The sequence below is a fragment of the Ursus arctos genome, unplaced genomic scaffold (genome assembly GCF_023065955.2).
Source record: "Ursus arctos isolate Adak ecotype North America unplaced genomic scaffold, UrsArc2.0 scaffold_32, whole genome shotgun sequence".
In the NCBI taxonomy this organism is placed as follows: Eukaryota; Metazoa; Chordata; class Mammalia; order Carnivora; family Ursidae; genus Ursus; species Ursus arctos.
The window spans coordinates 1,623,040-2,179,010 of record NW_026623008.1 but is presented as its reverse complement, the minus strand read 5'-3'; the positions used below and the strand labels follow the sequence as shown (position 1 = coordinate 2,179,010).

General features: G+C 61.3%; 6 protein-coding genes across 17 annotated transcripts in view; 2 read left to right on the top strand and 4 right to left on the bottom strand.

Annotated features, from left to right (window-relative positions):
- Nucleotides 1-53,653, bottom strand: part of TP73 (tumor protein p73) — a 64,255-nt gene extending 10,602 nt beyond the window's left edge. Inside the window, exons 1-4 of the mRNA XM_026520002.4 lie at nt 53,546-53,653; nt 32,196-32,287; nt 31,788-31,908; nt 9,654-9,896 (exon numbers count right to left, since the gene is read on the bottom strand). Of these exons, the coding sequence (XP_026375787.3) occupies nt 9,654-9,896; nt 31,788-31,908; nt 32,196-32,254 (423 nt within the window). The 5' untranslated portion in view covers nt 32,255-32,287; nt 53,546-53,653. The remainder of the gene's footprint in view (nt 1-9,653; nt 9,897-31,787; nt 31,909-32,195; nt 32,288-53,545) is intronic.
- A 950-nt stretch (nt 53,654-54,603) lies between these two features.
- On the top strand, nt 54,604-69,207 carry WRAP73 (WD repeat containing, antisense to TP73). 2 transcript variants are annotated; one of them, XM_026520003.4, is made up of 12 exons: nt 54,604-54,763; nt 57,780-57,932; nt 58,454-58,570; nt 62,668-62,740; nt 63,941-64,044; nt 64,787-64,873; nt 65,163-65,297; nt 65,377-65,454; nt 66,565-66,670; nt 67,752-67,877; nt 68,354-68,545; nt 68,857-69,207. In XM_026520003.4, exons 1-12 carry the CDS (start codon nt 54,695-54,697, stop codon nt 68,997-68,999), a joined length of 1,383 nt encoding a protein of 460 aa, XP_026375788.2. In that variant the 5' UTR covers nt 54,604-54,694; the 3' UTR covers nt 69,000-69,207. The 2 variants fall into 2 exon arrangements, with proteins under 2 accessions (XP_026375788.2, XP_048077893.1); XM_048221936.2 differs by lacking the exons at nt 54,604-54,763; nt 62,668-62,740.
- A 527-nt stretch (nt 69,208-69,734) lies between these two features.
- Nucleotides 69,735-73,448, bottom strand: TPRG1L (tumor protein p63 regulated 1 like). Its single transcript, XM_026520006.4, has 5 exons — nt 73,169-73,448; nt 72,977-73,068; nt 72,715-72,891; nt 71,685-71,838; nt 69,735-71,062 (listed from the first exon to the last, which is right to left on the bottom strand). Exons 1-5 carry the CDS (start codon nt 73,370-73,372, stop codon nt 70,868-70,870), a joined length of 822 nt encoding a protein of 273 aa, XP_026375791.1. The 5' UTR covers nt 73,373-73,448; the 3' UTR covers nt 69,735-70,867.
- A 12,149-nt stretch (nt 73,449-85,597) lies between these two features.
- MEGF6 (multiple EGF like domains 6) lies at nt 85,598-173,979 on the top strand. Of its 8 annotated transcripts, XR_008956772.1 has the most exons (38): nt 85,598-85,888; nt 89,683-89,817; nt 93,402-93,511; nt 105,273-105,377; nt 128,806-128,928; nt 145,812-145,934; nt 153,264-153,389; nt 154,265-154,387; nt 155,544-155,666; nt 156,023-156,160; nt 156,687-156,806; nt 157,167-157,289; nt 157,778-157,957; nt 158,191-158,322; nt 158,885-159,013; nt 160,392-160,520; nt 161,463-161,597; nt 161,695-161,829; nt 164,170-164,295; nt 164,656-164,787; nt 164,876-165,004; nt 165,107-165,238; nt 165,736-165,864; nt 165,942-166,070; nt 166,290-166,418; nt 166,813-166,941; nt 167,178-167,306; nt 167,552-167,680; nt 167,810-167,938; nt 168,273-168,401; nt 168,963-169,091; nt 170,080-170,208; nt 170,415-170,543; nt 170,854-170,982; nt 171,073-171,201; nt 171,721-171,849; nt 171,940-172,020; nt 173,335-173,979. XR_008956772.1 is itself a non-coding variant. In XM_044391476.3 (37 exons), the coding sequence occupies exons 1-37, from the start codon at nt 85,773-85,775 to the stop codon at nt 173,397-173,399; spliced, it is 4,695 nt and encodes a 1,564-aa protein (XP_044247411.2). In that variant the 5' UTR covers nt 85,598-85,772; the 3' UTR covers nt 173,400-173,979. The 8 variants fall into 8 exon arrangements, 7 of the variants coding, with proteins under 7 accessions (XP_044247411.2, XP_044247413.2, XP_057161325.1 ...); XM_044391476.3 differs by lacking the exon at nt 171,940-172,020; XM_044391478.3 differs by lacking the exons at nt 167,810-167,938; nt 171,940-172,020.
- Nucleotides 173,980-180,022: 6,043 nt separating this feature from the next.
- ARHGEF16 (Rho guanine nucleotide exchange factor 16) lies at nt 180,023-201,599 on the bottom strand. Of its 2 annotated transcripts, none has more exons than XM_026520015.4 (15): nt 201,488-201,599; nt 193,423-194,026; nt 191,656-191,701; nt 190,364-190,533; nt 189,220-189,276; nt 188,707-188,867; nt 186,323-186,475; nt 186,056-186,185; nt 184,985-185,059; nt 184,636-184,728; nt 183,517-183,668; nt 182,811-183,005; nt 181,838-181,911; nt 181,155-181,256; nt 180,023-180,633 (listed from the first exon to the last, which is right to left on the bottom strand). In XM_026520015.4, the coding sequence occupies exons 2-15, from the start codon at nt 194,005-194,007 to the stop codon at nt 180,494-180,496; spliced, it is 2,133 nt and encodes a 710-aa protein (XP_026375800.1). In that variant the 5' UTR covers nt 194,008-194,026; nt 201,488-201,599; the 3' UTR covers nt 180,023-180,493. The 2 variants fall into 2 exon arrangements, with proteins under 2 accessions (XP_026375800.1, XP_026375801.1); XM_026520016.4 differs by lacking the exon at nt 201,488-201,599 and adding an exon at nt 197,063-199,054.
- A 15,119-nt stretch (nt 201,600-216,718) lies between these two features.
- Nucleotides 216,719-526,949, bottom strand: PRDM16 (PR/SET domain 16). 3 transcript variants are annotated; one of them, XM_057305269.1, is made up of 17 exons: nt 526,674-526,949; nt 424,073-424,422; nt 377,082-377,132; nt 263,128-263,262; nt 253,129-253,231; nt 247,105-247,318; nt 245,159-245,306; nt 244,547-244,700; nt 238,113-239,529; nt 235,403-235,490; nt 232,592-232,764; nt 231,928-232,005; nt 226,437-226,606; nt 225,840-226,014; nt 220,835-221,071; nt 219,839-220,013; nt 216,719-218,655 (listed from the first exon to the last, which is right to left on the bottom strand). In XM_057305269.1, exons 1-17 carry the CDS (start codon nt 526,708-526,710, stop codon nt 218,521-218,523), a joined length of 3,840 nt encoding a protein of 1,279 aa, XP_057161252.1. In that variant the 5' UTR covers nt 526,711-526,949; the 3' UTR covers nt 216,719-218,520. The 3 variants fall into 3 exon arrangements, with proteins under 3 accessions (XP_057161252.1, XP_057161253.1, XP_026375803.2); XM_057305270.1 differs by having other exon boundaries at nt 232,592-232,761; XM_026520018.4 differs by having other exon boundaries at nt 232,592-232,761; nt 247,105-247,315.
- Nucleotides 526,950-555,971: the final 29,022 nt, after the last annotated feature.

The window sequence follows — 555,971 nt, the reverse complement described above, 5'->3', positions numbered from 1 at the left end:
GCTCCTGGGCCCCAGGCCCTGGGCAGGTGGGGAGGAAGACTCCTGGGTCCCATCTATTCTATAGAAAAGGTCGCGTGAAGCCACTTCCTTGCCCTCCCTCCCTCTTGCCTCTCTTTCCCTAGAACCGCTAGATGGATGTGTTTCAACAGATTCGGAGCTGATAAAATCTTATTTATCTTCGGCTGTTGACACAGAACCGTCTGGACTTGCCTGCTCCGGGATGCGTGTATTCCTCTGTGCTCACAGGAAACGGTTTGCCCAAATGCTGGTGTATGCCCATCCCTGCCCTCCCCCACTCGGACCCTCCCCCTCCCTCCCCCCATCACAGTGCGCGATGGGCCCGGTCTGGCTGGGAGCCCAGGGCCTGGCAGGGCTGGCGCGGGGGTGGCGGGCGAGGCGGCTCTGTGGCTGTTAATTTCCTCGCACCCGCTCCCCGGCAGCTGGGTGCCCGGCACGGGCAGGTTTGGACAGGAGGAGAGTGGAGAGGTGATAATAAGTTGTCTGTCATTTTCCAGGGACGTGTAGCATCTTGCAAACCGCAAATACCGTTAACCAGCTTGGGCGAATCTGTTACAACAGATTCTGGAAGACGGGGCCTGTGGGGGGGGCTTTTATTTTTTAAATGATTTTTTTTTTTATAGCCCACTTTTATCTGCTTCCCGTGCGTGCGTGCAAGCGTGCAGAGCACATTTCTGTCCTCTCTCTGATTTCAGGCCCCTTTGAGGACCCACCCAAGGCCACAGCCCATCTCTCCCTGGAGAAGCTCTGTGGGTTCGTAGGGTGACCCCCGAGACCCACAGGAAGCCTAGGCCCACAGCCCCCATTGACAGACATCCTGGGTCCCTTTCTCCTTCTGGGGGGTGTGACACAGCCACACTGCTGGAGCCCCTCCTATGGCCTCTCCCACCCCGAGGAGGGCTGCTGGGAGCGTGGGGTGGGCTCTGGTACATGTCAGGGAGTCCTGGGCAGGACAACGGGGAAGCTGCCAACCCACTTCAGGGCACCCAGGGTCAGGAAGCAGTGAGGGTCTGGGCACAAGGAAACCCACGGGCCTGCTGGCTGGAGGCTCCCGGGTTGCTCAGCCACAGCCAATGCCTGCAGACATGCCTGAAGAAGAAGGCTGCCATGATCCCCAAGAGCTCCTGGCTGGGGGGAGGGGACAGATGCATCTGACTAAGGACTGGACAGCAGGGCTCCCCTCGCTGGGAGCCCAGATAAGGGTAAATTGGAGGCAGAAACAGGCTTTGCAGGTGCCAAGTGACCCTGACCACTACCCAGGGGCATCCCCAGAAGCTGCTACCTGAAGAGGTGGGGCTGGGGCTGGTGGGGTCACCCCTCAGGACCCAGGCAGCCTGCCCCCCTACTTCCTAAAGCCAAGTCCCAAACAAGAGAGTAGGGGTCCTGGGACTCTCAGGATCTGGAAGTACTGTGCCCTGGGAGATGAGAGTGCCCCCCTCTCGGCTGCGCCCCCAGGCCACAGGGCCTTGGGCCTGCTCAGTCCCTCATGGCACACATGGCTGCAGGCCAGCAGGGACACCCGCCAATGGCATCCGTCCTGGGCTAAGATCAGGGGTGGGCAGCTGTGTGCGTGCAGCTGACCCAGGAGAGAGGCAGGTGGACACCAGGTCTGCCGTGCAGGGTTAAGAAGGCCCAGGGGGGCCAAAGGGTCAGGAGGGAAAGCCCGCACCAGCAGCCTGGGCAGTGGGAGATGCGGTGGGCCTAGAGGGGAGGGGAGGGCACCAGGGGTCTGGGGACACTGCGTGGGCTGCGGGAGAGACCGGGAGACAGTGAGCCCGAGGCGGGGTGCAGTTACCCTGCTTTCTCCGCAGGGCTCACAGGGCCACCGTCAAGGCCACCATTCACACTGACAGCTCCTCCTCGGCCCCGGGTCCACGCACACATGCTTTTCACCCCCAAGGTCATGAATTGTCACAGAGCACTGCTTCTAGAAGCTGCCAGCTCAGCAGGGGTGCAGCAGCGTTGAGACCCCGAAGCTCCCTTTGTCACCACCAGGCCTGACTCGGGTCCAGGAAGACTCAAAGCAAGGACACAGGTGCCAAATATGACATGCTTCTTCCTCTGGCCTGGGGTCAGGGGTAAGGGGACCAATGCGTGGGGGCTGCCCTTGGCCTCAGTGACCTGGACCGGGCAGTGTGAGAAAATCTGGGCCTCCCTCCAGTCCTTATTCTGTGACCCAGGCATGCCATCCGGCTTCCCCTGGACCTCCAGGAGGGGACCTGCGGATGGAGTGGCTAAGCAGGACGTGTCTTTGGGGACACAGCTGGGCTTGCAGAGAGCCCCAGCACTCCCACCGGGAGCCGCCCTCCTGCTCCAAGGGCACAAATGGTGGCCGCATCTGAAGCACCAAGAGCTGCCTTGGCTGGGTCCGAACACCGGTTCCTCCGCCCGTGAACTTGGTTTCTAAATTTGCCAGCTGGAGAGCACATGCCTGTCTGTCCTGAACTCCTGAAGAAGGCAGACACTCCACTGGCTGGCCCGGTGGGAAACGCTTGGCAAGGACCCAGCAAGCAGGGCCGTGAGCCAGCCCGCAGCGCTGCATGGCATGGGGACGAAGTGGGGAGGCTGGCCAACCGCCGGGCTCTGCTCACCGCAGACAGTCCCCAGGGGAAAGAGCCCCCTATGACCCTCACCCCCCCACCTGACTTGTGGCCTTTTGAGGGGGCTTGGCCTTGTCCATGTGGTGAGTTTAAGGGTCAGCCCACCTGGGTGGTGTGCTGGGGTCAGCAGGCATCTTCTGCCAACGGATAGTCCCGGGGTCCTCTGACTGTGGGCACACCGTTCCAGACACCGCTGCGGGTCTGGTGAGCGTGGGCACGGACGGGTCAGCTCCTTCCCCCGGTGCCCTGAAGCTTCCAGATGGCCTGGGGCTGGAGCTGGCCCAGCTGCAGGTGGCTTGGGAGTGGGGGAGGCTGGCCCGGCTGCTGCTGCGGCCACAGTCGGGGCAGGTGCTCAGGACCGGCTCCCCGGCTCCAGCAGGGAGTCCCCTGTGCACAGGCTCTCCTGCCTCTGACCTTCCTGTGGGTAAGTCTCCAGTTCCAGACCTCAGTTAACCATGTGCCCTCCGGACAGAGAGCGGTGAGCGGAGTTTCTTCGCTTTAAATAAACGCAACTCTCAGCTGGCAGGAGAGGAGCCCACTGCACTCTCGTGAGCTCCGGGACACTCTGGACGCATGGCGGGGGGTCATTTTCCAGCTTTTAAGGCAACGGTCGGCTGGAATCGAGGTTTTCATGGAAACTTGTAAATACCCAGTGAAGTACGTGGGGCAAGGAGAGCTTTGGCTCTTAAACATCTGATCCCCTGCAGAGGGCAGTGGCTCCGGTGCCAGGTGGTGCCAGGCCCACGTGGCCTCCTTTCATCCCCCCCAAGAGGAGCGGGGAGAGGGTGCCCTGCCCGGGGACCCATGACCATGGTGGAGGAGGCAGGCCTGCGATCCTTGATCCTCGGGGGAGCCCTGGCTTTAGGCCACTGCGGGGTCCCCCAACACCCTCTGAACGTCCACTTCACCAAATCCCGGGGTGCTAGTCCTTTTTCCAAGGGGACTTCCCTGCCCTAACATGAGCCGCAGCATCACAGCGTCGGGGGCGGGGGGGTGGGGGGCTTATGCACACAGCCCGGACCTGCCCCTGCCCCTCCCCCTCAAGGGAGCTGTTCCCCTTTCCAGTTCTGGCACCCTAGAATTTCTGCCCCCTCCTCTTCTTGGGGTGCCTGGACAAATAGAACGCCCAGGAGTGGCCAAGGGGCTTCTCCACCTGGAGGCAGGGGGGTCATGGCCACGGGAATTCTGAGGCCTGGGGTCCATGAACATGAGCTTGGCTTCCAAGTTCGGGATCTGAGAAAATCCCCACACAGATTTCCCCCACAACTGACCGTGGAAAAGCACCACTGCTGCTCAGCTGAGACCCTCACCCACAGTCCCCCAGGGCTGGAGGTGCAGGGTGCCCAGGGGAAGGTTTCCCCCCATAAAGGGGCTACTGACCCCGGGGGCAGGGGGAGCCAGGCCTGGGAGATGCGCAGGGAGAGGCGGGGAGGGGCTGGTCCCCTCCACTCCCACTCCAGGCCCCAGCCCCTCCTGGCACGCCATCCCCTCTCCCTCTCTCTGCTGGTCAGCCAGGAGCGTTCTAACCATAAGGCGCCCTCGAGGGATTGTTATTGTCAACAAATAGGCAGAAGCCAGGTGGCCCACCCTCCCCTGCGGGTGGCAGCTGTCACTCACTCATGGGCAAACAGGAACCTCAGGCTGCTGGGGCCCGGGCTGCTCTGGGCCTCCGAGGGTCAGCCTCTTTTCCCAGAGGCTCACTGGGGTCCCCGGGCATCCCGGGAGCTGGGAGAAGACTGCTCACTCGGAGTGCCCCCACGCTCATGGGGGTGCATACATGGCCGCCCCTCACAGGCTGCTCGACGAAAGCCAGGGCTCAGGAGCCCTGCTCCTCCTGCCTTTCCTGAGCCTTGGGTCCCCACCATGGCTGCCGGGAGGGCCATCCTCAGCCACGCACTGTGGCGGGAGGTGGGGGGTGGGGGTGACTGTCTGCCCCCCCCAAGTCAGCACTGCCAGACAGACATTCTAGAATCTATGGAGCTATACCCATTTGGGAACAAGTCCCAGAAAATTGAATTCTTCAATAAAACACTGATTGCATCCAAACCCGTGGACTCCTACCCCCGCCCGGGGGCTCCCCCTCGCATCCCCCACAAGAGCCCAGGTCGGGGGAGGAGGAGACTGCCTGGGTGCACCTCTTAACCCCTGGGACTCAGGGCTGGGGGCCTTCCCTTCCACTGAGGCCTCCAAGGCCAAGTTCTGTGACCTCCAGGCCCCGGGGCTCCAGCTTCAGAGGACAGGGAGACAAGAGCTGATGCCCGGCTCTGGCCAGAGACCAGGGCCAGCCTGCAGGAAGTGGGTCCGCCTCAGGAGAGTACCACAATCGCTGCAATTTCCCCTGCTTACTCCTCATTCTGTCTCCACAGTAGACACTGTTAGAGCTCTTCCCTGGCCCTTCAGTGCGTGTAATTGCTACTGGTGCCAGTAAAAGGTATTAATCCCACTTACGCATTCCATAAACTTCCAGGGTAACGCAATTGATACCGTGATCGTGTTGGGACACCTCCACTATTATTTTCCTGCTTGCAAACCTCCGAGGGGCTGGAAAGTTTTCTCCCGAATCCATTAGTGTTGACTCAGCCACATTCTACCAGGAACCCCGTGTAGGGCCTTTGTGCCTCCCCGCCTGCCTTCCACAGGTCCCTCCCTGGCCAGGAAGGTGGTGCTCACCCCGCGTGCGCTGGCTCGTCCCCAGGACGGACGGACTGGCACTCACCCACAGTCGTGTGTGGGGCAGCTGGTCATTCGGGGGTCTGTGTCCGGGCTGGCGGGCTGTGGGGGGGCCCCCAGGGACTCGCTAAGCCCTCATGCCCATGTACACCCTCACTGGCCTGCCTTACACTGCCTGGCTGGGCCACGGCTCCAACCACACCAAGCCTTGGCTGACCTCGGAGTCCCCTCCCAACCTACCAAACCCCAAGGACAGTCCCCTTCCCTGGCACGGCCCAGCCTGGGAGCCGGAGGAGACGGAGCCGGGCTGGACAGCATCCAGATGCCCCTCTCATCGGGCTGCTCCTTGGGACTCCTGGGACCGGCCCTCTGTGTCATTGCCAATCCCTGGGCGGCCCCAGGATGGGAGTGGCTGCCTGGGCCCAGAGGCCAGGCGGGAGTGTGCTGAGCTTGGGGACAGGGACAAAGGCACAGACTCTGCCATCCCTGGCTGGGCTCCACTGCCCCCCAGTCCAAAGAGCCTCAGTGCCCAGGGGCGCCAGCCCCCACCCACAACCCTGACCTCCCACTATGAGTCTCCCCCGGCGCCCCCAGAACCCCGAAGACCCTGACACAGGACAAGCCCCGGCCAGGATGGCTCAAGAGCAGCCATGTGTGGGGCGCTCCCCAGGCTCCAGGCCCTGTTCGCAGGGGTCCCAGGAGCCAGCGCACTCGTCCGCGGTGACCAGTCAGGCTGCAGCTCACTTTCAGACCCAGGCCCACAGCATTGCAGCAGCTCTGGGACCTGGACCCTGCCGGCCAAACTCCCAGCGTCCGGTCCCTGGTCCCCAGTTTAGAATCTTGGAGGCTGAGCACACACCCCTCCTCTGGCTGCTCGGTTGCGCCCCGACCCATCCGTCCTGGCCTCCTGGGGGAAGGCGTTGTCGCACCCCGGGTAGCGAACAGCAGAGGCCTGCCCGCGTGCCCGCGTGTCTGTGCGTGTGCGTGTAGTCGCATGTATGCACGGAGCCCAGCAGAGGCCTGCACACATGCCCGCGTGTCTGTGCATGTGCGTGTAGTCGCGTGTATGCACGGAGCCCAGCAGAGGCCTGCACACGTGCCCGAGTGTCTGTGCGTGTGCGTGTAGTCGCGTGTATGCACGGAGCCCAGCAGAGGCCTGCACGCGTGCCCAAGTGTCTGTGCGTGTGCGTGTAGTCGCGTGTATGCACGGAGCCCAGCAGAGGCCTGCACGTGTGCCCGCGTGTCTGTGCGTGTGTGTAGTCGCGTGTATGCACGGAGCCCAGCAGAGGCCTGCATGCGTGCCCGAGTGTCTGTGCGTGTGTGTTGTCGCGTGTATGCACGGAGCCCAGCAGAGGCCTGCATGCGTGCCCGAGTGTCTGTGCACGTGCGTGTAGTCGCGTGTATGCACGTAGCATGTGCACGTCTTTCCATGTGTGCGAGGTGCTTTGTGTGTGTGCGTCCATGTGTGCACACACGCCTGTGAGCAGAGGGCTCCCCTCGGTGCCCAAGGAGCACATATGTGAGATCTGGGGGCAGAGGGACCACCTGGGGCTGGGGGCACTCGCCGGGGGCCTTGGTCAGGCAGAGGCCAAAGACCCCATTAACAGCTGTGATCCCTTGGGCACTGGTGAGGGTGTTTTTTTCCTGAGCGAGGAGAGGAGTGAAGGCAACAGTCAATTTGGAATTGTACTTGAGAAAAATATGAATTATCTATCAGTTACCAGCCGGCCGGCATGGCGGGGCCGCGCATGGCGTGGTGCGGAGGCCCAGACAGCACGCCGGGGAAGCAAGTCTGGGCAGCACCCGCGCAGCCGGACCCCCAGAGCTGTGAGCAGGCGGGCTGCCCGGCCGTCCCCATCCTGCACCGTGAGCCTGCCCGCCCCCTCCCCGGGCAGGGAAAGGAGCCTGTGGGGGGTCTGCTCCCAGAGAGCCAAGGTGCCAAAAATCTCATTATCAATGTCTGTCCCACCTCCACCCCCTGCACTGATGAGGGCTGGGGAGGGGGAACCGTGTGCGCCCACAGCAGTACCCCCCGGCACAGCCACAAGACAGCAGAGGGCCCAGGCAGGGGGGCAGGGTAAGGGTGGTCAGAGCTTGGGGGCAGAGCTGCTGGGCACAGGTGAGCCTTCCCCTGTCCCCCGGTATGGCCGGCCGGGACAGACCACGCCATGGGGCCACGTAGGGCCAGATCACTCTGACATGTCATGGGCTCTCCAGGCCTGACACTGCATCTCCAACAGGGGAGGTGGAAGCAAGTAGGGGGGCGGTTGGCAGAGGCCCCAGCGGGGGGTGGGGCGATAGTCAGCAGAGGGGCAGCTTCTGTCGCTCCCTGAGGACCAGCTCAGACCACCTCAGGCACTCCAAGTCCCCCAAGACACTGCAGAGACCCCACCAGCACCCTCAAACAGCAGAGAGAAAGAGCCAGGACCCCTCTCCAAGACTGCCAAGATTCCTAGGGGTCCGGCAGAGGGTCCAGCAGCTCAGGCCTTGGTGACAGTATTGGTGCGGGAGGGGCTGGGACCCACCCCTGGGAGAGTAGAGAAAGGGCGGGTTTAGGGAATAGTATGAACATGGAAGAGGATAGGGAGTGAGCCTCCTGTCACCAGAGGTGTGCAAGTGTGGGGATGCCTCAGGCACCTCCTGACCTGGCTTTCAGTCACATTGCCTAACCTCAAATCTGGGGTCGGGGGACCAGGACCCCACAGGCCATAAGAGAATCCTCCAGCAGGTACAGCTGCTGTCCAACAGCCTCCCCCAGGAGGGCCAACTCCAGGGCACCCCAGCCCCAGCCCTGCTGCTACGGAAATACCAATGTGACGTCCCGCTCCTCCTGTACTAGCCCGTGCCGTGTGGACAGCATCCCTTCTAAGGAGCAACAAGGAGCTTCGCGGAAACATTCACGAATTTGCAGGCGCTCTGGACCAGGTGCCCCGCTCGGCCACTGGAAGCCCTGCAGTCAGCGATGGGTCAGCGGCTGGGGGTCCACAGCCGGAGCGAGAACCAGAGACAGCCGCAGGGGGGCCGTGCCTGGGGTCCCAGACCTGGACTGATTGGCCCCTGCACAGCCCAACTGGCCTCCCTGTGGGTCCACACCCTCTCCGGTCCCCCAGGAGCGTGGGAAAACCACAACCTGGCCAGCGGGGCAGTGGGGATCGTGAGACCCCATTCTTAAAGCAGCAGAGCCTCAGGGTCAAGCCTAAGCCTCAGGGTCAAGCCTGCTTGGTGCTCGGCCGCCCCGTGGGGACTTCTCTGTTCCAGGGTCCTGTTTCCAGGGGCTGGGGGAGACCGTGGAGCTGCTGTTCCCTGGAAGAGGTGACGCTGCCCCATGGCCGGGACCTGCTAGGCGTCCCCGGGGCAGGTGCCAGGCAAGGCTCACTGTCCTCTCCCTGTGTGGGGCCAGGAGACCTGGAGTGTCCCTGGGGCTGCCTTTTCCTGCCAATGCCCTGCGTGCCCCACCCTTGGAGGAGAGCCTGTAGTCTGTCCCAGGGTCTCAGAGTTCCTGCAGAGCCCCTGCCCCTGTGGGCATGTCCAGCAGCCCGGTCCTCTCCGAGCTGTACCGCGGTTCGGAACCTAGAGCCCCCAGACCTGGAAGCCCGGCCACAGGGTCCAGGGAGCACTTTCTATGAGCTGCTTCCCCCCCTCCACTGCCTGTGGCCAGGCCTGGAAAACGGAATGGTAACAGATCCTGCCTCTTGGGTCGCTGGCGGTTTCAAGACTCAACGTAAACTCCAAGCACCCAAGGGAGGCCATGGGTGCAGGGCTGACATCCAGCCGTCATCCAAGTCGGTGAAATCCCACCAGGGGCCAGAGTGCAGGGCGAGTGCAGGGCGAGCGCAGGGCGGGCGCTGGGCAGGGAGGAGAGACCGAGTCCGAGTCCGCAGGGCTGTGGACCACCCCCCACTCCTGACTTCCCAGTCTCGCGCCCATGCTCCACGATGACAGCGCAGACGCCGGCAGGCAAAGCCCCAGCCCGCCAACCACCAGACCGCAGACCCCAGACCCCCCTGCCCATGACGCTACCTGGAGGAGGCGGCAGAGCGGGCGTGCCCCCTGCTCCCCACGGGCAGGATTCAAGCCCCACCTCAGGGCAGGGATGCCAGTGGGTCGACCTCGCTATGTCTGCCCCTCTGGGGCCCGTCGGAGGCTGGCCGCTGGGGCCGCACGTCCGAGGGGTGGGCACGCCCAGACTGCCCAGCCCCAGACCCGCCTCCCGCCCGACGCTCCTCCCGTGGCGGTGGGCCAGGGGGAACCCTGTGCGGACACCTGGCAGGCCTCCCTCGCTGCGGGACGGTCGGGGGGAAGGGGGATCGGCGCCCTTTCCCACCCCACGCCCCGCAGACGCCCCTGGGAGCAGGGGCAACTCACCGTCCAGGTGGCTGACTTGGCCGTGCTGGACTGCTGGAAGGTGACGTCGAAGTGGTGGGGGCCAGGGTAGTCGGTGTTGGAGGGGATGGCCGGCGCGGGCGACATGGTGTCGAAGGTGGAGCTGGGCTGCGCGTAGGGCGAGTGGGTGGGCACGCTGGCGGCGTGCTCCGGGGTGTAGGGGCTGGCCGAGGCCGCGCGGCCGCTCAGCTGGTCCATGGTGCTGCTCAGCAGATTGAACTGGGACTAGCGTGGGAGGGGGAGGGAGGGGGACACACAGTCAGGCTGGAGAGTGGAAGCGCGCGGCCAGAGGTGTCCTGTTACAGGAGCCTTAAAGGGCCAGCAGCTCAGTCATCCCAAATATTTCCCGTCCCCCCTCACCCGACAGGTCACTGCTTGTGTTGGGATAAACTGACATATTCACCTCGCCCTCCCCTCTCCATCAGCCTCCCCGTGCCAGGGTTTCCAGGGTTCCAGGGAGCGCACCTGGAGGGGAGCTGTACCCCGAGGGGAGCTGCTGGCAGGGGTGCTGCCTGCCTCTGGGCGTCCTGGCAAGCTCGGGGGCTCAGGGGCAGTATCCCCGTTCCCTGTCCCCGGGCATGGCCCGAAGTAGGGAGACCCCGGGCCCAGGGAGCCAGAGAGGGGCAGGGGGAGGCCCCAGTGTGTGGGGCCCTTGGTCCCCTCCTGCCATCCACAGCCTCTGCCCTAAAGAGGCCCCGGGAGCCCAGCCCCTCCCCGCGGGGTCACACCGCGCAGGAGCAGGGACTCTGCGAGTACATCCCCAGGCCAGTCTCTTGGGGTCAGCCCCTGCCTGGAGCTTTCGGAGGCCCCAGCAAAGGAGGGAGGGGACAGATCCCAGTCCGGAGGCTTCTGGAGGTGGGTTCGGAGGGTACAGAGCAGCTGATACTGGCCAGAAGGGCTCTAAGCACAAACATGTAAGCCGCTCGCCCTCTCTGTCTGATGGCCACCATGTTTATTTTAATCCTCTCTGTGGGCCTGAGGTGGACACTGCTATTATCCCATTTTACAGATGAGGACACTGAGGCATGCAGGGGGAGTGACTCGCCTGGGGTGAGGCGGTGGCTCTGACAGACAAAGTGGGGGCATTAGCCACCCTCAAGGCAGTCACTCTGAGCGCCTGGGGACAGGAGGAGATGGTGACCCGGGGGGCAGAGGGCCTGGGGTCCCCATGGGGTCAGAGGCAGACCAGCAGCCAGAGCGGGAGGGGGGCTTGCCGTGCAGCTCCCTTCACCAGCCTGCCTCCGCAGATGGCAAAGCACAGAGCACAGCCCTCGGGGTGGGCTCAGCCCCTTTCTGCCCTGGGTCGTCTTCTCCGTCGGGAGGCTGGTGTTCCTCACCCAGAGCCCCCTCCAGCTCAGCTCCCCCTGGAAGGCACACGTTCCCCTGCCTGGTCTGTTCATGACAAGGGTCCTTGGAGCGTCTAAGGGAGGTGGCCGCCTGAAGGCAGCTCCGTGCAAGTGATGACCCCGGAGGTGGGAGGGGACAGGTGACAGATTCCTCCTGAAGCCCTGGCTTTGTGCCTCCTGGAGCCCAGGCCGGCGCTTTCCTGCTTTCCTCAGATGCTCCAGCCCCCGGGGACGGCCACCCGCGGCCTGGCTGAAGCTGCCACCAGAGGGGCCCCTCCGTGGCCGTGGCCGTACACCTGGGGCCGCGTCCACCACCAGCGGGCAGGAGACCCCTGCAAGGCACAGCTGGAGGACCTCTGCCCGGTCTTGCTCCCCACCGCCTTCCTAACTTCCTGTGCCTTCACCTGTCCACTGGGGAGGCCCCAGCGCCCACCGGCCGTGAGGGACAAGTGGACAAACTGCAGGTCCGTGGGTCGTAACACTATTGACCCCCCCCCTCCAGCACATTAAGGAGCGCTGAAACAGCCAGGAGGACCACAGCCCTGGACAGAGAACAAAGCCTGATGCAGGAGTGCAGGAGGGCTCCTGCTGGGGTCCCGCAGGGGCTGGGCCGTGGCCGCAGGGGCTGCGTGGAGCTGGGGGCCTCGGCTGGGGGGGCGATGAAGGTGCTCTAGGTTCACTGTGCTGACCGGGGCACAGAGCTGTGGCTGTCGTCAAAGCACACTTCGAACAGGGGAGTTGTGTGTTATGTAAAGTGTGGGCTGTTAAAGCTATTTAAAACAAAAGGACCGAGGGGCAAGAGGAATAAGCCTCCCACTGCACGCAGGCCCAGGCCCTGGCTGGGGGAGGCTGGGTGACCCCCCCACCCCGCGCACTCTCGCATCCCTAGGTTGCATTGCTTCCGTGTCTCCCTCCCCTGGGCTCTGACTCCCCGGACTGAGGGCTGCCACATGTCCCGCGCATGGGACCGTGCAATACGCAGCCGCTGGCCACGAGGGCATGTGGATCACGGCCGAAGTGAGCGAGGGGGCGCTGGGGGCGCTCGGCAGCCGGACTCCACGCGCTTGGTGCGGCAAGAACATAAAAATGAAGGATCTCCTTCTCAGTTTCATGCTGAACACACGCCAAAACGTGCATCATTTTCAATAAGTAAATTATTGCATTATTTCCACGAGTTTTTTTTAACCGTTATTCTATGTGGCTCCTGGAAAATGCAGAATCACACCTGTGGCTCACACGTGTTTCTGCTGGACGGCGCTGGACCCTGAGTGTGCGGCCCCCAGGCGCTCCCGGCCTCACCTCCACCCTCACAGCTGCTGGCCGCACCTCCCCCCCCCCCCCCCCCCCCGGGTGCTGTGGGCTCTCATGCCAGGCTCCTGCTCCAGAGCTCTGCTGAGCCAGTGGCCCAGCAGGGGCAGGAAGGAGGGAAGGAGGGAAGGAAGGAAGGAAGGAAGGAAAGGAGGGAGGGAAGAAGGAAGGAAGGGAGGGAAGGAGGGAAGGAAAGGAGGGAGGGAGGGAGGGTGGATGGAAGGAAGGAAGGAAGGATGTAAGGGAGGGAGGGAGGGAGGGAGGGAGGGAGGTGGGCGCACCAGGCAGCAGGGTGGCTTCTCCTGTCCAGATGCTCTGGACCGTGGACGGGGTGTGAACCCGGTCCTCCACTCAACCAGGCTGAGAGCCCTGTGGGTTCCGGGGTGGGGAGGGCGGGGGTGCCAGCCTGCTCCCCACCCAGAGTCCCCGTGACCTCTCTCTCCCGGGTGACAAGCCGGGGCCCCACGGAGTGGGCTTCCCTGTGGCCCCGGGCCCCAGGCTGCCCAAGGGCTGCTGTGGGAGGCTTCGCTCCTCCTGGCCTCAGGGAGGCCAGCCCCACCGGGCTCACGTCTGTCCTCCCCGCTCCATCCCCAACAGGAGGCCAGCCCAGGCCAGCAGGGCAAAGGGCCCCCCATTCAGGAGAAATGAGAGGCAGGCCCACGACAACAACGTTGTTCAGATTTTAACTTGTCCACATTCTTTACCGATCTGAGGCGGGTGCCAGGGAATTAGTCACTGAACCAAAAGAGCAGGGCTGATAGCATCTGTGCGCCCAGCAGCCACAAGGCGGGAGGGAAGGGAGGTTTCCAGCAGGCAGGTCCCTGGGGAGAAGCGCAGGACTGCTCCGCACACGCAAACCCATAACAGGGCTGTGCCCCCCCCCCAGAGCGCCAGCAGCCTCAGCGCCCCAGCGCACCCTCCCTCTGGTTCTGGGCACTTCGTGGTCCAGGTGTCTGGGGAGCGGAGGACAGCAGCACTATGCTGGGTCCCTGTGCAGGGGACAGCCGTCCCTGCAGTCCTTCCCGGGGTCCTGCCTCCCCAGGACACCTCTGCCTGAACCCACGTGCGGGGTGCAGCTGCTGTTCTGACAGTGGCGGGAACCCCGCTGGTGGGACTTGCGTTTCCACGGTGGCTCCCACAGGCACTGCCTTCCCTCCCTTCGCAGTCCTTCCACGTAGGGATGGGGAGCGCTGAGGGGGGACCAGCCCCACCCCCATCTGGATCTCACTGCCCAAACTGGCCCAACACAGCCACACGGAAGCCTAGTGTGCAGCTTGTGCAGACCAGAGGCCCCTGGAAGCCGGGGTCAGACCCACTTGGCAGCAGGAGGAACCCAGGCAAAACGAGGACTTTTTTGGTTTGTTTTGCTTTCAATCAGAACTCCCAAGAGAGTGGGCTAATTGGGACACGCCCGGCCCCAGGCGGCCCGCATGTGCCTACATGCGCGTGCAGAGCTCCTGGGCCAGACCCAAGGAGGGCTGCAAGCGGGCGGGAGCGAGGAGCCGGCGGGTGGCCTCCCCTCCAGGTCCCGGGCAAGGATGAGCCCGGCCTGCCTCAGGAGCCCGGCCTGCCTCAGGGGCCCCGCCTGGCGGGAGGGCCCGGGCTCGGGGAGGGGCTGAGGCAGGAGGGCACCTTTCCTCCCAGCTCCCCAGTGGGCCTTGCTGGATGGTGGGGGCTGATGGCCTGGGAGTGCCCTCCGCCAAGACAAGACGGGCTCCCCAAGACACTCTCTGTCCATTTGCTCCACAAACATGTTTTCTGCTGCTCTCTGCCAACTTGGAGAGGACACTGGGTGGGGGCAGAGAGGGTCAACCCGCCCTCAGGACGAAGGCAGGGTGTCCAGCCGCCGCAGGGGGCCGGGCTTGCTCCCAGAGACAGCAGCTCTTGGACCAGGATCCCAGGGGGGCCCATTTCTCTCAGGCAAGAGCACACGTAGGTCTGGGGATCACATGCACAGGTGTGCTCACACACAGGGCTCAAAACACATGCAGGAATGGGGCGAGGGGCTTAGACCTCAGGCTGCAGAGGGAGGAGGCCGCCTGATGGGATGGGGGTGGGTGGAGAGCCTCTGGCCCTGGGTGGAGGCCCTGGACTGTGTCTGAGCACCTGCCCTCCTCCGGGAAAGGAGCCGGACCTTCAGGACCTCAGAGTCCCAGGGAAGGAGGGTGCTGCCCAAGGACAAGTGGGAAGAGGACGAAGGGACCCACCCTGGGTTGGGGCAGTCCCCGGCTCCAGCCCAGCCCACCCTGTCACCGCCTCTCCAGCCGGGGCCTTCCCCTCCTCTGCAGATCTGCTGGGGGCCCACGAAGAGACTAGCACCTGCTGGGGACCGTGAGCAGGGGAGAGCTGCCGGCATTCACACGTGGGGGGCGCCCTGGCCAGTCTCAGCTTCCAACCCCCTCCCCAGACTTGCTGCTTCGATCCATCCCACGCCCAGGGCATGGCCACAAATAGGGGCTCGGTGGGGATTTGGAGGCCCCAGCTCTCTAGCCACACCTTGCTCCCCCACCCCCACAGGCAGCAGAGGGTCCGGCCTGCCCACTGGTCTTCCTGCCCAGGAACCTGACCTCAGCCCAGCCCCGCAGCCCCTGCCCCACAGGCTAGACATCCTAGTCCAAGCTCCCAGCGCCCTTTGCCGGCCATGCAAGCATTGGGGGTTCCCACAGCTGATCAGGACACGGTGACTTGGTTGCTATCCCACAGCAATGGGCTCTTCTGGCCAACCCACTGCCCACCTACAGGCCTCTCTGGGTGTCCAGGTCCAGGATGAGGGCCGCCCACAAGGACCATGTCCTGGGGCAAAAGGAGAGGGACAGCAGGGACTCCTCAGGTCCAGCTGGTCAGACCAGGGCTCCGAGGTCAGGAGACCTAGGGGCCGAGGCCCCAGCCCCACCTGTGTGACCCAGCTCAGCACTCCACCTCCCTCAGCCTCAGCTTTCCCATCTGCAAAGTAGGGGTGAAGTCATAGGTCGGCTGTGGGGGTCAGGAGGGTCCAGAAAGGCTATAACCTGTGACCTTCCACCAGGAGGAATGACCCCTGCCTGGGAGACTTCCCAGATGCAAGGAGCCCACCAAGCGCGATGCACTCATCTCCCCTCCTCCGCACAAAAGCCCAGCAAGGAAAAGGCTGCGGACGAAGAAGCAGGCCTGGTCTGCCCTAGACCCTCCTCCACTCACTCAGAGGCCAGGGCTGAGCCCAGGCACAGAGGTGGGGTGAGCAGGAGACCCCCATGCCCCAGAGAGGGCACTTCCCACCGTCCTGTCACGCTGGCCCCGGACGGGATGCTCAGAACTCTGGGCTGAAAGACACAGACCCGGGAGCTCACAATCGGACCCCAGAGCACGTGGGCCTCCGTCTGGGGCCTCCGCCCTGCTCTTGCTCTGGGTGCTCTTTGGGGCTGAAAGCCCCTCCTGCAGCCCTTCCAGGTGCACCTGGTGGGAATGGCCACAGTGGGTGCGGCCAGCCAGCCCTGCCCAGGGGCCAGGCCGCCTCTCTGCACCTGCGCCCTCTCCTGCCCCGTCGCCTGCCCTCAGCCACCCGAGTTCTCCAGAAACGGGACTCCCCCCGCTGCACTGGTCAGGCCCTTCACTGGGAGCTGGGCTTGCAGCTCTGGAAGATTCCTATTTCAGGCGTTTATTTATTTAAAACTGATAAACCATCTCAAATGAGTTTTTGGGATGTAGATGGAAAACAAATTGTTTTTAAAAGCCTGTGCCCGGGGGCGCCTGGGTGGCACAGAGGTTAAGCGTCTGCCTTCGGCTCAGGGCGTGATCCTGGCGTTATGGGATCGAGCCCCACATCAGGCTCCTCTGCTATGAGCCTGCTTCTTCCTCTCCCACTCCCCCTGCTTGTGTTCCCTCTCTCACTGGCTGTCTCTATCTCTGTCGAATAAATAAATAAAATCTTAAAAAAAAAAAAAAAAGCCTGTGCCCGGGGCGCCTGGGTGGCACAGTGGTTAAGCGTCTGCCTTCGGCTCAGGGCGTGATCCTGGAGTTCTGGGATCGAGCCCCACGTCAGGCTCCTCCGCTGGGAGCCTGCTTCTTCCTCTCCCACTCCCCCTGCTTATGTTCCCTCTCTCGTGGCTGTCTCTCTCTCTCTGTCAAATGAATAAAAATCTTTGAAAAAAAATAAATTAAAAAAAATAAATAAAAGCCTGTGCCCCGATTCCCTCCTCCTGCCCTGCTCCCTTCCCAGCATCCGCTGCCGCCGTTAGCGCGGACTCCCGGCTATTGAGACAGGAAAAGCCAGAGCACAGCTGGGCTGTGACCCTGTGGCGGCCGCAACAACAGGTGTGTGCAGGGGTCACACGTGCTCTCTCCGGAGGGGGCAGAAAAACTTGACACTACAATTTACCGCAACTCTCCGTATGTCCCCAAAGGCTCCATTCCAGGCTGACTCACTCGCTAGCGGAGGGCACTGGAGGGAGAGGGGGGACATCTCCAGCACCGTCCCTGCACGGGGCCAAGCGGGGCAGCTGGGGACGGTGGACTCGAACCCCAGTTCAGGAAGCATCTGCTTGTCCCTGCCACAAGGACACACAGACTCCAAGGACAGAGCTCCTGCACTTTTGGGTGGTGGTATGGGGTCCCCCAAGGGGCCCCCCATTCCCAGCCTCCTTTGGACCCTGCTGTCTGTACCAGGCTTTTGCTCCTGCTGGTCCCCTCCTAGAACACCGTCTCCTCCCACCTGTAGAGCCTCTCAAGGCACACCTCCTCCTAGAAGCTTCGGGGCTCTCCACCTCCCTGAGTTCTGTGTTCCGTTGCTTTGTCTCCCAGTTCTCTGGGTGGAGTAACGGACATCAGGGTCCTTACCCCTGTGGGTTCATATCCCATGGGGTGTCCCATTTTCCTCTGGCTGCAAACCTCTACAACACTGTTGAACCTTGAACAACACCAGGTTAGGGGCGTGGACACTCCGTGCAGTCAAAAATCCAAGTATAACTCTCGAGTCCCCCAAAACTGAACTCCTGATAACCTATTGATCGGAAGCCTGATGGGTAACGAGTCAATTAACACAGAGGCTGAATGCCGTGTGTGTTATAGACACGTTCTCATAGCGAAGGAGGCCAGAGAAAAGGAAATCTCACGGGGAGTCATAGGAAGAGGAAAGCCATTTCAGGACCGCAGGGTATTTATAAAACAAAAATCCACGTCCAGGTGGACTCGAGCCGTTGGGGCCACTGGTGCTCAGGGTTGGCCATCGCCGTTCCTGCCGGTTTAAAAACCTGCAGCAAGGGGCTTCCCCAGCTGACCCGGCCGAGATCACCCAGCACCGTACGCCCTCGACCCCAGGAAGTTCTTCCTGGACACTAAAGCCCATCCGGCTCCCTGTGCAGAGAGCAAGCAGGGGTCAGCTGGCCTGCAGCCCTGCCCAGGCTCTTCCGCTCTGTGACCTTGGCCGGGCTCATGGGGATCATGCAGGGGACCCCCGAGTGCCCAGAAAGGGAGGCGCGGCTGGCCGGCTGGTACCATCAGAGTCCTCCACCCGTCCCCTGAGGCTCAGGACAATGGGGAGTGAGGACATTTCCAAAGCCCTTCCCAAGAAAGCCGAGAGGCCCAAACGTGACTCTGAGCAAAATCCACCGTGACCTTCCCAGATGTAGATCATGGCGACACAGCTGGCCTGAGGCATCATGGGTTCCTCTCCTCCCTCCTTCCTTCCTTCCCTCCCCACCAGGCTTTGCTGGGACCTGGCACCATGCCAGGCCCCAGGCAGCCCCACCTGCTGTGTCCACTCTTCCTTAAGCCTGCAGCACATGGACGTCCTGTGCGGCCCCAGGGCCGTGCAAACACGTCTCTCTTCACAGCCCCAAAGGAACAGTCTGGAGGAATGGTCTTCGTGGGTCCCCTCAAGGTCAGCCCCTGTACACCCCACATTTGAGCCGCCCGTTGTGGGCCCAGCACAAGGCCACACCCTGCAGCCTTTGGCAGATAGCTGCCCTGGCTTCCAGCCCGCGGTGGGGCTGCCCGGCCTCCCTGGCCCCTTCCTCATCCCCTCGGCCAGATTCTGCCCTCCAGCCTCCAGGCCCTGCACAGAGCCCACCTCCCCAGGAAGCTTCCCGGCCCTGCTGCCCCTCCTGGCCAGGGGCTGGGGCTGGAGCTGAGCCCAACTGGCAAGGCACCCAGATCTGTCCTTTCCCAGGTCGGGGCGCTCCAGAGGTGGGAACCACATCATGGGGCCCTGGGCTTTGCCAGGGAATCAGGAGACTGGGGCCCCAGCTTCACCACGGCCTGGCTGTGTGGTCCCCTTCTTTGTGGAAAATGGGTGAATGGTGGCTTCCTCATGGGACCAGAGTGGATCTAACTGGAGGGGTGGGTGCAGGGGTCTTGACCGTGACCGGCTCGGGGAGGGGTCACTGGAGCCCCAGACACTCTGCTGAGCCCTCTGCCCAGACCTCCACAGAGGGGGCATTCCCTGCTCCCCACTCGGATGTCCCCCCCTGGGGTGAGCGCTCCCCACTCCTGGTATCCAGCACTGCCTGACCCCGGGGTGAGTCCAGCACCACTGGGGGAGAGGCTCTGAGCCCGGGCCTGTAGCCCCTTTACCCATGCTGCGGGCACCCCTTTGATCTCAGAGGGCTCTGCCTTGTGTCTGCTCTGACCCCCATGTCCCCCAGCTCCCCAGAGAATACTAAGACCAGACTTTTTTACGGAGTATGAAACTCCAGCCCCCCTGCTCTTCTCTGGCGGGCATGTCCGGGCTTGGGTGCAACCTCACCCGGAGGTGAGGGACTGGCAAGCCGTCTGGGCTTCAGGGGGAGATAACCCATCCCACTCGGAGCAGGACCTCCATCCCGCGGTGTTTCCCACAGCATCTCCCCGAGTCTGTGATTAAACGGGTGGAAATGCCAACAAGACCGGACTCGTGCTGGGGGAGGTACCTTCTCTTCCTGAAAATATGCGCTTACCCTCTCTCCGCACCCGGGACTCAGGCAAGGCCTTGCCCGATCCTACGCCAGGGCCATGTGGAACTTTCCACACCTCGCGCTGGAGAAACGTGCCCCCAGAAGCCCGCTCCTGCAGCTGCCGAGGCGTGTGTCTGCAGGACGCCCCTGCCCGCCTCCGCCTGCAGACAGCACTGCTGAGACACGGGGGCACCAGCGTGGGGCCGGGGGCAGGGCGGGGTCCCCGTGGGTCTCTGGGCTGCGCCCTGCCAGCCTCTGTGGGGCTGCCCGTGACACAGGCAGGTGGCCCATCGATGCACGGACTTTATTTTAACCCCCAGGACATAGCCCCGTCCAGGCCCCACCCCCCAGGATGCCCAGGGCCTGGAGCAAAGCTGGGGCACAGCTCATGGGGTACCCCTCGTGCCTGAGCACCACTGGGGACAGTCGGCCTTCCCGTCCCCCTGCCTGCTGCCCTGAAGCCTGACCCTGACCTAGGTGTCTGCCCTGACATCCTTTGCCCACGTCTCCCTCGTCTGTCTGTCTGTCCATTCTGCAGGTGCTGATTAGGCCCCGCCCACAGCAGACCTCCCCCGAGGGGCCGCAGCTCTCCCCCGTGACAATGTGATGAAGGTGAGGGAGGGTGAGGGAGAATTACGAGTGTGCCCCCTTCGATGGCCAGGACCCAGGGATGGAGAGACTGCCACGCACCTCTCAGTGAGGTGCTCGGCCGCTGGTGTGCTCATTCCCTCCCCTAGTTCAAGGCTCTGGGGGGGACAGACGGGCCAACCCCAGTCCCTCCCACCAGCTCTGCTCCCTGACTGCTTCCTGGCAGGTGGGGGTAGCCCATCCTCTCCCCACACATTTCCCGGGCACCCTCTGGGGTGTGGGAGCCAGTGGCACCTCGCAGACATGGCCCACGCCCTCCCACAGCAGCGAGAAGACCAGCGAACGGGGGGCTCCGGGCTTCAGAACAGGCTGAACACAAACACAGCCGGGCAGGGGGCAGTGAAAGGTGGGCAGGGCACAGGGAAGCTTCCAGACTGGAGACCAGAGAGCAGTGCATGCAGCCTGAGGAAGGGACCCCCGAGTCAGAGGCTATGATGTCGGCCGTGGAGCAGAGGAGGGGCCTGACACATTCAGAGGACATGGGATGGGCTCTTAATGACCGGGACGCTGATGTGTTGCAGAAAGAAGGGTCAAGAATAGCTCGCGGGTTTTGGCTAAGCAAAGGAGGAGTGGATTTTCCACTCGCTGAGACTGGACACGGCCCCCACGGGGCAGGTGGGTCTCAGTGTGGGCTGCTAAGTGGAGGTGGGGCTTTGGAGAGGCTGCTAGCCCTGGAACTGCGGGATAGGCCGAGAGCCGGGCGGAGGGAACAGGAGCCTGGCCAAGCGGAATGTCAGCTCAGCAAGCCTGGCGAATGGCGTGATCCCTCTGTCCCCCCGAGGCAGGCTCTGGCACTCCCCTTCTGGAACAGTCCATCCCTGCCCGGGCCCCCAGAGCCTTGTGCTGTCCCTGCCCCAGGTCAGGGAGAGGATGCTTGTAGCCGCCAGCCCCTTCTGCAGCCCAGACCCCCGGCCACTCAGGTTCAGCTCCATCCAGCCACTGGAACCCCTCCCACCTGGTCCCCAGAGGCCTGTCCTCGCTGCCTGCCCGTGCCACCCCCTTCCTGTCCCCCGCGGCACCCTCTCCTGGCTCCCCTCTTCTCTCCTGCGAGGGACCTCCGGTTTGGTTACTCTTCCTCTGTGCAGTCCCCACCCATGCCGGGGACTCCCCACCAGTCATCACCACCTGATGCCTGCCCCCAGGGATCAGGCCGTGGCTCTGCCAGCGGGGCTCACGCTCCCTCCTCCCCAGCTGCTCCTCCCCAGCCCGGCAGGGCTGCTGAGTGGCTCACACACAGCAGGCAAAGCCAAGCTCACTCTTCACCCCAAATTCCCCTCCTATGGCTCCCCATCTGAATAAACAGGTGGCGACTCCCTTCACCCAGGCTCCTGGGTCCAACCTGGGTCCTTTGCCCTCCTCCCCCAGCCCCCCAGCAAATCCAGTGGGGAATGCCCGGTGCTCGCGCCTCCCCTGGTCCCACCTGGCCCAAGGTGCCCTCGCTTGCTCTGTGGGCTTATCCAGCAGCCTCGGGGTTCCCAGCCTCGGCCCTGCCCTCCTGTGGCCTGCTCCCAGCACTGCAGCAGGGGCGCCTCCTAGCACCCCTGCGCCATCTCCTCCCTCCTCCCCCATGTGCCTTGGATACAGGAGGCGCTTAGTACCTATTTCGTGATGCAGCAGGTGGCGTTTCCCACCTGGGGCCCTTCCTGCACAGAGGCTGCACTGTCTGCAGGAACAGAGTGACCAGACCCACGCTGGACAGGGGTTGCAAAGCGCTGTGCCCTCTCCTGTGCCTCCAGGACCGCGGAGCCTGGTGTTCTCACAGCACACACCCACCACCACGCACCGCAGACCGGCGGACGGGGGAAGAGGCCAGGTCCAGACGCCCATGACCCGGCCCAGGATGATCCTGCAGCCCAGACAGCCCTGGACCCGGTCAACAGACAGGCACGAAAAGAGCCAGTGGGGTCTAACACGGACCTCACTTCTCTCTTGAGATGCTAAAGCTTTGCTGAATGATGAAACGGCCCCAAAGAGTAGTGAAGGGGAAATCTCGAGATTTCCATCCGGGAAAGGTCAGTCCCAGGTGCCCGCTCTGGATCGCGTCCAGTGTGACCTCGGGTGAGAAGGGCCCCTGCGTGGAGGCGGCTGGCTGGCCGCAGGTGGGAGAAGCTGCCCCAGATGGAGCCTGCAGCCCTCCGAGCGCCGGCCAAACGCCCCTGGTACATGGGAGCCCCCAAAGGCAAGGGTTGCTCAGCCCTAGATGGAGAAGCAGACCCTGAGCGCAGCTGAGACTGCAGGGAGAGGGGGTGCCCCAGCGCCCCGAGCTGACCCCAGCACAGCGCTGGCCGAGCAGGTGTGGTGGACAGGCGAGGAACGGGGCCACACAGGAAACCTGGCCCGTGCTCCTTGCCTGGGGCCAGCTGGCCCTGAAGGGTCCCAGCAGCCAGGGAGGTGACCACATGAGCTCTTATTTGTTCATGTTGGGGTTTCAGGTGCTTTGAGGCAAATCCCCCTTCCTCTTTTATGATGTTTGCATGCAGAAGGAAGCTTCTGTCTCCTTCCGGGACAGAAACAGGAAGCAGACACTTTTATACATCAGTGTGACCAGCCCAGCCTACTTCCCCTGGGGGCAGGGGCTTCGGACGCCGTCACCTGCCCTGGACCCAGACCCACCAGAGCTGCTTGGCGGACACTCGCTTTCGGAGCTGTCCCTGGTCGACACTGAACCGGGAGGACACGCCCGACCCTGCTGGTCCCCGGGGCAGGGGCCACAGCCGCAGAGTGGACGCCAGTGGCCCTCTGCTGTCCACCGCTCATGTGGGGAGGCGATGGTCCCTCCACGGTGCCAAGGAGGACCCTGTACCCCTCGCCCCCACGCCCCGGCAAGGAGGCCGCGTGGCAGCCGTGCTCAGCCCTGCCTGATGTTTCTACTGCAACAGCCGCTTCATTCGAGAGAAAAGGTTATACCAGAGTCCCCGTGTGCCCAGGCTTCTCGGCCGGCCAAGCAGGCGCACTGGGCTCCAGAGTCCGGGGTCTCCCGGCTCGGTCTCGGGTGTGAGCGTGAGAACCCCAGTGGCAGGGACACAGCCCCTCCTGACTCCCACGCTGCCTGCACGGAGTCCGGGGCCCGAGGCTGCTTGCGTGCCGCGTGAGCCCAGTGACGTGTGCCGTGGGGAATTGAGTCAGTGACAGGGTCAGGGACAGAGAAGGGGAGACGGGGAGGAAAGATGTCCTCCCTGGCCCAGCAGTTGCCCACACTGGTTTCAGACCCAAAGCTCATGTCGGGGGTAGGGAGAGGCCATGGAGATTCCAAACATGAGTGCACGGAGCCAGGGTCAGAGTCAGGGCGTAGAGACGGGTCACCCACACCCCTCACTCCTCCTGGGCCCCCCACACACCTGTCACTCTTTCCATGGCCTTGCTGGGGACACATGCCCACAGGCACAAACACAGACGTGCCTATCCCAACACACAATGCCCACAACACACGCACACACGTTCTCACTCACGCTCACACTCACACACTCACACACACTGCGGAGAGCATGCGGGTCTCCAGAGGCTGCCGCGCCCCCAGGATCCTGTCCTCTGCCCGTGGAGCTTGGGAGCCCTGGCACTCTGTCCAGCTGTCCATCCTGTCCCTCTGCCCACTGCTGGGTCTCCCACAGGGCACAGGGTACCAGTGGCCCCCACTCTACCTGCCTCCTTGGCAGGAAAAATGGCTCCACCGTCCACCTGCTCAATTAGCTGCCTGGTGCCTGTCTGGCCCCAGGGACCTGGCAAGTCTGGAAATGAGCCCAGGTCCCCAGGGTCCAGGCTGCAGGGGCCAAGCAAACCCACAGTCCCTTCCTTCCTCTCTGCCGGGTGGCTGCCCCTCCATGAGACCACGACAGGACACCATGAGGCCAGCCTGCTGCAAGTCCTGGACCTTGAGCCCAGACCTAACAAGCAGATTCCCGGGAGAGGATGCTCTTGACTTGGGAGCAGGTGGGGGCAGCCTCGCAGCCCAAGCCCCGGGGGAAGGACGACCTCCAGGGTCCACTGAGCTCCCAGCAGCTTGTGGTCCCTGAGCCTGGGACAGAGCCACCAGCCCAAAGCTGGGGAGCCTCAGAAACGCCCGCATCTCAAGGCAACCACCCAGGTCTGACCAATAACCACCTGCCCTCCTCTCCCTGGCTGAGGGCACGGGTCCCAAAATTCCTCTAGGATGGACAGGCACTTGCCTCTGCGCCTGGGACCTGCCCCAAACCCTCCGCGCACCTGCCTCGGCTTACCCTGGGCTGTGGCCCGCCGGCTAGCACAGGCGCCTGACCGGGAGACAGATAAGAAAGTGCCCCTCCTCGCCCTTCATCATGGCGAAAGCCCCAGCAAGGCCCCCCGAGGAGGACGGCGATGGGTCCGGAACAGACGCGGCGCACCTACCGTGGTGAAGGGCTGCATGGGGTCACTGACGTACAGCATGGTACGCGCGCGGGGGCCTGCACACGCCGGGGAGCTGGCGTGCGGCGGGGCGAGGCATGGGTCTGGGTGGCCGGGGGGCGAGGGCTGCAGTGCTGGCCGCGCGGCGGGGTGCAGCCAGGCGGAGAGACTCCGTGGCTAGCGGGGTGGGAGCCGAGGATGCTCCGGGACATGTGGGCTATTTGCTGGCATTTCCCTTCTCCCTCAGTTCTGTCAACCCGCTGCAGCTAACAACAAAACCGGCAGCCCCCCTTTATCCCTCATGCCTATTCATCACGTCCAGGCAGGCCTCAGCTTGCCCACGGATGTGTCGGACCGCACCACGGAGGCGCGCGGGGAGGGGCGGCGCACCGGGCCAGCGCCGGCTCCACAATTAAGCCACACCTGGCTCCCCCGGAGACACCGCCCACGGGAGGCTCAGGGGGCCTGCACTGTAGGCCCCCGCCCCTGAGCACCGGGGGGCCGGTCCGGAGCCCTTGAGACGTCCGTAGGTGAGGCCACACCACCCTGAAGGGAAGAGATGGTGCTGCGGACCCGGCGCCCTGGGCGGAGCACATCTCCCTCCTGCTGAGGGAGCACCGTGGCCCACCGGGGACACCCTGAAGGGCTGCACGGAGTGGAGAGCACCCCGGGAGACTGCTCCCCCGTCCACCTGCAGGGAGACTCGCTCCTGGAACGAGCTGCAAGGTGTGGCCCAAAGCGTGGACTGAATGTCGGATGCAAAGTCCACATGCTCCCGCACCGCCTGGGCTGCCGCTGACCGTGTCCCCACCGGGGCCGAGCCCCTGCACATAGCAATGTGGCCCAGAAGGAGGATGGCTGGGCCCCGCCCACCACAGCATGCTGATCTCGAGGCCCTTGGCACCTCCAGGTGCACACCAGAGGCCCGCCTGGCAGGGAGCTTGAAGCGGTCACCCCGACTCCCTTTGGGCAGTCGGAATTTCCATTCTAATGGAAACATCCGCAGCACAACATTGCTTTGGGGAAGGGGCTGGAATTCTCGCTGGAAGCTGGCAGGGCATCAGTTGCACACAAATAAATCATGGGACCCTGGACGTGCCACCCTCAAGTCCAAGTTCCTCCAACAAGAGCTTACAGACCCACAAGGTGCTGGAAAGAGAGCACATTCTCGCCACCTCCCCAACCGCGTCCCAGCTCCTGGGGGCCTGGGGGCAGCGGGGCTCAGGGCAGAGGGAGGCTCTGCTGACCAGCCCAGCTCCCCGGAGAGGGAGAGCTGGGGCCAGGGCCTGGGGCACAGCTCACTCCCGTGATCCCATGGCTGTCAGCTCCCAACTCGCCACTGCCCAGCACTCATCAGGAGACACGGGAGGAAAACAGAGGTGGGAAAGGGGGTCTGCAGAGAGGCCCAGGCTGGAAGCTCTGGCTGGAGGCAGCAGCGGAGAGCCTTCTTTTCTTCGCCTGGAACACTTGAAGACGGGAAGGCCTGGGGTGGGGAGCCCCCTGCCATCCCCCGGGCTCTTGTCCTTCAGTGAGGTTTTTGGAGGAGGCTGGGGGTGGAGGCGCCTCGTGGGCTGGGCCGGCGGGATGGAGGGACACAGAGCCAGACCCTCTGCTCCCCACAGGGCGTTGTGTGAAGTTGGGCCACTCCCCAGTCTCTCGTGGGGAGAGAGTCAGGGCAACATCTCCTGCTGGGGCTCTGTGCACAGCAGCCGGGGGAGCTCAGCTGTCTTCCTAATCGTGCTGGATTTGTAAAGACCACAAGGGGGGAGCAAAGGAAAGAAGATTCTGACGGGAGAGACCCCCAGGAATGAGCCCAGACTGGCACACAGGGGGCCTAGTGTGGGGACAAAACCCCAAGGTGGCCCCAAGACTCCCACTCATGTGATGACAGCCCCTGGGATTAGGTTACAAACCAGCCACTCTGAGTTGATCAGCAGGGAGACTATACAGGTGGGCCAGGCCTAATCAGATAAGCCCTTCAAAGAGGTCAAGGAGACATCCTCCCACTGGCCTCGAGGAGCACACGGCCAGGTTGTGGAGGCACCGCAGGGTAGCAGACGGCAGGCAGCCTCTAGGAGCCGAGAACGGCGGCCCTCGGTTAGCAGTCAGCAAGGAAGCTGTGACCTCAGCCTGACAGACGCAAGGAACTGAATTTCACCAACAAGCAGAGCCTGGAAGAGGCCCTGGGCCAGACGACACTCAGCAGCCTGGGAGACCCTGAGCGGGGGACCCAGGGGAAACAGGCTGGACTCCTGACCCACGGAGACTGTGAGGCCACGAGGGCTGTTTGAAGCCACCAAGTGTGCGGTGAGACCTTGGGCAGAGGAAGCCAGGGCTCTGGGGGTGTTCAGGCCCCTGGGAGGGCCCGGGGGGCACAGGCCGGGCCCAGGGGACGCTGGCTGCCCAGAGGGAGGGCATCAGGTTGAAAAGGTATCCTCTCTCGAGCCCCAGTAGGGGCACTGAACGCAGAGGGTGCAGGACAGAGGGGCCACGCCCCACCCACGCTACGGAGGCACCACGGAGGAGGCTCGGGGGCTCCTGGGCCTGATGACCAGCACTGTCCCCCTCACTGTGATCCTGGGCCAGTCTGGGGTCCCCCTCCTCACTTGGTCCTCAGCTGCTTCCTCCAGGTGTCCTCCCAGGTGTCCCCTTCTGCAGGCCAGCCCAGTCCTGAGAACCTAGTCCCGGGAGTCCACAGCGGGCTGCGCCCTCCCTTCTCCTGCACCTGGGCAGAAGTGATCCCTCCCCAGGCTGGGAAGGTCTGCCCTGGGTGCCTGCTGGGGTCTCGAGCCCCCAGAACGTCGCAGGTTCTAACCCCAGGCATCTGCCTGGACGTGCAGCGCTCCATGAGCACCTGAGCAGGTGGCAGTGGGGCCCCAGCACCGATCAGCTGTGCCTGCTGCCCCTGCCGGCCTCAGCCCTACCCCCTGCGGCCCACCCGCCCACAACAGCTGTCACCACGGAAAGGCGCCAGGAGCGGCGGGAAGGAGTGCAGGGGGGAGGCCCTCGTGATGGGCGGGCGGGGACAGGTCGCTCCACAGGCCGGGCCGAGAAGCTGGGAGGAGAAAGTGGAGGGAGGCCAGCCAGCCAGCCTGGCAGGGGCACCAGCCATCTCTGCCTTTCCTGCATCATCGGAGCTGGGAGGGGCCTCCCCCGGAGAGCCTGGCCCTCGTTTGGTCCCCAGGGATGCTGAAACTCAGAGGGGACACGTGGGCCCTTAGCCCAGGCCCAGCACCAGCAGAGCGCAGGTGGGAATCAGGATTCCTGGCACCTCCTCGGGACACCCGGAGGACTCACGACGAAGGACTTCATCCTGTCTGTGGCCCCCGCCCCCAGACAGCGAGCGGCCTCCAGGGCCAGTGCAGACCCCACAGGACTGCCCTCCTCACGGCGTCAGCCTACCCTCCTCCTGAGCCCCTGGGGATGCCAGGGACCCCATAGGCTTTACTCCCCTTGCAGGAGGCGGGAAGCTGCTTGAGAGCAGCTGGTGCTGGGCAGTCAGCCACGTGGGGTAGACTGTCACGGCCACCACCCAGGGCAAGGGCTCTTCCTACAGAGACCCCAAGGAGGCCACAGAGGCCGTGGGGCGTCGGGTCCTTCCCGGGCACAGCTGCTCCCAGGCCCTCCGGTCCCTCTTCAACACGGAGCCTCGCCCCTGCCTCCCCTCTGCCTCCCCTGCACAACATGTAGCTTTGTCACACACTCCCCGTGGGCCAGCCACCACCCGCATGCTTGCCATCCTGATGACTTAGATGTTCTCACCAGCTCCATGTACAGACGAGGAAACTGAGGCCCGGGGAGTTAAAGAACCCCGCATGCATCCCTGGCAAAACGGTGTAGGGATGGGCTGGGTCTTGGAGCTCCCCACACCCACGGCGGGCTCCCAGCCCGGAGGCCTCCCTCTGTGCCCCCTCAGCCATATAGTGTGCGGGGACCCTGGCGGCAGTGACCTCAGGGAGCTCACCGTCCCCCCAAGAATGTGTGCTCTGGGACCCCTCCAAGGCCTGCCCAGGGGCCAGCTGCCCTACTGGGGCCCCATCCTCTTTACCGCCCGACTCGGCTACTCAGCCGGTCCAGGGTGGCAGGCGGGTGGTCCGAGGACGATGACCAGTCCTTCCCGCAGGGCTGGGCAAGCCTGTGCTGGGGCCCCACATGCCCTGACACCTCCAATTCACAAGCAAGGACTCAGAGTCGCGGGGGGCTTGATCCTGTGACAGACCGGCCCCTCAGGTGGGCCATCACCCGCTCTGCCACTGGCCACGATAGTGGTGGTTAAGGGCATCCGGTGGGCTGCCCGTGGGAGCCTGCCCATCCCGGGGGAAGGAATCTGCCAGGCCGCCAGCAGGGCCAAAGAGCAGAGGAGACCCAAAGCCCAGACAGTGGGACGTGCCACCCCAGAGGACCGGTGTCCCGCCACTCCAGGACTGCCTGCCTGTGCCTTGTGGCTGGAGCCCCGGCACAGAGGACGGACGGCCTGCGGTGTACGCGCCAGCCTTTACACCCGGCCCGCGTGCTGAGTCCCTGGCGCGGGGCTGGCCGGGCCCTGGGAATACAGGACTCCACAACCGCTCTCCTGACCAAGGCCCGGCCTGGGAAGACTCTTGTCCAAGGTCACCAGCCTGGTGTGGGGCTGCTCCGCCTCCCCGCCCTCCGCTGGGTGGGGAGGGAGCCGTGCCCTCTGGCTCCCAAGCGACAGGCCACTGTGCAGTGCGCCCCGGGGGCTCCCTGCCCGCACCTGGCTCGGGGCCCTGGGCACATGGGGCGGAGGCCCTTGGGCAGGGCAGCCGGGCAGCGGGCTCTGCCCCAGCGGCTATGCGGCCGCCATCTGCGCAACGGGTCTGCGTCGGGGCCTCACAAGGGTGAAGAGTGGGCAAGCTGTCTGCATGGTCGCTGTGCCCAGACCGGTTGGCTGCCCACGACGGGCCAGGCAGGGGTCAGCACGAGGCCGGCCAGGTGGCTCCAGGGAACCCCCACCTTTGCGAACGGAGCTCTGCACCCGGTTGTTCCTGCCTGACGGATTCGGCCGTCTTGCTGTTTGCAGAGGAGGGAGACGCTCAGCACCCAGCATCCAGCCAGGTGGAGGTGGAGAATGAGAGCCGCCCCCCCCGCCCTGCCGCCTACTGGAGCGCTGAACTCCCTCCTGACGCCGGGGCCGCGGGGTGTCCAGGGCCCTCCGCCCTCCAGGGGCTGAGCTGGGCAGTTGGGGGGCACGGCTTCCCAAACTCAGGAGACAAACCTCTCAGGAGACCACACTCGGGGTCCTCCCTCCCTAGAGCTCCTGTCCCTCCACAGAGTGGACAGCGTGAGTGCCCGGCACTCGGCTTCTGATCCGGAGGCGGCCACTCAACAGACACCCATCTCGAATAACCGCATGGCTGGCTGCCCAGCTAGAGAGAGAGCCAGGCCGCCCCACCATGCGGTTCCCCTCGTAAAAGCCCTGAGTGACCTGGAAAGCGGACCACTCGAGTGACTCTGCTCTCCGTACCCGGGCTTTAAAGCCGCTCTTAGGTTTTAAATTCACCGGTAAAGAGTGAGCCCCCGAAACCCCAGGCCCTCCTCCTTGCCTCCCATAAAGGCAGAGCCCCCCGTCTGAGCTCTCCCACTCTCTTTCCCTGTCACCTGGCTGCACTGCCCCGGGCCTGTCACGTGCCCTCCAGCCCCTACAGTGAGGAACCTTTTCTCTCAAAGTCACTGACATGCGTCCTGCAGTCATTCGAGGCGCAAGGGCTGGTCCGGCCACAACCTGGGCTCCGTTGGGAGTGAGCGGCCCGGAGACCGCGAGCTGACTGCTACATTACCGACATGCTATGGGGACACTGATGTCCAGCGGGGGACCAGGGAGGGGAGAGGTCAGGACCCTTGGCCCCTGGGAGCAGCTGGGAGGACAGGGAACGTTCTGGAGGGACAGGATGCAGCAGCCCGACCAGTCGAGGCCCGGTCTTCCCCAGCGTCTGCCTCAGCTGCCCCACCCGTAAAATGGGAATCAACAGGTGCCCAACGCCGCGAGCGTTCTCACTCCGACGGTCTCCTGAGGGAGGCAGGAGGCTGGCGCCGGGCTGTCCGATTCCTCAGACCCGGTGTGAAAGGTTCCTCCGAGGAAGGACTCCACGGGCTCCCTGCCCCCCGCACCCCCACTCCTGGGCGGCAACTGCACAAGTCCCATGCGGGCCAGCCCGGTGTCTTTGACGGACACAACCGAGGACACGGGGGACCCTCCTGCCCCCTGCCCCCACCACAGAGTCCCCCTGGCTCGTTCACACGCCTGGAGCCACACGGTCCTTGCTGGCTGCCAAAGGCTCAGGGTTCCTCAGACGGGGTGAAGGGCTCCAACCGTTTTAGGGAAAGGGGGCCAGGCTCTCCTGGCCTCCAGAGTTCCCAGCACTGCCTCCTTCCTGCGCCCTGGCTCTCGGCCTGGTGCTGGTGCTGGTGCCCTGAGACAGACACACGGGGCTGCAAGAAGGCCGGTGGCCAGCACAGCCACCATCCAGGGAGATGGAGCAGCCTGGGGTCTAGCGGTGGCTGTCCTAAGCAGGCCACCGCAGGGGGGATGCTGGGGACGCAGGCCACACTACCCTCCCTGGGGCCAGGGGTCCTTACACCCCCTTCTCATGCTCTGCTTGCGGCAACCTCCTCTTGATGCACAGGGCCTTGCAACGGGTGGTGCACCAGCTCCCACAGCCCTCGTGCCAAGAGGGACGCCCAAGGGGGTAGGACCTGTGACACGGCAACAGGGTGTCAGGACCTCAGTGGTCCCTGTCTGCCCTCATCCAGTCCCTCCTTGGGAAACAGCAGCTCAATCTTCCTTCGGGGCCCTCTTCCCACTCTACTCCATCTCATCCCGCCCCTGTCCCACGGGACCCAGGCTGATCAGAGGCACAAGGATGGCTCAAAGGTGGCCACCAAACCACATTCAGACCAGTGAGAAGCAGGCCTGCTGGACAACCAGCAAAGAGGGGTCTTCCCTGCAGGGAGGGGGATGCTGGCGGAGCCTGGTGCCCTTCCACAGAGACTACAGGCTGCCACCATGGAGAAAGCAGGGCAAGAGACAGAGGCAGCTGTTGGATCACCTAGATCCAGCCATGCCTGAATCCATCCCTACACTTGGATCCAGCCACGCCTGAGTCCATTCCTACACCTGAATCTGGCCACACCTGAGTCCATTCCTACACGTGAATCTGGCCACACTTGAGTCCATTCCTACACCTGGATCTGGCCACGCCTGAGTCCATTCTTACACCTGGATCTGGCCATGCCTGAGTCCATTCCTACACCTGGATCTGGCCATGCCTGAGTCCATTCTTACACCTGGATCTGGCCACGCCTGAGTCCATTCCTACACCTGGATCTGGCCATGCCTGAGTCCATTCCTACCCTGGGATGAATGGTTTCAGGAGCTGATACATCTCCCACTTTGCCACTGAAATGTCCTGCAAGCCTGCGGAGGAAGCGTACCCCGAGCTTCTGTCTCCGGGCTCCACAGGCTCCCAGTCGGGACAGCGCATGCTTCCCACCCCCACCCCGAGACCTCTGCACACAGCAGCCCCACTCACCATGACAGGTGTGGTCATGCCCTGCAGGTGGAAGACGTCCATGCCGGCCTCTGCACCGCCCACCACCTCATTGTCTCCCTGGGTGGACTGGGGAAGGTCAAAGTAGGTGCTGTCTGGTTCCCTGGGAAGACGGGAACAGGGCTGTCAGTCCCAGACTGCCCAGGCCTGGTGCTTGGGGCTGGCCCTCAGCTCCTGGGAGGCCTGCCATTCAGCCCCCCGTCTGTCTCCTCTGCCCCCTCTCCTTCCTCTGCCGGCCTCTCCAGGGCTAGGCCACTGGGGACGTGTGTTCCCGCACGAGTTCTGTCCTCTGACCTCTCCTGGCCCAGACACTGGACCCCGCATCCCCAGCAGAAAGGCCATGCCAGCAGCCCCCTCCTCCCCCTCACTTAGCCCGAGGCCAGTACTCACAGGGAGCTCCAGAGGTGCTCGAACGTGGCCCCCTCATCAGCGGTGGTGGGCTGAGACATCTTTTCCGCACCCAGCCCGGAGGGCTCCTCACTCTGCAAGGAGGGAAGAAGGACAGTGGGTGCTTTGGGAGGGCCGGCCTTCGCCCTCCTTCAGTATCCCCGGGGCTGGCCAGCGCGGACACCATGTCACATCCCCCGCATCCTCCTCCCCTTTCCCGGGCAGGACCCCACCGTGCAGAGGGGCAGGCCCAGCTCCACACCCAGGTTGGGGGGGCAGTACCCGTGTGCGAGGCTGCTGTAGGGCCCTCTGGGGGCTCAAATTTGAAGTCCTTGCTGTGTCTGGATCACAGCAAACACCCAAACAGGTGTGGCCACTATTACTATGAACTGTGTCTCTAGGTTTGGCCTTCAGGGCTCAAGCCAGGTTTGGGGGCTCCCAATGCCCCGGGACGTGAGGACAGCTCAGATCCCGGGTCGGGCATGTGCAGGGCAGGCCCAGAGGCTGGAGTGAAGGCCCGGGTCCGAGGCTAGATGTGCCCTGTGGCTGTAGGATGTTAGGCAGCCGTCCACCTCTGAGACAGAGGTGGACTTTGGCCTAGACACAAAAACAGTTCGGACCCCATGAGGCAACCTCAGGCCAGGGCTGTGAAGCTGTCACCGGAGTGGGATCACTGCATGGTGGTTTCCCCATCACAGGAGATGTCCAGGGACCCGGTGCTCTGACCCGGTGCCCAGACAGGCCGGTCTTTGTCCCCAGGGTTTCCTCTCCCAAGAGCGTCCACGCCCAGCTCCCACTCCCCAGTGGCTCCACCAGCCCAGGACCAGGCACAGCTGGGGCCCCTGTCCTCCCATGGTGGGGAGGGGCAAGGAAACCAGAGCCCGCCCTGCCCACCACCCCACCCAGGCCAAGGTGGTGTCTCCCCTGAACCAGCCTCTGGGTCCTTGGCAAAGGGCCGTGGGAATCAGCTTGGCCACCATCCGCCTGGCAGTGCCCCCGCGGGCAGGCCCAGACCTGCCCACAGCCACTGGGGGAGGGAGGGTGCACCCGCAATCTGTCACTTTGTCCCCAGGTAGGCAGGCGCTGGTGGAGGTCTGTGGCACTCTCCGGGGGCTGCCACGTGCCAGCCACCGGTCTCTGGCGCAGTGGCACGAGCCGGGAGGGCTGCCTCAGGGGCTGGGCTGGTGACGGGATGCCCGAGGGCCAAGGCGGGCAGAGCAAGGATGGCCTGGGACTGGCAGCTGAGAGAGCACTGGCCCAAACCAACTCTCCCGCAGGCTCAGAGAGGTTAAGTGACCTCCTGAGGTCACACAGCACGGCTGTATGCACAGGAACGACCGAGAATTTCAGGTTTCCTCAGAATTCAGAATTAACCTAGTCGCCCCCCACCCCCCGCACACATGCCTTCAGCACACGGTCCACCCACAAAGGTTTTTTGGTTTTTTTTAAGATTTTATTTATTTGAGAGAGAGGGCGTGTGCGTGCGCAGGCAGAGTCCCAAGCAGACTCCGTGCTGAGCGTGGAGCCCAACGCGGAGCCTGACCTCAGGACCCTGATCACGACCTGAGCTGAAACCAGGAGTCGGACGCTCCACGGACCGAGCCCCCTGGGCGCCCCGCCCACAAGGGTTTTAACAAGGTCTCCTGTTCTGGGGAGGTCACTCCCACCCTGGGCTGAGCTGCCCAAAGCCCCGTGGAGCGGAGTGCTGGGTGTGGAGCTGGCCACCCGGTCATTTAGAAGGGGGTAGACTTGGTTGCTGCAGCTGCCGGCTCGGCAGAAACCCGCCCCGTCCCCTACGGCTGGCCCTTTCCGGGCGAACGGGGATGGTTAGGGGGGCGGCTGCCGGGTGTGGGCAGAGCACCGACAGGGGGCTGTACTTGCTCAGGCCATTTGGGCCCACCCTCCTCAATCTGCAGATGGACCATCCGAGCCCAGAGATGGAAAACACTTGGCTAATGTCACACAGCAAACGGTCAGCAAGACGCTGCGAGTCTAACCACAGCGGCCGAAAGATGCCAGCAGCCCACGTGAGCCCCAGCGGATGAATGGATAGGCCAACGCGGCCCAGCCGTACAACGGGGGGTCGCTCGGCCACGGGAAGGAATGAAGCGCGGCCGCTCGCTGCCGCGTGCGCGAGCCTTGAGGGCACCGTGCTGAGCGAAGGAAGCGGGTGTCACGGGACTGCACGGACGGCGCGTCCACAACAGACAACCCGTGGGCACCGAAGGCAGGTCTCCGGCACGGGGCCGAGGGCAACGCGGAGTGACTGCGGAGGGGGACGGGTCTCCTTTGGGAGTGGTGGAATGTTCCGGAGCCAGACGGAGGCGGACAATGCACAGATCACGACCGTGTGAAACGTCACTGCATGGTTCGCCTTCAAAGGGGTAATTTTGTATTATGTGAATTTCACCTTGATAAAAAATTTAACCAAAGAACCTAAGGGCGAGACTCGGTGCCGCAGAGCTCGCGCTGGACACGTCCCCCACCAGCTGCAGAGAAAGGAGGACCCTGCATCTCCCAAAGCCCTGCGTCCGGGAGCCGGCACAGGGGAAGGGGGACACTCAGCCTTCAGCCCCTGCACCCCCCTCCCAAGGGACCGGCCACGGAGGGTGGCACTCCAGAGCCCTCCCCCCGCCGTTGCCAGGGGACACAGCTGGCATGTCTGCCCTCCCCCTCGCCCTGCTTCGCCCGAGCTGCACCCAGTTCCCCCGGCTCTGGCTGGCGGAACACTCACCCGCTGTGACAGCGGGGCTGGGGCAGGGCAGACGGAGCCGGCTCGGCCTCAGTGGACGGCAGCAGGAAACTGAGTGGCACCCAAGTCCCTGGGGCCCTGGCGAGGAGGGGCAGGGAGGAACTCCACGGGGTCATCACACTCTGTGCTCAGCAGATCCTGCTGCTTTTCCGCCAAACTGTCCCCAAACCCAGGACCCCATGTCCACCGCTCCCCCACCTCCCCTGCCTAGGCCAGGCCCTCCCTGGGTCCAGCCTGGCCCCTGCAGTGCCTCAGACCTGTCCCCTCCCTGTCTAACCGCTCCGCAGTGGGCTGTCCCTCACGCTTGGGATGAAGCCCCAAGTGCCTCGCTGTGGCCTCAGGCGCTGACCGCAGAGCCCACCCCACCCACCTCGTCCCCCACAGGCCTCTGCACAGCTGTCCTGGGCTGGGGACACTGGCCAGCACCTGGGGCTCAGCTCAGAGGCCACCGTCTCTGAAAGGCCATGCCGGTGCGCAGTCAAACCAGCTGCCACTCCCCCCGTCTGCCTGCGAAGCAGCTCCAAGCTCAAAGATGTAGAGAGACAGAGAGACAGAAGCCCACGCCTACCTGCTCACGTCCCACCGGGCCCCCCACCCAGGGCGGGCTCCGGGAGTATGTGGCCAGGCGTCCCCCCGTGCAGGGCTGCCATCACCGTCACCCCCACGTGTCCTGCTACACCAGCCCTGCTCGCCCTCGGCCCCGGAGTTAAGGAAGGCGTCCCTGCCCGCCTGTCCGGGCTTCCGCGCTCAGCCATGGGCTCAGGCCCCTGCAGCTGCCACACAGGCCTGGAGTGGACTTCACCCCCGGCCCCGAGACCTGCGCTGTGGGCCGCCGGCTTCTGAGGCACTGGTCCGAATGCATATTCCGGCGGTGCCCGGGGGGAGGGGGTGCAGTCGGCTGAGGATCTGACTCTTGGTTTTGGCTCAAGTGTGATCTGGGGGTTGTGGGATTGAGCTGAGTCTGTAACTCAGAGCCTGCTTGGGACTCTCTCTCCCTCTCCCTCTGCCCCACCCGCTTGTGCTCTCTCTCTCAAGTAAATAAATAAATCTTAAAAGTTAAAAGAGAACGCATATTCCAGGGCCCACACCCAGGGGCTCCGACAGCGGGAGCTCAGAAATCTGCATCTCTAAGTGGCACCAGGGGGTTCCCCATGACTCGGGGACAGACCCTGAGCCCGGCAGAATGAGGGTCCGGACACCTGCCCTGCCCTACTTCCCAGATGCTGTGGGGCCTGAGCCAGAAAGCCACCGACTCCATGGCTTCCAATCTCCCGGGAAACTCCCCTGAGCCAGCGGCACTGGACCCAGGCCCCCATGACCATAAGTCAAGGGAGCAGTAGACCCCGTCCCCGTAGGCCCTGGGGAGCTCCTGCCAGGGCAGGAGAAAGAGGAAATGCTGATGTCGGGTCGAGGATCAGGACCCCTCACTGGGCACCTCCCCTGGAGCCCATGGGCCCCCTCCTCTGTCCTCAGGGCAGGGGCAGGGTCTTCCCCGGACCTGCTGCGGCATCTCGGCCCAGGCCGGCAGAGGTGAGACACAGAACAGCTCCTCGGAAGGAACGGCCGATGGCCCCAGTGACCTGCATTTTAAATCTGGAAACACGCTCGTAATGGAAACATGGCCCCCAGACGTAATGGCAGTTGCTTTTGCAAACGTGGCCGAGCGTCATAAGGATCACGTGTTGGCGGGGGAAAGACAGACTCCCGAGGAAACATGTTTTAGGTCATCACCGAGTTGCAAAGTGCAGATGCGCCCTTGACCGCCCGGGGCCTTTGATGAAGAGCGAGTTCCCCTGGAGGGAAGTGCACTCAAGCTCGCAAGGAGCAGGGGGCCCTGCGGTGTAAGACTGTGGGCGCAGGAAGCGTGGGTGTGCCATCGCTGGGCACGCTCGGGCCCGCCCAGCACCGCCAAGCCAGAGGCACCCACCAGAAAGGGTGCCACGTGTGTCCCCGTTCTCAGGGTGCTGGGCCGTGCTGCGGGCCCCCTGACCCTGCTGCACCTTAAGGAATTTTCAGCGTCTGTAACTCAGGGAGCGCCGCGGGGCTGCCAGCGAGGCGCCAGGACCCACAGAGGCGTTGTGCGGCCCAGAGCTGGAGTGGAGGCACGGACCACCCCCCGTCCCTTCGACTTCTTGATGTGACTCACGGGTTTTCTGAGTCCTCAACCCACGGCAGAGAATGCTCTGGGGCCAGGGCTGCCGGGAAGACATGAGGCCACACCACTGCTTCTAGCTGCCGCTGGCCAAGCCCTGGACCGGGCCTCCAGGTGCTCACACCGCCTGTCACGCCCAGTCCCCACGTGTCCCCTCCCTGCCCCCGTCCTGTCCCCGCGTCCCCTCCCTGCTGCCTACCCTGTCCTTGTGTGTCCCCTGTCCCCCTGTCCTGTCCCCAAGTGTCCCCTTCCTGCCTTCTACCCTGTCCCCTCTGTCCCTACGTTTCCCCACAAGCCCCCCATCCCCTGCCCCATCTGTGTCCTCCTAGGCCAGGCCAGACCCAGCCTCCTCCAGGAAGTCACTGCCCTCCCTGATCCCTAATCAGGACACCCCCGTTCTCTGCCTCCCATCACCGAGCAGGTAGGGGGGCACAGCTTCCGCCGTACGGCCCACAGGACAGCCTTGTTGGTTGGGCAGATTGTGTCCCTGTCCCCTCCACCTGCCCCAGGCTCCAAAACCACCTTTGATAAACTGGGGCTACTGTGACCACCCCCCAAAGACAAGCACCCTGTGCATGGGGATGGCCGACAGAGCCTCTGTCACCCCCTCCCACTGCTTGTAGAGTCCTGAGACAGGGAGTGGACGTTTGGCCTGAGTGCAGGGAGGGCCAATGCAGGGCTCACAGGTCCCACCCCGGCCATCGGGATACCAACGTCCGGGGGGGAGGCAGCTCCCTTCAGTTCAGTGGAAAAGTGACCCACAGAGCTCCATCCTGACCCTCACTCCCAAACACTCCATCTCCACTGCTCTTCTGACACCACGGGTATGACAGGGCTCCTTCTCACCATTATTTCCCCCTTTTTGCTCAGTAAACTCGGACCATCGCAGGAAGGGACCCCAGGGCCTCCCCGGGCCCCTTCCAATTAGCCTTGTGGCCTCGAGGGGACTGAGAATGCTCTGGTGCCCAGAAGTCCCCCTACCTGGGTGGAGGGGTCAGGTGGCCAGCAGGCAAGGACGAAGGGGGCAGGCAACCCTCTGTGAAAGGGCGCTCTTCCCCAGGCGGCAGCCCAGCCGAATTCCAGCAGGACGCTCGGGGCCCAGCCTCCCGGGGCCCTCGGCGCCGAGAGGCCTCTGCTGCCCCTACCACCCCCCAGAACAGGGGCTGCCCTTGCCTTGTGGGGTGCGGCCGGGACGGCCCGAAGTACCTCCTTCCTCAGGGATCCAGGGCAGCGGCCTCCTTTGCCCGCCCCTCCGGCCTGTGGCCCAGGCCACGTGACCACGGGAGTGCTGGGCAGCCCTTGCCACATGGGGTGGGGTAGGGTGGGTCAGGACAGGGCAGGTCCTGGATCTGCGCCTGGGACCTCCTGCGGAAAGACGGGGTCCCTGGTGAGGAGGACATGGCGGGGGGCCTCCCGTCACCTTGAGACGGCTCGCGGTTACCCCTCTGCCCGTGCCGGGGGAGACCAAACGCTGGCAATGAGAGACAAATTTAGCCTCCGACCCTGGGCCAGGGTGCGCTTGTGAAATATGGAAACAGCTGGAGGCGCCCGATTAAGCTACCCTCCCTCCCTCCTGGGCCAGGGCCCACTCGAAGGAGGCAGGTCGGGGGTCAGACTCCAGAGCCCCCTCGGCCCTGCTGCTTCTGGTCTGCCGGCCTCCGTCACGGCAAACGGCCCCTCCGGCGCCCGGGCCCACGTGGAGGACTGTGAGGTTGCCAGCAGTTTGGGCGAAAGTCTAGGCGTTGGCTTAACATCCATGTGAGACAGGGCAACCGTGCCAGCCCCTGGGCACGTGGGCTTCGCACGCTTCCAGAAGGAAACGATGGTAAAGCAAGCCACCCAGGGCCGCAGGGCTCTGGGTTCGGGCCTTGGCTGGGAGAAGCCCTCAGCTGAGCAGTTTTGGGGACCCACCATGAATACCCCAACACCCGGCAGGAAAGGGCTGTCACAGACCAGCTCCTGGAAGAGGAAGTAAACGGAGAAACACCCAAGCATCGCTAACCACTACAGCATCCCCGAGGGGGGTTGTGAGACCAGCAAATTTGCAGCTCATTTTACTGTCAATGTGGAAACAGGCACAGGGAGGTGAGATCACCTGCCCAAGGGCACACAGCTAGTTGGGGCCGGGAATCAAACCCAGCAGTTTGGCTCCAGCACGGCTGCTCTGGACCCTGCTCTCTACCTGGCCTGACCCTCCCCAGCCCGCACACCGTGCGTCCTGCCCGGAGAGCCCCTTGCCCCCTCCTTTCTTCACCCAGCACCTCAAAGCCCTACCCGCGGTGAGGCCCCCCTGCCCTCTAAGGATCTGCCAGCATCCTTCCTCCAGTCCCCGATCCCAACACATGCAGGTCGTGCCTGGCCACACAGCTCCTGTCCCATGGTTTCCTGCTGTGCAGCTTGGCACTGCCCCACAGCCGCGGCTCCCTCTCCCCCTCCGTCCACGTCCACGCAGCCCACCTCTGCTGCTCCGCACCTGTGCCACCCTGGACAGGTGTATTGCCCATTCTGAGCCTCTGTTTCCTGCCATGTGTGTGGGGAAAAAAAGGAAAGCACCCAGCAGGGCAGCGACCCAGACACATCCCAGGAGCTTGAGAAACAGCAGTGATTTGCAGCTGACCGACGGTTACTTAGAATCAGGTGTCCATGGAGGAAGAAGCAGCCGAGTCCTGGGCAGGGGTGGCGATGCCCAGAGGCCAGGCCTGGTGGCTGCCCTGTCCCTGGTTCATTAGCAGACGTCCCCCCTGCCCTGGTCTGTCCAGGAACGAGGCGCCTGCTGAATGAGACAGACCAAGGTCCCATCACAGGAGCAACCTTCAGAATGTCCTCAGCTTCCTCTACTAGAGGTCTGCTCCCCTAGGGCCAGTGGCTGCTGCTTCCCAGGTCCCAGGCTGCCTGGCACACTGAGCTGGCAGCCCGTACCTGTCTGTGCATGGCAAAGGGCTGCCCTCTCTGGAGGAGTCTTTACCTTGGGGACTGTTGGGACGGGGTCGCCGTGGGGCCTGGGGTCGATGACCAGACACTGTCCTCTCGGCCACTGGGCTGCCAGGCACCGCTGTCCTTCCCATCTGTCTCCTCCCACCCTCCCCTCCCTGGCCCTGTTTCTGCCCCGAGAGGTCACACTTCCATAGGTTAGTGTGTCCTCATTGGAGGTGGCTGCTCTGTGCTCCGGGATCTTCTCTTTCCCAGGCAAGCACGTGAGTGCCTTCAACCATGTTCTGGACGATGGTTCCCAAGCCATCATCCCACCCAGCACCCTTCTCTGGACACCTCCACATTCCTAGGAGGAGACCCCCCCCAGAGGCATCCCCACCCCGTCCAGACCCTGTGCCTCCCGCGCCCCAGGCACCTGCTCTGGACCCAGAAACGCGCTGTCTGAGGTCTCTCTCCACCCCGCTCGCCCACTCCCAGTCGGGACACCGGACACTTTGCCCACGCTCCGTCTGACTCCATTCTGTTCCTTCCTTGCTCTGAAGCCGGCCACACATCTGACACGACTTCACCCAAGCCATGATGTTGGTCCCTCCCTCCCTCCCTCCAGAAACATACATCAGGGTTCCACAGAGCTGCCGCTGTCCCCCTTGCTGTCCCTGTCCCCTATCCCCTAGCCTTGGGCGTGTCTTCTGATAACAGCGCCCAGAATCCACTGCACACTCCCTGTCCCAGCCCCAGCCCTGAGGCCTCTCCATTTATTGACCTCTATCTTCCACATAAGGTGGTAGGAAGGGAAGCACTCTACACCCCTACTCCAGATGTTCTTACAGCAGCCTGGGGGCGGGGTCACTTGCCCTGGGTCACACAGCTTGGAAGTGCCAAAGCTCCCACCAGGCAGCCCCTCCCTCCAGGAGCCCCCGCTACTGGGGGACAGACAAGCAAACCAGCTTTTAGCGGCCAGTGTAAAGGGCGCCCCGAACAGGTGTGGACCATGACCAGGGTCAGCATGAGGGCACGCAAAGGCCCACATCAGCACTGCCATTTGCAGGTCTCCCAAGCCGACGTTGAGCTTGGGGGGCCGGGAGGGAGATGGGCAGTGGGGTGGGGGGAGGCAGGAATAGCAAGGCAGGCTGGAGAAGGGACAGGGCCCTCTGGAGGCCACATGAAGGCCCCTGAGCCCATGGACTTCAGGGAGCAAGGTTCAGGGTTCAGCTCACGTGGGGCGCAGTGCAATATTCGTGGGGAAGGTCACCCCGGCAGGCACACACGGGCCTGGCGAGCCCAGAGGTGGGTGGTCAGTGGGGCAGGCCTTGGGGGGGGTCCAGGTAAGGTGGGGGGACATGGAAGAAGTGGACAGTGCTGGGGATGCAGGGGGGCAGGGAGGGACAAGGACGTGGGTCCTGCCCCAGGACCCCCTTCCAAGCCGATTCCTGTCACTCAATGCACTTTGTAGTAAACCTCCACCAGCCACAGATTCGGGGGCTCCCAGCCCTGTGCACGTGGGGGTCTCCCTGTGCTGGCCCGCAGGGCAGCGATGGTCGCACCCATCACACACAATCGAGCGACACGCGAGCATCTGGCAGGACCCCTGGGCTGGCTCGGGGGTGCCGAGCGTGGCTGCCGTGGATGTGCAAGTGAGTGATCTCTGGGTCACACCTCATCCTCCATGCAAGAGTACTCCCAGAAGCCTGCTCCCTGTCACGCAGGGAGGGGACGGGACCTCGGCTCAGCCGCCCCACAGCCTCTCACCCACGGTGCGCGCTCACTCCACCTCCCTCACCTCGAACACCCCCCACCCCTCTGCAGGTGAGGTGGGACCGGACCATCCCCTACCTCGGGAGTCCAGCTGTGCTGGCACTACAGCGGTGGCAGGTGGGCGGACATAGGAGCAGGCCCTGCCGTCCAGGTCTCCACGGAGGCGGCCAGGCGAAGCAGAGGGCTGGGTCTGGACAGGCGCTAGGGCCCATGCAGGGGAGGGAGCCTGGGGAACCGGGGCGCGCTGGCCCCAGAAGCTGGGGAGTACTGTCCTCCAGCTTGAGCAGGTGGTGCCACCTCGGCAGGAAGTGGGAAGTTCCCAGCAGGCCCACGACCGGGGCGGAGGCGGACACGAGAGTGACTTCTGCCCCCACCCAGCCCGGCCCCCCACCCAGTGCCACCCCCGGGAGCAGGTGGCCTGCAAAGTACCACCCACAGCGGCCGGTCCTCCTGGCCTGAGCCCCATCAGGAGAACTGTGGGCATGGCCTCCCTGCACCCGCCTGGCCACCAGCCCACCTGTCTATCACCCTTGCCCCCCACTCCCCAGCACCGGGGGAGGCAGTGGGCAGGGGCTCTGCCCCCTGGGGTGGCCCTGAGGGGCTGCTGCTGGGCAGCAGGGGGTCGGTGACAGGACCCCAAGCTCAGGCCTGAGAGAGGCAGGCCAGGCTGAGCCCAAGCCTACCTTGGCGGGAGCCCGGGCCCCGAGGCTTGAGGTCGGTGTGGATGGGAGGCAGCTGGGAGGCCCACAGCCTGCGGCTGGGCAGGCAGGCGGTGGTGGCAGCGTCCTGGTCGCCTAGGCGATGACATTGGAACCAAGGAAGCAGGGAGGCCAGCCTGGAGCACGGGGCAGCCGGGGCGGAGCGTGGCTGGGAGCCCTGAGGCAGGCAGGCGATGCCATGCCCTCCGCACAGTGACCTGGTGACCGGCCCCTGGCCTCCAGGAAGCAGAGCGGGAGCTGGGGGAGCCAGCTGCGTCCACCCGCGCGTGCACTCCTGCCTTCTCCTCGCTGCAGAAACGTCCACACGCACGCAGAAGCAGAGAGAAGGGAGCGCCAAGCCCACAACTCTTCCCCTGGCCTGTCCTCCAGCTAAGGCAACTTCAACAGGTCGGATCATTTCACCTGTGATACGTCAGGTGATGATTCCAACAACCAAGGACCCATCTTGTTCAATATTAGGTCAGACCATGGAATTGTCGATTTTCAACTGGTTTTCTCCTGCCCACGTGCACACACACATACACGGTGAATTCAGATAATTCGACGTGGTAGGTGGCCTTGACACCACATTCTGCATTTCCCAAGCACATGCTTTTAAATGCTGGCCAGAAGGACTTTGAGGAGGCCCGGATGTGGGAGACTCATCTCCGTTCCCCCGGCCCCCGCCATGGGCAGCAGCGTAGAAAGCCAAGGCCCCCTGAATGGACGTGACGGAGGGACCGTGCAGATGGGATGAAGGGCCACGTCTGGAGGCAGAAGCACTGTCCGTGGGCCGTTTGGGCCTGTGTAAGAACAGGGTCCCGATCCGAGGGAGGCTTTGCGGAGGGAGGAAGGGGCCACGAGCCAGGAAGTGCAGGTGCCTCTGGACCCCAGACCTGCCGAGAGGCACCCTCCCCGAGGAGGAGCACAGCTGAGCTCTGGGTCAGGAGACGGGGTTCAGACTTCCGACCTCCACAGCTACAGGGAAGGGCACCCATGATGCTCTAGGCCACCACATCGGGGCTCATATTACAGCAGCTGCCGAAACTAATACAGGTCCACCTAACCCAAGTTTGGGGACTGTCATTTCCTGGAGCCCCTGCAGCAGGGCCCTGCTGCCTCATGAAGCGTGAGGAGAAACCTTCTGCAAGCAGAGTGCTCAGCCCCGCATGGTGCCCCCTGGGGTTGGATGACAGCTGAAGGGGCCACCCTCGAGGGAGCCGAGCCCCCCCACCCTTCGGAGACGTTACGCACGCAGGCACACGCTCCCGAGGGACAGGCCAGGGACGCCCGGTCCTCTCAGCTGGACTCTCGGGGAGGGCAGGGTCACCAGGGCAAGGGGATCTCCTCCCCGGCTGCTCCTGGGGGACGGGTCAGGCCGCAGCCGTGGGCTCCCCGACCCCTGCTGAACACAGACCCAGTTCTGAACAGCCCACGCCTGCGGGCAGCCCGAAGGAGGCTGCCTGAGTCACGAGCAGGTGTGAGGCATTAGGGCCACATGGGGATGGTGGGTGGTGGGAAGGAGGGGTTCCCTAGTCTTGGGAAAAGACGCAAAGGAGCCAGTGGGATGCCAGGCACTGCCTTGCCCTCGCCGGGGGTGCTGCCGGGCTGCCCTCGGCTGGCCGTGGACCCAAGCAGTTTGGTCCCATGACCCACACCTCCCGGAAATGGCCCCTTGCTGAAGCCAGGCAACTCTGGGAGGGGTCCCATGGCCCATCACCTGGGCTTCCGGGCCGGTGAACTCCTGGCACGCCCTCCTCCCCAACCCGTCCCCTGCGGAGGGAGGGAAGGCCTGACTCGGGAGGCTGGGGCTCGGCCCTCCCAGCAGGGATGGTGTGGAGACATAGCCCTAAACACTGAGGGCTCACAGGAGCCTGGGCACAGCCCCTGACGCCCGAGTCAGAGACCAAAGGTGTGTGGGTGGTCCCGACGGCAGGCGGGCCTCTGGCCACAGGACAGTTGACAGCGTGAGGACGGCCGCCAGCTCTGGGTGGGGCGCTCAGCGCGGAGCCAGACAAGCATTTGTACACACCTTCCTGCCGTAGGACGTGCTTGCAAAGCTCTTCCCTCGCCACTCTCACCCAGGCCCGGGCCTGAGATGAACCCGGGAGGTCCGAGTGTGAACCTCAGCCCAAGGCCTGTGTATCATTTGAGTGGGAGGAGAGCAGAAGGCCAACTCGGCAGACGCAGGCACCGCCCGAGCCCCCGTCCCCGTGTACGCGCACGGACTCTCTTAGGGTTCTGGGGTCAGAAGTCCCAGGACAGTCTTGTGGGACCAAAACCAAAGTGGTCGCAGGCTGCTTCCCTGTGTCCCCCTCTCCCAGCGGCTAGGGGTGCCCACGTCCCTTGGCTCGAGGCCCCTTCCCGCAGCTCCGGAGCACATCCCTGCGGCCTCTGCCCCATGGCCACCTCCCCCTGGGACTCGGACCCTCCTGCCTCCGGCTCACTGGGACCTTGGTGATGATGTGGGCCCCGCTGGAGGCCTGGGCTCATCACCACCTGTAGGTCTGTGATTGAATCATTGTCCCTTTTGTCACATGAAATAACGTGACTCTAGGCTCTGGGCCTTAGCACGTGGGTGCTTCAAGGAGCACATCCCGTGAGCGGTCTGTGTGGGAGTCAGCTGAAGCCACGGGGGCCCCCGAGGAGACACCGAGCTTCACGCTGGCCTGGAGACTGTGATGCCACCCGCAAGGCCCGGGGTCGGTGTTTCCTCATTCCTGCAGATAGAGGGCTGCCCGTCCCGCTCGTTGAGACACAGCACACGCCTGAGATCAGAGGTCACCTGGCTTCAGCCAAGGGTGAGGGGAGGTGGGGCAACGCCAGCTGAGGGGCCCGTCTCCACTCAGCCCCCTCCCGGTCCTTCACGGCCCAGCTGCCCTTCCCGTGCCTCCGTGTCTATCGGCAGCCCCTCCGTCACAGGGATGGGCTCCCAGGGCGTGTTCGGGTCACCCAGCCGGCCACACTGCTTACCCCGAGCTCTACATGGATCAGTCACTGGCCACCACGCCAATCCCACGAGAAAACCCATCTCCCTCTTACGGATCAGAAGGGGGGGCTCAGAGGTGAAGTGACTTCTCTAACACTGGCGGGTGAGCGAGAAGCGCCGTGGGAACGAGAGACCATTACGAAGGCCCCCCCAAGCCACCCGCAGCACACACGCATTTCCTGCACCTCATGCGTTTCCTCTTTTCTTCTTGATTTTCAGTAAGCTCCACGCCCAATGTGGGGCTTGATCTCATGACCCCGAGATGGACACTCACGGTCCACCGACGGAGCCAGCCAGGGGGCTCAGGCGGTGCCTGTCTCTGCCCTCATAGCCCAGTACAGTCCTTGGGCTTGTGTCTCCTGAGCACCAGATCGGCCAAACTTGGCCACGTTCGGCACACCTGCTGGCAGGTGTCCAAACGCTGAGCGACTGGGCTTGGAGGAGCTGAGAGGACAGGCCCTCTGGCTTCCCAGCAGTCCCCTGGCCCCCACCCCACTGTCAAGACCCGTCCCCACCCCCATGAACAAAGGCTGCTCCGAGGCCCTACGTGGTGGGGGGGTGGGGGGGCTTAAGGTCTGGCGAGCCTGGGACGTGGCTCCCACTTGCTTGCTCAGAGGGTCTGCACCGGGGAAGGGCAGGTGCCCCGTAACAAAGAATCGTGGATGAATGGACAAATTAAGTCTTAATACAGCCTAGCTCAGTTCTGCATCTTTTTTGGGAATTTTGAAATCCAGGGTGCTCAGAAAACTGGAAGATTTTCCTTACGTCTGGGGCAGACTCCTCTGGGCAGATGCAAACCTCTCCTTGAGCCTTGCTGCCCATTTAGGGTAAACATCCATTTGTGTTGCTGTAGGAACGGGGTGGCGGGGAGCTTGGCTGTGTGGTGTTTCCAACGACCCGTTGGTGGTGTCATAAAATATAGGATTCAGGCACTGTGTTACTTTTCTAAAGTAATTTTTGAAAAGTCTGACTTCTGAAACACCAGGGGTACAGGGATATGGGGTATGAAATGGCAAGCCTATGCTTCGTTTCACAAACCCTATGGCGCCCCCGGGTCAGGCCAGGAGTCACCAGGATGAGAGGCCGTGGGCAGCGCTCTGGGACCACGGTGGCTCAGCTCCCCTCAGCGTTTCTGGGGAGGACCCTTCTTCCTCTGATCTTACAAAAGCCTAGCTTAGAAAGGGTCACATGAGTAAGGCCTGGGGTGGATTTGAGCCCATTTCTGGCTGATTCCTAAGCCAGCCACCTTTGCCACGAAGTGTTGTCCAGGAAATGCCCTTGAATAGCACGAAATTTGGCAAGCCAAAAGGCACAGCAAGGGTCTACCTCCCGCCTCCCGCCTCCCGCCTCCCGCCTGGCCTCCCGCACCTGGCAGGGCCCTCATGGCTTCCTCTGAAAGGAGGACAGAAACGCATCGGAGGGGTTTTCATTGCAATGACGGGAAGAAGGCGCCACTCTGGGTAACTAGGTTCTGCTGTTCAGAATGACTCTGGGGCCAGACAATCCCAAAACTCTGAAAGAGCAGCCTGCCGGTGTTCCCAGCCATTTACGGGGCGGCCCCCTCACACTGTGCCTTTCTTACAAAACGTGTTCCCACAAATTACTTAGCTGCAGGTTTTCCCGTCAAGAGGAAACTCTTCCTATTATTCTCGTACTTTCAAACATCAAACCCACCGGAGGGAGGTTAGACAGTGTTCTTGGACTTACATTGACCTCAATCTTACAATCGTCTTTTCTGCTATTTTTATCAGAATCCATTATTTTCACATTAATCCAATTAGCGTCCTGTTTACCAATGCCTCATTTTTACATTTGCGGCTTTGCCTGAAAGCTCAGGGACACGCTCCCCGCTCGATTCCTCCTCCCTCATTACTGCCAAATAATTAGTCAAGGAGCATCCCTGATCAAAAATTAAGAAGCCAGGAGCAAGTTGGGGCATGCCTTCCTCCGAAAGAAAAAAAAATGACGGGAGATGACTAATTAGGGGCTTTTGTGGGTGGTCAGGGGCAGCGGGAAGCAGAGAGCGCAAAGGGAAAGAGAGCCTGTGGTTCAGAGTGTCGCAGATCACAGCTGTTAGGCGAGGAGCTCCCTCCCATTTACATCCCAAAGACTAGCACGCGCTGCGCTGTGATTTGCGGAGCTGACCCCACATGGGCCCTGCACTCACCGTAGGTGCCCCCAGCACAAACTGTCCGGCCACCTGGGAAACCACAGCTTCGGGTCTCTTTATTTAACCGTTTACCCACCTTTCTAAATGGGGAATGCACCTTTCTCTCTTGTGGCCTTGCCAGTGCCAGCTGGTGAGGGCTGCTCCCTCTGCAGAAGGGACACCTGTCTCCGTGGCCAGCCCGCACTCTTCAGACCTCTCTACCACACGTCACCTCCCAGGAGCCCAGGACCCACACCAGGACCCACACAGCCCGGCTGGAGCCTGCGCCAGAACCTGTAACAGAGAGACCCTGGGTCGTGCTCACGTTGTGCAGAACAGTGGAGAAAACAGCCCAGGAAAGTCACCTCTAAAATCCCAGGAAATGCGGCAGGCGGGGTGAGAGGGCATCCTCCCTGCTCATTTTAAAGGACCCAGTGCAATCCCCCCACCCCCAAGAAGCTACCTGCCCAATTAGCCAAAGGCTTCCCCAGCTGCCTGCTCATCCCCCACCCCCAGGGTCTAGCACCTTGGAGAAGCAGGTGAGCAATTAGAGCCCCTTGCCCCCTCCCCACAGGCACCCAGGGCCACAGGGAGTGACTTCGCCAGCTGGCGCTGGGTGGGGATGGCAGGCACAGAAACTTGCCATATGCAGCCACACTGAGCAGGATCATAAAGGAGAGATGTCCCTGGCTACACCGGGTACCCAGCCCAGCCCTGCCCGCTTGGGCCCCTGAACCCTAGCTGGCGGCACTGGCAGGATGGGCAATGCCCAGGTGTTCAGTGCCTGCCTGGTGGAGGAGGCAGGAAGAGGCAGGAGTTCCTGGGCACTTTGTGTCTGCCCTCAGGTGTTCCGGTGTGTTCCCACGGCAACTCACTGGAGGGAAAGGCTAGGGCCTCCCTAGAGAGACAGGGCACAGTGCAGGGAGGGCACAGTGCAGGGAGGTGGGCGGGCCCACAACTCCCATACAGATGAAGAGCCTGGGGACTTGTCCCAGGCCTCACGTGGCAGAGCCAGGCCGGGATCTGGACTGCTAGCAGGGCCCGGCCTGCTGAGAGCTCTCCCAGGCATGCCGGGCATGCTCGGCCGGCCACGCCCCGATGGTGAGGATGCGGGACTTCTGGCCCCCAGACCAGAGAAAAAAAGAGAAAGTTTTTGTTGTTTAAACCACCCAGCCGGTGGTGAATTAGTTAAGGCCCCCAGGGAACTTAACATAGAGCTACCAAAGTACTCGAGAAGCAAGTTTGTTATCTAGCTCTCCCTGTGATTCTCTCCGGTCAATTGACAAGTCCCCCGGCAGGTCTAATAACTCATGATTTCAACTCGGTGACAAGCACAAACGAAATTTTGAGATTTCTGCAGCGACGGTCATGGACAATGAAAATACTGGTGATTCCTCTTGGAGAAAAGGTCACAGGTGCTAACATGGTGGCTTGTTGCCTGCATTCATACTTGGAGGGAATTCTGACATTCCCTTTGCAGTTAACACAAAGGAAGATGCCGTTTTCCCCACTCAACTTTACAGCACCCCGGAGTTCTACATTCTGGTTTAGATGGTTCCCAGGACCAGGGTCGGGCGTGTCTCCCGGTCACGCTGCCTGGTCCCGGCGGGAGCCCCCACTGGGGCACTCTGCAGCTTGTAACCCTGGACCAGTATGCAAGCTGTTGAAGCCTCCCCCTCCCCTCTGTACGTCAGCACCCTCGCATCTACTTTGTGGGCTGCTGTGAGCCTAACAGGGAAGAAGCATACGGATTTGCGAAGTTCCCCACAGCCGGGAAACGTTAGCTGTTTCAGAGGGGCTCAACCAACACTTGTTCGGCTGAATTTTTTTTTTTTTTTTTCTCTTTGGGTCTCTGATTTAGGGCAGCATGTCCCGGAAAAGAAAGCGCCTTTGATGAGCAAATGTCTGCTCAGCCAAGGAACACCGGCCAGAGAGTGGGCAGAGATGGGGGTGGGGCGACGGACAGACAGACGGACGGATGGGAGGTTTATAACCACTGTGCTCATCTCTGGGAGCTGACTCGGCTATGACTTGTCTTTAACTTGAACCCCAATGAGCAGAGCGAGCTTTTCTATAAACCAGAATCCATTTTCTTGTACAGAAACAGGAAGAAAAGATTTTCCAGGCGTCCTTACTTACTTGAGAAGGCAAACTTATCAAAGGAGACGTTGTGGTGTGTTTTGGTTACACACAGGTAGATACCGCTAGTTACAGGTGTGTGTTCCGTTTGTTAAAGAACTCTGGGCAGCACTGGATGCCCGTGGCAAGGGCAGATGATCACGCAGTGTACCCGCCTGGCGTGGGGGGATGGGTCCTGCAATAAAGCTTTTCCCACCTAGAGAGGAGACCCCTAGGGTAGCAGGGGAGCTCGGTGTTACTTAACCACTCCTCTGTTTCTTTTCCCCTTTTTTGCTGTATGAAGTTAAGTCATCAGAAAACGACATATTTTAAAATATTGACCCAGCACTCCCACAGAAATGCCCAAATTGGGAAATAAAGGTGTGCCCTCCCTCTTCACGGGGGCTGGATAGCATAGACACACTTGGAAAATGCTTCTGCTTTTTTGTGCAAACCCGAAGTTCACTGTGTGTGCAATGGCTTTGTTCTCCCTTATTTTAACAACGACTTCCACGTAAGTATCTAGAGGATAAATTCCCCCTGAAACTGTCTCCCACGTGGGCGAATGTGCTACTTCTACCCACCCACCAAGGAAATGAGCTCCCTTTCGGGTGTCAGAACCTCGGGGTGAATGTTTGCCTCTCTCCCTAAGTCCTCAGCCTCTCCACCTCCGTTTTAGCTGGGTCGTTTACATGTGTTCAATGTTATAACTCCATTCCTGGATGTGGGTGGGGCATACTCTATAAATAAATCCTGAACTGAGGCATCCTCACTGCAGTGCCCCTGACAGGGGCCATCAGCTCCGCCCAAGCCCTGGGCAGATTCCTGCCTCAATGCCAGCCACTCCGTTCCCTCCATGGGGAGATCTGCTGGCCACCCCAGAGCTGCCCCCACCTCCAGACTCCTGGCTCTCCCAACTCAGGATCAACAGCCATCACTTTTGGCCCAATTAGTGAACACAGGCATTACTTGTCAGTAGAGAAGAGGGGATTTGGACCCGAGGATTCTGCCTTCCACACCTGCCTGCTTAACCTCTGTACCAGACTGGCTTTTTCATGAGCTACCCTTCAGAATTTAGAGACACTACCTTGTTCCCCATAGCCCTCACTGGAAGGACGGCGAGTAGGGTCTAAGCGCTCTCTGGCCAATGCACAGGTACCAGGCGCCAGGTCAGCTCACCTGCGGCAGCCCCAACCGACCGATGACTGAGCAGGCACAGCTCTGCAGCCTCGTTTTTAAAAAATTACATGCACAATCCATAAATTCGTATGTTGCAAAATTTCAAACATCCTGTCCTATTGTTCTCGATGCAATGCCTTTTTATCTTTTATGAATAGATCGAAAGATAGGCGGCTGAAAGTAACAGTCAACTCGAGCGGGACAATGCAATGTATTTCGGTTTACTCGTTTTCTTTCAAAGCTAATTATTAAGGCTAAACAAATAAACAGCAACAATGACAGCAAACAAAACCAATTGTGCTAATGGTTCCCAAATGTCCAGTTATTTAATAAACAGACATAGTCCATTGGGAAGGATTGACCATGCACTGACTCCCTGGTTCCTTGCTGGTTGACAATGGTCTACCTGTCACCCATTTATTTATGTAGAAATGTGAATGCTTTCTGCATATCCACTTAGGGACCAGACAAAAATACAAGCTGAGTAAGAAGGTAATAATAGCTTCCTCCCTCCAAAGGCTGAAAGGACAGTGGCTGCAAGGCAAGGAGAAGGAGAGGGAGCCAGGAGGAGGAGCTGTTTCCTCCAGGGTGGGCTGGGGCCTGACTCTGCCTGTCCGCTCTCCACCTGGGACAGACTCAGCAGACAGCCGGGGCATCCCTGGCCAGCTCTGAACCACCTGGAGATGCCCCTCTGGAACCATCGCTCTTAGTAGCTGACTCCATGGATCTGGCTTGGAGGTCACGCCCAGTTCTGCTGGTCCAGGGTAGCACTAGGTCTCACTCAGCCTTGGGGAGTAGAGGAGTGACGCTCCTGCCTGGTTTGCACGGCCCTCTCCGGTGCAGATGGGGTGGGCACCGGCGGGGAGGAGCTTGTCAGCGACCCGTACGTTCACCAACTTCCACCCGCACCTGCACCCTTCCCGAGCCTTTCCCCATCGCCTTCCGAGCCTCCCCTCAAAAGCTGGGTAGAGGGGTCTGCTGGAGGAAGGCCCTCCGGGAATCCCAGCGAGGCTGTTCCTGGCCCTAGAGGCACTCTGGCAGGGCCCGGCATCTCCTGGCGGGCTGAACTCCGCCAGCTCCCTGCCACACGCGCAACGTCCCAGGAGCCGGTTGGACTCGGGAGAGACACCCCACCTCAACCTCTCTCACAGCGCCTGCACGCTTGCTCCCTCCTCGCAACCTCTAGCTTCGGAGCCCCTGAGCCCCCCGCCCCGTGCTCCGGCCCCCGGGCAGGCCGCGCCACGCTTAGGCCCCCGCGCGCAGGCTCGCAGCGCTTCCTACCTGGTGCGGTCGGAGCCGGGAGGGGGGGCATCTACGCCGGAGCCGGCCCGGCGCTGGCCCCGTAGTGGGTGCACGGCGAGCGCGGGCTGCCCAGACGGGTTATATGGGCGCGGGGAGGGGAGGCTCCGCGGGCAGGGGCGGCCGCCGGCGTTAGCGCCTTGGGCCGCGGGCCGGGCGGGAAGGCAGCGCGGGCCGCTCAGCGCGGCGGGAGGAGCGCGGGCGGCGGGGCCGGGCGGAGGCCGAGGTGGCCGCCGGCGCCCCGCCCCCCCAGCTGGCCGAGTGCAAGTCGGGGTCCTGGGCGCGCTCTGCCCCGCCTCCTTCCCGCCGCCTTTTGGCGCGCGTCGCCCCCGCGGAGCCTGCTGGGCCGCCTACCCCCGCCGGACGCGTGCCGGGCGCCGGGGCTCTCCCGCCGAGGAGATGGGACGGCGACCCTCGGCCAGCTTGGGGGCGCGGGCAAGGGCGCGCGGGAGCGAGGGCGGGCAGAGAAGCAGACTCCGCGTCCCGACGCCTTGCTTTCCCTAGACGCCGCATTTTCCCGACACCCAAGGCTGTCCTCCCGCCCCCACCGGCGCTGTGTCCCTCGGTGCGCCGGGCGCTCAGACTCCAAGGAGCAGGGGAAGGGCCATCCTGGTCCGCGGAGTGTCCGCCCTAGCTGCAGGGAACAGGGGTGAGGGTCGCGGCCACAAGGCCGGGGGTTTGGGTGGGGCCGTTTGGGCCCGGGTGGTTCCAGTGGGACCCGGAGGAGGGCGCGACGTCTACACTGTCACCGAGCCAAGGTTCTGGCCCCGGCCGGCATTGCAGATCGGGGGGACCCTCTGGGAGAGACTCTCTGGTTCCAGCCCACGATCTTCCTGGGCGGAGGTTGTGTCCCTCGGCCGCTAGGAAGTAACTGGTGACGCAAACACTCCCAGGTCGCGGCCCGCACCCTGCTCCCTCCCCTGGCCACCGCCTGCTGGCCCCGGGCGCCGGTTTCTGTTATGCGTTCGCGCAGGTACACGTGGGTGTCCACGGCGACACGTGGATTGTGCAGTTGGAATTGCTCTCTACGAGCAGAGACCCCCCTCAGGCCGAGTCTTCCCTCGGACCCGTGACATTTACTGCTCCAGGGGCCGGGACCCACGCAGGGCGGGGCTTCGGCCGCAGAACCGACGCCCATGTCACGTTTGGAGAGGCTCCGGGCGGCAGACACCTGCTGTGCACTGCCTTGTGGTGTTCATGGGACCCGTTATCTGCCTCCGAACCGCCGTCCCCGGGCTTTCGTGACCCTCGCGTCAGTGTCGCCTGTGGAACTGCGTGCGAGCCGGGCTGGTGCAGACCGGGTTTTCCCGCCGCAAGGGTCCGCATCTCACCTGGCGCGCCTGGCTCCCTTCTGCACACCTTTGCTGCTCACTCCTGGTTTCGAGGCGCGGGGGCACAAAGACGAATCACACACACGGATTGATTTGGCCCGGGACAGAGGCTGGCACCGCCTACCCGGACGCGTACACGCATCCCCTACCGGTTTGTTGCAGGAAGTTGGAGGGCTTCCGCGGGGAGCAGGCCGGCGACTGTGCACCCCGAGGTGTGCTGAGGAGCCAGGCTGGGTCTGGGTTCCCAGAGGGAGGGTCGAGCGCGAGGGTCTGGGTCCGTGCGCCCGGGTAGGCTGCGGAGGCGCTGGCCAGGGCCTGGGGGAAGCCTTCGTTGGGGAAAGGGGACCGGGCTTCCCGGAGGGCGAGAGGACAAGGCACTCGCAGGAGAGCGAGCAAGGTGCGTTGCCCTGCGTGCCGAGGTTCCCGGCCCAGCTCGGCCTCTGCTAGGTCCCTCTCCTCTGCGCGGGTCCAAATGCAGACGGCGCGCGTGCGAAGAACTGGAGGGTGCCCGCGACCCACGGCCCTGCGGAGTCAGCGGCCGAGCCATTCTGCCCAGATCTGGGTGGAACCAGAGGTGAGGCGAAGGCCTCGCTATAGGCAGGGTTGCCCAATGCAGCTTAAAAGAAAACAAAGAAAAACGAATGTGCACTTATACACCATGTATAAAATATAACATATGTATATACAGTATTACATATTTATATACAAACGCATATTTATGTGTAAATGTACTTACATATAAGCGTAATTACATAGAAGTATAAATATACATATAAATGTAAATGCAGTCACACGGGACGCCCATGTACATTTGAATTTCAGATAAGAGGGTACTTTTTTAGTATAGGTATGTCCCACGCCGTTTTGGGAACGTTTATCCACAAAAATGACTCGTTGTCTGAAATTCAATTGGAGCGCGCGCGCGCGCGCTGCGTTTTTCTGGCAAACCCAGCGGGAGAAGACCGCCTGGGCGGGAAGGAGCGCTGTGGCGCGTAACAGCGCGAACTACAAGCCCCACAATGCCGCGCGGCACCCGGGGCCATGATAGGCTGTGCCTTGCTTCCGTCCTCGTCACTTCCGGCCGCGGAGGTAGTGGTTGCGCCAGTCCTACCTGCCCTGACGTTCGCGGGTCCGGGGTCGGCGGCCGCCATGAACTTCTCTGAGGTGTTCAAGCTTTCCAGCCTGCTCTGCAAGTTTTCCCCGGACGGCAAATACCTGGTGAGCGGCCTCGGGGCTCGGGGGGAAGCAGCGCGGGGGTCCTCGGGTACGGGCCTCAACCCGGGGATCCGGGCGGATGCCTGGCACAGGAGCCCAGGGTCAGGGTACCGGGGCAGGGGCCCTGGGGCAGGGGACCGGGCAGTGGTCCCGGGCGGATGCCTGGAACAGGAGCCCAGGGTCAGGGGACCCAGGTAGATACCCGGAGCAGGGGCCCTGGGGCGGGGGACCCGGGCAGTGGTCCTGGGCAGTGGTCCTGAGAGGATGCCTGGAGCAGGGGCCCTAGGGCAGGGGACCTGGGCAGACATCCCGACCCAGGGCTCGGTGTAGGTGACCTGGGTGGATGCTAGAGCAGGGGTTTGGGGCAGGGGACTTGGGCAGTGGTCCTGGGCAGGGGACTGGGGCAGATATCCTGAGCGGGGCTCTGCGCAGGTGACCTGGGTGAATATCTGGAGCAGGGGCTCAGGGCAGAGGACTTGGGCAGATGCTCCGAGCAGGAGCCCCAGGAACCAGACTTGGGCAGGTGCCAGCCTCCATGCACCTCAGTTTCCATCTGTCAGAGGCAGATAATGGCAATGCTGTCCTCACACATTTGAGGATACAGGGGTATCAGCTCATTGTTATTTTGACACAAAAGGCAGATAGATGATTCTGTTGGCTGTAATCTGGTGCAGTAGTGCAGCCTCTTTGTCTTTTCCGGCCCTCCTCACCTGTCTCTACCACGTGCCAAGTAAGTGATGCAAGTAATACCAATCCGTGTCCAGATAAAGGGAGTTGTCTGCTCTGCTGCTGTTTATTTGAGCCGTTAGGACTTGAGCCGTTCATTACTGGGGCAGCAGAATGGTGCTAAAATCACTGACCTACTCTGTACAGGAAATGTAAGTTTTGAAATAGACCGATATCATCAGTGTTATCTCCTCAGAATCTTGGGTGGGGGAGGCAGTAGGAGGGAGATAATTGACATTGGAAATCCATTAAGAAAAAAATCATGCCTTATGAAAGTGTACTTGGTTCTGTGTATGAACTGACTGATGCTTCAGGATTCTTTTTCAGATTGAGCCTTACTAACATTCCTGTTATCTGTCTAGCTCTTTGAGAAAATAACTCCTTTATAGAGGCATTATTCTAAATCACATAAATTAGCATTCAGCTAAAAAATACATAAGTCTTCTGCTTTAAGTTCATCCCAGAAACCGTAGTATATTTGTCAGAGTGCTCCCCATAAATTAGGTTTTTAAAAATCATGTATATGAAGATCCCAGTAAATTATAGAAAGAAAGACTGTATTACTTTGCTTTCTTTCTGTTGCTCTTTTGGCTTCTACACTCTGGTGAAGATATTGCAAGACACATGATTATAATGTTACTGGAATCACGTTCTTCAAAGGTCTGTCCTAAATCCTGAAGAAAGTAGGTCTGTGTTGCCATTTTTAATATCTTGCAACAGATTTGACATGGTTTCACAAGTGTTGATACAGCTATTTCATTTCGTAAGGAGTTCATTGTAACTGATCACAGAGCTACAGTGTGACCCATGTTTGTTCTCCCCTCTCCTTTTGACGAGGAAAACTCATGAGGCCTCTTTAAGATGAAAGTTAATAGAACACAAACCAATAATCTAGTTTGATCTTGATAAGGACAAGAAGGAAACAATTAATATTTAAAAATCAGTTCTTGATTTTTAAATTGTAGTATAATCTACAGTCAGCAGATAAGTAAACTCAAATTATTTGCTTAGATATGGGTATTATTAACAACCATGGCCATAAACTGTCTTCAAGAAAACAGTATTGACACTTGCACATTTTCCTAGTCAGTATTCAGAATAAGGCAGTGCAGCTGTAAGATAAACGTCCCTGCTTTTTCCTCCTGTGCGGGGAAAGCGTAATCCTCATCCCACACATCTCCCTTGAGCCTCCAGGATACCAGTGGGGTGTCCTACGACTCAGTTCTGGCACAATCTGCCTGGAGACCCACAGGTCGACAGTACCCACCCCACGCCAGATGCCAGCCACAGGAGCAGGCCTTCAGGTTACCCACAGACTCACCAGGCTACAAGTTTCCACAGTGCCCTCTCAGGTTTGGTTAATCTGCCAGAGCGGCTCACGGAACTCAGGGAAACACGGGCTTACATCTGCCCGTGTGCTGGAGCCTAGGCTAAGGGATGCAGTGACCAGCCAGGTGATGGAGAGTTACATAGGACAAGGTCTCGGAGGGTCTCGGCTGCAGGAGCCTCTGTCCCCGTGGGGGTGGGGTGTATCACCTTCCCTATGTGGGTGTGTTCACCAGCCTAGAAGCTCTCCGACCTCCGTACTGTTGGCATTTTACAGAGGATTTCTCACGATCAATTGTTAACTCCATTTCCAGCCCCTCTCCCCTCTCTCAAGGATGGGGTGCGGCTGAAAATTCCAAGCTTCTAATCACAGCTGGTATGTCTGGTGACCGGGAAACCTGCCTAGGGTTGCCTCATTAGAACAAAAGATGCTCTTACATCACTCAGGAGGTTTCAAGGGCTTCAGGTGTCCTGTGCCAGGGCCCCAGGGGCAGAGACCAGTACATATGTTCTGTTACCTGGAAGTAAGTGAGCATTTGCAAAGCATCCTTACGTCTCAGTGGTCCTTCTCAGCGAGGACCCCGAGACCTCCATCCTCACTTCCTATGACTTGTCTGCAGGTGCTCCAAGCAGCAGAGCCCTTGGTTAGTGACAGAAGAGCTCGTCCCACGCTGCTTCCTACTTGAGTTCTTAATGTGTAAGTAGGGAAGGAGTAGAAAATGACTCGAGTAGAGAGTTTTAACAGAATACTTTAACCTGGAACATAACAATTTCAGCTGTATCCCTGTGTGAACTTCTCTGCTGTTTGGAGTGGGCGATACAGTTGGTGAACATGAGGCCATCCACATAGAAGGCACGTCTGCAAGGAGAGAAGGAAATAGGATTCCTGGGCAGAGAGGAGCTCAGATACTCAGAAGGCTCCTTTCTTTAGATTGCAGGCCGTCAAGGGCTGTCTTTCCCCCTCTAGGCTTCTTGTGTCCAGTACCGGTTAGTGATCCGGGATGTGAACACCCTTCAGATTCTTCAGCTGTACACATGCCTGGACCAGATCCAGCACATCGAGTGGTCGGCGGACTCCCTGTTCATCCTGTGTGCCATGTACAAGCGGGGGCTGGTGCAGGTGCGCTGCCCGCAGGGCTTGGAGCCGGGAGGCCTTCCCAGAGTGTAGCCTGGACAGAATGCTCGTGTTCTGTTGCCATCATAGTTTGGGGGGAGAAAAGGGCAATGTAGCTCGAAGCCAGTTTTCTCTTAAGATTATAATAGTTCTGATGGTTTAAGTACTTTCAAAATGAGAAAACACTTAGATATTCTTAATTTGTAACCAAATAGAATTCCATAACAGGAAGTGTTCGCAGACAGCTGTATAGCAACTTGGACATCATGGGTTTTGGGAAGCAGTAGATGTGGTGTTTTTTATAGCTCTGAAGTCTCCCTGAAGGAGCTTTTAGGGCTGGCAAAGGGAATAAACTGTTTGAAACAGAACACAGTGAAGTCACACAGCCGTGTGGCTTTGTGCTGCAAGCAGGCCCCAGTCCCTCCTCATGAAAAGTTTGGCAAGATCCCCCGTGTCGTGAGCTGTGTTTGCCGTGGTCCGTGTGCTGATCCATCCCGGTTCTGCACTCGTGTGTGTTGCACATGCAGGTATGGTCCCTGGAGCAGCCGGAGTGGCACTGCAGAATCGACGAGGGCTCGGCCGGGCTGGTGGCCTCGTGCTGGAGCCCGGACGGGCGCCACATTCTCAACACCACCGAGTTCCACGTAAGTGCGCGGGCCCACGTCGCGGATCCCTTCCTCCCGAAGTCGCATGGCAGCGGTGAAGTGGGTGAATTTTGGAGAAGGACGTGTGTCTTAAGTCAGAGTGCTATAATCACATCGTGTCATTACATAATCTTTTTGCCCACATTTAAAGAAAACTAAAGCAGATTTTTAAAAAATTCTTCAGTTACATTTTTAAGGATTTAAGCAGTTCCTTCACTTTGGCAGTAGAAGGTGAGCTTCACCGTGAGCGAGCTTCCGTGTTTTCCTGCAGCCGCCTCACCTGTGACCGTTAGTGGCTGCTTCGTCCTTCCCTCCCCCTGGCCACTGGCAGCAGCCGGGGCTCCACAGACAGAGACGGGTATTTGAAATCTGGTCATAAATCCTGGGATAGTGTAAGTGTGCCTCATAAATGTGTAAAATTAGGGAATTTTGTAGACGGTGTTAGGGTAGGAGGTCTTTGGTGTCGGCAGAGTTTGTCTCAAATGTAGAAAAATGCATGAACCCCTTTAGTGATGTGATCTTTGAGAGGCTGTTATAAGCCAGTGTTTGGGTCTGAAGCCGCTGAGGGCCATCTCAGGTCTGGGCTCCCAGTCGGCCAGTGCACGCATGTGGCAAGGGAGCCCTGAGGATGCGGAGTGACCCTGTGGGATGTCGTCCGGTGTTTTTCAGTCTCTTTCACATTGGCATCGTCTGGGATAAGGTTTGTATCCAGCCGTGCAGGGATGGCTGCTTCAGATGGCCACGTGGCTTCCCATAGCTTCTGTTTCGGTTTGAAAACCTGCTTTAAATGTGGTGTCTGCTGATGCAGGCTGTCGGACGGTGAGCAGGACACAAAGGGCACTTGGTTTCCCTGTGGTGCCCATGTTGGCCTTTTCAAGATGCTAACAGCTTGTGTTTCCTCTCAGATACGGTGATTGGAGCTATATATGTGGCCTCGCCTGACAGTCTTCATGAGTAGAGTTCTTGGGGCCAGAACCCAGTCTCCAGATGGGCACGTTCCGTGGACTCCCTGTCTCCTGCACACCCACGTGACAAAGACATTGTGGGCCCTTTGGACAGGGTTCCAGGCGTGTAAGAAGGGAAGCCCGGTGTGTGCACACACACCCACACACGAACGTACACACTGCTGTTTGGCCTTTGTTTAAAGTTTCTGTACGTGGACTCATACTCTGTGTTCTGTGGTGGTTCTGTTCCCCTCGGTGGTTTTCAGCTCATCAACACGGAAGCTATGGCTCCTTCTTCCATCCCTCCTTGGAGAAATCATGTCACTGTGCTATTCTGGGCACTCGAGGGACCCATGTTGCTGAGCGTCTATTGTACCTGACCTGTCTCAGGTGTAACCTGGGGGGTTGCCTGGTTAGGGTAGATGGCATCACCTTTCCAGAGTATTTGTGTCAGGGTTTAAAATGATTGCCAGTCCCGTAGAGCTCTAGTGCTGTTGCAGTTTGGTTTTAATTTTCATTTCTCTATTAGGTCGAGTGCTTTCGTATCTTGTTTTAAATACCTACACACTCTCACACTTCATTTAAATATGTGATTCAGGGTGATGTGGAGTCCATAATGGTGTGTGGGGTGAGGTAGGGATCAGTTTTCATCTTTTCCCCAACAATGTTTATCAAGAACTGAATTTCTTTATATTTATAGAACATTTCTGACTTTTTTGAAAAAAATTGTATAGATTTTATTTATTTGAGAGAGAGAGAGAGCAAGCGCAAGTGAGGGGAAGGCAGAGGGGGAGGGAGAGGGAGAGAGAATCCCAAGCAGACTCCCGCACTGAGCACAGAGCCCATCCTGGGGCTTGATCCCATGACCCTGAGATCATGACCTGAGCCGAAACCAAGAGTCGGATACTCAACCGACTGAGCCACAAGGCGCCCTGAACATTTCTGACTTTTCACCCTATTCAGTTGTTGGTCCATCAATGTGCCAGCTGCACACTGTTTAGGTCCCTGGGGTTTCTAGCATGTGAGCGTCTGACAGGACTGGTCCGTCTTCGTTGCCCTCGTTCTGTCGGTTGTTTTCAACGTACTTGTGAGGCTGTGTTACTAGCTGCACTCAGTGAGGACCGTTGTCTCGTCATGATGCATTGCGTTCTTCTGGTCTGGGCTCTCGTGCTGTGTTTTTCAGTCCTATTACTTTCCACTTCTCCGAGTCCTTGTAAACAGTTTATAGGTGCCTCAAAAAAATAAACTCGCAGACTTTTTCTTACATACCCACAAAGCCGGTCAACTATCCTGGTAAACGGTACCACCCAGCCCTTGAGGTGCCCGTGCAGCGGAACAGGGACACCCCGTCCGCCCCCACGCTGGTCCTAGCAGCCACGTTCTCCATCAGCGGGACCGCGGCATGCGGGCGTCTGTCACTTGGCCCCCTGCTGTCGTCGAGGGGTCCGCGGGCGGCTCCCGGTAGTGGGGCGCCACCATGCCGCACGGAGCTGGGCATTTGCTTCCCGCCCGCCCTTGGACACAGTTGGGCTGTTGCCCATGTGCGCTGTGACGAGCAGAGCTGCTGCGACCATGCACATGGCAGTCTGCGCACGTCTCCTCGCTCTGGGGGAGCCCCCGGGGCTGGGATGCCGGGCGGTGCCCGCGAACCTTTCAGGAGGCTCCGACTGGCCTCTCCCGTGCCCTGCATCCCAGCCACCGGCAGGAGAGCTCAGCTGCTGACGCTCACTGCCACGCGTCATTCCGCGTTTCTGCCGTGAGTCTGTGCCGTGTCGCGCTGTCTCCTTGTGGTTTTAATTTGTGTTTCCTCGTGACTAAGGATGTTAGACGTCCTTCAGGTGCTCGTCACCGTATGACTTTTGTCCGCGTCCCCTGTCGTTTCTTTATTAGGCTGTTTGTCGCATCGTCGCTCGTTGTGCAGTTTCCTGTGATCTACTCTGGGTGCAGGTCCTTTGTCGGACGGTGTTTGGCAGGTGTTTTCTGCTGCTTGGCTGCTCGCTTTCTCATTTATTTAACCGCTTCCTTTAAGAGCAGAAGTGAGTAACAGAGTCTAACAGATCCACTATTTTTCTTTTATGTTTAGTGCACTTAGTATCTAAAGGAATCCCCACCCAACCCAAGATCAAAAAGAGTTTATTCTGTTTTCTCCCAGAAGTTTTATGGTTTTGGCCACTAAGTTAGACGTATGACCTATTTTGAATTTATATCTTTTCTGGTTGCACGTTTTGTCAAAAATCAGTTGGCCGTGTGCGTGTGGGTCTGTTTCTGGACCCTGTTGGTCCATTGCTCTGTTAGCCTGGGTTCGTGCGAACAGCACGCTGTGGTTATTGCACCCAAGTCGTCGTGAGTTTTCCGGTGTCGTCCTCATTCACAGTCAGCTGCTGGACACTCCTCGGGTAGTGAACTTCCACATTGGCCAATGGAAAGGGCATGGAGATGGTTTTCAGAAACAAAACTAGGAATTGGGCTTAAGACTTTCTGGCTATTCACTTTTAGGCTCTGAAGGGATCTAGGGGGTTGTAGACCCTCAGTATTAGATGCAAGTGTAGACGGGTGTTTGGACGCTTGTGTGTTGTGACAGAGAGGCCCACGTCCCCTCTGAGGGCTTTTCCTGGGGACACGTGGCCGTGTGCATGCCGCCAAGCGCTCGGGTGGGAAAGGAGAGGACAGGCGGCTGAGGGCGGCACCGTGGTCACCCCCAGAAGCCCTGTGCGGCAGCAGCCGTGTGTGCGGGCGGTCCCGCCGCCACGTCCTGCTCACCTGTGTGCTGAGACGGAGAAGGAAGCGGGTCGACCTCACTAGGTGCTGGGGACCCCGGCGTCCCGTCCAGCGTTCCCACATGAGCTCTTGGACTGTGGAGCTTCTGCGGGTCTGTTCCAACAGGAAGATCGCCCTTACTTTGAAGTTTCAAACTAAAATGCACTTAGGTTTGACCTCGTGGTGCTCACCTGCTAGTTACAGTGAAAACCAGATACTCAGAGCATGAGGTTTAACAACAGTAAACTCAGAGGCAACATCCCTGGAACTATGACTGTTTTTAATTCTGCGGTAAACTGTTACTCGGGTCACTGAGTGGGACGCGGTGGGAGACTTAAAGCGGTCTTTGGAAAACTGCTAAATGTGCGCTGTTTTCTTTCCCCTTCCGCTCGACAGCTGCGGATAACTGTGTGGTCCTTGTGCACAAAGTCTGTGTCTTACATCAAGTACCCCAAAGCCTGTCAGCAGGGTGAGTCGGCCAAAGCTGATTGGAGAACCATTTCTGTGTAGTTTCGGTTCAGGGAGGGGGTGCCCTCTTTTATCGCAGAGAATTTATGGGCAGAAGCAGCCTCCGCAGCGTATCCGTGCATAGCGAGCCTTTTTTCTCTGCACCCAGACCCGCTGGTGTTTCGTCTGTGACTTCCCACGTGTGTCTCTAGAGGACAGGGACTCCCCTTTCAAGATAGAACCAAAGGGCCGCAAAGAAGCAGGGTTTGCGTGCGGTCCCCTTCCCTCTGTCGTAGGGTTGGGCTCAGGTCCCTTCAGTTCATGCCTCTCCTGGGACACCCCCCCGCCCCCGTTCTGAACTTCAAGCCTCTAGGCCTCCTGGCGGCCAGCCCCGCGGTCTCCATGCCCAGGAGAGTGCAGCCGGGTGGCCTCCGGAAGGCTCTGCACACGCGGCCCACCACCACATGACTCTGTGCGTGGGCTGCCGGGAGCTAGCGGGCACCCGGTCCTGAATGTGCAGTGGTGTGTCTTTCATTTAATAAGCAGAATGAAGCCTTATATAATTTGAATATTTTTCCACTTTTTCTGTTGTCATTAGCAACCTGGAACTTGAATGTGAATGAAATGCAGTTGCACACTTTTTGTGCTTATGACTTGAGTCTCAGCGTCTCTCGACGGCACACACATTTCCTGAGTGGAAGCGACAAGTGTCTGTGTGTTCTTCCGGGTCATGAAGTGTGAGATGCGGTCCAGGGCTTTTTGAGCTCATACAGACCTGGAAAATTAACATTTTCAACTGAAGTATTTCCAGATTCTTACCTTAAATTTACTTTTTCCAAGTAATTAAATTCAAAAGTAAAAATAAGTGTAACAACAAGCTGACTTTAAAAACCAGCAGAGTCCCTGACGATGTATTTTCTAAGTACATGACAATCCGTAGGGTGTCAAGTAGGGGGTAAGCTGCATTTTTCAGTAACATTCTGTGGCTCTTCGGGGCTTCAGCCATGGTCTGCGGGGTACGTGGAGCAGCCCAGCCAGGCGGTAGAGCCAGGACCACGTCGCCGTCTGTGGGGCCCTGGATGCTTGCGCTCGGCTCTTCTCTGGGCCACGTGCGACCGTCCCTTCCTGCGCCCGTCCCTTCTTGCCACCTCTGCTTCTCATCCCTCCTTGAACGTGTGATTTCTCCTCGGCCCTGGACAGCAGGCCCTTTTCCTCTCGGCAGGGATTACCTTTACCCGGGACGGCCGCTACATGGCGCTGGCAGAGCGGCGGGACTGCAAGGACCATGTGAGCGTCTTCGTCTGCAGCGACTGGCAGCTCCTGCGGGTAGGAGGTGCTCAGTGACCCTCTGGGTGGGGGTGGCTGACACGTGGGTTCCTGGCGGCTCCAGGGCCCCTTTGGGAAGGTGTGCAGCAGTGCGACGTCCTCTCTCCAGAGCGGGGTGGAGAATGGGCCCGTCCACTGGGCGGTGGGTGTGATGTGCCATCATTTCGAGCCGTTTTCCTTTTGTTATGGCGGTGGGGTTTGCACGTGCGTTGCTGTATGAGGAGGAAGAGTGCCTGCTCTGGGCAAGACGCCAGGGTGCCAGGGCGCTGAGCAGCCAGGGCGCAGAGCCCTCCCTCCCCTGGCCGGGCTTACATCTGTGGGAGGGCAGGTGCAGAGAAGCCTCCGGCATGAGAATGCCCACTCCATCAGAGCACCGAGGAGGTCTCATCAACCGGGCATGGAGTGTCCTGGCACGACCTTGCCTGCATTCCCCTTCCAGGAGTGAGGCTGAACCAGGCGGGAAGAGGAGGGAGAGGGGCGCGTGGGGCGGGTAGCATGGGGGGCTGTGCTGGGTCCTGTCCTGCCTGGAGGGCTCCAGCCATGTGCTGGCCAGCTTGGGACCTCCTCAGTGCTCAGGCAGGATTTTAACTGCAGAAGGACAGAACTGTAGGTATTTTTGTCCATTTCTGTATAAGGAAATTAAATACTAAATGTGTTAAATGAAAACATAAATTATAAATTGTGCATCTGTTTAAGGAAACACTTTCAAATTTAATCTGTTTCTCCCTCTTACCTTTGGAAGCACTTTGATACAGAGACCCAGGACCTCGCAGGGATTGAGTGGGCCCCAAATGGCTGTGTGCTGGCGGTGTGGGACACCTGTCTGGAGGTATAGAAAGTCACCAGGTAGACCCTTTGTGTTTTAAGTGCTTTGACCTGTATTTACCTGATGCTTTGGGAATGTGGCGGCTCGGTTAGCTTCCTGGGCTCTGATGCCGAGCAGCAGTCCTTTGACCAGAAAGTCCTATGTTTGTGGCCAAGGTCCCCACTGTCGCCTCCGCAGGAGGCCTGTCTTCCCTCCAACTTCCCACTCACTGTCCGAGTCCCGCTGGCAGATGCCTGCGTCCTTCCCACGCTCAGGTCAGTGTGAGTTTCAGCAACCGTGGTGTCCCCTCCAGTATAAGGTCCTGCTCTACTCCTTGGATGGCCGGCTCTTGTCTGCCTACTGTGCGTACGAGTGGTCCCTGGGTGTCAAGTCTGTGGCCTGGAGCCCCAGCAGTCAGTTCCTGGCGGTTGGAAGCTATGACGGGAAGGTGAGGACAGAGCAGCGCACGGGGTGACACCGAGGGCACAGTGCAGACGGGGGGCCTCACGCGCACTTTCTCTCCTTAGGTGCGCATTCTTAATCACGTGACTTGGAAAATGATCACAGAGTTTGGGCATCCAGCAACCATTAATAATCCCAAAATAGTAAGTCTGGAATGCATGCTGCCATCTGAGCAATATTTGGGGAGGGGAGGCAGAAAAATACTGCTTTTTCTCTTTACGTTCTTGTGATGTAGGTACTTACATCACTAGAAAATTCTGTCATTGTCACATTTCAGAGGATTGGAAGCAGTGTCCTTGCCCTGTCCTCCCCCTCCCCAGATGCCTTAGATCTGCCCCTGCTTCCGGCACAGTAACCAGGGTCTCCTACTTGCAAGCACTGAGCATCTGGGGCTGGAGAACCAGACCAGAGAAGTAGGGAGTGGGTGTCCCTGGGGCAGGCAGGGACAGGCAGCCTGCTGAGGGATCATGGGGTCAGACGCCAGGAAGAAGTGATACAGGTTCTGAGGGAGAAGCAGTTCAGGCAGGGGGGATAGGAAGTGCAAAGGTCCTGAGGCAGGTGCTGGGAACAGGAGCAGCACAGCAGGAAACAGACAGACCCGGCCTTGGGGAGCTTGTGCACAGATGAGAAACATGAGTAAAGACGGGAGGAAGGCCGGCAGGCGTAGGGCTGCAGGTACCACCGTGTCGAAGGGAAGGGGAGGAGGGTACCTGGGGAAGTCAGACTCAGGCAGAGGTCCTGAGGAAGGACTGGGCTGGAGGCCTGGCCAGAGGTGCAGGTGAGCGAAACCGTGGTTGTGGGAGGCCAAGTCCAAGCAGGTTGGCCATCCAGGCCTGGAAGGGTGTGCTGCAGACCCTTCCAGCCTGCAGCCCCAGCGCCCTCTAAAGCTGGAGGGCAGGCGGGGGCTCCCTCACCTCCTCGGGCACAGGCCTGCCAGGCTTCAGGCCACAGATGGCCCCTCGTTCCCTGGCCTGTGTCTGTTAACCTGCCACCTGGGAAATGCCCGTGTGCACTGGCCAGGCGGCCGGCTGCGTGATACAGGCTTACATGCAGCTGGCACTTGCCGCCAGCACAGCCTGAGGGTGCTGAGAACACCCACAGGGAGCGGGTGTGGCTGGGCCAGTGTCTCTGTCCTGTTACCAGGAATGGCACGCCTTGCCGTGAGGTCAGGCGTCACCATTACCAGGTGCTGTCACCGCCTCTGCTCCCACCCATCCTGAGCGGGGCGGTAGCAGGACTGTCATGTGTTCCAGGTTGTGTATAAGGAAGCCGAGAAGAATCCGCGGCTGGCGCTGGGCCGCCTTGCCTTTCCCCCGCCCAGAGCAGCGGCTGGCCCAGCCTCCACCACGGAGAGCAAATGTGAGTAGCAGAGGGCGGGGGTCATTCACTTGTTTTCCTTTTCTTTTTTATGAGAGAGTCCCATTTGTCCAGGTGGAGTTCAGATGTTCTTTGTTTTTTTTTTAAGATTTTACTGGTTTGTGAGAGAAAGAGTGGGCACGTGCGTGTGAGCACACAAGCAGGCGGAGGGGCAGAGGGAGAAGCAGACTCCCTGCTGAGCAGGGATCCTGACGTGGGGTTTGAACCTGGGACCCTGAGATTGTGACCTGAGTCGAAGGCAGACGCTTAATCGACTGAGCCACCCAGGTGCCCCAGACATTTGGTTTTTTTAGGTACATTTTCCCTTTTCCGTAACACCTCCCAGCCAGCGCCCCTTCACACCCACGGATCAGTGGAGCGGGGGGGAAATGTTTGCTGATTGCATCTAAGCGCTGGAGATCCAAATCTGGCAGCTGGTGCTCTGAGGGTGGTTTCTTTAATGAACGGTAAGGTGCCCTCCGGTAAGCCAGGAAGGGGTAGGAGCAGTCAGCCAAGGGCCCAGCCTGGAGCTGCGGAGCTGATGGGGGTCCCGGCTCTGGGGTCCTGGGCAGGTGGCTACGCTTCAGGCCCGGCTTTGGTACAGCGGGCGTAGTGAGGGCGTCACGCAGGCTTCAGGAGAGAGGGGGCGCTGTCTGCGGCCCACCTCCGGGCTCAGTAAGCACCCCATGGGGCGGGCAGGCCTGAGCGAGCACACCTGCCTACCTGGCCTTCATCATCCTCTTACGACCTTTTGCTGCTGGTTTTATAATGTTTTTTAAGACTTTTTTTGTAGAGCAGTTTTAGGGTTACAGCAAAATCAAGGGGAACGCATGGAGTTCCCACACGCCCCTGCCCCGCGTGTGCGGGCACTGCACTCCGCGGACCCCGCTGCGGGTGCGCTTGCTACATGGACGCGGGACACGGCTCCTAGTGCCAGGGCCCGTGAAGCCTGTTTCGTAGGAGTTTGCCCCACGCGTTAACATGATGTCGTGGTTCCGCGTGAGGGCGGGGAGTCGTCACAGCGGTGTCTAGGTGTGCGCACACGCCGCGGCCACATTGCAGCGTCCCCTCTTCAATGTTCTAGACGAGATTGCCTCGGCGCCAGTTTCCTTACAGACTTTGAAGCCCATCGCTGACAGAGCAAACCCGAAAATTGGCATAGGGGCGCTGGCCTTCAGTCCGGACAACTACTTCCTGGCGACGAGGAACGGTCAGTGGCTGCGGGCCCATGCCAGGTCCTCTCATGGTTTCCTTTGGTGCCCAGGCATTCAGACCGTATGAGGAGTAACCCAGGTTAACAGGCTTCCCAGCATGCCGTGTGCTCCCATCTGGTGCTGGGACCTTGTGCCCACGGAAGCTTCTGGAGGCACAGGCCTTGTCTGGCAGAGCAGCGGCCGGTTGGCCACTGCGCCTCAGTGTCCCGCCTGCCGCCGGCCTCTTCCTTTGTTTGGGAAAGAACACGGTCCAGGTACCACCAGGGCGTGGGCCTGTTCTAGACAGAAGGGTGTTTACAGTTTCTAAGGGCTAGAGAAACAGGCGTCACACATGCCCGTGGCCCGTGAGCCTTGGCAGGATGGGGGGGGGGGGGCGTGCCCTGTCAAGACGCCGGAGCAGCAGTGCGCACGGGTCCCTGGCCTGCCCTGCACCGTGAGGAACCGGGGTGCTGCCCACATCTTCCCTCCTCAGACAGTGTCCCGAACGCCGTCTGGATCTGGGACATACAGAAGCTGAGACTCTTCGTGGTGCTTGAGCAGCTGTCCCCGGTGCGCTTCTTCCAGTGGGACCCGCAGCAGCCCCGGCTGGCCATCTGCACGGGGGGCGGCAAGGTGTACCTGTGGTCGCCGGCGGGCTGCGTGTCGGTGCAGGTGCCCGGGGAAGGTGAGCGCTGTCATGTGATCCTCGGCCAGCCGTAGGCAGGACCCTGGCAGACGAGCGCACCCTGGCTCATTTGTGTTACTGCCTCGGGTGTGAAGTGACAGTCACCGTCAGTATCTTTGGGTGAACGTCACGCCAGTCCCCAGTGTGCACACCTGGCACAGGCCCGCTGCTCTCAGCTTCTGGGGGATGGAAGAAGGCCCGCCTGAGCTGGGATTTGGGCTGTAGCTGGGTCTCTCCAGATCTGTTCTCTGCCCTCGGGGGTGTGGGGCTGTGCTCACCCTTTAACCCTCTGGCCACCTGTCTTTCTCCAGGTGACTTTCAGGTGCTTTCTCTGTGCTGGCATTTCAGCGGGGACTCCCTGGCCCTTCTCAGTAAGGACCACTTCTGTCTGTGTTTCCTGGAGACCGAGGAGAGGGTTGGCACCACCTTCGGACGGCCCGGTGACCACACATAGGACCTGTGTGTATCCAGGCCCGGGTGAGGCCAAGGCAGGACACCTGGCACGTGCTGGCTGCGGAGAAGGGACGGGCTTCTCTGGGGAGTTGCTGCAGCCACGGTGGCCCACAACAAATGATTTGCTGTTATTTTTCTATAGCATTTTTGTAAATATGTATGGTATGAAACTAATTTTTATTTAAAATAAACATTTGCTAATTCATAAAGCAGTTGATGCCTGTGTTCGTGAAAGGTTTGGGTCATGGGAAGGACTACTACTGGTTTGTTTTGGGTTTCGGGTTCACTGTCTGACGGAAAGTAACCGACCCTGTTTCTCCCTCAGACAGACATCTTGTTCTCTGGAGCCGCCAAACCCCGTCCCTGGATGTTTCTGGAGAACGGGCCTGGGCTTCACGGGGGCTGTGTTCTGGAGTGCGGGGAGGGGAGCCCCAAGTAGCGCGAGGGCAGCGCCACACGGAGGGGGTCAGGGAGCGCAGGTCCCAGGGCCGCCGGGTGCAGCGGCTCTACGGGGGTCCGCCTCTCAATTCGGGTGCTGCCGACGGCGGCCAGGACTGGGAAGCGCCGGTGTGGGGTCCCGCACCGGACTCGTTGTCCTGGCTGAGGCCAGTCTGCACACCGCTGTCCGGGGTCTCTGAGAGAACTGTGCCGGGACAGAACTCCTCAGGGCCCCGAATGTGCACTGCAGGTTGGCAGGTTTACAAGGCTACAGCTTCCAAGAAGGAACGACATCTGCTCGATTGTAAATGTCTTTATTATGAGACTGAAAGCGAAGGCTCAAGACGCGGGCGGCGTGGCAGCAGCCTTTCGATTCGGACAAGCGGCTGCATTGGGTCACATCCACGCCAACTACAGCTACGCCAGAGTTGTCAACACGGAGGAAGAAACCGGAGCCGGCACTGCAAGCTGGGAACAAACACTCCCCGCCGAGCCAGCAAGCCGAGGACACGAGGGCGCATCGGTGGGCGGCGAGCTCTGGGTCCCACACGGACATGCTCCGCGGCCGCCACGGCTCAGGTGTGCTCAGGGCGACATGGACAGCCCCAGGTCTGCGTGGGCGCTGCGGTCACCGAGGCGGGGGTTAGCAGCATAGATGAGACTCTAATAACGGTCCCTCTTTAAAAGCAAACTAAGCAATTCCCATTTTAAAGATGAATTTGAGGACACAAACCTAGACTAGGCATAGTTGTCAAATTGTTTGCAAAGAACTACCAAGGTGACTCTCAGATTAATGAATTGTCTAAAAATGACTTCCTGCAAACTTCTGGGCCTGGGAAAGATGCCAGGTATGAACACAATACAATTTTAGAAAAAGTGTGACTTTAGGTCAAACACATATTTACACAAAAGCAGCTGTTCATTCAGGAGGCAGACTCTCGTTCAGTTCAGCAGTCTGGCTTGTTTTGCATTTAGCTTTAAAAAAATGGATTAAATTTCAAAATACAAAATTTGACACTAAGTACAAAGGTATTTGCAACCGCAGGCACTGGGGTTCAGGGACCCCCCGGACGGAACGCTCTACACAGCTGAAGCGCTAGCGGGGAGGCGCTAGTGGGATCACACGTTTATTAACATGCGAGAGTGCTGGGCTGGGAGGCACCACGAGAAGCCAAATGCAGACACTCCAGGAAAAACACGGAAACAGGTTCTAGGAGACGGAATACCGGCCAAGACGGGCAGCTAGATTCACTTTGCTTTCTGTCTGTAGCTCCTATTACCAGATGTCCAAGATTCAGCTAAAGTATAGAATTCATTTAACTATTCTCATCGCGCTCAGATCCCTAAAGGTTAACAGCCCCGACCCTCCCAGGGGCAGCAGAGCTGGCCTGTCTGACGCCCTGAGTCCCCAGGTCTGCCTGCGGGCAGCGTCTAGAAGCCTATTTTGCCTCTGGTCATGGAATAACCCAATTTAGCCTCGTTGTTAATGAAGGACATCAATCCCACGTAGGTCTCAATGAGGAGGGGACGCTCCAAGACCAGTACACCGTTGGCTTGTCCCGGCAAAGGACTCTCTTTCTGGGCTTTTTTGACAGCTTGGATTAACATAGCTTTGAAGCTTTCCAACTTTAAAGAAAGAGAAAACATGCTGCCGATCAGTGATCTACCCCAGGAAACCTCCCCGTTTCTGCGCCAGCCCCCATCGCTGCCCTTGGATGAGATGCCTTTCCAGCCACATCCTGGCAGCCCCCAGCTCACCTTCTCGACGTGGCTCTCTGGACACGTCAGACCCTGGCCCTGCGCTCACGGGGACAGAGCCTGCCCTCCGCAGGTCTGAGCATGCTGCCGTAGGGACCTCCCTAATCCCCCCACCCCCACCAGGCTAGTGAAGCAGGCCGACGTGCACGGCCGGCAAGTGGGGCCCAACTACGTCCTCTCCGCTGGACCCAGGGCGTCCTCTCCTGGTTGCAGGCCCTAGCACAGACTGCCCAGAGCCCTGCTGCGCCCTTCTCCAAGGCGATCGTGGCTGCAAGGGGCCGTGTTACAGAGCTACTCTGACCAGGAGCCACTAGCCACATGGGGCTATCTAAACATAAGCTAACTAAAACTTCTAAAATTTAGAAGTTTGTTTCCTCCGTTTTACTAGAACAGTTAAGGTGCTCCACAGCCACATGCGGCCACCGTGGTGGGCAGGCCAGGCCGAGAACATCACCATCACAGCTGGGCAGCGCGGTTCTTACGGTCTTACCTGGCACAGAGAGGCTGTCTTCTCATCCGCACCGGCCATCGGATGCTCTATGAACGTGGCATAGGGCACATTGGTGGACCAGGGGTTCCATCTGTTTATGAAGGAAGGGCGGCTCTGTTTGTCCCACTGAATGCGAATCCCAAAACCTTCTCGCCTACAGAGAAAAAACGAAGACTTCACACGGCAGGCCACAGCGCTCCCGGGCAGCCCGATCAGGTTTGGGGGGTGACGTTAGGAAGCTGCTCCACGGCCACAGACAAGACCAGCAGAGGAGAACTTGTGGACTCTAAGAGTGACAGCAGTCTCCAGTCAGCACACACCAAGCACTCTGAATACGACAAACTGAGTGTGTCGTGTTGCTTAAGCCAAACAATCTTTACACAAGTAGTGCAGTGTAAGCAGCGTAATGGACAGTGGGAAGTCTGTGGGTGGGCTAACATGAATGACGCGTTTGCAACTTTCGGTCTTTGGTCCCGGACTTCTCACTGCGAGCTGGCACTCCTGACACGCATAGCATCCGGTCCCCGATCAAGTCTCCTCAGCAAAACTCTACCCAGACTGCCAGAGTCACTCAACCAGACTAAAGTCTAGGCTCCTCATATTGCACAATACTCCCTCTGCAAGTTGGCCACTAAACGTTCTCACATTTAACTTTCAGAGACATCTGTAAATTAAAATAACACACTACCTTTTTTTCTGTTAAAGTTCAACTAGAGCAGAGCTTGACGGGGCCCCGAGCAATCCTTTCCTAGCCAGAGGTAAAAGGCTGAGTTTGGCCCTCATCTTAAGAATGCCACGTCAGGTCTGCCTGCGCAGACCTCAAGTTCATTTTTCCACAAGCCTAAGCGCTTTCTTTTTGTGCCAGAATTCCTCTTACTGCACCTGCTGTCAGAAAGTCTCTCGCTTCTATCGATCTGAGGCCGACGCTTTTATGTTCCTGCATAATGGCAGACCCAAGACAACCGGGGGGCTGGTTTGGGAAGGACTGACTGCAGGCCCTGGTACAGGGCTCGCTGTTGAACGGACTTACTTGTTGAGCGATTTCGGGGGAAACTGGAATTCTCCGCAGGAGATGGTGTCCACCGCATTTAAGGCGATGCGGACCACCTGCTGGCACTGAAGGCTGATGAAGTCGTACTTGCAGATGAGAAGCGCCTGGTCTGTGATGAGCACCAGCCGCTCCTTCTCGTTGTTCCAGTGGTCAACCCTGTCCGCACACGACACGAGTCACCCGGCGCGCCCCGCGCACAGGCCACCCGGCCGGTCCCCGCGCCCCCGCGCGCCCCGCTCACTCGGTCAGCAGCCACACGCCCTGGATGTCGCCGTCCTCCACCGGCCGCACCACCACGCCGATCTCCTCCACCGCCTGCTCGATGGTGCCGGGCTGCGCGGTCGGAGGCGGGGGTCACTCTCCGGAGCCCCCCAGCCCCTCCCGCGGCCCCCCGCCGGCCCACCCCGTCCCCGGCGCCCCCCGCCCGCCTCACCCGGAACACGAAGTACTCCTTGACGCGGGCGCGGCGCGTGGGGTCGTGGATGCTGAGCGGCCACAGCGTCTGGCGCAGCGGCGTGCCCGCGCCCGGCCGCCCCCCAACCGCGCCGCCGCCGCCCGCGCCGACTTCCTCGCCGGCCGCCAGCACCGCCGTGGGGCTCGTGCCCGCCGAGTCCACCGAGTCCCGCAGCTGCAGCATGGCCAAGCCGGCCGGCGCCCCCGACCCCGACCCCAGACCTGGCCGGAGGAGGCCGCAATCACCTTCGCGTCGCGGCCAGCCCCGCCCCAGCGCCGGCCCCGCCCCGGCCCGGCACCGCGCGTCGCCGCGATTGGCTCGGCCTCGCCCACCCCCGCCTCAGGCCCCGCCCCTGCCCGCGCCCACCGGCCCTGGCAATTGGCTCTTCGCCAGCCGTCTTCCACGATTGGCCCTGCTGGCCGCCAATTCACAATCGCTCCCGCCCCTCTTCGTGCCGGAAGCTCACGCCGCGCGCACGCCCATTTCCTCTAGACTCTAGGGGGAGAGGGGGTGGGGCCGAGGCGGTTACCAGGGAGACGCAGAGGGTGCGCTGGGAGTCCAGTGCCGGTTACCCGTAGAGGGGGTGACTGCCCCCTGCCCGCGGTCTCCGCCCCCCCACCTCCCCACCCCCACGACGCGCCCATGGTCTCCGCCTCCCTCTTCCCACCCCTAACCCCGAGGCGGCCCAGGCCGCGGTCTCCGTCCCCCCCCGCCCCCGTGCGGTCGCCGTCCCTGTACGCGTCCCCCCTTCGCAGTCTCCATCCCCCTCTTCGCGGTCATCTCCCCCCACCGCGGTCACCGTCCTGGGACCCATCTCCCACCCGCTCCCCCACCGACGCACCCCTTGCCCGCGGTCACAGCCCCCAGACGCGACCCGACGCCAGGAAGGGCCGAGGGTTCGTGCATGGCCGGGGCAGCGCCGGCTTCCCAGAAGGAGGAGCTTCGGCCCTGGGGGCAGAGCGCTTTCGTGCGCACCCGTGCCTTTCCTGACTGCAGCTTCAGGGATGCAAACGGAGCGGCGGGGGCCTTGGGCCCAGCGCTCTGAGGGGCAGAGTCCTCCCTGAGCCTAGGAAGCGGCCCTCCTCTGACCCCCTTTCACAGAAGGGGACACTGACACACGGGCCTGGTCACTTGCCACAGCCACTCAACAAGGGTCAAACAGGATTCATGTCCTGCAAGTCTCCCAGCCCCTGCGCCTGTCCTCTGGACCCTAGATTTCATCTCTTCTTCCTGTCGGTGACCTCTTTGGCTGGAGCTGGGGCCACCCTAGGCTTCTGCTCTCCCTGTCAGGGGCCCCAGCTCGAGGTCTTTGCCCCCACAGGCCCCAGGCTGCCTTCATCACCGACCTTCTTGCAGGAACCCAAAGACTGCATCCAGATCCTCACCCAGTTGGCCACTTGGGATTTCCGCTGCCCTGACTCATGCCACCCTCTTACTCCCCCCAACTCCAGAAGCCGCCTTGCCTCACCCCTACTGTGTCCATCCTGCAACACCCGTTTAAGGCTGCCCTCCCCGGGGGACATTGCCATTCTCCACGAGTCGCTCACTGCTTTGTTTTTGTTATTTTATCTAATAATCCACCCTGTGTGCGTGCACGTGCCCTGTTAGGAAAGCTCGGTGCACCGGCCCTTTGCATGTGGTTGCACTTTGGGGTTTATGGCCACTTTCATAGTTCTTGAAGTTTCACCAGCGCCCAGGGATGGCCACATATTACTGTGCATGCCCCCACGGTTTTGGAGAGACCTGGGGGCATGCCTAAGGCTGCCAGCTGGCTTTGCCCCTGAGCCAAGTCCCTCCCATCCCTCCACCCAGTCTGTGCAGCTGTGAATGCCCTCACAGGGGATCCACCATTCAAGGGTGGGCAACTGTCTGTTCCCCAGGGCCTCCCCCTAAGGAGGGCGCTGCAACCCTGAGCACAGCAGATCCCTGACACCACTGACCGCTCCCCTTGGATGTCAACCTCCACAGAAACTGGGGGCCCCGGAATGCGGAGAGAGAATGCCTGGTGTGGTGGGAGGGCTCCGGTTTAGGGATCCCCCACAAGAGACCGACATGAGGATCTGCACTCGAATAAAGACAAGGGGAGGAAGGTAGCAGGCACAGAGCTGTCCATCAAGGACAGTACACTCTCAGGCTGGGGCAGCGGGCAGGCCCAGAGGCCGCAACTGCCCCGGGGCGAGGGTGGTCTTTTGATTTTTATGTTTGCAGAGTTTATGGGTCCTAGCCAGGGCAGCCTCCAGCTGAGGTTGTCTCCAGTCATCTGAGGGACTCCTCCTACCGGTCAGGAGGGGGAGTTCTTGGCCCTACAAAGTTCCCGCCAGAGCTGCCAGGGCCGGCTTCCCCTCTGCAGGAGGCTGAAACCGCAGTGTAAATAGAGTGTAATGAAGCTGTAGGTCACTGTAGGCTGGAAAGAAGAGCCCAGGCCCTGCACCTGCTGTTCTGGGGCTCCTGGCCCCTGGGGGTGGGAAACCACGAAATCACTGCTAACTGCCACCTCCCCCCAGCTCATGTCTAGCTAACTAACTGCTCTGTCCATAACTGGAAGAGTTTGGGTACTTTGCTTCCTGGAAAAGAACGTCTCAAAGCGTGCTGAGTGAGTGTGCAAACTTGGGTAACAAAGTGCTTCTACCCCCTCTGGCCTGCTGAGGTCGGGTGGGACAGAGGCTGCTGCCTTCTGTTGACTCCGGGGGCCCGTGAAGCCCTGTTTGGGCCCTGTCCCTGGGGGAGGGCAGGGGAGTGCCTCTCTTCTCTGGCAACCAGAGCCGGGGCTGAGCCTGCTTTGCCCAGTCCCCATGGGGTGGGCCTAAATCAGGCCCCTTGGGCTGGTGTCTTCTGACCCCTCTCTTGGGTCCCCTCTTGGTATGGAGGGGAGTCAGAACAGAGCCAGGGACCCGTCAAGGCTGGCAGCTGGCACGTGGGCTCGGAGCCCGTCTGTCTGTCTGGGCTGGGGTCCTGGCGTTTCTGCCTCTGTCCGCGAGGACTGGCACACTGAAGTCTCTGTGCCCCACTTTCCTTTTCCGTTGAACGTGGATCCTGGTAGTTCCTACTCCCAGGGGCTGTTGGGAGGATGAAATGAGTTGATGCCTGCAGCGTGTCTAGCACCCTGCCTGGCCCACATTCAGAGCACGTCAGTGTCAACTGTTCCCCTTATTTATGCTGGCCCTAAGTGCCAGGTATTTATGCAAATATTGCCTTGCTCCCAACACGCATGCTTGGGGGGCAGTGTTACCCCCTTTTACCGAGGAGAAAACAGTCCCAGAGAGGTTGTCACTTTGCGAAGATCACCCATCAACCAAAAGCTAGGACCTCCTGAGGTTCCCAGGCTGTGCTCTAGCCCCCACGGCCTGCTCCCGGGCCAGTGGCGCCTGCGAGGGGCAGACAGGAGTCCATCCTCTGAACACAGTGACCTCCAGGGGCATCTCGCTGGGAGTGGGGCTTGGGAAGGGGAAGCAAAGTGCAAGGGATGAGGCTGCCCACAGGCAGGTGTTTCCGGGGGTGGACGGCCAGCCCCCATGGGCTCAGCCTGCTCTGGGTCTGAGTTCTGACCCGTCTGTACAGACCTGTGGCTGACCGTGAACCCATCACTTAACCTTCCCGCTTGCCTGTGGGTGACTGTGAACCTATCACTTAACCTTCCCACTTGCCTTTCTCGTCTGGAAAGCAGGACTGAAAGAACCGGGCTCACACAGTCATGAGGTTTACATGAGCTAATTCGTATAGAGGGGACCTGTCTGAACGGCTCTGAGCAGTGTTTGTGCCCCTGACGGCCCAGCCTGTGGAGATGGGCGGCGAGCACCGTGCCGGGCACCGTGCCGGGCAGGTGAAGATAGGCAAGGGCCCGATCACAGCGCAGGCTGAGGGAACCAGGGGCCCAGGGGTGGGGGTGAGCTGAGGGCGGGAGGGCACTCTCTGCTCAGGGACCAGGTGGAGAGAGGTGAGTCTTGGCGGGGACAGGAGGGGCACTGCGACTTTCTGGGGACATCTGTTTTCTCCAGTGGGAAGGGGGAGCTGGAGGTGGGAGTTTGGATAAAGGGGATGGGTTGACAACAGCTGGGAGGAGCAAGGGAGCTGATTACGTGCAGGCACGGAGGTCCCTGGACAGCTGGGAGGCCTTGGGGGCTTTGCCCTGGGCCCTTCCACGTGGCAGCCACTGGGAGTAGGAGAGACCAGTGGCTGGACTGGACTAGACAGCAGGGGTTAGGGGTTTCGCTGGGTTGCCGCGGTCCAGGATAAGGGAGACAGGGGAGGGCAGATACTATGATGGAGTATTTGCCAAGAACGGCAAGGGGTCAGGCTTTCACCCCACTTGGGAGCGAACAGGCTAGGCTGCCGGATGACAGGAGACCCCTGGGTCCCAATCAGAAGCCCGTTGCAGGAGAAAGCAGGCGGGGCCTGGCGTTGCCGGCCATGGAGGAGGGGGTCCAGCACTGTCAGCGCGGTGGTCCTTGAGCCCAGGTTTCCGGTCTGGCTGGAGCAGGCAGCGGGTGTGACAGGGATGCGGGACCAGGAGGGCAGGTGTCAGAGGAGGTCGTGGAGGGCACGTGACCACGGGTTGCCTCTGGAGCTGGCCCCTCACCCCCGCCCTGTCGTTGGGATGTGCGCTCTGCCCCCCATTCCCACGGCGGGAGCCGCCTCCAGGGACGCAGACTTGAGGTAGTGCGGGGCGCTCAGGCCGTCCCAGGTGTGGCGAAAGAGCCCAGGAAGGCCTCGGTGCAAACTCGAGTTTCAGGAGGGTGTGGCGAGCTCCCTGACTTGCGGCGCCCAGGAGAAGCCGCGGAAGGAAGGCCCCTTGCTTCCTGAGACCACGGCCCAGCAATGCGGAGCGGCCGGCCTCCTGCGGCTCTGCCTGCCCGGCGTGGGGGCCGGTGTGCACACCAGCCACGGAGGGCCAGAGCATCCCTAGCTCTGCAAGACGCAGGAATCGGACATACCCCAGAAAGCCCCAGCTCCAAGCCCCGCACATGGCGCTCCTCCAGGTGGAGCCTCTGCCGCGGCTCAGATCCCCACGCGGGCCACACAGCACGCCTATTTGCAGCGGTGGAGTGCCCTGGGCACCAGCCCGCTGCCCCCAGAGATGCGGACACTACCCGCCCTGCGCAGGAGCACGCGGCTCTTCCAGATGCCCACGCCCCGTTCCCGGGGTGGCTCTGGCAGCCGGTGGGGGGAGTGAGAAAAAGTCCGGCCAAGGACGCCTCCAGTACTGACAGTTCTGTTCCAGGCAGTCCCTGCACAGGGACTGTCCTTACTGCTCAGCCCAACACTGACCCCGTCTGACCTGACGGAAACAGGGACAAACCAGAGCCGCCCGCGGTGGGGGAGGGGATCCCTCACCGCCTGCCGTCAACCCTTTGTGCTGACAGCTGGGCTGTCCTAAAGGGATGGACCCTGCAGCTCGGACAACGGGAAGCTGAGGGGTGATGACCGTGAATATGCCTTTTTGGGGTCAAGATATGTGACAAGACGTTTGGGGTGACAGCCAGAGCCCCAGGGGTCCTCACTGTCTTCCACATCCTGGCTCCTAAGGCACTGACACCCGCTGGCAAGCAGGAAGATGACGCCCCAGCTCGGGGGGAGCCCTAGCAAGTGACCCTGCAGCGAACACAGCAGACTGGGGTGTAGAGAGAGGGGCCGCTGTGCCCCCCAGGTGGGACGGCATGCTGCCAAGGACACTGGGTGGCCCCTGAAGCACGGGACCTGGTCAGCGCCGTGACAGCCTGTCCTGTGTGTTTGCGACCATACTCAAGGCAATGCCAGAGGCGTCTGGGGCCATCCCCGGGAGTCCCAGCTCGTAAGGACTGGCACCTTGATTATATCGGCCCTTCCCTCTGAGCGAGGGTTGCGAATACGCCCCCGTGTGTGCGGACGCTGCACCTGGCCTGACCCACGCTGTCCGGTCCCCACGCGAGCCAGCCTGCCGCCATCAGAGACGCGAGCACCACGTATGGATACCCTCTCCCACTTCACAGGCCGTGATGCGGAGGCTCCCCCTCCCCTATAACCCGCAAGCAGCGGGGGTGCTGGACGGGGTGGGGGGTGTGGAAGAACAAACCCGCAGATTAAGTTACGAGTAACATTACCTCCTGGGTGCACTGACGTACCATCCAGGTTTTAACACATTTCAGTAATCACCCAGGTGGTCCGTTGCCCCCAGCCCAGACTGGGGACCCCTGCAGAGGCACCCACATGGCCAACCGACCATAAAGGTGTGGGAGCGGAGGGAAAGCGCCGTTGCCCCGACTCTCACCCCCGATCAGTGCCACGCTGCTGAGAACACCAACCCCATCACACCTGGGAGCCAGCGGGTGCGACGGGCCTGCTGGAGGGGTGAGGCACCACCCGCTTTCCCTGGGGTCCCATTATGTGGCGACACGCTGGACCTGAGGAAACACACTGTGGCTGGAGTGGACCGTGCGCTGCGTCCCGGCCGGCACAGCCCACCCCAGGCCAGCTCCTCACGCCTCACTGTGTGGCCTTCCCACCGCTGTGTGCTGTGCACAACCGGGTCCAGTCCCTGAAGCCGCAGCTCCCTCCCCGCGAGGCCAGGCGGGCGGGACGATCATTCGGCCACCGTCTCTGTCCCCGCCGTGGGCCTGGAGGATGCCACAGCACACAGACCGGCCTGGACTAAACCCACTGGCAAGCAGTGAGTGAGACCCGCAGAGCCCATGTTCACGGGACGTGGCAGTGCCCCGGGAGAACCGTCCTTGGAATGGCAGGCCTTGAACCTCACTGCTGCCTCTCGGGGAGGCCCTGGCCGCATCCAGACAGTTTGTGTGTTCATACCTGAGAGCCTGAGAATGCGTCCTCTTCATTAAGTCACACCAAGGACGCAGGTGAAGGCCCTGAGAGCTCTGACCTCCAGCCTGGGGCACTTATGAAATGCATGGTTCAGATGATGGGGCTCTTGCTGGAAAAAGGTTGTCACTTATTTTGGGAATTATTGTCTTCATCTGTGTGTTCTCTTGTGAGTGTCTATACTGTTGCGGTGGCCTCTGCCTCCAGTGCAGCCAGAAAGCCACCAAATGAGCCACGTCCATACTCGTGGCACCTCTTGCTGACCACTGAGGGCCACACTGTGGAAGAGGGGGCGTGTGAGACTGTGAGGGCCAGACACAGGTCACCGGGGTGGGGTGTTGTGACCACGGTTGCCCCTGGAGCCGGCCCCTCACCCCGCCCTGTCTGGGACGTGCTCTGCCCCCCGTCCCTACGGTGGGAGCCGCTCGCAGGAACGCAGCCATGTCTGTGCGGTGTTGAGACAGTGTGGACGATACCAGGGCCGGAACCCCATGGAGGCCTCTGTGTAAACTTTAAGATTCTGGTGGGCAGGTGGGGGATCCCCTCAACATGCACGCCCAAGACCAGCCTCGGAAAGCAGCTCACTTGCACACGAGGCCCGCTATCTGCCAACCTGGAGCGTCTGCCCCTCTCAGTCTCTCAAAGCCCTCCGTGCACAGGGGCCAGCTTGTGACCCAGTGGCTGAAGGGATGACACACAGGGGCCCAGAGGGAGCGAGTCCAGGTGGGGAAAGCGAGAGCTGGACATCTGGGCGCTGTGGACCACGAGTGGGGTGCTGGAAGCCAGACGCCACAGAGAGAACGCTCTGCCTGATGGCAAGCCTGAGTCTCGGTCTTGGGACCGGTTGCCGCGGGGTTGGGATGGAAGATTGGGCGCTCAGGGGCCCGGGACCCGTTAGATGGGTGGGTCCTGCAGTCCCCAGGATGGTGGCAGCAGGGGGCATGAGGAGAGGATGCTGGCCCGGGTGCCTGAGCCTTTGGTGTATGTGGGGGCCCCCTGTGGGCCCCTAGTTCAGGAAAGGACAGAGAGAGGAAGGAGTATGCGTCAGGTAACAAACAGCGTTGGCTGGTGCCCCAATCCCGGGCCGCCCCACCAACGCCCACACCCCGGGGGCTGATACAGCAGGACGTGGCCTCAGCTCTGCAGGCCAGAGGCCCATGACCAAGGTGCCTGCAGGGCTGCGCCCCCCCTGAAGCCTGTAGGGGAACCCCCTGGCCTTCCTAGCATCTAGTGTTGCTAGCAGCCCTTGGCGTCCCCGGGTCTGGGGCTGCACCCTACAGTCTTTGCCTCCTTGGCCCCACAGCCACCTCCCCCGTGTGTCTCCCGTGTCTCCTCTTCCTCTAAGGACACTGGTCACGTGGGACGAGAACCCACCCAGTGCCCTCATCCTAGCCTGCCACACGTGCACAGTCCCCATCTCCAAATGAGGCCCCTTTCCTGGGACCGGGGTAGGACTTGAAAGTATCTGTTTGGGGGACACGACTCTGCTGGAGGAGATGGGCCATCTGTATGTGAACAATGACAGGGCTCCCTGGAAACCGCGGCTCGCCACACACATATACATGCTGGTCGTGGGCAGGGGACTCTGGCTCCTGGCTGGGCCCCCCTGGGTTTGTGATACTTCTTCCTGGGACTTTGGACAGTAGGTGGCAGACTGGCCCGCACTCGCGGGGCCTTCAAACCAGAGTGCCTCGCACAGCGGAAGATGAAAACATAATTCTTCTTCTCTTCCCAGGAGGACTGGGAAGTGGGGATTCCTATCTTAACTTCCAGATGTTGTGGTTAGTGTTTTGTGAAATCATTGGGTCCCACCTTTGATGTCTGTCTCTGAACGGAAGCAGCAGTCAGGGGCAGGAGGGGCCAGGCTCGTGCAAACAGGAGCCCCCCAGGTGGGATCTCAGAGCTCTGGGGAAACCGGCTCCCCATGTTGGAGGTGAACGCGTAGCCCAGAGAATATTCCCGTTCGCAGGGTCCATAGGCCGAGCTCATCTTCCAGAGACGGTGCACTCTGGTGAGACCACTCTGTCCTGGGAGGGACTGGGGCTGCCTCCATGGCCGGCCAGCGCTTGGAGGCCGTTGTGGCCCAGGGGCCCGTGTCGGAGCTGTCAGGTGGTGTACTGCCGACAGCCCTTAGTCTTTGGCTTTGGCAGGTCGAAGCAGAAGCAGGGACAACGTCGACAGAGAAACACCCTTCCCAGCAGATGGGGGGGCCTAGGGCCTTGGGGACCAAGAGGGCAGGTTTCCAAACCTGACTTTAAAGGAAATCAGCAGATCTGGGGAACTGAAAGGGACAGTTCTCTTGCGGTTTCTAAAAGCTGAGTTGTTTCGATGGCAACTTCTGTCATATCCGCTCTCGCCCGGAACGATGGTTTTGCTGTGCCCCCGCCAAGACGCCCACCTTGCTGGGCCCAGGCGCCCCGAGGGCTGTGTCCAGTCCTGCAGGAGCCGCGGCCACAGCAAGATGGCGGCTCTGTGAGAGGGCCTGGCTTCGTAGGCCGCCCTGGGGTGAGCTGGAGCCGGGAGGACTGGGGGTGCGGGCCGGGAGATCTTGGAACGCACACTCGCAAGGACTGGAGCGTCGGTTTTGGTGAGGGGCAAGGGGGCCACACGCTACCTTGTTCCTGAGAAACGCAAGGGCTGCCCCGCAGAGCGCGTGTCCAGCAACAAGTTCCCAGCTCCCAGACTTGGCTTCCAGAGGAGAGCTGCCGAGACGCCGGGCGGGAGGCGCCCTCCGGCATGCCCCGCGTTTGGCCAGCTCCCCTCTAGGCCAGGGGCCCCACGGGCAGGCCTCGCCATAGCCCGCACGGGCTTCCTGCGGCTGCCGGACGAAGTCCACAGACGGGTGGCTGAAACAACCGGCCTTTCTTCTCTGGTTCTGGAAGCCAGAAATCTGAAATCCAGGTGTGGGTGGGGCTGCTCCCTCCTGGGGGCATCGAAGGACATCCGTCCAGGCCTCTCTCCTTCCTCACTTCCGGGGGTTGCCGTGACCTTTGCTTTGTAGTCCCAAATCTCCCTCTGGTCTCCGTAAGGACGCCAGTCAACGGGTTTGGGGTGATTTCATCCCAACGTCTTTAACTTAATTACATCCACAAAGACCCTTTTTCCAGATGCAGTCACGTGTGCAGGTACTGGGGCTTAGAACATGGGCATGTCTTTTTGGAGACGCAATTCAGCCCACGATCCCACTGCGCCCCACCCCCTGCTCCTTCGTGCGAATGGGCAGTTTTTTGCCCTTGCCGTTGCAGCTGATCTCAAACACCCTGGTACCATTTGGGGACCTGATTCCTTTCCCGTGCTGCGTCCCACCCCAGGGAAGGGGGGGGGAGTGCCTGTGGTGGGGCGTGGCCACGCCTGTCTGGTCACCAAACGGTAGTAGGAGTCAAGGCCCAGCGGGAACCAACTTCGGAGGCCCCACTCTGCCGGTTCTGGTCACACATGAGGACTGAGGAATGGAAAGACCACATCCAGGGCCACACACAGGACACAAGACCCATCCAGGGGTACATGGCTCGTCAGCAGAGGGGCCCTGACCCAAGCGCCTCCTCCAGGGTCCCCATCTACCCACCCGCTGGAGGAGATTGCTTCTTTGGCTTTAGTTTCTCTTCTGGGGCAAATGCGGAGGGTTAGGAAAGAACCTGAGAACCAGCTGCCGGAAGACAGCCCATTGAACAGAGTCGGTGCAGGCTTTCAGCTGCCATATGGGATCGCCCCCATCTCTGGCTCCAGCGACGGTGCTGATTCACCGTGTCCCCTCCCAGCGTTGAGCTGCCTCTGCCTCCAGGCTGGACAGAGCGGGCAGGTGGGAGTGTGGGGGTTTCAGAAGACAGTGAACTTACCCTGCTAGGGACTGAACCGTGTCCCTCCCCAATCCACACGTTGAAGCCCCAAGTCCGAGTGTGCCTGTTACTTGGAACAGGGCCTTTCCGAGGTAATCGAGGTCAGTGAAGTCAGAAGGGGGAGGCCCTGATGCTCTAGGGCTGGTGCCTTCTAAGAAGAGGAGGAGACAAGAGAGCCTTCTCCCCCCACCCCTCCCATGCCCCTCCCCGCCGCGGGAGGGCAGAGAGAAGGCACCCTTCTACAAGCCAGGAAGAGGGTCCTCACCCGGATCCTGCTGCCGGCACCTGATCTTGGCCTTCCAGGGAGCTGGGAGGACATGTCTGTGTTCAGGCGGCTGGGTCTGTGCGGTCCTGTTACAGCTACTGGAGTGGACTGGGATGCCCCCCGTGGGGCAGTCGGATTTGCGGCACCCCTATCTGCTCTGTGCTTCAGTGGTTTTCTCAGAGTTAAAGGCCGCACAGCAGGGGGTTTACCCAAGGTTCCCCAGAGCCAGACCCATGTATTCAGCCCTCAGATCTGCAGTTTACAGGCTGGGTGACTTGGGGGTACTGCTGCCCGCTCTGACCTCAGTTTCCCCATCTGCACAGCAGGGAGGCAGCAGGGCTGGCCTGGCAGCTGCCATCCCCAGATGACTATAAACCTCCAGGTGGCGAGGAGGGCTCAGAGAGTTGGGGGTGGGGCACTGACAGCTACTGGTCCCTCCTCCCAAGCACCCCCCCCCCCAGCCAGGGTTCCTGTGCTTTTGTGTGAGGGCCAGTCACTCGGACCACATGACATGGTGGACCAAGAAAGCCTCAAGAACAAGGGCTTACCAGCCTCGGCAGTGGGCCTCAGCACCTGTGGGCCTCTGCAGCGGGGCCTGGTAGGGGCTCTCCCTCCTCACGATGTGTGACTAACTGGGGGCTGAACTCCTGGCCCCTCATCTGATTCTACCCAGGCTGCACCTTCCCCTGCTCTTCAAAAACCTCCTGACGGGGTTGTTTCCACCCTAGGGGCCCCTGACCCCCTGGACCCTGGAGCACCTGGTCCTCACCTCCGGAGTTAGTGAATTCCAGACCAAAACCAGGTTGGTTGGTTGGTTGGTTGGTTTTTAAAGTAATTCTCTACCTTCGACATGGGGCTTGAACTCAAGACCCGGAGATCAAAAGTCACGTGCTCTACTGACTGGGCCAGCCAGGTGCCCCCAAACCAGGTTTAAACGGAGGGAAATAAATCCTCCTGCCCCCCAACGGGACTTGGGCACCCGCGACTTCAGGCCGCTGGCCAAGATCACCCTGCACAGAGTAAGCGTAAAAATGTCCAGGGCGTGGTCGGTGACCAAGCACGCGGGTGCCCAAAGGGGAGTGTCCAGAGGCGCACGGAGGGTTGCAGAGGCCACCCCCCCCCACCGTCTCCCCGGCAAGGGAGGGGATACGGCACCGCGGTGACAGTGGATGGAGCGTCCGCGGGGACTTAAGAGGGACGGAGGGATGAGGGCCGCCCCTAAAGACGGGCGCCTGGGTCCGAGGTCCGTCGGAGCTGGTCACTCGGTCGCAGGGGTCAGATGGATTTGCAGCCTGAGAGGAACGCGAGCGCCAAGGCTGGGGTCGAGGACCCGCGGAGCTGGGGGCGGGGCTGGAAGCGGCGGCCTGGGAGGGGCCGGGGGCGGGGTCAGGGAGATGGGCGGGGCCTGGGCGGGGGTCCGGGCCGGGGGCGTGGCAAAGACGGGCCGGCCTCTGGCGGCGGGGCTGGGCGCGCAGTGTCTCGCGACGCGGACGCCGGCCGGGCGGGAAGCCGGACCTTCCGCACCTGCGGCGCCCAGGGGCTCGGCGGGCCCGGCGCGGGCACCTGCGGCTGCGCCCTGCGCGTCCCCCGGCCATGGCGCACGTGGAGGCGGCGGCTCCGAGGGCCCGCCGGGGCCTTCTGTGAGCGGGGAACCGGAGCAGGGACCCGGCGCGGGGCCGCGGGCACGATGCCCGTCCTTCCGGAGGCGAGGGCGGCGGGGCGCGCGGTGGCCCTGGCCCTGGCTCTGGTGCTGCTGCTCCCCGCAGGGCCGGCGGGCGCCCTGCTTCGCCTGCAGCCCGGCCTGTGAGTAGTGGGAGGGGACGGCTCCGCTGGACGGCGGGAGCCCCGGGCCCCTGGGCAGCTTTGTCCCTGGGGCCCTGACCAAGTTGGTCTCTTTGCCGTAACTGGGGAGCGTCGGGGCTTGGGTCTGGGGGCGCTTGGGTAGCAGGACCACCTCCTCCCTTCCTCACCCCGCCGGTCTCCCTCCACTCTGTAATGTGCGTCCGCGCGCCCTGGCAGATGCCACTCTCCAGTCGGGGTCCTTGCCGGCAGGGTCTGGCTAGCAGCCGCTCCGAGAAAGCAGGAAGGAAGCAGCCCCTTCTCACTTCCTTCCAAAGCCTGCCTCTCAGGGCCTGGGGGGGCCTGTGCAGGGGCGGGGTGCGCCCAGACAGGGGGCCCCTGGACTTGGTTTATGTGTTAAACACGTGCGTGCTGGGGCTGAGAGACAGGAGAAGGAATTCAGTACCAGAATGGGCAGGAAGAGAGGGTCAGGGAGCCAGCTGAGATGAATTCAATTTTGAAAGATGATTCCCCAATGGGCCGTTTAGCGGTCTCTCTTAAACAGCAGATCAATCCTTGCGCTGGCCTCAAAGGAAAGCTGGTGCCAAGTGAGCCAGGGAAGAGGAGCAGGAAGAGGGGCCCCTACTGGCGGCCCCCACTCCAGGGCTCCAGCAGGGTGCTGGGCCCCCGGCCTGTCCAATGTGAACAGGCTGCTGAAGGCTGCAGAAGGGCAGGCGAGAGGCCCGGCCTGGGTTAGGGACCCCTGCCCAGCACCTGGCGGAGCAGGACAGTCACTTCCGGACAGAGCTGGGGGAGGGCAAGTCCATGCCCCAGGACCCCCACCCTGGGTCTTGCTTTGCCCCAAATGGGAAGGTTTCCTTGTGGCCTTTTCAAAGGAAAAGGGGGCCTTTGCCTCCCGAAATGTGAGTGGCCTGGGTCCCGACTCTTCGCGTGGCTTCTGCGGGACATTTTGCTTTCCTGTGATCCCAGTGAGTTAGTTTGTCTAAGGGGAGCTGCAGCCTCAGAAGGGTTCTCACAGTGGTGGCCTGGCCACTCAGTCTGCCTGTTCTTTGCAGGGTTAGCGGGGGACTTCCAGAGGCCCAGACTCCTGAGAATTCCAGGGTGCTGGTTAGGGGGACAGCTGCTCAGCCCATGAGGACAGAGGGCTCCTCCGCCCCAGTGTGCTTGTGGAGACTGCTTGTCACCCCTCCTGAGCCCCTTTTCCTGAGCCCCTGAGGAGCGGAGCCAAAGGCCTGTGTCCTGAGGTTGGCCTGCTCCCTGGGGCTCCAGGAAGCCTCTGGCCCGGCTGGGGCAAGCATGTCAAACCAGCGGCTAGTGGATTGCCTGAGACCTCTTCTTTTCCTGCTTCATGCTTTCCCCAAAGCCTCCTCTCCCCTGTCCCCTCTTTCCTTCTCCTCTCCCCCCTCAGGGAGCCTCCCACGTGCAGGGGTGGCTGCCCTCTGGGGGCCTGTGTCCCTGTTTCTTGGTGGGACGTTTATTCTCAGATCACCCCGGGCATGTTGAGCTCTGTGACAGCTGGGGGTACACCTTCCTCTGTTCTACTGTCTTTGCTTATCTCTGAAGTACCCGGTGTGGGCCCCAGCACGCAGTGGGGCAGGAGTGGGCACTGCTGGCCAGCTGAATGCTTGAGGGGGCGCACCCTTCTGTGAACCCCTGAGAGGGGAAAGCTGCTGGGCTCCTGGAGGTGCCAGAATTTGCTCTTGGCTCCTTGCACCCCAGAGGATCACGGGAGGGGGCCCGGAGAACAGCCAGGGTTCCAGAAAGTGCTTTGTCCACGCCAGTCCTGTGCCCCCTGCCATCCTCCCCTTGGAGATCTGATGAGCCCGCAGGGCCTGGCACAACCATCCCCGACCTCTGTGGCTGGCTTTCCGGAACTACCCGGTGGGCCTCTGGGGGAGGCAAAGAGAAGAGGGGTACCATGAGGGGGGGTCCCACTGATTCACAGCCCTGGTACTCAGGGGGGCCTTTGTGGACCTGTGGGAGCCTATGGCTGGTTCTTTGGCTCCCACTGGCTGACTATGTCCAGATTCAAAACCCTGCAGCCTATTTTTATGTATTTATTTGTGTCTCTAAAGTGAATTTCTGGTGGAAGAATGGTTGGCTTTCCTTCCTGGGGCCTGGAATGACTGCTCACTCATGCAGGGCTGGCCCAAGGCTACTGGCTGGGCTGGGGGAGCAGGGTTGGGACAGGGAGATGGTGTCCCCACACACTGGAGCTCCCTCTGGCCGCAGTCCAAGGCTGCGGGGTTCCAAGCTCCATGCTGCGCCCAGGCCGGGGGACATGTGTTCAGAGGCCCGCTGTGGGGTTCAAAAGGGGAGTGTGTAAGAACAGACGTGATGGAGACGCTTCTTGGTAGCCTAGCCCTCCTTCTGGAGAACAGAGTGTGTGCAGCTGGGATTTCCCGGCTGGGTGAGCCTGGCCGCCTCTCCCTCCCTGCCCTGGTTTCCCATCCTCACTCCTCACCCTGAGGCCATCGTCTGGGCGCCCAAGGGCCTGGAACCACCCACCCTGGAGGGACCCTTCTCATGCCTACCTTCACCTTCACCTTCACCTCAGCCCTGGACAAAGGCCCCCAGCCTCCAGGACCCCCCCTCTGCCAGGGAGCAGATGTCCAACTGAGCCGTGTTCATTTTGTAGTCTGGGAATCGCCTTCCCTCCCCAGATGGGAAGCCGTAGCTGAGGGCCACTTGGGCTGACACTTCCGTCTCTCTGGCCAAGGTTATGCTGGTGAAGGGCTGGGAACTCCCCAGACGAGATCATTCCCGTGCTCACCCCTGTCCCTGTGGGGCCGACGGCGAACCAGCCAGGCTTGAGGCCATTCTCAGGGCTGTGGCGAGAGCAGCCCAGCCTTCTAGGGGAGCCAGGCGGCCCTGCAGGCTTCAGGGAGGAGTCACGCAGGTGCCCCAGGGTGGGGGCAGGGCACGGGAGGTGACCGGAGGGAACGAGCCCACGGGGCTGCTGCAGGACCCTCGGGGTGGCAGCTGGCCCCTGGGCTGTGGTTCGAGGAGGGCCACGAAGGGAGAGGGGTCTTCAGAGGAGAAGCCAGCCCACTCCATCCTCTTCCTCAGAGGAATCTGGCTGGCCTCACAGACTTTGTGCAGCCTTGCCTTCTCTCCCGGACTTTGTGACACTTGCCTGTGTGGGAGCACCTGGTCCCTGAACCCGGGCATGCCTGGGGCAGGCTGTGCCCCCTCCCCACCCCGGAGCAGGGCTGGGCCCCTTCTGCCGCTTCTCAGCCACCTTCTTCTTCCTGAGTGTGGTGTGCTCCTGGCCATCTGTTCGCCTGCGGGGGCTCCTGGGGGCCGAGGAGCCACTGAAATCACAGGGCCCCCACTGTGCCCCCCCACGCTCCCGGAGACTCCCCTCCTTCCATCCCTCCTTGCTCTGCTTGCGCTTCCTGGAGCGAACTCCCAGCCAGCCGTGTGCCAGCACCCGGTGCTCAGGGGCTGTCTCCGAGGCTGGCGTGGCTGGGGGAGAGGCGGCCTAGGATGGGAGTCACTGGTACGCAGGGTTGATGTCACTGTTCCCACGGACCGTCCAGGCCCCTGTTCAAGGGGGCAGCAGTATCTACACATTGGGGTCTTGGCAGAATGGGGCCTCCTCTGAGGCCCATACCCTTGAGCCTGGGCCTGCTGCAGGCCTGGGAGGGGCCCCGGGCTGGGTGCCCTGCTGTGGGGCCTGGCCATGATCTGGACCGCCCCCCGGATGGCTCCATGCCCCAGGGTGGGTGTGCAGGAGGCCTGGTGCCTGCTGGCTATTGGTGGCCAGGGCACTGACCATCTGTCCTCTGTCCCAGGCCCCACGTGTGTGCCGAGCAGGAGCTGACCTTGGTGGGCCGCCGCCAGCCCTGTGTGCAGGCTTTCAGCCGAACCGTGCCCGTGTGGAAGCCCGGCTGCGGGCGGCAGGCGTGGTGCGTCGGCCACGAACGGAGGTATGGGCTGGGACCCCCGGGTCCGGTGTGAGAGTGGGGCGGCCAGGGTGGGGGGCTGTCCTGATCTCAGGGCCTTCTTGGTGCAGTGGGGGTCCTGCTGGGAGGAGGGGACTCTGTGGGAGGGAGGCTCTGAGGGGAGCAGGGACCCCTGCAGGGGTTTGGCCACATGAGAGGGGAAAAGCGGGGTGCCCAGCCTGCTGAGATCTGCGGGACTGCTGTGGCCGAGCCCTGGGCCTCGTTCCCAGAGGAGCCGGTGTGAAACCTTTTATTGCTCAAGATTTTATTTCAAAATCAAATTAAGGAGTGCCTTTGCATACCTCTCCACTTTTTATAGACTCGGGCTCTGGAATCTGTGCGATTACAAAGCCGGGCTGTGGGGGGGCCTCCGCTCGGGCCGCTCCCCCGACTGGAAGCCACAGTGCTGCTGGGTTAGGGCAGGGAAGGCAGGAACGGCCTGAGGTGGGGTGTGGGGTCCAGCTTCGCAGCGAGGCCTTAGGGGGTGAGGGCCGGCATGGGTCCTCCGTGTGGGGCCTGAACTCTCTCCCTGGGACTTTGGTGGTGTCTGGGGACAGCGTCTGTTGCCCCAGGTGAGCTGAGGGGGCAGGGACGCTGCTCCATGTCCTCTGATGCTCAGGACGGCCCCACAAGCACGAAGGGTCCTGCACGAACATCAGGGGCTGATGTTGAGAAACCCAGGGTGGAAGGAAGACCGCTCCCCTGGCGCTTCCCCTCAGAGAGGCACTCTGTGCAGTTCACAGCTTGGGCTGTGTGCCCCCAGCCACCCATGGTGAAGCTGCTGGGAGCCCTGTGGCCCCCGGGCTGGAGAGTTGGGTGGGTGGCTGTGCTGAGGAAGTGCCCAGTCTTCCTGTCCCTGGCTCCAAGGCTCCCCCTCCCTGGCGCCCAGTCTCTCCACATCGTTGGCCCCCAGTCTCCATGTCATTGGCCCCCAGTCTCCCCATACCTGGTCCCCAGTCTCCCCATCATTGGCCCCCAGTCTCCCCATCCCTGGTCCCCAGGCTCCCCATCCCTGGTCCCCAGGCTCCCCGTCGCTGGCCCCTGGTCTCCCCATCGCTCATCCACAGTCTCCCCATCGCCAGTCCCCAGTCTCCCCATCGCTCGTCCACAGTCTCCCTGTCGCTGGTCCCCAGTCTCCCCATCGCTGGTCCCCAGGCTGGCCTGGGTGGGGTGGGAGCAGTGTTTCCAAAGCATCTGGGTGCCTTCAGTGTCCTGCTGGGGCATCCGGGGCCCTGGGAGGAAAGTCCCCCTGTCTGGGAGAGCCTTGCTGCCCTGGTTACACAGGGCTGGGGCTGCAGGGTCTCTGCCGTGCTTCCTGCCTTGGCACAGAGGGGAGGGGGGTGCATTATGTGTCATGGTCTCTTGGGAAGGCCCTGGAGGGGCCATGTGCAAAACGGGTCCTGGGCATCCTTGCCTTGCCCAGCTCCAGGTACTTGGGACCCTCCCTTCGGGTTCAGCAGGAACAGTTTGGGTCCCTGGCCTGTTGGTCTCCTGGCCTGAAATGCAGCTGGGGTTCACTCCACCCTACACGGGCTGTTCCCCCCCAGCCCTCCACTCCGTGTGAATGAGAGCTGTCTCACCACCTCTGTGTGCTGTGGGGTTTCCTGAGACCTGCACCAAGCACCTTCTGGGCCCGGCCCCACTTCCTTCTGTGGGGCTCCTGGCAGCGAAGCGGTCGTGTCCCTTCCCATGATGCCGCAGCGGGGCCCAGCGTGCTGGCTATGGGCAGTTGCCCGAATGCCTCGTCCAGATGTTCCTCCGGCAGCCGTCGAAGCTGTGGCCTCTGGCTGGCACGCTCCCCTTCCTCCTGCAGGAATGCACAGAGGCTCGGGCTTCCCTGGGAGGCGGGCCCTGCCCCCGCCGCCCTTCTCCCCATCTGCCAGCCCCGGGGGCCAGCTCTCCTAGCGCGTCAGGAGCATCTCCCCGGCAAACCACCAGCCAGCACAGGCCGTGCCAGGCCTGAGGAGCCCCCCAGGCTGCGTGCAAGGCCCCTGCCCTTTGGGGGGTGCGGTCCGTGCAAAGGGAGGAGGAGGGACCCCTCCCTCCAGGCCTATCCTCCAGACCTCCTGCCCTGTGGCCCAGGCTCCAAGGGACCTGCAGAAGGTGGAGATGTGCGCACCAGCCTGGTACCCCCGTCCCCCTGTTGCCCCTGGCCCTGCTGTGAGCCAGCTCCCTGGCAGTGGCCAGAGCCCTCGTGAGGTGTCCCCTGTGAGCTGTGCACCTCCATCCCCCATGAGTTGTGTCCCCTGTGAGCTGTCCCGTTTGGGCTGCAGGGGAGCTGGGGTCTGCTCTTGGGGGGTTGAGGGGACTACAGTAGGCACACCAGCTGTCTCAGAGGGTCTCTAACTTCTGAGGGGGGGGAGGCGGCAGACGGGCCGGTCGTCTCTGTTCTCCGGGTGACCGCGAGGAGCAGCACGTAGCCCCGGGAGAGGGATAAATATTTACGATGGAAGGGCCCAAACACTGTTTGCTCTGCCAAATACTGTCCATTGCTGTGGTCGGTCTCTCTTCAGGCGAGTGGATTCATGTCCTGCCAATGTGGTGTTTTGCAAAGCCCCCCCCCGAGCTGCCATGTGCGGCCTGCGCGCATGAACTCACGCTTCCGGGAAGTGGCCCTGTTTGTTTGTGGGGTCCCTGGGTTTCCCACGGCTCCCCGGGGCCGAGCCCCAGCGAGCAGAAGGGTGTCATGTCACCTGGAAACGGCGGTCCAGGCCCTTGGGCCGCTCCTGGGGCTCAAGGGTCCTTGACCCCATGGCCGTTGGCCGGGCTCCTGTGCCGTTCCTACAGACAGCGGTGGGGCCGGGATTCTGTGTCTGAAGCTGAGAGTGGCCTCGGGGCATCCCCTTCCTCTTGTTCTGTTACTCTGCTCTCTCTGCTCAGCCTTTGCGGGAGCTGCTCCCATCCTGAGCGGGAGTCGGCCCCGGGTCCAAGGCCCAAGTGGCCTCCCCTGGGAGGCCCTCCCAGCTGCTCCCTCCGACCTCAGTGCCGTGTGCTGATCACACTCTGGTTCTTCTCTGCTGTCCAGGGCGCTTCTCCCGGTCACCCTGTCTCCTCAGCTCAGCCCTACGCTCCTCAGGTGGGGAAAGGGTCCCTCACGGATGCTCCAGGGCCGTGCTGCCATATGCTGGCGGACTGAGAGCCTGGGCTATGAACTGGCACCACCCGCCCAGCACTGGGCACCTCGAAGCCAGCTTGTTCCTAAGCCGGACGATCAAGTCTGACCCCCAAGCCCTCAAATCAGGCCTGGAGAGAAGAGCCAGATGTGGGGTGCTATGCCCATCCTGACGCCAACGCGGAGCCAGGCCCACAGCAGGGGTGGGGAGGCAGAGCTGGCCGGGGCTGTTGTTGCTGGCTCCAGGCCCGTCACGTGTCCCCTGCTGTCCCTCTTCCTGTGGCTGCGGCTCTGCTCTAGGACACCTTCCACTTGCCTCCGAGCCTTGACCTGCTGAGCCTGAAATGGGAGCGATCAGAGATTCAGCACAGGGAGCAGTGGGGTGAGAGCCTAAAGCAGGGGGAATGCCGCCAGCACTGCTGTCTGCACAATGTTTCTCCTCTCCCTTCTTTTCTAGAACCATCTACTACACAGGCTACAGGCAGGTGTATGCCGTGGAGGCCCAGACCGTGTTCAGGTGCTGCCCAGGGTGGAGCCAGCAGCCTGGTGACCAGGGCTGCCTCTCCCGTGAGTGCCCCTCCCCCGACCCTGCATAAGTGCCGCCTCGGAGGCCCTGTCTAAAGGGGGCGCCCCCTGGCACAGTGGGATGTGGGCCCTGTTTCTGCACTTGGTGGCACTCGTCACAGTGTGGGAGCCTTCCAGGGCCATGCATTCCCTCCCTCTGCCCCCCGAAGGCTGTTAAAATGGAATAGTAAAAGCCAGAGGAACAGTGAACCCCACAGGCTGATGTGGGCCAGGGCCGAGGAGCAGGGCTGGGGCTGCTGGGAGCTCCCAGCAGGGGGTCGGGGGCTGTCTGCCAGTGCCCAGGTGCCTGGCATCGGGAGGGCCCGAGGGAGGCCCTGGGCCACGTGCTGCTGTCTGTGGGCTCAGCTGCCTCTCCGGGGTCATGTCATGGAGCATGCCCATCCCCCACCTGCCGCATCACAGCCACGCCCTTGCTCTTGGGTCCTTCCGATCTCCGTTCCCAAGTGGGCCCAGGGCTGGGCATTGGGCCCCTGGCCTCTGTGGGCGGTTGTCTGCGAGACAGTAGCTCCTGTCCTGCCTCCCATCCTGGCACCCTGGGCCTCGGTCTCCTCATTTGCTTTGTGGAGGTTTGTTGCTGCCTCCCTCAGAGGGGGGCTCTGATAGCCGCAGGAGGGAGGGGGGCCCTCTCTTGGCTTTCGTGAGCCTCACTGTGAAGCCTCTGCCTCAGAGACTAAGTGGGGCTCACAGCTGCGGAGTCTGGCTGCGGGGACTCTTTGGAAGCTGTTCCTGGCCTGCGGGTGTGGGCACAGTGGGCCAGCAGGTGGGTGTGGGACAGGTGGGTGTGGGACAGGTGGGTGTGGGACAGGTGGGTGGGCACAGTGGGCCAGCAGGTGGGTGTGGGATAGGTGGGTGGACACAGTGGGCCAGCAGGTGGGTGTGGGACAGGTGGGTGGGCACAGTGGGCCAGCAGGTGGGTGTGGGACAGGTGGGTGGACACAGTGGGCCAGCAGGTGGGTGTGGGACAGGTGGGTGGACACAGTGGGCCTGCAGGTGGGTGTGGGACAGGTGGGTGGGCACAGTGGGCCAGCAGGTGGGTGTGGGACAGGTGGGTGGATACAGTGGGCCAGCAGGTGGGTGTGGGACAGGTGGGTGGACACAGTGGGCCAGCAGGTGGGTGTGGGATAGGTGGGTGGACACAGAGGGCCAGCAGGTGGGTGTGGGACAGGTGGGTGTGGGACAGGTGGTGGGCAGTTGGGGCTGATGGGGTAGGAGGTGGCGGTATCCCTTCCCTGGAGAGGTGGTCCCAGAGGTCTGGCCTCCCCTGAAACAGTGACATGGCACCCCTGACGTGAGGTGAGGGATGGGGCCCGCAGTGGGGGTGGCTGGGGGGGGTCCCAGCTCCCCCATACTGGGATAGGAGCTGGACTTCAGGGGCCGTGTTCCGGCCTGTCTCTCTGCCCCTGGGTCCCTCCACACACAGGAAACATGGGAGCCCCGAACAGGAGCAGAGACGTTTTTACACGAACTGCAGTGGGAAAAGGGGAGGAGAAGGATGCTGGTGCTGTTTTTCTGGGAGAGGAAATGAACAACTCTCCCCAGGAAGGGAGCAGGAGGGAAGAGGAGAAGGACGCAACTCTGGCGTCCCTCGTGGCAGGAGAGGCTCAGGGCACAGGGTGGGTGCCTAGCTGCTGGCCCTGGCCCTCCGCTGGGAGGTGCCCCAGGGCCCTGGCCCCGCAGCAGCCCTTCTCCCCACGCTCTCTGAGCCTGGTCATGCGTGTGTTCCCTGCTTCTGGCTTCTAGGAAACAAAGGAGTCTGTTGACTGGGGGTGCAGGGTAGGGGTCGAAGCTGAGGGCCCTGGTTTCCGCTGTGAGACGGGGCTCCTCAGGCCTGCCGGAGGCGGCCCTAGTAACCTGGAGAATGGCGGGGGCGGGCAGAGGAGGCAGGGGCTTATGGCACGGGGTGGAGTTGGGGAGCACGGCCTTTTACACCTGGGAAGGGACATGGATGCACAGCCACGTGGCTGGCCTGCGGTGTGGGCCCTGGGCTTGGCTTCCTGGGAGGGCTGGCGGGGGTGGGGTGAGTGGGTGCGTACGCTCTCATGGGCAGGGGGAGGGGAGCCAGGGTGCTGGTCAAGGTTGGTACTGCCATGTTCCCAGCATCCATGCTCCTGAGCTGGGGCCGGATGACCCTTGGTTTCCCCTGTGTCTTGGAGTGACCTTCCCGGGGTCAGGGCAGGGGAGGAGCATCAGGGCCCAAGGGCCAGCCAGATCCTGGGAGGCCAGGCTGGAGACAGGCCCAATGCTGGCCTTTCAGGGATGGGAGGCCGATTTCAGCACAGGTCCACGGGCCATGACAGTCTGTCCTGTGCAGTCTGGCTCAGCGTGAGCTCCTGGCCTGTCCTGTGGCTCTGTCTGCCTGTGCTGACGGCCAGGAAGGACAAGCTGGCTCTGCCTTGGCCTGGCCAGCTAGCAGGAGGCGGGATGCAGCCGTGGGGCAGGGAGATCGCTGGCGAGTGGGGCCTAAAGCCGCCCAGGGCAGCCTTGGCCTTGCAGAGGTGAAGGAGCCGGGCTGGGGACAGGGCTGTGGTGGTGAGGAAATGGGGCGTGTCGGCCACAGGGCCTGGCCTTGGGGGTCCAGGTGGTCCTGTTGGCCTGGAGACACAGACAGGGTCTTCCTGTGTATCCTGACCTTGAGGCTTTAGCTTTCTTGATTGTTTTTAAAAAAGCATTTTAAGTAGAGAATTTACTTATTTCTGTATCTGGATTTTCTCTGTTTATTTGAATGCTCCAGGAAAAGCCCTGTGATCCGGCCTCTTGGGACACCCACTTGTCCCCCAGGGTCTGGGTCACCGGCACGTGAAGGGGAGGGTGGGACGGGGAGGCCCACGTGAGGCAGAGCCTGAGCCTGGGACCCTGACCCCCCAGGGCTGGCTGTTGCTTAGCTGTCATTCGCTCTGGGGAGTCGGGGCCTGGCAGGGAGGCTGGTAGCGAGCAGACGCTGATGCGACAGGGATGGCATGGGGAGTACAGAGCCGGCTGGGGCTTCGATGTGTGGATGGGCGAGGCAGGCCCGCAGGGGTGTGGGGCTGGAGCGTTCAGGGAGCTGGAGGAAGTGAGCGGAGGAAGGCAGGAGCGCCTGCGGGCTGTTCATGTGGCCGAGAAGGTGGGCTGAGCACAGGGAGTGCCTTCCTGCCGTGAGCTGAGCCCTTGCGGTGGCTCGGTCACTCTGTTTCCCTGTCCCAGGTGGAGCAGGAGCCAGAGCCCCCAGCCCCTGGGAAGCCCTGCCCTGCGGGGTCAGGAGAGAGTCTGGGGTGGCTGCCTCTGGCCCCCTTCCTGCTGGCTTGCCTGTGGGTGCCGGGGCTGGAGGCTGGGTCAGGGCCCTCTGAGCTCCTGGGCACGAGCAGTGGCTGGGGTGCTGTGCCCCCACTTGGGAGAGGAGCCCACTTCCTGCAGAGGGGCTGGGGGGTCAGGAGTCTCTGACTTTGGCCCTTCCCCCATCCTTGGGCCATTGGTCCAGTCCTCTCCAGCACCTTCCCCCAGTCCCAGTCCAGGCTGTCTGCCCACAAGGGAGACCGGGTCGGGCCAGGGCAGGGTGGGGGGCAGCCCCCCATGCTGCTGACAGCCCCAGCCCCGGCCCCACTCCACCAGCCGTGTGAGACGTTCTCGCTTCACATGACCTGGAACCACACCCAGCCGCGTGCGGGACGGTGCAGGGCCCCCGTGTTCACGTGGGAGTGAGGAGGAGACCATGCTGTGTGAGAGAATGACAGGAAGCTCCTAATGGCCGCGGTGATTTCTCAGAGACCCACTTAGCGGCGTGTGTGACCTGGAGGTGACCAGAAAGGAAAAGTGCTGGCTGGGTGGGGCGGTGTTGCCTGGTGACCAGGGGGCTTCCCCGGGTCTGCCTGGTACGTGGGTGCCCCTTGGGCAGCTGGGCGCCGACCCCTTCTGCTGTTGGGGTGCCAGATTCCTGCCTGGCGCCTCTCCAGTCCACGGCCATCTCAGTGGGCTGAAGATTTCCCTGGGCCCTGGCTCCCCTTCATAATGGGGGCCCCTGAGTGTGAGGGTGGGTGTCTACTCCCACTGCTGCAGACAGACCCTGACCTAGATGGCCCCAGGAATGAGGTGCCTGGAAGATACGCTGTGGCTCCCTGCTCTAACTCCCCGTAGGCTGAGCTCCGGCCGTCTGAAGAAGCCGCGGGATGGAGAGGCAGAGCCTGAGCAGGTGCCAGGAGCTGCAGCTGTGGGATGGGAGGGGTTCTGTGGTCCGGGAAGCTCTGCCTAAAGCAGTGAAGCAGGGTCCGTCGTTGCAGGACTTATCAGAGCATTTAACAGACTACTGTGTCCTGTGGGTTCCTGAGAAAGACTATGTAGTACTTTCCAAACCAATTCTTTCTTTAAAAAGAAAGGAATAAAAAGATACAACAAAGTTGAAAAAATAATCAGTGTCCCTAAAGCATGCCCTGGGAAACTCTGATACAGGCAATCTGCCTGACGATCATTTGTGCAGGGCTGACGACATGCCCTGCGGTGTGCTCACACGCGGAGGCGGCAGTGGCAGAGACTGGGACTGGCCCTTCCTCCATTGTAGCTGCTCTCCTGTGCCAGGAGGCACGCGGGCACGTGCACAGGCGGTTCTGGGCCAGCATGGAGCCGTGCTCGGGAGAAGGCTGAGGTGGGGGAGGGGCATCGGACCAGGCGGGGCTGGGCGGGGCTTGAAACAGCTCCGGTTCAGTCCCTGCAGGCTGGAGGTGTGCCATCCAGGTGTGGGGGATCCTTCCCGTGTTGTCCTGGGCGCTCCCTGGCGTGTGGCCGCGTCAGCCCCCTTCTGCCGGAGCGTCCTCCTCTGTCTCTGAGCGGGGCCTGCCTACATCCGTGCGAGCTCAGTCCCTGCCTTAGACACATCCGCAAAGACTCTCTTTCCAAACAAGGTCACTTTCTGAGGTCCCTGGGCCCATGTGAGGATGGGGAGCCCGTGCAGGGTCTGACTGGGGAGGGACACGGTCTGCTACGGAGGGCACAGGTGACGCAGGCCCGTCAAGGAGCCACCTTGGGCCTGGTCCCAGCAGGTTGCAGAGTGTGGTGAGATGTGGCCGGATTCTGGATGCATGGACGGAGTGCGAACTGGGTCTGGACGGCATGGCCCAGCCCCATAGGACCCCTTGTGTGCCTGGGGTGTGTGGGGCATCGGGCCCTTGACTCTGGAGCAGACCCTCAGCGGTGACCATGGCCTGGGCAGGACACTGCAGGGTGACCACCCAGAGCTTTCTCCACAGGCTGTCCCAGCCCATCATGGTCACTTATGCCTTCTTGCTGCCCAGTGGATGCCAGGCCAGCTGGGAAAAAAGTTGCGGCCTGTGAGGGCTTTGCATGAGGGTGTGGGGGGGGGGATTGATGCGGGAGCCTGGGATGGGCCGCACATGGGCCAAGGGGACAGAAGCCCAGGCTGCCGACCACCTGGCAGGCTTGCCCTACGGCTCTCCCTCCCTACGTCCCACCTGGGACGTGGCTGTCTCCTCTGTGATCCTGGGGCACGGGAAGGAGGAGCAGGAAGGCTGCTGGGGGACCCGGGGATGGCCGCCCTCTGCCTTCCTGCCTCGCCGTTCGCGTTTCCTTTTCCGTTCTGGATGCATGTCAGCCCTGCGCCCAGTGTGGGAATCTGCAGAGCTGGCGCTCTGGCCATCCTGTCCACGCTGTGGACAGAGATGCCCACGCGGCTGCTAGGGGTGGGCGTGTTGTTCTGCGGTGACCCCTCATCGCCTAGGTGTCTCCGGACAGTGGAGGCACACCCAGACTCACATGGTGCTGTGCCGGTCACGTTTGCACACTCATGCACGCTCATGCACACTCGTGCACTGGACCAGCATGCTATCCACCCAGGCGAGCTCACCCACGTCACAGCCTCACACACACGTGCACGGTTCATGCATGTGCTTACACACACATGAACACATGCATGGCACACAGTCACACATGCTCACACGTGGATGGTCTCACACATGCCGACACGCTCACCCTCAGACATATGCCCACGCCCGTGTGCTCACGCATGCACGGGCTCCCGTACACACACACAGTTGACGCACGTGTGTGCACCACGTGTCTGCTTGCTCGTGTGTGTGCAGTGCTCACACCTGTGTGGGTGCACACGTGCACGGGTCTGCTCACGCCTGCAGCTGCGGTCCTCCCGTGGAGCTTCCCTGCCTTCCAGCCCAGGTGGGTGCGCGGCCATGGCGGAGCCCGGCCTTGGAGTCCCGGGGCCCCGGGGTAGGCGCTGGTGCGGCTGTTCCTTCGGAGCTTGAAGGCCGAGTGACTCCCTCCCTGCAGCAAGGGTCTGGAATGAGGGGAGGTGGGGTGGGGGCTTGGGCTCTAGGCCTCCCGCTGCCGGCTAGCATTGGGTCAAAGGCCAGCAGGTCCGGTAGCAGAACAGGGACAGAGGGACCTAGTGGGAGGGGCCTGGGGCCTGCTCTGTCCCCTGGGTGCCCAGGGAAGTGGCCTCCATCCCGTCGCTGCCCTTTGCAGGGAGGCAGGCTCTGTGGTTCCTACTCCTGGCCCCTCCCCCAGCACCTCAGCTGAGGTCTAGAGGCTGCCCTGTGGCTTGGTCGATGAGGTGAGGGCCACCCTGAGCCACAGTGCTGATCTAGCCTCCCTGCAGGGGGCCTGGGCACAATGTCATCCTCACCGTCACCCCCTTCGTCCGGGCTTCCCCTACCCAGCGTTGTTTGAACCCCTGAATGCCTCCAATGGTGGTGGACAGAGGTACTCTGTGCCGGGTTCAGCCCCGACTCCGCCTGGTGCCGGCCTCCCAGGCCGGTTGCCAGAGGAGCGTTGGGGCATGTGTGTCCTCTTGGGGTTCTGACCTGCTGTGTGTGCCCCAGCAGCCCTGGGAGAGTTTCCTGGGCACCCGGGCCACGTGGCACACACCCTGTCTCTGGCTGCCTGGCGGCTTCGGCCACGGGCAGGACCGTGCCCGCTGCTGGTACCCCAGCTTCCTTTGCCGAGCCTGGGAGCCAGGGACCAGCCGACGTCAGATTGGTAGGCTGTGTTCGATCTGGCCTCTCTGGGTTTCCGTGAGCCAGGCCTGCACCGGGAGCTCACGCGGGCGGCTTTATTGGGCCCCCACGTCCACCACGTGTCTTGATGGTGGGCTGAGCCCGAATTACAGTGGAGGAGCTGTGGCCCAGAGAGGAGGGGACCACTTCCCGAGAGGCCCCTCCGAGCTTCATCCTGACAATTCTGTGTTGGGTGCAGGGAGGGGCTGAGGTCCCCTGCACGCCTGATCAGGATGTGACCTCAGCCCCAGCCAGCAGACAGGCGTGCCCCCCCTCTGGGGATGCCGTGGGGGACCTGGCGCAGGGACGGGGCTCCCCTGAACCTGGGCCCAGCCCTCACTGCAGGGAGTGGATGGGAGCCAGAGGCTTCAGCACGGGAGGCCCATAGGAGGCCATGCAGCTGGGACAAACCACAGGAGAGCAAGGTGCCTGGCCAGGAGCTTTGTCTTGGGTCTGAGTCGGTCCCTCCGGCCCTGGCCTGCTCGGGCTACAGGATGATTGAGGGGTCTCTGGGCCGCGTGGGCAGAGGTGTCCAGGGACAGAGCTCATTTGCAGTGCTGGCCTCCAGAAGGCTGACGTTTGTGCCCCACGCACATTTGGTGACCTTGGCTGTGTGTTCAAAGCCTGCGGGGGGCGGGGGTGGCCCAGCAGACCAGGAGAAACTTGGCCCAGATCACGCCTGTCCCACCTGAGGCCGCTCAGCTGTCCAGCAGGTAGCTCCTTGGGAAGAGAAGAGGAGGGGCAGTGGGCTCAGCCGAGTGCCCGTTTGGGGAGGTGGCCCGGCCCTTGCAGAGGAGTGGAGCCCTGTTGCCATGGTGAGCCCGCCCCAGGACAGGTGCCGCCCCGCTGCTTGCCGCGGGGTTCATGTGAGGTCCAGCCAAGCGCAGGTGTTTCTTGTCACCATGAGGGAGGGTGGCTGGCATTAAGATACCACAGAAGATGTCCAGGGGTGCTGGGTGGGCCAGTTGGTTGAGTGTCCAACTCTTGGTTTCGGCTCGGGTCATCCCATGGGTCATGGGATAGAGTTGGGCTCCGTGCTCAGCGGGGGCTCGGCGTGAGATGCTCTCCCTCTGCCCCTCCCCCCATGATGTGCGTGCATGCCCGCGTGCGTGCTCTCTCTTTCTCAAATAAATAAATAAATAAATCTTTAGAAAGGAAGGAAGAAAGGAAAAGAAAAAAGATAGATGTCCAGATGCGCTGCCCTCGCCCTGGGGACTATGCCCCCATCAGGGCCCTGCCAGCCTGTGGTTCTGAGGATATGGGTAGACCCACCCTGATTCACCCCAAAGCAAAGGCCTGGTGTGGGGAAGCTGGGACGCTTGGTGAACGGTCCCTGTCCCTGCACCTCCAGCCCCATTCTGCACACCGGGGAGGGCGGTATTCCTCCTTCCCTGTTCAGATCATGGGCGAGGAGACCCATCAGCCCTGGAAGCAGGCTGCTGCCGGGCACCTGTCCGGCTTCAGGCTCAGGCTGTGGCCTGGAGGAGACACTTGGCAGTGTGAAGGTCCCTGAGAATATTGTATTCCACATGTGTAAACCGCCTGTCCTGGGGCTTAAGCTGAGCTTCTAACCCACAGATACACATCAGACCAGAGCTCGAACATGTACGGACAGGCCTTCCCACTAAGGCATCTGGGCCACAGGGAGCCAGCAGGGGTTTGGGGCAGGGGGAGAAGCGTGCGCAGTGGTTCCTGGGGGGCTTCTCCACCCCGTGGGACTCCCCTGGCTCAGGCCTTCCCTCTGCCTGCTTGGCCTCGGAGACCATAGCCGACCCTGTGGGCCCCACCGGCCCAGGTCACCTGCGGCTGCCCTGACCTTTCTCCCTCTCGCGGGGACAGACGGTTCCTTCTGGGGCCCCTGAGGTTCCTGTGGCTGCAGGCCTGGCCAACCTGACAGCCTGAGGGATGGTCCCCATCAGACCCCCTGCCACGGCCCCGGAACATAGTAGGTATTTGGAAAAATCCACGACTGTGAAGTCGAGAACACGTTTGTTACTTGGAGATCTCTGAGTTGTCTGCAGGGCATCCGTCCAGCCTTCATGCACAGCCACGTGTCGAGTTCTCATGGTTTTTGTTCAGCGTTTCTGACCTAGTCCGTCTTCCTGTCTGCCTGGTCCTTCCTCCCGCGCAGGGCCTCCCCGTGTCTAGTGGAGGCTGTCAGACACGCTGATGTGAAAGCCAGGCTCCGGCTCCCGAGCTCTGTCTGCCTGGGTGTGAGTTCTTGCAGTGCTTGCTTGGGCCGAGTCTTTCCTCAGCGGCTAGTGGCGGGGGTTGGGGTCCTTGTCCACTGTTTGTGCTGCCCCCTCCGAGGGGTGGGGGAGCGGGCTGTGCTCTGCCACTGGAGGCGACCCTCATGACACGGGGGAAGGGGATTCCTATTGTGCTGCCTGGCCCCCCAGGTGGGGTCATGCAGGGGAGGCCCCCGCCTCCAGGCCCTTGGGGTGGTGCCCACTCCTTGGCCTGTGCACTGGGGGCCTCTCTGGCCCCGTATGCCACTCCTGCACAGCACCGCTCCACACCCCCATGCAGGCCCTGCTCCCCAGGCCTCCCTCTGCGGCTCCCCGACTTCCCTGCACCTGTGCGCCTCCCTGGATGCGGCCCTTCTCAGTTCGGGGCCCAGCTTCCTGCGTCTTTGTCTTTCCTGGTTTCGTTTCTGTGGCCATGCTGTCTCGTGCGCCCCTCCATCTGGGGACACCCCGGCTCTGTCCTTCCCCCTACGGCCTGTGCGCCCACAGCTCTGCATGCGCGCAGTGCGTTCTTGCCTCCATCCCTTCGCCAGCACTCCGCGGCTCCGGAGCAGTCAGTGTGCGGGCGGGGCCCAGGAGCGCCGTGGGTGGTGCTCGGGATGCCTTGGTGCCCGCACTCAGGGAGTCTGTGGCCGCGGGGGGAGAGGGTGCCGTGCTGTGGGCACTATGTGTCTGGCGCTTTGGGCGGCCCCCTGACGAAGTGACATTTGGGGAAGACACAGGTTGTCCAGGCAGGTGGCAGCCCAGAGCGGCTCCGGAGTCAGACGGGCGGGCTCACGGTGCGGGAGGGCTTCGCCCTCAGTGCAGAGCCACCGAAGGGTTTGCAGTCAGGGACCCTACGGGCCCGTTTCCGTTGGACGAGATCACAGCTGCTGTGGGGTGGAGAAAGTGGGTGAGCAGGGCGAGTGGTGAGGGTGGCCTTCACTAGCACTGTGGTGCTGCGGCTGGAGGGGGAGGTGGGCTCCACATACTCTGGAGGTGGCTTCCGGGCTCTTACCATCGGGGGCGCTGATGCTGTCCACACCCCGGGTCGGCCCCTCTGCCAGGCTTCCCTGTGCGGGCTCCAGGGTCACCGTGTGCGTCCTCCCCACATCCCTGAGGCACCGTTTCGTCCCCAGCCCCCACTCCTGTCCTATTTCAGATGCATCCTCAGGCTGCAGGTGTGGGGCTGGAGGGAGGAGGCTGTGAGATCGGAGTTTGCCTGCAGGGTGGCCTGAACAAGGGGGAGCGCTCCCTCCAACACTGGGACACAGCCATGGGTGTGGGACAGGGATGAGGAAGAAGCATTCCACAAAGGGCCTTCCTGACCCCAGGCTCTACATAGAGGATCCTGGGGCCTGGTCCCTGCTCGCTGGCTGTGTGACCTGGGGCCACATACTGCCTGTCTCTGAGCCTGTTTCCTTATCCAGCATAGTGTCTGGCCCAGAGGGCTGCTTGGACCCTTGTGCCTGGCCAACAGCCCTCCCTCAGGCCTCCCGCCTTCTAGTTTCTCTCCCTGCTCCTGATGGGGGTGCCCTTGGTGACCCATGAAGTCACTGAGCCCACGGCTCACGCCAGGCGCTGGAGGCTTTGGGGTAGGTCACTCTGCAGAGCACCCACTCACCCATCAAGCGCCCCTGAAGCCTCCGGACTGGTGGGGTCCCAGGGTGGGGGCATAGCCCACCTGCCTTGGCCGTGCCCTCCGGTGCGCAGGGATATGCGGGCCATGGCTGCAGGGCCAGGAAATCGGTGCTGGGATATCCGGTCCAGCCCGGGTCGGTGTTCTCGCTGGGACGGGACCGGCAGGCAGTTTGGGACTCTCGGGCCCTCAGCGGCTGCCTGCCAAGCCTCACAGACCTGCCCTTCCCCACGCACAGCCCCCACCTCTCCGGCCAGCTGCTTCCTGCCCCACACACTAGGATGGGGGTCATAGGCACGGGTGGGCAGCTTCCTGGGCCCGGTGGGGTGGAGTGTGGGGCGAGGGTCTGGGAGCAAGGGTCTCCTCTAGAGAAGGAGGAGGGGGCCAGCATCTCCCAGGCCTGACCCCTCCCTCCAACCCTCCTACCTGGGCTCTGCTGGCCTGCGCTGGCATTGCCCCTTCTAGGGGCCAAGCAGCCTGGTGGTTGGCACGCTCAGGTCCCTGAGCAGGAGGGGCGGGAGCTCAGCAGTGGGTTGTTCCCCCACTGCCCACCCTCCCCACCTCCTCAGGCTCTGGTGGCTGTGCCGGTGTGTGACCCAGGACAGAACAGAGCCAGGACCGGTGACCTGATGGCAGGGTCGGGGTTGCCGGCCTGGGAGACGGCCCCCCTCCCCGTCCCCTGTGGTCGGGTATCAGATCTTAAGGTGCAGTCTGGGCTTTTGTGGGAAGAGGGCTTTCCTCTCTGTGGTGAGGGTCTGGGTCCCAGCCAGCCCGAGGCTTCGCATCCTGGGGGACATGAGAGAGGGTCCCCAAGGAGGCTGTGGGTGGGCTGGGGCTGCCCCTGGGCTGCTGCCCCTCCTTACATACCTTCTCTTCTCTCTCCACAGCCCAGTGCAGCGCTGGTCTCTGTTTTAATGGCGGCCACTGCGTGCCTGGCTCAGCCCAGCTTTGCTACTGTCCCCCTGGCTTCCAGGGTCCCCGCTGTCAGTACGGTGAGTGGACGGGCATTCTCCCACCCCTCACCCTGCTCCCTGCGGCTCGTCTGAGGTTGTTGGGGGGAGCGACCCTGAGACCCCCTCCACGGATGCCTCCACACCTGTCATCTTAGAGCCTGTCCAGTCGTGGCCTCCAGACAGGTGGGCAGGGCCTGGCCGGGTTGCTGGGCAGCTGGGAAGCGGCCTGTCCTGGGGTCTCCAAGCAGCATTCCTGGCTTGCTGGAGCCCCTTGTGTCCTTCATGTGGAAACATGGGGGGCATGTAGGGTCCTACCGGAGGCGATTGGTTCAGTGAAACTTGGCACATCTGTGAACTGATACATCATGAAAACCGAGCTAGGCTACACGCCCTTGAACAACAGAAACTCAACCGAGTGGATTTTGGAGATCTCGTTGGCTTTGTTAATGGATTCATGAATCAGGCAGAATCCCATCTAGCAGAAAAGGAAAGATTTTTAAGGGGAAGAGAAAGAGCAGGAGAAGGGAAGTTGTCGCTAGGCAAGGCAGCCCTCCTCACGGGGACGTTTCCTGGAGCCGAGCTCCCATGCCGGCTGCTGACAGGTGCCGCTCCTGGGTTCGGGGCTTGGTTTGCAGAAGTGGGGCCTTAACCTAAGTCATACCGTTTTGGGGGCCTGTGGTTTTATTTTTAACAATGCGCTGTCGGGACAGTGCCGGCTGGGTGCTGGGCGGGGGGGTCAGGCTTAGTGTGGGTGTGGGGGCGTTGGAGTTTTTGTAAAGAAAAGTGCACGCAAGTGCATGAAAAATCCTGAGGTTCAAGTTCTTTGTGACGGGAAGGCACGAGCATTTCTGCAGGGCTCCGTGCTTTGTCCAGAGTTTCTTCGTTGAACGTGAGCGTTCAGGGTCCTGTCGGAACGGGCGCAGAGCCATGGCCGCCCGGTGAGGTAAAATACTCGCAGACAGTTTCCGGAGCTTTGAACGTGCTCCTAGCGAGCAGCTGGAGGCCCCTTCCAGGTGGATGCCAGGACGGACGTCCGCCGCTCCTGTGCCTTGGAGCCCAGCAGGCCGCCGGGAAAGGGGCGGGCATCAGTGAATCATGGGGAACGGGAGGCCCCCTGTTTGTACTGGGGACCCCGCCTGCTGGCTGGTCCCTGTGTGTTCACATGTGGTGGCCTCCCCCCTGCCTCCAGCATGGTCTGAGGGCAGGGGTCCTGGGGAGGGGCTGGGTCCCCAAGTTCTGAGACAGGTGCCAGCAGCTGGGGGTGCTGATGTTTGGAGAAGCTGGTCAGGTGGCTCTGGTTGCTGACCAATGCCCTCTGTTAGCCGGAATGTTCCTGGCTGAGCTAGCTTCTCGATCCTGCTGCTTCATGGGCTCTGTGGGCTGGGCGGACAGATGCCTGGGCCATGGAGTGAGGGTGCCTCAGCCAGACCTCCTGACTTTAGGACCCTGCGCCCCTCGGCGAGCTGGCCAGGTGTGACCCCCCCCCCCCCCCGCCCCAGGCCGGCTGGGCTCCAGGCTGGGTCTAGGCCTGGATGGAGGGGGCCAGCTGTCACACCTCGGCTCTTCTCGGTCTGGTCGGTGTTTATGGCCGTGGGTGGAAGTGGGGAAATGCTTTGGGAACCTTCTGACTCATTCTGCCAACCTTAGTGAACTGCGTGCTGCTTGGCATGAGTTTCATTCAGGTTGGGGTGAGAGAGCTGGTTCTGGTGGCAAGCTCCCTTTGGGGATGTTGGTGGGACAGGGTTGTGGAGATGCTTCCGTGGTCTCTGCTGCGGGGGGAGGGCCGTGAGGCGTTGATGCTGGCATGTGGCCTGTCTTTGGTCGCGTCCTCCAGGAAGCAGCTGGGGATACCTGCCCTGTCCCCTGCTCCTCTGCCCCTGCTTCCTGTCAGCCATCGGCCACCCCTCCGCTCCTGGCCTGACTGTCCAAGGGCCCAGCTCTGAGCCTCCCGGGCTGGCGCTCCCTCTGGCGTGAGCAGCCAACCCCACCCTGAGACTGTAACACTTGGCTTCCTGGGTATGGGGGGAGGGGCTCGAGGGCTGAGGGGCACTGTAGGGAGGGAGCTCAGCATGGGGGAGCTCAGCATCCAGCAAGTGACCCTGTGTCCGTGGGAGGGTCCCAGGGCCACACCTGTGGGGTGGGCTCAGGCCCACACTTGGTGTCTCTGGGTGGGGTGGGAGCAGTGCTCACATGCTCTGCCCTCTTGCTTCATGGGCCTGGGCTCCAGACTTGGCTTTGCCTCCAGAGCAGTCCCTGCTCTCCACAGCGATGGCGGGGGTGGCCTCTCGGGGCCTGGAGGCCAGCCTGTGCCACCTCGGTGCACCCTGTGTTCCCTGTGCTGAGGAGGAACCCAGGTTCAGGGAGGTCAGGCAGCTGCTTACCACTCAGCAGACCTGGGGCTAGAGGTGCATTCTGTCCCACTGAGCCCTTGGAACCTTCAGCTGGCTCCCAGTGCAGCACTAGACCTCAGTGGGGCTGCATCAAGCCTTGCTTCAGAGAGAGAACGGTAGATCCCCTGGTCCCCACCCTACCCTGACTCTGTACCCGGGGACCTGGGCTTGTGACCAGCCTCGGCCCTCTGGGGTAGGCAGGCTTTCTGGGAGAGTGGCCAGTTGGGGGGCAGATGTGGCCTTCAGGAAGCGGTCGATCAAGCTGGAGGGTGGCTGCTGGGCTTCCTGCTGAGGCACTGCCTCCTGGAAGAAAGGCTGGATGTGCAGGGTGGGTGTGCAGGGGTGGGTGTGCGGGGCTGGGTGTGCAGGGTGGGGTGTGCAGGGATGGGTGTGCAGGGCAGGGTGTGCAGGATGGGGTGTGCAGGGGTGGGTGTGCGGGGCGGGGCGTGCAGAATGGGGTGTACAGGGTGGGTGTGCAAGGCCGGGTGTGCGGGGCTGTGTGTGCAGGATGGGGTGTGCGGGACTGGGTGTGCAAGGCCGGGTGTGCAGGATGGGGTGTGTAGGACCCGCCGCCTGCAGGGACGCCCCCGCCAGTGCCCCGCCCACACCCCCGACAGCACCGCCCTCCAGTCTCTCCATCTGGGTCTGGATGAGGCGGATGGAGCCTCAGCACAGTCGGGAGTATTTAACTAACCCCCCAATTATAATTGATTCCAGTTTTGAAAATAGAAGCCATATTTTTTTCTGGTTCCCCAAATTCTTTCATTTGAATCAAAGAGTGGGAGGGAGGGAGGCACCCCGCTGGGTTGATTGTGGAGAGCAGAGGGGGAGGGGGACCCTAGGAAGAGGGCCCCCCCTGCCGTGGAGGGGGGGCCAGTGGCTTAGCCCTTTGTTCTACCTCCACCCGCCCCCATCCCCCTCCAGGAAGGCGGAAGGCTCTCTGCACAGCATGGGGCAGGAACACAAAGGGGGCCTGTGCTGGCAGAGCCCAGGGTGGGGCCCCGAGTGTGTGGGGCTGGGCCCCGGCACCCACAGCAGAGCCCCCTGCCTCGGTGCGGTCAGGGCCAGCTTCCGTGTCCTGGAGGTGTGACCCTGGGCAGCGTCCCCCGTTTGTCAGGTGGAGAGGGAGGGTGGTTTTGTGCAGGTCCCAGGTGTCCACGCCGGTGAGGCTCAGCACTCTGGTAGAAGGAGCGGGGGTGGGGGGGTTGGCAGCGCTGTCTCTCCCCAGAGACCTGGTCTGCTGGGCATGAGGACATTTGGGTGGATGACCCGGTGGCTGGGGATTGTCCCTGGTTCTTGGGGGAAGTGCCTGCAAAGCATGCCTGAACTGTGGGGCACAGCTCACACGTGGCCCCTCCCTCCGGTGGCCTGGAGTGGGGACACCCCCAGGAGAAAGGGCCCCCCTGCTCTGTGGGTCGGCACCATCAGTCAGTAGAGGAGGGCGTGTACCGCGGGGACCCCTTGTCCTTGGTTGGGCTGCAGTGGTCCCATCCGTCCACCAGGACTGGTTTGCACCCACAGAAAATACAGCTGTCTCTCCTCTGCACCCAGATCACGCTTGTGTGTGCTCCTGAGTGAGCGTGGGCCAACGCCCCCACCCCCCAGTACCTGCTGGCCACGTGCGTGTTTCCTGGCTGCGGGCATAGGGCTTTAAGGGAAATCCAGGCAGGAGACGCAGCCCCCCGGAGCGTACCACCTCTTAGCACAGCTTGCTTGTACACTGGGCGTCATGACGGAGCCACCAGTCCTGTCTTGGGCCTTGATCTCATCTGACCTCGTGGGACAGAAGCAGACGGAAAACTCAGGCCTGGGTTATCTCTGGGTACTTTCTCCGTCCAAGAAACTTTGGCTTTGGTTTCCCTCTAGGCCTCAGTTTCCTCACCTGTAAAATGTCTCTGAGGCAGTTTTGGGACTCTGGCTCTCGAGTCCAGCTGAGCAGAGAGCTGGGCGGCCTGGAAGTCTTCCTGGAGGAGGTGGGCCTGTGGGCTGGGGAAGGTTTGGGGAGGTGCAGGTGGTTCAGAGTGGGCTTTCCAGAGGAAAGAGAGGCTAGAGCAGGGCAGCAGAGAGGAGAGAGTGAGTCAGCGTGGCCTGCAGGGCCTGGGCGGGGACTGCAGGAGAAGGGTTAGCCTGGAACCCCCAGGGCCCTTGGCTGCCCTCTCTGGGTCGGTGGAAGACCTGAAGCCGGGACAGCTGCCTGGGGGCTGGCTGGCCTGGCAGGTGCCCCGGGGGACCCAGTGTGACCTGCTCCTCTGCCCCCACGCCAGCCCAGCAGGGACAGACGTCAGAGGTCCTGCCTGGAGCCTCCGTGCCCTGATGGGTCCTGCCTTCTGAGCAGGAAGCCAGCGGGTGGGGGACCCTGGGTGTGGGCTGGAGCCTGCCGTGCTGGGAACCAGACCAGTAGGAGCAGGCCGCTGCCCCTGCAGGGCGTGGGGGCAGGAGGCAGGCCCCGCGGTCCGAGCCCCTGGCCCTGGCTCAAGGGCGGCTCTGTTTCTAAATTGGGATGATGGATCCATGGAGAGGAAGCAGGCCCTCCCAGGCTCCCTTCAGTGCTGCCCACTGTGTCTGAGGGTGGGAGTCTGACCCCTGGCCCGAGGTCCAGACACCAGCACCGGCTGCTCTTGGCCAGCCGCTGTGAGCAGGGCTGGGAGCTGCTGCTGCTGCGGGAGCCTGGGCCTCATTGAGGGGTGGGCAGGGGAGGGGAAGTCAGCCAGCGCTGCCCACCCCGAGGGGCTGGGGGTACGGCCCGCCGAGGCCAGGTTCCAGCACCCCGGTGGTCCTGCCGCCCGCCGTGGCGTTGCTGTCCCCAAGCTGGCAGCCACAGCGGCCCCGGCCTGGCCTGAGTCCTTCAGAGGCAGCTCGGCCACTGTCCTGTGGATGTGGTCTTGGGTTAACCTGTCCCGACCTGACCCTGACCCTGATCCTGGGCCGTGGTTCCGGGTTCCCTGCGCCCTTCCCTGTATAGCGCGGTGTGGTGGCAGGGCCGTCGGAGAGTCCTGTCGGCCGTCAGCAGCTGGGTGCTTTCTGACCCCCACAGCCGGGGGCAGCCCTGTGAGCACCCAGCACCTGCCCCCCGGGCTGGGGACACGCCCCCTTGGCTTCCCTGGGAGGCTGCCCTCAGGGTCCAGCCTTTGAGGCGCTGGGTCCGCTTTCTGGGTCATCAGAAAAGCCAGCCATGCGGTGACCTGTGGTGCGTGGCTCTCCTCTGTCTGGGTGGCCCACCGCGCTCCTGTCCCGCCCGAGGGGCTGGAGCGGCTGCGGGCTTTGTCCTCACGCACGTCCGCCTTAGCTGCGGGAGCACGTCCTTCCAAGACAGCTCCCGAAATCTCTGGAGCCTCACTTTCCTGCAGGACGTGGCACTGGGGGGTCTGCCTGGCCTGGGGGCCACCTCGGCCCTTGGGAGGGGAAGGCCTGGGGGGTCAGATGGAGGGGCGGGTGGTGGCCTCCGTCCTGCTGCTCTTGGTGGTTGGCTGGGCCAGGTGTGGCGGCTGCTGGTCCCTCCAGCAGGCGGGCCGGGCCACGTCCCTGCAGGGCAGCCAGTCTACAGACGGTCTGTTCTGGGTCAGCCGAGGCTGGCCACACGCAGAGCCCGAGCTGCTCTTTCAGAGTGGCTGACTCTGAGAGAGACATTGGTGTCCACATAGTGAATCGCTGAACTTCCAGGTTTGACCTCCCCCCGCAACCAGCCACAAAGGCGCTTCTGTCTTTTGGGATGACTGTGGCCTCCGGGCCTGCCTCGTGCACGGTGGGGCCGTGGGCCTCTCCCAGGACTGACTCCAGAGTCGGGGGTCAGCTTATGGTGTAATTATAGGCAGGAGGACCAAGGCGCAGACCCTCCCAGTAGTGGAGGTCTGTGAGCCTGCCCCCTTGCTCATTTGGTGAGTGAGCAGCTCAATGCCCCTGCCGACGTGGGGCCTACTGTCCAGGCAGGATTGAGGCTCAGATTTAGAGGACAAGGCCTCCCTGCCCACCCCCCCAGCCTGCCCCAGGCTAGAGGCCCCGCCCCATCCTCCTGGGTGGTCTCCTGAAAGGACTGTGACTCTGTCCTTTGCCTGCCTCAGCCACAAAGCCCTGTCCCCCCTCCCCAAAGTTGACCCAGACTCTTCTGTGAAGTGCTCTGTCCCTGGACTGCAAGGGTGGTCCTAGGGTGTACTCTGGGCGGGCTGGGTGCTTGGCCCATTTTATAGATGGGGACACTGAACCCAGGCCCTTCCTGACCTGCTGGGCTCCGTGGTGGCTCAGTGTTGGCCCACAGCCTCTTGGACCCACCAGCGCTGGGCTGGATGCTCGTGGGGGCCCCCCTGGCTGAGGTGAGGGAGCCTGGGTGGTGTCCGTGTGGGTCCCCAGAGCGGCGTTACCTTGAGACATACAGGCTGTGGTGCAGGAACTCCCTGTCGTGTGTTTGGGGCCAAGGGGCCTCTCCTGGGCCTCTGGCATATTTTTCCCGGTAGCCCACTGGACTGAGTGGAGCCAGCAGCTGCCCACTATTCCAAGAAGCCACAGAGCCAGATTTTACAGCACCCAGCCGGCCACGCTTGATGGCTCGGCCACGCCGAGGGGGGCAGGCTGCCTGGCCCCAGGTCCTTAGGGACCCCCGCTCTGCACAGAAGCTGCCCCTTGCCCCCCTGTGCCCTTCAGAGCCTCACTGCCTCAGATTTTCTCTACCAGTGGAGGAAGGCAGAGCTCAGGGGGCCTCTACGGTGGCTGTGTGCCCGGGAGCACTCCTGGCCTGCTTGGTGGTCCCATGGGTGCCTGAAGGACAGGTGTCCGGGTCAGCAGAGGTAGCTGGATGGGGCCGGGACACTAGTGCAATGTGGGGGGTCCTGCACTTGGGGAGGTCCCAGCCCGGATGTGGGAGAGACCCTCACAGCACAGGCGAGGACGTGCATCTATGGAAGGAACTTGCTTGGGAAGCCGTGGGGTCCTCCCTCCGCCCGCGTGTGGACCCGCCATGCTAGCAAGGCTGCCTCCTGGATGAGGTCCCCACTGTGCTGGGCCCCCTTCTCATTGCCCCGGAAGTCTGCCCCCGTGGGGGCCTCTGTGGCTTGCCCCTCCCGCCCCGCGCCTGGCCACTGGAGCACTTCACGAGTCAATAAAATGAAGCCAGCCACTGAGCCGTTGCTGGAGACTTCAGGGTCTAAATTCCTAAGAATTCCTGCCTGGAGTGGTCCTGCGCTCAGGAGCCCATTCTGGGCCTGGCTCTGCCTCCTTAGTGGTTGGGCCCCTTCGGCGGGCCACCTCCCTGGCTCCCGGCCTGGCAGTGCCCTGAGACCTTGTGGAGGGAGGGCCTGAGGCGGCCGGCAGTGCAGCTCCGGGCCAGCCCCCTACCCCTGGCTGCTTTCTGGGCTCTTGGAGGGTGCGATGGCCTTGTGTACTCTCCACCCAGCCAGGCACAGGCCGCCCACCTGCCAGGCACTGGCCGCCCAGAGCGCTGGCTCTTCCGGAGGCAATTCTAGGAAATGGGCCGATAGCGTGTTTTCAGGACTCCTGGGGCTCGTGCCTGGCTCTCCATCCGGGGAGGATAATTAACGAGGGTTCTGCAAGCAGGGAGCTGGCATCGGCAGCCTGAATCTGCTCTCGGGTCTTGGCGGCTCCAGGCATTCCAGAGCGGGGCCTGGCCCCCTGTGCCCGGGTCGAGTGGGGCCTGGACAGCATCACACGGAGTCAGTTCGGCTGATAACAGGGCAGTTACTTCAGGAGGAGACGGCAGTGGCCAGGGTGCTGACAGCCTGCTCAGCCGGCCTCCGGGCAGCCCTGGCTACCAGGGAGCTGCTGCCCAGGTCAGTCTCTGCTGGGAGCCGGGGGTACCAGGGAGTCACCCCACCTCTTGGGGTCAGGGCAAGGTGAAGCTGTGGATTAGCCTTCCACCGTGGGGTCCTGCAGAGCTGGCCCTGTGGTCAGAGGTCTCAGGAGGGAGGAGGCCACATCCCCACCAAGCCCCGTGCTGCTGGCCATCCTGCTTCTCGTCGGGTTTCCGCAGAGCCAGTCTCGAGGCTGGAACAGAGCACAGGCCACTCTGGAGCAGGACGGGGTGCAGGCATCCCGCACACCCGTGCCCTCCCCCGTGGATGTGGCCACCCTGACTTGGGGACCCTCGATTCTAAGCAAACCACAGTGGGTGTTGGCATGCATGGACCTGTGAACCCCTGGGGGCAGAGAAACCTGGATAGTCCTGTGGCCATTTGGTTTATGGGCAATTTGGAAGATTCTTGGACACTGGACACCTGGGTGCTTAGCCCCAGTTCCTAGCAGGGAGACTGTCCCTCGCCTAGCCCAGCCTCGTGGTGCACGCACAGACAGAAGGGACGTGGGCTCCCGGTCCTGCCCCACCTCGCACCCAGCCCTGAGTGCCTGCCCTCTACTCTCCCAGCTCCCTGGGGCAGCCCGACGCCCCCTGCATGGCCCTGGCTTTCCGACGGGCTGGCTTTGTGCTCACCGTCTGCGGACTCCTTTCCAAAGGACGGGCATCGCCTTTTCTGCTCAGGGACAAGGAAGGGCGAGTTTTGGCAGCAAAGCCATGACGTGACTTGTCCACCAGGAAAGGCACACTCCACGTCTCATCCACCGAACATCGCCACCCGACATCCCTGTGTGTGCTGTGGCCCCGGCAGAGAAGTGGGGCAGACGGTTCCGCCTGGTGCTGGCCGGGCTTGGTGGCCTGGCGAAGGGCCAGCGGTCTGTGTGACCATGGAAGCCTTTGGGCCTTTCTGCTCTCCCTGGGGACCCTGGATCCAGCACCTGGGATCCTGGATTTGCCCTCCCAGAAGTTGGGATTGCAGGGCTGGGAGCTGAGGTCCCCTGAGGGAGCTCAGGTGTCCGTGCACTACGGGGGCAGGCGGGCTGGACTCAGCCACAGAATTCTGGCTCCCTGTCCCTGTTTCCCCACCGGCGGGACCATAATCACTTTAGGGTCTTGGTGCGTGTGCCCTGCGCCGGCCCGTTCACCGCCAGTCCTCTCCGGATGCATTTGCCCCCGTCTAGGGCCATCCTCCTGACTGAGGGCAGGCTGGGATGAGTGGACTCAGGCTGGCTCCGGGCTGGGGCCAGGACAGTCACCACCTCCCAGGAACGGCTTTCCTCTGGGGCAGGCGTCTCTAGGCACTACCAGGTTGACAAGGGCCCACAGGAGGGGTGGGACGGTGTCCTGGGGAGGAGACCACTGGTGCTGGCCCCGTACTCAGCACTGGGCGAGGACCTTCCTCTCCAGCCCGTGTGGGGAGAGCGTGTCCGCTGGGGGGCGCATCTGGGGCTCACACGGCATGTCCCTGTTTTGAGCTGCGTGGGGGTAACTGCCGTCGGGATGGCCCTGTGAAGGCTATGGGACGAGGGAGCCGGGGGGACGGGATGTGCCGCTGGGTGCTCGCCCTATCGTGTGGCGTCCTCTGACTTCGGTGAGGCCCCCCACCCAGCTTTGTAGGCGGGGTCCCTGAGGGGCCATGTTCTGAGCCAGGTGGCTGTCCTCCCGCCTGCCCTGTCTTGGGGTGACTTGGTGCAGGGCTGAGCAGGGCAGCCTGTCTGTCACTTGGCAGGTGTGGACACAGGGCGGGTGCGGGCCACGCTGGCCACTCTGCTCACAGCCTTTGGGCCGTCCCGTCTTCTGCGTCCTGGGAACACACGGAGCTGGAGCCATCTGGATTCCAGCGTGCGGGGGAAGGTGCCAAGGTCTCTGGCCCTTTTGTGGTGTGTGGCGAGAGGGTGCGCCGCCTTGGCCCAGCCATCCCCGGGATGTACCTGCCGGACCCAGAGCTACCGGGAAGAGCCTCACGTGTCCACCTGGGGGCGTCAGGAGATCATGCAAGGAGGGTCTCGGGCAATGGCCCCTCTGGCTTGGAATGCCGGAGCCTGGTACCTCCCCTAGCCCTTTGAGGCCACAGACACCCCTGCTCCCCATGGGGGTGGGAAGATGACAGGTGGGGGGCATCGGGGTGTCAGGCCCGGCCCGGAGGGCTGTCTCTGGGAGCATCCTGAGCCCCTGCTCATCCTCGAGTGAACACGGTTTTGTCTCCCGTTTCTAAGCCACAACCAGGCTGGGGCAGTGGGGCCGGCCCGGGTGGGGCTGCGGAGCGCGGACAGCGTCCCCCACCCTGCTCCCACAGTGTGCACGGAGAAGCTGAACCTGCCCATCTCCGAGGCCGGGCTGCAGGAAGGGGACAGGGGGGCCCCGAGCCTGGGACAGCTGCCTGGCCCCGCTGGGCTGTCTCCGCAGGTGGGTGGGGACTTGGTTTCCCCTGATGCTGTGGGATGATGCTTCTGCTGGGGAGCCTGCCTTGACCTGAGAACCCAGGGGTCAGAGGTGGCTGATGGACACTGTCTGGCCCCAGCCTCTTCTTTTTCCAGACTGAACTGTGTTCTGAAGAGGGGGCAGGTCTGCTGCGGCCCCTCCCCGTGTGCTCCCATGCGGCAAGCCTCAAGCCGGGTCCCTGCGGGGCTGTCTGTGTGCTGTCTGAATGAATGAAGGACGGGGGTGGTCCATAGCAGGCTCACTTGTGCATCTGCTCACACCCTGTTCTCTTCCTTGGGGCTCACTGGGGCGGCCAGCTCCCTTGGGAGCCTGGAAGGCAGGGGAGGCCCTGAGGGTGCTGGGTGGGGTGGGGTTCCTGGCAGGAAGAGGTTGCCCTGGGGGCCCCCGAGGCACAGGCCTGGTGGGATGGAAGGGCAGGCAGCTGGCCCTGTGCCCTGAGTGGTGTCCCCTGGGGCTTTACCCCACGCAGGGCAGACGTCCACACAAGGCCAGGCTGTGTGTTCCCTGCCCTTCTCCATGCTCACCTTTGCCCTCAGCCGGCACCGGGCTCTGCGGGAAGGGTGAGGAAGGCCCAGAGGTTGGGGGGCAGGGGAGCCCCTCGCAAATGGGGCCCTCAGCTCCGGGCCAGCCAGAGGTGCCGCCAGTGTTCCCCAGCGTCCCCCAGCCTTTCCAGAGTTTTCTCCAGGCAGCAGGAAGGCAGGAGAGAGCAGCCATGGGGAGGGCGAGGCCTCAAAGACCCCCTCGCGGAAGGGGCTCCTGCCCCAGCACGTCAAGCCAGGTGCCTGCCCTGAGCGCGCGGTGGGGGTGGGGCACCGGCGCCCCCTGGTGGCGGCGAGAGGCCAGAGCAGGCGCCGAGGGATTTCAGGTCACTGAGCAACGGGCTGTTCATTTCCTCAGCGCCTCCTGAGCTGGCCCAGCCTGGTGTCACCTGGTGTCACTTGTGACAGCTGCTGAGGCCTGAGGGAAACCGTGGGAAAGGGAGGATGAGACCCAGATGGGTGCCTGAGCGAGAAGGGAGGGGTGGCCTGGGAGGTCTGGGGGGCAGACAGCCGGAGGTGAGATAGTGATCCCGGAGCACAGGTGGAGGCATGAGCCAGGGGGAGGGGTGGAAGTGACCGGGGCCTCATCGGCGGGGATGGTGGGGGCTCTGAGGGCTTAAGTACGCACCACGATGTGAGTGTGGAGACCTGGCGGGTCCCGGTGGGGACAGGGCCTGCATGGGGGGGCCAACCAGGCAGGGGCCGGGTCCCAGTGGGTCTGCTAGGGCACAGCCAGGGGGCTACTTGTCACCGTCCCCAGGACTGCTGAGAGCTCGAGGTCAGGATGGTGAGGGGGCCCGCCTGAGGCTCCAAGGCTGGCTGTCCAGGGAACCGTCTGTGGTGGCTCGTGCTGGGGATGGCCGGTGGCCATGACAGAGAGACGGAGCTGGCAGGGCGCAGAGAGAGGCCGACTGTGGGTACAGGTGAGGGGAGGGGTGCCGCGAGCCCAGCTCCGTGTGGGGTGTAAGGGAAAGCGGGGGCTCTCAGGGTCTGGTCTGAGGGGTGGGGAGCATAGTGACCCCTTTTCTGAAATTGAGAAGACCAGGGCCAGCACAGGCCAATGGGCACTTGGAGCCTCTGTGTGGGCCTCTGGGCCAGGAGGGGCAGGAATGGCAGGGAGGTGCCCTCTGGCCTGGGGGTTTTGCCCAGGATGCTGGGGGGTGGACATGTGCCTGGGCAGGGTGTGGACAGTACAGGGCCGGGGGCTCCAGACGCTGAGGTGGCCACACCAGCCTCTCCAGTCTGTGTTCCTATCTGTAGGTTGGGCCTTGGTTTCTAAGCCCCAAACACCAGTCTTATCCCTCCTCCTGGAGACATCCGGGGAGTCAGAGGAGGGCTCTTTGCAGAAAACAGAGAACTTGTACCCAAATCCCAGATGAAATAATCATCACCTCTAATCTCCCCTCTTTCAGCAAACATTTTTCCAGCGAATAGTTGTTGGCTTTCACTGTGTGCCAGGGGCTGTGGGGGCGGACCCGATCCGGGCTGGCGGGCAGGCATCCCATCACCAGAGCAGTGATGCGGGTGCTGGAGGGAACATGTAACCTGGGCCTGGCCTGTCACCAAGCATGGGGCTCCATGCCGGGGCCTGTAGGGAGTGTCCTCGAGGGAGGTCTCCAGTGATCTACAGAGAGACCGTGGAGCCGGGGGGCGGTGAGTATCTGCCAAGGGTTTGGGCAGATGGGACAGGCCACCTGCAGAGGTCCATGCGATGTGCGTGCATAGCTGGGGTGCCGCTCACATGCAGGGCCCGGGCCGGGCAGGGGGCTGAGCTGGCCGGCAGAGCGGGAGGCCCCTGGAGAAGTGACCCTTGTGTGGGCTAAGGAGTGTAGTGAGAGGCGGGTGGCGCCGAGGTCCCCGCGTGGGCAGTTGAATGCTTCTCTGGAGAGCTTGGGGAGAACAGCTGGCCCACTGGAGGCTAAGTCCTGAGGGGGCCCGGCTCCTCCCCTCTGCTGTAGCCGCTCAGGAGCTGGCGGGGGCAGGGGGCTCCAGAGTGTCCAGCCCCAGGGTTTCACACCAGGGAGGTGTGGGGGGCCAACCAGGCATCGAGCACGGTGTCAGAGCCCCGCTCGTGGCTCCCCCTCTGGGGTGGCTGGGTTCCCAGTGAGGCCCAGCCCCGTCTGGGTAGAGTTCTGGGCTGTGTTTCAGGAAAGAGGGGCCGAGCCCCCCAGCCCTTCCTGACCTTGGCCTAGAAACTGAGCAAGATGCAGAGAGGGTGTCACATCCTGTTGTCCAGACCAGAGGGAGGATGCCTGGGGACAGGGCCTCCGAGGCCTCTGGGTTGCACGGTTCTCAGGTCTCGACTATGCCGGGGATTAGATTTGCTATGGATGGACTGGTTGTGAGTCTGGAAATCAGGGTTCTTGGACAGAGAGAGACCTAACACACACACGTGCACAATGCACACACGTGCACGTGTGCACATTGCACATGTGCACACATGAAAACATGCATGCATATGCAAAGTGCACACGCGTACAATGCCCACATGTGCACACATGCACACACATGCCTAGGCAGCCATGCACACAAATGCACAATGCACAATGCAGACACGTGTACAACATGTATGCACACACAGGTACGGTGCGTGCACATGCATAGTGCACAATGCACACATGTACAACTCACACACACATGCACACACACACACGCAGTGCACACATGCACACACACAATGCAGGCACACACACAGTGCACACACGTGCACACATGCCCGCACACACACGCAGTGCACACATGCACACACATGCCTAGGCAGCCATGCACACAAATGCACAATGCAGACACGTGTGCAACACGTATGCACACACAGGTACGGTGCATGGACATGCACAGTGCACACATGTACAACTCACACACACATGCACACACACAATGCAGGCACACACACAGTGCACACACGTGCACACATGCCCGCACACACACGCAGTGCACACATGCACACACACAGAAGAGCTGGCTCAGAGTGTGCATGGCTCAGCCCACACCAGCCCTTCCCAAGCCTCACTCCTGTCACGGGTGCAGCCCCAGCCGCTGAAGCCATGAGCCATCCCGGGAACTCGCTGACGGGGTGAGTGGAGACCTGGACATTTGGGGAACCAAGGAATGTTCTTGGCTTCCTTCTGGGCCTTTTACATTTTGTCTTGTTTTCTGGGAAACAAATGGAAAAAAAGCCCCATTCCCACATATTTGAAAGCTGATTTGTATAAACAGAGCAAACCCGATAACTTTCAGCGTAAACAGAGAAACTCTGTGTGATGTCGGGGAAGGCAGTCCTGGTCCTGGGCTGGCGGCAGGAGGTGGTGCAGCCCTTCTGGTCCTGCCCCAGGGCGGGCCTCGTCATTCAGTGTCACTAGTGACACCTCCATGCCAGTTGCCCGCTGGGGGCCTGCTTGGGAGCCTCCAGGGCCCCTTGGCTCCAATTTCGATGAAAGCCCTACCCCGTCTCGCACCTCAGGGGCCCTGCCTGGGCTGGCAGCTGAGAGCTCCCCCCCCCCCCCCCCCGCCAGCTCTTGTGCCTCGACAGAGCTCCACTGGAAGCCCCAATTTCCTTTTTCCACCACCTCCGGGCCAGAGCCAGTGACAGCGTCTGCCTGGCGGGACGGCGCCCACCTCCCCTTCCGAAGGTGGCCTCCTGCCGGGCAGGCCCTCTTCCTCCATGGCAGCCCTGCTTGCCAGAGACGAGGGTGTGCGGCAGGCGCTAGGTGACAACTTGCAGCCTCACTTGACCCCAGGCCACCTCCGCGCCTGGCCTTGGGGACACAGAGGGGCCAAGAGCTGAGCCCTGGAATCTTCTGGGAGAGGCTTGGGAGAGGGAGAACCCAGCACCCCACTCTTGACCTGTCCCTGTGACCTTCTCCCAGAGGGGACTGCCGGGTGACCCTGGAAATCCAGAGCGGGTGAGGCCTGTCTGACCGTTTCTAGGCGACCCACTCTTGGTTTCCATGGTTGCCCTGGAAACCACAGACAGGGAGGGGTTTGATGGGAAGGACTCCCTTGAACCTGCGGGGCTTTCCCTGCGCCCCAGGCCGTCCTCCTGGAAACCCACGTGGACAGCTGCGTGTTCGTAGACGCCTATCACCGAGGGAAGCAAGAGTGTGTGAAGAGGCCACGCTGGGTGGTTCCGGCTACAGGGCATTCTGGAAAAGGCAAAGCCACAGAGGCAGTGCGAAGACCGTGGTTGCCAGGGCTGGGGGAGGACAGACGGACAGGCTGAGCCCTGGGGACGTTTAGGGCAGCGAAGACACTGTGTGTGGTACTGTCGTGGCATGCACGCGTCGGGCCACGTCTGTCAGACCCCCAGAACGCCCAGCACCACGCGTGAGGCTCCCGTGAACTGTGTGCGCGCGTTCCTGGTGCTGTGTCCGTCCTGCCCACCGTGGGGACGGGTGCAGCACGCGCAGGTGGGGTGTGAGTGCGGGGGGCGGGCGGCTGTGTTTGGGGAGACGGCAGCCCGTGGAACTCTGTGCTTCTGCTCAACCCTCCCTTAAACCTCGAACTTCTCTAAAAAACAGACTCTACTATTTCAGAACAAAATGAAACGAGAGCCTGGCCTTCTTAGCCTCAGGCCCAGCCTTGCCCGACTCTGTCCGCAGCGTCCCCCTGCTCCTGGGATCGGGGTCGGCCTCCGGGCTTGCCTTCTGTGCTGTCTGTGCTTTCTTGGCCTACTGCTCAGCGTGCTGGTGGACGCCTCATTTCCTTGGTCTCCCGATGGACGGGGATGGCTTGATGGTTCTGTCTCTCTGCCCAGCCCTCCTGCCGTCCCCCTGCTCAGAGCCATTGGTTTCTAATTGTCGTTGTTACAAATGATTGTGACTTGATATTGGAACGGTCAGGTGTTGAGGTTCCTCGTGTGAATTTAATTCCATCTAGCACACGGTTTTGGACCTGCTGGTTACCATGGCAACCCCATAAAATGTGTGTCGTGTTTTCTGCCCCCGGGAGCTCACGGGGGTCTCTTTGGACCCAGGGCCTGGAGTTCAATCTGGAAACTGGCAAGCTGGTCACACACAGAAAGGCCCAGGTGAACCGCGGGCCCTTGAGCCACTCTGACCCCGGGAGCTCCTGGCTGGGGCGGGAGTGGGGAGGGGGCCCAAGGTGGAGCCACGGATGGCCCCTCAGCACAGCCAAAATCGTGCAGTGCCCAGGTCAGGGAGGGCTGCTCCGTCTGACAGGCTGAGCCCACCTCGAAAGGGGGCCCACAGCGGAGACCCCTGCCCTGGGCAGCGATGGGACAGGTTTTGAGATCCTCATCCCAGGGCCGGGGTGGGTCTGCCTTTGGCTGCCGGCCCTGGCCCCTGCCCCACCTGGTGCACGCCTCCCTGGAGCCAGGAAGCTCCTCCTTGGCCCTGGCCCGGGAGGGAATGTGGCCCGGGAGCGGCAGGGACAAGCCGAGGCAGGTGCCTGGCGGGGCAGCACCATGCTGGGAGAATGTGGGTGAATTCGGAGAGGTTCTGTGCGGCCCAGGGGGGTCTCCGCGTGTCCATAATAGGCCAGCGCGGCCATGGTGGACGGTCGGGGTCTAGGGTCTGGCGTGGGCCTGGGTCCCAAGCTGGGCCCCAGGGCTGTGCTACTTAGGGCTCTCGTTTTTGACCCGAATGGAATTGAATAGTGGCTGGGCCTCAGTGCTCTCCAAGGGGCCCCCCGGGTCCCCCTGGCTGCCCTCCACCGCGTGCATGGCTCTCCCTGTTTCAGAGATGAGGAAACAGGCCCAGAGGGTTTTTACGATAGGTCTTGTTCACCCAGGGCCTGGGAGCCCGGCCAGCCGGGCCCCGTGCCTGTGGGACCTCAGCCCTACTTCCAGGCACGGCCTTACCCAGCTTCCGGCTGGAGCCCAGCAGACTTGCAGAGGGCCCGCTTGTAGCCTCGGGCGTCTGAGCATGGGGCTGTGGTGGGCAAGGCCCCGGAGGTAGGAGGAGCTCCCCCTGGAATTCCTGAGGAGGCCTGGGTGCAGAGGTGGCTGTGGCCGTCCCCATAAGGAACACCGGCTCCCGGGAGAGGCACCGGACGCCTGGCCTCTGGAGCCCCGGGGGGAGTGTGGTCCTGCCCACAGCTTGGTTTCAGCCCAGTGACACTGATTCTGGACCTCCTGCCTCTAGGACTGTGAGAGACAGTGCATTTCTGTTGGGCAAGCTCCCCAGCTGTGGCCCTTTGTCCCAGTAGTCTCAGGACACCACCTTTCGCTGCAGCTAGGACCTCCCCGCCCCCGGTTCCCTTGCTTGACTCTAGGTGGATTTCCCACTCTCCTGGGTCAAAACCAAGTCCCTTCTGCAGCTTTGCTCTGACCGAGCCAGGGGCCTGGTGACCCGGGCTGCACTGGACCCTGATGCCCCCAAGGCTGGTTTGGAGCCCCCACTGGGGCCTTGTCTAACCTGTCTTGGAGGCCGGAACCCCCTGCCCAAGACATGCAGTAGGATGCACGGGAAGGGGGGGGGTCCCTCGGGGTGGGGCGGGGTGCCTCTCCTCAGCCCCACCCTGAGCGGGCTCCCGCGGCAGGCCCAAACCCGTTCCGGCCGGGAGCAGGCACGGGGGCCCGCAGAGCAAGCTCACACAGGGAGCCCCAGTTGTCCCATCTCCCCCGAGGGAAGGGGGGGCAGCTGGGCTCTGGGGGCGGAACATTCCTGGGGAGGCAGGCAAGGCAGGCGTACGTCCTGCCCAGACAGGGGGTTCCCCCTGTTGGTGCCGTCTGGCATGCGGGCTGTGGGATGCTCTCAGGCGCCCCCCTTCCGAGACCTGGAAACTCTGTCCTTCAGCGGAGCCCAGGGGATGAGAGGCTGCCCGTCCCAACCCAGGGAGGCCCTTTTCCAGGCCACTCGCCCCCAGGGCCCTCCGTGAAGTGTACCCATGTGACCAGCCCCCCACACCCGCTGCTCCTGAGCCCTGTGCGGCCGACTCTGGTCCCGCTGGCTTTCGTCGGCCCTCCCGGCTGAGAGGGGAGCAGCCCTGGCCTGTCTGGGTGACACCTGGCTGGGGGGAGGGAGGGTTCTTGGGCTCCTTGGCAGGCAGGGCCTCATAAATCCTGGCTTCTCACAGGTAGCCCGAGGCCTAGGTGGGCCGGCAAGATGAGGGCTAACTGTCCCGCAGACTCGAGGCCCAGGCACCCCCCCCCCCAACTGGGTTTCAGTGGTCTTCCTCTGGGGGGTCTCGGCCTTCATGCTGCACAGTGATCCCCCCATCCTCATGGGCTCCTCTTCCTCACAGACAGGGTGGCGGGGCCCTTCCAGCAGACTCCCAGCAAGGGACTGGATGTGCCTGGGGGACACAGGGCAGATGAACTGCGCCCCCTCCACCAGCCAGAGAAACTGCAGGGGCCCCAAAATGGGTTTGGGGGTAACCAGGTCACCCAGAGCAGCCTGGCAGGGCGGGGGCGGCGGGAGAGGCTTGGGCCCCAGGAAGGAAAGTCCGCTGGCCTCACGTGGGTCTCAGGCTGGGGGTGGGGCTGAGAGGGGAGAGGTTGAGTAGGGTCGGGGGTGAGGGCTGCTCGGGCAGGGGAGGGCAGCCTGGCTCCGGGGCCCTGATGGTTAGGCTGGGGGCCTGGAGTGCTGCCCCTTACCCTTGGAATGTCCACGCCTTCTCACTGTTCCTGCCGCCCTAGACCAGGGCTGCGGGGGCAGCTGGGTCTGTCTGGAGGGCGGTGAGGGGCAAGGGGCAGTCGGGGCTTGGCTGGACGGACTATAGAAAGGCCCAGCTGGGAGCTTGGCCCGCTGGACAGAACGCACATGCTGCCCTCCCGCATCGGGCGGCTGCCTCTCAGGGTCCTGCCTCCTTCCCGGATTGGAAGGCAGCGAAGAATGTAAAGGCCGGGGGCCCCAGCGGGTGCCCCACGTGGTGGTTTCCCGGTGGGAAATCTGCAGCCCAGCTGATGTGTGGCCGGCTTGCTGTGGCCGCTACCCTGCCCTGCTCGCCTGGAGCAACCTGAGGCCCGTCTGGCAAGAAGGCGTGGCTCTGAGGGCCGTGTCCTGCCCTGCGAGGGGAGACTTGGGGGCAGTGTCTCCTGTCCTGGGGGGTCTCCTCCAGCTCACAGCCAGCCGGTGACAGCCCAGGTCCCAGCTGGGTCTGGGAGGCTCGTGTTCATGGGGCCCCTGCCGTATGTGGGCCGGGTGGTTGGCACTCTGCGGTGGGGTCGCCCTGCTGTGGAACCAGGCAGGCCTGGCTCTGGGAGCCTGGAGCCATGTGCCTTCTGTCACCTGCTTCCTGCCTGGGGCTCTGTGGTCCACAAACGACTGCCCAGACCAGGCTGGGCTGGACCTCACAGTCGACCGGAGAGCCCATCGCTGTACCTGGACTGCTGGTGGCTGGGGAGGGTGGGGGGCACGCTGGCCGTGGGGCGTGGGCCCCCCTCGTTCCCCGGGAGGTTGACAAAGGGGCAGCGTGGTGAGGGCTCCTTGCAGTGCAGCACCTGGTCGCCCGTCAGCTGAAAGGGCAGGGCCTTCGGAGCCCTTGCCAGGTGGGGTGGCCGCCCCGGACTCCCCTCCCTTCTGCACCAACCCCTGGAGAAGTGTGGTGTGGGATCCGGCTGGAGGAGGGCTTTTTGCTGCTTTTCTTTTTGTTTTTAATTGGGGTGGAACTCATGTCATGTAAAACTGACCCTTTTAAAAGTGAATGACACGGTGGCATTTAGGTCATTCACACTTTCACGCACCCGCCACCCCTACCTAGCTTCAGAATGTGCTCGTTGCTCCCGAGGAGACCCCATGCCTGTTGGTCCGCTCGCCCCCAGGGACCACCCACCTGCTTTCTGTGTCTGCAGTGGCCTGGCCTGCACGGTCCCTGCAGAGGGACGCCCAGCACGCGGCCTTCACCGTCTGGCTTCCTTCCCCACGGGGAACGTTTCCGTGGTTCGCCCGCATGGCGCGGCCCGTGTGGTGCTCCTTTCCGTGGCTCATCTTCCACGGTGGATGCAGCCGGTGTGTTTATCTGTTTGCCCAGTGCTGGACATCCGAGTCATTTCCAGCTCTGGCTGTTGGGACTTGTGCCGTGACGGACATGCACACACGAGTGTCCATAGGATTCCTGCTTTCGAGTCTTCCGGGCACGTGTGCCCGAGCAGAATTGCTGGGTCCTTTGCCAAATCTGTGTCTCACTTGTAGTGGGAGGCAGTGTTTTCTGCTGGTGGAAGGGTCTTCTCAGGGTGGAGAGGGCCGGGGGCAGGGCACCCTCCCTGTCCTGCAGCCTGGCTTCCTGCTTCCTGTCTCTTCTGCCACTACCAGCCACTGGCAGCTTTGGGGAGGGCAGGGTGCCCGGGGAGGGACTTGGTGAGAAGGAGCAAGGGACGGCCAGTGTTTCTGAATCGGCGTCTATGTTGCACGCTCACAGGGGCCTGGCTTGAGGGCCAGAGGCAGCCTCCCTCCAGAAGATGCGGATAGTGACTCCCACCCCAGGAGGAAGCCCAGTGTCCCTGGACGGACGCCGGAGCCCGTGGAAGAGCTGCCACGCCCGCTGTGGGTTGGGGGCACCGCTGCGCTGCTTGAGTAAGAGGCCAGGGTCTGGGGACCCGTGCTTCCCGAGCGCTTGTGATGCTCTCTGCCAGCGTCCGGACAGGCCCCAGCTTCGGGCGAGGGCTTGTCTCTGAGCAGGCTCCAAGCAGGGCCAGGACCTGGCCTAGGACCTCCCACCCCGCCCCTGAGACACGCCGGATGGAGGGGCCCATGTGGTGCCCCACCTACTGGGTTGCGAGATGCACCCCCAGACTGGCTTCGTGAGCGGGAAGGGCAGGGAGACCTGCCCAAGTAAAGCTCTGGTCCACGCATGACAGGCCAGAGCTGAGCGGGGCCTGGGCTGCAGAGAGGAGTGCAGGCTGCATCGGGTCATCTGCTGAAATTCGGCTCCAGGGCACCCCGCACTGGGGTCGCTGGTGGTTTGAGGGGTCACTCTGCAAGCAGCCAACCAATGAGGTCTGGGAAGCCTGTTGGCCTGGGCCCACACTTCCCCGGATCCACTTCTAGAACCCCCCAGGCAGCTCTAGTCTTCCTGCGCAGACCCGGAGCCCTGATAGAGGACAGGCTCCCCAGTGTTGGGGAGAAGCCCTTCCAGCTCCTGAAGCCATCTTTCCTTCCCAGGCTGCTCAGGGGCTCTGGGCCCTTTGCTGCCCGCCTCCCTGTGGCCCCATGGGCCCAGCCCATGCCTGCCCAGTGAGCCGGCCCAGGCCTGGCCACTGCACCAGGGAGGGGCCATTGCTGGCCTCATCCTGCCCCCAGCAGGGCTGTGACCACCCTGGGGTCCCTCAGCTGCCCCCTGGCCCTCTCCATGGGTGCAGTGGAATTTTAAAAAGATGGCCTCAAGAGGGGCAATGACCCCTCCCTGGGCCCTTCCCCCTGCATCGTCCCCTCCCTCTCCTGTGCTGTCCCCCTGCCCAGGATGCTGAGGTCCCTTGTCTGTATCCTTGGCCTCCAGACACGTGCACAGCAGGGGTTCAGCAGGGGGAGCCCACTGACTCTGCCCCTCTCTGGCTCTGGTCAGGATCACCTCCTGCTCAGTCTGGGCTGCTGTTGCCTGAGGAGGGGCCTTGGGGAGGGCCAGCCACCTGCCCCTCCTGTTCTCTCGAGGACTGTGATGTTTGTTTGGTGTTTGCTGAGGGTGTCCCACGGCCCCCTGCGTGCTGGCCTGTGCCGGGCACAGGGACCCCAAGACCAGTGGGGTCCTGTCTCCGTGCTGAGGATGGCATGGTCCAGCCACAGGTGGACACAGGTGCCTAGCAGTCTGCCTGACGCCGAGCCACACGGGGCTCAGCCCGGTCAGGGAGTGGGGAGCTTTCTGGGGGTTCTGGAGCCAAGGTGTGCTGCCAGGGGCATGGATGCAGCCAGGTGCCTCCGGGACGCCATCCAGAGTGGCAGGCAGAGACAGACAGCAGGTGCCCATCATGAGTGCCAGGCCAGCACCCAGGCCTTTTTCTGTGGGTGTGAGGCGGCCAGTGGGGTCAGGGTGGGGTGCTGGCGGTGGTGCCTGGTGCTCCTGTGGCCACGGGTGCTTGGCCCCCGTGGACCCAGCGTGCCAGCAGCTGTGAGGGAGCTCCTGCAGTCCACAGCCTGCCTGCCTGGCGGCTTGCCTCCCTACCCCCCACCGAGCAGCCCCACGGTCAGGACAGGCCCCGGAGCTTCTCTGCGCACCTCCCACCTGGCCCACTCCTTGTCTGCAGGACCTGGCCGCTGCGCTGTCTCCCCTGGCCCACGCTGACTGCTGCCCTGGGCACCCCGGCTCTGATCCCTGGGCTGGGCTGACCTGTGTCTCGTCCTGCGTCATGCTCTAGGAATTCCCAGAAAGTTCCTGCATTAACCTCTGCAGGCCTGGGCTGATGCTTGCCTCCGGGCAGTGGTGAGGAGAGTTCTGGCCACGGCCTTTGCTGTGGGACTGTGGCCGGCTGTAGCCTCAGCCCGACTCGGGCTCTTGCAGGGACCCTTCCAAGCAGGTGCAGAGATGATGAAGCCATTCGGGGAGGCTCAGCCTTGCTGGGAATGCCAGCACGGGGGCTGTCTGAGCACCAAGCGTCTGGGAGAGGGGCTGCTCCCTGTGTGGCCAGGAAGGGCCTGGTGCTTTCTAGAATTGGCTCCCTGTGGGCCATGCTGGCACCTGGCCATCCGTGGCCTGTGGCACATTGGGGTCTCTGTGTAGTCTGTGCCTGCCTCTGGGTCACATTCCCCAGACACCAGGGGAGCTCGGCCTTTGGCCTTGAGAGGCCAGGAGGAGAGCAAAACCCCTCTCGGACCTCAGATGGGCAGCACGGGGGTGGGGGTGCTGGGGGGCAGAGGAGCCCGCTCCCCCCCACCCCCGTACCTCATACATGTCCCTCCCTGTTGGCAGCTGTGGCTCCGTAAGGTCTCCGGCAGGCCGGGACTAGGAGTGTGTGGGGCAGGGATGCGGGTCTGGGGGCAGCTGTGAGGGGCCCCTCCTGGCCTCAGAGCGGGGGGAAGCCTAGTTTCCCTGGAGCACTGACCGTGGGACCAGAAACCACGTGCATGGGCCATTCTCGTGAGGACCCAGAAACGCAGGTGTGGCTCCTTTACGGGGGAGCAGGGCCACTCCTGCACCGAGCTGTGCCTGCATGGCCTTCCCGGAAAGTCTCTCTCCAGTGCCGCGGGACAGACCGCTTGTCCTGGCGGAGAGACCCAGGTACACGGGCCTCCCTTGCTGCTGGACGGGCCTGTCGGGTGTCCCCCTCTCGTGGGGCCTGTCTGCAGGGGGAGCTTTGTCCCTCTCTGCTGGTCCGTGCCCTCTTGTGGCCTCTCAGGTCTGGGCCTTGGGGTGGGCCATGGCTGGGAGGGAGTTCCCCGCCGCTCACCAGTGTCCCCCCGCCCCCACAGACGTGGATGAGTGTGCCAGCGGGAACGGGGGCTGTGAGGACCAGTGCTACAACACCGTGGGGGGCTTCTACTGCCACTGCCCCCCCGGCCGCCAGCTGCAGGGAGACGGCAGGACCTGCCAAGGTAGGCCCCGGGCCCAGCCCCCCCGTCGCCCACTGCCGCCTCCTACCGCCATGGCCCAGCCTCAGCCTCGCACCCCTGCCCCTGTCCCTGGGGCGCCACCTTCTCGGTCCCCTGGGCTGCCCCGAGTGGTGCCCCGGTGTTGGGGTCCTCTCTGCCCTTTAGGGCATCCACGTGTCTCTGAAAATGAGCCCCGGGGGAATCAGAGAACCTGATGTGGTTGGGGGGCCCCAGGGCTGTGCTGGGGGAGATGCAGCTGGGGAGGGAGGTGGTGGCCGGCCGGCCCAAGCACAGGCCGTTGGGAGGGGGGCATGTACCTGGGCAGCATGTGGCGCTGGTGGGCACCGCACCCCGACTAGGACTTGCTGAGGCCTGGGCCAGAGGTGTTGGCCAGCCCTGGGCAGACTCTCTCCCTCAGCCCCGAGGTTGCTGGCAGGCTGTCAGCAAAATCAAGAACAGGCAGAAGATTCCCTGGGGTAGGGAGGGAGCAGGACAGATGGAAGCAGGGAGAAGGCAGGGGATGGAGGCCGGTGCTACCCCCCCAGTGCCCTGTCATACTCCTTTGTCTGCTGCAGCCCCCACCTGACCCCTGACCCCAAGGCCTGCTCTGGCAGCGTGGGCCCCTCTGAACACAGGCCCATCTGGTCGGCAGCATCTGTCCCCTTGCTTCACATTGGACTGTTGTCCCCTCTCCATGTCCCAGAATTCCTTTCCAGAGAAGAGCACTGTCTCCAGCTGTGTCAGAGGGCCAGGCAGGGCACAGCCTGCCAGGCTGGGGTCTGGGGGTGCAGGGGTCTGTCCTGGTGGAGGTGCTCTGCCATATGGAGGGGTCCCTGTGCTGAGTCTCCTTTCCAGCGTTTTCATGGCCAGAAGGAGGCTGGAGGGAGGGGAGCGATGGTAGCAGGGACAGGGGTCCTGTGCCTGACAGGAAGGGCCGGTGAGAGGGGAGCCCAGCATCTCCACGTCACCCACCCAAGTCCTGGCTTCGGCCTTGGTTTCCCCTTTTGTGAAATGGGCCCCCTTGGGATGACAGAACCCACGGGGTCTGTACCCCCACCCCAGGATGCACAAAGTGCAGGGGGAGTTGGGGCAGAGAGGAGCGCCTCCCCAGACAGGGGTGAGGAGGGTGGCCCTGCTGCTGACACCCTCCCTCCCGCCCAAGCCCCCGCCCCACTCATGCCAAAGCCCATCGACACTGTAGAAATACAGGGCTGGAGGTTTGGTGCCAGTGAGGAGAGCTTTGGCAGCCGTGGGAGAGTCCCAGGGGGTTTGGGGACCGTGTTTGCGATTTCCCCCCGGCAGCATCGTGCAGTGCCTTCGGAACTAAGTGGCTGAACAGGTGCCTCCTCCCCTCAGAGCCTTGTGTACCCCTCCAAGCCGGGAGCAGGTGCTGCTGTAGTGAACGACCCTAGGGGCCCACAGCGTGCCAGGCCCAGGGCGGAGTGCCCTGAATGCGTCAGCTCCCCTGCCAGCCTCCCCGGCCACCGTGCGCCCCCAGGGTGCCCACGTGCAAGATACATGCTGCTTCCACTGAGGTTCTCCCCGCTTCACCCCAGGTGCCCACGGAGGATCCTGGTCCAAGCCCCCATCTGCTGCTGGCACACTGCCCAACCTGACCGGGCCTGGCCCGTCCGGTCCTCAGCTCTGCAGCGGGGTCTCCAGCCTCGGGAAGCAGGCTGGTGCACAGATTGATGGAATCAGGGCCCCCACCACAAGGGGCTTTCTAGCCCAGGGGCCTCCCAGATGGGGACTGGACCTTGGTTTTCCCATCCTGACCCTTCTGGTCCTCGGCCCCTAGAGCTGGGCAAGCAGCCCTAACCCCTTGCCTGTGTCCAGGAAGCCCTGGGGCAGATGCTGAGGCTGCTCCACACTTGGGGGGTCTTCTGACCTGTGCTCTGGGCTCCCGGTGCTGACCTGGGGCCCGGGGACACATCTCTAGGTCCTTGGAGATAAGTCTGCAATCCAGCCACTGGCCAGAGCCCTGCACAGAGCCAGCATAGCACAGGGCCTGCAAATGCAACCTCCCCAAGTTCCTTTGGGAAGGTCTGGAATCCCTTAATCCACCAGGTCCCAAAGGGCGGGCCAGGCCGCCGCCATCTGGCAGAGCTGTCCAAGGGCAGCACCATGGACAAAATGACCGGGAGGGAGGATAGGCTGGGGGGATTGGCCTCAGACCCTGCGTCCGACAGTGCTGGCCCTTTCTTCCCCACCCGGGCCCCTCCCTGGCCTCGGCCCCTGGGAGTTTGCAGACCCCTAGCCCTGCGTGTTTGGGATGGCTGGAGCCCCGAGTCACCGCGCGGCCGGCAGCCGAGAGCCAAGCGCCTGCTGTGTTTTCTCTGTCCCCCTGCCAGCCCAGCCCAGCCCCCCTGAAACTGCAGCTCCGGCCAGCAAACAGGACTGCTGGGGCGGCCGGTGGCCGTGAGCGAGCAGAGCCGGCAGGACATCAAGATGTTACCTCCAAGGGAAGGACGGCTCTGCTCGCTCACACGTAGGGTGGTGCGCCCCGAGTTGACGGTGGGGTGAGCCCAGAAACCGCTCGGAGTGATGAATGGACACTATAAACCCCTGAGCGCTGGCACGGGAGCCTGGCTGGAGGGCTTCTTGGCCCTCGCTCTGGGAGTGCGGCCAGGCCCGTGTGCTTGTCATGTTCTGGGACACCGTCCTGGAGCAGGAGCCGTGAGCTCGGGGAGGCCAGGAGATGCGTGAGGCTGCACGCCTGCTGCTGCGTCTCTCGCTTCCCAGGGCGCCGTCTCTGGCACGTGTCAGCCCCACCCCCAACCTGTGGGCGGTGGGTTTAGGGAGGCAGCAGGCCCTGGGGAGAAACGCGGGCTCCCCCATAAAACTCATGCCCTGGCAGCCCGGGGGCCCTGAGCTCCTGTCCAGGACTGCCCCACTGTCCATGCCAGCGCCTCTGGAAAGGCCATCCCGGCACCAGGCTTTGGTGTCCACCAGGCCCACGGTGAGCCTCAGCTTAGTACCTTGGGTGACTCTGAACCTTAGTCTCTTTTTCCAGGAAGTGAGGCTAAATTTTGCCTCTCTGGGAACTGCAGCGGCCCCAGGGAAGTGTCTCGAGGGCCCTGGCCCAGCCTCTGTGCAGGCTCCCAGCCCCAGGCTGGCTTCGGCGGGAGGGCCGATGTGGAGAGAAGGGCTGTCCCAGCCAGAGCTGGACTGTCCTCCACCTGGCCTCGGGGCACTTGCTTCTTGACTAGGGTCTTCAGGGACCAGGCCCTGGGGTTGGCGAGACTACACCGAGGCCGGGGGGGGGCGGTTCCCAAGACCCCCTGGCAGGTCTCTGCCCCACCCCACTGCTGGCTGTTGGGTACGCGGTCCCGAGCGCCCCATCCGGAAGATCCAGCTTCACGCTAGGCCAGATGGTGTGGCCTGAAGACCACAGTGACATTGTAACCGCGGGGGGAGGTCTCGGTCCCACTCCCAGGGGAGATGAGGCTGCTCTTTGGAGAGTCAGGCTGTCTCCCGGGTGGAACGTGAGGCCTACAGGCCGGCTTTCCCACGGCGGGCAACCCGCGGTTCCCACCGCTCTGACCCCCCTGCTTCCAGGAGATAAGGGAGGCTCTGGGGAAGGGGCAGCGGGGGCTGCCAGGCAGGGGCTGTGCAGGGAGCGGGCTTTCTCCGGTGGAAGTCCTTCTCGAGAACAGCTGGTTGTTTCCTGGGGGTGCTGGGCATGCCCACCCCGGCTTCTTGGTTCCTCGTTGGCTGTGGGATGGCCGGGCAAAGCTGGGGTCTGCATCGGGATGTCTGTGAGAAACCCGTGGGGGCCTCGAGGCCTCGAGACAGTCACGGTGTCCCTGCACCCAGCTCCCGTGGGCCCAGCTTGGGCATCTGCACGGAGCAGGCGGTTCTATGCACCCCTGGGCCCCGGGCGACACAAAGGGGACCTGCTGTGAGGCACGTGTGCTCGGAGTGGTATGGGCACGAAGCAGCCTCTGTAGGCCTTGCCTGCCCACCCCCGCCCACCTCGGCTGTGGCCATGGGCTCCAGGCCTGTCTCCCTCCTGGGCAGCAGCTGGACAAGGGATTGTCTCTCACTCCCACTCTGCCTGGCCGGACTCCTGGCCTGGCCTCCACTGGCCTCCAGGAGATGGCTGCAGGCTCTTGCCATCCCGAGGGAGAGGCAAGAATGTGGGAAGTGACAGGCCTAGATTAGGGACCTCCAGGGCTTGGGCTCTGGGCCGGGAGGGCCACGGGCTGACCAGAGCCAGCTGTGCTGGCCTTTGGCGGTGCCCTGGGGGTGTGTGGCCGTGGGAGCTGCTGGGGACCCTCATTGTGGCACCCGGGGAGCCTGACTGCCCTTCCATAGGCCCTTCATGGGGGTGAGGGGCTTTCTCTGACCCCCCTCCTGGGGTAATCCTTGGTTCCTCCAATGGCAGGACCACCGCCTCCCACCCCCGCCCAGGAAAGTCTTGAGGGAGCGTTAATCCCTGGAAGGACTTCTGCATTTCCCAGGACAACCCTGCTCTTGCTGGATCAGAATGGGAAGGGTGGCGGGAACTGTCATGGTAAGGGTAAGAAGGATGCCTTGTCCAGCCCACACCGCACGCCAGGCTGGCTCTGTTGTCGGGGCTCAGGCCACCCTGGGCTCACACAGTCGGGGGGTGGGGAGTAAAGCCCAGAGTGACGTCCTGGGCACTCAGCTCCGTCTGGGGGTCCCCATGCTGTCTGCTCTGGCTTGCTGGCTTCTAGAGCTGGTGGGGCTTCTGTCCAAGCTGGCAGTGCCTGGCATGTGGTGGGCGCCGGCAAATATCTGTGGAGTGACCTGCACGTACGGATGTGGACACCGGTACGGGAGAGGCCGCCTGGAAGGCTCGTCGTGCGCCCGTGGGCCTCGGAGCTCAGCGGGCGCTCGGGCCTTCTGGTCGCAAAGCCCCTGCGTCGTACCTGCGAGGGCCTGGTCCCCTGGCCGCCTGTCCTCTGGACACAGGTGAGCAAGCCCAGCCGAGAACCGCGATCCTTCCAGGCAAGATGGCTACGTTTGTTCCTCTATGAGCAGATGCTGACGGGTATGCCCGTGGTCAAGGCCAAAGCAGGAGAAATGATTGTTGTCACCATCAGCAGTCAGAGCCTGCTGGTGACAGCCTGCCCCGCGGGCCTGCCCGACCCCCTGAGCCCAGGGCACAGTGCAGTTTTCCAGGCGGAGACCTCAGATGGGCGGCCTGCAGGTGCCGACGCTGCTGAGCCCCAGGTGCCCGAGGCCAGCGGTAGGGCCTGTGAGTGCAGGCCTAGCTGCAGGGCAAGAGCTAGATGCGGGAGCTGGGGAGGCCAGGGTCCGACCCCTGAGCCCTGCCGTACCACAGGCCATGGTCCTCACACTCGGGGCTCGGCGAGAGGAGGTGGTCACGTGCTACCAGGGAACCCCACCCCGCTGTGGGGAGGGCACAGCACAGGAGTCAGCCCGGATGTTGTCCCCAGCCCTGGAGGCTTCCACCACAGAGCAGGGGGCCTGCTGTGTGGGGCGGCCACTTCCACCTGCAGTCATGGTGGTCCAGGGCCTTGGCTGCAAGGCTGGGCTGTTGCGGGTGGCAGCGATGTGAAGCTCGCAGGGGCCGTGTCAAGCCAGTCTGGGAGAGTGTGGACAGCAGCCCCTCCTAGCCTCGCTCCTGGCGGGGGGGGGGGGGCTCCCACACCAGGCCTGTCTCTGCCTGGCAGGTGGGAGAGGTCTTCCCCTCTGCTTCTCCCATCTTTCACCCCGGCTGATTGGGTCCCTTCCCTGTGAGTTTCTGCTTGTCCTGAAGGCCTCTTCCCCCCAGTGTCCAGCCCCCTGATTGGATTCTCCAGCCCGCGGCTCTGTCCCTGCCTGGGCAATGCTGGCCGCCCCTTCCCGACCCTCCCTGCCTCTTCTCCAGGCATCTGTGGGAGGCAGGTCTGGGCTGAGCCTCCTCTCCGGTCGTGCCCCACTGTTCTGGACCCCGCTGGGCAGCTGGGCTTCTGACCCCACCCTGGCCTCAGCCAGACCCAGAATCCCATTGACAAACCTTCCTTGCTCCCTGCTCCCTGGGCTCCTGCCAGAGCAGCTGTGAGAGTGGGCAGCTGCACCAGAACTCAGGGCAAGACCCCAGGACTAGTGCATCTTTCATGAACAGACCTCGGAAGAGGGTATGGATGCTTGGAGTCGGGGTTCATGGCTGTCTGGGTCAGAGCTGGGGAGTCCTCTGGGCTCACTTGTCCCTCTGCATTTCACGTGGACGGTGTCTGGCCCTGAGCTCAGGCTGTGCACTGAGTACTTGCGGCCTCGAGTACTTACGGTGTGCCGCTGGGGCCTCAGAGGTGGGAGGGGAGGTGGCCAACCCTGCCAGCTCTGGGCTCAGGCAGGGGAGCACACATGCTGGCTGGCCCTGGACACTGACTGGCTGAGCTCACTGCCACCCCTGTGACCACAGCGTCCTGTAGTCGGGTTTGGCCTTCGGGTGGGGAAAGCACAGCAGGAGTGACCTCCGGGGCCCAGCAGGCTGCCAGGATTGTTGCATGTGGGCCTGGTGATGCGTTTGGCCGTCGATGTGCTGGTTGGTTCTGGCCATCTCTCTGGGGTGCCTGCTGTGGACCAGGGCCTGGCACACGGCTTTGGCCAGACTCCCTGCCGGGCATGCTCCCCTCCCCAGCCTTTCCTGCCTCTGCACCAGCAGCCCTGCCCCTGCCCCGATGTCCTCCGGCGAGCCGGTAGGCACCCCTGTTCCCTTCCCCACTACCTGACCCCAGGCTGGCTTGGCACCTTCTCCAGGAAACCTCCCTGTCGATCAGTCATCACCATCTCCTCTCCTCTGAGTGCATCGTGGGCTCCGGGGCCGTCCGTGTGTCCCTGGCAGCTCAGTGTCCTCAGTGACAGCCAGGCCTCGGGGGCTGAGCCTGAGGTGTGGGCTGTCTGCATTCACTCAGGCGCCCCCAGGACTAGACCTGGCCTCCCCTCAGCCTTCGCACGATGGCCGGGGAGTGAGGCCAGGCAGCCGGCAGCCCCGGAGAGGGCCTCGTCACACGCACACACGCATGTGCACTCGTGCGTGGGAGGCCTCCGCGCGTGCCTCCCGGGCCACACCAGGCCCCGGGCTCTCTGGCGTGGTGCCGGCACCTAACGCCCCCCAAGCTGGCTGGTCCCCCAAGGAGCGTGTGTGACCGAGGCTGCTCCGCCTTGGGTTCTCCAGGGGGGCCCATGTGTGAAGGGGGGGGCGCCCTCATTTCTGCCCGGCCCCAGCCAGGGGCAGCTGCGCTCAGGAATGGCAGCTGCGCTCTCGGAAACAACCATGGTTTTAATTTTCTTTGCCTCTGCTTGGGTGAGGAGTCCAGCCGGGTGATGGGTTTACCATGAGGCTGGTGCTGGGACCAGCTGGCTCCCTGCTCCTGCAATAAACTCAGGCAGCGGCCTGGGGCTGGGCGGGGTGGGGGGCCACGGGGCACGGGGGAGGGGGGCGGGCGCTCTGCGCGCAGGCAGGCTGGACCGCGTGTGGCCCCAGGCTGAAGACTGACCTCCTGCTCGGGGCTGGGCTCCCACCGTCAGGGTGGAAACAGCCAGGCAGGCGCTGGTCACCTGAGGGACCGGAGGTGGCCAGGAGGACTTTTGAGGAAGAGGAGCCTGATAGAAGCCTCCGTCCAGGCCCTTCTGGCTCTTCTTTCCTGCCACTGGGGTGCTGTCGGGGGCTATCTGGTCCCTGGCCTGTTGTGTTACGGTCCCGGTGCCCGCTCTGCCACCTGCTCTTTGTTGCCCCCCCCACCACCACGAGGGACAGGGGATGCACCCGACTTCAGCAGCAGGGGAGGGGACCGACCAGAGGTGCTGGCCGAGCCGAGCCTGGGCCCGGAGCCCCTGGGGTGGCCTGTCCTCCTGTGAGCGGGCATGGCCTGGCCTCAGCCCCTGCCCAGCGCCCGGCGCCACGGCTCCCTGTGGGTGCTCAGCGCCTGCTGCCCTGCCGGAGCCTGCTCTGCCAGTGGACCTGCATTCTCCAAGTCTGGGCACCTCGGGGTCCTGGGCAGCACCTTCGGGGGGCTTCTCCGGGTGCCACCCCTGTCTCTCGCACCCCTCTGCCTGCGGATGGGTTAGCTCCTCCGGAGGCGTGGGGACCCGGGAGTGCCCAGCCCGATGGGAGGGTCCAGACCTGCGGATTCCCCCTCAGGGGCCAGACAGGGTGCTCAGGCCCAGCGCTCAGGGGGAAGTGTGGCCTTTGTGGGGCGGCACAGGGCCCTCACCCCAGCCTGGGTCCTGGCGAAGGAGCCCAGTGGCCGCCCAGCTTGGAGAGGAAAGCTGGAGCCGGCCCGGCGGGTGGGGGAGCGGCTCCTTCTGCTGACACACAGACATTCCGCCGGGCAGGGACGCCCAGCCCGCATTTCCGCATCGAGAAAGCATTTCCCAAACAGCTTCCAGACCCCACAGCCGCGGGCCTGGATGCGCTTGGCGGCACCAGGGCGGGGGTGGGGGCAGTGGGGCGGCTGTGGGCACTGTCTTCACGGCTGGTGGCGTTCTGCCCTCGGTGGGCCGCTCCCCACATCGCCGTGCCCGAGTCCTCCTGCCTGGCCCCCGGGATGGAGGCCCAGAGCCCGCCGCAGCCCCCTGGTCCTTCAGGGTCACGCTGCTGGAGCTCATCCCATACCTTGCGTTGTCCCGGGCCCTGAGGACCTCACTGTAGCCCTCAGTTGGGTGGGGAGATGTTGCTGGTCCCCAGAACTGTCCTGCCCACTGTACAGACAAGGGGTCCTGGGACTCAGCCTGGGCTCTTCAGGGGGCCTGGACCCCACGTCTGTGCTCTGCCCTCGTCAGCCCCTGCCCCGGAGGGCTGTGGGAGTAAATGACCCCCACTCAGGCTGGGATGTGAACTGGAGTCCACATCCTAGGGTGGGGGCTGCCCTTAGGTGGGACAAGAGGGCCTGAGCCGTGCTCCCTAGTCAGCTTATCAGGGGAGGTCCTGGGGTTGGGGAGGGGGCCGTGGGAGTACTGGGGAGATGCTTATGTGGGATAGGGACAGTCCTTAGGTCCCTTGGCTCTTCTCAGGCTGGCGTGGCTGGGCTCCAGGATGCCTTCTGGAGCGTGACTTCATCCACCGTGGAGCAGGGAGGCTGGGTCCCAGGATGCCACCCTCTGAGACTCAGCTCTGGGCATTGCATGGGTCTCGCTGCTCGGCCTGGGGGCAGGGGATCAGGTGTGCAGACCTGGCCAACAGCTTGCATTGACTCTTATAGACTCTCAGTGAGGCAATGTCCCCATCAGCTTACCCCGTCCTCATACACGGTAGGTCTGTGATTGCCTTGCCTCATTACAGACGGGGAAACAGGCACAGAGGTCCATGCCCCTTGGTAGCAAAGCTGGGGGCTGGGCATGGGGAGACCAGCACTGCCCCACGGAAGTAGACTGTGAGTCAAGCCAAGAACCACGTGTGTAGTCTTAAGTTCTCCCGAAGCAACACTAAAAATATTAAGAAATTGGTGAAATTGATATTAATAACGTATTTTATTTAATGCCACATATCCAAATAAAACCATTTAAATGTGTAATTAATATAAAAAGGATTAAGGTGATATCTCACTTCTGTTTCATACTGAGAAAGTGCTGTGTTTTACGAGGACGGACGACAGCTCATGTGCTCAGGGGCCATGGGGGCTTGTGCCCCCCACCCCCGTGACACAGGACAAGGCAGAGCCCTTTCCCAGGGCGGGCAGGACGTGGGGGGCTGCACGGAGACGGAGGCTGGTGTCCCCCGCTTCCTGTCTTTGGTTCTTCCTCCTCCCATGGCCTTGGTCCTGAAAGAGGTCAGAGTAGAGTTTGCATGGGACTTAGTGATGCTTTGAGGGGTCTCTGCAGGGCCTTCACCCCAGAGGGGTGCCAACGGAGGAACCCCAGGTCCCGTGGCCCAACGGTGAGGGTGATCTCTGAGTCAGAGCTTCTGATGGTGTCCCTCTGCCCCTCCCTGGGAGACACAGCTTGTCTCCACAGCCTCCTGTCCCCCCTGCCTCCTGGTGGTGGCTGCAGACAGGGGGACCCTCGGGTTTCTCTTAGCACTGGTGTGTGAGCTGTTGGAAAGTGAGATTTACATCGCAGGAATGAACTGCTAGCCGACGTGGGAGGCACTGTGCCAACAGCGATCTGACAGCGTGCCCATCAGGGAGACTTAGGGAAGCTCCCAGGGTGAGAGGCTGGAGTTTAAGGGCTGCTATGCCGTTCAGAGGGAGGACAGGACAGGCTCACCCAGGAGGCCGTGGCTGACGGGCAGGCAGGCCCCAGGCAGGCCTGTTTCTGCCTTGCTGGGTGCCTGGCAGGCAAGGGTCCAATGGGATGGGCTGGCCTCTACACTGCAGGCAGGACTGGGCAAGGTGAGGTGGTGCCTCTCTCCCACGGGCTTGATGTTGCCCCCTGGGACCCTGCCCACAGGTGGGCCTTGGTCCCAGTATTGACCTGGAGGTGGAGGGCCGGCCTAAGCAGGGTCCCAGGGGTGAGACCTCCGGGGGTCTGCATGGGGCTGCAGGTCAAATGCTCATGAGGCCTCTGTGCATAGGTTCTTATGATGCTGCCCGCTCCAGGCAAAGCTAGAGCCTCAGGCTGTGCCCTTGAGCAAAGTCGGGGTTCAGGGGCCAGGAGCTGGATGTGCCTCCAGGGCTAATGGAGCCTGACACCAGGGCTTGCTGCCCTTGCTTGGGTGTCCATTTTTGCTCTGCTGCAGGGGTGCAGGGATCCCCTCGCCCAGACTCCCTCTAGGTGCCAGCCCCTGTCCAGTGGAGGACACAATAGTGCGGGGAGCTGGACACCAGGCTTGGGGGCTGCAGGTGTCTTTACCCCTGGGGTTTCCACTTCGGTGGGTTGGACTCAAGGGGCCTGGCTCCCCATCCACCTGACACTTGACAGAACCCAACCCCACAGATTGTCTTTCCAAAGCCCTGAGCAGCATTACCAGGGTGGCCTCTTTACTGCATGGGGGTCTTCCGTGGGGGTGCTGGGAACGTATGCGTTCGGCGTGGCTGCACATGTCCGTGCAGGGTCTCGTGTGTGTCACGTGCGTATTTGCACACGTGGGTCTGTTTGTGCACGTGTCCCTGTGTGTCTGCCCGAGGGGTGCCTGTGTGCGTGCGCGCGGGTCTGTGTCCGGGTGCCAGAGCGCGCGCCGCGCCGCGCCGCGCCGGAAAGCGCGGGGCGCGGGCTAGTGCACTGGGGGACCAGGGCGGCCCGCGGGGGAGGGGCGGGGGCGGGGCGCGGCGGGGGCGGTCTCTCCGCCTCGAGGATTTGGCCTTCACCTGCGGGGGGCGGAGGGAAAGCCGAGAACATAAAAGCGAGGGGCGGGGCGCCGGGCTCAGAGCGCGGCGGGGACGCTGGGGTGCGAGCCGCTGGCTGACGGGCCATGGGAGCGTCCCGCGGCCGCGGGGGACTGGCGGCGCTCTGGTGCCTCGGACTCCTGGGGGGCCTGGCGCGCGTCGCGGGCACGCACTACCGCTACCTCTGGAGGGGCTGCTACCCGTGCCTCCTGGGCCAGGCCGGCTACTCCGTGAGCGCCGGTGACCGGAGGCCAGGTGGGCGCTGGGCGGGCTCTGCACGGGGGTGGGGGGGCGGGCGCCCCGCTCCGCCGTGGGCTCCCTTTGCACCTCTTTTTGAAGCTAGCGCCCAGGCGGCTGGCTGACAGCGCGGAGGCTGGAGGGAGCAGGGCGGGGGCCGTGCCGCTGCCGGCCGCTTCCTCTGGGACAGGGCCCTTCCTCCCTGAGTCATCGGACCTTCCGTCCCCTCTCTGGCCCGGCTGCAGGGTCTGCTGACAGCTGAACGGTCTCTTGACCAGAGGGAAGAGAACAGCCCCTTGCATTTGCCTGTGGCACGGGGTGGGGTGGGGCATTTCCCAGGCCCTGGCAGCTCCGGGGGAGGTGGGGGTGTCAAGCAAGAAGGCAGGCTCAAGAGAGCCCTCTGGGGTCCCTAAGTAAAGTCTGCCCTTCCAGAGTCCCCAAGCTTTGGGGGTGTGGTCAGCCCAGGAGGACCCCAGCAGGTCATGGAAAGCGGATGCACCCTTGTCTGTGTCCATCCTGCCTCTCCCTGCACTTTAGATCTGGTGCGCACGCTGGGCCAGCCTCCCCTCGGTAGCTCCTTAGAGCTTGGGGCCGGTCATCCTCAGGAATGGGAGGCAGAGGTGGGGGCCAGGGGAGTCCTCACCGGGGTCACAGCAGGGGCAGGGCGCTCCCCTCCAGGCTGTCCCCGGTCCCTAAATGTGGCTCTGTGTCGGGCACCTGGTCTTCTTGGAGGTATTGGCCCTGCTCTGCTGTCCCCTGGGCCATGCCAGAGGGCACACGGAGCACTGAGCGGCAGGCCCCTGATGGCGGCAGTACCTGGCTTTGTCCCTCGGCCAGCTGGGTTCCAGGCTGGGTCCCCAGGGCGTGGGCAGCCTTCCTGTTCGGTGGCTCAGCCAAGGCCAGGCCAGTGCTGTCGCCACACTGGTGGCAGTAAGTGCCCGAGGCTGTGTAGCCTCCAGAGGCTGGGGCTGCGTGGGGCTAGGCTTTGGGGGAGCCCTGGCCCTGCTCTGGGGCCTGCGTGGAGAGGAGAGGACGACGGCCTGTGGTTGATGGGGTGCCATCTCTGGGCATGAGGACCCTGTGGCATGTTTGGGGGAGAGCAGGATTCTGAACTTGAGGACCACGTGAGTGGGCTTCCTGGCAGTGTCCCAGAGAGCTCAGATTTCCGTGGAAGCATGGGCGAGGCTTCAGAAGGGGCTGATTAGGGGGTCTCTGCAGGGGGCAGCTTATTCGACCCCGGCATGAGCCCCTGGCCTGGGAAGCTGATGGAGCATCCGTGGGCTCCCTGCAACATCGCGGTAGGGTGCCCTAGGCAGGAGCTGGGGAGCCAGCCCACTGTCGCCACGGTGATGTGTCAGCACCGTGTGCCGGGGTGAGAGGCAGTTCCCATCACCAGGCCGCTGAAGTCCCGAGCCACACAGCTCAGCTGAGGGCAGCACCGCATGCTCCCGAGGGCCCCTGGCCTGGATGTTCCTTCAAATAGCTTGGCTCCGGACCTGCTGCTCCTGGGCTCCCAGCTCCTCCCCGTGCAGGCATGACCTGCACCAGACGTGTGGCGGCTGGGCCTCAGGCTGGGGAGGGCAGAGGGGGTTTGCACCAGGCTATTATCCCTGCCCCCGCTGGGTCAGCATGGGAGACACGGGCCTTCAAGCTCTCTTTCAGCTTGGGGGGAGGGTGGGGAGCATCCAGGCTCCCCTCTGTGCTGTCTGGGAGAGTGATATTTTCTCTGTAGTTCCAGGGCCTAAGATGTCAGTGCTCAGTTGGGGCCCTGCTGTTTGGGGTGTCTCAGGGCACCGGTCCCATGCCAGGAAGCACCGCGTGTAGGCAAGTTGGCACGGCCAGAGAGAGCAGGCCTGCAGGACAGGCCCCGGGGAGGCATCCAGCCCCAGAGAGCACAGTGGACCTCACTGGGGGAGTCAGGAGGCCGGGCTGGCCAGAGGCCCCGTGTCTTCCCATCTCTTTCTCCCTGACCTCCTGCCCCCTCCTTTAAGGACCTGGTGATGACACAGGGCCCACCTCAGGATCCTTAACACAAGCCCACCTGCAATGGCCCTTTTGCTCGTAAGCCTCCAGGGATTAGGATGCAACCCTTTGGAGGGCTGTTATTCAGCTGATCCCACTCTCCTTGAAGATCACTGAGCCTGTGGCTCTCAGGTCACAGATGCGGCCACAGTCACAGTCACAGGGTCAGCAGCTCTAGGTGGCTGGAGCCGGCTGAGGACAGCTCTGTTCTTCCCCCACGTGGCTGCCTTGGGAGTGGGGCAGGCAGGGTTAGGGAGCTGGGTCCTGGCTTGCTTCCTGAGTGTCGGTCTCCTCTGTGAAGGGGCTCCAGCAGGAGGTCGGGTGGCCAAATGTCCCGCCGCCCTTCAGCAGGCTTCCCTTGCCCAGAGAGTGAAGGGGGAGGCCTCAGGTCCTTCAGCCTTGAGCTGCCCGCTGTGTCCAGACCCCCACACAGGCTGACAGCACGCGGTGGTGCTGGACGCGGTGGCTGAGTGTCGTTGCACCTGCCAGGCCACCTCTCACAGATCCTGTCCCTGCCAGGGGCAGGTTGCCAATCACCAGGCAGGGCAGCTCCAGGGGCCAGGGGAGAGCTTGGGGCTGCAGTCAGTGTGCCTGCCCCTGCCAAGAGGGGCGCCATGGGAGATGGCTTGCAGACGTGGGCCTATGCATCGTAGCAGGGAGCAGGATTTCTGTCCGCTGGTGTGGACACTTGAATCTGAATGTTCTTTGCGGGCAGCAGGGGGGCCCGAAGAACTGGTCACGTGGGTGGGAGGCCCCGGCTGTCGGGGCAGCCCAGCTGCAGGGGCCCTGCTGGCTGATGGCAGTCTCCTGCCCCAGCATCCCCCGAGTGCTTCTTCCCAGACTGTCCATTCGGTATCCTTGCGGCGCACAGGGCTGTCGGGCTGGCCCAGGGGCTGATGCTGTCTGGGGCTCCCCTTCCGTCCTGGACGGCTTGCTCAGACCTGCCCAGGAGCTGCTGGAGGATGTGGTCCTCCAGGCGGGCTTGGCCCCCCAGCCAGGGGTCTGAGCCGCTCAGGGGTGTACAGCCACCTGAGCCAGCCTCTCCCCCCTCTGGGGGTCTGGACTGAGCCGAGTGTGAATGTGGAGCTGCCGGCTGAGAGCAGGGTTTCCAGAAGCCAGCGTCTCTGCCCGCCTGTGCACCCAGCGTCAGGAGCACAGCAGTGGGCCGGAATGATGCCTGGCAGGGCTGGTCTGGACACTGAGGCTGCCATCCACCCTCCTCAGACAGCACATACCTGGCACATCTTCCCCAAAGCTTCGCTGAGCACCTACTGTGTGCCCAGGGCTATGCTCCCTGCGGTCTCATCTTTACCTCCTCTCTGAGCCCCTGTGGGTGGGTGCTGCCCACCCTGCCCTTCCATCCACTCGCCTCCCTGCTGACTGTCCTGCAGGAGGGCCCTGGGTCCCTCTGTCCCCACCCTCTTGGGGGTTCTGCTGGGGGCCTTTGACCTCTGCCTTCAGGCTGCTTCCCGAGAATCACCTGGCTCCATTCTGAGAGAGCTCCAGGCTGCCACAGGCAGAAGAGAGCCTCCCTGGGTCTTTGGTCTTCTCTCTTAGGCACTTGGCAGGGCCCCGGGGGTCTCCCTGGAGTGGACCTGGCCTGTGTGCAGAGCTGGTCACCTGGAGCTGGTTTGGTGTCATTTCTGGGGTGCCAGGTCCATTCTCAGAGCGCGGGCTGGTGGCGTGGTTCCCGTGTGTGGGAAGCATAAGCTGGTGGGCTGGCGCTGGCCCGGGGGAGCCTCGCCTGTGCCCCACCTTTGGCACCCTTCACAAGTGGGCTCAGACGGCGGGCATTTTCGTTTGGGAGCATGGAAGCTGGGCATTTGCACGGGTGGGAACTGGAGGGTGGAGTCGTGGCTTGTAGATGTTGGAGTGGAACGTCCGTGTGTCCGTCTCCCTGCTTTTGTGGTTGGGGAAGCTGGCTGCTCCGTTGGTGAGGCTGGCGTCTGAGGAGTGTGGACTGGCCCGAGGCCCGGGCCTGGGCTTCGGTCCCCGTGCCTGGTGCCCCCGGGCCCCCCCGTGTCTGCAGTGGCTCCCTTCCTCGGTCTCCATGTTTCCCGGAGATTTGTGTCCCTCCTCGCGCTAGCTCGCACACTGGTGTGTCAGCAGCCTGTTTTTACCACCTCCGTTGTTGCCCAGCCTCCCTGGGGGCCCAGGTTGGTGGATAGAAGTCTGGAGGGAGGGATGAGAGGTGAGGGCAGCCCCCAACTTCTCCGTGCCTCTGCATTCCTGCAGGAGGAGGTGGCCCTCTTGGGGTGCAGGCCCATGGGCCTCCAGCTCTGGGGAGGGTCTTCCCGCCTCTACAGTGCTCAGCTGGGCTCCTGGGGTGGCTCTGCAGGGCCTCTGGGCTGGCCCCATCCTCCTCTGGTCACCACTTTCCTTGGGGCCTGAGGCTTGGTGGGCACGAATGTCTGGCCCTGGTGGTTGGTGGTCTCAGCTGGGAGGTGTTCGCCTGGAAGCAGAGTGCCTGGGACCTCCATGAGGTCCTGTCCTGGGGATGTTGCTGGTGGTCGTCTGTCCCCCGGCGTTGGGAGGCCCCCGGGGGACCCAGGCCGACACCACCCGAGTTTCCCGGGACCAAAACAAATACAACCATGGACGTTTGTTATCGGGCTGTTTTGGAGGCTGAAAGTTCAACATCAAGGTTGCAGCAGCTCCCTCTGAAACCTCCAGGGGAGGACCCCTCCTTCTCCTGTCCTTCCAGCCTCTCGTGGCCCCCCTTGTTCCTTGGCAGTGGCCACCTCATTCCAACCTCTGCCCTCCTGTGTGTCTCGATCAGGACCCTAGTCGCTGGGTTTAGGGCCCCCCTTATCCAGCACGGATAACTAATTACACCAGCATCTTAAGGCCACACCCGAGGCTCTTACTGGATGTGAATTTGGGGGGACATTGTTCCACACTCCTCTCCCTGCCAAAGCCTGGCAAGGGCATCTCATGAGTTGCTGGTTTTTCCCTTTGGGCTCACGGGTCCCAGAGAAACGGCCGGCACGTCCCGAGCGTACTTCTGGATCTGGACTTTGGGACAGAGCTTTAGCTCCAAGTTCAGTCTTGAAAGGCATGAGGAGCGGGGCCTTTCCCGCCTCAGCCCAGTGTCCTCTGCAGCCGCCGTGTTGTCCAGACCACTGCTCCCTGTGTTCTGTCTGACCCCCGGCGCGCCCCACATTCTGGCCACCCCCGGGATGGTGGCTCTTCCCCCCGAGCAGGCTGGCTAGGTGTGAGGGACGGGCCCTGCCTTCTCCCCACTCTGCTCCGGCAAGTGTGGGCTCAGAGCTCGGAGCTCGGGCACCTGGGTGGGGTTCCATGTCCTCAGGGAGGGGGCCTGGCTGGGGTCCCTGGGGCCCGCCCAGGTGGGTACTGGCGGGTAACCCTAGGCCCTGTGTCCCCGTCCAGACGTGGATGAGTGCCAGTTGCACAACGGTGGCTGCCAGCACAGATGTGTGAACACACCAGGCTCCTACCTCTGCGAGTGCAAGCCTGGATTCCGGCTCCATGCGGACGGCAGGACCTGCTTGGGTAAGCACCAGGCAGCCCTGGGAGTGGCTGGCCCCCTGCCTGGGCCCCATGCCACCTCCCTGCCTGGGCTCCTGGCCTCGGCGGTGCCCCCACGCTCCTGGCTGTGCCCACCGGGATGGGGTTGGGCTCCCTGTGCTCCAGGACTAGGAGACGCTAGGGGGCCTGTCTGCTCAGTGGCTGTGTCCTGCGGACTGTGTGCAGCTCCTTGGGGCTCTCGGAGGCCTGTCACGGGCAGTGCGCCCTCCAAGCATGTGAGGGAAAGACTGGGTCCCCAGGGCCTGGCTCCCCCATGCTGAGGCTGAGCCCTGCGACCCTGGGATACTGAGGCCATGTTCCTGGGGGGCCTCTCTTGACTTGGGGAGGAGCCCCTGGGCCACCGTAACGTAGAGGGCCTTCTCAGAAGCTGTGGTGGTGGGTTAGCAGGGTCCCAGGCCTGGGGACCAAACTCAGGGGTGACGTGGGTGCTTGCTGGGTGGCAGGGAGGCTGGTGAGGGCAGGGGCAGGGCCAGCATGAGGCCACTCTTGGCCCACAGAGCTGGGGTTCCTGGGCCCAGGTGCCCCCACCCAGCCTTGGGGAGTGCTGGGGCCTGGCTGTGGCAGGTGGGGAAGAGGTGGCTGAGAAGCGGGACCCTGGCCCCTACTTCCCCTGCAGGGCCTTTCTTCTGTGGGGACTTGATGGAGGTGTCCTGGCCACAGCCTGCTGTCCCCGCAAGCACGGAGGGTCTCCAGGAAGAGAGGGACGGCCCCAGGCGCCCGCTGAGCTGGGGCGTGGAGGGTGGAGGGTCTGCAGGCCAGGGTCTGGTCCCTTGGCTGGCTCTGGGTACAGGGGCTGAGGGCACGGGGCTGCTGTGTCCGGGAGGCCGTGTGGTGGTCGTTCTCTGGGGGGCAGGACACCCCTCGTTTCCACCCCGCAGACACGGAGTGGGCCCGGCGGGCTCCGAGCGGCCTCATTCCTGCACGGCTTGCTGCTCTGTGGCAGGGCGGCCCGCCAGCTCCGGGGGGCCCTCCGGGCACACACACTCTCACATGTCCGGGCGCCGCTCAGGGCGTGAGGCAGCTGCCCCATGGCTTCTCGGGGCTGGGAAGTGGAAACAGATGTGGGAAGTGTTGTAATGTGCTTCCAGGCAAATCTGACGGGTTGCGGCCCCCAGCTGCTGTCTGCTGGGGGCTGCGGAGGGGGCTTCTGGGAGCCTGCTGGTTCACCCAGGCCCCCTGGACATCCCAGAGAGGGGGGTCCCTGGGGGCTGGCCCACGGTGGGCTGGGCTGGGCCTGGTGCCCTCTGCCCCCTCCCTGCCATGGGCTCCCCTGTGCGGGACCTGGGGCTGGAACACACCTCTCCCCGTCTCTCTGGTCTCCCTGTCCGCCGATGATGGCCTTCACTGCGGTGTTGGACGGCAGGAGTGCCCACTGCTGAGGGGGGAACGGACAGGATGAATGCTGGCCTTCCTGGCCACAGGGGAACAGGTGGTGGCCTCTAAGAGTGGCCTTACACTGTTGGCTGAGGGACATTCGGAGGGGCGCCCCTCAGCCTTGCCTTTTCCCCCAGCCCATCCCCTTGCTATGCTGGAGCTCTTCCCAGGAGCCTTCCCTGCGTGGGCTCCGGCCTCCAGAAGTCGTGATCTGTGGCATTTGCTTATTTTGAAGGTCTCTTCAGGGTCTGCTGCCGGGGCTCCTGGGTGTGGTCTGCACAGCCTGGCGGGAGGCTGCTGGGACCTCAGGGTCCCTCTGCCTGGCACCCCAACACCGTGCACCCAGGCGGGCCCCAGGCGGCCTCCGGCTCTCTCGGTGCTGCTGCCCACCTCCTGGCCCCTCCCCATCGCTGGACGTGGTTTCCTCAACGCTGGTGTTTAGCTTCTCTCTCTCTTTCTTGATCGTAACCCCCAGCAGGAGATCTACACCGTACACCGCTTACCTGCACACATCTGGCTCTTTTTGGTGGCTTCTTTGTACCAAAAATTCCTAGGAGCTGACAGCTTGCCAGGGTGCAGGCCGGTGCCTGGGTCCCCCAGGGGAGTCTGGGATTGGGGCGGATTTGTCAGGCTTGGTCCACTGGGAGCTGCCGTTCCTGGAGGGACCTGGGCTTTGCTAGAAACTTCTGGAGTGGACAGGGTTCTCCAGGGAGCTTCTTCCCAGGCAGAGGGAAGTGTCTGCCCATCTCGCTAATGTACCCCTTTTGGTGGCTGAGGGACCCGTCCAGCTGCACTGGCAGCCTTGGGTGTGTAGGCAGGTGTGGCCCCGCGTTTCACATCACGAATGAGGGCTTCCAGGTAGGGGCCTGGTGGAGGGCGTTGCTGGACCCTCCGAGGGCTCTGAGTGGGGTGGAGCTGGACTTCCTGCCAGTTCTCGGGAACTGTGGGGCCCTGGCCCCCTCTCCTCCAGGACTCCCGGGTACAGGACAAGGGAAGAGCTGGGCCTGGTCCGAGATTGGCAGGGCGCCTTCTGCGCTCAGACCACCCGAGGGCTGCAGCAGATGCTTATGGGAGGAGTTAGTACCGGAACCCCCATCCCCCTGGCAGCTGTGAGGCCTGCTGCACAGCTGGGGTACAGCTGCTAGCTGCTCTGGAACCCCTCCCCTGGGGCCTGCTGGGATCCTCTTCTGGGGGAGGGGTGCTGTGCACTCTCCTGGGACTTTTCAGCTGGCAGGAAATGGCCCCAGGCGCCCGCTCCCCTCCAGCAGCTGGGAGGTTGGGGGTGGAGAAGGAGTCCCGGGGAGTTGACCGTTGTTCCTGTGTGCTGTGATCTCTCAGGATGTTGCCAGGTCATGGGGCCCTGAGGGATGTCGGGAAGTCCTCAAAGGAGGCACACTTGGGGGGGGGGGCTTGAAACACACAAGTGGGGCCTTGAAACACTTGTGGAACTTGCCTCCAAGGCAGGGAGAGGACAGGAAATGCACAGCTTTCCCCCAACTCTCCTTTGCAGAAGATCTGGTGGAAATAAAACACAAAAGCGTTTCAATTCTTAAAAATGAGAATTTGCAAGAAGGATTTTGCTATTAGCCCGAGGCCCCCGAGCACCACCCACTTAGCCTGGGCACCAGAGAAGCAGCAGTAGCCCGGCATCGTGGGGCACTCCACTGCCAGGGAGCCTTCCCGGGTGTCCGCCAGACTCAGGTGGGAGGTGCAGGGCCCGGGGTTAGTTTGTCCGGCTTATCACCCTCAGGTCATGGAGCTGGGTTTCCTTTTCCAACTTGGGGCAGTAGGCCTGGGAGTGCTTGGTCAGGTGATGTTCTTGCTTTGCCGGGACACCTCGTAACCCACGGATACCCGCCGCTGGGTGCTGGAGCACCTGGCGCTGGTTTCCCCACCTCCTCTGTGCGGCCGTGCGCTCTGAGCCAGCAGGACACCTGCCCCGAGGTCCCTTCTGGATCCTGCTCTTGGATTTGGATGCTTCTCCCTGTCCCCTTAGGCAAGCGGTACACCAGGGGGTCTCTGTGAGGGAGCACGATATCCCTGGATGCCCTGGGCCTGCCACTTGACAGAGGTGGGGTCTCCGTCTTCCCCCTCCCCTCGGCCTCTGCCCCTATGGCCTTTTGGACTCGCCTCACTCTTCCCATCCCAACACCAGCCCTTGGGGAGGATTCTGGCGTCAGCATGCACTCCCCACCCCCCTTCACCAATGGCTGGAAGCCCCTACCCTGGTTCCCTCTCCTGGGAGTCCCATGGGCCCTGCGGTGCCCACAGCATGGAGGAGGGGCTCCCCAGCTCTGCCTTTCCCTGGGCCTCAGGGGAGTCTCTTTCCCCACCAGGCCGGGGGGTCTGCCAGTGAGGGGGCAGCAAGGGACTGCACAGGGCCTTCTAGCCCTCAGAGGGGAGGCTGTCTGGCCCTGCCGGAGGCCCTGTTGGCAGCCTCTGGGGCTGGCACCAAAGCCACAGGCGGCGGGAAGGTAGAGCTCTCCGGCTCCTCTCCAGACCCCTCCCTGCGAAGCTGCACGTGCAATTCTGAGAACGTTCTCTAGTGCCCCCCAAATCCCGAAGCGGGCTGCAGCTGCAAGAAAGGCGTGTGCCTTCCCAGCCCTGAGGGGGCCATGAGTCTGGATGCGGCGGCAGGAAGGGCAGCCCCACCCCTGAGACGCCCCTGGGAAGTCGTGGCTTTGCCCAAGCCCAGGAGCCCTGCAGTGCAGCCTGCCAGCACCCAGGGGTGATGGGATGGTCACGGTCCAGTCCAGGGGAGCCACGGGCAGCGGTCACCCAGCGGGAAGCAAGAGCAGATGGGGCCATGTGGCAGGGAGGGTTGGAGCTAGGGATGGGGTCGGGGGCTGGGCTGTGTGAACAGCAGCGGGGTGTGCACCCAGGGGCGACAGCAGAGCCTGCGGTTCCTGCCTTAGCTTTACCTCGAGGTGGGTGGTGCTGGGCAGGCGGTGGCACAGCCTGGGTCCTGGGGCCCCCCCTCGTGGCTGTCTCTCCCTGGCTGGGACTTCGGAGCTGTGGTGGCTGGTGGGTGTGTGGTCTGTGATGAGGCTGGTCCAGCCCCTGGCACGTGGGCGAAGGTGGCCACTTGCAGAGCCTCAATTACTCTTGGCTGCCTGCAGCAGGGGGCCCCAGCCGGAGGTGGGGGGCAGGTCAGCACGCAAAGGCAGAGGAGCAGGCAACCCATGCCCGGAGGGATGAGGCGGGCAGAGCCCAAGTGAGTTTCCCCTTCTGCCCTGCCATGCTGGTCCTGTCTCCAGCAGAGGACTTTCTAGAAGGAAGGACCGTGTGGGTGGCCTTTGACCACACGTGGCGGGAGGCTCTTGGGACCTCGAAACCAAGCCAGTCCGAGGGCAGTAATTACCAAACCCCGTGAAGGCAGCGGGAGCCAGAGCCACCCCCGAGCCCGCCCAGAAACCACGGGGCTGGGCTTGGCTGGTGGGCTCGGCATGCTGCTGACAGCCCTGCCCTCCCGCTGGGGGCCTGCCAGGGCACAGCCCCTTGCCGTGCCAGCAGAGCCACTCCGAGTCAGCCGTCCAGCTCCACGGCACTCGGACGCACCTGATGCTGGCCTCCAGCTCCAAATCCGCGCCCAGGTCTCAGGGCTGCCCCCTGTGCCTGCACGAGCAGAGCCCCTGGGGGTGGGGGCACAGGCAGAGCCCCCCTCCCCCCCCACGGATGTGGGTGTTAGCTCGGGGGCCTGTTGCCTTTGTGAGTGGACACCTCACCCCAGGCTCCTGGGTGGTGGCGGCCCCTGCCGGCAGAAGGCGGGGTTGCAGTCCAGCTCCTGGAACCGCGAGGGTTCCAGCCGTGTGTCCTGGAACTTGCAAACCCGGGGGGGGGGGGGGGGGGGGGGGGGAGGATGTATTAGCTCAGGCTCCTGTAACAAGCATCGCGACAGGGTGGCTTGAGGAGCAGAAATTTACTTTCTCGCCACTCTGGAGGTGGGAAGCTCCAGATCGTGGTGCCCACCAGTGGTTCCTGGTGGGGGCCCCTTCCTGGTGGCCCTTCTCCCCGTGGCCTCCTGTGCTGGAGGGAGAGACACAGAGAGACAGAGATCTCACGTCTCTTCTTACAAGGACGCCAATTCTGTCGGGTCGGGGCCGCACCTTTATGACCTCACATAACTTTAAGTTCCTCCATGAAAGCCCTGTCTCCGAGCACAGTCATGTCGGGGGTTCGGTTTTAGGGGTTCGCCTGTGACTCTGGGAGGGACACGAGCACTCGCCCCAGAACCTCCCAGTTTCTGCCGGGCTCTCAGCTTTGCCTCAGGTCGGAGCGCGGTCCTGATTTGCGGGAGCGTCCAGGCTGGGACGTGGATTCCATGGCCGGACTGTGCAGTGACCCGAGGGGCCTGGAAACGTCCCCACCAGCTCTGGGCACTGACCACGCCAAAGCCGGCCCCTCCCCGAGCTGACAGCCCAGTGCTGAGAAGAATCTGCTCGCTGAGCTTTCCGGGAACCCGTGGCACAGGACGCTGGGCTTGGCTCCCTCATGCACACAGCTGGGGAGCATCTGGGACCTCAGGACCGTGCGGCCGAGTGGCAGGAGACCGGAGCCCGGGCTCCCTCTGCCTGTCCCCCCGCCGGTGATTTCTCCCCTGCCTGCTGCCGCGGGCGCTGTGCCTAATTGTCCCTGGGCCTGACCTGGGGGCTCTGCCTGGCAGGAGGGGCTCCTTGCCCGCCCTGCCACAGCTCCCTGGGTCCTCCTGGTGGCCGTGGGGCCTGTCCTGCCGGCCCCCCTGCCCCGGGCTCCAGGACCGCTGTCTGTGTGCCCGTCCCACCCTGTCAGGAGGGGCTCCTGGTCCCCATTACGAGTCTCAAGCAGGGGTGCAGTTGGAGTCATGAACACGAACAGCCCCAGGACTGGGGCGGGGGGCTCAGGTCCTACTCGGAAACGTCTGAGTGACAGTGGTGGCTGAAGCGTAGCGTGGCAGGTGGGGCAGGCGGGGCCTTGGGGGATCAAAGCAGAGTTGGGGTGGCTGGGTGGGGAAGGGGGTTCATTGCTGAGGGGACAGCAGACGGGGGCAGCCTGGCCGGCCGTGGTTGGGCCCAGGCCTCGTGTCTCTGCCGCTCCGCTGCGCACGTGGCAGGTGCAGCCAGGAGACAGAGCCGTCACTGCCACCCTCGTGTCCTCCCTGGGCGCAACCCCCTTGGGCCGGGACCCTCGGCAGGGGCTCCCAGCCCTATGCCTCAGGTGAGGACACTGGGTCCTCCCACGAGTGCTGTGTTTTGGATTTCTCGAACATGCTTGCCTTGAAGGGCCCTGCTTCTGGCATCAGCGTGGTCCTAGCGTCCTCAGAGCCCCGAGGCCACGTGCCTAGCGTGTGTGGATGCCGTGGCTGCCACTCGGTGCCACCAGGCCCGCGGCTCCTGCTCCCACACAAACCGCCGAGGGTCAGCAGGAGCTGGCCTGCTCCACCAGGAGCTGGAGGCCAGGCCTCTGGGCCACGGTGACCTCCGTGGCAGCCCCGCGCCCACACTGGCCTGGCCCGACGGGAGAGTGGAAATGTCTGGGCCCCCACCGCCCACAGCTGGCCTGCCGCCTCCTCCGGGAGCCTCCCAGTCTGCTTGGCCTCTGGGCTCCGGACGTGCTGGCTCTCAGCAGGGCCCCGTGTGTTGCATTCCGTGCTGGGTGATGCGGGGTGGCTCTGGAGTGCCTGTCTACACCCGGTCCTCAGGCAGTCTGGGGACAAGGATCCAGAAGTGGATCGTGGTCTGTGTACCCTGTGTATGGGCTGAGAAGCGAAGCCCGGCCTGTGAGCACTGTAGGAACAGTGTCCCCTCTCCGAGTCCCTGCTTCTGGGACAGAGACGGACAGGAAGAGGGCCACAGAGGGTCCTGGAGGGTTTCTGCAGGAGGTAGGCCCCTCGGCTGGGTCATCCTCCGGGGCTGTGTCCACAGCTCCTGTCTGTGTCCCCAGCCATACAGTCCTGTGCCGTGGGCAACGGCGGCTGCCAGCATCAGTGCGTCCAGCTTACGGCAACCCAGCTCCGCTGCCAGTGTCGCCCCGAGTTCCAGCTCCAGGAGGACGGGAAGCGCTGTGTCCGTGAGTGTGCTGCCAGCCCTCGGGTGAGGGGCACTGGGGCTGGGACCCCCACCAGGACTCCCGTACTCCACAGACCCACAGGCCCACCCACGGACCCCAAAGCCTGAGCCCAGGGCTACTGCTGGGACAGATACTGGACTCGCCTCCCTGCTTGGCCGCTGGGGCTGGAAGTGGGGCTCGGGGGAGGCAGGGCCCCTTGGCTGCCCGGAGGTGGTGGGAGCATCGTCCAGCCCCCGGGGGGTGTGGGGAAGGAAGCCCCTTAGGCTGTGCTCTGGGATCACGCATCTGTTGGGGGCAGGAAGTCCTGGATGGGGAATGTGGGGGATGACAAGAAAGGGCATCCTGCATGGTTCTCAGTTCTAATGCCTGCCCTGGGCTTTGTGTGGGCAAGTGGGACCCAGGCCCAGCCCTCGGGTGGCTGGGCCCCACCTGGCACCTTGCCCTGGGGTCTCGGGCTGCCTGTCATGGAAGGAGGAGCTTTGCAGATGGAGATGGTGGGGCAGGCTCGGGGGCCCCAAGATGTGGAAATGGCGGGGTGCTGGGATGCAGCACGCACCGAGAGTACTCCCCACACCTGGCCTCGTGGGTCCCAGGCCAGGAGTGAGGGTGGGCCTGAGGGGCTGAGCAGGGTGGTCAGAGTGCCATGGGGTTGCAGGGCTGGGGGGCTGCAGGGCGGCTTGGCTCTGAGTAGGAGAGGGCTTAGAGGAGCTGGTGGGCACCCTGACTTCTCAGGGGTGTCTTGGGGGCTCCCACATCTGGGGGAGGGGAGACCCCCACCGAGCCTGGGGGGGACTCATGAGAGGCCTGGGACACCCCAGATCTGCTGGAGCCCGCCGCCTTCCCTTTGCTCCATCCCTCTGGGCCTGTGACCGCAGGGAGAAACCCGTGCGCAGACCGGAACGGCGGCTGCATGCACACGTGCCAGGTGCGCCGCGGCCTCGCCCACTGTGAGTGCCACACGGGCTTCCTGCTGGCGGCCGACCGCAGGTCCTGTGAAGGTAAGGTGCCTTCCCCGTGCGCCAGCCCCACCCTGGGGCCAGCTGTGGGGGGACCCGGGCCCAGCCGCTGCTGCACCCGACCTTGGGCGGGGGACGGGGGGACTGGGACACACTCGAGGAGCGCGAGTCTCCTTTCGGCAGAAGCCGGAGGGCTCAGGTTGTGTTTTCAGGAGTTCCTGTGTTAGCTTAGTAGTTTGTGGTCGTCAGGGAAACAGAAGGGGCCACGGAGCGAAGGAAGGGAGAATCCCTGGAGCGCCAAGGCTGTCTCTGCAGCCGGCTTCTGGATGTTTTTGTGGGTTGTTTGTAAACTTGCGCACTTAGAATCATCCCAGATCCCAGCTGGGCGCCGCTTTCTAGGACACGCCCCTTCATCCTTGGCTTCCGGGGTGCAGGCCGCGCAGCCTACAGTGTTTACTACCCATCCCAGGAATTTGGGGGGCCCCCTCCTCCCTGTGCACGCAGCTCTGGGGAGGGGTCTTGTACGTCCCCCCGTCGCCCTCGGGCTGCATCCAGGGCAGGCAGTGGCTGTTTCCCCAGGCGTCGTAGGTGGGGGTCCGAGAGGCGGTGCTGCGGGGTACGGGCCCCACGGCACAGACACCAGGAAGGAGGGTGTGAGGCGCCCTTGCTCTGCTGCTCTGGAGGGCTCCGCAGGAAGCGGGCCGAGGGCCAGCTTCATCCCAAGGAATCTCAGGGGGTGTGACCCAAGCAGTGTTGGGGATCAGACCCCAGGATTTGGGCCCTCATGGCCAGTGCTGTGGGTGGGGAGGCTGACGATGGCCCCCGGTGTCCACAGGCCCCTAGAGGCAAGCCATGGAAAGGCCCCTGTGGCAGGCCCGAGACCGGGCTTGGTGACGGGGGGGCAGCACAGCCGAGGCAGGTGGGTTCAGAGACGGACCCCGTTGCCCGATGCTGCTGGCCCAGACCTGTGCCCTCCTCGCCCTGACAGGGAGCATGGTTCTACCCCTGGGTGCTGTTGATGGGAACGTGGACGCTCCGGTGGGCTGCCTGTCACAGAGCCTTGGAACACGACCTGGGGAGGGAGCCCTGTGTCTGAGCCCTGACCCCCAGTGGGACCCCTCCACACTGAGCCCCACCCTGGGGCCGCACCTCCCAGGCCAGCAGTCCGGAGCCCTCCACCTCGATCTCTCCCGTGCAGATGTGGACGAATGTGCCACAGGGCAGGCCCAGTGTGCCCACGGCTGCCTCAACACCCGGGGGTCCTTCACCTGCCTGTGCCACGCCGGCTACGAGCTGGGCGCTGACGGCCGGCAGTGCTACCGTGAGTGGGCAGAGGGCGGGCGCTGGACCCTGGGGTGTGGAGAGACCTGGGAGCAGCGATGCAGTTCCCCAGGCCCCACAGGCACTGGCGTGCTGTGGCCTGGCGAAGGGGTAGAGCTGTCCTGTCAGCCAGGGGCAGTGCTGGGTGTGGGGGCTGAGGTTGGCCTGGGGTGTCGTGGGGAGGGGGGCAGTAGGGGCAGAACATTCCAGAGCCCACCCAGCCCAGGAGCTGGGTACAGCCTGTTTCCCAGTAAGATGGGCCTGGGGGCTACAGGCTGGCTGCCGGGGTCAGGGAGTACCATGGGAGGGGGTCACCAGGACCCCATCCCACATCCCTACTGGCGGGTCTCGTCGCAGGTATCGAGATGGAGATTGTGAACAGTTGCGAGGCAAACAATGGGGGCTGCTCGCATGGCTGCAGCCACACCAGTGCGGGGCCGCTCTGCACCTGCCCCCATGGTTATGAGCTGGACGAGGACCAGAAGACGTGCATCGGTGCGCAGTGGTTCCCTGCACGCTGCCCCCCACCCCCAGTGTCCACACGGCGGTTCCCTGCACGCTGCGCCCCCCCCCCCCCCGTGCGTCTGCTTGATGCCCTGAATCGGCAGCTCCCTCCTGTGCTCCCCATCCTGCTCGCTCTGCTCTGGGCTGGGGGCTGGGCCGAGCGTGGGTCCTGCTGAGCACCCGGCACCCGCACCCCGTCAGCCCCAGCAGCCCCCCCACCCCGCCGCTCGGTCACTTGGTTCAATGCCCCGATTGCTGGGAGTAGCACCTGGAACCCTGAGAGGTGCAAAGGTTCTCTTCAGGGGGGACCCTGCTGCAAGACGGAATCCCCACCACCCTGCAGCCCCCCATCTGGCCCCCACAGCAGGCAGGGCGGCCCTGGGGCCGCGGCGCATGTCCTGTGTGTGTGTCTGCGGGGCCAGGGTGCTGCGTGGACGTGTGTGAACACGTGCGGGGCACATGTGTTGGTGGGCATGCATGCAGGCAGGTGCCAGTGGCCCTGGTGTGTACCCAACAGACGTGGACGACTGTGCAGCCTCCCCATGCTGCCAGCAGGCCTGCACCAACAGCCCCGGCGGGTACGAGTGTGGCTGCTATGCCGGCTACCGGCTCAGCACCGACGGCTGCGGGTGTGAGGGTGAGTGGCGGTGAGTGGGCAGCTGCTGCGGGGCCGCTGGGGGTGGCCCCTTGCTGTGCTCCGCCCCAGGGCCTTGCTTGAGCACCTGCTGCCCGCACAGCCACGCGACCTCGCTGTGCCCCCCCACTAGCGGTGTCTCGCTCACGGGCTGGGCCTGCGCCCCTGGCTGCTCCCACCCGGCCTCCCCCGGGCTGGTGTCCAATGTCACTCTGACGCTGGACACAGGAGGATGGCCGTGGAGCGGGCCTGCCCCAGCAGCTCTGGCCGTGGCCTCAGTCCAGTGGGCAGAGGCGGGGTGGGAGGGCCCCGCGTCCCCGACCCCCAGGGAATAGGCCCCAGCAGCCCCGGGTCTGCCTGCAGACGTGGACGAATGTGCATCCGGCCGCGGCGGCTGTGAGCACCATTGCACCAACCTGGCGGGCTCCTTCCAGTGCTCCTGCGAGGCCGGCTTCCGGCTGGATGAGGACCGCAGGGGCTGTGCCCGTGAGTCTCTGCCTCTCCCTGTGGGGACCCCACCTTCTCAGGCACCTGCTCCTGGTGCCCCCGTACTCCCCTCCCTGGCTGCATGGACCCACTTCAGTCCCGCCTCCCGCTCTGGGCCAGGCCCTGGGCAGCAGGAGGGGGAGGGGCTGGTTAGACGGGGCATTCTCCAGGGCAGGGTGCTGCCCGGGGGTCCTGGGTGGTCCAGCTCCTGCACTGCGCAGGTGACGCAAGGGATGGGGGACAGCGTTCAAGGGGAAGAGAGGCCCCGCCCCTGCCTCCCCCTTCCATGCTTGGTCAGGAGTGCAGCTGGGATGCCCCCTTGCCACCACCCTGAGGAGGGGTGCAGCAGGGGCTGCGGGTCGGAGCCCCGGGGGTGGGGCTCAGGCTCTGGGCTGCATCTGGGCACTGGGCACCAAAGGGCAGGAGGATCCAGTACCAAGGAGGACGGTGGGTGGCAGGGGCTAAGGGGCCTTTGTGACCCCACCCAGCCCTGGAGATCCCCGAGGTGGACCTGGACGGCCAGCTGCCCTTCGTGCGGCCCCTCCCGCACATTGCGGTGCTCCAGGACGAACTGCCTCACCTCTTCCAAGACGACTATGTTGGGGTCCAGGAGGAGGACGAGGCGGCCGCCGAGGCCCGGGCCGAGCACACGCTGATGGAGAAGTTTGGTGAGAGGTGGGCCCGGCCGTGGGGCTTCTGGTCTCAGGCACCACGGCCCACGTATGCTCAGCCCGGCCGCTGCCCACCCACTGGTCTTGGGCTTGAGGAAGAGCCTGGTAGTGGTCTTGTTTGACCAAGGCTCAGAGATGGTGCTGGGTTTGCACAGCATGTGTGGGGCTGAGCCTGGCTGGACGTCAGGCCCTGACGTTACCCCACCTCCGGCCCCACTGGTCTGCCCCAGTCTGCCTGGACGCCTCCTTCGGCCAGGACTGCAGCCTCACGTGTGACGACTGTCGGAATGGGGGGACCTGCCTCCCAGGCCTGGATGGCTGTGACTGCCCCGAGGGCTGGACCGGCCTCATCTGCAATGAGAGTGAGGACACAAGGTTGGGGGTGGTATGAGCCCCGGGGACCTGCAGGCGGCCACCCTGGCAGGGGTCCTGGGGACTGGCAGGGCCTGGCGTCTGCCCCTCGTGGATGGTCCAGGGCAAGCAGGCCAGCAACTAAGGCAGCGAAGGGGGTCTGACGAAGAGTGGCTGGTGGGCAAGCAGTCATGTCCATGTCCTGGGTGAGAGCAGCCATGACCCAGGCCACCGGCAGATCGGTAGCTGGAGTACTTTTGAGACCTGCTCTCCCAGCCCTGTCCGGTGACCCTGGGCCAGGCACACGGTGCTGGTCGGTGTCCAGGGCTCTGTGTGCTGAAAGCCCTGCCGAGAAGCTGGCTGTGCTGGAGTTCAGAGAGCGAGGACACAGCGATTGATTAGTGATGTCTGCTGTGTGCTGGGGCAGGACTAGGGGCACGAGTGCCTCTGGTCCGTTGCTTCTGAATGGGGTGGCTCATACCCCGGGAGGGTTGCTCAGCATGCCTAGAGGGGCTGCTGGGCCCAGAGTCCTGCAGGCGGGTGACCCTCGCGCTTTGCCGTCCCTGCCTGCAGCTTGCCCTCCAGACACCTTTGGAAAGAACTGCAGCCTCTCCTGCGGCTGCCAGAACGGCGGGACCTGCGACCCTGCGACGGGCACCTGCCGCTGCCCCCCTGGCGTCGGTGGAGCCCGCTGTGAGGACGGTGGGTGCAGCCCCTCCTGGGACTCTGGAGTGTCCCCGGGGTGGAGGCGATGGAACACAACTGCTCAGTAGGCCTGCTGGCTTCTCCTGGCCGCCTGCCTTCTGCGGGGTGGGGAGGGGGAAAGCAATGACGTGGTGAGAGCAGTGTAGCGTTTTCACTGTTTGCTTTTCCTGGGACCCCACGGGAGCACGTGCTGAAGACTTGGCAGAACAGCACTTTTGCAATGGGTTCCCCTGGAAGGTAGTGAGCTCCCTGTTCCTGGAAGCATTCAAGTAGAGTTCTTTGGTGGGTGGGTGGGATTTGTCTGGGCCTATGGCTGCACGGGACACATTGCTGTCCTTTTGAACTGGGGAGTGTCTACATTTTTGAATTTGAGAGTAGCCTTAGATAAATTTTCCAGGCGACTGAGGCTTTACCTTTAAGTCTGCAGACCTTTGAAATTCTGCCTCTTTTGCTGGAGATGTAGCTAATGTGTCGAGAATTTCTTGCCTTAATAAGGGGTAGTTTCAGTCCCTGGAGCCCGTCCCAGGGCTTCGGGGCGGCAGCCTCGCAGGGCTGTCCTCCTCCTCCCTCTGGTCGGACTCCGCGGCTCGTCCGCGTCCCTGCCCTTCCCTTTGAAACCCGCCGTGTAACAGAAGCAGCGCCCCTGCAGCCTCTTGGTCAGCCTTCCCATGTCCGGGTTTTCTCTCCTTTCTCTTTTAAGGACGCTCGTGGATTAGGATAACCCAGGAGTCTCATCTGCAGATCCTGGGGATTTAGGCGTGGCCATATTTCGGGGTGACTGTTCCGCTCCCTGCAGGCCTTCGGGAGGCAGGACTGGGGCAGGAGCGAGCCCGAGGGAGGCACTTTGGCAGGGAAATCCAGATGCCCTCTCCTAGCCCTGGGGCCCCCTGAGCTTGGTCCTGGGATGCTGGCTGGCTGGGGCTGTGTGCCCTTCGTTCTCTGAAAGCCAGAGGTGGGGCTAGGTGACCACCGAGGGATGGAAGTCGGCATGTGGTAGACGGGGGTCAGACACAGGAGACCAGGGTGAGGTCTTTGTGCAGCTCCCACGCGTATGCTGAAGAATGTGCTTGGCTTCGTGCCCCGGCCATTCTCCAGACCACAGACGCTGGGGAGACAGGCCAGCCGGGGCAGATGGCCATATCCCTGGCTCATCTTGTGTCTGCCCTGTCGTCATGGTGCCCTTGCCTGCCCCCGGGCCCCTCCCTGTCTGGGATACAGAGTCCTCAGGCTGCTGGTGGCCCCAAAGCCCTCTGGCCCTGCCCTGGTGGCCTGGGCCCCTCCTAGCTCCTATGCTGGGCACAGGGGACCCTTGGAGCACCTCCACGGGTGTGGGGACGTGTCCAGGTGGGCACTCAAGGGACCCCGCATCCCACAGGCTGCCCCAAGGGCTTCTACGGCAAGCAATGTCACAAGAAGTGCCACTGTGCCAACCGTGGCCGGTGCCACCGCCTCTATGGGGCCTGCCTCTGTGACCCGGGGCTCTACGGCCGCTTCTGCCACTTGGGTGAGTCCTCTGCCCTGGTGGCCTGTGTCCAGGGGGCGGGGGGGTTGCTGCACAGTAAGGCCGAGTGCTCCTGGGCCTTGCTGCCCACGCTCAGGCTTGGGAGTGACTGTTCTGCAGAGGACCTGGGGCTCAGTGAGGTCCCTCCGCTGGCATGTGGGCTCCACCCCAGGGGCCCAGAGCTGTGTCCTCCGGTCTGTGCTGGCCTTCAGAGTGTCTCGGGGGGTGGTCCCCAGCCTTCTGACGCCTCCTAGCCCCACAACTGGGCTAACGGGTCGGCGGCAGTATGGGCAAAGGCAGGCCACCCTTGGAATCTTCTGGGGCACGGGGCTCACCTTGGCTTTTGGAGTTTCCTGGCAGCAAGGGTGAGTCCTGAGTCCCCAGTGGGGTCACCCCTCGCTGGCGGGCTGGTGGGGAACAGGTGGGGGATGATGAGCAGACTTCATCTGGGAGCTCCATACGGTACTTTGCCGGAAGGATTATTTAAAGGGGGAGGTTGAGGGGCGCCTGGGTGGCACAGCGGTTAAGCGTCTGCCTTCGGCTCAGGGCGTGATCCCGGCGTTCTGGGATCGAGCCCCACATTAGGCTCTTCCGCTATGAGCCTGCTTCTTCCTTTCCCACTCCCCCTGCTTGTGTTCCCTCTCTCGCTGGCTGTCTCTATCTCTGTCGAATAAATAAATAAAATCTTAAAAAAAAAAAATAAATAAAAAAATAAAGGGGGAGATTGGGATTCCAAGAGTCTCCTGGCTGGGAGGTGGCGTGACCCGGGGCCAATGCCTGGACTTCGCTGAGACCGTTTCTCATCTATGAAATAGGCACAGTGGTCCCAGTGGCTGGGGCAGGCCGTGCCTCTCTGCGCGGCTCCTGGGGGGCTGGAGACCCTGGGACCCGGGAGGGGCTGGTGCACGCGGTAGGCAGGCCCCCCTCTTGGTTCTGTGGGTGCAGCCTGTCCGCCGTGGGTCTTCGGGCCCGGCTGCTCGGAGGAGTGCCAGTGCGAGCAGCGGAACACGCTGGCCTGTGACCGGAGGGATGGCAGCTGCTCCTGCAAGGCGGGCTTCCGGGGCGAGCGGTGTCAGGACGGTGAGTGCAGGGGTGCGGGGAGTCGGGGAGTCGGGGAGGGCCCCAGGCTGGCTGACCCTGCAGGCCCCTCTCTTCTCTCTCTTCTCGCCCCCTGCAGAGTGTGTGCCAGGCTTCTTTGGGCCCGGATGCCTACAGGCGTGTTCCTGCCCTCAGGGCATAGCCTGTGACCCCGTCAGCGGCCAGTGTGGGAAGCCGTGTCCTGCCGGCTACCAGGGGAAGGACTGTGACCAAGGTCAGTGGCTGGCCCCAGCGATGCCCAGGGTCGGGTGGGGTGTGGGTCCTCTGGCCCACGCTGGGCACCGGACCCCTGAAGTGCTGTACAGCTCCAGGGGCTGAGTTGGCCATGCAGCCTGGCCTACCCTGGTCGCGCAGTGGTGACCCTGCACTGGTCTGCCTGTCCCCGTGTCCTGGTCAGGGCTGCTAGGGCAGGAGTGAGTCTGTGTGCCCGGGGCCTGGCCCAGGGAAGGGGTCACGTCCTACAACGTTGTTCCCCCCCCCCTTGTTAGCTACAGCATGCTCAGGGTGCTGGGATTCGGGGGGCTGGCACTCCGTCCTGCTGGCTCTGAGTCTGCAGGACCTGGGCAGCTGCTCGGCGCGCAGCCTTGGGCTGGAGGTGCGGCATGGCGCGGGGCTGGAGGGAATGGGGGCAGAGCGGTGGGCCCGGCTGGAGGCCCGGGCCCGTGTTGACACACCACAGACAGCCTGAGTCCGGGGGCAGCCCTGACCCCACTCACAGGGTGTGGGCAGCTGGGGACCACCCGTGGCACAGACAGCACAGCCATCTGCACCTGTCGGCCCTAGGGACATGGGGACCACCGGGCCTGCAGGGTGACTGGTGTGAGCATGCCTCGGGGGCTGGCTGGCTCCACCTCCCCCTAGCCATGGCCTGTCCCCTCTGGGGAACAGGGAGGGGGCCCTGGGGACCCAGCCTGAGCTGAAGGGTCAGCATCTCCCTCTGCAGCCAGGCCACATCCCTTCAGAGTGGTGACCCCGTGCAGGGCTCTTGGGTCCCAGGGGTCCAGGAAGGGTGTGTGTGGGGTGCTGGGAACCCAGCCAGGACCACCCCCCCCAGCTTGGTGTGCACCCCAAGGGTCTCCGTGGTGTCTGGTGCCCTTTAGCTGCTGTTCTCCTGTCCCTACGAGCTCCCCACCCGGACCCCTGACTTCTCTCGGCTTCCCCTGTGCCCCTGCGGACACTCAGCCGAGCGCTGGTGCTCACGAGCACGCCCACACACCTGCATTGGCTTGCCGCAGTGGCCGGGAGCTCTCTCCGGAGAAGCGTCCATGCCGCCCGCCACCCTCCAACGTCTGCGGTGGCTTGTTAGCGGAGGGCTCCCCGCCGCCCTTCCCCGCCGCTTTGCCTTCTCGTTTTCCCCTTTTCTCTGACCGGCTCCTGTGCCCTAAGGGTGCACCGCAGGAAATGCCACACAGAGGTTATAGGAATGACGGGCTCCCCACTGTTGTTGGGTCTGGAAAGATTTACTACCCCAAATGCCTGTCTGCCTGGCTCCCCGAGGCCCACAGGATGGCTTCAGTGCTGCCGTGGGGCCTCCCATTCCCTGGTTCCCGCAGTGCGGAAGCCTGTGTGTGCGCGTCTCCAGTCCTGCGGACGTGCCTGCGCCTGCTGGGAGGTGGGCGGGTGCCCGCAGGCGATGGGCCCCCGGGACGTGGTTCACCGGGCTGTGTCCTCAGTCCCCAAGCTCCCTGAGCTCCCTCACCTTCCTGGCTGCAAAGGCCCCAGGGCTGGGACTCCACCCATGCTGCTGACACTCTTTCCCGGGATCCGCCTGTTCTCCCCACTCCCCCAGGGCTGCTTTGATCCTGTGAGCTCTGATCACAGCTGCTCCCTCCAGGACTGCGCCCGCCTTCCTGGGCCTGCGGGAGCTTTCCTTGCAGTCCTCGGGGAGCAGCTGCAAGACTGCCCAGGGTTACGGCCGGCCTGCCTGCTGGGGCACTTGGGGTGTGGGGGAGGCCGTGCCCAGGCTGGTCAGGGGCTTCCAGCGCTGGGGGCTCTGCCTGTCCCCACAGGGAGGCTCTGGGCTCCTGACACCCACGTGCTTCGCTGCAGTCCTGCTCCGGCACAGAGCACCTGGGCCAGTCCTTCTCAGGAGGGTCTCTCTCCTTGGTCTCTGCTCTTCCCCGGGGTCTTGCTGACCCTCTGCTGGGCAGAGGAGGAGGGGGACCCAGGACTCAGGGTCCTCCACATCCTCTTAACGTGCCTGGCTCCCGTGGCAGCCCCCATTCTGCTGGGAGAGGGTCGCAGCTGGGGTAAAGTGGTGTATGCAGACCCCCACCTCGCCCCATCCCATGCTCTTTGGGATTCTGAGACTGAGGGGCCAGATTTGTCCTGGGCTTCCTGGCTGGGTGGGGAGGGGGAGCTGCAGGGTACTCACAGAGTCCGTCCTGCACCCCCTTTCCCCTTTGCACGGTCAGCCCGAGCAGGCCCCTCCCTGCAGGTGTGCTCAGTGCTCTGCCTGCTCCTGTGACCCCCATGGTCGCCAGGGGACTTGTCTGTGCCCAGCAGCTGTGCTGGGGCAGGAGGGCAGCTCCACCCATCTTGTTCCTTCCTGCAGAGTGCGCAGGGGGGACGTTCGGTGTGAACTGCTCAGGTTCCTGCTTCTGTGGGGGAGCACCCTGTGACCGGGTCACGGGGCAGTGCCTGTGCCCTCCAGGGAGGACTGGGGACGACTGTGGGGCAGGTGAGTGGCAGTGGTGGCCTGCTATACCCTCCCCGCCCTGTGCTATACAACTCTGGGTTGTCCTAGCCCTGGACCGTGTTTGGGGGTCCTGCAACCTGCAGACCCCGGGCCTGTCCTTAACAGCTGAGAGCCCACACCGTACCACCCTTGGGTCTGGGGGCTCCCTGGGCTGTCTGCCCACCGCCTGTCCTGGGACAGAGGCTCCTCTTCTGGAGGTGGTGCTCTGCTGGGGGGAGGGATTGGGGGTTCTCATGACCTGTTGTTTCCTCTCCCCTGAGCCGTGATGCGGGGTCAGTGCCATGTCAGACAGGGCCAGCAAGGCCCCGGGGAAGACTGACTGCCTGGGGGGGGGGTGTCTAGATTGTCCCGAGGGCCGCTGGGGGCTTGGCTGCCAGGAGATCTGCCCTGCGTGTGATCATGGTGCCGCCTGTGAGCCTGGGACCGGAGCCTGCCTGTGCCCCCCCGGTTACACGGGCAGCCGCTGCCAGGACTGTGAGTGCGGGGTCCCCCAACCTGAGTACGGTCAGCCCCTGGCCTGCGCCCCAGCCAGCCCACGGGCTGACCCTGCCCCATCCTGCAGCGTGCCCGGCAGGCTGGTTTGGGCCTGGCTGCCAGCTGAGGTGCCCCTGTGCCAACGACGGGCACTGCCACCCAGCAACCGGACACTGCAGCTGTGCCCCTGGGTGGACCGGCCTCAGCTGCCAGAGAGGTGGGTGGCCTGGGGCCCAGGGCTTGGGGTGGGGGCGCTGGGGCCAGCAGGAGGCCCCGTGCCTGGCCGGGCCTGTGCAGGCTGACCCGGGCCGTGTTGCAGCCTGTGACGACGGGCACTGGGGACCCGACTGCAGCCGGCGCTGTACCTGCAGCCCAGGCCATGGGAGTTGCGACGCAGTCAGTGGCCTGTGTGTGTGTGAGGCTGGCTACACAGGCCCGCGGTGCGAACAGCGTGAGTCCCGGCGCCCACAGCCACGCTCCCATGCCCGTGCACGCACACACACACACGCAAGTACTGGGGGCTCTAGTCCTGTCCTTCTGTCCGGGGACAGGTGGATGGTCTCCTCCCCTGAGTTTCCCCAGCTGCCCCTGTCCTGCCAGGCCTAGGCGTCCCCCCACCCCCCCCCAGACTGCCTGGGTCTGTAGGGTGCCCCTGGAGCAGCAGGCAGGGAGAGCAGGGAGCAGCCACCTGGCACCTGGAGGAGGGGAGGACCAAGGGCCATGACCTTCCGTGTCTCCCACCCCCCCAGGCTGGGGCAGATCCAGAGGTGATGCCTTTGGGTTCCTACCTCCCCCGGGGGCTGACTCAGTCCTTAGCGGGGCAGGGAAGCGGGGAGTGCCCCACGGTCCCCCCCACCCCCCGCTCCGCCTGGGATGCCAGAGGTGCAGGTGGGTCTCGGTCGGTCTCCCCCGCTCCTGCTGACAGTGGGCCGGGGCTGCGTGTCTCAGGGTGTCCCCAGGGCCACTTTGGGCCGGGCTGTGGGCGGCAGTGCCAGTGTGAGCATGGGGCAGCCTGCGACCATGTCAGCGGGGCGTGCACCTGCCCGGCCGGCTGGAGGGGAGCCTTCTGTGAACGCGGTGAGCTGGGGCGTGCCGGGGCTGGCGGGTGGACCCTGCCACCCTGGCCGTGTCCCATCACCACCCGCTCTCTGCAGCCTGCCCGGCGGGCTTCTTCGGCCTGGACTGTCGCGGTGTCTGTGACTGTGCCGCCGGGGCCCCCTGTGACTCTGTGAGCGGCTCCTGCCTCTGCCCTGCTGGCCGCCGGGGCCCCCGCTGTTCGCAGGGTGCGTGAGGCCCAGGCGGCCCTGGGGGCTGCAGGAGAGGGGCCGGGGCCTCTGTGCCAGGCCCCCCTCTGGGGGCCTCCTCCCGGGTGTCTGAAGCTGCCAGGCGGCCACTCTGGAAACGCTGTTTGCCCGCCCAGGCCAGAGGGAAGGGAAGGTTGCCCAGCTGCCCCAGACGTGCTGCAGCCCCTCCAGACCCTGATGGTCCCCTCCCTCCTGCAGCCTGCCCTGCCCCCACCTACGGACACAACTGTAGCCAGACCTGCTCCTGCTTCAACGGGGGCTCCTGTGACCCTGTCCACGGACAGTGCCGCTGCGGCCCTGGCTGGATGGGCCCCACCTGCCTGGAACGTAAGCCACCCCCCACCCCAGGAGTCTGGGACCAGGGATTGTGTCAGCCCCTCCATGGGCCACACGGGGTCACGTGGGCGTGGGATACTGGTGGACAGGAGTCTCAGCAGGAGCGGTGGGCAGGGGGGCTGGGGGCCTGTCATGCCCCCACTGGCACCTGGCCCTGGGGGAGGGCAGGGAGGTGCCGGGCTCTGCAGGGCTGGGTTGGTGGGCCCGGGGTGGCCTGGGGCGGGTTGTCTTAGAGACAGGCCTGGGAGAAGTCCTCCCCACCAAGTCTGGTGTTGGGTTTTGGGGGGGACTGGAAGGTGCACAACCACCAGGCTGGCTCTCAATGGGGGAGAGGCGTCGGGCCCGCTGGGCTGGGCTGCTGCGAGCTGCTCCCCTCCTCCCGCAGCCTGCCCCACGGGCTCGTACGGCGAGAACTGTCAGCATGCCTGCCTCTGTCAGCACGGGGGCACCTGTGACCCCGTCTCAGGCCACTGCACGTGCCCGGAGGGCTGGGCTGGCCTGGCCTGCGAGGAGGGTGAGCCTGGGTCAGACAGAGGAGGTGGAGGGACCCGGGAGCCAGGGTGGGTGCCCCAAAGTATGCTGGCGTGCCCCCCACTCTCTGTGGGCAGAGATGACTTTCTGCCAGTAGGTCTGCGGTGTGACCTTCTCAAGGACAGGGGCCCGAGGCTCTGGGTGCAGGAAGCATGGGTGGGGTGGGGGTCTCCTGGGCCCTCGGGATGTGGGGCACTCCTGGGGTACTGTGCCCTGCAGAGTGCCTCCTGGGGCGCTTTGGAGCCGGCTGTGAGCACAGTTGCGGATGTCTCAATGGCGGTGTCTGTGACCGGCCCTCGGGCCACTGTCTCTGCCCAGCCGGCTGGACTGGGGACAAGTGTCAGAGCCGTGAGTGGGTCGGATTGGGGGCTGGGGTTGTGGGGGGAGTCCAGGGGGCCCCGCTGGTCCCCTCAAGGGGCGGCCTCAGCCTTGCTTCAGGGTGGAGGGCCTCGTGAGGTGGTCCCTTGGCAGGTGGGGGCAGGGGCTGCTGTGCGAGCTCCCAGGGGTCCCCTGTGGGATGGGTGGGGGGTGTTTGGCCCTGCTCACACCCCTGGAGCAGGACTCAGCCCTCTGCCTTATTTCGCCCGGCGCAGCCTGTGCTGAGGGCACGTTTGGGGCACGCTGTGAAGAACGCTGTTCCTGCCGGCGGGGGGCCAACTGCCACCACGTGACGGGGGCCTGCCTCTGCCCCCCGGGATGGAGAGGCTCACGGTGTGAGAACGGTGAGCCCCTCGGCTCCGCCAGCACCCACGGGGCCAGCTGCTAGGGTGGAGGGGGTGTTTGCACAGTGATCCCTCCGGGCTGCACTGGCCCCAGAGCCCCCCACCACCCCCAGCCCTGACTTCCTGCAGCCTGCCCGCATGGCTGGTTTGGAAAGGCCTGTGCCCAGCGCTGCCTGTGCCCGCCCAGCGCCCCCTGCCACCACGTCACCGGGGCGTGTCACTGCCCACCAGGCTCCACGGGTCCCGGCTGTGAGCAGGGTAGGTGACCCCACTCAGGGGGCAGAGCAGCTGGTGGCTGAGGCTATACGGACCCCGAGTTGCACCCGAAACCTCCACCCCCAGAGGCGGCCACATGGGGGGGTTGTTCCCGAGCTGGGCCAGGACTGACCTCTCCCGCCCACACCCCAGCCTGCCCACCCGGCACCTTTGGGGAGAGCTGTGGGCATAAGTGCCATTGTCCCGGCGTGTCCCGGCGAGAACCAGGCCTGCTAGGCTGTTCTCAGGAGGCGCTGCTCATCCCAGGGCTGGGGGTGGGACGCCAGGGGGGCAAGGCCTGGCCCCTGACCTCTGGCACCTGCCCCTGTCCCTGCAGGGTGCCCCCCCGGGCGGTTTGGGCCTGGCTGTGAGCAGCAGTGTGGGTGTCTCCACGGAGGCTCCTGTGATGCAGCCACCGGGGCCTGCCTCTGCCCTGCGGGGTTCCTGGGGGCCGACTGCAGCCTGCGTGAGTGGCTGGGGGGAGGTCTGGGTGAATGGGGGAGGGACAGGGTGGCTGCTCCCTGGGCCTCAGTGGGCAGGGCCCCCCAGCCAGCCTGTGGGAGGACAGCCCCCTGACCGTCTAGCTTCCTGATTCTCCTGCTGGGCCTGACCCCGGGCTGGGCTAAGGTGGGGATGTCCGTGTGACCCCAGTGTCCCTGCCAGCCAGCTCTGTCCCCTCCCCCTCCCCCGATCCCCTGCCCTGGCCACGTCCAGCAGGCACTTGTGCACCTCTGTGCAGACGGAGGCCCGCTAGGCATCCCGCCCAGGAGAGCGCCTGTCTCTGAGTCATGGGGAACTTCCTGCCGGTCTGGGAGCCTGGATCGGCTGGGGGCAGTGGGGTGGGGGTAGCAGGGAGTCCCTGTCCCTGCAGAGCTGGCCTGGCCCCCAGCAGAACTGCGGGTGGAGGGGAGATGCCAGGGCGGGCAGGGGCACGGGAGGTCTCCACAGCCCATCCTGTCTCCGGACTGACATGGCAGAGGAAAGGGGAGCCGGCAGGAGTGGCCACCGTCCTGCTTCCTCCCGGCAGCCTGTCCACAGGGCCGCTTCGGCCCCGGCTGTGCCCACGTGTGCAGGTGTGGGCAGGGAGCAGCCTGTGACCCCGTGACTGGCAGCTGCACCTGCCCCCCTGGGAGGACTGGCGTCCACTGTGAGCACGGTGAGCGCCCGCTCTGCCTGCCCCTTCCACATTTCATGGATGCCACTGCATCAGCCTATGGGATGGGGGGGTGGGGGGCGATGGGGAGAAGCCACGGGTCCCCCAGGGGAGAACCAGGCCCGAGAGCCGGGTGGCGCATTCACACCAGCAGCCTCCACTGACCCCGTCGAGTGGCTGGTGGGGCGCTGAACAGGTCCCAGCTCAGAGCCTCCCAGCAGGAGGGCCTAGTGGCTGTTTTGTCTGATGACAGAGCCAGCTCCCTGGCTCAAGTCCCTGTGGCACAGGGTCCTGCTGGCCCTTTCTGCTGGGCCCGGAGGCCGGGGACCCCAGGTGGAGGGAGTCCTGGAGTACAGGGCATGGTGGGGAAAGGGGGTGACCCCAGGAGCCGTCCTGGGGCTGCCACCCGTGATGGCACTCCTGGTCCCCGTGGCCACAGCTATGGCCCCTTGGCCTGGCTCCCACACCCTGGTAGGTCAGAGCACTCTGCCAGCCTTTGGTCCTCATCAAGGGGTCAGTGACCTCCCCCCCACAAGCCCCCCAGTTCTGAGCTTGTGGTAGCAGAGTCCTAAGCACTGTGACCTGGCTGCAGCTAGGCTGTGTCCAGGCCTCCAGGGACTACAGCAGTCATGGGTCAATCAGATTATGATCAGGGACCATCTGGAGAGTCTGGCAGCCCGGCCGCCTCAGCCTGGAGGATGTGCCTGTGCAGAGGGCCACCACCTCCAGGAAGTCTTCCCTAACCAGCTCCCTCCAGCTGGGCAAGCACTCCCTGCCCCTCCTCGGCACTCAGCCAGGCCTGGTGTTTGCGGAGAGGATGGATGAATGGGCAGGATGCGGCTGGTGTCAACTCCCTGGCACGTGGGCGCCTCGGGGCAGAGACTGGCCCCAGGAAGTGTTTGTTGAATGAAGGCCAGATGTGGGGACGTGTCCCCAGAGCGTGTCCAGCCCTGAGCCGGAGCACTGAGCAGTGTCTGACTTCTGCCCCCAGGCTGCCCTCAGAACCGGTTTGGAGTGAGCTGTGAGCGCGTGTGCTCCTGCAGGAACGGGGGCCTGTGCCATGCGGCCAATGGCAGCTGCTCCTGCGGCCTGGGCTGGACAGGGCCGCACTGTGAGCTGGGTCAGTGCGCGGGCCACGCCCTGATCGGGGAGGGGACTGGTCTGGACCCCCCAGGAGAGCACAGGGCTCAGGATCCTCTGTGTGGGGCTGCCGTGGGGCTGGACAAGGTCCCCCGAGGTCGCGCGAATCAGGCTCGTGCCGGGGGCCGTCCCTCGGGCCCCCTGCTCTTCTGCGGCAGGAGGCTGACCTGCTGGCTCTGTCCCCAGCCTGCCCTCCTGGTTACTATGGTGCTTCCTGCCGTCTGGAGTGCTCTTGCCAAAACAATGGCACTTGTGAGCCCACCACGGGCGCCTGCCACTGTGGCCCCGGCTTCTACGGCCAGGCCTGCCAGCACTGTGAGTCCTGGGGTGGGGACCCCAGCCCCGGTGGCTGCTCCTCCCGCGTGGGAGGTCGGGACCAACGTGGGCTTCCATGGCGATGGCCACTGTCCCTGTCCCTCCCCGTGGTGGCCGGTGAGATAAGGCCTGGCCCCATTCACTTTGGGACGTCAAGGCTGGAGGCCTCCGCCCAGGGTCCCATGCGAGCAGGTTGACCTCTCACCTAAGCCCCAGCCGTGATGGGGGGCCAGGCCTGGGTGGGAGAAAGGGGGAGCACGAGCCTCTGAACCAGGACTGAGGTAGGGGCTCTAACTGGGGTGTCTTTCAGCCTGTCCCCCCGGCTTCCACGGGGCTGGCTGCCAGGCAGCGTGTGAGTGTCGGCATGGGGCCCCCTGCCACCCCGTCAGCGGCCAGTGTGTCTGCCCCTCCGGCTTCTCCGGCCAACTCTGTGAGAGGGGTGAGTGCTCCGTGTTCCCATGTGCTCCCTTGGCCCTATCCTGTCTGGTAGGGGACAGGACAGGACACTGAGTCCACTGCCCCCCACCAGGGTGTGAACCAGGCTCGTTTGGAGAGGGCTGCCGCCAGCGCTGTGACTGCGAGGCAGGGGCACCTTGCGACCCCATCACCGGCCAGTGCCTGTGTCCCCCGGGGCGCACAGGGGCCGCTTGTGACCTCGGTGAGTCTGGGGTCGCGCTCAGCGGAGCACGGGCATGGGTTTCCGCTGGTGGCAAGGATTGCTTGTGTAGGGGGAGCCTCAGCTGTGCTCTCCCCTGGCCTGTGCTCCGTGCCCCCCTGTGCCGGTCCCACCCCTCTGCAGGCGGGCGCCCAGCATGGGGCTCCTGCTCAGGAATGTCAGGGCCTCCCCTGCTCTCTGGCCAGAACGGGGCCCTGTGAGGTGGGAAGGAGACCTTCCCGGTCTGCCAGCCTGCTCGGACATAGGAGGGGCTGTCCCCTGCCGCCGCACACATGACCTCGTGTGTTTGTCTTGACCTGGGGAGGAGCATCCCTGACTGCCAGGCCCCCTAGGTCAGCCCCGGGGCCGGGCAGGTGCCCAGCGCCTGGAGCTTTCCCACATGGGAGGCCCGCGCAGGGCAGGAAGAGGGAGGGATCCCTACCCAGAGGGCCTGGGGCGCCCGGGGCAGAGCAGGCAGGAACGGCCCTCAGGCCCGTGTCTCCCACGGCCTTCTTCCTGCAGACTGCACCCCGGGCTTTTTCGGGCCGGGCTGTGCCCTGCGCTGCAGCTGTGGGGCTGGGGCTGCCTGTGACCCCGCCAGTGGGCGGTGCCACTGCGTGGACGGCTACCTGGGGCCCACCTGTCAGCAAGGTGAGTTAGGCTCCCCAGGGGGAGGCAGGAAGACAACACGCTCCCCAGCCCTGCCCCGGCGGGAACCCCGTCCCTCCTCCCCACACACAGGTGGTCGGCCAGGCTAGCTGGTGAGAATGTCGCCATCCCCGCGCGGTGCCCGCAGTGTCCACACGGCTTCTCACGCGCCAGGTGTGGACCTCGCAGCTGCTGGACGGTGGGGCAGGGTTCTGCAGCGCCAGCAGCCCCCCGCAGCCCCCCGCAGCCCTGTGGGCGGGGCTAGGTGACGCAGTGTAGGTGGGCGCTGACCCAGCCCTTCGCCCCCTCCCCGCCTTGCGCTGCGTGTGCGTGAAGCCGGGCGTGATGGTGCGCCCGTGCGTACGTGCGCTGCAGTCTGTGTACTAAGCCCTGGGGGTGTGCACGCAGTGCCGGTAGGCAACACCCTGCCCCGACCCTGGGCAGTGGGGGAGCGCGCAGTGACAGCACCTTGGCCTCTCGGTCCCCCCGGCCCCTGGGGGAACACGCATCTGCAGGCAGAACTCGGGGTGCCCCTGGAGCCCCCTGGTCAGCTCGCCCAGGCCTAGCCTGCTGAAGGGAGGGGAGCTGTGTGCTGAGAGGGTCGCGTCTGGCCTGCGGGGACAGGCTCCGTGGACAGGTGAAGCAGGGAGCCAGGACGAGAGTGGGGAGTCCAGACGGGTCTGCAGCCTGGGAACCCCACATGCGGGCTCGTTGTTGCGTGTGCCTGTTTTTGAGCCGCTGGGAGGCAGCCCTGGCCCAGGACTGTTAGGCGCCCCGGGGGCAGGGTCTCACGGCGGGCGGGCGGGCGGGCGTTGGAGGCGCGGCTGGCAGGGCTGCGGCTCAGACCCGAGCGCCACCCACGGCGGCATCTGGTGGTCATCTGTGGTACTGCACTGCAGACCCCTGTGCGGTCCTGGCGGCCTGGACTGGTACTGGGGTCTCGGACCTGGCTCATCCTTCAGGCGGGTGGGAAGGAGGAGAGGCAAGGCTGTGCTGGCTTGCAGTCCTGGGCCCTGCCCCCTGCCCTGGAGTGGACTGGCGGGGTTCTAGTAAAGCACCTCCCAGCCCTCCATGCTGCTGTGCTTGGGGGAACTGGGAGCTGTCATTTGGGGAGGGGGGAGGCCTCGCTATTTGCATAGGTGTGAGCAGGGAAGAGGCTTTGCCAGGGAGGACCCAACGGGCCTATGTGGGAGACTGGCGTTTGCATTTGGGGCATCCTTGGCCTGTTACCAGCAGACTGAGGCCAGAGGAGGGATGAAGATTGCCCACTTATATATAGTTTGGGCCCCATAGGGCAGCGGAGGATCCAGAACCTGGACCTCAGAGATGAGGTCAGGCAGAAGCTGGGGAGGAAGGGGGGGCCGTCTCCCCTCTGGGCTGGAGCTGGAAGGGCAGGAGGGGACACGGGAAGTGTGAGCCCCGAATTCTGGCAGCTTCAAGAGTTCCCACCGGCCCTGGCGCTGACGCTCCTTTCCCCTGTCCCTGCAGCGGCCTCACACCCAGCTTCTCACGGACCAGCACTTGGGCTCAGCAGCAGGGCAGAGAAACACTAGCTCAGAGGCAGCCCCCAAGCAGGCCCGTCTTCCAGGCGCTTTGGTGTGACCGAGGAGGGGCGCCTGTGGGCCGGCCAGGACTCCAGCCCCAGACTGTGCCCGGCCCTGCGGCCTCTCGCTGGGCAAGGATCGGCTGGCCACGGGGAGCGAGGCGCTGCCTGACCTAGCTCCAAGGAGCCCGGGCGAGTGGGCCTGGCCTTGGGCTGCACAGCCACACAGCCGCGCTGGCCGCACGTGCTGAGGAAGCCCCCCCGCCGCCCCCCTGCCGCCCCCTCCACGGCCCTGGGTGAGGACCGAGGGTGGCGTGGGTGCAGGCGCAGGCAGGGGGGGCCTTCTGAGTAGGTTCTTGTGGTGCTAGGCCTGGGGCTGCTGCGCTCAGCCTGTTGACCCCCTGTATTTATGGAGACGTATTTATGGGCAGCTGGCCACGCCCCCTGCACCCCTGGGCACCGGAAGGCTGCCCGCCCCTGCCTGCCCCAGGAAACCCTGCTGCGGGACTTTGGCGCCCCGTGGGGTCTCTGGGCGGCGGGCTCCGGTACCTGTGAAATCCAGAAACTTAAGAAAGAAGCCGCTGCTTCCTCGTGGCCTGTGCGTTCACTGCTTTGGGCTCGCCGTGCTGGCCTCCCAGGGCATCAGTGTGTGTGGACAGGAACCTCCCCCGGGCCAGGGAGGCCCCACAGGCGCTGGGCCCCATTTGGTCCCTGCCCCTCCCTAGGGGTGGGGGTGGCGTACGAGGAGAGCTGGGGTTTGTCCTGGTTCCCGGTGCTCTAGGGGGGCACGCGGGGGCTGGTCTGTGTGTGGGAGCATGGCCCCATGGGGAGGAGGCTGGCCCGAGGGCAGGGTGATGGGGAGTCAACATGGGCACCCCACCCCTCCTGTCTTCAGGGTGGAAATGGCGGGGGGGGGGGGGTGAAGAGCATCCCAGGGGCGGGGTGGCCAGTGGACTGGGCTGGACCCAGATGGCCACACCAGCACTTAGGGTCTGGGCTGGAGTCCCTGGTGCCCCCCCCCAACACCAGCCCAGCTAGCGCTTACCTTCAGGCCAAAGGACCTGGCGGAGTGAAACGAGGAGGGTTCTAGCAGCCGCGTCCCCTTAAACAGACACCTAGGGAACGGCCCATAGCAGAGAGAGCCAGTTACTGGGCGTTCACGTACGTGGGATGAATGTCTCTGGAGGGGATGGGGCCAGGCCAGGGACCGTACAGAAGAAGCCAGTACAGGAACAGTGGTGAGGGCAGCCCGGCGCGGCTAGACCGCGGGCTCTGCGGTGCAGGGCGCTCTGCTGGAAAGCGGCAGGGAGGCTCGGAGGGAGAGGATGTCTCCGGAGGCTAACAGCACGGAGGGGAGGCGTTGACCTCCTTCTAACTGAAGCTCTAGACAAGAGGAAAACTTGACCGGAAGCAACACCAGAAGGTGAACGACCTCAGACTGAAAGCACTCGACGTGGCAGAACAGGGGTGAGAATGCCACGGTCTGAAGAATCTTAAGGAAATCACCAGCAAGGAGAGATCCTAAAAGGCCCAGGAAAGAACAGAAACCCGCGTGGCATCAGCCTTCACAACAGAAACTCCGGAAACCGAGAGAGTGCCGTTCTGTTCTCAAAGCACTGAAGAAAAAGTTTTGAAACTCGAAATGTATGTGCTGTTAAAGTGTCTGAAAAACAAAGCCCGGATTCCTCTTGGGGCTTACCCTCGAAAGCCAGAGCTGAAACCAGAGCTGAAAACGTGCCAGCAAGGAGAGCAAGAAACACAGCAGGTGCGGTGGGGAGGTGAGAGCCCCCGAGTCACCTGGTCGAGTCACCTAGTTGCAAAAAGAAGTAACCATTCACAGCGACCTATGGCAGGGGTGCGGGAGCAGGGGCGCCGGAGCAGGGGCTGGGAGAGGGCCCCGGGACCCTCTCTGCTGGCGAGCGACGCGGAGAGACCACCGATGCTGGCTGGCGAGGGAGCGCACCTGCGTGCGTTTGCGTCATAGGAAGACAGGTGTGCCCCCTGCAAGAACACTGTTGGGCGGGCAGCCTTTCAGCCCCGGGGGCGGGGGGGGCATGTCCTCGCGCTGGTGGAAGGTGGGGAGAGAGGGAGGACAAGCGGAGTAAGAGAGCAGATCCACAAAGCCCATACAGGGGACAAGGGACGGTCTAAACCCCGGTCCCAGGGCTGCGTGAGACGCTCGCTGCTCAGCGGTATTTGAACTGTGAAAGACGCCCCTAGAACGATGGACGGAGATGCCCGCAGAGTAAGTCAAAAGAAAGCGGGCTGCGAGCTTTACTGTTTCGGAGGGAGACGCATCAGAAGTGGCGGCATGGAAGTCTGTGTGGGGACGTGTGCGCGAAGCAGCGGCGGCTCGGAGACTCCCGGGACTGATGCTGTAACAGCGGGAAGTAAACTGTGCGAGCTGCTGATTTTGACGTGCTCTTTAAAAATAAAACAGTAACTAGGTCAAGCGAGCAGGACGTAAGCGAGGAAGAAAGGGTAGTGAGCTTCAACAGATGCGGCCGATCGATACTGCGGCTGAGGCCATGCATGCATCAAATTCGTAAACCTGGAATTCACGTCTATGTATGAACGTCACACTCACAAATGCAGAGTGGTGCCACACTTAGCAAAACCAGCATTCCTTTGAAGGTGAGTAAGGAAGACAAGAGCGAGCAAGACTGATGATTTTTTAAACACAGACAAAACACAGGAGGAAGAACTGACTCACCGAAACGACAGACAGTAAGAGCTCAAAATACTAGGAGTGACCACGTACAAGGAACTTGAAATTTTTTAAAAAATGGGTAAGTTTTAAGAGAAAATATGAAATGCCAGGATTGGTGTTGGTAGAAATAAAAAACCGTGAATAAACCAATAACATAAGTAAATGCAAACAGTAACGGGAGCCCATCGGCCCCCCGGGAGTGCCTGAGACGTCGGCCGGGGTGGGTGGGTGTGCCACAGTTTCCGGACACGGTGAAGCTGTCTAATGTGAATTGTTCCGGAATCTCTAAAAAGAAGAAGAGCAGCTCACCTCATTTCATGAGGCCGGTCTAACCTGGTTCTTAAACCAGCTGAGGGAGGTACCAGGAGAGGAGATGACAGACTCGTTACGTGTATGCAGAAATCTCCATCCTAGATATTAGTTTCTCAAATACACATATATTTTTAAAGATTTATTTATTTGACAAAGAGAAAGAAGGAGCACCCACGAGCAGGATGGACAGAGGGAGAGAGAGAATCGCAAGCAGACTCCTCGTGGAGTGCAGAGCCCAGTGTGGGGCTCGATCTCACGACCCCGAGATCATAACCTGAGCTGAAATCAAGAGTACCCGACTGAGCCGCCCAGGCTCCCTGCCGCTCAAGACTATTTTATAAAGAATATCAACTCGATCCAACGGGCATTGCACTTGAGTAAAATGCCAGGACAACCTAATGCCCCAAAATGCACTGACGTATTTGGGGAGATGAGCGATCGGATGATTGTCCGCCGGAAGCAGAAAGAGTATTCTACAGAATTCAGCATCTCTTTAGGATATAAATTCTCGGAAGGCGGGGGTGGGTACAGACAGGCGCTTTGTTGACAATGGTCATGTGCCAAGAATGTCTTGCAAGTCTGGTGGAGAAACCAGGGTCTCAAGTCTCTGTGAGCGAAGGCCTGCCCGCTGCTCGCGCCCGCCCAGCACACGCTGGGGCCCTGCCGTCTCCTGCCTGCGCTGTCCACCTCCCTGACCCTGACCCGGGAGCCCCCAGCTCTGGCCGTCCCTCCCCCGGGAGAACGCAGTCTGGGAGACGTGGCTCTGCTCACTCCACGCTGGACCCCCTGGACGGACGGCGCCTGCGTAGGGCCCCGTAAGCGCTGTGGAAGGAGCGAACAACTTCCCTGGGAGGGAGACTGGACGCCAATGTGTTTCCTGCCCCCCCCCCCCCAGCAGAGCTCCCCAGGCTCCGTTCGCCGAGAGCTAGAAACTAGGATGTGAGGCTGTGGGGAAGAGAGAACCCTGCTCGGGGGCACAGGACCTGGGACGCAGAAGAGCCCCAGACACGTGAGATGACTAGGAATCGGAGTGGGGCATAAAGAGCATGGAGAGCCTCTGAAACGTGTGAAACCTATAGAGGTCGGTAGAGCTTCCGCAGAGGCCGTGATGCGTACCGCGTACAGCATCCCTCAACGCGGCCACAAGACCCATCTGTGCCCGCGGGTTTATCTGGCAAAAGTTTGCGTGAAGCCCCGATCCAGATTAGGATCCCTGCAAGGGGCGGAGGGCCCCCGATCTGATGCGACCCCAGTCCCAAGAAAGCCCCCCAGCAAGGGGCTGACAGGTGACAGCTGGGGGGAGGGGGTTGGGATGTTTACCACACGCGGGGGGCTGATCTTGGGACCAGTGTCAGTGACCAAGTGTGATGAAGTGTGCGGGATTCACGGATGCCCAGGGCCCACAAAGGTCTGGATGGAGATGACCTGCATGCCTAAGGGGCAAGAGTCAGGGGGTCCAGGGGCTCTCGTCGTCGTGGCGTGGGGCATGGGGAGCCCCAGGCACTGCTGGGGTGGACACCTGGGGGCGCTAGATGTCTTTAGGGCCTGGCTGCAGTGGCCCCCCACCAGCCACCAGGGCCCTCAAGGGAAGTGGGTCCTCCCTGCAGAAAGGCCCTGGAATGTTGCGGAGTGGTTCTAACAGCAAGTGGGTGGGCTGGGACACCTTGGTGTCTGTTCCCACTGGGCCCCACTGGGGTTGGCTTACGTCCTGGGAAGCTCGGATGGCCTCTAGCAGTGGGCAGAGGCTCTGGGGTCTTGTTTCCCCACCTGCAACAAAAGGGGCAGTGCAGCTGGCTGGGAGGAGGGGCTAGACGGCCTCTGGAGACCCCACCCCAGCACAGCAGGTGTGCTGGGGCTCCCCAGGACGCCCTGGTGTCTGGGGGTGGGCAGCAGAAAGATCGTTTAAGGTCTTAGGACCAGCTCTGCTGGAAGGCAAGTCAGAGCAGCCTCGGCCTGGGGAGGGCCAGGGTCTGGGCTGGCCTCTCCACCCCCAGGAAGGGACCCCAGACTGAGCAGAGGACCCTCAGGGGTGTCGAGTGGGCACTCGCGCCAGGGAAAGCTTTGGCCTTCCTCTCTTCCCGTCCACCTCCCGTCCCGTCCACCCGGGCCCCCTCCAGACCTCGAAGCAGCGGGGCCTTGTGCTTCCTGATTCTTCTCTGCAGGGTGTCCGTCCTGAGCTGGCAGCCCCCCCCCCGCCCCCGCAGTCCCTACCCCCCCATCCGGTGACATCCCTCCTCCTGGCTAAGCATTCTTCCTGTCTCCTTGGGAGGTAGAGGGGGCTTCAGCCACTGCGCGGACCAAAGAGGACCCCAGGCTGTGTCCGGGCCCCAGGTCAGGACATTAAGGGCGTGGCCCCTGGGCCGTCCAAACCCTCTCAGGCCATTCACTGAAACTGTCCCAGGCAGAATGGGCAGTAGACAGGCCTGCCCTCCCCGTTCAGGGGGTCAGCGGTGAGAGCAAGCAGGCGGGCCTCCTTCGGAGGAGCTGGGCTGCCACAGAGATGCTTCCCCCTCCCCTGCGGGGCACACACACACGCACACACAAATGCGCATGCGCGCGCCCATGCCCAGCCCGGCCTGCCAGCTCGCCCCCACCGCGGGTCTGGGGAAAGAGCAGGGAGTTCACCTAGCTCACAGGTGGGGAAGTCCGGGTCCCAAATTCCCAGCCATACAGGAAGTGGGAAGAGCTTACCCCGGGGCTGGCTCCAGAGAACCCCCACCCTGCAGCCGTCCCGGAGCCCCGACTGTCCCATCCCCTATCATGCAGTCTCTCTGCCCAGCACGGCCCGTGCCGCCTGGGCTCTGACCCAGGCCTGGCCCTTCCCACTGCCTGAAGCCATGGACATCCCCTTGGAGGTCAATGGGGAGGAGTTACCCACCCCTCCCGGTGCTGAATTCCTTCCCTTACCTGACTCAGTGGGCGGGGCTCAGAGCAGCTCCTCCTCCTCACTCGGCCCTCCAACCGGCTCAGTCCCCGCCCCCCCCGTCTCCCCCCGCCCCCACCTGCCCAGGCCCACGGCCCACGGCCAGGCAGAGGGCGGGCCGGCCCAGTCACCCACTTCCGCCCGGGAGGTAGCGAGCCGCGCTGCCCGCTTTCAAACCGAAGCTGGGGCCCCAGCGGGGTCAGGACAGACCCTAATGCTGGGAGCCCCCACCCCAAGGACAGCACTGCCCACGCTGAGCGGGGCGCTGGACAGGGGCGGAGGAATCACGGGGTGGGCAGGGCATGACCTGGCCTTCCTGCCTGGTGTAGCAGCCAAGCGCCCAGGCCAGCCTGCCCCTCCCCACTGCACGTCCAGGGCCTGGGGGAGCAGATGGGCTGTGAGTGAGGTGGAGGCTGGGGGGACATACCAGCGGGATCCCCAGACCCACTAGCCAGAGCCCTGCAAGGGAGTGTGTGGGGGTCGGGGTCAGAAGCCACCACGCTCCACACGGACAGTCAGCCCCAGGCCACAGAGGAGCATGGGGTGACGGTGAACAGGAGGCCCACACAAGACCCAGGACCCCACACAAGTGCTCACTCACAGGGAGCCAGGCCTGGCCCACGGCACCTGGGGCATTTTGCAGGGACTTATCTGGCCTCCTGGGCACAGATTCCCGTGGAAACCCAGGTGTTAAAGAAATACTTTAATGTCTATGAAAACCTCGGCATCTCAGCACTGGCCCCACAGGGTCACCTCCCTCCAGCCAAACCTCCTCTCGGGAAGTGCGACCGCCCTGGACGCCCAGGCCCTCTGTCCCACACGGGGACAAGGGAGGGAGCCAGGCCCACATCCTGCATCACGAGCCCTGCACAACCGCCCTGAGGATGCACAGGGTGCTGGGGGAGGGGTGGGGCTCCTCCCTGGGGCTCCGCCAGGGCTCAGGCTGCTGTGGCTCCAAGAGCTGGCTTGGAGGGTGCTCCTTGGGGCTGGCGGCACGTGTGATCTTCCCCTCTGGAAGAGTCTGGATCTGGCACTGCAGACCACGGGGCCTCCCGCACTGTTCAGGCTCTTGGGACAAGCCCACCGCGCTCCAGGAGCCAGGCCACTCACTGCAGTGTGGCTGGAAGCAGAGCCCGGCCTAGGTGCTGGGCAGAGCAGGCTACACGTCCGTCTCCACACGCAGTCGCTCCATCCTGCGCACGTTGCCCTCCACGGCCACGCGGCTGGTGATGCACCGAGCAAAGTCCTCAGGGAACCAGCCCATCTCCCCATCTCTCAGCCGCTCACCGTAGAACCATCCTGAACACAGATGTGGGGCAGGTGAGAGCAGGGTCTGGGCACTCCCAGCCCTCTGACCCTCTTAGCCGCTGTTCCAGAAGATGCCAGGTCCAGGCCTCCTGTAAAGCAGACCACCACCTGCTCCTGCCAAGACGGCCCGGCTCCAGGTGACAGGGCCACCTGGTTCTCCGGCAGCCGCTCAGCCTGGACACTGGTGTCAGGAGCTGAGCTCATCCCAGCCGGCTTCGCGCGCCCTGTGCAGGCGTGTGCAGGGGCCCCCAGGACCTTCCTTCTGCTGAGCACAGAGTGACAGGCTGCTTTTAATCCTGCGACTCAGGGACGTTTGAAGAGGTCCTTGAGGGAGGGCACTGAGGGGCCCTGGATCAGGCCCCCCATGAGCAGGTGCAGAAACCGCTTCCTGGGGGCCAGGTGCAGGGTCAGCTGCCGGCACCTGGTGTCCTCCAGACCCTGGCAGGGACTCTCACTCTGGGGTCCACCCCACCTACATCCCGCCAGCACCCGGGCCCAGCCGTGCCGCTCACCGTCCTCCTGCTCCAGGACTAGGACCACATCCGCCTGCTGCAGCGTGATCTCGTCCGCCTGCTTGGCCAAGTAGGCCTTGGTGATCTCTACCTGGAGCAGGTCTGCGGGGGCGGGGGGGGGGGGCGGCGGCGGTGTCAGCGACAGAGCTGTCCCCAGGAGGGCAAGGGCCAGGAGCTCTGCAGCCACGGTTTGGGCAGGGCTCCACCTCCTAACACATCCCCCGTGGCCTGGTCTCGGTGGGGCCTGGGGGACTCTGGACATGCGGCAGCTTCCCTCTGGGGGCCACAGGACAGGCTGCTCCTGCTTTCAGGGCCCAAACACCAGCACCTGGCTTCTAAGGAGTGGCGCTGGAGCCAGGTGACAGATGGATGGGCCAGCCGGCTGCCCCGTGTCCTCAGTCGGCTCCAGTCCCTGGGCCCCAGTCCCTGGGCCCCAGTCCCCGGGCATGGGGCAGCATTCTCTCCCCCTGCACAGAAGGGGAGGCTTGGGGACAGAGCTGGGTCCCTGTGCACAGATGGATACACACATATGCGGCTCTGGGATCCCTCACCTGGGGGTCACCCTGGGGGCAGGGAGTGGCAAGGACAGAGGGCTGGACAGTGCCTCTCAGCTCCATGCCAACCCCTTGCCCAGGCCTGGGAAAGGGGCTCGGAGCCCTGTTCAGCATGGAACAGACACTTACCTCCTTTGTTGGTGGGGCCCTGGCCCTGCCTCTCCTGGTGAGTGAGCGCTGTGATCCACCGGGCCCGGTCACTCCTGTGGTTGGAGAGGGGGGTGTGAGGCCCTGTGGCCAATCTCGCCAGCCTGGGGACCTCTGGCTTCACACGCCCCGCCCCCCATGTGGCACCGTGGACAGATGGGGGGTCATGTGGCCAGGGGTTCCTTAAGGGAGCCCCCATAGCACTCAAGGTGTGATAGGCAGTGGAGATGAAGGTTCATGCTGCCCAGGCACCCCTTCCTGACCCCCACAAACTCAGAGACCACGTGCGGGAAGTCACAGGGCAAGAAGGAGCGGCAGGCAGGCTGACCCTGAGTCTCACCTACCTGGGGTCCCAGAGTCAGGCGGCAGCCGCACCCCCACACCCCAGGCCACCCTGTCTGCAGGCCCTGGGCCCGTGTCAGTTCACAGTTTCAAACCTTCAGCCTCAGCTTCCCATCTGGAGGGAGCATGGAGACCAAGCCACCCTCGTCCCTTCCTCCCTGGTCTGCTGAGCCCCCGCTGTGCTGGCAGCTGTCTGTGTACGGCCCACCCCCCTTCCAGATGGTTCTGACCTCACCACTGCCCACCAACCCTCCGGCAGGCACCTGGGCTCCAGCCCTGCCAGACTCCTGGCTCCTTCTCACCAGAGGCCTCCTGCCTCAGGGCCTTTGCACTACTGTACGTCTGCCAGGCTCTCCTCCCCAAATGGCCCTGTGCCAGTCAGGATGCCCCCACCTGGCGCTCCCTTCCCTGCCCTGTCCTCCTCCTTCATCTGCGCCCCTGGACACACCGACAGTCCAGCTGCTTGTCTGTGGCTGACCTGTCCCCCTCCCACCAGTGCGAACTCTGGGAGCACTAGACCGCCCCCGGTGTCTGCTGCAGTGCCGGGCACACAGCAGGTGCTCAAGAACTCGTCGGCATGAGCCCCTCCTCCCGGGAGCCCCCCTTGACTCACGCAGAGTCGGAGGACAGCAGGATGTTCTCCTGGCGGCCCTCGCTGTTGCGTAGCAGGGTCACCTGGAAGGGGTGTGGCACCGAGGAGCTGCGGCTGCCGCCGCCGGCCCCCAGCAGAGAGGGGTCCGAGGGCTCCATCTTCTGGACTCGGATGTGGTCCACCTGGGCGTAGTCCTGTACCACGAAGCTGTCCTCACTGCAGGGAGACAGGTGGGCGGCCAGATTCAACAGGGGGTCTGTGGGCAGCCTGGGGCCCCTGCCCAGCTGGGGAGCAGGCAGCCAGAAGGATGTGCCTAAGAACTGCCCCCCCAGAAAACAGAGGCCATGTGTGTTCTCGCCCTTGTGGGCTGGTCGGGCAGACCCAGGTCTGCAGGCAGTGAGAGGCACCCGGCCAGCCCCTGTCACACGTCGGGGGACACAGGCCGCTGCTGTGGACATGCCAGGCCAGGCCCCCCGATTCTGAGGGCAGAGGAGGGTCAGGCCGCTGCCCCCATGCCCTTCCAGGCCCGCATGGCAGGTCTGCGGGGGCAGGGGGGGCGGCGGTGTCAGCGACAGAGCTGTCCCCAGGAGGGCAAGGGCCAGGAGCTCTGCAGCCACGGTTTGGGCAGGGCTCCACCTCCTAACACATCCCCCGTGGCCTGGTCTCAGTGGGGCCTGGGGGGACTCTGGACACGCAGACACACAGCCCGGTACCCGTGGTGGCCCACCTCTTCTTCTTGGTGACCACCAGAACGTCGTTGAACAGGAACAAGTAGCACGTGGGCCGGCTGGCCAGTTTTCGGAAAAGCCCAGTTTCCTCTACCACGAAGAGCTCCCCACGCTTCAGCAGCCAGCGGGAGGCAGAGATCAGCGGGAGGGACTGGAGGGAAGAGCCGGCGAGGTGCCTGAGTTCGGGGGGTCAAGCATGGGCGAGGATCCCTGCCTCCAACGACTGGGTGACCGGCCTCCCTGGCTGGACCAAGGAAGTGGGGGAGATGTGCCCTCGCCTCGAACAAAGGCCTATTCAGTTGGCCGACAGGCACAAATGGGACAGCTGCTCTGGGCCAGGTCCCGGGCCCAGATCCCGCTTGGCAACCAGGACAGGCCCGTCCTGCCTCCGGCCAGGCCCCGGAGCTCTCCGGGCACCCGGGAGCACTCCCCTCGAGCCACGGAGCAAAGGCCGTCCTGGGGAAGCCTCCATACCCCCCTCACACCCTTTTCTGGACCTCTGTGTCCTCCCTCCACCACTCTGTGGCCCTCCGGCCCTGCCCACGGCTCTGCTCCCCTGCTGGGCAGCCTCTGGAGGTCAGCAGCCCAGCCCGGCTGAGGACGAGTAGGGGCCCGGCCCACTCCTGCAGCGCAGTCCCATGGGGACGCGTCTGTCCATCTGCTCCTCACTTGTTGTTGGACGGCCCCTCCCCCGGGGGCTTGGTGGGGACAGAGGTTTGAGCCCCGCCTGCTTGGGGGTCCTGTAGGATGTCTAGACCCCCTCCCCAGAACTGAGTGAGGCCCAAGACCTAAACTGGCCCCGACACCGTCCTTTCCCGTTCTCAGTGTGCTGGGAGGAGCCCGGCCCGGCCTGCTGCCCAACATGCTGCCCGGCCCTTCCCACGCAGCCCCTCGGGCAGCACTGGGGGTGGGGCACAGGCCAGAGGGACCTGTACCCCCAGCCAGCCCCAGGCAGGAGGGCGGCAGAGCTGAGCCTCTGTGGCCAAGCGGTGTGGGAGTCACAAGGGACGCACCCGGTGGGGAAACAGGCCTGGAGAGGCAGAGGCGCCAGGCCCCAGCAGGGAGGGGGCTGTGACCCCGGCCTCCGAGGAGCTGGCTCGGGGGGTCGGAGCGCCCACCTTGACCTTGCCGAAGTCCAGCTGCGTGTGCAGTGTGTACATGAGCTCCGTGCGTTCCATCTTGTGGGCTCCCTCGTTGCACCGTCTCACCAGCTGCAAGGGCCCGAGAGCAGGCTGTGGGTTGTGGGCCACCGCCCCACATCCGGGGCTGTCCTCACTGCTGCCCCCCATGGCTTGCCGGTCAGGTTCAAGCCCCACTCCCTCTGGGCCTCGGTTTCCCCATCAGCACCATGGAAAGCCTGAGATGGACGATGTGGAGGCCCGGCTGCCCTCAGGGTCCCCACCACTGAGTGGGGGGTAGGGGCTGGGCTTGGTCCTGGTACCCCCCCCTCCTCTGCACCCCCCTCACCTTGCTGATGGCCTTGAGCGCGCGGCTGGCAGCCTTGTATCTCTCGGGATGGCCTTGACTCTTGAGGCATAGAGTCTACAGAGAGGACCCCGCCGGTCAGGCACCACGTACCCTCCTGCACTCCAGGCTTCAGGGCCTGCGTGCGGCAGAGGTCCCCCACTAACAGCAGACTCAGGGCCGCCGGGAGGTTGAAAGCCCGTGTCCAGCGGGCTCCTGCCAGGCCCTACGGGGGTGCACAGCCCCCAAACGTCTCTGCCAGGTCAAGCAGGTGGGTGGGACCCTGGAGACGGCACCTTCCCAGGACCCCAGCCCTTCCAGTCCTCGGCTGTCTTGGCCCAGTCTGGGGAAGCCCCCAGAGCCTCTATTTCGACGCTTCTGAGAGGACCCCGGAAGAGCTGACGTCCCATCTGGCCGAGACCGGGGATCCTCCAAGCACGAGCCACATGCTTCCTCCGGGGGCCTAGCGGGCTCCCCCCCATGTCTGTGCATGTGCACACGCATGGGCTGTGTACACGTCTGCGTGTGCGTACACGTCTGCGTGTGCGTACACGTGTGCGCGTGCACATATGCCTCTCCTCCCCACCTGCCCCTTGGCCCCACAAGCAGGCATCTCAGGGCATGAGCTGCTGCAGTGAGCTCGCCAGGGCCCCTCTCTCCATCCGCGGAGGGGCAGTGAGCTCGCCGGGGCCCCTCTCTCCATCCGCGGAGGGGCAGTGAGCTCGCCGGGGCCCCTCTCTCCATCCGCGGAGGGGCAGTGAGCTCGCCGGGGCCCCTCTCTCCATCCGCGGAGGGGCAGTGAGCTCGCCGGGGCCCCTCTCTCCATCCGCGGAGGGGCTGTAAGTGGCGCCCAGGCTGGTTCTGCCCCGTCCATGTGAACATTCAAGGAAGTGGATGCAAACCCGCAAGGCGCTGGAAGGCTCCAGGCAGGGAGCCTGGTGGGTGAAGGCCATGAAAGCCGTCTCATGAGGACTGAGGAGCGCGGGGAGGGGGTCGTAAGGGGCAGTGCCCGACCTGAAGCGGGGGACCGGGCCGACCTCCTTCCCCTGGCAGGGGTCTGCGTGGCATACTCACGTCCGTCAGGAGGGGCAGCCGGGTCACCCTCTGCATGGGGAGAATCAGGAAGGAGATCATGGGGAGACCCCCGCACGCCGGACGCTTCTCGATCTCCTTCAGGGCCTCGTGGAAGGCGGCGTTGCTGTTTCTGCAACAGAGAGCAGGGCTTTCCGTCAGCTGCGGCAGGAGGCCAGGTGCAGCCGCAGAAGCCCGGCCGTGAGCAGCTGGGTGCTCCCAGACCAGGGCGCCCAGCACGGGCCACGGGCGCGGGGAGGCCGCGCTCACGTCAGCTTCTGCAGGACGCGCTGCTGGTAGACCTCGTTGGAGCAGTAGGCGATGTAGGGGTGGAAATGCTTCTCGGCGTGCTCCTCCAAGATGTCGCTGATGTCTTCCACGCAAACCTGAGCCTTGTGCCGCTGCTCCAGGGCCTCAAAGAACCTAACGGGGCGAGAGCGCGGTGAAGGCCCGGCTGTCCACCACCAGACACGCGCACGTGCGGGCACACACGCGGGCAATCACGCACGCCCGGCAGGAACACAATGGCCGCCCGCGCCTGGCCATGAGCCCCGCCTTCCCAGGGAACCCCCCCGGACAGATCAGCCTCTTAGCCTGAAAAAGCTGGGCACATCTGAGGCCACTTCCTGTTAGATTCCGGCGAGACTGCAGCAGACACCACAGGACAGAGAACATGTCACTCTGATTTGAATCCCTTGACTCGGGTCAGACCTGCCTGGAGCCTGGCACCCTCTGCCCAGCTCGGTGTGCAGACGGGGGCTCTGGGTGGACTTCCTCTCAGGGTCCCCTTCGGAGATCATCTGTAACCCGGGCCTTGGCCATCGGGAGGACGCTGACCGGGGCTGCCACACTGGGCCTGGCTGGACCAGCACCAGGATGTATGGTGGACCCGAGGCCCCGTCACCTCTCCCGGCCCTGGTCAAGGCAGCCGGAAGGTCCTCCCACCCCCTTTCCGGAGGCTCCTCGGCCCCATCCTGGCTTTCCGACTCGGGCAATGACAGCGTCTCTCCCGTACCCGACTCTGAAAGCCCGTTTCGCTGGGCTCCTGGGACTGCCCGAGGCAGCTCTGTCTGGGAGATAAGACAGCTCGCTGACCTCTGGAAGGCCGAGAACAGCGTCCCCAAGCACACGTCCACCCCCCGGCAGCCCAAACCCCAACTGGGGACTGACCAGGCCGAGGGCAGCCAGCTTACCCGGCCCGGTGGGAGGGTGGAATCTTGCAGTGTGACGAGTCAGGGCTGGGGGACAAGGCCAGGGCAGGAAGGAGGTCCCAGGCCCTCAACAATGTGGGTACCACGGCCTGCTGTCAGCCCCACTTAGCACCTGGGACAGGGGTACCCCCTGCAGGGGGAAGTATGTGCGACCCCACCCCCCTGGAAGATGGGGGCCTTGCTCTGGTTACCAGGTGGGGGTCTCAGGGAGGGCGAAGAAGGCCCCGGCTTAGAGGACCCTGCTCGCTGGGCCCCAGCCTGACCCTCTAACCTTGGAGATACCATGCATCCCATGAGAGGGAACTCTGAGAGGCACAGCTCCTGGGCAGCCCAGGCAGAGGGGAACATTGTGTCAGGAATGGACAAGGACCCTGCCCCTTCAGGGAGGGCACAGGAGGCCCCAGCTGCCCAGAGACAGGGCCACACGCCTGTGCCCGAGTGGGCGGGCCATGCTGGTCAGCACGTCCCCCAGGAGATTCCAAGGGCCTCTAAGAAAGTTCTGGGAAAGGTAGCCATCAGCTGCTGACCCAAGATAACCGACCCCCAGGGAGGCCACTGTGAATGGCTAGGAGCTGCCAGGACCCAGCTGGGGGAGGAGGCTGGACCGTCTCCCGGGACCGCGACGGCCAGCCAGAGGCCCTGAGGAGGTTGGCAGCAGCCACGTGGCAGCTCAGGACAAAGGGGACAGAAGCAGGTGGGGCTCGGGGACCGGCCTGATGCTGATGTGAGTGAACCAGGGTGAGCCCCCTTCTCCCACCTGCCCCTACCCTAGTCTGCTAGGGGCTCGGGGACGCACCTCTTCAGGCTAGGGAGGATGCTGAGGCGTGAGGGAGGGGGTCCTGGGGTCTCCTGGGGTCCAACACCTGGGGTGTGCCCTTCATGGGAGTAAACACGCACACACTCACAGAGGGACATGTGTGCACACACACGCACGCACACACCTGTGCGAGCACAGAGACACATTCACTCTGGCACACGGACGCACACACACAGGCCCACGCAGGCCTGTGGCTGCATGCCCGGCCCCTCCTCCACCGCTGGGCCCTGCAACCCGAGCCCCGGGCCAGGCACCGGACACCGCCGGGCAGAACACAACCCGAGGCTGCAACTCGAGGCCCCTCCTGCCCGCTCTGTCCCGTGGCTGCTCACACCTTGTCGCTCGGCCTCCTGCACCTGACGTCCTGGCGGGAAGGTGCCCGTCACCTGGCAGGTACTCCGCCCTCTCAAGCAGCCGAGGGACAGGGCGCTGGGGGCAGGCTGCTCAGCCTGTCTTGGGGCCCAGCGCTTGGTGGCCTCAGGGCCTGAAGAGATCTCCGTGTCCCCTCCCAGCCAGCGGTCCCAGACCGGGAGCCTCCTGAGATCCCGCCGCTGCCCCGCCATGCTGCCCCAGGGGCAGGCGGGCGGCCGTCGCAGGCACGGCGGAGAGCTGGGCGCACGCCTCACCTCTGACTGGCGCTCAGGACGTCCAAGATGTTGGAGAAGAGGTGGTGGTGCTCCGTCTGGGTCATGGTTGCCCGCAGCTCTCTGGACTGCAGGAACTCGGCCACCAGGATGCCCAGGCTGTGCTGGTACGAGAACTCCGACGTGAGGATCTCGAAGATGGCCTGGCGGGGGCGAGAGCAGCTGCCTGGGCCACTGTGTCCCTCGGGGACACGGTCAGGGTGCAAAGGGCAGGCTGGACCCGGGCCCTCGGACCACAGCTGGGGTGAGGCTGTGAGCCTGGCCAGGGGGACGAGAGCCCCACGTCTGCACACGCTCTAGCTCAGCCTCTTGGGAGCTGTGACGCCGGCAAGGACCCCTGCTGCATCCAAGAAGGGGTGACGGCCCCCCCCCAACCAGGGGCATCGGCCATCATCCCAGTGCCTGGCCAGGAGGCGGGAAGCCTCGCCGTGGCCGCTGTCCTGCCCCACATGCCAAGTCTTGGGCACAGGGCTGGACCCCCGCCCGGCCCCTCACCTCCTGTCTCTTGCGCTCCTCAGCAGGCAGCTTGTCCAGGAGGCCGGACTCCACCACCTGAGGACGGCACAGGCCTGGGAGTCCCGGGTTTTGCCCATCCCGGAAGCCCGGCCTCCCCTCTGCCGGGGAAGAAGATGGGCCTCCAGAGGGAGCGGCTGGCAGACACCATTCGGGTGGGGAGGGGGCTCTGTCCCGCAGAGCTGGCCTGGGGGCCGACAGGCGTGCCGGGGACTGGGCCACGACTCAGACACACTGGCCCAGGTGAGTGTGCGCCCTGCCCAGGAGGTCCGGGGAGCTGGTCCAGCGCTCCATGCCCTCAGGCTCCGTGGCCCCCAGGCGGCCCTGGCTGAAAGGTTGCTCATTCGGGTGGGTAATCCGCTGCCTCCTCGTCCCACCCAGAGGCTGGGCTCTGAGCCCCCAAGCTCAGGTGGCCGGGATCAGAATCTCCGGCGGCATGTCCTGGGACCCACCCTACCCCGACCCAGGAGCCCACACACCTGCAGCCGCCCTCCATGCCCAGGGGCTACAGGGCAGGTCTGTCCCTGGCTCTCAGGGGGTGCGTCAGAAGTGCGCTGTCCTCCTAGGGCAGCGACAGCTACCTCCCCACACACCTGCTCGGGGCACCAGCACCTCCGTTCCAGCCAAGCTCTCCCTGGGGCCCCCGAGGCTCTGCCGGGCAGGGACCCGCCCCGTTTCAGGTGCGGAGGGTGAGGTGGGAGCTGGACAGTGGCCTGTGGCTCTCTCGAAGCTGAGGGCCGGTCCTCTCCCTTCCCCTCCCGTCTCCCCACTTGGACCCTCCTGGCACTGTCCTGGGGTCAGGGCCCTCAGAAGGGGGTCCTTTTGCCCACAGCTCCGGCAGGTCAGTCCGAGTAGGGAGAGGGCAAGGGGCTTACGTGCAGGAGGCTCATCATACACGCACCGATGGCACGTGGCCCTCACGGCTCTCCCCCCGTGGGACGCAAACCCACAGTGTCCTCGGGCCAGGGCAGCTCTGAGGGCACCAGGAAGGGGCCCTCTGCTGCAAGCTGGGCAGAGTAGGGTACTTCTGGAAGGCTCCTCCCCACACCGGGAGGACCCAGGCTGGCTTCGAGGGGCCAACTGCCCACGGCTCGGCCTCAGGGCCTCACCCCCATCCTGGCCCTACCTCCGGGAGCTGGCTCCAGGTGATCTGGGCAGGCCGGTAGCTCTTGACTACGATGGGGGCATCCACCTTTCCCGTCCCTTCCGGGCTGGGCGGCTCATCGAGCAAGTCATCGTCGGACTCATGGCTGGTGTTCAGGCCCCGCTCCCGGATTTCCTGGTAGAACCCGGGGTCTGGGGGGAGGGCGTGTGTCACCTGCACGCCTGGGGGCTCCGAGCAGATGTGGCCCCCTGGGAACCTGCAGGCTGAGTCCTCCCAAGGGGGCCCTGAGAGCATCAGGCGGCGCAGGGCCCCCCAGAGCAGGCTCCCCTCGGGCTGGCTGGTTCCCATGGCTGCGCCAGGCCCGGCCCAGCCCAGCACAGGGGTGGTGTCCCCGTGCAGAATGTGGCACCTTCAGGCCAGGGCTGAGCCAACGAATCAGAGCCGCAGGGGCCGTCCTGGGTGGGGGCCGTTCCCAGGCTGGGCCGAGAGCCCTGGGTGCTGGCTCCCCGGAGCCCACCCCCCCCGAGGTGCGGTCTCTGGCTCTCTAGCTCTGCAGCAGCCCCAGCGGGAGGGGCTGGCGCCTGGCTCAGGGCAGCCCCCATGCCCCTCCTTCCCATCCTGCCTCCGAGACCTCCTCATCCCTGCTCTTCTCTCTGGGGCAGGAGGCTTGGATCCTGCCTCCTCCCCAACCCCAGGCCCACGGCTGTCCACAGAGGCCGGGGGCTGGCAGGGAGGGAGGGCCCTTGCTGGCTGGGCTCCTGCATCCTCAGCACCCTGCCCCTCACAGCCACTGGGTGCTGCACCCCGCCTGGGCAGGCCCCTTCCCCCCACCTCCCTGTGGGGTCCCGTTGACATCCCATCCCTCAGCAGGCTGGATGCACTGCTCTGGGCCCTCCTGAGCCCCCAACACTGGGTTCCCTGTACACTGCGAGAAGTATGGGCAATGCACACAATGTGGGTGTCTACACCCCAGGGCCAGTGCCCTCTGGCTGACCTTGGTCCCACCAGCGCAGCCACTATAGGTCTGGCACACGCATGCTAACAAACATCTCCTGGGGTGAGTGCAGGGGCTCTGTCTGTCCCCTGCCCTGAAACACCGCAGAAAAGAATGCAAGGGAACTTTCTAGACCCACCAGAACGACATAGACAAGCCACTGGGACTTCCTGTCCCTGGAGAAATCCCTTCCAGCATGTTCTCCCTGCAGCGCACCAGCCTTCCCCCGCCCCCCAGCAGCCCCAGAGAGACCAGCCTCACCTGGGCCCAGCCTGGCCCACGGTGGCCTCCTGAGGTCACCTCCCTCGGCCACACTCACCGTCTTTGAAGGAGCCCTTGTGTGCACGTTTCCGCCCCAGCGTCCTCTGTGCAAACAGGAGAGACACAGAAACAGCAGCCGTCAGCGGGGCGGGGAGGCAGGTGTGAGTCTGCAGCAAGCCCTCCACCCTGGGGGCCCAGAGACCTCAGAGTGCACCGTGTGAAGCCATCTCAACAGGAGGGGGCTCTGCTGGGCACCCAGGAGGAGCTTAATAAATGTCGGCTCCGCGAGGGATGCCAGGCCACCAAGCAGAGGCCAGGCAGGTAGGATGGGGTGGAATGGGGGCTCAGAGCAGGCAGCAGGACTGAACTAATCAAGAGCGGGTGCTCAGCAAAGTGGGGTGTTCGGACTGGGTGTGAAGGAAGCCCACGCAAGGCTGGACAGGTCTGGTTGGAGGGGGTACAGGGGTGGGAGCTGGGGTGGCAGGAAGGGCAGAGTTTAGCTCCCAGCACAGGTTTGGGGTCCCAGTAGCTGCTGGCAGGACTGCAGCAGCAAGTGGGGGTGCAGGGCTCTCAGGGGCCCCCCACATGCGGCCCTACCAGCTGCCCCCCTCAGAGCCTATCTTCTTGGCCGGGACACTGTTCTTCCTGACCGGGAACCTGAGCCAATTCCAGGAAAGCGAGAGCTGGTTTCTCGAACAAGTTGGGGCCTGAAAACTCCCCTTGCTGGGCTGGGCGGTGTGGTACTCCAGCCACACCTGCCCTGCTCCCCCCACCCCATGCCCCCCCAGCGCCCCTCCTGCTTCCAGGTCTGTGCCCTTGTTCTCACTATGCTTTAACCCTTCCTCCTCTGGACCCTCTCCCCATCCCATCCCTGCCCTGAGCCCCTCCTCTGTGCTCCATCGGCCCCCTGCATTGCCCCAGCCCAGACCTGAGCACCCCAGGGCACCCCTGCCCCCTCGCTGCCTTGGGAGCTCTCTGGGGACCCCAGCACCAGGTGTGAGAGAACTCGGGACACATCTGTTGCATGCTTGAACCAACAGCGAGTGAGGGAGCAGGCAGCTGGCCTGGCCCTGGGCTGCAGACTGCGAGTTCCTAGGGCAGCTCCTGGGGCCTGAGTGTCTCGGGGGGCACGGCAGGGGCTGTGCCCCACGTCCAAGGCCAGGGGCATCTTTCAGCGGAGGACAGCGGCCAAGGTATGGCCCAGGGCTCCCCTCTGCGTGCTGGCTTGCCGGCATTGATGAGTGGGCTTGGCTTCTCCCCAGGTGGGGGCCACAGCTCACAGTCCAGGGCAGCCCCCCCGCAGAGGCGACTGCTGGAACATCAACTCTGGGTGCGGGACCCCCGAGCAAGGGTGCCCTTCCCCCTGGCCCTGTGCCAGTCCCGTTCTCTCGAGAACACCGAGGCAGAGGGCTGTTGGGCAGGGAAAGGAGGGCGTCAGGCTTCTTCTGAGCCCCCAACGGGGGCCCCTCAGACGGACGACCCAAGCCAGGCGCTGCTCCGAAGCCCTCCCTGCACCTTGTCCCGCAGACAGGCTGGCTCCCCGTGGGGCTCAGAAGAGAGGCTCTGCTCCCCACTGCGGCTGAGAGTGGGTACCCCAGAGCCTGGGGTCCTGGGGAAACCGCTCGAGCTTTCTGAGCCTCAGCTGCGTCCTCTGTACAATGGGGCTGTTCACCCCGTGCTCACGGTCTGCCGGCCACACTTAACCGGGATGAACCAGGTCGGGAGCCTGCATACAGTCGGTGCCCACTGAGCAGCAGCTGCCCCATCAGGAGAGGTCCCTCGAGGCACGGCCCCCTCCCCAGGGTCCAGGCGGACAGGCTCCTACCTTATTCTTGGCTGGACATCGAGCGGGAGATGGGCTGGGCTCCTCGGCCAGAGCCTGTAGCTTAGGGCTGAGCTGGATGGGGGCCCTCTCCCCGCCCGGGGCCCCCAGGCTCTTCATGGCCGCCCGGTACGATCGGTTCCGCAAGTTCCGTCTCAGTGCCCCCTCGGGGCCCGTGTCCACGTCCATGTCGTCCAGCGAGAAGCTGGGGGCGGAGACGAGCCGGGGGTCCCGCCGGGCAGCCTCCTTGCTAAGCACGGCCGCCCCGAAGCTCTGGTGGCGGGCTGGGGTCTTGGCCTTGCTGGACACGGCCAGGCTCCTGGGGATCAGCTGCTGAGTGCCCATCTTGAGGGCTGCAGGGCTCTGCGTGCTCAGGACGACGGCCCGTGGCCCCTCCTCCTTAGGGGACCGAGGTGGGGGCGCTGAGGAGTCGAGCTGGAAGGCGGCATTGTCCCTGACCTGCAGGGAGTCCCGGACCATCGGAAGCCCGGACGCCGGGTTCCCTTTGGCATCAAGCCGTAGCTCTGAGTGGAAACGGTATTCCAGGAGCTTCTCTTCCAAGGAGCTGTCTGAGTGTCGCTGGGACATGCTGAGTGGCCACAGTGTCCTGGGGCAAAAGCACAGAGGTGAGGGCAGCCTGCAGACGTCCATCCCGCAGCCCCCCTGCACACGGGCCCATGCACGGCCTCCCGGCATCCGCCCTGGCCAGAGACCCTGCTCAGGACTCTGCCTGGAGCAGAGCTGGGGATCGCACGGCCCACGGCCACCAGGGCTCCCCGGGGAGGGATGTGGAGGGTCGGGAGGCTCAGGCCTGCAGGGCCCCGGGCTGCTGGGACTGGGGCAGAGGACAGGCGAGCACTGCTTCCGCGGGTGGGTGCGCACACCAAGGACAAATTCCCACACTGGGGGTGTAAGCGTGGGGCAGTATGGGGTGCACAGACCTGGGGCCCTGCAGACCCGCGCTGCCCCAGCCCTGGGCCTCTTGGCACCATTTCTTCCTGGTCAGTGAGGAAAATGCCGTCCGTGGAGCTCTTCTGAGGCCTGCTTCACATAACAGGGCCATGGCCCCAGCCTCTGCCTCGCCCCCAAGTTCCAGAGCACGCACGGCCAGGCTCTGCCGGGCTGGGCTGGGGTGTATGCCCTCACCCGCCCCCAAACACACCGGCTGCCTTTAGTCTCATTTTGCAAATTAAAGAAACGAGGCCCCGAGAAGCCTGGGACGTGGGACAGGAGGTGTGGGTCACCAGGATCTGAACTTGGGCCAGTGTGAGTCCAGACCCTTTCTCTTCACGGCCCCATGTGGTGATACACCATGGCCAGCTGTCACACGTCCAGTGACACACTCGCATTTTCCCGCATTTACACACTCAGAACGGGGCCACAAACCCTTTCGCCAGAGCCTGGCCGGGCACGGCCACTGCGTGTGCGTGGACGCAAAGGGGGAGGGAGGTGCTTGCAGAGCCCCAGCCCCAGCCCACTCTCCGTCCATCCCTTGGATGCCCCTCCCTCCTGGGGCCCTGGGTGCCTCAGACGTGCAGAGCCTACTGACCGGGGTCTGTAAGCACCCGTGGGCTGCTTGTTCAGCCCAGCCTGGGTCACCTCGGCTGAGCGCGCCCCGCTCTGCTGGTGTGGACAGGTCCACCGCCACCTTTCCACTCGGGGCCGGCCAGAGCCAACGCCAGCCTCCTGCCTCCTGGGCGCCAGCCTCTGGGCCGCGACCAACCCATCCTGACGGGCCGCCGGCCACCGTCACTGCCCTCCGCTGCTTTTTCCAAACCAGCAAATGGGCGGGGTGACAAGGAGGCCCACCTCCCGAGGGCGCAGGCAGAGGTCGCGCGCGGGGCCACGATGCTGCGATGACCCGGGCCGGGGGGGATGGAAGGCCGCCTCGCGACCCTGCTCCTGACCGACAAGCGGGACCGGCGCCAGCCTACGGGAGCTTCGTAGGACCGGACAGAACTCACTCTGTAGCTTTTCCTTTTAATTTTAAGAAAAACAAGCAGGACCACCATCCGAACCCTTTTCACAAACACACGGCTGGTATGCGTTACAAGGGCCAGGTGAGGGGGGAAGGCTGTTGTTTGGAAGGAAAAATGACATCTCCAAGTCACCAGTCCGGGTGGCTGAGGCTCCGCTCAGCGTCACCGCGGTGCCCTGGGGCGCGTTGCCTGCAGACCTGGGAAGGGGTGCAGGCCCAGTTTCTCCGACGGCCCTGAGAGTGACGGGTGTCACCTGCTCTCTCCCACCCCGGGGAGCCTGCAGCCAGAGGTGCCCGGGCCTGTGCCGGTGGGCGCTGGGCGTCTGGAGTCGAGGGACCCCAGGGATGCCACCATATCTGTGCCAGGACACACCAGGCAGGTCCCAGCCCGGGCCTACCTCCCACACTCGCCGCCCAACCTTGTGTCTGAGTGCTTCCTCTGGGACGTTCCAGGCCTCAGCTCCAGAATCCCTCCCCAAGGGGCGGCCAGGCTCCAGAGGGGCCTAAACCACAGCACAGTTGGGGTGCCAGCGGCAGCCAGGCTCCCGCTCCCGCTCCCAGCACACACGCTCTCTGCTAAAACCATCCCAGAGAGGCTCCTGGCTGAGCCTCCCGGCGACAGGGAGGGGCCGCCCGACAGGGAGGGGCTGCCCGCGGAGCCCCAGCCACTCCCACGCCCGGAGGACGGCCCACACATTCCTGGGGACATTCTGAGTCATGGCAGCTAGGGCGGGCGGGTCGTGCCATCCTGGCTCACCCACCCCCACATTAACTTTATCTGCATTTAGCCGGGCCTGGCCGAGAAAGGAGTTTCTGGTAGACTTCGATCTATCTGCAGGCCAAGCCAAGTGCACCCAAGCGGGTAGGTAGCCCGGAGACTGGAAACTCTGTGAATCCTCTCTTCTACAAGGCGCAGACTACGGGCACTGCACGGAGCCCACGGCGCCCCGAAGCCCGCACCATGCCTGCCCTCCACCTGTCCCGTGCCGTCCTTCCTTTGCCTCGTCCGGTCCGAGGCCCCAGGCTTGGGTCTTCTTGGCCCCGTCCTCTGGGCCTGGACCCTGGACCCCAGACACTGGACCCAGCCAGGGGCACGGCTCTCCCAGGGGAGGGCAAAGTCTACTCTGGGGCCGGAGGTGCCCCAACAGGAACCAGTCGGGTGAGCCACTGCCGGGTGTGACCTCCGTTCCCAGCGAGGTGGCCGCACCCACAGGCCTGGGCTGCCACCAGTCCAGGGACCAGGCCTACTGGAGAGCAGGTGCCATCCCAGGCTCTGCAGGACCTTGGGACCAGAGCCAGCTCTCGGGAGCTACCGTCCGCACAGGCACCCCTGTGTCTTCTTCCTCCTCACGTTCGGTTTACCAGAAATCCCTGGACACAGGTCCAAAACTCAAGTAGCACCAAGAGCCTGTGATGAAAAACAGGGTCCCCGCTCCGCTGCCCTGTCCCCCACAGGCTGCTGCTCCAGGCTCCACAGCTTTCCCCTGACTTCTGCTCCCCGAAAAGCTCCTAATGGCAGGCCCTGGCCACCCTCTCCCTGCCGCGTGGACGGGACTCCAGCCCCGGGCGTCGTGCCCCGGGGGTGTTTGTGTCAGCACAGTGGCCCAGCAGCAGGAGCAGGACCCGGCACCCGCCTCCCCTCGTTAATAATTCCCTCTTGTTTACCCGCGGCTTTCCTCCTGCTCCGCTCCCCCGTGCGCTCCGCGTCCCTGCCTTGTCCGCGTCCCTGCCTTGTCCACCGTGACCACATGCTCTGTGTGGTCAGTGCATCGGCTCCGGCGCTGTGTTTTCCCAGAGACCCTGTCCTCTTCTCCCAGCCCCCTCCCCGCCCCCACCCCCAGTCTGGTCCTTTCCTGGAGCCCCCCACCTATCCCAGGCTACAAGGCGGCCTCACACGAGGGAGATCTTTGTCCCTCAGGCTGGTAACTGGGTGAGATCAGAGTCCCGTGGGAGACAGTTTCTTCCAGAATCGAGGAGCCTCTTCTCGGGTCTAGTGTCCCCCCGCCGGCGAGACGTCGGACGCGCTCCAACCTCGCCTTCCTGGATTGTGGCCTGAGGCTCCCCGCTTTGCTGGGGAGTTCTGGTGCTCCCGGGGATGGCTCCAAGTCCATCCCCCGAGCTGCGGACTCGGGCCTCCTCCCAACCCCGTCCTCCGGTCTTGCGGCTTTGGGCATATCCCGGTGGTATTTCTTCCATACTTTCTCCCATCTGTTCTCTCCAGCCCCTTTCTGGGGCAGCCTGGAGTGGGCACTCAAGGCCCCAGCGTCACCTCTGCACCCCGGCCTCTCCCGTCCTGCACTCTCATCCGTCGGCCCCCCGTGGGAGGGTCCAGCCTTCCCACCAAACCAGCACAGGTGTTCACACCATCCTGCAAGGAGCCGTCACCTGCTCCTCACTCACAGCACCGCTCTGAAGCCCCGTGACGCTTCTAGTTCCTTTCCGCCCCTGGCCTGTCCCTGCCTCCTCTGTCCGGGCCTCTGTCGCCTCCTCACAGACACCAGGCTGTCCTCAAACGCCCGGTGGTCCTGCTGGCTGTCTGCTTGGACCGTGCAGAGAAGACCGGCTGAGCATCAGGAGGCCAGTGAGCGGGCACGCGCACACACGTGAGCCCAAGGGGCTGCCCGCAGGTTCCCTGGGCCCCCGGCCCCCCAGGGTCTGCGCCCCGCAGCCTCTCCCTTGGCTGGCCGGCTCTGCAGAGTGGCTCTTCCAGTGTCCTCGCTGGATGCTGGCCTTTGCCCGGTGTCCTGGGGCCAGTGCAAGGGAGGGGCTGAGGGCACCGACTCTCCTCTCAGCTGCCTTTGGGCAAACGCCAGCCACACCGTCTGCGCAAGAGCGCTGCCGGAAGGGAGGCCAGATGCCCTGCAGTGACCACTCGGGTCACAGCACAGGTGTCCCCGCGGAGCTCCTCCAGAGAAGCCCAGGGCCGTGAGGGCTGCGTGCCGTGCGTCCGTCTCCCCGATGAGTCTGTGGGTCCTTCGGGAGCAGGGACAATCGCCTGTTCACATCCCCACAGAGCGAGGTGCAATCCCTGAACTGATGCGTGAACGCCGGCTATCATGGTACTTGCCCCGGTCCCCTCGTCCTCGAGCCACACCCTCCCCACAGGCCCTGGGGCCCCTTGCAGGCACTTCGCTTCCGGCCAGCAGGAACGGGCCGGGGCTGCATCTCAGAGGCTTCCGGAGTCGCCCGTGCCACCGTGTGGGCGACTTTCGGGTGACCTCCTGCTTTTTCTGCTTGGGGCGCTGGGGAGGCTGGTCCACTGTTGGGTCCTGGCAATCCATGGCGCTGAACTTCCCTCCGCCACACATGCAGGACAGGAAAGGGGCACTTGCGACGTGGGAATGGCAGCAGGTGGATTCGGGGAAGGACCAGGTGACCCGACTGGCCCGGCCCGGTGGGGCCCCTCGCAGCCCAGTGCCCCCGCTCCCTCGTTCTTCCGACAGACAGGCTTCCTGGGACGCGGGCGGGCTCCGCGCTGTCTCCCCCACTCCCTTGTGGGTGGGATCAGCCTGGCCTGGACCTGTGGCTCTGTCCCAGCCACTCCCACAGCCACCAAGACCCAAATCACTCCAACCCTGGGGCCTCTAGGTCTGGCCGACCCCACCCTGCCTGGTGGGGCTCGGCCTCTCCAGCCCCGTCTGGCTGACCCTGGCCTTTGCTCAGGCTAACTCAGCCACAGTGATGGTCCTGTGCTTGGGTACTTCTGCCCGGCCAAGCTCAAACCTCGGAGTCAGGAATTTGGGGGCAGGATCTGGCATTGTAAGTCACAGCGCACAGCCGACAGTTCCATTTGCAAGGCGGCTGGGGGTGGCTCAGGGACTCTCAGCTGGGGCAGCTCCCCCACCCCCAAGGACACTTGGCAATGTCCAGAGACATTCTCGGAGGTCACAGCTGGGGCTGCGTTACTAGCCCTGCGAGTGTAGATGGAGACCATGGGCGCCCCACAACAAGGAACCTTCTGGAGCAAATGTCTGGAGTGCCAAGATGGAGAGCCTGGCTTTGCCAACCAGGGGGCCCCCATTCACGGTGGGGGTCAGGGAGCCCCACCTGCTCTCACCCAGCCTCGCACTCAGCCTGGCAGCAGGGAGAGGCCGTGCTGTGCCTGCCCGGCTCAGAAGCAATTAAGCTTCCAGGCGCGGGTAACAGTCACAGAGAAGCCCACCCTCCCGGCTCAGCCTGCAGTGCTCCCCACCCACAGGCCCACCCACTGCTCGTCGGCTCCTGTCTCTCAGCCCAGAAGTCCCATAAACCTGGCCCCTGGCCCAGACCTGGCTGACACACGTCATGTTGCCCCAACGATGCCCCCGATGGGAAAGCAGAGCCCTGACTGTGACAGGTAGCCTGGCCCGGTGACCAGCAGGTGTCTTCCAAATGCTTTCTCCCCCAGTGTGTCTGTAGTTCCTCACCGACCTTCCTTCCAGAGGGTGGTATGTTCCCTGACAGGTGAGGAAGACAGGTGGGGTCAGGCCGCCTGTCAGCAGACAGCCGGGCCAGGAGCCAGGTCTGTGCTGACCTAGGTCCCTGTCGGACAGGCCAGTGGGCGAGCAGGGATTCTTGCCAGAAATAAAGACGCCCCTCTACACGGGTGGTCACTCATGCACGAAACTGCCACAGGCGAAGAAGACAAGCGGCCACCACCCATCTGGAAACCGAAACTAAAATTCTGGGCTCCGGACGCAGGGTGAGTGGTGGTGCCTGTCAGATCACGCACACGGAGACTGCCGTCCTCAGGGCTGGCACCCGTGGGGACCCCCGCAAGCCACTGGGCTGCCTGCCTGGCTTCCCCAACCGCAGGTTGTGCAGGGTCGGAGAGAAGCCCTGGGAGCCAGAGCCCTCCCGGCCCACGTTTCTCCCTTGCAGGTGTCCCGGAGTGGGAGGGGGCCCTCTGCTCGGCTCCCTCCCTCCTACTCTCCAGGTGACTTCGGTCCAAGTGACTGAAGACCTTACTTCTTCCGGGAACCCCCAAGATCCCGCCTCCCGCCGCTGTCTCCCTCCAGGACTCGGGGGAGCCCCCGGGAGCGCTTTCACCCGCCCCGCAGAGGTTTTGTTCCTGTGGCCCGTGGGCACAGTCAGGGGAGTGCCCAGAACAGAGGCTCAGCTGCCCCTGACCCCATGCCCTCTCTGTGGGGACTCTGACTACCCCCCTTTCACAGATGAGGATGCTGAGGCCCAGAGGACTTATGTAACTCGCCTGAGTTCACACGGACCCAGAATTTGAATCCAGGGGCCTCACCCCTAAGCACTAGGCCAAGGGGGTGTCAGGGTAGACAGGTGTAAAGGGCCAGGCGCCCTCCTGCTGGTCCTGGTTGGACTCCGCAAGTGCCCCCCCCCCCGCCGAGCCCCCACACCAGGAGGGGCAGACCGTTCACCACAAGGACAGAGACAAGAGTCAGGCCCTCCTGGGCTCCAGGTCGGATGAGAGGTCCCCCCATGCTCAGTGCTGGGCTGAGGTCAACCCAAATCTCAAAAGGGATTCTTGCTTCCCTGATGCAGAAACTGAGGCTGGTCAGTGGTAAGAGGGGTCCCCCCGCTGCACTCCCACTCCTCCCTCCTTCCTCCCATTAGTCGTGAGTGAGCAGGACACCCCCTGCGCTGGGTCTGCCCCCCCCCCCCCCGCACCCACCAGGGTTGGGGAGCCGGTTGTTTCTGGTTTGCTGGAGGGAGGGGCTTCGGCTGGGGGGCTGCTAACTCTGGAGGCCACAGCGGTCTGAGCCGCAGATTCTCCAGAGTTTCGGGGAGGATGGTTTTGCCGACCCCCATCTTCAAAGGTCCTGGGGCTCCCTAAGGTTCTTCCGGCTCTGATGTCTACACAAGAGCCTGCGACAGAAGCGTCCCCTCTGGGGTGCAGACGCGGCCCCCTGGGCTCCCGGGAAGACTGGGCAGGACGCCCGAGGCCGTGGGTGGGGTCCGGCCCCGGCTGGGCCGCGCCCGTCCTGCGGGCTCCGTCCCCGGGCAGCCCGGGCGAAGGGACGGGGTTTCGCCGACCCGCGCAGCGCTGCGAGGGGCGGGGGGAAGCGCAGGGGGCAAAGGCGCCCCGGGGTCACCGGGCCCTCCCCCGCCCCCAGCTTGCTCACCTGTCCCCAGGCTCACCTGCGCCGCGGGGCGGACGACGTGGCGGCGAGCGGGCGGCGACTCCGGCTGGTCTAGCCTCCAGGCTCCGCGCGCCGGCCGGGCGGCCGATCCCGGCCGCGCTCCGAGCCACCGCCGGGTCCCTCCCAGTCCCCGCCCCCCACTTCCTGTGCGGCCCCGCGCGAGGCGCCGGCGCGCGGCCGACCGGCCAGGTGGGCGCCCAGGTGGGCGCGCAGGCGGGCGGGGCGTGGGCCGGGCGGGAGGAGGCACCTGGCCGCGCCGCCTGCGTCACCGTCCCCACCTGGCCGGCCGGCGCTCACGTGACCCGCTGGCCGGGAGGGCTCACCTCGCGAGGCCGCGGGCGGCGCCGCCCCCGGACCGCCCACCCCGCCCGCCGCGCCGCCTGCGGGTTTGGGGAGGGGGTGGCCCGGCTGTGACCCTGAATCCGCTCTCACTCTCCTTCCAGGCCTGGCCAGGCTGCCACCTCCTCCAGGAAGCCCTCCAGGAAGCTGACTAGCTCTGCGGGGAACCTGATCTTTTCAAGGCAGAAGAGGCCCCAACTTCTGGATTCTTTGAAAAGTGGCGGCCAGAAGGCGGCCCAGCATGGCACAACGTGCTCTGGCTGCCTTTATGGTGTGGTTGTGGGTGTGAGATGTTGGGGTCCTGGAGCGAATAGTCAAGGAAGAATTCGTGAAACCTCTTCTGTGCAAAATGGGTGGTGTTATGAAACCATGGGGACAGGACCCGGGGGCAGAAGGAGCTGTGCTGGGGTCCCGAGGAGGAGCGGATCATATACTTTCAAGTCGGGAGGGGGTTAGGGGGACCTAAGTCTCTAAGGAATTTGGAAGCAAGGTTTCCAGGACCTCGAGGGGCTAGCTGAGGTTAGGAAACGGTTGTTTCCAGAAATCAGAGAGGGAGACAAACCGTAAGAGACGCTCAACTCGAGGGAACACACAGAGGGTTGCGGGGGGAGGGGGGCGGGGGATGGGGTAACTGGGTGACAGGCATTAAGGGGGGCACGTGATGTGATGAGCACTGGGTGTTACATGCACCTGATGAATCACTGAACCCTACCTCTGAAACTAAAATACACTATATGTTAATTAACTGAATTTAAATAAAATTTTAAAAAAAGGAAAAGATCCTTTACTACTGTCTAGTAAAGGCTTAGTCATGAGATCCTTCAGATTGTATCAGTGGGCCAAGGGCTTAGGGGATGATTGCTAACACATATCTTGGGGAGGACGGTAGAGATAAAGGAAGTTTCCAAAGGAATTTTTACAGGATCCTGGCAGTCAGGCTAATGTCACGCTGAGGCTGCCTCCTGCCTTGAGTGGAGTGTTAGCGCTGAGCTCCTGGGGGAAGGTCACTCCGCCTGTCCCGAGTGCTTGTCAACGGGCTGCAAGGGAAATTTAATTTCTTGCATATTTCTTTGGCCTTTGATTTCCACATCAGTCGTTAGCATCATCCCCCGAGGCTTGGAGAGGAAGGTGGTCCAGTGGACTCCAAGCCTGGCCTTTCCAGGTCTTGTCCATGGCGGTTGCCCTGGGCAGAGGCTGCCACAGCCCCACCACTGGGGGATTCAGGAATCCGGATCTGGGGTGCAGGAGGTGCGGGGGGCTGGGACAGGTCGGCTTCCGTCCTGAGCCAACCTGCCCTTCCGCCAGGCAGGGCCCCTCCTCGCCACCCTGCCTCGTCACCCAGCATCCCCAGTTCCCAGCCCCACACCAGCCCAGGGTGGCCGCAGCTGTGTGCGTTCACGGCATGCCCCTGCTCAAGAACCGCCCGTGGCTCCTAGTGGCCTCTTCCACCAAGGGCAGCGGCCTCAACTTCTGCGGGAAAGCCGCCCCTCTTGCTCACACTCTGCCTGTGCGGCCCTGACCTTTCCAGGGGAAAGCCTGCATGACTGCTTCCCAGGCTTCCCTGCGGGAGAATGTAGCCCCACTCGGGAGACCCGGAGCCTCCCCTGTGCAAGGAGCATCCTGCCGCCCCACTGAGCCGGGTGGCCAGCTGCCTGCTGAGGCTTCAAGAGCTGTCGTGTGCTTGCACCAAGTCCCTGGGTCTTGGCCTCCTCCAAGAGGGCGACATGCCCCTGCTCCACTCCTTCAGCGGCAGTCCCAGGACGAGAAGGCGCGTGGAGCAGAGCCACCACCGTTGTTGGAAGCCCCTGGCGCAGGGGCGTGTCTGTTAGGGCGGGAGGTCCTGGTGAGAGCTGACTAGTGTCACCTCTCCTCTTCCTGACGTCCCAGCCCTTCATCTGGGCACCCCAGGCTTCTCTGCAGCCACACTCCTCCTCCTTCCTGCCTGCCTTCCTCCTTTCCCCCAGAGGCATTTCTTGAGCCCCTACTGTGTGCCGACCTTCGTGCACGCATCAGAGATACAGCTCTGAGCGCATCAGACGTGGTCTCTGTCCTCATGGAGCTCACTGCCACTTGTGGGGTGGGGAGGGGGGCGTCAGTGCCACTGTTCTGCCCCTAAAACGGCTAGAAGACCTGAGACCTGGGGGACAAGCAGGAGTTCACTTGAGGACAGGGACGGGAGAGAGTCAGGCAGGTCATGGCAGGTGCAGAGCTTGAGGCGGGAGGGAGTGTGGTCAGAATGACAGCCTGAGGGCTGTGGAGCTGGGGTAGAGGGAACAGGATGGGGGGAGACTCTCGTGGCTTCACCATCTGGGGGCCGGGGTCTATTATCCTCAGAACAGCAAAGAGCCACTTCAAGCCACTTTGTTCAAGCAAAGGGACAACGTGATCAGGTCTAGTGGAAAGACCCCTCTGGGAGCTGAGGAGAGGGCAGCGTGGAGGGCTGAAACGGATATCCTGAGCCCCAGCCTAGACCGACGAAGTTAATGTCCTGCCTTCCCTTGAATACTTTCAGGATGGGGAGTTCACCACCTCCCAATACAGGTTATCACATTGTCTGCTTTAATCCCATTCTTCAGACATTCTTGACATGACATGGAATTCAGATTGTTCATCGTGCTGGCATGTTCCCCCAAGAGACTTCAAAATGTGCCAAAATCCTTCTCAGAATGTGGTCTTGTGAACAGAACCCAGTACCATGGCAGTATAAGAAAATGGGGAAATGTTCACCTCCTCTCTTCTGGATATTATACTTCTGTTAATACAGCCTCTTCCTGCTGCAGCTCTTACATGTGTCCATCCCACAGCACAGGGTTTTGGCCCTGTATGCAGCAGGTGCTCAGTCAGTGGCCGGTGAGACACTGATGTGATCTGAGATCCCAGGACTCAGCCCCGGAGATGCTGGGTGATCCGTCTCTGGGCTACCCAGCATGTTTCCATTTGAACCCACTGACGGGGCCAAGCATTTGGGTGAGCTTTCAGACCACCTTGGTCTCTTTGCTGACCCCAGGCCTTGGTGCAGTGGGCAAGGTGCGGGGAATGCCAGCCGCAGGGCACTGTCTAGCCTGGGGGGCACAGGCCCACCCTCTCCCGGCACCTACCTCTCTAGGGCCAGTGTCAGCAAGGGGGTGTCACAGCTCACAGGGCTGGCTCGGCATTTTCTTGGGTGTTGTGGGTTGAAGGGCTGTCCCACTCAGCACACCCGTGGTCTGCCCAGTCCTTGCCCAGCGTTGCTGTGCCCGGTCCCCTGTGTCTGCCCTGCAACAGGGAGTCAGGTAGCACGTGCCAGTGTGCAGGGGGCCCCGGGACTGGGCCCACGCTGGCCACAGGAAGGTCCCCAATAGGGCCGTTAGTGCAACCTTGTGTGTGTGTCGGGTAGGGGGTGCTAACGCTGAGCCCTGTGGGCGAGGCCTGGGCCCCGTAGCCACCAGGGTGGAGTGATCCGTCCTGGGAAAGGTGGGGAGCTGCTGCCCTCCAGAGGCCATCTTGGGTTCTGCGCCCACAAGGCCCAGCCTGTCGGGGAGCAGCTGGGCAGGTCACCCCTGTGGGAACCCAACCCCGACTCGGTGCTTTCCTATAAAACCCGCTTTCAGAACTCAGCCTGGTCCCTGCAGGGCTGGTCCCCACCCCAACCCCCTGCCCTGGTCATCCGGCACCTGTTTGGCCCCTCCAGCACCCAGAGACTGGTTCTGCCACCGACCTGGGGAGCTCTGGGGGCATCTCCTTGTGTCCAGCTGGCTCAGGGTGTGGCTGGGGCTAGTGGACCTGGAGTGAGTGGCTTGGTCTCTTGAGCCCCTGCTGTCTCAGCCGTAAGCGGGGGATTAACGATGACCGTGGAGGGAGTGCAGAGGCCCCAGGGTCATAGGTGGTGGAGAGGAGGACCCCAGCGCTGCCAGCAGAGGTGAGTCTGGAACTCTCTTCACCCTGCGGCTGAGACAGTGACTGCGCGGGGCCAGGTTAGGACAGAGATGGAGGCCCTCCTTCCCTGCTTCTGGCCTCTGGGCTGGCCCTGCCCCTGGGGGAGAGAGAGGGCCCCTCATCTCATGGAACCCTGTGAGTACTCTCTGCAGGGGCCCCCAGCGTCAAAAATAAGGACTCCAAGGTGCAAAAAAGTGTGTTTGGCCCTCGAAGCTCAGGGCCTTTGAGCACGCCACGGTCTCTCCCCGGGACAGTGTGCCCCCGGGTCTTCATGGAGCTTCATGGAGCCCCCCCGCCCCCCCCCGTCCTGTACACCTTTGCCCCCGGGGCACCCTCTCAATCAAGCCTTTACTCGCCACCCCACAGAGGAAGGAAAACACCTCTCACCAACTCTGTCCTGGTTCCCTGGCGGTGGGGTTTGCACTGAGGCCCCCCTACAAATATGTTAGAACCCCAGCCCCAGAGTCTGTGATGTGATCTTCTTTGGAAATAAGGTCTTTGCAGGTGTAAGTAAGACAAGGTCATACTGGATGAGGCCAGGCCCTAAATCCCGTGGCCAGTGTCCTTACAAAAAGAGGGAAATTTAGATGCAGAAGGCCAATGACAGCAGAGAAGGAGGCTGGGGTGACACAGAGTGACCACCAAGGGACGTGAGGATGGCCAGCAGCATGGAGGCTGGAAGAGACCAGCAAGGACCCAGTGCTAAAACCCCCAGAGGGAGCGTGGCCCTGCGGACCTCCAGCCTCCAGGATCTGCTTCTGTGGTTTGAAGCTGCCCAAGGAGGCCATGCAGCGGCCCTGTCCCCGTCTCACGGTCCCTCAGACCTCCTCTGCCCTCTGATGGGTCCCCTGCTTTGCTCGCCTTTTCCCAGATCTCCCTTCTCCCCAGGGACACACGCTCGTGAGGGTGGGACAGGGGTGATCTGCAGATGGTGGCCGGCATGCCCTGGTCTCACGGAGCTCCGTGCGGTGGGCCTGGAAGGGGCTGGGGGGTCACCGTGAAGACATCCACGTGCGCAGCCAGCCAGAGCTCGTCCTGCACACCCCACAGCCTCCCTCCTGGCCCGAGGAGATTTTCAGCCTTGAGAACTGAAAGGCAGAGGCAGGCAAGAGCAGCAGCTGTGTGCCCCTGGTCCCCCCACCCCAAAACTTGAGAGCCTCGGGGTGACACCACTGTCCCATCGCTGGGCCCCAGGCCTGGGCCATGGCCAGAGGCAGCAGGCTGCCTTAGCTCCTAGAGCCAGGGTCCCAGAACTAGAACCCCTTAGCAGGGTAAGGTGGGTAAGCCACACGCTTGGCGCTCCCTAAATGGGACCCTCCCCTGTGCGACATCCCCAGCAGGGGGAGGATGTAAACCCCCCACCCTGTGGCTGTCCAGCATTTCCTCTGAGAAGTCATCCACGGGAGACCCTTTCCTGTGCCTGAGGGGACCCTGTGCACCTGCATGGCTGTGCTGGGTCCCCCAAACTTCTGCTCAGCCACTGAGGCCGCAGCCCCGAGAGGCTGTGCCCTGTGGCCAGCAGTCCCCTAGGAGGCCTGTTGGCCTGAACATCCCAGGGTCCAGGGCGGAGGATGAGGCTGCAGGGTGTGTCCCTCTCCCCTGCCAGGGCCAAGTGGACAGTGCCCATTGCCTGCTCCCCTCCCTGCCTGGGGGCCACAGGGAATGTGCTGGGTGGAGGGAAGGGGCACAACCGCCTCCTTTCTTCTCCGGTCCTGGCACTGGGATGACCTATCACTCGCTGCAGGGTCCCACGGGTGCCTCATCCAGCCACCGGGCAGCTGGGAAAGGTCTCTTTGGTCTCGGATGACGCCGTGGCTATGAGTGGGCCTGAGGACAGAGGCTTCTCTGTGCTGATGAGTGCAGGCCCGGGCGGGTGGGGTCCACAGATGGGCGAGGGGGCGGTGCGGGGCCCGGGTTGCCAAGTGGGGCCTGGCTGCCTCCCCAGCCCACCAGCGTGGCCTTGCTGAGCAGCTCAGCTCAGGGGGCTCAGCTCAGGGGGCACGCAGTCACTCCTCCTTGTACCCCGAAGAGCAGCTGGCCGTTACTTTCCGTGAAGCACCTGATGTGTGTGTCATTTTATTGAATTCTTACAGAAACTCCCCAGGCTGTGGGTGTCATCGTCCCCACACAACCAAGAGGTGAAGGCTTGCCCATTGTCGCCTGGCTGGTGAGTGGCCCGGCCTGGGTGAGAACCCAGGTCCATCTGACTCCAAAGCCCCAGCCCCTGTGTAGTAATCAGGGACTATTTCAGGTTTCCAAAGAAGTAGGGAATTTTAAAAAAATGTGTGTAGTTGACCTCAATTGAGAATGTAAAACGCTGCAGACATTCGGCTGCGATGAAGCCGCCCCCACCACCATCAACGAGCAAACGGAACAGAAACTACAAGAGGCAACTGTTTCAGATGTTGGACGACAGGCAGTGAGGACAGTGGCTCTTGGGAGAAAGAGGCAAAGCCGGAGAGCCCCAGGGCTGCCTGGCTTTCTTCGAAGAGGTGGAGCATGGTGGTCTCGTTGGGTTGGGAGGCAGACATGGGGTTCAGGGAGGCTGGGGGGATGGGGACCCTTGGGCCGCAGTGCAGAGACGGAGCTCCAGAAACCCTCTAGGGTTCCTACTCTGTACACATGCAGAGTGAGGTCCCAGGGAGAACAGCTCCCAGTGTCCAGGCAGGCCCAGGGACACTTAAATGCCAGCCTCCCAGAAGGAAGGGGCCTTGTGGCCACCCAGGGCATTCGATGCAGACCAAAGGCAGTGTCTCAGGTGTGGGGCTGAGCTCCCCCGCAGAGTGTGGACTGAAGGCTGCTCTGCACCCGGCCTCGTGAGCTTTGCAACAAGACTTGCAAAGACCAGTCTCCACCATCACTGAACACCCTGTCGGCACAAAACTCAATATCCTTAAACACGAGAAGCTAGGATTTCAACAATTTAGCAGGCACAACCTCCAGCACCCAATCAAATAGAACCGGACACGTGAAGAAGCACAAGCATGGGACCCATAACCAAGAGAAGAAGCAGTCAACAGACACAGACCCAGAAATGCCACAACAACAGAATTAGCAGGGAAGGCATTTAAAACTATTGTAACTATCTCCAAGGATTTAAAGGAAGCCATGCACAAAATCAAAAAAGAAGAGAAAGTATGATACTGAATCAAATGAGAATTCTAAAGACAAAAATACACAATATATGGAAATGAAAAAAAATGTACCAGCTGGGATTCGCAGCTTAGACGCTACAGAAGAGGAGACCCACGGACTTGAAGGTAGGATGATAGGAATTATCCAAAACGAAGCACAGAGACAGCAAAGCCTGGAAAAGGCAAGCAGAGCCTGGCTGACCTGGGGCGATACCGAGCAGTCTAACGAGATGTGGAATCAGAGGCCCCAAGGGGCTGAGGGGGAGGACATTTGTTTAACAAAGTAATGGCCCAAAATGTTCCAAGTGTGAGAAAACCCTCAAGCCCCCAGATCTAAGAGCTCAAAGGACTCAAAGCAGCACGAACACAAAGAGCGGCCCGCGCGGCGCCCGTGGTCTGACTGGTCCCGCAGAGCTGGACGCCGTCTCCAATGTGTTAAAACTGTCCACCGAGAGGTCCGGTTCCGGGGAAGATATCCTTCCAAACGGCAAGTGAAATCAAGACATTTTAAGACAAAAGATGAGAGAATTCATCACCAGCAGACTTGCACTATAAGAAATGCCAAAGGAAGTGTTTTGGGCCAAAAGGAAATGATGAGAGAAGTAAATTTGGGTCTTCACAAGCCATAGAAGCCCATTGGAAACTGTAAACACGTGAATACACCCGAGAGACTTTTTCTCCTAAATATTTAAAAAAATTCTTCAGGCTATTTGAAGCAAGAGTCACAAGAGCCCATTACGGAATTTATAACACGTGTGGAAGAAAATAATAGCACAAAAGACGGGGGAGCGAATAGAATTACACACTTGCAAAGGTCAGATATTTTATGCAAAGCGATATTTTGTCACTTAAAGAGGGACACTCGTAAATTAAAGGTGAAGCATTTGGCCCAAGCCAGTACTTCCTGATGACAAAGGTCTGGGTGCTGCAGGGACAGCAGGGAACGTCGGCATCCGGATACAGGCATCACATCTGGCCTCGTGGCCCGCGGTGAGAAATGGACAACGTTCTCCTGGGGTTCTGGACCAAGGCAGAGAGGTCCACTCTCCTTGCTTCTGTCCCTGCCGGTCCTCGCCAGGGCAGCGGGGCAAGAAAAAGCCAGAAAAGCATACCTTTGGGAAACAAAGAGCTGTTTCTCTCTCTCCATCTCGTTGGTACATGACCTGATGCCTTTACATGACCCCAGCATGTCCACAGGTCATGGCAGGTAAGACGGAAGCCCCTCCCCGGCCTTCCCCCACGGCCTCCCCGCCTCCTCGAGGTCGGTACGTACAGCCTGGTGCATGTTTTATGCGGTTCCCGCACACGCGTGCTGTCGTGGGCAGCCATCAGCGCCACTCCCTCTGTGCGGGGGTTTGGGCTGGAAGTCTGTGCTTGTAAGCGCCACACCAGGTGGCCCAGGCAGGGCTTGGGCAGCTACGGGGCGAAGGGTGGGCTTGCGCCAGTGCCTGTGGCCAAGCAGGGCTGGGAGCCCCCGAGCTGGCCCTTGGGGCTTTGTGAGGGACCCACGAATTGAAATGGGGGTGGGCGGGTCACACTGTTTTCAAAAAGTCAGGTTAACCGAGGTGCAGCGTCCCTGTAGTAAGAGCCCCTTCGAGGGTACCGTCGGCTGAGTCTCCCACCGGCGTGTGGCTGTTTGCCACCATCACAGTACGGAGCACCTCCGGCACCCCGAGCCTGCCGGCCGCTCGCCTGTCCGTCGGGGGGAGCGCTCGGCCGCCTTCCGCTGTGTGTCTGGGGGGTTTCCTTCGCTGCTGAGTCGCGTTCCTTCCCACAGAGGCGCCCGTGCACATCCCTCTGTTTCAGTCCGTTTCGGAGACTGAACATACGGACCAGACCTCAACATAGGACCCTGACCTCTGACCCACGATCTGCGAGAACCAACCCGGAAAGTCAAACAATAACCCAGAATGGCCGAGACTTGGTCCCTCACTGGCGGCTTCTTTAAGCTTTACCCGCCCCCCACCGGCCTCCAACGCCGCGTCAGCCCGAGGAAGCCGCGTGCTCCCCACCGATCACGCGGGACACCTGCTCTCCTACTGCCTCCAGCTCCCAGGCCCCTGTCCAGGCTCACCTGGAACCTTCCCCTTTTCCACCACGAAGCCCCCCCTGCCCGTTTCCCTGCCTGCCTTTGAGTCTCCGCCAAATCGGGTTCTGGTGGCGGCCTCCCTGCAGCCTGGAGCCCTGAGTTCAGCAGACTTCGCCTGCTCTCGGGGTCGGGGGTGGGGGCTTCCTTTGTGTCCACGGTTTGTGCTTTCACTCACCAGTGGCTGGACATTCGGGTCTTTCCAGTTTGGGACCATTACAGATAAAGCCTTTGTGAACGTGGGCGTACAGATCTCTGTGTGGAGGCCAGTCTTCAGCTCACGGTGTTCTGGAAGCTGCCTCCTGCTCTCTACCTGCTCGAAGGCTTCCTGGAACCTCCTGGTGGGAGGAGGGCCACAAGCCAGAGCCCAGGACAGAAGGGGGCAGCTCCCTCCCTCGGGGTTTTGTGTGGGCCTGGCCCTTCTGTGGGGTCTCAGCTGGTGCGCGGGCTCCCCCTTCTCGTAACCTTGGAGACCCATCCTCTTCGGGCCTGGACCCCGGAGCGAACTCCGTTCCCCTTTCTTGGATCGGGAATAGGCCGTGCGGGCGATGTTGCTGATGTGGGAAGCACGGGAACACTTTCCTTCGCAGAGGTGGCCATCCTGCCTTGGGACCGGCAGCCACCTCACCCCCCAGAACCCTCTCTGGCTCCTCTGGCCCCCCCAAAGCCACCTGACGTCTGGCCGCGTTATCCCGAATTAGGACACATCTCGATTTTTGGAAGACATTTGCTGCCACGAGAAATAAGGTTACCAATACTCAGAATAGCTTCTCTGCAAGTAAGCAACAGGCTCACTTGGCCCAAAATGAATCCGAGGAGGAATTCAAAAGCATCTCTTTTCCCAGAAAACAGATTCCTCATTGACACATTTTTCTCTAGTTGATTTCCACCACCCCCGTTTCCAAAATGGAGACTTTTTCTCAGTCCTTTATGCAAGGAGCCGGGCTGCAGAGAGACAGAGTCCACTTGTCTGCAGGGTTCTGTTTGTCTCTGTTCTCCCCTTGCTCTGGGGTCCCCCCGACAATAGGGCTATTATCAGACAGCGCCCTGGTCACAGAGACTCCCCTCTCCCCTCTGGGGCTAAGAGGAGAAAAGCTGCCAGGCTGAGTGAGGGTGGGAGGGGGCGCAGTTTCAGCTGACTGGAGCCCCGGGGGGGGGGCAGCTCCAGGAAGGGCTGTGTGTGTTGGGGGCGGACACTGGACGCTGTCACTCCTTCACTCTGAATGACTTGGAAGCACGGCCATTCATCAGAGTCGTGATTCACATAATCTGTCCTCTGGGAACGGAAATGCATTTCCCAGACAGGAGCCGCTCATGCTGCCTCAGGGCCGGGAGCGCTGGGGTGAACCCCACACCTGACCGTCGGGGCTCATGACCTCACCGACGCTTCACCGACGCTTCTTCAGTCACATCTGGGGGGAAAACAACTTTAAGATATTTAAACGCTTCCCCCAACCAACGCCTCACTGGGGAACCTGTTTCTTCCTTTGATGGCTATCAGAACTGCTGTCGCAGGGACCAGGCCTCCCCCACCCCATTACTCCCATTGGAGCGTGTTCAGGCCCCTCAGAGGCACTGGAGTTCCCAGAATCTGTGTGGGAATTTACCTGGAGCGAGGGTCCTTATAGCAAACCATCCATCTATCCATCCATCCATCCATCCGTCCATCTAGCCATCCGTCCATCCATCCATCTTTCCATCCATCCATCCGTCCATCTAGCTATCCACTCATCTATCCATCCTTCCATCCATCTGTCCATCCACTCATCCATCCATCCATCCATCCACTCATCCATCCATCCATCCATCATCCATCCATCCATCCATCATCCATCCATCCATCCATCCATCTGTCCATCCATCCACCCACTCGTGTAACCCAGCTTCTACTAAGAAAGTGTTTCAGGCCAGGCCTTGGGAACAGAGAGGTAAGTCCTGGCACTTTCCATCCTTACAGTCTTAAATCCAGTACAAGTGGTGATTTCTGACCAGGGAACAGAGGCTCAGGGGCCCCCAACATGTTCTGGCGACCTGAGAGGTTGTCTTTGGAGAGAGTCTGGACCAGGCACTTCTACAGCTGCGGGGAGGGAGGCATAGCCACCCAATTTCTCTGTTTGACACCGTAATCTCGTTTTCTTCCTGCCTCACGCACCCAGGGAGGGCCGTGCGCTGGCATGGTGGGGGGGGTGTTCCGTCACAGAGATGCCTCTTTGAGTGTGCAAGGCCGCCCACCTCACCTCCGTGCTCTGGTGGCAGGACAGCCGCCACAGGGAAGACTTCATGGTGTAAGTCCCCAGAACTCAGGGGCCGCCCCCCACACTTGAGTGGGTGAAGGTGGCTGGCATGTCGAGGGGGTGGCCCCATGCATTTGCTCAGTCCCTGTCTATCCGGCCCTTGCCTGGCGGGCAGGCTCGGGTCCTGGCTGGGGACAGTGCAAGGACGGCAGGCACAGCCAGGGTGCAGAGCGGTCAGTGAGCAGGGCCGGCCGCTGGGGAGGCACACCCCTAGGAAGGGGCGTGTCTAGGATCGGCCTTGCAGGGTGGGCTCCTCCACAGGAGTTCGTGGTGGCCAGCTCTGGGCCCGGTGCACCCGGAGGCAGACATGTCTGGAGGTGGGCGCACCTGGAAAAGGGCCCACCTGGAGGCCACACCTGGAGGCCACTATGCCTTGGGGTAGACGCGCTTAGGGGAGAGCACACCCGGGCACCACCCCTCACGGCAGAGCCGCCCAGGGTAGTGGGTGCTTTCTCTGAGCTTGCATTGTTTATGAATAGCAGAGGTACCCGGCCTGGTGGTGGTGTTGAGGCCATGCGTGTCTCAGCGTCCGTCCCCGGTGACCCTCGACCCAGGCTGGTGAGCCTCGCCCCTGGCCACGCTCCGACCCCGGGAAGTTCCCCCATCCCAGGGGCCTCTGTTCTCCCTCAGTGAACCTCGGGGGGCGAGACTTAGAAAAGCACACAGATTTATTGCATGTCAATCTCAGGTATAAAGTCACTGTCGCGTTGGGAAGGTTACATTTGGTGTGTACAGTCCTACCCTACAGCATTAACCTCAGATCAGCTGCTCCTAGGCTTCGTCGTAAAGACGTGTCTCTACACAAGCGCGTCTGCTTTATCACAAGCATCAGATGCAGTCGCAGGACCACGAGGACGCGCTCCGACGCGGCGTGGCTTGCGCTGCGTCCTCCTCCCACGGAGACGCCCACGTGGGTCCCGAGCCGCGTTGCCTGTGCGCGAGCAGTTCCCAGCTCCTGTCTGGAGGACGCAGACCTTAATCACAGCCAACAAGGGCATCTACCGAATTCTCCTTTTCATAAAAATTTCACAAACAGACACGATAATGACCGCTAAACACGAGTCATGCACAGTGAACTTATAACAGAAGCAATTTACAATCAGGGGACATGGGACATACACCGGCCTCCTTCTCAATGGTTTTTTTTTTTTTTTGAACATTATATGAAAACCTGACATTTACATTTGATTTCTTTTTCAACACTATACAGTTCTAAAAGAAAAAAAAAAAACAAAAAAACAAACCCAAACAACGAAAACAAACTGAACCAAGTTTGTACTGGAACAACGGCGAGGGGGGTGCGGATCCACGGGTGTGGGGCTCTTGCCAGCAGGTGCAAACACAAACGCGTTAGCGACGCGCTCCGGCCCGGGGGCTCAGCTTCCCTGGTCGCGGGAACGTCGACCACATAAAACACAGCGATAGAAACTTCCGGAATTACTTTGCTCCCAAGTGAATTGCACATTTGGGAAACTCAGGCTGCCTTTCGTTTTTATTTTTATTTTTTCCGAAAGCGGAACTCCGAATCGGCGACGGAGAGGAAGAACGTAACAAACTGGAATGCAAGGAGGAAAGGAACTCTCCTGGAATCACGCAGGAATGTCTTGTCACAGTATCGCTCGCTGCTGCGGAGACAGGTTCATGGCTTCTGATACCCGGCTGACTCTACCGCCCAGGAGCGGCTGCGGCCTCGCGACTCCAGCCGGGAGTGGTGCAAGGTGCCCGGCTCTCCTGGGTGGTGCCGCCCCCTCCCCTCTCCCCCAGAACAGCACAGTGAATATAGCTCAGTAGATTTCAGTCACTTGGGCAGGGGGCTGAGGGGCAGGGGGACAGGGCAAGGGGCAGGGGGACCACAATCCAGTGCTTTGAGGCTTCAAGGCTACCAACGGGTGATATGTATTTGGGCAAGTGCTTTGCGAACGCTCGCTGAAGAAGCAGCTAGGACAGAGAAGGCCGAGGGCCCTGCGAGTTTCCAGGACCAGGCTTGGGCCACAGAGGTGCTGGGCTTGAACAGGAAGGCCACGCAGGCTCAGCCTGTCCACTGACCCACATCCAGGGTCCCAGGCGGGCTGCAGGAACATGCAGCCCGGGTTCAAAACAGGGGGTCTCTGCGTCCCACTCGCGAAGGGTCCGGCTGGCCAAAGGATCGGCAGCTCCATGCGTCCTACCCAGTTGTCCCAGGAATGAGAGCAGCAGTGGGGGGATGGTGTCGGTCCGCTGGGGGCCGGGTCTGAGGGGTGGTGGAGGGGTGAGCAGGGAGCCTTCCTTTTGAATTTCCATTTGGGGATATCAGCGGTCCAAAGGCGGAACGCCGTTGATGCAAGACGGAAGGGCCCTGGCCCAGTGGGGCCCCAGGTTGACAGGTCTGACCCTGGCCACCACCCATGGACACAGCAGTCAGCCAGCCGGTTGCCCTGTTGCAGCCGAGCTCCGAGGCTGGGGTCTCAGAATTCTGGCCGCCCAGCCTCCTGGCCCCCACGGTCCAGGCTGGGCCCGAGCATCCGTGCTGGTGCTGCAGCCCGGGGACAGAGAAGAGTAGTGAGGGCAGCTCGCTGTAGTCAGGGGCGGGAGAGGCACCAGGCTGGGGACTAAGTGCTCCTTTTGTCTGGGGTCCAAGGACAGACCCCCCCAAACGTGCCAAGTGCTTGGGCCCAAGGGGCTGAACGTTTAGTGGAAATGGGGCTAGCTCTAATCGTTTTCAGGGGGACAAAGTGAGGGCTAAAGGTGAGCAGGTGGGGCTCTGGGAAGGAGGGAGAGAGAAGATGCTGGCCAGGGCTGGCCGGAAATGACAGATGGCCATGGCCTGGGGTGCAGTCCAGAGGCGGTGGCCGCGGCCCCTTATCTGTTCTGGGACTACGGAGAACAGACGCTCAGGTCTCCACCCGGCCAAACTTCCTATTTTAGGCAGAGAGAGTCATACCGCAAAAAAAAGCGCACACCTTATTCTTTAGCAGAAGGAATATAATTTGGGTTTACAGAAATGGGCGTTTGTATCTGCGGCTGACTCTGCAAAGGGGTCCCGTCTGGATGGAGGGGAAAGAGGAAATGCCACACCGCGCCTGGCCAGCCCAGCAGAGTGTGTGCGTGTGAGGAGGTGAGGGGCGGTGTTTGCAAAGCCTTGCCCGTGGGACTGCGCCCGCTCTTCCTCGCGTGGGGTGCCCTGCCAGCCTGGGGTGCACGGTCTCGCTGCCTCCTGTGGACCGGGAGTGGTGGAACCCTTCCGCGGGGGCCTGCAGCGGCGTGGCACCCTCGGGGCCTCCTCACTCAGGTCTCGCGGTGCGGAAGTGCCCGATTGTCGCTGGCCTGGAGCAGCGGGGACACGGGGACATGGCTGCTCCGACCAGCCCGCTGCACCGCCAGAGCCCCGTTCCCAGGCCCCCCCCTCCGCCCCCCCCCCCCCGGCGTGGATCTACATTCTTTTTTAAGGGCAACTTGGACGATCTTTTTCTTTTCCTGTTGGGACATACTCTTTTTTCCTTCCAAACAATAAAAGAAATAAATAGAACACTTGTCTTAAATGCAAATGTAACTGAAACTCTAATTTAACAAAAACACGTGATTGTCTGGAAACGGGCAGCAGGATCCGTCGGGGGGCGCGGGGGTATTTGGCACATTAAAAACCTCCCCACTCCCTGGTTATCGACCACACAACACACAACCTTATACACGGTTTTGGTCCTTCACTAGATGCTTATATTAACATTATTTCTTCACAATAAGAATGTCTAATGCCAAAATACTGTTAAGGAAGAAATAAAATAAGAAAAGAAATGAATTAGAAAAAATTACAAGTTATATACAGATTAAGGTAAATTCCATCAGGGAAAAAAAATTATGATTTGAAATTGGCCCCTATGGGAATAATTTAAAGCCCATCCGAGCGGAGAGGCAGACCCATCCCGAGGGGGTGACATCCGGCCGGGCCGTGCGGTCCTAGCTCCCCGAGAGGCAGGTCCCGCCTGGAGGCCCTTCCGTCCTGGAGCTGGTCTGGCCTGCCAAGAAGCCGCACGAGGATGGGAGGTGGCGGTCGGGTCCGGAGCTGAGGTCTCAGGCAGGCAGAAAGCCCGGCGGCGGGGGCAGGGGAGATGCAGAGCGCGCCCCACGGAGGCCACAGTGCGGGAGATGCCTGCTTCCTTCCCCTTGTCCGTCTGACGGGGGTGGGTGAGGTGGGGGCTGGAGACGCGATGTGGCCAGCGGGCCCTGCCGTCCGCAGAGCGGCCGTGGCGGGCCGGCATGGGTGTGGCTGATGCGTGGACCTTGTTGGGAGGGGCGCCTGGTGTGTGGCCCTCCTCTGCACAGGGGACCTGAGCCACCGCTCTCGCAGCACCCCCATACAATTGGGGGGTCTTGGTGGGGGTCACAGGCATGAATCCCCTGCCACACGTGTGTGACGCGGGCGACAGCCCAGGATACCGTGTCTCAGAATTCCACGGTACAGCTTGAAACTGCTCACAGGAGGGGGCCCCAGGCCCCTCAGTTCTGCTCGGGGGCACCCCAGATCTCGTTGGCTTTACAAATACGGTCAGGGATAGAAAACTTCTCCGTTATCTACAGTATAAAGAACACACCCAGACACAGTCTCAGTCCCCAGGCAGGTTCGGGTTTGCAAAGAAGTGGAGATTTCAAAGCAATGCAAAATTACTTTTAAAAAACAATTTGCAAGTCAACTTTCGATTTTTTAAAAAATACTGTCTATTTTTAAAACCACATGCTTAAATAGACTCTGTCGTCAATAAGATTACCAAAAGCGTTACTCTTGTAATTCTCATTATAAAAAATTGTCTGGGCGATCTCCCTTTGTAAAGCACACCCGTGTCTGTCCGGTCCTTTCTGAGACACCTCGCAGGTGCCCCAGCGGCCCGCTGCCTTCCTTCAGTCTGGGATTAAAATCCCGCCCTCACCCACTGGGTCGGCTCTGCGAGGCAGCTCCCGGGAACGGCATGCGGCCGGCCGTGCGCTGCACCCTTCCGGAACGCTGTTCTTAAGACCAATTCTTGGACGGTGGGCCTCCAGGACGGCTCAGGGACTCCTGGTTTCTGAGTTTTCATTGGAAAAATTAGAGCTGAACCATGGTGTGTGTGGGGGGACGGCTGCCAAGGAGTGGTCATTGCAGGTGATGGCGCGGGGCGGGGGTTTCTCTGGCCCAGGCCACGCCGCTCTCCGAGGACCCCTTCTCCATCTTCTGCAGCTGGGGTTTCTGTTGGGACGATGGGGCCCCGAGGTCACCTTGCTTGGACTCTGGCCCCGGCCCCTCCTGGGCCCGTCAGAGGTGGTTGATGGGGTTAAAGGCTCCGGACTCCGGCATGGCTCCTGTGACGTTCAACCAAGCGTCCAGGGGGCTCTGGGGCGAAGTGTGGACAGGAGTGTCCTCGGAAAGGGACAGCATCATTGCGTACGCCTGGCCCGGGAGAAGACAAGGACACACACACACACACAGGACAGACAGGTGAGCTGTGTGATTGGGGTTCTGCAGATCCCAGGCTGTCCCCTTCCCGCCGCCCCCCCTGCCCTGTGGCTGGGCTCAGCCTTGCCCGGATCCAGACAGAGAGGGGAAAGGCCAGACTCTCCCCTGGGCCCGAAGAGGAAGATGAGGTGGGCAGTAGGGCTGGGGGTGTGTGTGCATGTCAGCTGGGCTCCCGTGCAGAGGGACAAGGTGCCATGGTCTTGGCCTCCATGCACAGGGGCTCCCTCGGCTCTTTGGGGTGCTTCCCTCCTGCGCTCACCTCTCTGCCCCACCCCCACTTTTGCGAGGGCCCCGGGAGTTGCCGGTAGTCCACAAGAGGCTGTCCCCGTCCGGTGGGCCTGGGGCTGCCCGTCTGGACAGCTGTGGGGACAGCACAGAGCTGCTTGGGGGATTGGAGGCACAGCGTGTCTGAGCTGGGCCTGGAGCACAGCTAGTCCACAGGACGGTCCTTCTGCCACAAGTCATAGGGCACGAGGCAACGGGACCTGGGGGCCCCTCCGGGCAGAGCGGGGTGGGGGAAGGCCAGCCGTCCTCCCACCCGGGTTTACACTCTGGACAGGATTAGTAGAAGACAAAGACAGACATGTAGACGGTTTTTGCTGAGACTCAGGGTGGGCTGACGGAGACCCCGCCCCTCCAGACGGATGGAAGCAGGAAGCAGGGCCCTGGGGCCGCCAGGACTAAGGAATCGGGTCGAGGCACCCGGGTGCCCTTGCTGACCCTGTCACGGCTCCAGCTTGGAATCAGTGACCGCGCAATTGGCAGCTTCCTTCAAGAGAAGCCTGGGCTACCAGTCATCCTGGCTTGAATCAGAGAGGGAGGCCTAGATAGCTTCCAGGCTGGACACCTGCTCGTGGACGCCTGCCACGGGGACAAGAGCACCGTGACCCATGTGCCTGTGAGCGCCCGGCTCACATTCACCTGCCTCAGTTTCTTCCTACCCCACCCCTGCTTGCAGGGGAGCAGCAGTTGCTTGGGTGTCTCTCTAGCCGATGCAAGGGGCCCGGGGACCCATGGTCGTGCCCCAGGCATAGGATGACCACCACAAAAGGAGGCGCAGCCACCACCTGCCATCCAGCCTGGGGGTGCCGGTGGGGGGGCTCTGCTGGGTACCTACCTGGTTCTTAGCCTGCCTGTACAGTGTCTGCTTTAAAGTCTCAGAATCTAAGGTGGGATTAAGCGCATCTTTAACTTCAAACGCTTCCTCAGCTGCTCTGCGGAGGTCCAGCCCCTTCCCAAAAGTCGGCATCGGCTCCAAAGCTAACAGGCCGCCTGGTCGCTCCTGAGCGCACCTGCACCAACGACCGGGGAGAGGGGCCTGGCGTTAGCCGGTCCGGCCTCTGGCCGCCTCTCTGAGGCCCCACGGCGGGCTCCGTGCCTGCATGCACGCCCCGGCGTCTCCACGAGCCACATGCACAAGGAGACAGACACACAGACACGCGGACACCTGGACAGGAGCCACACAGATGCAGGAGAGGGACGGACGGAGGGGCTCGGAGGGGGGCGAGCACGTGCACACACGTTGCAAGCAGCAGGCGGGCGCCCGGGTCTCTGGGGACGGAGGACAGATTGGGAGGCAGCTCTGGAGGGGCTGGGGCTCCCGCTGCCCGGACCCAGGGCACAGCGGTAACGGGCCGTCCCTGGAGTTCAGACCTCCTGGATCCACAGGGCTCCCCCGGGACGGTCTGAGACGCTGGAGCGCCCCTGCTGCCGGACACAGGCAGGGGGCAGTCGGGCTGCGAGGGAAGGGGCCCCCGCTCCACACTGCCCAGCCCGGGGCCAGACGTCACTGCCCAGGCCAGTCACCGGAGACGGTGGGGTGGCGCGACCAGCTCCTTCTCAGCTGGGAGCGTGCCTCTCCCTCCCACACTCTGCCCCCAGGCCTTGGGAAGTGTGTGTGGGGGACGGGAGAGGTGGGCTGGGCCCTGACCCCCTTCCTCAGGCCGGGCCTCGCCTGGGCCTGCGTGCAGAAGACCCGTTCCCCCCCCCCCCCCCGAGGTGAAGACGCCCAGCTGGGGGATGGTGGGTCTCCGGCGGTTTGTTGGCGAGGTCGTCCTGCCAGGCCCTAGCACGTGAGGCTGCCCAGACGTGGCCCACGGAGGCCGGTCCCCACCTTCGGGTGTGTTCGAAGCCCACGGCCAGGGAGGCGGGCGGCTCCTCGTCCTCCTCGTCCTCATAGGCGCCCTGAGGCTCCGGCGTGGGGGACACGGTGTCATCCTGGGACTTCCCGGCCAGACTGTCGTCATCCTCCTCCTCCAGCTCCTCTTCCTCTTCCTCCTCCGCGTCCCCCGGCTTCCCGCTGGCCAGGCCCAGACACTGGGAGCTGCCGTCCAGGTTCTGGACCTCTGGCCTGCGGGGACAGGGGAGGGCGTTGGTCTCAGACCCCACAAGGCCTGTGCTAGGCTCCAGCCGGCTCTCCCTCCAAGGCTGTCCTCACCCCCTGTGAAGAGAGCCTGCATTCGTGGTCACGGGGACCCTCGGAGCCAAGGTTCTGAGTGCCTCGTCGGAGCCCTCAGCCTCCGCCGCCACCCCCCCCATCACCGGTGGAGTGGGTCAAGGAGAGAAGGGCACCCGCTGAGGGCGTGGCAGGGAGGGGCCTTGGCAGCAGGGCTCCTGTGATGCCAGAGTGGACACCGGCCACCCGGGATTCAGGGTGAATGTGTCAGGGAAGGAAGCCACGGCCAGTCTGGTGCGGAAGGGGGTCCTAGGTGCTGGAGCTGGGGTTGGGCACTGCACAAGGGGTGCCCTTGGGGAGGTTTGCTGGTCGACCCTTGCTCATGCCTCCTGGTCAGCCACGAGGGACATAGGGACATTGGCAACCTAGCGTGTCGGGTCCCCCCTGCAGGGGGAAGGTCTGGGGTCTGGGGTGCTGTGGAACAAAGGCGGGGCTGTCGTCAGCCAGGGAAACCCGCCCAGATGAGTTTGTTTCAGAGACTGGTGGCTTCTCTCCTGCGGGCCAGACCCCACCTCATTTCCCTCAGGGTCACTCCAGCTGGGTGAGACTTTTCCACTCCAGGTCCTCGTTTTTAAAAGGAAAGAATCCAAGCTGAGCAAGGGCGAGCCTTCTTGTTTCTTTCAGAAAATGCCCTAGCCCGAGGGCCACCTGGCAGGTGTCCAGCATGCAGTTGTGGTGGGGGGCAGGGAGGGTGGGCACACACCTCCTGAGCCCACGTCTGGGCCCCTGTCCCTCCTGGACCTCGCACGGCCCGCAGAAATCTGTCCGCGGCTGTTGGGGGAGACGGGAGTCCCGCTCTCGGCGTGAGGCAGAGGGGGCAGCCTTTCCGAGTGAGCACCGGCCTCCAGACACAGAGGCTTGTGCAGACGGGCCGGGCTACCGAGGCCCCTGATGGCCGGGCTCTCGGCCATCCTCGTCTTCCCTCCTTGCCTTTTCCAGAGAAAGTGCAAGATGCTACATCTGCCCTGCCTTTCCAGATGGGCAGAACCCTGCCTGACGCTTCCGTTCTCGGGGGTCACCTGTGCCGTCGCCAGAACGTGTCCGCCCACCAGGCAAGGGCTCTGGAGCCAAGTGACACAGGCCAGGGCTCGGGTCCTGCCCCTCCCTGGCTCTCTGCCGGGTGACCTTGCCAGCTCAGATCCTGTGCCCTCTCGGCGATGTGGGCACATCCCCATGCCAGGGATGGGATGACGGCGCAGGTGGGCGACGTGGGGGCCGGGACTCGGATTACGTTCCGCAGGCAGCCCCGTGCATGTGTAATCGAACCGACGTGCGCTGTGGGCTTCTAGGTATGAGCCCCTCCTGGAGCGGGCAGCATGGCCCCCACAGGCAGGGGGCCTGCATCAAGCAGGAGCGCCCGGGGAGGGGCAGCAGGACTGAGGAGGGGGTCCGCAGCCTGGTGGCAGCTCCAGGCACCTGCAGGGGTGTCCGGGCCTCCAAACAGCCCCCTGGGGCACGTGATGTCCTGGGGCCGCCGGGACCCTGCGTGGGACCGGCGCTTCAAGCCCAGGAGCCCAGTCTCTCCTGGTTCTGGAGGCTGGAGTCCGAGATCCGGGCGCGGACGCTGGGCTGGAGACCCCAGCGTCGCTTCATCTTCACGCGCTTCTCCGCACGCATCTGTGTCCCGCTGTCCCTGCAGGACCTCGTGTGGGATTGCGGCCCCCCGATGACCTCGTCTTAACCAACTACATCTGTAAGGACCCTATTTCCAAATCAGGCTGCATTCTGGGGTAGTCGGGGCTAGGATTTGGGGGGGATGCCCCAAATTATTAGAGGGGTTATGGGGCCAGGAAGCCTGGCCGTCCCTACATTCTCCTTGCTGCTTGAGAGAAGGAAACGGTTCCGGATGTGGACCGTAGTGTGGATATTGGCTCCAAAAGGAACCGCCAGTGTCTCACCATCGTACACAGAGCGACAGAGTCAGGTCACCTGTGATGGTGGTTCTTGCTTCTGACCATGACGTGGGGCGTCTCCTGGAGGGACAGGCCGTCCCAGGGCCTGGGTTTGTGGTTGGCTCTGCCCCGGGGGCTTCCTGAGGGATTTGGGGCCAGTCTCCTCTGTCTGAGCCGCCACCAGGGGCCTTCGGGAAAGTCCTGGTGAGACGCTTGGTGGTGAAGGTCGGGGGGTGCGGCCTCCCCTCTCCTCTGTCCCGGTGGGTTCCATGGAGAGTCTCCCTCCTCCTCACGGCTAAGAGCTGGGCCTGCCACCGGAGCTCGAGGCGCGAGGGCCTTTCTGGTGCCCCCAGAGGACCGTGCCCCCGTGGAGGACGCTATTGACAAATCCTCGCAGGTCCCTCTTCGGCCTCTGTCCCCGTGCGGGGGGTCTCAGTTCAGGGCATGGTCTTTAACAGCCGGGTGTGCTCGTCGCCCGCCTGGGGGGCTCTGATAAGGCCTGGCACCCGGGTGCTCACGTGTGACTTTCTCTGAAGCCTTAAACCACGGGCCGCTCTCAGATGGGCTGCAGCACTGCCGGAACACAGGCTCCGTGCCCCCGAGGGGCAGGGCTCTAGGTTCCCGTGAGACCATCATGTGCACGCCGGGAGCCACGGTGGAGGCGCAGGGGAGCAGGCGGGGCTGCCCCCGGACCAGAATCTCTGCTGCCGAGCAGGGCTCAGGCTCTGGGAAGCGTAGCCCGCAGCCGGCCTCTCCCGCCAACCCCTCGTCGGAGCCCCGGCCAGGCCCTATCTGGCAGGCAGGTGAGATCACCCTCCCGGGGGCACGACTTAGGGTGTGGCAGCCCCAGAAAAAGTCCTAGTGCCACGTTGACGTATGAATTCGACAGGCCTTCCCGGTGCCCCCACCCGGTCCCCTAGGAGCACCGAAGACGCAGCCTGTCCTAGAGGGAGGCGGGTCTCCTGAGGGCTGTCCGCACTTGCTGGAGGTGGGCGGGGACAGCGCCGGGCCCTGGGGGACCACAGATCTGAGCAAGGGCCGGGGCTCTGGCTCCAGGTTCTGGGCCCGGCTTCATGGCTGGAGCAAGGCCCCCCACTTCGCTGGCTCAGTTCTCCACGCCAGAATTAGGGGACTGCATCCCAAGGCTTCTTGGTATTTGGAGCATCTCTGGTTTTCCGCCAGCTGGTCCGGCCCCCGCGTTCACCCAAGGAGAATGTCTTCCTGGGGGTCTGAAGCGTCCTTCCATAGGGACTCCCGGAGGAAATACCACCCGCGGAGCCTTGGGATCCAGGGTTGTGCAGAATACCTTCCACATCTTGAATCGGCATTCTGCCATTTTCCTGCCATCGTGCGCATGTGTGTGCAGGTACGCGTGTGTGACTCCTGGTGGGAGTGCATGTGTGTGCACATGTGTGCACGTGTGTGCGTGCAGGTACGCGTGTGTGACTCCTGGTGGGAGTGCATGTGTGTGCGCACGTGTGCACATGTCAGTGCGTGTCCGTGTGTGCGACTCCTGGTGGGAGTGCATGTGTGTGCACGTGTGTGCGTGCAGGTACGCGTGTGTGCGACTCCTGGTGGGAGTGCATGTGTGTGCACATGTGTGCACGTGTGTGCGTGCAGGTACGCGTGTGTGCGACTCCTGGTGGGAGTGCATGTGTGTGCGCACGTGTGCACATGTCAGTGCGTGTCCGTGTGTGTGACTCCTGGTGGGAGTGCACGTGTGTGCACATGTGTGCACGTGTGTGCGTGCAGGTACGCGTGTGTGACTCCTGGTGGGAGTGCATGTGTGTGCGCACGTGTGCACATGTCAGTGCGTGTCTGTGTGTGTGACTCCTGGTGGGAGTGCATGTGTGTGTGCACGTGTGTACGTACTTGTGTGTGCCTGTGTGTGTGATTTCCTGTGAGTGTATAAATGTGTACCTATGTGCACGTGTGTGAATCTGTATGCACGTGTGCACGTGTACATCACTGTGTGTGCACGCGTGTGTACGTGTGCGCAATGCACGTGTGGTTTCGTGCACACATACGCGTACAGTGCATGTGTGAGTGCATGTATACACGTGCATGTGTGCACATGCATACGTGCCGTGTGCATGGCTGTGTGGTTTCTCGCACGTGTGCGCACACGTGTATATGTACCTGCGTGTGTACCCACGTGTGCATAGTGTGCACATCTGTGTGGTTTGTGCACACACACGTGTATGTGTGCATGCATATACATGTGTACACACGTGTGCATGCCTGTGCACTTTCATGTGCATATATAGGTGTATGTGTGCAAGTGTGTGAGTGCCTATGCACGGTGTGTGTGTGTGTGTGTGTGTGTGTGTGTGTGTGTGACTCCTGCTGGGAAACCTTCAGGGCCTCGGATTAAATGGAAATGTTCTCGACTCAGACCCCCAGCAGGGTTCATGGCAGGAGCCCTCACCCGGCTGTCGCTTCACTGAGCACCTGTGACACCCCAGCCAAACCAGGCGGAAACTTGGTGCGGCACCCAGCGCACCACACCCACCGTTGGTTGGGCCGCTTACTCTCCTCACCCTCTCCGGACCCAGACACAGGGGCGGGGGGAGGGCGAGTCCTCACTGAAGGTGGCAGAGCCGGGGTCAGAATAGATGCCGGCCTTGCCCATCGTTCACCCCCTCTGCTGGGGGGCCCGGTCCCTGTCTAGGGGCACACAGGGGACCGCTGCTGGGGGGGGCTCCTCTGGGTGTAGCCACATAGGGGGCTTTGGATCTAGGCCTTCTTGGGGTCCGGAATCAATTTCTTACCGTTTGTCCGTTCGTGTTGATGCTTGGTTCATCTCACTGTTGGCAATAAAGTTTCTGATTTCAGAGAAATAGGAGTCTTCTTTCTCATCTAAAAGTGCATGGTTGTCTGACTCAGAGGTGGGGGAGGAGGCGCTGGTCCCCAGGTGGTTCGTGAGGACCCCGGAGTGCTGGCTCACTGTGGGGAGAGGGGAGCATCAGAGTTGGGGCACCCCTCAGCTGAGCCCTGCCCTTCCCCTCCCTCCCCTCTCCTGGCTTCCCCATCCCCCCTCTTCTCCCCTCCCTTGTCTTCCCCCTCCCCTCCCCTCTCCTGTCCCATCCCCTCTCTCTGCCCTCCCCTCCTCTGTCTTCCCCTCCCCCTGCTGTCATCCCCATCCCCCCTTGTATTCCCCCTCCCCTGTCTTCCCCTCCCCCTGCTGTCATCCCCATCCCCCCTTGTATTCCCCCTCCCCTGTCTTCCCCTACCCCTCCTCCCCTCCCCTTCCCTGTGTTCCCCCGCCCTCCCCTCTCCTCCCTTCCACCTGGCCTCTCTTCCTGAGGCTCCCATCGTTCAAACCCTCGCCTCCGCACGCCCGCTCGCGGGCCCGGGCCGGGCCGCACCTGGAGCGTGCTCGTGCTCGTGCTTCTTGAGGTGCCGGTCCAGGTTGGTCTGCTGCCCGAAGCAGCGGTTGCACAGGTGGCACCGGAAGGGCTTCTCCTTGTTGTGGATGTTCCGCACGTGCCGCTGCAGGTTGGAGGAGATGCTGAAGGAGCGGTCGCAGTACTTACACCTGGAAAACACACGCATCTCAGCGGGGCCTGGCGGACACCCCGGCGCCCCCGTTTCCCGGGGCCGCTGCCCCACCAGCCCGAGACGCCACGCAGGGAGGCTGTGCCTACAAAGCCCCGCGGCTCCAGGAAGCAGCCGTCCTCTGCCGACTGACTGGAGGGTGGCGGGTGGCGTTGGAAGGTGCCCCGTGCTGCTGCAGGGGATCCTCTGGGCCCGTGCCCCTGGGCGTGCGGCGCCCCAACCCTCCCTGCGTCTGCGTCCCCCAGCTTGGAGGCCCGGCCTGAGGGCGCACGCTCCCAGCGGCCTCAAGGGGGCGGCCGTGCACCACAGAAAGACCCTCCCGTGCTTTTCCCTGGAAGGAGACCCGCTCCCTGTCACGTTCCTCTGGGTGGAGAGACCCCTCACCCTGCACGGGGAGAGCGGGCCCGCACCTGGCCGCCATTTAGAGGGTCCTTGGGCCTCAGCTTGCCAATTTGCGAATGGTGGGCTCGGGGGCTGCCCCAGGCCCTCTTTGGCATCTCTAACTTCCCGGACGGTGAGGTGGAGGCTCCCCGGGCTCACCACCTGTCAGGCCGCCACTGTTCTATGGACCACAGATGACCACAGACGACCACAGCCTTCAGGCGAGCCCCACGCGATCCCTCTATTTCTCTGCCCGTGTGGAAGGTGATCGCCGGCCTGGCCATGCGCTTGGGAGAATCTGAACAAGACGTTCCTTCCTCCAGACGCTTCAGTCGTGGGCACAGAACATCTGTGACGGGAGCGGCGCCCCTGGGTGTGGGGCCTTGTGGGGGTGCAGCCTTCACGACCCTGCTTGCAGCCCCGACGGCGGGAAAGGCAGGGCTACCCTCCCTCTTTAGAGAAACATCTCCACCAAGAAGCCAGCAAGGGAGAGCGCGGGGCCTGGAGCTGGGAGCCGCCAGCATGTCCACAGACCCCTACGCGGCCTCGCCGGGGCGCCAGCGCCTCCTGGTGGCAGAAGTCTAAGCAGAGGCCGTGCAGCTTCCTGGGGTGGCTCCCGTGGCTCTGAGCGCCCAGCCCAGGATGGCAGTGGGGATCCGTCTGGGTGCACACACACGTGTGCGGATGTGCATGTGTGCGCACATGTGTGTGTGCGTGCGTCTGGCTTCAGCACTCCTCGGGGATGCTTCACTGGGCATCAGAGGCACGTGAGCCTCTGTCCACCCTGTCCACGTGCTCATGTGTTTTCCACGTTTGGAGACAAGGTCCTGCAACCGGACAGGAGGCAGGCGGCAGCGTCCTGGCCGGCTGAGTCTCTCAGGAGCACGTCTACACAGCAGGTCCCCGCAGGGCGCTCGCGTGGGGGGTGCGGCTCGGGAGGTGCCAGGGACCTGTCCTGAGTCTGGTGGCAGGGCATCCCCACGGGAGGGCCCCACTCACCCTGATCGGTACAGCACAGAATACGGGCCACGCGCGTGGGGTCCGGAGTTGCGCCTGAGGACGGGGCCGGGCCCGCAGGGCTGTGAGGCGGGCAGCACGGGCAGTCGGGGCAGTCACAGTGCGCCCCAGGGACCCCCCGGGGCAGGAAGCCTTAGGCCCCATGAACCTCGAGGCTGTGAGCGCTGTGCCAGGAGCTGAGCTTTCTCTGCCCCGCGGGGCAGCTTTCTGACAGTGTCTGGGGCAGCCCACGTCCTGCCTCATTCCACCCGGGGGGCTGCTGGTGGGCCCACAGAGAACAGGGAGCACCCCGCTAGAGGGGCCCCCGGGTCTCCCACGGTATGGTTTCCGGAGCGTTGTGGCCGAGGCCTCGCCGACTCTGGCTTCCTCCACAGTCGGTGGGCAAAGAGCCGTCTGAGATCTTTTCACAAATGGCTTCAGCCACCGTCCCTGGCCTCCTTCTGAGCGACTTTCCGCCTTCTCTGGCGGTCAGCCTGGGCGCACCTGTGCTCCGCCCTGTGCCTCGTCAGGCTGGCGAAGCCGCTTCCAGGCCCCTGGAGCACGGGGCTTTGGTCACCGCCTCTCTTCGCACCGTCTCCTGATGTTCACGGGCCCCAGCGAGGACCCGCCATCCTGGAAGCCTACACGGCTGCCCTTGGCTGTTTTGTCTCGGCCTGTGCGGGGACGGGGGCGTGAGCCCTCCCCACGGTGGGGTCAGCAGGGCTTGGGTACCCGGTGACCTGGTGCTCCCCCACACAATGGTCCAGAAAGGAGGGTTTTTACAAGCCAGGACGTGCCATCTCATTCCGTCACAGAAGAATCCTTGCCCCCCGGGGTGCCAGGCTCCCGGACGACTGTTCTGCTCCTTAGGGCGCTTGCTCAGGAAACGCCAAGCCGGCCTGTGTCCTCGTACCCTGCCCCCCGGGGCCCGCCCGCACGCGGGCTCGCGCGCACCTGCACACAGCATCCCTTGCCATGTTTCTTGGAAAGTCGGGGACCTTTGCTTGGGTTCCAGCTACACTGCCCCATAAACTCCGAATGGGGGACTGGTGGGAATCCCGAGTAGAAGACGGGGTTGGACGGGAGCGTTTCTCGTGACCAGAAATGGAGTTCTCTCTCCAGCCTCTGCGGGGCTGGAGAGGGGGCAGGAGGGGAGCCGCCCGTTGAATTTGCTCACAGAGAGACTGGAGTGTGGCCCTTTCCTGCTTCTCATCTAAATAAATGGCCCAGACCGAGAAGCCCATTTGAAATTTAGGGGAGCAGTGAGCCCTGAGCTTCGGGGGAGCAGAGTGCTCTGAGCAGCTGGGATTTGCGCTGTAAATAAGCTGACAAGTGGCTAGTGAAATTTATGGCCTCGCTCCATAAAATAGCTGCCCTCTCCGCGACAAGGAGTGACCGGCTGGCCCCAGCAGCGTGCAGCTGAGGGCCTTGAGAGGACCTTGCAGTGAGCGCAGCCCCCCCACCAGGGAAGCCAGCCAGGGGGAGGCCCGGCATGGGCGGGGGAGGGCGCAGCGTCCTCCCCGGGACCCAGCGAGGCCACAGTAGCTGTCACAGGGAGAACGCTTTTGGTAACTGTCAACGCTGGGGAAGGGAAGGAGAGAAGAGATTTTTGAAGTCCAGCCCTAAAAAACAGAACTAGAAAAGAAAGGGGACAGGTTTGGGCCACCCGAGGCAATGGGAACGGAGCCTCGCTCATGGGGAGGAAACGAGCTGCAGGGGGACAGCCGTGTGTCCCCAAAGCCAGAAGCTCACGTCCCGCCAGGAGCACGCAGGCCAGCCCACAAAGGCGCACACCCGGAGCGTGACCACGGCCCCGCCAGGCAGGGTGCAAGGAGGGACCCCTGTGCGTGGCCACCAGGAAGGAGGCAAGAAGCAGCCTCCTCATTCCCGAGTCCAGTTTTCTGTCTGTCCAGCCCAGGTTGTTCGAAGCCCTACCTGCCGCAGCTTCAGGGAGAGAGAGTGTGTCTGACTGCACCTTGTCTCCCAACCTGAGGCCGAGATCTATAAGCCTGGAGAAGCCATGAGCTGAGTACACACGGCCCGGCGGGAGAGTTGACCTTCTCTCCAGGAAACAAAGCGTCGGTCACACCAAAGGGTCTTTCTTTCCCCAAGTCAGGGATTTGGCGCACATTCTGAGTCATTTTAGGTAATCTCAGGCAAGGACGGAAATGAAGAGTGTCCCGTGTTGTCTAGTCTGTCACCCGGCAGCCCGCCAGAGACAAGCCGGGCCTCATCCTGCTCCGAGGCTCAGGTGCGCACGCAGGGCTGCACACGTGGGGCCGGCCCGGAGCGGGTCACGCCCCGCAGACAGCCGGCGCATTGCATCGGCCTCGCCGGGGGTGGGGGTCCTTCTCCTTTGGTGGGGCCTGTCCCCTGGACGGCAGGTTTCTGTGGACGGACGGACGGACGAACTTTCCTCTTCAATTTGAATTCTTCCAGTGACCCAAGTGAGCCCAGACAGCGCCCCCCACCCCCATGATGACAAAGGGAGTCACAGGCCCCACTCTCTCCGTCGCAGGGCTGCCTTGAGCCAGACAAAGTCAGGATTTGCAACGCAAACTTTCAAAGCAATTATTGTTACGCAAGTCGAAACTCACAGATTGGAGAGAGCAAAAGAAATCAATGGTAATTAAATTCCTCTATAAACACAGCCCGACCCTCTGGGGGCTTCTACCCGCAGCGCTGTCCAGAAGGCGGCTCTCGTTTCAGGGAGGAGACCAGACCCAGTGATTCCTGCCTTCGCGGGCCTTTGTGGATTGTAAGCCATTTTGGGGGGTGGGGGCCTGTGTGTTGGGGGGCGGGGGGTTCCCAGCGGATGACGGCTCAGTAGGTGTGCAGTTGCTCGTCCGGCCCGGAGAGGACACGGCCCTGCGGTGCCTGGGGATGCCTGTTACGTCGCAGGCGGGGGCGCGCGGACAGCTCCTGGGGGTACCCCACGTGGCCGCCCTTCCCAGGGACGGGGGCACACACTGAGTCTCTGCAGCCACCGGGGGACTCCGAGCTCGGTATGCCCAGAGGAGGGGGTCCCGCGCTGCCAGCGTCAGACCACTCCAAGCTCATCGTTCCCAACGGCCGTTCACCAGACACACCCCAGAATGCGGTCTTGGCGTCTAATCCAGTGTTTTCCCTGACATGCTTCCTGGTCACCACTACCTGGGTCTCTCATTTAAAATGCCAGCTCTCAGGCCCCTGCCCGGGCGGGGCCCCTGAACCCGGGGTGTCACCTCAGCCTTTCTGCTGCCCAGCAAAGGCCCCGGGGACCAAGGAGCAGGATCTGCTTCTCCTGGGGGCAGAACGGTCTGCTGGAGCAGCCGTGGCCTCCGACTCTGGGCAGGTCATGGGGTCTAAGCCTCCGACTCTGATCTTTGAAACGGGGTTGACGTCCCCGTTGGTGAGCAGGACGGGTGATGGCTCCTACATGGACTTGCTCTACAGGCAGAAGCCCAGCATGGAGGGCATAGGAGCGGAGCAGACACGTGGCTTCTGTCCAGGGCTGGCACGCGAATCCCTCAGGACGCCCCAAGCGCAGGCTGGGATCTGAGCTCGCACGGAGCTCCTTTTCCACTGCCTGCCCTGCCTTAGGCACCCGCCCTGAACTGGGAGGGCGTGGAGTGAGGCTTCCCCCACAGACCACCCGGGGCCCTGGCTTTGGCTAGCGGGGCTCTGAACGCCAGGCCCCAGGCAACAGTGGCAGGTGGGAGAGCTGCTCCCAGGCACCCCACTCTGGGAGTGGGCCAGAACTCTCAGGAAGCCCACTTGGGTGCCTCCTGCCTCATCTTTATAACACCCCAGAGCCCAGGATGGCTGTAGGGTCAGCAGGCGGGGCCCAGGGAGCCACCTGGCATAAGGAGGCTGGCTCCCACCCCCACCCTTCCCATTTCACCAGAAGCCTGCCCCCCCCCCTGCCATGGGGCGGGCTCCTACCTGTATGGCTGCTCCCCGGTGTGTGTCCTCAGGTGTCTCGTGAGGTTTGCTGATCGGGGGAAGATCTTGCCACAGTACCTGGGGTGGAGGGATGGGGTGACCATGAGGCAGTCGTACTGCCGCAGACTCGGGCGCCCGTATGCTTTCCTGACGTGGTTCCTCCAACTCTGGGGCTAGGGCCGGAGGCCCCACACCTGGGGGGCAGGTGGGCTTGCCGACTCCGGCCTGCTTGGGTGTGCCTGTTCCCTGAGCAGCCTGAGGACCGCCGAGCTGGCTTGGACCGGCTAGGACAGGCTCATACAGCTGGGGACGGACACGGTGCGTGTCTCCCCCAGGCCTGGGCTTTCCACCTGACTCCCAGAGCCTCGGTTAAGCGCTGACCAGCCACCCTCGGCTTTGGGCTGTCCGGGTTCTGACCGGCTAGGTTAAGGCTGCGTTTCCTCATGCTCACGGGAACACCGCCTAGTGGGGCAGGGGACATGAAGCCCACGCACGATGGGCCATCGGTGAATGACCGCCATCGGTGAATGGACCATTTATTGCCACTACGCCGTGTTGTGGCTGTGATGTTTTTTCTAGGAAGCCCAGGCTCACAGTCACGGCGTGGCACCTGTGGTCACCTGGCCAGGGCCACCCCACCAGCCCGCCTCGTGCCCCGCCTCACCTGCAGGTGTAGCGCTCCTTGCCCTTCCTGAGGATGGGGTCAGACAGCGTGGGGGGCGGGGACCGGAAGTTGAAGGGGTGGTGGGGGAGGGGCTGCAGGGAGCTGCCCGAGTCGGCCTTCATGGCCGCGAAGCTCTCCAGCTTGTCCGTCATGGTCTCGATGGCTGACATCTGCTGGCAGGAGAGTGGGAGAGATGGTGGGACCCCCTGAGGAGGCTGGCCCCAGCCCCCGGGCACCTGAGGGTCCCCCGGGACTGGGCATGTCACCCGCTGGACCAGGACCAGAAGCTCCTGTGGGCTTCAGGCTGTGGGTGGAACCAGCCGTCTCCAGAGCTTTTCGGCCACGCGGTGGATACTCTCACTTCCTGTGGCCAGCCCTGCACCTGTCCTTCCCTGGAAGCCCTGTGTCAGCCCAGGGCCCAGGCTAAGGGAGCCAGAACCAACCTTCGCCAGCCTGACTCTCTGCCTGGCTGGGGCATGCAGGGTGGGGCGCAGGCTCCCGCCTCGCGGCATCATGTCCCCTGATCTGGAAACCCCCCAGCACCGTCCTGCTGCCCTGACCCTGGCCAGCACTCCTGGAGGGTTAGCTTCGTTTAAAGACAGAATCACATCCTGCTTTTCTCTTCTCTTCTCTCTCTCTCTTTATGTCTTTCCCTCTCTTCTCTTTTCCCTCTCTCTGTCTGTCTTTCTCCCTCTCTCGAAATAAGACAGCTCCCTGTGTCCCAGGTTAAAAGCGGCCACAGGTCTAGGCAGCGCCATCTGGTGGCAGTGGGCCATAATTGCAGGCAAAGTTCTCCGGGAATCCAACAGCCTAGGGCCAGAAGCTGCTAACTGAACCTGAGAGGAGGATGACCATGTGCCAGGGACATGGTGATATGGACCAGAGGGGCCACTTCTCCAGGCCTCGGAGATGCCAAGGGCTTGCTTGGTGAGGATTCGGGGGTGCGTCCCTGGCCATTTCCACCTGGTGGGCAGAGTTGTGGTTGCAGCCCCAGATAGCACCTGTCCCCAAGGGCTTGAGGTTTGGGGACAAGACAGGGCAGGGAGCTGCTGTTCTGCTGTCCTTCCCCCGGGGAATGCCTGTGCCGTCCTCAGACACACGATGCTGCCCGCCGTGCACTGCCAGCCCTGTCCCCGCTGACGGGCAGATGGCTTGGCTGCGGCCCCTCCATGGCCGAGATGATGGGGACCCCCGTGCAAACACGCTGCCCACCTGGCTCTGTGTCTCAGTTTTAGCCGAAGTCGTGAAAGGTTCTGGAACTCTCCACACAGAGACTCCTTGGAGCTCCAGAGGCAGTGAGGGGCCGTGGCCTGCCCTGCACCCCAGGGGCTGCACACACGCGTGTCAGGCCTCCCAAACCAAAGGCCCCCGCAAAGTCCTGCCTGGCACCTGGCCACCGTGGGCTGATGTCATCATTAGGAGTGACCCTGTACTTTGTACAGCCATCCGTCATCATGCCTGAGTGATGGCCTGACCTCAGACCACTTAATTAGGTGACTTCCCAGTCCTTCTCCCCTTCCCCTGCCCTGCGCTCTGGTCCATGGGCAGGCATGGGGGTGGCAGGGCTCAGGGGGAGCGGGCAGGAGGGACAATGGGCAGCCGGCCCCCTGCCAGGCCTCCCCTCCTCAGGCCTGGGTGGGTCTGGCTGAGGCCCCCGCAGGTCCGGCTGGTGCTCCGCCTGATCAGATATTCCCGGCCGAGCTCCCGCACAAACACAAACACAGGATACGCCTGGCGGGCTGGTCGGCTTTTTCCAGCCTGACCCGAGGAAAATCAGGGGAAGTTATTAAGCAAAGCCCATGGCCCCAGCGAAACAATGGGAGGCCCTAAGTTTAGCTGTGAACCCAGGCAGGGGGCAGGTTTCACAAACCGGCGGTGTGTGTCCAAGGTGGGAAACACCGAGAAAGAGAACAATGCCCCGGGCTGGAGTCTGGCTCAGGCCATCCCACAGTTCAGCTCCCAGGACCCCCAGTGGGTGGGGGAGGCTGGGCCCAAGGAGGGAGCACAGGTGGGCCCTCGGGCAGGAGATGGGGAGCCTCTGCCCAGCTCTGCTGCTCATCCCCACGTCTGCGGTGTCTCTGCACCTGCATCCTGGGGGAACAAGGCCGGCGGGGTGTGGACAGGAGTGCCTGTCAGCGGGGTGTGTGGCCACTGCCCAGACTTGGGGGTTCTCTTTCCCAGACCCCCAGCCTTAGTCTTGGCAGACAGCCCCCCCCCAAGCAGCCCTGGGGGAGGGGCTCGTCTTGCCCACCACCTCCTGGGACCCTTTGTCCTTGGGGCCAGTCCGTCTGCTTCTGCCCTGTTCCCCGCCCCTCCCCCCTGTACACCCCCACCCCGTGCTCAGACCCCTGTGCTCATGGTCGTACGTAAGTGCCTGCCCACACCCATGCCTCCCGCGTCCATCCCTTCCATTCCAAGGTCTCGGACTCCTGCACCTGGCTTTCGCCCACTGCCTTGTTGATGCTCACGGCCCCTCCGAGAGCCTGCGCTGTGGGTCAGCAAGTGCCCCCATGGTCTGGGGTCTTTGCCCACCTCCGAGGGACCCACGGGGCTGCCCCACAGAGCACCACCCTCCTTCCTCACCCGTCCTGGCCCTTCTCACCCTCTTCGGCCTCGTGGTGACCCGTAGGGGCTGCAGGGAGAGAACCCCCCTGGGCATCTGACGGGCGGAGAAGCTGAGGCCCACCTGGATGAACGCTCAGGGCCCGTCCCCTGCGGAGGCCTGCCTGCCTGGGCAGCCCGGAAGGAGACCCCAGAATGGGGGTCCCAAGGTCGCTCTCCTGGCCAGCTTGGCCCCCCCGTGGGTCTTACCTGGGGGTGGAAGAGCAGCGGGGACGGCCGCAGGTATTTCTCCTTCAGGACTCCCACGGGGTCCGTCACCTTCCGCTTCTCTACCCTGCTGGACAACAACACAGAGGGTTACGGACCTCACCGAGCTGCCCGGGGCTTCACAGGGACGGTGCCCACCTGTGCCCCACCAGTCACGAGGCGGGGCTCACCTGGCACTGTGTCTCACCTGACAGTGGTGAGGGTGTCATGACAGAGCCCACCCACTCACTCCACGGCCTCTGAGCCTGCCACCTGCCTGAACGCTCGCTCCACGTCCTCTTCATGCTTCCCATCACCACACCCAGTTCTGGACCCACGCAAGTGTCCCCAGACTCCCCCAAGCCCCCCAGCTTTCATCCAAGGGGTTCCCGGGGCCTCCCTACGGCTGCCAGGTAGGGTCTACCTAAACACTCACAATGGCTGCTGGAGAGGACAATTCTAGAACATTTCCCAAATGCTGGTGACAACTTTGCTCATCACAGAGCAAGCGGAGGAAGGGGCCGGGGCGGCTCCTGAGATCCCTCCGCGCTGCGTCTCCCAGCAACGCCAGCCTATCTCCTCGCGGGGTAGAGAATCACAAAGTGCCTTCTGGGGAAACCCGCCACTTCTCCACCCGCAGACACGGACCCTTTGTGCACACCCCACACCAGCCGCTCCCGTTTGGTCCACGCGAGGGCCGGCTGCCCACCAGGCCCGGCTGGGACAGCGACCAAAGCAGGATGGGGGGATGGCGCGAGGAGAGGAGCACAGGCAGCGGGGAGATGGTGCAGCCCCCCGGGGAGCATCCCCCGCAGGGAACCCCGTAGGACCCCCAGCCTGGCCCAGGAGGGAGAGAATGAGGGGTGTAGGGGTCCCTCCTGGACAGGGAGTGTTGGTTGTGTGGGAAGTTGGCTGGGAGGGCATCTTGCTCTGAAGGGCCTCCCCCGGGCTCCATTCAAAGCTGGGCCGTGTGGGACTCGGCTTTTCAGTGAGACGAGCCTGCAACAGGGGGACCCGCATGGGAGGGGTGTGCGGGGTCTGAGTTCCTTGAACCCGGGGGACGGAGGATGGCGGGTTATGTGTGTGAAGGGTGAGCGGGATCTGGGGGCTGGCCTGCGGGGACGGTGCGGGGTTTTGCTGGAGTCACCCAGGAGCGGTGGAGGGCCCTGACCGGCCCTAGGGCTCAGCCTGTTTGTGGGCAGTTGTGGTCACCCACAGCTTGGCCTGGGGATAGGCCTTCAAACGCTGCTCGTGCTTGTCTATCTTGATGGGCTTGGGGGTGCGGGAAGACGATGTGGGGCTAACCTGCACACAGACATCTTGCTCGTGTCTGCGGGCAAAGTTGGGGCCCAGGCATCCCCTCCCTCAGCCCATGGACCCTAGATCCAAAGGCCAGAGTCGGGGACACGCCGGGTCTCAGAGGACCCCTGAGAGGATGTGCCCTTCTCGGCCTCACCATGTGTTCTTCCAGCTACCAGAAAAAGGCCCATGGCCCTGAACAAGGTGAGAGGGGCAGAGGGACGGAGTGCGGGCCTGAGGAGAGGGCAGGGAGGTCAGGGACAGAGCGGCAGGACATTAACTGAGAGCCTGCTGATTCCAGCTGTGCGGCCAGAGCGGAAGTTCCCTTGTCTCGGCCTCTGGTCACTGTCTCGTCCTCTGCACAAGGGCTGCGCATCCCATGGGGCACTCTGGGCCACACCCAGGGGCCCGGAGAGTCTTATTTCACGGTCAGGCACTCCCTAGGCCTTTGGCGACCACGTTTGCCCAGAAAGCTACGGAGCAGCTTTGGCAGCTGAAAGTCACGGCTCCTCTGCAAGCCTCTGCTCAACTCTCTTGAACCATCTACGGATGGTGCGTTCTGAAAGAAACACCTAGAGGCGTGTTCCCTGTCTCCCCTGATGATGATGTCAGGCCCTAGCAGGAAATAGGACGGGCTGCTCACACAGGCGGCCAGGGCCACAGGGGCTGAGTGCAGAGGGCAGGACCCGAGACTAGCCTGGCCTCCCCCTGCCTGGCAGCTGTCTTGCTCTGACATCATTCTCTGAAAGTTCCACGTGCACCTTCAGCGGATCTGGGCTCCTCACCTGCACACCCACCACCAGGCTGCAGCTGGCCCCTTGGGGAACACAGGCCACGTGCTCCCGTGCTCCCTGAACACTGGGTGTACATGCACGTGTGTCTGCACATGGGCCTCTGTCCCACACAGGCACGGCCTGAGCCCTGCCATGGTGCCCAGGCACGGTACCCGCACCTCCAGGCCTCCTGCCCAAGGCCCATGATGAGCACAGCCCTCTCTCCTCAAGGCTCAGCTGCCCAGCACCTGCAGGATGTGTGTGATGGGGGTCGGACCCCTCCCACCTAACGAACCCACCCGATCAAAGCCTGCCCAGAGACTGGGAAGGGGGGTTAAAATGGCCCTTCACTGGGAGGGCTATCAGAGAGGTGGGTGTGCTCATGGTTCGCAAACCTTCCTCCTCCTCCCCCGCCTCTTCCTCCCCCCTGGAGACCAGTGGCTCTCCCCTGGGCCACCAGGGTGGCCTCAGGGAAGTGCAGGCACTGGGAGCAGGGAAAGTTTTGCAGGAGGCAGAGTTGGTCCAGAGAAGACGGCTGGAGACAGAGGGGAGCCAGCGTGGGGTTTGAGGGAAGGCTGGGGGGTTCCCAGCAGGGTTGAGGCCCCTTTGGGAGAGCAGGTGAAGGCGGGGCGTGTTAATACCTGTAGATGGGGTCCATGAAAAAGGGTGACGGCTTGGCGTAGTGCAGGGAGGGCTGCTGGGGCAGCTGCGCCGGGCACACCTTGGGCAGCCCCTCCCCGGCCCCCAGCTTGCGCTCCCCGTAGATGTGGTTCTTGCGGGGCTCCCGCCCCCCTCCGTTCTGGCTGGCTCGGGCGCGGCTGCCAATGCTCAGGTCCAGCGGCTGCTCCTCCCCGGACGCCGGGGCCGGGGGTGCCTTGGGCATGGGCAGCACAGGCTTTGCCTCTTTTGGTTTGGTGGTGAGGTCGAAGGGGGACTCGGCGCTGGGGCCGCCCACCTTGAGGGCGTCCCGGGGCGACCTTGGCTCGGCCTTGACCAGCAAGTTGTGGGCGAGGGAGCGGTCCGCGAAGGGGCAGAGGGCTGGGGGGAAGTTGGGCAGGAACTGGAAGGGGAAGACGGAGTGGTAGGGCAGCGAGCCCAGCTTCTTCTCCTGCATGCCCACGAAGCCGGGGCCAAAGTACTTCTCCGCGATGGAGGCGATGGCCTTGATGGAGTCGCCCGCGGCGCCCGAGGCCGCCAGCAGCTGCTCGTCGGGGGGCGGGAAGAAGGCGTGCTGGGAGTAGAAGACGGGCACCTCGCCCACGCTGTTCGGGGCCCCCGGGGGTGCTGTGCCGCCCCCGCACTCGGGCTTGCCCTCCGCCACCTTGCTCTTGTCCTTGGCCTTGTCCCGGTCACTGTCCACGTCGCTGTCCAGGTCCGAGCCCGTGCCCGTGGTGGTGTCCAGGTCGGTCCCCGTGGTGGTGTTGACGTCCTCGAAGTCACTGCCGTCCGACATATCGCTGCCCCTCGTCTTGAGCTTCTCGGCGTAGGAGTCCTCCAGGCGACGCTCAAACTTGTCCTCAGGCCCTGCGGCGGCCGTGGCGCCCTGGCCGCTGTTGCCGACGGCGGAGACGAGGGGCAGCGCCGGGTTCCCCAGGGGGCTGGGGAGCTTGGCGTCCTGGGTGTGGTTCAGGGGGCTCTTGAGCAGCGGCGTGGGAGGTAGCAAAGGTGGCCGGGGGTACAGGGATGGAGGGAAGATGCCCGGGAAGCCTGGAGCGAGCGCGGGGAAGGCGGGGGGCGCCGCCGAGAAGGGCAGGCTGCCCGGGTGCGGCCTGGACGGGAAGTACTCGTTGAAGCCCAGGCTGGCGTGGTTGAGGTTGGGGGGGGGCTTCGCCTTGTCCATCATGGGGCTGGGGGTCAAGGGCAGGCCCGGGGCGAAGATGCCGCCCGGCGTGTAATGGTTCTTGCCCTCACAGAAGCGTCGGTGCTTGTTGAGGGAGGAGGTAGTGCTGAACATCTGCCCGCAGTCCTTGCACTTGATCTGCGTGCGGCAGTCGGCGTGCATCCGCTTGTGCCGGCACAGGTTGGAGAACTGCGTGTAGGACTTGTGGCAGACCTCACCTAAAACATCAGCAGAGAGCAAACAGACACAATATGAAATTACCGGGAAACCCTGCGGGGGAGGGGGGCTGGGCGCTGCGGCCCCCGCGACCTGGAGCCGTCTGTGCCGGTGTACGTGCGCACACGTGTGTCTATGTGCGTGTGCACACATTACAGTGTACGTGTGCATGCCGGTGTGTGCGTGTATGTCTGCATGCTTGCTTGCATGTATGGGCACGTGTGTGTGCACGTGTGGGTGTACACATTTATGTGTCTGCACACAGGCTCGCGTGCGTGTACATGTACCCACGAGCACACGCGTGTGCAGGCATGTGTAGGTGTGTACGTGTACCTGTGGGCACATGTGTGTATGTGTGTCATGAGTGTGCACACACCTGAATTTCGCGTGTGTGCTGTGTCTGCATGTGTGCGTGTCTGCACGTGTGCCTGCCTGCGTGTGCACACACATATGTGTGTGTGTGTGCATTCTACCCTGGGGCTGGGCTCCGGGGACGAGCAGACTGCTGAGGACCACCTGTGCCTTCCCACTTGGACAGCTCTCAGCTCCCTCAACCTTCCCCATCGGAAGCTGTTCTCCCCGGGAGTGTCTGCAACAGCCCAGGGTGGGCGAAGCCGTGGTGTGCAGTCACGTGTGCACCTGCTCCGGCCCCTCGAGCTTCCCGCCACTCCCCGTCCCCCTCAGGGGCACTGTCCCAGCAGGGCCGAGAGGAAACACCAATGGCCAGACTAACTCTCCTGCTTTCTGTCCAGGGAGAGGGGCCTCAGGGATGACCTGCCCACTCAGGGGATTCTTACTCAAGGAGTCTGGGCTTGGGAGCACGGTGCCCCGGGGGCGTGCGGTGGTCTGGGCCTGGCTTGAAGCTGGGAGTGGGAGCGAAGCCAGCCAGGGCCGTGCGGAGAGGGGCTGGCTCCGTGTTTAAGGAAAGTGAGGCCTCTCCGGATTGGGATGAAGAAGCAGAGCTGGGCTTAGGCTCATGGGCACTGGCCGCTGCTCTTGACGGGAGGGGGCGGGGCCAGCGGGGCCGGACACCAGGACCCAGGGGCCTGGGGACCCCGCCTCGCCATTTCCCCCACGGCCTGTGAGTTGAGTGTCGTCAGTGAATCACCAGCTTTTCTTTCTTCTCTTGTTTTTCTAACCAGAAAGGGAGGAACACACACACACACACACACACACACACACACACACACACACACACCCCTCTCTCGGCAGGACAATTTGCTTCCTAAACGCAGCCCGGTGGAAACAATGGATCCAGCCTGTTTCTTGTTGGCCACAAATCCTGACTGCCCGGTGTCCCGCTATTCCCGCCGGTGCTCTGGCCCCACGGTCCCGAGTTCCTTCGGCACAGTATCTATTTATATTAAGAGCCTTGCCTTCCCATCGTCCGTGCGGTGGGACGTTTTCAAGGCTGAGGGGGGTGAGTACGGCCTCATCAGATCAAATCGGCTGTCTTTGGGAGGCGGCTCATTCAGAGGTGCCGAGCCACGGAGCCGGTCTATAAATACACAGCTTGCCCACCCGGCCTCGGGGGAGCCAGGCCCTTCCTCAGCTCGGGCCTCACTGGCCAAACACGTGACTCCTCGCTGCACCCCCGGCTCAGCTCGCCAGGGCCTGGCTCGTGGCTGCTGCCGACCTGAGCTTGGAAATTGGCTTTGACCAGGCCCCCCACCTGCGGCAGCTTCCAGAAGGGCCCCTGGGTCAGCAGCACGCCTGGTCATGGGGAGCCTGGGACCCTCAGCGCCCACCCTTCCACTCATAAGATGGAGAGGTCTGGCGGAAATGCTGGGGCTACAGAGAGACCTCCGGGAGACTGCTCTCCCGCACACCCCAGCACACACCCCAGCTCCCTGGTGCATGAGGCGCCGCTGGGAAGGAACGCTGCCTCGGCTGTGTGCTCAGCGAGGGAAGGGCTCGGGGGCTTCTAGCTGGGTTTTTGCACACATCCGAGTGTGCCACGAGTGCACCCAGGTGGCTGCCGTCTGTGCACACTAGTGATGGTGTCTCCGTGAGCCTGCGCCCTCCGAGCCACCCAGAGGGGCCGGGATGTGTGCACCCGCCCCACTTGTTTGCAGCGCTGCTTTTCTGAGCCCAGCACGGCCCTCTACTGTGGCCGTGGCTTGAGGGATGTGCAAAATCACATTTCCCACGTCCACTTTCTGAAATCCATGCCGCCCTGTCTGAACGACATGTCCACACAGGCCACCTGGCCATGCTTGCCATTTTCTCTTTAGCTTCACCCTTTAGCCAAAAGCTGAGACACCCAGGTGAGCGTGAGGCAAGGGCGGGAGCTGGAGGGTGTGCCCAGAGGGGCCGGGCTGCCTATGCTTTGCTCGTCCACACGAGGGGTCTGTGAGCCGTGGAAACAGTGGGCTCAGACCCAGGCACAGCACGATGGTTCCTGGAACTTACGTTATTACACACGCTCCATGGAGACTTCACAGAACTTTGGGTCTAGGTGCCCAGAAAGGTCATGACTTTTGAACCTAGGGGCACAATTTCCTGCTCCCACACTCACTTCAAAACCCCAGGCTGCTATTTGACGCCCCACAGTGGGACTGCCTGGGGCCCTCACGCACGGAAAGCAGGACACACATCTCTCTGGTCCCCGTCAGAGCCTCCGGCCCCCACCCCCACCAGCTCGCTGCTTCCTGACCCCTCCCAGAGGCAACAGGCCCTGCGGCGCCACTGCTCACGGTCTCTCTCTAGAACCTGCTAGTGACTGGGGGCGGGGCGTGTGACCCAGAACACTGGTGTCTGGGTCATCTCCGGCAGGGCACTGGAAGCGTGGGCTGGGGACAGCGGGCAGGAGGAGGGCACAGCCCCAGCCACGCAACAAAGGCCTGACCAGCCAGTCAGTGGGGCCCCTTTGGGGCAGGTGTCCTGCACTCGAACAGCACCAGGAAACTACCCCAAGCCCCAAGCCCCAGGCCCCAAGCGCCCAGTTACTCCTCCCACTGATGCCACGGGGCCCGACGGGTTCCAGCCTCCCAGCCCAGCTCAGGGGCCAGGCCTGGGCGACAATCCACGCTCTGCAGCATGGCCATGAGCCCCTGGTCACTTAATGTCCATGAGCCTCGGTTTCCTTCTCTGCCAGGCCCTTGCATGGTAGGATTTTTGAAGTATGCTACGAGAGTGTGTGTGGATGCCGACTCTGCACAGTCCGTGTGAACAACCCCGCACAATGTCCCGTGAGATGATGACTCAGCGCAATTCATGTGATGACCCCTGCATGACCTCGTGCGGAAATGACCTCGCATGACCTCGTGCGGATGATGACCCCACATGACCTCGTGCGGATGATGACCCTGCATGACCTCGTGCGGTTGATGACCCCGCATGACCTCGTGTGGATGATGACCCCGCATGACCTCGTGTGGTTGATGACCCCGCATGACCTCGTGTGGTTGATGACCCTGCATGACCTCGTGTGGATCATGACCCCTGTGACCTCGTGTGGATCATGACCCCGCATGACCTCGTGTGGATGATGACCCCGCATGACCTCGTGTGGACGATGACCCCGCATGACCTCGTGTGGACGATGACCCCGCATGACCTCGTGTGGACGATGACCCCGCATGACCTCGTGTGGACGATGACCTTGCATGACCTCGTGTGGATCATGACCCCACGTGACCTCGTGTGGATGATGACCCCGCATGACCTCGTGTGGTTGATGACCCCGCATGACCTCGTGTGGATGATGACTCCGCATGACCTCGTGTGGACGATGACCTTGCATGACCTCGTGTGGATCATGACCCCTGTGACCTCGTGTGGATGATGACCCCGCATGACCTCGTGTGGTTGATGACCCCGCATGACTTCGTGTGGATGATGACCCCGCATGACTTCGTGTGGATGATGACCCCGCATGACCTCGTGTGGTTGATGACCCCGCATGACCTCGTGTGGATGATGACCCCGCATGACCTCGTGTGGATGATGACCCCGCATGACCTCGTGTGGATGATGAAGTGCAAGTCACATGAAATGATGGCTTGGCGCAATCTTGTATGACTAAGGCAGCACACTGCTAGGTAGAGAGGAATCTTCTGTGGCTTCCAAACTCACTGAGAATAAGAGTCATGCCCCTGCACTGGCTCACATGGTCCCCAAGACCTGACCCTTGGGACCTCTGTCCACTCTTCTATTACTCCCCCTCACTGACTCCCCCAAACATGCAGGCCTCAAGGCCTCAGTGCTGCCAGTCCCCATCCAGAGCACCCCTGCCCTGCAGGTGCCCCCTCAGCTCACACCTGCCCATCCAGATCTCTGCTGGAACGCCTTTTGTTTGACCAGCTGTCCTGGCTCCCACGGTATTTACAGGACCAGCACCCACCTGGGCCACCCTGAGCCCTTGGAGAGCCTCTTAACCCCGTGCCACCACCTCTAGGCTGATAGGCTGGTCCCACGTGCCGTTTCTGCTCATATGGCTTAGCCTCTGTCTCCTGCACTGCACGTAAGCGTTATGACGACAGGGGCATTTATAGCGGCCCCTGCTGCCCGGACAGGGCAGGCTATACTGGCTGGGCTCCCCAAAGGCTGCTGTGAGGGTGAGCAGAGCTCAGTGTCACTGGGGTTTCCGTGCCTCCCAGAGCCCAGGCTGGGGTGTGAGTATAGGGGAGAGTAGAGAGAACGGGGGTGTGGTGGGCTGCTGGCTCCTTCTGCAGAACCCAGGACTGCTGAAACGGTCCTTCCCCACCTCCTACCCCCCACGTTTGGCGGCTGTAGGGGTAAGCGAGGGGGAGGAACCAAGCAGAGCAGGAGGGGAAAACGAGGCCACAGCAAGAGAGAGATGGGTCACAAGATGAGCAGGTGCGGCCGAGCAAAGTGGTGAAGAGGCGGTGCCAGGAGGGTGTCCAGGGCCTGGGCTTCACCTGGCAGAGGTTTCTGAGCAAGCAGGGGTCCTGCGAATGGGAGAGCCCAGGGATTTCATGCCTTGGCCTGACCTCCGAGCGACCCCCCACGGAGGCCAGTGGGGGGGCGGGGGGGCCAGGCTGGAGGACCACTTACATATGAAAGGTTTGACGGTGCTGTGAATGTGCTTGTGCTGCTTGAGGCCTGAGGACGTGGCGAACGTCTTCCCGCAGTCGGGGCAGGCGTGAGCACGGGCTCCGACGTGCTGCGAGCGGATGTGGCGCTGTAGGTTGCTGGGGTCGGTGAACACCTGGGGGACAGACACCCTAGCTTGCTCCCTGTTCACCCAGTTCTGGCCGCTGGGGGGTGCTGCTCTGTTCCTTGCACCAAACCTGGCCCGGAGGTTGTCTCTGCTGTCAGGGTGACCCCCCAGATGACCTCAAGTGAGCTGCCGAGCCTCCCCCCCAGACTCTGTGTCTTCAACAATCATTCCTGGGGGAGCTGCGGCCAGGATGCTTGCAGCGGGAGCTCAGAACGCGTTTTTAGGCCGAAGGGCTCTGACACGCTGGCAGGGGCAGGAGCCCCCCACGGAGAGGACAGCGTCTGATCTCCCCGGCCTCCTCCCTAGCTGTGTGACCTGGCGCGCTTCCTCCTTCCCCAGTAGACGGAAGCACCTGAAGGACTGCAGGTGTCTTATGGACTCTGCACACTTCATCTGCATTTTGGGGGGGGGCGCGGGCGGGAGCAGCAGGTGCGTGTGCATGTTACCTTCACGCAGTTCTCACATTCGAAGCGCTTGCCGCTGTCATGGGACATCTGGTGGCGGATGAGGTTGGACTTCCAGTTGAAGGCCTTGGGACACTGGTCACACTTGTACTCCCGTTCCTCTGTGTGCACAACCATGTGCTGCTCCAGGCTGCATGCGGACGGGGGACATGAGTCACCGGGGGCCTGCCTGCTTGCCCACTGCCTAGAGCCCCTCAGCCTCCCCCATGCCCTGCCCCACCCCGCTCAGAGATGAGAGTGAGTCCTGGCAGCGGGTCTGTCCACCTCCTCTATGGACAGGTCAACAGGATGGAGGGGCAGAGGCGGCCCTCCCACAGCACACGGGGAGGAAGCGGTGCCTGCACAAAGCTCAGGCCCTCATCCAAGACCACTCCTCCAGGCAGCCAGAGGCAGGGCAGGACCCCAGCTTACAATGCCTGGCTGCTCTTCAAGATGACCTTGACCTTGAGGCTAACCTTGGGCCTCGGAAAAGGGGTGCAGAAGCTTCCGACACTGCCATGAGCCCCAGAGTGGGGGCGGGATGGAGAAAACCCAAGGCCACCCCTGGCCTCCCCACCACGCACACACCAAGGAGGTGGGCTGGGGGTGAGTGGGTGGGTCTCCAATGGCGGCGTGATAAGGTGGGGAGAGCCCAGCTGTTGGGCAGGGGCGGCTGCACTTGGATGAAGGCGCAGCTCCTGACCCCCTCCTCTCGGGGGATGTCCTGTTTCCCCTCCTGTCCCAGGTGTGACCGTTAATCTCCGTGAGCAAAGCAGCAATACATCACGGCCCGTTAATTACGGGGCCCAGCCATCCATTTACATCAGAAACGCTTGGTCCTTGAGCACTGGCAGATTGTATCTTTTTCCCTGTTGTTAATTGTGATTTATGTGTTTATGTAAAGAAAACACGGACCCTCTTGAGCAGTGCTTACCGCCGAGGGCCTCAGTCGGGATTTGCCCAAACGCTTATTTTCTCAGTCATCTGTTCAGGGCGGAGGGTTTCCCATCCCCAGGGATGCCACGGTGGGATTGGCGTCCGGTTCCCAGCAATACCAGAGCCACTTAGTGACCTGATGGGGTTTTACTCTGACCTTGCGAGGCTGTGCTAGAGACATTCTCAGAGGCTGGAGGAGGGGCTCACCTTGGAAAAGTCTTCAGGCTTTCCTGGAGCACTAGGACCCCAGTCCTGGCTCTCTCCCCATAAAGCCCAGAAGGCTTATCTTTCCTAGGGGTTCCCATGGGTCCTCAGGGCCCCCACGTCCTAGGGGAGGGCCAGCTTGTGCCTGTCCTAGGCTGACTGTGTCCAGCTGTCACGCAGCAGACCTGGCACACTGCGCCCACATCTGTGAAGTCTCCCAGGACAGGCGGGTTCCATCCATGGGGAGCAGAGACCTGTGCCTGGGGTGGGGGATAAGGGACCCCTGGGTGGTCCCTCCAGCTCCTGCTCACCGTGTGAGGAGTCCCGTGTGTCCAGAGAGTCAGGTCACTCCACGGAGCCCCGGGCAGCAGGGTGCTGCCACCCGCCCCCCCCAATCCTGGTCTTGGATCCTGCTTCAGAATTCTCACATCTTGGGTCTGGCCTGCATCTCTCACTCCCCTCCTAGGCTGTCTCCACAGCTGAGCCCTGCCTGCAGAATGGTGGGGCTGGCGATGTCTCTACCGGGCCACTTGTGGATCTTGTAGGGGTGCGGGGCTCGGAACAGGGGCCTGGCCTTCACAGCCAGAGCCAGGATTCCCTGTGGCCAGCACCACCAGCTCCCGGGCCTACTCCGTCCCTGATGCCGGATGAGTGCGGGTGCCTGTCCCCGAGCTGTGCCACACCAGAGGGGGCCCTTGTCTCCACCTGTCCCTGGAACTGTCCGTGTGTCAGTGTGGACAGGGCTGGTTGGCTCCGGGGGACTGGGGGCTGGGGGGGCGGGGCAGGCCGGGGAGGGGGAGGGGCGGCACCTGTACTTGCTGGGGAACATCCGCTCGCAGTCCTTGCACTCGTGGGCCTGCTCGCCACCCCCGCCGCCGAGCCCCTCCGGCTTGAGCTCGTCGCCCAGACCCTCATAGAGCGGGGCCCCCACGGAACCGCACGCGTACTTCTTGTGACGCCGCAGGTCCGGCTTGGACTGGAAGAGCTCGTCGCAGGCGTCACAGCGGAACGTGGGCTCCTCTGCTAGGGAGAGAGGAGGGGAGGTGGGTGGGGAGCACGAGTCGGGGCCCAGGCCCCGGGCCCGTGAAGGGGTGCGGGGGGCCTCCGGGCCTTGCCTCCCACACTGGCTGTTCCCGCTCCTGCTTCCTTCCTGCCCCCACCTCCCTGGACCTAGGTGTGGCTGCCCCAGGGAGCTGGGGACTGCGGGGACCCCGTGTCTGCATCATCAGAACCCCCGAGAGGCCCTGGGCCCCACCCCGCATGGCAGAAGGCCACCCTGGGCTTGCGAAGGCCCTGCACTGGGGAGCAGAGGAGGAAGCTGGCGAGCGCTTTGTTTATGAATTAGGAGAAAACACGCGGCAGAGCTCTAATGCATCTCATAAATTACTGTCGTCAAGGTCAAACGAATTAAAAGGGGGGCAGCTATTATTAAGTTTACGAGGCGGCATCCTGACCACCGTGCCAAGCCAAACAGTCAGCTCAAAGCCATAAATTTCCCTGGGGAGACGACCTCTGGGCCCATCCCCAGGCCCCACCCCAGCGACGGCTGAACAGTAGCTTCTCCCCAGAGCGGGCGCCCCCTTCCTGCCCGAGGCGGGGAGTAAACATGTGCAATAAAAGCTCTTGCACTAATGGATTGAAAGGTGTGCGCGTGTGTGCTTGTAGCGAGTGTGGGAATGCACGTGTGCTTGTGCACAGGCGTGGAACTGTGTACGTGTGCGTCTGTGTGTGCACAGGCGTGCAGCTGTGACAAAGTGTGTGTGCGCGGGTGTGCACGTGTGTTCACGTGCACGTGTGTGCGTGTGCACGTGCTTCTGCATGTGGCTCCATGTGTGAACATGTATGTCGCCGCATGCGTTCACGTGCACATGCGTGTGCGTGGGCGCTAGGGCAGGTGTGCCTGCTGTGTGACGCGTGCACTTACATTGCACATCTGAATGCATGTTTCCGTGCACACGCCTGTGCATTTCCTTGCCATATGCTCGTGGGTGCGCACGTTATGCACACACATTGGTGTGCACGGCTGCCCGTGTGTCACACGTGTTGAGTGTGAATGCGTCAGTGCATATATGTATGTGTGAGTGTGTATACACGTGTGCATGTCTGTGCGACTGTGAATGTGTGTTTGAGAATGCGTCTGAGTATGAGCATGTGTGCACGTGCAGAACTGAGCCCTAGCGACCTTGGACTGACTGATGACCGGAATGGCCTGACCCTGAGGGATGTCGAAGCCAAGGAGGCAGGGAGATGGGGGGGCAGGAAGAAGGGGGTGCCCTCTGCCTCCTCCCGTGTCAGAGAGACCACCGTAACTGGGTGCCAAGGAGCGAGTTGGGAGATTTGCAGCCTGCACAGGGTTTAGGGGAGAGCCCGGCGGGAGCGAGGACCTCCTGCTCACGACTAGAAGCTTCCCTGAGTCTAATGGGGGAGGTGCCATTCCCATTTCTGGTCATACCCGGCATCTCCACCGGTGGGCACCCGGATACCCCCCCGCTCCCTGACACCACGGGGCAGACTCCATGGGAGCTGGCTCTGGGGTGCCCCTGGCTGGACCTCCGGGGCTTGGATGACACCCTCGGAAGCACAAACATGACCTCTGTTCCCATCTGTGCATGGAGGTGGATATCTGGGTGCCAGGGAAGGGCTCTGCGGCAGGGCTGGGCGGCTCCAGCGCTGGTCCAGGCGCCTGGCCGGCTCAGTGTGGACAGCCTGTCGTCAAGGAAGTGTTCGCTTGGAGGAATACACACAAATGGGGAAAAGCGGCTCACACTGAGTCTGGCAGTCAAGTGATAACACCCAGGCCCTCACTGGGGCTGAGAGCATGGGTTTGGGCCTCTGGGACTTGGAAGTCTCTGCCCATAACATCTCCCAGAAAGGCCGCCCCTGGAGCTTGCCCTGGACTCAAGCTGAGCTGCAAAATGTATGGGAGGGAGGCAAGGCCAGCCTGTCCACGCAAACCCCAGACACGGGGCAGGAGGAACGGGAGCGGTGGGGCCCACGGCCGCCTGGAGCGCCAAGGCAGAGAAGATTCTGAAACAAAAGCCATCTGAGCACTGGGCCGGTCCCCAGGTAGCGGGGTGGAATGCCAGGCACCAAGCCCAGGGAGAATGCACATCACGAAATAATCACCCCGCGAGTCTACACAGCGTCGCCTTTGAAGCGGAATTCGAGCGTGCGACCCCTTCAAGAGAGATGTCTCCTGGAAAATAACGCGAACGGCCGTGGAGACACTCGAGGTTTCGGGAGCCCGCACACAGCCAGCGCTGTGCGAGGAGCCGCGTGCTGTTCGCGCATCCAAGGCATCCACGCCCACCCAGGAGGACACTCTTTTTCTGCCTCCTCGAAGACTGGGAAACAGAGGCCGGGACGCACAGACAGGAGGTGGCAGAGCTGTGTAACTGGAGCTGGGGCACCGGGCGGGGCCCGGGAAGTGGGGTGGCAGAGTCCCAGCTTCCCGCGAGGGGCCCGGAAGAGCACCAAACGTGGCGTGTGAGCTTGGAATGGCCTGGCTTTCCCCCGCAGGCCCTCCTCATCTTTAGAAATGTGGATTTCCTCTACATCTGAGGACCGAGAACACCATCTCAGAACGGAGCCGGATGCATCGACCCCACACAACTGCCCCTGTGGGTTTGTTCTGACTTCCTGGGGCCCTCCCACCACCACCGGCGCCGCGAGTGAGTTCGAAATGCCAGTTTGAAGTTTACTCTTTCTGGACCCAACTGGGAACAGCCACAGAAGTTGAAATGTGAAAACAAAGACAAGAAGAAAGGCCAACCCCACCCGTCCATACCACCGACCAACTTACTTTCTCAGTTTCGATCTGGAATTTGGACTTAAAATGAAAACCGAGCCTGATTTCTCGCCCTGATGGCATCTGAGGACGTCCCGAGGCCATGAAACAGATGGAGGAGATACGTGTGGCCCTCCTCCCCTGCCCCCTCATCCCCGCACGGACCCAAGTTCGCCCCGGGTGAAGGATGGAGCTGGGGCCGGCCGTGGGTGAGCCCCCCCTCCCCGTGCGGTGGTGTGGACAAGTGTCCCAGCATCCTCCACACAGGTAAGGCGGGCACGCAGCAGCCACGCCGAGGGCTCGCTGGGTGCGCCACGAAGGATGCGCACAGCCCGTGTGGTTCCACTGCCCCGCACGGTAATTCCACATTAACAAAATACTGAAAGAATATGCTACATTCCGGTTATATAATGTTACATTGTATGACACGGTACTGCAGCAGACCATGTTGTCCTATTATGTTATGTTATGTTATAATCCGTCTCATATGCTCCGTACGCAAGTCACTGCACCCTCTTGACTTTTTATGGAGGGGGGAAAGTTAACCATTTGGAGCCTTTCTCCAAAGAAAAGCATATTTGAATGGAAATGATTTTCTTTATTTTCTCCCAAGAGCAAGGAGCTTTCCTGAAAGAGAAATCTTTCCCCTCTCCGCTGAGAGTAAAAACAAAATAAAAAGTCGCTGGAACTAATGAATCCGAAAGTGGCTTCCCTCTGCTCTGAGTCACTTGCAGGGAAATTGGAAGCGCGTTTCTTTACAAAGCTCCAGCTTTGAAAGAGCATTCCCAGGCTCAGACCCGCAGGCCCGGCACGCGCTGCCCCCGGCCGGCTGGCGACCCGGGGCCTCCGTTTCTTCCGCGATACCTGAACGTTGTTCCCCCCGGAAAGGCCCCTGCCCCCAGCGCAGCACACAAAAATCGTGATTCGAGACTGAACTCCTTTCCTCTGAATCTGGGGGCGGGGGGGAGTCCGTGGGGGCCGCGGGCTGGGGCAGAAGCTCCAGGTTCTCCCCAGAGCAGACCGGACCCAGGAGTGCCAGCCTGAGGTGGCGTGTGTCAGGTCTGCGCCTGGCTGTCTATCTGAAGTTCCGTCAGCAACTTTCCATGGCAGACCAGGAATGTAACAGAAAAATACATGAGTGCCTAATGGCTTCAGAGAGCCGAGGGGGACACAATTATGCGGCGTGTACGTGCTAATCTACCAGACTGAGGCTCAAAGGCGCTGGAGAGCCCACTCCAAATTCCCGCCGTGATAAGGGGCCTCTGCGTTTAGCTGGGGCTGGGATAAAAGATTTTTTATGATAATTATCTTAGTGAGGAACATTTTTGCATTTTCTTTCTGTGTGATTCGGAGTTTAGCCGGGGGGGGGGGGCGGCTGTTGGGGGGCAAGGGGGTGACCGCGACAGCAGAGAGCATGAAAAGTCAGACATTTGATGCTGGACTATTATGTGTGGAAAGCAATTAGCCCACAAACGTTTGATGAATTATTAGGGAAATGTGGACCCAGTGCATTTGAGATCTGGGGCCGGGGCTGGGGGTGGTGGTGGTGGATAGCAATCAAGGTTTTTAAAACCTTTTGGAAGAAAGAAGTTTCATTATAGAAACGAAATCTCCTCGCACGCTCCCCTGAGGTGCGTGGGTTTATCTTCCCAAGTTCTGAGCTACCTGAGCTCCATAGGTCTTTTCAACAATTGTTTTAAGGAAAATGAGACCATCCCCGCACGACCCAGACCTCAGCCATTTATTTTCCTTTTCTCGACGGCCTAATTAAAACCAAACTCCAGAGGCACGTACAGATGGGACCCGGCTCTGCGGCCTCCAGTACGGCAGCTCAGAGACACGGGCCGCGTGCAGGGAGGACCCTCACTGCCGGGCCACGCTCAGGGATCGAAAGGGTAAATTAAGGCAGAGATCTCTGCGTCTGTCCCGGGCCCAGCCACGGCCGCTCCCTCACGTGACATTATTAGAGGAACTTGCGGTAAGTGGCGTTAATCATTAAGCCTCTGTGCCTTCGAGGGGGGGAAAGAAAGACAGGAAGGGGAAAACCAACCTCCCTCCTGCTCCAGCGAGAGTGGAATCGCCAGCCCCCGCCGGGAGGGTCTTGTTCCAAGAAAAGACACCGTGTGCTCAGTGGTGGCACGCAGAGAGTTAATGGACAGCCCTCTACTGCCAACACAGCGCTCCTCGGATGGACGTGAACACGGTTCCAGAACCCCAAGGTGAATGGCACATTGCTTCACAATGTGGATGAAGGAAAATAAATCTACGTTTCAGAAATCCTAGCGTCTTTGCAGCAGGAATTTTTCTATCGTCCTCTGAGATGCACTCGGGTGTGGATGAGGGAGGGGGGAGCGAGCCCGCTGGACAAGCACCGAGGGACGCGTCAGGAGCGACGGGCAGTGGGAATGCTTTCTGCACAAGTCGGAGGAGCTCCACCGTCATCCCTGCCCCTGGGGGACCCCCTTAGCCCGGTCTCACGGGCATTGTCTTGGCCAACTCATCCTTAGACATTGTTCTCCACGACACAGATAATGTAACATGTGTTCCCCCTCGCGAAACCAGTTTTCCCTAACGTTTCTCTCGGACTTCTGCTGTTGACTACAGACAGACATTGCTCTCAAGACATACACGCCGTCACTGCCCTCTCCTACATGAGCCCCAAAGTCTCCCATGGCTCTGGAGGGCGACGGTTTCCAAGCAGCAAACTTCATTTTTTGTTTTTGTTTTGTTTTTTTGTTTTTGTTTTTTTTAAGTACTGGGGAGAGCAAACCATGCGGCTGCTGATAATAATAATATAGTTAAAAAAAAATCCCCCGGGGATTCTATGACAACAGATACAAGGCCACACGACACCGTTCGCTCAGATTGTCTGCAGTGCTATCTTGAATGTGGCGTGTGGCCCGTATAACCCACAGATGGAACAAGCACGATGCTTCGGCTGGGAGGTTGTGAGGGGGGCTGGGGCAGGAGCCCAGGAGCGCGGCCCCTGGCATGCGGTGTGATGTGATGGGAGGCCTCAGGAGCTCCTGCCGGGCGGGGGGCTTACCATCCAGACCGGGGGGCACCGTCCCCAGGGAGTACGCGCCTTCCTTCACGTGCACCAGCAGCTCCTCCCCAGGCTCGATGTCCTTGATGACTTTATAATAAATCTAGGACGGAAAAGCAGAGAGAAGGGGTGAGAGCGGCCGTCCTTGCTGCTCAGAGCCACACTGGGCACACGCAGGCAACACTGCTCCTCGCCGGGGCCGGCCCGCTGGCCCCTGGACCTGCATACTCATGGCTGCTAGGGGGTTCTCCTCTGGAACTTTGTAGAATATTCTCAGAAGGACTGGAGGCCCTTTAATTTGTTTCATCCAGTTGTTGGATATTGGTAAAGGGGATGCAAGCTGAAATCAGTGAAGATGAACCCCAAAGTTCCCAGGCAGGGCGTGTCCCAGTGGACGTCTCAGGGAGGGTGGCTCTTTTCATCCGGGAGCAGGGCCTGGCTCCCCTTCTCAGTGTGTATGCTAGATGCCCTTTGCTGCTGGGGGTGGGGTGGCTTGGGGTCTAGAGGGGGTCGAAAGTGAATCTGCATGTTTTGAAATTGGGCCACGAGCTCAGACAGAGGCTCCGTGGGCCAGGGCAGCAGACTGGCAGTCTCACACGAGCGTGGACTCCGTTCGCAAGGGAAGGCAGAGGGGCACATGTGCCTGCAGCAAGCTCGGTGCCCAGCAGCCATTGGGGTCTAGATGGGGGTGCCCCTGAAGACACAGGGGACTCAGGGCAGGTCTTGCAGCCCGGAGCAACAGACCCTGAGGTCGAGGGGAGGTGATGTGGTATGTCCAGCCTCAACACTCCGAGTAGCTCTGCAGTTTGCTGACACATGCCTGGAAAAGTGGCTGCCTGCCCTGGAGGTGTGGCCAAGATTGGAAAACGCTACGGCAAAGAAGGGCACCAGGACAGGCTCGTTTGGGATGGCACCCAGGAAACAGGCTGCAAAGGCCTGGGTGACTGTGAGAGAGGACTGGGTCTCCTCTGCCCGGGACGCCCCACCCTCTCTGCAGAGCAGTGATACAGGTCCTGCGGGGGGGCAGGCACCAGCTCCTCACACGAGTGGGGCTTCTACACCAGGGATCGTGCATCTCAAGTCCAGAAATGCCAAACAGCCAACCCACTGCCTGCCACCCTGGGTCTCTATCCAGTTAACAGTAACCAAAGTGCTTCCAGGAGTCCGAAGGCCCGGCCATGGGGCTGACCGGGAGGCCAGAGAAAGACCAAGACAATTCCATCTGCCCTGGGAAATGCAGGGGTCCCGGCTTCTCCAGGCTGATCCCCCCCAGAGGCCCTCCGGCACTGCCCTCCTTGTGGAGGACCTGGGGGTGAGGGATCAGGCCAGACCGTCTGGCAGCAGCGGGACGTGGTTCGGACACCCACGGACTGAGCTGGGCAGGCGGCCCGCAGGCCACTCCTGCCCCTCCTGCCCCTCCCTTCACCCCCAGGCCCTGGGAAACATCCGGAAGGCTGAGCTTCCTCCTCCCTTGTCGGACCCCTTTTCCCTTCCACAGGCCACGTCCGTGTGGACTCCCTCACGAACCGCCTGTCCTGACTCACCCCAGAACAGCAGTAGGGAGCTCCCGAAAGGACACACAGAGCCGCACTGGGTCCCCAGCGGTCACCTGGATTTACTGCCAGGCCGCGAGCTTCCTCTCCCCTGTACTCGGTAATTTTATTTGGCAATTGTTCTCAGATACATTGTGAAATTAGTGAAAAGATTTTAAAATGGAGAATCGAATCTGAACCTCATTAACTTTTGTAATTAAGGCAATTGTCAAGATCCCAGTTTTGTATCATTTTATCTAAAAAATGACAGTGGCCAAATACTCGTTTTACAAAACTCAGACCTGAGCCGCTGTGTTTCAAAACGGGATCCAGGCCCTACGGGGGCGCCCCCACGAAGCCCGGGAAGCCCAAGCCGCTGCTTCGGCTGCTCATTCCTCGGCAGGGGTAGCTCCCTTCCATCTGCCAACGCGCTCAGCGGGCGTGCAGGCTGGGGCCGGGCTGGGGCCAGAGGAGCGTCCGTGGCCGGGTTCCCGAGGGGCCCCGTTAGAGGGCAATGGGGCCCGCCCGCTGCCGCGTCCCTCCCGAGGCCCCGCTCTGACCTGGAGTCCCGCTCCGCGTGCGAGGCTCCTATGGCCGCGTCCTCCCTCCGGCCGGGCTGCTGGGCTCCTATTCGGGCCGGCCGGGGCTGGCGGGGGGGCTGGGCGCGGCCCGCCTCCCCTCTCCGCCTCCCTGTCCGACCCCCTCGGAGGGCCACCCGGCCTCCGGGGACCCCCCACCCTCCTCACCCCCCTCCCCGAGTGCCGCTGGCTCTCCTGGGACCCCCCACCCTGGCTCTGAGGGCCACCGGACCTCCTGGAATCCCCCACCCAGATCCAAGGCCGCCTAGGTCCCCGCCCCCACACCCCTCCCAGCTTTGAGGGCTGCCCAGTCTTGCCGGGACCCCTCTGCAGCCCCCACCCGCACTCCCAGGCTGCCTGGCCTCCCAGGGACACACGCTCCAGCTGCCGGCTGGAACCCCGAGCTGGAACCACGGAGCAGAGGGAGGGTCTAGTGCTCTTGGCTGTGGGGAGCAGTTTTGTGCACAGCGGGCACCCCCTCCCCAGCCCAGGACCTGCAAGACAGCCCTCCAGGCACCTGGCAGGGCTGGAGCGCAGGACACCAGGGCAGTGGCCCGCTGCCGTGGCGGCCTGGACTTTGAGCGGCAGACGGAATTAATCGCTATTAGTGCTAATTGCAGGGCTAGGCCGGGTGGGGGGCGGGGGTGTCCCCAACCTGCCTCCACCTGGAAGGGGGGCCGGGAGGTGAACAGGAATCAGCTTGAACTTTCCCGAACTCTGTGGTGCGGCCACTGCCGAGGTCAGGGAGGTGTGAGGGTGACTCCGGTGCACACGAAAGCCGGGTGTTTTTACGACCTGTTCCCACTGGCACAAAGGCCTTATCAGCCAGACTCGCGGAGAAAGTCACGGTTCCAGGTCCGCAGGCTCTGCCGACTTCCCGGGACAAAGGCCGGCTTCAGTGGGACTGAGGCCTGGGCGGCTCCTGGCCTCTGGGGCGTTACAAATTGTGCGTTTACTATGCTGAGCCTCTAACACCTGATTCCTGAAGCCCCTTCAAAATTCCTGACGTGGATTGGTAAGCTCCCTTCCACTGTGTGCCCCGCAGCGGGCCGGCGTCTCGGAGGGGCTGAGTGCTAGAGTTTCCACGGGGTGGGGCGGGGCGGGTCCGTTCCTCCAGGAAACAGAGACCCTCCCCTCTGATGCCAGCTCAGCCGCGGGGAAGGGAACGAGGTCTGTGGAGGTGACAGCACCCAAGAGCCCACGGCTTTCCCCCACAATCTGCAGCGCCCAGGCTCCTGAGACCCTGTCTCCGGGTTCCGGGTGTGCGGCTGGGCAAGGCCCAGCTGGGACCTTCCGTCTGGTTTCAGGATCTGAGAGCTGGGGAAGCCACAACAGCTGAGTTCACGGGAGCCTATCCACGTCTGCTCTTCAAGAGCTTTCAAAGGAACGAAGCCAAACAGATGGGGTCTGAAGTCAGGTCCTTGTTTCAAAGTCTCAGGCTCTTCTCGAGGACGGCGGCTCCACCGCGTGTGGGCGAACCACACCAAACCCGAGTCCTCCGCACGACTGTGCTCTTCCCCTCTGTCCCTCTCCCGAACAGGGAGGCCGCTCCTCGCAGGTGGACGGAGCTCCAGGACAAATCAGCGGCTATGTTCTCAACAGCAGGCGGGGAGACTGCCTGAGAGGAGCTGGGTTTCACACAGGCCCTTCCGAATGTCACTGTCGCCTTAACGACATTCTTTGAGACCAGGTATTTCCCGTTTACAATGGCTGCCAGTTTTGGCCACTTTCTCAGTTTGTTTTTTAAATATCAAACCTACTCACAAGGGTAGATACTGTTGTTGAATATGAGCAGTTCAGTTCCACGATTTTCATTCCTACTTAGTCTTAGAATCTTACAATTTAAATTCTGAGGAACTCCGCCCCAGCCACCCTGGGGGGCAGTGAGGAGGCGGGGGGGGGGGGGGGGGGGGGAGGCCGGAGCGGACACGTTTCTCGGAAGCATGAAGGTGGCCAAGCGCTCCCTGCTTCCGCCAGCGCGAGAAGCGATCAAGGAGAGTTTCAGAACACGGGCGAAATCTCCTACAGCGCGTTTCTCTGTCCGTCCTGGATTCGGAAACTGGGCTGGAATCTGTGGAAGCTTCTGCTGTGCTATGTGAGGGCCTTTTCACGAGAGACAAGCGCCCAGCGAGGGGACTCAGAGTGGCCTGTCCGGACGGAGGGCCCTGGTCTTCGGGCATCTTTGTCTTTCGGGAAGCCCTGACGAGGCCAGGTGGGTCCCGTGCTGCCTCACCGCTGCGAGGACTCTGGAAATGCTGCTGTATGTCCTCACTCGGGGTGCCCACATGTGGGCCGTCTGTGCCCGGGAAAGGCTGTGGACACCGGGCCCTGAGGCTGCCTGAGGGCTTGCGCGTTCGGTGTTTGGCTGCAGGCCAGAGCAGGGACAGGCCGGGAGCCGCCGGGGGCTGGGGCGCAGGCCTGTGTGTCTCTCTGGCCTGTCCGCCGGTGGGAGCCTTCCTCTGCCTGCTCTGGCCGCCTGCCGGGTCAGAGCTGAGCAGGAGCGCGGGGGCAGCACGTCTGGGTCGGCGACCCTCCGCCGGCTCCAGGAACATGCAGACAGTTCCTTCCTCTTGTCGACAGAGGAGACGGCGTGGCGTGCCTGGGCCTCGCCTCGCTCCTGTCTTCCCCTGCAGGGCTGTAGCCACTGTGTCCGCGTCCTCACGATCTTGCCGCTCTAACCCGCCACCGTCCCAGCTGCACACACGGGGGGAAAGTCCGGCACATTTCTCGGCCTTCGCCGTGCGGTTTGGACCGGGCGAGTGCGTCTGTGTGTATACACGGACGTTACCGGCTGCTTCAGCCGTCCTAAGTGGCGTTTCCTAATACAGCGTTCCGTTTGATGAACCCCGACGAGTGATTACAGCTGGCATCGGGAGGGCACAGTTGAATTTGTAGCTTATTCTTTGCGAAGAGAGGATCAGTTTGCTCTGAAGAGGGCGCCGGAAAATTGGGCAGCTTTCGGGACTCAAACGCATTTGACGTATACATTGAGTCTTTTGTAAGCCCGCCAAGAAACGCTGCGATGAACCCCCTGCCCTTTTCATTTCAAAGGGGAAATCGTATCTAACTGTTTGCCAGCTACCATTGAAACCGGCCAATCCGTTTACAATGTTTAATTTAGAAAATCATGGGGGACGAGAGCAGAGGGAGGAAGGAACGGGGTGCTGGACGCCATCCCGCGAGATCCAACCCCGGCGGATGGCTCGCACGCCCCGACAGGCGACGGGCGACAGGCGGAGGGTCCGCGTGCAGGGAGAGGAAACGAAAGCGAAAGACATGGGGCCTGGGCAGCGCGCGCTTGGCCGGGAGCACCGGGTTTTCATTAAGAACCAGCGTTGGCTCTCAGGCACGCGGTGCTGCGTGGCTATCAGTGGGCTGATCTGCGAACGAAATGCTTTCTGTAGCACGCTTGTCTGCTTCCACTTTGGGGAGCCCCGGCCCCTTGGCCCAGGCGGAGTGGTCTCTGCCCCGGGGGGGGGCGTGCCGGTGCTGTTGGGGAGCCCCTGCCCCTCGACCGGCCCTGGGGGGTGCGGTGGGGGCCTCGTGGCCTCTCCTCGGTGTGCGGGGGGCTCCGGAGCCCGAGTCGTGCTCCCCACCCTCTATTTGTGACCCCAGCACCGTGTCACGCCATCCTCAGCCCCGCTGGCCATGTGACCTTGCCCCAGGGAGGCAAGGCGGACCGGGAGAGAGCGCGCTGTGAACAGGCCTCCGTGTGCGCCTTACTCCCAAGCTCTTGTTTTCATTCCGAACATTAAAACCAACCCAGGAGCAGATCCTGTCCGTCTCCTGAGAGGATTCAAATGAACTCGTTTGCTCGTAATTGCGGGAGAAGGAACCAACCACTGGCGATCCGAGTGTCTCAGATTTTCCGAAAGGAAAAGCAGGGGCCGGCGGGCGGCAGGGGGAGAGGGAGGCGAAGTGGCCCGGGGGCGGAGGAGGGGTCACGCCACCCAGAGTGAAGCGAGGCGCCCGTGGGCTTCCTGTGCCTTCCGTTGACGCTAAGAGGGAAAGGTAAATCAAAGCGCCCCGGCGTCTTCGGCTGTGATCTGACCACCCCCAAAAATGCCAGAGAAAAGCTCCGTCCGCCCGGCTGTCTCCTGCGGATGCTTTGTTCCCAGCACCCCAGCCGCCCCGAAGCCTGTGGCATCTCAGGACCGTCTGCGGGCTCCATGCGGGTAGTAAGCCACAAGTCACTGTGCAAGGGGCTGAGTCCAGGAGGGAATTCATGGCCCAGCATGGCCTCTGCTGCACTGCACTCCCCCGTCCAGAGCCGCAGAGAGGACACAGCAGAGTGACCAGCAGGCCACCTGTCCTCGAGGCCCCCCGGGGCTGGGACCTCTTAGAGCCACAGGACGCCAACAGGGGGGTCTCGGGCATCAATGAGATGCTGGAGGCAGGGTTGAGCTCACGCCGCGGGTGCCACAGTCCACGGAGGAGGTGCGTGGCTGTCTCCAGAGGACACGTCTCCTGCCCAGAGCTGCCTTCTTCTCTGCCAGATCACTTCTTCCGGGAGCCGTGACTTCCGAGACTTTGTCTTCGGGACCCTGAGACCCCCTCCTGCCCGGTCTCCTTCGTCCTTTCAAAACCGGGGCTGAGGTCATGTGACTTGAGTTTCTGAAAACCATCTGGCAAACCACACCCTACGTTATGGGTCTTTGATTTTCCGTCTGGACGTTGTCCCTTCGCTGTCCGTGCTGTCAGGAGCTGGTGTGTGTGTGAGATGGAGAGAGAGAAAGGGGGATTGTGCACCTCGGGGTGTCCGTGTGCGTGCGTGGTGGGGGGTGTCCGTAAGTGCAGGAAATCCTGGTAGAAACCCTTGGGATTACAGAAATCTGAGAAACCCCATTACTATCGTGTAATGTTTCCTTCTCAAAGAGAAGCCTGTCTTCAAAATCTTTGTTTTATTATTAATATTTCAGGGGAATTTTAGTCTGCTTCATAGCAACCGGTGTTTCCAACAGTCAGGACGGGAACGGAGGCACTGTCTGCGGAGGCTGCGGGGCCATCCCACCGAGAGAGAGCTAGTCAGCCTTGGGGAGGCTGTTGAAAAAATAGTTTTCTTAACCAAAAATAGTCTATTATACCCCTTTCAAAAAGACATTTCTGGGGCGCCTGGGTGGCTCGGTCGGTACGGTGCTGACTCTTGATTTCAGCTCGGGTCACGATCTCACGGAGGATCGAGCCCCGCTTCAGGCTCTGTGCTCAGCGTGGCGTCTGCTTGGGATCCCCTCGCTCCCTGTCCCTCTGCCCCTCTCCCTGCTCACGCGCTCTCTCTCAACATAAATAAATAATTTTTTTAAAAGGCATTTCTAAAATTCTCTTTATTCATCCAACAAATATTGAGGCCTGTGTGGATGTATCTAAGAGCAGTCTCTCATTTTATTAAGAGTTAAAAATTATCAGTATTATTTTGCAAAGGAGAATATGCCCCACAATTTGCTCATCTTCCTCTGTTATCTGATATGCAAAGGCAAGACTTTGGGATGAAAATCGAGGCACCTGACAGCCTTCTGAGCCCCTCCTGACCGGGGCCCGGCCGGCCAGCCTCCCGCCTCTCCCCTGCTCCTGGTTCCCCGCGTGACTTGGAGGAGGCCACGGCACACAGCTGGTTAAATGTGCAGGCGCACCTCCTCGGGCACCTCTTTGCTCTGTAGCACAAGGAACAAGCGCCGTGGTCCTCAGAGTTGCTCCAAGGGTGGGGGGTCCTCTCTCCCTCGAGGGCTGGGGATCTGCAATGCCCCAGGCAAAGCAATTTCGATGCTTTGGGTCATGTCGGTGTTGCATATGCTTAAATGGGCACCCCAAGTGCCCTCTGAGCAAGTGAGCGGAAATGGGGGTAGTTAATCCCCCGAGGCCGTGCTGGAGAGAAACATCCAGCAGGTGGGGAGGGGTCTGAAGGAATTTCGATGTCATATTGGGTTTGAGTAAAAGAGCCGGGAGTGTTTCTGACCCTATGCTGGACCCTCGGGAAGGGTAAGCACCGGGGCACCAAAGTGGGGCTACGGGAATCAGTGAGACTTAAGGACCACCATTCCATCCCAGCAGAAGGTATCTCTGTCCCCCGGTGGAAAGAGATGGAAAGATGTTGCTGCAAACTGGTCAATTTTACGGGGAGCGGACGTACACGCGCCCCTGAAATATTAATAATGAAACAAACACGTTGGAAGACAGGCCCCCCTTTGAGAAGCTCACACATCTATTTGCTTTTCCAGAAGCTGGCCGCAAGCAGGTATCTACTTTGCTACTAAGGTCTGGTTCAAACACGCCAACAAACGTCTTTCTTAAAGAAAGAATCTGGATCCTTCGTCGCTCTATTCTGTGTCTCACAAGAGTGCCCCCCTGGGGCTGGCCCCACGGTGCTCCTCCCCCTGCCCCGCAGCTCCCGGACGCACGACCAAGGACACCGCGGTCCACAAAGGAAGGGGCCTTGGAAAGCCCATCTCTCCACGTGCCTACGTCCGATTCTCCTTCATTTGGAGGAAGGAAAAGTGTTTTTTTTTTTAAGTTCTAATTTTTTATGATTCTTCTTTTGCTTTAATTTCTGCAGTATTTTTTGTAATCAGAAAAAAAAAAACCCACCTAATTTTCAAAATGCTGGGTTCTAAGTACAAGCTGTCGACATCCCAGGAGCGGAGGTGGATTCAAACTTCACGGGTTTGTGAAGCAAGCACCCGCTTGTGTTCAGCGGGGAACTGCTCAATCCAGGCTGAGCCCCAGGGCCGAGAGGGAGCCCGAACAGAAGAGGGAGAGCCGGGGGGCAGCTCACGGGGGTCCTGGGGACCTCCCTGGTGTGTGCTCTCTGTGTTTCTTAATGCAAAACTGTCTCTCTGAAGTCAAGAGTGTCGAACCGCTTTTAATGGTGTGCACAGGCGATGGGAGAATGTACCCTTTGTTATGTGGTCTCTGAAAACATTTTTGAAAGCAGTGGAATCCCTTTTGCAGATGAAATCTCATGTGTAACCCCAAGATATTATAGGCAAAAGCAAACTGCTCTGTTGGGAGGGGCTGGGCCCCCCAGCATCCCGAGGAGCCCGGCAATCCGGGAGCTCCGTGGAAATGTGCCCGAGGTGCCTGGCTCTGGAGCATGGAGCCTCCAGGGGCCACTTGCAGACTTGTAATTAAAGATATAGACTAAGAGCTCCCAGCACTGGGGACGCGTGGCCTTCTAAGTCAAAAGAAACTCTGCATGGCATCTTCTATCCTGTTCTGCTCATGGGTCTGGATGGCCACCACGAGGAAGGAGAGCCAGAAATGTTTGTAGCAAGGATCAGGTGTGCCGAGCGGGTTCCTCGGCCTCCGGAGGGTTGGCAGCAGAAGTGAGGCGTCCCTTGGCCCTGGTGGGGCCGGGGGCTAAAGTCGGGTCCACCGAGCTCAGGAAAAATATCAGTTGGCGACCAGTGGGGCCAGGATTTTTTGCCCAAACAAGGCCGGTTCCCACCGCAGTCTGGCCAGGACGCCATAGGGATTCGCAGGGCGCTCCCGGAGGCTAGTGTGACCCTTCGGAGAGCCTGGCCAGACAGATCCCGGGAGACGAGGATGGTTCAGAAGCGGATGGGCCCGGCTCTGCACTTCCCTCCCGGGGCGGCACGAGCAGGGAAGGGGGCCCCCGTGGCTTCAGGACCTGCCGCTCCCGCGGCTTTCCTTCACGGAAACCACCATCTTTTGGTTCTCGAGCCCCGGCAAGCTGCCAGGTGAGGTCTCCGATGGAGCGACCGTGGGGTGTCGCTGAGCTCCCGGAAACTCGGTGCCGGCCAAGCGTCAGATCGCTGCCCCCGCCGTGGGACAGGGCTGGGCACGCGTCCTCGGCAGAGGCGCAGCTGACCCTTCAGCTCGGCAGGCCCCGCGGGTCAGTTGGGGGCCCCGAGGCCCGAGGCAAGCTCTGCACCTACCTGCTCGTTGATCTGGCACATGGTAAGGTTCTGGTCGTCGCAGGAGCACGCCACCCGGATGTACTTGAGCCAGCTGCCGGAGCCCGCCTGACCAGCGTCCATGCAGAGCTTCTCGGGGCTCAGGTCTTCGGAGATCTGGCGGGGCACAGAGAACCGGGGAGGGTCAGAGGTATCCTGTGTGCAAGTCTGCACGCTCTGCGTTTGCCCAATGAGGGGCCAGCTGGTCGGGCCCTGCAGGAAGGCAGCCCCCAGCACCTGGGCCTCAGCAGACCCCCCGGGCAGCGGTGAGGTCCTTGTCCCACCCAGCTGCCCGTCCCGGGAGCCTCCCAGAGCCCTGCAGAGAGGAGGGAGGATGGCCCTTTTGCTCACCGAGCGGACTGCTGCCCTGGCCTGGCAGTGAAGGGAGCCCCCAGGGTTGCAAGAAGCCCCAGCAGAGCCGTCCCACATGTGAGAGAGCAGAGGCCACTGTGTCTGAGAACAGAGCCCTCTGTCAAGGGCAGCTGGGGCGTGGGGCTGCAGGAAAACATTCTAGAAGGTAAAGGTGTTGTTGGGGTGTGTGGCTGCGTCTGAGCGGGGTGCGTGTGCGTGTGCACGCCTGTGTGTGTGTGTGTGTGCGCACGCCCGCACAGCACGCACATCTCCCCGAACGTAAGAAAAACATTCCGTGTCCCTGAAGGTGGAAAGTTTCCATTTGACGCCTGGGACCCGCAGAGGCCGGCCTCTCGGCTCACCCTCAGCGGCCAGCGCGCCCGTGACTGGCATATTGACTTTGTTGTTGCCACTGGTTTCTGAACATGCTTCTCAGGGTGTGCGTCTCTGAGCGGGTCACTTACCAGGAGGCCTGGTGCTGTCCCCTGCGGAGAGCGGGACACCCCACATCTCTGGACCCTGAGCTGAAGCTGCTGCAGCGTCCCCTCCCGTGCCCACCCCTGCTCTGTTCACTGCTGGCTTGGGGCTCTGAATCCAGAACCTGGGAGCCAGCAGCACCTTCCGGGGAAGTCCAGCCCCCGCTCTTAGAGGGCGAGGGAGGCTCTGAAGCCTCAGAGCAGGAAGGAGTGTCCAGGTGGGCAGGTGTGTCCTAGTGACCAGGGGTGTCCTGGCGGGCAGGGTGTCAGAAGGACACGGTAAAGTCAGGGCAGGGGGTAGTGACCTGTCCCAGCAAAGACCGAGGAGCCCGATTCCAGGCACCATGGCCTCTGCTCCCTGGACAGTGTCCTGAGCCCCTGTTCTGACCAATAAGGACCTGGGAAGGGCGAGAGGCCGCCCCCCGAGGCCTGGAGAAGCGGCTCCTGACCAGCCACTCAGGATGCTTTGTAACAGTTCAGATGCCCCCCAAACATCCACAGACGCTTTCTGAACGGCCACAGGCCGCAGCTGGCCGCAAGCGAGGAGGAAACGCAGTTGCGGGAGGCAGGTGTGTTGCTGCGGGATGCACAGAGCCTTCCGCTAATCCGTCTGCCCACGCACATGCGGGGCTCCCTGAAACCCTCCTGGAGCCCACGCAGGTCCTCCCATGCACCCCTCCCATGCAGGTGTCAGAGCCGATAGGCTTGGGCCCAGCTTTGCTGACGTCTCTGGAGGCTGATCCGGAAGGGACTTCGAACCCGGGGAACTCAGTTCAGTGATTCTCCTTTCTTGGGGGGGCTTTCCCCAAATGGGCCTCATTCTGAGAGAGGGGCGAAGGGCCAGGAGTCCTAGCCAGGGGGGAGATGAGAGGTGGACAGGTGGGGTGGAGGGGCAGTGTGGTACAGAGCCCCCAGCCCTCTGCTGCCTGTGTCCAGACCCTTGGGATGCCAAGGGGCACGGGGGGCGTCAGGAGGCCACTGCAGACTGGCCAGCAGCGGAAGGAGCGCAGGCCCACGTGGGAGAGGCCTCACTCCAGGCACTAACGCCTCTCAGGGCCCCTCCCCCGCACCTCCCACCCCAACTGCAGGAAACCCACAGAAAAGACCCACAAAGCAAAACCTGTGGTTCGTGGCACCTCAGCTGGTGGGGCAGCACCACCGCCTTCCTCTGCCGCAGGGGGGATGGGGCCGAGCGGTAGGGACCCAGGCAACCCACCCCTCCCCCCGCGGGGGCCTGGGCTCCAGGCGGTGCCCACCCCACAGCCTCCGTCACTGTCCACCCCCGCCCGTGCCACAGGCTGGGCTGGGGACAGGGTGCTGGCTGCTGGGACCACCACAGCCGCACGGGCTCTGCCCCCACCGTGGCCTCCACCCCCCCCCGTCGCCCCCCCCAGGCCTACTTGCTGCCTCAGGAGTGTTGCTTCACCTTGACCGGTGTGGGCCTGTCTCCCCCCGTAGTTGCTAGAAGAGTAACCCTAACTAACCAGCTAACCCCTGCTCTGAGGGCTTGGAAAACCTTCTTCATGCCGTTTGCTCACATGTGTGCGTGAGTGTGCGTGTGTGAGGGGCACTCAGGTGGGGGTGGGGGGCAGTCAGTAGTGCTTTTGGGAAAAGACAAACCAGCCCCAATGAGGAAGTGGCCCGAGGCAGCCTGCAGGGCCCACCTGCCCCCACAAGAGGCCTTGGTTTCCAGTGCCTGCACCCTCCTGGGGGGGCCTTGCCCCCTGTGAGTCCTTCTGCAATGCCCTCCTCCATGCCCCGCTCTCCCGTCTGTCTTGGGGACGCTGCCCCGTGTGGGAATGTCCTGGGATGCGGGTCTCAAACACAGACGCGGGGGCCCCGGCCAAGCCCCTGACCCTGGGCGGGGACTCTGTCCTACAGCCTCAGTCCCCAAGGGGCTCTTGGCCTTCTACCAGGAGGGGAGCTCCGTGCTGCACGGGGGGCTGCTCCTCGGCTGCCCCCCCATCTCTGTCACCGCAGACAGAGTGCTTGACCCTTTGGGCGCTCCAGGGCCTTGTCCTGGGGGCAGGTGAGGAAGACGGGGAGGGCTGAACCCCCTGTGGCCCTCCAACTCCTGCAGGGTCCGTCCCCCGGCTAGCGCCCCTCTGTCTGTGAGCCAGTGCGCCCGTTGCCGCACACCTGCGGGCCCAGGAGCCCACCAAGCTGCCCACGGCCTGGCGTGTCCGTGACCCCACAGCACCATGGGGAACGCCTTCTGGATGGGCAAACCCTGCCTTCCAGGGAGCTCGCTCGGTCCTCGTCACATCCACCTCTCTTTTCCACAGGCTGGCTCCTATTCCGACCCTGCCCTGTGCCAGGCAAACCGTCCAGGTCTCTCCTGCACGTGTGAAGGGCTGGTCCCTTGGCCACGTGGGACACCGATCTGTCCCTGTCCCTGTCCGGGTGCAGCTCTGGTGTATTCCCACTCCGGCCAGCAGCCTCCCTCCCCCTGACTCCTGTGAGATGCCCCTCCCCTTCGACCCAGAAGACCTGGACCCCAGCCCCTGACGGTTTAGACGGTCACGGGGTGGGAGTTACCCCTAGCAGGCACCGCGGGTTGGAGGAAACCCCTTCTCCCTGAAACCCTACCTCTGAGCCGCATCAAGCGAGATGCTGGCCCTTTGCTGCAGAGAAGGCAAAGTCCCGGTCCCGGGGCCCCGAACCAGCAACGCACGCGGAGAAGGGCCCAGGCCTGTGTCTGCCATCACGGTGGGCATCAGGGGCCTCACCTGGGCACAGCTGGGCACACCTGAGTGATGGAGTGGGAGGGGCCAGAGCTTGGGAAGCTGCTGCTTTTCTTCTTCAGACCTGGGATGTGCTCCTAGGGGACCCAGGCCTGTGGTCCCGGCTCTGCGGGCAGGACACTGCAGGCCTGGCTCTTGCCTGGGGTGCACGGCCCAATGCCCTCTCTGACTCCACAAAGGGAAAAATGGGGTGCAGACATTTGCCTCCCCCTTGCTTCCCTTCCTTTCATCTCTCCGTGTCCCCCAGGACTCAGTGGCTGAGCTGGGAGCTCACATCAAGAGCCCGTGGTGTGGGCGCGGGTCTCTTTGTGCCTGCATGACCCCTCCCCGGGTCACCACAGGCCTCCGAGGCAGGGGCTGGTATTGTCCTGTTTCCCATAAGAGGAGATGGAGACCCCAGGAGTGGGGGTCTGGAGCCGCGTCAGGGGCCAGAGGGAGGGTCCCTGTACCTGCTCCGAGACCTGTAGGATCCTGGAGTTGGGAACGCAGGCTGGGACGCAACAGGTCCCTTTCTCGGCCTCTTTCACAGTGAGATACTCCAGTGCCCATGGGACAGGTGAAGGCCACCCCTCCCCAGCTTGGCAGCAGGGTTGAGGCCTGCTCTGGCCTCAGGGGGTCGAGGCCGTCCCACGTGGAAGGAGGAAGGATGATACTGAGCTCTGATACTGCGGGAGGCACCAGGAGGAAGGAAGGGCTGGCCAGCCCCCGGGGCACCTCCTCCCGGCCCCTGGGCCCTTTAGCTGGCAGTGGCCTCCAGGGCCTTGGGGCTGAGTCTCTTCCCAGATTTGAAATCTGGCTCCCCTGCCTGATCCCACTCCAAAGTCTTGCTTCGGGTTATTTGGGGCCGAGCCTCGGGAATCCCAGAGCCTCCAAATGAAGCTACCCTCCTGCCTGTTCTCCCCACTCGGCCTCGCAGGCCCCCCCACCCCAGTCCCCCTGCCAGGTCCTCCAGCTCATAAATCACCCCCATCAGAAATGCTGAGTTATGAAGCAAAAGGATGGAAAAATTCTCGTAACCTTGACAATTTTTTTTGCACATCATTTGAGGTTTCCTGTACTTCTAATTTGTGGGCTCTCTGCTGGGCTGTTTCTCTCACATTTAACAGGTCCGGCCCCCACCGGCCCTGTCCGGGGTGTGTGTGCAGGCAGGGACGCCGCGGCATCTGTCGTCAGCTCACCTAATGGATTCCGAGCATGTAGCAAGACGTGGGCCTGGGAGTCAGCCCTCCTGCCACCCCGGCCTGGGGCGGTCAGGTGGCTCCATGGAAGACCGGGCAAGGTGTCTGCCTGCTGCAGTGGTCGGGGGGCCGGGGGAGGGCCTCCTTCTCCTACCCTGACTCCTTCTCTAAGGGCCCACAAAGCCGCGTGGGTCTCTTCTGTGCACACGCACACACACGCACACACACGCACAGTGTGGTTATGATTTATGGGGCCTGTGAGTAGCTGCAACAGAAAGTCCATTCTTGTGACGGAAGGAGGTGGGGGAAAGGCATTCTGGAAACACCTCTGTCCGGGTGTGGACACGGAGCCTGGATGAGCTCATAAATCCCCGTCCTGACTCTCATTATGGGGCTCGGCGGGGATCTGACCAAACGCTAACCAGCAATGCGGCTGGCGGCATGGGGTCACGCTGCTGCCAGGCAGACAGGAGTCCCGGCAGGCAGGGCATGGGCCTGGCCCCCCACCTGCTCTGGCTGCCGGCGAGGTGGGGGAGAGAGGGGGAGGGTGGGAGGGAGAGGCAGGGCAGAGGGGGCTGCTTGCAGGAAACACGGGTAGCTTGCGAAGGCCTTCTCTGAGAGGGAGGCCAGCCAGGCGCCTGAGCTCACGGAGACAGAAAGGCTAGAAAGCCTGTGTTTTCTGGGGCTTTGCTAGAAAAAGCTGGCTGGGGCTCCCAGAATGTGTGCAGAGCGGTGGCTGCTGTGTTTCGAGGAGACAAGGGCCAGGGTCTTTGGTCTCAGAGACCCAAGAGCATGGCCCTGGGTGAGGGTGCTGCCGACGTGGGGCTCTGCCAGCCCCGTCCCCGCCGGGGCTTTGCTCCCGGGCCCGTGAGGCGCACAGCCTCTCACTTTAGAGCCAGACCCCAGAAGCCAGACCCCGTAGTGTTGCAGAGCCTCAGATGCCTTCAAAGATCCGAAGAAAGCCACAGCCCAGCAATTCCTCAGGGGGCCAGATGCCGCGCGAACCGTGCAGGGGTCTCAGACCATCTCCCGCCAAGTGCCCAGACCCGCCGCGGGTGTGGGGTGCGTGGCCAGGTGCCCCAGTCTGCTCCTGCCACCGGGTTCCCTCTCAGCTCTCTCTGCCTTCTGCTCTGTTCCTCCCCTACTCCCATCAGCCTCATTCCCCCTTCTGCCCAGGTCGGGCCGCAGCGCCGGGGAGACCCTCTGGGCAGCGGTGGGGTCGCAGAACACTGGAGGTGACGCAGGGAATTTCAGTCTGGCCTCGCGCAGCAGCCGAGCCCTCCCCGGATCCCCTGGAGTGGGACTCACACTCCCCGGTCCGTTGGCAGCAGGGACACAGGGACGAGGAGAGGGGCGGGCAGCGGTCTTCTCAGCTGCGGGGGTAGAACCCCGCTCACCCGCCCTTGGCGTGAGCGGAGCACAAGCTCCCCCACAAGGCACGTCGCACGTCTCGTCCATCAGCCGTGGGCTGTGGCCCTGACCCAAGACAGACGCACGGGCAAACTGGCGATCAGACTAGCACGTTCAAGTGTCTGAGGAACTACATGAATGAAAAACCCCTCAGGGGGGTCGGCGACGGTGGAGGCGACGGTGGGTCTGCGCAGACCTTAGGCCCAGCAGCTGAGACGTTTACTCAGGCAGCCTGTGAGGTGGGCAGGGAGGCTTGCAAAGGGGCCAGCACCCCGTCACTGGGGGAATTCAAGGAGGTCTTTGTGGCTGTCCCTCCAGGGTGCTCAGAAGGGAGGCTGGACTTTCTGAACTCTACGTGCTTTCCCAGCTCTGAAATTGCATAATGCTTCGTTTGACAACCCCGGGGGTTTGTCTGGGGTCCTGCCTCAGTTTCTCCTTTGGAACTAGAAAGGCTCTCTCCTGATTTCTGGCCGTGTGGAGGCCTGTGGCTCCGTGCACAGGGTGCACTATTACGAACAGTTGGTTTCTCCTTGGAAGCTTGTTGAAGACACCCAGCACGGAGCCTTGGGCCCACACGTGCCTGGCCCCGAGAGTGTGCACGCCCTGTGGGGACATATGTCTAGCTACTGACGGCTGTGGGGCCACCTGCTGCCCTGGGGGCTGCACCTGCTCGTGGGCTCTTCAGAGATGGGCTAGAGGGCTCCTGACTGCCACAGAGTGATAAGGGTACTGGCCAGAAGCAAGGCCCTTCCCTGGGTCACCCAGCCAGCCAGGAATCTTCCAGGGGTGGCCCCAGGACCCCAAAGGGGACAAGGACAGGGACACCCAGCAAACAGACTCCAGCCTCTGTGTTTCCCCTCAAAGGCCCTGCTGTCCACCTGTGTGTGAGGCTCTCTGGAGTTTTTGGGGTGTTCCCAAAGAGAAAGCCCCTGGTCACTGCAAAGAGCAGTGGCCACCAGCAGGAGAGGGCCCTTGTCACAGCCCCAGGCCAGTGTCCCGGTGTTGTGCTGAGCCAGAGGCTGAAGGGTGGGAGTCCCAAGGACCCCCTCCCCTTGCCCCACCCTGGGGGGGTTGGCTGGCTGCTATAACCACTAAGGGGGCCACTGTGCCTGGAGGCTCTGTCTTCCGCCCTCACTGATGGGAGCACAAGGTGGCATGAGCCTCTCACCTACGATGTCGTTTATGAACTGAATTTCTGTAGTGGGGACCCTGTTTACAGGTGTGTCCTCCTGAAAGGTGTCCTGCATTGTGGTCGAATGGAGAGCTCTTCCAGAAGGTGAGCCCCCGTGTGTGACAGCCGGGTCTCCATCGGGAGCAGGGTGGAGAGGAGGCGGGAGGGGACATCGAGGCAGGTGCAGTGATGAGGAACTGGCTCAGCTCCCTCCTGGGAGACAGCTGGGACCCCAGGGTCTGGTGCCAGAGCTCCTGATAGACGAGCCTAATGCTAGCATTCTCACATCCCTGCAGGGAGGCCCGTGAGTACGCCGGGGCCCGCCTCCTGCTGTGGTGATGTCATTTCCTCCCAGCCAACCCCAGAAGGACCCTGGAGTGGGTCAAACTCTACCGACACTTCCCAGGAAAAACAACTGGGTTGACTGGTTGATACCAGAGCCTGGGGTGTTGGGGCCTGGGTCCTGCTCTGTCCTCTCCCTGAGGATGGTCCTGGGCACCACACCCCAGGACTGGCCTTGTGTCCCCGTGAGGACGCCCACTTGGCAGCCCACGCTGAAGCCTCTGCCACCCCCTCAATGCTGGACGAGGGGCTTCTTCACACCCGATGCCTGGGGGAGAGTCCCAGGTGCCCACTGCCTGCCCCCGAGAAGTGAGTGGGGCCCCGCTCTACGGCCTGAACTTGCCCAGGAAAGCAAGAAAACTCAGGCCCCGGGCCTCCCTTCCTTCTGACCCTGAGGGGACAGCTGCTGTCACAAGGGTGGTACTTGGCAGAGAGGGTCTTGCAGAGGCTTCTGACCTCAAATAAGCCAGGTATCATCTGGGTGTAAATGCTCCGTGCCTCTGTGCACCCCCACCCGGAGCTGGGACCGCGTGGGGGTACCGAGAGCCGTCTTGTGGGTGCCCATGTGCAGAAGCATGGTCCAGCCAGGGCCCCCAGCAAACCCCAGCACAGAAGGTCCCAGCCCTGCTCTGCCCCCGCTCACGGGGGTTCTGCTCCTGGGGGGGGGGGGGTTGGAAATTTCACATCTGACTCGGCTGCTGGTGGCTGGGCCTGAGTCTGACGGGGGCACCGGATACCCAGGGCAGGGCAGAGCCACGAAGAGCTACCGACTTGCCAACACCTGGGACAGTTTGGGCAGGTGAAGGCTACCAGCGCTGAGAAGCTCCCCCAAATCCTGGCCTGGCTTGTGAAGTCCCCCAGCTGGCAGGTTCCACGCACGCGCCCCTCCCAGGCCCCTGTCGGCCCGCCCCTGCCCCTCCGGCTGATGTGGTTAAAATGCTAACAGCCCAAACGTTTTTTCCAACCCGAATTTGATTTGAAGTTAGGTCAGGAGCAGAAGTCTCTGAGCCTAAGGGCTGCATATTACCACAGACTCAGCTGTGACATTCTGAAGTGAGACACTTTGTTTTGTTCTTGATCATAAAAAAGATTGGAAAAAAAAAAAAAAGCCCAAACAACCAAAACCAAACGCCTGTGGCAGAGTCCTTGCCCAGGGGCAGGTGGGAGCCCCGGGGTCTGCCCACAGGAAGTGGTTCCACCGTCAAGTTGATGCGAGGCCCCAAGAGGTGTCACATTCATAACCCTTCTCTGGCCACACAGATGGTGACAATCTGCAGGGCTTGTGAACAGCCCCCGCCCCCAGCAGGTGCAGGAGGAATTCTCACAGCAGATGAGCTGCTGCAAATGGACGGCCCAGGAACCCAGGGCCTTATCCTCACAGTCTTGTGGTCATCCCTGTCCGTGGACAGCTGTGCACCAGGAGGGACTTCCAGATGTACCGCTCAGAGAACCAGACGTGGCTGGGTGGAGAGAGGCTCAGAGTCTTCCCACCCTCCCTCTCTAGATGTTCTCCACAGAAACTGCCCACTGGGCTCTTCCCACCACACTCGGTCAGAAGGAGGCGACACGTTCCTCCGGCCACCACCCTGTAGACGGCTGACGCTGTCTGTAGTCACCGCTGCTGTAGCCGCTAGCCACTGCTAGCCTCCCCCCACGCCCGTCATGAGAGGCCCACACTGCCCCCCCCACAAGGGGCAGCCACTGTTGTAGCCACCTTTGTAGATGAGGAAATTTTACACAGAGGAGTTGGGTAATCGGCCCAATGTTGCACAGCAAGAAAGGTGCAGACAGGATGGATGATGGGTATGGGCTGCCTGTTTCATCCCTTTTATGATCTATGGGGACCCGCGCTTCACATCCCTGGCTGGTCTTGTCCTTCTCACCTTTCTTCTATCTGAGGATGCTGGCCAAGAACAACTAAGACTTCCCCAGAGCCTTGCAAGGACTAGAGTTCAGTTGGGGCTCACCGAACATCTCCACTGATGGATGGATGGATGAATGGATAGATGGCTGGATGGCTGGATGAGTGGATTGTTGGATGGATGGCTGGATGAGTGGATTGTTGGATGGATGGATGGATGAGTGGATTGTTGGATGGATGGCTGGATGGCTGGATGAGTGGATTGTTGGATGGATGGATGGATGGATGGATGGATGAGTGGATTGTTGGATGGATGGATGGATGGATGGATGGATGGATGGATGGATGGATAGATGGATGAGTGGATTGTTGGATGGATGGCTGGATGAGTGGATTGTTGGATGGATGGATGGATGGATGGATGGATGGATGGATGGATGAATGGATGAGTGGATTGTTGGATGGATGGATGGATGGATGGATGGATGGATGGATGGATGAATGGATGAGTGGATTGTTGGATGGATGGATGGATGAGTGGATTGTTGGATGGATGGATGGATGAGTGGATTGTTGGATGGATGGATGGATGGATGGATGGATGGATGGATGGATGGATGAGTGGATTGTTGGATGGATGGATGGATGGATGAGTGGATTGTTGGATGGATGGCTGGATGGATGTAGTGGATTGTTGGATGGATGGCTGGATGAGTGGATTGTTGGATGGATGGCTGGATGAGTGGATTGTTGGATGGATGGATGGATGATGGATTGTTGGATGGATGGATGAGTGGATGGCGCAGTTTTCCAGACCTGTCCGGACACTTCTGGTTTCTTCCACTTCCCAAAGTGAGATATAAGGGAACATCCTTCCAGGAGTTGTAAAGGCAGCAGAACACAGGGACACCTCCCACCTCAGGGTGGGCCCCTCTGAGGGACTCTCACAGCCCCTGCCCCATCACAGTGCAGATTGCAGTGGGCCATGACTGTCTTGTCCACATCATTCCTTTTTTCTTTCCCTGCATGACAACAGCGTTCATGGTCTCATCTGGCTGCTTCCCAGAGCCAGGCAGACAATGGGTGCTCAGCGAACGTTTGGGACACAAATGGGTATGGTGCTTCTGGACACCTGAGACTCCCCCTCACCATATTCCACAGGGCTTTGCGCTTTGCCCAATGGGTCTTTCTCTCCTCATCTCCCCTTGTCACACTTTGGACCCCTTCCTTCTTGTTCCTCCATGGGTTCTGCTCAAGGAAGTACACACCCTGCCTCACTAGAAAACAGAGTTGCAATTTCTCTTGGGTCCAGTGTGTCAGTAGGATTGCCCCCTAGGTCAATGTGACAGCATCCTATTTCCCAGGACAGAGACCATGCTAACTTGTCCATCTCAGCATCCTGTGGGACCCGACACATAGTGGGCATTCAGCGTGAAGTTCTGGGCAGGATGGAGCTGGCGTCCCCGGCCGTTGACTCAGTCTCTGCCCATCCTTCTTCCTCCTTGGGGACACGCCGTCTAGAGAAGCTCCATGACTCACTGCCTTCCATATCAGGACTCGTGTTTTGAGACCAGCTCCTGCAAATAGCTCAAATCTCAACGGGCCGAGGCTAAGCAAATACCTGCCAATCCCCAGAAGGAGCACTTCTCACTGCTCTTTGACATACAAAAATGGTCATTGGCAGAGGGCTTCTGTGCAGACGGTGTTGTCTTTGGATGCCCTGCAAATAGGCAATGTCGGTTCCTTCCCCAGAAGGCCCAGGTCTGTGTGCATAAAAATGTGGGCCTGGGCCTGTGTCTGCACCTTCGTTCTGGCTCTAGAGAGATCGGAGGTGTGCTTTTCCTCCAAATAGCTTGTTGTATTGATTCTGCTTCCTAGGATTCTTTTCTTCCCGGAGGACGCAGAGCTCAGCCATTGTCTAGTTGGTTGAGTGGGGTGAGGCCCTGGGTCCTGCAACTGTAACCCAATGGGCCCTTCCTTTCTCTCATACCCAACCCTCCCCGAGTATCAGACGTGGAAGACAGACACAGGGAGAGGTGGCGCCCGCTTTCTGGAAATCATGGGCTTCTTGTGCACTGTCGTCCCAACCAGAGGCCATCCGGGGGTCTCAGGGATGGACTTTGAGCCACTCGCTAGGCCTGCCCGTGGATGTGAGCTCAGCCTGAGACGTCTCCCTGGGAGCCCGAAGACGGCTTCCTTCCCAAGCTGGGGGCGCATTTGGTCCGATCGGCGAAATGATTCATAGACAGAAGTGGGCAAAGTCAGTCTTGAATGACAAACGGGACCAATTAAGTTCAGTAGCCCTCCCTCTTTCCCCATGTTCTTACAGCCAGTCACCTCTGACGAGATATGCCAAAAGAATTAGAAGTGTGTCCCCCACAATGATATTACCTGGATCCCTTTCAGGTCCACACCAGCCAAGTTCAAACATCTATTCAAGCCCAGGAAATAGAATCGAAACGGTTTATTAAAAACCTAATCACAAGCATTTATATGACACAAATGGTTCTGAGCTGCACCCACCACCCCACGGCCCCTCCCAGGGGCAGCACAATGCAGCCGATTACCCAGAATTTAAATGGGGGTGTTTAAGAGCCTGGGAACATTTTAATGGGGATCTTTCTTTGTGGATTCTGCTATTGTATTTTTTTTTTCACTTGAAAAAAGGCAAAGGATGGGAGGGCGCATTCACTTTCCTCCCTTGAGTGATATAAGAATATATGACTTATTCTGGCAGATCTCTTTCTATTGATGCTGTCAGGATGTGAATATAAACCCATGGGAAGAGGGAACACCCTGCTTGCTTAATTAAAGTGGCGTAGTGTGGCTTAGGGCGGCTCCCTGTCAGCTGTCCTGAGCCGGCCGCCAGCAGGTGATTGGATTGGCGGTCTCTCTGGAGGAGAAGCTGTGAGAGCAGACGGCTCCTTCCCTCCTCGGGGCCCCGGCTCTGGAGGCAGGGCTGGGTGGTGGCCACTGTTCCGTCTCGGCTTTCTGGATCTTGGGCTCCCCCACGGATGGTGATAACAGCTATGGATCAGAAGAGTTTCCTATAAAGTCTTCTCACCGGGGTCTTGCTCACGGGGCCCCACTCTGGTGGCCAGGGCATCCCCCCCAACGTCCTCCAGTTGCAGGTGCTGGAGACCTGGACTCCTTGGTGGCTCCTGGATGCTTTGCCAGCAGAGCCGACACCCAGCCCCACTCCAGACAAGCAGGTCCCCAGCGATCCCTCAAAGGTCTGGAGCTGGTGGTTTCCCGGGCATGGCACGCAGTCCTCCCTCCTCTTGGGGCACAGACTTTTCTAGAAGGTTCTTTGTCTCTCGAAACAATGTATCGCTTTACTCGTATTTTCAGTGATTTTTGTCTTCCTTTCCAGATGATCATTTTGAAATGGTTTCTTCAGTAAAAATAATCTGAACGTTGATTCTTTCCCGAATGCCTTGTGTTGAAGATGAGGTTTCCTCGTTTTACCACCCAATTTAGCGTTTTAACAACATGACGAAAAATACAACAGAATGGAAACATTTAAAATGAAGCACACTCCCCATCCTGGTGATTCACGTGTCGTATCTACCACAAATGGGGAAGCCTGCTTCAGAGCGTGGTTACTTGAAAATACATGACTAGCTCCACTTCGGTCAATATTTCCCACTTATGTATATATTCCACAGTGGGAGCAGAAACTCTCTCTGAAAACACCATCTCCCTAAAGTCTTGGGGCATGCGTTGCAGCCACAGGCGACATCTGACGGGCCTTCTGGATTTGGCATTTTGCCGGCACAAGGCCCCGACCTGGCGTGTGTGACGGTGAGTCCCCAGCGGCGCGTGCGGCCCCCCCCAGTGCAGTCTGGGTGCTTCTGCACAGTAATTGCAAGCTGGCGCGGGATGGGGGGCTGTCCTAGGCAGCCGCCTGGTGTAGCTCCCTGTGGTCAAATGCGTTTCTTCCGCGTCTCAGGGGCTCGCTGTGACGGAGGACCCCAGGCTGGATCATGCCAGGGCTCTGCCGAAGGCTGCTGTTTGGGGTCCTGGTCAAGGCCCCTGGGGACGCCTCAAGTCGGCACATAGAGCGATCCCTGGGAAAGGAGCCCCATCCTAGGTCCTGGCCTCCGGCTCTTTGTGCCCTGGGGAGGGGCGGGGCAGGGACCGTGATGCTGGGAAATGCACCCAGAGGCTGAAGGCTTGCTGGCCGGCCCCCGGGCGTGTGTTTCATGGCATGGGGCGCGACAGCACTGGGGCAGTTTCCCGGGGCCATGTGCTCCGCAGACACAGCAGGGGTCCCTGCATCGTGAGCACCCGTGAGAAGATCCTCCGCCCTTGGCTTTTCTGCAGAGGCTGGTGGAGACTTTGCTGGATGTGCACGGAATTCAAATCTGGGGATGTTTCAGTGAACAGTTCACAGGCAGAAGGCGGTCAGACGTCATTTGCGGGCTGGGGGGTGGAACTCGAGTGAAAATACTCGCTCAGGCTTTGCCAGCTCACCTCCTACCTGCTACGAGCTCGGCATCTCCTCCAGCGACCCGCCTCCGAGGGGCTCTTTTTCTTCTCGTGTTTGGGTGGAAGAGGATTCAAATTAGGTTTGAGATTTTTGTCGTGTTGTGGCTTCTGGAGGGATGTCCTTTCACGGGGATCTTCAAGAGTGAACTAGTCTCTTCGAGGAGCCGGTGAGTCCAGACACAGCCATGAAACTGGAGAACGGCAGGGCTGCGTGCATGTTTTAGACAACAGACAGACACTGGGGCACAGCACTCCCGGGGCGATCGCGGCCCCACCGTGTCCTAGTGACTCCCAAAAAACCATCTGGCTGTCTAGGAGCTGGACGTGGGGGTCACCTGAAAGGTGGCGCCTCTCGAGGTCCCCACCCCGCCAGCAAAGCAAAGAGCTTGACTGACCTTCCTCTCTGCTGGAGGGGACCCCTCCCAAGCCGCAGGCCACACCTGCCCTGCCATCCACACGCACGACCGCCTGTCAGTGGACACGGGGGTAACCCCCTTCCTGGGACAGCCAGATCCCCCAGCCGCAGAGACCCCTTTCGCTCGTCAGAGCGCAAACACTGAAAGCCGTGTGCTGCTTCTTTAACTGGCCGGCATTTCAGATACAAAGCAGAGCAAAATAAAAGCCGGCTCAGCCCCCCCGGCCCCCCAGGGCCACAGACTTCCCTTTGTGCGCCCGCCGACCGGGGTGGACCAGGCTCAGTGTGCGAAGACGCGGTGACTGCCCAGTGTGATGCGATAGGATGTTAACCACACATTCTAATAATAAAATAAAATAAATACTAATAAACATTCGGCCTCGAGTAAAGATCCTTCACGAGACACCCTCATCATTTTTCTGCCCCCACTTCAGTTTTTTCTGGAAGGGTTCCAGCGAGCCCAGGGTGGTGCAACAGCCTTTTTCTCGGAGGGAACAAAAGGTCTTTCTTAGTCGTAAGGGCTGTCAAGTTTATCCAAATATTCTCAGCTTACTACTAGCCCCTTTCTGAATTGATATTTCCAATAAAAGGACACTTTGTATCTTTAAGCCACACGCCCCCCCCCCGCCCCCCACCCCGAGCGAGGATGCGGAAGGCAGGGAAGCCTGCTGCGCAGCGCGGTCTGCCTCTTCCTCGGAGATGGGCGTGAAGAGGGCGGGAGTGGACTGGCACGGGCTGAGCGCGGTGGTCAAGGCTGAACGCGGAGGGAATAAGACGGAACCACAGGGGTGCCCACCCTGCACCACAGTCCGCGTTGCATCGGTTCTCATTTTGTGCAAAGCCCGTCCAGGCTGCCAAGCATGTGAGGTCATGAGCGTGCTCAGAGGCAGGGGAGAAAATTCCTCCCAGCCGGGCTGAGATGTGAGGCCTGTGAGCAGCCTCGAGGGAGCCCGCCTCTCACGACACCGCAAGGGCTATTTCTAAGCATCGACTCCTTCCCATCTGCCCAGACCCGCTCCCGCTAGCCAGCCTTAGCGCCCTGTCCTGTGTGCGCACATGTGTGCGCGTGCACCCAGCACGCACATGCATGCAACTGACGCCCGGCGGAGCGGTCCCCGCAGCCCCACAAAGGGCATTTCCTTCCACCCCAGCCCTCCTCCAAACGGCTCTGATTAGCGTTAATGATAATTCTCATTAATCACCGTCAGCGGCTGCAGAATGGAAATCGGGCGTCAGCGAGGTGACAGGAGCCACTTAGACAGTATTTATGACTTGTGTGCGCAGTGGCAGCTCTGGGCCTGACCCCTCTGGCCTGTGGCTGACATCACGGCTGACATTTGGGTTATGGCCGCCCAGCACAGAGCCTTTCGTGTTTCTTCTCGTCACCTGACCTCAGGGATGCCACCAGCCCCGGGGACCCTCTTGTGCACAGCTGAGCAGAGTGAGGGAAGGGGGCTTCGGGGTGTGGGTTGAGGAAGAAGCAGGAGGGGCTCTGGTGTTGTCAGCAAATCTCCACCTTCTTCCCAAGAGAAGCCCCAAACCCCGTTTCCTCTGCCTGACCTCTGGGGAGGGTCGGGGCGGCCCCCGTGGAGCCCAGCACAGACTGACCCAGCTCGGAGGCGGGAGCGTTTCTGATCTACCTGCCACCTGGCATGGCTCTCGCAGTAGCTGCCGCGGGACGTCTGCGGCTCCGCGTGGGCTGAGCAGGGGAAGAGGAGGAGCTCCAGGCTGTGGAGCCCCCCTGCCCCCGCCCAGCTGCCAGGCAGGGTCTTTGGTCATTGCTGACCCTGCAACGCAGCTCACACGTCCCACACCGCGTGGACCACATGGGACCCACACTGCGTGGACCACACGGCTGCTTCTGGAGCCCCCTCCTCCTGCGTGGCCCTGCCCTCTGGCCCAGCTGCTCCCTGGCCAGGTCGAACCCTGTGTATTCTGGGACCCCTGCATGTTTCCTCCCTTTGGTCTCCACATGCAGTGCTGCCCTGGGGGGGCCCGCTCGGTTCAGAGGCAGCACGCGCAGGTGTGGGAAGAGCGGTGCCGCCCGAAAACACTCGGCTTCCTCAAGAAGCAATAAAAGTGTCGTTCTGGGGTCTCAGGCAGGAGTGGGCCCATATGTCAGGCTTCTGGTCCTCCCGGCTGGACCGTGATAATTAAAGCTGTGCTCTGGCTCTGGTTTCCAGAGGCCCACCTGTCCCCCTGGGGCAGCTGCGTGGGGAAGGAAGTCACTGCTCGGCAGCAAATAACTCTGTGGCCCTCAGCCTGGTTTAATTTTGCCCTCGCGCCAGGGGGCCGCGTGCAGGAGCACAGGGTCATTACTAGGCTGTTGCCGGGGCGAGGGGGATGGGCAGGTGTGGCTCGGGGGGTGAACATTCTGGATGTAGAGGCACCGTCAACCTGGGCTGACCTGGAAAAGGAATCGGTCAGTGAGTTGCTAGCCTCACGCAGAAGCACCCTGGTCGGGCTGGCTGGGGCCCAGCGCGATCACCTCCTGGGCCATTGCCAGGCCCCTCTGCGTTCCCAAGCGGCAAGGTCAAGGCTAGCTCTCCGAAGGCCGCTATCTGGCGTCCATGTGGTGGCAAACCAGGAGCCCCGAAGAACCCCATTAAATACAGACCTACAATACAGACCTGCACCCCAGACCTCACACCGGGAGGAAAAGCGTCTTAAGCAGAGGAATTCCCACGCCACGGGGGCAACGGGGTGGATTTGGGCTGGTCTGAGCGCTACACCCTCCCAGGCGCCCCGCTGAAGCCCTTGGAGATGTGAGCCCTGCGTCAGCCGCGAGGGAGCAGCACTTGGAAGTTCGTCTGAGAGTTCCCATGCTCAAGGCCCTGTAGCCTGAGTCACGGCCCGGCCCCAGAAAAGGTGCAGCTTCCCCACGCGTCTAAGGAGCCCTGGGCTGCCTCAAGTCGGGCGTGCTGGTTTGGGTGCCTCTGGGCTTGGATCCTGCTCTCGGGTGTGTTCAGCGGAGGTGGGACCGGCGTGGATCTGGGTTTGGCTTGTTTTGGGTCTTCTTCCTCCTCCTCCTCCCTTCCTTCTTCAAAGGATTTTCGTCCCAACATCCCGCTCCCGGAGCATTTCCGTGGTGCGGCTGCCATCACTTGGGAAGACGACCATCAGGTGGCAGTGTCACGGCTGCCCTGACTGGGGACCAGCGTTGGCGCTTGAAAGGAAGGGGCCTTTTTGGGATCGGGGGAGCTTATTAAGGACTTCATGCCTCTGCGAGTGTTGAGGCTGATGACACTCTCCCAAACGAGGACCTCTGCGAAGGACGGGCTGGTGAAGCAGCCTCGCGTGGGGCCCAGGGAGGACCTGGGAGTCTTGGCTCGCTTGTGCTCACCCGGACTCTTCCCTGAGACCCCCGGACCCGTCCACCCAGTGACTCCCTCCACAGGGGGCGAAATTCCCCAGAGATGAATCCCTTCCTGTGGAACGTTTAATTAGGGACGGTGCGGTCCATTGCACGTTGATGGTTAAACCAGTTGTCAAAGGACAATGACATCAGGAGGACAGCAATTACGGGGACACCGGCCTGCAGGGCATGCGGTCCCTCCAAAGCTGTCATTGTCGGGGGGATGGTGGCCTCCGGCACCGGACCCGCTGAGAACCAGGTGTCCCCGGGGGTCCTCTCCGCACACACCTGGATTTGCCGGGTCACACAGCCCTGGGGCTGCAGCCAGCCTCCCAGGCTCTGGGTCTCTCCTTCTCCTCCTGGGGGAGCTGACAACACCTTCTAAGTAATGAGGCTGCACGTGGGGGTGCCTTCGAATCCCTGCTTTTCACAGAGCTCCGGAGAGACGCACTCCTGTTCTTTGGAAGGAGATGAAACTGTTCCAAGTCAAGCTCCAAGGCCCTCGGCCGGCCAGGGTGAGCCTGGAGCCCCGCGTCTGTAAGCGACCTCGGGGCTGGCTGTCTCTGACCGTCCAGCCTCCGTCCTGTCGGTCCACCTGCCCCCGCTGTCCCCAGCTCCTCCCCTGCCAGGAGCCTCCTGACTCGGCAGGTCTTCTGTTCGATTCCCTCCTCCTCTTACAGGAGCTGTGATGTGCACTGCACCCCTGGGTCTCTCGACACCCCCTTGGTTCTCAGCAGAGGACCCGCAGGCCGTCCTGTGCACAGAGCAGCTGAGCCCCATGTCACCACGACCCCTCCGGTTACAACGTTTTCAGTGGGATTTGAGATTTGTGCGATAAATGCCGGGCAGGGAATGAGGCGTCTGTGGGAGGAGGAAGGACATGGTCCCCAGAGCCAACATGTGTCGCCCCAGGTTCCTTGCAGAGGCGTCTTGCTGGGAGGTGGGACCAGACCAGGAGGGGGTGCTTTCCCTTACCTTCCACGCGGACATCCCGGGGCTGGCCGGCTGCCAGCAGACGCCTGTACCAGCCTGTGGCCAGTCGGGCCTCGTCACTTCCCGCCTGCCAAAACGCCTTCTAGCTCATTCTTCTCCCTGGCCTGTTTGGGGCCTTTTCCCAAAGTCCGGGACACATTCCGTCCTATTCTTCAGCTGCTCCTTCCTCCGAGGAAGTCGGCGTTTGCCGGGTGTTACGTCCAAAATGGATTTCAGGGTTATAGCTGGGGAGCATTCGACCGCACCGTGGACAAATCACGTGGCTGTGTCCGACAGATCTCTCTCTCTGTGTGTTAGCTTTTCTCCCCCTTAACAAAACAATGACTGTCCTGGACGCTGCACAGCCTTGAAGGGGCGCAGGGTTGAAGTGGGGCCCCACAAACGCCTGGAGCATTGGAGAAGGTTCTAGGAAATTCACGCAGCGGGGTTGGCTCTGGGTCCCGTGTGGCCTCACTGTCTGCTGGGACCCCGTCTCCGTCTGCTCCCCGTATCTCAGCTCCCGCTGGGCGTTGGCGTGCAGGTGAGGCCCACAGGCTGAGTGGGGCCACGGGGAAGGGGTCACGGGAAGGGGCCTCGCAGGCCGAGACAGTCAAAGCAGGTCTGTGGCTCCGAGGCAGAGCCTCCAATGGGAGTGTCTCTGCCCGATCCTAGGTCAGAGCTGAAACTAGGGGCTGGAATGCCGTGGTTTTAAGCCGCTGCCCATGTCCGAAAGCCTTTTCATGGCACTCGTGGCACATGCTGTGTGGACGTGGCCGTGACTGTTGAGCCGGTGTCTTCACTCAGAGGCGGATCTGAGGCGGAAAAGGAAGCCTGCAGCCCGTCCCCTGCCGCCTGCGGCGGGACAGCACCTCACGTCGGACATCGTTGTGACTTCCCAGGGATGTCCCACAGGCGGCAGATGGCAGGACAGCTTGGTGGCTCCTGCCGTCCCTGCCATCGTCCGGGACAGGCTCTGCTCCCACGGGGGCCACTGCCCTGGCGGCCTTGCTGGGCACAGCGCTCGGCCCACCGAGGTCTCCCCTCTTCCCAAGGAACGTGGCGTCCAACTCCGGAGGCTGGCCCTTCACCTCGTCAGTGAGGGAACTCCCGGAGGGAAGGCCAGCAACCCCGCGGCCACGTAGCGCTGGGCGTCCTCTCCCACCGGAGCCCAGCCCACACTCGACTGCCTCTCCCAGGGGCTTGTCCGTGGGAGACGAGTGTGAGCCACCAACCACACACTTGGATCCTCGAGGGGAGGGGGGCATGCCCCTCACGTGGCCCCACGACCTCCTCCCCAGCAGACAGGACCTTCTGCCCAAGAACACGGAGCCCCACAGTTCTAGAAGAATCCGGCTGCTTGCAGTGGCGACGGGCCCCTGTTTCAGTGGCAGACATTCCCTGGCGGAGGTCTCTGGCCTAGCACGCGAGTTCTGCACATACGGTCAGTGTTAACGCGCCGTGTCCCAGATGACGGGATAAAAGAAGCGGTCGATTCATTTGCCAGAGCTTCTAAATAGGTGACAAGTAGGGACAAGGGACTGTGGCTGGCCGATGGGAACGCGTGGCACGCGTTACGTTTACCCGGTGCTTCTCGCCGGTCGCCGAGCTGCTGCGGGCGCTGGGAGACGGGTGGGGCCGACCGCGGCGTCGGGTTTCGGAGCGCGCCTGTCTGCACGTGGGGCCCGAGTCGCGCGCAGACAAGAGCCTGTGTCTCAGCCTCCGTCTCCCGAGTCCTTACACACTGAACACGCGAAGCGCTTGTCCGGGGCCAACTCCCCAACAAACCTGACTTTCCAGCAAGGCCATCGCGGTCCCGGCCTCGCTCTCCGCGCGAGCTTGGTGGCCACCGCTCTGCCGTCACACAGAGGACACACGTTTTGTTTTGTTTTTCTCTTCGGGGGGAAAGGAGTCGCGACTGCCAACAGTTTTCTTTAAAGGCAGGCCCGAAGGATGGGGTGGAGAGGGCTTATGAGGATAAACAGGGGTGACAGGTGGAGCGGAGAGTGAAACCCGAGCCCCAGAGTAGCTGCGGGAGAGAGACTTCCTGCAGATGGCGGGCTGGCCTCCCGGACAGCGGCTGCCGGGGGGCGGGGGGGGCGGCGGCTCCTGCTCGGGGGGCCTCTTCCTGGAACCCCGAGCCCCAGACGGCCAGCACGTCCTCGCAGCCTCGAGTGCAAGGCTCAGGAAGGGCTGTTTTAAAGCCCTTTCGTGCCCGGGAGAGCGGGGGCCTCCCTGTCCAGGAGCTGAGCGGCCCCACGGGGTGACCCTGGTTCAGCGTGTGCCCCCGACCTCCTGAACCTACATGACATGCTGAATTTAAAACCTCAACAAATACGTATTGAAAGGCGTCAGCGGGCATGGAGGCCGCGGGCCGGCCGACCCTCAGTGACACTATTAGCCCTGGTGGCAACAGTGTCCTCCGTCCGGCTCCGAGTTGCAGGTGCTGGCCTGGTTCACGCTCCACACGGTTCCCTCCCCCTCGGGCACCGAGGAGCGTCCAGCTCCCTTAGAACGGTTTGAACTAGGAGCGAGCCCGCCTCCTGTCTCGGCACGCACCGCCATGCAGGGATGACGCGGAGACGCGGAATACGGCGGAAATCAGACATGTGTCCTAGTGTTTGGTCAAACCGTCTTCGCGGCTGGGGTGTAAGTGTGGCGTGTTTGTTTCTGGTGCCGCATCGGCCATGTGGTCCTGGGAGGCCACCGCCCTTGCTCTCACACTCTGAGATGCGGGGGGCGGCTCGGGGGAGAGCCCAGGGCTCGGGGCGCCCTCATCCCTGCTGCCCCAGGAGGCCCTGGCGGGGCGGAGGGCGAAGGTCGGCAGCAGGTGATTTCCTGCGGCGCCCCCTGGCTGTCCCTCTGTCTGGGGCTCGCCCCTCGTGCCCTCTTACTTAGGGCGGGTGAGGTTCTTGCGTCTGGAGAAAACCCCTTTCTGGATCTGCTTATCCAAGTTCCTGGAGACTGAGCCTGTGAGTTTGATGGGGACGTTTATCTGCGTTCGGGACAAACTGCCCTCCCAGGGGGAGAGGGGCCCATTGAACGGTGTCTGCACTGTCCATGCTGAGACCCGAGGTCAGAGCACGTGCACGGGATTGGAATGTGCAGCCGGGGAGGGCCGGGGCCTGTGGACCATGGGCGCTGCCTGCTCACGGCCTCCCGAGCAATGGCTTCCGTGTTCTCAAAGCCTTGTCACGTTGAGAGCCCAGCAAGGTTCACCCAAGGGCACCGTTTTGCAGCAGCGTGAACGCAGGTCAGAGGTCTGGCTTTATTAAAACCATGGCCTCGGACCGGGTTTCTCCGCCCCGCTGCTGCAGACCACGCTCTGCTGTTGGGGGCTGTCCTGGGGGCCGCAGGGTGGTAAGCTGTGTTCCTGGGCCCCACGCAGCGGTGGCAGCCGAAGACGTCTGCAGGCACTGCCAGGGCTCCTGGAAGGCAGTGTGGCCCGTGGTTGAAAACCACCAGTCTGTGCTCCTCCGTCACAGGCGGACCCCTGGGAGCATGTGAGCCACTCCGTAGAGAAGTGGGTTAATCATCGGAGCGGGAGGCGTGTCTGTGGAAGCCGTCTACATCTCTCCCAGGGGTGCTTGCCTGGGGCCTGTAGGGAAAACTGCATTTCTGGGTCTGGGGAAGGGAGGTGGAGGGCTGGGCGGAGGCCCAAGGCTCCAGAAAACGCCGCACGTGAGCCACGTGGAGGGCGTCCACCAGGTGCCTTGGTGGGTTTTCTCAGCTCTGCCACATGGATGGCACCATGGTTCCCACGGCTGATGCTGCTGCGACCAGGGAGGGAAGAGGCTGTGGGAGCGTCTCCAGCCCGGGCAGGGCGGGGGGCGGGGAGGCTTCTCAGGAAGAGACCACCGTCCGCCAGATGCACGCAGCCGTTGCGGGTGCTTTGAAGGGGCGTTTTCCTCACTCAGAAAGCACGTCAGGAACAGAGCAGGGCTCCAGAGGCAGCAAGAACACAGCTCCCAGGGAGGCAGGTGTCCTCTCTCTCCAAGGTGGCTCCTTGGCCACGAGGCCCCCCGTTCACAGCCTGAGTGGGGCACGAGGGCTTCGGGAGCACACGGACAAGGCGGACAAGCTCCGCTTCCCGGGCATCGGGCCTTCCTTCTGGGCCTGGGGCTGTTTGTAGCACGGAAGCTGCTTGTCTGTGCACAGCTGCGGATCGTGGTGGCTCCCGCCGTGCCCGGGGCGAGGGCCTGGGGTCCCCTCTCTGGGTCTGCGTGGGCCCTGCGTCTGGGCAGGGCACCGGCCTGAGGGTTTACTCCAAGGCTGGCAGGACGGGAAGCAAAGCCGCCCCATCAGTTTGCAGACCCAGCATCCCAACCACCCGGATGGCAGGTGGCTCGGCTCCCCAAACACTTCTGCAGTTTGGGGATGTTCTCAGTGGGGGAGGGTGGCCAGCTTCCAGGACCCCGCCTCTGAGTTTGTCCTGCCGTACGGGCAGCACCCTGTCCAGCTGCTCGCTCGCCACCTCCAGCTGCCTGACCTGCCCCTTGACTTTACCTTTCTGGCCTCGGGCTTGCTCGTCTGTGAAATGGGTGCAGTGTCTGTGTGGTGGGGCTGCCCTGGGGCTTAGGCAAGACCAGGGACGTTTGCATCTGACAAGGACTCAGAGGCCCGGCTCTACTGCGGTGGCTGTCATTCCTCAGTGCTCTGTAAACAGGAGAGGGGGTTCAACGAGAGCAATAATGCTGCTCCTCTGGAGAGCGAGGGTCTCAAACACCGTCCCCCCATGGGCAACGGGTGTGCACGCTCACGCGGGCTCACGCGGGCTCTCCCCGGCTGACCGTGAAGCAGAGCGCCCCGTTCCCACCTGCCCCGAGCAGCACACTCTGGCTGGGGGCTCCCTCCCCTTTAGCTTCAGGGCTGAGAGATGATGGCTGGGTGGGTAGGGCTGGGGTCCGCTCGGGGCGATGGAGCCAGGGGAGTTCCTTGCTTGAGATTAGGGACGTTTTGCTAACTCCGGCATGAGAGCGATGGGAAAAGCAAGGGCCGCCGTCTCACGGAGGATCGTGGATCCTTACAATCGCCTTTGACTCAAGGTGTAGCTGGCAGCTGTCACCTTGTCGCCGACCGGCCAGTTGTTTTGTTGGGAGGTGCCCCGGGGAGCTGGATCTGAGTGTCTTCGCCCACAGTCATCCCCGAGCTCATGTCTGGGGGTGTCTGGGGGAGGAGAGCCCTGGGGTCGGCAGGGCACCCGATTTCCAGCTGGTGGCATGAGCGGGCAGGAGCCACGCCCAGCACCCCTGTCCAGCTTTGTCTCCCAGGGGCTCAGCCCCCTCCTGCTCCACCATCGCCTCCACGTGACCCCAGAGCTGCGTGTCCCCACTTGGTGGCGGGTGGTGAGGGTCGTACGGGCAAACGTGTGGATTGCATTCAGCACGTGTCCACCAGGAGTAGACGCCCTGCTTACTCTTACTGTCGTTGACACACACCCTCCAAACCACACCCCTTCGAGCAAGAGCGGCTGGGAGAGCTCCGACACCACCTCCTGGGGACATCAATGAGCAACAGGGGCAACGGCCTCTCCCCCAGGACCTGCCCCGTCCTGGCTGCAGAGACAGTCTGTGTGTCCTTGGGCGCAGGGCCCAGCACGCAGACCTCACCACGCCTTCGGAGAGCTCGGCCACTGTTTGCTTCAACCCTTGTGTACTCACAGGGAAACTGAGGCCAAGCTGTTCCCCCAACGCTGACAAAATAGACAGAGCAGTTGTGTGTGGGTCGGCCAGGCTGTGTGGACCCAACAGGAAGACAAGGGGCTGAGACAAGGGGCAGAAGTGACTGAAGACCGAAAGGGACTCAGCCCCACGGCTTTGTGTCCAGCTCCTGGTGGCCTCTCACCTGCACCCTCCAGCCTCAGCCCCTTCCCTGCCATGGCACCCTGGGCCCCACATGCATTTGTGACACCCAGAGCTCCACGTGCCCCTCACGCACCTGCAGGTCTGGGCCTTCTGGGGCCCTCGCTCCCACCACTGCCCAGCTGACCTCCACGGCTGCTCCTGCTGTCATGGTTTGCTCCCTGTGACACTCCTGACAAACCACCTCCCATCCAGCGTGCCCACCGTGACGCTGGGCCTTCGAGCCCCTGGTGCTCTTGTGCTGCTAGTCACACTTCTACAGACTCAGGTACGCCTGGCCAGGTCTGCTGCTTCCCCCCTGCACCCACGGTGCTCCCCTCCCTGAACCCTGCCTGCTCTCCATATGCACGGCCTTCAGCATCCAGACGTCCCTGTCCTGTCTCCATATGATTGCGTATCAGACACATGGCCTCTTGCCTTCTCTAACCTAATGGGACTGCTGGAAGCTGGGTCAGGATTTCAGTTGTCCGCGTCCCAGATTCCTCGGCCAGGGCTATGGACCCAGCATTTCCTCACCAAGTTCAAAGGGGAAAGAGATAATTCTATTGCCTGGTAGAAATGGGCCCCTCTTCAAACCCCCCTGCTGTACCCAGCCACACCCCTCCTTCAGGGATGCTCTGCACCAGGGAGAGGGCTCTGGGCTCCTTTTTATCCCCACAGTCCCCAGATGCCCCCTGCCCTCTTGTCCTCCGCTGTGGTCAACGCCTCCAGAATGTGTGTGCTTGAGGGGACATCCTGGGGCCCACCAGCCAGGGAGTTACGCAGAGAACCATGTGCCAAAGCCAGGACAAGTCCTCCATCCATTCTTTACTGTCCCTCCAATGCCGCGAATTTCGGAATCCCTGGTCACCTGACCCATAATGCCTTTCACTCACTAATGGTGAGTCACTCAGGCTTTCCCCAGACAGGTGTCTCGACCAAGGACCAGTTTCACAAGCATGGAGAGCCACCAGGACCTGGAAGACCAAGGCTTCCCCTTCTCTCGAGACCTGCAGCCAGGCCCACATGCACCGAGCAGCCCGGGGCTCAGCTGCCTGTGTGTCCCTAAGTCCAGGATGGCCTCCGGGGATACCCCTGTGGGCTTGCAAGGCAGCATGGTCTCTGGGGAGGAGGGGCTCTGCTGTTCCGGGCGGCCCAGGAGGAGGGGGGCCGGCCCGAGCTTCCTCCCTGTCCATCCGCAGATCACGGGAGGCAATACGAAAGAAGCGTCGGCGGAGGGTACGAGTCACCAGCCTGTGGCCAGTTCAGCACTTACGTGGCTTGCAGGTGGCTGACAGTGGGGACCAGCCTCGAGAGCAGCATCCTGGGACAAGCCCAGACAAGCATGGAGGGACGCTGGATGGAGCCAGGTCCTTCTCCACGAGGTCAGCCACGGTGCCCTGGGCCTCCCCCTGCCCCACCGAGCCGCGGGGCCGGGCCAGTGGCCGCGGGGACCCAGGATGCCGCCTGCAGGTGAGCAGCCGAGCCCCTGCTCTGAGCAGGTCCGGGCGGATTATCCCCCGTCATAAACTTTCACTGCATTTCACACCTGGTTAACTTTTATGACAACGTCCAGGAGAAAGCGGCAGCTGCTGGGGAGCACGGGGAAGCAGGCCGGCCCCGGCCAAGGGGCAACCCCCGGGGGCACAGGGCCTGGCAGGGGTCAGGGTGCGAGATCCCCCCTCCTCGCCCCTGCAGCTGGGATTGGGGCTCAGCACCGCGCTGGGCGCCAGCTCAGGGTGCTGCCCAGCAATGGCCCTCCGCCTGGCTCCCCGCCGGCTCCGCACGGCCCAGCCACTCTTGGGGAAAAGCCCATAGGGTGAGCGCCCCAAAGCGCACCCTGTGTTTGCACCTAGACCCCCCCCTCGACGATGTAGCCAGCCCCCCACCTCTGCGTCACTTTTGCACACGACACGACACGGAACTTGTATGAGTACCAAATGTGGCCTGACCCCCGCCCTGGGCTACCTATTGTTCCTTACACGGGGCTCTGCCCCGGTGGGGCCCTGAAGTTAGGGGGGCGAGGTAGGGGCGGGGGCTAATGTCTGTTTTCAATATGCGGCCAATCACGGCCTTTTTTCCTGTTTAGTATAATTTTATACTGGGTGGATGTATTTAGGGCCTGAAGGGCTTGACAGTCATGATGGATACCGCCGTGCACTGGGCGGCTCCAGGCCAGGACTGGGACGAGCTGCGCCCGCCCGCCCTCATCAGATGGCCAGGCCCACAGGCCTATTAAAAGCAGCAGGAGACCTTGAGGCTTAATCACAGAGGCCGGGCCTGTGGAGGGAGAAGAAAGGGAAGGGGACCGAGAACAAATAAAGTGATAGAACGCAGAGGCGGAAATGCTACTGGAATCCCCCCCCACGCGCAGTTAGCAGCCGGGGGCGAGGCAGTGATGGGGAAAGGGACGGGGAGGGCATCTAGGGAGGAAAACAATTAAAAACTGCAGCCACAGCCGGAGGCCACAGCGGCGCTGGGCAGTCTGCAGGGGCGGGCGGCGCTGGGGCTGGGGAGGCCGAGCTCAGCAAGCAGCGAGCCCCCCACCCGGAGCTGCACTGCGAGGTCAGGCAGGGCCCCCCGCCCTGACTCGCCTGGCCCCCCCGGAGGACGGCCGCTCAGACGTTCCCTCCCAAGAGTGTCCCCTTTGGATGTCCAGTGTGTGGCCACCTGCTCTCTCAGGGTCTGGGGGTGGGGCCCAGGCGAGGCTGATGCTGGCACAGCTGGGTCCCCTCGAGCACCTGCCTGGCCCCCAGGAGCCTCAGAACCAAGTCAGGGGCACCACGGGGCCTCCTGCTTGGGAAGAGGAAGTGAGTTCCCACTGGGGGTCAGAGCACATGAAGTGGGCTGGAGTGTGGGGGGCAACTGTGAGACTGGGTGAGAGGGACACAGAGACGGAGAGAGACAGAGACAGAGAGACACAGAGAGACAGAGACTGACAGAGAGACAGAGAGAGACAGAGGAGGAGAGAAAGTGATCGAACATGCAGCTATGGGGCCAAGTGAGATGCTCTGAGGGCCGGGGGGCCCTGGGCCCAGCAGCACCTTCTGGGTGGGGGGGGGCCAGCCCCTTCCAGGCCCCTGTGGCCCCCGCCCCAGGCAGCCGGGTCCTGCTGAGGGCCATGACGCGGTGTGCTTCCTCTGGGAGGAAGGCATTCCTGATGGTAAAAGGCAGAGTTCAAGGGGAGGGAGGCTTGGTTTTGTCTGAAAACGAGGCTGAAACTTGCTGAAAAATTTTCAGAGCCCCTCTGTTTTTGGGGAGAAGGGGAAAGGAGGTTTGGAGCCAGCGAAGCTCTGCCTGGCAGGGACCTCACTGCCTACCCCTGGCTTCCCTCTCTAACAGGTGGACTCAGACCTTCCAGGGCCACTGTGGCTATTATTATGGAGTTGGGGGGAAAACGAATAAAAGGCAAAAACTTCCTATGAATTTTTACGTAAAAAATATAAAAATCACCCCGTCTATCTGAACAGAATCAAGGTGTTCCTGGTCCCCGTGGGTACCCTGCTGTCACGTTGCAGGGGAGGAGGGGCAGGCAGTGGCCCTGGACCTGCTAAGTCCTTTGGGCCTCACGCACCTGGGCCCCCAGCCTCAGGACCAGGGAGGGTGGGGCGCCCTCATGGCTGAAGATCACCCTCTTTGGAGTGATCCAGCCCCTGCCGCTTGGCACCGCGTCCTCTCAAGCTCCTACAGAGACAGGCTCGGCGGAGCTCCTGGGTCCCAGGGCAGAGTTTTCTCCTAAACACGGCCAGGTGAACATGTGTTCCCAAGTCAGAAATCTCTCAGTGGGGCTTCAGAACACCTACCATGAAGAGGGTCTTTTCCACCTGAGAGGCGGGGTGGGGGGCCCACCTTATGCCAAGCCCTGTGGGGGTCCCCGCTGTCTGCCCAGTGCCCAGTGGGTGAGGGTGTGGCTGAGAGGCAGGCAGGCACCGGGCAGGGCCTGGGTGCACCCTGGAGAGCTCGGCTCCACTTAGACACCCCCTAGCCAGTGGCTACACCATCTGCAATGCCATGCCCGCCCTAGCCAACCGATGACCGTTCCCAGGATGCAGGGCCCACTGGGGGCTGCCCAGAGAGCCTAGACTGCCTGGGTCTGGGAGACCGCTCATGCCAGCTCCGTTGTCCCCAGCAGGCCAGCAGGCAGTGTGCAATGGCCCAGACAGTTCCCTCTCTCTGCCGCCTATTTTTGGAAATGGTTTTCTGATTTGTTTTTTTTCCCAAGGTCTGGAATAAAAAGCCGAAGTGCAGCCCCACACCTCCTTCAGAGTGGGCTCTGTAAGGGCTGGGCCGCGTGACCTGGGGTGACTAGGACTGGCCAGGTTCCACCACCCTGGCACAAAAGTGAAGTCAGGAAAGAGGAAAGCATGGACCTCGCATCGGGGGGTGGGGGGTGGGGCGGAATGCCTCACAGACCCAGAGCTCTGGCCTGGGGAGACAGTTGCGTGCTGGGACACCTGGTTCTGCTTTTGAGCGGGAGGAGACCCCTTGGACACCAGATCTGGGTGCCACCTGGGAAGCCACCTGTGCCGTGGGCCCTGCCTGCCAGGCACTCCAGGGCCAGGCCACCCCGAGGCCTTCGATGAAGCCTAGCTGCACGCCAGACCCACCAGGGAGGGGCCGGCCCGCCTGCTTCCTCTGCCTTTGCTCCACCTGGCAGAGACTTACTCCATACACAGCCCCGCTTTGAGGGGCCCCAGAAGAGCCGGGGCTGCTGGCATCCTGGGGGGTCGTGCAGCTCCTGGGTACTCTGTCTTTGCACTAACACACGTCTCAACTGGGCCGGCGCTTCACACTCATACTCTCGCCTACCCAGCCCCTGGCCGCAGCCCCCGGCCACACAGATCAGGGGATCAGGAGGGGTGGGCAGTCTCCAAGGCACTCAGCTCTTCCGAGAACAGGCTTCCCAGGGACGGGTGCGCACCTCTGACTTCTGTTCCCCCATCTAGTGCTTGGGGCTCGGGCTGGGGCGGGCAGCGTGCATCCGGGTTGGAGGCCACGGAACTGAACAGCGAGATCACAGCAGAGGGTTCCTGAGCAAAACCCAGAGCCGGGCCACCCAGGCGCGTGACTCCCCACAGCCGGCATAGCGTCGGCCCCAGCCCCGGCTCCCTGCGTATCCCGGACAGCAGCGATCCCACGGGACGTCCCGCGGTGGAGACGTAAAGGCCCCCAGAGCTGACCCTTGACCTGGCAGGCCGGAGAAGACCCAGCGGGAGCTGGCTTTGACGGATGCCCCGAGCCCCCGGCCGTCCGCTGACCTGGGCTTGTGCTCTGTGCCACCAGCGCCCCAGACGGGTTCCCCCGGGCTGTCCTGGGACAGGGATGCCTGCTGGGTTTAGGCTGACCGCTTGAAACGAGTGGACGCTGGGCTTTGACGGGTGGTGGCGCTTCCCGCCCCTGCCACTTGGTGGGCGCCTGACCCCCGGGTTATCGGGGCAGCAGCTTGCACGATGACCTCATTAAATGTGGTGGCCACGTCAGCACCTTTCTGAAGCCCCTTTTATCACTCACAGCGTGCCGGTGCGGCCCCGTCGGCACCTCCTCCCCGACACGGCTCTATCTTATCTCCCTCGGGGTGGGGACCCTCGCTGGGAGCCAGAGAGCAGGTCTGGGAATGCCTCGTCCAGACAGCCCGGCCGTCAGCTGCTGACACGGGCAGGGGGTGGGGGCAGGGCGAGCGGACTGTGGATTCTTGCTGACAAAACGGCGCAAACACGCATCGCCTTCTGGCTCCTGAAATTTCCGAATGCTCGGTGACAGGGCGCGGGAAGCCCCCGCCTGTCCGGCCGCCACTGCACACGTCCCTGGCCCCCGCCAGCCCGAGCTCACCCAGCCCCGGCCCCCACTGCGAGAGGGTGACCGTCCTCTGCAGGACCCAGTGGCTGGTGTCAGGAGCCCCGCGTGTGGCTGGGGGGCACCTGGCACTCAAGGCCACTTCCCAAGAGGAGCTGGAAGGGAGGCCTGAAGACGCCTGCCCGCACCCCTCCGCACGGCCCTGCACACTCAGACCGCCTTTGTGGATGGCAGGCTGTGCCGGCTCTGCTCTGCTGAAGACAGCTCTTTGTCCCCTGCCCTTGGCCCACGGTGTTAGGGACGGTGCTGAATAGCTGTCCTCCTGCTCGCCTCTCTCCTGCTTTGCTTCCCCCGGGCCTCCACTCGAATACTAACAAGGCCCAGCCAGGCAGTGAATGTCTGCTCCAGAGAGCTCAGGGCCCAGGCCCAGGGTTGGGGGGCAGTGGGGGCAGGGCTGTTCTCAGAGACCCTGCAGAGCGGGCGGGCGTCAGGCTCACAGTCAGACCTGCAGAGAAACACCCGGGGCCTGGGGCTGAGGCCAGGCTGGGGCCACTGGGCTGGTGCCTGGGGCTGGCCACTCCACCTTCTCTGAGCGCCATCCCGTCCTCTCCGTGCTCCTCTCCCATCCCCTGCATGCTCCTCTCCTCTCCCTTCCGTGCCCCTCTCCTGGCCCTTCGGTGTTCCTCTCCCATTCTCTCAGTGTTCCAAGCAAAGGTCTGCTTCCTGCCACCAAATGCGTTCTCTCTGCCAGCAGTCTGACCTGCAGCTGGCTTCTGGCCTAGGCGGGATGAGCTGCTGAGATACACAGGCCAGGGGCCAAGTCCTCAGGAGGACCCAGGGCCCAGCACCAGTCCTGGGGATTCCCAGAGGACCCCATGGCTACATGGGAAGGGGCCAGGAGGGACGCAGGTGGTGCCCCCCACCCCTAGGACCAGGGCTTGCCTAGGGAAAGTGCTGGAGAACTTGAGGTGGGGACCAGGGCCAGGTCTCACTGGGGCCCCGAGCTTTGGCCTCCTCCACAGCTCAGGACCTGCCTGTCCACTGGGGCACACCCCAGAAGTCAGAGGGGCACCAGTGTCGTGCACCAAATCAATCAGTGACCCGTCCCCATGACTCCGGCTCATCTGTCCTGAACAGGGATTGGCCCTGCCCAGCGGGGCGAGAACGCGTGGACCTTCCCCTGACGCCCTGCCCTCGGCTGGCCCTGGCGGCCTCTTGCATCCCTTCCACAGCACTTGTTGAGCACCCACTGTATGCACAGCCCTGCCCTGGGTCAGGGACAGACCTGGCAGAGGCAGGCAGGCAGGCAGCATTTACCAGAGGGGTCCAAGCCACCGCCGTGGGAGGTCCGGGGCACTGCAGACCCCTTCTGGGCCTGAAGCTAGTGACCAGGGGTCTCTGCCTCCCTCTGCTGGATCCCCCATCTGGAACCAGAGCCGCAGTCCCGCTCAGCATCTCAGCTTGCTCTTGGCTGCCCTGCTGCCTCTCTGCCTGGCACGGAACCTCACGTGAGATCATAATCCCAGGGTGAGTAGCTCGGGCGGTGCCGTCCCAACCCCTTCCTGCTTTCCCAGGACCACACGCCGTTCTGGACTCTTCCTATCCTCCTGGGACAAGACTCTACGGCCGGATCTTCCGAGGTCCCCAAGGAGCTCACAGTGAGGCTGTGGGACACCTCCCGGGCTTCCCCGAGCCTGGTTGGGGCCCCCATGCCACCTGAGTACTTCTGGGGGAGGGCAAGGTTGCAGTATGAGCCCCTGAGACAGACGTCATGGGCTGTCTCGGATGAGGACACGGACACTTGGGGAGAGGACACAGAGCCACGTGGACACGATTGGCAGCCCTTGCTCAGAGCCAATTCAAGCGACTGGTCAAACGTCCAGTCTGCTCAGCCCCTCCACAGACACGGGCCAACACTGGCCCGACACCAGGGTAGGTGTGCATCTGAAGCAGGCCCTTCTCCCAGCAGCCCCTGGCCCACTCGGAGCGGCGTGCATGCACCGAAAGGGACAGTGGGTGCTGTTGGAAGCACGCTCAGATCTGGAAGGCAATGGGCCTGGCTCGCCGTCGGGACACGTTTCAAGGAAGAGCTGGTGTTTGCACAGCCCCTGGGAGACTGGGGCAGGTGGACATGAGGGAACGGGGACCCCAGGACAGAAGCGGGGGTCATGGGGAAGCCTGGGCTTTCCTGGGGGGACCACAGGGCACCCATTCCTCCAAAGAGGAATGACGGGGAATCAAGCTGGGGGCGTGTTGAGGGACGGACGGGTCAGACTTAGCCATTCAGATGGACGCTACGTCCAGTCGGGCAGGCCCCGCATTCACCCAAGACCCCCGACTCTGCAGCCCCTTTACCCACAACAGCCACACCAGCAACCTGAGACTCATCTTCTGGGAAACCCGAAGCCCCCTGCCCACCTCATACGAACGCACAGCACAGACACGGCCGCCGACCTGCCGGGGGAGGGCACTGCTGCTCACCACCATGGGGCAAAGCCAATGGGAGAAACAAAAAAGGAAACCTGATAAACAGTTTCCATATCCAACATTTTCCACATTCAATTATTTTTAAATTAAATAATCTCTCCCTAGGAGAAGAAGGAAAGTTCCCGCTCAGCTCAGCACTGCCAGGCCTCACAAAGCCCACATTGTGGGGCCCTGATGGAGAATGAGTCTCCTTGGAGCCCGCCCCTCAATGCCCCCTTTTATGCTCACGCTCCTAGGCAGCCCCTCACACTGCTCCTGTGCGGCAGAGACCCTGGCCCACAGCCACACGGCCTCTGTGGGGCTCTGTTGGCTCCCGGGAACCCGGGCTGGGGGCATCCAGTGGCTCTGGGTGGAGTGAAAAGGCCGCCAAGAAAAACCAAGCTACACAAGGCATCATGGAGGTTCTGAGGGGTGACCAGGATGGGGGTCCTGTGGGGCCCGCTGACACATTTAGAACCAACAGCTAAAAGAGTGTGAGGTTTGTATCTGCCCCTCGGGGTTCAAGACCCAAGTCCTCTTCCTACCAGCTGGGTGTTCTTAGGTGAGGTGCTGAACCAGTTTGAACCTCACCATGGCTAGCACCATGGTGAGAACGGTGTCCGTGCTAGCCACTTCCCCCATGGCACCAGGGATGATGGAGCGAGGCCATACGGACGTGCCTGTGGAATCCTAAAGGATGGGGGCTCTGGAGGCTCAGATTCCAGAGTAGCCTCTGGCAGAGTAGATAGTGTTGGATTCCTCCTCCTGCAGATAACAACTGTACATTCTATTTAAAAAACACAATATTAAAAAAAAAATTGAAGGCATTGGGGAGTGACTTAAGGCAGGTAGAAACTTCTGGGAACAAACCCTTGAAAGAAAAAGCTATAGCGTTGAAATTCCACAGTCATCTGGCTTTCTCCTGGAGGCCACCACCCCATCCGCTTGCTGTGGGGTGGCTAGAACTCCGGTAGAAAGCTATGGTCTTATCAGATTGAGGTGCCACAGGATGGGGCTGGAGGCTGCCAGAGCAGCTGTAAGTGGAAGGGGGAAATCCTGGAGAGGAAGGGGCACAGACAGGTGATCCGCAGTGCGCATCGAACCCCTCCAAATCCTGGGCTGACTCCTGCACAGACCCTGCCTGGGGAAGACTGCAAGGGGCCCAGCCACAGGCAACAGCGGGAAGGTTTAGAGAGCAGAGCAGCTATTCCAGCTGCTGCCCACCACAGCAGGGGGGAGAGAATCTGGAATCGGAGTCCTGTCAACTTGAAGGGGCTTAGGGAGCATCTTTGATTTTCCATTAAAAGCCTAGAGAGGCCGTTCCTTAAGAGCAAAGCCTACATCCTGAGAGTGAGAGCAAGGCTGAGACAGGCCAAGTATCAGCTGAGCTTCTGCAAGGTGAGCTCACGGTGAGCAGCTGGGCACTGAAAGTTCTCCTAGAACAAAAACCAACACTCTCCAGAGGAAAATCACAGAATCTAGGGTTTCTACAACGTGTTGTGTATGATGCCCAGTACAATAACATAAAAAGCAGTTACCAAACGTACAAAGAAGCAGGAAAGTGTGACCCACAGTCAGAGGAAAACCTAGTCAAGACAAGCCATCTCTGCAATGACCCAGATGTTGGAATTAGCAACAAAAACTTCAAAGCAGCTACCGCAAATATGTCCAGAGACGTAAATAAAAAGATGATCGTAAGGAGTGAACAGAGAGGAAATGCCACCAGAGAAACGGAAAATGTAATGAAGAACCAAATAGAATTTCTAGAACTGAAAAGGACAATGTGTGAAATGAACAAGTGCTTGGGTGGGCTTTAAAAACAAGTTGAAGGCGGCAGAAGAAAGTGTAAGTGAACTTGGAGACAGATCCATAAAAATTATCCAATCAAAATAATAAAAAAAACATTGAAACAAAAATGAACAGAGCCACGGTGATCTGTGGGACACTATTTGGTATATGTGCAACCAAAGTCCCAGAAGAAAAGAGAAGATAGAAAATGGAACAGAAGAAAATTTGAAAAAAAAAAAAAGGCTAAAAAAAGCACTTATCACAAAGCATTTAAAAATATCCTCTAATTAAAAAACTCAGCTGAGGAAGTAAAAAGGCAAGCCATGAGCGGGGAGAAAATATTTGCCGTACATATAAATGACCGAGGACGGTATCTTCTAAAGGTCTCCTAAAAATCAATCGACAAAAAGACACAATCCAATAAAAAAAGTGGACAAAAGAGTTGAACAAAGGTTTAACAAAAGCAATTATATCCAAGACTGATAGCACGTGACACGGAAATAGGCTCCTCGTTACTCATCAGGGAAATGCGTACTGAAACCGCACGGAGATACTATTTTGTACCCACTAAAGTGGCTAGAATTTAAAAGACAAGCCCCACTAGATGTCAGTGAGGAAAGGAGCAACTGGGACAGTCGCCCTGCCGGCGGGGAAGCGGAATGCTTCCTTCCTGTAGAAAACACCGTGGTGACGTCTTAGCAACGGAGGCAAACGCTTACCTATGACCCAGCGACGTTACTCCTAGAGAACTTACGCGAGAGAAATAAAAACTGAGGTCCACAAAGGCTTGTCCACGAATGTGCGTAGCGACTATATTCACAATAGCCCAAACCTGGAAATAACCCGCCACGCCGCGCCCACAGGACAAGGGGTGAGCAACCTGCAATCTATTTATGCCACAGGATACTAGCCGCTGAGAACAGAGAAGGAATTACCAACAAACGAACAGCAGGGGTACGTCTCAAACGTCATCGCGACGAGCAGAGGCAGCTACGCGAGAGTGTGGACAGCAGGAGTCTCTCTGTGTGAATCTCAGAGCAGGTAAAACTGATCCCACGAAGAGCTGGGCATGAGAAGATCCCGTGAAGAGCTGGGAATGAGAATTGCCCGTGTGCCCTGGGGAGTGCTGGCTGGCAGGGCTGGGGGGGGTACGGGGGATGCAAAGGCTCTCCGGCTCGGTTTGGGCAGTGTTACACCCCGGCACACACTCGCGATCTGCACCGCGTACGTCTCTGTGATGCACCGTGCGTGTGGCGCTCGAGGCCAGGCTGCCGTGTTCGATCTCCGCTCCACCCCCGGCTGGACGAGATACTCAGCTGAACGCCTAGAACAGAGCTGGTGCGGAAGAAAACGCTCGACCCTCGTCAGCTCCTGCTAGTCTTCATGTAAGTGGGCCGGAGCCCCGCCCGGCACATTCCCAGGCCGCGGCCACTTCATCCAGAGAGCCACCTCCCCGGCAGGCAGGGAGCGGACGAGCTGGAAGCTGCCACTGAGTGAGCCGGTGGCCACGTGGCTGCCCCGGACCGTGGCTGCTCATTTCTCTCTCCTGGAACTTCTCACAAATACCTGGCTGTCCTTCAGGAGCGGGCAGGAGATTCTCTTCGGAAACGCTCCTGAGCCCCCCACGGACCCGGTGAGGACTGTGGGTTTCGGGCTTCTTTCTAGTGTTCGGAGGGAAAACTGCCCTCCGAGGCACGTGCACGCTTGTCCGGCGGGGGCTGCGAGCCGAGCGGAGTGCGCCTGGGAAAATTACCTCACACTTTGGCTTGAGGCAGCCCCACTGCAGTTCTGAGTTACGATACTTCCCATCCTGGAACAGGGAAGGTGTGTGTGTTCCCTGGCAGCCCGGCTTCCTCGTTCCTGTCTGCTCCTCATGGTGGGCCGCGCTGATCCCACACCCTGATGGAGGCTTGGGGTGTCCCTGGACATTTCCAAGGCACGCAGCTCGGCGGTCAGTTTGCACCGGCCGCTTCCCTCCGCAGACTGGAAGCTTCCAGAGGGAATGGCTGTCTGCACACGCTCCACCCCCACCCCAGGGTTGCCAGCCCCTGGCACGTGGCCTGGCCCCTGCTGGGCGTGAAGGAGGCTGCGTGAGCTTGCGTCACTGCCTCTATGACCTCCCCACGCGGGGTGGGGTGGAAGCCTGGCTGGGGGCGGGGCAGGTGTGCCTGCGAACTCTGCCCGGCGTCAGTCCCTGTCTGAGTGCTTTGCCCCGCGAGCCTGTGCAGTCCTCCCAGCTTTGTCCTGTCCCCTGGGTGCTCTTCCCATCACAGCCAGCCACTCGGCTAACCAGAGCACGCGGGGTGACGTGTCCTCCTCGCCGGCCCGGGGCCGCTGGGCCCACACCCCCGGGCGTGAGGGTGCCCTGGGCGGAGTCTTGCCGGGCACAGCTCTGCCTCCTCCAGGAGGCCCCCAGCAGCTCTGTCGTCCTCACCAAGTGCCCCGCTTTGCTCCTCTCCCCCATGCGGAGGGGTGTGGGGCACCTTCCTACGGTCACTCTGACTGCCGCCCCCCGTCCTCACCGACCCCTCTGGCTGTTAATTTCATAAAGAGGCCGTTGTTCACCTAGACGGTCTTTACAGAAGCGTGTCCCCAGCGAGTGGAAACATTTAGTTAATAATTTAACACTGTGCTGTCTGCTGAATTTTCAGACCCCCAAATAAGATCGATGGGGCTAACAATTGGCTTATTGAGTTTCCCGGCTCTGTTTCCTGAAGACACAGACGAGCAGAGAAGGGTCGGCCGTGGGGTGGGGGAGGGGAGCGCCATACAGGGAAAAAAATGTAGATGGTATTGATGCAAGTTGTCAAAAATAATTGTTTTATTTTCCCTGGGAATGTTCCAGACACCCCCGGACGCACTGATCCATGACGCTGGCTCTCCAGAAGCAGGACTTTGGCATTTATCGGCATTTTGCTGCCCCCTCCTGAGATGTTCATCGGGTAAAAGCTTGCGCTCATTATGTTACAGCCTATCCCCAAATTGTTTCCGGAGAGAGGCCAAGGGAGGGAGGGCGATGACCGGCACCTCGCTTCTGCTGGCCCTCTGAGGGGCAGATGGGAGCTTGGGGGACTTGCCCCACAGGGTTAGAGGGGTCCAAGTCCATGTGGGGTGTCGGGGATGCTCTGGGGTATGGAAGGTCCATGGCCAGGAGAAGCAAGAGAGAGTGGGGCCCGGGAAGCATGAGCAAGACCCCAGTACGAACCTGGCCAGTGTTGCCGAGGACCCAGGGAAAATCCCAGACCTGGAGCCCCCACGCACGGCCCCTTTACCAGAAGCAAACGGGGATTCTCAGAAATTCTGCCGGCAGCTCCGGAGAGGGAGGGGTGCTTTGGCCCGTTGCCCGGAAGAACCGCATCTTCCCGTGGAGCAGGAGGCCGTCTGTCTGTGGTCCCCAGCCTCCTGGCTGGGTGGGTTCTCTCTTCCCCATGAGCAGATGGCTCTCTGTTGATCTGGCGGTTGGGGAACGTGTGAGGCTGCTGAGGGGGTCAGCCCCATCTTGCAATTTCTCGTGTGTGGGGCCCACAGTGAGGTGGTCACCTCCACTGTCACTGCTGGCGTTGGGGTCTCGTGAGACCAAGGTGCCGGTCTATCTGAAGCCCCTCCCACATCTGGCCAGCTTCCCTGCCTGTGTCCCTCTGTGGGATGAAGCCTCGATGCCTTCTGAATTCCAGACCAAGCAGTGCCTTCTCCAGGGAGGTCAGTGCCCTTTCCACTGTGCTCTGAGCACTTGCCGGGGCTGACTGCCCAGGACTGTCATCACTCGTCCATCTGTCCATCCGTCCGTCCACAATCCCATGCATTGGTGCACTGAGGCCTGCCCATGTCTCACTCTGGGCAGAAACCAGAGCTGCTAAGATGGGCGGGACACCTCCTATCCCTGGTGGGCCATTTCCACGGGGGCTGCATCCCACACAACATGGTCCAGCTACTGGTGCTTGGAGGAGCGTGTGTCCCAGAAACTGCTTCAGGAGGTGAGCCATCAGGGGACACCTGAAGACCAAGAAGGCGGGGCTGGGGGAGGACAGAGCTGAGCGAATGGTTCAGAAGCTCCCAATTAATGGCCTGAAGAGGCAAAACTCTGCAGCGAGAGGACTCCAAGTCTGCTTATCACACTGAGAACCGGGTGCCTCCTGCTGGCTGGGGCTTGTGGAGCTCAGCACAGCCCCCCAGAGGGGTAGTAATGGCTCGGTGGCCGCTGTCAGGCAGGGCTCCCTCAGCAGCCCGTCCGCAAGGGTTCTCTCTGCGTTAGCTCCAAACTCCCCCCAGCTCCCAGCTTGGCACCAGGAAGAGGTGCCCACAGAGGGCCCTCACCTCGTCCACACTCAGAGACCTTCTGTCCCGTTTGCCTCTGGAGCCCCAGGAGGGCACGGTGGCCAGGACCCCGAGTTCTGGGCACCTCCCCAGCCAGCCGAGTGCCTGGCATCAGCACCAGAGCCGAGCCTGGGAGATACTCATCAACCCCCCGCCCTGGGTCCACAGACGGGGCAGGACCCCCAGCATCCCCACTTTGAAAGGAGCCTCTGACGTCAGCGAGTCGGGTTCTTGTTTCTTGGTTGGTTGCTCAAGTAACGGGGAGTAGATGGCGCATTCCGGTCCAATAGTACATTTGTGCAAAGCCCCAAGCCAGACGTTCCGGGAGCCTCTGGCCCCCAAGGATACATCTTATCTGAGGGTCATGGAGGGTTTCTGGAGGCACACGGAAGCCTCTGCTTCATGTTGGGGGGCATGTTCTGTTTTCCCTCCTTACAGTCAGATCCCATTTTCTTCCCGGCAGAGTCTCCCTCGGAAATGCCAAGTAAGCTTGCCTGCAGCCCCAAAAGGGGATTTGGTTTGTTTGTGTCCCTAGAACTGGAAAAAATGACCACTGGCTTGTGTGTGCCTGCGGGTCCGTGTATCCGCGTGCATGTGTGTTGTGTCTGCGGACACATGTGTGCATGTGTGTGCATGCATGTGTGCTGTCTGTGGACATGTGTGTGCGTGTGTGCATGCATGTGTGTTGTGTCTGCGGACACATGTGTGCACGTATGTGCGGTGTCCGTGGACACGTGTGTGCGTGTGTGCATGCATGTGTGCTGTCTGTGGACACGTGTGTGCGTGTGTGTGCATGCATGTGTGTTCTGTCTGCGGACACATGTGTGCACGTGTGCACGTATGTGCGGTGTCTGTGGACACGTGTGTGCGTGTGTGCATGCATGTGTGCTGTCTGTGGACACGTGTGTACGTGTGTGTGCATGCATGGTGTGTGGACATGTGTGTGCGTGTGTGGGTACCTGTGGACATCTGCGTGCATGTGTGATGTCTGTGGACACGTGTGTGTACACATGTCTGTGTGTGGGCCTGGTGTGTGTGCTTGCCTCTCTCCCCACCTTCTTTCTTTCCAGCACCAAACTCGGGGAGTTTGGCTTTGGATCACCAGGTGAGGAGGGGTTGGAAAAGCAAATCAGGAAGAAATCTTTCTTCCTGTGCCACCTGGTGTCCCCAAGTAGAAAGAACAAATGGAAAACTATCTCAAATCACGCAAAGGGAAGGCTGCCAGCTGAGAGCTGTGATGGCTGTGTGGGGGGCACCCCTAGCAGCCCCCTCGCTGGCCCAGCGGTGCCCAGGCCGCAGCGCAGGAGCAAAGCGGGGTGTCGCGGGTGTGGGCATCCCTGGGCTGCGCAGCCCTAGTCTGGCAGCTCCGCTGGGTGGGTCTGGAGCAAAGAGGTCCCTGCAGGCAGAAATCACGACCCTGCAGGTGACGCTTTGGGAGCCCAGCCTTGTCCTGGGGGCTTCCCCACCCTCCCGGACTGCAGCTGCAGAAGTCAGCGTGCTCCTCAGAGCTCACACGAGTTTGTCCAACTAGAAGGGAGGCCGCGGGCACAGAGAAGCAGCCACCGGACGCTTCAGTGCAGGAAACGTCGGGGTGCTCAAAGCGTCGAGGAGAAAAACATGTCCACTCTCACGCGGCGGCTTCTTCTCCTCTCTCCCGACTGAGATTTCCCTGGCGGGGAGTGCACACACCCAGACGTATGCACGCACACCCAAGCATCTGTGTCCATGCACGCACACGGGCATACACACGGGCATGCATACACGCATACTCCGTGATCTGGGTGCGTCTGAAAGGCACACACAATGGAACGGCCTAGCGGTCAGACCCTTCGCTCTCCCTTCACCTCCATAATCCTCCAGAGACGGCTTTCGGGGCGGGGGCGGCACACACTGGTTTAGTAATGGGTGGGGGTGTCTGTCCGCGGACACATCACGGCTTCCTCTGTCAGCAGCCAGCGGGACTGAATCTGGAACTCCACGAGGGAGCTTCGCAGGAATGCCAGGTTCCGACGCCCAGAGGGAGAGTGGCCCTGGGCCCAGGTCAGGGGGACCAGCCCCCGCGGCCCCCAGGAGCCGGGCTGGGGGCTGCGGGGAGCTTGGGGCAGAGCGGGTGGGCGGGGGCTCAGAGTCGCCGGACTGTGGCCGCCGCCTCACCCGTGCCAGGTGGGGCTTTCTCCCAGGACCTGGGACGGAGCTCGGAAGAAGGGTGGGTTCTGAAAGAAGTAGATGTTTTCCTTTGGAAAGTTTATTTGCAGATTTATGTCCGAGGGTGTGTTTTTTTTAAGCCTCGGCCTCTGGGGTTAGATTTCAGATGTCCTCCTACCCACTCTGCTGCTTTGATGTCCTATTTATTTGTTTGGGTTGGCCAGTCAAAAGTCAAAACACACAAACTCGGCTCCGCTAAGCGCACTTTCGGACACACGCCATGTGGTCGTGATTGGATGAAGAACGAACGCACTCTCTGTGGACACCTCGCGGGAGGGGCCTCCCAGTGTCCTCCAAGGTCTCCACGCCGCCCCTCGCTCAAAGTCAATGACATTCTTTCATTCACTTTCCAAAGCGGAAAGCCTGAGGAAGGGCTGCCTGCAAGGCCTGCTTCCTCGTGCCGGGGCCTGGCCGGGGCAGCGCCTGACCTCAGCCTGGCTTCATGCACGAGGCTGGGCTCCCAGAACACAGCCTCTGCAGAGAACACTGGGGACCGCGCGCGCTGTGACTCCATCTGGGTCGGGCCGGAGCCTTGCAGTGAGTCCCGGTCCTCTCTGGGAGACCGTGTGAGTCTCGTCCCCAGCCGCCCATGGCCGTGTCGAGGTGGGGCCGGGGCCTCTGCTCCGAGCACACAGGGTGCTGTCGTATGGGGGGGGGATGGTGGCCTCAGTGGTGGTGGGGGCGCAGGTCACTGATGAACTTGGAAGCCACCTTCCCCGGTAACCGCGGTTTGGTTGTTGGCGCTAAATTTGCTTAGAGGAGCTGTCTGCCCACTTCCCCGTGGTGGCTCCAGATGACCGCTGAGGGTGCGTGCAGACCAAGCCGGGACTCAGGTGCAGCTGGCGGTGGCCAGGGTGCCAGTGAAGACATCTGGGGAACTGTGCCCAGGTGGCATCTGGGTGGGCATTCCAGGGCCGGCTTCCAGCATCTCTTCTGTGGCCTTGGCACCGTGGGGATCCTGGATTCCGTGTCCAGTGATAGGCCTTGCTGGGCAGCTCTGGTGAGCAGGAGAGATAAGACTGGTGGGGCTTGTATCTGGCAGCGAACCTGGGAAACTCCGAGACCCCACAGTGACCAGGAGTGGAGGATCCAGCCATCTCAACTTTGGGAATGACCTGAGTGACATGGAGGGTACCCTTCAGAGAATGGAAGGGTGGGGTTTGGGGCTCACTCACTGACCTCGCCATCTGTCTCAGAGTTTGTGGCCTTGCTGATGGGAACTCCTGGACCCTGGGCTGGGGTCCGGGGCTCTGGCTCTTCCCACGGAAGCTTCCGGACCACACCACGGTCCGTGTCTTTCCTGTCCTCGCTGTTTTCTGATGATCACGTTGTGTTGGGTGTGGGGCCAAGCAGGCTCTCATCCCCAGGTGCAGGGCAGCTCCGTGAGCCCGTCTTTATTTGACAAGGCAACAGCCGATGCTTAGGGACCGCGGAGCAGCCCAATCATACAGCTTCTGAGTAAGACGTGCACCAAGTCAGATGGACCCTGCATCCACAGCTGGACCACGATGGCTTCTGACAGAGAGATGATCCTGGAAGACTTTGGGGGAAGGCATCTTAGCCCAAAGAGGAGAGGCCTCCCTGGCGCATTCCCGGGACATCTGTCTCCTCTCTGACCCCATGCTCTGGTCTAAGGATCATGGAAGGTTTTTGCAGGCACATGGAAGCCCATGATCCCAGAGTGAGGTGAAGAAGCTAGGAAATGCTCCAGCGTCAGCATTCTGGAATCTGTCGGCTCAGATGCAGCCCAGGACCCCTTGTTCTTCATCAGACCATTGCCCCCCGCCCTGCAAGCCCTTCTCCCGTGGTGACCAGGCCCTCCGCTGCGTCCACTGAGCACATAGGGCCTTGCCTTTCCCAGGCCAAACCCCTCCCCACTGAGGGGGTCCCTAATGCTCCTGCCACACCTGCTCCAGCCCCACGTCCCGGGGTCTCCCAGTGTCCCCAGAAGGACGGACATCACCTCCTCAGGATACCTCGGGCCCTCTTCCCTTCACCTCTGCTGCCCAACTGCATACCCTTGTCACTATCAGACCAGTAGGTAGACCAGACGACCCAGCAATACCACTCCTAGCCCCCCTGTGCCCCACATCGCTGAAGTTCAGACAGACGCTTGAACACGAATGTTCACGGCAGCACCACTCACAATAACCAAAAGGTAGAAGGAACCCAATGTCCATCAGCAGAATGCCGTCCCTCCATACAACGCAAGACTGTTCAGCCCTGAAAAAGGAAGCCACTGCGGAGCCCTGCGGCATCGCGGACAAACTTCCAGAGCCCTCAGAGGAAGGAGGCCGGACACAGAGGCTGCACGTTGCTGTGACGTGTCCAGAACAGCAAACACAGAGACACAGAAAGCAGGCTACCGTTTCCCGGGCCGGTGAGCGCTCGTGGGACAAGGTGATCTGGGACGAGAGGGCGGGGACGGTTGCGCCAGCCATGCATGTCCTAGATGCCACTGAATTGTATACTTCAAAACGGTTAAAATGGCAAATTTATGTTATGTATTTTACCACGATAAAAAAAAAAATGAATCCTTGATACTTCAGACTGATTTGGGAAAGGAAACACAGAAAAGCCAAAATAACGCAAACTGGGCCTTATGACAGCTTTAGGACCTGACCCCTGTCCAGGGATTTCCGGTTCCCTGAGGGCCTTTCATGCGGCTGGACCGCGGGCTGCGGTGCGAGTGGCCCCGACGAACCCCAGGGCCCATTTTCCCGGGTGGTGAAGCTGCCGTCCCCCCAGGACAGAAGGCACCGTGAGGACCCAGCTGCCCCCCTGCGTGTGGCGGAGGCAGGAGGCCCCAAAGCCCCCGAAAGAGAGGACAGGGCTCCGTGCTCCGCTGGGGCCGCGGGAGCCGAGGGCTGGCCTTGGCCACGTCCACTGGCCGTCGCCCCTCGGCAGAGCTCCCCCTGCAGCCCCCGCCATTAGAGGCGTGATGATTGCTTGTCTAACCCCGAGCTCCCGCCTGTAACAACAGGGCCGCCTAATTGAAATGTATGAGAAACAATTAAGAGTAATTGGAATCAATTAATAGATGATTTTCTTGGGAACTAGTACACAACGTGAGGCAGAATCTAATTACAATTTCCAAGCGCACACACCTCCCCAGTCAGGAGCGAGCACATGCCGTCGGAGTGGCCACCTGAGCGTGAGGACCGGCTAAGCGAGGGGGCAGGGCTGGCCGCCGCTGCGGAGAGGGCACGGCCGGCCCGCATTCCCCAGCAGGCGGGTCTGCCTGGGACCCCGGGTCTGGGGTCCCCCTGGCCTGTCCCCTGTCCAGGGGCTACCCATCCAGCCCCAGGGCCAGGCTTTAATTCATTTTTAAAAGATTTCTTTTGTTTATTTATTAGAGAGAGAGAGAGAGCCCGCAAGCCTACAAGCAGGGGGAGGAGCAGCGGGAGGGGAAGAGGGAGGGAGAGAATCTCAAGCAGACTCCCCGCTGAGCAGGGAGCCTGACACGGGACTCGATCCCACGGCCCTGTGATCATGACCTGAGCTGAAATCTAAACGGATGTCTAACAGACTGAGCGCCCCCCAGGCACCCCTGGGCTTTATTTTTCAGGGATGTGGTTGAGCCACGCGGGGCACGGACATGGAGGTCACCCCTCCCTCATCCTTCGAGACGTGGGGACATCTGGTGTCAAATGAAAAAAAGACCCCAAGCTGGAGTCCCCAGGCCCCTCCTGGACTATGCGCAGAGCAGACGGAGAGCGGAGCCGGGCGACAGCTCACGGCTCTTCCACCCGAGGAAGGGAGCCTGCTAATGAGGCCCAATTAGCCCAGAACAGAGCCGCCAAGAGTCCAGGACCGGGGACCCAGGGGTGATGCCGGCTGAGGCTCTTGCCAACGCCTCGGCCCAGGGTGCCGGGCAACAGAGAGAAAGGCCATCTCTGCCTGTTCCCACCAGAGGGGCTGCCGGTGTCCCGGGTACCAGGATTCTGCTCAGCCACTAATTAGGGGTTTTGGACAAACATGTTTTTCCTCCAGGATTTGGCTTACTTTTTAAAGCACAAGCCGAGAGAAGCCCCTCCCTGCGCTGCCCTCCCCCCCCCCCCCCCCCCCCCCCCGCCCCGAAGCTCCTGCCACTGTTTCAGCGGCTGCTCAGCCTGGAAATAGAGCCCAGGATTTCTGCTCCTTGGTCCATCCATCCATTCATTCCTTCGTTCCTCCGCTGAGGGTGTTCTGAGCACCTCCATGGGCGGGGTCTCCATGTAGGGGGAGGAAGCAGCCATGTGTCCTAATCAAGGGACCCTGGGATGAGGAGGGGCTGCCAGCAAAGCCTGTGGGGAGTGTGGGGGGTGAGGTGGGGAAGCAGCCCCCAGACTCAGAATCCTGGTAGTTCTCCAAGGAATGCGCCCGTCAGGTGTGCGAAGGGGAAGGGACAGAAGTCGCAATCCACCAGGCCCGAAGCCCACCCAGGTAAGGGGGCTGGAGGCCAAGACCCCCCTCCCCAAGGAAGGCTTCGCAGGCGGCCGTTCCGGGCTGGCGGGCAGGAGCCCCCTGGGGCTGCGTGGGGCTGCGGTGGGCAAGGGCCTGTCAGTGTGGGTTTAGTGTCCTTCCTTATCAGATGGAATCCGGCTGCTGTTTGACTGCCCCCACTGAGCACAGTTCTCTGCATTCAGGCCCACTTCCTGTGCTCCGAAAGCCAAGCTCTCGGCACAAAGGGCCAGCTCTTATCTCCTCCCCCTCTGACCCCAGGCCTGCACAGGAGGCCGGCTCTAATTTCTGCCCCGAGCAGAAGCAGGTGAGAAAGTCTCTGGCTGGGAGCTTCAGGGCAGGGAGAGCAGCCGGTTCCCCTGGGGCAGGGGCTGTAGGAGTAAGCAAAAGTGGGCTCCCTCATTCTGCCCAAGGATCCCAGGGTCTGCAGGGCCTGACTCCTCCCCAGCAGCTTCTCTACACACCCAGCCCCCCTGGGCTTGCTTGTTTTCTCTGATTGGACTCATGTGCAGCCAGAAGAGTGGGTCCTTGGGAGGCCTTGGCCTGGGGTGTGGGGAGGGGGCCGGCTGGAGGATGGGGGCATATCTGTGGCTGCAGGAGGGGGACCGTGAGCACTGTGGGGGTGGATGCAGACAGAAGAGACGTGGTGCACCTTGACAGTCAAAGGAGACGGGGCTGGTTGGGCTGGTGGGGGCAGGAGGCAGGTGACTAGAGAGCAGAGGCAGCAAGCAGGACGAGAATAGGGCTGCTCTGCAGCTCTGCGGGCTGGAGTGTGGGCCCTGTCTCAAGGTCAGCGTCAGGCACGCCTGCGGCTCGCAGCTCTGGGCAGGCAAGAGTTAAACACTGCGGTGTGACTTGACAAGTCCAAGGTGAAGTGGGTGGCCAGAAGTCTCAAAGGCGTCCTTAACCCCTCTTGGCTGAGAATTCCAGCTGTTGTTCTCCAGATAGACTCCCGTCATCACTTGTCACGGGAATCAGAGATGCTGGCAGCAAGATGGGCTTGCATTCTTAAAGGGACAGTGAGTCCAAAACCTTCCTCCCCTGGGAACTCGTTACTTTCCCCAACTCAGCACCTGGGTACATTTTTTCCCAGCTGGAAGACCTCAACTCAGCCCCACACAAACCCGCTCTGCAGGGCCCGGGCCTGAGCAGGCACAAAGGACTCCGAGTCAGGGCACTGACAAGGGCCGCGTTAACCAGGGGGAGCTTGGGGCCCTCCTTGAGGACGTGCCCCTCTGGAACCCACACAGATTAGAGGCGCCCCTCATCCCACCACTGGCTCCTAACCCTCTGGGCTGGCCCAGGCGGGGAATGTCTCTGGTCCCCACAAGCTCACCCACAGGGAGTCTTGCTCGGCCTTCTGTGCGGGTCTGACTAGCAAGTAGGGCTCCCGGAAGGGCCGCTTTCGGCTGAGCCCATGGCTCCTTCCTCACTCTGGTTTTCCTTTTATGTTGAGGGCAGGACGATTCCAAGCTGCGTGTCTGGCGCCTCGGCCACCCGAGGTTCTCCAGCAACAATGGTTAACCCCACTCTGATCTCCGCCAGGCCCCGTGTGGAGGTGCAACCCTGGTGAGCCAGCCAAGGTCCCCGCTCTGGGCTCCCCCAACTCTGTTCTTGCAAAACTGGGTGCCCAAATCCAGACAGTGGGGGCTGGGGGTGGGGGCTGGCGGGGGGGACGGTGAGTAGGAGGGGTCCTACTCCAATGCTTAACCCTTTAGATGAAGAAGCCAGAGGAGAGCCCCCCCGTCCTCAGACTCACAGCACATCCGCCTCCCACCCTAGAGCCCTGAGCCCAGGATACCCCCCCCTCCCCGGCCCCACACAGCACAGCTGGAGCCCAGCCTCAGCACCAGCTGCAGCACTGCCCCAAGCACAGCCACCTGGGAAGCCACAGGGTCCAGAACAGGGCCCCTGGGTGGGGAGGAACAGGGGAGCGGTCTCCTAAGTGGTGTGGTGCGGCTCCCTAGAGCCCGAGTTCAAGGCCTCGATCAGGGAGTGTCCTGTCCCACCCCCCCAGGGCGGAGTGCCCGTGTCCAGTCGGCTCCCCCACCGTGCTGGCTCCCTCCAAGTCTGCACCGGCACCTGGCTCTAACAGAATGCGTCGGGTGGCTTCGGGGACAGCTTGGGAGGCCCTTCGGGGAAGAGCTAGCCGACAGAGGGAGTGGATTGTGGGGGGTAGTTCCAGCCTTGCCGATGTTGGTGCTCACTCCGTGCCGTACCTCACTGCCTTACATACGCTGAGGAGGAAGCCGGTGGGCAAGCCCTGTGCTTCTTGCCCTTCTATACTAGGGAAATTGAGGCATTCGGGATCCCTCCTAGCCGCAGAGCCGCAGAACCAGCTCTTGGCGGCCCCGAGTCCCAACACCCGAGCCTGGTTCTCCAGGGGGAGGGAGGGTCGTCCCAGGGTCTGATAAAACTCACTCCCAGGACAAAAACGTCTCTGCGTGGGACTCTCTTTGTCCCAGAGGAGGGGCTGTCCTCCGTGGCAGCACCCTGGTGACACGGGTGTCCACTGTGTCCTGTTAGCTCCAGGCAGGATGCCGCAGCCCACCGCCCCTTGCGTGAGGAGGGTCTCTGCACGTTTCCTACTGCCTTTGCAAAAGCTCCAGTGGCGCCCTTGAGTGACAAACCCGCCCGTACCCCCAGGACGCTGGGCTGACACAGCAGGAAGCCATCTTGGCCAGAAGGTGACCCCCTCCACTTGCCATGACACCTGGCAGTGTCTGAAACAGCTCTGGTTGTCCCTATCATCTCGTCAGTGGAGGCCGGGGTGATGCAAACAGCTCTCCATGCACAGAATGGCCCCACAATGGAATGATCTGAGCCCGAGTATCAGCAGTTTCAAGATCGAGAGACCCTGACGACCGAACACTCAGAATCCCGTGGCCACGGCAGCTGGGGTGGGGCATATCGGGGGCTTCTTGGAGCCCCTCCTGGCCCAGCCAGCTCACCACGCAGCCCAGCAGGGGCTTTGCCTCCTGGTTTCTGTACCCGGATGCCCAGCGCTTGGAGGCATGAGATGTGGACCCAAAGCAGCATCTGACAGCTTGTGCACCAAGAGAGCCCCCCAGGGTCACTGTCCTGCCAGAGAATCCCCAGAGACGCTGCTCCTGGGCCCTGGGTGCCCTGGGCCTCCCACCCTCCATCAGAGCACCCACTGTTCCGGCTCTGTCCGGGCCTGGTACTGGGAGTGGCCACCCAGGAAGGAAGTGAGTTTCACCCTTGAAGCTCTGAGACCCTCTTACACGGGGCTCCCCTAACCCTCCTTCTGTCCCTCCCTCCTGGACCTGTGAGCCGGGATGCCCAGGGGGTACGTTGGGGGACCACGGTGCCACCCCGGGCCCCTTGTGTGTCCTCCTGCCTCTGTGACACGGCCTCCCGAGCGAGGCCCAGCTTGTCACCCAGATGTCTGCGAACGGCAGCCATGTACAGCCGCGAGCAGGCAGAGAGCTGATATGCTCGGTATCAGTAACCAGATCAGCGTCCGGGTCAAATAACTTATTGTCGGGATAAACAGAATTCCTGCCCAGGACCCACCGCGTTTGTGGGTCCCGACCGTGGACGGGGGTATTGAGAGCGCCTCCTGGGCGTGTGATCAGGGAGGGTGGGGAGAGGGACCGAGGGGCTAACGTCCACGAAGATGGGGAGGCAGACAGGTGGCAGGGGGCCCCAATGTCTCAGAACCCATCTCTCCAGGCCTGAGGCGCTGTCCCCCTTGAAGCAAAGATCTCAAGCGTGGAGTCCGGTGGGGAGAAGGATGCCTGGGTTTGCACAATTCTGCACCTGGCGTCTCACGAGGGCGCAGGCAGGGTTTCTGAGGGGACTCCACCACGTGACAATTCAGGAAAAAAAGGAGGATGTCAAAACAAAAGATTTCTACTGCCGAACGTTAGTTTTGGGGGCTTGGCTCCTGCCTGCCCGTCCCCGGCCTGCCCAGTCCTGCTCCCTGCCCCACGCGTGTGGCCCCTTCGTCCCATGGAGGGATGTCTGTGGTGGTCCGCAGTGGCCTGGAGGCCCTGAGAGCTATTTCCTCTCTCAGACGGGGAGACGCTGTGCCAGTGAGGCTGACGTGGCCCGGAGGGAGCAGGAGACCCTCTTCTGTGCCCCAGCCCCAGACACCGCAGCCTCCCCTACTGTCAGGCCCGGAGGCAGCCAGTGGGGGCACAGGAGCCGAGGGCTGGGAGCCTGAGAGCTGCTACTGGTCTGCATGGGTGGGGACAGGTGGCTGCACCCCACGTCCCCGCAGTCTGCTGGGCCCTGTCCTCTGCCCGGAGCTCTGGCTCCCAGGCAGGGCAGGGCCCTTTCCTTCTGCTCTTACGATTAGCCCTCAGCGGGATCTGCATACATATGCAGGGGTGAGGTTCAGCATGTAGGGGCTGCACGAAGAGGAGCGGAGTGGTCGCCTGGGTCATGACCCTGGCTTGATCGTCCTCCAATGCCTTCCACAGCTCTCCGTGGTCCCTATAGTGGATTCGACAGTGTTCCCCTAAAGTTCCCGTCTACCCACAACCTCAGAACACGCTTTATTGGGAAGCGGGGTCTTTGCAGACGCACAGCGAGAAGCCACGTGGCCCTAGAGGTAGAGGTTGGGGTGTGGGGTACACAAGGCAGGGATGACTGGCCACACCAGAACGGATTCCCTCACAGCCCCCAGAAGGAACCGGCCCCCGACGCCTTGATTTCAGCTTCCAGACTGCAGCCCTGAGAGAGGACAGGGGCACTGCTCTAAGCCTCCCAGCCCGTCGTTACGGCAGCCCCAGGACGTGAAGCCCGTCCCCACGTGCCGTCCCCAGGCGCCCCTGCTGGAAACCCACTCAGGCCAGTGGTCAGGGTCGCAGAAGGGACCGTCCAGCTATGTGTCCAGCTATGTGTCCGACATGCTGAGGGGCACAAGCGGGTCCTGCACGTCAGCCCCTGGCCGGGGGGGGGGGGCTGTCCACTGCTTTATCTCCCGGAAGAGTGCTGACCCAACAGGACGGAGCTGGTCCTGAAACTGTGCCCCCAGGGAGGGCGGGTGTGACGTCACCCTCTGCCCAGAGCCCGGGGGTGTCCTTCCGCAGAGCCAGGAGCACTCCTCCAGCACGGCCTGGGCCCAGGCCCAGGGCACAAGCTGTCTGGTTTTCAGCCCAAGGGGTGAGGACCATAGAGCCTTTCCTCAGGGAAGAAAGGAATGAAGGAATCTCTCCGATTTGTGTCTTAGGATGGCCTCCCAACCTGGCAGCAACGTGGGGCGTGCATAGGGAGATTACAACTCTGGTGTAAGCACTCTGACAGAACAGGAATTCGGAGGGCTCCGGACAGCTGGGACGAGCAGGGCGGGGGCGGGTGGGGCAGTGGAGCTCCAGGGAGGAGAGTGGGCTGGACGGGGTGGGCAGCCCTGCAAGGCAAGGCCCCTTCCTTGGAACACCCAGCTCCTGCCCGGGATCCCTCTGTGGCGTGGCTGGGGAGGAGGGACAGGGGTCCCCGGGGCCCTGTCCTGGCTGTACCATGTCTGCACCTTGCTGTTTCTCTGGCTGTGGGAGGTGAGTGTCCAGGGCCTCCAGCCCCTCTGCCTGTAAGGCCCGCCCCCACTGGGGCTCCTGATCCAGAGTCCTTCTTCAGTCCAGGCCTCCCTTCCATCCTAAGACGGGGGAGGTGGTGAGCCCCTCCTCGCCCCCAGCTCGCCCTCTCTTTTCCTTCCCAGCGAGGAAGCTGTTCCTGCTTCCCGGCCCACCTGCGGCCCCACCTACGGCCCCACTGCGGTGGGGGGCTCTGCGTGTGCAGAGCCAGGGGCCGTCAGCGGCTCTCTAAGCTGGAAAGGCCTCTTGACATCATTACATAAGCTGTCACATTGTTACCCGCCTCACCAGAAGTTGTAAGTACTCAGGGAAAAAGCGCTCTTTGTTGCTGAGGTTCTGGGATACGGGGCCTTACGGCTTTTACTGCTCTGGATTAGGGCAGTCAGGCCTGCTGGGAAGTAGGGCGGCCCGGGGACCTCCGCATGCCCTTGAAGGGGCTTTCTCTGATTGTGCGCCTTTGGTCCCCAGCCCCGTCCTCACAACGCCCCCCCCGGGGGGTCCCAGTGCAGAAGCCCCTCCTGAGAGCGGGAAGGAGATGCTGTCCCAGGTTGGCGGGGCCGAGACCACTCCTGTCTGCCTGCAGAGCGGTTTAGGTGCTTCGGCTGCACAGGGGTCGTAAAGGTCAGACTCAGACCCCTACCTGCTGCAGCCTGAGCGTTCTAACGTCATTCCGATCTGTTCCAAGCCCAGGTGGCCCCCCCTCTCAAAAACCCCTTGGGGATGGCGGATGTCTTGTCATTCCCAGGCTCCCAGTGTGCCCCACCCGATGCCATCGAGGAACGGGGCTGTGTGTGGCGGGGGTCCCCAGTGTTCCTGGGTGCTAAGTCCCAAGACAGACCCCCGCCCCCAGAATCCCAGATTGAAAAGATGACAACAGCATCTCATTTCTGCACTGAACACACAGAGCACGTGCTAGCAAGGGGCACGCAAACACCCCCAGACCGCTCCCTGGGGGATGCTGGGTTGCCCAAAGCCCAGCTCCGCAAAGGTGCTCCCGATGTCCGCGCAGGGATCCAGATCCAGTGGGGGGAAATTTCCTGGGAGCCAGTGGCTGCCCAGGTCGCTGCACGAATCCCCCCCGCACCACGCACCAGCCAGCACCCCGCCCTTGGCACCCACAGGCCCGGAAATCCGACAGCCTGGAACCTGAGCTCCTCCTCGGCACAGTCTGAAACGCGGGGAGGGCCACTGAAGCAAGCCACACGCAGCAAGGAGAAAGTCCAGAATGCCATAAACCCCCACTTTCAGAAATAAGATGGCATTTTCTTTCATTTCTCCCCAGGGGATCGGCAGGGATGGCCGGCCCTCCACAGTATGGAGCTCTGCGTGGAAGAAGGAAGATGAACGGACAGGGTGACAGTGGCTTAGGTTCTGGGGGAGAGGACGCTCTGCCCGGTCACAGGGTGGCATCTGGGGGAGCAGCCAGGATCTCCTGTGCGCACAGCCTGCCTATGACGTCTGGGCCCGCCCTGGGCTCGGAGGACAGCGGAGCCCACAAACCAGCAGGACGCCCCGGCCGCTGGCCTCACTGTGGGCCAGGGGGCAGGACCTGCCTGCGAGCGCTCACCCGCCCTGTCCACAGGCCACAGGGGCTGGGCTTGGCCGGGAGTCTCGATTGTTTTTAAATTCTGTTTTTACAAGGAGCGGGAGATTTATAGGCTCTGGAGGGGAAGAGAATGATGTAACTTGAGTCAATCAACTGACGGCTTATTCCAGGCCCCGTTTCCTCTCCGTGTCTGAGCTCCAGAGGCAGCCTGGCGAGCACGCGGCCCTCACAGCCGACCGCGCACCCGCACACACACACACACACACACGCTCGCTGCCCCGCACTGCACACGCATGTGCACCCTCGGGGGCCCCGCTCCCGTCTGCCCTGCTGCGGGCTTCAGGGAGGGATGTGATGCTCCCATAGCCCCCCGCCTCACGCCCTTCCCTCTTGGGCTTCCCTGCCTGCTCCTCCCTTTGTGAAGAGCCCCTGGTGTCACACACACCGCCTGGGGCCGCCGCCTGTGCTGTGTGACTAAGGCAAGCCCAGTGTCCGGCCTTTGTCCCCCTGACACTGTGATGAAGCATGCCGGGTGCTGGGGCGGCGCTGCCGGGCTGGGGACACGGGCGAAGCACGCAGGGAGGCGTGTGGGCGATGTCCCCTCTAAACAGTGCCCCACACCCCTGCTGGGGCCTGGCCTCCCCGGCTCCGTGGAGGGCATGGCTGGAGCCGCTGGGCTGGTATAGCTCGGAAGCTCTTCCTGTCACAACGGTGGCTGGGGGGGGGGGGTGTCTCTGAGTCACCCGGGCTTGGGGAGACGCCTTTAGAGGGATCAATGGAGATCAAAGAACTTTGTCTTATCTCAGCAGGACCTTTGCGCGGTGCCCGGGAGGATGGCTTCGGCGGGAGGTTTTTCTTTAGAAAGGCAGGTCCACGCTATCGATTCCTCTCTCTGCCTGCTCAGGTCAAGGTGGACAGATGCAGACTTTGTGCCTGGGACGGTGATAACGATGGCCTGGGCCACCTGGAAAAGGTGCCGGTCCTTCCAGCGCGCAGGTGCACCGCCAGCCCCCGGGGCCCCGCACGGCACCTCCTCCCGTGGCTGCACCCTGCACGCAGCCCTCGCCCTCGGCCTTTGCAGACCCACCCCCACGCTCACACTCACACACGCGGGCACACACACCATCTACCCCTTAGTTGGACCTTGCGACAGCCAACGCCTCACATTCACATTCCCAGGGACCTGCAGGGTCTGGTCCTTAACAGACAGCAATTTATTTTCTTGTCTTGGCCGGACGTTTCTCTTCATTCTGCGTACCTGTGCACTCCACCATGGCACCGCAGTACAGCTAACTAACAGTAGAGGGCGTCGGTGCACACCTTGCGTAGCTCTGCATTGAGGAAAAAGGAAGTAGGTCTCCCAAAAGATCGTACCTGGCCACTGTGGCAGCAAGTCCTAAGCACTTTCCTGTAAGGGACAGCCTTCCACTCTCTCCCTTCACGGTCCCCCTGCCACGTGTAGGCGGTGTCGTGCTGACTGGGATGGCGGCTGCCCTGAGTCACTCAGCTGTGCCTCCCAGAGGCGGGAAAGCCCATTCGTCTGACCCCAGTGGGACCTGTCTTGGCTTCCTACAAGTGTGGGAAGATGCCAAAGCTCCGTGGAGAGTCAGCTGAAAGCCACGGGACAAGCACATACCTGCCCACGGACAGTGGCTGCTAGGGACATCAGACAGGTGCTCAGACCCTCCTGCCCCCCTCCATCCCTGGAGCCAGGGGCCAGCTAGCAAGATGCCCACACTGGGACGGCCTCTCTCCCTGTCTGTCCCCCACTCTCCCTGCACCTGGTTCGATGGCCTCAGACTTGTGCCCATCATTCCCCATCATTCCCCTCCTGCCCAAAGACCAACAATCCCAAGCCAAAGAAGGCTGGACTGTTTGGAATAAATGTCCAAGCAGAGGGCGCCTGGGTGGCTCAGTCGGTTAAGCGTCTGTCCACGTGGGGCTCCCTGCTCAGTGGGGAGCCTGCTTCTCTCTCATCTCTACCCCTACCCCCGCTTCTGCTCTCTCTCTCACTTACTCTCTCTCAAATAAATAAAATCTTTAAAAAAAATTTTTTAAAATGTCCAAGCGTGTCAGAAGAATACTCGCCGGTTTTGACTCGCCCTTCAAATATCAAGCCTTATTGCCAGCCTCTAATCTCTCCTTCAGAGGGAGCAGAAGGACCCCATGCGGAGCCACATGTCCAAGACCTCCTCCCAGCTGACCTCCTTGCTCCTCTACTCCTGCTGGGCTGCAGGGAGGACAGGGAGGTGGCCTTTGGAGCCGCCAGACCCCTGACCACAGCATCCTCGTGTGCGCCAGACATCACCCAGAAGGTCCCTTTCTCCCTTGTTTCTGGAGGAACATTCTCCTGCCATCTTCTCCCACAGACAGTGGAAGCGGGACACAACTGGGTCGGAATCCCTGGGTGTCACTTCAAATGTCACGCCACGTTAGTGCCACTTGTGGCATTAAACACGGAAATGAATTTTAAAATGTAAATGAATTAATTATAGAGCTCAGGGGCTGTTCCTTCTCATTCAACGTTGTGCTTTTCCAGGGGAAGTGGGGAGAGTGCTGGCCACAGGCACAATTCTCTTGGCGTTTCGATTACTTTCTATTGTTACAAATCTTCCAATAAGCAGGGGGAAAATACACCCTCTATTGCTTTCTGGCGTGCCTTAAATATCTGGATGATGCGCAGAATTTATCAATTTGTTTTTGTTACTTGCAGTTTGGAAATGTGGTTATTGAGATTTCCCGCCCTACAAGGAAGTTCAAGGCCATGAGGGTTTCCTGGCAAGGACGGAGCAGAGAACCCCAAGCTGGAAAAGAAATGATCCATCTGTGAATGTGTGTGTGTGTGTGTGTGTGTGATCTGCTGACGCTTCCTTTCCCACACTCTCTGGTTTAAGTTGTAGGAGAATAAGAAGAAAACATGACAATGAAAAAATTTGAAGCAGATAATTTTCCTTCAACACAGACACGTGCTCCCACAATACCTTCCTCCTCGAGAACAGGAACAAGTCTGAGAAAGCTGTAGGTTAGCAACCTGACAAGATGGAGCAGAAAGGAGCTCGAAAGATGCTCTTAATACAGTTATTAAAAGTCCTATACGTGTCTTCCCTTGTAATTGAATTTCACCGCATAATTTAAGAAAAGCCACACAAAAAAAAACTTGTAGTAAAAAACTGGGGTATAATTTTCTTCAATCAACTCCGGCTCATGACTGCAATTACCCCGAACCCTTTGCGAGCCTCGCTGTGATGCTCGGGGCCGGGCTCGGAGCCGCCGTGGGTGGCGCCCTTTCATGTGCCTCTCAAACCCTTCTTTATTGTAAGGTTTCAAATTAGCGCTAGCAGCAATGAGCAAATTTGATAATTCGATCTCAAATTAGTTAATGTAATGTGCCAGTAACCACTAACGAGTGCATTCAAAGAGGAAAATGTATCTTTTTGGAGTTGGGATATAAAGTTAACCAGCCTGTCATTTTGCCTTTGGAAACTTTTTTGGTCTTTATTAAAAGGAAATAATCCTATAAGCAATGTGCATCCCTCACGGAGCTGGTGGTGTTGGGAGGAGGAGGCTGGGGTGTGTGGCAGGCTTGGGGCCCGTGACGCCGGCCCCGCCAGGCCTGCCCTCAGAGGGCTTCCCCGAGCCGCTGGGCCTGGAGGCCGGGGCTGGTGGGGAGTGCTGAGGCCGGAGGGACCCACCCCCACGGCAGCTTCGCTGGAGGAAGCCGGTTCCTGAAGGAGGAGTTGGATCTGGGTCAAAGTAGATGCTGCGGAGAGCCTGCTGACACCCTCCCTGGAGACTTCCATGGCTCTGCACCTTAACCCTAGGACCCTGGCTGCCCACGCCTGCACCAGCTCGGAACGGAGCAGCAACAAGGGACCGGCGCCCTGAGAGAACACACACCTGGTTGTCGGTCCTAATCGGCTGGGACCCTCAACGGCGTCAAGGCTGGCCAGGAATGTCCTCCTTACCTCATTACTGTCACTCCCCGAGTGAGGGCCAGCGACACTCCCTGGGATGCCTGCTTACGTCATAGGAGCAGTGCAGCCAAGGGGGCAAACATCCCTTGCACCACGTGGCCAGAGAGATGGTCCTCCCACCTGTCGTACTGTCCAACCACAGGGGCTTCGCGAGTGACATTTATCCAGTGCTTTTTGTGCTCACCAGGCCGTGAAGAACCGCATGCCTGTGTCTGGGGCATTGCACGAGTCACTGGTTTCAGTGGCACTGCATCCCTGCATCCCACCACACTGCATCCCTGCATCCCACCACACTGCATCCCTGCTTCCTGCCACACTGCATACCAGCATCCTGCCACACTGCATCCCTGCTTCCTGCCTCACTGCATACCAGCATCCTGCCACACTGCATCCCTGCATCCCGCCACACTGTATCCCTGCTTCCCGCCACACTGCAATCCTGCAACCCACCATTCTGCATCCTGCATCCCGCCACACTGTATCCCTGCATCCCGCCACACTGCATCCCTGCATCCCGCCACACTGCATCCCTGCTTCCTGCCACACTGGATCCCGCCACACTGCATCCCTGCTTCCTGCCTCACTGCATACCAGCATCCTGCCACACTGCATCCCTGCATCCTGCCACACTGTATCCCTGCTTCCCGCCACACTGCAATCCTGCAACCCACCATTCTGCATCCTGCATCCCGCCACACTGTATCCCTGCATCCCGCCACACTGCATCCCTGCATCCCGCCACACTGCATCCCTGCATCCCGCCACACTGCATCCCTGCATCCCGCTATACTGTATCATTTCCTACTAACTATATCCCTACTTCTTGCCACACTGTCCACTCCCTTTCTCTTCCCTGCCCCTCACCTTCCTGGTTTCCTCCCCGTGCTTGGTGAGTACTGTGGGTATTTCATAGGCACCCATTCTTCCCTGGAAGCTGGATGGATACACAACGGGGACTGGAGGGACCTGGAGCTCTTTCCGGCTGGACCTGATCCATGTGCCTTGGAAAAGGAAAGTTTCCTTTGGAATGCAAGGCTGGCGGCTTCCTCCCCCATGGTGGGGGGCAAACCCCATAAGTAAAGCAGTAAAGAAGGGCTGGAAAGACTTTCGAAAGCTTCACCGTGGCCCTGAACTTGCTACTCTAATCAGAGCTGAAAGGTCCCTCCCCACCCCCACCCGCCCTCAGTCAGTGACAGACGACTCCTGCCTGAAACGGTTTAAAAGGAACAGGAGAAGGTCTTTATCTGTGTGGCCTGAGCCCATTTACTCCGGGAGAAAGCCCCAGCCCCTGTCCGACTGAAAGCCATGGCTTGTTCTCTCATCTGATGGATGAAAGGAATTTGGAAGCCTGATACCGTCCCCTGAGATGTCATTCAAATCCTCAGATACCTTCTCCAGGCCAGGCCACCGCCACTTGCAGCATCTCTCCCTGCCCCCATTCATCCTGGGCCCTCACCTCGGAGCCGTGCTCTAATCAATAGAAACCAGAGTGACCTGGGGGGGTCTCCAATTGGTAGACCAGGAAAGTAAAAGCATGATTAGAAATGAAGTCGCTGGGGACGCTCTAAATTGGAGCTCTTTGAAACCAGCCCAGGCTGATCGGCTTTCCTTCACGGGGGGATTTCTTGTCAGTTTTCATGTAAACGAAAAAGATGAAAAATATAAAAGACAAAGCTTGTGACCCCTCCCCTCCAGGCTGCGCAGGGACAGGGCAATGTTCTCTTGGCTCATTAAAAAGTACAACAAAGAACAACAAATTGTTAAGTGTTTCCTCTTAAAAAGAACAAAGAGAAAGCCGCAGGTCTTAATGGTTCTTATTGATGGCTTATAAATGTGCCCAAATCCTTCAGCTAGAAGCTCTTCCTTGGCCAGTCCTCCTTGGTTTTATTCCAAACTCCCCTTCCACCATGCACCGCCCCCCCATAATAATTCAAGCAAACTTTAAAATCTATAGATGCAGCATTCCAGGGTGATGGATTTGCCCCTCTTCCTGAAATTCAGATATAAATCCCCCAGCCTTCTGCAAAGTAACCATGGCAGCTTGATTTATCTGGGCTGCTACAGAGTTGCCCTGCAGACTTTCAAAAACTTGGAAAGGCAAAGAATGCAGGGAGAGGGAGGGAGGGAGGGAAGAAGGGAGGAGAGAGAGAGGGAGGGATGGGGGAGGAGAGGGAGGGAGAGGAGAAGGAGAGGGAGGAGGGGTGGAGGAGGGAGAGGGGCTACAGCAACTATCTCCCATGCCCTGTTGGGGTTCCGGCCAGCCCTGAGGAGGGGCTTTCCCCAGAGCAGGGGAGGGAGGGGCTTGCTCAGAGCAATCTCATGAACTCAGTCAATCCATCTTTGCCCGGATATCACTAATCTGCACATTTCTCTTCTCGTGTGATGTTACCATCGCTTTATCATAAATGGGCTATGAAGACATTTGGAGCTGCTACTGTTGTAATCTATCCAAGATGAATAGGGGCGAAGGCTGAAAGAAACTCCCCGTTTCCTGTCCCATCTGTCTGCCAGACTGCGGCCGCAGGTCAGGGGCGTCCCCCCTCCAGGCTGGTAAGTGCAAAACACGAAGCAGCTGAACCGAACCAGAAGATCAAAGCCCAGGAGAAGAGGAGGAGGGGGTCTGGCCCCGGGGGCCAAGGAGACTGGGGGGAAACAACACAAAACCCCCACCTTCCTTCATTCACAGAGAGGAGAGCTGGCAGGTGACGCTTGCTCCAGGGGTAACCGCACACAAGGTGGTCGGGGGGCTTCGCCAGGCAGGGAGCTCCGACGCTCTAGGTCCTTGTCCTTGTGGCTCTGTGACCTGCAGGCTCAGGTCATCTGATCAGCCTCCAAGGAGAGACAGGGTCTCTCCCCCCACCCCTCCCTCTCTCCCCCTCTCCTCTCCAAGGCCAATTTAAAAACAGTCTTGGCCACGACAGAGTTGAGAAGAGCCAGGAACAGTGGTGCTGAGTGGCTTAACTCACAGGGACCTCGGCCCCAGCACACGGTGCGGTGTCCCCAAATGTCTGTCCTCTCCCCCCATGTAAAGCGTCCCGTCGCTCTCCTGAGAACCCCTGCACCCAAAACTTCTTGGGTCACCCCAGGACCCACCCAGGCTTTCTTTTTTTTCCGAGATTTGAGGGACGGTGGGGTGGCTGGTCTGTTTTTTGACCCCCCCCAGGTCCCTGCAGGGAGGAGGGTGTGTTCCTGGGAGCTGGTCCCCGGTCTCCGAAAACAAAGTAGGTGGACCTGTTCCCCGTGCCCCACACTCGGTGACTCATTAATTACATTTTATATTCAAATGGACGAAACTGCAACGGAGCGATGTTTCCCAACCGTGGGCAATAAATCGCAGCCGGGAGTGCTAACAGTGCTCACATTTACTCCTGTTAATTCTTCCTGTTTCTGAATGCTGGGCTGGGTCCAGACTCGCTGCGCTACAAGCTTTCCTGCTGGAGAGCGAGGCCCCAGGCTGTGTTCCAGCTCCAGCTGGCAGCTAATACCCTCACACATTCGCAGATCCCAGGCCGGGGCGGCGGGAGACCGAGGTTCGCCGGGGTCAGCACATGGCGGGGCTCAGTCCCTGGGAAGCGGTGGCGCCCCGGTGGGCGCGCAGGGTGGGACAGGGCCTTGGGCAGCAGGCCCCAGCCCGCTCTTTCTCATTCGGGGGAAAAGTTTCCGTCCAGGTTTGATTTTTCTTTCCACTTGGTTTCTGTGCTCTGGACACTGATGGGGTGGGGCAGCGAGCATCCTCCTCGGAGACCTTGACCTCCTGGAGCAGCGCAGGTTTCACAAGCACCAGGCTCCCTCCTCACAAAGGCTTCTGGTAAATTCCGTCGGCGGTGGCTGGATGCTGCGCTCTCCCTCTGTGACTCACAGCTTCGGGGATGACTAATCCTGACGGCCAGCGTGGGTCCAGCTTCACGGATCCCGAGGGCAGAGCGGGTGGGAGAGCGTTCCAGAGACGGTGAGCGGTGACGCTCTTTTCCGAGGCTTGCTGGGACCTCGCCGCCTACCCCCTCATGGGCAGAAGGCCGTGGACGGGTCGGCGGAAACCACATCCCCTTCAGCATTGGCGCAATGGGAAGGGCAGTGACCACGGAGGGACAGAGTGTCCGAGGTCCCCGGCTCGCTCAGGACACTCCACGTGGAGCACGTCCCCAGACCCCTCCTGCACCATGGCCTGTGAACATGGCCCTTCTGTGGGACCGCTCAGACCCTCCGAAAGGCCTTCTGTGGACAAACGCACCCGGCACTTTCCAAGCCGCCTGCCCGAGGCACACGCAGGGTGTGTGAGTGCACACAGCCATGTGTATGTGACTTGAAAGCCTTTCTCCCTGTATGTCAGGATCACACGTGTTCAAAATCCAGGCACACTTTTCAGAAGTTATTTCTGGAAAAATGTTGAATCTCATAACAGCAATAAAAGGAAAACACTGCCTCAGCCAACATAAATGTCTATTTGGAACATGCTTGAAAAGCACTGGAATATTTGTGTAAGTTTGAAATTCCAGCCTTCGGAGCGGAGCAGGACGGCTGTCGGTGGGCTCGGCGGCGGCGGACGGAAGGGTCCTGCAAGTCCCTTACTGAGCTTATCCATCTGGTGGACCTGCTGGCCTCGGGCTCCTGGACGGGCTCAGGATGCTTTCCATCGAGGGAGAGCTGCTGGCGTCAGACAGAGGCTAGGGGACGCGGGCTGTCAGGGCGCAGTTGGCAAGGGGGTGGCCAGCCTTCAGGACCAGCCTCGGCAGAGCGGGGGAGCAGCCTCTTGCCTCGTGGGGTCCTGCGTCCCACGCCCCAGCGCCTGTCCTACTGAACATCTCGCTGCCTCATCAGTGGCACACCTGCCACTCCCCAACCTGGCCCGGGCGTGGGCTCCTGGGTGCAGGACCTGCTCCCTCCCTCTCGCTCCCGCAATAGCCACAGGTTCCGGTGCAGGGTGAGCTTGGTCGTTGCAGAGAAGAGCCCGAGGCGGGGGGGGGGGGGGGGTGGTGAGGAGGCACATGGTGCCGCTGACGGCTGAGGGCCTGACGTGGCCAGGCTGAGCCCCGACCTTTTCTTGTACTGTCTCCTCTGGTCCCCACAGCACCGAGAGTCCTGCATGCCAGGCCGAGTCACACGAGGGACACAGAAAGTCAGGGTCCAAGTCTGGGCCATCTCTCCAGGGACGGGCAAGCTGGGATTTGAACCTGCTGTCAGCCTGCGAGGCCTCGGCCCTGCTGGCCAGGAGCTGACCTGTGACTCTGGGGCAGGACCGAGCAGACCACGCTGGCTTGGCAGCCCCTCTGGACCAGGGGCAAGGGGGCAACAGGGATCAATTTCCTGGGATGGGAGACAAGGTGTGGGGCTATCTTTGGGGTCAGAGAGTCTCCTGCTCTCACCCTTCATGGTTGGGCCACCTGGGAGAGCTTCCGGACCTCTCCATGCCTCAGTTTTCCCATCAGTTAGACAATCGGGGAGGCTTAACCGGAGACAAATCTGTTCTGCGCTTGGGCTGGTCCTGGCCATAGTGGTCCTTGACAACCTCTTCTTTTTCTTCCCCTGCATCTCCGACCTCCCTGAGAGCTGCCCACCGGGCCTGGAGCCGTCTGACCCTGACGGTTCCCTGGAGGCAGGAGCTGCCTCAGACTGGTGGGCACAGGACAGAGGGAGGCACGCACTGTGGAAGGGCAGGTTTCTAGGCGATTTGGGGAAGAAATAAAGAATCTGTCTCTCTCTGGACTTGGCTTCTCCTATTTGTTTCTAAAAGCAAAAGAAAGCAAGGCAGCAGATGCAGACACACCGAGCCTACTTTTTGGGAATAACAACAAAGATGCGTCCCTGGGAGCGGCGGTTAACACTGCCACGATTGTTGCACGAGGGGTCTGCTTTCCATTAGCGGGAAGTGACGGCCCCGTCTTGGCACAGGACCCCGCGCCCGGCCCGAGTGGGTTAACCCCTTCCCCACCTCACTGCCCTCACCCACACACGACGGGCAGCCCGACCTGGGCAGTCTCCACCCAGGTCCAGGTGCGGGTCGTCGGCACCCCGCCACCGACGACAAGTCATGCGGGTGCTCGCACACGCGTGTGTGCACGTGCACACGCACACACATGCACAGACATACTCCTCCCTGGGGCTATGTCACCTGAGGTTCTGCGGAGAGGCAGGGGCAAGAGGGAGTGTGGCAGAAGAGGGGGGGAGCCGGGGGGCCTGGGGCTGGGGCCCCGTACCCAGGGCCCCTCAGGTGAGAAGGGCTTGCTGGCTGAGCCTGGGGAGGTGGGGCAGCCATGGGCGCTGGGGGCCAGCCCGACTGGTTCATGGCTCTGTCTCTGGAGAGCCTGACTTCACCCTGGGCTCCTGGGCTGGGCATGGCTGGGACCCCTGGTGGCTCCGTGGCCCCCGTGGGCCAGGAAGCCAGACATGGGCAAAGCTGGGGGGAGCGGGCCGGTGCTGAGGCCCCACCAGGCTGACGCTGGCTTACTTGGTCGAGGAGAGGGTGAGTGAGTGTGGCAGGGGCCTGGGGTCCTCGCGGGCACATGGGTGGTGGGACCCTGAATTCCGGAGGCTGAGGGACCAGAACACTCTCGCTCACGGTGGGCTTCCTGCCGTTGGGTTCCCCTCCGAGGAGCTTTGTATGTATTTTCTCAGTTAGCCCCCCGCCAGGACTGTTGAGGCAGAGCCCGTATCGCCCACTTTTACCGGGGAGGAAATGAGTCATCCGGACGGCGTGACCTGTCCCGGGGCAGCGGCAGGGGCAGCGGGCTCCCGTCTGCTGCAAAGCCTCACACCCACACGGACGTGTGTACGCGACCGCGTCCTGGCTTTGTATGTGAAATGCACCTTCCACGCGGACAGTGATTCCAGCCGAGTGCCATCCACATGGCACACACACGTGCACGCACACACCTGGACGGGTCACGTCCGGGCACCTGTCTCTGGGGGCCACACTTGCTCGGACCCCTGCCAGGATCCCGGGGCTGGCTGGAAAGGGCGGTCTTGGGCTTCCCTCGGAATCTGGGGTCTGATGTGGCACTGCGCGTGCCCTGCAATTGCTCAGAGAACTCTGCCCCCCTCGGCCCCTGCAGCTTCGCTCCGGCCTCCACCCTGCCCCTCAGCCCTCTGCCCACCTGCCCCTGAGAGCAGGGGTGGCCAAGGAGAAAGCTGTGCTTCCAGAAGGCTCTCCTGCTCCGGCCCGATACGGCCTCCACCTCCAGAGCCACACAGACGCGCTCAAGGCGTGCACGAGGCGTGCTGGCATTGGGGGGACGTGGGAAGGGCGTCGTCATCATCGTACAAAAGCTTCGGCTTACGCTGACTGCGTGTCTTCTCCGCACCAAGTACAGTTGCTCGCTCTGTCTTTTTACTCCTGGCCCTCGTTAGGATGTTTTATAGGTAGGAAACAAAGCACAGAGAGGTCGAGAATGTTGGCCAAGGCTGCGGAGCTAGAAGGGTGGGTCTAAGAAGTCATGTCAGTGCTCCCCACACCTGTGTACACAGCGGCCAGACCCCAGCGCCCTGCACCCTGATTCGAGGGCAGGTGCCAGGCTCGGGTCGTGAGCCCTGAACAGAATTACACGTCAGAGGTGCAGGTGAACGGTCAGGACCGGCTTTCTTCCCCGCGATTCCTCTGCCATCATTGCTCTGAGGACACAGGGGGCAGAGGCACTGCGGACAGAGGAGGCTGAGCCTGGGGGCCTTCTGTCCACAGCAAGGGGAACTAGAAGGCTTTTCCGAATGGGAACCAGGTACTGGGGAGGGGGAGAGAGAGGGAGGGAAGAAGGGCGGGAGCCTGGTGTCTGCATGTTCTCTCCGTCCTTGAGGTGGGAACCCAGGAAGAGAGCACGGACAGGTTTGGGGAAGGGTGCTCGGGCTTTCTCAAGAGGGAGCCATGGAAAATCAAGCCTCCTGAGAATGTGCAGGTTTGCGGGGACTGGCCCACCCTGGACCCCACGGCCACCCCCGTCAGCACTGTACGTGTCACGGCAGCATATCATACGGACATTGTTCACACCATCACTGACAGGGGAAACTGAGGCACAGAGATGTGGTGTCACCCACCAGGGCCTCACAGCCAGGAGGTGGCAAAGACGAAGGATGCACCAGCGGTCTGGCTGGAGCCCAGGTCTGCAGGGACCCCTCGCTGGGCAGCATCTGGGTCTGAGTTCAGTTCTTTCTCCGAGCAGCAGAAGATACAGCAAAGCCACACCTGAGCTGGGGGCTTGGGAGTTACAGGTGCGCTGCTCTTTAAGAAACCCAGGCACAGAGACACACATCACAGACCTAAGTGGCCACGGTGATGAGAGCAAAGACGTTGAGTCCCTCCCCAACTGGACAGACGGGGCGGGAAATTGCTCCCCACCCCAATGCACACTCGTCCTCCCAGGTGCCGATCTCCTGGGTGGAGGGGGGAGCAGGGGCACCACAGGCCACCGTCAGGGCCTGGTCTACGAACGCCATCCATCCTGGTTTGGAGGAGACTGAGAGGTGTCCTGGGACGTGGGCTTTCAGTGCTGAAACTGGGAAAGTCCTGGGCGAACCTGGACGGTTGGCCACCCCGACCGAGGCCACATACAGTGGCGTGTGGTCTGCCCGACACTCAGTGGGAAGGTACATGGGACCACTCGATGTGGCCCCAGGACCCTAGGTGAGCGGGGATCAGGTAGAGAGAATGGGGATCGTGAGGAAGCCACGTGGTGCCGACCTCCCTGCGTGGGGAGGCTTTTGCGGGCGACCCGGCCCTTGGAGAAGATCTCTGAGCAAACACAGAGCAAGAACAGCTGTCCACAGCAGGCGAGCTCCCCCAGACAGCACTGCCCACACTGTCCGTGTAAACCGAGTGAATCGTTTGGGGTGTGAAGTATATCTCATAAACCACCTTAAAAGTGCAAACAGTTTTCCGCATGCCTACTTTCTGTGGAAGACTCGAACCCCCCCCCAGACACCCCGCCCCAGTGTGCACGAGGGAGCCGCATGGCGGACTCCCCCAGAGCGACCTCCGTCTACGGCACTCGCACGTCGCCTCGTCGCGACATCTGGGGGTGAAGGCAGTTCAGCCTTCCAGGACCGGGGCGCCGGGCTCGTCCTGACCACGATGTTTTCCAGGTCAGCGAGGGTGCGTCCCTTGCAACCGCTCTGCCCTTTTACATGGAAGATTTCTAAGATTTCTGCAGCACGTGCCCCGTCCCCCGGCCTTCGTGGGGAGTCCGCCTAGAGGACGCACGGGTGTAACGTGGACGCACAAAGCCCACGGGAGCCACGGGGACGGCCCAACAGTCCCGCCCGCTTTGCAGGCGCACTCCTCACCACTTCAGGCTGCGCCGTCTCCCTGACTGTGGCTCTCGTACCCAGGTGCCAGCCTCACCACCGCCGTACCGACCGACAAACTTCAGCCAAAATCATGAGCGACAAGTAAGAGGCACGAGTAAGGAAGCAAATAGAAAGAAAGAAGAAAAGGAAAACCCACGTACACCGAACTGTGGAGCTGGACGGCTGCCACCCATCCCCCTGGGTGTTTAAGAACAGCAAGCAGCAAGAGGCAGCGTGGAGGGCGGGCAGGACCCCTCCGTGGGCCCTGGCTGCCCGAGGCTCGAGCCCCGACCCGCTGGCCGCGTTCTCGCCGCCCAGGGCGCTGCCCGTGCAGTGAGCTTTGCACGTGGGTCCCGCAGCCCCTCTGCCCCCCGGCCCGGATCTCCTCACGTTCACGGAGTGGGTCCTTGGTGAGTGTGAGTGGAACTGTTCTCGCACAAACGACGCAACGAGGATCTGCTGCTTGGAGGCCGGCGCCTTCCTCAGTCACGCTCCTTCCGGCCCGTGGAGCCCGTCACGTGTGTTTATTTACCTCTCTGGACACTGGGGCCGGACAACCCTGTGTCCACGCAGGGGTGGGCCTGCCCTGTGCTGGCTGGGCCACGGAGGCTGGGTTGTCTCCCAGGTTCCCCGGTGGCCGTGGTGCAGCGACCCTGCACTCTGGGGCCGCCCCCTGGCCTCTTCAGAGGATCTGGGGCCTGTTGGACACCCGGAGAGGGCAGCGCGTGTGGGTCAGGTGCCGTCCGATGGTTCCCCGAGGCACCCGTCCCCACCATCGTGACAGCACAGTCCCCCCACCCCCACCCCTAGGAGCTGCTACACGTAACGGTCTCTGTCCCGCGCCCGTGCTCCGAGGGCCAGTCGAGGCCAGGGGCTCTGCAGAGCTGAGGCTGGAGTACAGACCTTCTTTGTTGCACAGTGTGGGCTGCGCATTTGTCTTGGGCTACAAATCTGGTTTCAGCCGACTAAGACCTGTCCAGAGAAAGTGCCACAGAAAACTGCTTCTTTTCTCCCTGCTGTTTCAGGGGCAGCGCTGTTCGCAGATGTGACCAACCCCCTGCAAATCCGTGGCTGGACTCCTGCCTCCCCGTCCCCAGCATCCACAGGATGGTCTCCTCCTGAACACCCTAGAGCTTCCTCCCCAAACCAGCGTGCACAGGAGAGGCGCGTCACAGCCCCCGGACGCTCCCATCGAACACGACAGACGGTGTCGCACATCGGGAAGGATGTGGGGAGCGGCAGCTGGGCCGGGAAACGGCAGACACCTAGAGTCGCCATACGACCCAGCGAGTCCCCTCCCGGCCCACACCCAGGAGAAGTGAACGCACACCCACACAAAAACCTGGACACGAACGTTCACAGTGGCACTACTCATAGTAGCCGGAATGTGGACACATCGCAAGTGTCCACCGATACAGTGGACCGTTATCCAGTCATAACGAGGATACGCACCGCAGCGGATGAACCTGGATCCCCGGAGCTCAGTGGAAGGAGCCCGGAGTGAAAGGACAGGTATCCACGGTTCCGTGTGTGCGAGCGTCCATACCACAGACACAGAGAGTGGATTCGTGGTTTCCGGGGCTGGGCGGGGGATGGGGAGTGACAGCTGGGGGGTTCCTCTCCGGGTGATGGAATGTTCTGAAAGCCCCCAGACCGTGCACGTCACAGGGGTGGGGCTTCCTGTAAATGAGTTCCATCCGACGAAGCTGACGTAAGTTCTATCGTATTACGTGGAGCAGACCCTCGCTCGCAGACGCCGCACTTGCGAACTTCCCTCTTGCTCCAATGGGTCTGTGGTCCCCAAACCAGTGCCGGTGCCTCCGCCGCCCCTCGTGGACACGTTCGCTCCCCGCGGAGGCTGGGCGGGATGGCGCTTCTCCTCGGCGGAACCCAGACCGTATTCGAGTGTCCTTTTTGCTGTGCATTTAGTGTTCGTTTCTTGCATTTTTGTGGTTTCTGTTGGTGACTTCACTCTTCACAGTGGCTCGTGCACCGAGGGCTGCAGGGCTGTCCGGCGTCCGGAGCACCGGAAGGCTGTGGTACGGCTCACGAGAAGCTTGCGCACTCACGACGTACCAGGCCACTGTCTGTGAGTCCGATGCTGGTGAATCGGCGGTGCCCGGAAAGGTGCCCTTAAACAGAAGCACTGGCACAACAGGGTCGTGTACTGACCGGCTGAGGAAAATGTGACCAGAGGCTGGCACGAACCTAGCCCTCTGTGTCCCCTAGAACAGTGTCCCTGGCCACTTTGTAGAACGTAACTTCCACAAATCATGGGGACTGGTTGTGTGTATAGATAAATGGGAAGGACCTGGGTTCTCGTTTAGTTTAAGGGGTCTTCAAATTTGGCCTGAGCTAAAGCGTGTGCACCCGACGGATGGCTCGGCACGCGGCAGCCGGCTCCCGAGGGAGGGGCCCAAGCCAGAAACCGGGAAGCCCGCTGAGGCTCCGAGAGTGCTGGGCGCTGTGCATTGAACTGGCAATGGCTGGGGTAAGAGGTCTCGAGGATGTTCAGGCTAAGAAGGCAGCGTCGAGACAGAGTGCGGGTCAGGTGTGCGTGTGCATGTCGGGGGCACTCTGGATACCGGGGCCCGTTTGGGGCTGTGGCTTTGCTCAGCGTGAGTAATAATTACCCAGCAGACAAAGAGCGAAAGCTGTTCTCCGGCCGGGCCGCCTGTGTGCCTCAGCTGATCGGCAAGCCTGCCTGCCTGCCCGGCTTCAGACTCCGTGAGCCTTGGCCAGTCTGTGTCCGGGCTTAGAGAAAACCTCGTCACGGCCAGCGGCATCCTGCTGCTAGCACTGGGCTACGCACGGGGTCGTGAGATGTCTTCCTTGGAAAACAAGACGATGGAGGGCATGAAGACCAAGGAACCATGTAAAGTGACGGAAACCCCACTTCCCTCTGAGTCTGGTGCACAGACCTCCAACCGCAAAAGCACCTGCGCCTTCCTTTCCTTGTGTTCATTCACGGGCAGGCATTCCTCGTCCCCGAGAAACTCACTCGGGGTGGGGGGGTCGGGACACGAGGGCAGTTACAGGCGTGGGTGATAAGCACAGGAAGCAGACAGCCGGCACCACGACGCGGCCGTGCCTCCGCCCGGGGGCAGCCCTCCTGTGCAGTGCTGCAGGAAAGACGGAGTCTGGGTAGAGACAGAAGCTGCCTCTGTTTGCCCCTGCCCTTTGCTCACCCAGTCGAGAGATGTGCGTGGAGGGGAGGGCACAAGATAAAACCCAGTAATAACAAGGAAAGAAACTAGAGGTACACAGACCTTGGCAGGATCAGACCAGACGCGGGATTCCCAAATGGCGCGCCATAATCCACGCACCCCAATTACACGACCATTCCAGACACCAGTGCGCCAGGCGTTGCTGGAAGAAGAAACACGTTCACGAGCTGGAGAAGATGGGAGAAGCGGAAGCACGAGGACACGCGGCACAGAATCCTCCCCGCCCGCCCCCGACGGCAGAGTCGACGCCGGGGTGCAGGAGGGAGCCGGAGCAGGAAAGCCCAGGAGGATGGTGTGCAGCCCTGGCCGGACTGGCGGGGGATGCGGGTCCTGGTCCTGGGGGTCAGTGCGCGCTGCTGGGAGCAGACACCTTGAAGCCAAAGGAAAGGCTCGCAGCAAAGCAGAAGTGAAACTGAGAAGAATGATGGTTTGCCCGAAAGTAACCACAGCAGCACGACGTTGCCCGTCATCTGCGGCCCCCAACGCTGCAGGACTCGTGGGGGGAGGAGGTTCCTTCGCCCCGGGTCCCAGGCAGGGCCCCCGACCTCAGTGGGTGGGACGGCGGTATCGTAAGAACAAGGGAAGCCCTCACGGGAACGCATCATCTCGCCCAGAAGAGCCTCTGCCCGGAGCTTCCAGCTGCCCCTCGAGACGTCAGACAGGAAGGGGCCGGGCCACGGCCGCCATCCCCGCACGCTTGTGATGACTCTGTGCACTGGTCGAAACAGAGACCAATTTCAGAGAATGAACCTCAGGGGAATGAAAATTTCGGTGCCTCACGCGGCCTGACCTCATCTCCGGGACCCAGTGGTCACATTTGGCTGGTGGCTCCCGCACCGGCCAGCGTAAATCTCGGCCACGTGCCTTCATCCTGGACGGCCCCTCTGCTCGGGGTTTGTGCCCTCAGGGAGGCTGGCCCGGGGCAGGGCGGAGTGGAGGGCACGGAGGCACCGAGGGCTGCGGAGGGAGCCGTCCCTTGCCGCTCAGGGTCCAACCCACAGCTGACTCGAAGCCACTTACTTAGGGGATGGCAGGAGACAGTCACTCAACACCCGTCTGGCCCCCGATGTTTGGCTCTCGGGGACCTTCCCTACTGGACCCGCCCTGTCTTCCAGCTCCTGGAGGCCCCCTGCTGCCGGGGATTCGGTGGGGGGGGGGTCTCTCGGTGATGCTTGGGAACCCCCTACCCAGTGCTGGCTGCTGGATTTCCTTCCTCCTCTGGACTCCCAAGCCCCGTTCTCCTGCTTCCTTCCCATTCTGGGGCGACCTTTCTCTGACTCCCTTCAGTTCCCCTGCTGCACCCCGGAGCCCAGTGCTGAGGGCAGGGGCCACCCCTGTGGACTTCAGTCTGATGTGAGAACCTGGTTCTCCTCCTTGATCCTTCCTGCCTCTCTGTCCTCCCATCACCTCCGATCAGCATCTTCTCACCACCGTGGACGGGGCTCCCTGAGCCCAGGACATCGAGCCACAAAGTGGCTGGACACCCCCCAGACCCCAGCACCCATGGCAGGGCGGTCCTGATGGGCAACAAAGCTTGTGAGCATAGATGGGACAGGCCGCCCCCACGGGAGAACCACTGTACAGACCACGGGTGGGGCAGGGATGGGTACAGGGTGTGGTGTGGGCAGCTGGGCTCATCACTCCCAGGTCCCCAACTGTTCCTTCCTTTCCTTATGCTTAAACATAGTGTACAAGCCGGCCCCACGCCTGAGCACCTCCTCCCCAGCGGCTGGAGTGAGCCCGGCTCTCCTCTCCGGCCCTGGCCCTGTGCTGGAAGCTTCCCTCCGCCCATCCGCTGGCACGTAAACCAAAAAGACAAAGGCTAAGTCAGCTTTTATGCATCCCTCTCGCCCTGATCCTCTTAGATTCCTGGAAGGCGAGGCTGTCGCTTGAACGGATGCCCACCTCTTCCCCCTGGAGCCCAGCATCCTGCATGAAGCAGAGGACCCACTATTGTCAGGCGATGGGGTGGGTTGGCTCCCTTCGCTGGGGGCTGTGCCTGCTGACAAATGCCGCCTCTGTGACCACAGTGACTTGAAGCACATCTTTTCCAGGAGGAAAGTGGGGCTCCCGTGTCCCTGCACGGGGTGGGGCTGGGTTCACCCTGACGGGGGCTTCACGCAAGAGCCTTCGTGCCACCGAGAGCCAGTCAGCTGGGCTAAGAACTGTCCCTCTGGCAGGCACCCCGCCCCCACCACTCGGGTGCTGCTCTTACCCGGGATGGAAGGGAGCGAGGCCCTTGGTCTGGGATTTGAGCAGACGCTTCAGACTGGTTTGGAGACGGCCCTCTGTCCTGGGGGCAGTCCTGAGCTCAGGACGGCAGGGGGCTGCCTGAGCCCTCCCCCCTGCTCCGGGCCTGGGAACACTGTCCCCCACACGGGAGGCCTTCCGGTGGGGCGTGGGGGAGTCATGCTTCAGTTACCCCCGTTTTCCCGGCTGGCTATCACCCTCGGGAGAGACAGGAACTCCTCCATCGAGGAGGGTTATTTACTCTTCCCTTGGGCTGCATGAGTGGTGTCTTCAGCCTACAGAATTTTGGAAGAATTTGGAGGAAAAAAGAGCCCGACGCCCAGAAAGCCAGACTAAACAAAGCGTGTAGTGGGCGAGCTGCGGCGTGCGGGCCTCGGGAGCCGGACGGTGCAGAGGGAGCGGAGGCAGCGTGGCTGCTCGCTCACAGGCGGGGCCCGGGCCGGCGCAGGCCCCGGGGAGGTGACAAGAAGGGGCCTTTTGTTCCTCCGGCACACGTGCAGGCTACCTTTAATCAGTGGGGGCTGCACACCTGCGTCAAAGGCTGCATCTTCCCATCCCCCATGGGGCTGACGCTCCTGGGGGTCAGAGCCGAGGGCACAAGGGCCGGCGAGGGATCTGGACACGGTGTCACCTGCATGAGCTCATCACAGAAAGTCCAGAGGCACTGCTGGCATGAGGAGCCTGGGGGACCCCTCTGACCTATGATCAAATTAGCCCACCCTTGTGTAAAGAGGGAAAACTGAGGGCAGAGGGCGCAAGCCCCCAAGCCAGCCCTCTGCCCGCAGCAGCCTGGTCTCTCCCACCTGCGTGTGCCCGTCCTCCCGCGTCAGCAGCTCCCATAAATGCAAAGACAGTCGGACACGGGACCTCTGACGGGGTCAGCCAGAGCTAGGGTCCTCAGGGGAGGCAGCTTTTTAAAGGCCAGTCCAGGCCTCACAGGCAGGAGAGCCCCTCGAATACACCAGGCAACATGGGGGTGCAGGGGGGAACAGGGATTCTCCCGGGTGGGGGGGGGGCTTCCCCAATGGTGGGCTGAGAGTTTTCCACATGCTCCCGCCTGGCACACTCCTGTGCACTAGCTTCTTAAAACAGGTGGGCTGGCTCTGTTCGTGGGTGCACGCCGGCCTGCCCACAATGGGGACCTGGCTGGCTCTGATTTGCTTGTGGGCATTCCTGCAGGACCACACGGTTCCAGTCTTTGTTAGTTCAGAACTCAACATGGCCCAACAAGGAGCGGCCAGGGGCCTGCCCATGTCCATGGGATCCTGCAGCCAAGCTGGGAGAGAAAAGCTCAGTTGTAGGGTAGAGGCTTCTGGAAATGCTCCCCAAACCAAGAAGAAGGCTAAGCACAGATGGGAACGGACAGAGGGATTTAACCTGTCACCTGCTTCCTCTGCATAGGAAAGCCCCTTGGGGAGGCTTCATGGAGAAAGCTCAGGGGACACACAGCCCTCTCCCCCCTGAGTCCGCCCCCACTCCACAGGACGGCTGAGCTGGGCTCCGCCCTGACCGGAAAGCTCTTTGCCCCTCACAACACTTCACCTGCTCGCCTAGACCTTGCTCGTCCTGTCCAGCTGCCTCCCTCAGCTGAGGACAGAGGCGGACACCCCTGCTCCAGAAGGAAACAGGGGAACAAATGGCCCAGCCGAGGCTCTTGTACCCAAATCCCATCCATGCACACACACACGCACTCGCCTTTTCAGTACCCGCTAGGAGCTGGGCTAGAGCTGTGTCCGTGCCCTACAGAGACCCCAGCCTCTGCAGGGCCAGAGGGAGCCAGCCCATTTCCAAGGGGTGACGCTCTCCAGGAGATGGTGAGAAACCCACTGGGGATGGAGAACGTCAGTGCCAGCTCCCCATCTCCCGGCAACCGCCGAGCATCCGGCACAAACAGCCATGCAGGATTCTTCCATAAATCCCGCTCAACAAGCTCTTAACAATGAAATACCCTACTATTAGCCGAGACAACCACTTACTCAAAACAAATACTAGTCTCGAGTTTAGCTAACGCGCAATCCCCTATGATCATCGGTTCCTGGCCTGGGCACTTCAATCTCTCTATTTATGAAACAAGAATGGAATTCTATTTAACGGCGTGGCGCCGGAGTTCACCGCCTCTGATGAGCTTGCATTCCAACTTTGCCCCCGGCGATCGGCTCCTTCCTATTACCGCCTCGTCCTGCTTCACAGATGGATGAATCACCACTCAGAGAGCAATACAACCTTTACCCACGTGTTATTATCAAAACCAGTGTCCATGGCGGTTTTCAAAGGTTTCATTCCGACACAGCGGATGGGCTTGGGATGGAGATGCAAATGTGGGTCCTGGTTACCATCATTTCATCCCCGCAATCCCGCTGGGGTGACACTGCATTTCTCAGGTGCAGAGAAAACCCTCCGGGCCGCCTGGTGTTCTGGCGGCTTCGCTGAGGCCCCTCCCTCCCAGACAAGACCCTTCCTTCCTTCTCTGGGGACCGTTCAAGAGCGTACGGTGTTCGTCCAAATGCCTGGGAGCCCTGGCCACGTGTCGGGCACGACGGGGGGTGTGGGGTCAGTAGGTTCCCGTCCCACCCTCGCGGGTGGGGCAGTTCTTGCGCAATGCTCTGCGTGGGCACGTCCCCTGTCCTGGTAATTAGCTGTGGACAGACAGTCAAACCGAGGTGGAGCCAAAGTCCAAGTTCATGAGACGCCCCTGTTTGGGGCAATTCCAGGAGGATGAGCAGGAAAGCCTCAATGTCGCCCCCGCAGAGCTCACCACACCTCTCAGCCGCCGGGGACCCACGGAGGCCATTTCGAAAGCATTCTAGGGGGTCAGTTTTTCCGTCGCTTGGTTGTGGGCTTGGACCCTCCCCCCACCAACGTGCTGGTAGCGGATGTTCAGCCTGGGCCCCGTCTCTGCCTCTGCACCAGCCCCCCGAGTCCTGTCTCCTGGGCACACCCCAGCCCCAAGGGAGCCTGCAGGGTTTCCCTGACATCTGCTTCAGCCTTCCTTTGGGGGGGGGCGGGCATAATGTTTTTCCTTTCCTTTCCCCTCCCCGACACCCCCAATGCCTTATCTGCCACCAGACAGTGCGGTCAAGGGCAAAGGTTACGTGTGTGCTACTTGCCAAGAGAGCTCTTGTCAACACGCGGGGCGGCAGGGAGAGGGGCACTGGGGCAGCACGGCTCACTCGAGTGCTGTTTATCTCTTCGTGCTCTGTCTCTCCGTAGGTGGGGCCCCGGCAAGGATCAAAGCCTCCCTGGATGGAGCCGGACGCTCCGTTGATTCACAGGGGCTAAAAATGAACAGGTTTGGGAAGGTCGTGCACCCTCCCCACTGCGTTATCACCTTCCTGCTCCCTGTCATCTGGCCCCGGCTCGTAATAATGCGAGTGTTGAGTAACAGGCTTGGGGCTCGCCACGGAAGATTCCTTCTGGTGATGCCATCAGACAAAACAACTCAACATGTTTTCCCCTCAATAAATTCATCACGTACGGAAGGTCATTAGCACGACCTTGCAAGGCAAGCACCCTGCCAAGGCCTCTCTGGCCCAAAGACTCTGGCCCCTAAAACGGCCTTTCTGAAATGATCGTGAGCCTTCCCCCTGGGCTTCCCCTGCCATGTCCAGCTCCGGTGGGCTGCAGGGGCATCTTGGAGGGGTCAGGCCCCACGGGAAGCCCTGTGGGAATGTGCCCACTGTGGGGTGGGACAGACAGGCCCAGTACGAATGCCTGGACCTTCCCGACGGACGTCGCGAACAACGGGGGGCTTCTGTCTCCTTCCCGTGGAGAAGATGCCTGGAGAGCAGCCATGGGACCCAGACTTGTCCTCCATGTACTAAGCAATTGTCTCAACCTAGACGCAGGCTCAGCTGCAGGACTCCATACGAATGGAAGAGAGCGCTGACCACAGCCCGGGAGCTCCTCCCAGGAGGTCTGGACCCTGAGAATCTGCATTCCTAACAAGTTCCCAGATGATGCTGAGACTGGCTACCTTTGCCTGTCACACACACACGACACCCGTCTGGTGCGTTTAGCATTCAGAACTCATTTAAAACAGGCGCTGTTTCCGTCAACGGGCCACAGGCTGGGGAGGTCTGCACGACATGAGGCCCGTGGAGGTTCCGGGCCCAGAAGGCCCGTGGACCCCGGGGCCCGCCCTCTGCTGTTCCGGCTGCTGGGATAACAAAAATGTTTCCTGAGCGTCCTACGAGGCCGGGTGCACTCTGGGCTAGCTCCTTGTGCCCTGACTCCTAATTCTCGGAAAGCCGCATCGCTGCCTGTACCGCTAGGGCCCGGGACCCTGCCGCCCCTGTGCCTCCGTGGTGTTCCTCCCGCGCACCTCCCGGGGGCTGAGGACGAGGCGGTCTCTCCCAGGCCCTTCAGTCAGGCGGCCAGCCGCCCTCTCACACCGCAGGACGGTTAATAAGGCCCCGATGAATGATGGGGATGGATTTCTGCATCACTAATTTCCGTAACTATCGCTCTTTGAAAGACAGCTCGGGTCCCCGGTGCTCCCGGCCCTTCCCAGACAGAGCCGTATTATGTGCCCAGGTTCAGGCGCGTATCCCGTTTCACGCATCGAATAGGGCCTGCCTCGGAAAATTTTGCGATATTTTGCGATCCGCAGCCCCCGTCTTGAGTTTCTTCCTCTGCCGGGAGGCCTCCTAGAGCCCCCTCTTCCCCGGTGAAGGGGAAGATGCTCTTCCGCCAGCACCCGGCAGGCTCGGGCCCAGAGGTCATCAGCAGGCAAAGGGGTGGGAGCCACACGTCTGCTTCGCCACAGTTGCCCGGCACTGTCCCGAGCACGGCCCTCTGTCCTCATATCATAGAGCTGGCCAGACTCAGCTGGATTTGGGCTCAGAAGTGGTGTGAAGCGTGGCAGGGAGAGACCCTTGAGCACCTTTGGGAATGCCGGGGTTCTGGCTGTCTGTGTCCCACCCCGCTCTGTGGGGCTTGGGAAGCTCTGTCCCCTGTGTGCCTTGGTCTCCACATCAGTGCCATGGGGATGCTAAGACCCTCTCCGTTGCCAGGCCATGGGAAGGTGGAAGGAGCTAACACTTCAGGAAGCTCAGAGTTAAGCTGGGTGGCCGGGCATGACCTTTTATTTGCTTCCATTTTCTACTCCCTGCACAGGGGCCCGGCACCCTGCTCAGTATTATCGGGATGCTGACTGTGGGCCGGGCTGCGGATGCCGGCACAGGCTTGCCTGGCTCCAACCCCCCAGCCCCGGTGCGGCGTGGGCCACGGTGCAGCGTGGGCCCCAGTGTGTGGCAGGAAGGCGTATCCAGTTCAGGAAGCACCCGACAGAGGGACAGCAGGGGCCAGAGGTCCAGGCTGTGTGTAGGGGAGACACGCTGCAGTTCACAACGGTGAACTTGGGCTTCAGCTCCTGCCAGGCACCCGCGTGGCCAGGAACGCAGGCATTAGCCATCTTAACTGCCACGTGGTAGGTGTCCCGTCTTACAGGTGCCTCACATGGGGCCCCAGAGCCACGTAGCTGGGCCGGGTCTCCTGCAGGGTCTGTCATCACGGCCGGGCCCTCAGACTGTGGCAGCATCAGGACTCCCCGGGGGCTCGTTCACCTGCAACCCCCAGCTGACACCCTGCCCCCACACATAGAGTGCTTGGCACGTTCCGCGCATACCCCTGGGTCCTGCGGCAAGGGGCCTGGGACCACACTCCTGTAGCCCTGACCCTCCCCATCTGTGATCCCGGGTTCACGTGCCCTTCCTGGGACCGCACAGGCAGCCTCCCCTCCCCTTTGGGGGTTATTCCATACAAGGTCTGCAGTGAGTGCCCAGAGCATGAGGAAGGAGGCAGGGTCCCAGACTCAGCTCCAGCCCCCTCCGCTGCAGGGATGGGGGTCACCGCCAGGGACCCAGACAGCGGCCCAGCTGCACACTCTGCCCCAAGGCCCCCTAAGGAGGTGGCCCAGAGATCGCATGCCGTGCTCCCACATCAGGGCCTCCCCACTTTGGGAATTCCAAAGCCTCCCAAACCCCTAATGCTGGGAGAGAACACCTGCCTTTCCTCTGATGGTGTCGGCGGAGGAGGGGTGTCCAACCTGCTCCCCCCCACCGGCCCTTCCCAGGACATGTGCTGGGGACAGGGAGGCTGGAGGGCAGACGGTGCTTCTCTGACCCTGACGCCTGGCTCCAGGCCGGGGGTCTCCCACCTGCACTGTGAAGGCTCGCAGGTTAAACTCCTTGCAGCACAAGCAGCAGCAGGATGCAGGGGCGGAGGTGGAGGGCAGCACCGTCCCACCACCGTCCCACCACCGCCCCTGGCTGAGCTCTGGGCCCTGGTGCCTGCTCTGGCCAGGGCTGAGAGGGGGACCTGCATGCTCACCCTTGACGGGTGTCACCTTGACTTCCCCAGTGAAGATCCTGGGGACCCCCAGAGGGTAGGCTTTCCTGCCAACAGGGGTAGAAGAGCCTGGAGGATGCTTTCTTCTGGAAGCCAGCAAGGTGAAGACCAGAAGAAAGAGAAGAAAGGGGGTCCCGGCTGTGCCCTGCCCTTGACCCAGCACCTCACACTGCAGAGGACGTCTGGGGCCTGCCTGGAGCTGACCCCTGGGTCTCTGCTCCCCTGCCCATGCATGGGGCTGGGTGTGAGGGTCACAGGTCAGCACTCAGCAGCCAGGGCCTGAAATGCTGGGAAGTCTCATTCTCCTTGAGGCTGGGACAGACTGGTTCCTCAGGGACGCAGGCCGTTGGGTACCCAGACTGAACACCCGAGGTCTTCGGGGCAGCCCCCTCCGGCTGAGAAGCTTTGCCAGCTCGCTGTGTAGCTTGCACAGGCCTGAGCAGAGCAGCGGCGAGTGCCAGGTCTTTCCCCCAGACAGCACGTGAGCGGGCAGGCCCCTTTCCCCTCGTGTCTCTGCTTCCCTCTTTGGAGAAAGGCCCTGAGACTGTGCAGCGTGCAGCACACAGAAGCCTGTGGGTTCGGGAGCGGGTCCGGCAGCCGTCCCAGCATTGCTGGTGTGGGAGGTGAAAGCATGCTCTCGGGAACCCCAGTCTCCTGTGCGGGGTGCAATGCTCAGAACCCTCGGCCAGGGTAGCTGCCACTTGGGATGGTCCGGCAGCCCCCGCGCTCTCCCCTCCCAGCCACAGGGGAGCCCGTTGACCTCCTCGGACACCCAGAGGGCTCAGCTGGACAGGGTGGGCCAGGAAGCCCACCGAGAGGAGGGAGGGGACGCAGCCGAGGCTGACCTTCAGGGAGGCTTGGGAGTCACCCGCCCCGGTTCTCCTCCTTCGGGGACACCATGGGGCCCACGGGTGGGGTGGGCTCGCTCGTCCTCTGGGTGAACAGCACCTGCGCCCCCTCCCCCTGGATCCCTTTACCGACATGTGCTTTTTATCCCTCACAAGACTTCGGGTATTTTTGGGGTCTGTATCGGCTTGATTCGATGCGTGGGACACTTGGAGGGGGTATTCATTCCCTGCAGGGACCCCGGCCAGCGCTCCAGTGCCCACAGATGGCAGGGAGAGCCCGAGCTGGTGGGAGGCGGGAGAGGAGAATGCTGACTTCATTGCTTCAAAAGTCCTGTAATTGACTTTTTTAAAAATGACATTAGCATTTAAATAGTCCCATCGTTATGAGGGTGAAGGTTCACTGGGATATGATCAATTTATTGAGCTCTTCAAATGTTCTTTTGATATTTAGTTTTTGTTGTCTCCCGCCGCAGGGGGTCTCAGCCCGGCTCTCTGATTAGGCTCCGTGGTCTGAACAGAGAAGCCTCTTCCTGGAGAAAGCCTGCCTGCCTGTGGGTGCTGCAGGCAGACCGCCCCCCGTGTCCGTGCGGCCCCCCACCCTCGCCTGAGCAGGGGCCCGCTGCCCCAGGGAGCCCTGGGCTCAGGCAGGCCGTGACCACAGCTGACGCGGACACGGGGCGGTGGGTGGAGGCCAGGACCCGGGCAGCCGTGTCAGTCCCATCTCAGGGGCCACAGACCTGCTTGCGCCCAGGACCAGCCCCCAAACGGGGAGAAACTTCTGTCTGAGCTTTGCAAGCAGGGACGAGACAGCAGCTGCAGTGGGGTCGCAATGCGGCCTGGGAACGTTTTACAGAATTACAGGGATCAGGTGAAAATGTAAAATGACCTAAAAGAGAGCCTGTGGAACAATGGGGTGAGGCAGGAGGGCGAGCTGCTTTCCCAGCGACACCTGGACAGGTAATAAGAACGTCCAGGTGGCCAACGGGAGGGGAGAGGCACTTGCCCTGTGAGGGGCCGGGGCAGAGGGATGGGGTGCCCCCAGCCACACTTGGCTTGAAGGCTGAAGTTCACACACCCCACATCTGCCCAGGTCCCCGGAGTGTGCCCAGTGGGCTCTGAAAACCTCACCAAGGGCCGGGGGAGAGATTCCTGCTGGGAATCTCTGTGGAGCTGGGACCACAGAGGGCCAGCTTGCCTCTGTCCTGGGCTGTCCCCGGCAGCCTTGAACACCCCCGGCCTCCAGCTCTGCAATCAAAACTCCACTGGCTGGAGGGACCAGCCTGCCTCACCTCCCACAGCTCACCATCTACCCCTGAGCACATCACTCTGGGGGTCCCAGCCGGGGAAGGGGCCAGAGTGGCGAGGTTCACACGCCCCCCAGGTGACCGAGCCTAGAGGCCTCCGTCACAGCCGTGCACTGGACTGCACGCCCCAGGCTCCAGCTCCGGTCCTTCCTTGCTCTGCCCCTGGCCCGGCCAGGTCACTTTGCCTTTCTGCGGCTCTGTTGTGCGGGCTCGGGTGTGCTCTTGAAGTTGCCTGGATGAAAGGCGTTTTTGAGAAGCCAAACAGAGACCCACAGCCCAGGGTTGCGACCCTCTCTCCCTGGCCTGGGATGAGCCGTCTGATTTCCCATCATAAGGTTATACATTCTGTCTGTAGACCATCTGTGTGTATGGAGACCACATCCCCGTTCCGTCAGGGCGAGGGGCTCTCCGTGGGACCCACACTGTGCACAGAACTAGGCGTTCGTCCTGCTCACCTGATGCCAGACGAGGAAAGGGACCTACTCACCCACCAAGTGTGGGACGACACACACTACTTTCGGGAGTCCCAGCAGACTGTCCATGGTGCACTGGGGGGCGTTCTCTCAGGCTGGGTCATGCCCCCCACACACTGTGGCTGCTGGGCCCTCCATAAGTTAATTCTCATCAACTCTCAGCCAACGACGCTGAGCCCACGTGCCTGGGAGATGCATCCAGTGCTGTTAGCAATCTGAACAGCTGGGTTGTATGAGGACACGGTTTCGTGAGCCCAGGGCCTCGTTCTGGTCTGGCCCAGAGGTCAGCACATTCCCCAGATTTAAGGGCAGGTCCCGGCCGCTCAGAGGCGACCCACAAATGTGGAACTTGTCTAATAACTTCCTCAGAAGGTGGAAGGTCTCCCGAGATCCTCTCTCCAGAACACAGTCTAGAACTTCAGGGAAGGCTCGGGTTACGGGGAGTGCCAGGTTGGGTCATTAAGGTAATAGTTTCCTCCCCCACCACCTGTCCCTCCTGCTCTGTCCTGCTGGTGAAGGACCTCTGTGCCCCCCACCCCTCGGGAATGGAGCCCCCCCTCCAGGAGCCCCGGGGACCCCAGGGCTGCCCACACAGCTTGTCTGCCTGCCGAGACCCACGCGGAGGGCTGGCATCCACTTGTCAGGTCAAGAAAGTCAGACGGACACTCGAGGGCATAACTGTCCCCACAGCGAGTCACTAGAAGGATAAACAAATTACCGCAGAGGAAGAAAAAAAATATCGTGCATTTGCCCCCAGGTGGAAAACTGACATTTTAGACACCAAGATACATGCACAAAAAACAAAAACCGTGCCCCCTCCAAAGTACTTAAAGATGTTTATTAAATCTGATGTTTGAATACACACAGGCAGTTTTGAACCCGGGGAGGAAAAGCTTCCTCCCGAAGCTGGGACGTGCAAAGGAAAACCATGAAGATAGAGTTTTGCAGCCCTGCCTACCAGACGCCTGGAAAACCTCCGGTGCCCGTCCATTCTGCCCCCGCTGGCCCCCCTGCCACCATCGGGAGAGCCCCGAGGACACCCCAACCCTGCTCTCAACACCACACTGGGACAGCACAAGGGAGAGCCGGCCCTGGGAAGGCGTGCCCCCTCTGTTTCCGGAGCTTTCTGGAATGCTTTTGCTCTAGACAGAATGCCAGGCCACTGGGAAATAATTTCATCATTTTGGCTGGATCTTCGATTGCTTTTCTACGAACACTGACTTAATAGGAGAATGTCCATCCCCCTGCCTCCACGAGAGTCCCTTCCCCAGGTATGCACTGCCACTTAAATGCTTTAAAACTGCTCACGCTTCAAGAACCACACGGTTTATATTAAGTCAGACGGGAGCTGGAAAGGCTTGACTCGATTTTAAAGGTTCCCAAAAGGCAGATAATATCTGGGGAACCTGGGGCGTTTGACGCTGGTTTGCAAAGGCTTTTAGGCTCCCTGGGTGCTCTGGAGGAAAGACGTGTGTCCCCCAAGCAGGCAATAGAGGGCGCCTTCGCCCCAGCCTCTGGGCAGCCTGGTGGCAGCCCCTGCCCGGGCCAGGGCCGCAGGACGCGAACTGACCAGCAGCTGGGTTCCCTCCAGGCTGCCGGCCACCTGCCCCGCGGAGCCAGCCCACGACCACCAGCCGGGCCGGTGAGCTTTGCGTCTCAAGATGCTCCTGCATCTACCAAGCCGGAGACGGGGTCCCACCCCCCGTAACTTGAGGGGCACGCCTCCCGCTGCCCCGCCAAGTCTCCTGCAGATAATCGGTTGATGGCCTTCCACATTCAGGGCTTTGCTGGAAGGTTCTGGAGGAAATAGGCGACACGCTTGTGCTCCTACCCCAGAACAGCGAGGCTGCCCGGCCTCACGGCATCCTGCCAGAACCCTCTGCTCCCTCACCCTCTGTCCACAGGTGTCTGCCCAGGACTTCAGGGCCCCTTGCTTCAAGGGCAAGCATTCCTCCAAGATACAGTGTCGGCAGAAACAGTAAAACCAAACCCACACGCGCCAACGACCTGGTCTCATGGAGTTCCGCTGGTTCTCTGCTGGGGAGTGCTCCAGAGCCCTTGGCGGTGCCCATGGAAAGGCGACAACACTAAGGGACATGCAGGGGAGAAAGGGAAGTCAGAGCTGTGGAACCTCCCTGCTCTGACGGCCACCCTCTCCTGGGCCTTCGGGGGGAAGGCTCCCTTGGTCCCCGAACACCCGGCCCTGTGGCCTCCGCCCCCCATGTGCTTCAGGGGAGAACACGAGCACCCCCCCCCCCCCCAGGAAGGGGCTCAGCCCAGGTTTACGGGGGATGACACACACTGCGATGGAACAGTGAGGACCGACAGGAACGATCAAGGGGACTGGCCGGCTCCAGTCTGCATGTGTTTTCCAGAAGCAAGACTGGGGTCCAGGGGATCTCGGTGGCCTTGGCCACTCCCAAGCTTCTTGGCTACTCAGTCCTAAGCCCTCCTCTGTCTTAGCAGAAGTGGCCTTCCTTCTGTGGGTTGACTCTTGAGCAGCCCGTGAGCAGGAGGGCCACTGAGACCCTCAGCCTACAGGTTGGTGGCAGGGGCAGGTGGAGGAAGGGGCTCCTTAAACCAGAGGCCCCTGGCGGAGCTGGCCTCTTCTCCCAAGGTATCCCAGGGCCCAGACTACTGGGGGCGGCCAGTCAGCAGCCCCCGCGTTAGAGGAGGGGGCAAGGTCTCTGGGTCAAGGACAAGCGGCAGCTGAGCAAGGAGCTGGGAGCCTCCTCCTGGCTCCCAGACAGCTCCTGAGCTGACCCAGCCAGCCTGCGTTTCCAGGGTGAGTGCCAGAGCCTGGCACTTACCGACCTCTCCACGGAGATGTCTGCGTGCCAAAGCCAGCCCCAAGCACATTCCTCTTCTAGAACATTCTGAGAACTCACGAATCAGGCCTGTTTATAGGTAGGCGGGTGGAGCCAAGTTGGATGCCAGTTTCAGATGCTTTTCATTTGCAAGTCCAAAGGGGCTTCCTCGGTAAAGTTGGGGGCTGGTGGCTGTACCCCGGGGCTGGACCGGGGACCGGGACAGAATGCAGGGTTGACGGGTGCATGAGAGAACCCCGCAGCTTAAGCAGGGCTCTTGGGTCTCCTCTGACAGGCTGTGGCCCCACAGAAGGCACAAGCCCTGGGAAGCCCCGACCTGAGTCCCGAGGGGCCTTTGGGACCGCCGGGAAACGTTCTGCTTCAGAATGTGCTCCAGGACCGCCTTCCCGAGGCGTCCATCCCATCGTCCTCCTGGCTTCGGCACCCGTTCGGAAAATACCTGCCAAACCCCCACTACGTGTGGAGCCGTGCTCTGGGGGCCAAGAATCCGTGTGAGAGACAGGTCCTGCCATCATGGGGCCCATGTCAGGATTGCTAGGCCCTTGGGGGTCCTTGCTGTTGCCCACCGACCCCAGGGCTTGTGGCCGACGGCCACAGCCCGAGGTACCACTGTCTACACCAGCCGGCCCTTCCTGCTGGGGGCCATGCCCACAGGTGTGTCCTTGGTGGAGGCGATGGGGAGCCAGCCGCCCAGAAGAGCAAGACGCACAGTGAAGGAACATCTGGGCACTTCGCAGCATCGTTCCTGAGGCCCAGATTCGCTGACGCGCCACGACCCCCGCCCCTGCCAGCCGGTGCCCTGGGCTCTCCTGCGGCATCTCACTCCACCTGCACAGCAGCCGTGGGGCTGACAGCATTGCGCCCACTCGCAGATGAGGCCAGGGACCTGCCCAGACGAGGTTGCCCAGAGTGAAGTTCGCTGCGGCCACGCGGCCTGCCCGGAGCCAGCCTCCCTCCTCTGCTCTCTGAGGCCTGGAGGCCCTGGAGCCTGACTTGGGAAGAAAGCACCAGGGGGGCTGCAATCCAAGCCTTCGGGGGTCCTTGCTGTTTCTGACAGGCCTCCCCAGGCCCCCTCTGCGTCCCCGAGCAGATTCGCCCTCACTCCCTGCTTGCCGAGGGGACCTGGCCCTGACTTCCTGTGGCCCTGCGTCCCACCTATCCAGGAATGGGTCTTGCCCAAGGTTTCCTTTTATTGGTGTGTTTTCCCCAAAGCTAAGTACCTCTTTTCAGACCTCAGAGGAGCTTTCGGCGGGTGCCGCCGTGTTTCTTGAAGCCACCCAGAGGCCCTGGTGGCAGTCAGGGTGACAGGTGGGGCCCTCCCAGCAGCCTGCAGCCCTGACACACATGGGGATGATGGGAGCCCGAGGTCTGAAGGTGGACACTCCCTGCTGTAGGGCTGGACGCTGCGGCGAGGGCGGGGAAGACAGAACACCACGACCTCCGACCTCCGTGTGCGAGAGACAGGCCTGGAGCTGAGAAGCCCTGGCCGGGGGACAGGGAGCCTTGTGTGCTGAGTGACAGCCCAGAGAATGCCACCGGTCCGGCCAGCTGTCTGGGAAGCTACCCCATGGCCTAGACCTCCACGACCACCATGACCACCACGCGGAAGCTGCAAGGCAAGGCCCCGGGGCAATGTCCCCGAGAGGCTGGGCGTGAGGAGCGGAGGCCATGCCGCGTCGGTGCTGTGGCCACGGGTGTGACCACGCAGAACTCACACGTGCACCACCCTCGATCACTCAGGTACACAGGCCACACACCCCCAGGATGGTGCCCCCCGAGCGTCTGTCTGTCTGCGCTCGCGAGCGTCTGTCCCCGGAACCTGTGCGCGTACCCTCACGCACAAGCAGCGGAGACGCGTGATTGGGATTTTCTCATTTAAGCGATTTTGGTTTTCTTCCCCCGATTGTTTCATAAAGAACACACACTATTATATGAGTGGAGGGTAATCAATGTTTGCTTGAGGAGACTTGGGATTCCAGGGGGTTCTGTCCTAACCCGGCTCGTGCTCTCCTGGAGACAGGATGGGAAGGCGGCGGGTGGCAGAGGGTGGGAGGCCACCTGCCGATGCTGCACTGGCTGGCCTTCTGGGCGACGTTGCTCAGGGATGTGCTGGGCTTCCCTGGCACCTCCCCTCGCGGCCCCCATGCTGGACCTTAGCTCCAGGCTGTACATGGGCCCCTGGGCAGAGCCCCTTGGTCCCTTCCTTCCCCCCTTTCCCTGCCTCCCTCCCTCTGCGGCCCCGCGGTGGTACCCACCCTCCCCAGGCCCCAACAGGAGTATGCGGCTCCCGGGACAGCGGCCCCTCCCCTGCCATCTCTCTCCCTAGGCGGGAAGGGCTCAGTCTCTGTCTCAGAAGTTCTCACTCATGTCGCTTTCCCTCCAGCTGGCCAGAGTGGGACAGAGCCCTGAACCAGAGGTCAGGCCAGCGTAGCAGGAGGCCAGCCCTCTGGCCAGTCGTGTGAGGCTGCTGTGCAGGGCAGCTCCCGTGGGCAAGGCCCTCCGAGTGTCTTTAAGGATCAGAAATGAGCTCATGCACCCCCAGATCCAGCTGTGTCCTGGGCCTGGCCGTGGGCGGCACCTCCTTGCTCTGTTTGCCCTGCCTCTGCCTGCTGAGGCCCGTGCCCTGCCCTTGGGCCAAGCGGGCCAGCGGAGCCCTGCCTCACTCTGCTGAGAAGCCCCTGGCCCTTCTGGGCAGACAGGAGGGGCTGAGGGCCCTGGTGATCTTCTGCCCTTTGGTAGGAGGAGGTCCCATGACATGCCCCGAGCTCTAGGGACCCGGAACTGTTCTGGAGGCCGTTGGGCGAGGTTTCCACACTTGCTTTCTTTGCAAAGGCTGCACAGAGGGATTGTGGAGCAGGCCAGCCGCTGGCGCCCTGACCGTTCAACAGGGCAGTGGTGACTGATAGCACGCCGTGTGCCCGGCCCTCTGGAGGATCGAGACGCAGGCAGCGTCTCTCCAAGCCCCACCGCAGCTCCACACCCCGGGGCAGGAAGAACTGGGGGGGCTTGAACAATGACTCCCCAGGGGCTTCGGGGAGCCTGGCTGCAGTGAGGGGCGACACTGGCGGCTGTGCTCTGTTACACCAGCATTTCTCCTCCGCATCTCTGTTCTCAGCCCAGCAGAGGTTTTCGGAGTTCTCACGCATACCCCGGAACGCGCCATCAGACCATCGGTCCGCGCCGTTGGGAAAGCTCTCCGCAGTCAGTTTTCAACGGGTCAGGAGGATTCAGACGTTAAGGACAGGGGCCTGGCATGGAGATGCCCCAGGTGATGGCGGCCACACGCTCCACAGCCAGTCCGTCGGTCGTCACTGCGCATCCTGGCTCCTGGCTCGCTGGGGTGCCCGGGGCCCCCGAGGCCCGAGGGCTGGTGCTTCACTGCCAGCATGGGGGCACCCTGGTGGCATGCTGCATTTGCCGACCAGAGGGTTTTACCTGGCGGCTGGCCCCAGGGGCAGGGCCAGGCCATCCCAGGGAAAGGACACCATGGGAGACAATCCCCAGGAGGAGCTGCGGTGTCGGGAGAGTCCTTGAGGCCTCAGAGGGTTCTCTCCACCACAGGCAGGGCAGGTTGAGAACCGGGTGAGCCCCGGGAGAGCAGGGCACCTGGATGGGGTGGGGGAAATGCCATGATGACAGGGGAGCCTCTGGTATGGGAGCTGGCCAAGTGCCCAGACACTCGGTTCCTGTGTTCCCAAGACTCTGTGTCCCCAAACCGCTACTCCGGCCACTCTCCTTTCAGGAGTAGAGGGCTCCCCAGCTTGCCGGCATAACCGCTCACATCCGGCTCCCAGGACAGCGCATTACTGTCGTAGGAGGGCGTGCACATGCGTGCGTGCGTGTCCGTGTGTGTGTGTGAAGGGATGGGGAGCGAACTGGGACCCAGCCCCCTTTCTGGGGTACCTCGGGGATTCATCCGGGGCCCGTGCCCCGTGTCACCTAGGCCGCGATGTTTGGCATGCGCTGACCCCGAGCCTGGCCACACCCCCAAGGCCATCAGCAGATTCATAGCCTAAACCCATTCTTTTCTCCCCAAGAAGGAAGGGTTGGGCCAGCAGGGGGCTCCCCTTCATCTCACTCCTCCTCTGTGTGCAGGCGCCTGGGGGCCTGCATCAGGAGACTCCTTGGGAAGTACCGGGGTGGGGGGGGTTGGGGGGGGAGGGACCCAGGCAGTCAGCACTCCTGAGGGTCCACACAACGTGCCCGTTGGCCCCCCAGCTGCCTTTAAGCAAGGCGTGTCAGTGCACCCGCGCGGACAGCGTAGCCCATGGTGCTTGGCGACGCCCCCAGGTGGCATCTGGCCCGGAGGCAGAACTCCGTTCCGACATTTCGGTGGGTCCGATGGCTTGCAGACACATCCATTTGCCCCCCACCACCCCAGCGGTCCCCTCCTGCAGCCCCGTCCCAGCCTGGTTCCTGTCTGTCTGCTGGTCATCGTGCACAGTGACCACAGAGCAGGTGACAAATGACTGGTGTCAAGTCCTGTCATGCCAACGGGGTCCTAAGGGAAATGGGAGAGGCTCTCAAAACGGCTTTATTACCAACCTGTGGCCACAGAGATGATCAATCAAACTGATTGGTGATGGCAAACACCCGGAGACGAGAGGCAGACGCCAGCCCCAGGGGCCGAGGGTCAGGGACGGGGGCGGAGGCATCCGGGAGAGGACGGCGTGTTAAATGCTGAACTTGACTGCAGCCCAGGCACCGTTCGTGTGCACGCTCTCCCGCCTTGGCTGAGGCTGGCCTCAGGGGCCCTGGCGAGGCCCCCCACCCTGGGATGGGAAGTGCCAGATCGGCTGGGCGGAGGGCCGTGCGGGAAGGGGGCTGCTTCCTCTGCCAGGGAGAAATGAGAACCTGGGGTCTTTCAGGAAACAGGGACTCCGTCTGCTGCGGCTTTGTCTGCAGCCCCAAGCGGGCGGCGGAGAAGGGAGCCGGCCCGGCGGACGCGGCCCGGCAGCTTCTCTGGGACCCGAGCCCCGACTTTCCCGGAGGCCAGAGACGGCAGACGGCTCCCCGCTCGCGCTGTCCAGGGCAGGATGAATCAGACCTTTCTTGGGGAAGTGCCTCCCGCACAAGGACGTTTTAGTCAGACATAATTGCAAGGAAAAATAAACCTGCCTTAACAGAAAACAGCTTTCCAGTTGTTTTTTCCCGGCCTTGAAGCCCTTTCAACTCCAGGTTTTGGCAAGTCATGCCTGTGGGTAATTGTCAACACAGTGCTGTGTCCAGAGACCAAAGCCAGCGGCACGGAAGTGGCACCCGCAGCGTGAGAGGGACCCGGGACAGGGCCCTGCAGGCATGCGTACGCGCTCGTGTGCGCACAGCCTCGGCGGGCACGCCGACCACAGGTAGGAGGGAACTTTGTCTTGGCCATGGTGCAGATGGCTGGGCAGCACCTCGGGGGCTCTGAGTCTCGCGGGGAGCGGCCGGAAGCCCGGCACAGCCACAGGGGATCTCCTGGTCTGGGGCAACCCCCTCCCACCCTCTGGGCTCGCCTCCCGATTCTCTTGTCGCCCCCAGAGAAGGTCACCCAGAGTGCTAGGAAGGCCCTGTGGAGCCCTGGCAGCGTCCTTTCCCCAGGGGCCCGATGGCCTTCTCGATGGCACTGCCACGTGGGCAGGGCTGGCACCGGCACGGGGTCTGACAGCCGTGCCCCAAACTGCCCCCCGAACGAGGGTCCCTGCCTGGAGCAGAACCGGGCAACTCTGGGCCCATGCGGTCATGATCGCGCCTGCTAGTCTGTAGCCGCTCCTTGGACGGGCCCAGCCAGGCCCACCTCCTCCTCCTCCCTCAGACTCTGTGTTTCTTTGGGGGACCAGCCACAGGACCGTAGCGGTGAGCAGGGGGCCGGCGACAGGCAGCTGTGGCAGGGGCTCGGGCTGGGGTCTGCCGGGCCCCGAGGACGGGACGCCCCCCACCTCGTCCTTGCCGACGTCCCGTCGTTTGCGTGCGGGAACCTGTTACCAGGCCTGTCAAGCCCACGGCTGACGGGCGGATGTTACTCACTTGGCTGGGTTCTGGAAGACTCGGGCTCGTTTGCCAGGCAAAATTAATGAGAAAAGAAAGACGTAAACGAGATAGTAATTTATGACTTCCACTGGGCCACTCTCCCCGCTCCCTGCGCACGGCGGTCCATTTCATTTGAAATAACGCTCCTCCTGTGGAGAACCGGGCCAGGCCGCCGAGGTGCCCCCGCGTCCCCAGCCACGATGCGCGGGTCCCGCTCTGCCGTCCGCACGGGGCGAACCCGCGAGGTCCCTGGCATTTGGAGCACCGGTTCCCAGCTCAGGCCCCGAGGAGCAGACCTACGGCGTTCTCGTGACTGCTGCTCCGTTGGCCCCGCGGCTGGCTTCCCGGGGACCCGCCACCCAGGCCGCGATGCGCCTTTTCTCTCCCGGCCCTCACCGCCACCAACCCCCAAAAACACAAAGGAGAAGAACGTAATGGGGAAGCCAGCAATGCGGCAGCAAAATAACCCTTTCCTAATGGCTACCAAACTTGCCGAGTGTCAGCTAGTTACTTTGTGCAGAGTCTGTAATCATCACGCGGCTCAGAGACAAGGCCTCTCTCCGGCAGGAGCCGACGTGACAAGGCCCGCAAGGCAGGTGTTACTGTAATTAGCTATTGTTTGACTATCAAAAGTCAGGGCTGATTAAAGCCACTAAGCACAAGTGCACTATTTTATTTCAAAGAATATTATGAACTGCACGCTGGGTCCTTTCAGAGAGGACCTTCCTTCCGCAGCCGGCTAAGAGCCCATGCCAGCAGTAATCAAACGCGAAATCTGCATAAACCTTCAGGGTTTAATTCAAGCAGAGACCTTTCATTAGAAATATGTTACTTTATGAAATCTGGTCGCCAGCAAGGGGAGAAAAATGTGACTTCTTAAGAAAAGTGAATGGCACCTCTTTAGTGATTAACCCGAGATTAATGGAGGTCCCCACTGCTCGGTCTAAGTCCATTTTATTGCTAATTCATTTAGGTACCATTTCAGATATGCTTGATGAAAGTTACCTGCCAGGGCGTCAGGTTTTGGCAAGCGAGAATAGCCATTACGGTCAAATCCCCAATACACTTTTTATTAGAGAAGCTTTGAAAAGTGTCTTGTATTAGTCTTTCTTTTCCTTTCTTTTTTAGGGACTTTTTATTTAATGTACTCAATTAGTTAAAGATTTGGATCCTGATTCATTATCAGAGACTGATGTGGCTGGCTCGCCCTCAGGGGCTCTTTCCTCACTCCCCACGCCCACGCACCCACGCTTGCACCCACGCACGCGCCCCTTGTACACACCTGTGCACACGCACTCTGACACACGGAGATCACGGGGTGCCCATGGCGCATGGGGAGGGTCACAAGAGACGGGAAGGGGTCGCCCCCACGCCCCACTTCTCCCCCGAAGGCCCCTCCCGTGGCCGAGCACCCTCAGTTCTTCCAGGCACCGGGGCCTCGGGGGTGGCGGGGCCCTGGGACACTGCCCTCCGGCCCCCAGTGGGCCCCTTCGCATGGTTCCCAGAAGTTAGGGTCCTAACCCGCCTCCCACCCGCCCTGTCCAGCCCGGGGACTTCTTTCTGTTTCTGGGCGGGGGCCTGGCCTGTCTTTCCATTCCAAAGGCATCCCCTCCCCCGCAGGCCCTGGGCTTGCTCCTGGCAGCCTCGGCCCCACCAGGACACCTGCCCACGTTTGGTGCCGTGTGGCTCCTCCCTTTACATTCGGGTTCAGGGGGCGTCGCTGCCCCACCCCCAGGGGCTGCAGACAGGGAGCTGCAGCCCAAAGAAAGAAGGAGGGCCAGTGGCCACGGCTTTTCAGTCCCTCATCTTTTCCCAAAATTTTATCAGAGTCTCGGTTTGTCTTGAGGGATCTGAACAAAGCAGCAAAGCACACGCAGTAATATAAAACGTTACTGTTGACAATTAGGGACATTTTATCCTGTTTGCTGTGAGTTGTTCTTTTTCGTGGAAGGAACAGCTTCCTAGTTAGGGGGAGTCCTGCTTTGTCCAGACTCTGCTGGAGTCCAGAGCAACCAGGGTCCCCAGTCCTCCAGGACGGGAGCCCTCTCAGCCCCTGGCTGCTGCTTGCGGTCCTTCAGCACCACCTGGACTGCCCGATGTGGCGCATGGGCCGGCCGTGTCCCAGACACACAAACCACCTGCGACTGATTAACTTTCCTCCTTCCTCCCTCCCTTCCTTCTTTCCTTCCTTCCTTCCTTCCTCCCTCCCTCCCTCCCTTCCTCCCTCCCTCCCTTCCTTCCTTTTTTAAAGATTTATTTATCCATTTTAGAGAGAGAGGGGAGGGGAGGGGCAGAAGGAGAGAGAATCCCAAGCAGGCTCTGCACTGAGCATGGAGTCTGATGCAAGGCTCGATCCCATAACCCTGAAACCACCCACGACCTGAGCCGACACTAAGAGTTGGATGCTTGAACGACTGAGCCACGCAGGCACTCCACGACCCGCAACTTTCTAAATGCTGTTCCCCATGCTATTCCATGCTGCTGGGCCTTTGCACTTTCTGTTCCCCTTTAGTAATGTCCTTCCTTGGACAATCACTGATGGCCTGCTACTCTGCCTCTTAGGTCCTGCCGAAGCCTTCCGCAGCATGAAGCTTCTGCAGCCCCTGCCCCACCCCTCTCTTCGGATGGCCTGGGTGCTTCCCCTTTGCCCTCCAGTACCTGCGAGCTCCAGCCACATCAGCTGACCTCGTGTGAACCCCTAGACCAAACGGGCAGGGCCTCGTGGGCCACACAGGCCTCGTGGCAGGTGTGGTTAATGAACAAGTGGATGGGTGCATGGGTGGGGGAAGACCCTGCCCAACCTTGGACTCAGTCTAGAGGGTAGGGCCACAAGGCTCTTCCCAGGAAGGCCTCACCTCTTGGGGCTCTGTTGACTGTGGGTCTGTCTCATACCCAGTGCGGGGGCCACACTGTGCCCTACAGATCCAGTGAGGGGCATAAGGCATGCAGGAGGGCCCCCGATCCTCTCAGAGGAAACACAGGCGTCGGCCCCCTGCCACGGCTTCCGGTCTGTGGGACACTGACCGTGTATCCTGCTCAGTCCTCGGCACAAGCCCACAAGGATGACACGACATGGCCCCTGGACCATGGTCCCCCCTGTTTGGCAGGCGAGAGGCCCCTCCCATGGCAGAGCACCCTTTGTATTCCAGGCACTGGGGCTTTGGGGATGGCAAGCCAAGGTGGGGAGCCTGGGTGTGACCGATCGGCAAACTCGCATATCTCCCACGGCCACTGCCATTCCTCGCCCTCGGAGGGGTACAGAGCAGGGAGCCTGGCCCTCGTTCCAGCCCTGGAACGCCAGCCCCCACCCCCCCGTTAAGGCAGCAGCGAGGGGTCCCAGCATAGCGCCCCCCAAAGATCTGGGCATCACACCAGGAGCTTTTAAATCTCCCTCAACACACGCACAACGGAGGACTGCAGCCACTGTGTCTGTTACTGCAAACCCAGTGTCACGGTCTGGACCGTGAACGCCGCAGGCCACGGTGTGGCTGAGAACCTGCCCGGAGCCCAGCACCCTGCCAGACCCTGAGGGCCAGACGCGGGATGGGCGGAGCAACAGGGAGACCAACAGCTCTGGCCGGAGGCATTGGCCTCCGCCCCCGCGCAGGGGGAGCCCAGCTCCGCGTGCTGTGGTGTTCATTCCCCTGGTCCTGACAACGGCGAGTGAGAACATGTCCAGGCCCCCCCCAACGGAGCGTCCAGCTCTGCAGGAGGAACCTGCAATGCAAGGGCGTCTTGTTCCTGCCTCCAGCCTGGCCTGCAGAGCGCAGCAGACAACACGACAACAGCATCTCGGGCCTCGAAGTCTCAGGCCCGGTAGGATTTGCCCTGAATGAAACTGTCAGCCACAGTCTCCTGGGTTTAAGCACTTCCTGGGCTCTGGCCATCTCCAGAAGCTTCTGGGAGCTTCTAGAACCTGCCATCCTCCTGCAGGCGTCAGGGGCACTGTGCCCCAACGTGGGTAGCCCCTGGTCAGACAGCTGTCCCCCTGAAAAAGCAACCCCACGAGCAGGGGTGCCCATGGAGCTGGGAGGGTTTGTCTCCTTACGTAGGGGGTGGGGCCAGAGGCCGGGAAAGGAAACCGTCAAGCAGTTTCCACCTGCAGGACGGGCAGCTGAGGGAGGTGTGGGTGTGGAGAGGTCTAGGAGAGCAGGGAGGTCTGGGGGGATCCAGGGAAGTAGAGAAGGGGACACTGGTGCCCTGGGGCTCCTGAGGGCTGGTGGCCATGGTGGCCTCTTGTGCCCAAGGGGTAGCGATGGGGTGACCCCAGCTAAGGTGAAGCCAGAGTTGTCCTTGGCCTGTCCTGACACCCAGGCCTACTCTGGCTGACCCTGGGGCGCAGCCTGGCCTTGCCCCAGAACCAGAGCTGAGAGGCAGAGCCCAGCTCTGTGCAGGCCGAGGCAGGTATCCCCAGCAGTCTGCAGGCCTGGTCACCAGGCCCTAGGGCAGTTCTGAGCTGAGCCTTCAGTACCCTCTGGGACTGGGCCGGGAGTTGGTCAGCAGTGACTTTGGGGTGAATTCTTTACCCCAAACTTCCTTTTATCACTTTTCTCTGAGGCAAGACACCCCTGGGGGCTCCATTAGGAACAGAAGGGTCTTCCCTGAGTAACCAGGCAGCCATCAAGGACTCTCCTGGCCACGAATGACCCCAGGGACCTGGCTGGGGTCTGCAAGGGTTCAGGAAAGCGCCCTGCCCCAACCCCGGGGCTCTGTTTTGCTGTTGTGGGGACGGGCAGCCTCCGCCACTTACTGTTCCTTCCTCAGGTACCCGACACGAGAGGATTGGCCTTCTTAACTCTGACTCGAGGCTTCCAGGTCCCCACGTGGGCCTGGGTGCCTGCCACTGCCTGAGAAACTAGGACTGCTCCCCTGCCCCCTGCCCTACCTCCCTGCACCCTCGGGCGGGCACTAAGGCCACGCCATCGCCTTCCCGGGCCTGACCGTCAGGGTCCTCCGCCTGCTGCCTTACCTGCTCCCTGGTCTAAAGGTCAGCCTTGACCTTTGTGAATCCTAGTGGCCATTGCCAGCTGCTCCTTTCCCTTCTGCTTATCCTAGACCCCACCTGAAACCTCTACTGGGGGTCTTCTGTTCTCTGCCTCAAAATCGAGCCGCTGGGTTTGGCTGGTATGGACAGCAGAATGGCGCCCCATCTCCCTTCCCTTAGACGCACAGGGGGTGGGCTGGGGGGCCTGGGTCAGGTCTTCGCTGACAGCCCTGAACCTCTAACATTCTAAGGTTATTAGGATATCCTGGCAACTCCAGTGGACTCCTGAGTGGGGGTGGGGGGGCCAGCTGGGAGAGTACCGGTGTCCCACACTGTTCGCACCTGTTGTCACCAGCAAGGTGAGTGCCCTGGAGGCCATGGTTTCTGCTGAGGCTGTGGCGTTTTCAGTTCCCAGAGCTGACCTGGCCTTCCTGTGACTTGCCCGGGGAGCTGGGGCCACAGCGTCTGCCCACTGCGCACTGCTGACCCCGTGATCCGCATGTTCCCCAAGGGCCCCCTCACCTCCACGGCCTGCCCCGCACAGCCCAGACACCCTGTCCCGAGAGCCTCTCTGACAGTCGCTTGTGAACACACGTGTTAATTATCTTGCCACTGCTGTAATTTCTCCCTGTAGTCCATTAATTAAGGGGTCACAGTCTGAGAGCATGTTTACCCAATAAGCTTTATTTTTTAATTATCCTAATTGCCCGGAGACTGACAAAGACTCTGCTCTTCTCCTTCCCTCAGTGGACTAGCAGATGACAAACACTTGCACACGCCGCACCCGATGCTGCCCGAGTGGCCGCGTCTGCATCCACAACTGGGTCGCACGGCCCTCCCTTGGGGTCGGGTGCTCACGGGAGGCTGGCTGGGCTGGTGGGCTTGCACCCAGGGCCTGCTCATCGTGCGTTCACACACGTGTGCAAATGTGAGCCACAGCTGGTCAGTCTGAGGGCCGAGGGCCCGGGCTAGCAGGGGTGTAGGCACCTGCTTGCCGGATCCCCACGTCAGAGGGAGTCAGCTCGCAGACATGCACAGCATCTGTAAATGACAGGCAATCCCAGCCCCAGTCTAAGCAGGACCTAAAACCAGTTTGGCCAGACTTTTCTCCTTGTCAGAACTGTCCCTTACAGGGACGTTCACTTCTGACTTGGCCAAGAAGCAGCGTCAAGGTCCTTCATGCTGGGTCTCTGTCTCCGTGCCCACTCCCCACTGATGGAGGGGGTGGTGAGCTGGTCTACCCCAATTTGCAGGAGGAACAGAAGCTCAGGTCCTCCAGGGGCCAGTGGGGGCTGACCCTTTGGCCAATCTGTGAAGCCTACTCTTGGTTTTGAGCAACTTTGAGTCAAAAGAGCACAGACACCTGGGGAGGTGATGTTAGGAGGCTGCTGGGGGGAACAGTCTGACGGGGGAACAGTCTGACAGGGAGAACAGTCTGATGGGGGAACAGTCTTATGGGAGAACAATCTGACGGGGGAACAGTCTTATGGGGGGAACAGTCTGACAGGGGGAACAGTCTGACAAGGAGAAAAGTCTGACAGGGAGAACAGTCTGATGGGGGAACAGTCTGATGGGGGAACAGTCTGATGGGGGAACAGTCTTATGGGAGAACAGTCTGACGGGGGAACAGTCTGACAAGGGGGAACAGTCTGACAAGGAGAAAAGTCTGACAGGGAGAACAGTCTGATGGGGGAACAGTCTTATGGGAGAACAGTCTGACGGGGGAACAGTCTTATGGGGGAACAGTCTGACGGGGGAACAGTCTGACAGGGGGAACAGTCTGACAGGGAGAAAAGTCTGACAGGTAGAACAGTCTGATGGGGGAACAGTCTGACGGGGGAACAGTCTGACGGGGGAACAGTCTGATGGGGGAACAGTCTGACGGGGGAATAGGCTGATGGGAGAACAGGCTGCCAGGGAGAACAGTCTGACGGGGGCAACAGTCTGTTGGGAAGAACAGTCTGCCCAGGAGAACAGTCTTATGGGAGAATAGGCTGCCAGGGGGAACAGCCTGATGGGGGAACAGACTGATGGTGTGAACAGTCTGATGGGGAGAACAGTCGGCTTGGGGAAACAGTCTGACCGCTTCGCAGAAAGTTAGACCCAGTATCACCTTAAGACCCCGCAAGTCCACAGCTGGGTACCCGCCCTCGAGAACTGCAAACAGGAACTCAAACTGACACGAGAACATTCGCGGCAGCGCTGCTTGAGAGCAGCAGGCGACAACGGCTCCCTTGTGCAGGCGCGGGCGACCGGGTGAAGGGATCAGGGCACGTCCCCACGGCGGGAAGGCGAGTGAAGCCCTGACAGGCGCTGCGGAGTGCATGACAACCAGGATGCCCAGACCCCAAAGGCCACACACTGTGGGTCCATCCGTGGAGCTGCCCAAGGAGGCGAAGCCACAGAGAGAGGCGCGCGGACCTGCAGACACCAGGGCTGGAGCGGAGGCGGACGTGGAGTCGCCGCTGACGGTCAGGGTGCCCGTGAGGCCCGCGAAGATGCCCCAGGGCAGGCAGAGGTGGGGGCTGCCCAGCATCACGAGGGTTCAAACCGCTTTAACACGGTTAGTTGTATGTGTGGGAACTTCGCCTCCAAGAGGAAGGAAAACAGAGAAAAGAAGTGGCCCCGCCGAAGGCCCGCAGCCTCCACAGCCCCCGCGGCACGTGCCACGGCTTCTCGCAGGCTCCGGGAGGGACAGGGGGCGCGCGTCCGCGGAGGTGAGCAGGCAGAGAAGGCCCCCCGCGCACATTGTTCTGCAGGGATTAGGGGGTGCGGTGTCCCCGGGCCACTTCCTGCAGGCTCTCCTGGCATCCGGCTGTGCTGGGCAGGCCCGCCTGTTCCATGCAAGTTTCTGTCTCTTTAATAAAGATTAAGATGTCAGAGGGCCAGCGTTGCACAAAATCCCACTTTTATTAACTTCTCATTACCAGCTGAAGGGCGAAGCCCGTTCCTGAGCTTCTGAAGCAGTGGGGGAAGCAGTTATTAAATATGCATTTATGACGACCAGAGCTCGGGCAGCGCGCTGACTCAGCGCACGGGCGCAGGCCTCCCCGGCTGGACGCAAGACAATGGGGACCTCGTGCCAAGAGTGACCACGCAGCCTGGCCCAGGCTGGAGGGACAGCCCGGAGCACAGTGCAGGGAGGAGGAAGGGTCTCGGCCGCCTGTGCGGTGAGCGCAGCGGCGGGGGCGGGGTGGGGCACTGTGGTGAGGGCATCATGGAGAGTGAGGGTCCCAGGCCCACACCAGAGACTGACCACCACCTGTACTGTGTGGTCCCGATGGCATGCCTGTCCAGCCGGGGCTCACTGTAACCTCCCCCAGCCTCGACCTCCCAGGATGGAGCCCACAGTCTACCTGCTCTGGGCTTCTGGAAGGGCCTCTGGCCGGCTTCACCCCTCCCCCCTTCCCAGGAACCCCCCAACGGGTCCCCTGAACCACAGGGCACTGTGTACCTTCTCACAGGGAAAAACGCCATCCTCACTCCCCTCCTGCCTGCGCTGAGCTCACCCACCCTCAGGGAAATGCTCTTGTCCAGGCCACGGTCACAGGGCCCCACACGAGGGTGGGGGCGGGGGATGTCCCCCCCCCCCGCTGGTCTCAGTCACCAGAGCTGCTCGGCTCCTGCCGGCCCCTTCCTCCTTAGCATCCCCTGGGGAGCGGCCCCGGCCCCGGGTTTCCCGAGTTTGTAAATCCACACCCATCTGCCTACCTGATGCCCTTCGGGGACATCCGCCTAAGGGGCACCTCAGAAGTAAGATGTACCGAGTGACATGTCTGTTTCTACCTGTCCGCATGCCCGTCCCTCCTCCAGGCTCTGGCACGACCTCACCCCGGTCCCCAGAGCTGTCCTCTGGCCCCTCGTTTTCCACCTACTGAAGCTTCTCACTCTGAAGTACCCCAGATAGCGCCATCTCCCCGCCCCCATCCTTGACTCCCCACACCCCAGCTCCCTGCTGGGCACCCAGTGACTGGCCGGTGTGCAGCTCCCGCAGGCCCCTCCACAAAGCCCCTCCCTGCCCACCCAGGGGCCTCAGCACATGCCCTCTGCCTGTGATGCTCTTGGCTCGATCCCATTAGGTCTCACTCTCTTAGGCCTCGGGAAGCGCCTCCAACACCCCCCCAGAGGTGCCCTGGGACGCCCGTGTCCTTGTCACACAGCCCAGTCTGCAGGCAGCACTTCTGATCACTGGCTACGGTTCACGAGCTGACTGCTTTGTATTTGCCTCTTCGGAGATATTACAGACTCAGCGCTCCTGTCCCCCCGCCAAATTCATAGGTTGAAACCCTAATCCACAGGGTGGTGGATTTTGGAGGTGGGGCCTCTGCGAGCTGATTAGGTTAGATGAGGTCTGGGGGGTGGGCCCCCATGATGGGAACAGAACCCTCATAACAGAAGATGCTGGAGAGCTTGCTCCTCTGCCCGTCTCTCCCCTCTGCTGCTTGAGGACACTGCGAGGAGATGGCCAGCTGTAAACGGGAAGAGGGTCCTCACCAGACATGGAATCTGCTGGGGTCTTGGTCTTGGACTCACAGCCCCCAGAACCGCAAGAGAGAAATGTCTGTTCGGGCAGCCTCGTCTGTGGCCAGTGGTCATCAGGGCAGAGCCCACTGAGGGCCACGGGCAAAGGCCTCACTGTTCACAGCCATGGCTTGGAGCCTGATGCTCCCGACGCACAGTGAGTGGCCGATGGGTGCCCGCACACACGGCAGTCACTCCACCCTGCGACAACACGGGGTTGCCACGGGGCAGAGTCCTCACCGAGAGGCCCCAACCTTGTCTGCTCTTGTCGCCCCCCGCCTCACTTGCGGGGGCTTCGTGGAATCCCTTCCCTGCAGAGAGCAACCCCTCCGTGGCACTCCAACCTTCTTGTCCAGTTCTGACAACACGGTACCCAGGAGCAGAGGGAGGTGGGGATGCCAAGGGAGGCTTGGACCCACGTCATCTCTAATGAAGTGGGTCTGTCGGGGCCTTGAAATCTGCTGGGTTTGGTTTTCTCAGTTGGCTGGCTCTGCCTTGGATGGACTCCCACCAAGTCACAAGTGGGGTGCTGACCCCCAGACTCCCCTGTGCGGAGTCTGTCTGGGGAAGAAGGGAGCCCTGGGTCCTCAGAGTCCAGGGACCCAGCCAGGGGAGCAAAGAAACCCTTGTTGTGGAGCATTGGGTCCCACTGCTCAGGAGCACAGTGCCTCACAGCCCGGCTCTACCTCTCACGGCTGTGTGACGTTGGGCAGGTTACTTAGCCTCTCTGTGCCAGTGTTTTGTAGCAAGTGTAAGTGCCCAAGGAAACATTAGCCACATGCACAGGCAGACCCCATGCTCAGTCCTTCCCCCAGAAAACACCGTGTAGTGAGGCCTTCGATTCAGCTTTGGGGCAGTGGGGTAGAAGGCTTGGAAAGGAGAGGGGATGGAGGGCTCTGCAGCGCGGCTCCTTCCCGTCAGGCCCTTCAAGGCCCAGGACGGCAGCAGGACAGGCCGCCCTTGGCCAAGGAGCCAAGCATGCTGCCGTCTAGACCCACCATCTGCTGAGAAACCAGCCCCATGGGGTACGTTTCTGGACTGGGTCCTGGGAGGATGACATTGGCTCTGAAGGAAATGCCCCGTCCCTGGGGAAGGTGGTGCTGTCACAGACCTGAGTCCCCAGCACGCCGGTGGAGGGGGCACCCAGGCAGACCTGCCCGGGAGCCCGGCTGGTGTGGAGTACAGTGCTCCCCCGCCCCAGGGCTCAGCAGCCTGCACTCGCCTGTTTACCTAGGGGGTGGAAAGGCTTCTCGCTGCTGTGTAAATAGACTTTGCAAAGGCCTCTGCTTTCTCACCCGCTACAGCTTTCTGAACGCACATTATGAATTGGCGGGCTTATCGGGAGGGCCGTCTGGCAGTTAAAAGATGTTTCCCCGCATTGTGAGTCTGCATGGAAACCGAGTCATGTCAGCCCCAAGGACAAAGGAACTCAAGTGTTTGAAATGCAAAAATATTTTGACCCGACTACATCATTTTTCAAAGGAAAAAAGTAATTCACGGCTCACAATTCACTTGCTATCTTGCAGGAAGTCCTGTATTTCTTATTAACTCCCCAAGGCCTGCTTCTCTGTGTGAGGGGTCATCCTGGAGGGCCAGTATGTGAGGGACGTTTATGACTTTCCTTTCCGTCTCTTCCTGTTGTTTTTTCTTTTAGTGCTGCTTCATGCTTGTGAGGTGCCCGCCAGTGCCCCGCTCCAGGCCTTATCTCTGGGCTCCTCCCACACCAGAAACTTGAGTGGGGTACAGAGTGTCTGCTCTAGGTTGCCAGGTCGGAAACCGAGGTCCTGAGAGGTTAAGTGACCTTTCCCAGGTCACACAAATTGATGGTAGAGCTAAAACTGGAGTTTCAGGGATCTTGTGATCCCTCTGTGGGTGATCCTCCTGTGCTCTTGGCTCCCCATGTAATGACTGTGTCTGGATGGGACCTCAAAGGCTCATCACAATCACCATCACCACCGTCATCACCGTCATCACCAACATCCCCATCATCATCCCCATCACCATCATCATCACCACCATCATCACCGTCATCACCATCATCATCAACATCCCCATCATCATCCCCATCACCATCATCATCACCATCACCATGATCACCATCATTATCACCACCATCACCATCGTCACCATCATCATCATCACCACCATCATCATTATCATCACCATCACTATCACCATCAATACCATCACCATCATCACCAACATCACCATCATCATCATCACCACCATCATCACCATCACCAATATCACCATCATCACCATCACCATCATCACCATCATCATCACCATCATCACCAATATCACCATCATCATCACCATCACCAACATCACCATCATCACCATCACCAATATCACCATCATCACCATCACCCATATCACCATCATCACCATCACCATCATCCCCACCACCACCACCATCAGCATCATCACCACTCTCACTCTGAACTGTAAGCGTGCACCAGGTGCTATTTTAAGTGTGCTCTCTGCATAGCATCTCATGTCATCACTCATCATAACTTTGAGGCAGGAGCTATTATCAACTCCACTCTACAGATGAGGAAATCAAGGTGCTGGAGGATAAACACACCCTTGGACAATCTTTTGCCTTCTAAGATCTTCCCAGCACCAGACCCCCCTGCGCAAGCCCTTAGAAAGTGCCATGGACAGGCCTTCATGGTGGCTGCTCAGCAGCTCATTGGAAGCTGAGCAAAAAGGCAAACCTTGGGGTTAGCTGAGCAAACCCTGAATGTCTTCTAAGGCTGTGTCTGGGGATCTGGGACCCGAACACCTCTGGAAGTGCTCCCATGGGAGCAGCAGGGCGGGGGCACTTGCTGGGGTGCATACGCCCAAGGCTGTGCTGTCCTGCTGGCAGAGCAGAGTCTCCCCCTGGGAGTGCGGCTGCAGAAGTGGGGCCAGGAGGGAAATGTGGGGAGACACAAAGCTCTCCTTGTATCGCATCGTGTGTGTGGGGCTTCTTGTGTGTCATGTTGGGAAACCAGGGGCCTAAAGAGGGGTGAGGGCTTTGAGGAGTATTACAGTGACACTTTGGGGGCCAAATGGTGATTATTAAAGAAAAGGGTGTTTAATGAGGTGGCTGGGGTGCTGGACATTTGTTGCACTAGCGGCAGGAGAGACTGGGGACAGCGTGCCAACCAGTAAAACCAACTGGGAGAGGAGATGGGCACCAGCCCAGGCCAGGGGGAGGCCCCCAAATTAGCACCTGCCTTCAGGGAACACACACTTCCCCGTCAACACCTAGGGAAGAAGATGATCCCGGGGGTGAGCCGGCTGGCCGTCCTGAAAACACCTTGTTGGGCAGAGTCTTGTAGTTTCAGAGTCTGGGTTTGGGAGCATTTGTGCAGGGGCCAAGTTTGCAGCTTACTGTCCGAATGACCTTAGGGGGGTGAGTTCACCCGTCCGAATCCCAGGGAAGAAGAGCATCTGTGTCCCAGCGCTGTCATGAGGCACCCAGCACGCCCCAGAGGCGGCCTACACCTGTCAGCTTGGCCGGGCTTGGCAGCATAGCAGTGAGCACGCAGATGGGTGTCTGCCTCGCCGCGTCCTGGCCCCAGCATGGCCTGACTTCACACACAGAAAGACATGATCGTGCCCCGGGCACGGGAACCGTCCTGCCCACCCTGGCACCTTCCAGTCTGCGCGGGCCTTGGCCCCGCTCCTGAGTGAGCCAGTGGGGACAGACGTAGGCCTCCCTTCCGGCTGGTTCTCCCTCCTGGACGGCGGCACACTGGCAGACATGGGACAAAGATGCCTCTCGTCCCCCCAGCTCCCCACACCTAGGACAGCCCCTGCCAAGCCAGACCTTCCTGAAGGCTAATTTGATGTTTTTCTCTACCTTGCCAGTTCCCCTTACTCCTGCCTCTGCACTTTTCATCCAAAAAAGAAATACAAAGGGAGGAAATCTATTCAAAATTCCTCCTCCTCACTTTATTTCTGCTGCTCTCTGGGGTGCCCACGCTGCAAATTCTCTTCCGATAATTATCTGCCCTTTCGGGGCCTTGGTAACCCAGAGCCTCAAGCTCGGGAGACTGGAGGAAGTGCCCGGCCGCTCGCGGCACATCGGACACCCTCAGGTCAGCTGTGACCGTGCACCAGCTCGCCCGTCCCCTTCCCGCCCGGCGCAAGGCTGGGGAGGAGGACTTTTATTATTATTTTTGTTTGTTTTTGAGGCTCTCCTTCCTCTCAGCTGATCCGTGATGAACACCACATCAGACTCTCTTTATGTGATAATTTTCCATCCCCGGCAATGCAAACATTTCTGTGGCTAATACTCTGAATCTTGGCCATTGCTCAGGAATAACAGAGGCAAGGTTCCAATATAAAAAAATAAGTCTTGCCTTTTATTACTTAATTTATCAACACTGTACTGGGGAAACATCTTGTTAACTGGGTAAGAAGAAACCGTTCACCAACACAGCCTCGGCTGATGGAAAGGGGTGTCAGGTGGAATGATGAATCCTGTTAGCATACAAAGAGGCCTAGTGCTGAAGGAGGGTATTATTCAAAGAAGGAAATATTATTAAGTAAGAAAACGGTGCACTCACCCTGAATCTGTTAAATTAAGAATCCCACTCTTCCTGGCCAAAATCAATTTGTTATCCTCACAATTTCCCCCGTATATAACAGGGGATAAAAAGGAAAACTGGCCCAGAGAAATGACTCTTTTGAATCAGCAACCTGCCGGGACACGGCCAAGCCAGCACGGCAAGATGGGGTCACTTCCGCCAGACCTGTGTGGAGCAAACACTCTTGGAAGCGTGCCCCGCCATGAGGAGCGGTATCTGGTTTGGAACTTTGCCGCAGGACATGCCCAGGGCCCAGGACCCCAAGGAACAAGGGCTGCAGAGGCCCATCAGCACAGGTGACCGGGGTCTCGGAAGGACAGGAGCCCTGGGAGAATAGGGACCTCGAGGAATTCCAGTGTGCGTCTCCAGCACCTGCCCGGTAGGTTCTTGGTCATACTGCTGACTGGGTGCGTGACAAGGTCACGCTGCAATGACGGACTCCAAAACCCAGAAACCCAACAAGATAGCGCATGGCTGTGTCTCTCCCGTGTGCCTCGCGTGATTCGCAGGATGGCTCTGCCTATGGTGATTGCTGGGACCTCTCCAGAACTTTCTGGCTGCAGTGTTGGAGGGCAGAGAGCTCTGGGGGCTGCCACACTGGCCAGTGGTTGCTGGCCTAGAAATGCCCACAGGCCAGGTGGTTCATCCAACCACAAGACGTGCTCCCGCGGTCCCGCAAGGCAGAGGCTCGGACGTTCGGTGAGTGGCGCCACACGTAGGCAGGACGGGGAACCCTGACCTCAGAGGGTTTGTGATCCAGCAAACGGAACGGTGGCCACATCTGGCCGTGACCACCGACCACGCCGATGGTGACCTTTGCCATCTGGTGTTGGTGTGGGCCGGGCACTGGGTAAGCACTTTGTGTAAGTCAACTTTTCCATAAGCAAAGCACCCCATACGGGTGTCCGCTTTGAAAAACATCAGACATGGTGTCACAGCAAAGAGCGACATTATCACTTCTGTACTGTTCCCGTGCAGCCCTTTTCCACACGTACGTCCTTACACACGTCTGACGTGTCACAGAAGATGTGCGTGCGCCTGATATGCCCCTTTTCCGAAACCCTGTTCTTAAAAAGTTAATAGTCTGCTTTTTGGAGCGGTTTTAGTTTCATAGGAACGTGAGCGTCAAGTACGGAGAGTCCCCGTCCCCCTCTGCCCCCACTTTCCCCCTTATTGAGGTCTTGGGTTCGTGCGGTCTATCTTACCACCGGTGAGCCAGTGCCGACACACCATCCGGTGCCGGTGCTGGGGTCGGCTGTACTTGCTGCGGGTCCAGATAAGCATCAGTGTCGTGTAGACACCACTGCAGGATCACACGGAGCAGCTTCATGACCCTACAAATCTCCGGCGCTCCGCCCCTCCCTCCCCCACCCCGAGAACCACGGATCTTGTACCGTCTCTGCAGCTTTGTCTTTTCCGAACATCATGGAGCTGGAATCACAGCAGGGAGCCTTCCCAGGTTGGCTTCTGTCACTTGGTCCTAAGCACTTATGGTTCTTCATGTGGCCAGAGAGCGAAGCCCGCTGATAGTGGGAGGTTGTCCAAATGCCTCTTTTAGGGCCCAGGGCTGGGCTGAGGTGGTTTACCCTCCCCCGTCCTGCTCTCCCTCCCTACGGGGGTCTCCTGAATCCCTCCCAGCAAACGGACCTGGACAACCCCTAAGACAGACTAACAACTCCAGACCACAGATCAGAGCCCCTCCAGGGAGGGGGTCATTCCCCAGGGCTGGTGCACCTAAGAGACCCCGGAAGCCGGCGAGGCAGGGGACTTGTGACGCAAGGCGCCCTCGTCTTTTCCTGTGTGCTCACAGTGTAATCGCCTGGCACGGACTCCCTTCTCCAACCGCACACCTCAATGACTCTCCCCACTTTAGCTTGCACTTGGGAACTGGTCACGTGCCAGCTCCAGTCACCTCCTCCAGGAAGCCCACTACAATAGAATGCACGGTGTCCCCACCTCCATGCCCTCGGCCACATGACTGCGTCCCCGCCAGGAGAGACAGAGCTCCCCCTCCCACCCTGTGCTGCTGGCTGCGGCGGATGCAGGGGGAATGTACTCCCTCAGAGCCCAGGCCCCACAATGACTGTGGGTGTCCCCCTCCCCCTCTGCCATCACCATGACAACCACACACCCCATGCAGCCCCCTGGTGCAAGGAGCCTGACAGGTGTGCAGAGCAAACCACACCCCTGAGCCCAGCCTGGACCAGCCAACCTGCACGCGTGTGAGAACCAGCTAGGATTGCTTTAAGTCACCGAGTTTTGGGATGGTTTGTTACACGGCATTATTGTGGCAATAGCTGACTGATACACCTGCTTCCAATGAGCGCAGCCCTGCTCTGTCTTAGCTTTCTCTGAATTTGAAGGCTTCGCGCCATCCGAACGCTGAATGTGTAGGCGAGCTCTACGTCTGGGGAGCTTGGCTGGAGGAAAGCTCACAGCACAGGCTAGCACACGGTCTCCTTGCTGCCATTGAGAACTGGCCTCTCTGCTGAATCGTGTGGCCTAGTCAAGTGACAAACTCTCCGTGCCTTAGTTTCCTACCCAGTAAAGCAGGGCAAGCACACCTGTCTGGGGTGATTGGGAGTAAGTGAGCTGATGGACATCAAGTGGCTGGCTAATGGCAGGCACTCTATAAGCGACAGTGACAGAGGAGCCCCTCGCTGGGACAAGTTCAGGCCCCCGCACCTACTCTCCTTCCCTTCCACCCTCTTCCTGGCCCTGCACCTTCCCCCAAGGCTCAGCACACGGTCAGCCCATCAGCAACATGAGCCTCAAAACTTCTGCAGGAGGCAGGGCAGAGGCTAGAGGCTCTGTGGCAGCCGGTGTGGGCCCCCCGGGACCACCACACCCACACCCACGCCGACATAGGAAGCCAGTGCCGCCGCTCAGAGAAGATGGTGAACGGGCCAGTCCCCTCTGCAAGCCCGGGCAGGCCACAGAGACCCCCACATGCAGGCCCTGTCTTCCTGCATGAAGTCGAGAGGCTTCCCAAGGCCTCCCACAGGCCTGCGCAGGGACGGAGTGGGGCCCTGGGTGCTGGCGAGGGGCACCCGCATAGCCTGCCCCCAAGACCTCCCCAGGGAACAGCAACCCTCGAGGCTTGGGGTGCTCAACACGTGAGAGAAGGGGGCACAGCAGCAGCGACTGGGCAGAGGGAGGGGTCCCCAGGTGCTCACAGCGTCTCCGGCGCTGCTGTCCTTTACGCAGAGAGGGACCAGCCACCTTGATACACCTGTTTGTGTCAAGCCAGAGTGTGCCTTGCACTCACAACGATGATAATCGCACTAATGGGCTTTCAGCACGGAGGTGAGCCCCGGGGTTGCTCCTGTGACAGCAGCCCCCCCAAGCCAGTGACGCCGGCTTTGCCGAGGGAGGTGTCTGTATGTTTAAAGCAGAAGATGCTGAACAGGCCTCAGAGCTGATCTATTTTTCTCTCCTGATAGTGAGGCACAATTTAATTAACTCACTATTGCACCCACCTGAAGATTATGGAGTTTACGGACATCGCCATCTGGCTCCTATAAAGCCGGTAATGTAGATAATAAATCCGCTTCATTACCGGCGCGAGAGGCGTCCTGCTCTGAACAATCTTTCCTAGCACCCTCCTCCGAGCACCACCTTGGACACCCCGAGGTTCCGCGCAGTTTTGAGGAGGGCCCTGCGGCAGACGCCACCCTGCCCGTGCGCTCTGACCTGCCGCAGGTGTCCCCGGAGAGGCCTGACACCCTCCATCCATGGCCGGCGTCCACCCAGGGCCCCTCTGCCCCCTCGTCCCCGTGCCGGCCACAGCAGCTGCACCCCCAACCTCCGATGCCCAGAGCTGGACCCAGTCACTATCGTGTTACCCAACTGAACGCCGGGGACCGAGTCGGGCACTGGAGACGGATTGTCGCACCCCCAACCTCCGATGCCCAGAGCTGGACCCAGTCACTATCGTGTTACCCAACTGAACGCCGGGGAACGGGTCGGGCACTGGAGACGGATTATCTATCTGGCTCGCAGAGGAGGAGCCGGAAACGCAGCAGGCCAAGCTCAAGGCCGAGGGCTACGGTGTCCAGGCAGACCCAGGTTTAGAGAGCTGGGGTGGGCTGGGAGGGGCACTGGACCTGGCCCAGCCTCCCTGGGTCTCCAGCCAAAAGGAGAAGTTCCCTTGTTTACCTTCCGGGGTAAGGCGTATTTTCCATTGCTGAGCCTGTCCTATGAAAATGGTGATGTTTTCTCCGCCTTCGAGATTTAAGTTTGGGCAGAAAGTGTCAGCAGGGCGGCTGGCGGGGAGGGCCTGACCCCAGAGAGGGCCCCCAAGTCACCTGGTCTCACAAGCCCTGCCTTCGGCTGCTGGTGGACCCCAGGGGGCCTCCACTCTCCCTCCTCCGGGACCCCAAGCTGCAGCCCAGAAGCCTTTCGGAGCCTAATTCTCGGAGGTGCTCCAGGGAGAGAGACAAGACGGCTCGTGGCTTTCTCAGTAGCAAAAAAGAGGAGAAATAAATCTCCCTCCCCGCCCCCCAGGTGTGGCTCTGGAGCTGGGGCGGGTCTGTGGGAGCAGCGTGCCCTCCATGGCCTGCTGGCAGCCGCTGCACCCCCAGCACCCCCAGGCGAGAGCCGGCCTTCCTCAGACCCACAGCTCCCCCCGCGGGCACGTGGTAAAGTAGCTGCCCCTCGCCCAGCGGAGGAGAAGCTTAAAGCTGGTGTCAGGGGTCCTCAGGATGGGGCGGGGCGGGGCAAGTGGATCAACTCAGTTTAGGGGCCTGAAAATGCAAAAAGGTTACGTTTAAAATGTCGTGCCCCCCGCCCCCCAGGCCAGCAGCTGCCCTGCAGCTCACCAACTCACCACTATCCGCCCATTAATCACCCTTATCAGGGCGGCCCCCGCCCCCCAGGGACAAGTTCAGGTGCTTCGAGGTGGCCGGAGGTCAGAGTCCACCGTCAGAGGGGGCGGGGAGCCTCCAGGCTGTGGCCCCTCCCTCGGGCCTGACTTTCTGCCCCGGGAACTGGAGCCACCAAAGTCACACCTAAGCGGCCTCTTCAGATAAGAGTCGCGGTTGTGAAATCAGAGGCCTCCCGGGAGGGGCGGGTGGGGAGGCGGGAAGCCAGACCGGAGGCCGGGCCTGTGGCTGGGCCTGAGCCCCGGGGCTGAGGCCTGCACCTTCTCGGGAAGGGGACCGGCGGAGGCGGCGCTCTCTGGCTTTCTGGTCGCGGCCCCCTACACCTCTCCGCTTTGCAGCCTTTGATTCAGCAAAATCAGGGATGCAAACTTCTTAGGAGTACTTAGTTTCCATGGCAACCGAAGCTGACCTCAACATTATTGTTCTCAAGAGGCACTGACTTTACTATATGTTCATTCACTGAATTAATGGACTCCTGGTTCTTTTATCAGCGGCCCCCGAACAAAGGAGAGGGAGACGTGCCGTCAGAGGGCTTTCAGCCACTGCCCAGCCTTTTGTCCGGGGCTTACTGCATCCGAGCAAGTCTATTCAGCCCCAGATTATCAAAATCAACTCGGGGCTGTCTCTGTGGCAGCTAAACACACTTTGATTTCATAAAGACATAACCGATCCCACATGCAAATTATTAATTGTGATTGCAGGGTTCTGAGGGCTGGGGTCTCTGGTGTGATTTTTGGGGGGTAATAAAGCGTCTTTGCAGGTAAAATGCTGGTGAGTTATAGGGTGTTGGTGGCTCCTGAGTGTTGCTGGCTGGGAGGTAAAGAGGAAAAAGGAAAGGACTGCTAAAACCATCCTTGCGGGCACAGGCGAAGCATGAGAAGGACCCAGCGAAGCTTCCCGCCCGGCTAAGCCCGGCGGAACCCTGCGTGTGCCCACCAGCCCTTCTTGCACCTCCCCGGACCCCCAGCCACTTCCAGGGCCACGCCAGAGCCACAGACCACAGAAGGCAGCCCCCGCACAGCAGGACCTGGCTATGGGACCCTGTGCTGGGCTTCCAGGGCCAGCCCGGCCAGGAACCAGGCCCACCAAACAGCAGAGTCACAGCCCGGCGGCAGGCGCTGAGACCTCCGGGTGTGCGGGCACAGAAGACACTTAGCAGCTGCCCGTGGTCCCCACTGCCACCTTCTTGCAGCTTGAAGAGTTGTCTTCCCGGACTCCCCGGCCAGGCTTCCCTAGACCCCACCCCCAGCACCCCCACCCCCCCAGGAGGGATCCCCAAGAGCAGAGGTATGTCACTGGGGCCAGGCGCATGTCACACACACACACACACAACAGCCCAGTGGTGCAGACCGCGGTCCTAACATACAAATAACCATTTCACAAATTATAATAATTATCAATCAATCACCCTGTGTGGACAGTGCCAGGCTGGGCCATCAGATGGCTTTTATGACCTGTAGCATTTTGCACGTAATGATGGGGGAGAGATTTATGGAGCCATCACACTCCCTCTTCCAGCACCGGACTTCATTGGCTTTCTTTCCTTTGGACTCCCTGTGCACCCCTCAGCCCCCCGCCACCCCCAGGCACCAGACCCAGAGGACTGTGGTCCTCGGAGTTTCTCAGGAGGCACCTTTCTCCTTCCGGTCCTAGCCCTACTGATGCAAATTCCTGATTTTTGGTGGGGTGGGGGCAGACAGAGGAGGGGAGGAGAAGAAAAAATAAAAATAAAAAAAGGAAAAGGTCACTTTCTTTTGTTTGCCTTTCCCCCCAGTTGTACGTATTAACACGTCCTTCCTTTTCAAGATGGTCAGAGAAAACAAGATAAAGTGGGACAATGGGAAGGCGGCCGGGGGCTTGCGTGTCCCCTTTTCATATCACCAGAGAGATTAAATCAAAATTCTTTTAGCTGATACCATCTCCCCGGGTGGACTACACTCTTGTTAACGGATAAATTCAAGCCCTCCAGAAAGTCAAAGAATAAATTTAAGCCTTTTGCCAAATGTCTATCCTATTGGATTTTGATAAGACGGCCATTGAGCCTTAATAATGTCTTCCATCCATTTTCAGCGGGCCCTTAACACGGCTCTTTATTCGTCCCCAAAGCCTCTTCGCTGGGCCTTTTTATTACAGGCTCCGGCGGGCTCTCCAGGGAGCCGGGCGACCCGAGTGATGGATGGACAACTGGCTAGATTATCTCCCGCAGATGTTTGCCCCGCAGGAGCCCCGGGCTTTCCCTCTAAGTAAACAGAGACGAAATAGAGTCCGCCGGAGGGAGCAGTCCCAGAGGTCCAGGCACAGAGGCTGGGAGAGGCAACGCAGCCCGACCTGCAGACCTGAAGTCAAAGGGACTTCCCGGCGGCGCGGCCTCTGTGCCCAAGGCACACACCCGGGCTGGCGCGGGGATGGAGAGGGCTCCGGCGGCGGCGGCGCACGGCCGGCGTCTCATCAGCACCGGAGCTCTGGGCTGCGTGGCCTCGCTGGCTGCGCGGGGGTGGGGGCCGTGGGGGCCACGAAAGAAGGAGGGCGCAGGGGATGGAGAGCGGATTCGGCACTGCGGGAGACACAGCTCACTGGAGACCCGGCTGAGAGATGCAGGCGACACCACGGAGGGGTGGGGCGGCGGGGATGGGGGTCCGGGACCTGAGGGGCGGGGCCGAGCCTGGCAGGGCTCCCAGGCCTTGCGCCATCACTCCCGCGGGAGCCCCGCCCTCCACCGCAGGCCCAGCGGCCCGTGGGTTCGAGTCCCGCCTCCCCTGTGAGCGTGGGGGCGGCACCCCTCCCTGGGCCTGGGCTCCTGTCTCAGCGGCGGCAGAGGGATTCCACGGCGCGTCCAGCAACCTGGCTCTCTGATGCTGAGAACTTATAACTGGGACTTCCCACAAAATATCACATTTTCTGCATCTGTGTCAAGCCGCTGATTGCATTAATTACCTTTTGTTACACTTCAATGACCTACGCAAAGAACAGGAAGCGTCATCATCCTCAGGATGGAACGACTGAAGCTGGAGGAGTCCACTGACCCACCCAAGGCCCCCCCAGATTGCCCACAGTATTTTAAGGCTCCCAGACGAGTGGGGGAGGACAGGCCCAGTTCATCCAGACACGAAACTCCCAAACCACAAAACTGATAAATGGGGGTCTACATCCTCTTGCCAAGGAATTCACTCAATGTGTCCTTAACACAGCACGCCGAGCCATGTGTGGTCATATCCTGTAATGCACGTGGGCGTGCGTCGATCTCCGCAGCTGGGAGTAGCATGGCTCGGGCGGGGTAAGGGGGACCTGCTTTTTGGAAGGAAGGTCAGACGAACACGGCGGTTACCCACTGCCCAACCTCAGTGCGCGAACCCATTTGGCTTTGCATCTTTGCTCCCGTCTCCCTCCCTCCCGGACCGTCTGGGCAGGGAGCTGGCCGGATGGGTCCAGAGCCAAGCACAGGGTTAGGTTCTGACCACCACACCAACGTGACCCTGGGCACCCATCCTGTCACACTTGAATGCCCCCAGTGCTGATAATGTCCAAGTTCAGCCCGAGGCTGTTAGAATCCCAGAATTCAATGGACGGCAGAGGGCTGTGGGGCTGCTTCTCCGTGTGGGGAGGGGTGTGCATGAGGAGGTGGGCGGAGCCCCCCTGCGGGCAGCACCCCCTGCAACCTGGGCCTGCAGGGTGGTAGAAGACAGACGTGCGGGGCTGGGAGTCAGGAGGCCTCTTTCCAAATGGATGGCTGCCAAGGCCCCCTTTGCTCTGGTGCCCGGGCCCCCGACTGTCTGGCCGCTGTGGGCATTGGGTCAGTGGGATTCTGTGCACAGTGGGAATCTCCGACCCCTCCCCCGGGCCTTACGAGGTTCTGTGTTTTAGGGCATGCCTGTTCTAAGCAGCACGAGTGTGCCCCTGTCTGCGGGGCGCCTCCCACCCATCCCCTAAGCGGCTCTCAGGAAACCCCTCTGACGGGTCAGGAGGGCCCGATGGGCTGAGGGTTTAGGAAAGGGCAAGGTGTGCCAGGAGCCATGGTGCTCCAGGAGCAGAGCGGACAGACGTACTGACTGGGGTCCTCCCCGGGTGCATCTCCTCAGGGCTCAAAAGCATCCTGCCCCGGCCTCCTCACCATCCTCACATTTACGCTTGACCTTCCGGCCTTCTGCCCTGACCCTGGCACCCACACTGGACTACCAACTGCCCGTCCCATCAAAAATGCGTCACTCTAACCTCCCACCAGTCCACCCACTGTTGGGGCAAGTCCCACCCGCGTCCCCTCCTCAGCTGCCTGTTCATGGTGAGAAAAAGGAAGATTTTGTGTTCTCTCCAGAGGTTAAGACACTGGACTTGACTGTGGGGCCTTTTTCACGGGAGAGAGGAAAGACTTCAATTCTTTGAAATACGGGAAAGCTGTTTGAAATCTCTCACTACCTCACATCCTTTAGGGAAATCCGAGGTTGTTCCCAGAGGCAGGAAGAGGGAAAGGGGGCTGTTGGGAGGGATGTGGTGTCTTAAGGAAGAAAGGCTTCAGGCTGCCCTGGGCAGCGCGGCTGGGACAGGCAGGTCCCGGGCCAGACGCAGTGGGTTGTGGGCGAGAATGAGCCAAGAGATCACCCCCAGCCAGAGCTCCTTCAGGAAGTCACTGCAGAGTCAGAAAATGCCTCCCTTCGCAGGCTTTTCTCCAAAATCAGTATTTGTGGGATGGACGTGGGGAGACGGGACAGGTCCCCCCCACAGAGTGCTCTGCCCAGAGTCCTCGGCTCAGACCAACAGGCTGGGCGCGGGGAACACCTGCGACGCTGGGCGTTGTGACACGCCTCAGGCTCCCCAGCAGAGGCTGACCGTGTCCCGGGTGCACGTCCTGCGACGCTGACAGGGACCAACGGCGCTTGATGAAAGCGAGACAACCCAGGGCCCGGGCGTCGTGACACCGTCTGGGCATCCTAGGCGGGCGCGCCTCTCCGCCTAGCCCGGGTGGTGCTTTGAGACGAGCGCGGCGAGAGAGCGCTGTCCTAGTTCTACTGGAAAATCCAAGAGGGGGTCAGCTACCGCATCGAGTGTGAGTGTGAGTGTGCGTGTGTCCTGCGTGTGTGCATGTCCGCGGGTGACCCGGCCTGGGCGGACGCTGAACCCCGTCTCATGAACGGCTTCTGGGTCCCTCCATTTACTGGTTTTTTTTCTGGGCCTAGTTTACTCTCTGGATCCTTGTAGAGCCAAATGTGCCCCCAGCGACTCTCTGTCACCCGCCAGGAGGGCAGGAGACGCTGCCCACGTGGACACCGTTTCTTTCACCTGGTCAGCTGCTTATTCGACGCCGTGCCCGAGCCCCGTTTGGAGGCCGCGGACAGCACTGGCTCTGCGGAATTTGCAGCCAGTTGTGATGCCCCCCCTCTCCGTATTCTTTTCATGTGAGTATCCAGTGGAGATGGTTAAACAAACATGACCTGCGTTTATTTAATTTTCCTGCGTCTGCATGGCCTGAGCGTTCCCGCGGGTGCGGGCTCTCCCGTTCTCAGGGGTTAGGGTTGGTTCGGGGCATTGACCCCCTACCCGCTGACACAGTGCAAACCAGCATCCGTCCTCACGTCATCAGAATCCCTGTCCTGGGCATGCATTCTGCCACCCACAGTGCATCGCTCGCGAACCGCGGGCCACGCCACGGACCTGGCGACACGCACGCTAGCTCAGGCTTACACGTAGGCCCCAGCAAGGGAGAAGGCGTGGAACCAGCTCTCCTACCTTTTGGATGCAGCCCTCCTGGGACGACACTTCCGTATCCGTCAGCAGGTGCTGAAAAACAATTGTGAAGGGGGCGGTTAGTGTCTGGCGGATAAGACGCCCTCCTCAGGCCGCAGCGGGCTGAGAACCACGGGGCAGAGCCAACATTCTCTGGAAGGGCAAGGGTAAGGCCTCGTAGCTTCTCCATAATGTGGAAGACAGTGGTCTGTGGGGGAAGTCGGGGCCTTTATTCCAACGGGGTCTCTATTTGCTGAGAAAGCCAACGACCCCTCCCGGACGTCGGCTCCCCGGGAAGGCAGCTGGTTCCTCGAGCAGCTCGTCCTGGTCCTTCAGGGAAGCACACGTTACCAGAAACCGTGCAATGGGGGCAGGAAGGCTCTCTGAGACCGGCAACGGGCTCTCTCCCCGTGCCCTCTGACCCTGCCTGCGAGCCATGCAGCCCTGAAGCCCTGCAGGGGGAGCGGGAGGACGCTGGGCACCGTGCGGCCTGCGTGGGGCTTGCAGTCTACCTGGGCAGGCAAAGCCCGGCTGAGCGGCCCGATTCATCCCGGGGGCTTGGTCCAGCCGTGCCACGGGGAGCCACGGTGGGGGAGGCAAGGGGAGAGGGCGGAGCGGGCTGCAGCCTGCACCCTTGCCTGTCACCGGTGGGGCGGGGCTGAGGTTTGACGTCATCTCCGCGGGTGACCCGGCCTGGGCCGACGCTGCTTCTTGTCTTTTGGCAGACTGGGGGGGACAGCATGTGAACCTGTTCCTTATCCCAGACCCCTGGGGAGTGCCTGTGGTTTTAGGAGGGAGCTTCTCAGAGGAGATCAGGCGAAGCCAGAACTCAGCAGTGCCGCGTCAGGGAAGCACCCTAGGGTGGCCAGTAATGACCGGCTCCTCCAGGAGCTCCGGCCCTTCCCTCTGCCGCCGACACAGGCTTGGGTTAGTGAGCGAGAAAGCACCAGCCGCTGTGGGTCTTTCTTCCACCCGACAATTCTGACTCGCAGCTTTTCTTGGCTTGGCTGTGGAGAGCTGTAGCGTTTTGCCGGCCTGGCGTCTCCTCTTAAAAACCACGGAGCTCCACTCTGGAGGGACGGCATTTCAGGGACGGGTCCCAGAGTGCTTTCTAAGCTAAGCAAACTGACAAATTAGCTGTATAAATGGGATTTTCCCTTCTGGATCACAAACGCTGGGCATAGACACACATATATATTGTAACGTCATTTCCATAAGAATAGAAACCGAGATTGAAACTAATATTTGAAAAACGACACGAGAAATGGTGTCAAATCCAGGGGTTTTATTTACCCTCCCCTTAAAATTACACTACCGCTCTTCCAAATTACAAGCCGGGGGCGCGGAGTGGCCGCCCGTGCCCACGCAGGCCGGGTGAGGGGCCAGGGTTCGCGTCTGCCCCGCTCAGCTGTAATAACAATAAGTCATATTTTTAAATGTTGAGAATTCTAAGCAGTTGGGGATTTTATGTTTCTTTTAATAGATCCTGAACTTGTGGTTTGGAAGGTGGTTATAACTGCAGAGACTGAGGCGGAGAAGGTGAGCGCCGCGGAGGCCACGGCGGCCTGAGTCAACCAGAAGTGCTTGGTCAAACACCAGCGGGAGAGACTGGCCCGGCCACTGTCCAGCACGCCTAGCAGACAGGGCCCAGCATGAGTGCGGCCTCGTTCCCCAGAGCTCTGCCATCCCTTACACGGCCTCTGTCCAGACCCACCCGGGTCCCATAAGCCTTGCGTGGAGGGCGGCCAGGGTCCCTGCCTTTTGTCTGAGGCTAAGAGTGGCCAAACGGGATGGAGCATCCCAGGAAGTCACCTGTCACGTGGCCCCGCGGCTCTTCTCTGCATGCTGGGAAGAGTCCCTCGAGGTCTGTGCACCAGCTCAGAGATGGTGGCCACCCATCCCGGAGTCCGTGGTCAGATGGGGACGTGGAGACGGGCGTTCAAACCACACTGTCCCTAACAGGTCAGGTTGCTATGCACGACACATGGAGCGAGAGCCCAGACGGACCGGAGCGCATCCGTGCGGAGCAGGGCTGGGCGTGACCAGGGTCTGTACACTGCTCCCTGAGCCGGGCCCTCGGCCCCCTTCTGGCTGCAGTGTGGCTGCCTGGAAGCCCAGCTGTGGGACCACAGGTGACCCGGAGGAGCCCCCCGCCCCAATCACATGATACAGAGAGGGGAGAGGCCAGGACTTTGAAGACAGGACTGCCCCTGTCCGAGCGGGGGTCTGAGTCTGGTTCGGGAAGCCCCGTTGCCCGGCTTCTCTCTGCCTGCCCTGTTTAACAGCCCGCCTTGGCAGCCACGCCCATCATCATCGGCTATTCACCCACTGCTGACCTCGGGTGAGAACCCACCGGACGCACCCCTCCCGGAGCCTCTCAGCCCTGGCCTTCCCGCCAAGGCTGCCGCTTTGCTGAAAAACCTCTTTATTTTGCTAGCTGAGCCCCAGCACGCGCGTTGCTGGCCGGTCGGCTCTTGGCAGGGGCTGCTCCAACCCCACCTCCACGCCCCGGCAGAAGTATTAGGTGTGTTTTGATTAAGCATTTTAGCCAAAAAAGGGAGGTTTGACCTCCGGCATTTCTCTTCTCTCCCGGGTCTCAGTGCCAGGATTGAGCTAAGTGGGGTTGGTCAAAACATCTTTTTTGACTCTTAAAATAAATACCCTCTGTTCTCCAGAAAGTCAGCCCGGAGTAGACACACACACACAGACATCTCATACGCTCACAGCTCTGGAGTTCTGGTGTGTCCCCTGAGGGGGGCTGGGCTTTCTGGTGGGTGTCACAAATGGATCCCAGAAGGCTTCTTTCCTTTCAAAATACTCCGTTATTAAAGCATCTGAAACCATGCCCACAGGAGGGAGCCCGGGTGAAGCCCCCCGCCTGGCCAGGGGCCCGAGAAGACCCCCAACACCCTCATTTACTGGCCTCCCACTCCTGGCCTTCGAGCCAGACGCCCTCCAACCTGCTTCTCCCTTGTTGGTGTTGGTGTTCACCCGAGTGTGGGGCTGGGTCTAGAAGTGGCTTGAAGCTGATTCCCAGGCCCCTCTCCTGGAAGGAGCTGCCCTGGGTGGGGGGCATGTGCAGGATTATCCCGAGAGGGCAGGCCGGGACCCAGGTGGTTGGTGGAGGCCCCTCTCCACGCTGTCCTCCATCTGGTGACCTCTAGGGGACCAGGGGCTCAGGCTCCTGCTGGAGACAGACTGGGCAGACAGGTCAAGGTGGACGCTGGTGGCCCCTTCGTGTCAGCTGCGTGGACTCTGTGCCGTCTGCCCCCTTGGGAGGGTTTCTGCCCAACTGGACAGAGCCCTTTGGGCCTGATAAACCGACAATCAGGACTCATGGGACGGCCGCGTTTCACGCTTATTCCGTTCTCAGCCAGGGATGTCCTCAGCCTCACCTTTGCGGCCTCCCTTTCTGGGAAGTCAGGATTTTTAAAGGACAATTTTCATCCTTAGTTTTCTGTTCATATCAAAGTCCTACCACGAGCACCACTCCCCCCATGTATGCGCTGCTTTGAGGTTGTGGTCTCAGAGGCCGCCGGAGAGGGGACACAGTGACGGGACCAGCGGGCGCTCCTCAAGGAGCCCACAGCATGGCGGCCTGTCCGGTACCTCTCTCTACAACACCATCTGGCAAAAACCACGGGCACCCGGCTTTACGGAAGGGAAGCGGAGGCTCTGGAGTCGGAACCGCCCGCTAAGGTCACGGAGCCGCTAAGCTGGGGGGCTGAGTCCCAATCCCTGTCTCTGACTCCAGCCTCCACTCTGGAGGGACAGCGTCTGCGGGAAGCAGCCACATGGCGTCCCTTCCAACCAGCACCCGCACCCGACCCCTGGCCAGGACCCTCCTGGGAGAGGGCGCCCCCCACGGGCAGGCCCGCGGCCCGGTGGACTTGAGCGGAACCCCGGGGGTGGCCTGCGGGCCGCTCGGCCGGGGACCGGCAAGGGCGGGTCGTCACCGGCGGCTGCCCTGGCTCCCAGTGCAAAGGCTCCGGTGGTGTTGACACAGACTCTTGAGCTCTCAACTGGGAGCGGGGGAATATTTATTTATTTTTGGCATTAAAAAAATCAGCTTGGCTGTGATTGAACTACAAAAATGATTTTTTTTGAAAGGCGCCTTGGACACTGTTTTCAGCTTTTATGCCTAAACAGATACTTCTCAGTTCTTTCAAGTGAGATCTAGCCCGTGAATGCAGGCTCTCTCTTTACTCGTAAGAAAAATATTTACACAGTCAAGTACGGCACGAGAAAGGATGCAGGCTCCTTCAGAGGGCCCGTCCCCGAAGGCACACAGGTCCCACACCGCTGTTTACACGGCCAGCCCACATCTCCTCCCGGGGGGCTTCTCCCCGGCCTCCGCCGGGGACCCTGCAGCCAGGGGCTTGCTCTCAATGCCCCGAGACCCACCTCGATGTCCAGCAAGAGGAAGCAGCCGTGTGGACGACGGCAGAGTCCTACCTTCCAAGCCCTTTTGTTGGCCAAGGAAACCTGGCTACTTTGCCTCCAGAGCCCCAGGCGAGGAGCACTTATCTGGACTCACCCCCGGCCTGCTTTTCCCAGGGGCCCCCACCCAAAGCTCGGCTCGGGGTGTGGGGCGATCTCTTCTGACCCCTCTGGAGCGTGGCTGGGCCTGCAGCTTAGCTCTGGCCCCAGGAGCGAACGGTGGGCGGACCACTGTTCCTGGCCAGCGCGGCCTCACGCAGACCCAGAATCTCTGGGCACGGCTTGCATGCTGTCAGACGTGCCGAGAACACTCTGTTCGCTGGCGGCTGCCCGTCGTGGGCACGTGCCCTCTGCCTGGACCCCCCGCCTGCCCGTGGGCCGCCTGCCGCCCGCCCGCACCTTCCTTCCTGCAGGATGAATGGATCCCCGCCCCTGAGCTCCTCCTCGCCAGGTTCTGGGTCCTGGTCCGGTGCTTCCTGGGTCCCCTGAGGGCAGGACGTCCCAGCCTCATTTCACGATGAGCATCTTTTGTCTACATCGCAGCACAAAAGGTGCCTTGGAGATGTGAAAACAAAATCTCAAAAGGCACTGAGTCCAGAATTAGCTACTTTGGGGCAATGGACAAAACCGACCCCAGCCCTCAACAAGAGCCCAGGTGTTAGGAAAACAGAAGGCCCCCAGCCTCCTGCTGAGAACCCTGGGTGAGGGTCACGGAGGCCCTTCCGGGAGTGGGGAGTCCTGAAGCCGGTAGGGGTGGGGGGAGGGCAGAGGAACGCACCCAGAAGACGGGAAGGGGAGACCAGGCTTGGAAAGGCCCCGGGGGCTCTACAGTGGGTGTCCTTGAGGGCAGGTGGGGGCATTTTGATTTGGTTCTGAAGGTGCTGCCCGGGGCCTGCTGGGTAGTGGGCCCCCACAAGCACATTAAAACTTAGAACAAGCCTCTTAGGAAGGGCTGCCGGCTGTCTGCAGGAGTGAGGAGAAGCTCAGAGAGGCAGAGTGGTCCTCCCGCAAGCGCACAGCGGGATCTGAGCCCAGGCCGCGGGCCCTGCAAGGACGGGGGTGACTGGGGCCCGTGGGACAGGGGCACAGCGGGAGGGTGGGCAAGGCTGGGCAGGGAAAGACAGAGGCTCCACAGGGTGGACCGGCCTGGCCTCTGATCCCAGGTCACCCGGGCATAGACAGCGCGGGGTTCCTACCACAACCGTGTGCTTCCTGATAAAGGACCCGGAGAGAAAGGTAATGCCGCCCACCCAGGGGCTCCCCACTCCCTCCCAACCCCAAAGCCACCCTGTTAACAGCTCAGCTCTTTAGCTGACAGCTGAGCAGGCAGCGGGTCCGCGACCCAGAATCACAAAGGCCACTCGGAGGCGGTAGCTGCTGGGAGGCCCCTGGGTGACAGGTCCCGCCTCTCAATCCCGCTGGCCCCTGGTCTGGGCGGTGGCCTGCCCGGTCCTCTCCAGGGCCTCCTCTCTAGGGCTGTATCGTAGGAGACAAGCACGCACAGCAGTGGCCCGCTCCCCCTGCCCCAGCCATGACTTGGCTTTGCCCCTTGCATCTAACACCATGGGAACATGGGCAGGAACATGGGGACATGGGGACAGGCCTTGGCCAACCACCTTCCCTGGGGGCTCTGTTTGCAAGGTTCCCTCTTTCTCTAGACCGCCCCCCCCAAAGCTCCCTTTCCAGAGAGTAGAGAGTGAAGGTTACCCCCAGCTTAGCACATGCCAACCTCTGGAGGGCTTGGACCATTCCGACTGAGGCTCTGAATTCCCCACCAGGCCAGAGATGGGGTTCCTCCCAGGAGAAGGCTGGGCAGTTCCCAATCTCGGGGCCCCACCCCACAGACGCTGCTCAGCCTGGAGTAAGACAGGTCTCTGGGGTCCTAAACCACAGGGAGACTTGCCCTTCTTTCCTGGCTGTGGCTCTGTGCAGGGCTGAGCTCTGGGCACAGAGAGGACATGCTAGTGGTCCAGGCCAGCGAGGGAGCCCAGGCAGGGGTGCCAACCGAGTGGCCACCGGTTCCATGTGGACATCAGCAGCCAAGGCCCAGGTTCTGAGCCCCTTCTCTGCCAGGCCGTGAGCTGAGGGCGGTGCCCAGGACGGCCTCCACAGGCTCTGGTCCTGAGGAGAGGTCTGCCTGGTGCTGCACCTGGCCCTTGGTGGATAGGTTCCTACCCCTGCTTCCGGAAGATTGATGTCCCCAGAGGAAGAGCGTGTAAATCATGAGAGCTGGGTGATATGCGGCACTTCCAATCAATGACTCATGACAAGCCATAACTTTCAGCGCTAGAAAGGGAAGCTCGGGTGCGTCCAGGAGCCTTGCAGTAGCCGGCTCCAGGAACGGGACACACACGCCCCGGAAATGGGGAGAAAGTTCTGCAGAGCTGTTGCCTCCTGGAGCTGCGGCCAGGGCTTCCTTCTGATGGCCTGGGTTCAAGAGGAGAAAAGCCAGGAGCTGGAGGGAGCTGTGTGGATTTGGAGGGTCCCAGGCCCTGCAGAAGGGGTCTGGGGGGGGGGTGGGCCTGATGGGGGAGACCTGGTGTGGAAAGTGGGTGGTTCTAGTGAGACCCCTGGGACCTCACCCACCATCCTCTAGCTTCCACCCTGTATTGGTCTGAATGTTTCCCAGCCCCCCTGTGCACGCCTGGAAGGGAACGTGCGTGTCTCAAAGCTCCCCTAAACTTGCTGGCCAGTTGGCCTGCTCCCACTGGATCAGATGCCTCCTAAGGCAAGAGCAGGGGGTGAGGCCCCACTGTGGTTGTCCGGGAGAGAAACAGCTGTATACCACAGACAGCCAAGACCGAATAACAAGGGTGAGTGAGTGAGTGGGTACGGGACCCCTCCTTGGACGGCTCACGGAGATGCTGTCCTGGGCCAGCCCCACGGTGAGGAGCGGACGGCGTCCATCTACCCTAGAGCCTGTGCTCGGGGCCTCTACCTGGGCTGTGTGGGAACAGGCATCTCACCTTGCTTGGCTGGGCACCTGGGCAGGCGCGTGGGATCAGACACCAAGGTCTGGAGGGCTCTGAGTCCAGTGCCTTTGCTGTCTTGTGGCCTGGTGGAGGACAGACTGGGGAGCCCTGGGTGGATCTGCACCACTCTGGGGCCCCGATGCCAGGAGGCCAGGCTCTCTGGGTATGTCAGCCCAGGACACAGGGGCACGGGCATCCCCTCGCCTGGGGCTGTCGGGGGTGGAGTGCCCACAGCCCGTCGTCCCAGGAGCCCCTCAAGTTTGGTCACTCTGCAGGAGGAAAGGCATCATGGCTGGACCCAGAGGAGGCCTCCATCCCAGGACGCGGCTACGTGTTTGGGAGAAGACCCCCGAAGCGAACACGACGCAACAGTCACACCCAGGCCTAGGTTCCAAGTGCCCGGGGCCGCTCCTAAAGTCCGATACGCCTCCGGGACACCGAGACAGATTAACGCAAACGCCAGCAGTCCAGCAGCCTAATGGGAGCATTTGCAAGAGCTTCAAAGAGCTGAGGGCTCGGGGCTCTGCCAAGACAAATAAAGGGGGGGCCTGACAGGTACCTGTCTCCATTCCTTGGCAGCCACTCAGAGACTGGAGAGAGGACGGTCTTCACATAGCCTTGCCAGATAATCGAGAATGTTCTTCCATGTTCTGGGAGCCCGGTGTCCCCGGGACATTGCTTGCCCCCATGAGTGTCAGCCACACACAAGGTACACCTTGGCTTTGGCGCTCATTTCCCCATTTCCCGAATCAACACAGCTCTGCCAATGGCAAACCTGAGGAGGCTCTCCTGACACGCGTCTGAAAAACGTGTCCCCCCAGCACCCCCGCAGGCTGGCCGTCCCTTGCTTTGCTCCTGAAAGCACGTCTGGCAGAGTGTGCGGGCACCAGGCACTGTCCAGCACCTGTGTCCAGCCTGGGGAACGAGCACGGCTGCTGCAGGGCCGGCTCTGGACCGCACATCCAGAGAAGCCGCCTGGGAGACCCCAGGGCAGCCCCCGGTGGGCTTTGCACCTTGCCGTCTCCCAAGGAGGGACATAAATCACAGGGTCAGTTATTGGTTCTATGTGCACATTTGTCTTTTATGCTCGACGCTTTTTAGTTATAGAAATAACCCGGATATCGACAGAATCATTTTAACGCCCTTCAACTTGACCCTGCCTATTGATAACATGTTTGTTAAGATAATCCTTAATAATCATAAGTGAATAAGAAGGGGTCATAGATCTCCAGGCCATGGCTGCCCTGACACACAAGTTGGAAACCCAAGACCCGAGGTCTGGGGAGGGGGAGCCGATGACAAAATCACCCCTCCCCCCACGTGTCCCCCAGGATTTGGGTTCCTCTTGGGCTGTGAGTTCCCATCCTCTTGTTGGAGTCTGGGGTAACCTTTAATCATTGGGAAAGTCAGGACCAGCACTCTGCATTTCAGAGCAGACCGGACTTTCGGCTCCCTAAAAAATGGCCGGCAGCACTTTCCGGGGATTGAGGAGGGATGGAACGTGAAATTGTGGCCAATGACCTGGGGGACGGAAGGCCTTCCCCTGTCAAATTCTGGCCTTATCAACTTGGTCTTTAATGATCCCATTTATTCATTCAGCAAACATTTGTGGACTCTCACTTCGGGGTTCTGCACACGCATAAGTCAGCGAGACCAGAAAGACAGTTGTCTCCACCCTCGTGGCGACACGAACTGCCAGCTCCGTGGCAGGCGGCATCGTGTGGCCGTATTTCACACTCAGGAGACTCCTCTAGGAATCCCCCTGTGTCCTGGGAAGGCCGAGCTCAGAGAGCCCGAGTCACCTGTGCGGCGTCCCACAGCGTCCCGAGCCTACAGGCGCCAAGCCACCAGCTCGCGGCCTCACGGATCTGGTTCCATTTGGAGACACCGTGGGGGACGGCGGCGGAGGGAGGCGGCGTGAGGAGAAGGAGCTGGGCTTCCTCGCCCACAGAGAATGTTTCCGATCTGTGGGGAGGAGACAGTGCGGCAGAGCCCCCAGGGCCCTGGTTTCGGTCACGGCTGCCGCGCTAACTTGAGACCACCATGCGTGGGGGCAGGGGAGGCAGAGAGCCGCCAAACACGACCCCACACTTTCCTAAGGGGACCCAATTACAGCAGCAGCTGTGGCGGGAATTCCGTGCTGATCCACTGTGAAAAATGGGCAGCCCTCGGAATCCCGCAGCACCACCCCACTGCAGCCAAAGCCAGGAACCCCGAGGCCAGGTCCGCTCCTGGGGGCAGGCCACATCAGCCAGGTCTGGCCAGCCCCCACCCTCGCCACGCCTCCTGCGTTTCCAGATCGGGGGGTTGGTGCATCAAAGGTGCGCATGGGGACTTCTGGAGGGCTTCCCAGACTGGGGCAGACCCAGGGCTCAGGATGCCTGCCCTCCTGGAAGCCTTCAGGGGCTTCCTGGCTCACAGGGAGCGTGAGCCTCACCGTCGCCCCTCAGGTGCCTACACCCAGCGCAGAGGGGCCGCGGGAGCGTGCAAAGAACCCGGGCTCAACGCCAGCCCTTCCACTCTGAGCCCCGCAGCCCATCTCAGGACCCGGGAGCCCTTGCTAACAAAACAGCTCCAACTCCCCCATCTGTAAAATGGGTACAAACACCCCAGACAGTAGCAGCCATGCTGTCCGTGGCAACCCCAGCGGTGAGCATGACACACACGGTGACAGAGCCCAGCCAAGAACACAGGTGAAGGTTCTGCTGAAGACCTAATGGCTCAGGTCCCCGCGGTAACCTGCCACGGGGGCTCCAGCAGCAGCACCAGACGCGGAACCTTCCCGGGAGGCCCTGGCCTGTTCCGGGAGGGCCTGCCAGCTAAGTTGCATTTTGAGAGGGTTGTAAAAATAAACAAAGAAGAATCTAGGACAGAGACCACCTGTGGCACCAACAGCCTGGAGGGTTTACTATCTGGCCCTTCGGAGAAGAAGCGTGTCGACCCCCGGCCCACGGCAGACACAGCTGCCCGGAGGACGGAGGTAGGAGGTCTCCGTCTCCTCCAGCCGCCCATCCAGCTGCAAGCCGGGGACGCAGGCACGAGGCTTCCTGAGCGTTCTTTGGAAACAGGAGGCTTGGATGGACACAGCGGCTCTACTGTCCCCGGGCAGCTTTGCCCGTTCTCTCTCCGCCAGAGCCCAGCCGCTAGGGCAGAACCCCGCCCAGAAGAAATGCTGGCGGTTTGTCACTACGGATGCTCCAGGTCCGTGGGGTGACCGTCAGGCAGGTGGGAGAGCAGTGGCCGGCGAGCCGGGAGGGCAGAGTTCCCAAGATCACCTGATCCCGCCGACAGCTGCAGCTGCGCCCGGCCCGGGGGCCCGCGGAGAGCACATTCTCAGCTGCAGCCCCTGCCAGGGAAGGACAGTGTGAAATCGGACGCAGTTGGAAACCACGCTCTGCGTGCTCTTTCTTTCGTTTTGTCCCTGTCTGCTTTCCAACAAGGACAGTGCTCGGGATGGGCACGGACAAGGTCGCAACCCTCCACCGGGAATTTCTGCCTCCAGCCCCCCGACTTCCCTGTGACGGGGTGGGGCCCCTTCCTGGGTCAGGGCTGATGGCCTGGACGTTGGGGTGCAGCACACCCTCACCCACAGATGCCTGCAAGGGGCGCTTGTGACGCTTGGGGATCTGGAATGCCATTCTCGTCGGCGCCCCCACAACCGCCGTCTGGAGAGCTGCCTGGCACGTCAGGAGGGCATGGCAGACCCCCTGCTACAGCACTCAGTGCCCCACACTATCCTCCAGCGATTTCACTTAGTGACGTGGGGTAGGGACCCAGACAGCCGCATGTCCCGCCGCGGCCCCAGGGACACCCCAGAAGTACACACAGTGTGCCAACAGGCACCTGTGTGTGCCCCTTTCCCACGTCGCCTCCCCCACCCTGCAGAGGTGGCCAGTGCACGCACGGGTGCTGGGGTCATGTCGCTGCTCTAAGGAAGAGAACGGCCTCCTCCTCCACCCCGAGTTCTGAGAATGGGGTCTGAACCCCACTGCTGACCTGGGGCCCGCGTCCAGCTGCAGTCAAAAGCCTTAGGAAAAGCCCTGCTTTTCCTGCAACTGGAAAGAGCCTCCAAACTCACAGACCCTGGAGGCGTCTGGACGGGGAAGCGCTCGGATGAGCCTCGAGACCCCAGCAAGAGCGGCCTGCGGCTTGGATGCGATTCCTGGGGGTGGGAGCCCTGCGGGGTGGGGGGCCCCGACGCTCATTGGCCGTGTGTGTGCCTGTTGGTCTCATGTGACAAGGTCACCGTCTGTCTGCAGGTGCGCCCAGGAAGGTGACCCCCATTAGCCTCAGAAGGACAGTGGAGTACAGACAGGACGTGCTTCCCTGAGCTGTTGGGGGCACAGGAAGACTGCCGGGCATCTGCAGGTCACGCATGTCTCCTCGAGGATCTTCTGAGCTTGTCCACACATGGGCTTTCAGCCCCAAGCATGGGTAAAAAGAGGCTCAGGAAAACATAGACCATGTTTTCAGAATTTTCTTGGACACAGTTGGGTCTTTAAAACTCTATTCTTGGGGCGCCTGGGTGGCTCAGTCTGTGAAGCGTCTGCCTTCCACTCAGGTCATGATCCTGGGGTCCTGGGATGGAGCCCCGCATCAGGCTCAGCAGGGAGCCTGCTTCTCCCTCTCCCTCTGCTGCTCCCCCTGCTTGTGCTCTCTCCCTCTGTCAAATAAATTAATAAAATCTTTAAAAACAAACAAACTCTATTCTTGGAGCTGGGGGATTGGGGTTGGTTGCATAATTTATTGGTTCTTTCCAAAGATTGAAAAGAGAGCTGAGGTTTGCCAGGTGGGTGTGGGGGCCAGCGTGTTCCCTTTCCCGTGAGAGAGAGAACGGGGAGGGGGAGAGGGAGAACAGGTGTGTGCCTGAGTCCCCTGCCCAGCAAGGACCCTGGATGGCTGGGGTAAACAGATGAGGGTCTAATGGGTAGACATTGCAGGACTGTGTCCTGGGTGGGTGGCTGGGCTCCTAGTCACGGACACTGCTCACCCTTGGACACCTGGTCAGCCTCTACTTGGCCTGCCCTTCCCGCCCCAGGCCGGCTTCTGCTTCTAAGCCTCTAGAATGGGGAGCAAGAGGAAAGCCCCGTTCGGTTGGTCTTTTGTCCATCCTGGGCTGGGCCACGACCTCTCTTCTCAGGGGCTGCCGCAGGTTCCCTTCTGGCCACAGAAATGGACAGCCGTCCAGGGAGATGCGAAACGTTCTTCCTCCTTGTGTCCTCCAGGGTGGGTTGTTCTGTTTGGCCTAATGGTCTTACTTGAGGCACATTCGCGCACCTAACACCGTGGAGCCTTGAAAAACACGGGGGCTGGGAGTGCCGACCCCCTGAAGCGCTGAGTATATCTTTCAACTCCCCCAGCACGTGACTTAGCAGCGCGGTGTTGACGGGAAGCCTCACCGGTAGCGCGAGCCGTCGGTTAACACGGATTCTGTGTGCTTTATACCGTGTAAATTCACAATAAATTCTGCGAGGGGAAATCAGAAGGAAGAGAAAATAGGTTTGCCGTACGGCACCGTATTTATTGAGAAAAAAGCCGCATCTGCGAGGACCCGCGCAGCTCAAGCCCCCGTGGCTCCAGGGTCAGCGTGGAGCCCTGTGGGCGAGGGCTGCGATTAAACAGGAAACCCCGGGGTCCTTTGTCCTCTCCCACTCCACACCTGAGACATTTCCTTTCTGAAAGCAAACCTCTTCGTTGGCCTTCATCCAGTTACTTCCCTTCCCGGGAAACCCCTGCTCCTGTCCCCTGGGAGGGCACGTGTGGACGGCGACAGAGCCTCCCTCAGGCTCCCCTTAGAGCACGGACGTCCCCGCAGATCAAGCCAACCTGGCCAGGATGGGGACAGCCTCCTGGCCAGTGACTCTTTTTTGTCTCATTTTCCCGAAAGGAAAAAGGTTTATTTGAATAAAATTGTTAAACTCGGATGTAGCAAAGAGGCCTCGTCTCGAAACGCCGCAGACAGCACCTGCCCGCACGGAGCCCTGCCCGCATGGAGCCCTGCCCGCGAGCATGTCTGCACGACTCTGTCCATGGTCAGCGAGGGCGTTTGGCCTTTGCCCTTCACAGAGCCGCTCCCAGAGTCGGGCCCCGAGTCCAGCTTCTAGGGTCCGATTTTGGGCGCCCGGGTCCTGCTTCCCTTGCAGGGCTGGCGGTTAGAGCGAGCGGCGGACGCCGGTCACACTCCGTCCCTGAGCTCTGGGCTGTCACGGTTCTGCCGCTCCGAGGACCTCTGCTCAGCAGCGCGCACCCGAAAGACACCACAATCTTTTTACCCAATTTTCCAGCTGAGTTGACTGGGGCCTGTGAAGGTCAAGGAGCTTGCCCGGGGTCACTGAGTAAAACAGCCAAGCCTCTGGCCTCAGGACAAGGACGCGGGACTCTGGTTCCTGTTCCTGACCGCCTAACCAGAGGCTCCTTCATAAATAATGGAAATAACAGGGCTTCACTTTCTCTTTCCAGGGCAGACTCCCGAGGCCGCCGCTGCCCGGGCTACGTTTCGCGGGCACCACCGAGCCCTTGCAGGCTGCGGGGCCTCGCGGCTCCGTCGGCTCCCAAGAAGGGATTTTAACAGTCGGCCGAGGACCTGGAGAGAGTCCACCGGCCGGCCGGTCGGTACAAGCGGCCACGGCTGATTATTCGTCGCTGACGGTTATTAGCCTATTATGATAGTATGAATCACCTCTTTCATACCACGTCCCTATCCTTAAAGTGCCTGATTAACTAACATTAACCAATCCAATTAGCAAAAGACACTGTATTTGTGTAATTAGTAATTTGAGGCTTCGTCCCGTCTTGGTCTTAAAGAGAAAGGCATTGGCCTTTGATCGGCACGGTGCCCTACAATTAGGTGAAGTGCTTGCCTATCAGCAGGGGACGTTCTCGATCGCGGGGTCCCGCGCGGGGACCCGGCCGTGCGAGGGCGCGCTGGGGTTCACGGCACGGGCGCTTCCGTGCATCCAAGCTCCTCTCTGCGGTTGGCATGGCCTTCTGCATCAGGAAGGGGAAATATTTATTTTTATTATAAATTTAGAGGCCGAGCAGTAAGGAGCCTTGTTATTAAATGCTCGGAGCCCAATTCTGCAGAAAATCAAAAAATCCAACTTTGAGTATGGATTGCAAGTTTTTTTTTCTAATCGGATGCCAAAAGGAACATTGTGGGGAAAGATGGCTCAGGGCAGCCCTTCACCAGGCAGCGTTTCTGTTTATGTCTCTGAGTGAGCAGTTAGGTTTCGGAGACACGAAGACGGCCTTCCCGGGGCCAGATGTTCCAGATAAGAGCTTCAGGCTGCAGGCCGCCTGTGTGCACAGAGCGCTCAGCCCAAGAGCCGGGCTGCGGTCCCACGTGAGGGACCGGGTTGCGGGAGGCTCAGCAAGAGAGCCCCGTGTTGGGAGTGACCGCAGGCCGACGTGCCTGGGGCCCTCCTGCATTTCCCACAGACGCCCCCAGTCTCACCAGCTTATAAAGCTGCTGAGCAGGCTCTGTGACTCTGAGTGACCTCCCGGGCCCTACCTGGGTCAGCAAAGCTGAGTAGCTCTTGCTTTATTTGTATTTATTTCATTTATTAGGAGGCTTGGCAAACCCGTGCCCAGGGGTTCCCCGGAGGACCCCTCGCCGGCCAGCCGGCCCCTTGTTCTGGACAGGAAGGAGGGTGGTCCTGCCTTACTTCGGCACCTGAGTTTCGCCACGTGTCCTTGAACCTACCCACTCTCTGCAGGCCAAGCCCCGTCCTGCCAGTGGCCTCCGCAACGGTCCAGGCTGGCTATCACTATCCGCCCCCCGCGGCGCAGACACAGGAAAACACCCCCACCAAATCCGCTCTGTGCCTACGGAGGGAAAGAGCATCACCGTGAGCGCTGGGGCCAGATGTCTGCGACTGCGCCGCGCCCACACGTCTGGCTGTCCCGAGGCTCGTCTGTCCTCCGGGAGCGTGTCCTTCTGATCAGACACGCTGGGGGCGGAGCAGAATCTCCCACCGTCAGTCCAGAGGTTTGGGCAGCGAGCAGACGCTGCTGACTTCATTCCAGCGCCCATCTTAGACGCAGTCTTTTCTCGTCTCCTTCAAGTAGGATTCTCATTGGGTGTTTTTTTTTTTTTCCCATTCCATGTCAAAATGAAGTTAAAATCTGTAAGCCCGAAAGCGTGGCCTCTTTCCCCATCTCCCTTGCGTCCGTCTCCCTGTGCGTGCACATGCGATGTACCCGTACGCGACGGCCTGGCCGCCGGGGGCAGACGGGGAGGAGCCCACCCGGTGCTCACAGAAGGCGGGATGGACGAGGAGACCTGGCTGCAAACATTTCAGAAACCTCTTCAAAATATTTGGGTTTGTCAGGATCCCAAACCGCGTTTGCCAGGCACTTTTCCCGCTAGTGTTTGAGCCCGCGGGTATTTTAAAGGAAATGAAATCCGTGTGTTTCTGATTTATTTATACTTAACTCATCAAAATGCTGTTTTAAAGAGCTATTTTGTGTCCAAAATGCCCTTTATGCCTTTTTCCCTTCCAAACTAAAAGCCACATTTTGCCAAGTGTATGTGACCTTAAACGCTAACATTTTCAAGGCTCTTTGGAAAATCAGGTTCCCAAAGCCCACGCAGACCTTCACCGGAACTAATGATGCCCCCCCACCACCACCGGGGAAGCCCAGTGACCGGCAGCAGAGGCGATGCCCCTTGGCCCTACCGGACCCAAGCAGGGTGTCCGCCCACCCAACCCCGCGGCCGGAGCCCCTGAGATGCTGTGTCCGATGGGAAGGAGCAAATTTTCCAGGGACAAGAGTCCCCAGATGTGATTTTAGTCTCTCCCAGCGCTCTTGCTGGACCGGGTCAGGGTCACCCGGGGGGCAGGGCCCCCCCGATTGCCCCGGCGGTGAGGGGCTCTCTCCCCAGGAGGGGCACGCAGAGCCCACGGCTGAACTCCTCTGCCTCCCGGTCCCCCGAAGACTGCCTCAAGCAGGTGCCGGGTGAGCACACAAGAGCTGATGCCAACGCCAGCCGACTCAGACGGGGAAAGCGTATTCTCTCCAGCAAGAGAAGGAAAGCGGCATCAGCAGCCTGAGCGTGTGCAGGTTGGGAGGGGCGCGGGCCACGTGCAGGCTGGGGCGCTCGGGAAAGGGGCAGGCGAAGGCCGAGGGATAAGGAAATGGAGCCCTGGCAACACCACTGCCTGACCTCTAACACGGGGACTCAAGTGATACGCTTTGGGGTGTTATATTTATTTCTGGCCGATTTCATGCAATGGAGTTCAATTATGAATTTGATTGCTTTTTTGTGCACAATATAAAATCCTCTATCCGTCCAGCATTTAATTGTGTTCCCTGGCAGATTTGGTATTCATCATGGCCCTGCTGTCCCCAGCCCCAAAGATAAACCATCCGAGGGGCAATAAATGTCCACTCTGATTATTGATGCTTTCAGGGAAATTGATTATCTATTTGAGGGGCAGAGCAGGGTGATGTATTGTTGCCTCTCTCCCTGACACGAGCGCTTCCCCGAAAGACAAGTCCCTTGATTGGTGAATTGGTGAAATGGATTTTCTATTATATTTTAAATTTTCGAAAGTGATACCCGTTTATCTTAATATTTGAGAAGGGGGATGGAGTTGGAAATCCAGCATTCTCTTTCATCCGTTCGCACGTTGAGAAAAGCCAGGAGATGGAAAGCCCAGAGCCGAGAGCTCGGGAGGCTCCTCCTTCTGGCCGCATGTCTGAGCCCACTGCCGCGGCCGAGCGCCCTGGGCGCCGGGGCCAGCCTGACGCTCGGCACCGTGTCTGTGATGGGCTGAGGAATTTGTTCCTGAGGCTGGCATTATTAGTATGTGGTCCAGATAGTCAAATGGATGGGTATTTCCCTGCAACCCGTGAGATGAAAAGCAGGATTTGAATGAGTTTAATTTGATCTAAAGAAAAGAAAAAACCCAAGCAATTTTGCCCTAGGTTTAATACCGCAAACTCTGATGGCCAGAAAGTCCTTTCCCCTTGGTCACCATTCAAACAGAAGGTGTGCAGGAGGGGAGAGGTGTGGGCACGGCTGTGGGGGAAGTGCAACCCCACGGGGCCGGGGACGGAGCGGGGACAAAGGGTGAACTCGGGCTCATCAGTGCCTCTTGTATCAGTGAGGAGATAACAGGAGCTCCCGCTCGGCAGGTGTTTGCTCACGGCAAGGATCGATGGAGCCCCGTAATCCGCGCTCTGATTAGCCGTACCCTACCGGCGGCCAGGTGGGAACTCCCTAACTGTAGGAAGAGGCCTTTAGTTTGGCCGCTGCAGAGGCAGGAAGGGTCATTCCGGCTTCATCCGGTCACTCCGGAGACACGGTGTAGTCCCGGGCTGGGGTTCGAGGCAGCCGCCCAGTACACACCAGCTCCTGGGAGCCCCTGGGGCTGCGGCTTCGATGACCCGTCCCAATGCCCCCCACACTGAGAGCGGCCGTCCCTGGGCTGCCATGGCGGGGCAAGCAGGCCACACACTTTCTCCAGGCCCCTTTGGAGACAAAATGCCCCAAATCCCAGGTGTGCAAACCATGCAGGCAGGTGCAGAATGGGCAGAGGACAGAGTGTGGCCACAGTGCTGGGGTGGGAATCCTGGGTCCTGCCCCTGCTCTGGCTGCACACGGGGAACACCGTCAGTGTTCAGGCTCACCACCTATCGTGGATTTGGGCCAGAGCCCCAGCTTCAATATTGGTGAAATCTCCCAGTGACCCTGGGGGTCAGCCAGGGCAGAGAGCAGACCCTGCCCTGCGTGGTTGCTGGGGAGCATGGCCTACTTGTCGGGAGACCAGGAGGTCCCAACACTATCTCTATGCAGGCAGGACCTGGCAGCTCCCACCCCCTGAAGCCCCCCAAGGACGGAGGGACTGCTGACACAGGGCTGAGAACCTCAACCCTCATGGGGGGTGGGGAGATGCTTTCTGCAGGGAAAGAGGGACCCCAGACATGGAGCCTAGGGGAACACACCTCAGGGCCTGGTCTCCCAAGCAGTGGTCAGCAGGCCCCGGGGGGACGGGGAGCTCGCCTCCTGCAGGCAGGCAGGTCTCTTCCTCTGGGCTGGTTTCTCTGTGGGGGGTTGGCCCAATGGGACCTGAGCTCAAGGTCAGGGCACCTGCCACGGATGCCCAGCTCTGGGGGTGCACCTGCGACAACCCTTCTTTCCCCTTCTTCGGTGCCAGGACCATGTCTGCAGACCTCTGTCGGGGAGCAGCAGGTGTCCTGAGGTCCCAGGAACACAAGTGTGGCAAGCCACCTTCCGGAAATTTCCTGTGCCACATTCTGTCCTGTCAGGCATGTCCTGCCCGTGCTTCTCCATACCAGGCTGACTCAGAGAGGGGCTCCCAGGTCCTGGGACTCAGAATGAGAGGAGAGTGAACTTATATGCGTGTGTGCGCGTGAGCAAATGCATCCTGTGTGCCCACACGTCTACGTCCGTGCTGGGCTGTGTGCGTGTGTGCATGCATATGTGTGCGTGTGCGAGGGTCCCACGGTGCTTGGGCTCTGCACAACTCAGGGCTGAGCGGGAAGGGGACCAATGCCAAGCACCTGTCCTGCCTCCGTGCCTTGGGAACAGCGCTGTGAGCATTGTACATCCGAGGCCAGACTTTTCCGTGATTGATGGCCTGGCAGTAACTCTTTATTTTTACTTTAGAAAATACAGTGTTCCTAGACTGGGTCCACTCAGGACAAAGGGTTCCCCATGACGCAGGCTCAGCATTCTTCCCTTATTTGCACAAAGACAACGCATCCAGGCAGCACTTACATCTTGCACAAAAAGTCCCACATACATTATCCAGGTTGGTCATCTCCCTTACGCTTGGAGGCAGATGCTCAGAGAGGTTAAGTGGCTTGTCCGAGGCCACGGTGCACCAGTGCCTGGAGGATCCAAGTCCAGGCCTCTGTTTCCTGAGTCTCGAGGCTGCTTGCTTGCAGCTGAGTGTGAGAGAGGCAGCGGGCCGGAGCTTTCTCCAATGTCTCCTTCCACTCCAGACTTGCACACGGAGGGTCTAACGCAGACGTCAGCAGCGATCAGCTGGGATTCCAGGGCTGGGCCCGGCCCGATGACAGCAGTCCTCCACCTCTCTGGCCCCGTTGGGGTGGGACATGTGGCCTGCTCCCTAGATGGGGTCTGTCTGACTTGACTATGCCCGTCGAGCATCCTGGCACTGAGCACTGACCGCTGCTGGCTTTGCTCGGTGCTGGTGGTCACCCCAAGCTGGCCGCCCTCTCCTGCCCAGGCAGCCTGTCTCTCGGAGATGACAGCAAGCCCCCTCCGCACGCAGGTGAAGTGTTGGCCTCTGTGCCCCGGCATTGCTGTCTGCCTGGCCTCTGTGGAGCTCTATCCATTGCCAGCATTGCAGAGCTCCTCCGGTCCCAGACACCCCAGGGGCCGCCAGGGGACGGAGAAGCCTCCTTGCCTGGCACCGACAGGAACTGCTTCCGAGGCTGGGCCTTCCGGACCATTCCAGAGGCCACCCTTGCCTCTCAGGTGGCAGAGAACAGCCCAGGTGGGCAACAGGACCCGAGCGCGGCGGGGCCAGGTGCTCCTGAGGCCCAGGCCCCGGCACCTGCAGCTGGTCCCAGGTCGCTCAGCCCCAGTGCCGCTCCCTGAGCTGTTCCAGGCCGTGCACGAGCTGGTCTAATGCACACTGAGCTGACCAGAGGACACAGAGGACGCGTGCAGGTACCTTCCGGACCAGCCTGAGGGTGCATCTGAGCTAGGTTAGAGCCGGACGATTGCTATGGTGCCGGCACTGTGGCTCCACAGCACAGGGGACACTTCTCGGGAGATGTCCCATCTGACCAGGCTGGGAGGAGGGGCAGGACCTAGAACCTCAGACACACGTGCAGAAAAGCCCTGCAGATGGAAGGCCGGCGTGGGCCGAGCTCAGGGAACAGTGTGCTCGCACCCCTAGTTCCTGTGGGCACGTAATGAATGTCTGTTCAAATGAGGCTCATGTCTGGAGATGTAGGCAAACCTGTCCTCCAAGAGCTACCCGGAGGCTTTTATCGTCTGAGGTTACGTGGTCAATGGTTTTCAGGAGAGGTTCATTATTACCTCAGCGCCAAACATCTGTGGCCAGCATGACCGCCTCCGTATTCCCCCAAGGAGCCTCCATCAGCTGGATCCTTACTCTACCCTGGCCCTGTGCATCCCGAGGTCCTCAAGCCCAGAGGAGATCCGGCTTTGCTGGGAGACCCACCGAAGGCTCGCGCATGGCAGGGAGATAATGCCCCCCAGCACACACGCACGCACGCACACGCACACATGCACACATGTGCACACACATGCATGCACACACGTGCACACACGCATGCGCACCCACGCACATACACACACACATGCACGTGCACCCATACACACGTGCACACACGCACGCACACACACAGGCACACAGACATGCACGCACACACATCAGCTGCCCGGGGGGTGCGGTCCCGTAATGGGCGACAGCAGTTGGTGATGGTCGCCTTGAAAAGCCATGTGGGAGCCGGCCCCTCTCCTGGGCCTGTTCAGTGATTAACTCCCAGAGGACATTATCTCGCACCAAATCAGCCCGGTGCAAAGCCGCGGCTGGGCTCTGGGAGAATTTTATCGTCCTGTTCCCGAACACCGCAGACAGCCCTGGGTAATAATTAACCCGGCTCCTGCCTCTCTGGGTTCCTGAAGATGATCCTGCCCCTTCCAAAGGCAGGCCGGCCCCTGCCTTCTCCTCCCACGCTCGGACCCCTTCCCCCGCCCCAGCTCCGAGGGGAAAGAAAGAGAAAGCAGGTCCTCCGGGAGCTGGCACGGCAGACAATGTGTGTCTTGTGTGAGTAATTTAGCGCTGTGGCCGGTCAATCTGGTTTCTGGGCCCGCTGCCCTGACCCTCTTTAGAGAGGCTGGCTCTCGCCGGCACAGTGTGAAACATTCTCTTTCACTGCACTGACACTCCACAGATTGAGACATCAGCCTGGCCCAACTGCAGCAAATTAGCAATTTTTCTTTTGCTAATTGGAAATAAAAATGTTTGCCGAGGGAGCCGTTTGTCGGCATGCGGTTTTCGGTTTCTGTGCACCGGGAGGCTGCGTTGAAAATGCGTCCGGAGGCCCTGCCCACCCTGGGGTGCCCCTTGCCACAAATGCGAAGGGGCTTCCTGGTGGCGGTGTGCCGGCCCGCCCCTTCCCCTGCAGCTCACCTGGGACCTGGGCCGCCCTCGAGTCCCAGGACCCCAGAGCCACCGCGCACTGTCAGAAATCCGTGAGGAGGGGGAGGTGGCAAAGCTGTCTGGGGTGAGCCGGTGAGAGGGCCCTTTGCCAGGAGGAGGGAAGCAGAAAATCAGGGGTTAATGGCCGGGGGCAGCCCACACCTCTCCTAAGCACAGAACACTCTCGGAAAAAAACAGCTGGGTTATGTGCTTTCTGAATGTGCGTGCGAGGCTCGCCCACCCTCGTCCGGACACGCACCCTGGGAGGGACATCCTCGGCTCGAGGCGGCCTCTGGTCTCAGCCAACCCTCAGTTCCGAGGGTGGGGGAGACCCGGGTGCCTGGATAGCAGGGGGTAGAGGCCCCTGCCGGGGCGGGGAACAGAATGAGGCTTCTTCTGCCATTGGAACAAAGAAAGAACCACGTGGAGAGCCCAGAGCGTCCCTCCCCGAGGACAGTGGGCTGGGACCTTTAGATGGAGCGCAGTGATTTGGAATCTGCTTAGAAATAGACCCGCGCACACCCACATGTGCACGCACATGCACGCGCCTGCCTGTGCCCGCGTGTGTGCGTGCAAGCGTCTGGGCGGGTGTGTGCACTAGTGTGTGCTGTTGACCCCTGGCTCCTCGGTGGCCTCGGTTCCCCCGGGGACGCTGGGGGTCTCTCAGGAACCAGGCCCGTCGGGCCAGCACGGAAAGGGTTAGCCTGCCCCCCTCCCTGTTTTCTGATAAAGCATTTGACAGCCCTGCCTAATAATTCTTTCTGCTGGGTTTTTTTCTTGATGTCTTTATGTGAATATGAAGCCGGAATGAAAGGCTTTGGGGGACCCCCACGAGAGAGGAAAAGTATGAACCAGGGAGGAAGAAAGAGTGTGCTGTAGGCTCCCCGCCGAGATCCAGGCATCTCCTTTGGCGTCCACGACTTGGCTTCAGAGGCCCTTTGTAAGTGGAAACGAGTCTTCTTCACTCCCCACGACAATAGGTGTTTTGTCAGAGGGGGCCGGGGTGGGGGGGATCAGCAGCAGCAAGGGGCTAGCCCCCGGGCCCTGCAGATGTTGGACCAGGGATGATTTATTGCTCCAGTGTCCTCGGTGGCATTTGGCCACCTTCCCAGACCCTAACATTGGTGGCAGAGGAGGGAGGGAAGCGGTGCGGGGGGGGGGGGGCAGGGTTGCATCACCGAGGGGCCCTGACACCTTGTTTGGGGGTATGGCAGTGGGGGCAGGGCAGCGTGCAGGCAGCGCCCCCGACGGGCTTGGGCAGAAGACGGGGCATGGCAGGCAGTCCGAGCTGGGACTTGTGGGGAACTTGAGGAACCGGGCTGAGCCCCTGGACAGCATCCCCCAGGTCTGAAAACCAACAACAAAGAAGAACCAGGATGGGCTGCACGGGGGACCAGGTAACAACTGTTTGCTCTCAGAAGTTGTGGCCCGGCCGCAGCGCCAGGAGGCCCTGAGTCCCCCCCACCCCCAGCCGGTACTAGCCATCTGCGTCCTTGCCAAGCTCCCCAGGGGCTCGTTTCTGCTCCTGGCCTGTCCGGGGGTTCATTTTCTTCCCGAGTCAGGCGCAGAAAGGAGCAGTGTTCCTCCGGGTCCCTGACCTGGCCCAGACCAGAAAGGCCATAAACCCAAGCAGAGGGGCTGTTCCCAGGCAGCCCAGCCCCCACTCTGGACCTGTGACTGTCTGCAGGAGCCGCGTGTGGGTGTGGGCAGCTGGACGCCTCGGCCCAGCTGTTGGACCTAAGAGGATCCCTGAGCCATGGATGCCTTGCCACTGCGACACGCACCAAATCGCCAACTCAAGGGCCCGTGCCGGCAATGTGGCACGCCAGCCACCACACCAAGGTCATGCTGGGTCCCTTCCAGGGAAAAGAAATCACAGCCGGACAACTCACTCACACCGAAAACCACAGCTTCCTAGTGAAATCCCGCGTGGAGGTGAATTCCTCTTTGGGCCTCTTTACCCGGTTTTGGAATGAGCTTTGAAAACACCAAAACTTGGATCAGGAAGCACGGGAGGGAGGGTGTTACGTAGCCGCGCTCGGGTCTCTGGCTCGGGTCTGGGCATTCCCTCTCCCTCTGTTCAGGCAACATTGCAGCCTGGAACAGAGCTGGACACCGAGTGGGTCACCAGGAGGCGCGCGGCACGATCCCAGCCTGGCTTGGAGCTGGGGGGGCGGTGGTGGGGCCGGGAGTGGGAGGGCACGCGCCCCGAGGCTGGCCACAGTCCCGCCCTCGGCGATATCCAGAATGATTTAAAGGTCTCTGACCTCAGGTCTGGGCCCGGGCCTTCACTTCATGGGGCCAGACGTGTCCCAAGGACAGGGTGGCTCGAGGCTCCTCCTCCGGATCTGGAGGTCTGCCCATCCCACCAGGGTCCGGTCAGGGCAGGGCAGGGCGGGGCTGGGGGGGGCACAGAGCACGCCCATGCATGGCCCTCCCTGGCGGGCTGTCACGTGGCTGGCGGAGGGGGCCGGGGCCGCACGGGCCGCACGCATGCTCCTTGCGGCCCTCGGGCGCCCCGGCCCCCTGGCACTGACGTGTCGCCACTGACACAGACGTGAGAACCACTGTGTGCTTTTTGTTCACCGGACACTATTTGGACACAGCCCGTCCAGCGTCTTGAGGGCCCACACTGCCTCATCAGCGCAAATCCCCACCCCCCCAACTTTTCACTGGGATATGCGGAAACATTTTTCCCATGGAAAGAGAGTGTGGCCTTTGTGAGGGGGGCACGGCCAGCCTGGATTACAGTAAAGATTAATCCCAAACAACAGACAAGAAAAATAGACAAAGAGCATCATACACTTCACTTTTCAATGGCTGTTTTCATAAATGTATGAATAATTTAAATTATCATTGCCGAGTATTTATTCGAGTGTTTCAGGGGGAAAAATGCCTCCTCTTTTTTCTCCTCGATTCTTTTCATTTTTGTCTCATCTCTTTTATGTGCTGCATGGGCTGTTTTCTTGCCATCTGAATCGGCCCGGAACAATGGGATGTATGAGGCTGAGGGGCCGCGGAAGAATGCGGCCCTTGTTGCCGATGCCGTGCTTGACATTGATTAATGAGGGAGCAGACACGGGCAGAATCTGTGAGAGCCAAGGGGAAATCAGAGGGCCCGAGGGCACCCCGAGGCGGAGGGCAGGGGATGGTAGGGACAAGGCCAGAGCCAGCCCTCCACGCCCAGTGGGAAAGGGCAGAGGGGGACGCGGGGCGCTGTAGCCACGGGCGCGGAGGGATGGGCGCGCCGACGGGTCCTCGGGGAGCAGGGCGCCGGGAGGGGTCCAGGTCCCCGGTCTGCTCAGGAGGGACATCGAGCCGCAACCACTTTGCTGGGGGCCCAGGCAGGGCGGCCCACCTGCCCGCTCCTACCCTCCCAAAGTCGTCCCACGGGACCCGGCCCCGGATGACCGTCCGAAGGGAGCACGACGGACCCTGCCCAGCGCTGGGGCTCTGCTCCGTGTCCGCAGATAGACCCTTTCCTCCTCATGAGGCCCGAGGTTCCCTGCCAACCTGGAGAAGGCTCAGTCCATCCCACCTCATCCTACCCTCCTCTGCCCCGTCCCACTCCACTCCGCTTACACAGCGACTCACTTATTTTTAATAGCAGGAGAGAACACCTGTGGACATTCCTTTGGTCGCAAGTGAATTCTCAACCAGGCTCATAACTGACCAACGGGGCAGATCAGCGACGGGTGAGCCTATGGGGTGGTGTCCTCGAACTGTGCCTCGAGGACAGCCCGGCGGGTGAAACGAATGCCTTCCACAGCCGACCGCGTAATTCACCTACACAGCCCGCCCATGTCAGGCCTGCTGCTGCGGACCCCGAGTTCAGGGGGGCCCGAGAGAAGGCTGCGGGGGGATGGAGGCCTGGTGCACCCCCCTCCCCCAGGCTCCCAGGCCCCGCCCAGCGAGAGGGCGCGTGTCCACCAGCAGAGCACACTCGCGCCACAGCCTTCTTGGCCAAGGTCAATGTTGTCTCCCCTGTCTGAGGGTGTATCTTGTCTGACGTGGACGCTGCCAGCCCAGACGGCAGGGCTGGCGCACACCTCGGCAGGTGCTGCTAGTCCTTAGGGGGCGGGGGGTGCTCCTGCCCGGACCTGGGGGTCTGACCAGCGCCCTCGCTTTGGAAATCAGCTCCTCGAAGCGGCCATTGCTCTAGGCTCCCAGGGCCATGTGGATGGAAAAGGCACTATTTTTGCTCAGAAGGAGAAGCGGGGTTGGAAGTTGGCCGGTTTGTCAGGAAACCAGAAGTTTCTGGTTTGTGTCCAACAGGAGAATGGAGTGAAAAGGCACTTATCTGAACAGGGAGACCATGATGCCTCTTTCTTCTTTTCCCTCCTTTTGTAATAAACCGTTTATGGAGAAACACGTTTTCGCCCAGCAGTGTTGAATGTCTCCTGCCGGCCATGCGCCCTCCAGGGAAGGGGGTGACGGAGCCAGAACCAGGGGTCCCGGACGAGTCTGGCCGAGGGGCCCCACGAGACGTGGACAAGCGTCCAGGCAGCTCACCTGGCCGTTCCATTTGGTTCGGCAGCCGCTCCCTCTGCCCTGCATGCTTCTGAATCAATGTACCGGGCTGAGCAGGCTTGATAAGGGTCCGAATGGCAGGATTCACGGGGGGTAGTGAGGGCGCCCCTGTGGCCTTGCCAGTCGTCGGTTCCAGGCCTGCCTGCGACCTTGTCTGTGGGTGACCCCAGGTGGACACGGCGTCCTGGAAAGCCTGCTTCCTCACCCGGAGAGGGTGGGACCTCCGAGGCACTGCTCAGCCCCCTGGCGTCTGGAGGACACCGGGATTTGTCAGGTCGCACTCCGACGGCGCAAGCCCTTCCTGAGAGGACAGGTGCCCTCGGCCACCCACGTGTGCATGCCTGCGCCCCAAGGGAAGTAAAAACGGACTCCTGGAGCAGAACTCACACCACGAATCCCCCAAAGTTGCAAGGCAGGCCACCGCCCCACACAGCACTTGGGGCTGCCCGGCCAGTGACAAGCCTAAGTGGCAAGTGACAGTGGTCACAGTGTAATAACTACAACGGGTGAGCAGGGACAGCTGGGTCCCGTCATCCTGCCCTGCACCACCCTCTCCCCAGCAGAGCAGGCGGGCGATCTGTGTCAGCAAAGCAGGCAGAAACGGCTGTTATCTATGACCCCGTGGAGCTCCCGTCTTTAATTCACAAAGATTTGGGAAGGTGAGTTTCTTCCCACCCCACCCCTCCCCAAATGAGCGGGGCTTGTTGGCTCACTGGGGGATCGGAGGGTCTGTGTGTGTTGCGCTGTTGGGGATGGCGACTTCTTTCTGGCACAAGAAGGGGCTGCCAGCGCCCAGGATGTGATCTGCAGCAGCCTCCACCGCGAGGCCTTCCAAGGAAGCAGGTGGCCTGTGAGGGAGGGGAGCATCCTTCCTCCTCAGGTGACACGTGTCCTGCTGATGGGCCGCTCCCTGCACACGGCCCCGATGGGATGGGGCGTTTAAAACAGCGCTTGGGGTGGGGGGCTCCCCAAGAAGCGAAATAAAGAAAATGCCCAGGGACCCCCACTCAGGAACGAGGAAGAGGATTCCTTACCAGGCGGGAGACTCAGAAACGGTGTTCCTTTGAGAGTGAGCTTCAGGGAGAGGACAGATTGTTGGGGGGGGTGGGGGGAACAGAGCCAGCAAGTGGTGGCTGGGAGCCAAAGGGACACTGCCTCGTTAATTTTAATTTGTGGTGTGCCCATATATGCGGCTCGTAAGGCAGCAGCGAAGGGGGGACGCAGAGGACAGGCGGGGACTTCCACCGCAGCCTTTAGGACTCCGGAAGCACGGAGATCTCCAGCCAGGACCTCAGAGCGGCCCTGAGTCCTGGGGCGGATGCAGGGAGGAGCCTCAGGCCGCCTCTGGTGCCCCCACGCAGGCGGGGACGCCCCGAGTGCCCGCAGGGGCCCCGCCTCGGGCCATCCTGCACCCCCCCCCCCGGGCCGGGCCTGGCCAGGGGTGCCGAGATCACCTGAAAGGCAGCCCTGAGGGTGACCCGAGCCCCGAGCCCCTGGCGGGGACAAATGAGGAGCTTAACTAGTGCAGGACCACATAAAAGGGGAAGGGAAAAAGGAGGAACAAAGCTTCCGCCAATTTGCTCTTTTGGGCATTGTGGAAACTGGCCCCTTTCCCACCGAATCGCGCCCCCATTGAATGAGGCCGGGCGCTGCGCAGGTCCTCCACGGCTCTGACGGGTTTTCACGGGAGGGTGAATGGAGTGCAAATTAGCGGAGCCCTCGGGAGGCTTGTTACTGTCACTCCCAAACTGACGTCCAAAGGCCACGTGAGGATTAATCAATGTAAAGAACGCGCCCATTATCAGAGCAAGGTAGGAAACTATTTATTGTCCTTCCTTTCATGTTCGTCTATGGTGCCCACTGCCGTGAGGCTCTCCGCAGAGACAGAGCGCCAGACGCACACGCCGCCCCGCGCCCGTGCTCACGCGCAGGCCCCGGCTGCAGGCGTGGTGAGCACGCGCACACGCACGCGCTCACGCTTGCCCGCGCACTGCGGAGGTGCCCCGTTTTGTTTCCTGCACGTTTATTGTTCTCCGAGAGCCCAGGCTGGCTGGTGGCTGAGACCCCGCGGTAAGAGGCTGTGTGGGGTGGAGCGGGGCAGAGCCGGGTGGCCTCACGGGGCTCCCCAAAAACCACGGACAAAGTCCCCACAATTGCGGAGCCGAAGGAGGACGAGCGGAGCCCAGTTTATTTCTAAGATGCGAATCCACTGAAGCCCCCAACTCAACCAAAGGGCCTTCATTTTACTCTAGACCATTTTTTCCTGGAGTTGGCCCACCGCCCCCTTCGAAACCGGCCCAGGCCACCGCTCTGGTGCAGACACAACAGTCGAGTCCGTCCCTTACTCATCTCAGACTTGCGGTGGAAGACATTCGAGGACACGACTCACGGGATTCCGACGGGTCTCTTGGAAAAGGGAGAGGGGCATCAGAGGCTGCTGGGTCCCCGTGGCTCAGAAGTGACCGCTGGGGAACCGGCGGACTGCACGCTCTGGACCGTACGCGTGTCTAAGGACCGAGTAAACAAACATCTAATAAGAGAATAAGGAAATATGTATCTAATGAGGGAATAAACAAATACATACCAATGAGTAAGTCTCTAGCGAGCAAACACACATAATGGTTAACGCTCCAGCGAATAAATACACCTCTGGAGTGTTCAGGAAGGAGTCCTCTCCAGCCCTGCCAGTCAGGCCGCAAACTCTCTTTAATTTTGATGTCTTCAGCGTGGGGCACGGTATCCGCTCTTGACAGGGTGTCTTGGAAAGTGTTCTGTCAGCCCGGACCTGGGACCTGAGCTCTTGGTACTGAGCTTGGTACTGGAGCTCTTGGTACTGGAGCTCTTGGTACTGGAGCTGGAGCACGAGGCGCGTGCACGCCTCCCAGAGTCCTCTCTGATGCCTGTGACCCACAAGGCTGCCCGCGGTCCCGGCTCTGGCGGGGGCCTCGTTGCTGAGCCCGCCCAGTCCCCTTCCTGAGTCTGCAGGATGTATCACCTTCCTGGGCCTCAGTTTCCCCATCTATCACTGGAAGAACAGTCCTCACCACACCGTTCAGGGCAGGACGGGTCACACGGATGGTGCCGGAAACCTTGAGGAACCACCCAGAGGCCAGTGTGGTCCTTGCCGAGGTCTGGACGCCCCATGAGCCCACGACGGTGAAACGTGACTGTGGGAACTTATCCAACATGTAGAAAACATTTTCCCATAGAGAAATTTTAAATGCAGGTGACTTATTCAATAAATTCACGTTCTAGACATTCATGTCTGGGATCCTTCCCAAAACGAGGATAAACTGATGGTCACCGATTTTCTGTAGCTGAGGAAGAAACGCGGCTCATAGGGTCGAACGTCTTCTCACAACTGTCTCTAGAGAGTACCGCAGGCCTTCCACTTGGAATGAGGATCCCGTGAACGGACTCGCACGAGAACAAACGGGAACGCGCCTTCTGGAAACCCTGTCAACTGTGGGGGAACAGAACGCAGCCGGTCAATGCGTCAGCTTCAGCCAGGTCCTCTTCGTCTGCCGGTTTGGAAAGTGCTGGAGACAGTCCTTGGCGGCAACGCCCAGGACGCCGTGAGACCAGGCCCAGAACTCAGGGAGGTCCCCGGCTGGGGTGGGTGACAGTGCCGCTGCTGAGACGCCGGGCGCCAATCGCCAGGACAACGCCCCAAAACAGGGGCATGTGTGTACTAAGTCAGCCTCTGAAAGGCTCCCGCCTTGGGGTTCCAGGACATTCCGCGTGGGTTCCCCGCCCCACGTACACCTGCATCGCTCGAGCTGGAAGGTGCAGGAGGTGAGCCGAGGCCATGCACTCTGGCCGCCGGCCCGGCTCTCCCAGGGGAGCACGTGCGTGCAACTGACCTTCACAGACTCAGCAGGAAACGGGAGCCCTGAGGTCACGGCAGGGCAGGTGTCGAGGTCAGGACGATCCTGTCAGGGCCTGGGCACCCGCGGAGCTGGTACCCTCTGCTCCCCAACTCGGGACATCTTCCGGACTCCCACGGATTTCCAGGGTGACCGTGTTCGGTGAATCCCAGGCTAAGACTGATTTCGTGTCCTCGTCTTTCCTGCCCAGGCGTGAAGCGTTACCAGATAAGTGATTAATTTTTCTCGTCACTGGAACCAGAATTTTCCCATATTTTTGACCAAAAGCTGCCTGACGTGGGGCCTACCCCACCCCACAAGCGTGGCACAGAGAGTCCCCTGCTGAGTTCACTGGGAATCGCCAAGATGGCTTTCTCGGCTTGAGCTCCCAGACAGGCCCGACGGCTGCCAGCGCCTACACCCCCCCGGAAGCAGATGGCGGCTAGAATAAGTCTCCACGCCAACCGTGGGGATGATGACCCTCACGTCAGATAGGAGAGGATACCAGGACATGGAAAGGAAAGCCCGCTCCCGAGCAGTGCGCCAGATTTCCCCTCCGCTCGGCGAGACGTGCTGCTGGCCAGCGGGGTGCTCAGCACCCCGTGGGCTCAGGACAGCGCCCGGAGCGGAGATGCCCCAGGTGTGCGAGTCAGTGGGGGCCGTGGGAGCAACCTGCTTTGAACAAAGAATGCGAGATGCCTCTGTGCAGGTCATTCCCTTCGCCCTCCTGTCTCCTCGGGGGTGACTCTGGGGCCCCCTCACCATCCCCACAGCCGGACAGCCCGGGACCACTTTCCCGGCAGGAACACTGAGGCCCCGTGGGGAGGGCCACCACCCCCACAGGGAGCAGAGCCGACAGCCAAGATCCGAATCCAGGGCGGTGGCAACGGGTCTCGGGACCACCCTGCCCTAGGCCACAAAACTGGGCAGAGGGAGTTCCAGCCGCCACCACCCACAAGCACACTTCAAACCACACCTGAGAGCAAAGCCCTTTCCTGCACTAGCTCTGGCTGGAGACTGCGTTACAAACGCAAGTGGAGGCTTCGAGACTGTCCCTGGCAATACGCTGGTTTCCCTGGGAGCAAGCTTCTCTATCTTCACCACACACGGATGCCAAAGGCACTGAGGTCATAAAATCTGCTGTCAGAAGAGACCTGGTCGCCGCACGGCGGGGAGGTGCAGGGCGGGGCGCTGCCAGCAGTGTCATTAAATGACCTTGCACATTTCTTTCCAAATCATAAAAAAGGGATAAACAGTGTTAAGCTAGAACTCTTTCTTGGACGTTATTTCGGAGACCGAGGTTGCCGAGCTGGCTCTCTGCCCCCCACGGGGACACGTCCGCCTGCCTGGGAGCCCCCCACCCCGAGACCGTCCTCCAAGGTCTGGCTCCAGTCTCTGGCTGGTTCCTCTCCTCTGAGTCCTGGGGGCCGCCTCTACCTCCCTGGCAGCTGGCACGCAGTGGGGTTCTCGGGCTGCATGGACCTCCTGTGCGTGCCCCGTGTGGGCTGTTGCCTTCTCCCTCCTCCCCCGTGACTGGAGTGTGGGTGTGAGACCAGCGTGTGTCTCGGACTCACTCACAGATGATGGCCACTGGAGACCTTTGGGAGGCATGCCCTCTGACCCGCGCCAGGACCTCGCCCCTGACGCCCACCACTTTACTTCCCTGTGAGTAATTTCTTCACTACTGCTCAAGAAACAGGTTTATGGTCTGCAGAAAAGTAACGTGCACACCTGCCATTTCCTAAAACACCCGGGTCTGCAACCGGGGGGCTCCTGAAGCCCCCATCTGCCGTGTCATCCCGGGGGACCCCCTGGTGCTTGAGAGGGACTCCTTGTTGCAAATAAAGGTATATTTGCTCGCCCCCGAGGACTCAGCCCCGTGCCCACCCAGCCTGGGCTTGCACACAGCTGCTCTCTCCCTCCAACACCTGAATAAAGCTATCCAGGAAAATCAGACACCCTCAAAAACCCTGGGAGCTCCACCGGAAGGCGGTGAGGCATTCACAGAGGTTTCTGAATAGGGACTGTGGCCATGAGCCCCAGGACAGTGTGCCAGTGCCCAGGACTTTCCACTATGCAGGCTTTGCTCCTGCCTGGGCCCTGGCCCGTGTGGGCAAGAGAGGCATGCTGCCCCAGCAAGCATGGACAGAGCCAGGCTCCCCAGGGACACTCAGAAACGGAGACACAGTGCCAATAAAGCCCATTCCAGATGTTCACTCACTGGGAAGTTTGACACTTGACCTCCTTACATCGCTTGGGGCAGAGGGATGACCGGACCCAGGTGAGTGTGGGTCAGTGGGCCCTAGAAGGCCACCCCAAACCAGCTCTGTGACCCCGGAAAGGGCCTTGCTAAGCAAACAGGACAAGGGTGCTCCTTGGGGCCACTGGCAAAGGGCAACGAGGTGGGCGGTTAAAGGGTCCACGACTCCAATGAACCACGGAGGAAACAGCTGGTCAGGGCGAGCGGGACCTGCTGGGGTTTGGTGGGTGTGCCTTGTGGCCGCTCTGCGCCACATCTAGAGTTGGGGCCCTCTAGATCCTTGTGACGTCCAGATCCCCACGAGACAGTGATGCGGGAATGCGGACGTGCCCCCGGTTAAGGCCAGCACATGCCGCACGCGGTTGGGGGCACAAGTGAGCCAAGAGGCCCCGGCCCCCCCGCCCGTGGGTGGGCTTCCAACAGCAAATCAGCTTCTTGGAGGGCGCAGGAAAGGCCATCCCGCCCGCTGTGCGCCCAGCCCACGCCCCCCGAACACCACGCCGCTTCTCACCTCCACCAGGCCGGCCTCATGGCCAGACTCCACGTTGTGCTTAATCCTTATTTTCTTTAAAGAGCGGATTAGGAAAATCTCATCTGGAAAATTAATTAATGTGTGAATTCAACAAATATTTACTGAGCACAGCACTTTGTCAGGCGTTTAGCGTTAGTGTGGCCCATGCGCCCTCTGCCCCCACTTTGCCGTGGGTTTGGGGGCAACTTCCCCAAGCATCATTCTCTGACTCAGCTCGTGAGACCCGAAGCCACCATGTGAGCGCGTGTTAAATCTCCACCCTTGGAGAGGATGGAGGGCTGGGGGTCAGGTGTCCTTGGCAGCCGAGCTCCACTGACATGGGCGACCCGGCCCACGGCCTCCCGGGACATGTACAGGGAGAGGAGAAGGAGCTCTTTGGGGCGCCCTTGATGTGTGCGTGTGATTGTGTCCGCTGTCATTCCTCCGCGGGCGCCGGGGATTACTCTCAATGCCCCCTTTTCCCGCCCTCTGCCTGTCACTGGCTGTAGGTAAGTATATCCTCCAGGAGCAGCCCCCGCCCCCAGCCAAACAAAAGTGAACTCGCCGCCCCTTTACCCAAGAAAAGAAGCCGGAGCCTTTTCATGGGCAGTGAATGGGGCCCCTCATTTAGGCCGCATTATACCCGGGCCTTCATTTCCCCTTTCCTGCTTTGCCTCATTCAGGGGGGCTCTGACTTCAACTAATTCGATAACAATCCCGCCGGGCCTTCCCAGCCCCCGGCTCGGGAGGACATTGTCCGGGTGCGCGGCCTTCCCCCCGCGCCGGTCCCGCTCTCCAATTAGCCAACCGCTGGGCCTCTGTCCGTCTCCACTGCTTTCCTGCCGCCCGCCCACTTTTAACCATTTCTTTTTGAACAGGACTCCCGAGGGCCTTCGGGGGCGCGCGCCCCCGGTGCGGGGTCAGCAGACCTGGGGTCGGGCAGAGTGAAGACACGCGCCCGCAAGGCCTCGCCGAGGCCAGGCTGCACCCCCTCCCGGGGCCTGCGCGGCTTCGCGGGAAACCTGAAACACGACACAAGCAGCCACGCCTTTGACCCCCCAACCTCGCCTGGCTCTGGTTCTGGGAGGAGCCGAGCGAGTCCTCCGGACGGGCGGTGTCGAGAGGAACCAGGTGCTCCGCCGGCTGGTTCTGGCGGGGGTCTGTCTTCCCGTGGTCAGTTTCCCCCGACCAGCTGGTCACAGAGCGTCCCTGGTGGGTTGGGGTCTCACACTGCTGTCCTCCCAACGAACACTCCCCTCTCACGTGCTGACGCTGCTTCTCTTTGCCCCAAAGATCAGTTTCTCCTGCTTGAGGAAGACATTTCCGGAACCCTGCAGGGAGCATTGCAGGCTGGCCGGGGTGCGAGTGCGCACACCGGGGCCCGGGTGAGGGGCTGTATCTGCCAGTTCCCACATTGATTGCCCTGCTGTTTTCCCCACACGGAAAATGTCGGGATAGGCTGAAAACACTAACCTTAGAAAAGTATGTTGCTGTCATGATCTGTGCTGTGATTCACCAAACCCCTCCGAGGTCTCCGCGCCAAGCTCTGCGTCCGGCAGGGCCCGTCAGGCAAGGCCTCCCACCCCGGCCGGGGGTCTCGGGCACCAACGTTACGTGCAGAGACCCCCAGCACCACCTCCCATCCCCTATGCTACCTGGAAATGACCCAGCCCAGGTGTTTAATCTCTAAGGGGTCTGTATGGGGTGAATTCTGTCCCCCAAAATTCACATGTCAAAGTCCTAAGCCCGGGGACCTCAGAATGGGGCCTGATGTGGAAATAGAGTCATTGCAGATATAATTAGTGGAGCTGAGGTCACACCGGGGTGGGGGAGGCCGAGCCAATGTGACAGGTGTCCCTAGAGAAAGGAACACAGTGCGTACCCTCAATGCCATGTACAGGTGAAGCCAGAGATCCTGGGGCGAAGTGTCTACAGGCCAAGGAGTTCTAGCTAGCCAGCACATTCTGGGGGAGGCGTGGGGCAGGTCCCGTGGAGAAGCGGCCTGGGGACAGCGCAGGCCCCTTCCTGGGGGTGGCAGCCACCTTCCTCGCTGTCAGATGCGCGGTGTTCCAGAACCTTCTGTCACCCATTTGGTTCCTTTCCCCTCAGGTGTTCTGTTCGGAAAACACCATAGAAGGAAGGCTCACCAAGACCATTCGAGCAGCAAGATCATTTTTTCCGAGGTGTCTAATCATTGACTCAGTCCAGTGCCGGGTGGGGGTGCATGGAACCGTCCAGGGGTCACTTCTACGACCGCGGCGCGCCCCCTTCTGCACAAGGGCCCGGAGAAATGCAGGAAGGAGCCAGGCGCTTGGCTCTAGGGAGGCCGGGAGGAGGCCCACAGGGACCTCGGGGTCAGCTGGCTCATAGGGGACAGAATGCACGTGCAGAGAGAGACTGCGGCCCTGAACTCAGGGGGTGCACCACCCATGTGGCCACATTCCGTCACAGAAAACCCTCTCCAGCTCTTCCATCCCCTCCCCTCGGAAAGATCAGCGCATTCAGGAGACAGGCTGCAGATGGGAAGTGCCTTCGGGACAACTGGTATCCCCCTCTTGCTTAACATGTGGGGAAACTGAGGCCAGTGGGGGCTGGCTTCAGTCTCAGCAGCATCCGGAGTCTGAGCCACCTTCTTCCGTCTCCCACACCATCTTAGAAAATCCCACAAATTATCCGATGCTTTTAAGGGACAAACAAAAGTCTTGAAATGGCTGTTCGGTCCCTCGCCTGCTGGGCACTAGAGGGCGTGATGCAGGCCAGGTGATCCCCACGCGGGAGGCCGATGGGCTGGACCCTCTCGCTCTTAGAACAGGTGTGTAGCCCTGGGCCCTGACCCCCGCGATGCAGGCTTCTCCGCATTCCCGTGTGTCCCAGCCTGAGGGGCGCCCCGTGTACCGGAAACGGGGGAAGTGAACTGAATGGACCAGGTATGGCTGGCCCCACGCCCCAGGTTACCTGCTCTGCTAGCAGCATCAGTCACCCTTCCTGAGACTCAGCTTCCCCTTAGGAAAGGCATCTCAAGCCCGCTGCTCCCAACGGCCGGCCAGTCTGCATCCCCACTGTTGGCGTCAATGCCCCGGTCATGAGTGGCGGAGTGCAGACCTCGTTGGGGACTGTGTCCCAAGAGCCACGTGACTCACAGGAGAGCAGGAGATGCTGAGCTGTCCAGAGGGCCGGGGACAGGCTGGCTGGTGCCTAGGTCGGGCGGGGCTCCTGAACGTGGAGGTCTGTCTGCACAGACCGGAGATGACCCTCCAGCCACCATGCGGCAGGTCATCTATCCCCAGACAGGCTTCCGGGTCGACTCAGCGAAAGTGACCCCCGCGACAACGCCAACTGCACAGACAAGGGAAACCATGTCTTCTTCCGTGTGCCAGGAGGCTTTTACCAAAATGCAGAACAGATCCCTTTTCCACCCCCTCCAGCCCACGTGAGGGCACAGAGCCCGAGGTCCAATGTCCACAGAGGGATATTAGCCACTGAGGGCAGCTGCCTTCCCAGGGTCCTCACCCAGGCTTGGATGTGACCCTGGATATACCGACCCCACCCTTTTCTCCCCAACCCCCCTGTCTCTTGGCTTGGGGCTGGAGGTCGGCGCCAAGCACAGTTCGGGAAAATGGAGGCTGCAGGATTTTCCTCCCGGAGCCCCTGACCAGGCTGGCCAAGAACAAGGCAAGCCCCCAACTCCCACTGCATGTTAGGAGCCCCAAGCTCCTGCTTCAGGTCCCGCCAACGGCTCTGAGGTCTCTCACTGTACCGGAGTCTACAGGAAGCCACGGGCAAAGGGCCAGATCCACGGCGGTGTCCCACCACAGGCCAGACGTCAGTGCCATGAAGAGCTGGCCGAGGCTCACCTTCCCTGAAGCCCGTCCTCACCAGGGACGTCCGATCGTGCAGCTGGGCAAGACAGTGGCCCCTGGGCGCCTGGGCAGTTGCCACAGTGGGCTCTCCCTGCTGGAAGGACGGAGGTGAGCCCTCGGGTTACCTCGGGGGGCAGTCAGACATCACAGCCTACTGTGTGCGCCCAGGAGATGGAGGCCCGAGACTTCCGAATTCCATGGGGACAGAGAAGGAGGCAGACAAAAGGTGGGGCTGCAGGCCTGAGCCCACCGGGGGTCAGAGTCACCTTGGAAAGCTCAGATTTGAGAAAGGGTAGCCCAGGACTGTGCAGGGCGGTGGCAGCCTAGGCAGCGGTCGGGACCCGCAGCTGTGTGTCCTCTGGTATCCCCCAGTTGGCAAGCCCATGAGGTTGGCATGCGGTGTCCAGGGACCTTCGGGGCCCAGCGTGTTCACCTGGCCCAAAGAAACACACAGCCGGGCCGGGGAGCCCCCTGGTGATTCTTCATAGACATGAGGCATATTACAAGTTCACGTGGTGGGATGCTCCCATGTGAACCAAACGCCAGTCGCTAGAGCCGCTGGAACCTTCTAGAGATGTGCTCTTGGGAAGGCCCTCAGCCCTACACATGGCGTGTGCTGGCTCGTATGAGGTCTGCCCCAGGAGAGGCCTCTCCTCCCTGGCCCCTGCAGGAGGGAGAACAGAGCATAGCCACCCTCCTGGACCTCAGCGGCTAAGGCCTGCAGGCCACTTGGTATCCTTATTGTTATTTGCAGTCTGGGTCACCTTTGGCCCGGAAGGCGGCCAGGGGAGGGGGCTCGGCCACCCTCAGGCCCTGCCCTCTTTGGCAAACACCTGGCCATGTCCCCCCGGGCCAGTCCCTGCGATTCCCACGGCCGTTTCCCACTTTGGCCCGAGCCCGAGGGCGCCCATGGAAGATGAGGGCCCGCCAGGCATCGTAATCCCTGTCCCCCTCCTGGCAGCCGCCTCCGGGCCCTCTGCGGAGGGCCTGGCTGAAAGGCAGGCTGATAAATTAGTCTAGAGGGAAACAAGGCCGCTCCTACTTGTAAAAGGTCACGGCGACTTTGTTCTGGGTGAGGGTTTATCTCGGCTGCCGCAGGGACAGACAATGCCGCGGGCCTAAATGGCAGAAATCTTAGCTCCTCGTGAAATGAGTGTGCTGATAAGCCCGGCGGACTTTAGAAAGATCTAAATGGGCAGGAGTGATGCGGGTATCTGCAGCACGACGGAGCAGAGAGGACACGACGGGATGTGCAATTACACCGGGCACCGGCCCAGACGGGGGACGCGCGTCCGCCAGCCAGACTCAGGTGGCTCCCGCGGCAGGAGGACACGCAGGCCGGACCGCGAAGTCCCCCAGGAGCTGCCGCTGGAGCACTTCCCTGGGCAATGGTCACACGTGTGACGGGTGGGGCGGCCCCGGAGGATGCCCCTCGGACACGCTACGGAGGAGGAGACGCCCCCAGATACACCAGCATGCGTCCTGAGGACTGACTTTGAAAGTCCCTTTTAGGCTGTTTTATTCACTGTATTCTAAACGGCGTGAGAGGCACGGCGGGCTCCTTGGAGCATACCCTCTGTGGCTTGTAGCCAGAACCATCCACCTTCACCTATCCTGGGCCCACACTAACCACTCCCCCACAGAGAGCCCGCCCTGGGCTGACCGCACCCTTGACCAGGGCGAACCCAGCCGCGTTGTAGCTCCCGGCACCCAGCGGGACGGTCGGAAGGCACAGAGCTCTGCACCACCCTGAGCCGAGGGGGGTGGGGTGAGCACCTGCAGGGGTCCCTTGGCGATGCTGCCCTCTGTTTTGGCTGAGGCCGAGCTGGCCCGTGACATGCTGAGAACACATTCCTAACCCAGGGGTGACCGGTCACAGAAATTCTCAACTGGAGAGAAACTCTGATAAGCAGGCCAGGCCTGGCTGGGAGGTTCACGCCCTTGTCCCATGACCCAGGGAGACCTTTTATGGCCTGCAACGCCTGGGACTCTCGTCGGACCCAGTGGGAGGGAGGCCCTCGGAGGGGCTGGACCTAGGACGGCCAAGGCCATGCTGGGGTTTCCCAGCCCCCTGGCCAGCGGCTGCCCACGCTGCTCCCTGGGAGGTCAGCTGCTGGGGAGTATCTGAAATAGAAAGATTTCTGTATAAATGTGGCAGATGGCTTGTCCTGGCAGGTGGGTCCCCACCACTGCCTCCTACCTCGGGCAGGTGGGGTCAGCCCAGAGGGGGCCACCAGCACAGAGCCTGAGTTCTGTCACGGGGGAGCAGACGAAGGAGCCCGAACTCACTGCACACCTCTCCTTAGATGGGGGAGCCGTGGCTGGGCCATCACCCACCAGGCATGGCGGGGGGATGTGGCGTCCACATGGGCTGGGGGCACAGGGGAAGGGGTCGGCTAAGCCCCTGCTCCCGGCATGAGCTGGCTACATGAACTGTGAGGGCCCTCAGCAGGGCACCGAGTCTGATCACTGACCCCTGTACCAACCTACTGTGTGACCCTGTGTGACCCCCCATCCAGGGCTTCGGGCTCCCACCTGCACTGTGAGAGCAAGAGCAGCGATGCCCCCAGTGCTATCCAGGCATGAAGCCGTGGCTGTTCCGCCACGGCTGCGGGAGGGACCCGCTGTACAGAGCTGAGAGCCCCTGGGAGCCCCTGGCCCAGCCTCACCTGCCGCCCCGAGCTCAAGCTGCTGCCGGTGGGGCGGCCAGGCTCCCCTGTGTCCTCTGCCCATGGGGACAGCCCCCTTGGTTACCCCACCCTCACTGTCTCCCTGGCCTTGACAAGCTCCTTGGTTAAGAAAGGCTCTGTTGCTACCTGTCCTCCCCTGCAGGAAAACGTCTCTCCAGGGTCCCAGAGGTGAGCAGAGGAAGGCACCTGGAAGCAGGGGCAGGAAATTCAAGGTATGCCCTGCCTTCTTCAGGACTTGGGTCTGGAGGGGACTCCTCCGAGGGCCCAGGCTCCCATGGCTAATTAGGGTGCACATTCTGGGGGACACCGCCGGAACTCTAGCAGAGTCACCCCAAATCTGCATGTTGGAAGTGGCCTGGAGGGTGCTCTGTACAACAGCTTGGGACCCAAGTGGGCGGTGAGCAGGGCAAGCGCGTGCCCCTCCCTAGCCTCTTTCAGGGTCGAAACAAAACCTTGCGGGCAAAGGGTGATCCAGACCGTGCCTCAGAAGCTGACCTGTGGGGCGGGCCCTGCCGTGTGGCTCCGGCCTGGACGCGTCTCAGCCCCAGCCGGGCCCCGGTGCTCAGGGGCCCCTGACCCCAAGGCTCAGTCTGGGGTCGGGAGAATTCCACATCTGAAGCACGGGGCCCCTGAGGGGTAGTGGCCCACCCCTGCCAGGCCGGCTGCCGCCCACAGGCTGGGCTGTGGGATCCATTTTCGAACGGCAGAATTGAGGACCGGGAGCAGAGAGAGCGCTGTGTGGACCGTGTGTGGCACACAGCAGACGCCCATGACCGTGGGCCCTTCCCCCCGTCTGTAGGCCTGGGCCACCCAGCAGCGGCCAGGTCAGCCTGCCGCGGGCTCGCGGGTCCTGCCCTGCACAGAGGCGCCGGGGCCCTTCGTCACCTTCCCTCCATGTCCCATCCCCTACTTTCCTGGAGGAAAGAGAGAGACGGGAGCAAGGAAAGAGGTGACAGAGCCTTCTGCTCTCCGGTCGTGGCCTTCGGAGCCGGCGGGAAGGGCTGAGCCAGGGCCCCATGGGAACGGGCTGCCGGGCAGAGCAGAGGGGAAGCCAGCCTCCCCTCCACCCCGTCTCCCGCCCGCTTCCTTCTGACAACCGTCAGGATTTTCCACGGTACTGCTTCCCAAGCAACCCTTTCCAGAGCAGGGGGGCTTGGTTGTCGCTGGTGTGAGAGAGAGACAGAGGCACGGGGTAAAATACCATTTAAGAAGCTGGTATTCGGGGACGTCTCTCGAATATGAAAAGAAAATATTTATTTCCTTTTTCGCTTGTGAATCAGAATGCTCTATTTAAAGAAAGTACCCTCTGCTGGATTGCGGCTGAGTTATTACCCCTTAAGGAAATAAAGGAGAACACTATCAGGGAGGTATTCTTAGTCATTCTCTCCCCTTTTTTCTGAAATTCCTTATATACCCGCGCCTCGGAGCCGGGCCTAAGATAGTGCAGGATCCCATGGCATTCTTGGGCTGGAAACGTCTGTACGCGATGTCACGGTGCTCAGGGGTGAGGGCCGAGGGTGTGTACCGCGTGGCTCCTGGACGGCGAGGAGTCCGCGCATGGGGTTCTGGGTGTGCACGCTGAAGCTGGGCCCTGTTCCCATGGGATGCAGCCCCTCGGGTCTGGATGCCCATCGGCCCATCCAGGGACAGGCCCCAAATGCACGACTGTCCAGGTGTTGTCTCTGACCATGCACGGAGCCGCACGCTTCCAGAATGTACGGTCTGCCTCCTCAGCACATTCAGAAAGTCATCGGGGGGAAAGCACCCTGCCATGTATCTTGGCCTAAAATAAGACTCCAGGCGTCCCAGAGAGTGGAAGGCTTCAGAGGTGAGTCAGTGCCAGGCAGAGGACGGCAAAGCAGGGAGGTTCTGAGACTCCTGGGGCTGGGGGACGGGACGCTGTGCCCGACGGTCCCCAGTGTGCAGAGGGAAAGGATGGCCAAGATTTGGGGCTGAGAATGCCACATTCGAATACTTAACCCGTGAGGCTGTCAGAGCAACAGGAAGCCGCTGAGTGGAGACTGCACAGTGTGGGCGGCCACCCCCCTCCGGCGCCCACGTGGCCACAGCTCTAACCCCACGGCCGGAATGACAAGACTGACACACAGTGAGACCGGCTAAGGACCACCCCAGCAGAGCGGGCAGGTGCGTCTGCTCCAGGGTGAGAGCCGCACAGAGGAGGCTCAGGTGTGGTCCCCGCACAGGGGCGTGTGTGAGCAAGCACGCGTGGGCACATGTGGGCACGCGTGGGCCGCAGGGAGCACGGACGCCTCCCCTGATGGGCAGGGGGTGGCCCATGGGGAGACCCAATCTCGGGAACAGTGGCAGGCAGCGTCTGCTCAGGACCTGCTTGCCCCTGACAACCCATCCCCAGCGGCCCTTCTAGCGCCTCTCTGGACCCCCAGTCGACTGAACACGCTGGGCAATGGGGGTGGCAGGTTTTGGAGACCCTCTGCTCTGCCAGAGCTGCCAAATTCAGGCAGGCTGGACAGGGTACCTCCTGCCCGTGGAGGCAGGGAGCCCAGTCTAGGGTTTTCAGCAAGATACAGATTCATGTCCACGCATGTGTGTGTGTGATTGTGCACGTGTGCAAGTGTGTGTGTGTCCATGTGTGCATATGTATGCGTGTGTATGTGTGCGTGCGCATGCGTGTGCATGCATGTTTGTGTGTGTCCGTGTGTGCACGTGTGTATGCGTGTGCATGCATGTTTGTGTGTGCGTGTGCATGTGTGTCTGTGTGTGCATATGTATGCGTGTGTGCACGTGTGTGAGTGCATATTTTGTGTGCATGTGCGTGTGTGTTTGTGTGCATGTGTGTGCATGCATGTGTCTGTGTGTGTGTGTGTGTGTGTGTGTGTGCGCGTGCACGTGTGTGCCTGCAGGGGCAGGTCTGGGTTAAGGTCTGGATGTGGAGGAAAGAAGCAAAGGTGTTTGACGTGAGGGTGAATGCTGGAGGAGAAGAAGGAAAAAGTTCCCTGTGGAGACCCTGGGTCTGAGCAGGACATGGAGGTGTGAGGTCAGGGGCCATGGGGTTGCAGCCCTGGGGTGTCTGTGTGACTCCCTGGCCACACCTGGCTGGGCCAGGGAGAAGGCAAGACGCAGAGGCCACCGACCCCAGGACCCCTGGCCTCTGGCCTAGGGGCCAGGGAAAGCTTCCCGGGTCCTTGGAGAAGCTAGTTCTCGGCCCTGTGCTCCTGCACATGTGTCATAGCGCCTCCGAAAGCCCTCTGAAAGACTCCATCCTGGCGATGTGAAAGGCTGGACGGCCACCGTAGGGGACAGCCTGGTGACCACCGGGCTTCATCACCGGCCCACACTCTGGACCAAAATAAGACCTCCAAACTTCCTCTCATTCTAAGGATGCTCAGCGGCCACTCAGAAAAGAAAGCATTGCTTTTCTAAAATACATGTAGGTGGGCAAGCTTGGACACCCCGAGAGGCAGCTTCCTCTGAGCCCCAGGCCTTTCTCTAAGGGGGTGTGTCCTGGATCATACTGTACTCCTACACTCAGAAATTTCTCACCATCCGAGAGTGCAGGGCTGGGTGGTAGCTTTCGCCAAGCCCAGCGTCTCTGGGTGTCCAGGGACCCCGTGGTCCGCAGGGGCTGGGGGTCCCGGCCCTCGGCAAAGCCTTCCGGCAGGCCCGGGGAAGCCTGGACGAGGGGGCTTGGGGGCCGGCTGGTGGAAGAGCAGCGGTCACGGCAGCCTGAGGCCTCGGGTCTGCTTTTCCCTGTGACCCCGGAGCTTCCCATGCGGCCTGGCCCAGACACAGCCTGTTTGTTGACTGAACAAATGAACACGCGTATTACTATTCGGAAACTAAAGCCAAGGGATGAGGTAATCCACTTGAGTGAATTCTGCAGATAAATGAAACCCCATCAATTCACGTTAACATTTTCCACCAGCTTCTTAAACAGAGGCAGACACATTCATTCAACAGCTGATGTCGGAGTGCCCGTTCCAGGCCCGGTAATGCCCTGATGAGGGCGCCAGGGCAGCTGCCCTCGGCGGGCTCTCCAGGGGAGATGCCCTCTCGAGGAAGAAGCAAGCCGAACGTGGGCAATGCCGGGGTGAAAACTGCTCCTGCCGCCTCCCTCGGGGGGTCCGGCACCATGCTCCCTGCCCACTGCAGGCCTGGAGCCCCGGGGGCAGGTGGCACGTCCGAGGAGCCCGCTCCCTCTGGGCTGTCACTCGCAGCCAGCTCTTAATTAGCAAAATAAGCAGCACGATGATAAATGTCATGATTTACTCAACAAATGATCAAAATCATTGTTTTTTCAGACCCCAGGGCAATCAAATGCAATCACGGGGTGATTTATTCTGGGCAGAGTGAGTGTGGCCGCGTCAGCCGGCAGGCTGCGTCTGGGCAGAGGGGGGCGGGAGTTTGGGTATCTTCCCAGGCGGGGGGACAGACTGCCACCCTCTGAGATGGATCCTGGGGGGCCGTGTCCACGCAGCCCACACTCCCGTCTGGCCACAGGGCTGGCCAGGTCCCAGGTGTTGGGGGCCACACCTAATGTGGCAGTCACTTCCCAGTGTGCCCCAAAGCACCGAGGAGAAGGGGGCTCAGAGTCCACACGTGGGAGGGAGGGGCGGCGTGGGGGTGGCGGGAAGGACGCACAATGAGCGACCGGATGTGGGGAGCTCAGCATGCATCCCCGTTTTACTGAAACAAGGATGCTCCCATGACCTGGGACCTGAGGTCCTCGGTCCCCCGTGGTGGCCCCGGTGCAGCAGCAGAAGCCCGTCTGCCAGAGGGGGTCACATCACCAGAAACCAGGTGGGGGCCAGGCACCGTGTCCACCACAAAAACAGAAAACAGGACCATTTTCTGGAATGGCCCAGAGCAAGAATTTTGTTCTCAGAGTAGAAAGAAAATTGTTTCCATGGTGTTCCCAAAATGATGGGAAGAATAACCCATTTGACCTTGATTTTAAACCAGTGTCTGACTTCTTCCCCGTATGCTGGACCGCCGGACCCCGCCCTCCAGGGGAGGCCATGCTCCTGAGCCCGGACTGGGGTGCGCACCATCCCGGACCCTCCGGGGATTGCCTTTGTCATCTTTGTAACAAGTCATCACTGGCTCTTCCTCAGTAAACTAACACCGTGTCAACTGCAGTGAATCGAATCGCCCGGATTTATAATACTTAATTACCGGCGTGAACGTAGGCAATGACAGATCCGAAACTCGGCGCGTCACAAGAGGATACGCACTCGTGCACTGTCCCTAGGCCCTGCCTCTGACCCTCCTGGGTCTGGCCCGTGGCCCCTGCGGACACGACACGTCAGTGCTGACGTTCCTGCATCCCATGCCTCGCGAGTGCACCGCGAGCCCACAGAGGGCATCTTCGCGGGACAGCGGCCCAGGCGTCTGCCGTGGTCAGAGTGCCTTATTAGCATTCATGACTCGGGGGCTCCCCGGAGGTCCCTCTCCTGTCCAGAATCACAGAAAGACCTGGGATCCCCCCACACTGCCCCCCCCCAGGCTCGGGCCCTGTTTGCAAAGGCAAGGACAGGGCCTAACTGTGAAGGGGCAGCTGAGGAACTGGTCCTGCCAGAAGCAGGCACAAAACAACGACGGGAAACCATAATCGTCTGTCTGCGGGGACACGCGGGAAATCCAGCAGGGTGCTCCCTTATGAGGGACGGCGGTTGATTTTCCTGCCCCAAAGGCCCAACCTGAGGTCTGTGGAGCCAGGAAAACCCGCCCGGACCTGATTTATTTCAGGCAAAAGTGGGTCTGCCCTGAGTTTTCAGGGTGCCCCCTCCCCTGAATCGGGGGAGGCAGTGGCTTCCTGCCCAATTCCGCCATCAGTTCTCAGTCGCAAGGACCACACCACAGTGGCTCGGACCCCATGTGACGGAAGGCCACAAAGCCCAAAGACGGATCCCAGGGGCAGGTCGCCGGTGCCCGAGCTTGCAAGGAAAACAAGGTCAGCCGAGATCATGTCACGGTGCGTCTGGAACGCTGTTTGAAGACGTAGGGTTGTGGGCAAATATTCCTAAGTGCTGGCGTGAAAGGCAGCTGTCAGGTCACGACCACGGAACAAAGCCCACTGCAGACACGGGAGCCGTGCCGCGGAGGGGAACCTCCCTCACGTACTCAGAGAACAAACAATATCGCAAAGTCAACAGGCACCGGGCAGATCCTAGTGACAGCCGGTACCGGGCCTGGCACCGAGCGAGCAGAAGCGATACGGGCCATTTCTTTAGAAAAAGAGCAAACAGAAACTTGTATCAGAGCAGACAAGCCCAAAGTTGCCTCAAGGTCGTCCAACGCGCTACCCGTGGGGATCGTGTACCCTCTGCCCTCTGCAGGCAGCCTGCTAACTAAACAGTGAGCCTCTCTCTGAGCCTTGAAGCCCTCTCCTGAACAGCCGGGTGGGGAGAACAGCACAGGCCGAGTCTGCAAAGGGCTCCCCTTGGTCCCCTGAGGGGTGACCCCACGAGCCACGAAAGAGCAACATGCCACAGAGCCACAGGGATTTCAAACTCCTTTGCTACCACCGCACCCTGCTCTCAGGCCCCCGGCTGGCCTGCTCTGAAGGGGACCCCGACCTTGAGTGGCACACACCTGTCTGCCACCTCCAGACAGCAGGGGACACACTGGATCCCACCACTGGCGGTTGTGGCCTTTCCACGCCTTCATCCATCTAGTCGACCCGCCTCTCACCTAAACCCTCAAAGCCCTGGGCTTTCAGCTGGTGCCCCACGCCCCCGGTGTCCACACCCCACTTGCCACCATGGGCCATATCCTCTCGCCGCACAGGGCCCTCTTCCCTCCTTGGACTCTTTGCCCCTTCCTAGAGCTGACCTCCAGCAAGCACTTCTGGAAGTTGTGAAACACCCAGAAGGAATCTGGGTTTGCATCTGCAGTTTCTGCCCAGGCAGGGTCTCTGCCAAAAATACCACCGAGCATTGGCTGTGCAAGGCTGGCAGAATGGCCAGGGCCTGCAGGGAGCACACTTCTGTGGGCTTGTGGTCCCCACGAAGACCAGCTCACAAGACCCCCAAATCCTCGAGGGATGCTTTTGTGGACAGCGGCACCCCTCGCCTAACAGGCCTCCCCTCTCCCGACTGCATACAGGCTCCAGATTGTTCGGGAAGTCTGAGCCGCAGGATGCCCCTCCCTGGCAGGATGGGACTTGCCCCCCCGTTATCTGAGAAGTGGGGATTCGTCTTAGAGAGCCTGCTGACCAGGGCACGGCGGGCCGGGGGCTCTGGCACGGACGTGCAGTGGGCGTCTGGGGGCAGCAAGGCCACCAGGCATGTTTTATGAGTTGCTCCCCCATTGCAGGAGGTAGGCCCCCATCTGCAGAAGCATTCCCCAGAGTAGAGACTCCTGTTTCTGAACATTCCATTAATCTGCACGGTTCTGCAGAGACTGTAGCCTTAGCACCTAAGACCCAGACGGGGAGCACGGGTGTTTTAAGACATGAGCTCATTAAAGACACATTTCCGGGAAGAGAGCAGGCCTAGCCTATGGGGGCTGACAGGCGCCCACGAGGACCGCTGATGTTTGCTGAGTCGCGTCATGCAAGCTGCAGGACCAAATAAGCCTGGGAAATGTGACATTCGAGCGCTCTCTCCGACCGAGCCTCCCGCCTCAGGCAGCACTGCTCAGCCCGGCTTTATAAATAGATTGAACACAAGATAAATGGCCGTGATCAATCACGCTCACACGGGAATGCTCACCTCCCATCCAAAGTCTGCCTCCTTCCACGTGGCCCGGGGTGCCCCCATGTAAGGGCCAAACCTCGCCCCGATTTCCATCCTCTTCTTGGCCCAGATCCCCAGGCCGGCCCCTGGGATAGAGGACTCTCGGAGCTCAAAGTCCGGCGGGATGGGAATGTCCTCAGGAATGTAGACGGGGGCTTCGTACGGCGAGCCCTCCTTGGGGGTGAAGTCCTCGCTGGTGGGGAAGGGGGACGGCGGCCCCATGGGGATGGGGGACACAACGCTGTCCTCCGTCTCGTACTCCGCGCTCTCGCCGGCCAGCAGGTCCGGGTCGGGCTCATGCATGTTATTTACAATGTCGCCGTCACCTGAAGGAGACAAGGCAGCGTCAAGCTCTGCGGCTCACCCTCCCCCGTGCGTGACACGCGGGGACCACTTGGGACACAGGGCAGAATGGGAACTGAGGGCGCAGACCGCCACCCCCGCCCAGGAGACATCCCCTTTGCTCTGTGCTCCAGGGATGCGGGGACGCAGGGTTCAGAGCCCCCCCAGAGTTGCGCGGCTCCGCGTGGCCCCACGCAGCCCCTGAGGACCCATCGGCCCCTCCTGCTTTAGGAAAGCGAGGAAAGGAGCCGCCCGTGCTCCATGAGTTTGGGAACAGTGGGGAAAGCCATCGGAGAGGGCACCCAACCCAGGGCTGGTAGTGAAGTAATCTCTCCAGAACCATTCCGGTTTGTGTCTGGCCTTGGAAATTAGGGGTCAGGGACATGTCTCATGTTCTTGGGAGGACTGAGAATTTGGATGAACATGAAATCTGCCCCAACACCTGGGCAGCTCTGGGCGTCTTGGTGGGGCCAGGGGATGGGTTCCTGAGCTCCTGATGACCTAAGGGCCAGTTAAGACAAAGGTCCGCTGAGGTCACAAATGTGGGGTTCGTGGGGCTGCAGGTCAGTGGGTCTGAGGTCTGGTGCAGGCCTCTCTTTGGGGTCTTTCCTAGGCGACGGTTGGTGCCAAGATACTGGTACCTGGAGGTGCGCCAGGCCTGAGGCACAGCAGACTGCGAGATGTGGGCCGGGGGAGGAATGGGGAGAGCAAGGAGGAGCGGTCAGCCAGGAAAGCGGCTCTGCCCAGAGACACGGGAAGCGGGCAGACAGCTGGGTGCCAGCAGCAGTATGTCCAGAGTTCCCAAGGGCACGACAATCCCGTGTCCACCCACAAACCAGCACATCAACGGACATGTCTGTCCCTACGGCGGACGGTTGCTCAGTTCGGACACCCCCTCCCCTCACTGTGGCGTGGAAGCACCCGGAAAACGTGACGCTGGGTGAAGGGCGCCGGCACGGAGGCCCACACGGCACGCTCCGATCACAGGAAGTGTCCAGAAGAGGCAAGTCCAGGAGACAGAATTCATGCCAGTGGCTGCTGGGAGCTGGGGGGGAGGGGCCCCAGGAGTATCTACACGGGGTCTCCCTTGGGGAAGAAAATGCTCTAGACTGAGAGAGAGGTGTTGGCTGCCCACCTGTGTGAACGTGACAAATGAGCTATTCCTGCTCAAAAGCTGACCTTGTATGTTACACGGATGTGGATTGCGCCGCGTGGAAACGGGGAGGTCAGCGAAGGGCCAGAGGGCCAGAGGGCGCCCGCCGACCTCCAACCCGGATGTTTCTGCCCAAGTCCCTTGTGCGCTGGCCTGAAACCCCGGGACAGGGACCCTGCCTCGCCCACCCACCTCCCCCACTCAGGGTAGCTTCCGGAACAGAAGTCCCCCGGGGCCCGGCGACGCTCGCGGGCAGAAGTGACTTCAGAGCCCTCACGCCGGTGGCAAACAGATACGCCGGGAAGGAAGAAAATGTTTTCTTTCAAAAGAAACCAAAGTCTTGAAAAAAAAATCACGGGGATCACACTTAATTTAACAGGCTTCGCAGAAGTAATTATTATGAAAGTGGCCAACGGTTCCCTTCTCATTGACTCGCAGGCCCCTTTCAAAATTGCAACAGCAGAAGGGCGGCTATGGCTCCCTCCGCCAGAACGCCCTGAGTCGCGGGGTCTGAAAGAACACCCCCATAAGCCTTCCCGGAGCCTGTGCGCAGCGTAAAGGTAAATTAGAAGGGGGTAATTAACATGCCACCTCATCATCTGGGACCGGTAAGCACAGCGCTCACACCCTGAATCAGGTTGGGAGCCCCTCCCCGTGCGCCTCGGGGTGCGATGCCGTTGCCTTCCAGGACAATTAGGATCTGCTCGGGCAGAAAGTGGGGAGGGGTCCCATCCCGTGCATATTCTTCTCAGGGCTCTTTGGGGGCTTTTTTTTTTTTTTTTTTCCTGTTTGAATTCTACTTCCCAAAACTCCTCACCTACTGGAGGAAAACCAACGCTTTAAGGGCATGTTTAATTTACTGGCCGAGCAAACAGTTTAGGAGAGAAAGGTGGTGTTTCCTGCTGATTAAAGGCAGGCAGTGCACGGCTGGCCTCCCACCCCCGGCGGGTACAGGGGTTAAGTGATTGCCTGAAGCCGCCAGGAGAAGCCAGGTCTCCGTTCCGCGGCCCCCGCTATTGGGGGAGAGACAGCTCTTCTCTCACAGGTGGGGTGAGGAGACCTCATCAGTGTGCAGGAGGCATTTGGAGAAAATGAGGTGCAGCAAACAGCCCCAGGCCCTGGAGAAAGCCGCGAGCTGCTGAGGGCCGCCGGAGCCTTCCGGGCAGACCTGCACAAATTGCCCAGCTCCCCAGGGTCCCTGAGCAACCGGCGAGGCAGGATCCAAAGAGCATCTTCCTCAGCCCTGAGCTCCAGCCAGGAGCCCCTCTGCCCTGGGCGAGGCGGGCACGTACAGGGACTGGGCATCATTTTCCCCAGGCCCCCAGGACCGCCAGCACATTCCAACCAGCACTCTCTCGAAAGTCAGCATGCAGAGCCAAGAACGGGAGCTTTTTATGACTTTGGAAATATAGGCTGTGCAATCGTGTGTTGTTTACTTGTTGGGAGAGCTGAGGTCCTTTATTTGGGTTTTGCGGTAATTTCAGGCTAAGGGTTCATGACTGAGTCCATCATTCCTAAAAATTCTTTTGGGAGACTTACTAAAAAATCATAAAAGCAGGGAGGAGAGGGGAGGGAGACTGGAGCTGGTGAGCCAGTGGAGCCATCCTGAGCCATGGCCACGGGGCACCTGCTGCAGGTCACCCCCCCCTCCCCGGCCAGGTCACTGACCTCTTGGGGACTTCAGGATGAAACCCTGTTTGGAGGCTTGTCACAGGCTGCTCAATCTATGAAGAATGGACATTCGGTCTCAGAAAACAGGTCAGAGAAGTGAAGAAACCTAGCTGTTCCCCGGGTCTGGACCACACGGGCTGGGGGCTACCACGTCCTCCGTCCCAACCTGCCTGGGTCCCACCCTGAGCCCTGAGTTTAGGGCTTGTTCTCTTCCAGCCCCACAGTGGCAGCCTTGTACCCCCTCCTTCCCTAATGGTAGCAAATAACCCCTGATCAGAAGCACCCCCACCCGCTCCCCAGACAGCCCCATCTAAACCTCAAAGCCCCAGCCAGGATGTCCGGGTCTGGAGAGAGCGAGACAAGAGAGACGGCCCCCAGTCAGGACGGTGCCCAGCCAGCCAGCCGGTCCCTCCCAGGCCGTCCCCTGCCTCGGCGGCAGAAGCAGCACCTCGAGGGTGTGATCAGCGGCGTGAAGACCACCGACCCCCGAAGGTGCAGGTCCTCCCGCTGTTACACGGGGGAGTCGGCGGACTGGAGCCCTGACCTCGGCTGGCGTGGTGGGAGAGAATTCTTCTGGGTCCATATGTGGTTTACTCCAGTCCCTCCTCTCCTGTGTTCCGAGGAGGAGCCCTGGAACGTGCTGGCGCGTCTGGCGGGGGTCGGCAGGGCCGAGGCCTGGGCGGTGAATGTGGTGTGCGGGCTGTGCCAGGGAGGCTGCTGTGGGCAGGAGGGCACGGCTGTCCTCTGCATGGACACCCCTGAGAAGCGAAAGGCTCCATGTGGGGCTTGGGAGCTGAGGAACCGAGGCCACCTTGCCCTCCCTCCCTCAAGGCAGAGGGCCGGTGCTCCAGGGCCCCCACCGTGGTCCCGAAAGAACCTCCCAGGGGCATCCTGATACCAGCCTGCGAGTGCCCTGCGAGTGTCATCTTGGGAATGGTGGCACCGCCCACTTGCCAGGCGAGGGACGACAGAGAGCCCTGTCCAGGACCAGCTCTCCCCAGGGCCCTGGGCAGCTCTCCCTGGGCTCACTGACCTCCAGAACACCCCTTCTTTACTCCAGACTTTGTGCCTCTGGATGCCTGATGTGGCCTGCCCCAGCCCACCGGGCCGTGCGCTCACGCCACGGCTGGGTACTCGTCCCTCGGGCCCCAAGCCTCCGTGCCCGTGCCCAGACAGCCCAGCCTCTGCAGGCCCACCCCGCCGGGCACGCGGGCTCCTCGGACACAGAGAGACCCACCGAGGGAGGAGGCTGCTGGCCAGCTCCTCAGCCCCACCCAAGTGGGCCCCAGGCGCCGGCTGCTTCCGGCCACTTCTACGGGCTTGCTCCTGGAAACCGTGGAGTCGAGGAGGAGAAAGATGAGCGAGAACGCCTGAAGAGAGAACCGCATATTGAGGGTGACCCCAGGGCCTGCTAAAGATGGGCGTTCACGGGGGAGTGGGGGAGGCAGGAGATTTTCGGAGGATGAGGCGAGGGCGGTATCACTAAGGGCCGGGTGCCCGCGGCCCTGCCTCGCGGCTGTGCTGCTGGCTGCACGGACCTCCCTGGGCTGTTGAGCTAAGTGCGCAGGCCGGCACCTGAGGGGTTCACAACGTCGGGACCCTGCCCTGTGTCCACGTCGGGGTGTCCTGCTGCCACACCGGGACCACAGGGCGAGAAGCGGCCTGCATTTCTCTGTCTGTTCTTATGGCTGTGTGTGAATGTACCGTGATTTCTGTTATAATCTCTACTAAGAGAGCACCCACCCACTCCCCACTACGCCCGTGTGCGAAGTGACGTCGTCCCTTCGGCTCCGGCGGGTCCACGAGAACGTGTTGAATCACTCTCTTCTGTCTGGCCCGGGGTGGGGGCGAGCTCCAAAACCACAGAACCAGCCTCTGAGGCTGACGACTGGTGTCCCCAGTAAACTCGAGAAATGCCAGGGGACCTCTTGCTCACGAGGGCACCAACGGGCCTGGCGATAGCGTGTGACCAACCACGGGGACGGTCCCCGTGACGAGCAGGCGGAGAGCAGGGAGGCGGGTGTAGACCCTGCAGCAGCCTGGCCCCGGTCCCCCCAACCCTTCACTCTCTGGGCTTCGGAAGAAAGCAGAGAAGTTGTTGCCGATTGCCCGGGGCTGGGGAACTCCGTTATCTCCACACTCGGTGCCGACAGCGGTGCCAGGCGGGGCTGGGGCAGGGAGGCCCGCGAGGCGCCCAGCACCTGGCCCTGCGAGTGGGCCCCGGAAATCTGCCCCTTCTCCCCTTCAGGCCCAGCACCCTCCTGCCCTAATGCCCCCGATGAACTCTCGGGGGCAGATCCACCGGGAACCCGTGCCCGATGGGACGTTCGTCTGCCTGTTCCCGGGGTTGAGATGGACGCGATACCACGCGTGTCTCAGAACACTGGGCGTTATCAGAACGCGGTGCCACAGAGATTTGAAAATGTTAATTCTTACAAACCCGTGTGATACCGCTGTTCCCGTTCAGGTCAGGCACGCTGACCCCACCCTCAGGAGGTCCCCAGGGGGTGGCAGCCCTGGGTGGTGATTGGGGGCTAAAGGCGGTCCCTAATCCACCCCCAATCTGAGCGCTCCTGGGAGGCACAGGCCCCCCCATGGGTACCACCTTCTCGCTGCGGACCTGCCCACTTTACAGATGGGGAAACAGAGGCACACAGAGAGGAAGCAGGCTGAAGCCCACACCCCCAGCGGCTGTGCTCCTCACACCCAGCCCAGCCCTGTTTGGGGGGCACTGGGGCTACAGGTCACCCCACAGCCACCAGGGCAGAAGCCCCAGAAGAGGGGAGAACGGGTGTGTAGGGAACCATCTGGTTACTTTCAAAGCCGGGCCTGGGCGGGGGAGATCTGACCAGGCCTGTGTCGGCTGGGTCTCGCCCCAAAGCACCGGCACAGAGCTTCCGTCCCCCGAACGCACACGCGGAGATGCCGTCTCTCCTCCCCAGAGGAAGAAACAAGGTTCTCTCAGACACAGAACGGGTGGGCGACCTGGGGTCAAACGGGAATCGCATTCTTGGCCGGTTTTCTTTTCTGCTTAATTGTGTCTCATCCCCATCGTTTGGGGCTAGAGACAGAAGTGGACGTGCTGTACTTGGGAAGAGGGAAGAATGCCCTGAAGAGGGTCTGACGTGACGACAGGCCAGCTGGTGGCCCGGGTGGGCCCAGCCTCAGGGGACCAGCAGCTCGACTTGTGGACCCCGCCCCATGAGAGCCCGTCTGGCGGTCACCTCGGGGTCTGTGGGTCAAAAGCGAAGTGTCCTCCGCTGATTTGATGAGGACCCTCAGGTGGGCACCCACATCCCCCAGTGGGGGAGAAGAGATCATGGAGAGAGAGGGGAGAGGTTGCCATGACCTCCAGGAGCTGAGCGTCTCAAGACCGGACCTCAGTGTGCTGACCTCCTCTGGTGGCCTGGGCGGCCGGCAGCAAACCCCATCCAGGCCCTACAGGGTCAGCGTGTCATCTGCCCCGCAGATCTGGGGTGACGGCCCTGCCCAGCCGTGCCCTGGGGCGCCACCTGCTTCCTGGCTGCCGCCTGGGGTCCACCCTGCACTCTGCAGCCAGCTCACGGAGCCCACGCAGGGACCCTCCCATCATCCCACAGAGGCCTCATCGCTTGCTCGGCCCTCCTGTGCTCATCCTCAGAAGAGGACCCCCCATGGCCCAGGCAGGGACCCTCCCATCATCCCACAGAGGCCCCATCGCTTGCTCGGCCCTCCTGTGCTCATCCTCAGAAGAGGACCCCCAACGGCCCAGGCAGCCCCTCCGTTCGTCAGCCGGCCCCCCAGGCTGAGGGGTACAGGGGGATAGACACGCCCTCCCCGAGCAGGTGACAACGACGCTGGACGCTCAAGGTGAGTGGTATGATGTCCAGGCCTAGACCCAGCCGGCTGGAGCTCCGGGCCGCCCAAATGTCTCTTCAAGAACATATTTGGGGCTGAACATGGGGACAGACATCCTCCCTGTCTGGACACGCCAGCTCGGTCTGGGTGCTCGCGAACACTCCTGGAGCCCCACCAGGCACGGCAGCGAGCCCTCGGCCGGGAGCGCTCCCCCAGCAGGTCTGGACCCAGAGATTCATGGCTCCCCTCTCAGAGGAGCAATGGTCTCTTGTGGGCAGACTGACCGGGCCTCCTGGCAAAGCTGCACGACCCTGGGTCTGACGGTGCCAGATACGAGGACACGGGGGGGCGGGGGTGGGGGCGGGGGCCGGGGCTGAGTGGACCCTTGAGTCAAAAGGATCAGATGGACATTGAACTGCACTGGAAACCAATCTAAGATTTGTTCCTGCTCCGAAGAGACCCAGGTGTGTTTAGGAGGCAAGGGCTGACCTGAAACGGGGGCCGGGGCGGGCAAGGGGGTCTGTGGCTCTGGTGAGTAGGTGTACCCCTTCGGGGCTGAAACAATAGGAATGCATACATGGGCAGATAGGGTTTAACACGGGGGGAGTCACATCTTCTTAAAATGTCCAGAAGGTTTCCAGAAATCCAGACCAGCGCCCGGGTCCTGACTCACTCACCACTGACCTGCTTCCAACAAGCTGCAAACTTGCCACGTTAGTTCAGGAGGGTCCTCATGCTTCTGGTAACCCGTTTGGTCCCAGGAGAAGGGATATGGTGCCCATGCTTTACCCTTGGAGACACTTGGAAGAAGTGGCCATTGACGGAACCGCCCACGTCCCCGCAGAGCCCCGTCCAGGCCGCGCTGGAAGGAACCGGGGAAGCTGCAGGTGGGCCTGCTCAGAGCACTGTCTTCTCCTTGGTTCTGCAGCCTGCGGGCAGCTGTGGGCACCGGAGGCAGCTTGCCCCTTGGGGTCACGCAGCCTGCTCGGTGCTGACTGGGCCCAGGGAGCACGTAGCCAGCACTGCCCTTGATTTAGGGGAGGCAGAATTGAGACATCACCCGGAAGTTCAGGGAGTGAGTACTTGCTCACGGCCACACTGGCAGCCGGGGCCCAGCGGGGGCCTGCCCAGTCCTGATTCTAAAACTCTCAGACTCCGTTCTACCCAACCCCCATGTTCCAGCTGCCATGAGGACACACCTGAAAAGCTGTCCTGCCGTTTACTGATGGCCTTCCTCATGTCCCAAGGAAGATACGCAGGAAATGAACGGATAAACTGACGGATAGAGGGATGAATGGGTGGTGAGAAGATGAGTGGGCAGATGGAGAGATAGGTGGAGGAGTGAATAAATGCATGGATGGATAGACAGACGGATGGACAGACGGATGGACCGATGGAGGGATGGAGGGATGGAGGGGTGGATGGATAGACGGACAGATGGATGGATGGTGGATGGATGTGAGGACCATCTTGAGGACAATTCTTACCAGGGAAGGTAGAAGGCAGGAATCTTCACTGCTTCCCTCCCCAAGGATGGAACCCATTAGCACGACTCCCTGGCTCTTCTCCCCCCACTTGACTGATCAGTTAATCTGGGGCAAGTACCTGGTTTGCTCCAGCCAGCCCCCACCTTGGGAAGGGGGCCTGTTTCCCTATTGTCCCTTCAAGGATGCCCTCCCTCCACCCACATGAAGTGGCCTGCCGGGTCTAGCATTGCAGGGGTGGGGCAACCACTCTGGGTTCTGGGGCTCAGCCCGAGCCTGCCTGGCCCTCTCGCTGAGAGGAGCGGTCCAGCCTGAGCCCTTCTGGGGAACCGAGGTGAGCCCTTAGTTCTCATCTTCTGACTCTTACCTCTCCGACCAAGCAGGGAGGAGTACTGCGCCCTGGGCCCCTCAGAGACCCCAGACAGCGCCCCCTAATTCACAGCCGGTGGGGTCGCCTGCCCTCCCGCCCGCTACTCCTGCTCGGGGATAAGGAGGGACAGAGAGACACGCACTCAGTCAGGCTGGGTCTGCGGGAGCCGGCGGGGAAGACGCTGAAGTCAGATGTTTTATTTCTAGTGGAGGATTTCTGTGCGGGTTTGTCTCTGTCCAGGGCAGCCACGTGGGGAGAAGCCCCCTCCTCCATGGAAGGGGTCTTGGGACTGCAGGCCCACTTCCGGAAACGGTCTGCTAGAAAGGGACGCAGGAACCGAGGGTTCTGTCTGGCCAGCCTTCTTGTGCTTTCATCCCCTGCAGCAAACGCGATGACTGTCCCCACAGCCCTGGGCCTCGGCTTTAGGACGGCAGCAAAGCAGCCTCGCCTCCAGGAATGCCCCCGCCAGGAGCCGCCGCCACCCGGGGCCGCCTCCCAACCAGGCCTCCGGCGGCCGCCTCAGGCCCACGGCTCATTGGCATTCGCCTCGCCGCACCGCCGGCGAGCGAGAGCGGGAGCACGGCTGCTATTAACACGGCAGATTAATAGCACCGAGAAAAGACGTTTCTGTAAACATGCTAAATATTAATAATAATCAATTGTCATTTATATTCTCAAACCCACGCCCGGGACCTTGCCCACAGGGACGGAGGGCGACGAGCCCCAGCTGCAGGGCGGATGGCGGAATTGTCATTAGGGCCCGTGAGAGCCTGGGATGGCGCCCGGCTCACCGCCCTTTCCAAGCAGCGCCTGCACGGAAACGTCTCCACAAAGGTGGGGCTTCCTCCCTCGTCTCCCCAGTCCAGAGGCATGGCCACCTCTTGGCCTGGCCACTGTCACACAGGCTCTTCCTTCCTCTCAAACACGGAGCGAGCCAGGGACGGCGCTCGGGGCCATCTCCTCCTTGGAGTGAGGTCTCCTCCTTGGAGTGAGGTCTCCTCCTTGGAGTGAGGTCGGAAAGCCCAGCGGCTTGTCCCCCATGCACTGTGACAGGTCCAGGCCGTCCAACTCTGGCTGGAGTGGCCCCCATGCCTCCCACATCCTACCCGGGACGGTCACCCAGGATGTCACAAGGATGGGGCAGCTCCTGACTCTGTGAGTTGAGATGAGTCTCCCTGGAGATGGGGGAGGTGGCCGTGGGACCACAGAGGCCCCCAGTTCATGGTACTTTTTACAACAGTCCCAGGAAGTGGCCTGGGGCCGCCAACCCCCGCCTAGGCTCCCTGTGTCCGTCCTCTGTCACAGCTCCATGAAGCGGGGACGGCCTGCCCATTCCGCAGGTGAAGAAACTGACGCTCTAGGGGGACGCAGGGCCCAACCGAGACCCTTTGCTGGGGATGGAGCTTGAGCTGCGGCCCTCAGACCCTGGGATGCCAGGTCTCCACCCTGTGACCAAAGGTGGGGCTGGCTTGTGGCTGCCAGAGGGCCTCCAGGATCCAGAAGGGGTGCAAAAGGGCTCCTCCTGCCCCACGGCCCCACCACACACAGGACAGACGGGGCCCTGCACACGCCTCGCCTGCCACACCACATGCCCCCTCCTGGGCCCTCCTCAGCTCGCACCCGCAGCCAGGCCTGGGTGCAGGGGCTGCCTGCCCGGACGGAGCACCAGGAGCCCACTGCCCGCCACGCCCCTCCCTGGCCCCCGAGCCCCGGGTCCGGTCGAGCTGACCTGGGGCCGCAGGGGCTCCGCCCGCCGTCCAGACCACCTGGCCTCTGCTGAAGGCGAGTGCATTATTCTAAGACGATTATTTATCCGCGCAATGCTCCAGGGACGGCGCTGCTCTCGTTTCAAGCCCCCACCCCTATTTCCTCACTGCCTCCATCGCCCCGGGCAGGCACTGAATGGCTCGCGATGCCACTGTAATTTCTATCAAGGCTCGTTCCTGGTACGAAGCCTCTTTGTTTCAGAGAGATGTGATTTGGCCTTTTTTCTTCCTCTCCTTTATTCCTTGGTTAATACACCACTTCCCCGAGCCCTGGGGGCAGCGAGGTAGCCCACGGATTGCTCAAATCTGTCTGTTTTTCTTCTAAATCACAGCCAACTCTCCCCGGCCCCCCGTGCTAAGCACTGTGTGCACCGGCGGCCGAGCAGCAGTATTCTCCTAGAACCCTCACGTCCGCACTGCGGATGCCCCAGGGGGACCCCGGCCCACAAGCCTGCTCAGATACCGAGGGAGGTTGGCCCCAGACACCGGCTCCCTATGTAACCTGACATCTGGCAATAGAAGAGTGCACTTTTTTAAAAAAATCGTGGTAAAAGCCACATAACATTTACCATTTTAACCATTTTAAGTGCACAGTTCAGGGGTATTAAGTACGTCCACACTGTTGTACAACCATCACCGCCATCTTTCTCCAGAACCTTCCCATCTTCCCAAACCGAGTCTGTCCCCATGAAACACTCCCTCCCCACCCCCAGCTCCTGGCGTCCACCCTTCTCCTTTCTGTCCCCGAATCGGATGTCATAGGGACCTTCTATAAGTGGAATCCTATAGGGTTTGTCATTTCTGGTTTATCTCACTGAACGTTCTCGAGGTCCCCTGAGCTGCAGCGGGGTCAGCACCCCCTTCCTTCGGAAAGCTGAGGAACATTCCATCGTGCGGACGGACCACGTCTGTATATCCAGCGTGTGCTGCTGGATACCTGGGCCGTGTCCCCGTCTCGGCTCCCGTGGATAGCGCTGCCGTGAATGCGGGTGTGCAAGTCTCTGAGACCGCAGTGTGCGCTCAGCACCAGCGAAACCCTCCCACAGCCTCTTCCATGGAGGAGAACGAGGCCCCATCGACAGCCCTCGGCCGGGTCCGGCGCTCTCTCCCTCCTCGTCCCAGCTGGTTCTCCAGCCTGTACGCACGGCGGGCTCTTCCGCGTGCCCAGGGAGGCTGTCTGGACTTGGTCCCCCCTCTCTGTACCAGAGGGGTACACCCCACCTGTCGGGAGTTTCAAAGCATCAACGCACCCACACAGCGAACACAGGCAGCGCCAGCCGCCAGCACGACCCGAGTGCCCCGGGGGCTCCGTCCTCACCCAGCACCCCTCCAGGCTGGGCATTGGGTGACTGTGCTGGTGGCAGGACCCAGCGGCTGCTTTCTCCCCTGGGAGCTGCCTGGGGCTCTTCCCGCACTCAGCCCGGTGCACCATGGGGTCTGGGTACCCCCGACGGAGGGAGAGGAGGAGGAACCCAGGAACCAGTTCAGCCTGGGACCCCAACACTCACTAACACATGGGATTTTGCAGACCCAGAAGCCTTAACAGGGTGCCGAGGGAACGAGCCGAGGCAGGCGACGGCCGCACCTGCTGGTGGCAGGCCTGGGCGGGGGGGAGGGTTTGGGAGCACGCGCTGGAGTCCCCATGGGAGGTTCTGCAGGCCAGGCCCAGGAGCTGCCCCTGCAGGGGACATCCCACGGGAGCACCACGGGGAGAGGACGGGTTCTGCCCCTGCTGTTCTCTGCTTTGCTTTCCCTCCCTGTGCGGGCACCCTGTGGACCAGGAATGGGTTAACCCTGAGCAAACACCCCCACAACCGCCACCAGACTATTTATAGACATATTTATCTCTCCAGTTCCTACCAACTGGGCCTGTGGCTGCCATTCACAGGCCGAAGCAAGTCACGCCGCAAGTAAACAAATGTTGCCCTGAAATAAAATCACAAGAGGAAGAAAGCCGCTCCCGAGTGCCTGCCCTCCACCCGAAGGCCCGGGTGAGGTGTGGGGTCCTGGTGGGCCTGGGGTGCCCTCGGGGCGGGGAGCAGGGCAGGAGAGCTGGGCCTGGAGGCACCGGCAGCCAGAGCTTTGGGAGGTGAAGCACATTCCCGGCGGGCCTCGACCCCAGGCAGGGCAGGTCTGCACCCCCACAGCCGTGGCCGCTCAGAATGAAAACCGGCGATTGCACGCGGTGGCAGAGGGGTCCGCCGTGTCCCCTCGCCCCCAGCCCTGGGGACGGGTGGTCGGTGGCGTCTTGCTTTGAGAGATGGCTGGTGGGTCCTCCCCACGCCTTCCCCTCCTTCAAGGCCCCCTAGGCTCCCTGGGCTGCCCTGGTCCCCAGCAGAGCAGGGTGGGGGTTGCACAGCCTGGGGCCCTCAGAGGCAGGCCATCCCCCGGTTTGGGGAGAGGGTCAGAGCCCCCTGCCGCCCCGCAGGAGATGCTGCCTTCCTGTGCCGCAGCTCTCGAGGGGCCAGGAAGACCCTCCTGGCGTGGCTGCACTGACCGGGCACCTGCTCCCTCCCCGATGCCGCCTCCACACGGGGCTGCAGACAGGAGGGACGAGCAATCCGAGCAATCCGCTGGGGGCCCCCACCCTCCTTGCCCGAGAGCCAGGGGCAGCCGCACCCCCTGCAGACGTGGGGGAGCCTCTCGCTGGCCCCCACCCCAGAGCAGCCACCAGCTTCAGCCTCCGGTGGCCGACACCCACCCTGGCCCTCTGGCTGCATTTTGCCCTAATAAAGACGTTTCTAGTTTTAACCATCAAATAAAGTGCTTAAGCCCGCCGAGCTCGCCCGGCTCAGCCACTCCGCAACTTCATTTAGCAGGCCAGTGGCGAGAAAAAAAAAAGAAAGAAAGAAAGAAAAAAATTCATTAATTTTTATTAACAGGGAGAGCCATTTGCTCCCTGTGACAATATTTGACTTGTCGAAATGATTTTCACCTCTGCCATGAGGTGGGTGCTCCCCACATACATCACCCGATTACTCGGAGCGCGTCGGCCGTAGTCATTAGGCAGTGAATTAACGACAATCCCCAGCACTATTAATCACCCTGACAAAGGCGTTAGCTTGCTGCTGACCCGAGCACGGCCGGCCCGGGACCGGGAGCCAGAGGACAGGCCTGCTGCTCCGAGAGGCGCCAGGGGCTGGAGCCGACGCCGGTTCCTTCCCTTCCTTCCCCCCAAGACCCGACGCCGGCCAGAGGGCGCCAAGAGCTGGCGCGGCAACGGGGGGGCTGCCGAGGCGGGCGTGGTAGGTACGGTGGGCCCCGAGGTGGGCTTCCTTGTTTGTCCGATTCATCGTCACACTCCTGGTCCAGGCGGTGACCAGCGTCCATGCGCTGGCCGGGAAGGAGCCGCCAACCCTCTTACCGATAACCTCAGGAGCAAGCCGCGATGTTACCCCCATTGCGTGGATCGGGAAACTGAGGCACAGACAAGCCCTGGCCTGCCCCAGCTGGTCGTGTGGCTACGCACAGCTCCTAGCCTGGAATCCAGTCTACCAGGACCCTGCTCTGGGCTCTGAGCCCCGCACACAGGTCTCCCGGCCCCGACGTCCCTGAGAAAGCCAGCGGCAAGTCGGTGTCAGTCAAGTGAACAGGCTCTTGACCAGCTGGACGACCATGTTTCCAGCCGCACATACTCAGAACACGAGGCCGACGCGGGAAGATCTCAGCAGTCTGATGTCATGAAGTCCAGCTTCTCCTGAGGTCCCAGATCTGTGGTTTTGTGGATAAGGGCGCACGGAAATCTGCACGTGGTTCAGGAGACAGCCCCGCCGCATAGCGTGGCTGACGCCCGGGGCAGGTGGGCCGGCTCTCGGGGTCCCCGTCTTCACAGCTCGTCTGTTGTGGTCAGAGAGCCCCGGACAGCCACCTCGTGGTCCTGCAAGATGTCTCATTGCTGGTCCTGGAACCCGGGGCCTCCGTCACCAGGAGGGCTTCCCGGGCTCCGCTCCTGCAGCTTCTCTGTAGACGGGAGCCATGGGGCCCCCATCAGGTCCTTGTGGGGACCAGTGACAGGACGTCCGCAGAGCACTTGACATGGGGCCAGGCAGGCGGCATGTGGCCCAGTCACGTCAGCCCCCCACCTCTGCCCGGGCACCCTGACACCACCGTCACCTCGCTGGCATATTAATCCAATTAATTGTCTCTACATTTTCAACCAATTTCTTCCCATTAACCCGGCCTTGGGATCTGCATCTCAGCCCGTCTAACCCGGAGTCTGCAAGCGCGCGGGTGGGGGTGGGGAGGGAAGAGCCCGCACCCATTTATCTTCTTTCTCCAGCTTCTCATTGTTTATGCCTCAGCAAATCTCCTAACTTCCTCATTAGCAACTAATTTACAAGTCTCCACGATCTTCCCACCTGTTCCTGTGCTCCATGGCTGTGGCAGGACTGGAAATGGCCACTTGCTCACTGCGCAAGGCTGGCGCCACGGCCCGCAGCGGATGGGCGGGAGTGCGGGGGTGCAGAGCAGGTCCCCCTCCCTACTTCCACTGCAGTGGGGAGAATGTCCCCCCGGCTGCCCCTGAGCGTTCGTGTGCCCCTGGTGACAAGCAGGGAACCCACCTCCTTCTGCCTCCAGCCAGGGCCTGTCCCAACACCTGCTCCCCCACACCGGCCCATGGCCCCAATCCACGGCCCCGACCCGCGGCCCAGGCGCTGAACTCCCAGAGAACTGGGAGTCTCTGATTCTACTGATTGCCGACTGGCGGGCTGCTGTTGGACGTACCCAATTTTAGAAATTCCTCTCACATCAAAGCTTCTCATGCAGAACGGGGGCCAGGGACAGAGGCCTTCGCCCCAGCTCTCGGAGAGAACCTTCAGCTCCTCCTTCCTCTTCTCTTGATAATGCCCTTGAGCATTCTCTTCTCAAGCTGGCTGCTGGTAGTGGTAGCAGTAGGGTGTAGACCGGCACTGACGGAGTCCTCACTGGCTGCAGCAGCTCGCTGTAAGTCTCCAGAGGTCCTTCTGACCGGGAGGCAGGAGAGAGGCAGGCCTGAGTGGTGGTTTAGAGGACGGTATTTGATCTCACTCGACAGCATCTGGCTGTGTGTTGCTGTGTATTCCCAGGCAAGTGCCTTGAGGTCTCTGGGCCTCCTGGCAGCATCTGCCCAGTGGGGTGACAGGGTGCCTGCTTTGTAGGGCTGCCAGGAGCACAAAGTGAGCCAGCACAAATGGTGGGCTTCTAAGCACACTGGGCTCACGGCACCGAAAACCGTTTGGCCCAGTGACCATCCCACGCCACAGCTGAGACCTGAGTTCACTCACGGAGGCCAAGAACACGGCCTGAGCTACACCTCTCACGCACCCACCTCCCGCCGACCGCAGGAAGGATCTGGCCAGGGCCCAGCCATGCACAAGGGGCTTCGCTCCAGGAGCACTTTCTCACTTCAGGAGAAGGCCACGGGCCACCTGTGAAACGCTGTCCCAGGGCTGTACCCCTGCAAAGGCCCCATTTAACGGGAGCCCTGACGTACGGGAGGCTTAAAGGGAAGTCAGGTGCCTGCCATGGGCCTGGGGAAGCTCATTCTCCTTTCAGAAGTATCCGAGGTGCTCCCACACAACTCCCGAGTGTGCTCGCCACAGTCAGACACCTGGCCTGTGACACCCGGCATGGCAACCTCAGCATGGTGTCTGCCGCCGGCCGCGCGGCTCCCGGCAGAGCTCTCTGGGAGCTGTTTCTTGTTACTGTCCGGCATCAATTTGATTTTCTCTGCTTAAGTGGAAGGCTATGGGAAAAGCTGGGCTTGGAAATCCATGATTTCCTGGCACTTAATGAATTTCAGCCAAACGGAAAGCAAGGTGAGGTTCCAGTGTAGCCCTCAGACCCAGACGCAGGAAGGGCCAGGGGCTACGGGGGGCTCTACCCTGCTGTCCCGACACCCCCTTCCATGCCCCAAAGCCCCTCTCTGAGGCCCTTCTCAGCTTGCATTTTGTAAGCGTTCGGTAATGTGGATGGAGCAAGCACGGGGAAAGGAGGCTGCAACCCCATCGCTGAGCCCGGGTGGGAGGTCGCACTGGGAGAGTTCGGCCTGTGGCAGCACAGAGGCATAGAGGACACCCCTGGAGCTTCTGCCATCAGCCGCACAGGCCTGGAGCCCCGTCTGAGCTTTTTCTCACACACTGCACCACCAGACGCAGAGACCCAAACTCTCCCCCATGGTGTCACAGACAGGAGGGCCAACCGAGAGATCAAAAATGTCTGAACTCGGGGTGGCGAGAAGACTCTAGAGGGCAGCAGCCCCGCCCTGACTGGCTGGGGCACCAGCACGGGCCCCAAAACACCAGGGGGTGGGAGAAGGGGCACACTGGGCTCCCGACACGGCAGCTGACCAGGCGTTTGTCGGGGCCAGCCCTGCCCCCCACACCCCGTTTCCCAGGGGACCCCAAAATGGCCCCTCCCCTGGAACTGCCTCTCCGGTGTCTTATCCCGTCAACGCGGCAAGGCCTGTCGGCGCCAGCGACCCAGCTGAGACCTCATTCTGGTGCAGGTGACCTCGCTCACCCATACCCCTTGCAGGCCACCAGCTGCCGCCGGCACTTAGCTGCCAATTCCTCACGCTTCACGCCCGGCCCTTCCAGACACGCGCAGCCCTGGACACAGCGAAGTTTCCTGTCCGGTCAGCAGATTGCTTATGGGATTGCACGGCGGCTCTCGGGGGCGGGGGGCGGGGGCCGGGCTCCGCTCTCGCTCCATGCAAGGGCCCCCAGGCCGGCCCCGGGTGAGCAAATGGCTCCTGGAGGCTGTCGCCCGACCTCACCGGCTGACACTGATCATGTTTCTAGAAATTAGAAACAAGGAAGCAAAATGCTTCCGTTTAAAAACTTTGTCTTCTCGGATTGCCTATCACACTGTCTGCCAACCCCAGGACAACCTAAAATTATTCCAAATCACTTTTCGAACCTTAGAAAACCACGAAAAGGGAGTGATCTCCTGTGTTTGTCACGAAGCCCACTTAAGCTGTTGGCTGGACATCTGAGGGGCGAGGAATTCACGGGCAGAGGACTCTGGGGTCTGTGGCAGACACGGGTTTCTGGGTGGGGGGCCAGCGTCACAACCACAGATGATCTGCACCCCATGATTGTTTTAGAGGGGTTGCCGAGGCCGGCCGGACACGCCCCCGCACCCTGGGGATGACAAGAGCCAAGGACGGGGCAGCTGGACGTCCCCCCAGAGGCCCATTGGAAAGCTGGTGTCATGTGGGATGAAGTGGGCAAGTATTCATTGTTGTGGGTTGAACTGTGCCCCCCCAAATTTACATGTTGGGGTCCTGAGCCCCGGTACCCCAGAATGCGGCCATATTTGGAGATAGGGCCATTGTGGATGTAACAGGTTAGGATGAGGTCTTTAAGGTGGGTCTCGATTCCACATGGCCTGTGTCCTCGTGATGGGAGGAGAACCGGACCCAGACGCACGCACACAGACAGAGGCGGTGTGAAGACGAGGCAGGGGAGCCAGCGGACCCGCAGGGGATGCGGGGCAGGCCGGCGGGGGGACTCTGACTTGGCCCAGGCAGGAAGCAAGGTGCCCACGGACACATGGACCTCAGACTGCTGGCCTCCGGAACAGGGGGAGAGCACCCATCTCTGGTCCTGGGTTACGACAGTGCTAGGAGGCTACGTCGCCCCTTAATTTAATTGACAGACTTTGAAGGTTTCCCCTGAGCACCCACTACGCGCAGACAGGCCCGAGGAGCTCATTCCTTCCCTCGGGCAGACGCTCGGTTTGGCCACAGAGCAGAGCTGTGTCTGTGAAACTGCCCCCGCCGTAGCTTCCCAAAGCGCCTGGAAGCTGTGCTTCCAGATTTCCAGGCCCTGCAGCCGCTCTTGAACGGGCAGCCGTCCTGACCCTTGACCTTGGGCCTCCTGCGGCCCGGGCGTTGGAGGCGGTAAAATGGGGTCAATCCAGTCCTTGCCTCGTCCGAGACGCTGAAGGTTAAAGACAGCGGAGCTCAGACCTGCGCTTGACACCCCCGGGACATCCCGTGTCCCTGCCAGGCTTCACGACACGGTCCGGTCTTCCCCGTGCCCATCAGGGTGTCACGCCTCCGCGGCGGGCGAGCGTCTCACTGCTGTCAGTCCCCGATTATTCACTTCCCAGGGGCAGGGTCATTCCTGTCCCAACAGGCCTCTTACAAAACCAGGGTAAACGGGCGATTAATAAATGCATACAGAGGACGACCCCGGCCGAGGGAGAGGGGGCTCCAGGCCGGCTCCCGAGGGCTGCGGATCTTGGAGGAGCTTAGGTAATCTTTGCTTCCCCGGGATAAGCTGTTCCATCTTAAAAAGATAAGCCAGCAAATCCAGAAAGACGGAAAAGAGAAGAGGTTGCCAGGGGCGGGAGGGAGGGGGCACGGGGGCTCGGTGCTGAATGGGGACGTAGTTTTTGTTGGAGAGGATGAAAAAGTTTGGGGTAGAGACTGGTGATGGCCACACCGCACGCGAATGCCTCTCACGCCGCCGAGTTGCACGCTGCCCCCGAGCTAAGCTGGTAAATGTCACCTGGAGTCTGTTCTACCACAAAGGCGGGGAGCAAGCCGGCCGGGTCTCGGAGAGCGGTTCTCCGGGCGCCGCCGTCTCCATGCCATTCACGATGATCTTTGGAAGAAATCCTGCTCTTCTCTGACACGTGTGGCCCCTCCCGCAGCCCTAGCTACACTCGTGGGCGGCCACGAGGCCGGCACAGCGCGGCTCCGCACGGGACGGGGCGAGGCTGCCATGCGGGAGCGCGGGCACCGGAGGGGCAGACGGGGGGCGGCTCCGCGGGAGCCTGCTCGTGGGGGCGCGGGGCGGCTCCCACGGCCCCCGAGGAGATCTGCCGGCCCGAGATGCTCCGTGGCAAAGTGCCTCCCGCGCGAGCGCGGGGACCAGGCCGCGTCACGCGGAACACAAAGGGCACGGCCCAGGAAGTGATTTTAAACCTAATTGTTCCACTTTCTTTTGTTCACTGTCTTTGGGGGTGCCCGGGAGACCTGCCCGTGCTGCTTCCAGGAGGAAATCAGCAGTGAGGGCTGAGCACGAGATTTTGCAGTGGGAGCCGCCTCCTGACGGCCCTCGCCTCATCGTTACGCGGGGCTCACTTGCAGGTTTTATGCGCCCAGTAAAACCCCCACACAGATGTCTGCTCTTTCAAGAAAACAGAGAATTTGACAGTCCCTCTGTGCGGGCTGGCTGGGCTTGGGAGCCATCTTTCCTGACCGGCTTCGCTGGCAGCCGGGCGAGCAGGGGACACTTAATTGTGGAGCCCGTTTGCTGGCAGGAAGCCCTGCCTCGTCCAGCGGGCAGCCAGCATGATAATGAGACAGTTTCTATGGAAATGAGCTTATAACTATTCATTTTCTCCCCATTCCCGACCCATCCACAAAGAGGTTTTCCAAAATGACCCCCATTTTCCTTCCCCCAACATGTCCTCACGCCACTGCCCGACCCGCTAATCAGCCCGAGGAGAAAGGAGGGAGGAAATGCTGTCCTTTGACAAGATGTGGGAAAGCACCTCGTTGTACTTGGTGGGGCTGTGACCAGCAAACAAAGAACCCTCACCGGCTCCAGGGGCCAAGTTCCCAATAAACTTTTCCCTGACCACTTTCCAGCGTGCTTCTCCGTGTGTTTTCTGGGGACGTCTGAAGCACTCCTCTGCCCTCTTTTGAGAAACTTTGAAAACCGTCTTTTTCTTCTGGAACATTCCTGGCGGGCCTCCCTCCCGCTGGCCTCCCACACCTGTCGGCGGCTCCCCTGGAACCCCCTGTCTTCCGTGGGACAGAAAAATCACCGGGAGGTGACAGGTTGCCCCCTCCAGATCGTCTATGATGGGGGAGAAGCTTCCGCGAGCCGACTTCACCGCATTTGGTCTCCCTCTTAGGGTCTTGGGAGAAGAGAGGGACAATATGGTCGCGGGGACAGGGAAAGAGAAAAGAAGGGAAGCCACAGACCCACGGGGGCGTTTTGCCTGAGATTCAGCACAGGGGCTCAGACCCGGGCTCGGCTTCCTCGTGGCTGTGTGGCCTCAGGCAGGGCACTTGACCTCTCTGAGAATTCACGACCCGACCTGGCAGCACTGTCAGAGAAATGACCCGGACAGTTCCTGCCCGGCTCTTAGCAAGGTGTCTGCAGCGAGGTGTCCTTGGTCAGCAGCAACTGTCCCGTTGTCATCAGCCACGGGTATGGCTCTGGGACCCTGGCCGAAGGGGCATCCTGACCCAGGCGATACACGGGAGACGTGGACCCTGTTTACTCCATGGGACCCGGGAGAGTCTTCATCCTGGGGACCCTCCTTACCCCAGGGTCCTGTCCCTCCCTGCCCTCTGCCCTCCAAGCAGCTGCCGCACACCTACAAGGCCCCGCGTGAGTGCCTGAGGTGCGAGCCGCGGGAGCCCCGGCGGACCCCGGCAGCGGGTGACTTCGAGGCGGGCTGCACAGGGCGACCCCGACCTGAAGTCCTGCTCAGTCACTCAACCCACCTGGACGGCCAAGGGCAGGGCCCACAGGCCTGTCCCGGGGTCCCCAGGGCACATCCCTACAGGAGCCCCCAGCTCCGTGTGCTGGGCTGAGACCCCCGCTACGGGGCTCGCCGACGCCCGGCCGCCCGCAGCCAGCGCCCTCCGTGCATCCCACACTTGGCCGAGTGCGGGCTCTGCAGCCTGGAGTGCGCAGAGCTAGCGGAAGAGAATGCAGGACACCCAGCCCGCGCTCGTCTTCAGAGACACAGCGGGTGAATTTGGGGCATAAGTTTGTGCTGCATTTGAGAGCCTCTCACGCGCCTGCGTGCCCTGGGCTGTGCTTGGGGCTCTGTTCCTGCCGGGGGGGGGGGGGGGGGCTAACTTCCCGCACTTTGTAGAGAAAAATATTTAACAAACCCTTAAGCTCAGACCTCCGCGCCACCCCCCCCCCGCCCCCAACAAAAGCTGGTCGCGCCTGTTACAATCAGATTGTGAAGTCCCAGCTTCCTCCAGGCCTCGGGAGAGGGGAAGGCGCCTTCTTAGCGTTTAAAGAAAATACCAGTTTTAAAATTTAACCCACTCAGCAAAAACCCCAAAATTTCAGTGGCTTAGGTACAGGTTTAAAAAAATGTTTTTTAAAAAATGCAAATGCCTCCCGCTTAAATAATCTTAGTACATTTTTGACAGGAAACAAGTTTTCAAGTCCGGTTCCTGTTTTTGGAAAGGAACCCCCATGAGGACAAGACCTGCGTGTTCCTCCCGCGCCATGAGGCGCCTGCCGGGACGCGACCGAGCGTGTTGGTGGAGCACGTGAGTGACACCGGGTTTGGGGACCCAGCTTGGAGGCGACTGCTTGGGCAAACGGCCAAGCGTAGGTGGCCAAGTCTGGGAGAACCAGCATCTCACGTCACGTGCTAACACACAGAATAATTTACATGTAGAATCATGTAATTTATATTTCATTTAATTATATACACACGTGGATACATAGAAGGTAAACACTGTGGACAGAAAACATACCCCAATCCTTATCTCTGGACGACGGGGCATGAGATTTTAATTTAAAAACTGGGTTTCTGTATCTTCTACAGAGAGCAAGCGTTGTACGACTGTATACCTTTTATAATATATACTGTAACTGATGCGAAAAGTTTGGGTGGGAAAGGGGTACCGGGTGCCGAGGCGGACGGTCCCACCGTGGGCGGGCTGTGCGGGAGGGCACTGGGCCCCGGGGGAGCCTGGGGCGTCTGACAGCATCGCCATCTGGCTGTCCTCTGCAGGGGGTGCCCCCTCGTCCGGCCACCAGATCTGAGCCACGCACACACAGCCCGACCTTCCATACGTGCTGACAGCCCCCTGACCCAGCACGACCCAACCCGCCAACTTCTCCAGACAGGTGAATTCAGGCCACACTCCTGCCACAACCCAGGAGCCACGCCTTCCCAGCAGTCCACCATCTTTCCCCGCCGCGTGGGGTCTTTCCTGACAGGTGGACCTCCTCCCCCCAGAGACTGGATTAGCTGAATCTGTTTCTGATGTGGCAGCAGGGCTCCCAGATAAAATACGGTACAGACAACAAATAAAATAGAGCAAACGCAGTGACTACCATAAAACACATGCCGTCCCGGGGATGTACTTCCACGAAAGGATTACGTGGCGTCTGTTAGAATTCGAGTTTAACAGGGGGTCTCCCGTTTCCCATCTGCTAAATCCAGCCACCCTCCCTGTGGGTCTGAACGTTTGCTCGGGCTCCGCCAGAGCTGAGTGACCTCCCTTTGGCTCTTCTGGCCCTGAGAGCCGAGCAGGTGGCCAGGAAGGTGCTAAGCTCTTGTCCTGGGACCTCAGCCCGGGAGACCAGGTGGCCGTGGCCGTTCCTCTCAGGTCTGGGCTGCCCTCCTGCCCACCCAGTCACTGCCCAGAGACCCGCTGACCAACGGCATGCTGTCTTGTGCAAACTGCCCGGCGCCGTGGACCCCGTCTCATCCGTCCCTCCCCGGACACTCTGGCTGCCCTCCGAGCTGACCCCCACCCCGGGGTCCCAGAGCAGGCACTTTCTGCCTCTGCTTTCCACCCTGCGAGGAAACCGCCCTGACACACAGGAGGGAGCAGGCCTGGGGCTCGGACCTGCAGCTCTGGCCTGCTCCCGGGGGCTGCAAGGAGCCCAGGGGGTGGGTCCCGCCAACGCAGAGGGAAAGCACAAGGCTGCTCTGAACAGGTCCAAACCAGCGTGGAGCGGAGAGAAATGTCCCAGAGCAGATCTCTTCTCCTCGTTTCCCAATTCCTGTCAGTGAAAACCCCTCCCAGACCAAGCGCGTGGCTCATGCCCTCACCGGAGGAGAGAGACGCCGGCAAAGAAAATCCCTCCAAACCAGAAAAACATGCTGTGCCTCTTTTGGGGGTATTGATTTGAGTTTGGGCCAATTCTTTTTAATACTGGTCATCGAGCTCATGAAACCCAGCGGCAAAAATAGCAGCAACGGCTCCGTGCCCCCCCACAGAGAGACAGTGGCGAGCTTCCATGGCGGGAATCACCTTCCATGGCTTCCCTCCGGGAAGAGCTCCCCGAAAGTCACCCCAAACCAGGTCGGTCACAATGGACCTTGCACCCAGCCCCTACGAAAGGCACCCGGGCTGCTGTGCACGCAGCCTGGGCTCCGAGCAGCCGGCGGCCCATCTGTTGCAGGGGCTGCCGGAGCCCCTCATTCTATCACGGCCCAAGTAGGTTATCTGAGTAAACGGAGAGGGGATCGACGAGATATATTAGCGCTGAGGGAGATCCGTCATCTCCTCTGTCTTTCCTTCTCCCAGAATATCGGTGATGAATTTGCAAATGGTCCTGGATTATGACAGAGCGTTTCTCTCTTCATTATTTATCCCCTCCCTGAGCACCTCGATTAGAGGCCACTGTGACAAACGCATGAATAAAAGGCAGAGACAATATTTTAGCCACGTGTTGTAAATCTCCTTCCACGCATTATTAATTTAAGGAAGTCCATTACACCCAACAGCTCTGGAGAGGAAGACAGGGTAAGGGAGGAATGGCTTCGGCACGCGAGGGTCAGAGGAAGGAAAAAAGCCAGCTCCGTCCCTGAGCTGAGGTCGGGCTGGGCGCTTACCAAACCCCCACAGCCCTCCCACCACCGAGGTTCTGTTAACATAAAAGACGAAACCTTTGCTCCCCCAAGCTCGGGCACGCTTTGCAAAGTGGGACAGACGCGGCCTGCAGAGAGGTCCGGTTCCAGGAGCGGCGCAGACCAGGCGGGTCCCTGATGCTCCGCCCCGAAGCCAGGGCAGCGACCCGCCGCGGGGCAGGTGCTGGAGTGAGCACACCACGGCCCGAGCTGACTCTTCCCGAGAAGCGGGGCCACGGCCACGGCCCAGCCCTGCAGCCTCACCTTCTTTCCATTATAATTTTCTTTTGAAATGCTCCAAGAAAGGAGCTGGTGTGCCTGGTCCCCCACCTGCTGCGGCTGTGGTCTGCCTCCCCCATCGAGGAGCCCGTGCGGGGCCCCCGGCAGGGGTGGCAGCGGCCCTCGGATCTGGGGGGCCCTGGGAAAGGAGCAGGGGGCTGGGAGGTCAGGAAGACCACCAGCCGGACCCAGACGGGCTCCAACACAGGGACAGAGCAGACTTTATCTCCACAAGGGCTGAAGGGGCCGCTGCACGCCGAACCTCCATTCACCCATCTCGTTTGTGCTGTATGTGGCTATTTTTAACTACGGAATTTGGGTTTGTGTTTTTGCTTAGGCTGACTTTCCAGCAGTTTTCATATGTGCTGCTTACTTCCTGGCCCTGTGCCCCCGGCCTTACCTATGCTTGACACCCAGGGTCCTGACGCGAGGGGGTGACGGTGGCCTGGGGGTCGGCAGGGCAGGTGGAGTCCCGGCCAGAGCTCCGTGCCTTCCTCAGCCACAGTGGACGTGGAGATCTTCCCATGCAGGCAGCACGAGGCTGCAACTGGTGTGCCCTCGCTGGGGGCACTGAGAACATGGGGACCCCGCTGGGGCCATGGGGGAGACAGAAGTGGCAAGGGGGACAAAGCCCAGGACTGTGGTATGGAGGCTCAGGCCCATCCCGGCAATGCCCCCGGCGGCATCCTTCTCCCTGAAGCTTTTAGCTGTTACCATACAAAGAAAAGTCCTCGGCGGTGGCACAGACAGCTCTGTCCCCCTCCTGAAACGGCCCTCCCAGTTGGGACGACAGCCCCCACTGGAAAGTGCCCCCCCGCCCCCCGGGAGAGTGCTCCGGCCTGCGGTGACAGCCCTCATCAGCCCATTTAGGGAGCCGGTGGTGGCTCGCCACGGCAGAGCCTAATGACTCATCACAGACCAGGGCCTGGCAGGTCCCGGTGACAGAGTGCAGCGGCTCACGCGGGAAAGCAGCCGCAGAGCCCAGTGGGGCACAGAGGCTCTAAAATCAGCAGCTCACGGAGGAGCTCGCGGAGCGGGAGCCTGGTCACAGGGCAGGAAAGCCCGAGGAGGACCTGACTTTGTGTTGTGGTCATCAGGCTAATGGCTTCAGAAGCTGTGACGCTCTTCCAGGGACGTCTGCCCGGCCGCGCATCAAATCAGAAGTTCCCGAGCGTGGCTGTCCGTGGAGATGTGCACACATCCGTTTGAATTTTTAAGTGTGTGGCGTGTTATTAATATGATGGCCCGTTATAGAAACGGTGCCTTGAGCGCGCGCTCTGGATAACCGTGCGTCCCCTGCTTCTCCACGGTGCGATGGTGTTTACTTAGCATATGACTGTTAATCAGCGTAAATTAAATGTGTACTTGAAACCCCCACTTAGATCCCTGCTAATTATTTTTTGATCCAAACACGACTGCCTTTTCCGGAAGGGTGAACCGGGGCTCTCTGGGACCAAATAGGAGGGAGAGAAACTGTTGCCAGCCTTGAGGATCGACCTCCAAAGAGACACCACTGTTTTTCCTACTGTGAACCGTGGGCTGTGTCCACGGGAGTTGCGCTCTGGTCCAGCCCCCTGACCAACCCTCTACGAGCCGGCCCGTGGCCAAGGGCACCACCTCGCACCCGGGAGAACCGGCTGCCCACGGGGTGGGTGACAGCTGTGTGCCACGTTCCTGGCCCAGACAGGGGGCCTCCGCACATGCACACACACACACACCTGCACACATGTGCACACACCACCAGAACCCCCCAAATCGCTGTGGGCCTCACCCGGGTCCCCACCCTGTTTCTGGCCCCACTCCCAACCCACACTCCTAATTCCCTTCTTGAGCCCTCCTTGCCCAGCCCACCCACAGCTTCGACTCTCCTCTGCACTACACGCCCCTCCCCCTGCTGTTGTCCAGGAACACAGAGAGGGGCAGGCAGGAAGGAAGGCTGCAGAGCAGACCTGGAGAGGGGGGAAGGAAAGGTGGCATCACAGACCCCCCAGCAAAGGCCATCTCCCACTCAGAGAAGAGAGGGGCAGACGTGAGCACGAGCACTGCCCAGGAGCCAGGTCTGGCCTGGACTGGCCATCAGCCTCAGGCCATCTGGTGAACTCCTCTGGCCTGGCATCTTCTGGACACCTCCTGACCAAGGGCCCTTTATAAACAGCCAATGTGCGGTGTTCTTCTGGTGGCACTTCCTAGTTGCTATCTTTTAGCCTAGTGCTCCATCGAAGAGAGAGAGGACACACAGGAAAAGGAGCTCAGAGGAGGCCAGACCTGAGCCTCTGGGAAAAACCCGTACAGCCTGAGATGACCCATCCCGTTGAGAGGATGAACAAGGCAGAGCGCAGATAGCACCTGGCAGGGTAAGGCACTCAGTACATCTCCGTGGACGGACAGACGGACGGACGGATGGATGGATGGACGGATGGATGGATAAACACTGCCTAGAGTTCAGGAGCCTCATGTGCTAAGTTTAAGTGGGGCCTGAAGTGGCCCTGTCCCTGATTCTGGTTCAAGGGTCCTCAGAGACCCTTCACCTTTCCCACACATGCGAGCATAATAACACCTGTGACCAGCCACAAAGGCAGCGGTGCTGCTGGATGGTGGCGCAAGGGCATGAGGCTGGGGGCTGATTCCCACCCAAGGGCAGCCCAGCTGAGATTTTTGCACACAATCTCCCACATCCCTACACACCCCAGGGGTTAAAGGGCAAGGTTCAGCATCAGCTAAAATGTCATGGTTGTGAACTGGCCTCCCCTGAAAGTCTTTTCTTTCTACCATCTGTTTGAAGGTCGAGTCCAGAGATGGGGTAACACCCAGATTCCTTGGGACAGGAGGGCGAGTGTGCAGACATACTCTGCTGAGAGAGGGGGCGCTTCCAGTGGGCTAGAAGGGATGCCCGTGCAGGGCTAGAGGGTAGATGCTTCCCTTCGTGGACTGCCTGGGGCCGTGTGTCCCGATCTGCCGCCTTCACTTACAGGCCTGGAGAGGTTTTATGGGTGCCCCGAAGCCCTTTCCCTAACGAGTGGACACCTGAGGCTTGCAGACCTTGCACTTGTGTTAAGATGCTGAACTGTGTAGATTTGGGGAGGGATGTCTATACCCAACCTGGTGGTCTGGGGTGTTTTTCCTCTTTTTAAGAGAAGCTGACCCTCGAGGGGGCCATGCTGGGGGCTCCGCAGCACTGAGCATCGAGAGTTGACACATCCCAGCCATAGTGGGCACCCCGCTGGGTCTCTGGTCTGTCGGCGGCTGAGCCGAGAGCACACCTGAGCTCCGGCTCCAGAAGTGCTGAATGTTGGCGTCCAGGATTGCCCCAGCCAGTCCCCATGGGGGAGCCTGTCCCTGGCCCAGTGGGAACTGGAATTGGCTTCCAGGATGACCGAGGGCCTGAGGACATTTCAGAAAACACAATTCCCCACCCCGGAGCTGGACAGTCAGCCCGCTGCCTGGGGCCAGACCCTCCCTCTGGAGCGACGAAGTTGAGTGCAGAAATTAATGGGAACTTGCTGGTTTCTCTCTTTCTGGTGAAATGAGATCTGGGGCTCCTGGGTGGCTCAGTCAGTTGAGCCCCCGACTCTTGATGTCGGCTCAGGTCCTGACCTCAGGGTTATGAGACGGAGCCCCGTGTCGGGCTCCGCACTCAGCACTGAGTCTGCTTGAGATTCTCTCTCTCTCCCTCTGCCCCTCCCCTCCTGCTCTCTCTAAATAAATAAATAAAATCTTAAAAAAAAAAAAAAAAAGAGGGTACAGCACATGGCGCTCTGTGCCAGTGGGCGGGTGGCCTCTGGAGCAAACCCCAGACATCACGGGCCCGCCTTCCAGCTTCCCACCGTCCCCGAAACACGGACGCCCAGACGCAGACAAGTGGCCCCAGAATTCCGAAGCCTGGGCTGGACGGGGACGTCCAGGGTAGCTGTGCTTGATGCCCCAATGGCAGGGAGGAGCCCCAGCGACAGACACTTACAGGACCCTCCAGGGCCGGCGGAGCTCCCATCACTGTGCTTTCTCAGTGGCCCCTGAGCCAACCTGTGTTCCACAAGGACAGGCCACGAGGACCTTGCACTGATGAAGAGGGAGTAACGAGTGGCTCCTAATCCTTCGGACGATGACACATCGAGGCAGTGGATTTGAAGGTGTCACAGAGATGCAGCCGGTGTCTCAGGGAAGCAGGGCCGAGGGCAAGGGGTCACGGTGTCCTGGGAGCAGCCGGCCCCCAGGCCCAGGCACTTCCGTGTGCCAGCTCAGGATGAGTCCAGCTGGATGGAGGGTCGCATGCCGGGGACCGCCGGGCCAGGAGGGCGCAGGGGCTCTGTCCTGGCTATGCCCCCGGGCACACCCCCAGACTCCGCGCTGGACAACACAGAAGCAAGGTGTTTTCCACTCTGATATACAAGGTGGGTCAAGGGGTGCTGACTGCAGACTGAGGGTAACCGGGGGCACCGGGGCCACCAAGGCCCGGCCCCGGAGAACACCCCCCACCCTGCAGGCCCCCTCGGCTCCCAGGGGAGGAGAACCTGCCCGTAACACTCAGGTGTTCAGACTTGGGGCAGACCCACTTCTCCAGGTGGCTCACCCCTAACCAGTGTTGACATCTCATCTTGGTGGCCCCATGTCCCGGGAATGGCGTGGAGACCCCCTTTTTACTCCTGCTCTTCTGTTAGGGGTCACCTCTTCCTGCAGCAAAAGCCAGAACCATTCACAGATGCAAGCCCCCAGGCATGGCCACAGGAGGGCGGGAGGGTCCAGGGGCCCTGCTTCAAGTTCACCTTACAGACCCTATATCAAACTCAAGTTTCTTAAAAGCCACTTGGTGCTCCAGTCCCACTGGAGACAGCTCTGCACGGTCGGTACTGTGTTTGGAGGAGGGAATCTAGAGAAGTGGGTAGTCAAGGCCGGGAAGCCAGGTTGTGCAGCCTCGGGCAGGGCCAAGCTTGGGAGCGGGGAACAGGCACGCCTGGGCGCCCTCTGGACCCTCGGCCGCTGTGTTCTGGAAGCCTGCTCTGCGGCCCGTGAAGGACGCCCTCGACATTCTCCAGGCAAATTCCATCTCACGAGCAATGTCTTTGACCTACACAGAATGACCTTCCCACTGAAGCCCAGCCCTTTCGAGATCATTCGAAGTCATGGCTCTCAGCAGCCCTGACCACAAGCCCAGCCCGCTGTTCCGGCAGGAAAGAGGCTGCTGCTCCTTCTGGCCCTCAAGCGCCCCGGCCACCTCTGGAAGTGGGAGGGGCCGCCGCCGGCACGCTCCGGGGAACTGAACATTCTGGAGAATCTACGGTCAGCACTGGACCCTCACGGGTCCTGCTTTCCCGTGAACTGCCCGGCGCACACTGGACTCGCAGGAACTGTCAGATGAGGAACCAGGGGGAGGACTCTCCCTGAGTTCAAATCAATAGAACGCCCCTTTCCCAAACCATCCTGATGGACCCAGCATTTACGAACGGCCTCAGAGGCACTTCTTCAGCCTTCCCAGGAGTTTGAGCCTCTGTCGATGCCCTCCCCTGACATCTGAGGCCTGGGGGGGCGGGCGGGACCGCCCAGTACAGGCTGCAGGCAGGGAGAGCCGGGGCGGGGCTCGGAGCCGGCAGGGGCAGCCTCCAGCAGGCGGGCGAGCGGGGCGCTCCCCTGTGTGGCCATCTCAATGCGGAGGGAGGGTCCCTGGGTCTGGGCACTGCCCGGCCACCGCTCCTGAACAGACTTGGAAAGCCAGACAGAAACGCGGACAGCAGCAGCCACGCCCCACCGAGCACATCGCAGACTGCGAACCCACCCCAGGCCCTCCCTGCCCTGTTGGCTTTCCTCCCTGTGCGCTGGGGAGGCCTGGGCGCTCTCTGGGGGTCCCAGACATTGGGGACTTCTTTAGTCTCATGCCGTGGGCTTCCTGGGGAAGCCTCGAGTCGGGGGAGTCTCAGGACAAGAGGGTGTCAGTGAAGCTGCAGACTCCTTGGCATTAGCTGGCACGGGCTGGACAGAGAGTGGGGGGGGGCTCACCCCAGCCGAACCCCTGGCACATGTGGAGTGGTCCATCCCTGTCTGGTTGCTGTCCCTGCACCACCCGTCATGTCCCAGGGAATGCAGGGTCACTGAGAAGAGAAGGACACTTGGGGCAGAGAGGGACTTCTGAGAGGTAGGGCAAGGGGAGCCCCGGGGTAGGACAGGCTCGGACAGGACAGGCCACAGCCCACCCCCACCTCCTAGACAGGACAGCCAGTGGCACCTTGCTGATGGTGCTGTGCCTGGAGGACCAGCTTTCCCGCAGCCCCTGAGCCTGGTGAGGGACGTCTGTCTGACACTGCTCGCTCTGGCACCTGACTGCTCCCATTGGGCACGCCTTAATTTCCCTGGGGGCTCCTGCCTGCCCCTCAGCCAGGGGCCCTCTCCACAAAGCTGCCCTGGCCTGACACCCCAGCAGCATCCCACCATCCCACAGCTACAGGAGTGGCGAGGACTAGGCAGGGCCTGCGTGCGGGCATAGGGAAGGGGGGGCCTGGACAGAAGCCCCCTCTCAGTCCTCCAGCTGCTGTTCAGAAGGGGAGCAAGACCAGGGCTCATAGAATCGGGTTCACAGAATGGGGTTGAGGTCGACCCAGAATCAGAGAACCTTAGGGCCGCAGGGGGGCTTTTGACAGGACTTGGCCCAGAATTCACCTCTGAACAGAGGAATCCTCAGACGTGACCCCGATGCATTAACAGCCAACTCTGCAAGGATTTGGCTGGAGCAGGTCACCCCCACGCCCTGGCGGACCTCAAATCCCGCTTCTGCGCCTGGCCCAGGCCCCTGGCTTGTGCATGAGAAGCAGGGATGTGGCTTACCCAGGACGATGTCCCAGAGAGCCAACAAACCGCTGTAGTCCCATGGGAGCCAGCGCTCCAAAGGTCCCCCATCTCTCCGTTCTCCTGACCCGGCGGGGCGGGGGGCGGGTAGCCATGCGGATGGCACCTGACCTCTGGGTGTCTGAGAAGGCCAGCACCTCGAAGTCCCTCGCAGGAACTGCAGCCACCCACATGCTGGGTCTGGGGTCCCATTAAAGGCGCCGGAACCTTCTTCTGCGGGGTGGCGGTGGCTGGGTCTCGCCAGCTGGTCCCATGAAGGCAAAGCCTCCCCACAGAGAGACGGGTCCCGGCAGCAGGGAGGGTCCATCTGCCCAGCAGAGGTCTGGGCCAGGTCCCAGGGAGCTGGGAGAGGAAACTGAAGAGGAAGAGGGGACACAGAGGTCCAGGGGGCAAGGGTCAACAAGGGCTGGCAAGGGGGTTCCCTTCTTTCCCTTTCGCCGAAAATACACTGGGGAGCATCTGCCATGATGATGCTGGGGGGGGGGCTCCCGGGATGCAAGGTCCACTACTCCCTCCCCCCTCCGTCCGGCACAGACCCCACGTGAGCCCCCTCGATGCTACAGGCGCCACACTGATTTTGGGTTACAGTCACGCAGGGGACGCGGTCCTTCCCCTGGACCTCACTTTTCTTTTCTTTTCTTTTTTTTTTTTTTTTAAGATTTTACTTATTTATTTGACACAGAGAGAGTCAGCCAGCGAGAGAGGGAACACAGCAGGAGGAGTGGGAGAGGAAGAAGCAGGCTCCCAGCGGAGGAGCCCCGATGTGGGACTCGATCCCACAACGCCGGGATCACGCACCAAGCCTAAGGTAGACGCCCAACGACTGCGCCACCCAGGTGCCCCTGGACCTCAATTTCAAGAAAAAGAATAAGAAATCATTTCAAGCGTTGTGGTTGTTGCTTCCACAAGAAGAAAGGGAGCAAGAGAGAGACACAGAAAGACGGTGCTCCCACAAGCTCGGTGCAGAAGGCAGCCTCTGGGGGTCCTGCCGCCCCGTTGTCACGCACCTCACGGGCATGGCAGGGAAACCAGAGCTCAGCCCCACGGGGGGAGGAGGCTGGCGACCAGACACTGCCCCACGCAGCTCCCGTTTCGGGGTGTGCGCTCCCTTCCTATTTCTATTGGACATGACAGGAGACCAAGGAGACAGAGTGCAGGCTCTGGTGCGCGCGTGTGCCCCGGCCCCGTGCGAGCTAATGAGAAACACAGCAGCAGCCCGCATCCAAGGAAGTGTTTAGGACTCCCTCATGGGAAGCTGCTACCGACGGGTCCACGTCTCGCCTCGGGGCGCCGCCCAGGGAGCCCGTGAGCCGGGGTACCCGCGGCTGCTGCGGCCCGGACGGTGCTCATCACGGTAAACGTCCACTCTCCAGACAGCGTGTGGCTGCGGAGCCCCACGCGGGTGCACTCCAGGCAAATGCCCGACCCTTGGAGGCCTTGTCCTGACGCCTGCAGGTACCCGATGCCCGGGAGGTGCACGCGTTCAGGCTTCAGCCCCCGGCGTCCACGCCAGCTGGGAACAGCCCCCTGCTCCTGTGCGGCCCCTATGCGGATGCCTACCCGTGAGACCCGCAGCAATTTTGAAAGTGAGATGAAGGCTTCTCTGGAGTGGTGTGAGGACGTGGGCGGGGGGGGGGGGGGGGGCACACGTGGACTCTGGCCGGAGCTAGGAAAGGGCAACCCGCCCCCCAGCGCCCGGGGCAGGGCTCCCCACACTCAGCCAGGCAGCCGTTCTTAGCTTGTTCACAGATGTTTCCACTCGATTTTGCAAATGTGCTCCAGGCCTAAGACATCACTGTTTGTTCTAGAAATCAAAAGGTCTTGCCTGGCTGTGAAAGATGCCTGACCGCCACCGCCCTGAGGCCCTCCCCCACCCCTTCCTGCAGGACCAGACCCCCACTGAATGCACCCGGGGGAGGGGACGCTCAGACCACTTTCGGTTTCTTACGAGCTTAGTTTTAGAACATGCTCCCAGCTCCTGCAGGATGAAGCTTTTGCTCGGCTCAATGCACAGCGCCTGGTCCAGCGGGTGCAAGTCCACGGCGTGACCCCGAATGGTAAAGAAGCAGCATGCATAATGCACATGCCTGCCCCAGGTGAACCCAAGCACGGTGGGCTCCTGAATGTCAGGGAAAATATCCCCTTCCACAATGGCACACACTCCCATCACAGGATGCTTGCTGCCATTCTGGGTCTTTGCTCTGCGTCTGCGGTACCAATTTCCAAGGGCTGTCACCACTCCCAGAATCAGGAGGGTAGGAATGGGTCCCCTCTTTCAGGGAAGTTCTGAATCTGTTCATCGTCTCTGTCTTTCGGCGGATTTCTGTTTCCCTGTGGTTCTCAAAAATCAGGACTAGCAAAGCACAACAGAATAGGGCCATTTATTTCCACAAAATTTATCATCCCCTTAACGGGCTGCCGTGGCCAGCATATTATTTACGCCACGCCGGGCCCCGTTCTGCACCCCAGACTGCCATCCTCAGCAGCCGGGGCGGCCGGGAGGGTCCCGGCAGAGGCCAGGCTCGGCTTTGCGATCTCACTGATAACGTATTGTACAATTAGATCAATTTGACAATTTCCATTATGGCTGATAAAATATTTATCGAGCCTTGGAGATGATGTCTGATCTCCGCGTCATTTGTTCTGCTAATGGGGGGGCTGACGAGGCCGCAGACCGCGCAGACAGAGCCGGGAGCCCGCTCCTCATCCCCTGCTCCCCATTAGGTTTGCAAATTGCCGGCACCAGTCGTAAATTACCACCCAGCCCAGCGAGATTGATGCCGAGCTGACAGGGCAGGCAGGTGACTTGTGATGACATTGCTCCATAGAAGCATTAATCACGGCAGAAAGAGAAAATACCCTCCAATTGGCCCATAAGTCTAAATATTAAGGAATGAGAAGCAGGCAGCTGGAGGATGGTTTTAGCAAGAGCTGGAAATTGGGAAATGAAAAACATTTTCTACTATTTAACAAATCATCTTAATAATTTCCAGGGTTTTGCTCGCAGTTCCGGGGAGCCCAGACTGCCGTGCCCAACTGCCGTCGGCGATAGTTTGTGGGGCAGGCCGGAGACACGGAGGCTGCCTCCGTCCGGGGCTCGGAGCTGCAGGCTCAGACTGCCCGTGGGTCCGGGAGCACGCACGGCGGCGCGCCCTGCTCTGCGGGGATGGAGGTCCAGTGCAGACCGGCTCAGGCCAAAGCCCTCCGCACAGCCACACATGCGCTCTGGAAACCGAGGCGAGGACCCGGCTGGGCTGCAGGGAGCTCCGGGCTGCAGCGAGCGACCGCTCAGCTGTGCCCCCCCACCCACGACCTGGCATGCGGGGGCAGCGCGGGTGCCCAGGCACTGCTTCGGAGCCCCCGAGCGTCTGCAGCCCTGAGCTGGGCAGTACGGGGGAAATGTCACTGCAAAAGACAAATGGCCCTTAATGAATCGCCCCTGAGTTAGAGAAGCCCACGTGCTTTTAATGGCAAATGGAAAATAAGCACCCCAGTGAGTGAGTGGGCGCCGCGGTCTGGGGCCGGGTTCTTAGAAGAGATGAGTGTCGGCAGGGGAGGGCGGGGACCCGAGCTCGGCCCCTTGGCCTGGGCCCTCCCGAGGCTGCTAGGCTCGTCCCGAATCGGGGGCCTGTGTGAGCCCCCGGTAGCCGCGTTTCTCCTCGGAAGGCTGCAGTGCAGAGTAATTAAATTAAATTGATGCTGTCCCTGCTTTGAGGCCACCCTTGATTTAAGGCCAGAAAAGGAAGCAATTAAATTTAATAAAAACCAGGTTCCTAAACAAAGATATATGGCCAGTGCGGCCATCCGGAGACTGCATCGCCCCGTGAGAGACCACTCTGGGTGCCGCCGATGTCGGGTTTAAAATAAAAGAAATAATCACCTCCCCGAGCCTCTTTTCTAATGCGCTTCTCTAAAACGCTGGTCTCGCTAATGACTTTGTCAAGAACCAGAAGCCGACAGTCCCTCTCAGAGGGAGAGCCATGGCCACTGCTGACCGGGGGGACGCAGAGCTGGCGTGCTCGTCTGGCAGGGGCAATTAAAGGTGGGCTGTCGGGGCTCAAGGTCAAGGTGCAAGGTGACAGCCCTGAGGCTGGGGATGAGGAATGGGAGGTGGCCGGCGTCCCCTCACGCTTCCTGCCGAGGCCGCGGCGGCGTCCCTGCGTCCACCCCTGCCCCCAAATCACTCTCAGCCCCGAGCTCTTCCGCCTGTGACAGGAGCGGCTCCCTCTCTTGTTAACAGGACAGGGGCACGTGCGCGGCTTCCAAGGCGGGCCCCTTGCTTCTGAAACCCGTCTCTGTTCTCAGCAATCAGGAAACTCGTGGCAGCCCAGGCAGAGAGAGCATCAACCACGGAGCGACACAGCCAAGGATGCTGATGATTATTTGCACTGGCACTGACGACAGTGAGCTGGACATCCCCTGCGTCCCCCTAAGACACACGCTGCAGGAGCCCCCCGTGGGATCCCCGCCTGCCCGCTAGCGGCTCGGTCCCCTCGCTCTCGTGGCTGGGTGACCGGCGTCCGGGAAACAAGTTACCTGCTATCGATGTGCTCCCGCTTTGGGCAAAGGGGGGCACGTGGTTCATTATTTAAACACCAGCCCCCCCACCAGGTCACCAAGGGCGGCCCCAGCCCTGCTTCTCCTCACGGTCCTTCTCCTGAAAACGCTGGCTGTGCCTGCGGGGGGGGGGGGGGGGGGGGGCGGGAGCGTGGTCCAGCCTGCCAGCCGGCCCCTCCGAAACGAGAGAGCAGATAACTGCAAACGTGTCGGTGTTTCGATTTGCCGAGAGGGTAAGTCCCAGAGATCACGGGAGAGTCCCAGAGCCTCTCCAGAGAACAGAAGCCTCATTCTCTCCTCCCGAAGGTCAGAGTTGACCGCCCACGGCGCCCAGGAAAACCGGCTGGGAGGGTGGTAAGAGGGCAGCGCAGGGAACGGTGCTCGTTCCTCCTCCTTCTTACCAAACGATTATGAAAACAGCAACCAAACTAGAGAAATCTCGCGTCCACCAGCCAGCCCCAAGCCTGGGCATGAGGCTCGTTCCCTGAGGTTCTCAGAGACGGTGCAGTGACTGCGGGGCCACGCCCCTCCCCAACATGGCTAGGAGGCCCATGTCCTGACATCTGCTAGGCCAGAGCTGGGAAGACTTCTGGAATTTTCTAGAACTTTCCAGAACTTTCTGGGCCACACCTTTCAAACCTCCTAATGTACCAGCACCATATTCTGAAAGAAGAGTCTGTGAGAAGCGGTCAGGCCCTCGGGGTTGCCTTCCAGGCGAACTTTGCCCACCACTCCTGGGGCCGGCGCAGAGCAGGAGGGAGATCCAGCCCCGGAAGTGAGTGTAGTTTGTTGGCTGGTTCAGATCGGGGCACCTCAAGGGGAAGTGGAGGATGTTGTGCCCACCTTATGCCCACACGGGAACACGGAAGGTGGCGCTCCAGGACGTGGATGCAGGCGCGTGGGCGGCGTGAGGCTGGGGAGATACGGGTGTGGACAGCACCAAGCACAACCTGCACCTGCCCACACCCTGACAGTGCGCCCTGAGACCTTGGCGGCGGGTCCGGCCAAGCGCGCTTGTCCCCAGGTGGTGGGTTTTGCTGTCTGTTCTCTAAGAGGCGGATGCAGGAAGCTCCAATGTCAGCCGTCGTTGAACCTAGAGCACACCCCTCGGGTTCTGCCCCGAGTTCCGCTGCGTTGCTGGGTCAGGACGGAGGCGGCCCGCGCCCCTTCCCCTCCCGCTCCTAACATTCTGCAGAACAGGTTGTGGGCCGGGACACGCAGTTACTTAAAGAGGGATTTGGGGATCCCTTTCCCGAGAACGCAAACCCGTTGTGAACAGCATCAGAGAGCCAAGGTCTGCCGGGCTCTGGTCCTCCTGCCCACTCACCCGTCCCAGGGGCGGCCACTGCAGCCCGCGTCCCAGCCCCCCAAGGTCCTGAGACATCTTAGCACTGGTGGGGGCCTCGGCCCAGGCCCACCAGGGGCCACCGACCCCGGAGGGGAGGGGAGGGGCCGGCTGGGCGGGCCTGGACATGCCAGGTCCTAGCAGCGTGTGCAGGCGGGGGGCTCTGCTTCTGGGCAGGAGCACCGGAGAGGCCCTCCCAGAAACAGGGTTTTCCTCTAATGTCAGAGATACTTCCCACGAGCCCACTCTGCAGGAAACCTGATTCCCAGCTGCTGAGTGGGGATGAGAAGCCACCCCAGGGTTTATACACCCGAGAAGGAAGCTTTCTCAAGCCTTTCTTTGTTCATCTTGGGGAAATCTCCACCCTCCTCCAGCCACACTAAGACACCTCCTCCAGGGAGCCCTCCAGGATGGCCCCTCTAGACCCAGGCACATCTGGTCTGGTTTGCAGCACCTCCCTGGCTAGCAAGACTGGAGCACTCCAGGGAGGGGTGCTGCTGCAAGAACGTTCTGCGGTCTTGGAGAGAAGCAACCTATAGACGTTGCCAGGTGGCTTGGGACAGCACTGGTGGCATCCCCCTGGCAGCTCCTGCTGTCCCCAGAACTTATCTCTCACACATGATGGGGCTTTGCAGGAAGGAGGAGAGCAGCTTTGCATTCCTTGCTCCCTGCGCGACAGGCACACATCTAAAGCTGCACCGCGTGACCTGCCTCACATGCTGGCTCTCAGGCTGGCGGCTGTGAGGTCAGAGAGAGGGGAGAGGGGCCTGGGGGCCGCCCGAGGGTGCTGCTGCAGATGTCGCCTGTCCGTGGTCCCCCGGACGTCTGAGCTGGGAGCAGGACGTCGGGGAGAGGGGTGAGAGCTGGGGTGGTGTCCTAGGGCTGATCTGCTCATCCCGGGCTGGGGCTGGACTCCCCGCCTACAGCTGTGGCCTTGCTCTGACTCAATTTCCTCATCTGTAAAATTGGATAAGAACCCTTCTCTGGTCCTCCTGTCCACCCCATTTGGCCGATGAGCCCCTAGAGCCAGGGGCAGGGGGAGCCGGTGTGTCCTGCCCCCTCTGCGGCCCTCCATGTACACCTTCGAACTCTGTAAACCAGTCCCCGACATGCCCAGCTCTGGGGCTGCACCCAGCACGGGGCAGGACGGGACACGGACGGCAGGCTGCCCCAAGGGGGTGTTCGTGTGTTGGGAGTGGAGGCTTCGAATCACCTACAAGCAGCTTGTTCTCCAGAGCCCAGACGTGGGGTGCTGGGGTCCATCCTTGAGCCCATTCCTCCGTCCATCCCATGTCCTGGACCAGGAGCTGCCAGCCAGAGAAACTGCCCTCTGTCCCTCAGAGAGCTCGGGGATCCTCAGAACCGGCCCACCAGGGCTTGTGGATGCAGGGATTTGGGAATCACTGTGCCCCAAAACAAGGGACTGGCTTCTCGCTGCTCTGCCACTCAGCAAGACAAGGACAATAAAGCAGTGGGGGTGGGGTCCCTAGACATGACCAGGCCTGGGTTCAAATCCCGGCCTCACTACTTCTGAGACCACCGTCCTTGGAGAAGTGACCCTGCTTCCCTTTCCTTGCCTGTAAGACTGGCGACACCAGAGCTGACCTTGCCAGCACTCGGCGACCAAGCCAGGGCACCCCACCTTGCAGCCTCACGCTCCCCTCCGCCAGCAGCACCTTGCCTGGGGCCGGTGGGCTGGGGCGACGGCACCTCCAGGTTTCAGGGGGCCCACCCCCGTCACTGCACCCCAGATCCACCAGCAGCTGGGTGCTGGGCCCAGCACAAGGCTGACCCCGTGCACGGGGGGATCGGCTCCCAGGCCCCTTGCTGGAACCCCGGCCCCGCCCTGGCCCCGCCCGCTGTCCTGTGGCTCCCGGCAACCGTGAGCAAAACAGTCTTGCCGCACCTGCACGTTTAATTTCAAACTACTGGAAAAAGAAAAGGAGACGGCCCATACTCAGTCTCCCAGCTCACCACCCAGCACCCCAAGAGGTGGCCCAGTTCCCTCCCCAGCCTCACTCTCCCTGGGCTGGTGAAGGGCACCGAGGAGGGGTCCTGTGGGACGGCACTTGGGGACCGGTCTGGAGGCCAGAGGCAGGGCGGGTGGGGCGGCCGGGGTCCAGCACTGGACTGAACAATGCCGATACCTGTTTCTCGGGGTAACCCGACCCTATAATTATGCCTAAGCCCTGGGTGGGGGGGGTGCTCAGGGCCACAATGCAAGTGCTCGGAAGGAAGCCGGTGAAGAGACCCTTCAATTGTCATTGCCACGCATTGCGTCAGGCGGGCTCCAGTTACCAGGCTCACAGCTGGCGTGTCACCTGCCGCCTCGGAGGGGGAGGGCACACACCGCGGCAGAGCCCAGAGCCCGCCGGGCTGGGCCCGCTGCCTTGGCAGGGGCTGCGCGGGGCCCCCGTCGACTGGATTTGCTGTGAAAGCCCCTTCCCGGGCTGGCGCAATCTCATTGTCTGCCCTCAGATAAGAAATGTGGGCTCATATGTTTTCTTTTCTTGAGAAAATGCCGGGCCCAAGGACGGTGTCTGCAGGACAGGAAGAGCGGGGCGCAGGGGGAAGGGCTCGCTGGGCCCACCCTTCCCACCCACACCCACACGGAGGACCGCAGGCGCCCCGAGCCCCGCCTGCCCTCCCAGGCCAGGCCCAGGCTCCGGGGCTGTTCCCTGGTGGCTGGGGTGCTCCGCAGCCCCGCAAATGGGAGGGTGACCCAGCTCTTCCAGGGAGACGCCTGCCCTCGGCCGCCCCTGACCCGGCAGGCGGCCCATGTGCCGACACGGGACCCCAGGCCCTGGCCCGTGGGTGGCCAGCAGCCCCCTGCCCCCGCCACCCGGCAGCGTGGCCGGCTAATCCCGGCTAATGCGTGCCGGTTCCCTACGCCAGCGTGCGGGGAGGTTGGCTCCCGGGTGCCCCACGCAGGCTCTGCGGGCAGCCCCTCCGCCAAACAAAAGACAGCCTGTTCGCTGCCTCTGCCTCAACGCGGCTTAAGGACATTTTTGTCATTTTTGACCAGCTAATGTCTTGAAAAAGAAAATAAGTTGTCTAATCGCTTTAAGATTAATCTTCACTGTTTTTGAACACTCTGGGTGCCGAAGCTGACCTTCCTGGACCAATTAGGTCACGGCCCCTGCTGTTCCCAGGTCTTTTCCGACCCCCGCCCTCCATGCAGGGAGGTGGCTGGCTGCACAGGCCCCGGACGGCCTCATGGGCGGTCACAGCCGCGAGTTCTGAGGACACCAAGGCTGCGTGGAGGGGACGGCCGGCCGCTTTTGTGGTGCTGCCCCTCCTGGCCCTGATGGGGACCCATCTTCTGGCCTCCCAGCTGCCTCCCGGCTGCGCCCTCTGCCTGGCGGTCCGTCCCCTGCCGTCAGCCCCTTGGCCAGCCAACTCCTTGTCTTTAAGAGTCAAGACACGTGCCATGTTCCAAGGACCCTTTTGGACTCCCACGCTTCTCCACCTGCCGCTGCCTCCCTGGCCCTTTCCATACAAACCCCATTATCTGGGGCTTCCCTTCCCCTTGGCTGCCAACTCTAAGGGGCCAAGCCTGGACGTACTCATATCTGGTCCCCAGCACTGACCCAGCGAACACGAGCCCACGGTTCTGGCTTCCCGGATGCTGGATCACCCAGCAAGCCATTACCCTCTCTGCAAATGAGCGAACGACCCCCGTGTCGTGGGCTTTCTGCGAAGTTAGAAGGGACGCCAAGCAATGGCTGGGGGCCTGCCGGCTGGGTCTTACTAAGGGCCAGCCAGAGACGGGCCCGGGGAATAGCAGCTCCGGAGGGTCCTGCCCTGGTGACCATAGGGTCCACTTCAGCAAAGCCTTCCTCTGGGGAAGATCCAGCTGCTCCCACCCAAGGGCCAGGGTGCAGGATCCCCTAGAAGTCAGCCCCATGAAGAACTCCCACAGTTTCATCTCCAACACCCGGTCAAGGCCGTCCCTCTGGTCTGTGCCGGGAGGGGGCAGGTGTGGCCACCGCTCTGGGGCCTCATGGCCACCCAGCTGGATGCATGAGGCCCCTGATGGCCAGTGTAGACACCCAGCGATGCAGCTTCTCTGCAGCCTGCCGTGGTATTTTCTGTAAACACCGCTCAGGGTGTTAAATACGGCTTGGTGTTAATTACGAGCCTATTTTTCCATAAATTGGGGGCAGAAGCTCAGTGTTTGTTTTTGCAAGGCGCAGGGGTCCCGGGTGTGTGGACTTGGCTGGGCAGCCCTGGGGCCTTTGTCTCTGAGCCCCCACCCCACCTCTGAGCTTCCTGTCTCTCCAGGAAGGAGAGAATTCCTAACCTGATGTGCCCACTGCTCCTCCAGGCTTCTCCTCAGGAAACACTGGTCCAAGGTAAGTCCCCTTTAACTCAAAGATAAGCTCTGTTTAAAACGAACTATCCTCTCTCTCTCAGGAAGCAGAGGTGTTGACTCATGGAGGCAGGAGTATAGATAGGATGGTTCTAGAACATTCCAGGCTCATGCCAGAGGAAAGAGGGCATGACGGAGGCAGATGGAGAAGCTTCCTCCCCGGTGTACCCAGCACCAGGATCTGAGGTGGTGAACTTTGCTTGCTGCAGCCTTTCTGCCTCCTAGGGCCTGTGTGCTCCTCTGGAAGGTTCTGGAAAGTTCTAGACTGTTCTATGTGCATGGGACCCTTGGGGGTCCAAGGCACTGCTCTGACCAGGCCCGGATTTCCTGTCCAGCCTTCACGGGCAGCCCCTTCTCCTTTGCCTGCTGTGCAGAGAGTAATCCAGGCAGAGAGCAGGGCCCATGTCCAGGTTCTAACACTTCGTAAACATTGTCGACATAATAAGACGATATAACGGCCACATGGTTTTCTGCCACACGGCCACATTGCCCTTCATCCTGGCCCCGATCCGCCCTCCGCGGCACCCGCCATCCAGGCTGCTCTTGCAGCAGAGACCCAACCCCAAACTCAGATAAATAAGTTCAAACCTTTAAAAAGTGCCCTTAATGCCCCATTGTGCCCTTGATTGCTCATTTCCCAGCTATATAATTAGCACATAAAGAACTCTCTCCTCCAAATTAAATGGCAGTAATTGGGTTTTTAAAAAACTAATTTAAATCCTAAACCCTTTGAAAAAAAAATTGTCATTGTTTACATATTAAACGGACTAGCATTTTAAGTATTATGGGGCTAATTTAACAGGCTTATCTAGGACGCGGGCCACAGGGGCAGGGCGGGGAGGGAGGAGACGGGCCTTCTCCAGAGCGGCATCCAGCGGAGGAAAGGGCCTCGCGCCTGCTCACTCGCCTGGGAAGGGAAGCGGGACCCCAGGGGATGGAGCTCAAGGCCACCACCACCTTGTGTCCCTTGCTGACCGGAGAGCCCCACCAGCACCCACAGCCCTTGGTGCTCACATCGGGGGCACCCTTCTGTCGCCGCAGAGCGGAAAACCGCTACCTTCCGGATGGCACGCCGAGATTCGCCTGCTGCTTCTGGCGCTGTCTCTATCCTGTTTATTTTCTACAGTGAGGGCAGGAAAGGGGTCTAAGAGTCTGAATTATTTCCACTTCGAAATGTTTTTTCATGCTCAAAGAATCCTCAAAAGTAAAGTTGAGTATTCTGGGGAGTCTAGGAACCAAGCTGGGGAAGTCTGGTGAAAACCGTTTTGGTAAAGAAAGACCCTGACTGAACGGAGAGACCAGTCCCGCTCCCAAGCGGAAGCCTGAAAAATCAGGACGCTTTCCGCCCCAACTCTAACCTCAGGATGGAATATGGTAGCAAAATAATTTTTTTTTTAATGTGAGAAAATGACTCAGGCTTCTTCTCGAAGTGGGGAAGACCAGTTAAAGTTGACAAGGACAAGAACCGTGGAAAACCGGAGCGGAACCTTGCTTCTCAGTGGATTTAAATGTTCGCGGATGGCGCAAAGACAAGAGAGACAAAACTGCAGCAGCGGGAGCCCCCCGGCAGGATGGTGCGCTCCAGAAGTCAGGGCATCTTCAGGGACCCCTCGCAGGGCCTCTGAAAAAGCTCCCCTCCCCGTGCTGGCCCCCGGGGGTGAGGTCCCAACACCCCCAAGGAGTCCAGGAAATGGCTGGAAAGAAGCAGACGCGAATATTTATATCATCGCCAGGAATAAAAAGGCCAACAGCTCTGGGCAGGACCAAGGGAAACCTGCCTATGACGTCAGTCAGAGGAGTGGATAGTGAGCCACAAGGATCGCCCCGTTTTTGAGGCCTGGACACACCAGCCTGCAGTGACGCGGCACGGACCAGGCCCGGGTGGAGGGGCACCCTGTGCTGCGGGCCGGCGACCGGCACAGCTTTGGGAGGCCCTCTGGCAAGGTTTCAAGCCTTAGGAAGCACCCGGCCCCTGATAGGCAAGGACTCGGCCTCGTCTGCATGACAGTTGCTGTGATGCCCTGTTTCTGGGGTTTGCAAAGGCCACATGGGGCTGTGGGACCCAGAGCTGGGTCAGACGGACACTCCATGGCCTCCAGGGATGAGCCCAGGGCCCGCAGGCCGCGGGGGCCCCAGAGCTCTCATGCTGCCTCACCGCCTGCCCAGGACGGAAGGGTCCGCTGGCCCATCACTGAGCCCCTGACACCCTGGGGGCCGAGCACACCATCGGCCTTCCAGGGGACCAATCAGCATGTCTCAGGGGTCTCGGTGCCTTAAATCTTTCTTCAAATCATTCTGTAAAAACATCTGGGCCAGAGCAGGTCCTTTGCACCCCCTGCCCCACCACCACCCGCAAGGCTCTGCAGCCACGTCCAGCTCCACGGATACAAACACGTGTGACCCTCCCAGGGCCAGGGCGGGAGCTCCTCACAGCTCTCGGGGCCCTGGCTTCCCTCCCTCCACCTGCCAGCTTTCCTCTTTTCCCTCCCTTACCGCTTTCTAGACAAGGAGGATCCATCGCTCACGAAGAGAAAATGACAGGGAATGACAATATAAGTTAACTTCTGTTAAATAAGTTGTATCGGCTGGAATAAATTAGACACACACCCGCGTGCTGTATGTTACCCGTGTGTGCACACATGTGTGAGCACGGAACAGAGAAAGGAACAGAACGAGAAAGGGTTGGTCAGGCGGAGGCGGTCAGACGTCTACGCCAAGTCCTGTTTTGTCCTCTGGGAGTGTCTGCTCTCCCATCCGTGGCATCCACTCCCCTCGTGGCTCTCCCACGGCGCCTGGAAGAGACCAGAGAACCTGCCACAGAAGCCCCTGGGCTCCTGTCCCATCCTGGCCCTGCCCGTGAGCACGGGGATGGGTGTGCATGGGGTTGGAGTTCACAGGTGCTCCCACCTGCCCCGGCCGCGGCCCTCTGCCCTTATACATTGGTTACATGCGTGTACAAGGGAGCAGCTGCACACGCACACGCACATGCACACACGCACACACGCACACGCCCAGGTTCCCTCGCGGCTGTCCGGCTGAGGTGCCCAGATGGCCCTCCTGTTCTGGTCCGGCTGTAGTGGGGAGAAGGAAGTGCGCAGGCGGCTGACACCCCTCTGGGCCTGGGGTGGCCCACCCTCGGCCCGGCTAGGGGACGACTGTCACTCGAGGAACCAGAAGCATGAGGCCGTCCCTCAATCTCGGACACTCAGCCTTCAGAATCAGGTAACGACCCCACCCACGTCTCCTGCTCGGGGGAGACCCCTCGGGACGCCCGAGCCGGGCACAGGCTGGCCGCGAGGGACTCAGCGCGGAGCCCCAGAGGGGAGAAGTCAGCCCTGCCCCACGAGGCAGGCGAGCAGGGGAGAGGTGCCAGATGGGAGAGAGCCTCTGCAGTGGGCGAGGGAGGCCGTGCGGCACTGGGGTCCGGCTGTCTGCTTCACGCACAGGCACTCGCACACACGCGTGCGTGCACACGTGGGCACACACAACGCCTGGTGTTTCACCCGCCTTCGCGTTTAACCCACGTGTTCCAAAACATATGCGGCTCCCCCACCTCCCGGGACAGCTCCTCTCACGGCTGCTTGCTCACCCGCACTTGACGTCCAGTGCCCGCGTGCCCTGGGCTGGACCGGCCCGGGCGTGGGCCTGAGGGCCGCCGCTGCGGGAGAGGAGCTCCTCGGGGTGGGCCCCCCGAGTCCGGGCCATGGGGTTCTTTTCTGATGTCTCAACATGCTTTCATTTTTCAGAGCTGTGCATGTGACTTCACGATCAGCAACAAGGAACACAGAAGCAACCCCAGGGTGTCCTAACGTCCATTCTACCTGGGGTCAGAGACGAGTCCAGGTGGATCAGGTGGCCCCTGAGTTCTCCAGGACAAGGACAGAGGTTCGCACTGCTGCCTGTCACACCTGACGCATTTCGCTTCTCTCTTTCTGAAAATATTGTGCCCACCGTGACGAAGAGTATGAAAGGAAGACAGGCCCGGAGCGTTCTCTCCATTTTACACGCGGAAGGACGCCTTCTCAGTGCACCGTGGGGCTGAGGAGGGACACAGGGGTTTCCATTCAAGCATGGTCTGCAGTGGAAACATGTCGGCCCTTTTCTCGGGGATTAGCAGTTTAGGCAGGAAGTATCCTGGATGCCAGGAGCCTTCCAGGGAGGGCCTGCCGTGTGGAGCTCGGCTGAGGGCCCCTCCCCATGACCGCCCCAGGCAGCCGGGCTCCTGGGTGAGCGGCGGCCCGCGGACAGGCCTCCCCGGGCCAGGGGGCTGGCGGCTGGCCTGCTTCCCTGCTGCTGCTCTGCTCTGGGGGTGTCATGCTTCCACTCCCAGAGGCAACAGGCCTCCGCCCCGTGGGCCCCGACCCAGGTCCTACCGTCCCCTGGCCTGCGGAGAAGGGGCAGTGTCTCGGGGGCAGAGGGAGCGCGGCGGCCAGGAGCCCTGCATCAGTTCACAGGCAGGACGGATCTGTTTAGCCGCAAGTCTTCCAAAATGAAACCAGAAACCAGGTCTAATCATTTGAGCTCGATAAAGACTCCCCGAGTGCCCAGGACGCCGCGCGTAACCAGCGTTCGTCCTCTCCCGGCACGGAGACGGTGCGAGCAGCAAAATGGAGTGCCCTGGCTGCACCCCCAAAGTTGAGGGGTGGGGTCTATCTCGCGAGGGCATCGTCTGGGTAAGACGATATCTGATGTAGCAAACAAGAAAAGCAAAGTTCAAGAAACCAACACGGATCAGCTTTTGGCAAAGTCTGTGCGCTGCTGTTGTGCATTTTAAATCACTCAATGCCAAATCGTAACAGGCTCCCTCTGCCAGAAACCATGAGAGGTCAAGCGAGGATCGTAGCGGAGTGCAGAGATTTGTCTTTAAAAAGCACGGTGCTGAAATCTATTTTGAGTTTTGCAAAACAAGAGGCAATCTGGGCCTCTCTCTCTCTCTCTCTCTCTCCATCTTCTCTCTCTGACCTCTCCCTTTCGTCTTAAAACCAGCATCCCAGCCTAATTCCCACCGCTGCCGGCCTTCAGGTCCAGGCCCTGGCGGGACTGAGCCAAGATGTCAGGACAGACCCCAGCACATGTGTGCACTCTCTGTCCTGCTGGCTCTGGGGACGAGGCGCGCCCAGCCCTGCTGCCTCCCGGCCCTCTGGTGAAGCCAGCTCCCAGCCCTCCTCGGTTAGCTAGAACACACGGTGAGGGCACCTGGGGTCCCCTGAGCAAGCGCGGGGCCTAACATCAGAGAGTCCGTGCCCCACTCACCCCGCACACCCGTCACGCCGAATCAGGAGCCTTTCTCCATCTCCAGGTGCACCCTTACGTCCAGGCTGCACTGGGACCCTCACCACCTTTCCCTCCCTCCAGAAGCATTCTCCCTGCAGAGTCCTGGACTAGGGGCCCCTGGTTTAGCTCCTCTAGCCTCCACGTCCCAACGAGCTTACAAACTGGAGGAGGCAGCCGCCTGCCGGTGGACCAGCGCCCTGGGACCTCCAGAGCCCGCCTGGGGGTTTTGTCCTCACAGTGGTATCAGATCGGCTTGTTTCTGAAGGGGCCGGGCATACACGGTCAGAAGGCCCCCTGACAAGCGCGAGAGAACCCAGATACTGCCCGCAGGCAGCCAAGCCTGGAACTTGCTGCACAGCTACCACCAGACCCTCAGGCCTCACTGTATCCACCTGTACAATGGGCGCACCCGACCCCCATAGCGCAGGGAGGGACCCAGCCGCCAGGAGCAGGGGGAGCCTGCCGAGAAGGATGCCCATGGGCAGCTGGGGCCTGGCCCCACGGACATTGTTCCCAGGCGCAGCCGGGCTGGCCGGGCGAGGGCCTGGGGACCAGCTGCCGCCCCCACCCGGCCAGAGGATCTGGGCCGGGGACGGGAGGCCGGCAGCGCCCGCGCCCACAATGGGCCCCTTTCTCCCCTTGCTGATTGAGACAGTTCAGTTCAGAATATTTAAACAGTTGTATATTCACAGACCTCGAGGAGGGGAGGGGGTGACCTAAGGGGGCGAGCCCCACGATCAATGCTTAATCAGATAACTGCCCGCTCTCGACAAGTCTTCACGGAAGATCAGCCACTCAAACGCTAATTTCTCTTGCTAATTAAGCAGGCTGTTAATTGCTCCCGGGCTCTAATGCCCGTCATTATGCCTGTAACAGCCCGCCTGACAGCACCGGGCCTGGGGCTCGGGGCCCACAAAGGAGCGGCCGTAATGAATCGGCCAGCGCTGGGACCCCCGACACCATCAGCCCGCGCTGCGCCCGGGCCGCTCCAGGGGCCAGGCACGCTGGGGTCAGCGCCCCTCACGCCAACCAAATGCATTGCAAAGGCCGGAACTCGCCAGGACCGACCGACGGCAAAGGAGAGGTGCCAGGAGACGTTGTTCTTTCTTCCTTTCAGAAAAACCCTGCCTGGCCCAGGGACCGCACAGTCGCTCCCTAGAACTCACAACCGCCCTGAACCCTTTCCAAGAGCCAGCCGCCAGCCGCGGTCACTGCTGCACCCGAGTTTCCAAGTGCGCACCTGCTGGGCCGGGCACCGTGCCCCTCAGAGCCGCGGGGCCACAGCTCCGTGGCCTGGACCACGTTGCCTGGGCTCCGGGGCCTCAGTTTACCTGCGTGGCCCGGTGCTGACGGTGCCCATGTCAGGGTGTCCCAGGAGACGTGAGGGGTGAAGCGGACCCAGCCAGATATAACACGGCTTGTGGCCCACCCGTAACTGTCCTGTCCTTCCGTCCTCGAAGCAGGCACAGGCCCGGACTCCTGGTCCACGCAGGGGCCCCTCGGGCACCGAGCCCTGCCCCGGGCTGTGCAGCAGAGCCTGGACTCGCGGGAGTGAGTTGTGGGTGTCCGACGCCTGCTGGCCAGGGGGCCCGAGAGAGGCTGAGTCGTAGGTTCCAGAGGCCCAGGAAGAGCCAGAGGGAACACCAAGGGCCCAGCGGCCCAGGAGAGGCCGTGCCTGCACGGGCCTGCCAAATGCCACGCCTCCTGCTAGCGCCCCAAGACCCCGCCAGGGCCTGCAGACTCCTGACACTGCTGGGCCCTCGGTGGAAGTGCGTCGGCCAGGGAGGAGAGGCGACCATATTGCCACTGTCTCCCCTGAGGCTGACACGTTGGTGCTACAGGCTGAGCAGGGTCACAAGCCTGAGTCTGTCTGACTCTCAGTCCTCACTGTCCTTCCTGCCCGGGGGCCTGGCAGAGTGGCGAGAGGCCCAGAGGCCAGGCTGGGCCTGGGATAGGGCTGGCGGCTGTGGGGACACAGGTGGCTCATCCCCAGATAAGGGGGTCGGCATTTGCCCAAAGGCTGCCACCTCTGTCCACTGTCTGTTGCTGGACAGCTGGTCGTGTTGGCACGTCAGGCCACAGACGGCCCCTGATAAAGGCTGCGGCCAGTCCAGCCGGGCCAACAGCAACGTAGAGAAGCCTGCAGGTCCCAGAAGAAATCAGACCTCCCCTGGGGCCCTGCAGCCAGCCCACGACCCCAGCCTAAGCACCCAGCCGTTGTCCCTAGAGAGACAGAAGTCCTGCCCTACAGGGTGGGGGGCTCCGTAGGTGTCCCCTGAGTCCTGCTTCAGGACAGAAATGACTCCTGCCATAGCCTCCCCAGTGAGCGCACCACCTTGTCCGTCTCCGTGACGACTCAAGTTTCCCTTCCCTTCCCTTCCAGAGAGACAGGCCGACAGTCCAGGTAGGATGTCTGAGCACCTGAGAAGCAAACAGAATGAGCCTGTTCCGGCTTCATGTCCCGGATCCCGGTGGAATGGGAACCGTGCCTCCAACACCCCGCAAGAGTGCACACAAGGGGCTGGGGTGGGCTGCCCCCAGGTCTAGCTGTACCCACAACACCTGGGAACACTCTGGGCCTCCTTCACCTGCAAGCAGGCCTCTACTCTGACCCGAGAGACAGTATGAGGATGGGAGCATCCGTGTCACAGAGTGCCTCCTCCTCCAGGAAGTCCCCGTCGGCTTCCACCACCCTCCAGCCACACCTGTGGAAAGCATTTTATCTCCGTCATCCACACCTCGCTTAGGGGTTTACAGGTTTGACAGACGCCTCGACATACACTGCTCTCACCCCTCAGTCATCGATGGTGTCCGAGGCCAGCCTTCCAGCTCCTCTGCAGACGGACACAGACACATTCCCCGACACCCGGCAGCGCCCAGTCCCACCTGCAGGGGAGGCCGCCGGGTCTGGGGTGGGCGATCGAACTGGGTTTGGACAGCAGGGAAGGAGACTGCGAGGACCGGGGGGGCCCTGCCTACACAGGGTCCTGCCACACAGGAGCGCACGAAGCCTGCATGTCGGTCGACCCCTCTCAGCGTCTTGGCCAGGGCCCCAGGGACGCGGCGGCCAGGAGGGATTGAGTTCTCCTTCCCAAAATCCTTGCTGAAACCGGGGTCTCCGCCACCCGTCTTAGCCCCCTGCACCCTGCTGCCCAGAGTGCCGAGCCCCCCTGCACCGCCCCCCATGCAGCCCCCCTGGCCTGGTTCGGTGGGGGCTCACTCCCTCCTTCACGTGGGGCCCCCTGGTCCCCCCCGGCCCAGGAGGCGGCGGTGCTGGTTTGAATTTGTGGGGCCGAGGCTGGTTTCCATTCTTGGCAGCCGCCGTCCCAGAGTCCTGCAGGAAGACGCAACCTGCTGGAGACAGACACGAGGGCCAGGATAGCGGCATCCCTCCAGCCCTTACTGAAGCCACGATCCGGCCAGCGAGAGAAACACCTACATTGGATCTCCTTGCCTGGGCTGACTTTGGAGGGGGGGCTGGATCCTCAGGCAGGAGCAGGACTGTGGTCTTGTTGGGTCCAGAAGGTTCTTTCTTCCCCTGCAGGCACCTGAGTTCTGTTCATTCTGCCAAACTGAAACACCCTCCACATGGCCGCTCGGAACCACCAGCGGGGCCTGGGTGTCCCGGGTACTTCCAAGAGGCCCCCCGGCCTTGGGGGCAGAGCCTGGAAAATACGAGGCTCGAGTCTGTGACTCACATAAAGGCGCGAAGGCCAGGAGGCCTCCCCGGTCAGACGTCTGAGCCTCTCGAAGAAACCCGTGGACGCTGGGTTTTGGGGGGTCGGTCCATGTGGGGGCTCACTCACCCCAGCGGACACATTCGACTGCCCAGGGGCCATGGGGCCGCACAGCGAGACAAAAGATTGTTTGCAAAGAGAGTGTCGGGGCCGGGCTATCTCTGGAATTAGATGCAGTGAGATGGCGTGTTTCGCGTGCCCCACACCAAACAGGAGGGCGCGGGGCGGCATCCCGCAGGCAGGCAGGGGGCAGGTGGGCAGTCCTGGCGGGGCCCCGCCACTGGCCACCGTGTGGCTGTGTTGCGTCCCCCTGACCCCCTCAGACACCATGTGCAGGAAAGGGGCTTGCGGTGAGTACGGCTCCCCTAATAGGATCCATATTCTGCCGGGTGCACATTTAATATAAAAGATCTGGCGATACCCACCGCCCGCGCTGCTCTGGTCCAACTGAAAGGCCTTTGTTCAGGGAGATTAGAGCAGGATTTGCTTTCATTTTTCACGACGTTTCACTCACTACATCACCGAGGTTATTGACGTGGCCGCGGCCCCTCCTTCCTTCCGCAGCCCCCCAGCCCCTGCATTCCAGGGTCTCTGGCCGCCGTGGGGCCATGGTGCGGGTCACAGGGACACCTGCCCGGGCCAGTCCGGGTCCCTGTCCCCAAGGCTGGTGGCTGTCTGCTGGTCTGGCCCTGGGTCCCCTCGTGTGATCTGTCCTCCCCTGTCTTGTCCCAGACTCACATCTGTTTCTCTGGGTTTGGAGGCCGCGGCCATTTCTCACAGCCGCCCTTTGTCCCGCACCTCCCTGGTCTTGTCCAGGGCCCGCAGCCACAGACGGCCGGCGGGTGGGCAGGAGAGTGGGCCTTCGGGCCTGCGGGCCTGCGGGCCAGCGGCCACCCGTCTCCTGCTGGCCTCGACAGAAACGGTTTTGTTCCGGTCGGGGCCTCTGGGCTATGGCTTGATCTCACTGTGTTTTGTTTTAATTAAGAGCTGATCTTTTTTTGAGCCCATTCCTGAAAATAGCTCCATGTTGCCTTCCTCCAGGACATAAGACTTTTTAAAATAAAAGCCTTTCTGAAAAACAAATAATGCTGTGCCCCCCAGACCCCCACTCGGGGGGCGTGTTGGTGGGCGAGATACTGGTGTCAGAGCTACTGTTGCCAGAGAGAGGGCTCCCGGGGTCCAGGCCCGCTGGCCCCAGGCTCCCAGGGCGCTGGGGCTGGGCCTGTGGCGGGGGGCTTCCGGCGAAGCAGGCCCCGGCCCTGCCGCCGCCGTGCGGCCTTCCGCGCAGCCTCCGCCACCTCCCCCGGCCGGCCTCAAGAGCCAGGCACTAATTGCGGCATTTTCCTGCACAACAGAAAGAAAAGAGGAGAAAACACCCACTTATGTTGTCCCAACACAAGATTCTGACATGTTAACAAGTTTATTATATCCTGTTTCTAATCTAAACACAGAACGAGTTCTCTGCAGAAGTGGGAAGTCAGCCTCCAACGGTCCTCTCCGGGGCCGGTGGCCTCCCTTTGCCCCTGGCCTGGGCTTAGCCGCCACCCCTGGTCCTCTGGTCCCACCCACCCGTGGCCCCTCCCAACAGCCCACTGCTCCCAGATCCCCTTGGTATCCACCCCGGCTTTCACCCCTGAAGGCTGCAGAAGCCCCAGCCCTGGGACCGGAGGGAGGGCACCCCCTCCACGGCCTCCCACCTGGCGTCTGCAGTGCCCCGGGAGCAGGGGCTGGTGGTCAGGGGCTTCCTGAGTCCACGCTGGCCATCCAGCATGCCATGTCCAGCTGGCAGCCAGCTCCCCTTTCTCGGGCTTCAGGGCTTGGGGCAGACTCTTTGGGGCCATTAAAAATAAAAGACCGGGTATGCAGTTGGGTTGATCTTTGCAACCCCCTCTCAAGTTCATGAACAAAGCCACCCTTCAGCTCCTATCCGTCCCTGTCCCCCCGCCGCGCCCTGGGCAGTGTGGATGCCCTCCGTGTGCCATGGGGTTTTGCATCGCTCCTCTGGCGCCCTGAAGCTTCGACCTTTTTCTGGCAATCAGGGCGGATGGGCACAGCGGGGCCGCAGCCCAGACGCATCCCCGGAACCTTCCCGTGCCGGGGGAGGGGCGGCCGCCAGACCGTGAGGGACACATGATATTTGTGGAACAACATGATACGGGGCCAGGAGGAGACATCCTACAGATTTAATCCGTCCCCTTAATTACTTGGATTTCAAGCTGTGGACTGAGAACTCTGCCGGGCGGCAGGGGCTGGCCTGTCTCAGGCCTCCCACGCTGGCTCAGGGAGCCACCTGTGGGCTCAGGCCAAGGGTGGGCAGTGGATGGCCATGACCCTCCCCAAGCAAGGGGCTGTGCCCTGGCCTCTCCCTGGGTCCCTCAGCCCAGGGAGGGACGGACGGCACCCACCGCCTGGTGGGGCTCACACGGAGCAGGTGGGCCGGGCGGGAAGGTGGGCTCCCCCTCTCCTTCCCCCGAGACGGGAGCTGTGACCTGTCAGGAGGGGCAGGGGCTCCCTCCTTTCCGCAGCTCTGGGGGCCCTGGGCATCAGGGTGCTGCCCTGCCCCCAGCCTCTGCCCTCCCCCGCACGCTGCAGATGGGCCTGTCAGCTGCTAAGTAAGAGACAATCCAGCGTGACCAGAAGGGCAGGCCTTTCTCAGCTTCTGGAACAATTTTCAAACACTTAACTCCATGGCTTACATTAAGAAAAAGGATCAGTCATCAAAATCTCATTGTGCCGGCACAAAAACGCGGTACCCCCGCCACTCTCCCACGTTCCCGAGCCCAGGCCTCGGTTTCCTGCCAGCCTGGTTACACCACCCCAGGCTTCTAGAACCCTCTCCCCAACACGCTTGCCAGCCCAATCCCCCAGGCCAACCCAGAGAACACGCAGCACGACCCCCCTTCCCGAGAAGCCCGAGGAAACCAGCAGCACATACCGTCCCCCCCCCCCCCGGGCACTGGAGCCAGGGCCTTGGGGCCACCAGGCAGCTCTGGGAAGACTCGCCCATATCCCCGGCCTGGCCCAGGCCGCGGGGGACGCTGAGGCCGGCCTGAGAGCCCCCTCACCGTGCCCTTTCAGGAAAATGACTTTCCATGCCGGGGTCCAGGGAAAGGTAATTAACCGGACCCTGGAGGCCGAGCCTGCGTCGAGTCACCCCGCCTGGTCACATAAAGAGCCACCGCCGTGCCGGCCTTGCCTCAGCGCTCCCGCGTGGCAGAGAGGTGGGTGGCACCTCACTCTCCTCCACCCCTGCCTCAAAAGGAAGCCCCCTACAGCCCAGAGAGGCGCCGCCGCTGGTGAAAACGGAAGAGCAGGGCACTGTCAGGCAGGGGCGTCCACGCAAGCCCTGTGGATCGAAGGGCATCGGGGAGGAAGCCACGAGGCCGGTGCGTTTGCTGACAAAGGCCCTCAGCCTGAGAGAAGAACCGGGAGCACCGCGGAGGTGGGCCGGGGTGGCTAAGGGTTGCCCCGGGCCCATGCGGTCCCCACCTGGCTGGGCCCACCAAGGCACACAGCCGAGCCCCCCCCCCCCCCCACAGATGGGCTGCCTGCCTGGGGTCCCTCCTTCCAGAGCACCTGAGAGGGCTGGGCAGGCGCCCTTCTGGGGCTTTCTTCTGTGGATGTCCTGAGTCCCCCTCCCCCCAGCCACAGAGGCATTGCTGGTGCCCCCCATGTGCACACTCATTCACACACACGCACGTGTGTGCGCCCCTCCTAGAGCCCTGTCCTGTGTGCCTGGTTCTCCCCGTGCTCCGGTCCCTCCTTGACTTCTGCCCTAGGCTGTGCTCACACGGACCCGGTTCGCTGCCCGACTATCAGCCTCGGCCAGCGCCACTCATGGGCCAAAAGCCATGCCGGGGGCAAGACCTCAGTCACACGGGGAGGCCACCTGGACATGTGGCTCCAACCCCCATGGTCAGTGCAAGGCCAGCCGAGACGGGGCCCCAAACGTCACGCATGTTCCGGAGCCCTCAGCCCGCAGCCCTGCGCCTCACGCCGGACGGAGACGGACTGCACCAGGGAAAAGGGTCCTTTTCTGGTCTGGGCGACTCGGCACACCACCTCGGAGAGGCTGCAACATCCAAGCATGAGGAGTAGACCGGTGCGCACGCGGCAGGTGCGAGCTGGCGCTGAGCACCCTGCTCCCGCCCACGCCTCCAGGCTCCTCCCCGGACCGACGCTCCCGCCCCTGTCCTGGGAGGACGGCCGCGCTGGAGCAGGAGGGGCGTGTGTGCACGCTGCAGCCTCACCCCGCCAGCGGGCTTCCCACCACCCTCGAATGCACTCTCTGAACCCCTGCTTTCAATCTGCAGAACTCCGCATGGTCTAATCCGATTTCCTGTCTCTGAGGAAGGCCGAGCCCGTATTTGTATTTGCAATGCCCTTAGCCTGGGCCAGCCTGGGGCAGTGCTCACAGAGGTGGGTATGGAGATGGGAAAACCGGGAATGAATTATTCCAAATGCTTGTGAACAGAGGAAACAGTGGCTGGAAACCCTGGGGCAGGAGAGCATGTGTCGGGGGTGGGGGGGCCGCTGCCCCACAGAGGATGGAGCTTGCCCGCCTGAGCCGCAGGCCTGTACAGAGCCCTGACCCCCTGGCGGACCTCTGCAGGACAGCCACTCCTTACCCCTTCAGCCTTGCAAACTTGCAGGCCATCGAGTCCGCGAGCGTCGGCTGGGGGCGACCCAGCGAAGGGCACTTGGCCAGGCTCTGCCCCTCCAGCACGAGTTCACTCGGAAGCGCGGGTGCGGAGAGCCTGGCGCTGCGGCGTAAGACCCCATCAGAAGCAACAGAGGCCTCCCCCCGCGCTGAGGAGCACAGGCCCTCAGAGGTCCACAGCCCAGGCCGAGGCCCCTGCCAGGGCTGGGTCCACTGGGCAGAGACAACCTGGGTCCCCCAGCCCGGATGACCAGGCAAGCAAGGAGCAGCTCTGACCTGCCTCTTCTTACCCCATCCCAGGTCAGCCTCTTGGCCACGGAGACCCTGTCCATGCTCAGCCTCGGCTGGGCAGACCTGGGGTAGGCAGGTCCCATGGTGTCTGTTTTTGGACCTGGGGCCCCGTAGGCAGCCTCTGTCCAGGGCAGAGAGACCTGGAGGGGTTGCACAGCCAGGGAATGAGGAGGGTCCGCGTCCCCAAGTGACCAAGCCCAGACCAGGGCCGCTGCCCTCCCAGAAGCACGGTCAGTGGCATTCGGGCCCAGATACCTTAAATCCCCAAGGAAACCAGGAAACGAACAGGACCACCCTCAGCCCCTCCATCCCGTACCGCTCCGGCACTCCGCTCTTGGCTTTGGGTCACGCTTCTGTAGACAGTAGGCACTCACACCAGATGGAGTGAACACACCAGGGAGTGGATGCAGGGACAGCCCCTCTCCAGTAACCCGCTAGAAGGCGGGGTGCCCTGGGGTCTGGAGCTCCCTCTGTGGCCCAGGAAGGACGTGGCCACACATCCCTGTGGACGTGGTGCCTGCCGCTGAACACAACCTCCAGGGGCGCTGCAGGGCCGGGGGGCACTGTGGGGACAGCAGTTCCCAGGCACTCCACACGGGGTGGAAAGGCCATGGTACGGGCCCCGCGATGCCTGAGACTCTAGCACGGCCACCAGGGAGGCCAGAGAAGAGCCCGGTGGAGCTCCCACCCCCCAGAACTGGGTGCCAGCCACCGGGCGCCCTCTGGCACGCTGACCCACGACAGTGGGTGACACCACCTTAGTGACCAGGCCAAGCCCTCGGGCTGCCGGCCTTGCTCACACCGGGGACGCCCTGCCCCCACTTGCCTGCACGTGGCTCACAGTGAAGCCGGCACTATGGGCAGCGTGTGTGCAAGACTGTTGCCGGGTCCCCCTTTGTCCTCGGGAGCCTGGCTCCCAGGCCTGCCTGATGGAATATTGATCCTGGGAGTGCAAAGTCCAGCGAGCCATTAGTCCAATCTGCTCTCAAGCTGACAGGATCCCATCGTTAGTCATCTGCCCTGTCCTGCTGGGTTTGTTTAGGAGTGGGGGTATTTGCTCTATCTGCCACTTTCCAAGCCTCCCCCTACACTCCTTCCCTGACGGGCATTCACAGAGTGGCCGTGTTCCCACAGGCCCCTGCCCCCACCGCTGGGACTGTCTGCCATCGGACACCTTTACGCCAGGGTCCTGTTAGCGTTGACCCAGCACGGCCCACATCATGCCACAGCAAGCGTGGCCCCAGCCACTCCGAGAGGCCAGTGCCATCATCCTCCTCGGCCACCAGGGCAATGGTGAGGCCCGGAGAGGGGCAGCCCCTGGCTCAGAGTCCCATGGCCAGCAAGGGCCCAGCTGAGGCTCAGAACCAAGTTTTGTGGATGCCAAAGGCTACGTGCTCGGTCACAGGAGACACCGTCAGCAAGCTGGGGCTGGCGCGGGGTAAGGGTGTGACCGGAGGAGCCGGGGGCGCTGGCCATGTAGAAAGGGGCTCAGCCCTCACACCTGCGACGGTGCTGTCTGGCGCATCTCAGCTTCTGCAGGAGCCCCCGCTCTCCCACCCTTGACATTTGGGACTCTGCCGGTCGCCCCCCAGGACCGTCCACAGGGTTAATTTAGCAGTAGGAGTGGCGCCTGGTTGGTGAAGCTTTGGGGATGGACACAAAGGGATACAACTGCCATGGGGTCCTTGTCAGAGTGCCCGCAGCCACCAGGCAGCAGGGGCGGCTAGCTTTCCAAGTGTGCATGTGTGAACACATGTGTGAGTATGCATGTGCATGGGTGAACACGTGTGAGAAACGGAGCACATATGAACGGATGGATGTGAGCATGCATGTTAGAATGTATGTGAGCATGTGCATACACGTGTGATCGGTATGTGAGTATTAGCACGAGCGTGCAAGTGTGAGCACATTGTTAGTGTGCGCACACATATGTGTTAGCGTGTACATACAAGTGTGATCGCGTGTGGGTGTGTCCGTGTGTGCATACAAGTGCGATCATGTGTTAGCATGTGCATAGGTGTGAGCATGTGTGAGTGTGTGGCACGTGCACACACGTGTGTAAGCATGTGCGAGTGTTAGCATGTACATACAAGCGTGTGGGCATGTGTGGGTGTTGACGTGTACACACGAGTGCGATCACATGTGTGCGTGTGTTGGTGTGCGCACAAGTGTGAGCACACGTGAGTGTTGGCATGTACGTACAAGTGTGTGATCACGTGTGAGTGTGTCAGCATGTACATGCTGTGTGTGGCACCATGAGCATGGGTGCGTGCACGTGTGAACATGTGTGTGAGTGTGAGTGCAGGGGCGATGCTGCTGTCTCGAGACACGCAGTGGCATTCAAAACGAACATCCAAATGCCGGTCTACCGTTCAGAATCTGGCAAGTTGGCCGTGGAGACCTCCTCACGGTTCCCGTGGGTTTAAAAACAAAATCAAACAAAATGTTGGCAGGCGACAGAAATGGCTCCCGCATTTGTCCCTTTACATCCTAACTGTTTAGAATAAAAGGGAGAAACAGGCACTGTTCTCATGTGCAAATACAGCTCCTGAGCCCCGGGGCGGGGGCTCAGAGCGGAGGCACCTCGGGCAGACCCCTCCCCGCCCGAGCGGGCGGCGATGCCAGGAGACATCACCCGCTGCCGACGCCGCTGGATGCTCTCGGGGGCAGAGGCCAGGAACGCTGCCCCAGGACAAGGAGGGCCCGGAACAAAGTGTCCAGTGGCTGGGGATCCCTGCTGTCCCTCGGCCCTCCTGGCTGCTGCCCCTCCCACCCCAGGCTGCCTGCCTTGTCCGAGAGGTGTCCATCCGGACCCTCCTCACTCCCTCCTGCTTTCCTTCCATCCTGCACACCTTCACTGAGCCCCAACCTCAAGCCGGGGGACCTGGGTCAGAGGGTGGCTGAGTGGACAGGGACACAGGCCCCCAGCCCTGCCCCCAGCCCTCCACTCAGCTCTCCTGCACCACCGTCCACCTGCCGCAGCAGGCCCACGAAACACAGACGCAGAGGAGCGCCCTCCCCTCCTACCTATCGCGGAGCCCAGACACCCAGGCCCTCTCGCAGGGTCTCTAGCCTTGGGTCGGAGTGGGGCCAGGCTGCACTGAGTCAGTTCTGAGGTGGGCTCCGGGGACCCGGGACCGGGGCTGCTGCTGCGCCGGCTTTGGAAGGCCCCCTGTGCACTGGGGGTGCGTGCTGAACTTCATAACGGTTTACTGAGTCTGGATTCAGCCCCTTACTGGTTTGACCTCCTTCCCACCAGGAGACCGTGGGCCACCCTGGTCACAGTCTGTGAGCTGCCTCCGATCAAGCTGTCAATAACGTGTGACTTCCTCCCTAGGCTGCAGGAGCCCCTCCGCACCCAGGGCCGCTGTCCAGATGCAGGAGCCGGGTCAGCAGCACAGGAAGGCCCGGCCTCGGGGAATGTGGCCGTGGGGGCTGCCGGTGGACAGTCATCAGTCCAGGCCGTGAGGCACGGGGTTTGAGCTGTGGGTCATTAAAGTCGCCAGTAGCAAACATAAACCCCCAAGGGCGCAGTGGCCTGCAGGCGGTAAAAGGGCCGCGTGTGCCTCCAGGGCACTGCGTGCATCCACGAGTGGACACCGCCAGCCCGTCTGCACACAGGGGTTCAGTTTTGTTTCGTTTGAGGAAAGCTTGTCCTGCACCAACATGACATCCGGGACCAGGAAGAGCAAAGCTCGGAGGCCCGAGGGCCGATCCCCGTGGACGGTGCTGGCACTCACCCCCGAATGTTCAGCGTTTCTCCCAAGCGGGGAATTTGGAGACAAAGCGGCTCTCCATTCTGCGTCCTCTGCCCTTTGTCACCAGAGGGGAAATGCCTTGGCTTCTCCAAGGCCTGTCTCATCCTTTCAGGGGTTGCCCTGCGTCCAACTTTTCTCCTCGCTGAGATCTTTCTGGCAAGGGGTATGTCCACCCAAAAATGCAGGGAGGACGAGGAAAAAAAAGAACTTCCCGAGTTGGAAGCACGGATGGGGCCGGAGTTTTATTAAAGTCGTTTCTATTTACTTCCCACCTAGATAAGATCTTAATCACAGCCCCCAAATTATCCGCGCTGACATTTATCAACGCCCGTCCGCTGCTCCCGCCCGCGACGGCCATCAGCCTTTCTTCCCGCCCTGCCTTTCAATGGAAGTTAATTTCGAGTACATGATTTATCTTGCTGGGTGAGCAGCGCCGAGGCGCCCACCTTTTCAAAGGGCGGGCTGGGGAGTGAATTATAGCGACGCTGTCCAGTGATTGGGTTCCGTGGGGAAGGAGAATAGGCAGCAGTGTGTTGCCTGATGTGATGCTGGGCCTTTTCAGCCCGCGAAGAAAAAAAGATTAGGCCTCTGACGGCGGGGCTGACAGGCGAGCTCAGGGCAGCAGACAAAAGGCCGGTACCTGAAAGCCAGACCCGCGCCCCGTCCCCCGAGGGGGTGTGCGAGCCCCCGACCCGCCTCCTGTGCCTATGCCCAGGCCACGCAGCGCCCACATCCCACCTCGCTCCTGCCCTCCCCTTCCTTCCTCCCCTCCCCTCTCCTGCTCTCCCCTGCCTCCCCCCAGCAGAAACCCTTCGGGTCCCCGGTCCTGCACTCAGGTCACTGTGTGGCGCACAGCCCTTTGGACAAGAATCCCGCCTCTGTGTGGATTCCTCCCGTCAGCACCCCCTCCAAGAGGGAGAATCTTGTCCATCGCCCCCCCCCCCCCCCCCCAGCTCAGAGAACACACAGAGGCCTGTGCAGACCCGCCCCCACGAAGGGTGGCAAAGGGCAAGGCCCTTTCTCTTCTGTCCGCCCGTCCCCGGGGGTCTGGCAGGGCGGGCCGCAGCCGTGGGCGCAGGGCTCCAGCTGGGCCAGCGGGTCGGGGTGGGGTGGCCTGCGTCCCTGCCGGCTCAGGGCCTGTGCCCAGCCCCTCCGATGATGGCACTCCTCCCCGGGGGAGTCTCAGAAGGGCAAGGCCCCCCCGTCCCCAGCCCTGGGGCCCAGCCCTCCCATCCAAAGGAACACTGAAGCATTTCTGTGTTCAGAACCTTCTCTCCAGGATGGCAGGGAGCCCACGATTCAGCCACGCCACACGGGGAAAGGAGCCCCACACCAAAATAAGCCATCTGTGTGGATGTCATGACATCTTAAGAAAAGGCCAACTTTAATTGCTAACACATAATGCTAATTTGGATGTTAGGGAGTCGGGAAAGGTCCCCAGGCAGGACACACGGAGGAGCTCCTGGTGGAAGACCCCAGGCTCCAGCTGCCCTCAGCACGGCCTGGGCCCCCAGAGGAGATGGCTCAGCAGGTGGAGCCTGGGGGCTTGAAGAGGCAGCCTCGGGGTCCTGCTGCCTCCCGGCCCCCACATACACCATCCCCTGAGAGGCCCAGCGCTGCCCGTGGAGCGGGCCCAGGAGACCTAGGGGAAGCCAGACCAGGAAACAGGGCCAGGGAGGTGGCCTCGTCTCTGCCCAGCACGGATGGACAGAAGGACAGATGGAGGGGCGCCTGGGTGGCACAGCGGTTAAGCGTCTGCCTTCGGCTCAGGGCGTGATCCCGGCGTTATGGGATCGAGCCCCACATCAGGCTCCTCCACTATGAGCCTGCTTCTTCCTCTCCCATTCCCCCTGCTTGTGTTCCCTCTCTCGCTGGCTGTCTCTATCTCTGTTGAATAAATAAATAAAATCTTAAAAAAAAAAAAAAAGGACAGATGGACAGATGGACGAGCTTGTCGGGGCAGCACCAGCTTTAAAGGGAAAGTGTCCTGCCCTCCAAGGCTGCCAGTCCCCACCCAGGCCTTCCGGAGGGCCGTCCTGGCGCCGTGAGGGCCACTGTGCTGGGCTTACCTCACGGCTCCCAGGGCCAGCTGTAGCTGCAGATTTTCGGGTGTGGGCCCCTCCCTCCTCCGTTCTGGCTCCTCCTCCTCTCACCAGCTCTTCCTGGCCTGCAGGACCCTTCCTGGAGGGAGTGAGCGTATGGAGGAAGAGGCCAGACGGACGAAGGTGTCCACAGGACCATCTGTGGGCTCCAGCTCAGACGTGTGGTCCCCGAGTCAGACAAACTGAGTTCACACCTGCCTCGGCCCCGCCGAGCTGTGCACACGCCCTTCCCCAGCTGCTCCTGCACCCTCTCGTGTCCCAGTGTGACCCCCCTCCGGGGATCATGTGTCTATATGGAGAGCAAGGAGCTGAGGACAGCAGTCGTCGGCCCTGCAGCCATCACCACTGCCCCCCTGCCCCAGGAAACACCAGCCGGGCACTATGCCGGGCTTCCAAAGCAGTGATGCCACCGTGAGCTGAATAGCTTCCGACCCCCCCCCCCCCATCACACCAGTCACTGAGCAGAAGATATACCTGTTTGCCGCTTGGGGGGTTGGGGGAAATCTGGCTTCTGAGACCCAAGGTAACTTCAGAGCTCCGGGGTTTCACCTTTGCCTGGACACACAGACGCAGACGGACAACCTGCCCCAGCCGCTCCCCTGGGAGGAGGCCATGCTGCTCCCTGACATCGCCACCTCCCTGCCCTGCTACGAAGCCATTCCCTAATCGCCGCACGATTAATCCTCAGCTGAAGCCCTGTTCTAACGGCCCGTGATGCTTCACCAGGCCCCCCGGGAGCGTTAACGATCAGACAGTTATTAAAAGATAGTTGACTTCTAGGAGCACAGCGCGCTGGAATCCTCCAGGCACCGGCCCGAGAACGCTGGAGAGCGCGGCCAGCGGCCCTGGGGCTGCGCGGATCCAGCTGCTCCCCGGACGGTGCCGTCCCTTGGCTAACGGTAAGAACAGTAATAATATGTAATAATAAAAATACAAGTCAAGGTCCCTCCCGCTCAGACCCAGTGAGGAACCTGGCAGCCCTGCCCGTCCCCCCACAAGCCGCTGCCGAGGTAAAGAGCACCCTGAACCCCAGGACCAGAAAAGCCCACAACAACAGAGAGGACAAGCCCCACGCATGGCCTCAGAGGGCACGCACAGCACACACCTATATTTTTAACATATGTGAGTTTGTTATGCTCTGTTTTTAAAATTCAGAACACCTTCTGGAACAATCCATGGCCAACTTGGAGTGATGGGGGTGGGGGACACTGCAGACACCTGCCCGGAGGCCCCAGGGCTTCCAGATCTGTGAGCACAGACAGGTGCAGGTTTGAGCCCCATGGGACCATGCCCACCCTCCCTGCCCTTGGGGCAGTGTGGGCATCTGGCACCACACAGACTCCTGCCAATCACGTACCCACTATTCCTTCACCATGGATGTTGTGACAATGCCATCGGGCACCACGCGTCGGCTCAGGTGCAGACCAACTGACCCCCAAAACAGACCCTCACGTGTGTGGAGCCCTGACCTACCACAGGGTGATGCTGCTTGTTATCTGGTGGCATCACAGGCCACAGAGACTAACACTGCCCCTCCACCAGCTCCCCAGGTGGCCCATAACTACCGTTACCGATCCCTACCTCACACCATAGACAACTCCCACTAGAAGGATGGAGGGATTTAAATATGGAAAAGCAAAACTCCAAAACTTCAAGAAGGAAGTAGAGGAGAATCTGACCTGGGGACACGGAAGGATTTATTAACTAACACACAAAAGGCAACGCAGATTGCTCCAAGCTCCCCATGTTGTCTCCCTCAGCCCACAGATGGGGGCTGCCAGCTCTCTGTGCCCTGGGCATGTTCCTAAGCCATGAAATTGGTTGGTCCTGAGAAGGAGAGAGCTTGGCAAGGCTCGCTAGCATGGGGACCACAGTGGGGCGTGTGCCTCTGTGGCTTCCTCTCCCTGGAGACCCGGTCCCCCCACATGCAGGAGCCATGTGCATTCTGCTTAGGACCTCTCGGGAGCGCCCAGCCCCAGGCTGGCCACACAGCTTGTGCATGGGGGTCTGGCACTTCACCGACAGTTAGGGGCAGAAGGTGAGCGGGGACCTCAGGGGGCCGTGCCTTGGGGAGGTGTCTGGCTTTGGCCAGCCGAGCGCCCACGATCATGCGTGCCCCTTCCAAGAGAAGGTGGTTCTGAGGTGTGTCCGTCCAGCAGGGAGGACAATGGGAGGGAAAATCCGCCTGGGCCGATTCCCATAATTAGCGTGATACCCTACCGGGGATTACCGTGAGCACAGCCCATCAGGGAAATGGGCTGAGAGCACAGAAGTTACCTGGCAGGTATTTTGAGCCGCTGGTGTTAAGAAGATCTGCGGGCTCCCTGTTGAGCATTAAATGGTATATACTTAAAGGATTGGTCTGTTTACATTGGAATTAGTCGAGCAGGCCGACACCAAGGTGCTGCTGGCTTCCAAATCCCGGGCTGGTAATCCCTCCGCGAGCCTACGCCACCTGGGTGCAGAATCACGAGCGGGCCAGGTGGCTCCTCCAGCTCCAGCCAGCCCCGCTGGCCGCCTGCTCCCGGCCTTCTGCCTTGGCCCTGCTGGCTGGGCTGGACGTGGAGTCTGCAGTCCCCCAGATACAACCCCCCAAGGCCCCTCCAAGACCAGCACAGCGGGGACACTCACAGGGGCGGGGTTCGGGAGCCCTGCAGGTCCTCCTGCCCTGACTCAGAGCAGCCTAGTTCTGGTACAAGGCACAGACTGCAGGCTCCTTCCCCACGGCCCTGAGAGACAGCCAGCCCTGCTTCCTTGCTTCCTGGGCCCTTCACCCCCGAGGACAGAGCAGCAGGGCGCACCAAGGCTCCTATGGCCACTACTGTCCCCGCTCTGATGAGGTCCGAGCTGCCCACCCAAAGCCGGCCACCAGGCTGACCCCAAGCAAGCTGACCTCAGGGCCTGCCACCAGTGACCACTCAGCCCCTCGGGCCAGGGCGGGGACAGGAGGCCTCACCACACCGGCTGTGGCTGGCAGGGCTCTGCGGGGCCCGGGAACAAGGTCCCAGCAGACGCGGAATGCCAGTCTGAGCCAGTGCCCAGCCACCTCCGACCTGCAGACCCGGCCAGGCGGCTGCCCGCGGTCTGACAGCTCTGCCTGCATGCAGGCCCGGCAGCCGCTGGCTCAGATCTGCCCCTCTCCATGTGGCCCCAGCCCGGTGGCTGCATCAGCCCGGCTGGTGAGGATGGAAACCTGGGGGTGCCCTCCTTTCCCGCGCCCCACGTGCGATCCTTTAGCGGGAGCGGCCAGCTCCCCCTTCCGATGCTCCTGCACCTCTGGCCTCAGCCCCCACCCCCTCCCCTGCACCCGCTCAGGCTCCTCTTGGGTCTACACTCTGTTCTGGAGTCTCAGTGACCTTTGACAGAGGGGACAGGGCTGAGGTTACTGTCCTGCTGGAAGCTGTTTAGCGGCTGCCCACGCCACCGTGAGCAAAGCCCCCCGCCTCCTGCAGGCCACAGGGTGGCCCTCACCCTCTGGCCCCTTTCGCTGCCCACTGGCCAGCACTCAGCTTCTCAACTGCACTGAGCCTCAGGGCTGAGCATTCCCTGTCCCCTCTGCTGGGCGGCTCTCCTCCCTCTCTGGGCCTTCTGGTTCCATATTCGGTGTCCTGTTTCACGGAAAGGTACCAGTTCTTGGCACGGGCTGCGTCCCTGTCTGTGGGCAGTGGCTCTCAGAGGCTGCCCACCCCAGGAAGGCTCCATCCACAGGTGTCACGGTCCTATCCTAGCCCTGCCCAGTGGGAAACTGGTGACAGCCACTCCCAGGGGCTGGGGCTGGGCCAGCCTTGCAGGACACACAGCTCACGCAGGGGCAGAGGTGGACCCCAGAGGACACACAGTCTGGCCCAGGCGAGGGAGAGGGGACAGGCTTTCAGAGCCCTGTCTTCTAGCCTCACTCCCCTCCCGGACCTTCCGTGGCCAGCTTAGCCGCCCTGGGCACCTCACCAGCTTCTGTCCTGTCTGAGGAAGAGGAGGGGAAGGGGTGGGCTGTAAACAGAAGGCGTCTGCTCCAGCCCCTTTCTCAGGGAGGAACTAGAGCCCCCTCTCTCGGGGCTAATTAGCATGCTGTCTGTGGGCCCAGCTAGGAATGTAATTACTGAGGGGGCCAGCCTGCCCGAGGAATGCATTTTGAAGGTTACCATAGGAATCGGCCTGGCCTATTCATCGTCAGTACGGTGCTAATCACGGTCATGAGGAAGGGATTGGGGGCTCTGCAGGTTAGCTGGGGAGCCTCTGAACAAAGCCCCCGCATTCACTCCTTAACCCTTTGGGGTCCAGACTGGTGACCGTGGGAGGGCCCGGTCCCTCCGAGCCAGGTCTAAGCATCCTGTGCATGCCTGCACTCTGAAGTGTCCCCTGATGGCCGCTGGCCCGGACGGCACCCCGCCTCCCACGATGGGCCACCCCGCAGAGCTCCCGTCTACCTTGAGCACATAGTTCAGACCAGAGATGAGCAGCCAGGCCCCCGCTCTGGGCCTGGCCGTGGGGGAGGCAGGACAGCCACAGAGCCCAGAGAGGTGGACAGGACAAGACGGACGAGGGCCCTCGGCACACAGAGGCACATGGACACGGGCTGACGCCCCGGGGTAGGGTAGGGCAGGCCAGCCTGGAGGCTGGGCTAGGAAGGTCGGAGGCAGGAGCACGGCCTTCTCCAGGGCGGAGCCTCCAGGACACTGGCCACAGAAGCCTCTGCTGGTCGGTGAAAAGTTGATGGTCCCCACAACGGCCTTCCCTTCCTGACTCTGTACAGAGGGGCGGGCACCTGGGAGGCGGCCCTGCCTGTGCTCTGGCCCGGGCACCCCTGAGCCATACTCCACTTTCCTGCCACTTCAGAGCACCCCTGGTCCAATGCCCCCACGTGATCAGGGACTTCCCTTCTGATGGACTCACCCCCATCTCTCATCCACGCCTTCTATGAACATTCATTGAGTGCCTACTGGGTACCAGGCACTTCCAGGCACCGGCAGGAATGGGAAGACCATCTCTGCCCCAGGGTCATGGTCTTTGGGGAGCATAGGCACACCTGGAAAGGCACCTGCTGGGCCTCCGGTGATGCTACCACAGGGGAGCAACGTGGGCTCCAGGACAGGCCCACGTGGAAGCAAGAGCCGTGAGACTCTCCAGGGAAGAACACCGACCACAAGCTCAGGGACAGAGACAAGAACCAGGTCTGGCAAAGGATGGTGGGCTTGTGCCCCGAGTGTGCCGGAAGGGACCACAGGGCCGGTTGTGGGGACCCTGAAGTCCACACGGGGCACTTGTTGTCTGCCCGGCCTGGTCCCTCTTCCCCTCCTGGACCCCTGATGGTACACGCGGCCCGGGACACGTGGGCCAGCACAGGAGAGAAGGAGGCTCTCTGGGGCTGTCCTCAGTGCTGCGTCTCAGGCCCCCGGGGGAGGCTCCCGCCTGCCCTAGTGCCTGCAGGGCTGTCCTTCGGACCCCCTCCCAGTCCTGGGTGGGCTTCCCTCCCTGGCCGCTCCCGAGTTTCCAGTACAGCAAGTCCCAGTGCACCCAGGATCACACTTTCCCGCGTCTTCCAGAAAGCACAGGCCTTCCGGGGGCCGCCTCCTGGGTCCCCACACAGCGCTTGTTAGCTGGTGTTCTGAAAAGCCTGGAAGGGGAGAGCCTGCACTCCGGTCCCCCAGCCACGCTGTTCTCAACAGACCCTGGGGGACCTGGTCTCCGTGGGATCCGCCATTCAGCGGTGACCCAAGGAGCTGTGTGTTGTCAACACGCCTTCCCCAGCCAAGGAGCAGACCTGACAGGAGGAAGGCAATTTGTTTGTGAATTTTGCCCTTTGTTATGGAAAGCTGCTGGGTTTTAAAAAATTGTAAAGGTTTGAACCGTTAACTCCCAGGGTAGTCCCGCCCTGCGGATGGGGAACTTTGAGGAGGTGTTTATGCCTTCTTTTTAAAAAAACACACAGAATTGCTGTTAAGTAGCCGTATGCAAATTTCCTGGGGCCTGTTGATTCTACTCTCTTGAAATCTTATTGAAAAGGCTCAACCCCACAAAAATGAGAAAAATTGTCCTCTCCAGTCAAGCCCTGATTTTCATGGACGTTTCTCAGGTTCAAGGCCTCTCTTTTAAGCTCATTTGGCTTTTCAGAAAGGAGCCTGTGCTAATTGCAGATTTCCTGCCCCTCCCGGACCCCGCCAGCCTCCGGCCCCGAGCTCAGGATGCCCCCACACGAGGTGTTTCTGCCTTGCCCCCCAAAAGCCTGGGTGTTCCTGGGGGCCCCGCGGCAAACTCCAGTCTCTAGCGGGGTGTGGGAATGTCGTCGCAAATCCATGTGCAGCTCCAGGGGGACACAGGTGGCAGCAAGGCTTCATTTTGGGGTGAAGCGTGTCCTCAAAATTTGTAGGTTGGAGTTCTGACCCCCAGGCCCTCATTTGGAAGCAGGACGTTTACAGAGGTGACGGTAAAATGAGGTCGCTGAGATGGGCCCTCGTCCCATAGGACTGGTGTCCTTATAAGAAGGGGAGATGGGGACACACATGCACAGAGGGACGACCGTGCGAGGACACGGGGAGAGGACAGCCGTCCACATGCCAGGGAGAGAGACTCCAGGAGGAACCCGCCCTGCCCAGCGCCTGGATCTCAGACCCGCAGCCTCCAGGACGCTGGGCCTCTGCTGCTCACCTTTCCTGCCAGCGCCCCACCGCAGCCCCGAGTTGGAGGCGTTGGGAGCGTGTGTGGAACCCGCTCGGGCTCAGACGGGGATGAGCCTGACTTCATGTCTCCACTGCACAGACACGCCCGAGGCGTCTGGTCTGAGCCCAGGAAGGTCCAGAGGCAGTCACGCCTTCTGCACACACCGGATTACTGTTACTTGACCGTGAAGTTACTGATGTCCAGCACAGTGCCATGGGCCCGCCGGGCACGAGCTCCTCTAAAGTACGGGGAAGGGGAGAAGCCAGGCCGGAAGCTCCAGGTTCTAGGCCAGGCTGTGGCGGGCGCGGCTCTGCGGGGTCCAGGCAGGTGGGCTCCGCGCCTTACCTGCCCGCAGTTTCTCTCCTCACGTTCAGCTCATGAAAGTCGTGATGGGGGCAAGCCTGCTCGCCCAGCAATGGCTGCGGTCTTCCTTCCAAGGGAGAGGGGAGCTGTGTGCACAGCCCGGAATGTCTACAAAGGAGCCTCAGCGCCACGAACCAGGGAAACGTCACACGAGCCACAGAAAGCCCCGGGTAGCATTTCCTCAAACGTCCAAAGACGGAAATTCAAGTGCATCGGGGAGAGGGGCCCGAGGTTTCCCGACCTGTGGGTCAGAGCTGGGGACGGGGTCCCAAGGGTTGAATGCCAACACTGTCAACCAACACTGCGCCCGGCATCCCAGCCCCGCAGCCCCCCAGCAGCCTCGCTGGCGACAGCCTCTGCTCTACCTGCCTCCCATTGCCATGCACGTGTTCACTCCCCGGCCTCGTCTGCATGCGCCAGCCCGGGCCCACACTTCCTGGGTGGTCAGAGGGCAGGGGCAGCCCAGGCTGTGCCAGCAAGCCCGCCCTCCCTCCTAGACCCCCATCCTGGCCCCAAGGGAAGGCAGCCGGGGGGCCGGGATGCTCTGCTCACCGTCTCTGCACTCTGGTTCTCTGTACAATGGGTATAGCAGGGAACAAGGCATTGCTGCAGCCCGGGGGTCCCCAGGAGCTCTGGGGTCCTGAGGAAGGGCTCCCACTGCTCCCCAAACTGCCTGTTTTATAAATTAAGGTCCTGCATGAGGTTCAGGAAAACTGCCCCTGAAGCCTGCCTCCTGCCTTAGGGGGTGCTGGTGGCCGAAGGACGGCAGCCCCAGGTGGCTCTGCGGCACGAGGGCACCCAGCCAGGAAGGACCCCACCCCGGCCCAGGCCTCCACCAGTGCGTCTGTCCAGGCTGTGGGGGCTTGGAAGGGACAGGCAGGGGGTGTCTGCTCTGCGAAGTTCCAGATCACTTAGGTCAAGGCCTTCTCAGCCTCAAGCGGCCCTGGGGACTCCCCGCAGCTCCTGTCCTGTCTCTGGCTCATCCTCGGACCCGGCCCCTCCTTTGCATGGCTCTTCCGGGGACCCCCGCGGGGTCCTCAGGTGGAGCCCAGCCTCCCGGCCGCGACAGGTGCCTCCCCTCACATTCGATTCCCCTCCCCAGACGCTCCTGTCGCGAAGGTGCCCAGGACGGCCGCTCCCAACACGTCCGCTCGCGCTGCGGTGTGGCCGCCCATTCAGCACAGATAAGCCCCTTCAGAAACAAGGAGGGATTTAATTCAGCGTCTGAGTGACAGCACCAAGATTTATCCCCTGCGCAGACAATGCCGCGCTGGAGTTTTAATCTCCCCCAGACAATGAGCTGCCTCTCGGCCCTCATCTGGGGCCGTTCCCACGATGGCTGGTGATTAGCCGAGGTGCTCTGGGTGCGAGCCACTATCTCTCAAGAAGGAGTTCGGGCGTCTGCCCGGGCCGGGGGACGAGGAGGAAGGAAGTTGAGGCCCATCTCCGCCCCGCCAAAGGGGCACCCCAGAAAGCTGCCCGCCACGGCCCTCTCGGGTGCCCGCGGGCCAGGTGGGCGCCCCCCGCCCCGAGCGCTCCCACCCCCCACGGACGGCACAGCCCACCCCCCAGCGGGACACTTGCGCAGGTCCAGGCCTGCTGAGGGGCCCCTTGGCGGATGCTTCCCCTCCTACTCTGGACGCTCGGGGCCAGAACGTCACCACGTGACACAGTGACAGAGGTCACCTTGAGGGAGCTCCTCCCTTCCGATGGTCCAGCCTGGCTCTCTCCCTCTTGGAGGAGACCCCTCCAAGGACAAGGACCTTCCACTCCCCAAAAGCCCGAGCCCAGACAGGTCCTCAGACACACCGAGCCTGCCGAGATCTCCCTCCCTGTCCCCTCACCTGTCTGACATGGCCGAGCGGCCCTCACACTGACCCAGGCCAGCCTCCTCTCTCCCTCGAAGGACCTAAGCACACGGAGAGAATGGGGGGCTCCAGGAGAGCTGGCCCGACTCGCTTCTCCAGATCTGTGCGATGCCAGCCAGAGGCACCTGTGAAGGTCGGCATCATTGTCCTTGGACCCTCAGGGAGGGTCACTGCCCATCACCCACCATCACAAAGCTGGAGGAGGGTGCACAGCAGGTTTCTCGCCAGCGCGGGGCGCCAGTGCCTGCTACGTGCCTGGTGGGAGTCCGGCTCCTTGGCCAACACCACCCCTGCCTCCCGCTCAGGCAGAAGCCCCTGGACCCGGGGCCCCAGGAACCAGCCCGGCCCGCACAACCAGGGCCCAGAGGGCCACACAGGGCCCTCTCCCTGTCCCCTCTTAGCTCCTTTCTTCTCCCGAAGGAGAGACGTTTACCTAGACCAACATTGCTAAGACGGCCCTCAGGCCCGTGACTCACCGTCACCCCATCCTAGCCACCTCTTCTGCCCTGGGTTCACTCAGCCCTCACGCTATGCTCCTGTCGTCTGACACCCCACACCCCCACTCAGCCTGCTTCCACCTCCTGGACACGGACACACGGCCCTCCCTGCCCACAACCCAGGGCCAGGGATGGGGGTACTCCGGCCGGGGGCCCTGCAAGAGGGGCACTGGGCACAGCGTTCCAAGCAGTAACAGAACAGCTGTGTCTTCTCTGTCAGCACCCCGTGCGTTGGGCAGCCCCAGCCACGGCCAGGGGCCAAGGCCCTTCCCGTGGATGCTGCTGGCGGATGATGTCCCCAGCAGCCACGGCAGCCCCCGGAGTTAGCCTGATGCACGTGGGAACCTCAGCCTGGCACGCGCCCCTTCTTTCCAACATCTGCCCTGTGTGTACTGAGCCCCGCAAAGTGCTTCGGAGGGCAAGTTCAATTGCGGGGGGCCTCAGGGTGTCTGTCGAGGGCTCAACGGGGCTCACACCCCACCGCCCTGCACCCAAACATAGAGGGGAGGTCAGCACGGATCACCTAGTGTGAACGGGAAAACCGCACCGCGTCCCCGCCATCCTGCCCGTGCACCTGCCGCGTGGGGGTCTCGAGTTTAAGATCGAAAACCGAAAACAGCAGAACTGCGAAGGGTAATAGCTCTGTCTGGTGAGTGTAGGTTTTAGTGAAATGGGAGATCCTTCTTTGATAAGGCTGGGTGTTTTATAGCTGCAGAATCGAGAAAGCACGGGTCAGGACCGGTGCGGACCTGGTTACGACTACAGTTTTGCTGTGCAGAAGACGCTGTGGTATGGCCAAGGCGGTGCCAACCTCACTGGCTCGCCACCCCCTGGGCCAGCCCCCTTCAGAACCGTTCGGCTGCACCCCCAACACCCTCCTGTCCCTCTGAGCGGGCAGTGGGGGTCTCCGGCCCCCTCGAGTGCACATCTGGGCCTCGTCTGTCCCCACGACTTGTCCACTGCCCAGGCCGGGGACACCATAGCTCGTGCCCAGCACACAGTGAGCCAGCCACGTGAGCCCACGAATGCCGGCCAAGGGGCTGACCTTCAGTTCATCCAGATGAGGGGAGGAAACAGGGTGTCTGGCCGTGGGGGGCGAAGCCGGCCATCCCGAGTGCAGCGCCCCCTCCCTCCCACCGGCAGACAGCCACTTCTGCGAGCTGCTCCTGCCCGCCCTGGACCTGCACTGGAGGGTCCTCTGCTCCTTTGGGAGATGAGGGATATGGCCTCCAAAAGCCCCAACAGGCAGGAAGATAGATGCTCCTTCCTGGCATCAGCCAAGCCTGAGCCAATTCCTGGAATTTCCCTGTGAAGATGGTCAGATCGGAAAGCCAGCTGAGCATGTCCACCTGCCCCTTCCTCACAGAACAGGTGCGGGAACCAAGTCACAGAGCAACAGGGGTCCCTCCGCGCCCCCGGCCCCACAGTGCCAGGCCTCCCTCCATTCTCCTTAAATGAAGGTGACACAGTCCCAGGGCAGGGGATGGCGCTGAGAGGCAGTGCTTCCCAAATGGGGTACCCGGGGGCGGGGTGGGCACGACGGAGCCAGCCGGAAACGGGGACGCCTGGAGTCCATGCGGGGTGGTCCACGGTGTGGGGGTGCAGAAACACCCGGCCTGCCTGCCAGGAGATGCAGACGGCGTCCCACAGACCGGATCCCCTCCCTGAACAGCAGAGAAGGTAGAAGAGTGACCCTGTGATCCTCCTCCTGCCACTGACATCAGAGCAAGATGCTTGGCCAATGTCGGAGACACAGAACAGAGCCCAGGACACCAGCACCCCGAGCCTTCCTACGGACTCAGGAAAACCCCTTCCCCCCGTGGCCTCCGTGGCCTCCGTGCCTAATGGGATGAGCTCCACCCGGTCTGCCTCCAGGGGAGGAAGCACTGTGTGCCCAAGGGGAGCCCTGCTCTGAGCCACGTTCCCAGCCTGATTCCAGGGGACCTGCAGGCTCCTTGGCCACTGCCTTGGAAGGAGGTGTGGGGAGAGGTGGCCCCATCCACTCACTTCCCCATCAGCTGTTCACACCTTACCGGCTGCCTTTCCTCCCGCTGGGAGGGCAGTGGGCATTTCCCCTTTAAACAGTCTGACATGCCTTCTGCGTGCAGCGGCCCCAGGGCTTACCCCAGAACGCAGGCACAAAGTGTCCCCCAAGTTCTGGAGGAATTCTTCCGATGGTGTCTGTGCCCCAGCCACACGTGTGGGGCTCTAGCAGCCCGGGGGTGTGGGGAGCACCTCTCTCTGTGATGCTCAGGGAATGCTTCCCAGCATCCCCAAGACCCCCGGGAAGAGGGACAAGCAGAGCTGCTAGGAATGGCGTCCACACAGGTAACAGAGCCGGAACCCACGTGCCTCCCTCGGTCCCCCTGCAGTTAATGCTCACACCAGCCCTTCAGCCCACGTGCCACCCTGGTGGCCTGGTGCCAAGCAAATGGGGCTCCAAGGGGCCTGCATCTGCACCAAGGACACCGTGCACAGCCCCAGCCCCACCGAGACTGGGTACTGACGTCACTGAAGCCACACGCCTTCCCCCAGTCAGCCGGGGGCACCTCCGTGTTCCCAGGGCCCACGGCCTGTCTGGGGACTCGGGAGCGAGGGGAAGAGGCAGCCTCCCTTTGCCGCCTCCGTCTCAGGCTCTGGTTACTCAAGCTTGTGCTGACTATCACTTGCCAGGCCCCAGGGGGAAGCTGGCAGATCAGCACCAGCGGGATACAGCCCCCACCTCCAGGGCCGCATGGCCAGTGGGGGCAGATTTTCTGGACAGGCAGGGTCTGCAAGGGCTGGGGGCAGGAAGAGGCTTTGAGAGCAGCCCCTGTGCGTCCCAGGGACAGAGAGCCCCAAGCCTGTCCCTCTGGGCTCCCAGGGGCCCCTCCCTAACCGATGCAGAGACCCCTCTCTCCAGTCGGGGCCGTCGTCCTTCCTGCACGGATCCGCACGGGGCCCCTCGTCTGCCCTGCTGCTTTCCTGAGAGGCTCCCTTGTCCCTTCCAGGTGAGCAGCAGCCCCCTGTAGACACAGGTACTGGCTTCAGCTAAGGACAGGGCCCTCCCGGGTGGCTCGGCGCATGCCCTGCAGCCCCGGGAGAAGCCCAGCCACCGGTGAGCCAGACCAGGACCTGGGTGTTTTGTCCTGAGCGAAGTCGTGGCTGATTGAAAAGCTTGTGGGTGGCCTTGGCTCATGGGGAAGCCCTCTGCTCCCATGACCCAGCTCCACTCTTGCTCCTGGCAATTCCCTCCTTTCCCACCAGAAGGGGGTTTGGTGGGGGGCTCAGCAGCTGCTCCTGCTACGGCCAGGGGAAGTTGGCGTGACTCAGGGCAAAATAATCACCCCCCCTGGAGCGACCACACCCTGGGCTGGGTGCGTCCTGTACAAACTGTGAAGGACCCTGGGTTTCAGTGAAGACCCCTCCCTGCCCATCAGGCAATGAAGGAGGCCCAGGGCTGGGGGTGGGGGTTGTAACCCAGAACCTGCCCCTGGAAGGACCAGGTTAGATCCCCTGCCCGGAGCACCTGGGTCCTGGGTGGTGCTGCCTGGACCCGGGCGAAGAGGGAACGCCATTGTAGACGGAGCCCCACCTGCGTGTCACAGCGATGGGCAGCAGGCCGGGTGTGGAACCACGCTCCACCCCCACCCCATTCACCACCCATGCCTGTCCGCTCGCACCCCGTGCAGTGGTGGCTGCGGCAGCCCCTGGGGGGCCTTCCTCTGGGTGTCTGCGGCACCCCCACCGGCCTCGTGCCCTGCGCAGGCCCCCCAGCATCTCTGCACAGGAGTGAGCACGGCGCGGCCAGCTCCCCACTGCGCCTCCCAGCTGGGCCTGTGGCTGCCCTCTCCTCTCCTGCGCTCCACGGCTGAGGCCCCCAGGAACCCTGGAAATCCTCCCAGCCAGAGACGGGACGGTGGCACCGGGAGGCCGGCCGGGAGCCGCACATTTGGGGGTGTGACGCCCGAGCTGTGAACTGGAGAGATGCCAGGATGCAGGGACGGCAGGCTGGTGGCTCATGATTATTACTAATGGTCCCCAGCACTGCAGGGCGTGTGGGAGGGGCTGCTCGAGGCCACCCTCACATCCTCACACCCATCCTGTCCGTAAGACACAGGCCCAGAAAGGGCAGGAAATTTATCCCCAGGCCCCACAGAGAGTGAAGCACTCAACGGAATCCAAAGATTTTCCAGCAGAGCCAATCTTTGTCCTTTGGCTCATTGAGAGTCTCCATACCCTGCCCTTGACCTTCCTCGTGACCCCAGCAACCACAGCGTAGGCAGCTTCTCTGAACGGCTGGGTCCTCACCCAGGAAGCGGGCAGAAGCATCTCGGAGCCCGGCCCCAGCCTCATGGTCCCCAGGGACACGCACACCGCAGGCGTCCAGGGGCAGGCCTGCAGCACAGGCTGGCCGCACTTGAAGGTGGCAGTGGGGCAGCGTCTCCGCAAGGGAAAACAAGTGGGGGCAGCGGGCAGGACGAGGGTGGGAGGAGGGCAGGAGGAGGACGGCAGGCAGGAGGAGGACGGCGGGCAGGAGGAGGATGGGGGGCAGGACGAGGGCGGGAGGACGGCGGGCGGGAGGAGGATGGTGGGCAGCAGGAGGACAGCGGGCGGGAGGAGGACGGCGGGTGGAGAAAGCTGCTTTAGCACAGCACCGAGCCATCAGCAGAGGGCCCCGCCGGTCCTGCCGAGGACGATGGCTGCCTCCCTGGGCGACAGTGGGTGGCCCTCCTGGCTGCACCGAGGCCACGCCGGCAAGGGGGACCAGGGAAGACCAGGGCCTGCACCCCACGCTCTCCACTCTCCTGGAGGAGTAACAGCCTACTCACCGTCTGCCCCTGCTCAGAGGCAAAGCTGTGTTCTCCAGAAACCTCCCAAGCGCGCCGGCCCTGAGCCCCACGCCGCCCTCCTCGCTAGTCCAGGAGCAGGAGCGGGAGGCCCTGACGTCCAGCTCCCACGACACCTTCAATGCGGTGGGAGCAACGGGACTGAGGGAGGCCTCAGCAGGGAAGATGCCCGTGCTGGCAAAAGAGGAAGAGCCTGGCCAAGAGGGGAAGCGTGGGCTCGGCCAGGGGTTTTGGCCAACGCTGTGAGGTGTGGGCTCTAAAAACAGACCCTCTCCTTCCTAAGCATGCGCCACCCCCCCATGACCTCAATCCTTCACAACTGCAGCCCAAGCTGGGCAGGGACGGCGGTTGGGGCTCAGAACAGGAGAAAGGACAGGAGGCTTCGGGGTCTGGGGCTGGAGCCGTGGGAGGGAGCCCCCCCACCTGTGTGGAGCCAGAAGGAGAGACGCAGGGGGCCGGGGGTATGGGGAGGAGAGGGGTGGAAGGACCTTCCCTCTGCGGCCTCCCCTGAGTCTGGGGCGTTGTAAGTCTGGGGTCGGCTATACACCTACAATGGACAGGCACCGGGGTGAGTTGCAGCCCCCACTAGCCCAGGCTGAGCGCGAGGGCAGGTCCTGGGCTTGTCAGGGAGCTGGGCTGCCTGTGAGGGAGGGAAGTGACTGTCCCCCTGACCTGGGCTCCACTCTGACACCGAGAGCCTGTCATCAAGACCACTCTGCTGGCATGAAATGGACCTTCGATTTTAAACCAGGACCAACTGCGCAGTCGCAAATTGTATGAGGCAGTCCCCAACCCACAGGCACACCAGGGCCAGGCCTGAGCACCCCTACACGTCACCACCGACCCGATGGGAATGCCCTACGCTGACCCTTGCCCCTCTCAGCCCCTGCTCACCCAGCCCCAGCCCAGGGCGGCCCACAGACCCTGCAGGGCCAGCCACGTCTCGAATGGGCATGTGGTCTCCCAAAGCTGTGTGGACAAGGAGGCTGACCCCAGGCATTGTCCACAACCCACCTGCTGACCTAGACCCTTGACTGTGGGCAGCAGCTGGAGCCGACCCCACCGGCCTCTGACCAGCGCAGTGGCCTCACCCAGGAGGCCGCAGGCTGCACCAGAACCCCGGCCTCACCTCCCAGTGCTCGCTGCCCGGCCTCAGGGCCTCGCTCCATTTTTCAGAACTAACCTCCATGTCGCTCAGACTCTGGGGTCCTCCTGCTTCTCCCCGCCCCCTCCGCAGCGACGGTGGGGGCTGTTTCCACGCATGTACCCTGCCTTCTTAGGGCCCCCTAGCAGAGAAAGGCCAAACGCCTCCAGCCCTGTGAGGGGGACAGCATTATTCCTACGGTAATGATGGGGAAACTGAGGCACAGAGGGTGGTCTGAGCCTCAGCTGCACCCATCACCACCCCCCAAACTACTATAAATCCACTTAACTCTTTCTGTTTTCTTCCCAAACCCCAGAGGGTGAGCCGAAGCCTTTTCCGTGAGGGACCCTCCTTCCTCAGCAGCTGTGGGGTCGTCAAGCCCCGCCAGCCACGCGTCATGGGCAGGCAACCAGGGCAGCGGGAGACCCCGACCACCCACCAGCACCCCTCCCGGCACCCCGGTCATCATCTCCCCCCAGAGCCGCAGGCTGGCCGTTTGCACATGGCAGGGTGGGGACGTCGAGGGGGCCTGGAGCAGCACAGGTGTCCCAGTGGCCCCAGCCCCCAGCCTCACCCCCACCCAGCTCTTCTTGCTGGATACGGAAAATTCCCCACGCTGCCATGAAAGACGTCAGTGCCGGCTGCCGGCCCGGGGCTCCAGCAGCAGCAGCCACGGGCGGGAACTGCGGGAGGGAAGCCCCCAGCCTGGCGCACCCTCAGTCCCCAACCCCTTCCGGGCCCTCGGAGTTCTCCCCGCGGTCAGGAGCATTACGTAGTGAGACCACCGGGGCAGGGCCCCAGGTCCCTGTGCCCTTCAGCAGGAAAGCAGGAAGCGTCAGCTGGCCGTGTCCACGTTCGGGGACGCCCGTGTTCTCCCCTAAACCAAAAGTGCCACCGCGTGAAAGTCAGCTCCCCGTCACTGCTTCCCAGAGCCCAGTGGAAGTGACAGCCGCTCTCTGCAGGGTCCCCAGCCTGACACAGAACCTCCCAGGAGCTCAAAAGTGCTGCTGTCCCTGCCAGGGCCTCTCCCATTTGCCCAAACTGCCCTTTGACCCATGGTTCTAATCCTGGAGGGGAGCGCCCCCCATCAACATGTTGTGAGTGTGTGTCCCTCTGTTCTGAGAAGCCCCCGCCTCCCTGGAGATGCTTAGAAGCCGCGGGGAGAGGAGAGGCAGACTGGGTGCCTCGGCTGCCCACTGCCCCGCCCCCTGCCCCTGTGCCGCAGCGGCTCCTGCCCTGGTGCCCCGAGTCCCTTTCCCTCCCAGCGCTGCTGCCGCGGCGGCCAGATCCCTGCCCTGAGCACACGGGCGTTGGTTTCTAGGTCACCAGCAGCCACAGACCACACTGACAGCAACCACTGCTTTTCCCAGACCAAGGTGACTGGACAGGGTCACCACTTCTGTTTGGCACTTCCTGGAACACGGCAGCCTGACCGCAGAATCACAGAAGTCCAGATTCCCCGGTGACTCCAAAAAATTCTCAGCACTCGGGGGAATGTCCCAGAACTCCTTCCTTGTGCTACCTGCTGTCTGTTTCGGCAGGTTGGGGGTGCACAGGCTTGACCCCGTAACCCAGCACACCCCCACAAACATTCCTGATCCTTCCCTGCACTTCAGAGCCCATCTACACTGGCCGCCACTAGGCTGTGGTTCAGGCGAGAGCTGACAGCTGCCCACAGCTTGACAGGCATATAATGTTGTCTGCCTGTGACACTGGGCTAGCCTGGGCCCTGCCTCTGACATCGGGCTGGTCTGGGCCCTGTCTCTGACATCGGGCTAGTCTGGGCCCTGTCAGGGACATCGGGCTAGCCTGGGCCCTGCCTCTGACATCGGGCTAGTCTGGGCCCTGTCAGTGACATCGGGCTAGCTTGGGCCCTGCCTCTGACATCGGGCTAGCCTGGGCCCTATCTCTGACATCGGGCTAGCCTGGGCCCTGCCTCTGACATCGGGCTAGTCTGGGCCCTGTCAGGGACATCGAGCTAGCCTGGGCCCTACCTCTGACATCGGGCTAGCCTGGGCCCTGCCTCTGACATCGGGCTAGCCTGGGCCCTATCTCTGACATCGGGCTAGCCTGGGCCCTGCCTCTGACATCGGGCTAGTCTGGGCCCTGCCTCTGACATCGGGCTAGTCTGGGCCCTGTCAGTGACATCGGGCTAGTCTGGGCCCTACCTCTAACATCGGGCTAGTCTGGTCCCTGCCTCTGACATCGGGCTAGCCTGGGCCCTGCCTCTGACATCGGGCTAGCCTGGGCCCTGTCTCTGACATTCGGCTAGTCTGGGCCCTGTCAGGGACATCGAGCTAGCCTGGGCCCTACCTCTGACATCGGGCTAGTCTGGGCCCTGTCAGTGACATCGGGCTAGTCTGGGCCCTACCTCTAACATCGGGCTAGTCTGGGCCCTGCCTCTGACATCGGGCTAGTCTGGGCCCTGTCAGTGACATCGGGCTAGTCTGGGCCCTACCTCTAACATTGGGCTAGTCTGGGCCCTGTCAGGGACATCGAGCTAGCCTGGGCCCTACCTCTGACATCGGGCTAGCCTGGGCCCTGTCTCTGACATCGGGCTAGCCTGGGCCCTGCCTCTGACATCGGGCTAGCCTGGGCCCTGCCTCTGACATGGGCTAGCCTGGGCCCTGGGAGCGGGTTTTGGTTGGGAGAATCAGGAGCTGTGGTGGACTCAGGGAAGTTACTAGTGAGGCCACCAGCCGCAGATCACTGATGCCAATCGCAGAGCCGGGCAGGGGTTTCCAGATGTGAGAACACTCCTCCTGCAGTCTGCAGAGACGCACTCAGCCAGACCCGACAGGCTTGCTGCCTTGTCCCCATCACCTGCCTCAGAGATGTGGACGGGCAGCAGCTGCAACCCTTTCCCATCTTCCCTGATTTTGAAGGTTTTGTCTGGAGATGCCACGGCCCCCCCGAGACAAGAGGAGGCAGCATCCCCAGCCCAGGTCCTCAGCCCCGGAGCAGCCGGCAGACCCCACATCTGCACCCACCTCACGGCATGGACCGCCTGGCCAGAGAGAGGAGGGCCCTGCGGCCGGCGCCCAGGCACAGGGTCCTACAGAACCATCCCCAGAAGCCCCCGACCCGCACTCACTTTCCATTTCCAGCTCACTGACCACAGGTGGTGAGTGTCGGGCTTTTGTAAGTAAATGGCACATTTTGTCATGGGATGGAAAGGGCACCCCCCCCCCCCAGCACGCCCATTCCCACACTCCTCGGATGGTCCCTGGACTCGATCGGGGGCCCACTTGGGGGCGCGCAGGGTATGCGCACCCGAGATGAGCAGCAGGCAGGACGGGCCCCCTTGCCGCTGGTGGCTGAAGCCCCAGGGAACACGCGACACCCTCTGCTGTGGGGGTCACTCTGCGGGGACCTCGTGCCCCAGCCCCACTGCAGTGCTATCTCCTCTGAGCCCTTCGGGAGCGGGCCCAGCTGCGGAGCCCGGGTGGCTGTGGGCTGTGTCCTCTGGGTCTGCATGTCCTTGCCCGCATGGGGGCCGCCCGCCTCGCCATGGGGTCTAAGGGAGGACCCCGTGTGGGCCACACTCATCTGCCGGTGGCTCAGCCTGGTCTACTCACTGAAAGCAGCCGTCCCCACCTTTATCTCCTGTGCTTTTCCCGGTGGTTCTCACATCGCAGTTGTCCTATACTCGCCACTGTCTGTGGGCTACCCTGGAAGGAAGGCCCCCCAAGGTCAGGCCTCACCCTGTTCTCAGCTCAGATTCTGGGGCTCACTGGGCGGCGACACATGGTGACTTCTCCATAAACCGGTGCCCACTGAAAGCGGGTGGCCTGGCCCCAAGCTCCCACCGTGTGGTTCTACGGGGGGACGAGACTGTCCCCCCTTCTCCTGGGGCTGTGGGACGACAGGGCAGGAACCCTGCAGGACTCCAGGCTCAGTGCCTGCTCGGGGAGGGTCCACTGCGGCGAGGCCCGGGGACCCTCCTGGGGCTGCCCCTGTGGGGGGCTGTGTCCCCCACCCCCCCGGCGACGGCACCCGCTCCATGCTGCCGGATGGAACGTCAGGAGGGCTGGGACATCGCCCGGGGGTGGCAGGGGGACAAGCAGGGGGACGAATGGCCTTAGCCCTAACTACAGCTTCTTCACCAACAACCCCCACAGGGATCTGAGCTTTTCTGAGAAGTCTGACGTCTCCATCTCCGGCTCCAGGAAGATGAGCTTTGGGAGACAGAGAAGAAGCTGGCATTTTGCTTGTGTTCCTTCCCATGTGGGTCAGCTCTGGCAGTATCCCCAGTGACCTCTGCTTCCCACCGTCCTCCCCGGGTCTCGATTTCCCCGTGCACACAGCATAGGCATCGGAGAGCACGACTGTCCTGTGCCCCAGGGCTCCAGCTTCTCTGAATCCTCAGGAGGGCTTTGAAACCCTTTGCAACAGCCATTTCTCTCTGCTCCCCAAGCTTCCTCTTCTTCTTGGCGTCTGGGCTTTTGAAGAGAAGCCCCATCATGACCCCAAGTGCACGACTGCAATGCAGGCTTTGGGGGACAGCCGAGACCCTCTTGCACACGGCCAGACCCTGGTCTGCTCCTGGGCACCTGCGGAGAAGCAGGGGCTGCCTGGCACCAGGGCGGACAGCAGCCTGCCCAGAGAGCCCCACTTCCGGACTTCTCAGGAGCCAGGGAAGCTACCCTTCAGGTCCTTGAGGCTCACCACAGACACGTGCAGGACTCGGGAGCAGAAAGACAGGCACCCCAAACCCATGACCCTTGGGGTCCAGGTCTGAAGATTCTGCTGTCTCGCGGCCCCCGGGTCTGGCAAGAACGTGGCCACCGCGCCAGGAAACCGGAATCAGATGTCTCGCTTGCTCCCTGGGACACGTGGCTACAGAAAGATCCTTTCATCTGAAATCGGGGTGCCTTGGCCAGAGGTCAGAGCTGGGGAGCCACTGCGGTTCCAACGGGAGGCTTCCACAGGTGTCAGGGGGAGCAGGCCGGGTCCGGGGTCCTCCCTCCAAGCCAGGGGTCACCAAGGCCCCGCCCGGCACAGCCCGGGATGAGGGTCATGGGTGCGGGAAGCCCCCCCGGCAGGGATGCACACACGGCTGGACTCCAGAGGGAGACAGGTGCCTGGAGGGGGCAGCAGGGCTGGCCCAGCTTCTTCGGACAGAAACAGCTCCCAGGAAAGCAGGTGCCAACGGGGGTCAGGTCGGTGGCCATTGCAAAGGCTCAAAGGAGCCCCACGAAGTCCTGCTGAGTGGCCGGCACCGTCCTCTGCCCCCAGAACCGGGCGGGGGCACAGCGGCTCCTCCCAGGTGGGGCAGACAGCAGCCCCACCCTGCCTGGCACCCCCAGCAGTCTGGAGCCCCAAGGTCCCCTTCATGATAAACGACCTCTCTGGGCTGTTTCCTAGACTCTCCTCTAGGGCCCACAGGGGCCCTGCAGGGTGGAACTTCCAATCCCCGCTTGAGAACAGAGGACGAGAGTTAGGAGGGCCGCCGAGGGGTGGCGGAGCCGGAATTTGAGCCCGGGGCCAGCCGGTCCGAGGTCCGGGTCCTGACGGCCCGCTGCGCTCTGGAGCCCGTCCTCACGTCCCTGGATCCGGGCCTCACCGGGGGACGTTGCTATCTCACTGGCCCACACAGACCACGAATCCCGGGGCTGGGACGGAGCTCCTCAGGGGTCTGGGAGGGGGAGTGGGGCACCCCGCCCGCTAGAGGCCCTGACCCCATGAGTGGGTGAGTGGATGTGAATGAACGACATGGCTTCAGAGGAGACTGTCCTCCCATGGGTGGTGTGACAAAGAACACGTGCTGTGCTCGTGCTGTCACTGAACCGGAAGACCGGGGCTCGGGAACCATGTCCCGGCATCAGGCTGGGCTCGGAGGAGACGCAATAGAAGGGGAACTCGCAAGCACCAGACACACGGCCCCCTTAAGTTTTCTCTGCTTCAGGGGCTGCCGCGGGAAGCAGGCCCTCGGGGAGCACGCGCCCCGAGACAGCCGTGTTTGGCCCCGTGCCTGGTAGGGGCACTTCTGTCTCGATGAGTAAACTCTGTCCTATAAAAAAGCCGATTAAACAATGTGCGTTTTATGGCCCGGGGACGTTTTATTTTTCCTGTACAGGAACATGGTCAGGCTGCTGGGCTCACAGCCCTCCGTCCCCTCCTGCGGCCCGAGATGAGCTCACAGACCCCCTTGAGCTCCAAGTAGGTGAACAGGCTCCTCTCCGGCCGGCTCCGTGGGGAACGCAGGCCGAGGCAGAGGCGGCCGCGGTCACAGGGACCCAGGGCCGGGTGGAGGAGGTGCAGGGCCCCACATCTTTCAGAAGGCAATGCCCAGCAGAGCTCTGAGCTGGTCTAGCTGTGCGGGCAGGTGGGGTGTGAAGAGCTGGGGGCCACCCCACATCTTCTCCAGGCAGGGGCGATGCTGGCACAAGTACCCCACGCGTCACCCACGGCAGGGCCATGCCTACGGAATTCCCTCAGGCCACGGCATCACCCAGGGGAGGACGGATGGGGTGACAAGTGGCCGAGTGCCAGCCAGCCCTAGAAACACCTGTATCCTCCGAGCACACGTGGGGAGGGGGCCCCTCCAGAGTGGGAGTGGGTTCTGAACTGAAAATCGACCCCACACCGATAGGAGAAGGCAGAGACAACTGGGGGTGGGACTCGGGGGGGCAGCCACGGCCTCTAAATGAACCCCTTGTGGTGAGTGACGGCAGCCCAGCAAGCCGCCCGGCGATGTGGGAACAGGCATCAGGGCATCGCTGAGCACAGCCTCCATTTCCCGCGGGCGGCTGCCCTGTGTCCACTCCCACCCAGAACAGAAGGCACCCCAGGAAGGATGGGGCATGAGGGGTGGGAGTGAGGGGCCGGGTATGTTCTGGATATGCTCTGGCTCCACCCCAGCCAGGGGCCAGTTTAAAGTTCCCTCAAGCACATCAGAACACACACGGGGAAAAGGCCATTGGGGGGTTGTGGTTGGTTTCTGGATTGTTCTCAGTGATTCGGGCCCCCAGCTCCCTGATTTAACGCGGCCAGCACCCCGGAGCCCCCCTCCCTTTCTTCCACCAGGAGACTCTCGAGGCACAGAAGCCATAGGCGCACCTCATGCGGAGAGCGGCCGCCAAGGTCCCAGGGCCCAGCCGTGCCACTGAGATTACAGCAAAGAGACGATCCCGTTGGAAGTTTAGGGCTCATAAATCCCGACCACACTGCCGGCCGGCTTTGGAAGGTGAGAGAAACAACATTACAAAGCGAAATGAGGAGAGCAAGAATGTAGCATGAAGGCCAAGGAGCAGGGGGGCCGGGGCGGGGGCGGGGAACACAGCTCGCTGGGAAATTCAGTCCAATCTTTGCTCAACCACAAGCAGGAGGCCGGACCCCGGTGCCACCAACAGAAACGCGTCTCCCTCCCTGGAAAATTGATTTGTCAACAACCAGAGACTCGTCCAAAGGCATCTCAAGGTTGTTTTGTTTTTTTTTTTTAAAGGAAAGACAAAAACCATCCATAGTGGCACGCACACTCCAGAAACGGTTTTGGAGAACAGGGGTCCTGCAACTTGGACGGTTGCTGGGATGGCCCCTATGGGCTGACAGTCTGGAAATGTGGGATTTGCAACATCCGAGGGAACGGCGCACAGTGGGCATTCTTGGCGAAGAATTCATTTGAAAAAAATAATCAAAGTTGGTTTAAATCTCTGATGAGCTAAAAACTCCCTCCCACAAACCCAAGAAATGTGAATTTCCTCATTTGGGGTTGAGTTGCCTGCCAAGCACAAGGAAGGGCCCTTGACCTGACCCCGATGTGGACAGTGGTTCCCTGGCGGGGCCCCAGGCCGGGGGTGGCAGGCTGGCCAAGCCAGTGCAACCCAGGGGCGCTCCCGGCTCCGGGGCGAGGTGGGTGCCCCAAGGAGCTACAGCACAAGGGGCCCCTTCTGCTCCAGACTAGACGTGCAGGCGGGAAGCCCCTTCCCCTCCAGCCAGCCGCCGGCCCCTGCTGCCCGGCTCTCGAAGGTGGGGCGTGTGAGGTCCCCTTTCAGGAGCAAGCCTCGCCTCACCCTTCACCTCCAAGGGACCCGGCGCTCCCAGGGGAGGCTCAGGCGGGTAGAGTCTCGGGTGGCCGTGGCCATGGGGTGTCCCACAGCCACTACAGACACGAGGCCTTGGGCTGAGAGCGACAGTCACTTGGACTTCAGTGTCTGGCCTTCCTTTTTTTTTTTTTAAACTTTCATCGGAGGTGAATGATACTATGTCAATTGCCAAATTCCATCACTTCATTGCTTCACTGCTGGAGATTTCACGGTGGGGGGAGGTTCTCGTTTTTCACAGAAAACTCCAGGCACGGGCTCATTTCTGCAGATCTTTTGCCTAATTAACAGCCTACCCCATAAAAATAAATAAATAAATAGGGCAAGCATGGACCGATGAAGCCAGGAGCCCTTCCTCAGCTCGGAAAGGCAGCCTCCGCAACGGAAGGAGAGTGGTCACGGTCGGGGGGCCCCAGAGAGGAGGGTCTGCTCTGCCCAGGCCCCGGGTGGCACTGCCATGGCTCGGCGAGATAAGCCCCCGGGGCTCTGTCTTGGCTCTCCTGCTCCCAGACAGGACCGGTGTCCGGACGGACGTGCACCCCGGGCGGGGAGGTCGGGCAGGGAGCCGGCAGGAGGAAGGCCAGGCCAGGCTCCAGCTCGAGGCGTCTCTGTGCTGAAGGTGTGCAGGGCAGGGGGCGTGGGGCGTTGTCTCATCAGAGCGGGCCTCGGCCTGGCCACAGAGAGCCAGAGCCCTCCATGCTGGACAGCAAGTACAGCACGCTCTGAGCCAGGCGGTCAGAACCCGTGACCCCAGAGTCCAGGCCGCCTGGCCTGGTGGGGAGAACCTGCACGTGGACCTTGCCAGGCAAACGCCCTACAGTTTATAAAGACTTCTTCATGCACCTGTGTGCCCCGAGCATGCCTCAGTTTCTCTGTCTATCCTTCTCCCTGAAAGGAAGGGATCTGAGGTGCAGAAATAGAAAGGGACCCAGTGGGAGGTGACTGTCCAGCTGCCCAGGCCGCCGCAGCCTTCAGGGGTGCCCCTGAACACACAGGAAGGTGCCAGGCCCATGCGGGCCAGCAGGTTTGTGGTCAGCTGCAGACAGCCTCAGAGCCCCAGAGAAGCTGCCCCATCAGTCACCCACGTGTACGGAGTGCCAGCTCTCGGGACTGGACACGCTTCTGGGCCTCGAGAAGCTCTCGGCAGGCAAGGCCCACCTGGAGCCCCTGAAGGCCTGGGGGGAAATCCTGACCAGGGGCCTCCCGCCCACCCTATGAACCGGGAAGTTCACCCCAGGCACCCAGGGACGACCAGCCACGGTTCCTTTCCGTGCCAGTCGGCATGGGAGCAGGATGCTGATTTCCAAGAGGGACCAGCAAGCCCGTTCTGGATTCAATCACAAGCCTACGAGGTGTGGATCACCTGTTTCTCAAATGGGAACACGTTGCTTAGAGCGCTGAGAGCAGCCAGTCATATAGCTTGCACGCGGCGGGTGTGGGATTCCACAGGGAATCCACATCTCTGAGCATGAAGCCTGTCCCGCTGACCACTACCAGTCAGACTGCGAGCACAGATGTCACCCCTGCCTGGACGGAGCATCAGGACGCATCCACTTCCCTGGGGGGAATGTCTGGCTCTTGCCCTGGGGCAGCGCCTCCTTCCTCCCCCATCCCAGAGCAATGTGGATCCATGTCCAGTGAGTTGAGCTTGACCCAGACTCAGCTGGGTACCAAGAAGAAGCTTTGTCCTTGGGATGCACGATGATTCCGACCCCACAAGGCAGACACCCTGTCACCGTGGCTCTTGAAGACCCTCAGGCCCCCTGCAGCACCGCGCCGAGACTGCAGGTGGCCCAGTGCTGTCCACGTCTCTTCAAGGCCTCGATGCCACCCACACGTGCGTGTTCTACTGGGACCTCGAGAGGGTCAGGGGTGGGGTCCTGGGAACCAGCCCCTAGAGCACTTAGGTGTGCCTGCATCCATTGGCAAAGACAGGAATGAACTGGGACTGAGGGCACAGGAAAAGGGGCCTGGATGCTCCGTGGAGACAAACCCCAAGCGCCCCAAAGCCCGGCCAGCAACTGCAGCGGGGGCACCCCTGCGCTTTCCACCTGCAGCTCACAGACGGGCACCCCGGGGCCGCCAGCCTCCCTGCCTGACCTCCCCGCAGCCGCTGGAACCCACCAGGACACCCCCGGAACAGCCCGGTCTGCTCAGTGTCTCCAGACTCCGTGTTTTCAAAGCGGACAGGAGCCCTGGGTATCTGCACGGGCAGACGCAGCCTGGACTCAAATTCTCCAGGGCGAGGGCAGAGCGGACGGTGCCTCCCTGGCTCAAATGTCCTGGGCCAGCGGCCTCCACTCCGGGCCTGCACCTCAAATTTCGGCGACGGAGCGGCCGCAGAAAGCATCCCTCTTTATCGGTGGCCTGCGTGAGCTCTATATCACCATGGCCTCTCACCCCCAGCATTCCACGCCTCCCAGGGGGGCAGATAATCCCACAAAGGGCCTCATGCCAGAGTCCCCTTGCTTTCTCCAGTGCTGAGAGCTTTGACTCTGTCAGCACTGGTTCGCGGGAATCTCCTTACTGGGCCCCAGGGTTCAGATCAAATGTCCCTTTGAAAGGGCCAGAGGGGACGCTGTGCCCCTTCTCCTGCGTCTGCGTGACACTAGATCCAGCCCGTCCCGTGGTGCTTTTGGAGGCCACCCCCTGCCCCACCTAGAGGGACGGGCCCCCGACACCCCAGGGCCCTCAAGGGCCACTGTCCCCGACGAGGGAGGAGGGAAAGGCCTGTCCCCTGGCCCAGCAGGTGCCAAGACCCTTTCTCCTCCAGGTGCCCACGGGCTAGAGCTTGGACTCGGCTGTCCCAGCCTCCCTCTCCTCTTGTTTTGGGGCCAGGAAACCCAGCGACAGCTCCCTGGAGAAGGATCCCTTCACCCACCAAAAATGTGCTCTGCTCTGATGTCTACATACGAATCTGCTGAATTGCCTGAGACTAGCCCAGAGTCGGGTTCATGTAGCCACGTGTGTGTATGTGTACACACAGCAGTCTTCACGTGTGTGCACGCATGTCCACGCATGTGTTACACATATACGCACGGCATTGAGTAAGTTGTCTCAGTGTGTGCCTGTGCGTGGGTCTGTTTGTGTGCACGTGTGAGCATGCCTACATACACATATGTGTGCCCATGTAAGCATGCCTACATACACATATTGTGCACGTATGAGCATGCCTACACATATGCACGTGTGCAAGCGTGAGCATGCCTACGTGTGCATACATGTGATCACGTGTGAACATGCTTACACATATGTGTGCACGCGTGAGCATGCCTACACACATACATGTGCACACGTGAACATGCCTACATGTGCATACACATGAGCACTGTGAGCACGCCTACACACATACATGTGCACACGTGAGCATGCCTACACATACCTGTGCACGTGTGAGCATGCCTGCACACATATACATGTGCACACATGAGCATGCCTACACACATACGTGTGCACACATGAGCATGCCTACATGTGCATAATGTGTGCACGTGTGCGCGTGTGCACTGTTGGGGGTGCGTTCCTACGGACGCGTGTGCACGTATGTGCATGGCAGTGCCTACACGAACCGATTACAGGAAAGCCCCACTGTCCCACGGACCCTGAGCAAGTCCTAAACTCGACCCTCTGCGTGTGCACACTCACTCCCAGAAGTCAGAACGTCAGCCAGACAACGGCAGAGGGAGGAGAAACAGCTTCCCCTCTTCTAGGTTTGGCACCTGCTGCTCAGTACCCCCAAATCCTCTGACACAAAGCTAAACAAAAGACCCCAGAAGACAGAATTCAGACTCTAACCTCCGCTCTGGCTGGTGCTGTGTCCTGGGTCCCACAGGGCGGCTCACCACGGTCCCCGGCTCTTCTTCTCCTGGAAGCTTGGAGGACAGAGTCCCCAAATCCAGTGAAGACACTGACAGCACAGCGGCCCGAGGCCCCCTGACAATCTCCAACCATCCCCACAACAGTGGGCCCAGCGCCTCCAGCCAGGACCGTGCGGGCCTGCAGGGCCGCCTGACCCGTATGTCTCTGCTTCATTCACTTCCCATCATCACATCATTTCAGACGAGCTTCTCAATCTGCAGGCCTCCCCCAGAGCCCCCCTGGCGAGACCCCTCTGCCCCACACACGCCCACACAGACCTGCCAGGTGCAAGAAAGTTCCAGAAACCCAAAACAGCTGCTGACAAAGATAGCCTGGACCCTGCAGACATCATAGCAATAATACCACATTCACGTGCCTTTGGCCTTTCGCCCCACGTCCCACCCGAGCCGGTCATAGCTGTCGGGCAAGGGGCCACCGGGAGCATCCTGCCCTGGAGAGGAGAAAAGGGGTGTGAGGCTGGCCCCCATCGGACACATGGATGGAGTTGCATCCTTCCAACCAGGCCGGCCCTTTTCGGGCTGAGAAGGGACAGACGCAGAGCTGGCCATCCACGTCTGCCTCGCCTGATCTAGACAAACACCCCCAGTATGGCAAGGCAGGCCCAAGGTGTCGGGGAAGGAGGGCAAGGGGCACTGGCTGCTGGTCCCTGCTCTGTCCTGACCCAGCAGAGATGGCATAGGTCGGGGAGCCCAGGAGTTGACCTGCAGGGACAAAGGCACCATGATTGTGACCATTGTGTGTCCCCCGGTCCAGCCCTGGTAAGGACGAACAATGCTGCCTTGGGGTCCCCACCTCTGCTTCTCTAAAGCTAAACTCTCCCTCGGCCAGGGCTTCCTTGCGCAGACGGTCCTTGGAGCCTAGCAGGTTGGGGTCCGGTCACCTTTGGGGTTTCTGCTTATCAGCAGCTGTCCGTCTCTCTCAGCCTGAGCCAAGGGTGACTGCAGATGGAGGGTCAGGCTGACCGAGAGCTGCTCTTGCGGGACCTCAGGGGGGCCTGCTCACTCCTGAAGACTGCAAAGGGCGGGGGGGTCTCCCCTGGGGCACCCCCTGAGACCATCCTGACCACCTTCCCTTTGCTGGGGGCACAGCCCCACCCCCCGGGGACAGCAGCACTCGGCCAGCAGGTGGCCCATGAAGCCCCTCGGCTTCGTCCAAGGTCAATGAAGACGATGGAGCCGCTTCTCCCGTTAGGAATTCGGGAAGTGAAGACCAAGGGCCGACTCTGAGGCCTGGGGCTGGTGGCCCTCTGACTGAAGAACCTCGAGAACAAGCAGGCCCGGCCTCCCACCTGAGGGGTGCAGGGGTGATGCTCATGGGGTGGTCCCCATCCATCGCCCCCGCCCTGGCTGCTGGCCCAATCTGAGGACCTCTGCCTCTGGACCGGGCAGGGAGGGGATGGCTCGGCTTGGCTTGGCTTTTACAGACCAGTGAGTGTCAGGGGCTTGGAGGGGAGACGTCATCGTGGCCCCCAGGTGGCCCTCCCAGGCACCCTGTGGCCAGACTGTGCCCCTTTGCCGGTGACCACCGCCCAGTGACGGTCGAGCCTGCTTCCCCAGGAGGTTCGGCTCTGGCGCGGAGGTCCCGATGTCCTGCAGAGCCCACTGCCGGCCTCCCAGAGCCGCCTGCGGCCCACTACCCGCCCCCCTCCCAGCCACAGGCCCCGCACAGGAGGCCAAGGATTATTCTATGGCCGGTGAATAAAGAATCGTGGTTCTTTGTCAGAAAAGGCACAGCCGCATTCCTCCCTGCCCCGGCCCTCTCCCGCACGGTGCCAAGCGGAGTCTGGGGGTCAAGGAGGGGCCCCCAGGGGCAGACAGGACCCTGCCACAGAGCTGGCCTTCTCCCCCTCATGGCCATGGCCCCTCCCCTCCAACGAGGGTAGTCTGTCAGCCTCGGGAGGCAACCTAAAACCCCGGCTAGGGAGCACTTGGGTTACAGCAAAGAAGGACCCCTGTGCGGGCTGCCAGCTGTGGGGGCCGGGGGGCGGCCGGGACGGGCCTTGGACCAAGTCCGCTGCCGTAATTAGCAGATGAAATTCAACAACAAACAGCTTGAGCGGCTTTATCTAACCTGCGTAGGTAAGATTAACACCTTCGATGGAGAGAAAGTTAAGACTCCGGGGCCTCTGCTCTGCAGTTCTGACTCGCAGCCGAGAAACGAGAGCCCCTCTTGGGCCGGCGCTCTGCCCCCGGGGTTCCGAGGACTTGCTTCCAGCGGCCTGTGTAGTCCTTTTGTTCGGCAGTGAACGTGCAGCCGCCAAACCGCACCGTTGCCCGTCACGCGCACACGCACCGGCCCCCGACCGCGGCTGGGAGCTCCCCGAGTCGGGACGGGGGCCCCCATGGCACCGGCTCGCTCTCAGAGACGCCAGGTCTCCACGGGCTCGGTGGAGACCCGCAAAGTCTCCCCTCGTCCCCGATTGACTTGTTGCTGCTCAGATTCCATTGGGCCGGAAGAAGACGTCAAATGCGCTCCTCCGAACAGAAATCCGCGACAAGTCCTCCTGGGGGGAAAGAGAGCCGGCCGTGCCGAGGCTCAGGGCCCGTGCCCGCGCCCCGCGTGTGAAAGCACGGACCGGGGCAGGCCCCGCGTGTGAAAGCACAGACTGGGGCAGAGTCGCAGACGAACTTCGGGAGGTCTGCGGACAGCACCCAGCACAGCTCGGTGGCCTCAGCTCTAGAGGAACGTCAAATCACTTCCAGGGAAAAATCGATCTCTCTCTGACAGCTTTTCCTCCTGCTAACGTGATAAATAAATAATTAGCCATGTTGCCGGGCTGTTCCATTAAAGTAAAGGAGGGCTGGATGGGCCGAGATGGAGAACCCGGTCGGGAAGACAGAGTCCGGCTGGAGCCCCCACGTCTTACAGCACCATTTGTATTCTGTCAGTCACTGGCTCTACGCTCAGCCCGAGCTGGGAACTGAATACCCTATTCAGAGAGGTACTCACAGGCGTGTTATTGCAATTTAATATTTTCGCACACAGACACATCATTATCTTGGAACCTGACACTGCGGCATAATTCTGTCATTTTTCAAGAGGCCCTAATTTTTCTCAATGTGAGCGCTAGGGCCCAGGATTATCCAAACAGCTCCCTCTCCCCTTTGTTTCTTCCGGGGGGTTATAAACGTGCAGGGAAGTGCGTGCAGATTGCCTGCTCTCCACCTTTGAACTTCTCTGTTGCCTTCTCCCACAACAGCCAGCTGCAGACGGCTCTGGGCCCCGTGGCCCCGCGGCCACGGTTCCAGACACCGCGAAGAAGCAAGCAGTGTGGGGGGCTCCGTGCAAAGCACAAGTGGGCCAGGACGGGACAGCAAAAAGCAGAGCCTGAGGGTAAGTCTCACGCAGACATCGGCCCCACGCTCGCATGCAGGTGCACAGCTGCACATGCGTGGACGGGTCTGCACACCCTGAGACCATCCCCGCACAGAGGCAGGATGAAGGGGCTGTGCCAGGGGCCGTGTCTGCCTTGAGCCGCAGCGGCTCCGGCCCACAGAAACGCCCCCCCCCCCCCCCCCCCCCGGTTTTCAGGCGGCTCAAGAATGCACTGGCTTTCCCAGGAATAAGAGCTGGGAGAAGTTTGCAAGGGAGGCCAGCTCCCCCCGGGAAGCAGCTTGGAATGAGCAGGTGGCAGCCTAGAGGACGCTGGCCCAGCCTGGTGGACACGCCGCGCCCCGTGCCGGGTGCCACGGCCTAGAGCGGCTCCGTACAAGCTGACCTTACACACGTTCTTACAAGCTCCCCTCCGAGAGGGACCCGGGGCCTTTCAGCAGCATTGTGCCCTCCCCCCACCAAAGCCCCAGAAGTAGGGCCCAGGACCCCTCGAGATTTGACCCTGATGACCCCCTCATGCTCGGGGTGGGCCAGCAGGGGTGACCAACAGCCACTGCTGAAGGGGGGCCTGAAACAGTCGTCGGGTCTGCACAAGCCCAAGATGCGGATTCCCAACCCAGTAAAGACCTGAGCACGTCGCTTCCCGGCACTGAGCGAGGAGCAGGGCTGCCCGGCAAAAACAGGCATGCTGGGAAGTGGCCCGAGTCTGGACCTTCGCCTGACCTGCCGGAGGAGCGTCATCAGACGGCCCTGCGTGCCGGGGGGGCAGAGGCTCTGCAGCAGGAGGGAGGAGGCGCGGGGGGCACACGAGGGTCGACACCCCGCACTTGCCCGGGGCCAGCCGGGCTCTCCCGTGGCCACCGTTTGGGCTCCTCCGGTGAGCATAATTTCCGGTCTTTGTTTAAGTGTTTTATGGACCGATGTGGCCCGGCCTCTCTGAAGAGGCTGTTACAGCCCATTGAGCAGATACAAATGTCTGAGCGCTTTTAAATGCAGGCCCCTTTCCCTCGGAGACGCAACCAGAAGGAGCGATGGGAGTCTATTATGTAAATCCATATTCCAGCGTAATATTGACTGCTAGCTTCTGAATATAGACACGGGGATTAAACTGTGTCACAGGAAAGAGCTCCCAGCCACAGCGAGTCCCCATTCATCACGCGTCGACCCGGGCGTTTTATCCCCGTGCCGAAGTGTCGGAGATGCCCAGCCTGCCCTAGGTGCCAGAGACGCGCACACGCCTCAAGGGAGCCACTGAATGCAAAACACAGACCCACCGAAGCAGACAAACGGGCAAAGCTCCTCTCCAAGCATCCCTCCCTCTCGCCCCCACTTCTGGCCTGTCTACTTTGAAATAGACCCGCTCGCTGGCGGTCCAGCCACCCCCCCAGCACTGACGCAAGGCCAGAGATGCCCAAGAGGGGGTTGCCCCCCAGAAGCGGTGGGGACAGCCCGTTGGTCTGATCTGGCTTTCTCCTCAAACGGCTTGGACACGGAAGTTCAGACCGCAGGGCAAGGACCTGTGGCCCCCAGACTCGTCACGCTGCCCCGAGTGTGATGACGTGACCACGCCCATCTCTGGGGGGCCGGCCCACAGCTGGGCAGCCGTGGGGGGCCCTCAGGCATGTCTCAGAGCCCTGCACACAGTAGGCCCAAGGACAGCATGCTCCGCTCCAGGGCCAGGAAGGAACGGACAGATGGCTCGGAGCCCCCAAAACAAACAGAAGACCCTGACCCCTCCAGGAGCTGGGGAGCCTCTGAGGAGAGAAGAGCTGGCAGATGCCAAGAGCCGAAGGATGGAGAAGGGACGGGGAGGCAGCGGGAGGGAGCGACTGGCCTCGGTGCTGGCTAGCATCTGGCTGCAGGTCAGAGGGGCCGAATCAGACCCAGGCACCTGCGCTGCTCGGTCTGAAAATAAAGCCACGAGCTAAGGACCCGTGTGTGTGTTTTACTCCACGACTACGCCGTGCACAGCGAGAGCCCGCAGAGCCCTTTGCGGGAGCAGGCAGACCGGCTGAGCCGGAGGGCTTCACGGAGGCCGGGGCGCACAGAGCAGCAGCGCGTGGGGGGGCCGCACCCTCGGGCGGGCGGGCACATACCTGCAGGCCTGCACGCTCTCCCTATGCACCCCCCGACCCCAGGTGAGTCCAGGGAGGCTCTGGAGGCTGAGGCCAGCATAGCATTTCCCCAAGCAGACCAAGGGGGTAAACCCCAAACTCACTGCCTGCCTGAAGGGAGTGGGAATTCTGCCTCTCCCCCACCCGGCCCCAGAACCCCACCAGACATCATGCTGCACCCTTCCAGAACCTTCCACGCAGCATGCCTGCTGGACGCTGGGGGGGGGCGAGTAAAATCAGATGCACGTGGGTATTTGGGGTGGTGGTGGGAGGGCGAGCACTCAGGGAAAAGGCAGTAAGAGGAGCCGATCTGGTGGCAGCAGGTGGGATGTGGGATCCAGGAGTGGGGCACACGCAGTAGGAAGCCAGAGTGAAGGGGGTGCTGGGGCTCTGGGCCCAGGGACAGGCCTGTCCCACAGGAGGCCTTGAGAGCAGCACCCAGGGCTGGGGCTTGCTCTCTGCACGAAGCGTTCGGCTTTGTTTTTCCCTCTAAAGTAGGAAAGTAGACAAAGCCAGTTATGTCTCGACTCGGCAGCACGTTGAATGGAAAGCAAACCACAGTCTTGAGGGCCTACCCTGGACATATGGAGTCAGGGCTGTGGGGAGACCCAGCGCCACCGGCCACACTCCTGAGGAGCAGGCAGGGCCTTCAGACCTAAGGACGCGGTGACCGTGACTGTGTCCCCCTCGATGCCCCACCATCACCCGGATTGGAATCCACTGGAGAATATAAACCTGTTGCAGGAGGAGATCAAATCTGTGTAAACCCATCCGGGTGAGTCGGGAGGCCGAGGGGCAGGGCTAGGGGTTAGCCCTTAGTACGGCCAGAAGTGCCCAGGTGCGTCTCCCGGAGGTCCCTAAGAATCCACCGGGGGACCTGGGAAGCCCTCATGTCTGCAGCAGTCTGGTCCCCACCTCAAACCAAGCTGACTGGGGCCTCTTCCTCCTCTTAAGCCCCACGGTGCTACCTGGGTGGGAGGGAACAAACACTCTGGAAGAAGCCCAGGGCCAGGCTGAGCCCAAGCGTCTCTGCCCGTTGGCAGCCATACGCCTTCCCTGTCCACCTCCACGCTGGGAAGAGCCAGCACCCACCCGGCAGGGGCCTCAGGTCACCTCGAAGTGCACAGGAGGGCCAGGAGCCATCCGAGGAGCCCTGGGGTTCTCCCAGCACCCCGCTCCCAGATCCACATGGCCACGGGAGGGAGGGAGGAGAGAGCACCTGCCATCACCTGCCTCGCAGGCAGAGTCCCTGGCTCGGGCTGGGCCAGACTCCTGGGAGAGCGCTGCTCCCTCACGCCCCTCCCCTCTGCACCTTGAGGGGTGCGGACTGAAGGCACCCGGAAGCGTGCTGTCACGAAAAGCAGCGTGAGTCCCGGGAATTTGCAGAGAACCCTCAGGTCGGGTTCAGAAACAAGTGTATGCGGGGGGGGGGGGGGGGGTTACCGGCTCTCTCCCTTCCTGAGCACGGGTTGGGGGGGGCAAGCAGAGCAAACGCTGTGCCTCACTTTCCCAAGTTTGAGTGGGGAACTCGGGCCCTGGGATGCTTTCCTCCCAGGCCAGTGAAGCCCTAAAACCCGTCTGCTTCTGGATTCCTCCGCCCACCACGGGTAGGGGGGTGCTGGGGGGGAAGGCTCTGCGGCATCAGCCTCTGGTCTCCCCTCCGGCCCCAGGCCTCTTTCAGATGAGTCTGGTGCTACACCACGTAGTTCACCTGGAGACCAAGACGGGGCCAGACCGGAATAAAAAGGTGCTTCATGTTATGGCGTTTGCTTAAGGACAGGGTCCCCTGGCTCCACCCTGGAAGACGCGTATTGGGGTTGGAAATGGCTCAGACATCAGTATGTAAAATGGGCACGGGAAACGCAGAGCCCAATTCAGAGGAGGTAAAATATTCACCAGGACCCAGCCATGTTTTAAAATGATTATAAATTATTTTAACAGTGCATTTGCAAAGGGTTATAAAAACAGCCATAATATATTTTTTTCCTTAGATTCTAGAATTACCAGTGTGACAGCTAATGCAATAATGATTTGTTTCAAATGCCAGTGTTTAAGCTGTATAAAGCTGATTTTATACATTTTTCCAGTAGGCCGCATTGTAGTTAATGAAATTAAACACACCAATCGCATTTGTCCCCAGGGGACGAGGAACTGAACACACCACTGGTTTATTTTTTTATTAAAATAAATTGCAGCCAGCAAGATGGACTAATTGCATACAGAATTGAAAAAGAAACATTCCATTGATATAATTAAGCCAATTTTCATGGACAGAAATAGTTATAGTGGATATAAAATAAGCAAAGCCTTCACCAGAATCTGACTTCCCTCCTTTTTTGCACAGAATGTTAACTATTAAACAAATATGTATCTCGGAGCCGAGGCACCGCTCTCTGTGAGCTCCAGGGCATTGTTCCTGAGTCTCGGGAGAGGCCGGCCAGGCGGGCCAGCCAAGGATTTGATGGCAGAAACCCCAAGAGAGAGAGTGGTAGGGCAGGAAGAGGCCCTCCCCATCGCCCTGGGGCCCACAAGGGCTCAGGAGCACTGGCCAGCCTGGAGGGAGTACCGCAGCCCTGGCGGGAGCCAGCAAGGTGCCCAGGATTAAGGAACAGCGGCAGATTCAGGGCGGGACCGGCAACTACAGCGGCGGTCTCCTTCCGCCCGGTGGCTCAGGTCCACACGGCAGCCGCCCCACCTCTCCCTGATTGCCTGGGGGGAGGGGCGGTGATTATTTCCCTTCAGATTTGGGGTTGCTGTGGGAGGGTAAGCAGGCAAGGCCATACATCTCCTGCCTTTGGTCAGGCAAAAGGCAGTACATGGGGGGGGGTGCAGGCGAGGCTGACCCTGGTCCACACTTGAGCCATTCTGCACCTGCCCTTGGCAGAGGACACCCAGAGCCAAGGGCTGGGGCTGGAAATGCCCGGGGCAAAGCGTGCTGCCCCGCCTGGGGAGGGAGAGCAGCAGGAGAGCCCAGACCCCAGCAAAGAACACCCAGTCTGGGGGAGGCTGAGGACACAGTTCGCTGGTTGCATTCACAAGCTGTAGGGACACTGATGTCTTACTTGCTATTGAAAACCAGACCTGTTTCAAGCTAAGCACTGTCCTTGGGAAAATGCTTAAACCTTGACATATAAAAAAAGAAAATCCTATGGAATTAACTACAGCGTGCAGTGCCCTAAGGAAGGGGGCAGGGGAGGGTATGCGAAATAAAAAAGCCGGGAGCACTACTTAAGTGGCATTCAGTTTCATCCCTAACTTGCTGTGTGACCTCGAATGGGCGACTTGACCTCTCTGTGTTTGCGATTTTTTTTTACCCCTAAAAGTGGTGCCCACGAGGCCAAATTCCCTCTTCAAGGTCAATGAAGGGGAGTGGAGTCATTCTCAGTAAGTGGACCAAGTGTGTCTTTACAGGATCCTGGACCCCCCCCTCCTGTCTCCGGGAGGCTTGGGCAGTGACAGGGACAGGGGCAGCAGATAGGGCAGCAGCCCGTTCAGGCCCCTCGGAAGGCAGGTGCGCGGGGTAAATGCACAGAACCAATGCGCCACCTTGGGCAAAGCTGGGCCCTTGGAGGCATCCCAGGAAGAATGCAGGGTTGATCCTGCAAAGCCTGACCTCTACCTTGCGCTTCGGTTTCCATCCCCATCTTCCCCCCTCCCCACACCACCCTGACTTCGACCCAGGCTCCCGGAGCATTCTCTTGACTCTCTGTGCCCAGATCTGCTAAGCAACTGTGATGGGGACACGGGCCTGCCGCCCGCAGAGTCTGGGTCAGGGTCAAGAGTCGGGAGTTGGGAGCACGGAGCCCGCCCTTCTCCGTCCAGGAAACCAAGAGGCGGAGACCCTTGGGGCCCATTACGGCCCTGGAGGAGGAGGGGGGCGCTGCTCCCGCTGGCTGGGGTGGGGTGAAGGGCTCCGGGCCATAGGCACCACCTCGAACCGGCTGGGCTCCGTAGAGGGCAGGCAGCGCCTTTTGCGCCCGCGGTAGTTACTGGGACTTTGTACACGGAGAACAAGGGGCTGCAGCGATGTTGGCTCAGCCCGGGGTCCCCAGGCCCCCGGGCCGAGCCAGCCCGCACGGTCTGCAGCCCTGGGCAAGGGGCATCCGCGCGACCACCGCTGTGCCGCGCAGCAAGGCCCGGCTCCTCTGTCCCTTCGCCAAGTTTCCTTCCCGCAGGGGACAGTGCTCGGGGTGTCCCTTGTCCGCCTGCACCCGATACTCAAGCCGTAGCGTCCAAGACTTGTTACACGGGTTTGATTCAAAACCTGATAAATTGTCTTTAATGCTATTTGAAATTTTTAAACGAAATTATTCAAAAGATTTTTAATCCTGGATAATTTTTGTTGAAACTCTAATTATACATCACCTTAATTACCAGCCCCAGCCCCCCAAGGATCCCTAATTGCCTCCTAATTGAATAAAACAGGGGGCTAATCGAGCCTACAGCGGCCCGCGAGCTGGCGGCCTCCCCCTAGGGGCCCAGTGGGGGGAGCCTCCGGCTGGCCCCACCGCCAACACCCGGCCGCCCAACAGAAACGGCGGGTCCAGGTCCCTTGCCCCGTGCTGTGCCCAGAAGGGGAACTCAAGGGTCTAGGGAGCCACGGGGGCAGGGAGGGTCGGGCGGCCCAGCGCGCACCTGCTCCGTGCCAGCAGCCAACAGGAGGTGCAGGGTGGCCTGGTCGGTGTCCCGTGGTAGAGACCTTAGGGCACAACCAATGCCCTTCCCCTGGGAGCCCGCTCGGAGGTCAGCCCACCGACAGGACTTCGCATCCACCCCCGCCCACAGGCCTGGGCGCCCAGGCACACCCGCGGGGCCAATGGCGAAGCCAGAGCCCCGCAGGCACTCAGCGCACTGCCGCGGGGCACCTGGCCTTGGCCGCCAGCCCTGCACCCCGCCCCTCACCGCGGCCTCAGCGTTTTCGCCCGAAGCGGGGTGAGACGGTCGACTCCTGCCGGACATTTCCTGGCACTGCTGCCCTCCCAGGCGTCCAGACCAGAGGCTGCCGTCCTGGCTTGGGGGGAGAGAACTGGTGGAAGGGGCAGACGTCCCCTGGCGGGCGGGAGAAGGGCAGGGCCCCGCGAAGCGGAGCCGGGCTGGTTTCGGCTGGGGAGAAGGAACCGCCTAGGAGCGCAGCCTGCAGCGGGACTCCCTGCACCCTGTCACACACACACCTTCCTCGCACACATCACGCCTGAGGGCACCTACCAGACACACGAGTCCTCCCTGGAGCAGAGGTAGCAGCCCCCCACCTCCACCCCAGGCGCGAGGCGGCAGCTGTCCCGAGGACACTCTCCCCAGGCCTGGAATATGTCTTGTCTAGTTGTCGACCACGTCCATGGTGATCAGGTCTGGGGGGGCTGGAATGGGGGCCGGGGCTGGACGCTGTCTCTGGGAGCACATCCTCCCCTGCACAGGGCCCCCCAGCTGTGTGATGAGGAGGCCAGGAGGGCGTGTTGGCTGTGTTGACCCCCCCACCTGCCCACCTGGCTCACAACAGTGGCAGAGACACAGAGCTTTTGTTAGGCATTTTGTTTTGAAATGCGGCGCAGGGACAGCCCCGTTCCCCACAGGCCCTGCAGTGCCCTGGCCAGTGTGAGGGGACCCAGGACCTACCTGTCTTCCCTCTGCCCCCAGCTGCCTAGGCTCACGCTGACGAGGTGCTGAGCACCGCAGCGGCCTCTGCCTTCGGAAAGCTGGACTCGGAGCCCCCGGCGTGGGCCAGAGGCGCTGCCAGCTCAGTCAGCATGCAGGCCCAGCCCGGGAGACCCCCGGGAGTGGGGTCCTAGGAAACACAAACGAAATCACCGCCCCAGAGGCGCCCTCTGGGGCAGCCCTCAAGTTCGGACTCCGGGGGTGACACTCACTGACCAGGCTGCCCTTCTGGCCCAACACACAGCTTCATGCACAGCCCAGCCCAGCCCTGCAAACTGGCCCATAACCATGACCCATAACCTCCCCTTCTTCCCCAGCCCCTGACCCTGGCTTGGAGGGCGAGGTTCTCTCGGCAGCCCTGGGGCTGTCCTGCTGCCTCAGGTTCAGGTAATAGAGTCAGGTCCCCAGGGACGTCCACATCTGCTTAAAATATTGTCCAATGAAATGAAATTCCTCCGCAGATCCTGTGCTCTGTGTCAGGCAGGCAGCGTGGCCCGGGACTGGCCTGGGCCACCTTCTTGGGGACGGCTGGGGGTGGTTGTCCCAGCTGAGAGCGGTTTCCAGTGCGCGCTCAGGATGGGTTCAGTGGGGTCTGGGACTGACACGCTTGCTCTGCTCCTGCGTTTCCTCACCAAGGAGAAAGGGAGACCTGTGCTCTGCCCTACCCTCGGGTCTGGTGCTCTGGCCTCAGGGCAAGGCTGCAGGAGGCCGCCAGGCACCCATTCTAGGTCTTGAGAAGAACCGCCCAGGGCCACCTTCCCCACCTGTCCGGGTGGAGCAGACAGGGAGGGAGCTGAGGTCCAGACGGCTGGCCGCCGGGTGTGGGACGCTCCGCTCTTTCCCGGGCTGTGCTGGGGGCACTGAGCCGGCCTCTCCGTGCGGCGAAGGCCCAGCGAGAGCGCGGCACTTTCCCCCTTCTCGCTCCAGCTTCAGGCCCTTCCCCAGTGAGAGCCTGACCCGGGCAGCTTGCAGCCCAGGGCCGAGGCTCTGAGGAAGCCGCTGCGCTCACAGACAAGACCCGAACGTGCACAGGAACACCCACGCCCCGAGGCCCACGGGCACACAGGTAGCAGGCCCACAGCCCTGGCGCACCAGCCACAAAACACTGGGGCCTTGTTCGCACCAAGAGGGGCCAGAGGTCACGGGAGATGGAGGAGGCCGAGGCCCTGAGTCTGGGGCGGAGGAGACAAGCTGGAAAGGGGCACCTCAAGGAGGAGCCCACACAGCCGCGGGGGACTCCAGGGGCCTCCTGCAGAAGCGGGGAGCTGCTTTTCCCCGGTGCTTGGCTGCGGATGCATGGCCTACCACCGAGGGGCCGCTGTCCGGGGGAGCCGGGCCGACCCAACCAAGGGAGCAGAACTTCTTCGGAAAAGTGTCGGGAGTTTCTGGCCCACCAGGCTCACGCTTAGGGGCTCAGCCCTGGTGCGGTGAGGCTCGGCCGGGCAGGGTCAGGCGGAAGAGGAGCGGGCTGAACGGCCTGTTGGTCCGGCAGGGATCCCGAGGGGAGCGGGCCCGGCGCCCCTGCCGTGGGTGGGCGGGAGGCCCGCGGAGGAGCGGGCGACCAGAACGGGCGGCGCCGGCTCCTTTCCGCGCGGCACTCGCCGCTTCGCTGCAGCCGGGCCTCGGCCGGGCTTCGGGAGCCGCGCTCGCATGGCCGCGGCGCCGCCGCTCCCACCTGCCCTCTTCCCGGGCCGCGGTCCCGGGCCCGCGGGCCTCTCGGCCGATGGCGCCCGCGGTCGGAGAGCAGAGGGCGCGCGGGTGGCCCCGAGGCGCGGCGGCGGGTGGCGGGGCGGGCGGCGGGCGCACCGGGCCGGCGGCGAGGACCCGGCCGGCGGCGGGCTGGGCGCGCGGAGCTTGGGGCTCGGCCCGAGACGGAGCGAAAGAGAAAGTAAGACCGGGGACCGGGCAGCCTCGCCGGGGGCAGCTCTGTCCCCGCCGGGTCTCGAGGCTGTGCGGGCGACAAGGGGCAGGAGGGGCCGCGCGGGGCCGAGCGGGGCCGAGGGCGGCGGCGGCAGCGGGTCGGAAGGCGTCCGCGCGGGGACCCTCCCGCCGGAGGCGCCCGCGCCGGGGCTGCCCGAGTCACGGAGGAGCGCCCGCCGCCGCGCGGGGCACCGGTCGGGAATAAACTTCCCGACCACAGTTCCAAGCCCAGGAAAACGTCTCCATGTTGCTCCCCAAGTGGCCGAGGCTGTCCTGCCGCCGCCACCCCTGCCCCTGCGCCGGTGAAGCGGGGTGGACGCCGGCCCGCGCCCCCTCCTCCGCCCCCTCCCCGGCTCGGGGTCTCCCTCCTCTGCGCCCAGCTGGCGGACGCCAAAGGCGGTGCTCTAGCGCCCACTATTTCAAAAGCCCGGAATATGATTTGACCAGGACTGAGAGCCACTCCGAGAGAGAGAGGGAGAGAGCGAGCGAGGAGGAAAAAGTTGCTCTCCCCTTTCGTCAACTTTTCGCTAACTTTCGCTTTTCGCTCCCCTCCACCCCCAGCCCTCCCCCTCCGCCCCCCTCCCCGGCCCCCACCGCGCGCCTCGGGTTCCCGGGCCCGAGCGCCTGACACTGGGGGGGGGGAGGGGGTTCGCGAGGAGGGGGCCGGCGCCTTCGGGGAGCGCGCGGCCCGGGCGCCCCGAGCCTCTGCGCCGAGCCCGGCCGCCCCGGAGCGCGGGAGGCGGAGCAGCCCCCGGGCCGCGCGGCCGATCCGAGGGCCGGGAGCCCAAGGCGCGCCGGCCGCGCCCCGACGCGCACCCCTGGCCCGGGCGCCCCGGCCCCGCGGCCCGGACCCGGCGGCGCGGCGCGGCCGAGCGCGGGAGACTTACTTTTGGCTAGCTTCCTCGCCCTCGCCTTGGATCGCATGGTGTCGGCTCGCGGAATCTCTCTCCTCCTCCTTGAGTCCAGAAGCAGCTACACACTATCTTCATCTCCCCAGCATTGTCAGTTTGGACACCTTCGCACATGCGCACAGAGCACTCAATCTGACACCCCTCGCCGGGGCCAAAAAAACTTTGCAATGTATTCATCATCCTCATCGTCGCGCCGCCGTCGCCGCCGCCGCCTCGGCGCGGGATTGGGGGGCTCTCCTCGGCCTTCCCGGTCTTCATCTCACTTATCTCTTCCCCCCCCCGCCCCCTCTTCCCCCCTCCCCTTTTCAGCGCAGCTCGGAACTGGCCCTTTAAGAAAACATTCCGTGCTCGGCGCTCCCGCCCGGGGCCCGCACCCCGGACACTTTAAAAGGACCCAGGTGGCCCCGGAGGCGAGGTGACTATCCCCCCACCCTTCCCCTGCGCCGCGTCGCGCTGCTGCTCCCGCCCCAGCCCCGGCCGCAGGCGGAGTGGCGGCTGCGTCGGTCCTCGCGACTTCCTAGGATGGGGGGGACGCGCCGACAGTTCGGACGCGGGTCTGGCTGGGTTTGCTTCGTTTTACTGCATTTTATTACTAATTAAAAAGCTTTGCGTTCACCGTCGCCCCAGCCTGCTTTTCTCCCCGTCTCTCCCCGAGGCCCCCGCCCCGGCCCGCCATCGCCCGAGGGGGTGTCCCGGCCCGCGCGCCGAACCCGGCTCCTCCGAAGCCCCCTCCGGGCCCCGCCGCCCCCCTCGGGCCTGCCCGGCTCCCGCCCCTCCCCTTCGCCCCCACCCCAGCGCTGCTGCTCCGGGCTTCGCGGCTCAAAAACAACAGCGGTGGCGCCTCCAGCTCCGCGCTCCGCCGCAGCCCCGGCGGGCGGGTGAAACTCGGACCCGCCGCCCTCGGTCCGCGCGGAGCCGCGGAGAGCCGCGCACCGGGCTCCGGGGAGGCAGCGCGGGGGCCGCCGTCCGAACACCGGGCGCCCCAAACCTCGCCGCCCTAGGGGCGGGCCCGCGCCCTTCTGCCTCCGCGGGCCCCAGGTGAGTACCCGGCGGCGCGAGCCCCCGAGCTGGGCCACCTTCGGGGAAGGGGCCTCCCGCGGCCCAGGTGAGTCGCGGGCGGGAAGGCCGGCGGAGCAGGTGGCAGAGCGCGCGGGCGGGAGCCGATCGGCTGCTTCTGCCCCGCCGCCCTCCGACGCAGGGGGGTAGGCAGGATGTCCCGGCCAGGGGCCTGGTGCGGGCAGTGAGAATTCCTCATGCGAGTGTGTCTGGGATTCGAGAATGCAATGGGAGCGGAAGCAGGCACTGACCCGGGCCCTTCCTGATAACCAGGATTCTGCCAGGCTCCAGGACCTGAAGCTGGCCTAGAGTCAGCCTGAGGAGGGCAGAGGTCGAGCCTTTGGTGCGAGTCTCTGCTGCAGCGGGTGGGCTCTTGGCTGCGCCACTCCCCATTTGTTGTTCAGTGATCCCAGTAGTGCCTCCGCCGGGACCTGCGTCGGCACCGGAGCCCTTGCCGTAGGAGAGATGAACCGGTAAGGGCGGAAGGCTAACACTGAGACCCTGGGGTCCTGGCAGAGGCGATCGGGCTGTGGAGGGGTGCCTGAACTGCACAACCGATGCTACCCCAGAGGAGAGGCTCAACAGAGCAGGGCTTGGCAGGAGCCAGAGGCAGTGTTGCACTGGGCCTTCCCGCCTCCGCAGTTCACAGCTGCTTCCCTGGGTTGGAGCACAGACCGAGCTCCCGTGGTTTCAGGGGTGCCCAGCCTTGCGCCCTGCTTGCAGCCCCAGACAGAGAAGGCACTCTCTGCCCTGCTCTGTCTCTCAATGAGCTGAGCGCAGCGTCCACTCTTTCCGGCCCTAGGTGAGTGTTGACCACGGCGGCAGCACCAACAGGGGCGTTGGTACAGAGAACTGGGGCAGCTCACTCCCATTGCCTGCAGCCCTTCCCAGGGCCCGTCCCCCGGGCCCCACACTTCATCCCCATGGGCTGGGCGGAGAACTGTGGGATCCAGAGGGGCCTTGGGCCTTGCTGCCAGGCTCCGGGGGTTTGGGTGGGCAGTGTCCACGGGGGACCAGGGCCTTGTTGCGGTCCCTAGCAGACTCAGAACCCACTTAGTCCCAAGGCGGGGGGTGGCCGGGAGAGGAAGGAAGGGACCAGGAGCTCAGAGCTGGGAGCTGTTCTGCTTAACCCAGCCAGAGCAGACTCCAGCCCACGGACCTAACCTGGCTGTCGCCACTGGCCAGAGAGAACGCAAGGTCACTCTCATACCTCAGCACCCGCAGACCCCCTTGCGGAGAGCTAGCAAGGTTGGGTGGGAGGCCTGGGGAGAATACAGTGGCGCCTGCAAAGCATTCCCACCTGCACGGAAGATCCTTCCCCATCCCCCACCTGCCACCCAGCTCAGGCTTCCTTTTCCCTGGCCTGGAGGCAGCCAGGAGGCTCCAAGGTTAGGAAGGCCCAGTCTTCTTCTGGGGCACCCAGCTCACTCTGGCCCTCTCCCTCAGCTGAGAAGGTGATTAAAATCTTCTGAACCCTGGCCAAGCTGGGCCAGGACACTCTCTGGACTCTGGGACTGCACCTTTTCCAGGGCCTGAGGAGACTCCACTGTCTCTTCCCTGCCCTCTGCAAGGGCCCGGGGGAAGGGCTGGGGGTTGCAGCTCAGGGCCTGCCTGGAGGAAAGAACCCGGAGTCAGGAGTGACCAGGAGCCAGCCAGCTGCTGACACCCCAGGAGCTGCAGCAGCGATAGCACGGCACGTGCTCCCACCAACCCCAGTCAGTTCCAGGAGCCTGGGCAGACTGTCCCCAAGGCCATGGCCCTGGCCTGGCCAGGCCCTGCCCCCGCGTGGCCGGATTTAGAACCGAGAACAGGTCAGGCTTTACAGAGTCCTGCAGAGGGAATGGCGAAGAAGGGGGAATCTGATGCGGGTCCAGATCCTAGCCAACCTTGCAGACGTCCGGGGATGGGGATATGGGGGAACAGTTACAGACAAGTGGGGGCCAAACAGGAAGAGAGGAGCAGTTTTCATTCTGTTGATACTGAAGGCAGTTTTCAAACCGAGCCAAGCTTCAGGGAGTCTTGTGGCCGATGCTGGGCTTAGGGGACCGGGCACTGGAATGCAGAGTGTTGCTACTAACCTTGGCTTCCTACTGTGGGCTGATCGATGGTGAGGTGTGGGCTGCATGGACACATCTTTCAGGCTCCTGGGTTTTGGAACAGACTTTCTTGCTGGGGTTCAGGGTACTGGATAGAGGACTTTTCCTGCCAGCCTTTGCCACAGCCTGGAATCCCACTTCAGCCGGGAGCTCTGTCTACCGCAGCCCTTCCAACAAGCAGGGAGGTGCAGCTGGAGAGCCGGAGTCACTTGAACTCTTTTGGGGAAGGGCGCAGTTGGGGAGGGTAAGCAAGCTGGACCTCAGTGCTGTAGTAAGCATCGTAGTGGGCCGGAAGGAAGGGGGTCCCCAACTCCTGGACACCCTGAGAAGCCCATGAGTAACAAAACCAGCTGGAGCCTTCTGGCACTCCCAGAGTTTACTGTCTGGGACTAGAAGGTCCCTTTGCTTGGCAAGGACTCATGCCCCATGCCAACTCCCAAGGCCTGGCCTCTGGAGAGGTCTGCACTGCGGTGTGTGTGCCCAGAAGTGCCGGGTCCTAGCCAGCCCAGCCACCTGCCCAGGCCCTCGAGCCCCAGGGAGCCCTGCTTCAGCCTGTGCAATGGGAGGTGGGAAGGGGCTGGCCGGTAGGCCAGATGCACTGATGGCGGGATTCTCACTGCTTCCCCTCCCTGTTCCTATCTGTGCCCCATGAAGCTTGGCCATGGGCTTTCAGGCACTCAGTCTCCGGGCTCAATCAGATTCCAGGTCAGGTTTTGCTCACCTTCCAGTTCCTGCTCAGAAAAACTCTGAGTAGCTAAAAGAATAAAAGCACATCTCCCTTAGTTTACATATGGGCTCTCCTCGGAGATCTGAAACTGCCCTGAAGGGTCCAGACCACCAGGCCTTGCCCCACCCCCATCACAGAAGCATTGAATCAGGCAGAGATGGGGGTCTCCCTTTCTGGGCACCTTCTCCTACCCTACATTAGGTGGAAATGCCTCCCAGATTTGAGTAACAGAAGGCTTGGAGACCACCAGGGATGCTTGGGGACAATCTGGTTTGGTTCCCACTACACAGAGAAAACGGAGGTGGTCTTGGCACCCAGCAGGGGACCCAGTGGGGACTGAATGCAGAGGCCTTCCAGCCCTGGGGCCAATAGCTGGCAAGCCTGTTGGGTCTAGAATGGGGGTGGGTTGGGGCCCCTGCAGCTTGCTTGGCATTTGTCGTCCCCAGAGGGGCTTCTACACTGGTCCAGAGTGGGTGCTTCCCCCAGGGGCCCCCAAGACTCTGGGGGTAATATTCCAGGCCCCTGTTGGCCCGTCTTCTTACCCCGCGCCCAGGGAAACGGGCTGTGACCAGCTAACTTCGGAGGGCTGAGCTCAGAGGCCCTGCTTTCTGGTCCAGCAAGTTCATGAAGCGCGAGGCAGGGAGGCTTGTTCCCCATGCTGCTCACAGCCGAAGTCTCCGAGTGCCCACAGCCAGTCCCTGCTCTGGAGTGGGCCCTGAGAGTGTTGGGGCACTCTCCACCAAGACTTCCCAGGAATGTGAACCGTTTAGTCGATTTCCAACAAACCCCAGATGTTTGGAAAGCTACTTCCTTCACAGGCGGGAGGACTTGGTCCCTTGCAGATGGGCAGCCTCTAGGGAGAGTCCCCAAGAGACTTCTCTGCCCTAATCTGCATGCCGGGGTCCCGGCCGAGCAGCTATCTGTCAGGAGCGCAGATGCGGGCGAGTCCGCACCTGGGGTCTGCCACGTGCATTTGCGGGGGCGTAATCAGGGATATTTTTGTTTGTTTTGTTTTTAATTTAAGAGATGGAAGCCGTGGGCCTGAACTCTCCATTTGAATTCCCTGGGAGGGAGTTGGCCGCACGCAGTATCCCGGGCCCAAACCGGCTCTCCGGGAAGCGCAGGAAGCCCCCAAATACTGCTTCCCCGCGGCGCGCACAGTGGGCCAGGACGGCGCGGCGGCTCGGCGGCGGCGGGGCTCCCGCAGCTGCGCGCGGGCTCCGGCTACTGCTCCGGGGTAACGAACAGCATCGGTTTCCCACGCTTTCTCTCTATCCCAGACCTTCAAAAATCCGCCAACGAACGCCGTTACCTATTCGCGCCGATCCCGACCCAAGTCCTGCGCTCGTCCGGCGCGGTCCGTAGCGGCGACTTCGCGCCGTGCTCCCCCTCGGGGCCGCCCCTCTGCGCGCGCCGGGAGCGACTTCTTCCCCCACCCCCCAGCGCCCCGGCCCAGAAGCGCCTGAGAGCTTGGAGTCACGGATGTGGCACTGTGGCCCCGCCGAACACAGCCCGCGTGGACCTGCCAGCCTCCTGCTCCTGGTTCCGGCTGCGCTCCGGCAGGGGCCTCGTGGCAACGAAAACGGCGAGCCAAGTCGCCTTCCCGGCGGCCGCGTCCCGGAGGCCGCTGGGTGGGAGTCCGCCCTCCGCCTCCCCAAACGCCCCAGAGCCCGGGACATTGTCACTTAGCAGACTCCCCAAGTCGGCTTGCGCCGGCTTCACATCCCGGTTTGCAAAGCCCCCTCCTCTTCCGTCCTCTCTGGGCCGTGGTCCCTGCCCCCACACCGGCGACCCTCTTAGTTTGAAACCGAATTTCGCCTTGGGTCCTGCGGGCTGCACACGCCGCAGACGGAACCCTGGAAATGCTGCAGGGATTGCTTCCTGCCTCAGCTTCGGCATCTGTGCCCCGTCACAGGTTTACGGGGGTAGGTTGGAGAACGGACGGACTGATGGAAAACCCCCGGCGGCGAGCGCACACCATCCCTTGGGGCACGTTTGCGAGGCGAGGTCCAGAGGTGGTGCGGAGCCTGGAAGAGGCCCTCTATTGCTCTTGAGCACCCTGGCCTGTCCGGTGGTTCGCGTCCCGCCCCCGCAACGCGGAACTGTCCTCTCCAGGGCTCCGCGGAGGTGGTGTGAGCGTCCAGCTCCGAGGCTGGGCGTCTCCTCTCCGCCCCCGCTGGGGGTTTTGCGCGTCTGGCCCAACGGTTCTCGGTTCCTCAGGGCCAGGATGCAAGGAGGTTTAACACCCAAGGCTCCAAACCTCAGGACGGTACCACCGGCACCCTGAATCTGGCAGAGGGCGGGTCCTGGGGCTTTCTGAGACGGGGGTGGGGGGGGGGGGTGGGGGGACACGGTACAAAGGCCCTAGTCCCAGCTGAGCTCCTCAGAGGGAATACTCCCCCTCTCCCTCCTCCTCCCCAAGCTTCAGGGACTGGGGAGTTCCAGGGTCCAGGAGCAGATGTGTCCTGGCACGTTTGGGCAGGGCCCTCAGGGAGTGACCTTGGGCTTGCAGTCACTCTACCCTGCCGGATGGTGACTTCTGGGATGCCCAGACGGACACCCTCTCCCCTGCCCCCTTTGCTGCTTCTAAACTGATCATTGTGGGGGGGAGGGGGCGGCTGATGAAGTCCAGGATCGCCTCTGGGGAAGGGAAAATTTTACCTCTCCTGCTGAGTAACCCAAAGGTGATGGAATCAGAGTCCTCCCTCCCAAGACAGGGCCTCCTGCTTCTGCCCCAGGGGCTGGTGCCTATGACCTGGGCTCTCGGAAGGGAGCAGGACCCATGTCTCTCCTGCCATGGTGCCTGATGCCCAGACTCAGCACCTGCAGGGCCTGCCAGTGCCCCCACCCCATTCTTACCTCCTCCATCCTGGACAAAGCTCCAGTGAAGGACCGTGGCCCAAGTGGCAGGAACACACCTGCACACAGCCCCCACGCCCCCTGCAGCCCAGGCCAGTCAAGAGACCTGCCTGAGGACCCACTGTGTGCCAGGCCTGGGGCTAGGGTGAAGGCGGCAGGGTCCTGGCCTTGAGTAGCTCTTCATTAATGGGACAGACCCCTGCCCCCCCCCCAGGATAACAGCAGAATTACAATGGGAGTGCAGGGTGGAGAGCTGCAGAGGGCGGGGGCGCACAGGGCCTTCCCTGTTCCCCTTCCTGCCCAGGTCATGGAGACAGCGGGGGTGGAGGGTGAACTTCAGCTGAGTCAGACCCAGCTTCTTACCGACCCCCTCCTTACTGACCCTCCCTCCTCTCAGCCCCCAGTTTCCTGGGCACTCCAATTTCCTAATGTGTCATATGGGGGAGACAAGCCAGGGGGCTTGTGAGACAGCTGCATGCAGGTGAGGGCTGGTGCTTCTTGGGGGCTCTGGGTTGTTGGAGCTGTCATTAGTAGAGATCCCTGTGCCCTCCGACCCCTCCTTGTCCAGAGCCCAGGTGTGCCTGTAGGGGCTCTGAGCTGGAGTCATGGAGAGCAGCTTCTCACTCCTTGGCTGGACACAGAGGGCAAGTCAGACCAGGAAGGACAGGGCTCCTGGGAGCCTCAGGTCCTGCTCACCCATGCAGATCTTAATGGGCTCCCAGAGCCTGGCCCCACCCTGTCGACCTTGGCCTGCCCTAGTCTTGCCTGGTCTCCTGGCACTTGTGATCAGTGTTTCTGCCAGGTCCACCCCTGCCCTCGGGGAGGCCAAGGCTCTGGGGCCATTCCTGCATTTGCTGACATCGGGCCAGAGGCCCCTGTAAGGCGGACGCTCCTGGAGCTCGCAGTCCCATCGTGCCATCAACCACAAAGGCTATTTGCCTCACACACCTGCAGCTTCCAGGGCATCGAACGCCCCTACAAAGCCCAGGGCTGGCCCAAGTCTGGGAGCTTCAGTGAGTGAAAGAATGAGTCACTCACGAATGAAGAGAACTGAGTGAGAAGAAAGTGACCCTTAGGTCTGATTTCAGCCTGGAAGGACCCAAGGAGATGAAGGGCAGCTTTACCAGACATCACAGTGGGGACAGCAGCCTCGCACTGAGGGCCCAAGGCTGAGTGCCCTGTCATTCACCTGTCCCGACTCGAAATGGCCGCCTGCCCAGCATTCAGCAGCCTGCACCAGTCCCTCGGGACGGGGACACAGCAGTGAGCAAGCCACCTAGGTCCCCAGGTGCGCGGTGTGTGATTTGGAAAAGGAAGCCAACTTGCTCAGGGGGGCCTTGGTGGGATGATGGGGGCAGGGGGGACGGCAGAAGGAGAGAAACTTGGTCTACCCATGGGGTTCCCTGGCGTGCGGTGATGGAGGGCAGGGGGTCCTGGGGCTCCTGTCCTCTCCCACTGGGCAGCATCACGGCGCCGCGTGACCCTCACAACAATCCCACACGCTCTGACGCGGGAAACTGGACCTCGGAGGTACAAGACGTGTCCTAGAAGCAGGAGAGTGGGATTCATCTGCCCGACCCAAAGCCCTACTCCAGGTGACATGTGCAGCCAGGTGATGGTGTCCAGGGTGCGTGCGTGACAGGTGCACCGCTGCGGAGCGGTCTGCATTTGGAATGTCTTCTTAGGGCTCTTGCGATGCCAGGTGTGTGAGGTCCAGAGGGCGTGTTGGCCTTGTGCTCACCCACTTGCTCCCGGCAATGATCAGGACATTTGTTTGTCGGTGTCCGGAAGGACTGAGCCATTTGCAAAACATATTTCCTCCAGGTCCAGCTCTCACTGGGGAGCCTGCCTCCCCCTTTCCTCCCTGACACCCACCCTCAAGGCGACCACCCCAGGACTGCTCTGTGGCCATCCCTGGGGACAGGCTCCACACCCCAGCCGGTGACTTTGTGGCTCAGTTTGGGGCCAACATGCCAAGCAAGTGATGCTTGGTATCTGGGCTTCTACTAAGGGATTTCCAATCATAAAAAAATATGTGTGTCAGCTAAGTGTGCATTGAGTCTGGACCACATGGGACATAGTTGTTCTAATAAACAGGAATAAGCCAGTTTTCACATTAGAGAAATAAAAGTTTCTAGCAGAAATGTGGTGCTTTTAAAAAGGGTTAATTAATAAACAGCAGGTAATTGTTCGTGGCACATTGTGGCAGAGAGTAATTTCCATTTTAGAGGATGGAAGGGCCAAATACCCCTCCCCACTCAGCATTTTTGTGTAATAATCACCTTGGCTTCACCTCTGCCTTTAATTTTTACAGCTGGAGCTGTTTACCATCTTCCAACTTTCACTAAAAAGGAAAAACCATCACTTAAACAAAGCCGTTGAGAACTCAGCATCGTATGTGGATTTCTTAACATAAATAAATCATACAAACCAAGATTTATGTTCTCCGAATGATGTCATTCATTGAGGGCTGCCTTCCCAATCACATCAGCCTTCGGTGATTTCCTCGTGTGCGTGTGCTTTCTGCAAAACAAGGGAGGCGGCTCGGGCCTCTCCCTGCTCCCGTTTCTCCGCTCGGCCCAGGACACCAGCGAGACCTCTGCCTGGGTCCGCCCGGCAGCACCGGGTCGAAACGGTGACAGCGGTTTCAGCCCCACAGACTGCTTGAAAGCTTGGCTCCTGAGCCATAGGTTCTGAGGCTGAAAGACTGTTAAAGCCGCCTGGAGAATTTGCACAGGCCCCAGCAGAGGCTGTAGGCCCGTCGGGCCTTGACCCTCCATGGACACTAGCTGCAGGGTAGTCACTCTGCGATGAATGAGGAACAGCAAGACCAGCGCTAATGGGTAGACGAGATGTGGTTTACCCATGCCGTGGAGGAGTACTTGGTCATAAAACAGAGCAAAGTACTGATATGCGCTGTGACGTGCGTGCACTCACATCATTCTCGGTGACGGAAGCTGGTCACGAAGGCCATGAGTTGCAGGAGTCCGTTTATAGGAAATGTCCAGGATGGGCAAATCCCTAGAGACAGAAGTCAGCTGAGTGTTCGCCAGAGGCGGGGGTAGGGGGGTGACTGCTAAGAGCCGGGGGTCCCCCTCTGCTGTGCGGTGATGTTCCGGACTAGCTGGTTCTGATGGTCGCGCGACGTTGTGAATGTCCGAACGCGGCTGAAATGTTCACTTCGAAGTGGTAACGGCTAAGCTGTGAGAATTGTATCTCGATACATCTGCCATTAAAACGTCACCCCGAGCACATGTGTTTAAGAGCTCCGCGCTCATCTTTAAATGCTTATTAAATTTGGAGCTGAGCGTGTAGCTGGAGGGAGGTGTGAGGTGTGCCTGCCACCACGGAGGGGTCACGTGAGCGCCGGCCCAGCCCCTCGGGGAAGCCCAGACACAGGACCACTTTCCTCGGAGCTGTGGCTCTGTGCCCCCCCCATGGCGTCCCCTTCCCGCCAGCCCAGAGGTCACCTCCACCCGGCTTTTGTGTAACCATCCCCTTGACTCGGTTTAAGCTTTAGCGCCTAATACAGATCCCTGAAAGGATAAGTCTGGCTGCAGAGTTTAATCAGATTGAAACGAGCGAGGGGCGGGTGAGACGGGGTCCATGCACCCGTGGCTGGTCATTTGGCCACTGGAAGGAGTGGCACGCTGACATGTGGGCAAACATGACACTCAGTGGGAGAAGCCAGTCACAAAGGCCACGTGCTGCACGACTCCACCAGCAAGTGTGGAGAAACAGCAAGCAGGTTGCGGGTAGCCCAGCTGTGGAAGGGGAGGCAGTGGTGCTTGGGCAGGTGAAGGTTTCAAGGGATGAGTCTGGCTCCAGCCCCTGGGCATTAACAGAAGACCGTGGGGGAAAACAGGGCTGACCAACTACAGCCTGGACCCTCGATTAATTCAAGCAGCACACATACCCTGCACACCTAGTGTGTGCCAGCATGGCCAGAGGCCCAAGGATGTAGCGGTGACCGAAACGGACAAAGGTCCCCTCCCCTGAGGAGCTCGTGTTCTCACGGGGAAGGCCGCAGTAAGCAGGATACCTAAGAACCTTGCAGGGCAGGTTCAAAGTCTCTGCACGCCATAGGCAACAACTAGGAGGGAAACGAGGTGAGGAGCGTGGCCAAGTGAGACCTCTCTGGGGTGGTGGCATTTGAGCAGAGACGTGACAGACTGAGAAAGGAGCACAGTGCATGTCTAGGGAACAGCACTTGGACAGAGGTAGGGAGGCTGTCCTGTACTGGCTGGTGGGCTCAATGTAATCCCAAGGGACGTTAAATGTGGTAGAGGGAGGCAGAGAGATTCGACTGGCTTTGAATTTGGACAGGGGTCCTGAGCCCGGGAACACAGGTGGCAAAAGCAAGACAATGTATTCTAGACCCTCCACAAAGGAACCCAGCCCTTCTGATACCTCGATTTTTGCCCACTGTGACCCATTTCAGACTTTCCGTCTGCAGAAGCACAAAACGATAAAGTGTGCTGTTTAGGCCACTGAGTTTGTGGGAATTTGTCACTGCAGTCACAAGAAATTCACACAGGGCAGGAGGGGAGGCAGGAACTTCATCCACAAGTGGCCAGGACATGCCAAGGGACAGTCACTGCAGGGATGCTGGCAGTGGCTGTCCTCCCGTCTGGCTCCTTAGTCACTCGGCCCCGATGTGGACCGGCTGTCCTGCACACCCTGCCTGTGGTCATCACGCCGGGAGCAGGAGCGGCCATCCCCAGCTCGCCCACTCCCCAGAGCCTGCATTGTCTTGGCTTTCTCTCTCATCTCTGTGGAGCGCATCCTCTCGTAACTTCTGATAAACCGGGAGATAAATTTTCTAGGACCACGCATGTCTGAAACGCATTTATCCTCCCAACACACCAGAATGACAGTTTGGCTGGGTGTGGAATTCTAGACTGGAGATGCTTTTCTTTTCTTTTTTTTTTTTTTTTTTAAGATTTATTTATTTATTTATTTATTTGACAGAGATAGAGACAGCCAGCGAGAGAGGGAACACAGCAGGGGAGTGGGAGAGGAAGAAGCAGGCTCCCAGCGGAGGAGCCCGATGTGGGACTCGATCCCACAACGCCGGGATCACGCCCTGAGCCGAAGGCAGACGCTTAACGACTGCGCCACCCAGGCGCCCCATGGAGATGCTTTTCATCCAGAATTTTCAGAACATCGCCCCTTGTCTTCTTGCTCCCAGAGTGGCTGTTGAAAAGTGAGGAGAGTCTGTTCCCTTGCGCTCTGCGTGCAACCTGCTTTTTCTTCTTGGGAACCATCTAGAATCCTCTCTGTGTCCCAAGTGTTCCGCGGTCACAGCGATCTCGAGTGTCCACAAACTGAGGCCCAGAGCAGTGAAGTAACAGCTCGAGGCCACCGATCTGGAGGAGGCAGAATTGGAACCCAGGCAGCCTGGCTCGGGAGTCACGCTTTTAACCCACGAGGCCACCCCCCCTCTCAGGGCCAGGCTGCTGGGGACAAAGATGTGGGGGCAAACAGGACTCGGGGAGTGAGTCTGATTTCCTCCACTGTGGGTTCTTTCCATCTGGGAGCTTGTGTCTTTCAGTTTTGGGGAGTTGTCCAGAAATACTTTTTGTTACAGATTTTCTGCCCTCTGTTTCCTCTGCTCTTTGTTTTTGGAAGCCGATGGTTACCGTGAAGTTTTCTTCTGTCCACGTGGTTGTGTGTCCTCCAGATGGCTTTGTTCTATTCCTCTTAGTCTCCTGCCTTGCTCCTCGGTGACCCACTCGCGATCTGAGGCGGGGAGCACAGAGCCGGTTGGGAGGTCTGAGGTAAGGGAGGGCCTGCTGCCTTTGACATCCGTGCGACGGGGGTCCTGGCAGCACTTCATGCAGCACCTTCAGGGGCTGATCTGGGATGAGGGGGTCCAGCTGCCAGTACTCTGGGAGTTAAGCTGGGGTCTCCGCAGTCAGCATCAGGTCACGGCTGCCTGCATTCCGGGGAGTAAGCCTTTGGACTTTTGCTGAGCTGGAGGAGGGTGGCACAGAGCGTCTAGGAATCTGTCTCCCTCATGACCGCCTTCCATGCTGGCCTTCCTGATGGCGGCCACTCCTGCACTCTCATCTCAGGCTTGCGTTCCTGGCCAGTCCTGAGCGTGGGGTGCTCTTTGTATTAAATCCAGTAAAAGCTCACCTTCTGCACTTTCGGAGCCGTCTCTCTTTCTTATCTGTGAGCCAGTCACGGTGGGTCCATCTGCAGATTTGCGACTGCCCTGCCCTCCCCTGTCCTCTCCACCCTCATGGGTCGATGTCTCTTAAAATCTCTTTTTTGAAGTGGGTTGAAGTGGGTTTTGCAGAAGGGCCTATTATGCGTGTTTAATCCGCCACCTGAACCGATACCTTTTGGGGCCACTGTCATTTCAACTCCTTCTCTTAGTTTCTGTGGGGCTATTTTAGAGAGGCTGTGTCCCTTTGCTGTGTGGTGTCCAGAGGCTCTGAGTGAGGTTTTCTGGGTCCTGATCAGTGGGTTCCCTGGAGCTCCCCACACCGTGGCACGTTCCAGCCACAAAGTGTTGAGCCACGTCCGTTGGGTCCATGCACGGACTGCTGCCGAGACGACGACGTGCTGGTGTAAATGCCTGCATGTTGCCCACACTGATGCGTCCCTGAAACACGGGATGGGGAGGAACCGTTAGGAATACGAATTGAAATATATTAACAGTGGTCTAAACTGAGTGATGAGATTTCAGGGTATTATAACTTTTTTCTTTGTTATGTTTGCATGCATTTCCATTTTTCTCCAGTGACTATATGTTAGTTACGTGACTGTTAACAGTGTTTAAGGTGAAGAACAAAATGTTACCTGTCCTTCAAGAGCTGGCTCAGATGTCATCACCTCCCAGAAGCTTCTCCTGAACTAAACTGTTGGTAATGCTCCCCTCACCACGCAGGTGAGACGGGCATTAAATAAAACTTAATTTTCCAAATATCAATTTAATTTCTGAGTTTAAGCCTCTTTTCTCCCAGGGTATGGGAGCCTGGAGACATGCTCTGAGCTTGGACTCAGTTTCCCAACTAGTTCTGTTGGGGAGGGGTATCTGGCTCTGGGCTTCGACCCCACGGTGGCAGGGTGCGTGGGAATGCTGGCTCTGCAGCGAGCCGCCTGCCGTGGCCTGGATCTACCATAGCCCCCCGTGCACTGACTGCAGCTGCTCACATCTGTTTGGGCCCTGGTCTCCCCACTGCAGGCGTGAGAAACGCACCTGCCTCTGGGCTGCTGTGCCCAAAGGTCTCGATGCTCGGGGAGGACAGGAGCCAGGTGCAGAGGACAGAGCCCACCACTGCCAAGCTGGGCTTTTGGTCAGTTTCCTTTGTAACTGTGGTACAATACACATAGAATTGACGCTCTTAACTGTTTTTAGGTGTCCAGTTCAGGGGCATTCAGCACATTCACACAGCTGTGCGGCCACCATCACCGTCCACCCACACAGCTTCTTCATCTTCCCAAACCACAACTCTGTCCCCGTGGAACAGTACATTGCCAGCCCCCTCCCCAGCCCCTGGCGCCCACCTTTCCACTTTCTGTCTCTACGGGTCTGACGCCTCTTGGGACCTGCAAGGAGTGGGATCATGCAGCATTTGTCCTTCTGTGTCTGGCTTCTTTCTCTCGGCACAGTGTCCTTGAGGTCCATCCACAGGGTGGGAGGTGTCCCCTTCGTTCCTTCTTCAGGCTGACTGCTACCCCAGAGTGTGGACAGATCCCACTTTGTCCATCCATCCATCCATCCATCCATCCATCCATCCATAGATAGACACCTGGTGGTTTCTGGGTTGTTTCAATGCTGTTTTCTCATGCCTCGTTGCAGACATGGGATTGCTTTTCTCCTCTGCATAGAGGGCTATGGACTTCTCCAGCGGGGGCCTCCTTGGAGGGCCTCTTTGGGGGACAGGTTCTCCCTCTCATACCTCTGCCTTCTCCCTCTTGACACGGACCTCCCTGAGGCTGCATGGGTCTGATCTGATTCCCCCCTACCCTGTGGGTGTGGCACAGGTGCCTCCTCAGAAGACCCCACTCATCATGATGTGGACAATTTGCTTCGTATTTGAGATTTTACTCATTTTTCGCCTGAGGCTCAACCCTGAGGGCTGCTGGAGGCTCCGGTTGTTCCCAGGTCCTTGACTTCACTTATCCTGGACTCCAGGGGTGCACAGGGCATGAGGCAGAACCCTTTCCAAGTGGGAGAACTGGAGGCCCTTTGCTGAGGGCTTGAAGGCACAGACTAGCTTCCACCCACACCCTTAGAATTAGGTCTGCTCCCCCAAAGATGGCCAGGTTGGCCAGAGCCAGGGTCCAAGGGTTCCCAGCAGTTCCTCCCAGGGAGACCCCGAGGCAGCAGGAACCCAGCACCTGCCTCCACTCCCAAGCCTAGACCAGCTCCTCAGGCTCAGGCAGGCTCCAGGGAAGGAAACCAGCCTTCCCTAGGAAGAAAACCTCCTCCTTGAAGAAGGGTCCCTTGCTGTACAAGGGTCACACCGTTTAGAGGTATTAGGATGAGCTCTAGGAGGTTGCGCTCTGCTCCTCAGGGAGGCTTAACTGCCTGAGACTGGTGGTGCAGGTGTCACGCACACAGAGCCACAGGACCACACACCCTCTGGGATAAAGCGGCATTTGTAAACACCGGCAGGAGAGCACCAATAGACGGGCCCTCCCTGTAGAGGCAGCCCAGGCTTCAAAGGCATCCATCCTTTAGCCATTGGGGGACCCACGGGTCTACCACCGGGGGCTCTGCACAAACCCAACCTGTGGTCCAGACTTTCTGTCCCAACAGTGCAGCCACCCTGCCCACAGACATGGAGGGTGCAGCCCTTTGAGCCCTGCAAAAAGGGAGTTTACCAGAGCTGCAAGGCCATCTCCTCCAGGAAGCCCTCCAACCCAGTAGGATTGCCTCTCATCCCCTGTGTCCCCCCAGGCCTACGTGGACTGCTGTTCTCTGCCCAGGCACAACTGGGTTCCCACAGGAGGAGCTCACAGGCTGACGGCCACCCTCTATGGGCACAGAGCAGGGGTGGGGCTCTGTGGTGAGGAGGGATCTGTGTGAAGAAGTACCTGAAGGCCGGCTGCCTCACACTGAGCCCCCTCTGGAAGCGGGGCTGGGGTGCAGTGGCCTGAGGGGCTGAATGAATTTTCTACACCTCTCCCCTCCCTGGGGCAGGGATAAGGTCATCCTGACTCTTCCCTGCAGTCACAGCCCGGATGCACCTCACCTTCCTTCCCCTACGTGCAGGTTCTCCAGGGAGGGGTCTGCGGTCCCTAGGGGCCTAAACACTCCCTGGTTCCCACCAGGTTTGGGGCAGCCACAATAGCCATCCCTCCTCCTCCTGGACCACCTGGTAGAGCTGGCTCTCTCCCCATGCCCCCTGCTTATGGGTTCTTGAGGACCTTGGGGTCGGCTCAAAAGTAGCCAGCCAAGAGAGGGCCACAGCCACGACGTGAGGGGTGGTCTGCTGGGGCCCCAGCCTGGCCCAGGACGCAGATTGACGCCCCACCAATGAGGGCAGCTGTGTTCTACTCCTGGGCCCTAGCTGCTCTCTGGGCCCTCTGCCACCAGCCTCTTCCAGGCCACCTCCGTCTCTATCCTTTTTTTTTTTTTTTAAGATTATTTATTTATTTATTTAACAGAGAGAGAGAGAGAGAGAGAGAGAGAGAGACAGCCAGTGAGACAGGGAACACAGGCAGGGGGAGTGGGAGAGGAAGAAGCAGGCTTCCAGTGGAGGAGCCTGATGCGGGGCTCTATCCCAGGGCTCTGGGATCACGCCCTAAGCCTGATGCTTAATGACTGAGCCCCCCAGGTGCCCCATCTCTCTCCTGCTCTCTTACTGCAGAAGCTTCCTGGCTGGTCCCCAAACCATAGTCTATCCTCCCAAGCAACCCTCAGGGCCAAGAGGGAGAGCTTCTTGCCTGTTTTATTTCCTTCTGTTCTCCAGGGTCTAGCAGAGTGTGGCACATTGGAGATGAACAATGGTTTTGGATGGATGGATGGATGGATGGATGGATGGATGGATGGATATATGTATGAGTGGGTGATTGGATGGATGGGTGGGTGGATAGGTGGGTGGGTGGGTGAATGGGGGTTGGATGGATGAATGGATGGGTAGATGGGTGGGTGTGTGGCTGGCTGGATAGATGGATGGATGGATAGATAAATAGACGGGGTGGGTGGGTGGGTGGATAGATGAATCCCATGCCCAATGAACCAAGGAAACTGAGTTTTATGATGAAACTGGAATTGAACTGGGAAACTGAGGTCTAGCAGAGAGCAGGGGTAGAATTTGCTCAAGATCACGGACCACACTGGCAACAGAGTTGATCCAGAACCCCAGAGCTTTGTTCTCCCCTCCCACTGCCTGCTGGAGGCAAGCAGTTTCACCTTGTCTCACCTTGACAAAGTTTCACCTTGAAAAGCAGTCAGGATCTGTGCTCTGTATCTGTTGTTGGTCCCATGGTGGAGCCCGCAGGGCCCAGGATCTGCTCCTCCTCACCTCTGTTCACATGCACCTGCAGGAAACACAGTACCGCTGTCTGTCCTTCTTAGCTGTGAGACCCTGGGCTCAGGACCCAGGAAAGGAAAGACGATAAGATGATGCCCACCCCTCAGGGCTGCTACTCAGAAGCAATAAAATGATAAGTTTGAAGGGACGAGGCGAATGGTAGTCACATGACATCCGTACCCTGCCCCTGCCGGTCTGTTCTTACCCCTCCTTCTGCTGAAATTACTCAAGGTCCCCAGAGACAACTGAATGGACCCTGCTCCACCTTTGTCTTTCTTGTGCCCCCTGAAGCACTGCACACACCCCTCCAACTCATTCCTAAAAATTCCTAAACCCCACCTCCCACCCTGACCATGCTCAGACCCTTCCCTGGGATAGGGTCTTACCAGACTCCCGTGTCAGGGAAAACCTCAAATCCAGGATGTTTCAAGGAAGGCCCAGGGGAGGTGCCCTGGGGCACAAGACTCTTCCATCTACCTGCCTTTTCTGTACACCCTCCCCCTGCCTCAACTTTCACACAGCCACACGTTTCATACGACTGAGGGCATTGCCAGACCCCAGCTCTTCCCAGCCCCAAGCTGGCATGTTCTCCCTTGGGTGGGTCCCTCACCTTGACCCAACAGGGTCTGGCTGAGCCTCTGACCTCACCCCAAAGAGGGAGTAGTGATAACCCATGCAGAGTCCTTTCTGGACCCTCCCTGGGTTAGGGTCTTGGGACCACCCTTGAGGGACAACCCACAGACTACCATTCCAGCTGCGTGTAAACAGACACCTTGGTGTGGGCTGGAGCTGTCCATGCCTGTGGATCTGCTGAGCATAGCACAGCCCCCTTCAGGGGCTTTGACCCTGTATCGGGGACTCTGTGACCCATCAAGTTCCCCTGTGGGGCAGCTCTGGGCTCTCTGTAAATGAGGCACTGCAGGAACAGCTGCCATGAGCTACAGGGTTTTTATGGGTTTGCCTTAAAGATTTTATTTCCAGAAAAAACCAAAAGCAATTAATTCAAATTACAGAGTAGTCATTTGCAATAATATTTGCTTTAAATATATGTATTTTTTTAAAACCCCTAAGCTGTGAGCCTCCAGTGAGTTCGAGGTGAAGGACACCTTGAAATAATTACATTTTTTTGCTTGTTTTATGTTGTGAAAATGGCTTGGTCGATTTGGGAAAAAATTGTAAAATAGTCAGCTGACTCCCTTATAAAGGCGACATTATTTTTTTTCTCCAAATTCTGCCAGAATAACCACATCGTGATCATTTACCCTCTTGCCTTGAAGGTGGATTTCTTCCAAAGGCGCCTGGAGCGTTTGTCCAGCTGCCCCTCACCCCAGCCTTGGCCAGCAAGGGGAGCGATACCCCTTCCAGAGACACAAATGATGGGTGGCATTTCCTAATGTCCAGCCAGGAGGACAAATGTCCAGCATGGTGGGGGTCCACATGCTGACAGACAAGCTGACCACCCAAATTGGATGGGTGGAAGGGAGCAGACCCAGGTTCACCTGCCCTCTTTGTCTCAGCGATGATTAGGGTCCTTGCCAACTGCGATGAGCGTAGCCCAGAGAGAGGGCAGCCTAAACCAGGTAGGACCGCCTGGCCAGTGAGCTTGCCTAATGAGGGGCTTGGCTGCTTGGAAAATGGAAATTCACTAGAAGATTCAATTGTGCTTAGTATAACGTCAAAACGCTCAACCACGCTGGGTTAGGACACCTGGTTTTGGTGCCAGGGGAGACAGTGCCAGGGAGTCCTTCCCTACTGCTCCCCAGACATTTCATCATCTAATGTCTCCTTCCCAGATCTAAGATCTGTAGATATGTCCTCCCAGTATTTGGCTTTCCTTTTCATTTTCGTGTCTTTTGAAGAAGAAACTTTTAAATTTCAGCAATATACTGGGTTTTTTTTTTCAGTTTATTTATACTGAAAATTTGGTTTATTTATACAGTTTATTTATAGTTAGTACTTTTGTTTCTGTCCTATTTTGCCTAACCCAAGGTCACCAAGATTTTCTACCATATTTTCTCTTAAAGTTTTATGGTTTTAGTTCTTGTATTTAGATCTAGGATCTATTTTGAGTTTGTTTGTTTTTGTTGTGTGAAGTAAGTGTTGAAGTTTATTTTTTTGCATGTGAGTGTCGAATTTTTCCTGCATCATTTGTTGAAAAGCAGACGATTTCCCCCTTGAATTGCCTTGGCAACCTTGTCAAAAATTAATCGACCAAATATGTGTGTGTCTATTTGTGGACTCTCTGTTCTGTTCATCTCTGTATTTATTATTTTGCCAATATCACAGTCCTAATTATTCAAGCTTTATGATAAACTTTGAGATATAGAATGCCTCTCAACCCTTTTCTTCATTTTCAAAATTCGTTAGGCTATTTTAGGGCCTTTATGTTTCCACATAACCAGTAAGACTAGCTTGTCAATTTCTATAAGGAAGTATTCTGGGATTTTTGTTGTTGTTATTGCATTGAATCTATAGGTCAATTTCAGGAAAATTGTCATTCTAAAAGTACTGAAACTTCCATGAACATGGTATATCACCTTTATTTATTTATTTATGAGATTTATTTATGAGATTTATTTATTATTTTAGAGAAGGGGGAGAAGCAGAGGGAGAGAGAGAATCACAAGCAGACTCCCAACTGTGTGCATGAGCCTGACGAGGGGCTGATCTCCATGACCCCAAGATCATGACCTGATCCAAAACCAAGAGTTTGAGGCTTACCTGACTGAGCCACCCAGGTGCCCCTCCCCCATTTATTTAGATCTTTAATTTGTTTCAACAATATTTGGTTGTTTTCAGTTTATGAGCCTTACACAATTTTGGTTAAATTGATTGCTAAGTATACCATAATTTTAATTCTATTGTAAATTTCTTAAAATTCTAATTTCCAATTATTCATGGCTAGCATGTAAAATCCCACGAATATCTGTACATTGGCCTTTTGTACGTTGTATTCCTGCTAAACTCACTTATGAGTTCTTACAGCTTTTTTGCAGTTTCCTTTGAATTTCCCACATAGACAAATATGTTATCTGTACCTACTTCTTCCCTAAGTGAACCCTGGTAGTTTGTGGTTTTCAAGAAATTTATTCCTATCATCTTAGTTTTTGAATGTATTAGCATAAAGCTGTTCATAGCATTCCCTTATTATCCTTGTACTGTCTATAAGCTTGATAGTGACTGTCTTTCCTATCTTTCTTTGATAAGTTGTCTTCTGTTCTTCCTGATCAATCTGGTTAGAGGTTCGTCAATAAACCTGTTCAAGAACAGGTTTTGGTTTTGTTGATTCTTTATTATATTTTGCTTTCTATTTCATTTATTTTTTCCCATTATTATTTCTTTCTGCTGACTTTGGGTTTCACTTTTCTTCATTTTATAGTTCTTTCAGAGGGGAGCATAGATTACTAACCTGAAATATTTCATCTTTTCTAATATAAGAATTTAATGTCAAAAGTTTTCCTCTAAGCCCTGCTTCACTGCACCCCTTAAATTTCAAAGTATTGTGTTTTCATTTTAATTCAGTTCAAAATATTTTCTTTTTTTTCTTTTTTTCTTTTTTTTATCTTGTTATTTAGTCATCAGTTCAAAATATTTTCTAACTTCTTTTGTGATTTATTTTTGACCTATGAATTATTCAGAAATGTGTTAGTTTCCAAATATCTGGGGATTTCTGGATATCCCCTGTTACTGATTTCTAGTTTAGTTCTATCATCATTAGAAAATGCACTTTGTGTGATTTTGGTCCTTTCAAATGTACTGGGACTTATTTTATGGTTCATAATGCAATCTCTCTTGGCGACTCATGTGCACGTGGAAAGAAAGTGTGTTTCACTATTGTTAGGTGCACATGTTTAGGGTCACTGTGTCTTCTTAAAGAATTGACTCCTTCATCATTATGAAGTCTTTCCTCATCCATAGTGATATTTCTTATCCTGGGATAAACTTTATCGGTGTCGGCATAGCAGCTCCTGCTTTCTTTTGACTGGGGTTTACACGGTGTTTCCTTTCCATGCTTTCATTTCTAATTTATCTGTGCTGTTTGCATTTAAACCAGGTTTCTTGTGGATACCATACACTTGGGTCTTGATTTTTTTGAATTCAATCTGACAATTTCTGCTTTTGGAATGTTTAGGCCTTTTACATTTAATGTGTTATATAAATGGTTGGGGTTAAATAGCATCTTACCTTTTATTTTCCTATTTGTCTCATTTCTTTGTTCTCATTTTTCTGTCCTCTTGAATTAAATGAATGTTATCAAATATCCATTTTACCGCCAATATGTGTTTATTAGCTATATCTTTCCATGTTAGTGATTGTTCTGGTTTACAATATACATCTTTAACTTATCCAAGTGCTTTCAAATAATGCTATTCCCCTTCACATATAATGCAAAAACCTTACAATAGTGTGCTTCCATTTCTCTCCTCTTCTGTCCTCTGTGCTCTTGTCATAGATTTTGCTTCTCTACCTTATAAACCATTTAATATATTGTTATTTTCCTTTGAGAAGTTAATCACGTTTTAAATTAAAAATTAATTTAAATGTTGTTATATTTACCTGCATATCTGCGTAAGTCCATATTTCCATCTGTTGTAATTTTCCCTCTGTGTGTAAAATGTTATTTAATGTTTATTATAGTGTTAGTCTGCTGACTGTAAATTCTCTCAGCTTTTATTTTGGCTAAAAAATGATTTATTTTGCCTTCATTTTGAAACATATTTTTGCTGAGTATAGACTTCTAGGTTGACAGTTTTCTTCCTTCAGTACCTTAAAGAAGCCTCTCCACCGTCCTACATAGTTTCTGATGAGAATTTTATTTATATACTTTCTTCCTTCATCTGTATATAATATGTCTTTGATTCTCTGGTTACTTCTCCGATTTTCCCTTTATCACTTTATAAATTTGATTATGATATATTTTGGTATGGGTTTCTTCTTGATTTTTTTCTGTTTGGAGTTCATTGAGATACTGGATCTTTGAGTCTATAGCACTTTTTAAAATGGGATTTTGAATATTTTCAGCAACTATTTCTTCAGCTACTTCTCTGTCCTTCATCTCTTCCCCCCATCAGAGATCTCAATGATATCTGTTAGATTGTTTCCTGATCACTATCGTTCTGTTCATTTTTTTAGTAATTTTTTTTTGTATATCATTTTGGAAAATGTCTACTGCTCTCTTAAACACTCCACTGATCTTTAAAAAAGTTGTTCTGCAGTATGTAATCCACTGTTGATCCCATTCTGTGTGTTCTCCCATCTCAGATAATGCATTTTTTCATCTCTTGTTCACTTTGGCTCTTTTCTATGTCTTCTGTTTCTCCCCCATCCTATTTATGTTTTCTTCTACCTTTTTGATAACATAGATTTGACTTGTAAGAGTTGTTTTAACATTCATTTCTTGTTTTCAATTATTTCATTTTTGGGTCTATTTCCTTTTTTTCTTAAGATTTATTTATTTCTTTGAGAGAGTGAGCGAGGACGGTGAAGGGGCAGAGGGAGAGGCTGAGGGAGTCGCAAGTAGACTTCACTCTGAGTGTGGAGCCTGATGTGGGGCTCGATCTCAAGACCCTGGGATCATGACCTGAGCCGAAACCAAGAGTCAGACACTTAACCTACTATGCAGCCCAGGCCCCGCTGAGTCTATTTCTAATTATTGGTTAGTCTCGGTCATGGGACATATAATTCCTGGGGTTTTTTATATTTGTTTTGTTTTATAATTTCACTCTTTAAAAAGCTGCAGAGGAGGACATAGGGGTCCAATACACTCTCCGCTCAGCTGGTCCTAATGCCAACATCTTACATAATCCAGTACAATTATGCAAAAGCCAGGAGATTCACACTGGTACAGTACTACCAGCTCATCACAGGTCTCATTGGAAGTTCACCAATTGCAGATGTCTGGAGACTCTGAATTCATCTCTCCTCAGCTTGCCAAGAACTTCAGTCTAGGTTTCTGACCCTGCACACAGCCTGGAAACTCTTTGGACAGTGAGCTGGGGCCCCTTGTGGGGCAGAAGAGGGTTATGCACTGAAGACACACTCCAGGAGACACATGGCTTCACGCTGGCCTGGGGTGGCATCGGTGTGGTTCTGAGGAGCACCAAGAAGCTTCCAGTGACCTCTGACTCGGGATCCGTGGCCTCAAATTCTGTTATCAGAGACTTGCTCCTTTGTGCTTTAAAAAGAAGAAAGAAACCCTTCAGAACCTCACTACTGCCGTATTTCCTGAGAGGAAGACGGGAAATAAATGTAGACGAAACACACACCTGCTGTGAGACATGCTTTTCATCTACTTCTCGGTGCATTTACCTGGTCCTGGTATATACCTGAGGCAGAAGCCACGATCCACACTATACTGTGCACACACCTGAGGCAGGTGTCACCACACCCATTCCCCAGGTGAGGACCCTGAGGAGCCCGCAGAATTTCATACAGACTTCAGGGCTTCTAAGTGCAGACACCTTCCTGGCTTCCACTCCAGGGAAAACTGCTCCCCCTTCATAAATCATATCAGCTCCTCCAAGGTGGGAAGAGGGAGGATATCTGGAGGGTGGCAGGGTCCTGGAGCTCAGAGCCCACCCCCGGACTCACCTCCTCCTGGAAGCCTCCCGCCCTTTGCCGCACCACTCTGGCCTCAGGGATCAGCTCCCTCTGATCCCCCGGCCCCTGTGGGTTCCCAGATCTCTCTTTATGCCCAGCAGAGATGGAGGCAAGGGTATTTAAGGAAGACTTTGAGATAAAATGAGTGTGTTTCTGGGAAAATACAAAGTGCCAAACCTGGCCCAAGAAGAAATAAAAACCTTAAATAGATTTAAAATGGGAATCAAAGTTTTCACCTGTCTCAGAAAAAGAGCCTTATGCCAAAACAGCTAACAGCCTCTTTCCAGGGACGGATAATCCTTATCATATGTAAACTTTTCCAGAAAACAGTAAGAGAGGTAAAACATGTTTCATTTTAAGAGACTGGCAGCCATCTTGTTCCAAATCTGGATAAGGGCAACACAAGACCACGTTTCCTGATTCACACAATTAGGAAAATCTTGAATGAAATATTAGCTAACTGGATCCCACAGCATGTTTTAAAATTCACACTCGCAGGAACGGCTAAAGTTGAAAAGACGGAGAACTCCAAAAGTTGACAAGGATGTGGGGCTGCTAGAGGTCTCACCGAGTGTTGATGGGACGTTTGGGGAAAAGATCTGTGGTTGCTTATAAATCGAAGCACACGCTGCCCCACGACCTGGCAGTCCCACCCAGACGTCCATCCCAGAGAAATGAAAAATGTGTCTACAGAATGACCTGTACAAGAATGTTCGTAGCAATTTTATTCATAATAGCCAAGAAATGGAAACATCCCATGAGTCCATCAGTGGGACGATGAATCATCAAGCTGTTGTACGGTCGGAGGATGGAGTACTATTCAGCCAAAACACCGGGCAGACCGCCGGTCCACGCAATGACACGGCGAATCTCAAAACCCTGTGTCTGTCTGTCTGTTTGTTTCAAGATTTATTTATTTATCTCAGAGAGCAGGGGGAGGAGCAGAGAGGGAGAGACAATGTCAAGCAGACTCTGCACTCAGCATGGAGCCCAACGCGGGGCTCGATCCCACGACCCTGAGGTCATGACCTGAGCCAAAACCAAGACTTGGACGCTTAACCGCCTGAGCCACCCAGGCTCCCTTTTTTGAAAGAAGCCAGACACAGAGTGTACATACCACGTCATTCAGTTCGTGTGAAGTTCTACAGCAGGCAAAACTAATTTACGGAGGGAAAAAATCAGAGCTACTTTTACCCCTGGGGGGGCTGGGGGGAGCAGGAGGAAGCTCTCCGGGGTGATCGCTCTGCAGCTCCGCTGGGCTTTGGCTCACACAGGCGTGTGCATTGGGCAAAGTGGTCGTATGTAAACTTTATTCCAAAAGAAAAAAGAAGGACCGGGCAGAAATACTGAACCCCAGCGAATGATGTCCGTGCTGAACCGTTCAGGGAAAGTGAGCTGAGGACCGCGGCTTACCTTCATGAGCATCAGAAAGAAAGAGGGAGCACAGCATAGGGAGTGTGGTAATGCCGCTTCACCCGACTCAGAGCCGCTAAGAGACGAGGCGCCGAGTGCTGTCACCGCGAAAATCCATCGGTGATTAGGCGAGGTAATGCGGATGCCAGGTAATCGTACTGCCATATACGCGTGCAGCGAGTCCGCGTGCGGGACTAACCTTAGACAGTGTCGTACGCCCCTTATAGCTCAATAAACATAAATTAATTACCTTCAACACATTAAAATTTTTCATAATAAAATGTTGGAAAAGATACAGCGTGATCAAAAGTGGTTTATCCCAGGGATGCAAAGATGTTTTCGATTCAGAAGATGACCAGTTACGTTAGTGAACTAAGGGAGAGAGTATCGGTGAAGAGTAAGTGTTTGATAGAGGTCGGCATGTCCCATCTTTCTACAGTCGCTCAGGAAACTAGGAGCACGAGAAGCTCCCCTGACTTGGTAAAGGTGGTCTTCAAAACACCGACAGCAGGTTTCTTGCTCCGTGGGCGGTTTGGAAACATTCTGTCGGGGACATGACAAGGACACCTGCCCTCCCCGCCAGTCAGTGGAGCAGGACGGTCCTGACTCCTCAATCAGACAGAGACTGGAAATAAGGCATCTAAGAGCTGGAAGGAAAGAATGAACCTATCCTTATTCGTAGGAATAAAAAAACAAGGGAATAAATTGGGAATGAAGTTGAAAAGAATGCCTGTCTATCTATGGGTCAACTACATAGAAATCCTAAGTGACTGATAGACAAACAGCATGAACAGCAACAAAATCATAAGAGAATTCAGTGAGATTCTAGATGACAAAGAGGCCAACTCCCACGCGGACCAGCAGCAACCCTCAAGAGGTGGTAGAAAGGACGGTGCTGTCCACGGTAGCCGCGGAACCTCCCGGGAGCCCAGGAGTCAGCCCGAGGAAGGACTGACCAGACTCCCCGGTGATGCCGGTCTCCATGGGGAGGGAGGGGGCGGTGGGAAGAGCCGGCACTGGAGGGACAACAGTGCCGCGGGGACCCAGCTCAGAGGTCCAGCTCACACCAGGTGTCACTCTGCAGGGAAGATGGGGAGTTCTGTGGACGTGCGAGGAAAACTGACTCTCGAGGTGGGGAAGGAAATCAGTTCTGCACACAGGTGCGCGTGGGGCGGGGAAAACCCCAGGAGCGAGAGAGGAAAGTACAACTTCAGTTGTGAAAAAAAAGACTAGGAGTAGCTGTTCCCTTTGGGGGGAGAGTGTAATTCTTCAATGAGACCTAACATCTTCACGTGTAGCTGGGGATTGAGGGATTTGGCCGCGTCTGAATTAAAAACATGAACGGGCATAAAGGTATTCAGAACAGATAACGGTTCCTGTTGGATGAAGGACACTGCAGGACACGTAACAGGGCAGAGGAAGTGCGAGCAGGACCCACGAGCGCCAGGAGATATGCCCCGACTAGGGACACACTGCAGTGGGCCCCCCGGGGGAAGGGGCCACGTTACTGGCCCACTCGCACGAGACCTTGTGACTCGACAGCAGTCAGAGCAACGCCGAAGAGAAGGAAGACACTTTCCACCCCCCACCCCACGGATTGCAGAAACGAGAAAGGACACTGAGTGTGGGTGAGGGCGGGGCGACAGGAGCCTCGTCCTCTGAGGGGCCGTGTCCACGGTTCTGGCATCAGGCGCGGAATCTGGCCGCAGTGAGTTTTGACCTACTACCAGCTCCACGTCTGCCTTCCTCGAGTGGGTGCCCCCCTGGGGAGGTGGGGGACATTGGGGGGGGCGCGCTCGCTTCGGGAAGCCGCACAACCGCAAGACGCAGCAGCCAGGTGTCCACCCGGGAAACACGCGAAGCCTGAGACACCAACAGCACCAGCAGAGGGAATTAAACACACACACAACACGTGTGCACACACGACACGCATACACGGGACATGGAGCCCAGAGCCCCGAAGGCAGCCGCCACCTGCTGAACGGTGTGAACTCGGGCTCACACCGGCGTTCCTGCGGGCAGTCCGGGCGGCGGGAAGGGAGGCAGGCCCCCCACGTTTCCTGGCAATCAGTTCTCACTTTCATCTCCACCAGCCTGACCCCTTCGTCGGGCTCTCAGATGCTTTCCTGCGCTTTCTAGGTTTTTCACATTTCCATCATTTTCCACATGAGGAAACTGAGTCACAGAGCGGCTGGATACCGTTCCCACGGTCACAGAGCTGGTGAGTGTTGAGCTGTGTTTTGAACCAAGGCTGGTTGGCTGCCCCACACCCACAGCCGCCCGAGGCAGGTGAAGAGCTCGGGGTCATCGGAGGACATCAGAGGCAGCCCCCACGTAGACCTGTCCCCCCAGAGCCTGTAGCATTACGTGGGCCCCCCTGTTTGCAGGCGCCCCACCAGGCTGCCCGAGCGAGCGCCGCCCCCGAGTCCAACATGTCTGTGATGCACTCTGATGAAGCGTGGCAGAACCCCAGCAAACCCCGCCCCGCCCCACGGGCGCCTCCTCCGTGCTCTGCTCCCGCCGCGTGGTTTCCAACGGCCCCTCTGCTTCCACCCCCGAGCAGTGCCGACGTGTCTCACGGCACACTTCGGCGCTTGGAATACGGCCCCCGTGGGGGGACACACATCTTGCCGCTCATCCGCGGGCAAATAACCCCCTCCATGACCTAGCTGCGCTCACGGACACAGGTCGTCCCCTGCTCCCAGCACCCCGGGCCCCGAGGTGAGGACCCGGCTCGGGAGACCAGCACTTGAAGGGACCAGGTCTTCACTGGTCCCCTTGGCCTTGTCCTGGAAAAGAGCCTCTGTCCTCCGGCCAAAGGTTTGGAGCAGAAAGTTTCATTCCCCGTCGTCAGGACAGAGAGAGAAACACAGAATAAAGGCGATTGTGTAATCCTATGGAAAGAATGATTCTGGTTTTGTGTAACCCCGCAGAGAAGCTGGGGTCACTGCAGCCTCCAGCCATGCGCCAGCATCAGCGTCAGCGGGGGAGGGGCGGACGGGGTTGGTGGGAGAGCGCTCCTCTCACGCGGTCAAGCCTCAGGACTGACTCCCTTCGTTCTGTCCTGGGTGCCCATCTGCGGGCTCCTGCCTCCTGGGCGTCCCTGACCTGCCGGCCCCCAGGACCCGCACGGCACACTCAGCTCCAGATGGAGGGGACACATGTGCCCTGGGTGGTGGGCCCGACGGGCAGCGGAGACGAAGCCGGGCCTGCGGCCCCCGCCCCCTGGGCTTGTCCAGGAGGCCCCACCTCTGCAGGACGCTCGGGCCAAGGAGGCCGTGTTTTCACTGTCACGTGCGTCTTCCTGCAAGTCTCCGGCACGTCATCGCACAGCAGGGAATGGCCGTCACGGGGCCGCGTGGAACCGGGGCCAACTTGGACACGGGCTGGTTGTTGCTGTGCGGGCTCTCTGTGTGCGTGCACCTGTGTGCACGTGCATGTCTGCATGCAAGTGCGTGTGTGTGTGCGTGCGTGCACACGCGTGTGTGTGTCTGCCACGCCTGCGTGTGTGCACATCTGCACGTGTGTGCGTCCTCACTGCCTAGTGCGCACATCCGACGACCTCGGAGGCTCCCGAGATGCAGGAAGCTGATGCAGGCGGAGCCAGGAGCCTGCCGGGTCCTCACAGCCGTCCCTTGAGGGCCGGAGTCACAGCCCAGCGACTGCGTCACTGCAGAGGCGTCGGCCACACGGTCGGTCGCTCAACTCGTCTGCTAACTGCTCACCAGGCTCACGGCAGCTTGCGTTACGTGGACTGGGTTCAACAGCATTGGACTGATTTTTTCCCCCTAAATCTGGGCCTTGCTGTGGTTTTGTTACAGAAATTTTAGATTTGTGTGTGCATTCTGAAAGCTTGGCGGCTACATTTTACTCACCAGTTCTCAGGAAAGGGAGTCGGTTTTCTGACATCCTGCAAGGGGACTGAGCCGCTGCGTGTGATGCCAGCTGCCGGCTGTCGGCATGGCCGGGAGCTCAGGATCAGGGCCCAGAGAAGCCGGGGGCATTGCCATCGGGTCCGCCCGAGGCC

Bases quoted from the DNA above. Each gene is read 5' to 3' on its own strand.
- WRAP73 (XM_026520003.4), top strand. From the start codon at position 54,695: ATGAACTTCTCTGAGGTGTTCAAGCTTTCCAGCCTGCTCTGCAAGTTT. The intron at 57,933-58,453 runs GTGCGCTGCCCG...TTGCACATGCAG, and splicing joins ACAAGCGGGGGCTGGTGCAG to GTATGGTCCCTGGAGCAGCC. The intron at 64,045-64,786 runs GTAGGAGGTGCT...TACCTTTGGAAG, and splicing joins GCGACTGGCAGCTCCTGCGG to CACTTTGATACAGAGACCCA.
- TPRG1L (XM_026520006.4), bottom strand. From the start codon at position 73,372: ATGCTGCAGCTGCGGGACTCGGTGGACTCGGCGGGCACGAGCCCCACG. The intron at 72,892-72,976 runs GTGAGCGGGGCG...GTGTGCGGACAG, and splicing joins GGCGTGTGGCTGCTGACCGA to GGTTGACCACTGGAACAACG. The intron at 71,063-71,684 runs GTAAGACCGTAA...CTTTCTTTAAAG, and splicing joins AGACAGCCTCTCTGTGCCAG to TTGGAAAGCTTCAAAGCTAT.
- MEGF6 (XM_044391476.3), top strand. From the start codon at position 85,773: ATGCCCGTCCTTCCGGAGGCGAGGGCGGCGGGGCGCGCGGTGGCCCTG. The intron at 105,378-128,805 runs GTGAGTGGACGG...CCGCCCCCACAG, and splicing joins GGGTCCCCGCTGTCAGTACG to ACGTGGATGAGTGTGCCAGC. The intron at 165,865-165,941 runs GTGAGCTGGGGC...CGCTCTCTGCAG, and splicing joins GGGAGCCTTCTGTGAACGCG to CCTGCCCGGCGGGCTTCTTC.
- ARHGEF16 (XM_026520015.4), bottom strand. From the start codon at position 194,007: ATGTCCCAGCGACACTCAGACAGCTCCTTGGAAGAGAAGCTCCTGGAA. The intron at 186,186-186,322 runs GTGAGCGCGGCC...TCTCTGTTGCAG, and splicing joins CGCGTCCTGCAGAAGCTGAC to AAACAGCAACGCCGCCTTCC. The intron at 180,634-181,154 runs GTGAGCGGCACG...ATCTGTGTTCAG, and splicing joins AGTCCTGGAGCAGGAGGACG to GATGGTTCTACGGTGAGCGG.
- PRDM16 (XM_057305269.1), bottom strand. From the start codon at position 526,710: ATGCGATCCAAGGCGAGGGCGAGGAAGCTAGCCAAAA. The intron at 253,232-263,127 runs GTAGGTGCAGAG...TTTCCGTCCTAG, and splicing joins TGTGCCAGATCAACGAGCAG to ATTTATTATAAAGTCATCAA. The intron at 218,656-219,838 runs GTAGGTACCCAG...CTCCCGGGCCAG, and splicing joins ACAGGCAGGCTAAGAACCAG to GCGTACGCAATGATGCTGTC.